The sequence below is a fragment of the Ovis canadensis genome, chromosome 4, assembly GCF_042477335.2.
Source record: "Ovis canadensis isolate MfBH-ARS-UI-01 breed Bighorn chromosome 4, ARS-UI_OviCan_v2, whole genome shotgun sequence".
NCBI classification, from domain to species: Eukaryota; Metazoa; Chordata; class Mammalia; order Artiodactyla; family Bovidae; genus Ovis; species Ovis canadensis.
This window is the reverse complement of record NC_091248.1, coordinates 11455625-12025340: the sequence shown is the minus strand read 5'-3', so window position 1 is coordinate 12025340 and position 569716 is coordinate 11455625.

Sequence of the window (569716 nt, the reverse complement as noted above, 5' to 3'; positions counted from 1 at the left end):
ACCAGAGCGGGTCCCTGAGGTCCCCGTCGTAAGTCGAGAGCACCTGCCGCAACTCGAGAAAATCCAGGAGGTTTTGCCCTCCAGGCGAGATGAGGCCCATTTCCGCTGAGGCTTCTCGAGGCTAATCACGTCTAACCATTGGAAATTCCAAAGGGTCATTCACACCCTTGCTGCAACTCAAGAAGTTCCCCGACATACCCGTCTCCAATCGAGAGGAAGCACGTGGGGTCCCGCACAAATCCAGGGGAGCCCCGTTTCCGCCTCCTAGCTCGAGATGAGGGATCCTTTCCCTGTTTCGTAGGGAAAGAATTCCCGGCGATCCCGTCGCATCTCAAGAGGAAGCGCTCTCCACAGGAAAGGGGAGAGGAACTCCAGGGTCGTGCCACCATTCCAAGAGACCCCCTGATGTGTCAGTCCATTACAGAGGAACCTGTTTTCCCTGCACTGCCTTGACTTTCAAGCCGAGGATCGACTCCCACCACGTGTGCACGTGAGACAGCCCTGTGGGAAAGCCTCGTGGGAAAGCCTCGTGGGAAAGACTCGAGGGAAAACCATAGATCCTTTGATCCACGCGGCGGACTGCGTGACACTGCTGCTACCGCTCTGGAGGAAAGCGCAAGTGCATGCCCGCATTCGAGACGAGGACTGACTCCCCTGGGGAGACTCCAGAAGTACCCCAAGATCCATGTCAGCACTGGAGAGGAATCCTCAGGTTCCGGCCCCGACTCCACACAAGGTCTTAGGCCCCGGCATCGACGGGAGAGGAATCCCCAGAGGAACTCGCATGGGGACTGGCCTTTCCTGAGGCCACCATAGCGGGTCCCTGAGGTCCCCGTTGTAAGTCGTGAGCACCTGCCGCAACTCGAGAAAATCCAGGCGGTTTTGCCCTCCAGGCGAGATGAGGCCCATTTCCGCTGAGGCTTCTCGAGGCCAATCACATCTAACCACTGGAACTTCCAAAGGGTCCTTCACACCCTTGCTGCAACTCAAGAAGTTCCCCGACATACCCGTCTGCACTCGAGAGGAAGCACGGGGGGTCCCGCACACATCCAGGGGAGCCCCATTTCCGCCTCCTAGCTCGAGATGAGGGATCCTTTCCCTGTTTCGCAGGGAAAGAATTCCCGGCGTTCCCGTCGCATCTCAAGAGGAGGCGCTCTCCACAGGAAAGGCGAGAGGAACTCCAGGGTCGTGCCACCATTCCAAGAGTCCCCCAGATGTGTCAGTCCATTCCAGAGTAACCTGTTTTCCCTGCACTGCCTTGACGTTCAAGCCAAGGATCGACTCCCACCACGTGTGCACGTGGGACAGCCCTGTGGGAAAGCCTCGTGGGAAAGCCTCGTGGGAAAGACTCGAGGGAAAACCATAGATCCTTTGATCCACGCGGCGGACTGCGTGACACTGCTGCTACCGCTCTGGAGGAAAGCGCAAGTGCATTCCCGCATTCGAGACGAGGACTGACTCCCCTGGGGAGACTCCAGAAGTACCCCAAGATCCATGTCAGCACTGGAGAGGAATCCTCAGGTTCCGGCCCCGATTCCACACAAGGTCTTAGGACCCGGCATCGACGGGAGAGGAATCCCGAGAGGCCCCCGAGGAACTCGCATGGGGACTGGCCTTTCCTGAGGCCACAAGAGCGGGTCCCTGAGGTCCCCGTCGTAAGTCGAGAGCACCTGCCGCAACTCGAGAATATCCAGGAGGTTTTGCCCTCCAGGCGAGATGAGGCCCATTTCCGCTGAGGCTTCTCGAGGCCAATCACATCTAACCACTGGAACTTCCAAAGGGTCCTTCACACCCTTGCTGCAACTCAAGAAGTTCCCCGACATACCCGTCTGCACTCGAGAGGAAGCACGTGGTGTCCCGCACACATCCAGGGGAGGCCCGTTTCCGCCTCCTATCTCGAGATGAGGGATCCTTTCCCTGTTTCGTAGGGAAAGAATTCCCGGCGTTCCCGTCGCATCTCAAGAGGAGGCGCTCTCCACAGGAAAGGCGAGAGGAAATCCAGGGTCATGCCACCATTCCAAGAGTCCCCCAGATGTGTCAGTCCATTCCAGAGGAACCTGTTTTCCCTGCACTGCCTTGACGTTCAAGCCGAGGATCGACTCCCACCACGTGTGCACGTGGGACAGCCCTGTTGGAAAGCCTCGTGGGAAAGCCTCGTGGGAAAGACTCGAGGGAAAACCATAGATCCTTTGATCCACGCGGCGGACTGCGTGACACTGCTGCTACCGCTCTGGAGGAAAGCGCAAGTGCATGCCCGCATTCGAGACGAGGACTGACTCCCCTGGGGAGACTCCAGAAGTACCCCAAGATCCATGTCAGAACTGGAGAGGAATCCTCAGGTTCCGGCCCCGACTCCACACAAGGTCTTAGGCCCCGGCATCGACGGGAGAGGAATCCCGAGAGGCCCCCGAGGAACTCGCATGGGGACTGGCCTTTCCTGAGGCCACCAGAGCGGGTCCCTGAGGTCCCCGTCGTAAGTCGAGAGCAACTGCCTCAACTCGAGAAAATCCAGGAGGTTTTGCCCTCCAAGCGAGATGAGGCCCATTTCCGCTGAGGCTTCTCGAGGCCAATCACATCTAACCACTGGAACTTCCAAAGGGTCCTTCACACCCTTGCTGCAACTCTTGAAGTTCCCCGACATACCCGTCTGCACTCGAGAGGAAGCACGTGGTGTCCCGCACACATCCAGGGGAGCCCCGTTTCCGCCTCCTAGCTCGAGATGAGGGATCCTTTGCCTGTTTCGTAGGGAAAGAATTCCCGGCGTTCCCGTCGCATCTCAAGAGGAGGCGCTCTCCACAGGAAAGGCGAGACGAACTCCAGGGTCATGCCACCATTCCAAGAGTCCCCCAGATGTGTCAGTCCATTCCAGAGGAACCTGTTTTCCCTGCACTGCCTTGACGTTCAAGCCGAGGATCGACTCCCACCACGTGTGCACGTGGGACAGCCCTGTGGGAAAGCCTCGTGGGAAAGCCTCGTGGGAAAGACTCGAGGGAAAACCATAGATCCTTGGATCCACGCTGCGGACTGCGTGACACTGCTGCTACCGCTCTGGAGGAAAGCGCAAGTGCATGCCCGCATTCGAGACGAGGACTGACTCCCCTGGGGAGACTCCAGAAGTACCCCAAGATCCATGTCAGCACTGGAGAGGAATCCTCAGGTTCCGGCCCCGACTCCACACAAGGTCTTAGGCCCGGCATCGACGGGAGAGGAATCCCGAGACGCCCCCGAGGAACTCGCATGGGGACTGGCTTTTCCTGAGGCCACCAGAGCGGGTCCCTGAGGTCCCCGTCGTAAGTCGAGATCACTTGCCGCAACTCGAGAAAATCCAGGAGGTTTTGCCCTCCAGGCGAGATGAGGCTCATTTCCGCTGAGGCTTCTCGAGGCTAATCACGTCTAAACACTGGAACTTCCAAAGGGTCTTCACACCCTTGCTGCAACTCAAGAAGTTCCCCGACATACCCGTCTGCACTCGAGAGGAAGCACGTGGGGTCCCGCACACATCCAGGGGAGCCCGGTTTCCGCCTCCTAGCTCGAGATGAGGGATCCTTTCCCTGTTTCGTAGGGAAAGAATTCCCGGCGTTCCCGTCGCATTTCAAGAGGAGGCGCTCTCCACAGGAAAGGCGAGAGGAACTCCAGGGTCATGCCACCATTCCAAGAGTCCCCCAGATGTGTCAGTCCATTCCAGAGGAACCTGTTTTCCCTGCACTGCCTTGACGTTCAAGCCGAGGATCGACTCCCACCACGTGTGCACGTGGGACATCCCTGTGGTAAAGCCTCATGGGAAAGCCTCGTGGGAAAGCCTCGTGGGAAAGACTCGAGGGAAAAACATAGATCCTTTGATCCACGCGGCGGACTGCGTGACACTGCTGCTACCGCTCTGGAGGAAAGCGCAAGTGCATGCCCGCATTCGAGACGAGGACTGACTCCCCTGGGGAGACTCCAGAAGTACCCCAAGATCCATGTCAGAACTGGAGAGGAATCCTCAGGTTCCGGCCCCGACTCCACACAAGGTCTTAGGCCCCGGCATCGACGGGAGAGGAATCCCGAGAGGCCCCCGAGGAACTCGCATGGGGACTGGCCTTTCCTGAGGCCACCAGAGCGGGTCCCTGAGGTCCCCGTCGTAAGTCGAGAGCAACTGCCTCAACTCGAGAAAATCCAGGAGGTTTTGCCCTCCAGGCGAGATGAGGCCCATTTCGGCTGAGGCTTCTCGAGGCTAATAACACCTAACCTCTGGAACTTCCAAAAGGTACTTCACACCCTTGCTGCAACTCAAGAAGTTCCCCGACATCTCCGTCTCCACTGTAGAGGAAGCACGAGGGTCCCGCCCACATCCAGAGGAGCCCCCGTTTACGCCTTGTAGCTCGAGATGAGGGATCCTTCCCATGCTTCCTCGGGAAAGAATTCCCGGGGTTCCCATCGCATCTCAAGAGGAGGCACTCTCGACAGCAAAAGCGAGGGGAAATCGAGGGCCGTGCCGCTATCCCAAAGTCCCCCAGATATCTCAGTCCATTCAAGAGGAACATGTTTTCCTTGCACTGCCACGACTTTCACGCTGAGGATCTACTCACACAATGGTGGCACGTGGGACAGCCCTGTTGGATAGCCTCGTGAGAACACCTCGGGGGAAAGCCTCGAGGGAAAGATACAGATCCCTTGATCCAGGCGATGGGAAGCGTGACACTGCTGGTACAGTCTTGAGGAAAGCGCTCGTGCATGCCCGCATTCGAGACGAGGACTGACTCCCCTGGGGAGACTCCAGAAGTATCCCAAGATCCATGTCAGCACTGGAGAGGAATCCTCAGGTTCCGGCCCCGACTCCATACAAGGTCTTAGGCCCCGGCATCGACGGGAGAGGAATCCCGAGAGGCCCCCGAGGAACTCGCATGGGGACTGGCCTTTCCTGAGGCCACCAGAGCGGTTCCCTGAGGTCCCCGTCGTAAGTCGAGAGCACCTGCCGCAACTCGAGAAAATCCAGGAGGTTTTGCCCTCCAGGCGAGATGAGGCCCATTTCCACTGAGGCTTCTCGAGGCTAATCACACCTAACCTCTGGAACTTCCGAGAGGTCCTTCACACCCTTGCTGCAACTCAAGGTGTTCCCTGACATACCCGTCTCCAATCTAGAGGAAGCACGAGGGTCCCGGCCACATTCAGAGAAGCCCTGTTTCCGCCTCGTACCTCGAGATGAGTGATCCTTTCGCGGCTTGGTCGGGAAAGAATTCTTGGCATTCCCGTCGCTTCTCAAGAGGAGCCGCTCTCCACAGGAAAGGTGAGAGGAACTCCAGCGTCGTGCCACCATTCCAAGAGTCCCCCAGAATTCTAGGTCCATTCCAGAGGAACCTGTTTTCCCTGCACTGCCTCGACTTTCTCGCCGAGGTACGACTCCACCACGGTGGCACGTGGGACAGCCCTGTGGGAAAGCCTCGTGGGAAAGCCTCGTGGGAAAGCCTCGAGGGAAAGCCACAGATCCCTTGAACCATGCAACGGGAAGCGTGAGATTGCTGCTACCGCTCGGGAGGAAAGGGCACGTGCATGCCCCCATTCGAGACGAGGACTTACTCCCCTGGGGAGACTCCAGAAGTACCCCAAGATCCATGTCAGCACTGGAGAGGAATCCTCAGGTTCCAGCCCCAACTCCACACAATGTCTTAGGCCCCGTTATAGAAGGTAGAGGAATCATGAGAGGTCCCCTTTCAACTCGCATGGGGACTGGCCTTTCCTGAGGCCACCAGAGTGTGTCCCTGAGGTCCCCGTCGTAAGTCGAGAGCACCTGCCGCAACTCGAGTAAATCCAGGAGGTTTTGCCCTCCAGGAGAGATGGGGCCGATTATCTCGGAGGTTTCTCAAGGCTAATCACATCTAATCTCTGGAACTTCCAAAAGTTCCTTCACACCCTTGCTGCAACTCAAGAAGTTCCCCGACATACCCGTCTCCCTTCGAGCGGAAGCACGAGGGTCCCGCCCACATCCAGAGGAACCCCGTTTCCGCCTCGTAGCTCGAGATGAGGGATCCTTTCACTGCTTTGTCGGGAAAGAATTCTGGGCATTCCCGTCCAATCTCAAGAGGAGGCGGTCTCCGCAGGAAACGCGGGAGGAACTACAGCATCGTTCCACCATTCCAAGAGTCCTCCAGAAGTCTCAGTCCATTCCAGAGGAACCTGTTTTCCCTGCACTGCCTCGACTTTCAAGCCGAGGTTCGACTCCCACCTCGGTGATACGTGGGAGAGCACTGTGGGAGAGCCTGTTGGGAAAGCCTCGTGGGAAATCCTCAAAGGAAAACCAGAGATCCCATGATCAACGCGACAGGAAACGTGACACTGCTGGTACAGCTCGGGAGGACAGCACACGTGAATACCCCCTCTGGAGAAAATGACTGACTCCCCTGGGGAGACTCCAGAAGTACCCCAAGATCCATGTCAGCACTGGGGAGGAATCCGCAGGTTCCGGCCCCAACTCCACACAAGGTCTTGAGTCCCGGCATCGATGGTACAGGAATCCCGAGAGGCCCCTGAGCAACTCGCATACGGACTGGCCTTTCCTGAGGCCACTAGAGAGGGTCCCTGAGGTCGCCGTGGTAAGTCGAGAGCAGCTGCCACAACTGGATAAAATCCAGGAAGTTTTGCCCTCCAGGCGAGGTGATGCCCATTTCCACTGAGGCTTCTCGAAGCTAATGACACCTAAACTCTGGAACTTCAAAAAGGTCCTTCACACCCTTGCTTCAACTCACGAGGTTCCCTGACATAACCGTTTACACTAGAGAGGAAGCACGAGGGTCCTGGCCACATCCAGAAGAGCCCCGTTTCCGCCTCGTAGCTCGAGATGAGGGATCCTTTCCCTGCTTGGTCGAGAAAGAATTTGGGGCATTCCCGTCGCATCTTAAGAGGAGAAGCTCTCCACAGGAAAGGAGAGAAGAACTCCAGTGTCGTGCGACCATTCCCAGAGTCCCCCAGATGTCTTCGTCCATTCCAGAGGAACCTGTTTTCCCTGCACTGCCTTGACTTTCACGCCGAGGATCGACTCCCACCACAGTGGCACTTGGGACCGCCCTGTGGGAAAGCCTCGTGGAAAATCCTCGTTGGAAAGCCTCGAGGGAAAGCCACAGATCTCATGATCCATGCTCCTGGAACCAGACACTGCTGCTACCGTTCTGGAGGAAAGCGCACGTGCATGACCCCCTCTCGAGACGAGGACTTACTCCCCTGGGGAGACTCCAGAAGTTCCCCCAAGATCCATGTCAGCACTGAAGAGGAATCCTCATGTTCCGCCCCGACGCCACACAAGGTCTCAGGCCCCGGCATCGAAGCGAGAGGAATCCCGAGAGGCACCCGAGCAACTCGCATGAGGACTGGCATTGCCTGAGGCCACCAGAGCGAGTCCCTGAGGTCCCCGTCGTAAATCGGGAGCACCTGCCGCAACTCGAAAATATCTAGGAGGTATTGCCCTCCAGGGGAGAAGAGCCCATTTCCGCTGAGGCTTCTCGAAGCTAATCAAACCTAACCTCTGTAACTTCCAAAAGTTCCTTCACACCCTTGCTGTAACTCAAGAAGTTGCCTGACATACCCGTCTCCACTCTAGAGGAAGCACAAGGGTCCCGGCCACATCCAGAGGAGACCCGTTTCCGCCTCGAGATGAGGGACATTTCGCTGCTTTGTCGGGAAAGAATTCCCGGCGTTCCACTCTCACCTCAAGAGGAGGTGCTCTCCACAGGAAAGGCGAGAGGAACTCCAGCGTCGTGCCACCATTCCAAGAGTTCCCCAGAAGTCTCAGTCCATTCCTTTGGAACCTGTTTTCCCTGCACTGCCTCGACTTTCACGCCGAGGATTGACTCCCACCACAGTGGCACGTGTGACAGCCCTGTGGGAAAGCCTCGTGGGAAAGCCTCGAGGGAAAGCCACAGATCCCTTGTTCCAGGCGATGGAAAGCATGACACTGCTGCTACTGCTCTGGAGGAAAGCACACGTGCATGCCCCCATTTGAGACGAGGACTTACTCCCCTGGGGAGACTCCAGAATTACCCCATTATCCATGTCAGCACTGGAGAGGAATCCTCCAATTCCGGCCCCGCCTCCACACAAGGTATTAGGCGCAGGCATCGAAGGGAGAGGTATCCCGAGAGGCCCACGTGCAACTCGCATGGGGACTGGCCTTTCCTGAGGCCACCAGAGCGGGTCCCAGAGGTCCCCGTCGTATGTCGTGAGCACCTGCGGCAACTCGAGAAAATCCAGGAGGATTTGCCCTCCAGGCGAGATGAGGACCATTTCCGCTGAGGCTTCTCAAGGCTAATCACACCTAAGCTCTGGAACTTTCAAAGGGTCCTTGACACCCTTGCTGCAACTCAAGAAGTTCCCCGAGATACCCCTCTCCACTCGAGAGGAAGCACGTGGGTGCCACCCACATCCAGAAGAGCTCCATTTCCGCCTCGTAGGTCGAGATGAGGAATCCTTTCGCTGCTTGTTCAGGAGAGATTCCTGGGCGTTCCCGTCGCATCTCAAGAGTAGGGGCTCTCCACAGGAAAGCTGAGAGCAACTCCAGCGTAGTGCCACCATTCCAAGAGTCCCCCAGATGTCTCAGAACATTCCTGAGGAAACTGTTTTCCCTGCACTGCCTTGACTTTCACGAGGAGGATCGACTCCAACCACGGTCTCACGTGGGACAGCACTGTGGGAAAGCCTCGTGGGAAAGCCTCGAGGGAAAGCCACAGATCCCTTGATCCACGCGACAGGAATCGTGACGCTGGTGCTACAGCTCGGAGGAAAGCGCACGTGCATGCCCCCATTCGAGACGAGGACTTACTCCCTTGGGGAGACTCCAAAAGTACTCCAAGATCCATGTCAGTACTGGAGAGGAATCCTCATGTTCCGGCCCCGACTCCACACAAGGACTTAGGCCCCGGCATCTACGGAAGAGGAAACCCGAGAGGACCACGAGCAATTCGGATGGGGACGGGCCAGTCTTGAGGCCACCAGAGCGGGTCCCTAAAGTCCCCGTCGTAAGTCGAGAGCACCTGCGGCAACTCGGGAAAATCAAGGAGGTTTGGCACTCCAGGCGAGATGACGCCCATTTCCGCTGAGGCTTCTGGAAGGTAATCACATCTAACCTCTGGAACTTCTAAAAGGTCCTTCACACCCTTTCTGCAACTCAAGAAGTTCCCTAACATACCCATCTCCACTCTAGAGGAAGCACGACGGTCCCGCCCACATCCAGAGGAGCCCCGTGTCCGCCTCGTAGCTCAAGATGAGGGATCCTTTCGCAGCTTTTTCGGGAAATAATTCTGGGAGTTCCTGTTGCATCTCAAGTGGAGGCGCTCCCCACAGGAAAGGCGAGAGGAACTCCAGCGTCGTGCCACTATTCCCAGAGTCCCCCAGATATCTCAGTCCATTCCAGAGGAACCTGTTTTCCCTGCATTGCCTCGAGTTTCACACCGAGCATCGACTCACACCACGGTGGCACGTGGGACAGCCCTGTGGGAAAGCCTCATGGGAAAGCCTCGTGGGTAAGCCACAGATCCCATGATCGGCGTGCCGGGAGGCGTGACACTGTTGTTACACCTCGGGATGAAAGCGAACGTGCATGCCCCCTCTAAAGACGAGTACTGCCTCCCCTCGGGGGACTTCAGAAGAACCCCAAGATCCATGTCAGCACTGGATTGGAATCTTCACTTTCCGGCCCCGACTCCACACAAGGTCTTAGACCCCGGCAAGGACGGGAGAGGAATCCCGAGAGGCCCCCGAGCAACTCGCATGGGGACTGGCCTTTCCTGAAGTCACCAGAGCGGGTCCCTGAGGTCCCCATCGTAAGTCGAGAGCACCTGCCCCAACTCGAGAAAATCCAGGAGGTTTTGCCCTCCAGGCGAGATGAGGCCCATTTCCTTTGAGGCTTCTCAAGGCTAATCACACCTAATTTGTGGAAATTCTAAAAGGTCCTTCACACACTTGCCGCAACTCAAGAAGGACCCCGACATACCTGTATCCACTCTAGAGGGAGCACGAGGCTCCCTCGCACATCCAGGGGAGCCCCGTTTCTGCCTCATAGCTCGAGATGAGGGATCCTTTCCCTGCTTGGTTGGGAAAGAATTCCCGTCGTTCCCGTTGCATCTCAAGAGGAGGCCGTCTCCACAGGAAAGGCAAGAGGAACTCCAGGGCCGCGCCACCATTCCGAGTCCCCCAGATTTCTCAGTTCATTTCAGAGGAACCTGTTTTCCCTGCACTGCCTCGACTTTCTCGCCGAGGATCGACAGCCACAACGGTGGCACGTGAAGCAGCCCTGTGGGAAAGCCTAGTGGAAAGCCTCGTGGGAAAGCCTCGAGGGAAAGCCACAGATCCCTTGATCCACGGGACGGGAAGCGTGACACTGCAGCTACAGCTCTGGAGGAAAGCACACGTGCATGCACCCATTCGAGACGAGGACTTACTCCCCTTGGGAGACTCCAGAAGTACCCCACGATCCATGTCAGCACTGGAGAGGAAACCTCATGTTCCAGGCACGACTCCACACAAGGTCTTAGGCCCCGGCTTCGAAGGGAAAGTTATCCTGAGTGGCCCCCGTGCAACTCGCATAGGGACTGGCCTTTCCTGAGGCAACCAGAGCGGGTCCATGAGGTCCCCGTCGGAAGTTGAGAGCACCTGCCGCAACTCGACAGAATCCAAGAGGTTTTGCCCTCCAGGAGAGATGAGGCCCATTTCCACTGAGGCTTTCCGAAGCTAATCACACCTAACCTATGGAATTTCCAAAAGGTCTTTCGCACCCTTGCTGCAGCTCAAGAAGTTGCCTGACATACCCGTCTCACATCTAGAGGAAACACGAGGGTCCCGGCCACATCCAGAGGAGCCCCGTTTCCGCTACGTAGCTCGAGATGAGGAATCCTTTCGCTGCGTGTTCGGGAAAGAATTCTGTGCATTCCTGTCGCATCTCAATTAGGAGGTGCTCTCCACAGGAAAGGCTAGAACTCCAGCGTCGTGCCACCATTCCCAGAAAACCCCAGATGTTTCATTCCATTCTAGAGGAACCTGTTTTCCCTGCACTGCCTCGACTTTCACGCCGAGGATCGACTCCCACCACGGTGGCACGTGTGACAGCCCTGTGGGAAAGCCTCGTGGGAATGCCTCATGTTAAATCCTCGAGGGAAAGCCACAGATCCCATGACTCACGCGATGGGAAGCGTGAAACTGCTGCTACAGCTCAGGAGGAAAGCGCACGTGCATGCCCCTTCTTGAGACGAGGACTGACTTCCCTGGGGAGACTCAAGAATTACCCCAATATCCATTTCAGCACTGGAGAGGAAGCCTCAGGTTCCGGCCCCGACTCCACACAACCTCTTAGGCCCCGGCATCAACGGCAGTGTAATCCCAGGAGGCCACCGAACAAGTCGTATGGGGACTGGCCAGTCCTGAGGTCACCAGAGCGGGTTCCTTAGATCACCGTCGTAAGACGAGACCACCTGCCAAAACTCGAGAAAATCCAGGAAGTTCTCCCATCCAGGCTCGAAGAGGCCCATTTTCGCTGAGGCGTCTCGAGGCTAATCACATCTAACCTCTGGAACTTCCAAAGGGTCCTTCACACCATTGCTGCATCTCAAGAAGTTCCCCGACATACCCCTCTCCACTCGAGAGGTAGCACGTGGGTCCCGCCCACATCCAGAAGAGCTCCGTTCCCGCCTCGTAGGTAGAGATGAGGGATCCTTTCACTGCTTGTTCGGGAGAGAATCCTGGGCGTTCCCGTCGCATCACAAGAGGCGGCGCTCTCCACAGGAAAGGCGAGAGGAACTCCAGGGTCGTGCCACCATTCCAAGAGCCCCCAGATGTCTCAGTCCATTCCGGAGGAACCTGTTTTCCCTGCACTGCCTTGACTTTCACGCCGAGGATCGACTCCCACCACTGTCTCACGTGGGACAGCCCTGCGGGAAAGCCTCGTGGGAAAGCCTCATGGGAAAGCATTGAAGGAAAGCCACAGATCCCTTGATCCACGCGACGGGAAGCATGGCACTATTTCTACTGCTCTGGAGGAAAGCGCACGTGCATGCCCCCATTCGAGACGAGGACTTACTCCACTGGGAGACTCCAGAAGTACCCCAAGATCCATGTCAGCACTGGAGAGGAATCCTCAGGTCCCGGTCTCGACTCCACACAAGGTCTTAGGCCCCGGCATCGAAGGGAGAAGAATCCCGAGAGGGCCCCGAGCAACTCGCATGGGAACTAGCCTTTCCTGAGGCCACCAGAGAGGGTCCCTGAGGTCCCCGTCGTAAGTCGAGAGCACCTGCCGCAACTCGAGAAAATCCAGAAGGTTTTGCCCTCCAGGCGAGATGAGACCCATTTCCGCTGAGCTTTCTCAATGCTAATCACACCTAACTTCTCGAAATTCCAAAAGGTCCTTCACACACTTGCTTCAAATCAAGAAGTTTCCCGACATACAGGTCTCCATTCTAGAGGAAGAACGAGGGTCCCGCCCACATCCAGAGGAGGCCCGTTTCCGCCTCGTAGCTCGAGATGAGGGATCCTTTCCCTGCTTGGTCGGGAAAGCATTCCCAGCGTTCACGTCGCATCTGAAAAGGAGGCGCTCTCCACAGGAAAGGCGAGAGTAACTCCAGGGTCGTGTTCACATTCCAAGAGTCCCGCAGATGTCTCAGTCCATTCCAGAGGAAACTGTTTTGCTCCACTGCTTCGACTTTCATGCCGAGGATGGACTCCCACCACGGTGGCACGTGGGACAGCCCTGTGGGAAAGCCTCCTGGGAAAGCCTCGGGGGAAAGCCTCGAGGGAAAGCCACAGATCCCATGATCGACCCGACGGGAAGCGTGACATTTCTGCTCCAGCGCGGGAGGAAAGCCCATTTTTCATGTCCCCTCTAGAGACGAGGACTGACTCCCCTGGGGAGACTCCAGAAGTACCCAAAGTTCCATGTCAGCACTGGAGAGGAATCCTTAGGATCCGGCCCTGACTCCACACAAGGTCTTAGGCCCGGCATCGACGGGAGAGGAATCCCGAGACGCTCCCGAGCCACTGGAATGGGGACTGGCCAGTCCTGAGGCCACCAGAGCGGGTCCCTTAGGTCACCGTCGTAAGACGAGAGCACCTGCCGCAACTCGAGTAAAACCAGGAGGTTTTTCCCTCCAGGCGAGATGAGGCCCATTTCCGCTGAGGCTTCTCCAGGCTAATCAATTCTAGCCTCTGGAACTTCCAAAAGGTCCTTCACACCCTTGCTGCAACTCAAGAAGTTGCCTGACATGCGCGTCTCCACTCTAGAGGAAGCACGAGTCTCCCATCCACATCCAGAGGAGCCCCGTTTCTGCCTCGTAGCTCGAGATGAGGGACATTTCGCTGCTTTGTCCGGAAAGAATTCCCGGCGTTCCCCTCTCACCACAAGAGGAGGCGCTCTCCACAGGAAAGGCGAGAGGAACTCCAGCGTCGTGCCACCATTCCAAGAGTCCCCGAGATGTCTCAGTCCATTCCAGAGGAACCTGTTTGCCCTGCACTGCCTCGGCTTTCACGCAGAGGATCGACTCCCACGCAGAGGATCGACTCCCACCACGCTGGCACGTGTGACAGCCCAGTGGGAAAGCCTCGTGGAAAAGCCTCGTGGGAAAGCCTCTAGGGAAAGCCACAGATATCTTGATCCAGGAGATGGGAAGCGTGACACTGCTGCTGCCGCTATGGAGGAAAGCGCACGTGCATGCCCCCATTTGAGACGAGGTCTTACTCCCCTGGGGAGACTCCAGAAGTACCCCAAGATCCATGTCAGCACTGGAGAGGAATCTTCAGGTTTCAGCACCGCCTCCACACAAGGTCTTAGGCCCCGGCATCGACGGGAGAGGCATCCCGAGAGGCCCCCGAGCAACTTGCATTGGGACTGGCCTTTCCTGAGGCCACAAGAGCGGGTCCCTGAGGTCCCCGTCATAAGTCGAGAGTACCTGCCGCAACTCGAGAAAATCCAGGAGGTTTTGCCCTCCAGGCGAGATTAGGCCCATTTCCGCTGAAGCTTCTCAAGGCTAATCACATCTAAGCCCTGGAACTTCCAAAAGGTCCTTCACACCCTTGCTGCAACTCGAGGCGTTCCCCGACTTCCCTGTCTCCACTCTAGAGGAAGCATGAGGGTCCCGCCCACATCCAGAGGAGCCCTGTTTCTTCCTCGTAGCTCAAGATGAGGGACACTTTCCCTGCTTGGTCGGGAAAGAATTCTGGGCATTCCTGTCGCATTTCAAGAGGAGGCGCTCTCCACAGAAAAGGCGAGCGGATCTCCAGCATCGTGCCACCATTCCAAGAGTCCCCCAAATATCTCAGTCATTTCAGAGGAATCTGTTTTCCCTGCACTGCCTCGACTTTCACGCCGAGGATCGACTCAAACCAAGGTGGCACGTGGGACCCCTGTGGGGAAGCCTCGTGAGAAAGCCTCCTGGGAAAGCCTGGAGTTAAAGTCACAGATCCCTTGATCCAGGCGATGGAAAGCGTGACACTGCTGCTAGAGCTCTGGAGGAAAGCGCAGGTGCATGTCCCCATTCGAGATGAGGACTTACTCCCCTGAGGAGACTCCAGAAGTACCCCAAGATCCATGTCAGCATAGGAGAGGAATCCTCAGGTTCCGGCCCCGCCTCCACACAGGCCTTAGGCCCCGGCATCGAAGGGAGAGGAATCCCCAAAGGCACCCGAGCAACTCGCAGGGGACTGGCCTTTCCTGAGGCCACCAGAGCGGGTCCCTGATGTCCCCGACATAAGTCGAGAGCACCTGCCGCAACTCGAGAAAATCCAGGAGGTTTTGCCCTCCAGGCGAGATGGGGCCCATTTCCGCTGAGGCGTCTCAAGGCTAATCACACCTAACATCTGGGACTTTCAAAAGGTCCTTCACACCCTTGCTGCAACTCAAGAAGTTCCCCGACATACCTGTCTCCACTCGAGAGGAAGCACGAGGGTCCCGCCCACATCCAGAGGAGCCCCATTTCCGCCTCCTAGCTCGACATGAGGGATCCTTTCGCTGGTGGCCGGGAAAGAATTCCCGGAGTTCCCGTCGCATCTCAAGAGGAGGCGCTCTCCTCAGGAAAGGCGAGAGGTATGCCAGCGTCGTTCCACCATTCCAAGAGTCCCCCAGATGTCTCAGTCCATTCCAGAGGAACCTGTTTTCCCTGCACTGCCTCGACTTTCACGCCGAGGATCGACTGCCACCAAGGTGGCACGTGAGACAGCCCTGTGCGAAAGCCTAGTGGGACAGCCCTGTGGGAAAGCCTCGTGGGAAAGCCTCGTGGAAAATCCTGGAGGGAAAGCCGCAGATCCCATGACTCACGAGATGGGAAGCGTGACACTGCTGCTACAGATCAGGAGGAAAGCGCACCTGCATGCCCCCTCTTGAGACGAGGACTGACTCCCCTGGGGAGACTCCATAATTACCCCATGATCCATGTCAGCATTGGTGAGGAATCCTCAGGTTCCGGCCCCGACTCCACACAACTTCTTAGGCCCCGGCACCGACGGGAGAGGAATCACGAGAGGCCCCCTAGCAACACGCATGATGACTGGCCTTTCCTGAGGCCGCCAGAGCGGGTCCCTGAAGTCCCCGTGGTAACTTGAGAGCACCTGCTGAAACTGGGGAATATCCAGAAGCCTCTCCATTCCAGGCGACATGAGGCCCATTTCTGCTGAGACATCTCGAGACTAACCACACCTAACCTCTGGAATTCGAAAGGGTCCTTCACACCTTTGCTGCAACTCAAGAAGTTCCCCGACATACGCGTTCCTCTTCCCATTCTGCCATAATGGTGGTGACATCTGCATATCTAAGTTTATTGCTATTTCTTCCGGCAATCTTGATTCCAGCTCAGGTATCTTCCATCCCAGCATTTTTCATGATGTAGTCTGCATATAAGCTAAATAAACAGGGTGACAATATACAGCCTTGACATACTCCTTTTCCTTTTTGGAACCAGTATGTTGTTCCATGTCCTGCTCTAACTGTTGCTTCCTGACCTTCATACAGATTTCTCAAGAGGCAGGTTAGGTGGTCTAGTATTCCCTTCTCTTTCAGAATTGTGGCTAAAACAACAGTATAAGGACCTTTCCGATGTCAGGCCAAGGAATTGTGTTTCCAGTCATTGAGCCACACCTGATCACTGAGCACAAATTCATGAATCTGTTCCTCAAGGGGGAATGATATTTTTTTTACACAAACTTAGTTACCTGATTTATTACCTTACCTAATTGTTCCAGCTGCTGTGAAATCCCACCTCCTTACTTGTGGCAAATCTGCTAACACCTGCCTCATTTGGGGTGGGGGGTTCTCCCATAGAAAATTTCATAAGGACAACAACAATGGGAACGTGCAGTTACCCGTAATATGAGTAAGTCTGCCAGAAGTAAGCCCATCCATGTACAGTCAGTCTCTATGATCCATTTTGAAAGAGTCTCTTCAAGAGTTTGGTTGTTTCTTTCCACCATTCCAGAACACTGGGGCCTATATGCTGTATGTAATTTCCACTGATATTTAGAGCTTCACATACCTGTTAATTAACGCGGCTACAAAGACAGGGCCATTGTCGGATTCTATACTGGTTGGAAACCCAAGTCTGGGAATTATTTCTCAAATCAGCGAGCTACTTCATTTTATTTTTCAGATCAGGTAGGGAAGGCCTCTGCCCAACCAGAGAAGGTACCTACTATTCTAGTAAGTAATGATAACAGGTGACTGCCTTTGCTTCCCCGAAGGGACACTCGCTTTCCCTGCATCCTGAGAACTCCACGTCTCAGCCAGTTGGAAAAGCGCTTCTTGGAGGTCATTATTCAGGGGCAATTTCCCCTGGAGCCCGGGGCCATAGGGAGTGGCTCCACACTCCCAGGGAAAGGCAGAGCCACAGCCACACATCTGTCCCATCCCCTTTGCTCTGTAGGAGAGCTCTAGTGAGCCTAGGTCTGTCAGGAAAATTCTTGGCTCCTATGGGGACACATTCTATGTGTGAAACTGCATACAGGACCGAGGGGCCACAGGGCGCCTGTTTCTCTCGGGGCCGGAGGGGTGGGGGGCCTGAAGCAGTGCGGCCCAGCAACAGCTTCCACATCCATCCAATTGCTCTTTTCTTACCTCTGATAGAACTAGCTTTGTTCCAGCCTTTGGCAATTTGGAGGCAAGCGGGCCCCACTTCCTCCCCAAGGAGGCATGGGACCTACTTTGAGTGGAAAGGCCCCTCACGGAGCTGAACCCAGGAAGGCACCCAGTCATGTCTGACACATTCCTGCATCCTGCTTCTTCATGAGCAATACCGCTATAAGCTAGGAATGTCTTTCCAAGGCTCAGAAAGGACAGGGGAGATGCATGGTGCTGCCTCTGGAATTTCGGTCCTCTGAGCAGACCTGGAGGTCTCCCCTTGAAGAAGCAAACCAGTTTCTTCCAAATACAGGCTTGCAAACACACACTGGGTGGCTGCCTCTTCTTCCCTGAAGGACGATCACTTTCCCCACATCCTGTGAACTCTGCATCCCAGCCTGCTGGAAAAGCGCTTCTTGGAGGTCATTTTTCAGGGACAATTTTCCCTGGAGCCCGGGGCCGTAGGGAGGGCCCCATGCTCGCTGGGAAAGGCAGAGTCACATCCACAGTCTGTTCTATCCCTTTTGCCCTGTAGGAGAGCTCTAGTGAGCCTAGGTCTGTCAGGAAAATTCTTGGCTCCTATGGGGACACATCCTGTGTGTTAACCTGCATATGGGACCTAGGGGCCACAGGGCGCCTGATCCTCTCGGGGGGTAACCTGAAGTGGTGCGGCCCAGCAACAGCCTGAACATCCATCTAATTGCTCTTTTCTTCCTTCTGATAGAGCTAGCTTTGCTTCTCGCTTTGGCATTTCGGAAGCCAGGGGGAGCCCCACCGCTGTTGTCCTGGGGTCTATTGGAGGTACCAGGTCTACTGGACCCCAGCATGGCACCCGACCCCCTCAGACACACTCCCGCAGCCTCCTTCCCCATGGGCAGGACTGTTCTGACCTAGGAATGTGTTCCCAAGGCTCAGAAAATGCAGGGAGACACACGGCCCTGACTCTGGAACTGAGGCCGTTGGAGCAGGCCTGGAGGTCTGACGTCTGAGACGGCAAACGCTTGCTGCGAGATACAGGTGTGAAAACACACTCTCTGGGGCTGCCTTTCCTTCCTCCAAGGAAGATAGCTTTTCCAGTCTCCTCCGTGCTGAGTCATACAAGGCTGGAAAGGTCTGGCTTAGAGGGCATTTCTCAGCGGCAATGGCCCCTGAGGCCCTGCACCCAGGGAGGGATCCTACCCTCCCAGGGGAAGTCAAAGCAACCTCCAAACAGCTGTTCTATCATGTTTCCTCTGCAGGAGGGAGCTAGTGAGCCCAGGTCTGTCTGGAACGTTCTTGGATCCTGCGGGGAAATCATCCTGGGAGCCCACCTGGATACCAGTCGTAGGGGCTAACATCTGCATTTTTCTTCCTTGGAGCCCTAACGCAGTACAGCCTAGCAACTGCTTGAAAATCCATCCTGTTGCTGTTTTCTTCCCTCTGACAGAGCGAGCTTTGCTCCCCACTTTGGGATTTCAGAAGCAAGGTGGTGGCCTGCAACTCCTTGCCTGGGGTCCATTGGAGGTGCAAGGTGCCCTCGACCAGGTGACCCCAGCATGGCACCTGGCCCCCTCAGACACACTCCCGCAGCCTGCTTCCCCATGGGCAGGACTGCTCTCCCCTAGGAATGTGTTTGCGAGGCCAGGAAACTGCAGGGAGACACAAGGCCCTGATTCTGGAATGGAGTCTGTTGGAGCAGGCCTGCAGGTCTTATGTCTAACAAGCCAAACACTTGCTGCAAGATACAGGCCTGAAAACACACTCTTGGGCTGCCTTTCCTTCCTCCAAGGAAGAGAGTTTTCTCAGCCTCCTGTGGGCTGAGAGTCACACAGGGCTGAAAAGCACTTACTGGGAGATTAGTTTTCATTGGCCATGGCCCCTGAGGCCCTGTGCTCAGGGAGGGCTCCCTCCCTCCCAGGGAAAGTCAAAGGAAGCTCCAAACGGCTGTTCAATCATGTTTCGGAGAGAGTCATTGCCAAGGCAGGTTTATAAGAAGTTCGAGGGTCCCCAAGGAGAGAGGGGTCTAGAATTCTCAAGGAGGAAGAAAGGGCACACTTTTTTCCCTCTACATTCCTTCGGATTATATAACAATCATGCATCCTTCTTGAGGACGGTCTCTGGAAAAACCTTCTGGCTAATCCTGTTATCTTAAAATGTAAATGATGGGAGTAGGTCTAGTGAGTCTTTACAACCTCCAGACATTCTTTTGTTCGTTGTAATAACTTATTGGAGAGTATATAACTCCATTACTAACACTAGCAAGGGGGTACACTTTCTGCCCCTTGTGATGTCTCTGTCAGAAGCTTTCTCTATCTCCTTTCTACTTGAATAAGACTCGATTGCACAAAAGCTCTGAGCAATCAAGCCTCGTCTTGGGCCCTGGATTGAATTCTTCTCCTCCATAAGCCAAGAATCCCAGCATCTTTTCGTGGTTCAGCAACAATATTTCATTTCCTCTGCAGGAGAGAGCTAGTGAGCTTAGGTCTGTCTGGAACATTCTTGGATCCTGTGGGGAAAATATCCTGTGCACACATCTGGATACTGGGCCTAGAGGCCAAAATTCGCATTTCTTTCCCGCGGAGCCCTCACATGGTGTGACTTAGCAACTGCTTGAAAATCCATCCCATTGCTGTTTTCCTCCTTCTGACAGACAGAGCTAGCTTTGTTCCCTGCTTTGGGATATCTCAACCGAGGGGCCGGTCCATAGCTACTCGCCTGGGGCCCATTGGATGTGCAAGGTGCCCTCGACTAGGTGACCCTAGCATGGCACTCAGCCCGCTCAGACACACTCCCGAGGCTTCTTTCTCATGGGAAGCACTGCTCCAACCTAGGAATGTGTCTGCAATGCTTGGAAAGTGCAGTGAGACACACAGCCCTGACTCTGGAATTGAGGCCCTCAGAGCAAGCCTGCAGCTCTGATGTCTGAGAAGCAAAACACTTGCTGCAAAGAGAGGCCTGAAAACACACTCTCTGTGGATGACTTTCCTTCCTCTAAGGAAGACAGTTTTCCCAGTCTCCTGCTTCCTGCATGTCACACAGCTGGAATGCGCTTGCTTGGATGTCATGATTCAGTGGCAATGACCCCTGAGGCCCTTTGCCCAGGGAGGGCTCCCACACTCATAGGCAAATCAAAGCAACTTCCAAGTGAGTCAGCTCTTCACATCAAGTGGCCAAAGTATTGGAGTTTCAGGTTCAGTATTAGTCCTTCCAATGGATATTCAGACCTGATTTCCTTTAGGATGGAGTGGTTGCGTCTCCTTGTAGTCTAAGCGACCTACAAGCATCTTCTCCAACACCACTGTTCAAAAGCATCAAATTTTCAGCTGTCACTTTCTTTATAGTACATCTTTCATATCCATCCATGACATATGGAAAAACCATAGCCTTGACCGGATGGATCTTTGTTGGCAAAGCAACGTCTCAGCTTTTTAATATGCTGTCTAGTTTGGTCATCACTTTTCTTCCAAGTCACAAATATGTTTTAAGTTCATGGAGGCAGCCATCACCTGCAGTGATTCCCAAGCCCCCCAAAATAGTCTGCTGCTGTTTCCAATGTTTTCCCATCTATTTGCCATGAAGTGATGAGACTGGATGCAATGATTGTAGTTTTCTGAATGCTGAGCTTTAAGCTAACTTTTTCACTCTCCTCTTTCACTTTCATCAGGAGACTCTTTAGCTCTTCTTCACTTTCTGCCATAAGGGTGGTGTCATCTGAATATCTGAGATTATTGATGTTTCTCCCAGCAACCTTGATTCCAGCGTGTGCTTCCTCCAACCCAGTGTTTCTCATGCTGTACTCTGCATATAAGTTAAATAAGCAGGGTGACAATATACAGCCTTGACATGTTCCTTTTCCTATGTAGAACCAGTCTGTTGTTCCATGTCCAGTTCAAACTGTTTCTTCCTGACCTGCATACAGGTTTCTCAAGAGACAGGTCAGGTGGTCTGGTATTCCCATCTCTTTCAGAATTTTTCCCAGTTTCTTGTGATCCACACAGTCAAAGGCTTTGGCATTGTCAATAAAGCAGAAATAGATGGTGTTTTTTTTTCCGGAACTCTCTTGCTTTTTCAATGATCCAGTGGATGTTGGCAATTTGATCTCTGGTTTCTCTGCATTTTTTAAATCCCTCTTGAACATCTGGAAGTTCACAGTTCATGTGAACTTGGAGAATTTTGAGCATTACTTTACTAGTGTGTGAGATGAGTGCAATTGTGCAGCAGCTTGAATAGTCTTTTTCATTGCCTTTCTTTGGGATTGGAATGAAAACTGACCTAATGACTAGATGTTTTCAATTGCATATGCTGAAAGAACTGGGTGTGCAGTTTTGAAGGAAAAAAAAATCATTTTAACCCATTTTCTCTGAAGTGCAAGGCATATCATGGCCATCCCTGAATCATAAAGTCACCTTTTCTTTATGTAGTCATAGTTTCATGCCTAAATTATAGGCCAACTCGTGCTCAACTTGACTCTGATGTCAGGGGCAGATCAACTGATAAAAAGCTTGGATTGTCCCTCTGGAGGAAAGTGAGATCTTGGTCCCACGAGAAGAATCTGAAGGGTTAAGGGAACTTGCAAGAGTGGGGAAAGCTTAGTCCATCCTACATGTACCAAAATCTTAAATAAGGCTTATTTACTTTACCAAAGTAAAAAAACAGATGATGAAAACAATTATAAATCAATGAAAGGTAGAGAAACTCATAGTCTGTGATCAAAAATTGCATTCTAAGAAAACTTAGTTCTCTTAACCTAGAGAGGAGACTAAATTCCATCTGGTAGCAGCTTACCAGAAGACAAGCAAACAAACAAACAAATTATCAGTAAGCTTAAAAAAAGTATTTTCCATATATCTTGAAGTAGCAGTATTTCTGCAAAGGCATCAGTGTGAAACCACAGAGGACATGGTTAAAACCTGATGAAATAGAAATTGACAATGTCATCTGGTCACTGCTGCGACTTGAAATGCTTTAATATGATAACTGGAATGATAACTGACAGCATTTGACCAGGACATATCAGATTTTCACGGATGTCATATCATTTCTAGGATATCTATATTAGGAACTGAAGGAATCTTTGAACCTAGGAAAGAAAACAACAGTCTCAAAGGCCCTTGCTGAGTCATCTAGCAGCAAGGAATGTCTTTGCAAGGATCGCAAAGTGAAGGGAAGATACACCGACCTGCCTCTGCAACTTCGGTCGTCTGAGCAGATCTGGAGGTCTCCCTTTGTATAAGCTAACCTGTTCCTTCCAAATAGAGGTTTGCAACACAAAACAAGTGGCCGCCTATTCTTCCCCGAAGGAGGCTCTCTTTCCCCACATCCTGCAAACTCCCTTTCCCAGCCTCCTGGAAAAGTGCTTCTTGCAGTTCCTTTCAGAAAATCCTATGGACAGAGAAGCCTGGTAGGCTGCAGTCCATGGGGTCGCTGAGGGTCGGACACGACTGAGCGACTGCACTTTCATTTTCACTTTCATGCATTGGAGAAGGCAATGGCAACCCACTTACTGTTCTTGCCTGGAGAATCCCAGGGACGGGGGAGCCTAGTGGGCTACCGTCTATGGCGTCGCACAGAGTCGAACACGACTGAACCAACTTAGCAGCAGCAGCAGCAGCAGCAGCAGCAGCAGCAGCAGCAGCAGCAGCAGCAGCAGCAGCAGTTCCTTTCTTAGGGGCAGTTATCCCTGAGATTGGGACCTGGAAAGGCAGAGCCACCTCCACACACACATCTTTTCTGTCCCCTTTCCTCTGGAGGAGAGCTCTAGTGAGCCTAGGTCTGTCAGGAAAATTCTTGGCTTTGACGGGATCACACCCGGTGTGTGAACCTGCATACCCGACCTAGGGGCCACAGGGCACCTGTTTTGCTCGAGTGGGTCCTGGAGGGGTGCAGCATAGCAAGAGCTTAAAGATCCATCCAATTTGTCTTTCTTTTACCTCGGAGAGAACGAGTTTGCTCCACCTCCACCCTTTGGCAGTGTGGAGGGAAGAGGGCACAACCCTCTCCCAAAGGGGACATAGGGCCTACCAGGAGAGAAAGGCCCCTTGAGGAGCTGAGCCCAGGTAGGCAGCCAGTGATGTCAAGCACACTCCCGCTGCTTGCTTCTTCATGGGCACTCCGACAATCTGCTAGGAATGTCTTGGCAAGGATCTCAAAGGGAAGGGGAGATACATGGCCCTGTCTCTGGAACTTCAGTCCTCTGAGCAGATCTGGAGGTCTTGAGTTGTATAAGCAAACGTGTTCCTTCCAAATAGAGGCTTGCGAACACACCCCCGGTGGTTGCCTCTTCTTCCCCGAAGAAGTCTTTCTTTCCCCACATGCTGCGAACTCCCTGTCCCAACCTCCAAGATTAGCGCTTCTTGCCATTCCTTTCTTAGAGGCAGTTATCCCTGAGCTTGGGGCCATAGGGAGTAGCCCCACACTCACAGGGAAAGGCAAAGACTCCTCCATACATCTCCTCTATCCCCTTTGCTCTGGAGGAGAGCTTTAGTGAGCCTAGGTCTTTCAGGAAAATTGTTGGCTTGGACAGGATCTCACCCTGTTTGTGAACCTGCATACCCAACCGGGGGCCACAGAGCACCTGTTTCAGTAAAGTGGGCCCTGAAAGGGTGCAGCCTAGCAAGAGCTTGAAAATCCATTCAATTGCTGTTTTTGTACCTCTGACAGAGCGAGCTTTGCTCCACCCTTTGGCAGTGTGGAGAAAAGAGGCATGACACCCTCCCCAAGGGGACATGGGGCCTACTTCGAGAGGAAAGGCCCCTTGTGGAGTTGAGGCACACAGTCGTTTCAAACACACTCCCACTGCTTGCTTCTTCATGGGCACTCCCGCTATCAGCTAGGAATGTCTTTGCAATGATCACAAAGGGAAGGGGAGATACACGGCCCTGCCTCTGGACCTCCGGTGCTCTGAGCAAATCTGGTCTCCCGTTCTTGGTCAAGTTCAAGGTCAAGGTCAAGGTCAAGGTCAAGTTCAAGTTCAAGGTCAAATTCAAGTTCAAGTTCAAGGTCAAGGTCAAAGTCAAGGTCAAGTTCAAGTTCAAGTTCAAGGTCAAAGTCAAGGTCAAGCTCAAGGTCAAGTTGAAGTTCAAGGTCAAGGTCAAGTTCAAGTTCAAGTTCAAGGTCAAAGTCATGGTAAAGTTCAAGGTCAAAGTCAAGGTCAAGTTCAAGTTCAAGTTCAAGGTCAAAGTCAAGGTCAAGTTCAAGTTCAAGTTCAAGGTCAAAGTCAAGGTCAAGTTTAAGTTTAAGGGCAAGGACAAGGTAAGGGCAAGGACAAGGTAAGGCCAAGGGCAAGGCCTAGGGAAGGCCAAGCCGAAGGCCAAGGGCAAGGGCAAGGGCAACGCCAAGGGTAAGGCCAAGGCCCAGGCCAGGGCCAAGGCCAAGGCCGCCAAAGCGAAGCCCAAACCCCGTAATGACTGACAGAAGGCAGAAGGCACTAAGCCCGTGTGCAGAGGAAGCCACTGAAGGCGGCAAGGCCACAGAGCTCCCCGACTCCCGTTCCCACAGGAAGACGTGAGGATAAAGGGCCTCATCCCAGCACAGCACCCGCTCCCACCGGCCCCTGACTCCCACAGCATGCCCCCTAAAACAACACTGTCTTCCCAGAAAAGAGAATGGAAAAGCCATGTGTGTGCCAAAGGAGCAAGATGAACGAACGATGCAACGCCCTCCAACTTTGGGCACACCTGACGCCTGGGAACCCGGGGCCCGGCCGATGGGTCCCCGCCGTTCTCGGGCGGGAGCGGGGGTCGACACGTGGGCCGAGAGCCCTTGCCCGGGCCACCCGCAAATCCCCTGAGACGTGATCCGACCCCAGGGACCGAGGGCAAACGTACCGCTTGAGGTGCTGGAGGAGCTGGACGAAGCCATGGTGGGAGAGGCACACAGGAGCGCTGCAGACTGCTGGCCGAGTGGGCGGGGACCCAGCAGCCCAGGACTCTGGAGAGCGGGAGGCGTCTCCGCCCCCATTGACGTCAATAGGGTTTGGGTGCGTAGATGGAGGGGGCCGCCCCTGGCCTCTTTCCAAGCAGAGACCCTGGACGGAGTCCCGTGGAGTGAGTGGGCTTTTCCCGGGCACAGCTGTGCCCCGGACCGCCAAGATCCCCGTTGGGGTGGGTGGGCAGTTCGGGGGCTTTGGTTTGTGGCCCTCCCTCGCAGCGGATGGTGGGATCAACCCCGGGTGGATCAATCAGGGGCCCTCAGCAGTGCCAAGGGAGCTCACCGCCCAGGAAACGCCCCCTAGGTCCCTTTGAATTGGCCGCCCACGCCCCCTTTCCCAGCCTGCCTTGTTCTGGGGTTTCCCACCTTTTCACATACCACAGGTCCCTGGGCCTGGACTGTCCCCCGCTGGCTCCTCCGAGGCATTCCGGGACAACGGACGCTCTCTCCAGCGCCTCCACCTAGATCCCACGCTGTCCTCGCCTCCATATGCCACCTGCGCCTCCCCAACTCCTCCGTGGGCTCCTGGCGTCCTTTCCCTACAGCAGTCCCAGAGCACCAGCCCCGAGGGCTTTGAGTTGCCTGGAGCCCAAGGCTCCGGCCAGAGACCTGAGGGGCCAGCGTCTGGACCGGCAGCTAATGCCATTAGGGGCTTTTCTCATGTGGAGCCTGAGGCCAACATCCGTGGCAACCCCCAAGCGCGAATGCCCCGGAGATACACGCCCAAGGGGACAGTGTACCCCCTATGTGGGGAAGGAGGTTCCTGTTTTCCCAGCACTGCATGGTGGCACGTGGAAAAGCCCTGTGGGAAAGCCCATGGAAAAGCCTCGAGGGAAAGACACAGATCCCTTGATCCACAAGACGGGAAGCGAGACACTGCTGCTACTGCTCAGGAGGAAAGCACACCTGCATGACCCCACTCGTGACGAGGACTGACTCCCCTGGGAAGACTCCAGAATTACCCCAAGATCCATGTCAACACTGGAGAGGACTCCTCAGGTTCCGGCCCCGACTCCACACAAGGTCTTAGGCCCCAGCATGGACGGGCGAGGAATCCCAAGAGGCCCCCGAGGAACTCGCATGGGGACTGGCCTTTCCTGAGGCCACCAGAGCGGGTCCCTGAGGTCCCCGTCGTAAGTCGAGAGCACCTGCCGCAACTCGAGAAAATCCAGGAGGTTTTGCCCTCCAGGCGAGATGAGGCCCATTTCCGCTGAGGGTTCTCGAGGCTAATCACATCTAACCACTGGAACTTACAAAAGGTCCTTCACACCCTTGCTGAAACTCAGGAAGTTCCCCGACATAACCGTCTCCACTCGAGAGGAAGCACGAGGGTCCCACACACATCCAGGGGAGCCCCGTTTCCGCCTCCTAGCTCGAGATGAGGGATCCTTTCCCTGTTTCGTAGGGAAAGAATTCCCGGCATTCCCGTCGCAACTCAAGAGGAGGCGCTCTCCACAGGAAAGGCGAGAGGAACTCCAGGGTTGTGCCACCATTCCAAGAGACCCCCAGATGTGTCAGTCCATTCCAGAGGAACCTGTTTTCCCTGCACTGCCTTGACGTTCAAGCTGAGGATCGACTCCCACCACGTGTGCACGTGGGACAGCCCTGTGGGAAAGCCTCGTGGGAAAGCCTCGTGGGAAAGACTCGAGGGAAAACCATAGATCCTTTGATCCACACGGTGGACTGCGTGACACTGCTGCTACCGCTGTGGAGGAAAGCGCAAGTGCATGCCCGCATTCGAGACGAGGACTGACTCCCCTGGGGAGACTCCAGAAGTACCCCAAGTTCCATGTCAGCACTGGAGAGGAATCTCAGGTTCCGGCCCCGACTCCACACAAGGTCTTAGGCCCCGGCATCGACGGGAGAAGAATCCCGAGAGGCCCCCGAGGAACTCGCAAGGGGACTGGCCTTTCCTGAGGCCACCAGAGCGGGTCCCTGAGGTCCCTGTCGTAAGTCGAGAGCAACTGCCACAACTCGAGAAAATCCAGGAGGTTTTCCCCTCCAGGTGAGATGAGGCCCATTTCTGCTGAGGCTTCTCGAGGCTAATCACATCTAACCACTGGAACTTCCAAAGGGTCCTTCACACCCTTGCTGCAACTCAGGAAGTTCCCCGACATACCCGTCTCCACTCGAGAGGAAACACGAGGGTCCCGCACACATGCAGGGGAGCCCCGTTTCCGGCTCCTAGCTCGAGATGAGGGATCCTTTCCCTGTTTCGTGGGGAAAGAATTCCCGGCGTTCTCGTCGCAACTCAAGAGGAGGCGCTCTCCACAGGAAAGGCGAGAAGAACTCCAGGGTCGTGCCACCATTCCAAGAGTCCCCCAGATGTGTCAGTCCATTCCAGAGGAACCTGTTTTCCCTGCACTACCTAGACGTTCAAGTCGAGGATCGACTCCCACCACGTGTGCACGTGGGACAGCCCTGTGGGAAAGCCTCGTGGGAAAGCCTCGTGGAAAGACTCGAGGGAAAACCATAGATCCTTTGATCCACGCGGCGGACTGCGTGACACTGCTGCTACTGCTCTGAAGGAAAGCGCAAGTGCATGCCCGCATTCGAGACGAGGACTGACTCCCCTGGGGAGACTCCAGAAGTACCCCAAGATCCATGTCAGCACTGGAGAGGAATCCTCAGGTTCCGGCCCCGACTCCACACAAGGTCTTAGGCCCGTCATCGACGGGAGAGGAATCCCGAGAGGCCCTCGTGGATTTCGCATGGCGACTGGCCTTTCCTGAGGCCACCAGAGCGGGTCCCTGAGGTCCCCGTCGTAAGTCGAGAGCACCTGCCGCAACTCGAGAAAATCCAGGAGGTTTTGCCCTCCAGGCGAGATGAGGCCCATTTCCGCTGAGGCTTCTCCAGGCTAATCACATCTAACCACTGGAACTTCCAAAGGGTCCTTCACACCCTTGCTGCAACTCAAGAAGTTCCCCGACATACCCGTCTCCACTCGAGAGGAAGCACGATGGTCCCGCACACATCCAGGGGAGCCCCGTTTCCGCCTCCTAGCTCGAGATGAGGGATCCTTTCCCTGTTTCGTAGGGAAAGAATTCACGGCGTTCCCGTCACATCTCAAGAGGAGGCGCTCTCCACAGGAAAGGCGAGAGGAACTCTAGGGTCGTGCCACCATTCCAAGAGTCCCCCAGATGTGTCAGTCCATTCCAGAGGAACTTGTTTTCCCTGCACTGCCTTGACGTTCAAGCCGAGGATCAACTCCCACCACGTGTGCACGTGGGACAGCCCTGTGGGAAAGCCTCGTGGGAAAGCCTCGTGGGAAAGACTCGAGGGAAAACCATAGATCCTTTGATCAACGCGGCGGCCTTCGTGACATTGCTGCTAACGCTCTGGAGGAAAGCGCAAGTGCATGCCCGCATTCGAGACGAGGACTGACTCCCCTGGGGAGACTCCAGAAGTACCCCAAGATCCATGTCAGCACTGGAGAGGAATCCTCATGATCCGGCCCCGACTCCACACAAGGTCTTAGGCCCCGGCATCGACGGGAGAGGAATGCTGAGAGGCCCCCGAGGAACTCGCATGGGGACTGGCCTTTCCTGAGGCCACCAGAGAGGGTCCCTGAGGTCCGCGTCGTAAGTCGAGAGCACCTGCCGCAACTCGAGAAAATCCAGGAGGTTTTGCCCTCCAGGCGAGATGAGGCCCATTTCCGCTGAGGCTTCTCGAGGCTAATCACATCTAACCACTGGAACTTCCAAAGGGTCCTTCACACACTTGCTGCAACTCAAGAAGTTCCCCGACATACGAGTCTCCACTCGAGAGGAAGCACGAGGGTCCCGCACACACCCAGGGGAGCCCCGTTTCCACCTCCTAGCTCGAGATGAGGGATCCTTTTCCTGTTTCGTAGGGAAAGAGTTTCCGTCGTTCCCGTCACATCTCAAGAGGAGTCGCTCTCCACAGGAAAGGCGAGAGCAACTCCAGGGTCATGCCACCATTCCCAGAGTCCCCCAGGTGTGTCAGTCCATTCCAGAGGAACCTGTTTTCCCTGCACTGCCTTGACGTTGAAGCAGTGGATCGACTCCCAGCACGTGTGCACGTGGGACAGCCCTGTGGGAAAGCCTCGTGGGAAAGACTCGAGGGAAAACCATAGATCCTTTGATCCACGCGGCGGACTGCGTGACACTGCTGCTACCACTCTGGAGAAAAGCGCAAGTGCATGCCCGCATTCGAGACGAGGACTGACTCCCCTGGGGAGATTCCAGAAGTACCCCAAGAACCATATCAGCTCTGGAGAGGAATCCTCAGGTTCCGGCCCCGACTCCACACAAAGTCTTAGGCCCAGCATCGACAGGAGAGGAATCCCGAGAGGCCCCCGAGGAACTCGCATGGGGACTGGCCTTTCCTGAGGCCACCAAAGCGGGTCCCTGAGGTCCCGGTCGTAAGTCGAGAGTACCTGCCGCAACTTGAGAAAATTCAGGAAGTTTTGCCCTCCAGGCGAGATGAGGCCCGTTTCCGATGAGGCTTCTCGAGGCCAATCACATCTAACCACTGGAACTTCCAAAGGGTCCTTCACACCCTTGCTGCAACTCAAGAAGTTCCCCCACATACCCGTCTGCACTCGAGAGGAAGCACGTGGTGTCCCCAACACATCCAGGGGAGCCCCGTTTCCGCCTCCTAGCTCGAGATGAGGGATCCTTTCCTGTTTCGCAGGGAAAGAATTCCCGACGTTCCCGTCGCATCTCAAGAGGAGGCACTCTCCACAGGAAAGGCGAGAGGAACTCCAGGGTCGTGCCACCATTCCAAGAGTCCCCCAGATGTGTCAGTCCATTCCAGAGGAACCTGTTTTGCCTGCACTGCCTTGACGTTCAAGACGAGGATCGACTCCCACCACGTGTGCACGTGGGACAGCCCTGTGGGAAAGCCTCGTGGGAAAGCCTCGTGGGAAAGACTCGAGGGAAAACCATAGATCCTTTAATCCACGCGGCGGACTGCGTGAAACTGCTGCTACCGCTCTGGAGGAAAGCGCAAGTGCATGCCCCCATTCGAGACGAGGACTGACTCCACTGGGGAGAATCCAGAAGTACCCCAAGATACATGTCAGCACTGGAGAGGAATCCTCAGGTTCCGGCCCCGACTCCACAAAAGGTCTTAGGCCCCGGCATCGACGGGAGAGGAATCCCGAGAGACCCCCGAGGAACTCGCATGGGGACTGGCCTTTCTGAGGCCACCAGAGCGGGTCCCTGAGGTCCCCGTCGTAAGTCGAGAGCACCTGCCACAACTCGAGAAAATGCAGGAGGTTTTGCCCTCCAGGCTAGATGAGGCCCATTTCCGCTGATGCTTCTCGAGGCTAATAACATCTAACCACTGGAAATTCCAAAGGGTCCTTCACACCCTTGCTGCAACTCCAGAAGTTCCCCGACATACCCGTCTCCACTCGAGAGGAAGCACGAGGGTCCCGCACACATCCAGGGGAGCCACGTTTCGCCTCCTATCTCGAGATGAGGGATCCTTTCCCTGTTTCGTAGGGAAAGAATTCCCGGCGTTCCCGTCGCATCTCAAGAGGAGGCGCTCTGCACAGGAAAGGCGAGAGGAACTCCAGGGTCGTGCCTCCATTCCCAGAGTCCCCCAGATGTGTCAGTCCAATCCAGAGGAACTTGTTTTCCCTGCACTGCCATGACGTTCAAGCCGAGGATCGACTCCCACCACGTGTGCACGTGGGACAGCCCTGTGGGAAAGCCTCGTGGGAAAGCCTCGTGGGAAAGACTCAAGGGAAATCCATAGATCCTTTGATCCACGCGGCGGACTGCGTGACACTGCTGCTACCGCTCTGGAGGAAAGCGCAAGTGCATGCCCGCATTCGAGACGAGGACTGACTCCCCTGGGGAGACTCCAGAAGTACCCCAAGATCCATGTCAGCACTGGAGAGGAATCCTCAGGTTCCGGCCCCGACTCCACACAAGGTCTTAGGCCCCGGCATCGACGGGAGAGGAATCCCGAGAGGCCCCCGAGGAACTCGCATGGGGACTGGCCTTTCCTGAGGCCACCAGAGCGGGTCCCTGAGGTCCCCGTCGTAAGTCGAGAGCACCTGCCGCAACTCGAGAAAATCCAGGAGGTTTTGCCCTCCAGGCGAGATGAGGCCCATTTCCGCTGAGGCTTCTCGAGGCTAATCACGTCTAACCACTGGAACTTCCAAAGTGTCCTTCACACCCTTGCTGCAACTCAAGAAGTTCCCCGACATACCCGTCTCCACTCGAGAGGAAGCACGTGGGTCCCGCACACATCCAGGAGAGCCCCGTTTCCGCCTCCTGGCTCGAGATGAGGGATCCTTTCCCTGTTTCGTAGGGAAAGAATTCCCGGCGTTCCCGTCACATCTCAAGAGGAGGCGCTCTCCACTGGAAAGACGAGAGGAACTCCAGGGTCGTGCCACCATTCCAAGAGTCCCCCAGATGTGTCAGTCCATTCCAGAGGAACCTGTTTTCCCTGCACTGCCTTGACGTTCAAGCCGAGGATCGACTCCCACCACGTGTGCACGTGGGACAGCCCTGTGGGAAAGCCTCATGGGAAAGCCTCGTGGGAAAGACTCGAGGGAAAACCATAGATCCTTTGATCCACGCGGCGGACTGCGTGACACTGCTGCTACCGCTCTGGAGGAAAGCGCAAGTGCATGCCCGCATTCGAGACGAGGACTGACTCCCCTGGGGAGACTCCAGAAGTACCCCAAGATCCATGTCAGCTCTGGAGAGGAATCCTCAGGTTCCGGCCCCGACTCCACACAAGGTTTTAGGCCCCTGCATCGACGGGAGAGGAATCCCGAGAGGCCCCCGAGGAACTCGCATGGGGACTGGCCTTTCCTGAGGCCAAAAGAGCGGGTCCCTGAGGTCCCCGTCGTAAGTCGAGAGCACCTGCCGCAACTCGAGAAAATCCAGGAGGTTTTGCCCTCCAGGCGAGATGAGGCCCATTTCCGCTGAGGCTTCTCGAGGCCAATCACATCTAACCACTGGAACTTCCAAAGGGTCCTTCACACCATTGCTGCAACTCAAGAAGTTCCCCGACATACCCGTCTCCACTCGAGAGGAAGCACGTGGGGTCCCGCACACATCCAGGGGAGCCCCGTTTCCGCCTCCTAGCTCGAGATGAGGGATCCTTTCCCTGTTTCATAGGGAAAGAATTCCCGGCGTTCCCGTCGCATCTCAAGAGGAGGCGCTCTCCACAGGAAAGGCGAGAGGAACTCCAGGGTCATGCCACCATTCCAAGAGTCCCCCAGATGTGTCAGTCCATTCCAGAGGAACCTGTTTTCCCTGCACTGCCTTGACGTTCAAGCCGAGGATCGACTCCCACCACCTGTGCACATGGGACAGCCCTGTGGGAAAGCCTCGTGGGAAAGCCTCGTGGGAAAGACTCGAGGGAAAACCATAGATCCTTTGATCCACGCGGCGGACTGCGTGACACTGCTGCTACCGCTCTGGAGGAAAGCGCAAGTGCATGCCCGCATTCGAGACGAGGACTGACTCCCCTGGGGAGACTCCAGAAGTACCCCAAGATCCATGTCAGCACTGGAGAGGAATCCTCAGGTTCCGGCCCCGACTCCACACAAGGTCTTAGGCCCCGGCATCGACGGGAGAGGAATCCCGAGAGGCCCACGAGGAACTCGCATGGGGACTAGCCTTTGCTGAGGCCACCAGAGCGGGTCCCTGAGGTCCCCGTCGTAAGTCGAGAGCACCTGCCGCAACTCGAGAAAATCCAGGAGGTTTTTCCCTCCAGGCGAGATGAGGCCCATTTCCGCTGAGGCTTCTCGAGGCCAATCACATCTAACCACTGGAACTTCCAAAGGGTCCTTCACACCCTTGCTGCAACTCAAGAAGTTCCCCGACATACCCGTCTCCACTCGAGAGGAAGCACGTGGTGTCCCGCACACATCCAGGGGAGCCCCTTTTCCTCCTCCTAGCTCGAGATGAGGGATCCTTTCCCTGTTTCGTAGGGAAAGAATTCCCGGCGATCCCGTCGCATCCCAAGAGGAGGCGCTCTCCACAGGAAAGGCGAGAGGAACTCCAGGGTCGTGCCACCATTCCAAGAGACCCCAGATGTGTCAGTCCATTCCAGAGGAACCTGTTTTCCCTGCACTGCCTTGACGTTCAAGCCGAGGATCGACTCCCACAACGTGTGCACGTGGAACAGCCCTGTGGGAAAGCCTCGTGGGAAAGCCTCGTGTGAAAGACTCGAGGGAAACCCATAGATCCTTTGATCCACGCGGCGGACTGCGTGACACTGCTGCTACCGCTCTGGAGGAAAGCGCAAGTGCATGCCCGCATTCGAGACGAGGACTGACTCCCCTGGGGAGACTCCAGAAGTACCCCAAGATCCATGTCAGCACTGGAGAGGAATCCTCAGGTACCGGCCCCGACTCCACACAAGGTCTTAGGCCCCGGCATCGACGGGAGAGGAATCCCGAGAGGCCCCCGTGGAACTCGCATGGGGACTGGCCTTTCCTGAGGCCACCAGAGCGGGTCCCTGAGGTTCCCGTCGTAAGTCGAGAGCACTTGCCGCAACTCGAGAAAATCCAGGAGGTTTTGCCCTCCAGGCGAGATGAGGCCCATTCCGCTGAGGCTTCTCGAGGCTAATCACGTCTAACCACTGGAAATTCCAAAGGGTCCTTCACACCCTTGCTGCAACTCAAGAAGTTCCCCGACATACCCGTCTCCACTCGAGAGGAAGCACGTGGGTCCCGCACACATCCAGGGGAGCCCCGTTTCCGCCTCCTAGCTCGAGATGAGGGATCCTTTCCCTGTTTCGTAGGGAAAGAATTCCCGGCGTTCCCGTCGCATCTCAAGAGGAGGCGCTCTCCACAGGAAAGGCGAGAGGAACTCCAGGGTCGTGCCAACATTCCAAGAGTCCACCAGCTGTGTCAGTCCATTCCAGAGGAACCTGTTTTCCTGCACTGCCTTGACGTTCAAGCCGAGGATCGACTCCCACCACGTGTGCACGTGGGACAGCCCTGTGGGAAAGCCCCGTGGGAAAGCCTCGTGGGAAAGACTCGAGGGAAAATCATAGATCCTTTGATCCACGCGGCGGACTGCGTGACACTGCTGCTACCGCTCTGGAGGAAAGCGCAAGTGCATGCCCGCATTCGCGACGAGGACTGACTCCCCTGGGGAGACTCCAGAAGTACCCCAAGATCCATGTCAGCACTGGAGAGGAATCCTCAGGTTCCGGCCCCGACTCCACACAAGGTCTTAGGCCCCGGCATCGACAGGAGAGGAATCCCGAGAGGCCCCCGAGGAACTCGCATGGGGACAGGCCTTTCCTGAGGCCACCAGAGCGGTTCCCTGAGGTCCCCGTCGTAAGTCGAGAGCACCTGCCGCAACTCGAGAAAATCCAGAAGGTTTTGCCCTCCAGGCGAGATGAGGCCCATTTCCGCTGAGGCTTCTCGAGGCCAATCACATCTAACCACTGGAACTTCCAAAGGGTCCTTCACACCATTGCTGCAACTCAAGAAGTTCCCCGACATACCCGTCTCCACTCGAGAGGAAGCACGTGGGGTCCCGCACACATCCAGGGGAGACCCGTTTCCGCCTCCTAGCTCGAGATGAGGGATCCTTTCCCTGTTTCGTAGGGAAAGAATTCCCGGCGTTCCCGTCGCATCTCAAGAGGAGGCGCTCTCCACTGGAAAGGCGAGAGGAACTCCAGGGTCGTGCCACCATTCCAAGAGTCCCCAGATGTGTCAATCCATTCCAGAGGAACCTGTTTTCCCTGCACTGCCTTGACGTTCAAGCCGAGGATCGACTCCCACCACGTGTGCACGTGGGACAGCCCTGTGGGAAAGCCTCATGGGAAAGCCTCGTGGGAAAGACTCGAGGGAAAACAATAGATCCTTTGATCCACGCGGCGGACTGCGTGACACTGCTGCTACCGCTGTGGAGGAAAGCGCAAGTGCATGCCCGCATTCGAGACGAGGACTGACTCCCCTGGGGAGACTCCAGAAGTACCCCAAGATCCATGTCAGCACTGGAGAGGAATCCTCAGGTTCCGGCCCCGACTCCACACAAGGTCTTAGGCCCCGGCATCGACGGGAGAGGAATCCCGAGAGGCCCCCGAGGAACTCGCATGGGACTGGCCTTTCCTGAGGCCACCAGAGCGGGTCCCTGAGGTCCCCGTCGTAAGTCGAGAGCACCTGCCGCAACTCGAGAAAATCCAGGAGGTTTTGCCCTCCAGGCGAGATGAGGCCCATTTCCGCTGAGGCTTCTCGAGGCCAATCACATCTAACCACTGGAACTTCCAAAGGGTCCTTCACACCCTGCTGCAACTTAAGAAGGTCCCCGACATACCCGTCTCCACTCGAGAGGAAGCACGTGGGGTCACGCACACATCCAGGGCAGCCCCGTTTCCGGCTCCTAGCTCGAGATGAGGGATCCTTTCCCTGTTTCGTAGGGAAAGAATTCTCGGTGTTCCCGTCGCATCTCAAGAGGAGGCGCTCTCCACAGGAAAGGCGAGAGGATCTCCAGGGTCGTGCCACCATTCCAAGAGTCCCCCAGATGTGTCAGTCCATTCCAAAGGAACCTGTTTTCCCTGCACTGCCTTGACGTTCAAGCCGAGGATCGACTCCCACCACGTGTGCACGTGGGACAGCCCTGTGGGAAAGCCTCGTGGGAAAGCCTCGTGGGAAAGACTCGAGGGAAAACCATAGATCCTTTGATCCACGCGGCGGACTGCGTGACACTGCTGCTACCGCTCTGGAGGAAAGCGCAAGTGCATGCCCGCATTCGAGACGAGGACTGACTCCCCTGGGGAGACTCCAGAAGTCCCCCAAGATCCATGTCAGCACTGGAGAGGAATCCTCAGGTTCCGGCCCCGACTCCACACAAGGTCTTAGGCCCCGGCATCGACGGGAGAGGAATCCCGAGAGGCCCCCGAGGAACTCGCATGGGGACTGGCCTTTCCTGAGGCCACCAGAGCGGGTCCCTGAGGTCCCCATTGTAAGTGGAGAGCACCTGCCGCAACTCGAGAAAATCCAGGAGGTTTTGCCCTCCAGGCGAGATGAGGCCCATTTCCCTGAGGCTTCTCGAGGCTAATCACGTCTAACCACTGGAATTTCCAAAGGGTCCTTCACACACTTGCTGCAACTCAAGAAGTTCCCCGACATACCCGTCTCCACTCGAGAGGAAGCACGTGGGTCCCGCACACATCCAGGGGAGCCCCGTTTCCGCCTCCTAGATCGAGATGAGGGATCCTTTCCCTGTTTCGTAGGGAAAGAATTCCCGGCGTTCCCGTCGCATCTCAAGAGGAGGCGCTCTCCACAGGAAAGGCGAGAGGAACTCCAGGGTCATGCCACCATTCCAAGAGTCCCCCAGATGTGTCAGTCCATTCCAGAGGAACCTGTTTTCCCTGCACTGCCTTGACGTTCAAGCCGAGGATCGACTCCCACCACGTGTGCACGTGGGACAGCCCTGTGGGAAAGCCTCGTGGGAAAGCCTCGTGGGAAAGACTCGAGGGAAAACCATAGATCCTTCGATCCACGCTGCAGACTGCGTGACACTGCTGCTACCACTCTGGAGGAAAGCGCAAGTGCATGCCCGCATTCGAGACGAGGACTGACTCCCCTGGGGAGACTCCAGAAGTACCCCAAGATCCATGTCAGCACTGGAGAGGAATCCTCAGGTTCCGGCCCCGACTCCACACAAGGTCTTAGGCACCGGCATCGACGGGAGAGGAATCCCGAGAGACCCCCGAGGAACTCGCATGGGGACTGGCCTTTCCTGAGGCCACCAGAGCGGGTCCCTGAGGTCCCCGTCGTAAGTCGAGAGCACCTGCCGCAACTCGAGAAAATCCAAGAGGTTTTGCCCTCCAGGCGAGATGAGGCCCATTTCCGCTGAGGCTTCTCGAGGCCAATCACATCTAACCACTGGAACTTCCAAAGGGTCCTTCACACCCTTGCTGCAACTCAAGAAGTTCCCCGACATACCCGTCTGCACTCGAGAGGAAGCACGTGGTGTCCCGCACACATCCAGGGGAGCCCCGTTTCCGCCTCCTAGCTCGAGATGAGGGATCCTTTCCCTGTTTCGTAGGGAAAGAATTCCCGGCGTTCCCGTCGCATCTCAAGAGGAGGCGCTCTCCACAGGAAAGGCGAGAGGAACTCCAGGGTCGTGCCAACATTCCAAGAGTCCACCAGCTGTGTCAGTCCATTCCAGAGGAACCTGTTTTCCTGCACTGCCTTGACGTTCAAGCCGAGGATCGACTCCCACCACGTGTGCACGTGGGACAGCCCTGTGGGAAAGCCTCGTGGGAAAGCCTCGTGGGAAAGACTCGAGGGAAAATCATAGATCCTTTGATCCACGCGGCGGACTGCGTGACACTGCTGCTACCGCTCTGGAGGAAAGCGCAAGTGCATGCCCGCATTCGCGACGAGGACTGACTCCCCTGGGGAGACTCCAGAAGTACCCCAAGATCCATGTCAGCACTGGAGAGGAATCCTCAGGTTCCGGCCCCGACTCCACACAAGGTCTTAGGCCCCGGCATCGACAGGAGAGGAATCCCGAGAGGCCCCCGAGGAACTCGCATGGGGACTGGCCTTTCCTGAGGCCACCAGAGCGGTTCCCTGAGGTCCCCGTCGTAAGTCGAGAGCACCTGCCGCAACTCGAGAAAATCCAGAAGGTTTTGCCCTCCAGGCGAGATGAGGCCCATTTCCGCTGAGGCTTCTCGAGGCCAATCACATCTAACCACTGGAACTTCCAAAGGGTCCTTCACACCATTGCTGCAACTCAAGAAGTTCCCCGACATACCCGTCTCCACTCGAGAGGAAGCACGTGGGGTCCCGCACACATCCAGGGGAGACCCGTTTCCGCCTCCTAGCTCGAGATGAGGGATCCTTTCCCTGTTTCGTAGGGAAAGAATTCCCGGCGTTCCCGTCGCATCTCAAGAGGAGGCGCTCTCCACTGGAAAGGCGAGAGGAACTCCAGGGTCGTGCCACCATTCCAAGAGTCCCCAGATGTGTCAATCCATTCCAGAGGAACCTGTTTTCCCTGCACTGCCTTGACGTTCAAGCCGAGGATCGACTCCCACCACGTGTGCACGTGGGACAGCCCTGTGGGAAAGCCTCATGGGAAAGCCTCGTGGGAAAGACTCGAGGGAAAACAATAGATCCTTTGATCCACGCGGCGGACTGCGTGACACTGCTGCTACCGCTGTGGAGGAAAGCGCAAGTGCATGCCCGCATTCGAGACGAGGACTGACTCCCCTGGGGAGACTCCAGAAGTACCCCAAGATCCATGTCAGCACTGGAGAGGAATCCTCAGGTTCCGGCCCCGACTCCACACAAGGTCTTAGGCCCCGGCATCGACGGGAGAGGAATCCCGAGAGGCCCCCGAGGAACTCGCATGGGACTGGCCTTTCCTGAGGCCACCAGAGCGGGTCCCTGAGGTCCCCGTCGTAAGTCGAGAGCACCTGCCGCAACTCGAGAAAATCCAGGAGGTTTTGCCCTCCAGGCGAGATGAGGCCCATTTCCGCTGAGGCTTCTCGAGGCCTATCACATCTAACCACTGGAACTTCCAAAGGGTCCTTCACACCCTGCTGCAACTTAAGAAGGTCCCCGACATACCCGTCTCCACTCGAGAGGAAGCACGTGGGGTCACGCACACATCCAGGGCAGCCCCGTTTCCGGCTCCTAGCTCGAGATGAGGGATCCTTTCCCTGTTTCGTAGGGAAAGAATTCTCGGTGTTCCCGTCGCATCTCAAGAGGAGGCGCTCTCCACAGGAAAGGCGAGAGGATCTCCAGGGTCGTGCCACCATTCCAAGAGTCCCCCAGATGTGTCAGTCCATTCCAAAGGAACCTGTTTTCCCTGCACTGCCTTGACGTTCAAGCCGAGGATCGACTCCCACCACGTGTGCACGTGGGACAGCCCTGTGGGAAAGCCTCGTGGGAAAGCCTCGTGGGAAAGACTCGAGGGAAAACCATAGATCCTTTGATCCACGCGGCGGACTGCGTGACACTGCTGCTACCGCTCTGGAGGAAAGCGCAAGTGCATGCCCGCATTCGAGACGAGGACTGACTCCCCTGGGGAGACTCCAGAAGTCCCCCAAGATCCATGTCAGCACTGGAGAGGAATCCTCAGGTTCCGGCCCCGACTCCACACAAGGTCTTAGGCCCCGGCATCGACGGGAGAGGAATCCCGAGAGGCCCCCGAGGAACTCGCATGGGGACTGGCCTTTCCTGAGGCCACCAGAGCGGGTCCCTGAGGTCCCCATTGTAAGTGGAGAGCACCTGCCGCAACTCGAGAAAATCCAGGAGGTTTTGCCCTCCAGGCGAGATGAGGCCCATTTCCCTGAGGCTTCTCGAGGCTAATCACGTCTAACCACTGGAATTTCCAAAGGGTCCTTCACACACTTGCTGCAACTCAAGAAGTTCCCCGACATACCCGTCTCCACTCGAGAGGAAGCACGTGGGTCCCGCACACATCCAGGGGAGCCCCGTTTCCGCCTCCTAGATCGAGATGAGGGATCCTTTCCCTGTTTCGTAGGGAAAGAATTCCCGGCGTTCCCGTCGCATCTCAAGAGGAGGCGCTCTCCACAGGAAAGGCGAGAGGAACTCCAGGGTCATGCCACCATTCCAAGAGTCCCCCAGATGTGTCAGTCCATTCCAGAGGAACCTGTTTTCCCTGCACTGCCTTGACGTTCAAGCCGAGGATCGACTCCCACCACGTGTGCACGTGGGACAGCCCTGTGGGAAAGCCTCGTGGGAAAGCCTCGTGGGAAAGACTCGAGGGAAAACCATAGATCCTTCGATCCACGCTGCAGACTGCGTGACACTGCTGCTACCACTCTGGAGGAAAGCGCAAGTGCATGCCCGCATTCGAGACGAGGACTGACTCCCCTGGGGAGACTCCAGAAGTACCCCAAGATCCATGTCAGCACTGGAGAGGAATCCTCAGGTTCCGGCCCCGACTCCACACAAGGTCTTAGGCACCGGCATCGACGGGAGAGGAATCCCGAGAGACCCCCGAGGAACTCGCATGGGGACTGGCCTTTCCTGAGGCCACCAGAGCGGGTCCCTGAGGTCCCCGTCGTAAGTCGAGAGCACCTGCCGCAACTCGAGAAAATCCAAGAGGTTTTGCCCTCCAGGCGAGATGAGGCCCATTTCCGCTGAGGCTTCTCGAGGCCAATCACATCTAACCACTGGAACTTCCAAAGGGTCCTTCACACCCTTGCTGCAACTCAAGAAGTTCCCCGACATACCCGTCTGCACTCGAGAGGAAGCACGTGGTGTCCCGCACACATCCAGGGGAGCCCCGTTTCCGCCTCCTAGCTCGAGATGAGGGATCCTTTCCCTGTTTCGTAGGGAAAGAATTCCCGGCGTTCCCGTCGCATCTCAAGAGGAGGCGCTCTCCACAGGAAAGGCGAGAGGAACTCCAGGGTCGTGCCAACATTCCAAGAGTCCACCAGCTGTGTCAGTCCATTCCAGAGGAACCTGTTTTCCTGCACTGCCTTGACGTTCAAGCCGAGGATCGACTCCCACCACGTGTGCACGTGGGACAGCCCTGTGGGAAAGCCTCGTGGGAAAGCCTCGTGGGAAAGACTCGAGGGAAAATCATAGATCCTTTGATCCACGCGGCGGACTGCGTGACACTGCTGCTACCGCTCTGGAGGAAAGCGCAAGTGCATGCCCGCATTCGCGACGAGGACTGACTCCCCTGGGGAGACTCCAGAAGTACCCCAAGATCCATGTCAGCACTGGAGAGGAATCCTCAGGTTCCGGCCCCGACTCCACACAAGGTCTTAGGCCCCGGCATCGACAGGAGAGGAATCCCGAGAGGCCCCCGAGGAACTCGCATGGGGACTGGCCTTTCCTGAGGCCACCAGAGCGGTTCCCTGAGGTCCCCGTCGTAAGTCGAGAGCACCTGCCGCAACTCGAGAAAATCCAGAAGGTTTTGCCCTCCAGGCGAGATGAGGCCCATTTCCGCTGAGGCTTCTCGAGGCCAATCACATCTAACCACTGGAACTTCCAAAGGGTCCTTCACACCATTGCTGCAACTCAAGAAGTTCCCCGACATACCCGTCTCCACTCGAGAGGAAGCACGTGGGGTCCCGCACACATCCAGGGGAGACCCGTTTCCGCCTCCTAGCTCGAGATGAGGGATCCTTTCCCTGTTTCGTAGGGAAAGAATTCCCGGCGTTCCCGTCGCATCTCAAGAGGAGGCGCTCTCCACTGGAAAGGCGAGAGGAACTCCAGGGTCGTGCCACCATTCCAAGAGTCCCCAGATGTGTCAATCCATTCCAGAGGAACCTGTTTTCCCTGCACTGCCTTGACGTTCAAGCCGAGGATCGACTCCCACCACGTGTGCACGTGGGACAGCCCTGTGGGAAAGCCTCATGGGAAAGCCTCGTGGGAAAGACTCGAGGGAAAACAATAGATCCTTTGATCCACGCGGCGGACTGCGTGACACTGCTGCTACCGCTGTGGAGGAAAGCGCAAGTGCATGCCCGCATTCGAGACGAGGACTGACTCCCCTGGGGAGACTCCAGAAGTACCCCAAGATCCATGTCAGCACTGGAGAGGAATCCTCAGGTTCCGGCCCCGACTCCACACAAGGTCTTAGGCCCCGGCATCGACGGGAGAGGAATCCCGAGAGGCCCCCGAGGAACTCGCATGGGACTGGCCTTTCCTGAGGCCACCAGAGCGGGTCCCTGAGGTCCCCGTCGTAAGTCGAGAGCACCTGCCGCAACTCGAGAAAATCCAGGAGGTTTTGCCCTCCAGGCGAGATGAGGCCCATTTCCGCTGAGGCTTCTCGAGGCCAATCACATCTAACCACTGGAACTTCCAAAGGGTCCTTCACACCCTGCTGCAACTTAAGAAGGTCCCCGACATACCCGTCTCCACTCGAGAGGAAGCACGTGGGGTCACGCACACATCCAGGGCAGCCCCGTTTCCGGCTCCTAGCTCGAGATGAGGGATCCTTTCCCTGTTTCGTAGGGAAAGAATTCTCGGTGTTCCCGTCGCATCTCAAGAGGAGGCGCTCTCCACAGGAAAGGCGAGAGGATCTCCAGGGTCGTGCCACCATTCCAAGAGTCCCCCAGATGTGTCAGTCCATTCCAAAGGAACCTGTTTTCCCTGCACTGCCTTGACGTTCAAGCCGAGGATCGACTCCCACCACGTGTGCACGTGGGACAGCCCTGTGGGAAAGCCTCGTGGGAAAGCCTCGTGGGAAAGACTCGAGGGAAAACCATAGATCCTTTGATCCACGCGGCGGACTGCGTGACACTGCTGCTACCGCTCTGGAGGAAAGCGCAAGTGCATGCCCGCATTCGAGACGAGGACTGACTCCCCTGGGGAGACTCCAGAAGTCCCCCAAGATCCATGTCAGCACTGGAGAGGAATCCTCAGGTTCCGGCCCCGACTCCACACAAGGTCTTAGGCCCCGGCATCGACGGGAGAGGAATCCCGAGAGGCCCCCGAGGAACTCGCATGGGGACTGGCCTTTCCTGAGGCCACCAGAGCGGGTCCCTGAGGTCCCCATTGTAAGTGGAGAGCACCTGCCGCAACTCGAGAAAATCCAGGAGGTTTTGCCCTCCAGGCGAGATGAGGCCCATTTCCCTGAGGCTTCTCGAGGCTAATCACGTCTAACCACTGGAATTTCCAAAGGGTCCTTCACACACTTGCTGCAACTCAAGAAGTTCCCCGACATACCCGTCTCCACTCGAGAGGAAGCACGTGGGGTCCCGCACACATCCAGGGGAGCCCCGTTTCCGCCTCCTAGATCGAGATGAGGGATCCTTTCCCTGTTTCGTAGGGAAAGAATTCCCGGCGTTCCCGTCGCATCTCAAGAGGAGGCGCTCTCCACAGGAAAGGCGAGAGGAACTCCAGGGTCATGCCACCATTCCAAGAGTCCCCCAGATGTGTCAGTCCATTCCAGAGGAACCTGTTTTCCCTGCACTGCCTTGACGTTCAAGCCGAGGATCGACTCCCACCACGTGTGCACGTGGGACAGCCCTGTGGGAAAGCCTCGTGGGAAAGCCTCGTGGGAAAGACTCGAGGGAAAACCATAGATCCTTCGATCCACGCTGCAGACTGCGTGACACTGCTGCTACCACTCTGGAGGAAAGCGCAAGTGCATGCCCGCATTCGAGACGAGGACTGACTCCCCTGGGGAGACTCCAGAAGTACCCCAAGATCCATGTCAGCACTGGAGAGGAATCCTCAGGTTCCGGCCCCGACTCCACACAAGGTCTTAGGCACCGGCATCGACGGGAGAGGAATCCCGAGAGACCCCCGAGGAACTCGCATGGGGACTGGCCTTTCCTGAGGCCACCAGAGCGGGTCCCTGAGGTCCCCGTCGTAAGTCGAGAGCACCTGCCGCAACTCGAGAAAATCCAAGAGGTTTTGCCCTCCAGGCGAGATGAGGCCCATTTCCGCTGAGGCTTCTCGAGGCCAATCACATCTAACCACTGGAACTTCCAAAGGGTCCTTCACACCCTTGCTGCAACTCAAGAAGTTCCCCGACATACCCGTCTGCACTCGAGAGGAAGCACGTGGTGTCCCGCACACATCCAGGGGAGCCCCGTTTCCGCCTCCTAGCTCGAGATGAGGGATCCTTTCCCTGTTTCGTAGGGAAAGAATTCCCGGCGTTCCCGTCGCATCTCAAGAGGAGGCGCTCTCCACAGGAAAGGCGAGAGGAACTCCAGGGTCGTGCCACCATTCCAAGCGTCCCCCAGATGTGTCAGTCCATTCCAGAGGAACCTGTTTTCCCTGCACTGCCTTGACGTTCAAGCCGAGGATCGACTCCCACCACGTGTGCACGTGGGACAGCCCTGTGGGAAAGCATCGTGGGAAAGCCTCGTGGGAAAGACTTGAGGGAAAACCATAGATCCTTTGATCCACGCGGCGGACTGCGTGACACTGCTGCTACCGCTCTGGAGGAAAGCGCAAGTGCATGCCCGCATTCGAGACGAGGACTGACTCACCTGGGGAGACTCCAGAAGTACCCCAAGATCCATGTCAGCACTGGAGAGGAATCCTCAGGTTCCGGCCCCGACTCCACACAAGGTCTTAGGCCCCGGCATCGACGGGAGAGGAATCCTGAGAGGCCCCCGAGGAACTCGCATGGGGACTGGCCTTTCCTTAGGCCACCAGAGCGGGTCCCTGAGGTCCCCGTCGTAAGTCGAGAGCACCTGCCGCAACTCGAGAAAATCCAGGAGGTTTTGCCCTCCAGGCGAGATGAGGCCCATTTCCGCTGAGGCTTCTCGAGGCCAATCACATCTAACCACTGGAACTTCCAAAGGGTCCTTCACACCCTTGCTGCAACTCAAGAAGTTCCCAGACATACCCGTTTGCACTCGAGAGGAAGCACGTGGTGTCCCGCACACATCCAGGGGAGCCCCGTTTCCGCCTCCTAGCTCGAGATGAGGGATCCTTTCCCTGTTTCGTAGGGAAAGAATTCCCGGCGTTCCCGTCGCATCTCAAGAGGAAGCGCTCTCCACAGGAAAGGCTAGAGGAACTCCAGGGTCGTGCCACCATTCCAAGAGTCCCCCAGATGTGTCAGTCCATTCCAGAGGAACCTGTTTTCCCTGCACTGCCTTGACGTTCAAGCCGAGGATCGACTCCCACCACGTGTGCACGTGGGACAGCCCTGTGGGAAAGCCTCGTGGGAAAGCCTCGTGGGAAAGACTCGAGGGAAAACCATAGATCCTTTGATCCACGCGGCGGACTGCGTGACACTGCTGCTACCGCTCTGGAGGAAAGTCAAGTGCATGCCCGCATTCGAGACGAGGACTGACTCCCCTGCGGAGACTCCAGAAGTACCCCAAGATCCATGTCAGCACTGGAGAGGAATCCTCAGGTTCCGGCCCCGACTCCACACAAGGTTTTAGGCCCCGGCATCGACGGGAGAGGAATCCCGAGAGGCCCCCGAGGAAATCGCATGGGGACTGGCCTTTCCTGAGGCCACCAGAGCGGGTCCCTGAGGTCCCCGTCGTAAGTCGAGAGCACCTGCCGCAACTCGAGAAAATCCAGGAGGTTTTGCACTCCAGGCGAGATGAGGCCCATTTCCGCTGAGGCTTCTCGAGGCCAATCACATCTAACCACTGGAACTTCCAAAGGGTCCTTCACACCATTGCTGCAACTCAAGAAGTTCACCGACATACCCGTCTCCACTCGAGAGGAAGCACGTGGGGTCACGCACACATCCAGGGGAGCCCCGTTTCCGCCTCCTAGCTCGAGATGAGGGATCCTTTCCCTGTTTCGTAGGGAAAGAATTCCCGGCGTTCCCGTCGCATCTCAAGAGGAGGCGCTCTCCACAGGAAAGGCGAGAGGAACTCCAGGGTCGTGCCACCATTCCAAGAGTCCCCCAGATGTGTCAGTCCATTCCAGAGGAACCGGTTTTCCCTGCACTGCCTTGACGTTCAAGCCGAGGATCGACTCCCACCACGTGTGCACGTGGGACAGCCCTGTGGGAAAGCCTCGTGGGAAAGCCTCGTGGGAAAGACTGGAGGGAAAACCATAGATCCTTTGATCCACGCGGCGGACTGCGTGACACTGCTGCTACCGCTCGGGAGGAAAGCGCAAGTGCATGCCCGCATTCGAGACGAGGACTGACTCCCCTGGGAAGACTCCAGAAGTACCCCAAGATCCATGTCAGCACTGGAGAGGAATCCTCAGGTTCCGGCCCCGACTCCACACAAGGTCTTAGGCCCCGGCATCGACGGGAGAGGAATCCCGAGAGGCCCCCGAGGAACTCGCATGGGGACTGGCCTTTCCTGAGGCCACCAGAGCGGGTCCCTGAGGTCCCCGTCGTAGGTCGAGAGCACCTGCCGCAACTCGAGAAAATCCAGGAGGTTTTGCCCTCCAGGCGAGACGAGGCCCATTTCCGCTGAGGCTTCTCGAGGCCAATCACATTTAACCACTGGAACTTCCAAAGGGTCCTTCACACCCTTGCTGCAACTCAAGAAGTTCCCCGACATACCCGTCTGCACTCGAGAGGAAGCACGTGGTGTCCCGCACACATCCAGGGGAGCCCCGTTTCCGCCTCCTAGCTCGAGATGAGGGATCCTTTCCCTGTTTCGTAGGGAAAGAATTCCCGGCGTTCCCATCGCATCTCAAGAGGAGGCGCTCTCCACAGGAAAGGCGAAAGGAACTCCAGGGTCGTGCCACCATTCCAAGCGTCCCCCAGATGTGTCAGTCCATTCCAGAGGAACCTGTTTTCCCTGCACTGCCTTGACGTTCAAGCCGAGGATCGACTCCCACCACGTGTGCACGTGGGACAGCCCTGTGGGAAAGCCTCGTGGGAAAGCCTCGTGGGAAAGACTCGAGGGAAAACCATAGATCCTTTGATCCACGCGGCGGACTGCGTGACACTGCTGCTACCGCTCTGGAGGAAAGCGCAAGTGCATGCCCGCATTCGAGACGAGGACTGACTCCCCTGTGGAGACTCCAGAAGTACCCCAAGATCCATGTCAGCACTGGAGAGGAATCCTCAGGTTCCGGCCCCGACTCCACACAAGGTCTTAGGCCCCGGCATCGACGGGAGAGGAATCCCGAGAGGCCCCCGAGGAACTCGCATGGGGACTGGCCTTTCCTGAGGCCACCAGAGCGGGTCCCTGAGGTCCCCGTCGTAAGTCGAGAGCACCTGCCGCAACTAGAGAAAATCCAGGAGGTTTTGCACTCCAGGCGAGATGAGGCCCATTTCCGCTGAGGCTTCTCGAGGCTAATCACATCTAACCACTGGAACTTCCAAAGGGTCCTTCACACCATTGCTGCAACTCAAGAAGTTCACCGACATACCCGTCTCCACTCGAGAGGAAGCACGTGGGTCCCGCACACATCCAGGGGAGCCCCGTTTCCGCCTCCTAGATCGAGATGAGGGATCCTTTCCCTGTTTCGTAGGGAAAGAATTCCCGGCGTTCCCGTCGCATCTCAAGAGGAGGCGCTCTCCACAGGAAAGGCGAGAGGAACTCCAGGGTCATGCCACCATTCCAAGAGTCCCCCAGATGTGTCAGTCCATTCCAGAGGAACCTGTTTTCCCTGCACTGCCTTGACGTTCAAGCCGAGGATCGACTCCCACCACGTGTGCACGTGGGACAGCCCTGTGGGAAAGCCTCGTGGGAAAGCCTCGTGGGAAAGACTCGAGGGAAAACCATAGATCCTTCGATCCACGCTGCAGACTGCGTGACACTGCTGCTACCACTCTGGAGGAAAGCGCAAGTGCATGCCCGCATTCGAGACGAGGACTGACTCCCCTGGGGAGACTCCAGAAGTACCCCAAGATCCATGTCAGCACTGGAGAGGAATCCTCAGGTTCCGGCCCCGACTCCACACAAGGTCTTAGGCACCGGCATCGACGGGAGAGGAATCCCGAGAGGCCCCCGAGGAACTCGCATGGGGACTGGCCTTTCCTGAGGCCACCAGAGCGGGTCCCTGAGGTCCCCGTCGTAAGTCGAGAGCACCTGCCGCAACTCGAGAAAATCCAAGAGGTTTTGCCCTCCAGGCGAGATGAGGCCCATTTCCGCTGAGGCTTCTCGAGGCCAATCACATCTAACCACTGGAACTTCCAAAGGGTCCTTCACACCCTTGCTGCAACTCAAGAAGTTCCCCGACATACCCGTCTGCACTCGAGAGGAAGCACGTGGTGTCCCGCACACATCCAGGGGAGCCCCGTTTCCGCCTCCTAGCTCGAGATGAGGGATCCTTTCCCTGTTTCGTAGGGAAAGAATTCCCGGCGTTCCCGTCGCATCTCAAGAGGAGGCGCTCTCCACAGGAAAGGCGAGAGGAACTCCAGGGTCGTGCCACCATTCCAAGCGTCCCCCAGATGTGTCAGTCCATTCCAGAGGAACCTTTTTCCCTGCACTGCCTTGACGTTCAAGCCGAGGATCGACTCCCACCACGTGTGCACGTGGGACAGCCCTGTGGGAAAGCCTCGTGGGAAAGCCTCGTGGGAAAGACTCGAGGGAAAACCATAGATCCTTTGATCCACGCGGCGGACTGCGTGACACTGCTGCTACCGCTCTGGAGGAAAGCGCAAGTGCATGCCCGCATTCGAGACGAGGACTGACTCCCCTGGGGAGACTCCAGAAGTACCCCAAGATCCATGTCAGCACTGGAGAGGAATCCTCAGGTTCCGGCCCCGACTCCACACAAGGTCTTAGGCCCCGGCATCGACGGGAGAGGAATCCTGAGAGGCCCCCGAGGAACTCGCATGGGGACTGGCCTTTCCTTAGGCCACCAGAGCGGGTCCCTGAGGTCCCCGTCGTAAGTCGAGAGCACCTGCCGCAACTCGAGAAAATCCAGGAGGTTTTGCCCTCCAGGCGAGATGAGGCCCATTTCCGCTGAGGCTTCTCGAGGCCAATCACATCTAACCACTGGAACTTCCAAAGGGTCCTTCACACCCTTGCTGCAACTCAAGAAGTTCCCCGACATACCCGTCTGCACTCGAGAGGAAGCACGTGGTGTCCCGCACACATCCAGGGGAGCCCCGTTTCCGCCTCCTAGCTCGAGATGAGGGATCCTTTCCCTGTTTCGTAGGGAAAGAATTCCCGGCGTTCCCGTCGCATCTCAAGAGGAGGCGCTCTCCACAGGAAAGGCGAGAGGAACTCCAGGGTCGTGCCACCATTCCAAGCGTCCCCCAGATGTGTCAGTCCATTCCAGAGGAACCTGTTTTCCCTGCACTGCCTTGACGTTCAAGCCGAGGATCGACTCCCACCACGTGTGCACGTGGGACAGCCCTGTGGGAAAGCCTCGTGGGAAAGCCTCGTGGGAAAGACTCGAGGGAAAACCATAGATCGTTTGATCCACGCGGCGGACTGCGTGACACTGCTGCTACCGCTCTGGAGGAAAGCGCAAGTGCATGCCCGCATTCGAGACGAGGACTGACTCCCCTGGGGAGACTCCAGAAGTCCCCCAAGATCCATGTCAGCACTGGAGAGGAATCCTCAGGTTCCGGCCCCGACTCCACACAAGGTCTTAGGCCCCGGCATCGACGGGAGAGGAATCCCGAGAGGCCCCCGAGGAACTCGCATGGGGACTGGCCTTTCCTGAGGCCACCAGAGCGGGTCCCTGAGGTCCCCATTGTAAGTGGAGAGCACCTGCCGCAACTCGAGAAAATCCAGGAGGTTTTGCCCTCCAGGCGAGATGAGGCCCATTTCCCTGAGGCTTCTCGAGGCTAATCACGTCTAACCACTGGAATTTCCAAAGGGTCCTTCACACACTTGCTGCAACTCAAGAAGTTCCCCGACATACCCGTCTCCACTCGAGAGGAAGCACGTGGGTCCCGCACACATCCAGGGGAGCCCCGTTTCCGCCTCCTAGATCGAGATGAGGGATCCTTTCCCTGTTTCGTAGGGAAAGAATTCCCGGCGTTCCCGTCGCATCTCAAGAGGAGGCGCTCTCCACAGGAAAGGCGAGAGGAACTCCAGGGTCATGCCACCATTCCAAGAGTCCCCCAGATGTGTCAGTCCATTCCAGAGGAACCTGTTTTCCCTGCACTGCCTTGACGTTCAAGCCGAGGATCGACTCCCACCACGTGTGCACGTGGGACAGCCCTGTGGGAAAGCCTCGTGGGAAAGCCTCGTGGGAAAGACTCGAGGGAAAACCATAGATCCTTCGATCCACGCTGCAGACTGCGTGACACTGCTGCTACCACTCTGGAGGAAAGCGCAAGTGCATGCCCGCATTCGAGACGAGGACTGACTCCCCTGGGGAGACTCCAGAAGTACCCCAAGATCCATGTCAGCACTGGAGAGGAATCCTCAGGTTCCGGCCCCGACTCCACACAAGGTCTTAGGCACCGGCATCGACGGGAGAGGAATCCCGAGAGGCCCCCGAGGAACTCGCATGGGGACTGGCCTTTCCTGAGGCCACCAGAGCGGGTCCCTGAGGTCCCCGTCGTAAGTCGAGAGCACCTGCCGCAACTCGAGAAAATCCAAGAGGTTTTGCCCTCCAGGCGAGATGAGGCCCATTTCCGCTGAGGCTTCTCGAGGCCAATCACATCTAACCACTGGAACTTCCAAAGGGTCCTTCACACCCTTGCTGCAACTCAAGAAGTTCCCCGACATACCCGTCTGCACTCGAGAGGAAGCACGTGGTGTCCCGCACACATCCAGGGGAGCCCCGTTTCCGCCTCCTAGCTCGAGATGAGGGATCCTTTCCCTGTTTCGTAGGGAAAGAATTCCCGGCGTTCCCGTCGCATCTCAAGAGGAGGCGCTCTCCACAGGAAAGGCGAGAGGAACTCCAGGGTCGTGCCACCATTCCAAGCGTCCCCCAGATGTGTCAGTCCATTCCAGAGGAACCTTTTTCCCTGCACTGCCTTGACGTTCAAGCCGAGGATCGACTCCCACCACGTGTGCACGTGGGACAGCCCTGTGGGAAAGCCTCGTGGGAAAGCCTCGTGGGAAAGACTCGAGGGAAAACCATAGATCCTTTGATCCACGCGGCGGACTGCGTGACACTGCTGCTACCGCTCTGGAGGAAAGCGCAAGTGCATGCCCGCATTCGAGACGAGGACTGACTCCCCTGGGGAGACTCCAGAAGTACCCCAAGATCCATGTCAGCACTGGAGAGGAATCCTCAGGTTCCGGCCCCGACTCCACACAAGGTCTTAGGCCCCGGCATCGACGGGAGAGGAATCCTGAGAGGCCCCCGAGGAACTCGCATGGGGACTGGCCTTTCCTTAGGCCACCAGAGCGGGTCCCTGAGGTCCCCGTCGTAAGTCGAGAGCACCTGCCGCAACTCGAGAAAATCCAGGAGGTTTTGCCCTCCAGGCGAGATGAGGCCCATTTCCGCTGAGGCTTCTCGAGGCCAATCACATCTAACCACTGGAACTTCCAAAGGGTCCTTCACACCCTTGCTGCAACTCAAGAAGTTCCCCGACATACCCGTCTGCACTCGAGAGGAAGCACGTGGTGTCCCGCACACATCCAGGGGAGCCCCGTTTCCGCCTCCTAGCTCGAGATGAGGGATCCTTTCCCTGTTTCGTAGGGAAAGAATTCCCGGCGTTCCTGTCGCATCTCAAGAGGAAGCGCTCTCCACAGGAAAGGCGAGAGGAACTCCAGGGTCGTGCCACCATTCCAAGAGTCCCCCAGATGTGTCTGTCCATTCCAGAGGAACCTGTTTTCCCTGCACTGCCTTGACGTTCAAGCCGAGGATCGACTCCCACCACGTGTGCACGTGGGACAGCCCTGTGGGAAAGCCTCGTGGGAAAGTCTCGTGGGAAAGACTCGAGGGAAAACCATAGATCCTTTGATCCACGCGGCGGACTGCGTGACACTGCTGCTACCGCTCTGGAGGAAAGTGCAAGTGCATGCCCGCATTCGAGACGAGGACTGACTCCCCTGCGGAGACTCCAGAAGTACCCCAAGATCCATGTCAGCACTGGAGAGGAATCCTCAGGTTCCGGCCCCGACTCCACACAAGGTTTTAGGCCCCGGCATCGACGGGAGAGGAATCCCGAGAGGCCCCCGAGGAAATCGCATGGGGACTGGCCTTTCCTGAGGCCACCAGAGCGGGTCCCTGAGGTCCCCGTCGTAAGTCGAGAGCACCTGCCGCAACTCGAGAAAATCCAGGAGGTTTTGCACTCCCGGCGAGATGAGGCCCATTTCCGCTGAGGCTTCTCGAGGCCAATCACATCTAACCACTGGAACTTCCAAAGGGTCCTTCACACCATTGCTGCAACTCAAGAAGTTCACCGACATACCCGTCTCCACTCGAGAGGAAGCACGTGGGGTCACGCACACATCCAGGGGAGCCCCGTTTCCGCCTCCTAGCTCGAGATGAGGGATCCTTTCCCTGTTTCGTAGGGAAAGAATTCCCGGCGTTCCCGTCGCATCTCAAGAGGAGGCGCTCTCCACAGGAAAGGCGAGAGGAACTCCAGGGTCGTGCCACCATTCCAAGAGTCCCCCAGATGTGTCAGTCCATTCCAGAGGAACCTGTTTTCCCTGCACTGCCTTGACGTTCAAGCCGAGGATCGACTCCCTCCACGTGTGCACGTGGGACAGCCCTGTGGGAAAGCCTCGTGGGAAAGCCTCGTGGGAAAGACTCGAGGGAAAACCATAGATCCTTTGATCCACGCGGCGGACTGCGTGACACTGCTGCTACCGCTCTGGAGGAAAGCGCAAGTGCATGCCCGCATTCGAGACGATGACTGACTCCCCTGTTGAGACTCCAGAAGTACCCCAAGATCCATGTCAGCACTGGAGAGGAATCCTCAGGTTCCGGCCCCGACTCCACACAAGGTCTTAGGCCCCGGCATCGACGGGAGAGGAATCCCGAGAGGCCCCCGAGGAACTCGCATGGGGACTGGCCTTTCCTGAGGCCACCAGAGCGGGTCTCTGAGGTCCGCGTCGTAAGTCGAGAGCACCTGCCGCAACTCGAGAAAATCCAGGAGGTTTTGCCCTCCAGGCGAGATGAGGCCCATTTCCGCTGAGGCTTCTCGAGGCCAATCACATCTAACCACTGGAACTTCCAAAGGGTCCTTCACACCCTTGCTGCAACTCAAGAAGGTCCCCGACATACCCGTCTCCACTCGAGAGGAAGCACGTGGGGTCCCGCACACATCCAGGGGAGCCCCGTTTCCGCCTCCTAGATCGAGATGAGGGATCCTTTCCCTGTTTCGTAGGGAAAGAATTCCCGGCGTTCCCGTCGCATCTCAAGAGGAGGCGCTCTCCACAGGAAAGGCGAGAGGAACTCCAGGGTCATGCCACCATTCCAAGAGTCCCCCAGATGTGTCAGTCCATTCCAGAGGAACCTGTTTTCCCTGCACTGCCTTGACGTTCAAGCCGAGGATCGACTCCCACCACGTGTGCACGTGGGACAGCCCTGTGGGAAAGCCTCGTGGGAAAGCCTCGTGGGAAAGACTCGAGGGAAAACCATAGATCCTTCGATCCACGCTGCAGACTGCGTGACACTGCTGCTACCACTCTGGAGGAAAGCGCAAGTGCATGCCCGCATTCGAGACGAGGACTGACTCCCCTGGGGAGACTCCAGAAGTACCCCAAGATCCATGTCAGCACTGGAGAGGAATCCTCAGGTTCCGGCCCCGACTCCACACAAGGTCTTAGGCACCGGCATCGACGGGAGAGGAATCCCGAGAGGCCCCCGAGGAACTCGCATGGGGACTGGCCTTTCCTGAGGCCACCAGAGCGGGTCCCTGAGGTCCCCGTCGTAAGTCGAGAGCACCTGCCGCAACTCGAGAAAATCCAAGAGGTTTTGCCCTCCAGGCGAGATGAGGCCCATTTCCGCTGAGGCTTCTCGAGGCCAATCACATCTAACCACTGGAACTTCCAAAGGGTCCTTCACACCCTTGCTGCAACTCAAGAAGTTCCCCGACATACCCGTCTGCACTCGAGAGGAAGCACGTGGTGTCCCGCACACATCCAGGGGAGCCCCGTTTCCGCCTCCTAGCTCGAGATGAGGGATCCTTTCCCTGTTTCGTAGGGAAAGAATTCCCGGCGTTCCCGTCGCATCTCAAGAGGAGGCGCTCTCCACAGGAAAGGCGAGAGGAACTCCAGGGTCGTGCCACCATTCCAAGCGTCCCCCAGATGTGTCAGTCCATTCCAGAGGAACCTTTTTCCCTGCACTGCCTTGACGTTCAAGCCGAGGATCGACTCCCACCACGTGTGCACGTGGGACAGCCCTGTGGGAAAGCCTCGTGGGAAAGCCTCGTGGGAAAGACTCGAGGGAAAACCATAGATCCTTTGATCCACGCGGCGGACTGCGTGACACTGCTGCTACCGCTCTGGAGGAAAGCGCAAGTGCATGCCCGCATTCGAGACGAGGACTGACTCCCCTGGGGAGACTCCAGAAGTACCCCAAGATCCATGTCAGCACTGGAGAGGAATCCTCAGGTTCCGGCCCCGACTCCACACAAGGTCTTAGGCCCCGGCATCGACGGGAGAGGAATCCTGAGAGGCCCCCGAGGAACTCGCATGGGGACTGGCCTTTCCTTAGGCCACCAGAGCGGGTCCCTGAGGTCCCCGTCGTAAGTCGAGAGCACCTGCCGCAACTCGAGAAAATCCAGGAGGTTTTGCCCTCCAGGCGAGATGAGGCCCATTTCCGCTGAGGCTTCTCGAGGCCAATCACATCTAACCACTGGAACTTCCAAAGGGTCCTTCACACCCTTGCTGCAACTCAAGAAGTTCCCCGACATACCCGTCTGCACTCGAGAGGAAGCACGTGGTGTCCCGCACACATCCAGGGGAGCCCCGTTTCCGCCTCCTAGCTCGAGATGAGGGATCCTTTCCCTGTTTCGTAGGGAAAGAATTCCCGGCGTTCCCGTCGCATCTCAAGAGGAGGCGCTCTCCACAGGAAAGGCGAGAGGAACTCCAGGGTCGTGCCACCATTCCAAGCGTCCCCCAGATGTGTCAGTCCATTCCAGAGGAACCTGTTTTCCCTGCACTGCCTTGACGTTCAAGCCGAGGATCGACTCCCACCACGTGTGCACGTGGGACAGCCCTGTGGGAAAGCCTCGTGGGAAAGCCTCGTGGGAAAGACTCGAGGGAAAACCATAGATCCTTTGATCCACGCGGCGGACTGCGTGACACTGCTGCTACCGCTCTGGAGGAAAGCGCAAGTGCATGCCCGCATTCGAGACGAGGACTGACTCCCCTGGGGAGACTCCAGAAGTCCCCCAAGATCCATGTCAGCACTGGAGAGGAATCCTCAGGTTCCGGCCCCGACTCCACACAAGGTCTTAGGCCCCGGCATCGACGGGAGAGGAATCCCGAGAGGCCCCCGAGGAACTCGCATGGGGACTGGCCTTTCCTGAGGCCACCAGAGCGGGTCCCTGAGGTCCCCATTGTAAGTGGAGAGCACCTGCCGCAACTCGAGAAAATCCAGGAGGTTTTGCCCTCCAGGCGAGATGAGGCCCATTTCCCTGAGGCTTCTCGAGGCTAATCACGTCTAACCACTGGAATTTCCAAAGGGTCCTTCACACACTTGCTGCAACTCAAGAAGTTCCCCGACATACCCGTCTCCACTCGAGAGGAAGCACGTGGGTCCCGCACACATCCAGGGGAGCCCCGTTTCCGCCTCCTAGATCGAGATGAGGGATCCTTTCCCTGTTTCGTAGGGAAAGAATTCCCGGCGTTCCCGTCGCATCTCAAGAGGAGGCGCTCTCCACAGGAAAGGCGAGAGGAACTCCAGGGTCATGCCACCATTCCAAGAGTCCCCCAGATGTGTCAGTCCATTCCAGAGGAACCTGTTTTCCCTGCACTGCCTTGACGTTCAAGCCGAGGATCGACTCCCACCACGTGTGCACGTGGGACAGCCCTGTGGGAAAGCCTCGTGGGAAAGCCTCGTGGGAAAGACTCGAGGGAAAACCATAGATCCTTCGATCCACGCTGCAGACTGCGTGACACTGCTGCTACCACTCTGGAGGAAAGCGCAAGTGCATGCCCGCATTCGAGACGAGGACTGACTCCCCTGGGGAGACTCCAGAAGTACCCCAAGATCCATGTCAGCACTGGAGAGGAATCCTCAGGTTCCGGCCCCGACTCCACACAAGGTCTTAGGCACCGGCATCGACGGGAGAGGAATCCCGAGAGGCCCCCGAGGAACTCGCATGGGGACTGGCCTTTCCTGAGGCCACCAGAGCGGGTCCCTGAGGTCCCCGTCGTAAGTCGAGAGCACCTGCCGCAACTCGAGAAAATCCAAGAGGTTTTGCCCTCCAGGCGAGATGAGGCCCATTTCCGCTGAGGCTTCTCGAGGCCAATCACATCTAACCACTGGAACTTCCAAAGGGTCCTTCACACCCTTGCTGCAACTCAAGAAGTTCCCCGACATACCCGTCTGCACTCGAGAGGAAGCACGTGGTGTCCCGCACACATCCAGGGGAGCCCCGTTTCCGCCTCCTAGCTCGAGATGAGGGATCCTTTCCCTGTTTCGTAGGGAAAGAATTCCCGGCGTTCCCGTCGCATCTCAAGAGGAGGCGCTCTCCACAGGAAAGGCGAGAGGAACTCCAGGGTCGTGCCACCATTCCAAGCGTCCCCCAGATGTGTCAGTCCATTCCAGAGGAACCTTTTTCCCTGCACTGCCTTGACGTTCAAGCCGAGGATCGACTCCCACCACGTGTGCACGTGGGACAGCCCTGTGGGAAAGCCTCGTGGGAAAGCCTCGTGGGAAAGACTCGAGGGAAAACCATAGATCCTTTGATCCACGCGGCGGACTGCGTGACACTGCTGCTACCGCTCTGGAGGAAAGCGCAAGTGCATGCCCGCATTCGAGACGAGGACTGACTCCCCTGGGGAGACTCCAGAAGTACCCCAAGATCCATGTCAGCACTGGAGAGGAATCCTCAGGTTCCGGCCCCGACTCCACACAAGGTCTTAGGCCCCGGCATCGACGGGAGAGGAATCCTGAGAGGCCCCCGAGGAACTCGCATGGGGACTGGCCTTTCCTTAGGCCACCAGAGCGGGTCCCTGAGGTCCCCGTCGTAAGTCGAGAGCACCTGCCGCAACTCGAGAAAATCCAGGAGGTTTTGCCCTCCAGGCGAGATGAGGCCCATTTCCGCTGAGGCTTCTCGAGGCCAATCACATCTAACCACTGGAACTTCCAAAGGGTCCTTCACACCCTTGCTGCAACTCAAGAAGTTCCCCGACATACCCGTCTGCACTCGAGAGGAAGCACGTGGTGTCCCGCACACATCCAGGGGAGCCCCGTTTCCGCCTCCTAGCTCGAGATGAGGGATCCTTTCCCTGTTTCGTAGGGAAAGAATTCCCGGCGTTCCTGTCGCATCTCAAGAGGAAGCGCTCTCCACAGGAAAGGCGAGAGGAACTCCAGGGTCGTGCCACCATTCCAAGAGTCCCCCAGATGTGTCTGTCCATTCCAGAGGAACCTGTTTTCCCTGCACTGCCTTGACGTTCAAGCCGAGGATCGACTCCCACCACGTGTGCACGTGGGACAGCCCTGTGGGAAAGCCTCGTGGGAAAGTCTCGTGGGAAAGACTCGAGGGAAAACCATAGATCCTTTGATCCACGCGGCGGACTGCGTGACACTGCTGCTACCGCTCTGGAGGAAAGTGCAAGTGCATGCCCGCATTCGAGACGAGGACTGACTCCCCTGCGGAGACTCCAGAAGTACCCCAAGATCCATGTCAGCACTGGAGAGGAATCCTCAGGTTCCGGCCCCGACTCCACACAAGGTTTTAGGCCCCGGCATCGACGGGAGAGGAATCCCGAGAGGCCCCCGAGGAAATCGCATGGGGACTGGCCTTTCCTGAGGCCACCAGAGCGGGTCCCTGAGGTCCCCGTCGTAAGTCGAGAGCACCTGCCGCAACTCGAGAAAATCCAGGAGGTTTTGCACTCCCGGCGAGATGAGGCCCATTTCCGCTGAGGCTTCTCGAGGCCAATCACATCTAACCACTGGAACTTCCAAAGGGTCCTTCACACCATTGCTGCAACTCAAGAAGTTCACCGACATACCCGTCTCCACTCGAGAGGAAGCACGTGGGGTCACGCACACATCCAGGGGAGCCCCGTTTCCGCCTCCTAGCTCGAGATGAGGGATCCTTTCCCTGTTTCGTAGGGAAAGAATTCCCGGCGTTCCCGTCGCATCTCAAGAGGAGGCGCTCTCCACAGGAAAGGCGAGAGGAACTCCAGGGTCGTGCCACCATTCCAAGAGTCCCCCAGATGTGTCAGTCCATTCCAGAGGAACCTGTTTTCCCTGCACTGCCTTGACGTTCAAGCCGAGGATCGACTCCCTCCACGTGTGCACGTGGGACAGCCCTGTGGGAAAGCCTCGTGGGAAAGCCTCGTGGGAAAGACTCGAGGGAAAACCATAGATCCTTTGATCCACGCGGCGGACTGCGTGACACTGCTGCTACCGCTCTGGAGGAAAGCGCAAGTGCATGCCCGCATTCGAGACGATGACTGACTCCCCTGTTGAGACTCCAGAAGTACCGCAAGATCCATGTCAGCACTGGAGAGGAATCCTCAGGTTCCGGCCCCGACTCCACACAAGGTCTTAGGCCCCGGCATCGACGGGAGAGGAATCCCGAGAGGCCCCCGAGGAACTCGCATGGGGACTGGCCTTTCCTGAGGCCACCAGAGCGGGTCTCTGAGGTCCGCGTCGTAAGTCGAGAGCACCTGCCGCAACTCGAGAAAATCCAGGAGGTTTTGCCCTCCAGGCGAGATGAGGCCCATTTCCGCTGAGGCTTCTCGAGGCCAATCACATCTAACCACTGGAACTTCCAAAGGGTCCTTCACACCCTGCTGCAACTTAAGAAGGTCCCCGACATACCCGTCTCCACTCGAGAGGAAGCACGTGGGGTCACGCACACATCCAGGGCAGCCCCGTTTCCGGATCCTAGCTCGAGATGAGGGATCCTTTCCCTGTTTCGTAGGGAAAGAATTCTCGGTGTTCCCGTCGCATCTCAAGAGGAGGCGCTCTCCACAGGAAAGGCGAGAGGATCTCCAAGGTCGTTCCACCATTCCAAGAGTCCCCCAGATGTGTCAGTCCATTCCAAAGGAACCTGTTTTCCCTGCACTGCCTTGACGTTCAAGCCGAGGATCGACTCCCACCACGTGTGCACGTGGGACAGCCCTGTGGGAAAGCCTCGTGGGAAAGCCTCGTGGGAAAGACTCGAGGGAAAACCATAGATCCTTTGATCCACGCGGCGGACTGCGTGACACTGCTGCTACCGCTCTGGAGGAAAGCGCAAGTGCATGCCCGCATTCGAGACGAGGACTGACTCCCCTGGGGAGACTCCAGAAGTCCCCCAAGATCCATGTCAGCACTGGAGAGGAATCCTCAGGTTCCGGCCCCGACTCCACACAAGGTCTTAGGCCCCGGCATCGACGGGAGAGGAATCCCGAGAGGCCCCCGAGGAACTCGCATGGGGACTGGCCTTTCCTGAGGCCACCAGAGCGGGTCCCTGAGGTCCCCATTGTAAGTGGAGAGCACCTGCCGCAACTCGAGAAAATCCAGGAGGTTTTGCCCTCCAGGCGAGATGAGGCCCATTTCCCTGAGGCTTCTCGAGGCTAATCACGTCTAACCACTGGAATTTCCAAAGGGTCCTTCACACACTTGCTGCAACTCAAGAAGTTCCCCGACATACCCGTCTCCACTCGAGAGGAAGCACGTGGGTCCCGCACACATCCAGGGGAGCCCCGTTTCCGCCTCCTAGATCGAGATGAGGGATCCTTTCCCTGTTTCGTAGGGAAAGAATTCCCGGCGTTCCCGTCGCATCTCAAGAGGAGGCGCTCTCCACAGGAAAGGCGAGAGGAACTCCAGGGTCATGCCACCATTCCAAGAGTCCCCCAGATGTGTCAGTCCATTCCAGAGGAACCTGTTTTCCCTGCACTGCCTTGACGTTCAAGCCGAGGATCGACTCCCACCACGTGTGCACGTGGGACAGCCCTGTGGGAAAGCCTCGTGGGAAAGCCTCGTGGGAAAGACTCGAGGGAAAACCATAGATCCTTCGATCCACGCTGCAGACTGCGTGACACTGCTGCTACCACTCTGGAGGAAAGCGCAAGTGCATGCCCGCATTCGAGACGAGGACTGACTCCCCTGGGGAGACTCCAGAAGTACCCCAAGATCCATGTCAGCACTGGAGAGGAATCCTCAGGTTCCGGCCCCGACTCCACACAAGGTCTTAGGCACCGGCATCGACGGGAGAGGAATCCCGAGAGGCCCCCGAGGAACTCGCATGGGGACTGGCCTTTCCTGAGGCCACCAGAGCGGGTCCCTGAGGTCCCCGTCGTAAGTCGAGAGCACCTGCCGCAACTCGAGAAAATCCAAGAGGTTTTGCCCTCCAGGCGAGATGAGGCCCATTTCCGCTGAGGCTTCTCGAGGCCAATCACATCTAACCACTGGAACTTCCAAAGGGTCCTTCACACCCTTGCTGCAACTCAAGAAGTTCCCCGACATACCCGTCTGCACTCGAGAGGAAGCACGTGGTGTCCCGCACACATCCAGGGGAGCCCCGTTTCCGCCTCCTAGCTCGAGATGAGGGATCCTTTCCCTGTTTCGTAGGGAAAGAATTCCCGGCGTTCCCGTCGCATCTCAAGAGGAGGCGCTCTCCACAGGAAAGGCGAGAGGAACTCCAGGGTCGTGCCACCATTCCAAGCGTCCCCCAGATGTGTCAGTCCATTCCAGAGGAACCTTTTTCCCTGCACTGCCTTGACGTTCAAGCCGAGGATCGACTCCCACCACGTGTGCACGTGGGACAGCCCTGTGGGAAAGCCTCGTGGGAAAGCCTCGTGGGAAAGACTCGAGGGAAAACCATAGATCCTTTGATCCACGCGGCGGACTGCGTGACACTGCTGCTACCGCTCTGGAGGAAAGCGCAAGTGCATGCCCGCATTCGAGACGAGGACTGACTCCCCTGGGGAGACTCCAGAAGTACCCCAAGATCCATGTCAGCACTGGAGAGGAATCCTCAGGTTCCGGCCCCGACTCCACACAAGGTCTTAGGCCCCGGCATCGACGGGAGAGGAATCCTGAGAGGCCCCCGAGGAACTCGCATGGGGACTGGCCTTTCCTTAGGCCACCAGAGCGGGTCCCTGAGGTCCCCGTCGTAAGTCGAGAGCACCTGCCGCAACTCGAGAAAATCCAGGAGGTTTTGCCCTCCAGGCGAGATGAGGCCCATTTCCGCTGAGGCTTCTCGAGGCCAATCACATCTAACCACTGGAACTTCCAAAGGGTCCTTCACACCCTTGCTGCAACTCAAGAAGTTCCCCGACATACCCGTCTGCACTCGAGAGGAAGCACGTGGTGTCCCGCACACATCCAGGGGAGCCCCGTTTCCGCCTCCTAGCTCGAGATGAGGGATCCTTTCCCTGTTTCGTAGGGAAAGAATTCCCGGCGTTCCTGTCGCATCTCAAGAGGAAGCGCTCTCCACAGGAAAGGCGAGAGGAACTCCAGGGTCGTGCCACCATTCCAAGAGTCCCCCAGATGTGTCTGTCCATTCCAGAGGAACCTGTTTTCCCTGCACTGCCTTGACGTTCAAGCCGAGGATCGACTCCCACCACGTGTGCACGTGGGACAGCCCTGTGGGAAAGCCTCGTGGGAAAGTCTCGTGGGAAAGACTCGAGGGAAAACCATAGATCCTTTGATCCACGCGGCGGACTGCGTGACACTGCTGCTACCGCTCTGGAGGAAAGTGCAAGTGCATGCCCGCATTCGAGTCGAGGACTGACTCCCCTGCGGAGACTCCAGAAGTACCCCAAGATCCATGTCAGCACTGGAGAGGAATCCTCAGGTTCCGGCCCCGACTCCACACAAGGTTTTAGGCCCCGGCATCGACGGGAGAGGAATCCCGAGAGGCCCCCGAGGAAATCGCATGGGGACTGGCCTTTCCTGAGGCCACCAGAGCGGGTCCCTGAGGTCCCCGTCGTAAGTCGAGAGCACCTGCCGCAACTCGAGAAAATCCAGGAGGTTTTGCACTCCCGGCGAGATGAGGCCCATTTCCGCTGAGGCTTCTCGAGGCCAATCACATCTAACCACTGGAACTTCCAAAGGGTCCTTCACACCATTGCTGCAACTCAAGAAGTTCACCGACATACCCGTCTCCACTCGAGAGGAAGCACGTGGGGTCACGCACACATCCAGGGGAGCCCCGTTTCCGCCTCCTAGCTCGAGATGAGGGATCCTTTCCCTGTTTCGTAGGGAAAGAATTCCCGGCGTTCCCGTCGCATCTCAAGAGGAGGCGCTCTCCACAGGAAAGGCGAGAGGAACTCCAGGGTCGTGCCACCATTCCAAGAGTCCCCCAGATGTGTCAGTCCATTCCAGAGGAACCTGTTTTCCCTGCACTGCCTTGACGTTCAAGATGAGGATCGACTCCCACCACGTGTGCACGTGGGACAGCCCTGTGGGAAAGCCTCGTGGGAAAGCCTCGTGGGAAAGACTCGAGGGAAAACCATAGATCCTTTGATCCACGCGGCGGACTGCGTGACACTGCTGCTACCGCTCGGGAGGAAAGCGCAAGTGCATGCCCGCATTCGAGACGAGGACTGACTCCCCTGGGAAGACTCCAGAAGTACCCTAAGATCCATGTCAGCACTGGAGAGGAATCCTCAGGTTCCGGCCCCGACTCCACACAAGGTCTTAGGCCCCGGCATCGACGGGAGAGGAATCCCGAGAGGCCCCCGAGGAACTCGCATGGGGACTGGCCTTTCCTGAGGCCACCAGAGCGGGTCCCTGAGGTCCCCGTCGTACGTCGAGAGCACCTGCCGCAACTCGAGAAAATCCAGGAGGTTTTGCCCTCCAGGCGAGACGAGGCCCATTTCCGCTGAGGCTTCTCGAGGCCAATCACATCTAACCACTGGAACTTCCAAAGGGTCCTTCACACCCTTGCTGCAACTCAAGAAGTTCCCCGACATACCCGTCTGCACTCGAGAGGAAGCACGTGGTGTCCCGCACACATCCAGGGGAGCCCCGTTTCCGCCTCCTAGCTCGAGATGAGGGATCCTTTCCCTGTTTCGTAGGGAAAGAATTCCCGGCGTTCCCATCGCATCTCAAGAGGAGGCGCTCTCCACAGGAAAGGCGAGAGGAACTCCAGGGTCGTGCCACCATTCCAAGCGTCCCCCAGATGTGTCAGTCCATTCCAGAGGAACCTGTTTTCCCTGCACTGCCTTGACGTTCAAGCCGAGGATCGACTCCCACCACGTGTGCACGTGGGACAGCCCTGTGGGAAAGCCTCGTGGGAAAGCCTCGTGGGAAAGACTCGAGGGAAAACCATAGATCCTTTGATCCACGCGGCGGACTGCGTGACACTGCTGCTACCGCTCTGGAGGAAAGCGCAAGTGCATGCCCGCATTCGAGACGAGGACTGACTCCCCTGTGGAGACTCCAGAAGTACCCCAAGATCCATGTCAGCACTGGAGAGGAATCCTCAGGTTCCGGCCCCGACTCCACACAAGGTCTTAGGCCCCGGCATCGACGGGAGAGGAATCCCGAGAGGCCCCCGAGGAACTCGCATGGGGACTGGCCTTTCCTGAGGCCACCAGAGCGGGTCCCTGAGGTCCCCGTCGTAAGTCGAGAGCACCTGCCGCAACTCGAGAAAATCCAGGAGTTTTTGCCCTCCAGGCGAGACGAGGCCCATTTCCGCTGAGGCTTCTCGAGGCCAATCACATCTAACCACTGGAACTTCCAAAGGGTCCTTCACACCCTTGCTGCAACTCAAGAAGTTCCCCGACATACCCGTCTCCACTCGAGAGGAGGCACGTGGGGTCCCGCACACATCCAGGGGAGCCCGGTTTCCGCCTCCTTGCTCGAGATGAGGGATCCTTTCCCTGTTTCGTAGGGAAAGAATTCCCGGCGTTCCCGTCGCATCTCAAGAGGAGGCGCTCTCCACAGGAAAGGCGAGAGGAACTCCAGGGTCGTGCCACCATTCCAAGAGTCCCACAGATGTGTCAGTCCATTCCAGAGGAACCTGTTTTCCCTGCACTGCCTTGACGTTCAAGCCGAGGATCGACTCCCTCCACGTGTGCACGTGGGACAGCCCTGTGGGAAAGCCTCGTGGGAAAGCCTCGTGGGAAAGACTCGAGGGAAAACCATAGATCCTTTGATCCACGCGGCGGACTGCGTGACACTGCTGCTACCGCTCTGGAGGAAAGCGCAAGTGCATGCCCGCATTCGAGACGATGACTGACTCCCCTGTTGAGACTCCAGAAGTACCCCAAGATCCATGTCAGCACTGGAGAGGAATCCTCAGGTTCCGGCCCCGACTCCACACAAGGTCTTAGGCCCCGGCATCGACGGGAGAGGAATCCCGAGAGGCCCCCGAGGAACTCGCATGGGGACTGGCCTTTCCTGAGGCCACCAGAGCGGGTCTCTGAGGTCCGCGTCGTAAGTCGAGAGCACCTGCCGCAACTCGAGAAAATCCAGGAGGTTTTGCCCTCCAGGCGAGATGAGGCCCATTTCCGCTGAGGCTTCTCGAGGCCTATCACATCTAACCACTGGAACTTCCAAAGGGTCCTTCACACCCTGCTGCAACTTAAGAAGGTCCCCGACATACCCGTCTCCACTCGAGAGGAAGCACGTGGGGTCACGCACACATCCAGGGCAGCCCCGTTTCCGGCTCCTAGCTCGAGATGAGGGATCCTTTCCCTGTTTCGTAGGGAAAGAATTCTCGGTGTTCCCGTCGCATCTCAAGAGGAGGCGCTCTCCACAGGAAAGGCGAGAGGATCTCCAAGGTCGTTCCACCATTCCAAGAGTCCCCCAGATGTGTCAGTCCATTCCAAAGGAACCTGTTTTCCCTGCACTGCCTTGACGTTCAAGCCGAGGATCGACTCCCACCACGTGTGCACGTGGGACAGCCCTGTGGGAAAGCCTCGTGGGAAAGCCTCGTGGGAAAGACTCGAGGGAAAACCATAGATCCTTTGATCCACGCGGCGGACTGCGTGACACTGCTGCTACCGCTCTGGAGGAAAGCGCAAGTGCATGCCCGCATTCGAGACGAGGACTGACTCCCCTGGGGAGACTCCAGAAGTCCCCCAAGATCCATGTCAGCACTGGAGAGGAATCCTCAGGTTCCGGCCCCGACTCCACACAAGGTCTTAGGCCCCGGCATCGACGGGAGAGGAATCCCGAGAGGCCCCCGAGGAACTCGCATGGGGACTGGCCTTTCCTGAGGCCACCAGAGCGGGTCCCTGAGGTCCCCATTGTAAGAGGAGAGCACCTGCCGCAACTCGAGAAAATCCAGGAGGTTTTGCCCTCCAGGCGAGATGAGGCCCATTTCCCTGAGGCTTCTCGAGGCTAATCACTTCTAACCACTGGAATTTCCAAAGGGTCCTTCACACACTTGCTGCAACTCAAGAAGTTCCCCGACATACCCGTCTCCACTCGAGAGGAAGCACGTGGGTCCCGCACACATCCAGGGGAGCCCCGTTTCCGCCTCCTAGATCGAGATGAGGGATCCTTTCCCTGTTTCGTAGGGAAAGAATTCCCGGCGTTCCCGTCGCATCTCAAGAGGAGGCGCTCTCCACAGGAAAGGCGAGAGGAACTCCAGGGTCATGCCACCATTCCAAGAGTCCCCCAGATGTGTCAGTCCATTCCAGAGGAACCTGTTTTCCCTGCACTGCCTTGACGTTCAAGCCGAGGATCGACTCCCACCACGTGTGCACGTGGGACAGCCCTGTGGGAAAGCCTCGTGGGAAAGCCTCGTGGGAAAGACTCGAGGGAAAACCATAGATCCTTCGATCCACGCTGCAGACTGCGTGACACTGCTGCTACCACTCTGGAGGAAAGCGCAAGTGCATGCCCGCATTCGAGACGAGGACTGACTCCCCTGGGGAGACTCCAGAAGTACCCCAAGATCCATGTCAGCACTGGAGAGGAATCCTCAGGTTCCGGCCCCGACTCCACACAAGGTCTTAGGCACCGGCATCGACGGGAGAGGAATCCCGAGAGGCCCCCGAGGAACTCGCATGGGGACTGGCCTTTCCTGAGGCCACCAGAGCGGGTCCCTGAGGTCCCCGTCGTAAGTCGAGAGCACCTGCCGCAACTCGAGAAAATCCAAGAGGTTTTGCCCTCCAGGCGAGATGAGGCCCATTTCCGCTGAGGCTTCTCGAGGCCAATCACATCTAACCACTGGAACTTCCAAAGGGTCCTTCACACCCTTGCTGCAACTCAAGAAGTTCCCCGACATACCCGTCTGCACTCGATAGGAAGCACGTGGTGTCCCGCACACATCCAGGGGAGCCCCGTTTCCGCCTCCTAGCTCGAGATGAGGGATCCTTTCCCTGTTTCGTAGGGAAAGAATTCCCGGCGTTCCCGTCGCATCTCAAGAGGAGGCGCTCTCCACAGGAAAGGCGAGAGGAACTCCAGGGTCGTGCCACCATTCCAAGCGTCCCCCAGATGTGTCAGTCCATTCCAGAGGAACCTGTTTTCCCTGCACTGCCTTGACGTTCAAGCCGAGGATCGACTCCCACCACGTGTGCACGTGGGACAGCCCTGTGGGAAAGCCTCGTGGGAAAGCCTCGTGGGAAAGACTCGAGGGAAAACCATAGATCCTTTGATCCACGCGGCGGACTGCGTGACACTGCTGCTACCTCTCTGGAGGAAAGCGCAAGTGCATGCCCGCATTCGAGACGAGGACTGACTCCCCTGGGGAGACTCCAGAAGTACCCCAAGATCCATGTCAGCACTGGAGAGGAATCCTCAGGTTCCGGCCCCGACTCCACACAAGGTCTTAGGCCCCGGCATCGACGGGAGAGGAATCCTGAGAGGCCCCCGAGGAAGTCGCATGGGGACTGGCCTTTCCTGAGGCCACCAGAGCGGGTCCCTGAGGTCCCCGTCGTAAGTCGAGAGCACCTGCCGCAACTCGAGAAAATCCAGGAGGTTTTGCCCTCCAGGCGAGATGAGGCCCATTTCCGCTGAGGCTTCTCGAGGCCAATCACATCTAACCACTGGAACTTCCAAAGGGTCCTTCACACCCTTGCTGCAACTCAAGAAGTTCCCCGACATACCCGTCTGCACTCGAGAGGAAGCACGTGGTGTCCCGCACACATCCAGGGGAGCCCCGTTTCCGCCTCCTAGCTCGAGATGAGGGATCCTTTCCCTGTTTCGTAGGGAAAGAATTCCCGGCGTTCCCGTCGCATCTCAAGAGGAAGCGCTCTCCACAGGAAAGGCGAGAGGAACTCCAGGGTCGTGCCACCATTCCAAGAGTCCCCCAGATGTGTCAGTCCATTCCAGAGGAACCTGTTTTCCCTGCACTGCCTTGACGTTCAAGCCGAGGATCGACTCCCACCACGTGTGCACGTGGGACAGCCCTGTGGGAAAGCCTCGTGGGAAAGCCTCGTGGGAAAGACTCGAGGGAAAACCATAGATCCTTTGATCCACGCGGCGGACTGCGTGACACTGCTGCTACCGCTCTGGAGGAAAGTGCAAGTGCATGCCCGCATTCGAGACGAGGACTGACTCCCCTGGGGAGACTCCAGAAGTACCCCAAGATCCATGTCAGCACTGGAGAGGAATCCTCAGGTTCCGGCCCCGACTCCACACAAGGTTTTAGGCCCCGGCATCGACGGGAGAGGAATCCCGAGAGGCCCCCGAGGAACTCGCATGGGGACTGGCCTTTCCTGAGGCCACCAGAGCGGGTCCCTGAGGTCCCCGTCGTAAGTCGAGAGCACCTGCCGCAACTCGAGAAAATCCAGGAGGTTTTGCACTCCAGGCGAGATGAGGCCCATTTCCGCTGAGGCTTCTCGAGGCCAATCACATCTAACCACTGGAACTTCCAAAGGGTCCTTCACACCATTGCTGCAACTCAAGAAGTTCACCGACATACCCGTCTCCACTCGAGAGGAAGCACGTGGGGTCACGCACACTTCCAGGGGAGCCCCGTTTCCGCCTCCTAGCTCGAGATGAGGGATCCTTTCCCTGTTTCGTAGGGAAAGAATTCCCGGCGTTCCCGTCGCATCTCAAGAGGAGGCGCTCTCCACAGGAAAGGCGAGAGGAACTCCAGGGTCGTGCCACCATTCCAAGAGTCCCCCAGATGTGTCAGTCCATTCCAGAGGAACCTGTTTTCCCTGCACTGCCTTGACGTTCAAGCCGAGGATCGACTCCCACCACGTGTGCACGTGGGACAGCCCTGTGGGAAAGCCTCGTGGGAAAGCCTCGTGGGAAAGACTCGAGGGAAAACCATAGATCCTTTGATCCACGCGGCGGACTGCGTGACACTGCTGCTACCGCTCGGGAGGAAAGCGCAAGTGCATGCCCGCATTCGAGACGAGGACTGACTCCCCTGGGAAGACTCCAGAAGTACCCCAAGATCCATGTCAGCACTGGAGAGGAATCCTCAGGTTCCGGCCCCGACTCCACACAAGGTCTTAGGCCCCGGCATTGACGGGAGAGGAATCCCGAGAGGCCCCCGAGGAACTCGCATGGGGACTGGCCTTTCCTGAGGCCACCAGAGCGGGTCCCTGAGGTCCCCGTCGTACGTCGAGAGCACCTGCCGCAACTCGAGAAAATCCAGGAGGTTTTGCCCTCCAGGCGAGATGAGGCCCATTTCCGCTGAGGCTTCTCGAGGCCAATCACATCTAACCACTGGAACTTCCAAAGGGTCCTTCACACCATTGCTGCAACTGAAGAAGTTCCCCGACATACCCGTCTCCACTCGAGAGGAAGCACGTGGAGCCGCACACATCCAGGGGAGCCCCGTTTCCGCCTCCTAGATCGAGATGAGGGATCCTTTCCCTGTTTCGTAGGGAAAGAATTCCCGGCGTTCCCGTCGCATCTCAAGAGCAGGCGCTCTCCACAGGAAAGGCGAGAGGAACTCCAGGGTCGTGCCACCATTCCAAGAGTCCCCCAGATGTGTCAGTCCATTCCAGAGGAACCTGTTTTCCCTGCACTGCCTTGACGTTCAAGCCGAGGATTGACTCCCACCACGTGTGCACGTGGGACAGCCCTGTGGGAAAGCCTCGTGGGAAAGCCTCGTGGGAAAGACTCGAGGGAAAACCATAGATCCTTTGATCCACGCGGCGGACTGCGTGACACTGCTGCTACCGCTCTGGAGGAAAGCGCAAGTGCATGCCCGCATTCGAGACGAGGACTGACTCCCCTGGGGAGACTCCAGAAGTACCCCAAGATCCATGTCAGCACTGGAGAGGAATCCTCAGGTTCCGGCCCCGACTCCACACAAGGTCTTAGGCCCCGGCATCGACGGGAGAGGAATCCCGAGAGGCCCCCGAGGAAGGCGCATGGGGACTGGCCTTTCCTGAGGCCACCAGAGCGGGTCCCTGAGGTCCCCGTCGTAAGTCGAGAGCACCTGCCGCAACTCGAGAAAATCCAGGAGGTTTTGCCCTCCAGGCGAGATGAGGCCCATTTCCGCTGAGGCTTCTCGAGGCCAATCACATCTAACCACTGGAACTTCCAAAGGGTCCTTCACACCATTGCTGCAACTCAAGAAGTTCCCCGACATACCCGTCTCCACTCGAGAGGAAGCACGTGGGGTCCCGCACACATCCAGGGGAGCCCCGTTTCCGCCTCCTAGCTCGAGATGAGGGATCCTTTCCCTGTTTCATAGGGAATGAATTCCCGGCGTTCCCGTCGCATCTCAAGAGGAGGGGCTCTCCACAGGAAAGGCGAGAGGAACTCCAGGGTCGTGACACCATTCCAAGAGTCCCCCAGATGTGTCAGTCCATTCCAGAGGAACCTGTTTTCCCTGCACTGCCTTGACGTTCAAGCCGAGGATCGACTCCCACCACGTGTGCACGTGGGACAGCCCTGTGGGAAAGCCTCGTGGGAAAGCCTCGTGGGAAAGACTCGAGGGAAAACCATAGATCCTTTGATCCACGCGGCGGACTGCGTGACACTGCTGCTACCGCTCTGGAGGAAAGCGCAAGTGCATGCCCGCATTCGAGACGAGGACTGACTCCCCTGGGGAGACTCCAGAAGTACCCCAAGATCCATGTCAGCACTGGAGAGGAATCCTCAGGTTCCGGCCCCGACTCCACAAAAGGTCTTAGGCCCCGGCATCGACGGGAGAGGAATCCCGAGACGCCCCCGAGGAACTCGCATGGGGACTGGCCTTTCCTGAGGCCACCAGAGCGGGTCCCTGAGGTCCCCGTCGTAAGACGAGAGCACCTGCCGCAACTCGAGAAAATCCAGGATGTTTTGCCCTCCAGGCGAGATGAGGCCCATTTCCGCTGAGGCTTCTCGAGGCCAATCACATCTAACCACTGGAACTTCCAAAGGGTCCTTCACACCATTGCTACAACTCAAGAAGTTCCCCGACATACCCGTCTCCACTCGAGAGGAAGCACGTGGGGTCCCGCACACATCCAGGGGAGCCCCGTTTCCACCTCCTAGCTCGAGATGAGGGATCCTTTCCCTGTTTCGTAGGGAAAGAATTCCCGGCGTTCCCGTCGCATCTCAAGAGGAGGCGCTCTCCACAGGAAAGTCGAGAGGAACTCCAGGGTCGTAACACCATTCCAAGAGTCCCCCAGATGTGTCAGTCCATTCCAGAGGAACCTGTTTTCCCTGCACTGCCTTGACGTTCAAGCCGAGGATCGACTCCCACCACGTGTGCACGTGGGACAGCCCTGTGGGAAAGCCTCGTGGGAAAGCCTCGTGGGAAAGACTCGAGGGAAAACCATAGATCTTTTGATCCAAGCGGCGGACTGGGTGACACTGCTGCTACCGCTCTGGATGAAAGCGCAAGTGCATGCCCGCATTCGAGACGAGGACTGACTCCCCTGGGGAGACTCCAGAAGTACCCCAAGATCCATGTCAGCACTGGAGAGGAATCCTCAGGTTCCGGCCCCGACTCCACACAAGGTCTTAGGCCCCGGAATTGACGGGAGAGGAATCCCCAGAGGCCCCCGAGGAACTCGCATGGGGACTGGCCTTTCCTGAGGCCACCAGAGCGGGTCCCTGAGGTCCCCGTCGTAAGTCGAGAGCACCTGCCGCAACTCGACAAAATCCAGGAGGTTTTGCCCTCCATTCGAGATGAGGCCCATTTCCGCTGAGGCTTCTCGAGGCCAATCACATCTAACCACTGGAACTTCCAAAGGGTCCTTCACACCCTTGCTGCAACTCAAGAAGTTCCCCGACATACCCGTCTGCACTCGAGAGGAAGCACGTGGTGTCCCGCACACATCCAGGGGAGCCCCGTTTCCGCCTCCTAGCTCGAGATGAGGGATCCTTTCCCTGTTTCGTAGGGAAAGAATTCCCGGCGTTCCCGTCGCATCTCAAGAGGAGGCGCTCTCCACAGGAAAGGCGAGAGGAACTCCAGGGTCGTGCCACCATTCCAAGAGTCCCCCAGATGTGTCAGTCCATTCCAGAGGAACCTGTTTTCCCTGCACTGCCTTGACGTTCAAGCCGAGGATCGACTCCCAACACGTGTGCACGTGGGACAGCCCTGTGGGAAAGCCTCGTGGGAAAGACTCGAGGGAAAACCATAGATCCTTTGTTCCACGCGGAGGACTGCGTGACACTGCTGCTACCGCTCTGGAGGAAAGCGCAAGTGCATGCCCGCATCCGAGATGAGGACTGACTCCCCTGGGGAGACTCCAGAAGTACCCCAAGATCCATGTCAGCACTGGAGAGGAATCCTCAGGTTCCGGCCCCGACTCCACACAAGGTCTTAGGCCCCGGTATCGACGGGAGAGGAATCCCGAGAGGCCCCCGAGGAAGGCGCATGGGGACTGGCCTTTCCTGAGGCCACCAGAGCGGGTCCCTGAGGTCCCCGTCGTAAGTCGAGAGCACCTGCCGCAACTCGAGAAAATCCAGGAGGTTTTGCCCTCCAGGCGAGATGAGGCCCATTTCCGCTGAGGCTTCTCGAGGCCAATCACATCTAACCACTGGAACTTCCAAAGGGTCCTTCACACCATTGCTGCAACTCAAGAAGTTCCTCGACATACCCGTCTCCACTCGAGAGGAAGCACGTGGGGTCCCGCACACATCCAGGGGAGCCCCTTTTCCGCCTCCTAGCTCGAGATGAGGGATCCTTTCCCTGTTTCATAGGGAATGAATTCCCGGCGTTCCCGTCGCATCTCAAGAGGAGGGGCTCTCCACAGGAAAGGCGAGAGGAACTCCAGGGTCGTGACACCATTCCAAGAGTCCCCCAGATGTGTCAGTCCATTCCAGAGGAACCTGTTTTCCCTGCACTGCCTTGACGTTCAAGCCGAGGATCGACTCCCACCACGTGTGCACGTGGGACAGCCCTGTGGGAAAGCCTCGTGGGAAAGCCTCGTGGGAAAGACTCGAGGGAAAACCATAGATCCTTTGATCCACGCGGCGGACTGCGTGACACTGCTGCTACCGCTCTGGAGGAAAGCGCAAGTGCATGCCCGCATTCGAGACGAGGACTGACTCCCCTGGGGAGACTCCAGAAGTACCCCAAGATCCATGTCAGCACTGGAGAGGAATCCTCAGGTTCCGGCCCCGACTCCACAAAAGGTCTTAGGCCCCGGCATCGACGGGAGAGGAATCCCGAGACGCCCCCGAGGAACTCGCATGGGGACTGGCCTTTCCTGAGGCCACCAGAGCGGGTCCCTGAGGTCCCCGTCGTAAGACGAGAGCACCTGCCGCAACTCGAGAAAATCCAGGATGTTTTGCCCTCCAGGCGAGATGAGGCCCATTTCCGCTGAGGCTTCTCGAGGCCAATCACATCTAACCACTGGAACTTCCAAAGGGTCCTTCACACCATTGCTACAACTCAAGAAGTTCCCCGACATACCCGTCTCCACTCGAGAGGAAGCACGTGGGGTCCCGCACACATCCAGGGGAGCCCCGTTTCCACCTCCTAGCTCGAGATGAGGGATCCTTTCCCTGTTTCGTAGGGAAAGAATTCCCGGCGTTCCCGTCGCATCTCAAGAGGAGGCGCTCTCCACAGGAAAGTCGAGAGGAACTCCAGGGTCGTGACACCATTCCAAGAGTCCCCCAGATGTGTCAGTCCATTCCAGAGGAACCTGTTTTCCCTGCACTGCCTTGACGTTCAAGCCGAGGATCGACTCCCAACACGTGTGCACGTGGGACAGCCCTGTGGGAAAGCCTCGTGGGAAAGACTCGAGGGAAAACCATAGATCCTTTGTTCCACGCGGAGGACTGCGTGACACTGCTGCTACCGCTCTGGAGGAAAGCGCAAGTGCATGCCCGCATCCGAGATGAGGACTGACTCCCCTGGGGAGACTCCAGAAGTACCCCAAGATCCATGTCAGCACTGGAGAGGAATCCTCAGGTTCCGGCCCCGACTCCACACAAGGTCTTAGGCCCCGGTATCGACGGGAGAGGAATCCCGAGAGGCCCCCGAGGAAGGCGCATGGGGACTGGCCTTTCCTGAGGCCACCAGAGCGGGTCCCTGAGGTCCCCGTCGTAAGTCGAGAGCACCTGCCGCAACTCGAGAAAATCCAGGAGGTTTTGCCCTCCAGGCGAGATGAGGCCCATTTCCGCTGAGGCTTCTCGAGGCCAATCACATCTAACCACTGGAACTTCCAAAGGGTCCTTCACACCATTGCTGCAACTCAAGAAGTTCCTCGACATACCCGTCTCCACTCGAGAGGAAGCACGTGGGGTCCCGCACACATCCAGGGGAGCCCCGTTTCCGCCTCCTAGCTCGAGATGAGGGATCCTTTCCCTGTTTCATAGGGAATGAATTCCCGGCGTTCCCGTCGCATCTCAAGAGGAGGGGCTCTCCACAGGAAAGGCGAGAGGAACTCCAGGGTCGTGACACCATTCCAAGAGTCCCCCAGATGTGTCAGTCCATTCCAGAGGAACCTGTTTTCCCTGCACTGCCTTGACGTTCAAGCCGAGGATCGACTCCCACCACGTGTGCACGTGGGACAGCCCTGTGGGAAAGCCTCGTGGGAAAGCCTCGTGGGAAAGACTCGAGGGAAAACCATAGATCCTTTGATCCACGCGGCGGACTGCGTGACACTGCTGCTACCGCTCTGGAGGAAAGCGCAAGTGCATGCCCGCATTCGAGACGAGGACTGACTCCCCTGGGGAGACTCCAGAAGTACCCCAAGATCCATGTCAGCACTGGAGAGGAATCCTCAGGTTCCGGCCCCGACTCCACAAAAGGTCTTAGGCCCCGGCATCGACGGGAGAGGAATCCCGAGACGCCCCCGAGGAACTCGCATGGGGACTGGCCTTTCCTGAGGCCACCAGAGCGGGTCCCTGAGGTCCCCGTCGTAAGACGAGAGCACCTGCCGCAACTCGAGAAAATCCAGGATGTTTTGCCCTCCAGGCGAGATGAGGCCCATTTCCGCTGAGGCTTCTCGAGGCCAATCACATCTAACCACTGGAACTTCCAAAGGGTCCTTCACACCATTGCTACAACTCAAGAAGTTCCCCGACATACCCGTCTCCACTCGAGAGGAAGCACGTGGGGTCCCGCACACATCCAGGGGAGCCCCGTTTCCACCTCCTAGCTCGAGATGAGGGATCCTTTCCCTGTTTCGTAGGGAAAGAATTCCCGGCGTTCCCGTCGCATCTCAAGAGGAGGCGCTCTCCACAGGAAAGTCGAGAGGAACTCCAGGGTCGTGACACCATTCCAAGAGTCCCCCAGATGTGTCAGTCCATTCCAGAGGAACCTGTTTTCCCTGCACTGCCTTGACGTTCAAGCCGAGGATCGACTCCCACCACGTGTGCACGTGGGACAGCCCTGTGGGAAAGCCTCGTGGGAAAGCCTCGTGGGAAAGACTCGAGGGAAAACCATAGATCCTTTGATCCACGCGGCGGACTGGGTGACACTGCTGCTACCGCTCTGGATGAAAGCGCAAGTGCATGCCCGCATTCGAGACGAGGACTGACTCCCCTGGGGAGACTCCAGAAGTACCCCAAGATCCATGTCAGCACTGGAGAGGAATCCTCAGGTTCCGGCCCCGACTCCACACAAGGTCTTAGGCCCCGGAATTGACGGGAGAGGAATCCCCAGAGGCCCCCGAGGAACTCGCATGGGGACTGGCCTTTCCTGAGGCCACCAGAGCGGGTCCCTGAGGTCCCCGTCGTAAGTCGAGAGCACCTGCCGCAACTCGACAAAATCCAGGAGGTTTTGCCCTCCATTCGAGATGAGGCCCATTTCCGCTGAGGCTTCTCGAGGCCAATCACATCTAACCACTGGAACTTCCAAAGGGTCCTTCACACCCTTGCTGCAACTCAAGCAGTTCCCCGACATACCCGTCTGCACTCGAGAGGATGCACGTGGTGTCCCGCACACATCCAGGGGAGCCCCGTTTCCGCCTCCTAGCTCGAGATGAGGGATCCTTTCCCTGTTTCGTAGGGAAAGAATTCCCGGCGTTCCCGTCGCATCTCAAGAGGAGGCGCTCTCCACAGGAAAGGCGAGAGGAACTCCAGGGTCGTGCCACCATTCCAAGAGTCCCCCAGATGTGTCAGTCCATTCCAGAGGAACCTGTTTTCCCTGCACTGCCTTGACGTTCAAGCCGAGGATCGACTCCCAACACGTGTGCACGTGGGACAGCCCTGTGGGAAAGCCTCGTGGGAAAGACTCGAGGGAAAACCATAGATCCTTTGTTCCACGCGGAGGACTGCGTGACACTGCTGCTACCGCTCTGGAGGAAAGCGCAAGTGCATGCCCGCATCCGAGATGAGGACTGACTCCCCTGGGGAGACTCCAGAAGTACCCCAAGATCCATGTCAGCACTGGAGAGGAATCCTCAAGTTCCGGCCCCGACTCCACACAAGGTCTTAGGCCCCGGTATCGACGGGAGAGGAATCCCGAGACGCCCCCGAGGAACTCGCATGGGGACTGGCCTTTCCTGAGGCCACAAGAGCGGGTTCCTGAGGTCCCCGTCGTAAGTCGAGAGCACCTGCCGCAACTCGAGAAAATCCAGGAGGTTTTTCCCTCCAGGCGCGATGAGGCCCATTTCCACTGAGGCTTCTCGAGGCTAATCACGTCTAACCACTGGAACTTCCAAAGGGTCCTTCACAGCATTGCTGAAACTCAAGAAGTTCCCCGACATACCCGTCTCCACTCGAGAGGAAGCACGTGGGTCCCGCACACATCCAGGGGAGCCCCGTTTCCGCCTCCTAGCTCGAGATGAGGGATCCTTTCCCTGTTTCGTAGGGAAAGAATTCCCGGCGTTCCCGTCGCATCTCAAGAGGAGGCGCTCTCCACAGGAAAGGCGAGAGGAACTCCAGGGTCGTGCCACCATTCCAAGAGTCCCCCAGATGTGTCAGTCCATTCCAGAGGAACCTGTTTTCCCTGCACTGCCTTGACGTTCAAGCCGAGGATCGACTCCCACCACGTGTGCACGTGGGACAGCCCTGTGGGAAAGCCTCGTGGGAAAGCCTCGTGGGAAAGACTCGAGGGAAAACCATAGATCCTTTGGTCCACGCGGCGGACTGCGTGACACTGCTGCTACCGCTCTGGAGGAAAGCGCAAGTGCATGCCCGCATCCGAGAAGAGGACTGACTCCCCTGCGGAGACTCCAGAAGTACCCCAAGATCCATGTCAGCACTGGAGAGGAATCCTCAGGTTCCGGCCCCGACTCCACACAAGGTCTTAGGCCCCGGCATCGACGGGAGAGGAATCCCGAGAGGCCCCCGAGGAACACGCATGGAGACTGGCCTTTCCTGAGGCCACCAGAGCGGGTCCCTGAGGTTCCCGTCGTAAGTCGAGAGCACCTGCCGCAACTCGAGAAAATCCAGGAGGTTTTGCCCTCCAGGCGAGATGAGGCCCATTTCCGCTGAGGCTTCGCGAGGCCAATCACATCTAACCACTGGACCTTCCAAAGGGTCCTTCACACCCTTGCTGCAACTCAAGAAGTTCCCCGACATACCCGTCTGCACTCGAGAGGAAGCACGTGGTGTCCCGCACACATCCAGGGGAGACCCGTTTCCGCCTCCTAGCTCGAGATGAGGGATCCTTTCCCTGTTTCGTAGGGAAAGAATTCCCGGCATTCCCGTCGCATCTCAAGAGGAGGCGCTCTCCACAGGAAAGGCGAGAGGAACTCCAGGGTCATGCCACCATTCCAAGAGTCCCCCAGATGTGTCAGTCCATTCCAGAGGAAACAGTTTTCCCTGCACTGCCTTGACGTTCAAGCCGAGGATCGACTCCCACCACGTGTGCACGTGGGACAGCCCTGTGGGAAAGCCTCGTGGGAAAGCCTCGTGGGAAAGACTCGAGGGAAAACCATAGATCCTTTGATCCACGCGGCGGACTGCGTTACACTGCTGCTACCGCTCTGGAGGAAAGCGCAAGTGCATGCCCGCATTCGAGACGAAGACTGACTCCCCTGGGGAGACTCCAGAAGTACCCCAAGATCCATGTCAGCACTGGAGAGGAATCCTCAGGTTCCGGCCCCGACTCCACACAAGGTCTTAGGCCCCGGCATCGAAGGGAGAGGAATCCCCAGAGGCCCCCGAGGAACTCGCATGGGGACTGGCCTTTCCTGAGGCCACCAGAGCGGGTCCCTGAGGTCCCCGTCGTAAGACGAGAGCACCTGCCGCAACTCGAGAAAATCCAGGAGGTTTTGCCCTCCAGGCGAGATGAGGCCCATTTCCGCTGAGGCTTCTCGAGGCCAATCACATCTAACCACTGGAACTTCCAAAGGGTCCTTCACACCCTTGCTGCAACTCAAGAAGTTCCCCGACATACCCGTCTCCACTCGAGAGGAAGCACGTGGGGTCCCGCACACATCCAGGGGAGCCCCGTTTCCGCCTCCTAGCTCGAGATGAGGGATCCTTTCCCTGTTTCGTAGGGAAAGAATTCCCGGCGTTCCCGTCGCATCTCAAGAGGAGGCGCTCTCCACAGGAAAGGCGAGAGGAACTCCAGGGTCGTGACATCATTCCAAGAGTCCCCCAGATGTGTCAGTCCATTCCAGAGGAACCTGTTTTCCCTGCACTGCCTTGACGTTCAAGCCGAGGATCGACTCCCACCACGTGTGCACGTGGGACAGCCCTGTGGGAAAGCCTCGTGGGAAAGACTCGAGGGAAAACCATAGATCCTTTGATCCACGCGGCGGACTTCGTGACACTGCTGCTACCGCTCTGGAGGAAAGCACAAGTGCATGCCCGCATTCGAGACGAGGACTGACTCCCCTGGGGAGCCTCCAGAAGTACCCCAAGATCCATGTCAGCACTGGAGAGGAATCCTCAGGTTCCGGCCCCGACTCCACACAAGGTCTTAGGCCCCGGCATCGACGGGAGAGGAATCCCGAGAGGCCCCCGAGGAACTCGCATGGGGACTGGCCTTTCCTGAGGCCACCAGAGCGGGTCCCTGAGGTCCCCGTTGTAAGACGAGAGCACCTGCCGCAACTCGAGAAAATCCAGGAGGTTTTGCCCTCCAGGCGCGATGAGGCCCATTTCCGCTGAGGCTTCTCGAGGCTAATCACGTCTAACCACTGGAACTTCCAAAGGGTCCTTCACACCCTTGCTGCAACTCAAGAAGTTCCCCGACATACCCGTCTCCACTCGAGAGGAAGCACGTGGGTCCCGCACACATCCAGGGGAGCCCCGTTTCCGCCTCCTAGCTCGAGATGAGGGATCCTTTCCCTGTTTCGTAGGGAAAGAATTCCCGGCGTTCCCGTCGCATCTCAAGAGGAGGCGCTCTCCACAGGAAAGGCGAGAGGAACTCCAGGGTCGTGCCACAATTCCAAGAGTCCCCCAGATGTGTCAGTCCATTCCAGAGGAAACTGTTTTCCCTGCACTGCCTTGACGTTCAAGCCGAGGATCGACTCCCACCACGTGTGCACGTGGAACAGCCCTGTGGGAAAGCCTGGTGGGAAAGCCTCGTGGGAAAGACTCGAGGGAAAACCATAGATCCTTTGATCCACGCGGCGGACTGGGTGACACTGCTGCTACCGCTCTGGAGGAAAGCACAATGCATGCCCGCATTCGAGAGGAGGACTGACTCCCCTGGGGAGACTCAAGACGTACCCCAAGATCCATGTCAGCACTGGAGAGGAATCCTCAGGTTCCGGCCCCGACTCCACACAAGGTCTTAGGCCCCGGCATCGACGGGAGAGGAATCCCGAGAGGCCCCCGAGGAACTCGCATGGGGACTGGCCTTTCCTGAGGCCACCAGAGCGGGTCCCTGAGGTCCCCGTCGTAAGTCGAGAGCACCTGCCGCAACTCGAGAAAATCCAGGAGGTTTTGCCCTCCAGGCGCGATGAGGCCCATTTCCGCTGAGGCTTCTCGAGGCTAATCACGTCTAACCACTGGAACTTCCAAAGGGTCCTTCACACCCTTGCTGCAACTCAAGAAGTTCCCCGACATACCCGTCTCCACTCGAGAGGAAGCACGTGGGTCCCGCACACATCCAGGGGAGCCCTGTTTCCGCCTCCTAGCTCGAGATGAGGGATCCTTTCCCTGTTTCGTAGGGAAAGAATTCCCGGCGTTCCCGTCGCATCTCAAGAGGAGGCGCTCTCCACAGGAAAGGTGAGAGGAACTCCAGGGTCGTGCCACCATTCCAAGAGTCCCCCAGATGTGTCAGTCCATTCCAGAGGAACCTGTTTTCCCTGCACTGCCTTGACGTTTAAGCCGAGGATCGACTCCCACCACGTGTGCACGTGGGACAGCCCTGTGGGAAAGCCTCGTGGGAAAGCCTCGTGGGAAAGACTCGAGGGAAAAACATAGATCCTTTGATCCACGCGGCGGACTGCGTGACACTGCTGCTACCGCTCTGGAGGAAAGCGCAAGTGCATGCCCGCATTCGAGACGAGGACTGACTCCCCTGGGGAGACTCCAGAAGTACCCCAAGATCCATGTCAGTACTGGAGAGGAATCCTCAGGTTCCGGCCCCGACTCCACACAAGGTCTTAGGCCCCGGCATCGACGGGAGAGGAATCCCCAGAGGCCCCCGAGGAACTCGCATGGGGACTGGCCTTTCCTTAGGCCACCAGAGCGGGTCCCTGAGGTCCCCGTCGTAAGTCGAGAGCACCTGCCGCAACTCGAGAAAATCCAGGAGGTTTTGCCCTCCAGGCGAGATGAGGCCCATTTCCGCTGAGGCTTCTCGAGGCCAATCACATCTAACCACTGGAACTTCCAAAGGGTCCTTCACACCCTTGCTGCAACTCAAGAAGTTCCCCGACATACCCGTCTGCACTCGAGAGGAAGCACGTGGTGTCCCGCACACATCCAGGGGAGCCCCGTTTCCGCCTCCTAGCTCGAGATGAGGGATCCTTTCCCTGTTTCGTAGGGAAAGAATTCCCGGCGTTCCCGTCGCATCTCAAGAGGAGGCGCTCTCCACAGGAAAGGCGAGAGGAACTCCAGGGTCATGCCACCATTCTAAGAGTCCCCCAAATGTGTCAGTCCATTCCAGAGGAACCTGTTTTCCCTGCACTGCCTTGACGTTCAAGCCGAGGATCGACTCCCACCACGTGTGCACGTGGGACAGCCCTGTGGGAAAGCCTCGTGGAAAAGCCTCGTGGGAAAAACTCGAGGGAAAACCATACATCCTTTGATCCACGCGGCGGACTGCGTGACACTGCTGCTACCGCTCTAGAGGAAAGCGCAAGTGCATGCCCGCATTCGAGACGAGGACTGACTCCCCTGGGGAGACTCCAGAAGTACCCCAAGATCCATGTCAGCACTGGAGAGGAATCCTCAGGTTCCGGCCCCGACTCCACACAAGGTCTTAGGCCCCGGCATCGACGGGAGAGGAATCCCGAGAGGCCCCCGAGGAACTCGCATGGGGACTGGCCTTTCCTGAGGCCACCAGAGCGGGTCCCTGAGGTCCCCGTCGTAAGTCGACAGCACCTGCCGCAACTCGAGAAAATCCAGGAGGTTTTGCCCTCCAGGCGCGATGAGGCCCATTTCCGCTGAGGCTTCTCGAGGCTAATCACGTCTAACCACTGGAACACCCAAAGGGTCCTTCACAACCTTGCTACAACTCAAGAAGTTCCCCGACATACCCGTCTCCACTCGAGAGGAAGCACGTGGGTCCCGCACACATCCAGGGGAGCCCCGTTTCCGCCTCCTAGCTCGAGATGAGGGATCCTTTCCCTGTTTCGTAGGGAAAAAATTCCCGGCGTTCCCGTCGCATCTCAAGAGGAGGCGCTCTCCACAGGAAAGGCGAGAGGAACTCCAGGGTCGTGCCACCATTCCAAGAGTCCCCCAGATGTGTCAGTCCATTCCAAGGAACCTGTTTTCCCTGCACTGCCTTAACGTTCAAGCCGAGGATCGACTCCCACCACGTGTGCACGTGGGACAGCCCTGTGGGAAAGCCTCGTGAGAACGCCTCGTGGGAAAGACTCGAGGGAAAACCATAGATCCTTTGATCCACGCGGCGGACTGCGTGACACTGCTGCTACCGCTCTGGATGAAAGCGCAAGTGCATGCCCGCATTCGAGAGGAGGACTGTCTCCCCTGGGGAGACTCCAGAAGTACCCCAAGATCCATGTCAGCACTGGAGAGGAATCCTCAGGTTCCGGCCCCGACTCCACACAAGGTCTTAGGCCCCGGAATTGACGGGAGAGGAATCCCCAGAGGCCCCCGAGGAACTCGCATGGGGACTGGCCTTTCCTGAGGCCACCAGAGCGGGTCCCTGAGGTCCCCGTCGTAAGTCGAGAGCACCTGCCGCAACTCGACAAAATCCAGGAGGTTTTGCCCTCCAGGCGAGATGAGGCCCATTTCCGCTGAGGCTTCTCGAGGCCAATCACATCTAACCACTGGAACTTCCAAAGGGTCCTTCACACCCTTGCTGCAACTCAAGAAGTTCCCCGACATACCCGTCTGCACTCGAGAGGAAGCACGTGGTGTCCCGCACACATCCAGGGGAGCCCCGTTTCCGCCTCCTAGCTCGAGATGAGGGATCCTTTCCCTGTTTCGTAGGGAAAGAATTCCCGGCGTTCCCGTCGCCTCTCAAGAGGAGGCGCTCTCCACAGGAAAGGCGAGAGGAACTCCAGGGTCGTGCCACCATTCCAAGAGTCCCCCAGATGTGTCAGTCCATTCCAGAGGAACCTGTTTTCCCTGCACTGCCTTGACGTTCAAGCCGAGGATCGACTCCCACCACGTGTGCACGTGGGACAGCCCTGTGGGAAAGCCTCGTGGGAAAGACTCGAGGGAAAACCATAGATCCTTTGTTCCACGCGGCGGACTGCGTGACACTGCTGCTACCGCTCTGGAGGAAAGCCCAAGTGCATGCCCGCATCCGAGATGAGGACTGACTCCCCTGGGGAGACTCCAGAAGTACCCCAAGATCCATGTCAGCACTGGAGAGGAATCCTCACGTTCCGGCCCCGACTCCACACAAGGTCTTAGGCCCCGGCATCGACGGGAGAGGAATCCCGAGACGCCCCCGAGGAACTCGCATGGGGACTGGCCTTTCCTGAGGCCACCAGAGCGGGTCCCTGAGGTTCCCGTCGTAAGTCGAGAGCACCTGCCGCAACTCGAGAAAATCCAGGAGGTTTTGCCCTCCAGGCGAGATGAGGCCCATTTCCGCTGAGGCTTCTCGAGGCCAATCACATCTAACCAGTGGAACTTCCAAAGGGTCCTTCACATCATTGCTGTAACTCAAGAAGTTCCCCGACATACCCGTCTCCACTCGAGAGGAAGCACGTGGGGTCCCGCACACATCCAGGGGAGCCCCGTTTCCGCCTCCTACCTCGAGATGAGGGATCCTTTCCCTGTTTCGTAGGGAAAGAATTCCCGGCGTTCCCGTCGCCTCTCAAGAGGAGGCGCTCTCCACAGGAAAGGCGAGAGGAACTCCAGGGTCGTGCCACCATTCCAAGAGTCCCCCAGATGTGTCAGTCCATTCCAGAGGAACCTGTTTTCCCTGCACTGCCTTGACGTTTAAGCCGAGGATCGACTCCCACCACGTGTGCACGTGGGACAGCCCTGTGGGAAAGCCTCGTGGGAAAGCCTCGTGGGAAAGACTCGAGGGAAAAACATAGATCCTTTGATCCACGCGGCGGACTGCGTGACACTGCTGCTACCGCTCTGGAGGAAAGCGCAAGTGCATGCCCGCATTCGAGACGAGGACTGACTCCCCTGGGGAGACTCCAGAAGTACCCCAAGATCCATGTCAGTACTGGAGAGGAATCCTCAGGTTCCGGCCCCGACTCCACACAAGGTCTTAGGCCCCGGCATCGACGGGAGAGGAATCCCCAGAGGCCCCCGAGGAACTCGCATGGGGACTGGCCTTTCCTTAGGCCACCAGAGCGGGTCCCTGAGGTCCCCGTCGTAAGTCGAGAGCACCTGCCGCAACTCGAGAAAATCCAGGAGGTTTTGCCCTCCAGGCGAGATGAGGCCCATTTCCGCTGAGGCTTCTCGAGGCCAATCACATCTAACCACTGGAACTTCCAAAGGGTCCTTCACACCCTTGCTGCAACTCAAGAAGTTCCCCGACATACCCGTCTGCACTCGAGAGGAAGCACGTGGTGTCCCGCACACATCCAGGGGAGCCCCGTTTCCGCCTCCTAGCTCGAGATGAGGGATCCATTCCCTGTTTCGTAGGGAAAGAATTCCCGGCGTTCCCGTCGCATCTCAAGAGGAGGCGCTCTCCACAGGAAAGGCGAGAGGAACTCCAGGGTCATGCCACCATTCTAAGAGTCCCCCAGATGTGTCAGTCCATTCCAGAGGAACCTGTTTTCCCTGCACTGCCTTGACGTTCAAGCCGAGGATCGACTCCCACCACGTGTGCACGTGGGACAGCCCTGTGGGAAAGCCTCGTGGAAAAGCCTCGTGGGAAAAACTCGAGGGAAAACCATACATCCTTTGATCCACGCGGCGGACTGCGTGACACTGCTGCTACCGCTCTAGAGGAAAGCGCAAGTGCATGCCCGCATTCGAGACGAGGACTGACTCCCCTGGGGAGACTCCAGAAGTACCCCAAGATCCATGTCAGCACTGGAGAGGAATCCTCAGGTTCCGGCCCCGACTCCACACAAGGTCTTAGGCCCCGGCATCGACGGGAGAGGAATCCCGAGAGGCCCCCGAGGAACTCGCATGGGGACTGGCCTTTCCTGAGGCCACCAGAGCGGGTCCCTGAGGTCCCCGTCGTAAGTCGACAGCACCTGCCGCAACTCGAGAAAATCCAGGAGGTTTTGCCCTCCAGGCGCGATGAGGCCCATTTCCGCTGAGGCCTCTCGAGGCTAATCACGTCTAACCACTGGAACACCCAAAGGGTCCTTCACAACCTTGCTACAACTCAAGAAGTTCCCCGACATACCCGTCTCCACTCGAGAGGAAGCACGTGGGTCCCGCACACATCCAGGGGAGCCCCGTTTCCGCCTCCTAGCTCGAGATGAGGGATCCTTTCCCTGTTTCGTAGGGAAAAAATTCCCGGCGTTCCCGTCGCATCTCAAGAGGAGGCGCTCTCCACAGGAAAGGCGAGAGGAACTCCAGGGTCGTGCCACCATTCCAAGAGTCCCCCAGATGTGTCAGTCCATTCCAAGGAACCTGTTTTCCCTGCACTGCCTTAACGTTCAAGCCGAGGATCGACTCCCACCACGTGTGCACGTGGGACAGCCCTGTGGGAAAGCCTCGTGAGAACGCCTCGTGGGAAAGACTCGAGGGAAAACCATAGATCCTTTGATCCACGCGGCGGACTGCGTGACACTGCTGCTACCGCTCTGGATGAAAGCGCAAGTGCATGCCCGCATTCGAGAGGAGGACTGTCTCCCCTGGGGAGACTCCAGAAGTACCCCAAGATCCATGTCAGCACTGGAGAGGAATCCTCAGGTTCCGGCCCCGACTCCACACAAGGTCTTAGGCCCCGGCATCGACGGGAGAGGAATCCCGAGAGGCCCCCGAGGAACTCGCATGGGGACTGGCCTTTCCTGAGGCCACCAGAGCGGGTCCCTGAGGTCCCCGTCGTAAGTCCAGAGCACCTGCCGCAACTCGAGAAAATCCAGGAGGTTTTGCCCTCCAGGCGAGATGAGGCCCATTTCCGCTGAGGCTTCTCGAGGCTAATCACATCTAACCACTGGAACTTCCAAAGGGTTCTTCACACCCTGCTGCAACTTAAGAAGGTCCCCGACATACCCGTCTCCACTCGAGAGGAAGCACGTGGGGACACGCACACATCCAGGGCAGCCCCGTTTCCGCCTCCTAGCTCGAGATGAGGGATCCTTTCCCTGTTTCGTAGGGAAAGAATTCTCGGTGTTCCCGTCGCATCTCAAGAGGAGGCGCTCTCCACAGGAAAGGCGAGAGGAACTCCAGGGTCGTGCCACCATTCCAAGAGTCCCCCAGATGTGCCAGTCCATTCCAGAGGAACCTGTTTTCCCTGCACTGCCTTGACGTTCAAGCCGAGGATCGACTCCCACCACGTGTGCACGTGGGACAGCCCTGTGGGAAAGCCTCGTGGGAAAGCCTCGTGCGAAAGACTCGAGGGAAAACCATAGATCCTTTGATCCACGCGGCGGACTGCGTGACACTGCTGCTACCGCTCTGGAGGAAAGCGCAAGTGCATGCCCGCATTCGAGACGAGGACTGACTCCCCTGGGGAGACTCCAGAAGTACCCCAAGATCCATGTCAGCACTGGAGAGGAATCCTCAGGTTTTGGCCCCGACTCCACACAAGGTCTTAGGCCCCGGCATCGACGGGAGAGGAATCCCGAGAGGCCCCCGAGGAACTCGCATGTGGACTGGCCTTTCCTGAGGCCACCAGAGCGGGTCCCTGAGGTCCCCGTCGTAAGTCGAGAGCACCTGCCGCAACTCGAGAAAATCCAGGAGGTTTTGCCCTCCAGGCGAGATGAGGCCCATTTCCGCTGAGGCTTCTCGAGGCCAATCACATCTAACCACTGGAACTTCCAAAGGGTCCTTCACACCCTTGCTGCAACTCAAGAAGTTCCCCGACATACCCGTCTCCACTCGAGAGGAAGCACGTGGTGTCCCGCACACATCCAGGGGAGCCCCGTTTCCGCCTCCTAGCTCGAGATGAGGGATCCTTTCCCTGTTTCGTAGGGAAAGAATTCCCGGCGTTCCCGTCGCATCTCAAGAGGAGGCGCTCTCCACAGGAAAGGCGAGAGGAACTCCAGGGTCGTGCCACCATTCCAAGAGTCCCCCAGATGTGTCAGTCCATTCCAGAGGAACCTGTTTTCCCTGCACTGCCTTGACGTTCAAGCCGAGGATCGACTCCCACCACGTGTGCACGTAGGACAGCCCTGTGGGAAAGCCTCGTGGGAAAGCCTCGTGGGAAAGACTCGAGGGAAAACCATAGATCCTTTGGTCCACGCGGCGGACTGCGTGACACTGCTGCTACCGCTCTGGAGGAAAGCGCAAGTGCATGCCCGCATCCGAGACGAGGACTGATTCCCCTGGGGAGACTCCAGAAGTTCCCCAAGATCCATGTCAACACTGGAGAGGAATCCTCAGGTTCCGGCCCCGACTCCACACAAGGTCTTAGGCCCCGGCATCGACGGGAGAGGAATCCCCAGAGGCCCCCGAGGAACTCGCATGGGGACTGGCCTTTCCTGAGGCCACCAGAGCGGGTCCCTGAGGTCCCCGTCGTAAGTCGATAGCACCTGCCACAACTCGAGAAAATCCAGGAGGTTTTGCCCTCCAGGCGAGATGAGGCCCATTTCCGCTGAGGCTTCTCGAGGCCAATCACATCTAACCACTTGAAGTTCCAAAGGGTCCTTCACACCATTGCTGCAACTCAAGAAGTTCCCCGACATACCCGTCTCCACTCGAGAGGAAGCACGAGGGTCCCGCACACATCCAGGGGAGCCCCGTTTCCGCCTCCTAGCTCGAGATGAGGGATCCTTTCCCTGTTTCGTAGGGAAAGAATTCCAGGCGTTCCCGTCGCATCTCAAGAGGAGTCGCTCTCCACTGGAAAGGCGAGAGGAACTCCAGGGTCATGCCACCATTCCAAGAGTCCCCCAGATGTGTCAGTCCATTCCAGAGGAACCTGTTTTCCCTGCACTGCCTTGACGTTCAAGCCGAGGATCGACTCCCACCACGTGTGCACGTGGGACAGCCCTGTGGGAAAGCCTCGTGGGAAAGCCTCGTGCGAAAGACTCGAGGCAAAACCATAGATCCTTTGATCCACGCGGCGGAGTGCGTGACACTGCTGCTACCGCTCTGGAGGAAAGCGCAAGTGCATGCCCGCATTATAGACGAGGACTGACTCCCCTGGGGAGACTCCAGAAGTACCCCAAGATCCATGTCAGCACTGGAGAGGAATCCTCAGGTTCCGGCCCCGACTCCACACAAGGTCTTAGGCCCCGGCATCGACGGGAGAGGAATCCCGAGAGGCCCCCGAGGAACTCGCATGGTGACTGGCCTTTCCTGAGGCCACCAGAGCGGGTCCCTGAGGTCCCCGTCGTAAGTCGAGAGCACCTGCCGCAACTCGAGAAAATCCAGGAGGTTTTGCCCTCCAGGCGAGATGAGGCCCATTTCCGCTGAGGCTTCTCGAGGCCAATCACATCTAACCACTGGAACTTCCAAAGGGTCCTTCACACCATTGCTGCAACTCAAGAAGTTCCCCGACATACCCGTCTCCACTCGAGAGGAAGCACGTGGGTCCCGCACACATCCAGGGGAGCCCCGTTTCCGCCTCCTAGCTCGAGATGAGGGATCCTTTCCCTGTTTCGTAGGGAAAGAATTCCCGGCGTTCCCGTCGCATCTCAAGAGGAGGCGCTCTCCACAGGAAAGGCGAGAGGAACTCCAGGGTCATGCCACCATTCCAAGAGTCCCGCAGATGTGTCAGTCCATTCCAGAGGAACCTGTTTTCCCTGCACTGCCTTGACGTTCAAGCCGAGGATCGACTCCCACCACGTGTGAACGTGGGACAGCCCTGTGGGAAAGCCTCGTGGGAAAGCCTCGTGGGAAAGACTCGAGGGAAAACCATAGATCCTTTGATCCACGCGGCGGACTGCGTGACACTGCTGCTACCGCTCTGGAGGAAAGCGCAAGTGCATGCCCGCATTCGAGACGAGGACTGACTCCCCTGGGGAGACTCCAGAAGTACCCCAAGATCCATGTCAGCACTGGAGAGGAATGCTCAGGTTCCGGCCCCGACTCCACACAAGGTCTTAGGCCCCGGCATCGACGGGAGAGGAATCCCGAGAGGCCCCCGAGGAACTCGCATGGGGACTGGCCTTTCCTGAGGCCACCAGAGCGGGTCCCTGAGGTCCCCGTCGTAAGTCGAGAGCACCTGCCGCAACTCGAGAAAATCCAGGAGGTTTTGCCCTCCAGGCGAGATGAGGCCCATTTCCGCTGAGGCTTCTCGAGGCCAATCACATCTAATCACTGCAACTTCCAAAGGGTCCTTCACACCATTGCTGCAACTCAAGAAGTTCCCCGACATACCCGTCTCCACTCGAGAGGAAGCACGTGGTGTCCCGCACACATCCAGGGGAGCCCCGTTTCCGCCTCCTAGCTCGAGATGAGGGATCCTTTCCCTGTTTCGTAGGGAAAGAATTCCAGGCGTTCCCGTCGCATCTCAAGAGGAGGCGCTCTCCACAGAAAAGGCGAGAGGAACTCCAGGGTCGTGCCACCATTCCAAGAGTCCCCCAGATGTGTCAGTCCATTCCAGAGGAACCTGTTTTCCCTGCACTGCCTTGACGTTCAAGCCGAGGATCGACTCCCACCACGTGTGCACGTGGGACAGCCCTGTGGGAAAGCCTCGTGGGAAAGCCTCATGGGAAAGACTCGAGGGAAAACCATAGATCCTTTGTTCCACGCGGCGGACTGCGTGACACTGCTGCTACCGCTCTGGAGGAAAGCGCAAGTGCATGCCCGCATCCGAGACGAGGACTGACTCCCCTGGGGAGACTCCAGAAGTACCCCAAGATCCATGTCAGCACTGGAGAGGAATCCTCAGGTTCCGGCCCCGACTCCACACAAGGTCTTAGGCCCTGGCATCGACGGGAGAGGAATCCCGAGAGGCCCCCGAGGAAGTCGCATGGGGACTGGCCTTTCCTGAGGCCACCAGAGCGGGTCCCTGAGGTCCCCGTCGTAAGTCGAGAGCACCTGCCGCAACTCGAGAAAATCCAGGAGGTTTTGCCCTCCAGGCGAGATAAGGCCCATTTCCGCTGAGGCTTCTCGAGGCCAATCACATCTAACCACTGGAACTTACAAAGGGTCCTTCACACCATTGCTGCAACTCAAGAAGTTCCCCGACATACCCGTCTCCACTCGAGAGGAAGCACGTGGGGTCCCGCACACATCCAGGGGAGCCCCGATTCCGCCTCCTAGCTCGAGATGAGGGATCCTTTCCCTGTTTCGTAGGGAAAGAATTCCCGGCGTTCCCGTCGCATCTCAAGAGGAGGCGCTCTCCACAGGAAAGGCGAGAGGAACTCCAGGGTCGTGCCACCATTCCAAGAGTCCCCCAGATGTGTCAGTCCATTCCAGAGGAAACTGTTTTCCCTGCACTGCCTTGACGTTCAAGCCGAGGATCGACTCCCACCACGTGTGCACGTGGGACAGCCCTGTGGGAAAGCCTCTTGGGAAAGACTCGAGGGAAAACCATACATTCTTTGATCCACGCGGCGGACTGCGTGACACTGCTGCTACCGCTCTGGAGGAAAGTGCAAGTGCATGCCCGCATTCGAGACGAGGACTGACTCCCCTGGGGAGCCTCCTGAAGTACCCCAAGATCCATGTCAGCACTGGAGAGGAATCCTCAGGTTCCGGCCCCGACTCCACACAAGGTCTTAGGCCCCGGCATCGACGGGAGAGGAATCCCGAGAGGCCCCCGAGGAACTCGCATGGGGACTGGCCTTTCCTGAGGCCACCAGAGCGGGTCCCTGAGGTCCCCGTCGTAAGTCGAGAGCACCTGCCGCAACTCGAGAAAATCCAGGAGGTTTTGCCCTCCAGGCGCGATGAGGCCCATTTCCGCTGAGGCTTCTCGAGGCTAATCACGTCTAACCACTGGAACTTCCAAAGGGTCCTTCACACCCTTGCTGCAACTCAAGAAGTTCCCCGACATACCCGTCTCCACTCGAGAGGAAGCACGTGGGTCCCGCACACATCCAGGGGAGACCCGTTTCCGCCTCCTAGCTCGAGATGAGGGATCCTTTCCCTGTTTCGTAGGGAAAGAATTCCCGGCGTTCCCGTCGCATCTCAAGAGGAGGCGCTCTCCACAGGAAAGGCGAGAGGAACTCCAGGGTCGTGCCACCATTCCAAGAGTCCCCCAGATGTGTCAGTCCATTCCAGAGGAACCTTTTTTCCCTGCACTGCCTTGACGTTCAAGCCGAGGATCGACTCCCACCACGTGTGCACGTGGGACAGCCCTGTGGGAAAGCCTCGTTGGAAAGCCTCGTGGGAAAGACTCGAGGGAAAACCATAGATCCTTTGGTCCACGGGGCGGACTGCGTGACACTGCTGCTACCGCTCTGGAGGAAAGCACAAGTGCATGCCCGCATTCGAGACGAGGACTGACTCCCCTGGGGAGACTCCAGAAGTACCCCAAGATCCATGTCAGCACTGGAGAGGAATTCTCAGGTTCCGGCCCCGACTCCAAACAAGGTCTTAGGCCCCGGCATCGACGGGAGAGGAATCCCGAGAGGCCCCCGAGGAACACGCATGGAGACTGGCCTTTCCTGAGGCCACCAGAGCGGGTCCCTTAGGTTCCCGTCGTAAGTCGAGAGCACCTGCCGCAACTCGAGAAAATCCAGGAGGTTTTGCCCTCCAGGCGAGATGAGGCCCATTTCCGCTGAGGCTTCGCGAGGCCAATCACATCTAACCACTGGACCTTCCAAAGGGTCCTTCACACCCTTGCTGCAACTCAAGAAGTTCCCCAACATACCCGTCTGCACTCGAGAGGAAGCACGTGGTGTCCCGCACACATCCAGGGGAGACCCGTTTCCGCCTCCTAGCTCGAGATGAGGGATCCTTTCCCTGTTTCGTAGGGAAAGAATTCCCGGCATTCCCGTCGCATCTCAAGAGGAGGAGCTCTCCACAGGAAAGGCGAGAGGAACTCCAGGGTCATGCCACCATTCCAAGAGTCCCCCAGATGTGTCAGTCCATTCCAGAGGAAACAGTTTTCCCTGCACTGCCTTGACGTTCAAGCCGAGGATCGACTCCCACCACGTGTGCACGTGGGACAGCCCTGTGGGAAAGCCTCGTGGGAAAGCCTCGTGGGAAAGACTCGAGGGAAAACCATAGATCCTTTGATCCACGCGGCGGACTGCGTTACACTGCTGCTACCGCTCTGGAGGAAAGCGCAAGTGCATGCCCGCATTCGAGACGAAGACTGACTCCCCTGGGGAGACTCCAGAAGTACCCCAAGATCCATGTCAGCACTGGAGAGGAATCCTCAGGTTCCGGCCCCGACTCCACACAAGGTCTTAGGCCCCGGCATCGAAGGGAGAGGAATCCCCAGAGGCCCCCGAGGAACTCGCATGGGGACTGGCCTTTCCTGAGGCCACCAGAGCGGGTCCCTGAGGTCCCCGTCGTAAGTCGAGAGCACCTGCCGCAACTCGAGAAAATCCAGGAGGTTTTGCCCTCCAGGCGAGATGAGGGCCATTTCCGCTGAGGCTTCTCGAGGCCAATCACATCTAACCACTGGAACTTCCAAAGGGTCCTTCACACCCTTGCTGCAACTCAAGAAGTTCCCCGACATACCCGTCTCCACTCGAGAGGAAGCACGTGGGGTCCCGCACACATCCAGGGGAGCCCCGTTTCCGCCTCCAGGCTCGAGATGAGGGATCCTTTCCCTGTTTCGTAGGGAAAGAATTCCCGGCGTTCCCGTCGCATCTCAAGAGGAGGCGCTCTCCACAGGAAAGGCGAGAGGAACTCCAGGGTCGTGACACCATTCCAAGAGTCCCCCAGATGTGTCAGTCCATTCCAGAGGAACCTGTTCTCCCTGCACTGCCTTGACGTTCAAGCCGAGGATCGACTCCCACCACGTGTGCACGTGGGACAGCCCTGTGGGAAAGCCTCGTGGGAAAGACTCGAGGGAAAACCATAGATCCTTTGATCCACGCGGCGGACTGCGTGACACTGCTGCTACCGCTCTGGAGGAAAGCGCAAGTGCATGCCCGCATTCGAGACGAGGACTGACTCCCCTGGGGAGACTCCAGAAGTACCCCAAGATCCATGTCAGCACTGGAGAGGAATCCTCAGGTTCCGGCCCCGACTCCACACAAGGTCTTAGGCCCCGGCATCGACGGGAGAGGAATCCCGAGAGGCCCCCGAGGAAGTCGCATGGGGACTGGCCTTTCCTGAGGCCACCAGAGCGGGTCCCTGAGGTCCCCGTCGTAAGTCGAGAGCACCTGCCGCAACTCGAGAAAATCCAGGAGGTTTTGCCCTCCAGGCGAGATAAGGCCCATTTCCGCTGAGGCTTCTCGAGGCCAATCACATCTAACCACTGGAACTTACAAAGGGTCCTTCACACCATTGCTGCAACTCAAGAAGTTCCCCGACATACCCGTCTCCACTCGAGAGGAAGCACGTGGGGTCCCGCACACATCCAGGGGAGCCCCGTTTCCGCCTCCTAGCTCGAGATGAGGGATCCTTTCCCTGTTTCGTAGGGAAAGAATTCCCGGCGTTCCCGTCGCATCTCAAGAGGAGGGGCTCTCCACAGGAAAGGCGAGAGGAACTCCAGGGTCGTGACACCATTCCAAGAGTCCCCCAGATGTGTCAGTCCATTCCAGAGGAACCTGTTTTCCCTGCACTGCCTTGACGTTCAAGCCGAGGATCGACTCCCACCACGTGTGCACGTGGGACAGCCCTGTGGGAAAGCCTCGTGGGAAAGCCTCGTGGGAAAGACTCGAGGGAAAACCATAGATCCTTTGATCCACGCGGCGGACTGGGTGACACTGCTGCTACCGCTCTGGATGAAAGCGCAAGTGCATGCCCGCATTCGAGACGAGGACTGACTCCCCTGGGGAGACTCCAGAAGTACCCCAAGATCCATGTCAGCACTGGAGAGGAATCCTCAGGTTCCGGCCCCGACTCCACACAAGGTCTTAGGCCCCGGAATTGACGGGAGAGGAATCCCCAGAGGCCCCCGAGGAACTCGCATGGGGACTGGCCTTTCCTGAGGCCACCAGAGCGGGTCCCTGAGGTCCCCGTCGTAAGTCGAGAGCACCTGCCGCAACTCGACAAAATCCAGGAGGTTTTGCCCTCCAGGCGAGATGAGGCCCATTTCCGCTGAGGCTTCTCGAGGCCAATCACATCTAACCACTGGAACTTCCAAAGGGTCCTTCACACCCTTGCTGCAACTCAAGAAGTTCCCCGACATACCCGTCTGCACTCGAGAGGAAGCACGTGGTGTCCCGCACACATCCAGGGGAGCCCCGTTTCCGCCTCCTAGCTCGAGATGAGGGATCCTTTCCCTGTTTCGTAGGGAAAGAATTCCCGGCGTTCCCGTCGCATCTCAAGAGGAGGCGCTCTCCACAGGAAAGGCGAGAGGAACTCCAGGGTCGTGCCACCATTCCAAGAGTCCCCCAGATGTGTCAGTCCATTCCAGAGGAACCTGTTTTCCCTGCACTGCCTTGACGTTCAAGCCGAGGATCGACTCCCAACACGTGTGCACGTGGGACAGCCCTGTGGGAAAGCCTCGTGGGAAACACTCGAGGGAAAACCATAGATCCTTTGTTCCACGCGGAGGACTGCGTGACACTGCTGCTACCGCTCTGGAGGAAAGCGCAAGTGCATGCCCGCATCCGAGATGAGGACTGACTCCCCTGGGGAGACTCCAGAAGTACCCCAAGATCCATGTCAGCACTGGAGAGGAATCCTCAGGTTCCGGCCCCGACTCCACACAAGGTCTTAGGCCCCGGCATCGACGGGAGAGGAATCCCGAGACGCCCCCGAGGAACTCGCATGGGGACTGGCCTTTCCTGAGGCCACAAGAGCGGGTTCCTGAGGTCCCCGTCGTAAGTCGAGAGCACCTGCCGCAACTCGAGAAAATCCAGGAGGTTTTGCCCTCCAGGCGCGATGAGGCCCATTTCCACTGAGGCTTCTCGAGGCTAATGACATCTAACCACTGGAACTTCCAAAGGGTCCTTCACAGCATTGCTGCAACTCAAGAAGTTCCCCGACATACCCGTCTCCACTCGAGAGGAATCACGTGGGTCCCGCACACATCCAGGGGAGCCCAGTTTCCGCCTCCTAGCTCGAGATGAGGGATCCTTTCCCTGTTTCGTAGGGAAAGAATTCCCGGCGTTCCCGTCGCATCTCAAGAGGAGGCGCTCTCCACAGGAAAGGCGAGAGGAACTCCAGGGTCATGCCACCATTCCAAGAGTCCCCCAGATGTGTCAGTCCATTCCAGAGGAACCTGTTTTCCCTGCACTGCCTTGTCGTTCAAGCCGAGGATCCACTCCCACCACGTGTGCACGTGGGACAGCCCTGTGGGAAAGCCTCGTGGGAAAGACTCGAGGGAAAACCATACATTCTTTGATCCACGCGGCGGACTGCGTGACACTGCTGCTACCGCTCTGGAGGAAAGTGCAAGTGCATGCCCGCATTCGAGACGAGGACTGACTCCCCTGGGGAGCCTCCTGAAATACCCCAAGATCCATGTCAGCACTGGAGAGGAATCCTCAGGTTCCGGCCCCGACTCCACACAAGGTCTTAGGCCCCGGCATCGACGGGAGAGGAATCCCGAGAGGCCCCCGAGGAACTCGCATGGGGACTGGCCTTTCCTGAGGCCACCAGAGCGGGTCCCTGAGGTCCCCGTCGTAAGTCGAGAGCACCTGCCGCAACTCGAGAAAATCCAGGAGGTTTTGCCCTCCAGGCGCGATGAGGCCCATTTCCGCTGAGGCTTCTCGAGGCTAATCACGTCTAACCACTGGAACTTCCAAAGGGTCCTTCACACCCTTGCTGCAACTCAAGAAGTTCCCCGACATACCCGTCTCCACTCGAGAGGAAGCACGTGGGTCCCGCACACATCCAGGGGAGACCCGTTTCCGCCTCCTAGCTCGAGATGAGGGATCCTTTCCCTGTTTCGTAGGGAAAGAATTCCCGGCGTTCCCGTCGCATCTCAAGAGGAGGCGCTCTCCACAGGAAAGGCGAGAGGAACTCCAGGGTCGTGCCACCATTCCAAGAGTCCCCCAGATGTGTCAGTCCATTCCAGAGGAACATTTTTTCCCTGCACTGCCTTGACGTTCAAGCCGAGGATCGACTCCCACCACGTGTGCACGTGGGACAGCCCTGTGGGAAAGCCTCGTGGGAAAGCCTCGTGGGAAAGACTCGAGGGAAAACCATAGATCCTTTGGTCCACGGGGCGGACTGCGTGACACTGCTGCTACCGCTCTGGAGGAAAGCGCAAGTGCATGCCCGCATTCGAGACGAGGACTGACTCCCCTGGGGAGACTCCAGAAGTACCCCAAGATCCATGTCAGCACTGGAGAGGAATTCTCAGGTTCCGGCCCCGACTCCAAACAAGGTCTTAGGCCCCGGCATCGACGGGAGAGGAATCCCGAGAGGCCCCCGAGGAACACGCATGGAGACTGGCCTTTCCTGAGGCCACCAGAGCGGGTCCCTGAGGTTCCCTTCGTAAGTCGAGAGCACCTGCCGCAACTCGAGAAAATCCAGGAGGTTTTGCCCTCCAGGCGAGATGAGGCCCATTTCCGCTGAGGCTTCGCGAGGCCAATCACATCTAACCACTGGACCTTCCAAAGGGTCCTTCACACCCTTGCTGCAACTCAAGAAGTTCCCCAACATACCCGTCTGCACTCGAGAGGAAGCACGTGGTGTCCCGCACACATCCAGGGGAGACCCGTTTCCGCCTCCTAGCTCGAGATGAGGGATCCTTTCCCTGTTTCGTAGGGAAAGAATTCCCGGCATTCCCGTCGCATCTCAAGAGGAGGAGCTCTCCACAGGAAAGGCGAGAGGAACTCCAGGGTCATGCCACCATTCCAAGAGTCCCCCAGATGTGTCAGTCCATTCCAGAGGAAACAGTTTTCCCTGCACTGCCTTGACGTTCAAGCCGAGGATCGACTCCCACCACGTGTGCACGTGGGACAGCCCTGTGGGAAAGCCTCGTGGGAAAGCCTCGTGGGAAAGACTCGAGGGAAAACCATAGATCCTTTGATCCACGCGGCGGACTGCGTTACACTGCTGCTACCGCTCTGGAGGAAAGCGCAAGTGCATGCCCGCATTCGAGACGAAGACTGACTCCCCTGGGGAGACTCCAGAAGTACCCCAAGATCCATGTCAGCACTGGAGAGGAATCCTCAGGTTCCGGCCCCGACTCCACACAAGGTCTTAGGCCCCGGCATCGAAGGGAGAGGAATCCCCAGAGGCCCCCGAGGAACTCGCATGGGGACTGGCCTTTCCTGAGGCCACCAGAGCGGGTCCCTGAGGTCCCCGTCGAAGTCGAGAGCACCTGCCGCAACTCGAGAAAATCCAGGAGGTTTTGCCCTCCAGGCGAGATGAGGCCCATTTCCGCTGAGGCTTCTCGAGGCCAATCACATCTAACCACTGGAACTTCCAAAGGGTCCTTCACACCCTTGCTGCAACTCAAGAAGTTCCCCGACATACCCGTCTGCACTCGAGAGGAAGCACGTGGTGTCCCGCACACATCCAGGGGAGCCCCGTTTCCGCCTCCTAGCTCGAGATGAGGGATCCTTTCCCTGTTTCGTAGGGAAATAATTCCCGGCGTTCCCGTCGCATCTCAAGAGGAGGCGCTCTCCACAGGAAAGGCGAGAGGAACTCCAGGGTCGTGCCACCATTCCAAGAGTCCCCCAGATGTGTCAGTCCATTCCAGAGGAACCTGTTTTCCCTGCACTGCCTTGACGTTCAAGCCGAGGATCGACTCCCAACACGTGTGCACGTGGGACAGCCCTGTGGGAAAGCCTCGTGGGAAAGACTCGAGGGAAAACCATAAATCCTTTGTTCCACGCGGCGGACTGCGTGACACTGCTGCTACCGCTCTGGAGGAAAGCGCAAGTGCATGCCCGCATCCGAGACGAGGACTGACTCCCCTGGGGAGACTCCAGAAGTACCCCAAGATCCATGTCAGCACTGGAGAGGAATCCTCAGGTTCCGGCCCCGACTCCACACAAGGTCTTAGGCCCCGGCATCGACGGGAGAGGAATCCCGAGACGCCCCCGAGGAACACGCATGGGGACTGGCCTTTCCTGAGGCCACAAGAGCGGGTTCCTGAGGTCCCCGTCGTAAGTCGAGAGCACCTGCCGCAACTCGAGAAAATCCAGGAGGTTTTTCCCTCCAGGCGCGATGAGGCCCATTTCCACTGAGGCTTCTCGAGGCTAATCACGTCTAACCACTGGAACTTCCAAAGGTCCTTCACAGCATTGCTGAAACTCAAGAAGTTCCCCGACATACCCGTCTCCACTCGAGAGGAAGCACGTGGGTCCCGCACACATCCAGGGGAGCCCCGTTTCCGCCTCCTAGCTCGAGATGAGGGATCCTTTCCCTGTTTCGTAGGGAAAGAATTCCCGGCGTTCCCGTCGCATCTCAAGAGGAGGCGCTCTCCACAGGAAAGGCGAGAGGAACTCCAGGGTCGTGCCACCATTCCAAGAGTCCCCCAGATGTGTCAGTCCATTCCAGAGGAACCTGTTTTCCCTGCACTGCCTTGACGTTCAAGCCGAGGATCGACTCCCACCACGTGTGCACGTGGGACAGCCCTGTGGGAAAGCCTCGTGGGAAAGCCTCGTGGGAAAGACTCGAGGGAAAACCATAGATCCTTTGATCCACGCGGCGGACTGCGTGACACTGCTGCTACCGCTCTGGAGGAAAGCGCAAGTGCATGCCCGCATTCGAGACGAGGACTGACTCCCCTGGGGAGACTCCAGAAGTACCCCAAGATCCATGTCAGCACTGGAGAGGAATCCTCAGGTTCCGGCCCCGACTCCACACAAGGTCTTAGGCCCCGGCATCGACGGGAGAGGAATCCCGAGAGGCCCCCGAGGAACTCGCATGGGGACTGGCCTTTCCTGAGGCCACCAGAGCGGGTCCCTGAGGTCCCCGTCGTAAGTCGAGAGCACCTGCCGCAACTCGAGAAAATCCAGGAGGTTTTGCCCTCCAGGCGAGATGAGGCCCATTTCCGCTGAGGCTTCTCGAGGCCAATCACATCTAACCACTGGAACTTCCAAAGGGTCCTTCACACCATTGCTACAACTCAAGAAGTTCCCTGACATACCCGTCTCCACTCGAGAGGAAGCACGTGGTGTCCCGCACACATCCAGGGGAGCCCCGTTTCCGCCTCCTAGCTCGAGATGAGGGATCCTTTCCCTGTTTCGTAGGGAAAGAATTCCCGGCGTTCCCGTCGCATCTCAAGTGGAGGCGCTCTCCACAGGAAAGGCGAGAGGAACTCCAGGGTCGTGCCACCATTCCAAGAGTCCCCCAGATGTGTCAGTCCATTCCAGAGGAACCTGTTTTCCCTGCACTGCCTTGACGTTCAAGCCGAGGATCGACTCCCAACACGTGGGCACGTGGGACAGCCCTGTGGGAAAGCCTCGTGGGAAACACTCGAGGGAAAACCATAGATCCTTTGTTCCACGCGGAGGACTGCGTGACACTGCTGCTACCGCTCTGGAGGAAAGCGCAAGTGCATGCCCGCATCCGAGATGAGGACTGACTCCCCTGGGGAGACTCCAGAAGTACCCCAAGATCCATGTCAGCACTGGAGAGGAATCCTCAGGTTCCGGCCCCGACTCCACACAAGGTCTTAGGCCCCGGCATCGACGGGAGAGGAATCCCGAGACGCCCCCGAGGAACTCGCATGGGGACTGGCCTTTCCTGAGGCCACAAGAGCGGGTTCCTGAGGTCCCCGTCGTAAGTCGAGAGCACCTGCCGCAACTCGAGAAAATCCAGGAGGTTTTGCCCTCCAGGCGCGATGAGGCCCATTTCCACTGAGGCTTCTCGAGGCTAATCACATCTAACCACTGGAACTTCCAAAGGGTCCTTCACAGCATTGCTGCAACTCAAGAAGTTCCCCGACATACCCGTCTCCACTCGAGAGGAATCACGTGGGTCCCGCACACATCCAGGGGAGCCCAGTTTCCGCCTCCTAGCTCGAGATGAGGGATCCTTTCCCTGTTTCGTAGGGAAAGAATTCCCGGCGTTCCCGTCGCATCTCAAGAGGAGGCGCTCTCCACAGGAAAGGCGAGAGGAACTCCAGGGTCATGCCACCATTCCAAGAGTCCCCCAGATGTGTCAGTCCATTCCAGAGGAACGTGTTTTCCCTGCACTGCCTTGTCGTTCAAGCCGAGGATCCACTCCCACCACGTGTGCACGTGGGACAGCCCTGTGGGAAAGCCTCGTGGGAAAGACTCGAGGGAAAACCATACATTCTTTGATCCACGCGGCGGACTGCGTGACACTGCTGCTACCGCTCTGGAGGAAAGTGCAAGTGCATGCCCGCATTCGAGACGAGGACTGACTCCCCTGGGGAGCCTCCTGAAATACCCCAAGATCCATGTCAGCACTGGAGAGGAATCCTCAGGTTCCGGCCCCGACTCCACACAAGGTCTTAGGCCCCGGCATCGACGGGAGAGGAATCCCGAGAGGCCCCCGAGGAACTCGCATGGGGACTGGCCTTTCCTGAGGCCACCAGAGCGGGTCCCTGAGGTCCCCGTCGTAAGTCGAGAGCACCTGCCGCAACTCGAGAAAATCCAGGAGGTTTTGCCCTCCAGGCGCGATGAGGCCCATTTCCGCTGAGGCTTCTCGAGGCTAATCACGTCTAACCACTGGAACTTCCAAAGGGTCCTTCACACCCTTGCTGCAACTCAAGAAGTTCCCCGACATACCCGTCTCCACTCGAGAGGAAGCACGTGGGTCCCGCACACATCCAGGGGAGACCCGTTTCCGCCTCCTAGCTCGAGATGAGGGATCCTTTCCCTGTTTCGTAGGGAAAGAATTCCCGGCGTTCCCGTCGCATCTCAAGAGGAGGCGCTCTCCACAGGAAAGGCGAGAGGAACTCCAGGGTCGTGCCACCATTCCAAGAGTCCCCCAGATGTGTCAGTCCATTCCAGAGGAACCTTTTTTCCCTGCACTGCCTTGACGTTCAAGCCGAGGATCGACTCCCACCACGTGTGCACGTGGGACAGCCCTGTGGGAAAGCCTCGTGGGAAAGCCTCGTGGGAAAGACTCGAGGGAAAACCATAGATCCTTTGGTCCACGGGGCGGACTGCGTGACACTGCTGCTACCGCTCTGGAGGAAAGCGCAAGTGCATGCCCGCATTCGAGACGAGGACTGACTCCCCTGGGGAGACTCCAGAAGTACCCCAAGATCCATGTCAGCACTGGAGAGGAATTCTCAGGTTCCGGCCCCGACTCCAAACAAGGTCTTAGGCCCCGGCATCGACGGGAGAGGAATCCCGAGAGGCCCCCGAGGAACACGCATGGAGACTGGCCTTTCCTGAGGCCACCAGAGCGGGTCCCTGAGGTTCCCGTCGTAAGTCGAGAGCACCTGCCGCAACTCGAGAAAATCCAGGAGGTTTTGCCCTCCAGGCGAGATGAGGCCCATTTCCGCTGAGGCTTCGCGAGGCCAATCACATCTAACCACTGGACCTTTCAAAGGGTCCTTCACACCCTTGCTGCAACTCAAGAAGTTCCCCAACATACCCGTCTGCACTCGAGAGGAAGCACGTGGTGTCCCGCACACATCCAGGGGAGACCCGTTTCCGCCTCCTAGCTCGAGATGAGGGATCCTTTCCCTGTTTCGTAGGGAAAGAATTCCCGGCATTCCCGTCGCATCTCAAGAGGAGGAGCTCTCCACAGGAAAGGCGAGAGGAACTCCAGGGTCATGCCACCATTCCAAGAGTCCCCCAGATGTGTCAGTCCATTCCAGAGGAAACAGTTTTCCCTGCACTGCCTTGACGTTCAAGCCGAGGATCGACTCCCACCACGTGTGCACGTGGGACAGCCCTGTGGGAAAGCCTCGTGGGAAAGCCTCGTGGGAAAGACTCGAGGGAAAACCATAGATCCTTTGATCCACGCGGCGGACTGCGTTACACTGCTGCTACCGCTCTGGAGGAAAGCGCAAGTGCATGCCCGCATTCGAGACGAAGACTGACTCCCCTGGGGAGACTCCAGAAGTACCCCAAGATCCATGTCAGCACTGGAGAGGAATCCTCAGGTTCCGGCCCCGACTCCACACAAGGTCTTAGGCCCCGGCATCGAAGGGAGAGGAATCCCCAGAGGCCCCCGAGGAACTCGCATGGGGACTGGCCTTTCCTGAGGCCACCAGAGCGGGTCCCTGAGGTCCCCGTCGAAGTCGAGAGCACCTGCCGCAACTCGAGAAAATCCAGGAGGTTTTGCCCTCCAGGCGAGATGAGGGCCATTTCCGCTGAGGCTTCTCGAGGCCAATCACATCTAACCACTGGAACTTCCAAAGGGTCCTTCACACCCTTGCTGCAACTCAAGAAGTTCCCCGACATACCCGTCTCCACTCGAGAGGAAGCACGTGGGGTCCCGCACACATCCAGGGGAGCCCCGTTTCCGCCTCCTAGCTCGAGATGAGGGATCCTTTCCCTGTTTCGTAGGGAAAGAATTCCCGGCGTTCCCGTCGCATCTCAAGAGGAGGCGCTCTCCACAGGAAAGGCGAGAGGAACTCCAGGGTCGTGACACCATTCCAAGAGTCCCCCAGATGTGTCAGTCCATTCCAGAGGAACCTGTTCTCCCTGCACTGCCTTGACGTTCAAGCCGAGGATCGACTCCCACCACGTGTGCACGTGGGACAGCCCTGTGGGAAAGCCTCGTGGGAAAGACTCGAGGGAAAACCATAGATCCTTTGATCCACGCGGCGGACTTCGTGACACTGCTGCTACCGCTCTGGAGGAAAGCGCAAGTGCATGCCCGCATTCGAGACGAGGACTGACTCCCCTGGGGAGCCTCCAGAAGTACCCCAAGATCCATGTCAGCACTGGAGAGGAATCCTCAGGTTCCGGCCCCGACTCCACACAAGGTCTTAGGCCCCGGCATCGACGGGAGAGGAATCCCGAGAGGCCCCCGAGGAACTCGCATGGGGACTGGCCTTTCCTGAGGCCACCAGAGCGGGGCCCTGAGGTCCCCATCGTAAGTCGAGAGCACCTGCCGCAACTCGAGAAAATCCAGGAGGTTTTGCCCTCCAGGCGGGATGAGGCCCATTTCCGCTGAGGCTTATCGAGGCTAATCACGTCTAACCACTGGAACTTCCAAAGGGTCCTTCACACCCTTGCTGCAACTCAAGAAGTTCCCCGACATACCCGTCTCCACTCGAGAGGAAGCACGTGGGTCCCGCACACATCCAGGGGAGCCCCGTTTCCGCCTCCTAGCTCGAGATGAGGGATCCTTTCCCTGTTTCGTAGGGAAAGAATTCCCGGCGTTCCCGTCGCATCTCAAGAGGAGGCGCTCTCCACAGGAAAGGCGAGAGGAACTCCAGGGTCGTGCCACCATTCCAAGAGTCCCCCAGATGTGTCAGTCCATTCCAGAGGAACCTGTTTTCCCTGCACTGCCTTGACGTTCAAGCCGAGGATCGACTCCCACCACGTGTGCACGTGGGACAGCCCTGTGGGAAAGCCTCGTGGGAAAGCCTCGTGGGAAAGACTCGAGGGAAAACCATAGATCCTTTGATCCACGCGGCGGACTGCGTGACACTGCTGCTACCGCTCTGGAGGAAAGCGCAAGTGCATGCCCGCATTCCAGACGAGGACTGACTCCCCTGGGAGACTCCAGAAGTACCCCAAGATCCATGTCAGTACTGGAGAGGAATCCTCAGGTTCCGGCCCCGACTCCACACAAGGTCTTAGGCCCCGGCATCGACGGGAGAGGAATCCCCAGAGGCCCCCGAGGAACTCGCATGGGGACTGGCCTTTCCTTAGGCCACCAGAGCGGGTCCCTGAGGTCCCCGTCGTAAGTCGAGAGCACCTGCCGCAACTCGAGAAAATCCAGGAGGTTTTGCCCTCCAGGCGAGATGAGGCCCATTTCCGCTGAGGCTTCTCGAGGCCAATCACATCTAACCACTGGAACTTCCAAAGGGTCCTTCACACCCTTGCTGCAACTCAAGAAGTTCCCCGACATACCCGTCTGCACTCGAGAGGAAGCACGTGGTGTCCCGCACACATCCAGGGGAGCCCCGTTTCCGCCTCCTAGCTCGAGATGAGGGATCCTTTCCCTGTTTCGTAGGGAAATAATTCCCGGCGTTCCCGTCGCATCTCAAGAGGAGGCGCTCTCCACAGGAAAGCCGAGAGGAACTCCAGGGTCGTGCCACCATTCCAAGAGTCCCCCAGATGTGTCAGTCCATTCCAGAGGAACCTGTTTTCCCTGCACTGCCTTGACGTTCAAGCCGAGGATCGACTCCCAACACGTGTGCACGTGGGACAGCCCTGTGGGAAAGCCTCGTGGGAAAGACTCGAGGGAAAACCATAAATCCTTTGTTCCACGCGGCGGACTGCGTGACACTGCTGCTACCGCTCTGGAGGAAAGCGCAAGTGCATGCCCGCATCCGAGACGAGGACTGACTCCCCTGGGGAGACTCCAGAAGTACCCCAAGATCCATGTCAGCACTGGAGAGGAATCCTCAGGTTCCGGCCCCGACTCCACACAAGGTCTTAGGCCCCGGCATCGACGGGAGAGGAATCCCCAGAGGCCCCCGAGGAACTCGCATGGGGACTGGCCTTTCCTGAGGCCACCAGAGCGGGTCCCTGAGGTCCCCATCGTAAGTCGAGAGCACCTGCCGCAACTCGAGAAAATCCAGGAGGTTTTGCCCTCGAGGCGAGATGAGGCCCATTTCCGCTGAGGCTTCTCGAGGCCAATCACATCTAACCACTGGAACTTCCAAAGGGTCCTTCACACCCTTGCTGCAACTCAAGAAGTTCCCCGACATACCCGTCTCCACTCGAGAGGAATCACGTGGGTCCCGCACACATCCAGGGGAGCCCAGTTTCCGCCTCCTAGCTCGAGATGAGGGATCCTTTCCCTGTTTCGTAGGGAAAGAATTCCCGGCGTTCCCGTCGCATCTCAAGAGGAGGCGCTCTCCACAGGAAAGGCGAGAGGAACTCCAGGGTCATGCCACCATTCCAAGAGTCCCCCAGATGTGTCAGTCCATTCCAGAGGAACCTGTTTTCCCTGCACTGCCTTGTCGTTCAAGCCGAGGATCCACTCCCACCACGTGTGCACGTGGGACAGCCCTGTGGGAAAGCCTCGTGGGAAAGACTCGAGGGAAAACCATACATTCTTTGATCCACGCGGCGGACTGCGTGACACTGCTGCTACCGCTCTGGAGGAAAGTGCAAGTGCATGCCCGCATTCGAGACGAGGACTGACTCCCCTGGGGAGCCTCCTGAAATACCCCAAGATCCATGTCAGCACTGGAGAGGAATCCTCAGGTTCCGGCCCCGACTCCACACAAGGTCTTAGGCCCCGGCATCGACGGGAGAGGAATCCCGAGAGGCCCCCGAGGAACTCGCATGGGGACTGGCCTTTCCTGAGGCCACCAGAGCGGGTCCCTGAGGTCCCCGTCGTAAGTCGAGAGCACCTGCCGCAACTCGAGAAAATCCAGGAGGTTTTGCCCTCCAGGCGCGATGAGGCCCATTTCCGCTGAGGCTTCTCGAGGCTAATCACGTCTAACCACTGGAACTTCCAAAGGGTCCTTCACACCCTTGCTGCAACTCAAGAAGTTCCCCGACATACCCGTCTCCACTCGAGAGGAAGCACGTGGGTCCCGCACACATCCAGGGGAGACCCGTTTCCGCCTCCTAGCTCGAGATGAGGGATCCTTTCCCTGTTTCGTAGGGAAAGAATTCCCGGCGTTCCCGTCGCATCTCAAGAGGAGGCGCTCTCCACAGGAAAGGCGAGAGGAACTCCAGGGTCGTGCCACCATTCCAAGAGTCCCCCAGATGTGTCAGTCCATTCCAGAGGAACCTTTTTTCCCTGCACTGCCTTGACGTTCAAGCCGAGGATCGACTCCCACCACGTGTGCACGTGGGACAGCCCTGTGGGAAAGCCTCGTGGGAAAGCCTCGTGGGAAAGACTCGAGGGAAAACCATAGATCCTTTGGTCCACGGGGCGGACTGCGTGACACTGCTGCTACCGCTCTGGAGGAAAGCGCAAGTGCATGCCCGCATTCGAGACGAGGACTGACTCCCCTGGGGAGACTCCAGAAGTACCCCAAGATCCATGTCAGCACTGGAGAGGAATTCTCAGGTTCCGGCCCCGACTCCAAACAAGGTCTTAGGCCCCGGCATCGACGGGAGAGGAATCCCGAGAGGCCCCCGAGGAACACGCATGGAGACTGGCCTTTCCTGAGGCCACCAGAGCGGGTCCCTGAGGTTCCCGTCTTAAGTCGAGAGCACCTGCCGCAACTCGAGAAAATCCAGGAGGTTTTGCCCTCCAGGCGAGATGAGGCCCATTTCCGCTGAGGCTTCGCGAGGCCAATCACATCTAACCACTGGACCTTTCAAAGGGTCCTTCACACCCTTGCTGCAACTCAAGAAGTTCCCCAACATACCCGTCTGCACTCGAGAGGAAGCACGTGGTGTCCCGCACACATCCAGGGGAGACCCGTTTCCGCCTCCTAGCTCGAGATGAGGGATCCTTTCCCTGTTTCGTAGGGAAAGAATTCCCGGCATTCCCGTCGCATCTCAAGAGGAGGAGCTCTCCACAGGAAAGGCGAGAGGAACTCCAGGGTCATGCCACCATTCCAAGAGTCCCCCAGATGTGTCAGTCCATTCCAGAGGAAACAGTTTTCCCTGCACTGCCTTGACGTTCAAGCCGAGGATCGACTCCCACCACGTGTGCACGTGGGACAGCCCTGTGGGAAAGCCTCGTGGGAAAGCCTCGTGGGAAAGACTCGAGGGAAAACCATACATCCTTTGATCCACGCGGCGGACTGCGTTACACTGCTGCTACCGCTCTGGAGGAAAGCGCAAGTGCATGCCCGCATTCGAGACGAAGACTGACTCCCCTGGGGAGACTCCAGAAGTACCCCAAGATCCATGTCAGCACTGGAGAGGAATCCTCAGGTTCCGGCCCCGACTCCACACAAGGTCTTAGGCCCCGGCATCGAAGGGAGAGGAATCCCCAGAGGCCCCCGAGGAACTCGCATGGGGACTGGCCTTTCCTGAGGCCACCAGAGCGGGTCCCTGAGGTCCCCGTCGAAGTCGAGAGCACCTGCCGCAACTCGAGAAAATCCAGGAGGTTTTGCCCTCCAGGCGAGATGAGGGCCATTTCCGCTGAGGCTTCTCGAGGCCAATCACATCTAACCACTGGAACTTCCAAAGGGTCCTTCACACCCTTGCTGCAACTCAAGAAGTTCCCCGACATACCCGTCTCCACTCGAGAGGAAGCACGTGGGGTCCCGCACACATCCAGGGGAGCCCCGTTTCCGCCTCCTAGCTCGAGATGAGGGATCCTTTCCCTGTTTCGTAGGGAAAGAATTCCCGGCGTTCCCGTCGCATCTCAAGAGGAGGCGCTCTCCACAGGAAAGGCGAGAGGAACTCCAGGGTCGTGACACCATTCCAAGAGTCCCCCAGATGTGTCAGTCCATTCCAGAGGAACCTGTTCTCCCTGCACTGCCTTGACGTTCAAGCCGAGGATCGACTCCCACCACGTGTGCACGTGGGACAGCCCTGTGGGAAAGCCTCGTGGGAAAGACTCGAGGGAAAACCATAGATCCTTTGATCCACGCGGCGGACTTCGTGACACTGCTGCTACCGCTCTGGAGGAAAGCGCAAGTGCATGCCCGCATTCGAGACGAGGACTGACTCCCCTGGGGAGCCTCCAGAAGTACCCCAAGATCCATGTCAGCACTGGAGAGGAATCCTCAGGTTCCGGCCCCGACTCCACACAAGGTCTTAGGCCCCGGCATCGACGGGAGAGGAATCCCGAGAGGCCCCCGAGGAACTCGCATGGGGACTGGCCTTTCCTGAGGCCACCAGAGCGGGGCCCTGAGGTCCCCATCGTAAGTCGAGAGCACCTGCCGCAACTCGAGAAAATCCAGGAGGTTTTGCCCTCCAGGCGGGATGAGGCCCATTTCCGCTGAGGCTTCTCGAGGCTAATCACGTCTAACCACTGGAACTTCCAAAGGGTCCTTCACACCCTTGCTGCAACTCAAGAAGTTCCCCGACATACCCGTCTCCACTCGAGAGGAAGCACGTGGGTCCCGCACACATCCAGGGGAGCCCCGTTTCCGCCTCCTAGCTCGAGATGAGGGATCCTTTCCCTGTTTCGTAGGGAAAGAATTCCCGGCGTTCCCGTCGCATCTCAAGAGGAGGCGCTCTCCACAGGAAAGGCGAGAGGAACTCCAGGGTCGTGCCACCATTCCAAGAGTCCCCCAGATGTGTCAGTCCATTCCAGAGGAACCTGTTTTCCCTGCACTGCCTTGACGTTCAAGCCGAGGATCGACTCCCACCACGTGTGCACGTGGGACAGCCCTGTGGGAAAGCCTCGTGGGAAAGCCTCGTGGGAAAGACTCGAGGGAAAACCATAGATCCTTTGATCCACGCGGCGGACTGCGTGACACTGCTGCTACCGCTCTGGAGGAAAGCGCAAGTGCATGCCCGCATTCGAGACGAGGACTGACTCCCCTGGGAGACTCCAGAAGTACCCCAAGATCCATGTCAGTACTGGAGAGGAATCCTCAGGTTCCGGCCCCGACTCCACACAAGGTCTTAGGCCCCGGCATCGACGGGAGAGGAATCCCCAGAGGCCCCCGAGGAACTCGCATGGGGACTGGCCTTTCCTTAGGCCACCAGAGCGGGTCCCTGAGGTCCCCGTCGTAAGTCGAGAGCACCTGCCGCAACTCGAGAAAATCCAGGAGGTTTTGCCCTCCAGGCGAGATGAGGCCCATTTCCGCTGAGGCTTCTCGAGGCCAATCACATCTAACCACTGGAACTTCCAAAGGGTCCTTCACACCCTTGCTGCAACTCAAGAAGTTCCCCGACATACCCGTCTGCACTCGAGAGGAAGCACGTGGTGTCCCGCACACATCCAGGGGAGCCCCGTTTCCGCCTCCTAGCTCGAGATGAGGGATCCTTTCCCTGTTTCGTAGGGAAATAATTCCCGGCGTTCCCGTCGCATCTCAAGAGGAGGCGCTCTCCACAGGAAAGCCGAGAGGAACTCCAGGGTCGTGCCACCATTCCAAGAGTCCCCCAGATGTGTCAGTCCATTCCAGAGGAACCTGTTTTCCCTGCACTGCCTTGACGTTCAAGCCGAGGATCGACTCCCAACACGTGTGCACGTGGGACAGCCCTGTGGGAAAGCCTCGTGGGAAAGACTCGAGGGAAAACCATAAATCCTTTGTTCCACGCGGCGGACTGCGTGACACTGCTGCTACCGCTCTGGAGGAAAGCGCAAGTGCATGCCCGCATCCGAGACGAGGACTGACTCCCCTGGGGAGACTCCAGAAGTACCCCAAGATCCATGTCAGCACTGGAGAGGAATCCTCAGGTTCCGGCCCCGACTCCACACAAGGTCTTAGGCCCCGGCATCGACGGGAGAGGAATCCCGAGACGCCCCCGAGGAACACGCATGGGGACTGGCCTTTCCTGAGGCCACAAGAGCGGGTTCCTGAGGTCCCCGTCGTAAGTCGAGAGCACCTGCCGCAACTCGAGAAAATCCAGGAGGTTTTTCCCTCCAGGCGCGATGAGGCCCATTTCCACTGAGGCTTCTCGAGGCTAATCACGTCTAACCACTGGAACTTCCAAAGGTCCTTCACAGCATTGCTGAAACTCAAGAAGTTCCCCGACATACCCGTCTCCACTCGAGAGGAAGCACGTGGGTCCCGCACACATCCAGGGGAGCCCCGTTTCCGCCTCCTAGCTCGAGATGAGGGATCCTTTCCCTGTTTCGTAGGGAAAGAATTCCCGGCGTTCCCGTCGCATCTCAAGAGGAGGCGCTCTCCACAGGAAAGGCGAGAGGAACTCCAGGGTCGTGCCACCATTCCAAGAGTCCCCCAGATGTGTCAGTCCATTCCAGAGGAACCTGTTTTCCCTGCACTGCCTTGACGTTCAAGCCGAGGATCGACTCCCACCACGTGTGCACGTGGGACAGCCCTGTGGGAAAGCCTCGTGGGAAAGCCTCGTGGGAAAGACTCGAGGGAAAACCATAGATCCTTTGATCCACGCGGCGGACTGCGTGACACTGCTGCTACCGCTCTGGAGGAAAGCGCAAGTGCATGCCCGCATTCGAGACGAGGACTGACTCCCCTGGGGAGACTCCAGAAGTACCCCAAGATCCATGTCAGCACTGGAGAGGAATCCTCAGGTTCCGGCCCCGACTCCACACAAGGTCTTAGGCCCCGGCATCGACGGGAGAGGAATCCCGAGAGGCCCCCGAGGAACTCGCATGGGGACTGGCCTTTCCTGAGGCCACCAGAGCGGGTCCCTGAGGTCCCCGTCGTAAGTCGAGAGCACCTGCCGCAACTCGAGAAAATCCAGGAGGTTTTGCCCTCCAGGCGAGATGAGGCCCATTTCCGCTGAGGCTTCTCGAGGCCAATCACATCTAACCACTGGAACTTCCAAAGGGTCCTTCACACCATTGCTACAACTCAAGAAGTTCCCTGACATACCCGTCTCCACTCGAGAGGAAGCACGTGGGGTCCCGCACACATCCAGGGGAGCCCCGTTTCCACCTCCTAGCTCGAGATGAGGGATCCTTTCCCTGTTTCGTAGGGAAAGAATTCCCGGCGTTCCCGTCGCATCTCAAGAGGAGGCGCTCTCCACAGGAAAGTCGAGAGGAACTCCAGGGTCGTGCCACCATTCCAAGAGTCCCCCAGATGTGTCAGTCCATTCCAGAGGAACCTGTTTTCCCTGCACTGCCTTGACGTTCAAGCCGAGGATCGACTCCCACCACGTGTGCACGTGGGACAGCCCTGTGGGAAAGCCTCGTGGGAAAGCCTCGTGGGAAAGACTCGAGGGAAAACCATAGATCCTTTGATCCACGCGGCGGACTGCGTGACACTGCTGCTACCGCTCTGGAGGAAAGCGCAAGTGCATGCCCGCATTCGAGACGAGGACTGACTCCCCTGGGGAGACTCCAGAAGTACCCCAAGATCCATGTCAGTACTGGAGAGGAATCCTCAGGTTCCGGCCCCGACTCCACACAAGGTCTTAGGCCCCGGCATCGACGGGAGAGGAATCCCCAGAGGCCCCCGAGGAACTCGCATGGGGACTGGCCTTTCCTTAGGCCACCAGAGCGGGTCCCTGAGGTCCCCGTCGTAAGTCGAGAGCACCTGCCGCAACTCGAGAAAATCCAGGAGGTTTTGCCCTCCAGGCGAGATAAGGCCCATTTCCGCTGAGGCTTCTCGAGGCCAATCACATCTAACCACTGGAACTTCCAAAGGGTCCTTCACACCCTTGCTGCAACTCAAGAAGTTCCCCGACATACCCGTCTGCCCTCGAGAGGAAGCACGTGGTGTCCCGCACACATCCAGGGGAGCCCCGTTTCCGCCTCCTAGCTCGAGATGAGGGATCCTTTCCCTGTTTCGTAGGGAAAGAATTCCCGGCGTTCCCGTCGCATCTCAAGAGGAGGCGCTCTCCACAGGAAAGGCGAGAGGAACTCCAGGGTCATGCCACCATTCTAAGAGTCCCCCAGATGTGTCAGTCCATTCCAGAGGAACCTGTTTTCCCTGCACTGCCTTGACGTTCAAGCCGAGGATCGACTCCCACCACGTGTGCACGTGGGACAGCCCTGTGGGAAAGCCTCGTGGAAAAGCCTCGTGGGAAAGACTCGAGGGAAAACCATACATCCTTTGATCCACGCGGCGGACTGCGTGACACTGCTGCTACCGCTCTGGAGGAAAGCGCAAGTGCATGCCCGCATTCGAGACGAGGACTGACTCCCCTGGGGAGACTCCAGAAGTACCCCAAGATCCATGTCAGCACTGGAGAGGAATCCTCAGGTTCCGGCCCCGACTCCACACAAGGTCTTAGGCCCCGGAATTGACGGGAGAGGAATCCCCAGAGGCCCCCGAGGAACTCGCATGGGGACTGGCCTTTCCTGAGGCCACCAGAGCGGGTCCCTGAGGTCCCCGTCGTAAGTCGAGAGCACCTGCCGCAACTCGACAAAATCCAGGAGGTTTTGCCCTCCAGGCGAGATGAGGCCCATTTCCGCTGAGGCTTCTCGAGGCCAATCACATCTAACCACTGGAACTTCCAAAGGGTCCTTCACACCCTTGCTGCAACTCAAGAAGTTCCCCGACATACCCGTCTGCACTCGAGAGGAAGCACGTGGTGTCCCGCACACATCCAGGGGAGCCCCGTATCCGCCTCCTAGCTCGAGATGAGGGATCCTTTCCCTGTTTCGTAGGGAAAGAATTCCCGGCGTTCCCGTCGCATCTCAAGAGGAGGCGCTCTCCACAGGAAAGGCGAGAGGAACTCCAGGGTCGTGACACCATTCCAAGAGTCCCCCAGATGTGTCAGTCCATTCCAGAGGAACCTGTTTTCCCTGCACTGCCTTGACGTTCAAGCCGAGGATCGACTCCCAACACGTGTGCACGTGGGACAGCCCTGTGGGAAAGCCTCGTGGGAAAGACTCGAGGGAAAACCATAGATCCTTTGTTCCACGCGGCGGACTGCGTGACACTGCTGCTACCGCTCTGGAGGAAAGCGCAAGTGCATGCCCGCATCCGAGATGAGGACTGACTCCCCTGGGGAGACTCCAGAAGTACCCCAAGATCCATGTCAGCACTGGAGAGGAATCCTCAGGTTCCGGCCCCGACTCCACACAAGGTCTTAGGCCCCGGCATCGACGGGAGAGGAATCCCGAGACGCCCCCGAGGAACTCGCATGGGGACTGGCCTTTCCTGAGGCCACAAGAGCGGGTTCCTGAGGTCCCCGTCGTAAGTCGAGAGCACCTGCCGCAACTCGAGAAAATCCAGGAGGTTTTGCCCTCCAGGCGCGATGAGGCCCATTTCCACTGAGGCTTCTCGAGGCTAATCACGTCTAACCACTGGAACTTCCAAAGGGTCCTTCACAGCATTGCTGCAACTCAAGAAGTTCCCCGACATACCCGTCTCCACTCGAGAGGAAGCACGTGGGTCCCGCACACATCCAGGGGAGCCCCGTTTCCGCCTCCTAGCTCGAGATGAGGGATCCTTTCCCTGTTTCGTAGGGAAAGAATTCCCGGCGTTCCCGTCGCATCTCAAGAGGAAGCGCTCTCCACAGGAAAGGCGAGAGGAACTCCAGGGTCATGCCACCATTCCAAGAGTCCCCCAGATGTGTCAGTCCATTCCAGAGGAACCTGTTTTCCCTGCACTGCCTTGTCGTTCAAGCCGAGGATCGACTCCCACCACGTGTGCACGTGGGACAGCCCTGTGGGAAAGCCTCGTGGGAAAGCCTCGTGGGAAAGACTCGAGGGAAAACCATAGATCCTTTGGTCCACGGGGCGGACTGCGTGACACTGCTGCTACCGCTCTGGAGGAAAGCGCAAGTGCATGCCCGCATCCGAGACGAGGACTGACTCCCCTGGGGAGACTCCAGAAGTACCCCAAGATCCATGTCAGCACTGGAGAGGAATCCTCAGGTTCCGGCCCCGACTCCACACAAGGTCTTAGGCCCCGGAATTGACGGGAGAGGAATCCCCAGAGGCCCCCGAGGAACTCGCATGGGGACTGGCCTTTCCTGAGGCCACCAGAGCGGGTCCCTGAGGTCCCCGTCGTAAGTCGAGAGCACCTGCCGCAACTCGACAAAATCCAGGAGGTTTTGCCCTCCAGGCGAGATGAGGCCCATTTCCGCTGAGGCTTCTCGAGGCCAATCACATCTAACCACTGGAACTTCCAAAGGGTCCTTCACACCCTTGCTGCAACTCAAGAAGTTCCCCGACATACCCGTCTGCACTCGAGAGGAAGCACGTGGTGTCCCGCACACATCCAGGGGAGCCCCGTATCCGCCTCCTAGCTCGAGATGAGGGATCCTTTCCCTGTTTCGTAGGGAAAGAATTCCCGGCGTTCCCGTCGCATCTCAAGAGGAGGCGCTCTCCACAGGAAAGGCGAGAGGAACTCCAGGGTCGTGACACCATTCCAAGAGTCCCCCAGATGTGTCAGTCCATTCCAGAGGAACCTGTTTTCCCTGCACTGCCTTGACGTTCAAGCCGAGGATCGACTCCCAACACGTGTGCACGTGGGACAGCCCTGTGGGAAAGCCTCGTGGGAAAGACTCGAGGGAAAACCATAGATCCTTTGTTCCACGCGGCGGACTGCGTGACACTGCTGCTACCGCTCTGGAGGAAAGCGCAAGTGCATGCCCGCATCCGAGATGAGGACTGACTCCCCTGGGGAGACTCCAGAAGTACCCCAAGATCCATGTCAGCACTGGAGAGGAATCCTCAGGTTCCGGCCCCGACTCCACACAAGGTCTTAGGCCCCGGCATCGACGGGAGAGGAATCCCGAGACGCCCCCGAGGAACTCGCATGGGGACTGGCCTTTCCTGAGGCCACAAGAGCGGGTTCCTGAGGTCCCCGTCGTAAGTCGAGAGCACCTGCCGCAACTCGAGAAAATCCAGGAGGTTTTGCCCTCCAGGCGCGATGAGGCCCATTTCCACTGAGGCTTCTCGAGGCTAATCACGTCTAACCACTGGAACTTCCAAAGGGTCCTTCACAGCATTGCTGCAACTCAAGAAGTTCCCCGACATACCCGTCTCCACTCGAGAGGAAGCACGTGGGTCCCGCACACATCCAGGGGAGCCCCGTTTCCGCCTCCTAGCTCGAGATGAGGGATCCTTTCCCTGTTTCGTAGGGAAAGAATTCCCGGCGTTCCCGTCGCATCTCAAGAGGAAGCGCTCTCCACAGGAAAGGCGAGAGGAACTCCAGGGTCATGCCACCATTCCAAGAGTCCCCCAGATGTGTCAGTCCATTCCAGAGGAACCTGTTTTCCCTGCACTGCCTTGTCGTTCAAGCCGAGGATCGACTCCCACCACGTGTGCACGTGGGACAGCCCTGTGGGAAAGCCTCGTGGGAAAGCCTCGTGGGAAAGACTCGAGGGAAAACCATAGATCCTTTGGTCCACGGGGCGGACTGCGTGACACTGCTGCTACCGCTCTGGAGGAAAGCGCAAGTGCATGCCCGCATCCGAGACGAGGACTGACTCCCCTGGGGAGACTCCAGAAGTACCCCAAGATCCATGTCAGCACTGGAGAGGAATCCTCAGGTTCCGGCCCCGACTCCACACAAGGTCTTAGGCCCCGGCATCGACGGGAGAGGAATCCCGAGAGGCCCCCGAGGAACACGCATGGAGACTGGCCTTTCCTGAGGCCACCAGAGCGGGTCCCTGAGGTTCCCGTCGTAAGTCGAGAGCACCTGCCGCAAGTCGAGAAAATCCAGGAGGTTTTGCCCTCCAGGCGAGATGAGGCCCATTTCCGCTGAGGCTTCGCGAGGCCAATCACATCTAACCACTGGACCTTCCAAAGGGTCCTTCACACCCTTGCTGCAACTCAAGAAGTTCCCCGACATACCCGTCTGCACTCGAGAGGAAGCACGTGGTGTCCCGCACACATCCAGGGGAGACCCGTTTCCGCCTCCTAGCTCGAGATGAGGGATCCTTTCCCTGTTTCGTAGGGAAAGAATTCCCGGCATTCCCGTCGCATCTCAAGAGGAGGCGCTCTCCACAGGAAAGGCGAGAGGAACTCCAGGGTCATGCCACCATTCCAAGAGTCCCCCAGATGTGTCAGTCCATTCCAGAGGAAACAGTTTTCCCTGCACTGCCTTGACGTTCAAGCCGAGGATCGACTCCCACCACGTGTGCACGTGGGACAGCCCTGTGGGAAAGCCTCGTGGGAAAGCCTCTTGGGAAAGACTCGAGGGAAAACCATAGATCCTTTGATCCACGCGGCGGACTGCGTTACACTGCTGCTACCGCTCTGGAGGAAAGCGCAAGTGCATGCCCGCATTCGAGACGAAGACTGACTCCCCTGGGGAGACTCCAGAAGTACCCCAAGATCCATGTCAGCACTGGAGAGGAATCCTCAGGTTCCGGCCCCGACTCCACACAAGGTCTTAGGCCCCGGCATCGACGGGAGAGGAATCCCCAGAGGCCCCCGAGGAACTCGCATGGGGACTGGCCTTTCCTGAGGCCACCAGAGCGGGTCCCTGAGGTCCCCATCGTAAGTCGAGAGCACCTGCCGCAACTCGAGAAAATCCAGGAGGTTTTGCCCTCGAGGCGAGATGAGGCCCATTTCCGCTGAGGCTTCTCGAGGCCAATCACATCTAACCACTGGAACTTCCAAAGGGTCCTTCACACCCTTGCTGCAACTCAAGAAGTTCCCCGACATACCCGTCTCCACTCGAGAGGAAGCACGTGGTGTCCCGCACACATCCAGGGGAGCCCCGTTTCCGCCTCCTAGCTCGAGATGAGGGATCCTTAACCTGTTTCGTAGGGAAAGAATTCCCGGCGTTCCCGTCGCATCTCAAGAGGAGGCGCTCTCCACAGGAAAGGCGAGAGGAACTCCAGGGTCGTGCCACCATTCCAAGAGGCCCCCAGATGTGTCAGTCCATTCCAGAGGAACCTGTTTTCCCTTCACTGCCTTGACGTTCAAGCCGAGGATCGACTCCCACCACGTGTGCACGTGGGACAGCCCTGTGGGAAAGCCTCGTGGGAAAGCCTCGTGGGAAAGACTCGAGGGAAAACCATAGATCCTTTGATCCACGCGGCGGACTGCGTGACACTGCTGCTACCGCTCTGGAGGAAAGCGCAAGTGCATGCCCGCAGTCGAGACGAGGACTGACTCCCCTGGGGAGACTCCAGAAGTACCCCAAGATCCATGTCAGCACTGGAGAGGAATCCTCAGGTTCCGGCCCCGACTCCACACAAGGTCTTAGGCCCCGGCATCGACGGGAGAGGAATCCTGAGAGGCCCCCGAGGAACTCGCATGGGGACTGGCCTTTCCTGAGGCCACCAGAGCGGGTCCCTGAGGTCCCCGTCGTAAGTTGAGAGCACCTGCCGCAACTCGAGAAAATCCAGGAGGTTTTGCCCTCCAGGCGAGATGAGGCCCATTTCCGCTGAGGCTTCTCGAGGCCAATCACATCTAACCACTGGAACTTCCAAAGGGTCCTTCACACCCTTGCTGCAACTCAAGAAGTTCCCCGACATACCCGTCTCCACTCGAGAGGAAGCACGTGGTGTCCCGCAAACATCCAGGGGAGACCCGTTTCCGCCTCCTAGCTCGAGATGAGGGATCCTTTCCCTGTTTCGTAGGGAAAGAATTCCCGGCGTTCCCGTCGCATCTCAAGAGGAGGCGCTCTCCAAAGGAAAGGCGAGAGGAACTCCAGGGTCGTGCCACCATTCCAAGAGTCCCCCAGATGTGTCAGTCCATTCCAGAGGAACCTGTTTTCCCTGCACTGCCTTGACGTTCAAGCCGAGGATCGACTCCCACCACGTGTGCACGTGGGACAGCCCTGTGGGAAAGCCTCGTGGGAAAGCCTCGTGGGAAAGACTCGAGGGAAAACCATAGATCCTTTGATCCACGCGGCAGACTGCGTGACACTGCTGCTACCGCTCTGGAGGAAAGCGCAAGTGCATGCCCGCATTCCAGACGAGGACTGACTCCCCCGGGGAGACTCCAGAAGTACCCCAAGATCCATGTCAGCACTGGAGAGGAATCCTCAGGTTCCGGCCCCGATTCCACACAAGGTCTTAGGCCCCGGCATCGACGGGAGAGGAATCCCGAGAGGCCCCCGAGGAACTCGCATCGGGACTGGAATTTCCTGAGGCCACCAGAGCGGTTCCCTGAGGTCCCCTTCGTAAGTCGAGAGCACCTGCCGCAACTCGAGAAAATCCAGGAGGTTTTGCCCTCCAGGCGAGATGAGGCCCATTTCCGCTGAGGCTTCTCGAGGCCAATCACATCTAACCACTGGAACTTCCAAAGGGTCCTTCACACCCTTGCTGCAACTCAAGAAGTTCCCCGACATACCCGTCTCCACTCGAGAGGAAGCACGTGGTGTCCCGCACACATCCAGGGGAGCCCCGTTTCCGCCTCCTAGCTCGAGATGAGGGATCCTTTCCCTGTTTCATAGGGAAAGAATTCCCGGCGTTCCCGTCGCATCTCAAGAGGAGGCGCTCTCCACAGGAAAGGCGAGAGGAACTCCAGGGTCGTGCCACCATTCCAAGAGTCCCCCAGATGTGTCAGTCCATTCCAGAGGAACCTGTTTTCCCTGCACTGCCTTGACGTTCAAGCCGAGGATCGACTCCCACCACGTGTGCACGTGGGACAGCCCTGTGGGAAAGCCTCGTGGGAAAGCCTCGTGGGAAAGACTCGAGGGAAAACCATAGATCCTTTGATCCACGCGGCGGACTGCGTGACACTGCTGCTACCGCTCTGGAGGAAAGCGCAAGTGCATGCCCGCAGTCGAGACGAGGACTGACTCCCCTGGGGAGACTCCAGAAGTACCCCAAGATCCATGTCAGCACTGGAGAGGAATCCTCAGGTTCCGGCCCCGACTCCACACAAGGTCTTAGGCCCCGGCATCGACGGGAGAGGAATCCCGAGAGGCCCCCGAGGAACTCGCATGGGGACTGGCCTTTCCTGAGGCCACCAGAGCGGGTCCCTGAGGTCCCCGTCGTAAGTTGAGAGCACCTGCCGCAACTCGAGAAAATCCAGGAGGTTTTGCCCTCCAGGCGAGATGAGGCCCATTTCCGCTGAGGCTTCTCGAGGCCAATCACATCTAACCACTGGAACTTCCAAAGGGTCCTTCACACCCTTGCTGCAACTCAAGAAGTTCCCCGACATACCCGTCTCCACTCGAGAGGAAGCACGTGGTGTCCCGCAAACATCCAGGGGAGCCCCGTTTCCGCCTCCTAGCTCGAGATGAGGGGTCCTTTCCCTGTTTCGTAGGGAAAGAATTCCCGGCGTTCCCGTCGCATCTCAAGAGGAGGCGCTCTCCACAGGAAAGGCGAGAGGAACTCCAGGGTCGTGCCACCATTCCAAGAGTCCCCCAGATGTGTCAGTCCATTCCAGAGGAACCTGTTTTCCCTGCACTGCCTTGACGTTCAAGCCGAGGATCGACTCCCACCACGTGTGCACGTGGGACAGCCCTGTGGGAAAGCCTCGTGGGAAAGCCTCGTGGGAAAGACTCGAGGGAAAATCATAAATCCTTTGTTCCACGCGGCGGACTGCGTGACACTGCTGCTACCGCTCTGGAGGAAAGCGCAAGTGCATGCCCGCATCCGAGACGAGGACTGACTCCCCTGGGGAGACTCCAGAAGTACCCCAAGATCCATGTCAGCACTGGAGAGGAATCCTCAGGTTCCGGCCCCGACTCCACACAAGGTCTTAGGCCCCGGCATCGACGGGAGAGGAATCCCGAGACGCCCCCGAGGAACTCGCATGGGGACTGGCCTTTCCTGAGGCCACCAGAGCGGGTCCCTGAGGTCCCCGTCGTAAGTCGAGAGCACCTGCCGCAACTCGAGAAAATCCAGGAGGTTTTGCCCTCCAGGCGAGATGAGGCCCATTTCCGCTGAGGCTTCTCGAGGCCAATCACATCAAACCACTGGAACTTCCAAAGGGTCCTTCACACCATTGCTACAACTCAAGAAGTTCCCTGACATACCCGTCTCCACTCGAGAGGAAGCACGTGGGGTCCCGCACACATCCAGGGGAGCCCCGTTTCCACCTCCTAGCTCGAGATGAGGGATCCTTTCCCTGTTTCGTAGGGAAAGAATTCCCGGCGTTCCCGTCGCATCTCAAGAGGAGGCGCTCTCCACAGGAAAATCAAGAGGAACTCCAGGGTCGTGCCACCATTCCAAGAGTCCCCCAGATGTGTCAGTCCATTCCACAGGAACCTGTTTTCCCTGCACTGCCTTGACGTTCAAGCCGAGGATCGACTCCCACCACGTGTGCACGTGGGACAGCCCTGTGGGAAAGCCTCGTGGGAAAGCCTCGTGGGAAAGACTCGAGGGAAAACCATAGATCCTTTGATCCACGCGGCGGACTGCGTGACACTGCTGCTACCGCTCTGGAGGAAAGCGCAAGTGCATGCCCGCATTCGAGACGAGGACTGACTCCCCTGGGGAGACTCCAGAAGTACCCCAAGATCCATGTCAGCACTGGAGAGGAATCCTCAGGTTCTGGCCCCGATTCCACACAAGGTCTTAGGCCCCGGCATTGACGGGAGAGGAATCCCGAGACGCCCCCGAGGAACTCGCATGGGGACTGGCCTTTCCTGAGGCCACCAGAGCGGTTCCCTGAGGTCCCCTTCGTAAGTCGAGAGCACCTGCCGCAACTCGAGAAAATCCAGGAGGTTTTGCCCTCCAGGCGAGATGAGGCCCATTTCCGCTGAGGCTTCTCGAGGCCAATCACATCTAACCACTGGAACTTCCAAAGGGTCCTTCACACCCTTGCTGCAACTCAAGAAGTTCCCCGACATACCCGTCTGCACTCGAGAGGAAGCACGTGGTGTCCCGCACACATCCAGGGGAGCCCCGTTTCCACCTCCTAGCTCGAGATGAGGGATCCTTTCCCTGTTTCGTAGGGAAAGAATTCCCGGCGTTCCCGTCGCATCTCAAGAGGAGGCGCTCTCCACAGGAAAGGCGAGAGGAACTCCAGGGTCATGCCAGCATTCGAAGAGTCCCCCAGATGTGTCAGTCCATTCCAGAGGAACCTGTTTTCCCTGCACTGCCTTGACGTTCAAGCCGAGGATCGACTCCCACCACGTGTGCACGTGGGACAGCCCTGTGGGAAAGCCTCGTGGAAAAGCCTCGTGGGAAAGACTCGAGGGAAAACCATACATCCTTTGATCCACGCGGCGGACTGCGTGACACTGCTGCTACCGCTCTGGAGGAAAGCGCAAGTGCATGCCCGCATTCGAGACGAGGACTGACTCCCCTGGGGAGACTCCAGAAGTACCCCAAGATCCATGTCAGCACTGGAGAGGAATCCTCAGGTTCCGGCCCCGACTCCACACAAGGTCTTAGGCCCCGGAATTGACGGGAGAGGAATCCCCAGAGGCCCCCGAGGAACTCGCATGGGGACTGGCCTTTCCTGAGGCCACCAGAGCGGGTCCCTGAGGTCCCCGTCGTAAGTTGAGAGCACCTGCCGCAACTCGAGAAAATCCAGGAGGTTTTGCCCTCCAGGCGAGATGAGGCCCATTTCCGCTGAGGCTTCTCGAGGCCAATCACATCTAACCACTGGAACTTCCAAAGGGTCCTTCACACCCTTGCTGCAACTCAAGAAGTTCCCCGACATACCCGTCTGCACTCGAGAGGAAGCACGTGGTGTCCCGCACACATCCAGGGGAGCCCCGTTTCCGCCTCCTAGCTCGAGATGAGGGATCCTTTCCCTGTTTCGTAGGGAAAGAATTCCCGGCGTTCCCGTCGCATCTCAAGAGGAGGCGCTCTCCACAGGAAAGGCGAGAGGAACTCCAGGGTCGTGCCACCATTCCAAGAGTCCCCCAGATGTTTCAGTCCATTCCAGAGGAACCTGTTTTCCCTGCACTGCCTTGACGTTCAAGCCGAGGATCGACTCCCAACACGTGTGAACGTGGGACAGCCCTGTGGGAAAGCCTCGTGGGAAAGCCTCGTGGGAAAGACTCGAGGGAAAACCATAGATCCTTTGATCCACGCGGCAGACTGTGTGACACTGCTGCTACCGCTCTGGAGGAAAGCGCAAGTGCATGCCCGCATTCCAGACGAGGACTGACTCCACCGGGGAGACTCCAGAAGTACCCCAAGATCCATGTCAGCACTGGAGAGGAATCCTCAGGTTCCGGCCCCGATTCCACACAAGGTCTTAGGCCCCGGCATCGACGGGAGAGGAATCCCGAGAGGCCCCCGAGGAACTCGCATGGGGACTGGCCTTTCCTGAGGCCACCAGAGCGGTTCCCTGAGGTCCCCTTCGTAAGTCGAGAGCACCTGCCGCAACTCGAGAAAATCCAGGAGGTTTTGCCCTCCAGGCGAGATGAGGCCCATTTCCGCTGAGGCTTCTCGAGGCCAATCACATCTAACCACTGGAACTTCCAAAGGGTCCTTCACACCCTTGCTGCAACTCAAGAAGTTCCCCGACATACCCGTCTGCACTCGAGAGGAAGCACGTGGTGTCCCACACACATCCAGGGGAGCCCCGTTTCCGCCTCCTAGCTCGAGATGAGGGATCCTTTCCCTGTTTCGTAGGGAAAGAATTCCCGGCGTTCCCGTCGCATCTCAAGAGGAGGCGCTCTCCACAGGAAAGGCGAGAGGAACTCCAGGGTCGTGCCACCATTCCAAGAGTCCCCCAGATGTGTCAGTCCATTCCAGAGGAACCTGTTTTCCCTGCACTGCCTTGACGTTCAAGCCGAGGATCGACTCCCACCACGTGTGCACGTGGGACAGCCCTGTGGGAAAGCCTCGTTGGAAAGCCTCGTGGGAAAGACTCGAGGGAAAACCATAGATCCTTTGATCCACGCGGCGGACTGCGTGACACTGCTGCTACCGCTCTGGAGGAAAGCGCAAGTGCATGCCCGCAGTCGAGACGAGGACTGACTCCCCTGGGGAGACTCCAGAAGTACCCCAAGATCCATGTCAGCACTGGAGAGGAATCCTCAGGTTCCGGCCCCGACTCCACACAAGGTCTTAGGCCCCGGCATCGACGGGAGAGGAATCCCGAGAGGCCCCCGAGGAACTCGCATGGGGACTGGCCTTTCCTGAGGCCACCAGAGCGGTTCCCTGAGGTCCCCTTCGTAAGTTGAGAGCACCTGCCGCAACTCGAGAAAATCCAGGAGGTTTTGCCCTCCAGGCGAGATGAGGCCCATTTCCGCTGAGGCTTCTCGAGGCCAATCACATCTAACCACTGGAACTTCCAAAGGGTCCTTCACACCCTTGCTGCAACTCAAGAAGTTCCCCGACATACCCGTCTGCACTCGAGAGGAAGCACGTGGTGTCCCACACACATCCAGGGGAGCCCCGTTTCCGCCTCCTAGCTCGAGATGAGGGATCCTTTCCCTGTTTCGTAGGGAAAGAATTCCCGGCGTTCCCGTCGCATCTCAAGAGGAGGCGCTCTCCACAGGAAAGGCGAGAGGAACTCCAGGGTCGTGCCACCATTCCAAGAGTCCCCCAGATGTGTCAGTCCATTCCAGAGGAACCTGTTTTCCCTGCACTGCCTTGACGTTCAAGCCGAGGATCGACTCCCACCACGTGTGCACGTGGGACAGCCCTGTGGGAAAGCCTCGTGGGAAAGCCTCGTGGGAAAGACTCGAGGGAAAACCATAGATCCTTTGATCCACGCGGCGGACTGCGTGACACTGCTGCTACCGCTCTGGAGGAAAGCGCAAGTGCATGCCCGCAGTCGAGACGAGGACTGACTCCCCTGGGGAGACTCCAGAAGTACCCCAAGATCCATGTCAGCACTGGAGAGGAATCCTCAGGTTCCGGCCCCGACTCCACACAAGGTCTTAGGCCCCGGCATCGACGGGAGAGGAATCCCGAGAGGCCCCCGAGGAACTCGCATGGGGACTGGCCTTTCCTGAGGCCACCAGAGCGGGTCCCTGAGGTCCCCGTCGTAAGTTGAGAGCACCTGCCGCAACTCGAGAAAATCCAGGAGGTTTTGCCCTCCAGGCGAGATGAGGCCCATTTCCGCTGAGGCTTCTCGAGGCCAATCACATCTAACCACTGGAACTTCCAAAGGGTCCTTCACACCCTTGCTGCAACTCAAGAAGTTCCCCGACATACCCGTCTCCACTCGAGAGGAAGCACGTGGTGTCCCGCAAACATCCAGGGGAGCCCCGTTTCCGCCTCCTAGCTCGAGATGAGGGGTCCTTTCCCTGTTTCGTAGGGAAAGAATTCCCGGCGTTCCCGTCGCATCTCAAGAGGAGGCGCTCTCCACAGGAAAGGCGAGAGGAACTCCAGGGTCGTGCCACCATTCCAAGAGTCCCCCAGATGTGTCAGTCCATTCCAGAGGAACCTGTTTTCCCTGCACTGCCTTGACGTTCAAGCCGAGGATCGACTCCCACCACGTGTGCACGTGGGACAGCCCTGTGGGAAAGCCTCGTGGGAAAGCCTCGTGGGAAAGACTCGAGGGAAAACCATAGATCCTTTGATCCACGCGGCAGACTGCGTGACACTGCTGCTACCGCTCTGGAGGAAAGCGCAAGTGCATGCCCGCAGTCGAGACGAGGACTGACTCCCCTGTGGAGACTCCAGAAGTACCCCAAGATCCATGTCAGCACTGGAGAGGAATCCTCAGGTTCCGGCCCCGACTCCACACAAGGTCTTAGGCCCCGGCATCGACGGGAGAGGAATCCCGAGAGGCCCCCGAGGAACTCGCATGGGGACTGGCCTTTCCTGAGGCCACAAGAGCGGGTCCCTGAGGTCCCCGTCGTAAGTTGAGAGCACCTGCCGCAACTCGAGAAAATCCAGGAGGTTTTGCCCTCCAGGCGAGATGAGGCCCATTTCCGCTGAGGCTTCTCGAGGCCAATCACATCTAACCACTGGAACTTCCAAAGGGTCCTTCACACCATTGCTACAACTCAAGAAGTTCCCTGACATACCCGTCTCCACTCGAGAGGAAGCACGTGGGGTCCCGCACACATCCAGGGGAGCCCCGTTTCCACCTCCTAGCTCGAGATGAGGGATCCTTTCCCTGTTTCGTAGGGAAAGAATTCCCGGCGTTCCCGTCGCATCTCAAGAGGAGGCGCTCTCCACAGGAAAGGCGAGAGGAACTCCAGGGTCGTGCCACCATTCCAAGAGTCCCCCAGATGTGTCAGTCCATTCCAGAGGAACCTGTTTTCCCTGCACTGCCTTGACGTTCAAGCCGAGGATCGACTCCCACCACGTGTGCACGTGGGACAGCCCTGTGGGAAAGCCTCGTGGGAAAGCCTCGTGGGAAAGACTCGAGGGAAAACCATAGATCCTTTGATCCACGCGGCGGACTGCGTGACACTGCTGCTACCGCTCTGGAGGAAAGCGCAAGTGCATGCCCGCATTCGAGACGAGGACTGACTCCCCTGGGGAGACTCCAGAAGTACCCCAAGATCCATGTCAGCACTGGAGAGGAATCCTCAGGTTCCGGCCCCGACTCCACACAAGGTCTTAGGCCCCGGAATTGACGGGAGAGGAATCCCGAGAGGCCCCCGAGGAACTCGCATGGGGACTGGCCTTTCCTGAGGCCACCAGAGCGGGTCCCTGAGGTCCCCGTCGTAAGTCGAGAGCACCTGCCGCAACTCGAGAAAATCCAGGAGGTTTTGCCCTCCAGGCGAGATGAGGCCCATTTCCGCTGAGGCTTCTCGAGGCCAATCACATCTAACCACTGGAACTTCCAAAGGGTCCTTCACACCCTTGCTGCAACTCAAGAAGTTCCCCGACATACCCGTCTGCACTCGAGAGGAAGCACGTGGTGTCCCGCACACATCCAGGGGAGCCCCGTTTCCGCCTCCTAGCTCGAGATGAGGGATCCTTTCCCTGTTTCGTAGGGAAAGAATTCCCGGCGTTCCCGTCGCATCTCAAGAGGAGGCGCTCTCCACAGGAAAGGCGAGAGGAACTCCAGGGTCGTGCCACCATTCCAAGAGTCCCCCAGATGTGTCAGTCCATTCCAGAGGAACCTGTTTTCCCTGCACTGCCTTGACGTTCAAGCCGAGGATCGACTCCCAACACGTGTGCACGTGGGACAGCCCTGTGGGAAAGCCTCGTGGGAAAGACTCGAGGGAAAACCATAGATCCTTTGTTCCACGCGGCGGACTGCGTGACACTGCTGCTACCGCTCTGGAGGAAAGCGCAAGTGCATGCCCGCATTCCAGACGAGGACTGACTCCCCCGGGGAGACTCCAGAAGTACCCCAAGATCCATGTCAGCACTGGAGAGGAATCCTCAGGTTCCGGCCCCGATTCCACACAAGGTCTTAGGCCCCGGCATCGACGGGAGAGGAATCCCGAGAGGCCCCCGAGGAACTCGCATGGGGACTGGCCTTTCCTGAGGCCACCAGAGCGGTTCCCTGAGGTCCCCTTCGTAAGTCGAGAGCACCTGCCGCAACTCGAGAAAATCCAGGAGGTTTTGCCCTCCAGGCGAGATGAGGCCCATTTCCGCTGAGGCTTCTCGAGGCCAATCACATCTAACCACTGGAACTTCCAAAGGGTCCTTCACACCCTTGCTGCAACTCAAGAAGTTCCCCGACATACCCGTCTGCACTCGAGAGGAAGCACGTGGTGTCCCGCACACATCCAGGGGAGCCCCGTTTCCGCCTCCTAGCTCTAGATGAGGGATCCTTTCCCTGTTTCGTAGGGAAAGGATTCCCGGCGTTCCCGTCGCATCTCAAGAGGAGGCGCTCTCCACAGGAAAGGCGAGAGGAACTCCAGGGTCGTGCCACCATTCCAAGAGTCCCCCAGATGTGTCAGTCCATTCCAGAGGAACCTGTTTTCCCTGCACTGCCTTGACGTTCAAGCCGAGGATCGACTCCCACCACGTGTGCACGTGGGACAGCCCTGTGGGAAAGCCTCGTGGGAAAGCCTCGTGGGAAAGACTCGAGGGAAAACCATAGATCCTTTGATCCACGCAGCGGACTGCGTGACACTGCTGCTACCGCTCTGGAGGAAAGCGCAAGTGCATGCCCGCAGTTGAGACGAGGACTGACTCCCCTGGGGAGACTCCAGAAGTACCCCAAGATCCATGTCAGCACTGGAGAGGAATCCTCAGGTTCCGGCCCCGACTCCACACAAGGTCTTAGGCCCCGGCATCGACGGGAGAGGAATCCCGAGAGGCCCCCGAGGAACTCGCATGGGGACTGGCCTTTCCTGAGGCCACCAGAGCGGGTCCCTGAGGTCCCCGTCGTAAGTTGAGAGCACCTGCCGCAACTCGAGAAAATCCAGGAGGTTTTGCCCTCCAGGCGAGATGAGGCCCATTTCCGCTGAGGCTTCTCGAGGCCAATCACATCTAACCACTGGAACTTCCAAAGGGTCCTTCACACCCTTGCTGCAACTCAAGAAGTTCCCCGACATACCCGTCTCCACTCGAGAGGAAGCACGTGGTGTCCCGCAAACATCCAGGGGAGACCCGTTTCCGCCTCCTAGCTCGAGATGAGGGATCCTTTCCCTGTTTCGTAGGGAAAGAATTCCCGGCGTTCCCGTCGCATCTCAAGAGGAGGCGCTCTCCACAGGAAAGGCGAGAGGAACTCCAGGGTCGTGCCACCATTCCAAGAGTCCCCCAGATGTGTCAGTCCATTCCAGAGGAACCTGTTTTCCCTGCACTGCCTTGACGTTCAAGCCGAGGATCGACTCCCACCACGTGTGCACGTGGGACAGCCCTGTGGGAGAGCCTCGTGGGAAAGCCTCGTGGGAAAGACTCGAGGGAAAACCATAGATCCTTTGATCCACGCGGCGGACTGCGTGACACTGCTGCTACTGCTCTGGAGGAAAGCGCAAGTGCATGCCCGCAGTCGAGACGAGGACTGACTCCCCTGGGGAGACTCCAGAAGTACCCCAAGATCCATGTCAGCACTGGAGAGGAATCCTCAGGTTCCGGCCCCGACTCCACACAAGGTCTTAGGCCCCGGCATCGACGGGAAGGGAATCCCGAGAGGCCCCCGAGGAACTCACATGGGGACTGGCCTTTCCTGAGGCCACCAGAGCGGGTCCCTGAGGTCCCCGTCGTAAGTTGAGAGCACCTGCCGCAACTCGAGAAAATCCAGGAGGTTTTGCCCTCCAGGCGAGATGAGGCCCATTTCCGCTGAGGCTTCTCGAGGCCAATCACATCTAACCACTGGAACTTCCAAAGGGTCCTTCACACCCTTGCTGCAACTCAAGAAGTTCCCCGACATACCCGTCTCCACTCGAGAGGAAGCACGTGGGGACACGCACACATCCAGGGGAGCCCCGTTTCCGCCTCCTAGCTCGAGATGAGGGATCCTTTCCCTGTTTCGTAGGGAAAGAATTCCCGACGTTCCCGTCGCATCTCAAGAGGAGGCGCTCTCCACAGGAAAGGTGAGAGGAACTCCAGGGTCGTGCCACCATTCCAAGAGTCCCTCAGATGTGTCAGTCCATTTCAGAGGAACCTGTTTTCCCTGCACTGCCTTGACGTTCAAGCCGAGGATCGACTCCCACCACGTGTGCACGTGGGACAGCCCTGTGGGAAAGCCTCGTGGGAAAGCCTCGTGGGAAAGACTCGAGGGAAAACCATAGATCCTTTGATCCACGCGGCGAACTGCGTGACACTGCTGCTACCGTTCTGGAGGAAAGCGCAAGTGCATGCCCGCATTTGAGACGAGGACTGACGCCCCTGGGGAGACTCCAGAAGTACCCCAAGATCCATGTCAACACTGGAGAGGAATCCTCAGGTTCCGGCCCCGACTCCACACAAGGTCTTAGGCCCCGGCATCGACGGGAGAGGAATCCCGAGACGCCCCCGAGGAACTCGCATGGGGACTGGCCTTTCCTGAGGCCACCAGAGCAGGTCCCTGAGGTCCCCGTCGTAAGTCGAGAGCACCTGCCGCAACTCGAGAAAATCCAGGAGGTTTTGCCCTCCAGGCGAGGTGAGGCCCATTTCCGCTGAGGCTTCTCTAGGCCAATCACATCTAACCACTGGAACTTCCAAAGGGTCCTTCACACTATTGCTGCAACTCAAGAAGTTCCCCAACATACCCGTCTCCACTCGAGAGGAAGCACGTGGGGTCCCGCACACATCCAGGGGAGCCCCGTTTCCGCCTCCTAGCTCGAGATGAGGGATCCTTTCCCTGTTTCGTAGGGAAAGAATTCCCGGCGTTCCCGTCGCATCTCAAGAGGAGGCGCTCTCCACAGGAAAGGCGAGAGGAACTCCAGGGTCGTGCCACCATTCCAAGAGTCCCCCAGATGTGTCAGTCCATTCCAGAGGTACCTGTTTTCCCTGCACTGCCTTGACGTTCAAGCCGAGGATCGACTCCCACCACGTGTGCACGTGGGACAGCCCTGTGGGAAAGCCTCGTGGGAAAGCCTCGTGGGAAAGACTCGAGGGAAAACCATAGATCCTTTGTTCCACGCGGCGGACTGCGTGACACTGCTGCTACCGCTCTGGAGGAAAGCGCAAGTGCATGCCCGCATTCCAGACGAGGACTGACTCCCCCGGGGAGACTCCAGAAGTACCCCAAGATCCATGTCAGCACTGGAGAGGAATCCTCAGGTTCCGGCCCCGATTCCACACAAGGTCTTAGGCCCCGGCATCGACGGGAGAGGAATCCCGAGAGGCCCCCGAGGAACTCGCATGGGGACTGGCCTTTCCTGAGGCCACCAGAGCGGTTCCCTGAGGTCCCCTTCGTAAGTCGAGAGCACCTGCCGCAACTCGAGAAAATCCAGGAGGTTTTGCCCTCCAGGCGAGATGAGGCCCATTTCCGCTGAGGCTTCTCGAGGCCAATCACATCTAACCACTGGAACTTCCAAAGGGTCCTTCACACCCTTGCTGCAACTCACGAAGTTCCCCGACATACCCGTCTGCACTCGAGAGGAAGCACGTGGGGTCCCGCACACATCCAGGGGAGCCCCGTTTCCGCCTCCTAGCTCTAGATGAGGGATCCTTTCCCTGTTTCGTAGGGAAAGAATTCCCGGCGTTCCCGTCGCATCTCAAGAGGAGGCGCTCTCCACAGGAAAGGCGAGAGGAACTCCAGGGTCGTGCCACCATTCCAAGAGTCCCCCAGATGTGTCAGTCCATTCCAGAGGAACCTGTTTTCCCTGCACTGCCTTGACGTTCAAGCCGAGGATCGACTCCCACCACGTGTGCACGTGGGACAGCCCTGTGGGAAAGCCTCGTGGGAAAGCCTCGTGGGAAAGACTCGAGGGAAAACCATAGATCCTTTGATCCACGCAGCGGACTGCGTGACACTGCTGCTACCGCTCTGGAGGAAAGCGCAAGTGCATGCCCGCAGTCGAGACGAGGACTGACTCCCCTGGGGAGACTCCAGAAGTACCCCAAGATCCATGTCAGCACTGGAGAGGAATCCTCAGGTTCCGGCCCCGACTCCACACAAGGTCTTAGGCCCCGGCATCGACGGGAGAGGAATCCCGAGAGGCCCCCGAGGAACTCGCATGGGGACTGGCCTTTCCTGAGGCCACCAGAGCGGGTCCCTGAGGTCCCCGTCGTAAGTTGAGAGCACCTGCCGCAACTCGAGAAAATCCAGGAGGTTTTGCCCTCCAGGCGAGATGAGGCCCATTTCCGCTGAGGCTTCTCGAGGCCAATCACATCTAACCACTGGAACTTCCAAAGGGTCCTTCACACCCTTGCTGCAACTCAAGAAGTTCCCCGACATACCCGTCTCCACTCGAGAGGAAGCACGTGGTGTCCCGCAAACATCCAGGGGAGACCCGTTTCCGCCTCCTAGCTCGAGATGAGGGATCCTTTCCCTGTTTCGTAGGGAAAGAATTCCCGGCGTTCCCGTCGCATCTCAAGAGGAGGCGCTCTCCACAGGAAAGGCGAGAGGAACTCCAGGGTCGTGCCACCATTCCAAGAGTCCCCCAGATGTGTCAGTCCATTCCAGAGGAACCTGTTTTCCCTGCACTGCCTTGACGTTCAAGCCGAGGATCGACTCCCACCACGTGTGCACGTGGGACAGCCCTGTGGGAAAGCCTCGTGGGAAAGCCTCGTGGGAAAGACTCGAGGGAAAACCATAGATCCTTTGATCCACGCGGCGGACTGCGTGACACTGCTGCTACTGCTCTGGAGGAAAGCGCAAGTGCATGCCCGCAGTCGAGACGAGGACTGACTCCCCTGGGGAGACTCCAGAAGTACCCCAAGATCCATGTCAGCACTGGAGAGGAATCCTCAGGTTCCGGCCCCGACTCCACACAAGGTCTTAGGCCCCGGCATCGACGGGAAGGGAATCCCGAGAGGCCCCCGAGGAACTCACATGGGGACTGGCCTTTCCTGAGGCCACCAGAGCGGGTCCCTGAGGTCCCCGTCGTAAGTTGAGAGCACCTGCCGCAACTCGAGAAAATCCAGGAGGTTTTGCCCTCCAGGCGAGATGAGGCCCATTTCCGCTGAGGCTTCTCGAGGCCAATCACATCTAACCACTGGAACTTCCAAAGGGTCCTTCACACCCTTGCTGCAACTCAAGAAGTTCCCCGACATACCCGTCTCCACTCGAGAGGAAGCACGTGGGGACACGCACACATCCAGGGGAGCCCCGTTTCCGCCTCCTAGCTCGAGATGAGGGATCCTTTCCCTGTTTCGTAGGGAAAGAATTCCCGGCGTTCCCGTCGCATCTCAAGAGGAGGCGCTCTCCACAGGAAAGGTGAGAGGAACTCCAGGGTCGTGCCACCATTCCAAGAGTCCCTCAGATGTGTCAGTCCATTTCAGAGGAACCTGTTTTCCCTGCACTGCCTTGACGTTCAAGCCGAGGATCGACTCCCACCACGTGTGCACGTGGGACAGCCCTGTGGGAAAGCCTCGTGGGAAAGCCTCGTGGGAAAGACTCGAGGGAAAACCATAGATCCTTTGATCCACGCGGCGAACTGCGTGACACTGCTGCTACCGTTCTGGAGGAAAGCGCAAGTGCATGCCCGCATTTGAGACGAGGACTGACGCCCCTGGGGAGACTCCAGAAGTACCCCAAGATCCATGTCAACACTGGAGAGGAATCCTCAGGTTCCGGCCCCGACTCCACACAAGGTCTTAGGCCCCGGCATCGACGGGAGAGGAATCCCGAGACGCCCCCGAGGAACTCGCATGGGGACTGGCCTTTCCTGAGGCCACCAGAGCAGGTCCCTGAGGTCCCCGTCGTAAGTCGAGAGCACCTGCCGCAACTCGAGAAAATCCAGGAGGTTTTGCCCTCCAGGCGAGGTGAGGCCCATTTCCGCTGAGGCTTCTCTAGGCCAATCACATCTAACCACTGGAACTTCCAAAGGGTCCTTCACACTATTGCTGCAACTCAAGAAGTTCCCCAACATACCCGTCTCCACTCGAGAGGAAGCACGTGGGGTCCCGCACACATCCAGGGGAGCCCCGTTTCCGCCTCCTAGCTCGAGATGAGGGATCCTTTCCCTGTTTCGTAGGGAAAGAATTCCCGGCGTTCCCGTCGCATCTCAAGAGGAGGCGCTCTCCACAGGAAAGGCGAGAGGAACTCCAGGGTCGTGCCACCATTCCAAGAGTCCCCCAGATGTGTCAGTCCATTCCAGAGGTACCTGTTTTCCCTGCACTGCCTTGACGTTCAAGCCGAGGATCGACTCCCACCACGTGTGCACGTGGGACAGCCCTGTGGGAAAGCCTCGTGGGAAAGCCTCGTGGGAAAGACTCGAGGGAAAACCATAGATCCTTTGATCCACGCGGCAGACTGTGTGACACTGCTGCTACCGCTCTGGAGGAAAGCGCAAGTGCATGCCCGCATTCGAGACGAGGACTGACTCCCCTGGGGAGACTCCAGAAGTACCCCAAGATCCATGTCAGCACTGGAGAGGAATCCTCAGGTTCCGGCCCCAACTCCACACAAGGTCTTAGGCCCCAGCATCGACGGGAGAGGAATCCCGAGAGGCCCCCGAGGAACTCGCATGGGGGCTGGCCTTTCCTGAGGCCACCAGAGCGGGTCCCTGAGGTCCCCGTCGTAAGTCGAGACCACCTGCCGCAACTCGAGAAAATCCAGGAGGTTTTGCCCTCCAGGCGTGATGAGGCCCATTTCCGCTGAAGCTTCTCGAGGCCAATCACATCTAACCACTGGAACTTCCAAAGGGTCCTTCTCACCCTTGCTGCAACTCAAGAAGTTCCCCGACATAGCCGTCTCCCTCGAGAGGAAGCACGTGGTGTCCCGCACACATCCAGGGGAGCCCCGTTTCCGCCTCCTAGCTCGAGATGAGTGATCCTTTCCCTGTTTCGTAGGGAAAGAATTCCCGGCGTTCCGGTCGCATCTCAAGAGGAGACGCTCTCCACAGGAAAGGCGAGAGGAACTCCAGGGTCGTGCCACCATTGCAAGAGTCCCCCAGATGTGTTAGTCCATTCCAGAGGAACCTGTTTTCCTTGCACTGCCTTGACGTTCAAGCCGAGGATCGACTCCCACCACGTGTGCACGTGGGACAGCCCTGTGGGAAAGCCTCGTGGGAAAGCCTCGTGGGAAAGACTCGAGGGAAAACCATAGATCCTTTGATCCACGCGGCGGACTGCATGACACTGCTGCTACCGCTCTGGAGGAAAGCGCAAGTGCATGCCCGCATTCGAGACGAGGACTGACTCCCCTGGGGAGACTCCAGAAGTACCCCAAGATCCATGTCAGCACTGGAGAGGAATCCTCAGGTTCCGGCCCCGACTCCACACAAGGTCTTAGGCCCCGGCATCGACGGGAGAGGAATCCCGAGACGCCCCCGAGGAACTCGCATGGGGACTGGCCTTTCCTGAGGCCACCAGAGCGGTTCCCTGAGGTCCCCGTCGTAAGTCGAGAGCACCTGCCGCAACTCGAGAAAATCCAGGAGGTTTTGCCCTCCAGGCGAGATGAGGCCCATTTCCGCTGAGGCTTCTCGAGGCCAATCACATCTAACCACTGGAACTTCCAAAGGGTCCTTCACACCATTGCTGCAACTCAAGAAGTTCCCCGACATACCCGTCTCCACTCGAGTGGAAGCACATGGGGTCCCGCACACATCCAGGGGAGCCCCGTTTCCGCCTCCTAGCTCGAGATGAGGGATCCTTTCCCTGTTTCGTAGGGAAAGAATTCCCGGCGTTCCCGTCGCATCTCAAGAGGAGGCGCTCTCCACAGGAAAGGCGAGAGGAACTCCAGGGTCGTGACACCATTGCAAGAGTCCCCCAGATGTGTTAGTCCATTCCAGAGGAACCTGTTTTCCCTGCACTCCCTTGACGTTCAAGCCGAAGATTGACTCCCACCACGTGTGCACGTGGGTCAGCCCTGTGGGAAAGCCTCGTGGGAAAGCCTCGTGGGAAAGACTCGAGGGAAAACCATAGATCCTTTAATCCACGCGGCGGACTGCGTGACACTGCTGCTACCGCTCTGGAGGAAAGCGCAAGTGCATGCCCGCATTCGAAACGAGGACTGACTCCCCTGGGCAGACTCCAGAAGTACCCCAAGATCCATGTCAGCACTGGAGAGGAATCCTCAGGTTCCGGCCCCGACTCCACGCAAGGTCTTAGGCCCCGGCATCGACGGGAGAGGAATCCCGAGAGGCCCCCGAGGAACTCGCATGGGGACTGGCCTTTCCTGAGGCCACCAGAGCGGGACCCTGAGGTCCCCGTCGTAAGTCGAGAGCACCTGCCGCAACTCGAGAAAATCCAGGAGGTTTTGCCCTCCAGGCGAGATGAGGCCCATTTCCGCTGAGGCTTCTCGAGGCCAATCACGTCTAACCACTGAAACTTCCAAAGGGGCCTTCACACCCTTTGCTGCAACTCAAGAAGTTCCCCGACATACCCGTCTCCACTCGAGAGGAAGAACGTGGGTCCCACACACATCCAGGGGAGCCCCGTTTCCGCCTCCTAGCTCGAGATGAGGGATCCTTTCCCTGTTTCGTAGGGAAAGAATTCCCGGCGTTCCCGTCGCATCTCAAGAGGAGGCGCTCTCCACAGGAAAGGCGAGAGGAACTCCAGGGTCGTGCCACCATTCCAAGAGTCCCCCAGATGTGTCAGTCCATTCTAGAGGAACCTGTTTTCCCTGCACTGCCTTGACGTTCAAGCCGAGGATCGACTTCCACCACGTGTGCACGTGGGACAGCACTGTGGGAAAGCCTCGTGGGAAAGCCTCGTGGGAAAGACTCGAGGGAAAACCAAACATCCTTTGATCCACGCGGCGGACTGCGTGACACTGCTGCTACCGCTCTGGAGGAAAGCGCAAGTGCATGCCCGCATTCGAGACGAGGACTGACGCCCCTGGGGAGACTCCAGAAGTACCCCAAGATCCATGTCAGCACTGGACAGGAATCCTCAGGTTCCGGCCCCGACTCCACACAAGGTCTTAGGACCCGGCATCGACGGGAGGGGAATCCCGAGAGGCCCCCGAGGAACTCGCATGGGGACTGGCCTTTCCTGAGGCCACCAGAGCGGGTCCCTGAGGTCCCCGTCGTAAGTCGAGAGCACCTGCCGCAACTCGAGAAAATCCAGGAGGTTTTGCCCTCCAGGAGAGATGAGGCCCATTTCCGCTGAGGCTTCTCGAGGCCAATCACATCTAACCACTGGAACTTCCAAAGGGTCCTTCACACCCTTGCTGCAACTCAAGAAGTTCCCCGACATACCCGTCTGCACTCGAGAGGAAGCACGTGGTGTCCCGCACACATCCAGGGGAGCCCCGTTTCCGCCTCCTAGCTCGAGATGAGGGATCCTTTCCCTGTTTCGTAGGGAAAGAATTCCCGGCGTTCCCGTCGCATCTCAAGAGGAGGCGCTCTCCACAGGAAAGGCGAAAGGAACTCCAGGGTCATGCCACCATTCCAAGAGTCCCCCATATGTGTGAGTCCATTCCAGAGGAACCTGTTTTCCCTGCACTGCCTTGACGTTCAAGCCGAGGATCGACTCCCACCACGTGTGCACGTGGGACAGCCCTGTGGGAAAGCCTCGTGGGAAAGCCTCGTGGGAAAGACTCGAGGGAAAACCATAGATCCTATGATCCACGCGGCGGACTGCGTGAAACTGCTGCTACGGCTCTGGAGGAAAGCGCAAGTGCATGCCCGCATTCGAGACGAGGACTGACTCCCCTGGGGAGACTCCAGAAGTACCCCAAGATCCATGTCAGCACTGGAAAGGAATCCTCAGGTTCCGGCCCCGACTCCACACAAGGTCTTAGGCCCCGGCATCGACGGGAGAGGAATCCCGAGAGGCCCCCGAGGAACTCGCATGGGGACTGGCCTTTCCTGAGGCCACCAGAGCGGGTCCCTGAGGTCCCGGTCGTAAGTAGAGAGCACCTGCCGCAACTCGAGAAAATCCAGGAGGTTTTGCCCTCCAGGCGAGATGAGGCCCATTTCCGCTGAGGCTTCTCGAGGCCAATCACATCTAACCACTGGAACTTCCGAAGGTCCTTCACACCATTGCTGCAACTCAAGAAGTTCCCCGACATACCCGTCTCCACTCGAGAGGAAGCACGTGGGGTCCCGCACACATCCAAGGGAGCCCCGTTTCCGCCTCCTAGCTCGAGATAAGGGATCCTTTCCCTGTTTCGTAGGGAAAGAATTCCCGGCGTTCCCGTCGCATCTCAAGAGGAGGCGCTCTCCTCAGGAAAGGCGAGAGGAACTCCAGGGTCGAGACACCATTCCAAGAGTCCCCCAGATGTGTCAGTCCATTCCAGAGGAACCTGTTTTCCCTGCACTGCCTTGACGTTCAAGCCAAGGATCGACTCCCACCACGTGTGCACGTGGGACAGCCCTGTGGGAAAGCCTCGTGGGAAAGCCTCGTGGGAAAGACTCGAGGGAAAACCATAGATCTTTTGATCCACGCGGCGGACTGCGTGACACTGCTGCTACCGCTCTGGAGGAAAGCGCAAGTGCATGCCCGCATTCGAGACGAGGACTGACTCCCCTGGGGAGACTCCAGAAGTACCCCAAGATCCATGTCAGCACTGGAGAGGAATCCTCAGGTTCCGGCCCCGACTCCACACAATGTCTTAGGCCCCGGCATCTACGGGAGAGGAATCCCGAGACGCCCCCGAGGAACTCGCATGGGGACTGGCCTTTCCTGAGACCACCAGAGCGGGTCCCTGAGGTCCCCGTCGTAAGTCGAGAGCACCTGCCGCAACTCGAGAAAATCCAGGAGGTTTTGCCCTCCAGGCGAGATGAGGCCCATTTCCGCTGAGGCTTCTCGAGGCCAATCACATCTAACCACTGGAACTTCCAAAGGGTCCTTCACACCATTGCTGCAACTCAAGAAGTTCCCCGACATACCCGTCTGCACTCGAGAGGAAGCACGTGGGGTCCCGCACACATCCAGGGGAGCCCCGTTTCCGCCTCCTAGCTCGAGATGAGGGATCCTTTCCCTGTTTCGTAGGGAAAGAATTCCCGGCGTTCCCGTCGCATCTCAAGAGGAGGCGCTCTCCACAGGAAAGGCGATAGGAACTCCAGGGTCGAGACACCATTCCAAGAGTCCCCCAGATGTGTCAGTCCATTCCAGAGGAACCTGTTTTCCGTGCACTGCCTTGACGTTCAAGCCGAGGATCGACTCCCACCACGTGTGCACGTGGGACAGCCCTGTGGGAAAGCCTCGTGGGAACGCCTCGTGGGAAAGACTCGAGGGAAAACCATAGATCCTTTGATCCACTCGGCGGACTGCGTGACACTGCTGCTACCGCTCTGGAGGAAGGCGCAAGTGCATGCCCGCATTCGAGACGAGGACTGACTACCCTGGGGAGACTCCAGAAGTACCCCAAGATCCATGTCAGCACTGGAGAGGAATCCTCAGGTTCCGGCCCCGACTCCACACAAGGTCTTAGGCCCCGGCATCGACGGGAGAGGATTCCCGAGAGGCCCCCGTGGAACTCGCATGGGGTCTGGCCTTTCCTGAGGCCACCAGAGCGGTTCCCTGAGGTCCCCGTCGTAAGTCGAGAGCACCTGCCGCAACTCGAGGAAATCCAGGAGTTTTTGCCCTCCAGGCGAGATGAGGCCCATTTCCGCTGAGGCTTCTCGAGGCCAATCACATCTAACGACTGGAACTTCCAAAGGGTCCTTTACACCATTGCTGCAACTCAAGAAGTTCCCCGACATACCCGTCTCCACTCGAGAGGAAGCACGTGGGTCACGCACACATCCAGGGGAGCCCCGTTTCCGCCTCCTAGCTCGAGATGAGGGATCCTTTCCCTGTTTCGTAGGGAAAGAATTCCCGGCGTTCCCGTCGCATCTCAAGAGGAGGTGCTCTCCTCAGGAAAGGCGAGAGGAACTCCAGGGTCGTGCCACCATTCCAAGAGTCCCCCAGATGTGTCAGTCCATTCCAGAATAACCTGTTTTCCCTGCACTGCCTTGACGTTCAAGCCGAGGATCGACTCCCACCACGTGTGCACGTGGGACAGCCCTGTGGGAAAGCCTCGTGGGAAAGCCTCGTGGGAAAGACTCGAGGGAAAACCATTGATCCTTTGATCCACTCGACGGACTGCGTGACACTGCTGCTACCGCTCTGGAGGAAAGCGCAAGTGCATGCCCGCATTCGAAACGAGGACTGACTCCCCTGGGCAGACTCCAGAAGTACCCCAAGATCCATGTCAGCACTGGAGAGGAATCCTCAGGTTCCGGCCCCGACTCCACACAAGGTCTTAGGCCCTGGCATCGACGGGAGAGGAATCCCGAGTCGCCCCCGAGGAACTCGCATGGGGACTGGCCTTTCCTGAGGCCACCAGAGCGGGTCCCTGAGGTCCCCGTCGTAAGTCGAGAGCACCTGCCGCAACTCGAGAAAATCCAGGAGGTTTTGCCCTCCAGGCGAGATGAGGCCCATTTCCGCTGAGGCTTCTCGAGGCCAATCATATCTAACCACTGGAACTTCCAAAGGGTCCTTCACACCATTGCTGCAACTCAAGAAGTTCCCCGACATACCCGTCTCCACTCGAGAGGAAGCACGTGGGGTCCCTCACACATCCAGGGGAGCCCCGTTTCCACCTCCTAGCTCGAGATGAGGGATGCTTCCCTGTTTCCTAGGGAAAGAATTCCCGGCGTTCCCGTCGCATCTCAAGAGGAGGCGCTCTCCACAGGAAAGGCGAGAGGAACTCCAGGGTCGTGACACCATTCCAAGAGTCCCCCAGATGTGTCAGTCCATTCCAGAGGAACCTGTTTTCCCTGCACTGCCTTGACGTTCAAGCCGAGGATCGACTCCCACCACGTGTGCACGTGGGACAGCCCTGTGGGAAAGCCTCGTTGGAAAGCCTCGTGGGAAAGACTCGAGGGAAAACCATAGATCCTTTGATCCACGCGGCGGACTGCGTGACACTGCTGCTACCGCTCTGGAGGAAAGCGCAAGTGCATGCCCGCATTCGAGACGAGGACTGACTCCCCTGGGGAGACTCCAGAAGTACTCCAAGATCCATGTCAGCACTGGAGAGGAATCCTCAGGTTCCGGCCCCGACTCCACACAAGGTCTTAGGCCCCGGCATCGACGGGAGAGGAATCCCGAGAGGCCCCCGAGGAACTCGCATGGGGACTGGCCTTTCCTGAGGCCACCAGAGCGGGTCCCTGAGGTCCCCGTCGTAAGTCGAGAGCACCTGCCGCAACTCGACAAAATCCAGGAGGTTTTGCCCTCCAGGCGAGATGAGGCCCATTTCCGCTGAGGCTTCTCGAGGCCAATCACATCTAACCACTGGAACTTCCAAAGGGTCCTTCACACCATTGCTGCAACTCAAGAAGATCCCCGACATACCCGTCTCCCCTCGACAGGAAGCATGTGGGGTCCCTCACACATCCAGGGGAGCCCCGTTTCCGCCTCCTAGCTCGAGATGAGGGATCCTTTCCCTGCTTCGTAGGGAAAGAATTCCCGGCGTTCCCGTCGCATCTCAAGAGGAGGCGATCTCCACAGGAAAGGCGAGAGGAACTCCGAGGTCGAGACACCATTCCAAGAGTCCCCCAGATGTGTCAGTCCATTCCAGAGGAACCTGTTTTCCCTGCACTGCCTTGACTTTCAAGCCGAGGATCGACTCCCACCACGTGTGCACGTGGGACAGCCCTGTGGGAAAGCCTCGTGGGAAAGCCTCGTGGGAAAGACTCGAGGGAAAACCATAGATCCTTTGATCCACGCGGCGGACTGCGTGACACTACTGCTACCACTCTGGAGGAATGCACAAGTGCATGCCCGCATTCGAGACGAGGACTGACTCCCCTGGGGTGACTCTAGAAGTACGCCAAGATCCATGTCAGCACTGGAGAGGAATCCTCAGGTTCCGGCCCCGACTCCACACAAGGTCTTAGGCCCAGGCATCGACGGGAGAGGAATTCCGAGAGGCCCCCGTGGAACTCGCATGGGGACTGGCCTTTCCTGAGACCACCAGAGCGGGTCCCTGAGGTCCCCGTCGTAAGTCGAGAGCACCTGCCGCAACTCGAGAAAATCCAGGAGGTTTTGCCCTCCAGGCGAGATGAGGCCCATTTCCGCTGAGGCTTCTCGAGGCCAATCACATCTAACCACTGGAACTTCCAAAGGGTCCTTCACACCATTGCTGCAACTCAAGAAGTTCCCCGACATACCCGTCTCCACTCGAGAGGAAGCACGTGGGGTCACGCACACATCCAGGGGAGCCCCGTTTCCGCCTCCTAGCTCGAGATGAGGGATCCTTTCCCTGTTTCGTAGGGAAAGAATTCCCGGCGTTCCCGTCGCATCTCAAGAGGAGGCGCTCTCCACAGGAAAGGCGAGAGGAACTCCAGGGTCGAGACACCATTCCAAGAGTCCCCCAGATGTGTCAGTCCATTCCAGAGGAACCTGTTTTCCGTGCACTGCCTTGACGTTCAAGCCGAGGATCGACTCCCACCACGTGTGCACGTGGGACAGCCCTGTGGGAAAGCCTCGTGGGAAAGCCTCGTGGGAAAGACTCGAGGGAAAACCATAGATCCTTTGATCCACTCGGCGGACTGCGTGACACTGCTGCTACCGCTCTGGAGGAAAGCGCAAGTGCATGCCCGCATTCGAAACGAGGACTGACTCCCCTGGGCAGACTCCAGAAGTACCCCAAGATCCATGTCAGCACTGGAGAGGAATCCTCAGGTTCCGGCCCCGACTCCACACAAGGTCTTAGGCCCTGGCATCGACGGGAGAGGAATCCCGAGTCGCCCCCGAGGAACTCGCATGGGGACTGGCCTTTCCTGAGGCCACCAGAGCGGGTCCCTGAGGTCCCCGTCGTAAGTCGAGAGCACCTGCCGCAACTCGAGAAAATCCAGGAGGTTTTGCCCTCCAGGCGAGATGAGGCCCATTTCCGCTGAGGCTTCTCGAGGCCAATCATATCTAACCACTGGAACTTCCAAAGGGTCCTTCACACCATTGCTGCAACTCAAGAAGTTCCCCGACATACCCGTCTCCACTCGAGAGGAAGCACGTGGGATCCCTCACACATCCAGGGGAGCCCCGTTTCCGCCTCCTAGCTCGAGATGAGGGATGCTTCCCTGTTTCGTAGGGAAAGAATTCCCGGCGTTCCCGTCGCATCTCAAGAGGAGGCGCTCTCCACAGGAAAGGCGAGAGGAACTCCAGGGTCGTGACACCATTCCAAGAGTCCCCCAGATGTGTCAGTCCATTCCAGAGGAACCTGTTTTCCCTGCACTGCCTTGACGTTCAAGCCGAGGATCGACTCCCACCACGTGTGCACGTGGGACAGCCCTGTGGGAAAGCCTCGTTGGAAAGCCTCGTGGGAAAGACTCGAGGGAAAACCATAGATCCTTTGATCCACGCGGCGGACTGCGTGACACTGCTGCTACCGCTCTGGAGGAAAGCGCAAGTGCATGCCCGCATTCGAGACGAGGACTGACTCCCCTGGGGAGACTCGAGAAGTACCCCAAGATCCATGTCAGCACTGGAGAGGAATCCTCACGTTCCGGCCCCGACTCCACACAAGGTCTTAGGCCCCGGCATCGACGGGAGAGGAATCCCGAGAGGCCCCCGAGGAACTCGCATGGGGACTGGCCTTTCCTGAGGCCACCAGAGCGGGTCCCTGAGGTCCCCGTCGTAAGTCGAGAGCACCTGCCGCAACTCGACAAAATCCAGGAGGTTTTGCCCTCCAGGCGAGATGAGGCCCATTTCCGCTGAGGCTTCTCCAGGCCAATCACATCTAACCACTGGAACTTCCAAAGGGTCCTTCACACCATTGCTGCAACTCAAGAAGATCCCCGACATACCCGTCTCCACTCGACAGGAAGCATGTGGGGTCCCTCACACATCCAGGGGAGCCCCGTTTCCGCCTCCTAGCTCGAGATGAGGGATCCTTCCCTGTTTCGTAGGGAAAGAATTCCCGGCGTTCCAGTCGCATCTCAAGAGGAGGCGCTCTCCACCGGAAAGGCGAGAGGAACTCCAGGGTCGTGACACCATTCCAAGAGTCCCCCAGATGTGTCAGTCCATTCCAGAGGAACCTGTTTTCCCTGCACTGGCTTGACGTTCAAGCCGAGGATCGACTCCCACCACGTGTGCACGTGGGACAGCCCTGTGGGAAAGCCTCGTTGGAAAGCCTCGTGGGAAAGACTCGAGGGAAAACCATAGATCCTTTGATCCACGTGGCGGACTGCGTGACACTGCTGCTACCGCTCTGGAGGAAAGCGCAAGTGCATGCCCGCATTCGAGACGAGGACTGACTCCCCTGGGGAGACTCCAGAAGTACCCCGAGATCCATGTCAGCACTGGAGAGGAATCCTCAGGTTCCAGCCCCGACTCCACACAAGGTCTTAGGCCCCGGCATCGACGGGAGAGGAATCCTGAGAGGCCCCCGAGGAACTCGCATGGGGACTGGCCTTTCCTGAGGCCACCAGAGCGGGTCCCTGAGGTCCCCGTCGTAAGTCGAGAGCACCTGCCGCAACTCTACAAAATCCAGGAGGTTTTGCCCTCCAGGCGAGATGAGGCCCATTTCCGCTGAGGCTTCTCGAGGCCAATCACATCTAACCACTGGAACTTCCAAAGGGTCCTTCACACCCTTGCTGCAACTCAAGAAGTTCCCCGACATACCCGTCTGCACTCGAGAGGAAGCACGTGGTGTCCCGCACACATCCAGGGGAGCCCCGTTTCCGCCTCCTAGCTCGAGATGAGGGATCCTTTCCCTGTTTCGTAGGGAAAGAATTCCCGGCGTTCCCGTCGCATCTCAAGAGGAGGCGCTCTCCACAGGAAAGGCGAGAGGAACTCCAGGGTCATGCCACCATTCCAAGAGTCCCCCAGATGTGTCAGTCCATTCCAGAGGAACCTGTTTTCCCTGCACTGCCTTGACGTTCAAGCCGAGGATCGACTCCCACCACGTGTGCACGTGGGACAGCCCTGTGGGAAAGCCTCGTGGGAAAGCCTCGTGGGAAAGACTCGAGGGAAAACCATAGATCCTTTGATCCACGCGGCGGACTGCGTGACACTGCTGCTACCGCTCTAGAGGAAAGCGCAAGTGCATGCCCGCATTCGAGACGAGGACTGACTCCCCTGGGGAGACTCCAGAAGTACCCCAAGATCCATGTCAGCACTGGAGAGGAATCCTCAGGTTCCGGCCCCGACTCCACACAAGGTCTTAGGCCCCGGCATCGACGGGAGAGGAATCCCGAGAGGCCCCCGAGGAACTCGCATGGGGACTGGCCTTTCCTGAGGCCACCAGAGCGGGTCCCTGAGGTCCCCGTCGTAAATCGAGAGCACCTGCCGCAACTCGAGAAAATCCAGGAGGTTTTGCCCTCCAGGCGAGATGAGGCCCATTTCCGCTGAGGCTTCTCGAGGCCAATCACATCTAACCACTGGAACTTCCAAAGGGTCCTTCACACCCTTGCTGCAACTCAAGAAGTTCCCCGACATACCCGTCTGCACTCGAGAGGAAGCACGTGGTGTCCCGCACACATCCAGGGGAGACCCGTTTCCGCCTCCTAGCTCGAGATGAGGGATCCTTTCCCTGTTTCGTAGGGAAAGAATTCCCGGCGTTCCCGTCGCATCTCAAGAGGAGGCGCTCTCCACAGGAAAGGCGAGAGGAACTCCAGGGTCATGCCACCATTCCAAGATTCCCCCAGATGTGTCAGTCCATTCCAGAGGAACCTGTTTTCCCTGCACTGCCTGACGTTCAAGCCGAGGATCGACTCCCACCACGTGTGCACGTGGGACAGCCCTGTGGGAAAGCCTCGTGGGAAAGCCTCGTGGGAAAGACTCGAGGGAAAACCATAGATCCTTTGATCCACGCGGCGGACTGCGTGACACTGCTGCTACCGCTCTGGAGGAAAGCGCAAGTGCATGCCCGCATTCGAGACGAGGACTGACTCCCCTGGGGAGACTCCAGAAGTACCCCAAGATCCATGTCAGCACTGGAGAGGAATCCTCAGGTTCCGGCCCCGACTCCACACAAGGTCTTAGGCCCGGCATCGACGGGAGAGGAATCCCGAGAGGCCCCCGAGGAACTCGCATGGGGACTGGCCTTTCCTGAGGCCACCAGAGCGGGTCCCTGAGGTCCCCGTCGTAAGTCGACAGCACCTGCCGCAACTCGAGAAAATCCAGGAGGTTTTGCCCTCCAGGCGAGATGAGGCCCATTTCCGCTGAGGCTTCTGGAGGCCAATCACATCTAACCACTGGAACTTCCAAAGGGTCCTTCACACCATTGCTGAAACTCAAGAAGTTCCCCGACATACCCGTCTCCACTCGAGAGGAAGCACGTGGGTCCCGCACACATCCAGGGGAGCCCCGTTTCCGCCTCCTAGCTCGAGATGAGGGATCCTTTCAGTGTATCGTAGGGAAAGAATTCCCGGCGTCCCCGTCGCATCTCAAGAGGAGGCGCTCTCCACAGGAAAGGCGAGAGGAACTCCAGGGTCGAGACACCATTCCAAGAGTCCCCCAGATGTGTCAGTCCATTCCAGAGGTACCTGTTTTCCCTGCACTGCCTTGACGTTCAAGCCGAGGATCGACTCCCACCACGTGTGCACGTGGGACAGCCCTGTGGGAAAGCCTCGTGGGAAAGCCTCGTGGGAAAGACTCGAGGGAAAACCATAGATCCTTTGATCCACGCGGCGGACTGCGTGACACTGCTGCTACTGCTCTGGAGGAAAGCGCAAGTGCATGCCCGCATTCGAGACGAGGACTGACTCCCCTGGGGAGACTTCAGAATTACCCCAAGAGCCATGTCAGCACTGGAGAGGAATCCTCAGGTTCCGGCCCCGACTCCATACAAGGTCTTAGGCCCCGGCATCGACGGGAGAGGAATCCCGAGAGGCCCCCGAGGAACTCGCATGGGGACTGGCCTTTCCTGAGGCCACCAGAGCGGGTCCCTGAGGTCCCCGTCGTAAGTCGAGAGCACCTGCCGCAACTCTACAAAATCCAGGAGGTTTTGCCCTCCAGGCGAGATGAGGCCCATTTCCGCTGAGGCTTCTCGAGGCCAATCACATCTAACCACTGGAACTTCCAAAGGGTCCTTCACACCCTTGCTGCAACTCAAGAAGTTCCCCGACATACCCGTCTGCACTCGAGAGGAAGCACGTGGTGTCCCGCACACATCCAGGGGAGCCCCTTTTCGGCCTCCTAGCTCGAGATGAGGGATCCTTTCCCTGTTTCGTAGGGAAAGAATTCCCGGCGTTCCCGTCGCATCTCAAGAGGAGGCGCTCTTCACAGGAAAGGCGAGAGGAACTCCAGGGTCGTGCCACCATTCCAAGAGCCCCCCAGATGTGTCAGTCCATTCCAGAGGAACCTGTTTTCCCTGCACTGCCTTGACGTTCAAGCCGAGGATCGACTCCCACCACGTGTGCACGTGGGACAGCCCTGTGGGAAAGCCTCGTGGGAACGCCTCGTGGGAAAGACTCGAGGGAAAACCATAGATCCTTTGATCCACGCGGCGGACTGCGTGACACTGCTGCTACCGCTCTGGAGGAAAGCGCAAGTGCATGCCCGCATTCGAGACGAGGACTGACTCCCCTGGGGAGACTCCAGAAGTACCCCAAGATCCATGTCAGCACTGGAGAGGAATCCTCAGGTTCCGGCCCCGACTCCACACAATGTCTTAGGCCCCGGCATCTACGGGAGAGGAATCCCGAGACGCCCCCGAGGAACTCGCATGGGGACTGGCCTTTCCTGAGACCACCAGAGCGGGTCCCTGAGGTCCCCGTCGTAAGTCGAGAGCACCTGCCGCAACTCGAGAAAATCCAGGAGGTTTTGCCCTCCAGGCGAGATGAGGCCCATTTCCGCTGAGGCTTCTCGAGGCCAATCACATCTAACCACTGGAACTTCCAAAGGGTCCTTCACACCATTGCTGCAACTCAAGAAGTTCCCCGACATACCCGTCTGCACTCGAGAGGAAGCACGTGGGGTCCCGCACACATCCAGGGGAGCCCCATTTCCGCCTCCTAGCTCGAGATGAGGGATCCTTTCCCTGTTTCGTAGGGAAAGAATTCCCGGCGTTCCCGTCGCATCTCAAGAGGAGGCGCTCTCCACAGGAAAGGCGATAGGAACTCCAGGGTCGAGACACCATTCCAAGAGTCCCCCAGATGTGTCAGTCCATTCCAGAGGAACCTGTTTTCCGTGCACTGCCTTGACGTTCAAGCCGAGGATCGACTCCCACCACGTGTGCACGTGGGACAGCCCTGTGGGAAAGCCTCGTGGGAACGCCTCGTGGGAAAGACTCGAGGGAAAACCATAGATCCTTTGATCCACTCGGCGGACTGCGTGACACTGCTGCTACCGCTCTGGAGGAAGGCGCAAGTGCATGCCCGCATTCGAGACGAGGACTGACTACCCTGGGGAGACTCCAGAAGTACCCCAAGATCCATGTCAGCACTGGAGAGGAATCCTCAGGTTCCGGCCCCGACTCCACACAAGGTCTTAGGCCCCGGCATCGACGGGAGAGGATTCCCGAGAGGCCCCCGTGGAACTCGCATGGGGTCTGGCCTTTCCTGAGGCCACCAGAGCGGTTCCCTGAGGTCCCCGTCGTAAGTCGAGAGCACCTGCCGCAACTCGAGAAAATCCAGGAGGTTTTGCCCTCCAGGCGAGATGAGGCCCATTTCCGCTGAGGCTTCTCGAGGCCAATCACATCTAACGACTGGAACTTCCAAAGGGTCCTTTACACCATTGCTGCAACTCAAGAAGTTCCCCGACATACCCGTCTCCACTCGAGAGGAAGCACGTGGGTCACGCACACATCCAGGGGAGCCCCGTTTCCGCCTCCTAGCTCGAGATGAGGGATCCTTTCCCTGTTTCGTAGGGAAAGAATTCCCGGCGTTCCCGTCGCATCTCAAGAGGAGGTGCTCTCCTCAGGAAAGGCGAGAGGAACTCCAGGGTCGTGCCACCATTCCAAGAGTCCCCCAGATGTGTCAGTCCATTCCAGAATAACCTGTTTTCCCTGCACTGCCTTGACGTTCAAGCCGAGGATCGACTCCCACCACGTGTGCACGTGGGACAGCCCTGTGGGAAAGCCTCGTGGGAAAGCCTCGTGGGAAAGACTCGAGGGAAAACCATTGATCCTTTGATCCACTCGACGGACTGCGTGACACTGCTGCTACCGCTCTGGAGGAAAGCGCAAGTGCATGCCCGCATTCGAAACGAGGACTGACTCCCCTGGGCAGACTCCAGAAGTACCCCAAGATCCATGTCAGCACTGGAGAGGAATCCTCAGGTTCCGGCCCCGACTCCACACAAGGTCTTAGGCCCTGGCATCGACGGGAGAGGAATCCCGAGTCGCCCCCGAGGAACTCGCATGGGGACTGGCCTTTCCTGAGGCCACCAGAGCGGGTCCCTGAGGTCCCCGTCGTAAGTCGAGAGCACCTGCCGCAACTCGAGAAAATCCAGGAGGTTTTGCCCTCCAGGCGAGATGAGGCCCATTTCCGCTGAGGCTTCTCGAGGCCAATCATATCTAACCACTGGAACTTCCAAAGGGTCCTTCACACCATTGCTGCAACTCAAGAAGTTCCCCGACATACCCGTCTCCACTCGAGAGGAAGCACGTGGGGTCCCTCACACATCCAGGGGAGCCCCGTTTCCACCTCCTAGCTCGAGATGAGGGATGCTTCCCTGTTTCCTAGGGAAAGAATTCCCGGCGTTCCCGTCGCATCTCAAGAGGAGGCGCTCTCCACAGGAAAGGCGAGAGGAACTCCAGGGTCGTGACACCATTCCAAGAGTCCCCCAGATGTGTCAGTCCATTCCAGAGGAACCTGTTTTCCCTGCACTGCCTTGACGTTCAAGCCGAGGATCGACTCCCACCACGTGTGCACGTGGGACAGCCCTGTGGGAAAGCCTCGTTGGAAAGCCTCGTGGGAAAGACTCGAGGGAAAACCATAGATCCTTTGATCCACGCGGCGGACTGCGTGACACTGCTGCTACCGCTCTGGAGGAAAGCGCAAGTGCATGCCCGCATTCGAGACGAGGACTGACTCCCCTGGGGAGACTCCAGAAGTACTCCAAGATCCATGTCAGCACTGGAGAGGAATCCTCAGGTTCCGGCCCCGACTCCACACAAGGTCTTAGGCCCCGGCATCGACGGGAGAGGAATCCCGAGAGGCCCCCGAGGAACTCGCATGGGGACTGGCCTTTCCTGAGGCCACCAGAGCGGGTCCCTGAGGTCCCCGTCGTAAGTCGAGAGCACCTGCCGCAACTCGACAAAATCCAGGAGGTTTTGCCCTCCAGGCGAGATGAGGCCCATTTCCGCTGAGGCTTCTCGAGGCCAATCACATCTAACCACTGGAACTTCCAAAGGGTCCTTCACACCATTGCTGCAACTCAAGAAGATCCCCGACATACCCGTCTCCCCTCGACAGGAAGCATGTGGGGTCCCTCACACATCCAGGGGAGCCCCGTTTCCGCCTCCTAGCTCGAGATGAGGGATCCTTTCCCTGCTTCGTAGGGAAAGAATTCCCGGCGTTCCCGTCGCATCTCAAGAGGAGGCGCTCTCCACAGGAAAGGCGAGAGGAACTCCGAGGTCGAGACACCATTCCAAGAGTCCCCCAGATGTGTCAGTCCATTCCAGAGGAACCTGTTTTCCCTGCACTGCCTTGACTTTCAAGCCGAGGATCGACTCCCACCACGTGTGCACGTGGGACAGCCCTGTGGGAAAGCCTCGTGGGAAAGCCTCGTGGGAAAGACTCGAGGGAAAACCATAGATCCTTTGATCCACGCGGCGGACTGCGTGACACTACTGCTACCACTCTGGAGGAATGCACAAGTGCATGCCCGCATTCGAGACGAGGACTGACTCCCCTGGGGTGACTCTAGAAGTACGCCAAGATCCATGTCAGCACTGGAGAGGAATCCTCAGGTTCCGGCCCCGACTCCACACAAGGTCTTAGGCCCAGGCATCGACGGGAGAGGAATTCCGAGAGGCCCCCGTGGAACTCGCATGGGGACTGGCCTTTCCTGAGACCACCAGAGCGGGTCCCTGAGGTCCCCGTCGTAAGTCGAGAGCACCTGCCGCAACTCGAGAAAATCCAGGAGGTTTTGCCCTCCAGGCGAGATGAGGCCCATTTCCGCTGAGGCTTCTCGAGGCCAATCACATCTAACCACTGGAACTTCCAAAGGGTCCTTCACACCATTGCTGCAACTCAAGAAGTTCCCCGACATACCCGTCTCCACTCGAGAGGAAGCACGTGGGGTCCCGCACACATCCAGGGGAGCCCCGTTTCCGCCTCCTAGCTCGAGATGAGGGATCCTTTCCCTGTTTCGTAGGGAAAGAATTCCCGGCGTTCCCGTCGCATCTCAAGAGGAGGCGCTCTCCACAGGAAAGGCGATAGGAACTCCAGGGTCGAGACACCATTCCAAGAGTCCCCCAGATGTGTCAGTCCATTCCAGAGGAACCTGTTTTCCGTGCACTGCCTTGACGTTCAAGCCGAGGATCGACTCCCACCACGTGTGCACGTGGGACAGCCCTGTGGGAAAGCCTCGTGGGAAAGCCTCGTGGGAAAGACTCGAGGGAAAACCATAGATCCTTTGATCCACTCGGCGGACTGCGTGACACTGCTGCTACCGCTCTGGAGGAAAGCGCAAGTGCATGCCCGCATTCGAAACGAGGACTGACTCCCCTGGGCAGACTCCAGAAGTACCCCAAGATCCATGTCAGCACTGGAGAGGAATCCTCAGGTTCCGGCCCCGACTCCACACAAGGTCTTAGGCCCTGGCATCGACGGGAGAGGAATCCCGAGTCGCCCCCGAGGAACTCGCATGGGGACTGGCCTTTCCTGAGGCCACCAGAGCGGGTCCCTGAGGTCCCCGTCGTAAGTCGAGAGCACCTGCCGCAACTCGAGAAAATACAGGAGGTTTTGCCCTCCAGGCGAGATGAGGCCCATTTCCGCTGAGGCTTCTCGAGGCCAATCATATCTAACCACTGGAACTTCCAAAGGGTCCTTCACACCATTGCTGCAACTCAAGAAGTTCCCCGACATACCCGTCTCCACTCGAGAGGAAGCACGTGGGATCCCTCACACATCCAGGGGAGCCCCGTTTCCGCCTCCTAGCTCGAGATGAGGGATGCTTCCCTGTTTCCTAGGGAAAGAATTCCCGGCGTTCCCGTCGCATCTCAAGAGGAGGCGCTCTCCACAGGAAAGGCGAGAGGAACTCCAGGGTCGTGACACCATTCCAAGAGTCCCCCAGATGTGTCAGTCCATTCCAGAGGAACCTGTTTTCCCTGCACTGCCTTGACGTTCAAGCCGAGGATCGACTCCCACCACGTGTGCACGTGGGACAGCCCTGTGGGAAAGCCTCGTTGGAAAGCCTCGTGGGAAAGACTCGAGGGAAAACCATAGATCCTTTGATCCACGCGGCGGACTGCGTGACACTGCTGTTACCGCTCTGGAGGAAAGCGCAAGTGCATGCCCGCATTCGAGACGAGGACTGACTCCCCTGTGGAGACTCGAGAAGTACTCCAAGATCCATGTCAGCACTGGAGAGGAATCCTCACGTTCCGGCCCCGACTCCACACAAGGTCTTAGGCCCCGGCATCGACGGGAGAGGAATCCCGAGAGGCCCCCGAGGAACTCGCATGGGGACTGGCCTTTCCTGAGGCCACCAGAGCGGGTCCCTGAGGTCCCCGTCGTAAGTCGAGAGCACCTGCCGCAACTCGACAAAATCCAGGAGGTTTTGCCCTCCAGGCGAGATGAGGCCCATTTCCGCTGAGGCTTCTCCAGGCCAATCACATCTAACCACTGGAACTTCCAAAGGGTCCTTCACACCATTGCTGCAACTCAAGAAGATCCCCGACATACCCGTCTCCACTCGACAGGAAGCATGTGGGGTCCCTCACACATCCAGGGGAGCCCCGTTTCCGCCTCCTAGCTCGAGATGAGGGATCCTTCCCTGTTTCGTAGGGAAAGAATTCCCGGCGTTCCAGTCGCATCTCAAGAGGAGGCGCTCTCCACCGGAAAGGCGAGAGGAACTCCAGGGTCGTGACACCATTCCAAGAGTCCCCCAGATGTGTCAGTCCATTCCAGAGGAACCTGTTTTCCCTGCACTGGCTTGACGTTCAAGCCGAGGATCGACTCCCACCACGTGTGCACGTGGGACAGCCCTGTGGGAAAGCCTCGTTGGAAAGCCTCGTGGGAAAGACTCGAGGGAAAACCATAGATCCTTTGATCCACGCGGCGGACTGCGTGACACTGCTGCTACCGCTCTGGAGGAAAGCGCAAGTGCATGCCCGCATTCGAGACGAGGACTGACTCCCCTGGGGAGACTCCAGAAGTACCCCGAGATCCATGTCAGCACTGGAGAGGAATCCTCAGGTTCCAGCCCCGACTCCACACAAGGTCTTAGGCCCCGGCATCGACGGGAGAGGAATCCCGAGAGGCCCCCGAGGAACTCGCATGGGGACTGGCCTTTCCTGAGGCCACCAGAGCGGGTCCCTGAGGTCCCCGTCGTAAGTCGAGAGCACCTGCCGCAACTCTACAAAATCCAGGAGGTTTTGCCCTCCAGGCGAGATGAGGCCCATTTCCGCTGAGGCTTCTCGAGGCCAATCACATCTAACCACTGGAACTTCCAAAGGGTCCTTCACACCCTTGCTGCAACTCAAGAAGTTCCCCGACATACCCGTCTGCACTCGAGAGGAAGCACGTGGTGTCCCGCACACATCCAGGGGAGCCCCGTTTCGGCCTCCTAGCTCGAGATGAGGGATCCTTTCCCTGTTTCGTAGGGAAAGAATTCCCGGCGTTCCCGTCGCATCTCAAGAGGAGGCGCTCTTCACAGGAAAGGCGAGAGGAACTCCAGGGTCGTGCCACCATTCCAAGAGTCCCCCAGATGTGTCAGTCCATTCCAGAGGAACCTGTTTTCCCTGCACTGCCTTGACGTTCAAGCCGAGGATCGACTCCCACCACGTGTGTACGTGGGACAGCCCTGTGGGAAAGCCTCGTGGGAACGCCTCGTGGGAAAGACTCGAGCGAAAACCATAGATCCTTTGATCCACGCGGCGGACTGCGTGACACTGCTGCTACCGCTCTGGAGGAAAGCGCAAGTGCATGCCCGCATTCGAGACGAGGACTGACTCCCCTGGGGAGACTCCAGAAGTACCCCAAGATCCATGTCAGCACTGGAGAGGAATCCTCAGGTTCCGGCCCCGACTCCACACAAGGTCTTAGGCCCAGGCATCGACGGGAGAGGAATCCCGAGACGCCCCCGAGGAACTCGCATGGGGACTGGCCTTTCCTGAGGCCACCAGAGCGGTTCCCTGAGGTCCCCGTCGTAAGTCGAGAGCACCTGCCGCAACTCGAGAAAATCCAGGAGGTTTTGCCCTCCAGGCGAGATGAGGCCCATTTCCGCTGAGGCTTCTCGAGGCCAATCACATCTAACCACTGGAACTTCCAAAGGGTCCTTCACACCATTGCTGCAACTCAAGAAGTTCCCCGACATACCCGTCTCCACTCGAGAGGAAGCACGTGGTGTCCCGCACACATCCAGGGGAGCCCCGTTTCCGCCTCCTAGCTCGAGATGAGGGATCCTTTCCCTGTTTCGTAGGGAAAGAATTCCCGGCGTTCCCGTCGCATCTCAAGAGGAGGCGCTCTCCACAGGAAAGGCGAGAGGAACTCCAGGGTCGTGCCACCATTCCAAGAGTCCCCCAGATGTGTCAGTCCATTCCAGAGGAACCTGTTTTCCCTGCACTGCCTTGACGTTTAAGCCGAGGATCGACTCCCACCACGTGTGCACGTGGGACAGCCCTGTGGGAACGCCTCGTGGGAACGCCTCCTGGGAAAGACTCGAGGGAAAACCATAGATCCTTTGATCCACGCGGCGGACTGCGTGACACTGCTGCTACCGCTCTGGAGGAAAGCGCAAGTGCATGCCCGCATTCGAGACGAGGACTGACTCCCCTGGGGAGACTCCAGAAGTACCCCAAGATCCATGTCAGCACTGGAGAGGAATCCTCACGTTCCGGCCCCGACTCCACACAAGGTCTTAGGCCCCGGCATCGACGGGAGAGGAATCCCGAGAGGCCCCCGAGGAACTCGCATGGGGACTGGCCTTTCCTGAGGCCACCAGAGCGGTTCCCTGAGGTCCCCGTCGTAAGTCGAGAGCACCTGCCGCAACTCGAGAAAATCCAGGAGGTTTTGCCCTCCAGGCGAGATGAGGCCCATTTCCGCTGAGGCTTCTCGAGGCCAATCACATCTAACCACTGGAACTTCCAAAGGGTCCTTCACACCCTTGCTGCAACTCAAGAAGTTCCCCGACATACCCGTCTCCACTCGAGAGGAAGCACGCGGTGTCCCGCACACATCCAGGGGAGCCCCGTTTCCGCCTCCTAGCTCGAGATGAGGGATCATTTCCCTGTTTCGTAGGGAAAGAATTCCCGGCATTCCCGTCGCATCTCAAGAGGAGGCGCTCTCCACAGGAAAGGCGAGAGGAACTCCAGGGTCGTGCCACCATTCCAAGAGTCCCCCAGATGTGTCAGTCCATTCCAGAGGAACCTGTTTTCCCTGCACTGCCTTGACGTTCAAGCCGAGGATCGACTCCCACCACGTGTGCACGTGGGACAGCCCTGTGGGAAAGCCTCGTGGGAACGCCTCGTGGGAAAGACTCGAGGGAAAACCATAGATCCTTTGATCCACGCGGCGGACTGCGTGACACTGCTGCTACCGCTCTGGAGGAAAGCGCAAGTGCATGCCCGCATTCGAGACGAGGACTGACTCCCCTGGGGAGACTCCAGAAGTACCCCAAGATCCATGTCAGCACTGGAGAGGAATCCTCACGTTCCGGCCCCGACTCCACACAAGGTCTTAGGCCCCGGCATCGACGGGAGAGGAATCCCGAGAGGCCCCCGAGGAACTCGCATGGGGACTGGCCTTTCCTGAGGCCACCAGAGCGGTTCCCTGAGGTCCCCGTCGTAAGTCGAGAGCACCTGCCGCAACTCGAGAAAATCCAGGAGGTTTTGCCCTCCAGGCGAGATGAGGCCCATTTCCGCTGAGGCTTCTCGAGGCCAATCACATCTAACCACTGGAACTTCCAAAGGGTCCTTCACACCCTTGCTGCAACTCAAGAAGTTCCCCGACATACCCGTCTCCACTCGAGAGGAAGCACGCGGTGTCCCGCACACATCCAGGGGAGCCCCGTTTCCGCCTCCTAGCTCGAGATGAGGGATCCTTTCCCTGTTTCGTAGGGAAAGAATTCCCGGCATTCCCGTCGCATCTCAAGAGGAGGCGCTCTCCACAGGAAAGGAGAGAGGAACTCCAGGGTCGTGCCACCATTCCAAGAGTCCCCCAGATGTGTCAGTCCATTCCAGAGGAACCTGTTTTCCCTGCACTGACTTGACGTTCAAGCCGAGGATCGACTCCCACCACGTGTGCACGTGGGACAGCCCTGTGGGAAAGCCTCGTGGGAAAGCCTCGTGGGAAAGACTCGAGGGAAAACCATAGATCCTTTGATCCACGCGGCGGACTGCGTGACACTGCTGCTACCGCTCTGGAGGAAAGCGCAAGTGCATGCCCGCATTCGAAACGAGGACTGACTACCCTGGGGAGACTCCAGAAGTACCCCAAGATCCATGTCAGCACTGGAGAGGAATCCTCAGGTTCCGGCCCCGACTCCACACAAGGTCTTAGGCCCCGGCATCGACGGGAGAGGAATCCCGAGAGGGCCCCGAGGAACTCGCATGGGGACTGGCCTTTCCTGAGGCCACCAGAGCGGTTCCCTGAGGTCCCCGTCGTAAGTCGAGAGCACCTGCCGCAACTTGAGAAAATCCAGGAGGTTTTGCCCTCCAGGCGAGATGAGGCCCATTTCCGCTGAGGCTTCTCGAGGCCAATCACATCTAACCACTGGAACTTCCAAAGGGTCCTTCACACCATTGCTGCAACTCAAGAAGTTCCCCGACATACCCGTCTCCACTCGAGAGGAAGCACGAGGGGTCCCGCACACATCCAGGGGAGCCCCTTTTCCGCCTCCTAGCTCGAGATGAGGGATCCTTTCCCTGTTTCGTAGGGAAAGAAGTCCCGGCGTTCCCGTCGCATCTCAAGAGGAGGCGCTCTCCACAGGAAAGGCGAGAGGAACTCCATGGTCGTGCCACCATTCCAAGAGTCCCCCAGATGTGTCAGTCCATTCCAGAGGAACCTGTTTTCCCTGCACTGCCTTGACGTTCAAGCCGAGGATCGACTCCCACCACGTGTGCACGTGGGACAGCCCTGTGGGAAAGCCTCGTGGGAAAGCCTCGTGGGAAAGACTCGAGGGAAAACCATAGATCCTTTGATCCACGCGGCGGACTGCGTGACACTGCTGCTACCGCTCTGGAGGAAGGCGCAAGTGCATGCCCGCATTCGAGACGAGGACTGACTCCCCTGGGGAGACTCCAGAAGTACCCCAAGATCCATGTCAGCACTGGAGAGGAATCCTCAGGTTCCGGCCCCGACTCCACACAAGGTCTTAGGCCCCGGCATCGACGGGAGAGGATTCCCGAGACGCCCCCGTGGAACTCGCATGGGGTCTGGCCTTTCCTGAGGCCACCAGAGCGGTTCCCTGAGGTCCCCGTCGTAAGTCGAGAGCACCTGCCGCAACTCGAGAAAATCCAGGAGGTTTTGCCCTCCAGGCGAGATGAGGCCCATTTCCGCTGAGGCTTCTCGAGGCCAATCACATCTAACGACTGGAACTTCCAAAGGGTCCTTTACACCATTGCTGCAACTCAAGAATTTCCCCGACATACCCGTCTCCACTCGAGAGGAAGCACGTGGGTCCCGCACACATCCAGGGGAGCCCCGTTTCCGCCTCCTAGCTCGAGATGAGGGATCCTTTCCCTGTTTCGTAGGGAAAGAATTCCCGGCGTTCCCGTCGCATCTCAAGAGGAGGCGCTCTCCACAGGAAAGGCGAGAGGAACTCCAGGGTCATGCCACCATTCCAAGAGTCCCCCAGATGTGTCAGTCCATTCCAGAGGAACCTGTTTTCCCTGCACTGCCTTGACGTTCAAGCCGAGGATCGACTCCCACCACGTGTGCACGTGGGACAGCCCTGTGGGAAAGCCTCGTGGGAAAGCCTCGTGGGAAAGACTCGAGGGAAAACCATAGATCTTTTGATCCACGCGGCGGACTGCGTGACACTGCTGCTACCGCTCTGGAGGAAAGCGCAAGTGCATGCCCGCATTCGAGACGAGGACTGACTCCCCTGGGGAGACTCCAGAAGTACCCCAAGATCCATGTCAGCACTGGAGAGGAATCCTCAGGTTCCGGCCCCGACTCCACACAAGGTCTTAGGCCCCGGCATCGACGGGAGAGGAATCCCGAGAGGCCCCCGAGGAACTCGCATGGGGACTGGCCTTTCCTGAGGCCACCAGAGCGGTTCCCTGAGGTCCCCGTCGTAAGTCGAGAGCACCTGCCGCAACTCGAGAAAATCCAGGAGGTTTTGCCCTCCAGGCGAGATGAGGCCCATTTCCGCTGAGGCTTCTCGAGGCCAATCACATCTAACCACTGGAACTTCCAAAGGGTCCTTTACACCATTGCTGCAACTCAAGAATTTCCCCGACATACCCGTCTCCACTCGAGAGGAAGCACGTGGGTCCCGCACACATCCAGGGGAGACCCGTTTCCGCCTCCTAGCTCGAGATGAGGGATCCTTTCCCTGTTTCGTAGGGAAAGAATTCCCGGCGTTCCCGTCGCATCTCAAGAGGAGGCGCTCTCCACAGGAAAGGCGAGAGGAACTCCAGGGTCATGCCACCATTCCAAGAGTCCCCCAGATGTGTCAGTCCATTCCAGAGGAACCTGTTTTCCCTGCACTGCCTTGACGTTCAAGCCGAGGATCGACTCCCACCACGTGTGCACGTGGGACAGCCCTGTGGGAAAGCCTCGTGGGAAAGCCTCGTGGGAAAGACTCGAGGGAAAACCATAGATCTTTTGATCCACGCGGCGGACTGCGTGACACTGCTGCTACCGCTCTGGAGGAAAGCGCAAGTGCATGCCCGCATTCGAGACGAGGACTGACTCCCCTGGGGAGACTCCAGAAGTACCCCAAGATCCATGTCAGCACTGGAGAGGAATCCTCAGGTTCCGGCCCCGACTCCACACAAGGTCTTAGGCCCCGGCATCGACGGGAGAGGAATCCCGAGAGGCCCCCGAGGAACTCGCATGGGGACTGGCCTTTCCTGAGGCCACCAGAGCGGTTCCCTGAGGTCCCCGTCGTAAGTCGAGAGCACCTGCCGCAACTCGAGAAAATCCAGGAGGTTTTGCCCTCCAGGCGAGATGAGGCCCATTTCCGCTGAGGCTTCTCGAGGCCAATCACATCTAACCACTGGAACTTCCAAAGGGTCCTTCACACCCTTGCTGCAACTCAAGAAGTTCCCCGACATACCCGTCTGCACTCGAGAGGAAGCACGTGGTGTCCCGCACACATCCAGGGGAGACCCGTTTCCGCCTCCTAGCTCGAGATGAGGGATCCTTTCCCTGTTTCGTAGGGAAAGAATTCCCGGCGTTCCCGTCGCATCTCAAGAGGAGGCGCTCTCCACAGGAAAGGCGAGAGGAACTCCAGGGTCATGCCACCATTCCAAGAGTCCCCCAGATGTGTCAGTCCATTCCAGAGGAACCTGTTTTCCCTGCACTGCCTTGACGTTCAAGCCGAGGATCGACTCCCACCACGTGTGCACGTGGGACAGCCCTGTGGGAAAGCCTCGTGGGAAAGCCTCGTGGGAAAGACTCGAGGGAAAACCATAGATCCTTTGATTCACGCGGCGGACTGCGTGACACTGCTGCTACCGCTCTGGAGGAAAGCGCAAGTGCATGCCCGCATTCGAGACGAGGACTGACTCCCCTGGGGAGACTCCAGAAGTACCCCAAGATCCATGTCAGCACTGGAGAGGAATCCTCAGGTTCCGGCCCCGACTCCACACAAGGTCTTAGGCCCCGGCATCGACGGGAGAGGAATCCCGAGAGGCCCCCGAGGAAGTCGCATGGGGACTGGCCTTTCCTGAGGCCACCAGAGCGGGTCCCTGAGGTCCCCGTCGTAAGTCGAGAGCACCTGCCACAACTCGAGAAAATCCAGGAGGTTTTGCCCTCCAGGCGAGATGAGGCCCATTTCCACTGAGGCTTCACGAGGCCAATCACGTCTAACCACTGGAACTTCCAAAGGGTCCTTCACACCCTTGCTGCAACTCAAGAAGTTCCCCGACATACCCGTCTCCACTCGAGAGGAAGCACGTGGGGTCCCGCACACATCCAGGGGAGCCCCGTTACTTCCTCCTAGCTCGAGATGAGGGATCCTTTCCCTGTTTCGTAGGGAAAGAATTCCCGGCGTTCCCGTCGCATCTCAAGAGGAGGCGCTCTCCACAGGAAAGGCGAGAGGAACTCCAGGGTCGTGACACCATTCCAAGAGTCCCCCAGATGTGTCAGTCCATTCCAGAGGAACCTGTTTTCCCTGCACTGCCTTGACGTTCAAGCCGAGGATCGACTCCCACCACGTGTGCACGTGGGACAGCCCTGTGGGAAAGCCTCGTGGGAAAGCCTCGTGGGAAAGACTCGAGGGAAAACCATAGATCCTTTGATCCACGCGGCGGACTGCGTGACACTGCTGCTACCGCTCTGGAGGAAAGCGCAAGGGCATGCCCGCATTCGAGACGAGGACTGACTCCCCTGGGGAGACTCCAGAAGTACCCCAAGATCCATGTCAGCACTGGAGAGGAATCCTCACGTTCCGGCCCCGACTCCACACAAGGTCTTAGGCCCCGGCATCGACGGGAGAGGAATCCCCAGAGGCCCCCGAGGAACTCGCATGGGGACTGGCCTTTCCTGAGGCCACCAGAGCGGGTCCCTCAAGTCCCCGTCGTAAGTCGAGAGCACCTGCCGCAACTCGAGAAAATCCAGGAGGTTTTGCCCTCCAGGCGAGATGAGGCCCATTTCCGCTGAGGCTTCTGGAGGCCAATCACATCTAACCACTGGAACTTCCAAAGGGTCCTTCACACCATTGCTGCAACTCAAGAAGTTCCCCGACATACCCGTCTCCACTCGAGAGGAAGCACGTGGGTCCCGCACACATCCAGGGGAGCCCCGTTTCCGCCTCCTAGCTCGAGATGAGGGATCCTTTCAGTGTATCGTAGGGAAAGAATTCCCGGCGTCCCCGTCGCATCTCAAGAGGAGGCGCTCTCCACAGGAAAGGCGAGAGGAACTCCAGGGTCGAGACACCATTCCAAGAGTCCCCCAGATGTGTCAGTCCATTCCAGAGGAACCTGTTTTCCCTGCACTGCCTTGACGTTCAAGCCAAGGATCGACTCCCACCACGTGTGCACGTGGGACAGCCCTGTGGGAAAGCCTCGTGGGAAAGCCTCGTGTGAAAGACTCGAGGGAAAACCATAGATCTTTTGATCCACGCGGCGGACTGCGTGACACTGCTGCTACCGCTCTGGAGGAAAGCGCAAGTGCATGCCCGCATTCGAGACGAGGACTGACTCCCCTGGGGAGACTCCAGAAGTACCCCAAGATCCATGTCAGCACTGGAGAGGAATCCTCACGTTCCGGCCCCGACTCCACACAAGGTCTTAGGCCCCGGCATCGACGGGAGAGGAATCCCGAGAGGCCCCCGAGGAACTCGCATGGGGACTGGCCTTTCCTGAGGCCACCAGAGCGGGTCCCTGAGGTCCCCGTCGTAAGTTGAGAGCACCTGCCGCAACTCGAGAAAATCCAGGAGGTTTTGCCCTCCAGGCGAGATGAGGCCCATTTCCGCTGAGGCTTCTCGAGGCCAATCACATCTAACCACTGGAACTTCCAAAGGGTCCTTCACACCCTTGCTGCAACTCAAGAAGTTCCCCGACATACCCGTCTCCACTCGAGAGGAAGCACGTGGGGTCCCGCACACATCCAGGGGAGCCCCGTTTCCCCCTCCTAGCTCGAGATGAGGGATCCTTTCCCTGCTTCGTAGGGAAAGAATTCCCGGCGTTCCCGTCGCATCTCAAGAGGAGGCGCTCTCCACAGGAAAGGCGAGAGGAACTCCGGGGTCGAGACACCATTCCAAGAGTCCCCCAGATGTGTCAGTCCATTCCAGAGGAACCTGTTTTCCCTGCACTGCCTTGACTTTCAAGCCGAGGATCGACTCCCACCACGTGTGCACGTGGGACAGCCCTGTGGGAAAGCCTCGTGGGAAAGCCTCGTGGGAAAGACTTGAGGGAAAACCATAGATCCTTTGATCCACGCGGCGGAATGCGTGACACTACTGCTACCACTCTGGAGGAATGCACAAGTGCATGCCCGCATTCGAGACGAGGACTGACTCCCCTGGGGAGACTCTAGAAGTACCCCAAGATCCATGTCAGCACTGGAGAGGAATCCTCAGGTTCCGGCCCCGACTCCACACAAGGTCTTAGGCCCCGGCATCGACGGGAGAGGAATGCCGAGAGGCCCCCGTGGAACTCGCATGGGGACTGGCCTTTCCTGAGACCACCAGAGCGGGTCCCTGAGGTCCCCGTCGTAAGTCGAGAGCACCTGCCGCAACTCGAGAAAATCCAGGAGGTTTTGCCCTCCAGGCGAGATGAGGCCCATTTCCGCTGAGGCTTCTCGAGGCCAATCACATCTAACCACTGGAACTTCCAAAGGGTCCTTCACACCCTTGCTGCAACTCAAGAAGTTCCCCGACATACCCGTCTCCACTCGAGAGGAAGCACGTGGGGTCCCGCACACATCCAGGGGAGCCCCGTTTCCGCCTCCTAGCTCGAGATGAGGAATCCTTTCCCTGTTTCGTAGGGAAAGAATTCCCGGCGTTCCCGTCGCATCTCAAGAGGAGGCGCACTCCACAGGAAAGGCGATAGGAACTCCAGGGTCGAGACACCATACCAAGAGTCCCCCAGATGTGTCAGTCCATTCCAGAGGAACCTGTTTTCCCTGCACTGCCTTGACGTTCAAGCCGAGGATCGACTCCCACCTCGTGTGCACGTGGGACAGCCCTGTGGGAATGCCTCGTGGGAAAGCCTCGTGGGAAAGACTCGAGGGAAAACCATAGATCCTTTGATCCACGCGGCGTTCTGCGTGACACTGCTGCTACCGCTCTGGAGGAAGGCGCAAGTGCATGCCCGCATTCGAGACGAGGACTGACTACCCTGGGGAGACTCCAGAAGTACCCCAAGATCCATGTCAGCACTGGAGAGGAATCCTCAGGTCCCGGCCCCGACTCCACACAAGGTCTTAGGCCCCGGCATCGACGGGAGAGGATTCCCGAGACGCCCCCGTGGAACTCGCATGGGGTCTGGCCTTTCCTGAGGCCACCAGAGCGGTTCCCTGAGGTCCCCGTCGTAAGTCGAGAGCACCTGCCGCAACTCGAGAAAATCCAGGAGGTTTTGCCCTCCAGGCGAGATGAGGCCCATTTCCGCTGAGGCTTCTCGAGGCCAATCACATCTAACGACTGGAACTTCCAAAGGGTCCTTTACACCATTGCTGCAACTCAAGAAGTTCCCCGACATACACGTCTCCACTCGAGAGGAAGCACGTGGGTCCCGCACACATCCAGGGGAGCCCCGTTTCCGCCTCCTAGCTCGAGATGAGGGATCCTTTCCCTGTTTCGTAGGGAAAGAATTCCCGGCGTTCCCGTCGCATCTCAAGAGGAGGCGCTCTCCACAGGAAAGGCGAGAGGAACTCCAGGGTCGTGCCACCATTCCAAGAGTCCCCCAGATGTGTCAGTCCATTCCAGAGGAACCTGTTTTCCCTGCACTGCCTTGACGTTCAAGCCGAGGATCGACTCCCACCACGTGTGCATGTGGGACAACCCTGTGGGAAAGCCTCGTGGGAAAGCCTCGTGGGAAAGACTCGAGGGAAAACCATAGATCCTTTGCTCCACGCGGCGGACTGCGTGACACTGCTGCTACCGCACTGGAGGAAAGCGCAAGTGCATGCCCGCATTCGAAACGAGGACTGACTCCCCTGGGGAGACTCCAGAAGTACCCCAAGATCAATGTCAGCAGTGGAGAGGAATCCTCAGTTTCCGGTCCCCACGCCACACAAGGTCTTAGGCCCCGGAATCGACGGGAGAGGAATCCCGAGAGGCCCCCGAGGAACACGCATGGAGACTGGCCTTTCCTGAGGCCACCAGAGCGGGTCCCTGAGGTCCCCGTCGTAAGTCGAGAGCACCTGCCGCAACTTGAGAAAATCCAGGAGGTTTTGCCCTCCAGGCGAGATGAGGCCCATTTCCGCTGAGGCTTCTCGAGGCCAATCACATCTAACCACTGGAACTTCCAAAGGGTCCTTCACTACCTTGCTGCAACTCAAGAAGTTCCCCGACATACCCGTCTGCACTCGAGAGGAAGCACGTGGTGTCCCGCACACATCCAGGGGAGCCCCGTTTCCTCCTCCTAGCTCGAGATGAGGGATCCTTTCCCTGTTTCGTAGGGAAAGATTTCCCGGCGTTCCCATCGCATCTCAAGAGGAGGCGCTCTCCACAGGAAAGGCGAGAGGAACTCCAGGGTCGTGCCACCATTCCAAAAGTCCCCCAGATGTGTCAGTGCATTCCAGAGGAACCTGTTTTCCCTGCACTGCCTTGACGTTCAAGCCGAGGATCGACTCCCATCACGTGTGCACGTGGGACAGCCCTGTGGGAAAGCCTCGTGGGAAAGCCTCGTGGGAAAGACTCGAGGGAAAACCATAGATCCTTTGATCCACGCGGCGGACTGCGTGACACTGCTGCTACCGCTCTGGAGGAAGGCGCAAGTGCATGCCCGCATTCGAGACGAGGACTGACTACCCTGGGGAGACTCCAGAAGTACCCCAAGATCCATGTCAGCACTGGAGAGGAATCCTCAGGTTCCGGCCCCGACTCCACACAAGGTCTTAGGCCCCGGCATCGACGGGAGAGGATTCCCGAGACGCCCCCGTGGAACTCGCATGGGGTCTGGCCTTTCCTGAGGCCACCAGAGCGGTTCCCTGAGGTCCCCGTCGTAAGTCGAGAGCACCTGCCGCAACTCGAGAAAATCCAGGAGGTTTTGCCCTCCAGGCGAGATGAGGCCCATTTCCGCTGAGGCTTCTCGAGGCCAATCACATCTAACGACTGGAACTTCCAAAGGGTCCTTTACACCATTGCTGCAACACAAGAAGTTCCCCGACATACCCGTCTCCACTCGAGAGGAAGCACGTGGGTCCCGCACACATCCAGGGGAGCCCCGTTTCCGCCTCCTAGCTCGAGATGAGGGATCCTTTCCCTGTTTCGTAGGGAAAGAATTCCCGGCGTTCCCGTCGCATCTCAAGAGGAGGCGCTCTCCACAGGAAAGGCGAGAGGAACTCCAGGGTCGTGCCACCATTCCAAGAGTCCCCCAGATGTGTCAGTCCATTCCAGAGGAACCTGTTTTTCCTGCACTGCCTTGACGTTCAAGCCGAGGATCGACTCCCACCACGTGTGCACGTGGGACAGCCCTGTGGGAAAGCCTCGTGGGAAAGTCTCGTGGGAAAGACTCGAGGGAAAACCATAGATCCTTTGATCCACGCGGCGGACTGCGTGACACTGCTGCTACCGCTCTGGAGGAAAGCGCAAGTGCATGCTCGCATTCGAGACGAGGACTGACTCCCCTGGGGAGACTCCAGAAGTACCCCAAGATCCATGTCAGCACTGGAGAGGAATCCTCAGGTTCCGGCCCCGACTCCACACAAGGTCTTAGGCCCCGGCATCGACGGGAGAGGATTCCCGAGACGCCCCCGTGGAACTCGCATGGAGACTGGCCTTTCCTGAGGCCACCAGAGCGGTTCCCTGAGGTCCCCGTCGTAAGTCGAGAGCACCTGCCGCAACTCGAGAAAATCCAGGAGGTTTTGCCCTCCAGGCGAGAAGAGGCCCATTTCCGCTGAGGCTTCCCGAGGCCAATCACATCTAACCACTTGAACTTCCAAAGGGTCCTTTACACCATTGCTGCAACTCAAGAAGTTCCCCGACATACCCGACTCCACTCGAGAGGAAGCACGTGGGTCCCGCACACATCCAGGGGAGCCCCGTTTCCGCCTCCTAGCTCGAGATGAGGGATCCTTTCCCTGTTTCGTAGGGAAAGAATTCCCGGCGTTCCCGTCGCATCTCAAGAGGAGGCGCTCTCCACAGGAAAGGCGAGAGGAACTCCAGGGTCGTGACACCATTCCAAGAGTCCCCCAGATGTGTCAGTCCATTCCAGAGGAACCTGTTTTCCCTGCACTGCCTTGACGTTCAAGCCGAGGATCGACTCCCACCACGTGTGCACGTGGGACAGCCCTGTGGGAAAGACTCGTGGGAAACCTCGTGGGAAAGACTCGAGGGAAAACCATAGATCCTTTGATCCACGCGGCGGATTGCGTGACACTGCTGCTACCGCTCTGGAGGAAAGCGCAAGTGCATGCCCGCATTCGAGACGAGGACTGACTCCCCTGGGGAGACTCCAGAAGTACCCCAAGATCCATGTCAGCACTGGAGAGGAATCCTCAGGTTCCGGCCCCAACTCCACACAAGGTCTTAGGCCCCGGCATCGACGGGAGAGGAATCCCGAGACGCCCCCGAGGAACTCGCATGGGGACTGGCCTTTCCTGAGGCCACCAGAGCGGGTCCCTGAGGTCCCCGTCGTAAGTCGAGAGCACCTGCCGCAACTCGAGAAAATCCAGGAGGTTTTGCCCTCCAGGCGAGATGAGGCCCATTTCCGCTGAGGCTTCTCGAGGCCAATCACATCTAACCACTGGAACTTCCAAAGGGTCCTTCACACCCTTGCTGCAACTCAAGAAGGTCCCCGACATAACCGTCTCCACTCGAGAGGAAGCACGTGGGGTCCTGCACACATCCAGGGGAGCCCCGTTTCCGCCTTCTAGCTCGAGATGAGGGATCCTTTCCCTGTTTCGTAGGGAAAGAATTCCCGGCGTCCCCGTCGCATCTCAAGAGGAGGCGCTCTCCACAGGAAAGGCGAGAGAAACTCCAGGGTCGTGCCACCATTCCAAGAGTCCCCCAGATGTGTCAGTCCATTCCAGAGGAACCTGTTTTCCCTGCACTGCCTTGACGTTCAAGCCGAGGATCGACTCCCACCACGTGTGTACGTGGGACAGCCCTGTGGGAAAGCCTCGTGGGAACGCCTCGTGGGAAAGACTCGAGGGAAAACCATAGATCTTTGATCCACGCGGCGGACTGCGTGACACTGCTGCTACCGCTCTGGAGGAAAGCGCAAGTGCATGCCCGCATTCGAGACGAGGACTGACTCCCCTGGGGAGACTCCAGAAGTACCCCAAGATCCATGTCAGCACTGGAGAGGAATCCTCAGGTTCCGGCCCCGACTCCACACAAGGTCTTAGGCCCAGGCATCGACGGGAGAGGAATCCCGAGACGCCCCCGAGGAACTCGCATGGGGACTGGCCTTTCCTGAGGCCACCAGAGCGGTTCCCTGAGGTCCCCGTCGTAAGTCGAGAGCACCTGCCGCAACTCGAGAAAATCCAGGAGGTTTTGCCCTCCAGGCGAGATGAGGCCCATTTCCGCTGAGGCTTCTCGAGGCCAATCACATCTAACCACTGGAACTTCCAAAGGGTCCTTCACACCCTTGCTGCAACTCAAGAAGTTCCCCGACATACCCGTCTCCACTCGAGAGGAAGCACGTGGTGTCCCGCACACATCCAGGGGAGCCCCGTTTCCGCCTCCTAGCTCGAGATGAGGGATCCTTTCCCTGTTTCGTAGGGAAAGAATTCCCGGCGTTCCCGTCGCATCTCAAGAGGAGGCGCTCTCCACAGGAAAGGCGAGAGGAACTCCAGGGTCGTGCCACCATTCCAAGAGTCCCCCAGATGTGTCAGTCCATTCCAGAGGAACCTGTTTTCCCTGCACTGCCTTGACGTTCAAGCCGAGGATCGACTCCCACCACGTGTGCACGTGGGACAGCCCTGTGGGAAAGCCTCGTGGGAACGCCTCGTGGGAAAGACTCGAGGGAAAACCATAGATCCTTTGATCCACGCGGCGGACTGCGTGACACTGCTGCTACCGCTCTGGAGGAAAGCGCAAATGCATGCCCGCATTCGAGACGAGGACTGACTCCCCTGGGGAGACTCCAGAAGTACCCCAAGATCCATGTCAGCACTGGAGAGGAATCCTCACGTTCCGGCCCCGACTCCACACAAGGTCTTAGGCCCCGGCATCGACGGGAGAGGAATCCCGAGAGGCCCCCGAGGAACTCGCATGGGGACTGGCCTTTCCTGAGGCCACCAGAGCGGTTCCCTGAGGTCCCCGTCGTAAGTCGAGAGCACCTGCCGCAACTCGAGAAAATCCAGGAGGTTTTGCCCTCCAGGCGAGATGAGGCCCATTTCCGCTGAGGCTTCTCGAGGCCAATCACATCTAACCACTGGAACTTCCAAAGGGTCCTTCACACCCTTGCTGCAACTCAAGAAGTTCCCCGACATACCCGTCTCCACTCGAGAGGAAGCACGCGGTGTCCCGCACACATCCAGGGGAGCCCCGTTTCCGCCTCCTAGCTCGAGATGAGGGATCATTTCCCTGTTTCGTAGGGAAAGAATTCCCGGCATTCCCGTCGCATCTCAAGAGGAGGCGCTCTCCACAGGAAAGGCGAGAGGAACTCCAGGGTCGTGCCACCATTCCAAGAGTCCCCCAGATGTGTCAGTCCATTCCAGAGGAACCTGTTTTCCCTGCACTGCCTTGACGTTCAAGCCGAGGATCGACTCCCACCACGTGTGCACGTGGGACAGCCCTGTGGGAAAGCCTCGTGGGAACGCCTCGTGGGAAAGACTCGAGGGAAAACCATAGATCCTTTGATCCACGCGGCCGACTGCGTGACACTGCTGCTACCGCTCTGGAGGAAAGCGCAAGTGCATGCCCGCATTCGAGACGAGGACTGACTCCCCTGGGGAGACTCCAGAAGTACCCCAAGATCCATGTCAGCACTGGAGAGGAATCCTCACGTTCCGGCCCCGACTCCACACAAAGTCTTAGGCCCCGGCATCGACGGGAGAGGAATCCCGAGAGGCCCCCGAGGAACTCGCATGGGGACTGGCCTTTCCTGAGGCCACCAGAGCGGTTCCCTGAGGTCCCCGTCGTAAGTCGAGAGCACCTGCCGCAACTCGAGAAAATCCAGGAGGTTTTGCCCTCCAGGCGAGATGAGGCCCATTTCCGCTGAGGCTTCTCGAGGCCAATCACATCTAACCACTGGAACTTCCAAAGGGTCCTTCACACCCTTGCTGCAACTCAAGAAGTTCCCCGACATACCCGTCTCCACTCGAGAGGAAGCACGCGGTGTCCCGCACACATCCAGGGGAGCCCCGTTTCCGCCTCCTAGCTCGAGATGAGGGATCCTTTCCCTGTTTCGTAGGGAAAGAATTCCCGGCATTCCCGTCGCATCTCAAGAGGAGGCGCTCTCCACAGGAAAGGAGAGAGGAACTCCAGGGTCGTGCCACCATTCCAAGAGTCCCCCAGATGTGTCAGTCCATTCCAGAGGAACCTGTTTTCCCTGCACTGACTTGACGTTCAAGCCGAGGATCGACTCCCACCACGTGTGCACGTGGGACAGCCCTGTGGGAAAGCCTCGTGGGAAAGCCTCGTGGGAAAGACTCGAGGGAAAACCATAGATCCTTTGATCCACGCGGCGGACTGCGTGACACTGCTGCTACCGCTCTGGAGGAAAGCGCAAGTGCATGCCCGCATTCGAAACGAGGACTGACTACCCTGGGGAGACTCCAGAAGTACCCCAAGATCCATGTCAGCACTGGAGAGGAATCCTCAGGTTCCGGCCCCGACTCCACACAAGGTCTTAGGCCCCGGCATCGACGGGAGAGGAATCCCGAGAGGGCCCCGAGGAACTCGCATGGGGACTGGCCTTTCCTGAGGCCACCAGAGCGGTTCCCTGAGGTCCCCGTCGTAAGTCGAGAGCACCTGCCGCAACTTGAGAAAATCCAGGAGGTTTTGCCCTCCAGGCGAGATGAGGCCCATTTCCGCTGAGGCTTCTCGAGGCCAATCACATCTAACCACTGGAACTTCCAAAGGGTCCTTCACACCATTGCTGCAACTCAAGAAGTTCCCCGACATACCCGTCTCCACTCGAGAGGAAGCACGTGGGGTCCCGCACACATCCAGGGGAGCCCCTTTTCCGCCTCCTAGCTCGAGATGAGGGATCCTTTCCCTGTTTCGTAGGGAAAGAATTCCCGGCGTTCCCGTCGCATCTCAAGAGGAGGCGCTCTCCACAGGAAAGGCGAGAGGAACTCCATGGTCGTGCCACCATTCCAAGAGTCCCCCAGATGTGTCAGTCCATTCCAGAGGAACCTGTTTTCCCTGCACTGCCTTGACGTTCAAGCCGAGGATCGACTCCCACCACGTGTGCACGTGGGACAGCCCTGTGGGAAAGCCTTGTTGGAAAGCATCGTGGTAAAGACTGGAGGGAAAACCATAGATCCTTTGATGCACGCGGCAGACTGCATGACACTGCTGCTACCGCTCTGGAGGAAAGCGCAAGTGCATGCCCGCATTCGAGACGAGGACTGGCTCCCCTGGGGAGACTCCAGAAGTACCCCAAGATCCATGTCAGCACTGGAGAGGAATCCTCAGGTTCCGGCCCCAACTCCACACAAGGTCTTAGGCCCCGGCATCGACGGGAGAGGAATCCCGAGAGGCCCCCGAGGAACTCGCATGGGGACTGGCCTTGCCTGAGGCCACCAGAGCGGGTCCCTGAGGTCCCCGTCGTAAGTTGAGAGCACCTGCCGCAACTCGAGAAAATCCAGGAGGTTTTGCCCTCCAGGCGAGATGAGGCCCATTTCCGCTGAGGCTTCTCGAGGCCAATCACATCTAACCACTGGAACTTCCAAAGGGTCCTTCACACCCTTGCTGCAACTCAAGAAGTTCCCCGACATACCCGTCTCCACTCGAAAGGAAGCACGTGGGGTCCCGCACACATCCAGGGGAGCCCCGTTTCCGCCTCCTAGCTCGAGATGAGGGATCCTTTCCCTGCTTCGTAGGGAAAGAATTCCCGGCGTTCCCGTCGCATCTCAAGAGGAGGCGCTCTCCACAGGAACGGCGAGAGGAACTCCGGGGTCGAGACACCATTCCAAGAGTCCCCCAGATGTGTCAGTCCATTCCAGAGGAACCTGTTTTCCCTGCACTGCCTTGACTTTTAAGCCGAGGATCGACTCCCACCACGTGTGCACGTGGGACAGCCCTGTGGGAAAGCCTCGTGGGAAAGCCTCGTGGGAAAGACTCGAGGGAAAACCATAGATCCTTTGATCCACGCGGCGGACTGCGTGACACTACTGCTACCACTCTGGAGGAATGCACAAGTGCATGCCCGCATTCGAGACGAGAAATGACTCCCCTGGGGAGACTCTAGAAGTACCCCAAGATCCATGTCAGCACTGGAGAGGAATCCTCAGGTTCCGGCCCCGACTCCACACAAGGTCTTAGGCCCCGGCATCGACGGGAGAGGAATCCCGAGAGGCCCCCGAGGAACTCGCATGGGGACTGGCCTTTCCTGAGGCCACCAGAGCGGGTCCCTGAGGTCCCCGTCGTGAGTCGAGAGCACCTGCCGCAATTCGAGAAAATCCAGGAGGTTTTGCCCTCCAGGCGAGATGAGGCCCATTTCCGCTGAGGCTTCTCGAGGCCAATCACATCTAACCACTGGAACTTCCAAAGGGTCCTTCACACCATTGCTGCAACTCAAGAAGTTCCCCGACATACCCGTCTCCACTCGAGAGGAAGCACGTGGGGTCCCGCACACATCCAGGGGAGCCCCGTTTCCGCCTCCTAGCTCGAGATGAGGGATCCTTTCCCTGTTTCGTAGGGAAAGAATTCCCGGCGTTCCCGTCGCATCTCAAGAGGAGGCGCACTCCACAGGAAAGGCGATAGGAACTCCAGGGTCGAGACACCATTCCAAGAGTCCCCCAGATGTGTCAGTCCATTCCAGAGGAACCTGTTTTCCCTGCACTGCCTTGACGTTCAAGCCGAGGATCGACTCCCATCACGTGTGCACGTGGGACAGCCCTGTGGGAAAGCCTCGTGGGAAAGCCTCGTGGGAAAGACTCGAGGGAAAACCATAGATCCTTTGATCCACGCGGCGGACTGCGTGACACTGCTGCTACCGCTCTGGAGGAAGGCGCAAGTGCATGCCCGCATTCGAGACGAGGACTGACTCCCCTGGGGAGACTCCTGAAGTACCCCAAGATCCATGTCAGCACTGGAGAGGAATCCTCAGGTTCCGGCCCCGACTCCACACAAGGTCTTAGGCCCCGGCATCGACGGGAGAGGATTCCCGAGACGCCCCCGTGGAACTCGCATGGGGTCTGGCCTTTCCTGAGGCCACCAGAGCGGTTCCCTGAGGTCCCCGTCGTAAGTCGAGAGCACCTGCCGCAACTCGAGAAAATCCAGGAGGTTTTGCCCTCCAGGCGAGATGAGGCCCATTTCCGCTGAGGCTTCTCGAGGCCAATCACATCTAACGACTGGAACTTCCAAAGGGTCCTTTACACCATTGCTGCAACTCAAGAAGTTCCCCGACATACCCGTCTCCACTCGAGAGGAAGCACGTGGGTCCCGCACACATCCAGGGGAGCCCCGTTTCCGCCTCCTAGCTCGAGATGAGGGATCCTTTCCCTGTTTCGTAGGGAAAGAATTCCCGGCGTTCCCGTCGCATCTCAAGAGGAGGCGCTCTCCACAGGAAAGGCGAGAGGAACTCCAGGGTCATGCCACCATTCCAAGAGTCCCCCAGATGTGTCAGTCCATTCCAGAGGAACCTGTTTTCCCTGCACTGCCTTGACGTTCAAGCCGAGGATCGACTCCCACCACGTGTGCACGTGGGACAGCCCTGTGGGAAAGCCTCGTGGGAAAGCCTCGTGGGAAAGACTCGAGGGAAAACCATAGATCCTTTGATTCACGCGGCGGACTGCGTGACACTGCTGCTACCGCTCTGGAGGAAAGCGCAAGTGCATGCCCGCATTCGAGACGAGGACTGACTCCCCTGGGGAGACTCCAGAAGTACCCCAAGATCCATGTCAGCACTGGAGAGGAATCCTCAGGTTCCGGCCCCGACTCCACACAAGGTCTTAGGCCCCGGCATCGACGGGAGAGGAACCCCGAGAGGCCCCCGAGGAACTCGCATGGGGACTGGCCTTTCCTGAGACCACCAGAGCGGGTCCCTGAGGTCCCCGTCGTAAGTCGAGAGCACCTGCCGCAACTCGAGAAAATCCAGGAGGTTTTGCCCTCCAGGCGAGATGAGGCCCATTTCCACTGAGGCTTCTCGAGGCCAATCACGTCTAACCACTGGAACTTCCAAAGGGTCCTTCACACCCTTGCTGCAACTCAAGAAGTTCCCCGACATACCCGTCTCCACTCGAGAGGAAGCACGTGGGGTCCCGCACACATCCAGGGGAGCCCCATTTCTTCCTCCTAGCTCGAGATGAGGGATCCTTTCCCTGTTTCGTAGGGAAAGAATTCCCGGCGTTCCCGTCGCATCTCAAGAGGAGGCGCTCTCCACAGGAAAGGCGAGAGGAACTCCAGGGTCGTGACACCATTCCAAGAGTCCCCCAGATGTGTCAGTCCATTCCAGAGGAACCTGTTTTCCCTGCACTGCCTTGACGTTCAAGCCGAGGATCGACTCCCACCACGTGTGCACGTGGGACAGCCCTGTGGGAAAGCCTCGTGGGAAAGCCTCGTGGGAAAGACTCGAGGGAAAACCATAGATCCTTTGATCCACGCGGTGGACTGCGTGACACTGCTGCTACCGCTCTGGAGGAAAGCGCAAGGGCATGCCCGCATTCGAGACGAGGACTGACTCCCCTGGGGAGACTCCAGAAGTACCCCAAGATCCATGTCAGCACTGGAGAGGAATCCTCACGTTCCGGCCCCGACTCCACACAAGGTCTTAGGCCCCGGCATCGACGGGAGAGGAATCCCCAGAGGCCCCCGAGGAACTCGCATGGGGACTGGCCTTTCCTGAGGCCACCAGAGCGGGTCCCTCAAGTCCCCGTCGTAAGTCGAGAGCACCTGCCGCAACTCGAGAAAATCCAGGAGGTTTTGCCCTCCAGGCGAGATGAGGCCCATTTCCGCTGAGGCTTCTCGAGGCCAATCACATCTAACCACTGGAACTTCCAAAGGGTCCTTCACACCATTGCTGCAACTCAAGAAGTTCCCCGACATACCCGTCTCCACTCGAGAGGAAGCACGTGGGTCCCGCACACATCCAGGGGAGCCCCGTTTCCGCCTCCTAGCTCGAGATGAGGGATCCTTTCAGTGTATCATAGGGAAAGAATTCCCGGCGTCCCCGTCGCATCTCAAGAGGAGGCGCTCTCCACAGGAAAGGCGAGAGGAACTCCAGGGTCAAGACACCATTCCAAGAGTCCCCCAGATGTGTCAGTCCATTCCAGAGGAACCTGTTTTCCCTGCACTGCCTTGACGTTCAAGCCAAGGATCGACTCCCACCACGTGTGCACGTGGGACAGCCCTGTGGGAAAGCCTCGTGGGAAAGCCTCGTGGGAAAACTCGAGGGAAAACCATAGATCTTTTGATCCACGCGGCGGACTGCGTGACACTGCTGCTACCGCTCTGGAGGAAAGCGCAAGTGCATGCCCGCATTCGAGTCGAGGACTGACTCCCCTGGGGAGACTCCAGAAGTACCCCAAGATCCATGTCAGCACTGGAGAGGAATCCTCACGTTCCGGCCCCGACTCCACACAAGGTCTTAGGCCCCGGCATCGACGGGAGAGGAATCCCGAGAGGCCCCCGAGGAACTCGCATGGGGACTGGCCTTTCCTGAGGCCACCAGAGCGGTTCCCTGAGGTCCCCGTCGTAAGTCGAGAGCACCTGCCGCAACTCGAGAAAATCCAGGAGGTTTTGCCCTCCAGGCGAGATGAGGCCCATTTCCGCTGAGGCTTCTCGAGGCCAATCACATCTAACCACTGGAACTTCCAAAGGGTCCTTCACACCCTTGCTGCAACTCAAGAAGTTCCCCGACATACCCGTCTCCACTCGAGAGGAAGCACGCGGTGTCCCGCACACATCCAGGGGAGCCCCGTTTCCGCCTCCTAGCTCGAGATGAGGGATCCTTTCCCTGTTTCGTAGGGAAAGAATTCCCGGCATTCCCGTCGCATCTCAAGAGGAGGCGCTCTCCACAGGAAAGGAGAGAGGAACTCCAGGGTCGTGCCACCATTCCAAGAGTCCCCCAGATGTGTCAGTCCATTCCAGAGGAACCTGTTTTCCCTGCACTGACTTGACGTTCAAGCCGAGGATCGACTCCCACCACGTGTGCACGTGGGACAGCCCTGTGGGAAAGCCTCGTGGGAAAGCCTCGTGGGAAAGACTCGAGGGAAAACCATAGATCCTTTGATCCACGCGGCGGACTGCGTGACACTGCTGCTACCGCTCTGGAGGAAAGCGCAAGTGCATGCCCGCATTCGAGACGAGGACTGACTACCCTGGGGAGACTCCAGAAGTACCCCAAGATCCATGTCAGCACTGGAGAGGAATCCTCAGGTTCCGGCCCCGACTCCACACAAGGTCTTAGGCCCCGGCATCGACGGGAGAGGAATCCCGAGAGGCCCCCGAGGAACTCGCATGGGGACTGGCCTTTCCTGAGGCCACCAGAGCGGTTCCCTGAGGTCCCCGTCGTAAGTCGAGAGCACCTGCCGCAACTCGAGAAAATCCAGGAGGTTTTGCCCTCCAGGCGAGATGAGGCCCATTTCCGCTGAGGCTTCTCGAGGCCAATCACATCTAACCACTGGAACTTCCAAAGGGTCCTTCACACCCTTGCTGCAACTCAAGAAGTTCCCCGACATACCCGTCTGCACTCGAGAGGAAGCACGTGGTGTCCCGCACACATCCAGGGGAGACCCGTTTCCGCCTCCTAGCTCGAGATGAGGGATCCTTTCCCTGTTTCGTAGGGAAAGAATTCCCGGCGTTCCCGTCGCATCTCAAGAGGAGGCGCTCTCCACAGGAAAGGCGAGAGGAACTCCAGGGTCATGCCACCATTCCAAGAGTCCCCCAGATGTGTCAGTCCATTCCAGAGGAACCTGTTTTCCCTGCACTGCCTTGACGTTCAAGCCGAGGATCGACTCCCACCACGTGTGCACGTGGGACAGCCCTGTGGGAAAGCCTCGTGGGAAAGCCTCGTGGGAAAGACTCGAGGGAAAACCATAGATCCTTTGATTCACGCGGCGGACTGCGTGACACTGCTGCTACCGCTCTGGAGGAAAGCGCAAGTGCATGCCCGCATTCGAGACGAGGACTGACTCCCCTGGGGAGACTCCAGAAGTACCCCAAGATCCATGTCAGCACTGGAGAGGAATCCTCAGGTTCCGGCCCCGACTCCACACAAGGTTTTAGGCCCCGGCATCGACGGGAGAGGAATCCCGAGAGGCCCCCGAGGAAGTCGCATGGGGACTGGCCTTTCCTGAGGCCACCAGAGCGGGTCCCTGAGGTCCCCGTCGTAAGTCGAGAGCACCTGCCACAACTCGAGAAAATCCAGGAGGTTTTGCCCTCCAGGCGAGATGAGGCCCATTTCCACTGAGGCTTCTCGAGGCCAATCACGTCTAACCACTGGAACTTCCAAAGGGTCCTTCACACCCTTGCTGCAACTCAAGAAGTTCCCCGACATACCCGTCTCCACTCGAGAGGAAGCACGTGGGGTCCCGCACACATCCAGGGGAGCCCCGTTACTTCCTCCTAGCTCGAGATGAGGGATCCTTTCCCTGTTTCGTAGGGAAAGAATTCCCGGCGTTCCCGTCGCATCTCAAGAGGAGGCGCTCTCCACAGGAAAGGCGAGAGGAACTCCAGGGTCGTGACACCATTCCAAGAGTCCCCCAGATGTGTCAGTCCATTCCAGAGGAACCTGTTTTCCCTGCACTGCCTTGACGTTCAAGCCGAGGATCGACTCCCACCACGTGTGCACGTGGGACAGCCCTGTGGGAAAGCCTCGTGGGAAAGCCTCGTGGGAAAGACTCGAGGGAAAACCATAGATCCTTTGATCCACGCGGCGGACTGCGTGACACTGCTGCTACCGCTCTGGAGGAAAGCGCAAGGGCATGCCCGCATTCGAGACGAGGACTGACTCCCCTGGGGAGACTCCAGAAGTACCCCAAGATCCATGTCAGCACTGGAGAGGAATCCTCACGTTCCGGCCCCGACTCCACACAAGGTCTTAGGCCCCGGCATCGACGGGAGAGGAATCCCCAGAGGCCCCCGAGGAACTCGCATGGGGACTGGCCTTTCCTGAGGCCACCAGAGCGGGTCCCTCAAGTCCCCGTCGTAAGTCGAGAGCACCTGCCGCAACTCGAGAAAATCCAGGAGGTTTTGCCCTCCAGGCGAGATGAGGCCCATTTCCGCTGAGGCTTCTCGAGGCCAATCACATCTAACCACTGGAACTTCCAAAGGGTCCTTCACACCATTGCTGCAACTCAAGAAGTTCCCCGACATACCCGTCTCCACTCGAGAGGAAGCACGTGGGTCCCGCACACATCCAGGGGAGCCCCGTTTCCGCCTCCTAGCTCGAGATGAGGGATCCTTTCAGTGTATCGTAGGGAAAGAATTCCCGGCGTCCCCGTCGCATCTCAAGAGGAGGCGCTCTCCACAGGAAAGGCGAGAGGAACTCCAGGGTCGAGACACCATTCCAAGAGTCCCCCAGATGTGTCAGTCCATTCCAGAGGAACCTGTTTTCCCTGCACTGCCTTGACGTTCAAGCCAAGGATCGACTCCCACCACGTGTGCACGTGGGACAGCCCTGTGGGAAAGCCTCGTGGGAAAGCCTCGTGGGAAAGACTCGAGGGAAAACCATAGATCTTTTGATCCACGCGGCGGACTGCGTGACACTGCTGCTACCGCTCTGGAGGAAAGCGCAAGTGCATGCCCGCATTCGAGACGAGGACTGACTCCCCTGGGGAGACTCCAGAAGTATCCCAAGATCCATGTCAGCACTGGAGAGGAATCCTCACGTTCCGGCCCCGACTCCACACAAGGTCTTAGGCCCCGGCATCGACGGGAGAGGAATCCCGAGAGGCCCCCGAGGAACTCGCATGGGGACTGGCCTTTCCTGAGGCCACCAGAGCGGGTCCCTGAGGTCCCCGTCGTAAGTTGAGAGCACCTGCCGCAACTCGAGAAAATCCAGGAGGTTTTGCCCTCCAGGCGAGATGAGGCCCATTTCCGCTGAGGCTTCTCGAGGCCAATCACATCTAACCACTGGAACTTCCAAAGGGTCCTTCACACCCTTGCTGCAACTCAAGAAGTTCCCCGACATACCCGTCTCCACTCGAGAGGAAGCACGTGGGGTCCCGCACACATCCAGGGGAGCCCCGTTTCCCCCTCCTAGCTCGAGATGAGGGATCCTTTCCCTGCTTCGTAGGGAAAGAATTCCCGGCGTTCCCGTCGCATCTCAAGAGGAGGCGCTCTCCACAGGAAAGGCGAGAGGAACTCCGGGGTCGAGACACCATTCCAAGAGTCCCCCAGATGTGTCAGTCCATTCCAGAGGAACCTGTTTTCCCTGCACTGCCTTGACTTTCAAGCCGAGGATCGACTCCCACCACGTGTGCACGTGGGACAGCCCTGTGGGAAAGCCTCGTGGGAAAGCCTCGTGGGAAAGACTTGAGGGAAAACCATAGATCCTTTGATCCACGCGGCGGAATGCGTGACACTACTGCTACCACTCTGGAGGAATGCACAAGTGCATGCCCGCATTCGAGACGAGGACTGACTCCCCTGGGGAGACTCCAGAAGTACCCCAAGATCAATGTCAGCAGTGGAGAGGAATCCTCAGTTTCCGGCCCCCACGCCACACAAGGTCTTAGGCCCCGGAATCGACGGGAGAGGAATCCCGAGAGGCCCCCGAGGAACACGCATGGAGACTGGCCTTTCCTGAGGCCACCAGAGCGGGTCCCTGAGGTCCCCGTCGTAAGTCGAGAGCACCTGCCGCAACTTGAGAAAATCCAGGAGGTTTTGCCCTCCAGGTGAGATGAGGCCCATTTCCGCTGAGGCTTCTCGAGGCCAATCACATCTAACCACTGGAACTTCCAAAGGGTCCTTCACTACCTTGCTGCAACTCAAGAAGTTCCCCGACATACCCGTCTGCACTCGAGAGGAAGCACGTGGTGTCCCGCACACATCCAGGGGAGCCCCGTTTCCTCCTCCTAGCTCGAGATGAGGGATCCTTTCCCTGTTTCGTAGGGAAAGATTTCCCGGCGTTCCCGTCGCATCTCAAGAGGAGGCGCTCTCCACAGGAAAGGCGAGAGGAACTCCAGGGTCGTGCCACCATTCCAAAAGTCCCCCAGATGTGTCAGTCCATTCCAGAGGAACCTGTTTTCCCTGCACTGCCTTGACGTTCAAGCCGAGGATCGACTCCCATCACGTGTGCACGTGGGACAGCCCTGTGGGAAAGCCTCGTGGGAAAGCCTCGTGGGAAAGACTCGAGGGAAAACCATAGATCCTTTGATCCACGCGGCGGACTGCGTGACACTGCTGCTACCGCTCTGGAGGAAGGCGCAAGTGCATGCCCGCATTCGAGACGAGGACTGACTACCCTGGGGAGACTCCAGAAGTACCCCAAGATCCATGTCAGCACTGGAGAGGAATCCTCAGGTTCCGGCCCCGACTCCACACAAGGTCTTAGGCCCCGGCATCGACGGGAGAGGATTCCCGAGACGCCCCCGTGGAACTCGCATGGGGTCTGGCCTTTCCTGAGGCCACCAGAGCGGTTCCCTGAGGTCCCCGTCGTAAGTCGAGAGCACCTGCCGCAACTCGAGAAAATCCAGGAGGTTTTGCCCTCCAGGCGAGATGAGGCCCATTTCCGCTGAGGCTTCTCGAGGCCAATCACATCTAACCACTGGAACTTCCAAAGGGTCCTTTACACCATTGCTGCAACACAAGAAGTTCCCCGACATACCCGTCTCCACTCGAGAGGAAGCACGTGGGTCCCGCACACATCCAGGGGAGCCCCGTTTCCGCCTCCTAGCTCGAGATGAGGGATCCTTTCCCTGTTTCGTAGGGAAAGAATTCCCGGCGTTCCCGTCGCATCTCAAGAGGAGGCGCTCTCCACAGGAAAGGCGAGAGGAACTCCAGGGTCGTGCCACCATTCCAAGAGTCCCCCAGATGTGTCAGTCCATTCCAGAGGAACCTGTTTTTCCTGCACTGCCTTGACGTTCAAGCCGAGGATCGACTCCCACCACGTGTGCACGTGGGACAGCCCTGTGGGAAAGCCTCGTGGGAAAGCCTCGTGGGAAAGACTCGAGGGAAAACCATAGATCCTTTGATCCACGCGGCGGACTGCGTGACACTGCTGCTACCGCTCTGGAGGAAAGCGCAAGTGCATGCTCGCATTCGAGACGAGGACTGACTCCCCTGGGGAGACTCCAGAAGTACCCCAAGATCCATGTCAGCACTGGAGAGGAATCCTCAGGTTCCGGCCCCGACACCACACAAGGTCTTAGGCCCCGGCATCGACGGGAGAGGATTCCCGAGACGCCCCCGTGGAACTCGCATGGAGACTGGCCTTTCCTGAGGCCACCAGAGCGGTTCCCTGAGGTCCCCGTCGTAAGTCGAGAGCACCTGCCGCAACTCGAGAAAATCCAGGAGGTTTTGCCCTCCAGGCGAGAAGAGGCCCATTTCCGCTGAGGCTTCCCGAGGCCAATCACATCTAACCACTTGAACTTCCAAAGGGTCCTTTACACCATTGCTGCAACTCAAGAAGTTCCCCGACATACCCGACTCCACACGAGAGGAAGCACGTGGGTCCCGCACACATCCAGGGGAGCCCCGTTTCCGCCTCCTAGCTCGAGATGAGGGATCCTTTCCCTGTTTCGTAGGGAAAGAATTCCCGGCGTTCCCGTCGCATCTCAAGAGGAGGCGCTCTCCACAGGAAAGGCGAGAGGAACTCCACGGTCGTGCCACCATTCCAAGAGTCCCCCAGATGTGTCAGTCCATTCCAGAGGAACCTGTTTTCCCTGCACTGCCTTGACGTTCAAGCCGAGGATCGACTCCCACCACGTGTGCACGGGGGACAGCCCTGTGGGAAAGCCTCGTGGGAAAGCCTCGTGGGAAAGACTCGAGGGAAAACCATAGATCCTTTGATCCACGCGGCGGACTGCGTGACACTGCTGCTACCGCTCTGGAGGAAAGCACAAGTGCATGCTCGCATTCGAAACGAGGACTGACTCCCCTGGGGAGACTCCAGAAGTACCCCAAGATCCATGTCAGCACTGGAGAGGAATCCTCAGGTTCCGGCCCCGACTCCACACAAGGTCTTAGGCCCCGGCATCGACGGGAGAGGATTCCCGAGACGCCCCCGTGGAACTCGCATGGGGACTGGCCTTTCCTGAGGCCACCAGAGCGGGTCCCTGAGGTCCCCGTCGTAAGTCGAGAGCACCTGCCGCAACTCGAGAAAATCCAGGAGGTTTTGCCCTCCAGGCGAGATGAGGCCCATTTCCGCTGAGGCTTCTCGAGGCCAATCACATCTAACCACTGGAACTTTCAAAGGGTCCTTCACACCCTTGCTGCAACTCAAAAAGTTCCCCGACATACCCGTCTGCACTGGAGAGGAAGCACGTGTTGTCCCGCACACATCCAGGGGAGCCCCGTTTCCGCCTCCTAGCTCGAGATGAGGGATCCTTTCCCTGTTTCGTAGGGAAAGAATTCCCGGCGTTCCCGTCGCATCTCAAGAGGAGGCGCTCTCCACAGGAAAGGCGAGAGGAACTCCAGGGTCATGCCACCATTCCAAGAGTCCCCCAGATGTGTCAGTCCATTCCAGAGGAACCTGTTTTCCCTGCACTGCCTTGACGTTCAAGCCGAGGATCGACTCCCACCACGTGTGCCCGTGGGACAGCCCTGTGGGAAAGCCTCGTGGGAAAGCCTCGTGGGAAAGACTCGAGGGAAAACCATAGATCCTTTGATTCACGCGGCGGACTGCGTGACACTGCTGCTACCGCTCTGGAGGAAAGCGCAAGGGCATGCCCACATTCGAGACGAGGACTGACTCCCCTGGGGAGACTCCAGAAGTACCCCAAGATCCATGTCAGCACTGGAGAGGAATCCTCAGGTTCCGGCCCCGACTCCACACAAGGTCTTAGAACCCGGCATCGACGGGACAGGAATCCCGAGAGGCCCCCGAGGAACTCGCATGGGGACTGGCCTTTCCTGAGGCCACCAGAGCGGGTCCCTGAGGTCCCCGTCGTGAGTCGAGAGCACCTGCCGCAATTCGAGAAAATCGAGGAGGTTTTGCCCTCCAGGCGAGATGAGGCCCATTTCCGCTGAGGCTTCTCGAGGCCAATCACATCTAACCACTGGAACTTCCAAAGGGTCCTTCAAACCCTTGCTGCAACTCAAGAAGGTCCCCGACATACCCGTCTCCACTCGAGAGGAAGCACGTGGGGTCCTGCACACATCCAGGGGAGCCCCGTTTCCGCCTCCTAGCTCGAGATGAGGGATCCTTTCCCTGTTTCGTAGGGAAAGAATTCCCGGCGTTCCCGTCGCATCTCAAGAGGAGGCGCTCTCCACAGGAAAGGCGAGAGGAACTCCAGGGTCGTGCCACCATTCCAAGAGTCCCCCAGATGTGTCAGTCCATTCCAGAGGAACCTGTTTTCCCTGCACTGCCTTGACGTTCAAGCCGAGGATCGACTCCCACCACGTGTGCATGTGGGACAGCCCTGTGGGAAAGCCTCGTGGGAAAGCCTCGTGGGAAAGACTCGAGGGAAAACCATAGATCCTTTGCTCCACGCGGCGGACTGCGTGACACTGCTGCTACCGCACTGGAGGAAAGCGCAAGTGCATGCCCGCATTCGAAACGAGGACTGACTCCCCTGGGGAGACTCCAGAAGTACCCCAAGATCAATGTCAGCAGTGGAGAGGAATCCTCAGTTTCCGGTCCCCACGCCACACAAGGTCTTAGGCCCCGGAATCGACGGGAGAGGAATCCCGAGAGGCCCCCGAGGAACACGCATGGAGACTGGCCTTTCCTGAGGCCACCAGAGTGGGTCCCTGAGGTCCCCGTCGTAAGTCGAGAGCACCTGCCGCAACTTGAGAAAATCCAGGAGGTTTTGCCCTCCAGGCGAGATGAGGCCCATTTCCGCTGAGGCTTCTCGAGGCCAATCACATCTAACCACTGGAACTTCCAAAGGGTCCTTCCCTACCTTGCTGCAACTCAAGAAGTTCCCCGACATACCCGTCTGCACTCGAGAGGAAGCACGTGGTGTCCCGCACACATCCAGGGGAGCCCCGTTTCCTCCTCCTAGCTCGAGATGAGGGATCCTTTCCCTGTTTCGTAGGGAAAGATTTCCCGGCGTTCCCATCGCATCTCAAGAGGAGGCGCTCTCCACAGGAAAGGCGAGAGGAACTCCAGGGTCGTGCCACCATTCCAAAAGTCCCCCAGATGTGTCAGTCCATTCCAGAGGAACCTGTTTTCCCTGCACTGCCTTGACGTTCAAGCCGAGGATCGACTCCCATCACGTGTGCACGTGGGACAGCCCTGTGGGAAAGCCTCGTGGGAAAGCCTCGTGGGAAAGACTCGAGGGAAAACCATAGATCCTTTGATCCACGCGGCGGACTGCGTGACACTGCTGCTACCGCTCTGGAGGAAGGCGCAAGTGCATGCCCGCATTCGAGACGAGGACTGACTCCCCTGGGGAGACTCCAGAAGTACCCCAAGATCCATGTCAGCACTGGAGAGGAATCCTCAGGTTCCGGCCCCGACTCCACACAAGGTCTTAGGCCCCGGCATCGACGGGAGAGGATTCCCGAGACGCCCCCGTGGAACTCGCATGGGGTCTGGCCTTTCCTGAGGCCACCAGAGCGGTTCCCTGAGGTCCCCGTCGTAAGTCGAGAGCACCTGCCGCAACTCGAGAAAATCCAGGAGGTTTTGCCCTCCAGGCGAGATGAGGCCCATTTCCGCTGAGGCTTCTCGAGGCCAATCACATCTAACGACTGGAACTTCCAAAGGGTCCTTTACACCATTGCTGCAACACAAGAAGTTCCCCGACATACCCGTCTCCATTCGAGAGGAAGCACGTGGGTCCCGCACACATCCAGGGGAGCCCCGTTTCCGCCTCCTAGCTCGAGATGAGGGATCCTTTCCCTGTTTCGTAGGGAAAGAATTCCCGGCGTTCCCGTCGCATCTCAAGAGGAGGCGCTCTCCACAGGAAAGGCGAGAGGAACTCCAGGGTCGTGCCACCATTCCAAGAGTCCCCCAGATGTGTCAGTCCATTCCAGAGGAACCTGTTTTTCCTGCACTGCCTTGACGTTCAAGCCGAGGATCGACTCCCACCACGTGTGCACGTGGGACAGCCCTGTGGGAAAGCCTCGTGGGAAAGTCTCGTGGGAAAGACTCGAGGGAAAACCATAGATCCTTTGATCCACGCGGCGGACTGCGTGACACTGCTGCTACCGCTCTGGAGGAAAGCGCAAGTGCATGCTCGCATTCGAGACGAGGACTGACTCCCCTGGGGAGACTCCAGAAGTACCCCAAGATCCATGTCAGCACTGGAGAGGAATCCTCAGGTTCCGGCCCCGACTCCACACAAGGTCTTAGGCACCGGCATCGACGGGAGAGGATTCCCGAGACGCCCCCGTGGAACTCGCATGGAGACTGGCCTTTCCTGAGGCCACCAGAGCGGTTCCCTGAGGTCCCCGTCGTAAGTCGAGAGCACCTGCCGCAACTCGAGAAAATCCAGGAGGTTTTGCCCTCCAGGCGAGAAGAGGCCCATTTCCGCTGAGGCTTCCCGAGGCCAATCACATCTAACCACTTGAACTTCCAAAGGGTCCTTTACACCATTGCTGCAACTCAAGAAGTTCCCCGACATACCCGACTCCACTCGAGAGGAAGCACGTGGGTCCCGCACACATCCAGGGGAGCCCCGTTTCCGCCTCCTAGCTCGAGATGAGGGATCCTTTCCCTGTTTCGTAGGGAAAGAATTCCCGGCGTTCCCGTCGCATCTCAAGAGGAGGCGCTCTCCACAGGAAAGGCGAGAGGAACTCCAGGGTCGTGCCACCATTCCAAGAGTCCCCCAGATGTGTCAGTCCATTCCAGAGGAACCTGTTTTCCCTGCACTGCCTTGACGTTCAAGCCGAGGATCGACTCCCACCACGTGTGCACGTGGGACAGCCCTGTGGGAAAGACTCGTGGGAAACCTCGTGGGAAAGACTCGAGGGAAAACCATAGATCCTTTGATCCACGCGGCGGATTGCGTGACACTGCTGCTACCGCTCTGGAGGAAAGCGCAAGTGCATGCCCGCATTCGAGACGAGGACTGACTCCCCTGGGGAGACTCCAGAAGTACCCCAAGATCCATGTCAGCACTGGAGAGGAATGCTCAGGTTCCGGCCCCAACTCCACACAAGGTCTTAGGCCCCGGCATCGACGGGAGAGGAATCCCGAGAGGCCCCCGAGGAACTCGCATGGGGACTGGCCTTTCCTGAGGCCACCAGAGCGGGTCCCTGAGGTCCCCGTCGTAAGTCGAGAGCACCTGCCGCAACTCGAGAAAATCCAGGAGGTTTTGCCCTCCAGGCGAGATGAGGCCCATTTCCGCTGAGGCTTCTCGAGGCCAATCACATCTAACCACTGGAACTTCAAAGGGTCCTTCACACCCTTGCTGCAACTCAAGAAGGTCCCCGACATAACCGTCTCCACTCGAGAGGAAGCACGTGGGGTCCTGCACACATCCAGGGGAGCCCCGTTTCCGCCTCCTAGCTCGAGATGAGGGATCCTTTCCCTGTTTCGTAGGGAAAGAATTCCCGGCGTCCCCGTCGCATCTCAAGAGGAGGCGCTCTCCACAGGAAAGGCGAGAGAAACTCCAGGGTCGTGCCACCATTCCAAGAGTCCCCCAGATGTGTCAGTCCATTCCAGAGGAACCTGTTTTCCCTGCACTGCCTTGACGTTCAAGCCGAGGATCGACTCCCACCACGTGTGCATGTGGGACAGCCCTGTGGGAAAGCCTCGTGGGAAAGCCTCGTGGGAAAGACTCGAGGGAAAAACATAGATCCTTTGCTCCACGCGGCGGACTGCGTGACACTGCTGCTACCGCTCTGGAGGAAAGCGCAAGTGCCTGCCCGCATTCGAGACGAGGACTGACTCCCCTGGGGAGACTCCAGAAGTACGCCAAGATCAATGTCAGCAGTGGAGAGGAATCCTCAGTTTCCGGCCCCCACTCCACACAAGGTCTTAGGCCCCGGAATCGACGGGAGAGGAATCCCGAGAGGCCCCCGAGGAACACGCATGGAGACTGGCCTTTCCTGAGGCCACCAGAGCGGGTCCCTGAGGTCCCCGTCGTAAGTCGAGAGCACCTGCCGCAACTTGAGAAAATCCAGGAGGTTTTGCCCTCCAGGCGAGATGAGGCCCATTTCCGCTGAGGCTTCTCGAGGCCAATCACATCTAACCACTGGAACTTCCAAAGGGTCCTTCACTACCTTGCTGCAACTCAAGAAGTTCCCCGACATACCCGTCTGCACTCGAGAGGAAGCACGTGGTGTCCCGCACACATCCAGGGGAGCCCCGTTTCCGCCTCCTAGCTCGAGATGAGGGATCCTTTCCCTGTTTCGTAGGGAAAGAATTCCCGGCGTTCCCGTCGCATCTCAAGAGGAGGCGCTCTCCACAGGAAAGGCGAGAGGAAATCCAGGGTCGTACCATCATTTCAAGAGTCCCCCAGATGTGTCAGTCCATTCCAGAGGAACCTGTTTTCCCTGCACTGCCTTGACGTTCAAGCCGAGGATCGACTCCCACCACGTGTGCACCTGGGACAGCCCTGTGGGAAAGCCTCGTGTGAAAGCCTCGTGGGAAAGACTCGAGGGAAAACCATAGATCCTTTGATCCACGTGGCGGACTGCGTGACACTGCTGCTACCGCTCTGGAGGAAAGCGCAAGTGCATGCACGCATTCGAGACGAGGACTGACTCCCCTGGGGAGACTCCAGAAGTACCCCAAGATCCATGTCAGCACTGGAGAGGAATCCTCAGGTTCCGGCCCCGACTCCACACAAGGTCTTAGGCCCCGGCATCGACGGGAGAGGAATCCCGAGAGGCCCCCGAGCAACTCGCATGGGGACTGGCCTTTCCTGAGGCCACCAGAGCGGATCCCTGAGGTCCCCGTCGTAAGTCGAGAGCACCTGCCGCAACTCGAGAAAATCCAGGAGGTTTTGCCCTCCAGGAGAGATGAGGCCCATTTCCGCTGAGGCTTCTCGAGGCCAATCACATCTAACCACTGAAATTTCCAAAGGGTCCTTCACACCATTGCTGCAACTCAAGAAGTTCCCCGACATACCCGTCTCCACTCGAGAGGAAGCACGTGGGGTCCCGCACACATCCAGGGGAGCCCCGTTTCCGCCTCCTAGCTCGAGATGAGGGATCCTTTCCCTGTTTCGTAGGGAAAGAATTCCCGGCGTTCCCGTCGCATCTCAAGAGGAGGCGCTCTCCACAGGAAAGGCGAGAGGAACTCCAGGGTCGTGCCATCATTCCAAGAGTCCCCCAGATGTGTCAGTCCATTCCAGAGGAACCTGTTTTCCCTGCACTGCCTTGACGTTCAAGCCGAGGATCGACTCCCACCACGTGTGCACGTGGGACAGCCCTGTGGGAAAGCCTCGTGGGAAAGCCTCGTGGGAAAGACTCGAGGGAAAACCATAGATCCTTTGATCCACGCGGCGGAGTGCGTGACACTGCTGCTACCGCTCTGGAGGAAAGCGCAAGTGCATGCCCGCATTCGAGACGAGGACTGACTCCCCTGGGGAGACTCCAGAAGTACCCCAAGATCCATGTCAGCACTGGAGAGGAATCCTCAGGTTCCGGCCCCGACTCCACACAAGGTCTTAGGACCCGGCATCGACGGGAGAGGAATCCCGAGAGGCCCCCGAGCAACTCGCATGGGGACTGGCCTTTCCTGAGGCCACCAAAGGGGGTCCCTGAGGTCCCGGTCGTAAATCGAGAGCACCTGCCGCAACTCGAGAAAATCCAGGAGGTTTTGCCCTCCAGGAGAGATGAGGCCCATTTCCGCTGAGGCTTCTCGAGGCCAATCACATCTAACCACTGGAACTTCCAAAGGGTCCTTCACACCCTTGCTGCAACTCAAGAAGTTCCCCGACATACCCGTCTGCACTCGAGAGGAAGCACGTGGTGTCCCGCACACATCCAGGGGAGCCCCGTTTCCGCCTCCTAGCTCGAGATGAGGGATCCTTTCCCTGTTTCGTAGGGAAAGAATTCCCGGCGTTCCCGTCGCATCTCAAGAGGAGGCGCTCTCCACAGGAAAGGCGAGAGGAACTCCAGGGTAGTGCCACCATTCCAAGAGTCCCCCAGATGTGTCAGTCCATTCCAGAGGAACCTGTTTTCCCTGCACTGCCTTGACGTTCAAGCCGAGGATCGACTCCCACCACGTGTGCACGTGGGACAGCCCTGTGGGAAAGCCTCGTGGGAAAGCCTCGTGGGAAAGACTCGAGGGAAAACCATAGATCCTTTGATCCACGCGGCGGACTGCGTGACACTGCTGCTACCGCTCTGGAGGAAAGCGCAAGTGCATGCCCGCATTCGAGACGAGGACTGACTCCCCTGGGTAGACTCCAGAAGTACCCCAAGATCCATGTCAGCACTGGAGAGGAATCCTCAGGTTCCGGCCCCGACTCCACACAAGGTCTTAGGCCCCGGCATCGATGGGAGAGGTATCCCGAGAGGCCCCCGAGGAACTCGCATGGGGACTGGCCTTTCCTGAGGCCACCAGAGCGGGTCCCTGAGGTCCCCGTCGTAAGTCGAGAGCACCTGCCGCAACTCTACAAAATCCAGGAGGTTTTGCCCTCCAGGCGAGATGAGGCCCATTTCCGCTGAGGCTTCTCGAGGCCAATCATATCTAACCACTGGAACTTCCAAAGGGTCCTTCACACCCTTGCTGCAACTCAAGAAGTTCCCCGACATACCCGTCTGCACTCGAGAGGAAGCACGTGGTGTCCCGCACACATCCAGGGGAGCCCCGTTTCCGCCTCCTAGCTCGAGATGAGGGATCCTTTCCCTGTTTCGTAGGGAAAGAATTCCCGGCGTTCCCGTCGCATCTCAAGAGGAGGCGCTCTCCACAGGAAAGTCGAGAGGAACTCCAGGGTCATGCCACCATTCCAAGAGTCCCCCAGATGTGTCAGTCCATTTCAGAGGAACCTGTTTTTCCTGCACTGCCTTGACGTTCAAGCCGAGGATCGACTCCCACCACGTGTGCACGTGGGACAGCCCTGTGGGAAAGCCTCGTGGGAAAGCCTCGTGGGAAAGACTCGAGGGAAAAACATAGATCCTTTGATCCACGCGGCGGACTGCGTGACACTGCTGCTACCACTCTGGAGGAAAGCGCAAGTGCATGCCCGCATTCGAGACGAGGACTGACTCCCCTGGGGAGACTCCAGAATTACCCCAAGATCCATGTCAGCACTGGAGAGGAATCCTCAGGTTCCGGCCCCGACTCCACACAAGGACTTAGGCCCCGGCATCGACGGGAGAGGAATCCCGAGAGGCCCCCGAGGAACTCGCATGGGGACTGGCCTTTCCTGAGGCCACCAGAGCGGGTCCCTGAGGTCCCCGTCGTAAGTCGAGAGCACCTGCCGCAACTCGAGAAAATCCAGGAGGTTTTGCCCTCCAGGCGAGATGAGGCCCATTTCCGCTGAGGCTTCTCGAGGCCAATCACATCTAACCACTGAAATTTCCAAAGGGTCCTTCACACCATTGCTGCAACTCAAGAAGTTCCCCGACATACCCGTCTCCACTCGAGAGGAAGCACGTGGGGTCCCGCACACATCCAGGGGAGCCCCGTTTCCGCCTCCTAGCTCGAGATGAGGGATCCTTTCCCTGTTTCGTAGGGAAAGAATTCCCGGCGTTCCCGTCGCATCTCAAGAGGAGGCGCTCTCCACAGGAAAGGCGAGAGGAACTCCAGGGTCGTGCCATCATTTCAAGAGTCCCCCAGATGTGTCAGTCCATTCCAGAGGAACCTGTTTTCCCTGCACTGCCTTGACGTTCAAGCCGAGGATCGACTCCCACCACGTGTGCACGTGGGACAGCCCTGTGGGAAAGCCTCGTGGGAAAGCCTCGTGGGAAAGACTCGAGGGAAAACCATAGATCCTTTGATCCACGCGGCGGACTGCGTGACACTGCTGCTACCGCTCTGGAGGAAAGCGCAAGTGCATGCCCGCATTCGAGACGAGGACTGACTCCCCTGGGGAGACTCCAGAAGTACCCCAAGATCCATGTCAGCACTGGAGAGGAATCCTCAGGTTCCGGCCCCGACTCCACACAAGGTCTTAGGACCCGGCATCGACGGGAGAGGAATCCCGAGAGGCCCCCGAGCAACTCGCATGGGGACTGGCCTTTCCTGAGGCCACCAGAGCGGGTCCCTGAGGTCCCGGTCGTAAATCGAGAGCACCTGCCGCAACTCGAGAAAATCCAGGAGGTTTTGCCCTCCAGGAGAGATGAGGCCCATTTCCGCTGAGGCTTCTCGAGGCCAATCACATCTAACCACTGGAACTTCCAAAGGGTCCTTCACACCCTTGCTGCAACTCAAGAAGTTCCCCGACATACCCGTCTGCACTCGAGAGGAAGCACGTGGTGTCCCGCACACATCCAGGGGAGACCCGTTTCCGCCTCCTAGCTCGAGATGAGGGATCCTTTCCCTGTTTCGTAGGGAAAGAATTCCCGGCGTTCCCGTCGCATCTCAAGAGGAGGCGCTCTCCACAGGAAAGGCGAGAGGAACTCCAGGGTCGTGCCACCATTCCAAGAGTCCCCCAGATGTGTCAGTCCATTCCAGAGGAACCTGTTTTCCCTGCATTGCCTTGACGTTCAAGCCGAGGATCGACTCCCACCACGTGTGCACGTGGGACAGCCCTGTGGGAAAGCCTCGTGGGAAAGCCTCGTGGGAAAGACTCGAGGGAAAACCATAGATCCTTTGATCCACGCGGCGGACTGCGTGACACTGCTGCTACCGCTCTGGAGGAAAGCGCAAGTGCATGCCCGCATTCGAGACGAGGACTGACTCCCCTGGTGAGACTCCAGAAGTAGCCCAAGATCCATGTCAGCACTGGAGAGGAATCCTCAGGTTCCGGCCCCGACTCCACACAAGGTCTTAGGCCCCGGCATCGACGGGAGAGGAATCCCGAGAGGCCCCCGAGGAACTCGCATGGGGACTGGCCTTTCCTGAGGCCACCAGATCGGGTCCTTGAGGTCCCCGTCGTAAGTCAAGAGCACCTGCCGCAACTCGAGAAAATCCAGGAGGTTTTGCCCTCCAGGCGAGATGAGGCCCATTTCCGCTGAGGCTTCTCGAGGCCAATCACATCTAACCACTGGAAATTCCAAAGGGTTCTTCACACCCTTGCTGCAACTCCAGAAGTTCCCCGACATACTCGTCTCCACTCGAGAGCAAGCACGTGGGTCCCGCACACATCCAGGGGAGCCCCGTTTCCGCCTCCTAGCTCGAGATGAGGGATCCTTTCCCTGTTTCGTAGGGAAAGAATTCCCGGCGTTCCCGTCGCATCTCAAGAGGAGGCGCTCTCCAAAGGAAAGGGAGAGGAACTCCAGGGTCGTGCCACCATTCCAAGAGTCCCTCAGATGTGTCAGTCCATTCCAGAGGAACCTGTTTTCCCTGCACTGCCTTGACGTTCAAGCCGAGGATCGACTCCCACCACGTGTGCACGTGGGACAGCCCTGTGGGAATGCCTCGTGGGAAAGCCTCGTGGGAAAGACTCGAGGGAAAACCATAGATCCTTTGATCCACGCGGCGGACTGCGTGACACTGCTGCTACCGCTCTGGAGGAAAGCGCAAGTGCATGCCCGCATTCGAGACGAGGACTGACTCCCCTGGGGAGACTCCAGAAGTAGCCCAAGATCCATGTCAGCACTGGAGAGGAATCCTCAGGTTCCGGCCCCAACTGCACACAAGGTCTTAGGCCCCGGCATCGACGGGAGAGGAATCCCGAGAGGCCCCCGAGGAACTCGCATGGGGACTGGCCTTTCCTGAGGCCACCAGAGTGGGTCCCTGAGGTCCCCGTCCTAAGTCGAGAGCACCTGCCGCAACTCGAGAAAATCCAGGAGGTTTTGCCCTCCAGGCGAGATGAGGCCCATTTCCACTGAGGCTTCTCGAGGCCAATCACGTCTAACCACTGGAACTTCCAAAGGGTCCTTCACACCATTGCTGCAACTCAAGAAGTTCCCCGACATACCCGTCTCCACTCGAGAGGAAGCACGTGGGTCCCGCACACATCCAGGGGAGCCCCGTTTCTGCCTCCTAGCTCGAGATGAGGGATCCTTTCCCTGTTTCGTAGGGAAAGAATTCCCGGCGTTCCCGTCGCATCTCAAGAGGAGGTGCTCTCCACAGGAAAGGCGAGAGGAACTCCAGGGTCGAGACACCATTCCAAGAGTCCCCCAGATGTGTCAGTCCATTCCAGAGGAACCTGTTTTCCCTGCACTGCCTTGACGTTCAAGCCGAGGATCGACTCCCACCACGTGTGCACGTGGGACAGCCCTGTGGGAAAGCCTCGTGGGAAAGCCTCGTGGGAAAGACTCGAGGGAAAACCATAGATCCTTTGATCCACGTGGCGGACTGCGTGACACTGCTGCTACCGCTCTGGAGGAAAGCGCAAGTGCATGCCCGCATTCGAGACGAGGACTGACTCCCCTGGGGAGACTCCAGAAGTACCTCAAGATCCAGTTCAGCACTGGAGAGGGATCCTCAGGTTCCGGCCCCGACTCCACACAAGGTCTTAGGACCCGTCATCGACGGGAGAGGAATCCCGAGAGGCCCCCGAGGAACTCGCATGGGGATTTGCCTTTCCTGAGGCCACCAGAGCGGGTCCCTGAGGTCCCGGTCGTAAGTCGAGAGCACCTGCCGCAACTCGAGAAAATCCAGGAGGTTTTGCCCTCCAGGAGAGATGAGGCCCATTTCCGCTGAGGCTTCTCGAGGCCAATCACATCTAACCACTGGAACTTCCAAAGGGTCCTTCACAACCTTGCTGCAACTCAAGAAGTTCCCCCACATACCCGTCTGCACTCGAGAGGAAGCACGTGGTGTCCCGCACACATCCAGGGGAGACCCGTTTCCGCCTCCTAGCTCGAGATGAGGGATCCTTTCCCTGTTTCGTAGGGAAATGATTCCCGGCGTTCCCGTCGCATCTCAACAGGAGGCGCTCTCCACAGGAAAGGCGAGAGGAACTCCAGGGTCATGCCACCATTCCAAGAGTCCCCCAGATGTGTCAGTCCATTCCAGAGGAACCTGTTTTCCCTGCACTGCCTTGACGTTCAAGCCGAGGATCGACTCCCACCACGTGTGCACGTGGGACAGCCCTGTGGGAAAGCCTCGTGGGAAAGCCTCGTGGGAAAGACTCGAGGGAAAACCATAGATGCTTTGATCCACTCGGCGGACTGCGTGACACTGCTGCTACCGCTCTGGAGGAAAGCGCAAGTGCATGCCCGCATTCGAGACGAGGACTGACTCCCCTGGGGAGACTCCAGAAGTACCCCAAGATCCATGTCAGCACTGGAGAGGAATCCTCAGGTTCCGGCCCCGACTCCACACAAGGTCTTAGGCCCCGGCATCGACGGGAGAGGAATCCCGAGAGGCCCCCTAGGAACTCGCATGGGGACTGGCCTTTCCTGAGGCCACCAGAGCGGGTCCCTGAGGTCCCCGTCGTAAGTCGATAGCACCTGCCGCAACTCGAGAAAATCCAGGAGGTTTTGCCCTCCAGGCGAGATGAGGCCCATTTCCACTGAGGCTTCTCGAGGCAAATCACGTCTAACCACTGGAACTTCCAAAGGGTCCTTCACACCCTTGCTGCAACTCCAGAAGTTCCCCGACATATCCGTCTCCACTCGAGAGGAAGCACGTGGGTCCCGCACACATCCAGGGGAGCCCCGTTTCCGCCTCCTAGCTCGAGATGAGGGATCCTTTCCCTGTTTCGTAGGGAAAGAATTCCCGGCGTTCCCGTCGCATCTCAAGAGGAGGCGCTCTCCACAGGAAAGGCGAGAGGAACTCCAGGGTCGTGCCACCATTCCAAGAGTCCCTCAGATGTGTCAGTCCATTCCAGAGGAACCTGTTTTCCCTGCACTGCCTTGACGTTCAAGCCGAGGATCGACTACCACCACGTGTGCACGTGGGACAGCCCTGTGGGAATGCCTCGTGGGAAAGCCTCGTGGGAAAGACTCGAGGGAAAACCATAGATCCTTTGATCCACGCGGCGGACTGCGTGACACTGCTGCTACCGCTCTGGAGGAAAGCGCAAGTGCATGCCCGCATTCGAGACGAGGACTGACTCCCCTGGTGAGACTCCAGAAGTAGCCCAAGATCCATGTCAGCACTGGAGAGGAATCCTCAGGTTCCGGCCCCAACTGCACACAAGGTCTTAGGCCCCGGCATCGACGGGAGAGGAATCCCGAGAGGCCCCCGAGGAACTCGCATGGGGACTGGCCTTTCCTGAGGCCACCAGAGTGGGTCCCTGAGGTCCCCGTCCTAAGTCGAGAGCACCTGCCGCAACTCGAGAAAATCCAGGAGGTTTTGCCCTCCAGGCGAGATGAGGCCCATTTCCACTGAGGCTTCTCGAGGCCAATCACGTCTAACCACTGGAACTTCCAAAGGGTCCTTCACACCATTGCTGCAACTCAAGAAGTTCCCCGACATACCCGTCTCCACTCGAGAGGAAGCACGTGGGTCCCGCACACATCCAGGGGAGCCCCGTTTCTGCCTCCTAGCTCGAGATGAGGGATCCTTTCCCTGTTTCGTAGGGAAAGAATTCCCGGCGTTCCCGTCGCATCTCAAGAGGAGGTGCTCTCCACAGGAAAGGCGAGAGGAACTCCAGGGTCGAGACACCATTCCAAGAGTCCCCCAGATGTGTCAGTCCATTCCAGAGGAACCTGTTTTCCCTGCACTGCCTTGACGTTCAAGCCGAGGATCGACTCCCACCACGTGTGCACGTGGGACAGCCCTGTGGGAAAGCCTCGTGGGAAAGCCTCGTGGGAAAGACTCGAGGGAAAACCATAGATCCTTTGATCCACGTGGCGGACTGCGTGACACTGCTGCTACCGCTCTGGAGGAAAGCGCAAGTGCATGCCCGCATTCGAGACGAGGACTGACTCCCCTGGGGAGACTCCAGAAGTACCTCAAGATCCAGTTCAGCACTGGAGAGGGATCCTCAGGTTCCGGCCCCGACTCCACACAAGGTCTTAGGACCCGTCATCGACGGGAGAGGAATCCCGAGAGGCCCCCGAGGAACTCGCATGGGGATTTGCCTTTCCTGAGGCCACCAGAGCGGGTCCCTGAGGTCCCGGTCGTAAGTCGAGAGCACCTGCCGCAACTCGAGAAAATCCAGGAGGTTTTGCCCTCCAGGAGAGATGAGGCCCATTTCCGCTGAGGCTTCTCGAGGCCAATCACATCTAACCACTGGAACTTCCAAAGGGTCCTTCACAACCTTGCTGCAACTCAAGAAGTTCCCCCACATACCCGTCTGCACTCGAGAGGAAGCACGTGGTGTCCCGCACACATCCAGGGGAGACCCGTTTCCGCCTCCTAGCTCGAGATGAGGGATCCTTTCCCTGTTTCGTAGGGAAATGATTCCCGGCGTTCCCGTCGCATCTCAACAGGAGGCGCTCTCCACAGGAAAGGCGAGAGGAACTCCAGGGTCATGCCACCATTCCAAGAGTCCCCCAGATGTGTCAGTCCATTCCAGAGGAACCTGTTTTCCCTGCACTGCCTTGACGTTCAAGCCGAGGATCGACTCCCACCACGTGTGCACGTGGGACAGCCCTGTGGGAAAGCCTCGTGGGAAAGCCTCGTGGGAAAGACTCGAGGGAAAACCATAGATGCTTTGATCCACTCGGCGGACTGCGTGACACTGCTGCTACCGCTCTGGAGGAAAGCGCAAGTGCATGCCCGCATTCGAGACGAGGACTGACTCCCCTGGGGAGACTCCAGAAGTACCCCAAGATCCATGTCAGCACTGGAGAGGAATCCTCAGGTTCCGGCCCCGACTCCACACAAGGTCTTAGGCCCCGGCATCGACGGGAGAGGAATCCCGAGAGGCCCCCTAGGAACTCGCATGGGGACTGGCCTTTCCTGAGGCCACCAGAGCGGGTCCCTGAGGTCCCCGTCGTAAGTCGATAGCACCTGCCGCAACTCGAGAAAATCCAGGAGGTTTTGCCCTCCAGGCGAGATGAGGCCCATTTCCACTGAGGCTTCTCGAGGCTAATCACGTCTAACCACTGGAACTTCCAAAGGGTCCTTCACACCCTTGCTGCAACTCCAGAAGTTCCCCGACATATCCGTCTCCACTCGAGAGGAAGCACGTGGGGTCCCGCACACATCCAGGGGAGCCCCGTTTCCGCCTCCTAGCTCGAGATGAGGGATCCTTTCCCTGTTTCGTAGGGAAAGAATTCCCGGCGTTCCCGTCGCATCTCAAGAGGAGGCGCTCTCCACAGGAAAGGCGAGAGGAACTCCAGGGTCGTGCCACCATTCCAAGAGTCCCTCAGATGTGTCAGTCCATTCCAGAGGAACCTGTTTTCCCTGCACTGCCTTGACGTTCAAGCCGAGGGTCGACTACCACCACGTGTGCACGTGGGACAGCCCTGTGGGAAAGCCTCGTGGGAAAGCCTCGTGGGAAAGACTCGAGGGAAAACCATAGATCCTTTGATCCACACGGCGGACTGCGTGACACTGCTGCTACCGCTCTGGAGGAAAGCGCAAGTGCATGCCCGCATTCGAGACGAGGACTGACTCCCCTGGGGAGACTCCAGAAGTACCCCAAGATCCATGTCAGCACTGGAGAGGAATCCTCAGGTTCGGGCCCCGACTCCACACAAGGTCTTAGGCCCCGGCATTGACGGGAGAGGAATCCCGAGACGCTCCCGAGGAACTCGCATGGGGACTGGCCTTTCCTGAGGCCACCAGAGCGGGTCCCTGAGGTCCCCGTCGTAAGTCGAGAGCACCTGCCGCAACTCGAGAAAATTCAGGAGGTTTTGCCCTACAGGCGAGATGAGGCCCATTTCCGCTGAGGCTTCTCGAGGCCAATCACATCTAACCACTGGAACTTCCAAAGGGTCCTTCACACCCTTGCTGCAACTCAAGAAGTTCCCCGACATACCCGTCTCCACTCGAGAGGAAGCACGTGGTGTCCCGCACACATCCAGGGGAGCCCCGTTTCCGCCTCCTAGCTCGAGATGAGGGATCCTTTCCCTGTTTCGTAGGGAAAGAATTCCCGTCGTTCCCGTCGCATCTCAAGAGGAGGCGCTCTCCACAGGAAAGGCGAGAGGAACTCCAGGGTCGTGCCACCATTCCAAGAGTCCCCCAGATGTGTCAGTCCATTCCAGAGGAACCTGTTTTCCCTGCACTGCCTTGACGTTCAAGCCGAGGATCGACTCCCACCACGTGTGCACGTGGGACAGCCCTGTGGGAAAGCCTCGTGGGAAAGCCTCGTGGGAAAGACTCGAGGGAAAAACATAGATCCTTTGATCCACGCGGCGGACTGCGTGACACTGCTGCTACCGCTCTGGAGGAAAGCGCAAGTGCATGCCCGCATTCGAGACGAGGACTGACTCCCCTGGTGAGACTCCAGAAGTAGCCCAAGATCCATGTCAGCACTGGAGAGGAATCCTCAGGTTCCGGCCCCAACTGCACACAAGGTCTTAGGCCCCGGCATCGACGGGAGAGGAATCCCGAGAGGCCCCCGAGGAACTCGCATGGGGACTGGCCTTTCCTGAGGCCACCAGAGCGGGTCCCTGAGGTCCCCGTGGTAAGTCAAGAGCACCTGCCGCAACTCGAGAAAATCCAGGAGGTTTTGCCCTCCAGGCGAGATGAGGCCCATTTCCGCTGAGGCTTCTCGAGGCCAATCACGTCTAACCACTGGAACTTCCAAAGGGTCCTTCACACCCTTGCTGCAACGCAAGAAGTTCCCCGACATACCCGTCTCCACTCGAGAGGAAGCACGTGGGGTCCCGCACACATCCAGGGGAGCCCCGTTTCCGCCTCCTAGCTCGAGATGAGGGATCCTTTCCCTGTTTCTTAGGGAAAGAATTCCCGGCGTTCCCGTCGCATCTCAAGAGGAGGCGCTCTCCACAGGACAGGCGAGAGGAACTCCAGGGTCGTGCCACCATTCCAAGAGTCCCCCAGATGTGTCAGTCCATTCCAGAGGAACCTGTTTTCCCTGCACTGCCTTGACGTTCAAGCCGAGGATCGACTCCCACCACGTGTGCACGTGGGACAGCCCTGTGGGAAAGCCTCGTGGGAAAGCCTCGTGGGAAAGACTCGAGGGAAAACCATAGATCCTTTGATCCACGCGGCGGACTGCGTGACACTGCTGCTACCGCTCTGGAGGAAAGCGCAAGTGCATGCCCGCATTCGAGACGAGGACTGACTCCCCTGGTGAGACTCCAGAAGTAGCCCAAGATCCATGTCAGCACTGGAGAGGAATCCTCAGGTTCCGGCCCCAACTGCACACAAGGTCTTAGGCCCCGGCATCGACGGGAGAGGAATCCCGAGAGGCCCCCGAGGAACTCGCATGGGGACTGGCCTTTCCTGAGGCCACCAGAGTGGGTCCCTGAGGTCCCCGTCCTAAGTCGAGAGCACCTGCCGCAACTCGAGAAAATCCAGGAGGTTTTGCCCTCCAGGCGAGATGAGGCCCATTTCCACTGAGGCTTCTCGAGGCCAATCACGTCTAACCACTGGAACTTCCAAAGGGTCCTTCACACCATTGCTGCAACTCAAGAAGTTCCCCGACATACCCGTCTCCACTCGAGAGGAAGCACGTGGGTCCCGCACACATCCAGGGGAGCCCCGTTTCTGCCTCCTAGCTCGAGATGAGGGATCCTTTCCCTGTTTCGTAGGGAAAGAATTCCCGGCGTTCCCGTCGCATCTCAAGAGGAGGTGCTCTCCACAGGAAAGGCGAGAGGAACTCCAGGGTCGAGACACCATTCCAAGAGTCCCCCAGATGTGTCAGTCCATTCCAGAGGAACCTGTTTTCCCTGCACTGCCTTGACGTTCAAGCCGAGGATCGACTCCCACCACGTGTGCACGTGGGACAGCCCTGTGGGAAAGCCTCGTGGGAAAGCCTCGTGGGAAAGACTCGAGGGAAAACCATAGATCCTTTGATCCACGTGGCGGACTGCGTGACACTGCTGCTACCGCTCTGGAGGAAAGCGCAAGTGCATGCCCGCATTCGAGACGAGGACTGACTCCCCTGGGGAGACTCCAGAAGTACCTCAAGATCCAGTTCAGCACTGGAGAGGGATCCTCAGGTTCCGGCCCCGACTCCACACAAGGTCTTAGGACCCGTCATCGACGGGAGAGGAATCCCGAGAGGCCCCCGAGGAACTCGCATGGGGATTTGCCTTTCCTGAGGCCACCAGAGCGGGTCCCTGAGGTCCCGGTCGTAAGTCGAGAGCACCTGCCGCAACTCGAGAAAATCCAGGAGGTTTTGCCCTCCAGGAGAGATGAGGCCCATTTCCGCTGAGGCTTCTCGAGGCCAATCACATCTAACCACTGGAACTTCCAAAGGGTCCTTCACAACCTTGCTGCAACTCAAGAAGTTCCCCCACATACCCGTCTGCACTCGAGAGGAAGCACGTGGTGTCCCGCACACATCCAGGGGAGACCCGTTTCCGCCTCCTAGCTCGAGATGAGGGATCCTTTCCCTGTTTCGTAGGGAAATGATTCCCGGCGTTCCCGTCGCATCTCAACAGGAGGCGCTCTCCACAGGAAAGGCGAGAGGAACTCCAGGGTCATGCCACCATTCCAAGAGTCCCCCAGATGTGTCAGTCCATTCCAGAGGAACCTGTTTTCCCTGCACTGCCTTGACGTTCAAGCCGAGGATCGACTCCCACCACGTGTGCACGTGGGACAGCCCTGTGGGAAAGCCTCGTGGGAAAGCCTCGTGGGAAAGACTCGAGGGAAAACCATAGATGCTTTGATCCACTCGGCGGACTGCGTGACACTGCTGCTACCGCTCTGGAGGAAAGCGCAAGTGCATGCCCGCATTCGAGACGAGGACTGACTCCCCTGGGGAGACTCCAGAAGTACCCCAAGATCCATGTCAGCACTGGAGAGGAATCCTCAGGTTCCGGCCCCGACTCCACACAAGGTCTTAGGCCCCGGCATCGACGGGAGAGGAATCCCGAGAGGCCCCCTAGGAACTCGCATGGGGACTGGCCTTTCCTGAGGCCACCAGAGCGGGTCCCTGAGGTCCCCGTCGTAAGTCGATAGCACCTGCCGCAACTCGAGAAAATCCAGGAGGTTTTGCCCTCCAGGCGAGATGAGGCCCATTTCCACTGAGGCTTCTCGAGGCTAATCACGTCTAACCACTGGAAATTCCAAAGGGTCCTTCACACCCTTGCTGCAACTCCAGAAGTTCCCCGACATATCCGTCTCCACTCGAGAGGAAGCACGTGGGTCCCGCACACATCCAGGGGAGCCCCGTTTCCGCCTCCTAGCTCGAGATGAGGGATCCTTTCCCTGTTTCGTAGGGAAAGAATTCCCGGCGTTCCCGTCGCATCTCAAGAGGAGGCGCTCTCCACAGGAAAGGCGAGAGGAACTCCAGGGTCGTGCCACCATTCCAAGAGTCCCTCAGATGTGTCAGTCCATTCCAGAGGAACCTGTTTTCCCTGCACTGCCTTGACGTTCAAGCCGAGGATCGACTACCACCACGTGTGCACGTGGGACAGCCCTGTGGGAAAGCCTCGTGGGAAAGCCTCGTGGGAAAGACTCGAGGGAAAACCATAGATCCTTTGATCCACACGGCGGACTGCGTGACACTGCTGCTACCGCTCTGGAGGAAAGCGCAAGTGCATGCCCGCATTCGAGACGAGGACTGACTCCCCTGGGGAGACTCCAGAAGTACCCCAAGATCCATGTCAGCACTGGAGAGGAATCCTCAGGTTCGGGCCCCGACTCCACACAAGGTCTTAGGCCCCGGCATTGACGGGAGAGGAATCCCGAGACGCTCCCGAGGAACTCGCATGGGGACTGGCCTTTCCTGAGGCCACCAGAGCGGGTCCCTGAGGTCCCCGTCGTAAGTGGAGAGCACCTGCCGCAACTCGAGAAAATTCAGGAGGTTTTGCCCTACAGGCGAGATGAGGCCCATTTCCGCTGAGGCTTCTCGAGGCCAATCACATCTAACCACTGGAACTTCCAAAGGGTCCTTCACACCCTTGCTGCAACTCAAGAAGTTCCCCGACATACCCGTCTCCACTCGAGAGGAAGCACGTGGTGTCCCGCACACATCCAGGGGAGCCCCGTTTCCGCCTCCTAGCTCGAGATGAGGGATCCTTTCCCTGTTTCGTAGGGAAAGAATTCCCGTCGTTCCCGTCGCATCTCAAGAGGAGGCGCTCTCCACAGGAAAGGCGAGAGGAACTCCAGGGTCGTGCCACCATTCCAAGAGTCCCCCAGATGTGTCAGTCCATTCCAGAGGAACCTGTTTTCCCTGCACTGCCTTGACGTTCAAGCCGAGGATCGACTACCACCACGTGTGCACGTGGGACAGCCCTGTGGGAAAGCCTCGTGGGAAAGCCTCGTGGGAAAGACTCGAGGGAAAAACATAGATCCTTTGATCCACGCGGCGGACTGCGTGACACTGCTGCTACCGCTCTGGAGGAAAGCGCAAGTGCATGCCCGCATTCGAGACGAGGACTGACTCCCCTGGTGAGACTCCAGAAGTACCCCAAGATCCATGTCAGCACTGGAGAGGAATCCTCAGGTTCCGGCCCCAACTGCACACAAGGTCTTAGGCCCCGGCATCGACGGGAGAGGAATCCCGAGAGGCCCCCGAGGAACTCGCATGGGGACTGGCCTTTCCTGAGGCCACCAGAGCGGGTCCCTGAGGTCCCCGTGGTAAGTCAAGAGCACCTGCCGCAACTCGAGAAAATCCAGGAGGTTTTGCCCTCCAGGCGAGATGAGGCCCATTTCCGCTGAGGCTTCTCGAGGCCAATCACGTCTAACCACTGGAACTTCCAAAGGGTCCTTCACACCCTTGCTGCAACGCAAGAAGTTCCCCGACATACCCGTCTCCACTCGAGAGGAAGCACGTGGGGTCCCGCACACATCCAGGGGAGCCCCGTTTCCGCCTCCTAGCTCGAGATGAGGGATCCTTTCCCTGTTTCTTAGGGAAAGAATTCCCGGCGTTCCCGTCGCATCTCAAGAGGAGGCGCTCTCCACAGGACAGGCGAGAGGAACTCCAGGGTCGTGCCACCATTCCAAGAGTCCCCCAGATGTGTCAGTCCATTCCAGAGGAACCTGTTTTCCCTGCACTGCCTTGACGTTCAAGCCGAGGATCGACTCCCACCACGTGTGCACGTGGGACAGCCCTGTGGGAAAGCCTCGTGGGAACGCCTCGTGGGAAAGACTCGAGGGAAAACCATAGATCCTTTGATCCACGCGGCGGACTGCGTGACACTGCTGCTACCGCTCTGGAGGAAAGCGCAAGTGCATGCCCGCATTCGAGACGAGGACTGACTCCCCTGGGGAGACTCCAGAAGTACCCCAAGATCCATGTCAGCACTGGAGAGGAATCCTCAGGTTCCGGCCCCGACTCCACACAAGGTCTTAGGCCCCGGCATCGACGGGAGAGAAATCCCCAGAGGCCCCCGAGGAACTCGCATGGGGACTGGCCTTTCCTGAGGCCACCAGAGCGGGTCCCTGAGGTCCCGGTCGTAAGTCGAGAGCACCTGCCGCAACTCGAGAAAATCCAGGAGGTTTTGCCCTCCAGGCGAGATGAGGCCCATTTCCGCTGAGGCTTCTCGAGGCCAATCACATCTAACGACTGGAACTTCCAAAGGGTCCTTCACACCATTGCTGCAACTCAAGAAGTTCCCCGACATACCCGTCTCCACTCGAGAGGAAGCACGTGGGGTCCCGCACACATCCAAGGTAGCACCGTTTCCGCCTCCTAGCTCGAGATAAGGGATCCTTTCCCTGTTTCGTAGGGAAAGAATTCCCGGCGTTCCCGTCGCATCTCAAGAGGAGGCGCTCTCCACAGGAAAGGCGAGAGGAACTCCAGGGTCGAGACACCATTCCAAGAGTCCCCCAGATGTGTCAGTCCATTCCAGAGGAACCTGTTTTCCCCGCACTGCCTTGACGTTCAAGCCAAGGATCGACTCCCACCACGTGTGCACGTGGGACAGCCCTGTGGGAAAGCCTCGTGGGAAAGCCTCGTGGGAAAGACTCGAGGGAAAACCATAGATCCTTTGATCCACGCGGCGGACTGCGTGACACTGCTGCTACCGCTCTGGAGGAAAGCACAAGTGCATGCCCGCATTCGAGACGAGGACTGACTCCCCTGGGGAGACTCCAGAAGTACCCCAAGATCCATGTCAGCACTGGAGAGGAATCCTTAGGTTCCGGCCCCGACTCCACACAAGGTCTTAGGCCCCGGCATCGACGGGAGAGGAATCCCGAGACGCCCCCGAGGAACTCTCATGGGGACTGGCCTTTCCTGAGGCCACCAGAGCGGTTCCCTGAGGTCCCCGTCGTAAGTCGAGAGCACCTGCCGCAACTCGAGAAAATCCAGGAGGTTTTGCCCTCCAGGCGAGATGAGGCCCATTTCCGCTGAGGCTTCTCGAGGCCAATCACATCTAACCACTGGAACTTCCAAAGGGTCCTTCACACCCTTGCTGCAACTCAAGAAGTTCCACGACATACCCGTCTGCACTCGAGAGGAAGCACGTGGTGTCCCGCACACATCCAGGGGAGCCCAGTTTCCGCCTCCTAGCTCGAGATGAGGGATCCTTTCCCTGTTTCGTAGGGAAAGAATTCCCGGCGTTCCCGTCGCATCTCAAGAGGAGGCGCTCTCCACAGGAAAGGCGAGAGGAACTCCATGGTCGTGACACCATTCCAAGAGTCCCCCAGATGTGTCAGTCCATTCCAGAGGAACCTGTTTTCCCTGCACTGCCTTGACGTTCAAGCCGAGGATCGACTCCCACCACGTGTGCACGTGGGACAGCCCTGTGGGAAAGCCTCTTGGGAAAGCCTCGTGGGAAAGACTCGAGGGAAAACCATAGATCCTTTGATCCACGCGGCGGACAGCGTGACACTGCTGCTACCGCTCTGGAGGAAAGCGCAAGTGCATGCCCGCATTCGAGACGAGGACTGGCTCCCCTGGGGAGACTCCAGAAGTACCCCAAGATCCATGTCAGCACTGGAGAGGAATCCTCAGGTTCCGGCCCCGACTCCACACAAGTTCTTAGGCCCCGGCATCGACGGGAGAGGAATCCCGAGAGGCCCGCGAGGAACTCGCATGGGGACTGGCCTTTCCTGAGGCCACCAGAGCGGGTCCCTGAGGTCCCCGTCGTAAGTCGAGAGCACCTGCCGCAACTCGAGAAAATCCAGGAGGTTTTGCCCTCCAGGCGAGATGAGGCCCATTTCCGCTGAGGCTTCTCGAGGCCAATCACATCTAACCACTGGAACTTCCAAAGGGTCCTTACACCCTTGCTGCAACTCAAGAAGTTCCCCGACATACCCGTCTCCACTCGAGAGGAAGCACGTGGGGTCCCGCACACATCCAGGGGAGCCCCGTTTCCGCCTCCTAGCTCGAGATGAGGGATCCTTTCCCTGTTTCGTAGGGAAAGAATTCCCGGCGTTCCCGTCGCATCTCAAGAGGAGGCGCTCTCCACAGGAAAGGCGAGAGGAACTCCAGGGTCGTGCCACCATTCCAAGAGTCTCCCAGATGTGTCAGTCCATTCCAGAGGAACCTGTTTTCCCTGCACTGCCTTGACGTTCAAGCCGAGGATCGACTCCCACCACGTGTGCACGTGGGACAGCCCTGTGGGAAAGCCTCGTGGGAAAGCCTCGTGGGAAAGACTCGAGGGAAAAACATAGATCCTTTGATCCACGCGGCGGACTGCATGACACTGCTGCTACCGCTCTGGAGGAAAGCGCAAGTGCATGCCCGCATTCGAGACGAGGACTGACTCCCCTGGGGAGACTCCAGAAGTACCCCAAGATCCATGTCAGCACTGGAGAGGAATCCTCAGGTTCCGGCCCCGACTCCACACAAGGTCTTAGGCCCCGGAATCGACGGGAGAGGAATCCCCAGAGGCCCCCGAGGAACTCGCATGGGGACTGGCCTTTCCTGAGGCCACCAGAGCGGGTCCCTGAGGTCCCCGTCGTAAGTCGAGAGCACCTGCCGCAACTCGAGAAAATCCAGGAGGTTTTGCCCTCCAGGCGAGATGAGGCCCGTTTCCGCTGAGACTTCTCGAGGCTAATCACGTCTAACCACTAGAAATTCCAAAGGGTCCTTCAGACAATTGCTGCAACTCAAGAAGTTCCCCGACATACCCGTCTCCACTCGAGAGGAAGCACGTTGTGTCCCGCCCACATCCAGGGGAGCTCCGTTTCCGACTCCTAGCTCGAGATGAGGGATCCTTTCCCTGTTTCGTAGGGAAAGAATTCCCGGCGTTCCCGTCGCATCTCAAGAGGAGGCGCTCTCCACAGGAAAGGCGAGAGGAACTCCAGGGGCGTGCCACCATTCCAAGAGTCCCCCAGATGTGTCAGTCCATTCCAGAGGAACCTGTTTTCCCTGCACTGCCTTGACGTTCAAGCCAAGGATCGACTCCCACCACGTGTGCACGTGGGAGAGCCCTGTGGGAAAGCCTCGTGGGAAAGCCTCGTGGAAAAGACTCGAGGGAAAACCATAGATCCTTTGATCCACGAGGCGGACTGCGTGACACTGCTGCTACCGCTCTGGAGGAAAGCGCAAGTGCATGCCCGCATTCGAGACGAAGACTGACTCCCCTGGGGAGACTCCAGAAGTACCCCAAGATCCATGTCAGCACTGGAGAGGAATCCTCAGGTTCCGGCCCCGACTCCACACAAGGACTTAGGCCCCGGCATCGACGGGAGAGGAATCCCCAGAGGCCCCCGAGGAACTCGCAAGGGGACTGGCCTTTGCTGAGGCCAACAGAGCGGGTCCCTGAGGTCCCCGTCGTAAGTCGAGAGCACCTGCCGCAACTCGAGAAAATCCAGGAGGTTTTGCCCTCCAGGAGAGATGAGGCCCATTTCCGCTGAGGCTTCTCGAGGCTAATCACGTCTAACCACTGGAACTTCCAAAGGGTCCTTCACACCCTTGCTGCAACTCAAGAAGTTCCCCGACATACCCGTCTCCACTCGAGAGGAAGCACGTGGGGTCCCGCACACATCCAGGGGAGCCCCGTTTCCGCCTCCTAGCTCGAGATGAGGGATCCTTTCCCTGTTTCGTAGGGAAAGAATTCCCGGCGTTCCCGTGGCATCTCAAGAGGAGGCGCTCTCCACAGGAAAGGCGAGAGGAACTCCAGGGTCGTGCCTCCATTCCCAGAGTCCCCCAGATGTGTCAGTCCATTCCAGAGGAACCTGTTTTCCCTGCACTGCCTTGACGTTCAAGCCGAGGATCGACTCCCACCACGTGTGCACGTGGGACAGCCCTGTGGGAAAGCCTTGTTGGAAAGCATTGTGGGAAAGACTCGAGGGAAAACCATAGATCCTTTGATCCACGCGGCGGACTGCATGACACTGCTGCTACCGCTCTGGAGGAAAGCGCAAGTGCATGCCCCCATTCGAGACGAGGACTGGCTCCCCTGGGGAGACTCCAGAAGTACCCCAAGATCCATGTCAGCACTGGAGAGGAATCCTCAGGTTCCGGCCCCGACTCCACACAAGGACTTAGGCCCCGGGATCGACGGGAGAGGAATCCCGAGAGGCCCGCGAGGAACTCGCATGGGGACTGGCCTTTCCTGAGGCCACCAGAGCGGGTCCCTGAAGTCCATCGTAAGTTGACAGCACCTGCCACAACTCGAGAAAATCCAGGAGGTTTTGCCCTCCAGGCGAGATGAGGCCCATTTCCGCTGAGGCTTCTCGAGCCTAATCACATCTAACCACTGGCTTCCAAAGGGTCTTTCACACCCTGGCTGCAACTCAAGAAGTTCCCCGACATACCCGTCTGCACTCGAGAGGAAGCACGAGGGTCCCGCACACATCCAGGGGAGCCCCGTTTCCGCCTCCTAGCTCGAGATGAGGGATCCTTTGCCTGTTTCGTAGTGAAAGAATTCCCGGCGTTCCCGTCGCATCTCAAAAGGAGGCGCTCTCCACAGGAAAGGCGAGAGGAACTCCAGGGTCGTGCCACCATTCCAAGAGTCCCCCAGATGTGTCAGTCCATTCCACAGGAACCTGTTTTCCCTGCACTGCCTTGACGTTCAAGCCGAGGATCGATTCCCACCACGTGTGCACTTGGGACACCCCTGTGGGAAAGCCTCGAGGGAAAGCCTCGTGGGAAAGACTCGTGGGAAAACCATAGATCCTTTGATCCACGCGGCGGACTGTGTGACACTGCTGCTACCGCTCTGGAGGAAAGTGGAAGTGCATGCCCGCATTCGAGACGAGGACTGACTCCCCTGGGGAGGCTCCAGAAGTACCCCAAGATCCATGTGGGCACTGGAGAGGAATCCTCAGGTTCCGGCCCCGACTCCACACAAAGTCTTAGGCCCCGGCATCGACGGGAGAGGAATCCCGAGAGGCCCCCGAGGAAGTGGCATGGGGAATGGCCTTTCCTGAGGCCACCAGAGCCGGTCCCTGAAGTCCGTCGTAAGTTGACAGCACCTGCCGCAACTCGAGAAAATCCAGGAGGTTTTGCCCTCCAGGCGAGATGAGGCCCATTTCCGCTGAGGCTTCTCGAGGCTAATCACGTCTAAATACTGGACCTTCCAACGGGTCCTTCACACCCTTGCTGCGACTCAAGAAGTTCCCCGACATACCCGTCTCCAATCCAGAGGATGCACGTGGGGTCCCGCACACATCCAGGGGAGCACCGTTTCCGCCTCCTAGCTCGAGATGAGGGATCCTTTCCCTGTTTCATAGGGATAGAATTCCCGGCGTTCCCGTCGCATCTCAAGAGGAGGCGCTCTCCACAGGAAAGCGGAGAGGAACTCCAGGGTCGTGCCACCATTCCAAGAGACCCCCAGATATGTCAGTCCATTTCAGAGGAACCTGTTTTCCCTGCACTGCCTTGACCTTCAAGCCGAGGATCGACTCCCACCACGTGTGCACGTGGGACAGCCCTGTGGGAAAGCCTCGTGGGAAAGCCTCGTGGGAAAGACTCGAGGGAAAACCATAGATCCTTTGATCCACGCGGCGGACTGGGTGACACTGCTGCTACCGCTCTGGAGGAAAGCGCAAGTGCATGCCCGCATTCGAGACGAGGACTGACTCCCCTGGGGAGACTCCAGCAGTACCCCAAGATCCATGTCAGCACTGGAGAGGAATCCTCAGGTTCCGGCCCCAACTGCACACAAGGTCTTAGGCCCCGGCATTGACGGGAGAGGAATCCCGAGAGGCCCCCGAGGAACTCGCATGGTTACTGGCCTTTCCTGAGGCCACCCGAGCGGTTCCCTGAGGTCCTCGTCGTAAGTCGAGAGCACCTGCCGCAACTCGAGAAAATCCAGGAGGTTTTGCCCTCCAGGCGAGATGAGGCCCATTTCCGCTGAGTCTTCTCGAGGCTAATCACATCTAACCACTGGAACTTCCAAAGAGTCCTTCACACCCTTGCTGCGACTCAAGAAGTTCCCCGACATACCCGTCTCCACTCGAGAGGAATCATGTGGGCTCCCGCACACATCCAGGGGAGACCCGTTTCCGCCTCCTAGCTCGAGATGAGGGATCCTTTCCCTGTTTCGTAGGGAAAGAATTCCCGGCGTTCCAGTCGCATCTCAAGAGGAGGCGCTCTCCACAGGAAAGGCGAGAGGAACTCCAGTGTCGTGCCACCATTCCAAGAGTCCCCCAGATGTGTCAGTCCATTCCAGAGGAACCTGTTTTCCCTGCACTGCCTTGACGTTCAAGCCAAGGATCGACTCCCACCTCGTGTGCACGTTTGACAGCCCTGTGGGAAAGCCTCGTGGGAAAGCCTCGTGGGAAAGACTCAAGGGAAAACCATAGATCCTTTGATCCACGCGGCGGACTGCGTGACACTGCTGCTACCGCTCTGGAGGAAAGCGCAAGTGCATGCCCGCATTCGAGGCGAGGACTGATTCCCCTGGGGAGACTCCAGAAGTAACCCAAGATCCATGTCAGCACTGGAGAGGAATCCTCAGTTTCCGGCCCCGACTCCACACAAGGTCTTAGGCCCCGGCATCGACGGGAGAGGAATCCCGAGAGGCCCCCGAGGAACTCGCATGGGGACTGGCCTTTCCTGAGGCCACCAGAGCGGGTCCCTGAGGTCCTCGTCGTAAGTCGAGAGCACCTGCCGCAACTCGAGAAAATCCAGGAGGTTTTGCCCTCCAGGCGAGATGAGGCCCATTTCCAATGAGGCTTCTCGAGGCTAATCACGTCTAAATACTGGAACTTCCAACATGTCCTTCACACCCTTGCTGCGAATCAAAAAGTTTCCCGACATACCCGTCTCCACTCCAGAGGAAGCACGTGGGGTCCCGCACACATCCAGGGGAAAACCGTTTCCGCCTCCTAGCTCGAGATGAGGGAGCCTTTCCCTGTTTCATAGGGAAAGAATTCCCGGCGTTCCCGTCGCATCTCAAGAGGAGGCGCTCTCCACAGGAAAGGGGAGAGGAACTCCAGGGTCGTGCCACCATTCCAAGAGACCCCCAGATATGTCAGTCCATTTCAGAGGAACCTGTTTTTCCTGCACTGCCTTGACGTTCAAGCCGAGGATCGACTCCCACCACGTGTGCACGTGGGACAGCCCTGTGGGAAAGCCTCGTGGGAAAGCCTCCTGGGAAAGACTCGAGGGAAAACCATAGATCCTTTGATCCACGCGGCGGACTGCGTGACACTGCTGCTACCGCTCTGGAGGAAAGCGCAAGTGCATGCCCGCATTCGAGACGAGGACTGACTCCCCTGGGGAGTCTCCAGAAGTACCCCAAGATCCATGTCAGCACTGGAGAGGAATCCTCAGGTTCCGGCCCCGACTCCACACAAGGTCTTAGGCCCCGGCATCGACGGGAGAGGGATCCCGAGAGGCCCCCGAGGAACTCGCATGGGGACTGGCCTTTCCTGAGGCCACCCGAGCGGGTCCCTGAGGTCCTCGTCGTAAGTCGAGAGCACCTGGGGCAACTCGAGAAAATCCAGGAGGTTTTACCCTCCAGGCGAGATGAGGCCCATTTCGGCTGAGGCTTCTCGAGGCTAATCACATCTAACCACTGGAACTTCCAAAGGGTCCTTCACACCCTTGCTGCAACTCAAGAAGTTCCCCGACATAGCCGTCTCCACTCGAGAGGAAGCACGAGGGTCCCGCACCCATCCAGGGGAGCCCCGTTTCCGCCTCCTAGCTCGAGATGAGGGATCCTTTCCCTGTTTCGTAGGGAAAGAATTCCCGGCGTCCCCGTCGCATCTCAAGAGGAGGCACTCTCCACAGGAAAGGCGAGAGGAACTCCAGGGTCGTGCCACCATTCCAAGAGTCCCCCTGATGTGTCAGTCCATTCCAGAGGAACCTGTTTTCCCTTCACTGCCTTGACGTTCAAGCCGAGGATCGACTCCCAGCACGTGTGCACGTGGGACATCCCTGTGGGAAAGCCTCGTGGGAAAGCCTCGAGGGAAAACCATAGATCCTTTGCTCCACGCGGCGGACTGCGTGACACTGCTGCTACCGCTCTGGAGGAAAGCGCAAGTGCATGCCCGCATTCGAGACGAGGACTGACTCCCCTGGGGAGACTTCAGAAGTACCCCAAGATCCATGTCAGCACTGGAGAGGAATCCTCAGGTTCCGGCCCCGACTCCACACAAGGTCTTAGGCCCCGGCATCGACGGGAGAGAAATCCCGAGAGGCCCCGTAGGAACTCGCATGGGGACTGGCCTTTCCTGAGGCCACCAGAGCGGGTCCCTGAGGTCCCCGTCGTTAGTCGAGAGCACCTGCCGCAACTCGAGAAAATCCAGGAATTTTTGCCCTCCAGGCGAGATGAGGCCCATTTCCGCTGAGGCTTCTTGAGACTAATCACATCTAACCACTGGAACTTCCAAAGGGACCTTCACACCCTTGCTGCAACTCTAGAAGTTCCCCGACATACCCGTCTCCACTCGAGAGGATGCCCGAGGGTTCCGCACACATCCAGGGGAGCCCCGTTTCCGCCTCCTAGCTCGAGATGAGGGTTCCTTTCCCTGTTTCGTAGGGAAAGAATTCCAGGCGTTCCCATCGCATCTCAAGAGGAGGCGCTCTCCACAGGAAAGGCGAGAGGAACTCCAGGGTCGTGCCACCATTTTAAGAGTCCCCCAGATGTGTCAGTCCATTCCAGAGGAACCTGTTTTCCCTGCACTACCTTGACGTTCAAGCCGAGGATCGACTCCCACCACGTGTGCACGTGGGACATCCCTGTGGTAAAGCCTCATGGGAAAGCCTCGTGGGAAAGCCTCGTGGGAAAGACTCGAGGGAAAAACATAGATCCTTTGATCCACGCGGCGGACTGCGAGACACGGCTGCTACCGCTCTGGAGGAAAGCGCAAGTGCATGCCCGCATTCGAGACGAGGACTGACTCCCCTGGGGAGACTCCAGAAATACCCCAAGATCCATGTCAGCACTGGAGAGGAATCCTCAGGTTCCGGCCCCGACTCCACACAAGGTCTTAGGCCCTGAAATCGAAGGGTGAGGAATCCCGAGTGGCCCCCGAGGAACTCGCATGGGGACTGGCCTTTCCTGAGGCCACCAGACAGGGTCCCTGAGGTCCCCGTCGTAAGTCGAGAGCACCTGGGCAACTGGAGAAAATCCAGGAGGTTTTGCCCTCCAGGCGAGATGAGGCCCATTTCGGCTGAGGCTTCTCGAGGCTAATAACACCTAACCTCTGGAACTTCCAAAAGGTACTTCACACCCTTGCTGCAACTCAAGAAGTTCCCCGACATCTCCGTCTCCACTGTAGAGGAAGCACGAGGGTCCCGCCCACATCCAGAGGAGCCCCCGTTTACGCCTTGTAGCTCGAGATGAGGGATCCTTCCCATGCTTCCTCGGGAAAGAATTCCCGGGGTTCCCATCGCATCTCAAGAGGAGGCACTCTCGACAGCAAAAGCGAGGGGAAATCGAGGGCCGTGCAGCTATCCCAAAGTCCCCCAGATATCTCAGTCCATTCAAAAGGAACATGTTTTCCTTGCACTGCCACGACTTTCACGCTGAGGATCTACTCACACAATGGTGGCACGTGGGACAGCCCTGTTGGATAGCCTCGTGAGAACACCTCGGGGGAAAGCCTCGAGGGAAAGATACAGATCCCTTGATCCAGGCGATGGGAAGCGTGACACTGCTGGTACAGTCTTGAGGAAAGCGCTCGTGCATGCCTCCATTCGAGACGAGGACTTACTCCCCTGGGGAGTCTCCAGACATACTCGAAGATCCATGTCAGCACAGGAGAGGAATCCTAAGGTTCCGGGCCCGACACCACACAAGGACTTAGGCCGCGGCATCGAAAGGAGAGGAATCCCGAGAGGCCCCCGAGCAACTCGCATTGGGACTGGCCTTTCCTGAGGCCACCAGAGCGGGTCCCTGAGGTCTCCATCATAAGTCGAGAGCACCTGCCACAACTCGAGAAAATCTAGGAGGTTTTGCCCTCCAGGCGAGATGAGGCCCATTTCCACTGAGGCTTCTCGAGGCTAATCACACCTAACCTCTGGAACTTCCGAGAGGTCCTTCACACCCTTGCTGCAACTCAAGATGTTCCCTGACATACCCGTCTCCAATCTAGAGGAAGCACGAGGGTCCCGGCCACATTCAGAGAAGCCCTGTTTCCGCCTCGTACCTCGAGATGAGTGATCCTTTCGCGGCTTGGACGGGAAAGAATTCTTGGCATTCCCGTCGCTTCTCAAGAGGAGCCGCTCTCCACATGAAAGGCGAGAGGAACTCCAGCGTCGTGCCACCATTCCAAGAGTCCCCCAGAATTCTAGGTCCATTCCAGAGGAACCTGTTTTCCCTGCACTGCCTCGACTTTCTCGCCGAGGTACGACTCCACCACGGTGGCACGTGGGACAGCCCTGTGGGAAAGCCTCGTGGGAAATCCTCGTGGGAAAGCCTCGAGGGAAAGCCACAGATCCCTTGAACCATGCAACGGGAAGCGTGACATTGCTGCTACCGCTCGGGAGGAAAGGGCACGTGCATGCCCCCATTCGAGACGAGGACTTACTCCCCTGGGGAGACTCCAGAAGTACCCCAAGATCCATGTCAGCACTGGAGAGGAATCCTCAGGTTCCAGCCCCAACTCCACACAATGTCTTAGGCCCCGTTATAGAAGGTAGAGGAATCATGAGAGGTCCCCTTTCAACTCGCATGGGGACTGGCCTTTCCTGAGGCCACCAGAGTGTGTCCCTGAGGTCCCCGTCGTAAGTCGAGAGCACCTGCCGCAACTCGAGTAAATCCAGGAGGTTTTGCCCTCCAGGAGAGATGGGGCCGATTTCCTCGGAGGTTTCTCAAGGCTAATCACATCTAATCTCTGGAACTTCCAAAAGTTCCTTCACACCCTTGCTGCAACTCAAGAAGTTCCCCGACATACCCGTCTCCCTTCGAGCGGAAGCACGAGGGTCCCGCCCACATCCAGAGGAGCCCCGTTTCCGCCTCGTAGCTCGAGATGAGGGATCCTTTCACTGCTTTGTCGGGAAAGAATTCTGGGCATTCCCGTCCAATCTCAAGAGGAGGCGGTCTCCGCAGGAAACGCGGGAGGAACTACAGCATCGTTCCACCATTCCAAGAGTCCTCCAGAAGTCTCAGTCCATTCCAGAGGAACCTGTTTTCCCTGCACTGCCTCGACTTTCAAGCCGAGGTTCGACTCCCACCTCGGTGATACGTGGGAGAGCACTGTGGGAGAGCCTGTTGGGAAAGCCTCGTGGGAAATCCTCAAAGGAAAACCAGAGATCCCATGATCAACGCGACAGGAAACGTGACACTGCTGGTACAGCTCGGGAGGACAGCACTCGTGAATACCCCCTCTGGAGACAATGACTGACTCCCCTGGGGAGACTCCAGAAGTACCCCAAGATCCATGTCAGCACTGGGGCGGAATCCGCAGGTTCCGGCCCCAACTCCACACAAGGTCTTGAGTCCCGGCATCGATGGTACAGGAATCCCGAGAGGCCCCTGAGCAACTCGCATACGGACTGGCCTTTCCTGAGGCCACTAGAGAGGGTCCCTGAGGTCGCCGTGGTAAGTCGAGAGCAGCTGCCACAACTGGATAAAATCCAGGAAGTTTTGCCCTCCAGGCGAGGTGATGCCCATTTCCACTGAGGCTTCTCGAAGCTAATGACACCTAAACTCTGGAACTTCAAAAAGGTCCTTCACACCCTTGCTTCAACTCACGAGGTTCCCTGACATAACCGTTTACACTAGAGAGGAAGCACGAGGGTCCTGGCCACATCCAGAAGAGCCCCGTTTCCGCCTCGTAGCTCGAGATGAGGGATCCTTTCCCTGCTTGGTCGAGAAAGAATTTGGGGCATTCCCGTCGCATCTTAAGAGGAGAAGCTCTCCACAGGAAAGGAGAGAAGAACTCCAGTGTCGTGCGACCATTCCCAGAGTCCCCCAGATGTCTTCGTCCATTCCAGAGGAACCTGTTTTCCCTGCACTGCCTTGACTTTCACGCCGAGGATCGACTCCCACCACAGTGGCACTTGGGACCGCCCTGTGGGAAAGCCTCGTGGAAAATCCTCGTTGGAAAGCCTCGAGGGAAAGCCACAGATCTCATGATCCATGCTCCTGGAACCAGACACTGCTGCTACCGTTCTGGAGGAAAGCGCACGTGCATGACCCCCTCTCGAGACGAGGACTTACTCCCCTGGGGAGACTCCAGAAGTTCCCCCAAGATCCATGTCAGCACTGAAGAGGAATCCTCATGTTCCGCCCCGACGCCACACAAGGTCTCAGGCCCCGGCATCGAAGCGAGAGGAATCCCGAGAGGCACCCGAGCAACTCGCATGAGGACTGGCATTGCCTGAGGCCACCAGAGCGAGTCCCTGAGGTCCCCGTCGTAAATCGAGAGCACCTGCCGCAACTCGAAAAAATCTAGGAGGTATTGCCCTCCAGGCGAGAAGAGCCCATTTCCGCTGAGGCTTCTCGAAGCTAATCAAACCTAACCTCTGTAACTTCCAAAAGTTCCTTCACACCCTTGCTGTAACTCAAGAAGTTGCCTGACATACCCGTCTCCACTCTAGAGGAAGCACAAGGGTCCCGGCCACATCCAGAGGAGACCCGTTTCCGCCTCGAGATGAGGGACATTTCGCTGCTTTGTCGGGAAAGAATTCCCGGCGTTCCACTCTCACCTCAAGAGGAGGTGCTCTCCACAGGAAAGGCGAGAGGAACTCCAGCGTCGTGCCACCATTCCAAGAGTTCCCCAGAAGTCTCAGTCCATTCCTTTGGAACCTGTTTTCCCTGCACAGCCTCGACTTTCACGCCGAGGATTGACTCCCACCACAGTGGCACGTGTGACAGCCCTGTGGGAAAGCCTCGTGGGAAAGCCTCGAGGGAAAGCCACAGATCCCTTGTTCCAGGCGATGGAAAGCATGACACTGCTGCTACTGCTCTGGAGGAAAGCACACGTGCATGCCCCCATTTGAGACGAGGACTTACTCCCCTGGGGAGACTCCAGAATTACCCCATTATCCATGTCAGCACTGGAGAGGAATCCTCCAATTCCGGCCCCGCCTCCACACAAGGTATTAGGCGCAGGCATCGAAGGGAGAGGTATCCCGAGAGGCCCACGTGCAACTCGCATGGGGACTGGCCTTTCCTGAGGCCACCAGAGCGGGTCCCAGAGGTCCCCGTCATATGTCGAGAGCACCTGCGGCAACTCGAGAAAATCCAGGAGGATTTGCCCTCCAGGCGAGATGAGGACCATTTCCGCTGAGGCTTCTCAAGGCTAATCACACCTAAGCTCTGGAACTTTCAAAGGGTCCTTGACACCCTTGCTGCAACTCAAGAAGTTCCCCGAGATACCCCTCTCCACTCGAGAGGAAGCACGTGGGTCCCACCCACATCCAGAAGAGCTCCATTTCCGCCTCGTAGGTCGAGATGAGGAATCCTTTCGCTGCTTGTTCAGGAGAGATTCCTGGGCGTTCCCGTCGCATCTCAAGAGTAGGGGCTCTCCACAGGAAAGCTGAGAGCAACTCCAGCGTAGTGCCACCATTCCAAGAGTCCCCCAGATGTCTCAGAACATTCCTGAGGAAACTGTTTTCCCTGCACTGCCTTGACTTTCACGAGGAGGATCGACTCCAACCACGGTCTCACGTGGGACAGCACTGTGGGAAAGCCTCGTGGGAAAGCCTCGAGGGAAAGCCACAGATCCCTTGATCCACGCGACAGGAATCGTGACGCTGGTGCTACAGCTCGGAGGAAAGCGCACGTGCATGCCCCCATTCGAGACGAGGACTTACTCCCTTGGGGAGACTCCAAAAGTACTCCAAGATCCATGTCAGTACTGGAGAGGAATCCTCATGTTCCGGCCCCGACTCCACACATGGACTTAGGCCCCGGCATCTACGGAAGAGGAAACCCGAGAGGACCCCGAGCAATTCGGATGGGGACGGGCCAGTCTTGAGGCCACCAGAGCGGGTCCCTAAAGTCCCCGTCGTAAGTCGAGAGCACCTGCGGCAACTCGGGAAAATCAAGGAGGTTTGGCACTCCAGGCGAGATGACGCCCATTTCCGCTGAGGCTTCTGGAAGGTAATCACATCTAACCTCTGGAACTTCTAAAAGGTCCTTCACACCCTTTCTGCAACTCAAGAAGTTCCCTAACATACCCATCTCCACTCTAGAGGAAGCACGACGGTCCCGCCCACATCCAGAGGAGCCCCGTGTCCGCCTCGTAGCTCAAGATGAGGGATCCTTTCGCAGCTTTTTCGGGAAATAATTCTGGGAGTTCCTGTTGCATCTCAAGTGGAGGCGCTCCCCACAGGAAAGGCGAGAGGAACTCCAGCGTCGTGCCACTATTCCCAGAGTCCCCCAGATATCTCAGTCCATTCCAGAGGAACCTGTTTTCCCTGCATTGCCTCGAGTTTCACACCGTGCATCGACTCACACCACGGTGGCACGTGGGACAGCCCTGTGGGAAAGCCTCATGGGAAAGCCTCGTGGGTAAGCCACAGATCCCATGATCGGCGTGCCGGGAGGCGTGACACTGTTGTTACACCTCGGGATGAAAGCGAACGTGCATGCCCCCTCTAAAGACGAGTACTGCCTCCCCTCGGGGGACTTCAGAAGAACCCCAAGATCCATGTCAGCACTGGAGTGGAATCTTCACTTTCCGGCCCCGACTCCACACAAGGTCTTAGACCCCGGCAAGGACGGGAGAGGAATCCCGAGAGGCCCCCGAGCAACTCGCATGGGGACTGGCCTTTCCTGAAGTCACCAGAGCGGGTCCCTGAGGTCCCCATCGTAAGTCGAGAGCACCTGCCCCAACTCGAGAAAATCCAGGAGGTTTTGCCCTCCAGGCGAGATGAGGCCCATTTCCTTTGAGGCTTCTCAAGGCTAATCACACCTAATTTGTGGAAATTCTAAAAGGTCCTTCACACACTTGCCGCAACTCAAGAAGGACCCCGACATACCTGTATCCACTCTAGAGGGAGCACGAGGCTCCCTCGCACATCCAGGGGAGCCCCGTTTCTGCCTCATAGCTCGAGATGAGGGATCCTTTCCCTGCTTGGTTGGGAAAGAATTCCCGTCGTTCCCGTTGCATCTCAAGAGGAGGCCGTCTCCACAGGAAAGGCAAGAGGAACTCCAGGGCCGCGCCACCATTCCGAGTCCCCCAGATTTCTCAGTTCATTTCAGAGGAACCTGTTTTCCCTGCACTGCCTCGACTTTCTCGCCGAGGATCGACAGCCACAACGGTGGCACGTGAAGCAGCCCTGTGGGAAAGCCTAGTGGAAAGCCCGTGGGAAAGCCTCGAGGGAAAGCCACAGATCCCTTGATCCACGGGACGGGAAGCGTGACACTGCAGCTACAGCTCTGGAGGAAAGCACACGTGCATGCACCCATTCGAGACGAGGACTTACTCCCCTTGGGAGACTCCAGAAGTACCCCACGATCCATGTCAGCACTGGAGAGGAAACCTCATGTTCCAGGCACGACTCCACACAAGGTCTTAGGCCCCGGCTTCGAAGGGAAAGTTATCCTGAGTGGCCCCCGTGCAACTCGCATAGGGACTGGCCTTTCCTGAGGCAACCAGAGCGGGTCCATGAGGTCCCCGTCGGAAGTTGAGAGCACCTGCCGCAACTCGACAGAATCCAGAGGTTTTGCCCTCCAGGAGAGATGAGGCCCATTTCCACTGAGGCTTTCCGAAGCTAATCACACCTAACCTATGGAATTTCCAAAAGGTCTTTCGCACCCTTGCTGCAGCTCAAGAAGTTGCCTGACATACCCGTCTCACATCTAGAGGAAACACGAGGGTCCCGGCCACATCCAGAGGAGCCCCGTTTCCGCTACGTAGCTCGAGATGAGGAATCCTTTCGCTGCGTGTTCGGGAAAGAATTCTGTGCATTCCTGTCGCATCTCAATTAGGAGGTGCTCTCCACAGGAAAGGCTAGAACTCCAGCGTCGTGCCACCATTCCCAGAAAACCCCAGATGTTTCATTCCATTCTAGAGGAACCTGTTTTCCCTGCACTGCCTCGACTTTCACGCCGAGGATCGACTCCCACCACTGTCTCACGTGGGACAGCCCTGCGGGAAAGCCTCGTGGGAAAGCCTCATGGGAAAGCATTGAAGGAAAGCCACAGATCCCTTGATCCACGCGACGGGAAGCATGGCACTATTTCTACTGCTCTGGAGGAAAGCGCACGTGCATGCCCCCATTCGAGACGAGGACTTACTCCACTGGGAGACTCCAGAAGTACCCCAAGATCCATGTCAGCACTGGAGAGGAATCCTCAGGTCCCGGTCTCGACTCCACACAAGGTCTTAGGCCCCGGCATCGAAGGGAGAAGAATCCCGAGAGGGCCCCGAGCAACTCGCATGGGAACTAGCCTTTCCTGAGGCCACCAGAGAGGGTCCCTGAGGTCCCCGTCGTAAGTCGAGAGCACCTGCCGCAACTCGAGAAAATCCAGAAGGTTTTGCCCTCCAGGCGAGATGAGACCCATTTCCGCTGAGCCTTCTCAATGCTAATCACACCTAACTTCTCGAAATTCCAAAAGGTCCTTCACACACTTGCTTCAAATCAAGAAGTTTCCCGACATACAGGTCTCCATTCTAGAGGAAGAACGAGGGTCCCGCCCACATCCAGAGGAGCCCCGTTTCCGCCTCGTAGCTCGAGATGAGGGATCCTTTCCCTGCTTGGTCGGGAAAGCATTCCCAGCGTTCACGTCGCATCTGAAGAGGAGGCGCTCTCCACAGGAAAGGCGAGAGTAACTCCAGGGTCGTGTTCACATTCCAAGAGTCCCGCAGATGTCTCAGTCCATTCCAGAGGAAACTGTTTTGCTCCACTGCTTCGACTTTCATGCCGAGGATGGACTCCCACCACGGTGGCACGTGGGACAGCCCTGTGGGAAAGCCTCCTGGGAAAGCCTCGGGGGAAAGCCTCGAGGGAAAGCCACAGATCCCATGATCGACCCGACGGGAAGCGTGACATTTCTGCTCCAGCGCGGGAGGAAAGCCCATTTGCATGTCCCCTCTAGAGACGAGGACTGACTCCCCTGGGGAGACTCCAGAAGTACCCAAAGTTCCATGTCAGCACTGGAGAGGAATCCTTAGGATCCGGCCCTGACTCCACACAAGGTCTTAGGCCCGGCATCGACGGGAGAGGAATCCCGAGACGCTCCCGAGCCACTGGAATGGGGACTGGCCAGTCCTGAGGCCACCAGAGCGGGTCCCTTAGGTCACCGTCGTAAGACGAGAGCACCTGCCGCAACTCGAGTAAAACCAGGAGGTTTTTCCCTCCAGGCGAGATGAGGCCCATTTCCGCTGAGGCTTCTCCAGGCTAATCAATTCTAGCCTCTGGAACTTCCAAAAGGTCCTTCACACCCTTGCTGCAACTCAAGAAGTTGCCTGACATGCGCGTCTCCACTCTAGAGGAAGCACGATTCTCCCATCCACATCCAGAGGAGCCCCGTTTCTGCCTCGTAGCTCGAGATGAGGGACATTTCGCTGCTTTGTCCGGAAAGAATTCCCGGCGTTCCCCTCTCACCACAAGAGGAGGCGCTCTCCACAGGAAAGGCGAGAGGAACTCCAGCGTCGTGCCACCATTCCAAGAGTCCCCGAGATGTCTCAGTCCATTCCAGAGGAACCTGTTTGCCCTGCACTGCCTCGGCTTTCACGCAGAGGATCGACTCCCACGCAGAGGATCGACTCCCACCACGCTGGCACGTGTGACAGCCCAGTGGGAAAGCCTCGTGGAAAAGCCTCGTGGGAAAGCCTCTAGGGAAAGCCACAGATATCTTGATCCAGGAGATGGGAAGCGTGACACTGCTGCTGCCGCTATGGAGGAAAGCGCACGTGCATGCCCCCATTTGAGACGAGGTCTTACTCCCCTGGGGAGACTCCAGAAGTACCCCAAGATCCATGTCAGCACTGGAGAGGAATCTTCAGGTTCCAGCACCGCCTCCACACAAGGTCTTAGGCCCCGGCATCGACGGGAGAGGAATCCCGAGAGGCCCCCGAGCAACTTGCATTGGGACTGGCCTTTCCTGAGGCCACAAGAGCGGGTCCCTGAGGTCCCCGTCGTAAGTCGAGAGTACCTGCCGCAACTCGAGAAAATCCAGGAGGTTTTGCCCTCCAGGCGAGATTAGGCCCATTTCCGCTGAAGCTTCTCAAGGCTAATCACATCTAAGCCCTGGAACTTCCAAAAGGTCCTTCACACCCTTGCTGCAACTCGAGACGTTCCCCGACTTCCCTGTCTCCACTCTAGAGGAAGCATGAGGGTCCCGCCCACATCCAGAGGAGCCCTGTTTCTTCCTCGTAGCTCAAGATGAGGGACACTTTCCCTGCTTGGTCGGGAAAGAATTCTGGGCATTCCTGTCGCATTTCAAGAGGAGGCGCTCTCCACAGCAAAGGCGAGCGGATCTCCAGCATCGTGCCACCATTCCAAGAGTCCCCCAAATATCTCAGTCATTTCAGAGGAATCTGCTTTCCCTGCACTGCCTCGACTTTCACGCCGAGGATCGACTCAAACCAAGGTGGCACGTGGGACCCCTGTGGGGAAGCCTCGTGAGAAAGCCTCCTGGGAAAGCCTGGAGTTAAAGTCACAGATCCCTTGATCCAGGCGATGGAAAGCGTGACACTGCTGCTAGAGCTCTGGAGGAAAGCGCAGGTGCATGTCCCCATTCGAGATGAGGACTTACTCCCCTGAGGAGACTCCAGAAGTACCCCAAGATCCATGTCAGCATAGGAGAGGAATCCTCAGGTTCCGGCCCCGCCTCCACACAGGCCTTAGGCCCCGGCATCGAAGGGAGAGGAATCCCCAAAGGCACCCGAGCAACTCGCAGGGGACTGGCCTTTCCTGAGGCCACCAAAGCGGGTCCCTGATGTCCCCGACATAAGTCGAGAGCACCTGCCGCAACTCGAGAAAATCCAGGAGGTTTTGCCCTCCAGGCGAGATGGGGCCCATTTCCGCTGAGGCGTCTCAAGGCTAATCACACCTAACATCTGGGACTTTCAAAAGGTCCTTCACACCCTTGCTGCAACTCAAGAAGTTCCCCGACATACCTGTCTCCACTCGAGAGGAAGCACGAGGGTCCCGCCCACATCCAGAGGAGCCCCGTTTCCGCCTCCTAGCTCGACATGAGGGATCCTTTCGCTGGTGGCCGGGAAAGAATTCCCGGAGTTCCCGTCGCATCTCAAGAGGAGGCGCTCTCCACAGGAAAGGCGAGAGGTATGCCAGCGTCGTTCCACCATTCCAAGAGTCCCCCAGATGTCTCAGTCCATTCCAGAGGAACCTGTTTTCCCTGCACTGCCTCGACTTTCACGCCGAGGATCGACTGCCACCAAGGTGGCACGTGAGACAGCCCTGTGCGAAAGCCTAGTGGGACAGCCCTGTGGGAAAGCCTCGTGGGAAAGCCTCGTGGAAAATCCTGGAGGGAAAGCCGCAGATCCCATGACTCACGAGATGGGAAGCGTGACACTGCTGCTACAGATCAGGAGGAAAGCGCACCTGCATGCCCCCTCTTGAGACGAGGACTGACTCCCCTGGGGAGACTCCATAATTACCCCATGATCCATGTCAGCATTGGTGAGGAATCCTCAGGTTCCGGCCCCGACTCCACACAACTTCTTAGGCCCCGGCACCGATGGGAGAGGAATCACGAGAGGCCCCCTAGCAACACGCATGATGACTGGCCTTTCCTGAGGCCGCCAGAGCGCGTCCCTGAAGTCCCCGTGGTAACTTGAGAGCACCTGCTGAAACTGGGGAATATCCAGAAGCCTCTCCATTCCAGGCGACATGAGGCCCATTTCTGCTGAGACATCTCGAGACTAACCACACCTAACCTCTGGAATTCGAAAGGGTCCTTCACACCTTTGCTGCAACTCAAGAAGTTCCCCGACATACGCGTTCCTCTTCCCATTCTGCCATAATGGTGGTGACATCTGCATATCTAAGTTTATTGCTATTTCTTCCGGCAATCTTGATTCCAGCTCAGGTATCTTCCATCCCAGCATTTTTCATGATGTAGTCTGCATATAAGCTAAATAAACAGGGTGACAATATACAGCCTTGACATACTCCTTTTCCTTTTTGGAACCAGTATGTTGTTCCATGTCCTGCTCTAACTGTTGCTTCCTGACCTTCATACAGATTTCTCAAGAGGCAGGTTAGGTGGTCTAGTATTCCCTTCTCTTTCAGAATTGTGGCTAAAACAACAGTATAAGGACCTTTCCGATGTCAGGCCAAGGAATTGTGTTTCCAGTCATTGAGCCACACCTGATCACTGAGCACAAATTCATGAATCTGTTCCTCAAGGGGGAATGATATTTTTTTTTACACAAACTTAGTTACCTGATTTATTACCTTACCTAATTGTTCCAGCTGCTGTGAAATCCCACCTCCTTACTTGTGGCAAATCTGCTAACACCTGCCTCATTTGGGGTGGGGGGTTCTCCCATAGAAAATTTCATAAGGACAACAACAATGGGAACGTGCAGTTACCCGTAATATGAGTAAGTCTGCCAGAAGTAAGCCCATCCATGTACAGTCAGTCTCTATGATCCATTTTGAAAGAGTCTCTTCAAGAGTTTGGTTGTTTCTTTCCACCATTCCAGAACACTGGGGCCTATATGCTGTATGTAATTTCCACTGATATTTAGAGCTTCACATACCTGTTAATTAACGCGGCTACAAAGACAGGGCCATTGTCGGATTCTATACTGGTTGGAAACCCAAGTCTGGGAATTATTTCTCAAATCAGCGAGCTACTTCATTTTCTTTTTCAGATCAGGTAGGGAAGGCCTCTGCCCAACCAGAGAAGGTACCTACTATTCTAGTAAGTAATGATAACAGGTGACTGCCTTTGCTTCCCCGAAGGGACACTCGCTTTCCCTGCATCCTGAGAACTCCACGTCTCAGCCAGTTGGAAAAGCGCTTCTTGGAGGTCATTATTCAGGGGCAATTTCCCCTGGAGCCCGGGGCCATAGGGAGTGGCTCCACACTCCCAGGGAAAGGCAGAGCCACAGCCACACATCTGTCCCATCCCCTTTGCTCTGTAGGAGAGCTCTAGTGAGCCTAGGTCTGTCAGGAAAATTCTTGGCTCCTATGGGGACACATTCTATGTGTGAAACTGCATACAGGACCGAGGGGCCACAGGGCGCCTGTTTCTCTCGGGGCCGGAGGGGTGGGGGGCCTGAAGCAGTGCGGCCCAGCAACAGCTTCCACATCCATCCAATTGCTCTTTTCTTACCTCTGATAGAACTAGCTTTGTTCCAGCCTTTGGCAATTTGGAGGCAAGCGGGCCCCACTTCCTCCCCAAGGAGGCATGGGACCTACTTTGAGTGGAAAGGCCCCTCACGGAGCTGAACCCAGGAAGGCACCCAGTCATGTCTGACACATTCCTGCATCCTGCTTCTTCATGAGCAATACCGCTATAAGCTAGGAATGTCTTTCCAAGGCTCAGAAAGGACAGGGGAGATGCATGGTGCTGCCTCTGGAATTTCGGTCCTCTGAGCAGACCTGGAGGTCTCCCCTTGAAGAAGCAAACCAGTTTCTTCCAAATACAGGCTTGCAAACACACACTGGGTGGCTGCCTCTTCTTCCCTGAAGGACGATCACTTTCCCCACATCCTGTGAACTCTGCATCCCAGCCTGCTGGAAAAGCGCTTCTTGGAGGTCATTTTTCAGGGACAATTTTCCCTGGAGCCCGGGGCCGTAGGGAGGGCCCCATGCTCGCTGGGAAAGGCAGAGTCACATCCACAGTCTGTTCTATCCCTTTTGCCCTGTAGGAGAGCTCTAGTGAGCCTAGGTCTGTCAGGAAAATTCTTGGCTCCTATGGGGACACATCCTGTGTGTTAACCTGCATATGGGACCTAGGGGCCACAGGGCGCCTGATCCTCTCGGGGGGTAACCTGAAGTGGTGCGGCCCAGCAACAGCCTGAACATCCATCTAATTGCTCTTTTCTTCCTTCTGATAGAGCTAGCTTTGCTTCTCGCTTTGGCATTTCGGAAGCCAGGGGGAGCCCCACCGCTGTTGTCCTGGGGTCTATTGGAGGTACCAGGTCTACTGGACCCCAGCATGGCACCCGACCCCCTCAGACACACTCCCGCAGCCTCCTTCCCCATGGGCAGGACTGTTCTGACCTAGGAATGTGTTCCCAAGGCTCAGAAAATGCAGGGAGACACACGGCCCTGACTCTGGAACTGAGGCCGTTGGAGCAGGCCTGGAGGTCTGACGTCTGAGACGGCAAACGCTTGCTGCGAGATACAGGTGTGAAAACACACTCTCTGGGGCTGCCTTTCCTTCCTCCAAGGAAGATAGCTTTTCCAGTCTCCTCCGTGCTGAGTCATACAAGGCTGGAAAGGTCTGGCTTAGAGGGCATTTCTCAGCGGCAATGGCCCCTGAGGCCCTGCACCCAGGGAGGGATCCTACCCTCCCAGGGGAAGTCAAAGCAACCTCCAAACAGCTGTTCTATCATGTTTCCTCTGCAGGAGGGAGCTAGTGAGCCCAGGTCTGTCTGGAACGTTCTTGGATCCTGCGGGGAAATCATCCTGGGAGCCCACCTGGATACCAGTCGTAGGGGCTAACATCTGCATTTTTCTTCCTTGGAGCCCTAACGCAGTACAGCCTAGCAACTGCTTGAAAATCCATCCTGTTGCTGTTTTCTTCCCTCTGACAGAGCGAGCTTTGCTCCCCACTTTGGGATTTCAGAAGCAAGGTGGTGGCCTGCAACTCCTTGCCTGGGGTCCATTGGAGGTGCAAGGTGCCCTCGACCAGGTGACCCCAGCATGGCACCTGGCCCCCTCAGACACACTCCCGCAGCCTGCTTCCCCATGGGCAGGACTGCTCTCCCCTAGGAATGTGTTTGCGAGGCCAGGAAACTGCAGGGAGACACAAGGCCCTGATTCTGGAATGGAGTCTGTTGGAGCAGGCCTGCAGGTCTTATGTCTAACAAGCCAAACACTTGCTGCAAGATACAGGCCTGAAAACACACTCTTGGGCTGCCTTTCCTTCCTCCAAGGAAGAGAGTTTTCTCAGCCTCCTGTGGGCTGAGAGTCACACAGGGCTGAAAAGCACTTACTGGGAGATTAGTTTTCATTGGCCATGGCCCCTGAGGCCCTGTGCTCGGGGAGGGCTCCCTCCCTCCCAGGGAAAGTCAAAGGAAGCTCCAAACGGCTGTTCAATCATGTTTCGGAGAGAGTCATTGCCAAGGCAGGTTTATAAGAAGTTCGAGGGTCCCCAAGGAGAGAGGGGTCTAGAATTCTCAAGGAGGAAGAAAGGGCACACTTTTTTCCCTCTACATTCCTTCGGATTATATAACAATCATGCATCCTTCTTGAGGACGGTCTCTGGAAAAACCTTCTGGCTAATCCTGTTATCTTAAAATGTAAATGATGGGAGTAGGTCTAGTGAGTCTTTACAACCTCCAGACATTCTTTTGTTCGTTGTAATAACTTATTGGAGAGTATATAACTCCATTACTAACACTAGCAAGGGGGTACACTTTCTGCCCCTTGTGATGTCTCTGTCAGAAGCTTTCTCTATCTCCTTTCTACTTGAATAAGACTCGATTGCACAAAAGCTCTGAGCAATCAAGCCTCGTCTTGGGCCCTGGATTGAATTCTTCTCCTCCATAAGCCAAGAATCCCAGCATCTTTTCGTGGTTCAGCAACAATATTTCATTTCCTCTGCAGGAGAGAGCTAGTGAGCTTAGGTCTGTCTGGAACATTCTTGGATCCTGTGGGGAAAATATCCTGTGCACACATCTGGATACTGGGCCTAGAGGCCAAAATTCGCATTTCTTTCCCGCGGAGCCCTCACATGGTGTGACTTAGCAACTGCTTGAAAATCCATCCCATTGCTGTTTTCCTCCTTCTGACAGACAGAGCTAGCTTTGTTCCCTGCTTTGGGATATCTCAACCGAGGGGCCGGTCCATAGCTACTCGCCTGGGGCCCATTGGATGTGCAAGGTGCCCTCGACTAGGTGACCCTAGCATGGCACTCAGCCCGCTCAGACACACTCCCGAGGCTTCTTTCTCATGGGAAGCACTGCTCCAACCTAGGAATGTGTCTGCAATGCTTGGAAAGTGCAGTGAGACACACAGCCCTGACTCTGGAATTGAGGCCCTCAGAGCAAGCCTGCAGCTCTGATGTCTGAGAAGCAAAACACTTGCTGCAAAGAGAGGCCTGAAAACACACTCTCTGTGGATGACTTTCCTTCCTCTAAGGAAGACAGATGTCCCAGTCTCCTGCTTCCTGCATGTCACACAGCTGGAATGCGCTTGCTTGGATGTCATGATTCAGTGGCAATGACCCCTGAGGCCCTTTGCCCAGGGAGGGCTCCCACACTCATAGGCAAATCAAAGCAACTTCCAAGTGAGTCAGCTCTTCACATCAAGTGGCCAAAGTATTGGAGTTTCAGGTTCAGTATTAGTCCTTCCAATGGATATTCAGACCTGATTTCCTTTAGGATGGAGTGGTTGCGTCTCCTTGTAGTCTAAGCGACCTACAAGCATCTTCTCCAACACCACTGTTCAAAAGCATCAAATTTTCAGCTGTCACTTTCTTTATAGTACATCTTTCATATCCATCCATGACATATGGAAAAACCATAGCCTTGACCGGATGGATCTTTGTTGGCAAAGCAACGTCTCAGCTTTTTAATATGCTGTCTAGTTTGGTCATCACTTTTCTTCCAAGTCACAAATATGTTTTAAGTTCATGGAGGCAGCCATCACCTGCAGTGATTCCCAAGCCCCCCAAAATAGTCTGCTGCTGTTTCCAATGTTTTCCCATCTATTTGCCATGAAGTGATGAGACTGGATGCAATGATTGTAGTTTTCTGAATGCTGAGCTTTAAGCTAACTTTTTCACTCTCCTCTTTCACTTTCATCAGGAGACTCTTTAGCTCTTCTTCACTTTCTGCCATAAGGGTGGTGTCATCTGAATATCTGAGATTATTGATGTTTCTCCCAGCAACCTTGATTCCAGCGTGTGCTTCCTCCAGCCCAGTGTTTCTCATGCTGTACTCTGCATATAAGTTAAATAAGCAGGGTGACAATATACAGCCTTGACATGTTCCTTTTCCTATGTAGAACCAGTCTGTTGTTCCATGTCCAGTTCGAACTGTTTCTTCCTGACCTGCATACAGGTTTCTCAAGAGACAGGTCAGGTGGTCTGGTATTCCCATCTCTTTCAGAATTTTTCCCAGTTTCTTGTGATCCACACAGTCAAAGGCTTTGGCATTGTCAATAAAGCAGAAATAGATGGTTTTTTTTTTTCCGGAACTCTCTTGCTTTTTCAATGATCCAGTGGATGTTGGCAATTTGATCTCTGGTTTCTCTGCATTTTTTAAATCCCTCTTGAACATCTGGAAGTTCACAGTTCATGTGAACTTGGAGAATTTTGAGCATTACTTTACTAGTGTGTGAGATGAGTGCAATTGTGCAGCAGCTTGAATAGTCTTTGTCATTGCCTTTCTTTGGGATTGGAATGAAAACTGACCTAATGACTAGATGTTTTCAATTGCATATGCTGAAAGAACTGGGTGTGCAGTTTTGAAGGAAAAAAAAATCATTTTAACCCATTTTCTCTGAAGTGCAAGGCATATCATGGCCATCCCTGAATCATAAAGTCACCTTTTCTTTATGTAGTCATAGTTTCATGCCTAAATTATAGGCCAACTCGTGCTCAACTTGACTCTGATGTCAGGGGCAGATCAACTGATAAAAAGCTTGGATTGTCCCTCTGGAGGAAAGTGAGATCTTGGTCCCACGAGAAGAATCTGAAGGGTTAAGGGAACTTGCAAGAGTGGGGAAAGCTTAGTCCATCCTACATGTACCAAAATCTTAAATAAGGCTTATTTACTTTACCGAAGTAAAAAAACAGATGATGAAAACAATTATAAATCAATGAAAGGTAGAGAAACTCATAGTCTGTGATCAAAAATTGCATTCTAAGAAAACTTAGTTCTCTTAACCTAGAGAGGAGACTAAATTCCATCTGGTAGCAGCTTACCAGAAGACAAGCAAACAAACAAACAAATTATCAGTAAGCTTAAAAAAAGTATTTTCCATATATCTTGAAGTAGCAGTATTTCTGCAAAGGCATCAGTGTGAAACCACAGAGGACATGGTTAAAACCTGATGAAATAGAAATTGACAATGTCATCTGGTCACTGCTGCGACTTGAAATGCTTTAATATGATAACTAGAATGATAACTGACAGCATTTGACCAGGACATATCAGATTTTCACGGATGTCATATCATTTCTAGGATATCTATATTAGGAACTGAAGGAATCTTTGAACCTAGGAAAGAAAACAACAGTCTCAAAGGCCCTTGCTGAGTCATCTAGCAGCAAGGAATGTCTTTGCAAGGATCGCAAAGTGAAGGGAAGATACACCGACCTGCCTCTGCAACTTCGGTCGTCTGAGCAGATCTGGAGGTCTCCCTTTGTATAAGCTAACCTGTTCCTTCCAAATAGAGGTTTGCAACACAAAACAAGTGGCCGCCTATTCTTCCCCGAAGGAGGCTCTCTTTCCCCACATCCTGCAAACTCCCTTTCCCAGCCTCCTGGAAAAGTGCTTCTTGCAGTTCCTTTCAGAAAATCCTATGGACAGAGAAGCCTGGTAGGCTGCAGTCCATGGGGTCGCTGAGGGTCGGACACGACTGAGCGACTGCACTTTCATTTTCACTTTCATGCATTGGAGAAGGCAATGGCAACCCACTTACTGTTCTTGCCTGGAGAATCCCAGGGACGGGGGAGCCTAGTGGGCTACCGTCTATGGCGTCGCACAGAGTCGAACACGACTGAACCAACTTAGCAGCAGCAGCAGCAGCAGCAGCAGCAGCAGCAGCAGCAGCAGCAGCAGCAGCAGCAGCAGCAGCAGTTCCTTTCTTAGGGGCAGTTATCCCTGAGATTGGGACCTGGAAAGGCAGAGCCACCTCCACACACACATCTTTTCTGTCCCCTTTCCTCTGGAGGAGAGCTCTAGTGAGCCTAGGTCTGTCAGGAAAATTCTTGGCTTTGACGGGATCACACCCGGTGTGTGAACCTGCATACCCGACCTAGGGGCCACAGGGCACCTGTTTTGCTCGAGTGGGTCCTGGAGGGGTGCAGCATAGCAAGAGCTTAAAGATCCATCCAATTTGTCTTTCTTTTACCTCGGAGAGAACGAGTTTGCTCCACCTCCACCCTTTGGCAGTGTGGAGGGAAGAGGGCACAACCCTCTCCCAAAGGGGACATAGGGCCTACCAGGAGAGAAAGGCCCCTTGAGGAGCTGAGCCCAGGTAGGCAGCCAGTGATGTCAAGCACACTCCCGCTGCTTGCTTCTTCATGGGCACTCCGACAATCTGCTAGGAATGTCTTGGCAAGGATCTCAAAGGGAAGGGGAGATACATGGCCCTGTCTCTGGAACTTCAGTCCTCTGAGCAGATCTGGAGGTCTTGAGTTGTATAAGCAAACGTGTTCCTTCCAAATAGAGGCTTGCGAACACACCCCCGGTGGTTGCCTCTTCTTCCCCGAAGAAGTCTTTCTTTCCCCACATGCTGCGAACTCCCTGTCCCAACCTCCAAGATTAGCGCTTCTTGCCATTCCTTTCTTAGAGGCAGTTATCCCTGAGCTTGGGGCCATAGGGAGTAGCCCCACACTCACAGGGAAAGGCAAAGACTCCTCCATACATCTCCTCTATCCCCTTTGCTCTGGAGGAGAGCTTTAGTGAGCCTAGGTCTTTCAGGAAAATTGTTGGCTTGGACAGGATCTCACCCTGTTTGTGAACCTGCATACCCAACCGGGGGCCACAGAGCACCTGTTTCAGTAAAGTGGGCCCTGAAAGGGTGCAGCCTAGCAAGAGCTTGAAAATCCATTCAATTGCTGTTTTTGTACCTCTGACAGAGCGAGCTTTGCTCCACCCTTTGGCAGTGTGGAGAAAAGAGGCATGACACCCTCCCCAAGGGGACATGGGGCCTACTTCGAGAGGAAAGGCCCCTTGTGGAGTTGAGGCACACAGTCGTGTCAAACACACTCCCACTGCTTGCTTCTTCATGGGCACTCCCGCTATCAGCTAGGAATGTCTTTGCAATGATCACAAAGGGAAGGGGAGATACACGGCCCTGCCTCTGGACCTCCGGTGCTCTGAGCAAATCTGGTCTCCCGTTCTTGGTCAAGTTCAAGGTCAAGGTCAAGGTCAAGTTCAAGTTCAAGTTCAAGGTCAAATTCAAGTTCAAGTTCAAGTTCAAGGTCAAAGTCAAGGTCAAGCTCAAGTTCAAGGTCAAGGTCAAAGTCAAGGTCAAGTTCAAGGTCAAGTTCAAGTTCAAGTTCAAGGTCAAGGTCAAGTTCAAGTTCAAGTTCAAGGTCAAAGTCATGGTAAAGTTCAAGGTCAAAGTCAAGGTCAAGTTCAAGTTCAAGGTCAAAGTCAAGGTCAAGTTCAAGTTCAAGGTCAAAGTCAAGGTCAAGTTTAAGTTTAAGGGCAAGGACAAGGTAAGGGCAAGGACAAGGTAAGGCCAAGGGCAAGGCCTAGGGAAGGCCAAGCCGAAGGCCAAGGGCAAGGGCAAGGGCAACGCCAAGGGTAAGGCCAAGGCCCAGGCCAGGGCCAAGGCCAAGGCCGCCAAAGCGAAGCCCAAACCCCGTAACGACTGACAGAAGGCAGAAGGCACTAAGCCCGTGTGCAGAGGAAGCCACTGAAGGCGGCAAGGCCACAGAGCTCCCCGACTCCCGTTCCCACAGGAAGACGTGAGGATAAAGGGCCTCATCCCAGCACAGCACCCGCTCCCACCGGCCCCTGACTCCCACAGCATGCCCCCTAAAACAACACTGTCTTCCCAGAAAAGAGAATGGAAAAGCCATGTGTGTGCCAAAGGAGCAAGATGAACGAACGATGCAACGCCCTCCAACTTTGGGCACACCTGACGCCTGGGAACCCGGGGCCCGGCCGATGGGTCCCCGCCGTTCTCGGGCGGGAGCGGGGGTCGACACGTGGGCCGAGAGCCCTTGCCCGGGCCACCCGCAAATCCCCTGAGACGTGATCCGACCCCAGGGACCGAGGGCAAACGTACCGCTTGAGGTGCTGGAGGAGCTGGACGAAGCCATGGTGGGAGAGGCACACAGGAGCGCTGCAGACTGCTGGCCGAGTGGGCGGGGACCCAGCAGCCCAGGACTCTGGAGAGCGGGAGGCGTCTCCGCCCCCATTGGCGTCAATAGGGTTTGGGTGCGTAGATGGAGGGGGCCGCCCCTGGCCTCTTTCCAAGCAGAGACCCTGGACGGAGTCCCGTGGAGTGAGTGGGCTTTTCCCGGGCACAGCTGTGCCCCGGACCGCCAAGATCCCCGTTGGGGTGGGTGGGCAGTTTGGGGGCTTTGGTTTGTGGCCCTCCCTCGCAGCGGATGGTGGGATCAACCCCGGGTGGATCAATCAGGGGCCCTCAGCAGTGCCAAGGGAGCTCACCGCCCAGGAAACGCCCCCTAGGTCCCTTTGAATTGGCCGCCCACGCCCCCTTTCCCAGCCTGCCTTGTTCTGGGGTTTCCCACCTTTTCACATACCACAGGTCCCTGGGCCTGGACTGTCCCCCGCTGGCTCCTCCGAGGCATTCCGGGACAACGGACGCTCTCTCCAGCGCCTCCACCTAGATCCCACGCTGTCCTCGCCTCCATATGCCACCTGCGCCTCCCCAACTCCTCCGTGGGCTCCTGGCGTCCTTTCCCTACAGCAGTCCCAGAGCACCAGCCCCGAGGGCTTTGAGTTGCCTGGAGCCCAAGGCTCCGGCCAGAGACCTGAGGGGCCAGCGTCTGGACCGGCAGCTAATGCCATTAGGGGCTTTTCTCATGTGGAGCCTGAGGCCAACATCCGTGGCAACCCCCAAGCGCGAATGCCCCGGAGATACACGCCCAAGGGGACAGTGTACCCCCTATGTGGGGAAGGAGGTTCCTGTTTTCCCAGCACTGCATGGTGGCACGTGGAAAAGCCCTGTGGGAAAGCCCATGGAAAAGCCTCGAGGGAAAGACACAGATCCCTTGATCCACAAGACGGGAAGCGAGACACTGCTGCTACTGCTCAGGAGGAAAGCACACCTGCATGACCCCACTCGTGACGAGGACTGACTCCCCTGGGAAGACTCCAGAATTACCTCAAGATCCATGTCAACACTGGAGAGGACTCCTCAGGTTCCGGCCCCGACTCCACACAAGGTCTTAGGCCCCAGCATGGACGGGCGAGGAATCCCGAGAGGCCCCCGAGGAACTCGCATGGGGACTGGCCTTTCCTGAGGCCACCAGAGCGGGTCCCTGAGGTCCCCGTCGTAAGTCGAGAGCACCTGCCGCAACTCGAGAAAATCCAGGAGGTTTTGCCCTCCAGGCGAGATGAGGCCCATTTCCGCTGAGGGTTCTCGAGGCTAATCACATCTAACCACTGGAACTTCCAAAAGGTCCTTCACACCCTTGCTGAAACTCAGGAAGTTCCCCGACATAACCGTCTCCACTCGAGAGGAAGGACGAGGGTCCCGCACACATCCAGGGGAGCCCCGTTTCCGCCTCCTAGCTTGAGATGAGGGATCCTTTCCCTGTTTCGTAGGGAAAGAATTCCCGGCATTCCCGTCGCAACTCAAGAGGAGGCGCTCTCCACAGGAAAGGCGAGAGGAACTCCAGGGTTGTGCCACCATTCCAAGAGACCCCCAGATGTGTCAGTCCATTCCAGAGGAACCTGTTTTCCCTGCACTGCCTTGACGTTCAAGCTGAGGATCGACTCCCACCACGTGTGCACGTGGGACAGCCCTGTGGGAAAGCCTCGTGGGAAAGCCTCGTGGAAAGACTCGAGGGAAAACCATAGATCCTTTGATCCACGCGGCGGACTGCGTGACACTGCTGCTACTGCTCTGAAGGAAAGCGCAAGTGCATCCCGCATTCGAGACGAGGACTGACTCCCCTGGGGAGACTCCAGAAGTACCCCAAGATCCATGTCAGCACTGGAGAGGAATCCTCAGGTTCCGGCCCCGACTCCACACAAGGTCTTAGGCCCGTCATCGACGGGAGAGGAATCCCGAGAGGCCCTCGTGGATTTCGCATGGGGACTGGCCTTTCCTGAGGCCACCAGAGCGGGTCCCTGAGGTCCCCGTCGTAAGTCGAGAGCACCTGCCGCAACTCGAGAAAATCCAGGAGGTTTTGCCCTCCAGGCGAGATGAGGCCCATTTCCGCTGAGGCTTCTCGAGTCTAATCACATCTAACCACTGGAACTTCCAAAGGGTCCTTCACACCCTTGCTGCAACTCAAGAAGTTCCCCGACATACCCGTCTCCACTCGAGAGGAAGCACGAGGGTCCCGCACACATCCAGGGGAGCCCCGTTTCCGCCTCCTAGCTCGAGATGAGGGATCCTTTCACTGTTTCGTAGGGAAAGAATTCCCGGCGTTCCCGTCGCATCTCAAGAGGAGGCGCTCTCCACAGGAAAGGCGAGAGGCACTCCAGGGTCATGCCACCATTCCAAGAGTCCCCCAGATGTGTCAGTCCATTCCAGAGGAACCTGTTTTCCCTGCACTGCCTTGACGTTCAAGCCGAGGATCGACTCCCACCACGTGTGCACGTGGGACAGCCCTGTGGGAAAGCCTCGTGGGAAAGCCTCGTGGGAAAGACTCGAGGGAAAACCATAGATCCTTTAATCCACGGGGCGGACTGCGTGACACTGCTGCTACCTCCCTGGACGAAAGCGCAAGTGCATGCCCGCATTCGAGATGAGGACTGACTCCCCTGGGGAGACTCCAGAATTACCCCAAGACCCATGTCAGCACTGGAGAGGAATCCTCAGGTTCCGGCCCAAACTCCACACAAGGTCTGAGGCCCCGGCATCGACGGGAGAGGAATCCCGAGAGGCCCCCAAGGAACTCGCATGGGGACTGGCCTTTCCTGAGGCCACCAGAGCGGGTCCCTGAGGTCCCAGTCGTAAGTCGAGAGCACCTGCCGCAACTCGAGAAAATCCAGGAGGTTTTGCCCTCCAGGCGAGATGAGGCCCATTTCCGCTGAAGCTTCTCGAGGCTAATTACATCTAACCACTGGAACTTCAAAACGGTCCTTCACACCCTTGCTGCAACTCAAGAAGTTCCACGACATACCCGTCTCCACTCGAGAGGAAGCACGAGGGTCCCGCACACATCCAGGGGAGCCCCGTTTCCGCCTCCTAGCTCGAGATGAGGGATCCTTTCCCTGTTTCGTAGGGAAAGAATTTCCGGCGTTCCCGTCACATCTCAAGAGGAGGCCCTCTCCACATGAAAGGCCAGAGGAACTCCAGGGTCGTGCCACCATTCCAAGAGACCCCCAGATGTGTCAGTCCATTCCAGAGGAACCTGTTTTCCCTGCACTGCCTTGACGTTCAAGCCGAGGATCGACTCACACCACGTGTGCACGTGGGACAGCCTGTGGGAAAGCCTCGTGGGAAAGCCTCTTGGGAAAGACTCGAGGGAAAACCATAGATCCTTTGATCCACGCGGCGGACTGCGTGACACTGCAGCTACCACTCTGGAGCAAAGCGCAAGTGCATGCCCGCATTCCAGACGAGGACTGACTCCACTGGGGAGACTCCAGAAGTACCCCAAGATCCAAGTCAGCACTGGAGAGGAATCCTCAGGTTCCGGCACCGACTCCACACAAGGTCTTAGGCCCCGGCATCGACGGGAGAGGAATCCCGAAAGGCCCCCGAGGAACTCGCATGGGGACTGGCCTTTCCTGAGGCCACCAGAGCGGGTCCTTGAGGGCCCCGTCATAAGTCGAGAACACCTGCCGCAACTCGAGAAAATCCAGGAGGTTTTGCCCTCCAGGCGAGATGAGGCCCATTTCCGCTGAGGCTTCTCCAGGCTAATCACATCTAACCACTGGAACTTCCAAAGGGTCCTTCACATCCTTGCTGCAACTCAAGAAGTTCCACGACATACCCGTCTCCACTCGAGAGGAAGCACGAGGGTCCCGCACACATCCAGGGGAGCCCCGTTTCCGCCTCCTAGCTCGAGATGAGGGATCCTTTCCCTGTTTCGTAGGGAAAAAATTCCCGGCGTTCCCGTCGCATCTCAAGACGAGGCGCTCTCCACAGGAAAGGCGAGAGGGACTCCAGGGTCGTGCCACCATTCCAAGAGTCCCCCAGATGTGTCAGTCCATTTCAGAAGAACCTGTTTTCCCTGCACTGCCTTGACGTTCAAGCCGAGGATCGACTCCCACCACGTGTGCACGAGGGACAGCCCTGTGGGAAAGCCTCGTGGGAAAGACTCGAGGGAAAACCATAGATCCTTTGATCCACACGGCGGAGTGCGTGACACTGCTGCTACCGCTTTGGAGGAAATCGCAAGTGCATGCCCGCATTCGAGACGAGGACTGACTCCCCTGGGGAGACTCCAGAAGTACCCCAAGATCCATGTCAGCACTGGAGAGGAATCCTCAGGTTCGGGCCCCGACTCCTCACAAGGTCTTAGGCCCCGGCATCGACGGGAGAGGAATCCCGAGAGGCCCCTGAAGAACTCGCATGGGGTCTAGCCTTTCCTGAGGCCACCAGAGCGGGTCCCTGAGGTCCCCGTCGTTAATCGAGAGCACCTGCCGCAACTCGAGAAAATCCAGGAGGTTTTGCCCTCCAGGCGAGATGAGGCCCATTTCCGCTGAGGCTTCTCCAGGCTAATCACATCTAACCACTGGAACTTCCAAAGGGTCCTTCACACCCCTGCTGCAACTCAAGAAGTTCCCCGACATACCCGTCTCCACTCGAGAGGAAGCACGAGGGTCCCGCACACATCCAGGGGAGCCCCGTTTCCGCCTGCTAGCTCGAGATGAGGGATCCTTTCCTGTTTCGTAGGGAAAGAATTTCCGGCGTTCCTGTCGCATCTTAAGAGGAGGCGCTCTCCACAGGAAAGGCGAGAGGAACTCTAGGGTCGTGCCACAATTCCAAGAGTCCCCCAGATGTGTCTGTCCATTCCAGAGGAACCTGTTTTCCCTGCACCGCCTTGACGTTCAAGCCGAGGATCGACTCCCACCACGTGTGCACGTGGGACAGCCCTGTGGGAAAGCCTCGTGGGAAAGCCTCGTGGGAAAGACACGAGGGAAAACCATAGAACCTTTGATCCACGCGGCGGACTGCGTGACACTGTTGCTACCGCTCTGGAGGAAAGCGCAAGTGCATGCCCACATTCGAGACGAGGACTGACTCCCCTGGGGAGACTCCAGAAGTACCCCAAGATCCATGTCAGCACTGGAGAGGAATCCTCAGGTTCCGGCCCCGACTCCACACAAGGTCTTAGGCCCCGGCATCGACGGGAGAGCAATCCCGAGAGGCCCCCGAGGAACTCGCATGGGGACTGGCCTTTCCTGAGGCCACCAGAGCGGGTCCCTGAGGGCCCCGTCTTAAGTCGAGAGCACCTGCCGCAACTCGAGAAAATCCAGAAGGTTTTGCCCTCCAGGCGAGATGAGGCCCATTTCCGCTGAGGCTTCTCGAGGCTAAACTCATCTAACCACTGGAACTTCCAAAGGGTCCATCACACCCTTGCTGCAACTCCAGAAGTTCCCCGACATACCCGTCTCCACTCGAGAGGAAGCACGAGGGTCCCGCATAAATCCAGGGGAGCCCCGTTTCCGCCTCCTAGCTCGAGATGAGGGATCCTTTCACTGTTTCTTCGGGACAGAATTCCCGGCATTCCCTCCGCATCTCAGAGGAGGCGCTCTCCACAGGAAAGGCGAGAGCAACTCCAGGGTCGTGCCACCATTCCAAGAGTCCCCCAGATGTGTCAGTCCATTCCAGAGGAACCTGTTTTCGCTGCACTGCCTTGACGTTCAAGCCGAGGATCGACTCCCACCACGTGTGCACGTGGGACAGCCCTGTGGGAAAGCCTCGTGGGAAAGCCTCGTGGGAAAGACTCGAGGGAAAACCATAGATCCTTTGATGCACGAGGCGGACTGCTTGACACTGCTGCTACCGCTCTGGAGGATAGCGCAAGTGCATGCCCGCATTCGAGACGAGGACTGACTCCCCTGGGGAGACTTCAGAAGTACCCCAAGATCCGTGTCAGCACTGGAGAGGAATCCTCAGGTTCCGGCCCCGACTCCACACAAGGTCTTCGGCCCCGGCATCGACGGGAGAGGAATCCCAAGAGGCCCCCGAGGAAGTCGCATGGGGACTGGCCTTTCCTGAGGCCACCAGAGCGGGTCCCTGAGGTCCCCGTCGTAAATCGAGAGCACCTGCCGCAACTCGAGAAAATCCAGGAGGTTTTGCCCTCCAGGCGAGATGAGGCCCATTTCCGCTGAGGCTTCTCGAGTCCAATCACATCTAACCACTGGAACTTCCAATGGGTCCTTCACACCCTTGCTGCAACTCAAGAAGTTCCCCGACATACCCTTCTCCACTCGAGAGGAAGCACGTGGGGTCCCGCAAAAATCCAGGGGAGCCCCATTTCCGCCTCATAGCTCGAGATGAGGGATCCTTTCCCTGTTTCGTAGGGAAAGAATTCCCGGCGTTCCCGTCGCATCTCAAGAGGAGGCGCTCTCCACAGGAAAGGCGAGAGGAACTCCAGGGTCGTGCCACCATTCCAAGAGTCCCCCAGATGTGTCAGTCCATTTCAGAGGAACCTGTTTTCCCTGCACTGCCTTGACGGTCAAGCCGAGGATCGACTCCCACCACGTGTGCACGTGGGACAGCCCTGTTGGAAAGCCTGGTGGGAAAGCCTCGTGGGAAAGACTTGAGGGAAAACCATAGATCCTTTGATCCACGCGGCGGAATGCGTGACACTGCTGCTACCGCTCTGGAGAAAAGCGCAAGTGCATGCCCGCATTCGAGACGAGGACTGACTCCCCTAGGGAGATTCCAGAAGTACCCCAAGATCCATGTCAGCACTGGAGAGGAATCCTCAGGTTCCGGCCCCGACTCCACACAAGGTCTTAGGCCCCGGCATCGACGGGAGAGGAATCCCGAGAGGCCCCCGAGGAACTCGCATGGGAACTGGCCTTTCCTGAGGCCACCAGAGCGGGACCCTGAGTTCCCCGTCGTAAGTCGAGAGCACCTGCCGCAACTCGAGAAAATCCAGGAGGTTTTGCCCTCCAGGCGAGATGAGGCCCATTTCCGATGAGGCTTCTCGAGGCCAATCACATCTAACCACTGGAACTTCCAAAGGGTCCTTCACACCCTTGCTGCAACTCAAGAAGTTCCCTGACATACCCATCTGCACTCGAGAGGAAGCACGTGGTGTCCCGCACACATCCAGGGGAGCCCCGTTTCCGCCTCCTAGCTCGAGATGAGGGATCCTTTCCCTGTTTCGTAGGGAAAGAATTCCCGGCGTTCCCGTCGCATCTCAAGAGGGGGCGCTCTCCACAGGAAAGGCGAGAGGAACTCCAGGGTCGTGCCACCATTCCAAGAGTCCCCCAGATGTGTCAGTCCATTCCAGAGGAACTTGTTTTCCCTGCACTGCCTTGACGTTCAAGCCGAGGATCGACTCCCACCACTTGTGCACGTGAGACAGCCCTGTGGGAAAGCCTCGTGGGAAAGCCTCGTGGGAAAGACTCGAGGGAAAACCATAGATCCTTTGATCCACGCGACGGACTGCGTGACACTGCTGCTACCGCTCTGGAGGAAAGTGCAAGTGCATGCCCGCATTCGAGACGAGGACTGACTCCCCTGGGGAGACTCCAGGAGTACCCCAAGATCCATGTCAGCACTGGAGAGGAATCCTCAGGTTCCGGCCCCGACTCCACACAAGGTCTTAGGCCCCGGCATTGACGGGAGAGGAATGCCGAGAGGCCCCCGAGGAACTCGCATGGGGACTGGCCTTTCCTGAGGCCACCAGAGCGGGTCCCTGAGGTCCCCATCGTAAGTCGAGAGCACCTGCCGCAACTCGTGAAAATCCAGGTTTTGCCCTCCAGGCGAGATGAGGCCCATTTCCGCTGAGGCTTCTCGAGGCTAATCACATCTAACCACTGGAACTTCCAAAGGGTCCTTCACACCCTTGCTGCAACTCAAGCAGTTCCGCGACATACCCATCTCCACTCGAGAGGAAGCTCGTGGGGTCCCGCACACATCGAGGGGAGCCCGGTTTCCGCCTCCTAGCTCGAGATGAGGGATCCTTTCCCTGTTTCGCAGGGAAAGAATTCCCGGCGTTCCCGTCGCATCTCAAGAGGAGGCGCTCTCCACAGGAAAGGCGAGAGGAACTCCAGGGTCGTGCCACCATTCCAAGAGTCCCCCAGATGTGTCAGTCCATTCCAGAGGAACCTGTTTTCCCTGCACTGCCTTGACGTTCAAGCCGAGGATCGACTCCCACCACGTGTGCACGTGGGACAGCCCTGTGGGAAAGCCTCGTGGGAAAGCCTCGTGGGAAAGACTCCAGGGAAAAGCATAGATCCTTTGATCCACGCGGCGGACTGCGTGACACTGCTGCTAACGCTCTGGAGGAAAGCGCAAGTGCATGCCCGCATTCGAGACGAGGACTGACTCCCCTGGGGAGACTCCAGAAGTACCCCAAGATCCATGTCAGCACTGGAGAGGAATCCTCAGGTTCCGGCCCCGACTCCACACAATGTCTTAGGCCCCGGCATCGACGGGAGAGGAATCCCGAGAGGCCCCCGAGGAACTCGCATGGGGACTGGCCTTTCCTGAGGCCACCAGAGCGGGTCCCTGAGGTCCCCGTCGTAAGTCGAGAGCACCTGCCGCAACTCGAGAAAATCCAGGAGGTTTTGCCCTCCAGGCGAGATGAGGCCCATTTCCGCTGAGGCTTCTCGAGGCTAATCACATCTAACCACTGGAACTTCCAAAGGGTCCTTCACACCCTTGCTGCAACTCAAGAAGTTCCCCGACATACACGTCTCCACTCGAGCGGAAGCACGAGGGTCCCGAACACATCCAGGGGAGCCCCGTTTCCGCCTCCTAGCTCGAGATGAGGGATCCTTTACCTGTTTCGTAGGGAAACAATTCCCGGCATTCCCGTCGCATCTCAAGAGGAGGCGCTCTCCACAGGAAAGCGAGAGGAACTCCAGGGTCGTGCCACCATTCCAAGAGTCCCCCAGATGTGTCAGTCCATTCCAGCGGAACCTGTTTTCCCTGCACTGCCTTGACGTTCAAGCCGAGGATCGACTCCCACCACGTGTGCACGTGGGACAGCCCTGTGGGAAAGCCTCGTGGGAAAGCCTCGTGGGAAAGACTTGAGGGAAAACCATAGATCCTTTGATCCACGCGGCGGACTGCGTGACACTGCTGCTACCGCTCTGGAGGAAAGCGCAAGTGCATGCCCGCATTCGAGACGAGGACTGACTCCCCTGGGGAGACTCCAGAAGTACCCCAAGATCCATGTCAGCAATGGAGAGGAATCCTCAGGTTCCGGCCCCGACTCCACACAAGGTCTTAGGCCCCGGCAACGACGGGAGAGGAATCCCGAGAGGCCCCCGAGGAAATCACATGGGGACTGGCCTTTCCTGAGGCCACCAGAGCGGGTCCCTGAGGTCCCAGTCGTAAGTCGAGAGCACCTTCCGCAACTCGAGAATATCCAGGAGGTTTTGCCCTCCAGGCGAGATGAGGCACATTTCCGCTGAGGCTTCCCGAGGCTAATCACATCTAACAACTGGAACTTCCAAAGGGTCCTTCACACCCTTGCTGCAACTCCAGAAGTTCCCCGACATACCCGTCTCCACTCGAGAAGAAGCACGAGGGTCCCGCACACATCCAGGGGAGCCCCGTTTCCGCCTCCTAGCTCGAGATGAGGGATCCTTTCCGTGTTTCTTAGGGAAAGAATTCCCGGCGTTGCCGTCGCATCTCAAGAGGATGCGCTCTCCACAGGAAAGGCGAGAGGAACTCCAGGGTCGTGCCACCATTCCAAGAGTCCCCCAGATGTGTCAGTACATTCCAGAGGAAACTTTTTTCCCTGCACTGCATTGACGTTGAAGCCGGGGATCGAATCCCACCACGTGTGCACGTGGGAGAGCCCTGTGGGAAAGCCTCGTGGGAAAGCCTCGTGGGAAAGACTCGAGGGAAAACCATAGATCCTTTGATCCACGCGGCGGACTGCGTGACACTGCTGCTACCACTCTGGAGGAAAGCGCAAGTGCATGCCCGCATTCGAGACGAGGACTGACTCCCCTGGGGAGACTCCAGAAATACCCCAAGATCCATGTCAGCACTGGAGAGGAATCCTCAGGTTCCGGCCCCGACTCCACACAAGGTCTTAGGCCCGGCATCGACGGGAGAGGAATCCCGAGAGGCCCCCGAGGAACTCGCATGGGGACTGGCCTTTCCTGAGGCCACCAGAGCGGGTCCCTGAGGGCCCCGTCGTAAGTCGAGAGCAATGTGCCGCAACTCGAGAAAATCCAGGAGGTTTTGCCCTCCAGGCGAGATGAGGCCCATTTCCGCTGAGGCTTCTCGAGCTAATCACATGTAACCACTGGAACTTCCAAAGGGTCCTTCACACCCTTGCTGCAACTCAAGAAGTTCCCCGACATACCCGTCTCCACTCAAGAGGAAGCACGAGGGTCCCACACACATCCAGGGGAGCACCGTTTCCGCCTCCTAGCTCGAGATGAGGAATCCTTTCCCTGTTTCGTAGGGAAAGAATTCCCGGCGTTCCCGTCGCATCTCAACAGGAGGCGCTCTCCACAGGAAAGGCGAGAGGAACTCCAGGGTCGTGCCACCATTCCAAGAGTCCCCCAGATGTGTCAGTCCATTCCAGAGGAACCTGTTTTCCCTGCACTGCCTTGACGTTCAAGCCGAGGATCGACTCCCACCACGTGTGCACGTGGGACAACCCTGTGGGAAATCCTCGTGGGAAAGCCTCGTGGGAAAGACTCGAGGGAAAACCATAGATCCTTTGATCCACGCGGCGGACTGCGTGACACTGCTGCTACCGCTCTGGAGGAAAGCGCAAGTGCATGCCCGCATTCGAGACGAGGACTGCCTCCCCTGGGGAGACTCCAGAAATACCCCAAGATCCATGTCAGCACTGGAGAGGAATCCTCACGTTCCGGCCCCGACTCCACACAAGGTCTTAGGCCCGGCATCGAAAGGAGAGGAATCCCGAGAGGCCCCCGAGGAACTCGCATGGGGACTGGCCTTTCCTGAGGCCACCAGAGCGGGTCCCTGAGGTCCCCGTCGTAAGTCGAGAGCACCTGCCGCAACTCGAGAAAATCCAGGAGGTTTTGCCCTCCAGGCGAGATGAGGCCCATTTCCGCTGAGGCTTCTCGAGGCCAATCACATCTAACCACTGGACCTTCCAAAGGGTCCTTCACACCCTTGCTGCAACTCAAGAAGTTCCCCGACATACGCGTCTGCACTCGAGAGGAAGCACGTGGTGTCCCACACATACAGGGGAGCCCCTTTTCCGCCTCCTAGCTCGAGATGAGGGATCCTTTCCCTGTTTCGTAGGGAAAGAATTCCCGGCGTTCCCGTCGCATCTCAAGAGGAGGCGCTCTCCACAGGAAAGGCGAGAGGAACTCCAGGGTCTTGTCACCATTCCAAGAGTCCCCCAGATGTGTCAGTCCATTCCAGAGGAACCTGTTTTCCCTGCACTGCCTTGACGTTCAAGCCGAGGATCGACTCCCACCACGTGTGCACGTGGGACAGCCCTGTGGGAAAGCCTCGTGGGAAAGCCTCGTGGGAAAGACTCGAGGGAAAACCATACATCCTTTGATCCACGCGGCGGACTGCGTGACACTGCTGCTACCGCTCTGGAGGAAAGCGCAAGTGCATGCCTGCATTCGAGACGAGGACTGACTCCCCTGGGGAGACTCCAGAAGTACCCCAAGATCCATGTCAGCACTGGAGAGGAATCCTCAGGTTCCGGCCCCGACTCCACACAAGGTCTTAGGCCCCGGCATCGACGGGAGAGGAATCCCGAGAGGCCCCCGAGGAACTCGCATGGGGACTGGCCTTTCCTGAGGCCACCAGAGCGGGTCCCTGAGGTCCCCGTCGTAAGTCGAGAGCACCTGCCGCAACTCGAGAAAATCCAGGAGGTTTTGCCCTCCAGGCGAGATGAGGCCCATTTCCGCTGAGGCTTCTCGAGGCCAATCACATCTAACCACTGGAACTTCCAAAGGGTCCTTCACACCCTTGCTGCAACTCAAGAAGTTCCCCGACATACCCGTCTCCACTCGAGAGGAATCTCGTGGTGTCCCGCACACATCCAGGGGAGCCCCGTTTCCGCCTCCCAGCTCGAGATGAGGGATCCTTTCCCTGTTTCGTAGGGAAAGAATTCCCGGCGTTCCCGTCGCATCTCAAGAGGAGGCGCTCTCCACAGGAAAGGCGAGAGGAACTCCAGGGTCGTGCCACCATTCCAAGAGTCCCCCAGATGTGTCAGTCCATTCCAGAGGAACCTGTTTTCCCTGCACTGCCTTGACGTTCAAGCCGAGGATCGACTCCCACCACGTGTGCACGTGGGACAGCCCTGTGGGAAAGCCTCGTGGGAAAGCCTCGTGGGAAAGACTCGAGGGAAAACCATAGATCCTTTGATCCACGCAGCGGACTGCGTGACACTGCTGCTACCGCTCTGGAGGAAAGCGCAAGTGCATGCCCGCATTCGAGACGAGGACTGACTCCCCTGGGGAGACTCCAGAAGTACCCCAAGATCCATGTCAGCACTGGAGAGGAATCCTCAGGTTCCGGCCCCGACTCCACACAAGGTTTTAGGCCCCGGCATCGACAGGAGAGGAATCCCGAGAGTCCCCCGAGGAACTCGCATGGGGACTGGCCTTTCCTGAGGCCACCAGAGCGGGTCCCTGAGGTCCCCGTCGTAAGTCGAGAGCACCAGCCGCAACTCGAGAAAATCCAGGAGGTTTTGCCCTCCAGGCGAGATGAGGCCCATTTCCGCTGAGGCTTCTCGAGGCCAATCACATCTAACCACTGGAACTTCCAAAGGGTCCTTCACACCATTGCTGCAACTCAAGAAGTTCCCCGACATACCCGTCTCCACTCGAGAGGAAGGACGTGGGTTCCCGCACACATCCAGGGGAGCCCCGTTTCCGCCTCCTAGCTCGAGATGAGGGATCCTTTCCCTGTTTCGTAGGGAAAGAATTCCCGGCGTTCCCGTCGCATCTCAAGAGGAGGCGCTCTCCACAGGAAAGGCGAGAGGAACTCCAGGGTCGTTCCACCATTCCAAGAGTCCCCCAGATGTGTCAGTCCATTTCAGAGGAACCTGTTTTCCCTGCACTGCCTTGACGTTCAAGCCGAGGATCGAGTCCCACCACGTGTGCACGTGGGAGAGCCCTGTGGGAAAGCCTGGTGGGAAAGCCTCGTGGGAAAGACTCGAGGGAAAACCATAGATCCTTTGATCCACGCGGCGGACTGCGTGACACTGCTGATACCGCTCTGGAGGAAAGCGCAAGTGCATGCCCGCATTCGAGACGAGGACTGACTCCCCTGGGGAGACTCCAGAAGTACCCCAAGATCCATGTCAGCACTGGAGAGGAATCCTCAGGTTCCGGCCCCGAATCCACACAAGGTCTTAGGCCCCGGCATCGACGGGAGAGGAATCCCGAGAGGCCCCCGAGGAACTCGCATGGGGACTGGCCTTTCTTGAGGCCACCAGAGCGGGTCCCTGAGGTCCCCGTCGTAAGTCGAGAGCACCTGCCGCAACTCGAGAAAATCCAGGAGGTTTTGCCCTCCAGGCGAGATGAGGCCCATTTCCGCTGAGGCTTCTCGAGGCCAATCACGTCTAACCACTGGAACTTCCAAAGGGTCCTTCACACCCTTGCTGCAACTCAAGAGGTTCCCCGACATACCCGTCTCCACTCGAGAGGAAGCACGTGGGGTCCCGCACACATCCAGGGGAGTCCTGTTTCCGCCTCCTAGCTCGAGATGAGGGATCCTTTCCCTGTTTCGTAGGGAAAGAATTCCCGGCGTTCCCGTCGCATCTCAAGAGGAGGCGCTCTCCACAGGAAAGGCGAGAGGAACTCCAGGGTCGTGCCACCATTCCAAGAGTCCCCCAGATGTGTCAGTCCATTCCAGAGGAACCTGTTTTCCCTGCACTGCCTTGACGTTCAAGCCGAGGATCGACTCCCACCACGTGTGCACGTGGGACAGCCCTGTGGGAAAGCCTCGTGGGAAAGACTGGAGGGAGAACCATAGATCCTTTGATCCACGCGGCGGACTGCGTGACACTGTTGCTACCGCTCTGGAGGAAAGCGCAAGTGCATGCCCGCATTCGAGACGAGGACTGACTCCCCTGGGGAGACTCCAGAAGTACCCCAAGATCCATGTCAGCACTGGAGAGGAATCCTCGGGTTCCGGCCCCAACTCCACACAAGGTCTTAGGCCCCGGCATCGACGGGAGAGGAATGCCGAGAGGCCCCCGAGGAACTCGCATGGGGACTGGCCTTTCCTGAGGCCACCAGAGCGGGTCCCTGAGGTCCCCGTCGTAAGTCGAGAGCACCTGCCGCAACTCGAGAAAATCCAGGAGGTTTTGCCCTCCAGGCGAGATGAGGCCCATTTCCGCTGAGGCTTCTCGAGGCTAATCACGTCTAAACACTGGAACTTCCAAAGGGTCCTTCACACCCTTGCTGCAACTCAAGAAGTTCCCCGACATACCCGTCTCCACTCGAGAGCAAGCACGTGGGTCCCGCACACATCCAGGGGAGCCCCGTTTCCGCCTCCTAGCTCGAAATGAGGGATCCTTTTCCTGTTTTGTAGGGAAAGAATTCCCGACGTTCCCGTCGCATCTCAAGAGGAGGCGCTCTCCACAGGAAAGGCGAGAGGAACTCCAGGGTCGTGCCACCATTCCAAGAGTCCCCCAGATGTGTCAGTCCATTCCAGAGGAACCTGTTTTCCCTGCACTGCCTTGACGTTCAAGCCGAGGATCGACTCCCACCACGTGTGCACGTGGGAGAGCCCTGTGGGAAAGCCTCGTGGGAAAGCCTCGTGGGAAAGACTCGAGGGAAAACCATAGATCGTTTGATCCACGCGGCGGACTGCGTGACACTGCTGCTACCGCTCTGGAGGAAAGCGCAAGTGCATGCCCGCATTCGAGACGAGGACTGAATCCCCTGGGGAGACTCCAGAAGTACCCCAAGATCCATGTCAGCACTGGAGAGGAATCCTCAGGTTCCGGCCCCGACTCCACACAAGGTCTTAGGCCACGGCATCGACGGGAGAGGAATCCTGAGAGGCCCCCGATGAAATCGCATGGGCACTGGCCTTTCCTGAGGCCACCAGAGCGGGTCCCTGAGGTCCCCATCATAAGTCGAGAGCACCTGCCGCAACTCGAGAAAATCCAGGAGGTTTTGCCCTCCAGGCGAGATGAGGCCCATTTCCGCTGAGGCTTCTCGAGGCCAATCACATCTAACCACTGGACCTTCCAAAGGGTCCTTCACACCCTTGCTGCAACTCAAGAAGTTCCCCGACATACGCGTCTGCACTCGAGAGGAAGCACGTGGTGTCCCACACATACAGGGGAGCCCCGTTTCCGCCTCCTAGCTCGAGATGAGGGATCCTTTCCCTGTTTCGTAGGGAAAGAATTCCCGGCGTTCCCGTCGCATCTCAAGAGGAGGCGCTCTCCACAGGAAAGGCGAGAGGAACTCCAGGGTCTTGTCACCATTCCAAGAGTCCCCCAGATGTGTCAGTCCATTCCAGAGGAACCTGTTTTCCCTGCACTGCCTTGACGTTCAAGCCGAGGATCGACTCCCACCACGTGTGCACGTGGGACAGCCCTGTGGGAAAGCCTCGTGGGAAAGCCTCGTGGGAAAGACTCGAGGGAAAACCATACATCCTTTGATCCACGCGGCGGACTGCGTGACACTGCTGCTACTGCTCTGGAGGAAAGCGCAAGTGCATGCCTGCATTCGAGACGAGGACTGACTCCCCTGGGGAGACTCCAGAAGTACCCCAAGATCCATGTCAGCACTGGAGAGGAATCCTCAGGTTCCGGCCCCGACTCCACACAAGGTCTTAGGCCCCGGCATCGACGGGAGAGGAATCCCGAGAGGCCCCCGAGGAACTCGCATGGGGACTGGCCTTTCCTGAGGCCACCAGAGCGGGTCCCTGAGGTCCCCGTCGTAAGTCGAGAGCACCTGCCGCAACTCGAGAAAATCCAGGAGGTTTTGCCCTCCAGGCGAGATGAGGCCCATTTCCGCTGAGGCTTCTCGAGGCCAATCACATCTAACCACTGGAACTTCCAAAGGGTCCTTCACACCCTTGCTGCAACTCAAGAAGTTCCCCGACATACCCGTCTCCACTCGAGAGGAAGCTCGTGGTGTCCCGCACACATCCAGGGGAGCCCCGTTTCCGCCTCCCAGCTCGAGATGAGGGATCCTTTCCCTGTTTCGTAGGGAAAGAATTCCCGGCGTTCCCGTCGCATCTCAAGAGGAGGCGCTCTCCACAGGAAAGGCGAGAGGAACTCCAGGGTCGTGCCACCATTCCAAGAGTCCCCCAGATGTGTCAGTCCATTCCAGAGGAACCTGTTTTCCCTGCACTGCCTTGACGTTCAAGCCGAGGATCGACTCCCACCACGTGTGCACGTGGGACAGCCCTGTGGGAAAGCCTCGTGGGAAAGCCTCGTGGGAAAGACTCGAGGGAAAACCATAGATCCTTTGATCCACGCGGCGGACTGCGTGACACTGCTGCTACCGCTCTGGAGGAAAGCGCAAGTGCATGCCCGCATTCGAGACGAGGACTGACTCCCCTGGGGAGACTCCAGAAGTACCCCAAGATCCATGTCAGCACTGGAGAGGAATCCTCAGGTTCCGGCCCCGACTCCACACAAGGTTTTAGGCCCCGGCATCGACAGGAGAGGAATCCCGAGAGTCCCCCGAGGAACTCGCATGGGGACTGGCCTTTCCTGAGGCCACCAGAGCGGGTCCCTGAGGTCCCCGTCGTAAGTCGAGAGCACCAGCCGCAACTCGAGAAAATCCAGGAGGTTTTGCCCTCCAGGCGAGATGAGGCCCATTTCCGCTGAGGCTTCTCGAGGCCAATCACATCTAACCACTGGAACTTCCAAAGGGTCCTTCACACCATTGCTGCAACTCAAGAAGTTCCCCGACATACCCGTCTCCACTCGAGAGGAAGGACGTGGGTTCCCGCACACATCCAGGGGAGCCCCGTTTCCACCTCCTAGCTCGAGATGAGGGATCCTTTCCCTGTTTCGTAGGGAAAGAATTCCCGGCGTTCCCGTCGCATCTCAAGAGGAGGCGCTCTCCACAGGAAAGGCGAGAGGAACTCCAGGGTCGTTCCACCATTCCAAGAGTCCCCCAGATGTGTCAGTCCATTTCAGAGGAACCTGTTTTCCCTGCACTGCCTTGACGTTCAAGCCGAGGATCGACTCCCACCACGTGTGCACGTGGGAGAGCCCTGTGGGAAAGCCTGGTGGGAAAGCCTCGTGGGAAAGACTCGAGGGAAAACCATAGATCCTTTGATCCACGCGGCGGACTGCGTGACACTGCTGCTACCGCTCTGGAGGAAAGCGCAAGTGCATGCCCGCATTCGAGACGAGGACTGACTCCCCTGGGGAGACTCCAGAAGTACCCCAAGATCCATGTCAGCACTGGAGAAGAATCCTCAGGTTCCGGCCCCGACTCCACACAAGGTCTTAGGCCCCGGCATCGACGGGAGAGGAATCCCGAGAGGCCCCCGAGGAACTCGCATGGGGACTGGCCTTTCCTGAGGCCACCAGAGCGGGTCCCTGAGGTCCCCGTCGTAAGTCGAGAGCACCTGCCGCAACTCGAGAAAATCCAGGAGGTTTTGCCCTCCAGGCGAGATGAGGCCCATTTCCGCTGAGGCTTCTCGAGGCCAATCACATCTAACCACTGGAACTTCCAAAGGGTCCTTCACATCCTTGCTGCAACTCAAGAAGTTCCCCGACATACCCGTCTGCACTCGAGAGGAAGCACGTGGTGTCCCGCACACATCCAGGGGAGCCCCGTTTCCGCCTCCTAGCTCGAGATGAGGGATCCTTTCCCTGTTTCGTAGGGAAAGAATTCCCGGCGTTCCCGTCGCATCTCAAGAAGAGGCGCTCTCCACAGGAAAGGCGAGAGGAACTCCAGGGTCGTGCCACCATTCCACGAGTCCCCCAGATGTGTCAGTCCATTCCAGAGGAACCTGTTTTCCCTGCACTGCCTTGACGTTCAAGCCGAGGATCGACTCCCACCACGTGTGCACGTGGGACAGCCCTGTGGGAAAGCCTCGTGGGAAAGCCTCGTGGGAAAGACTCGAGGGAAAACCATAGATCCTTTGATCCACGCGGCGGACTGCGTGACACTGCTGCTACCGCTCTGGAGGAAAGCGCAAGTGCATGCCCGCATTCGAGACGCGGACTGACTCCCCTGGGGAGACTCCAGAAGTACCCCAAGATCCATGTCAGCACTGGAGAGGAATCCTCAGGTTCCGGCCCCGACTCCACACAAGGTTTTAGGCCCCGGCATCGACGGGAGAGGAATCCCGAGAGGCCCCCGAGGAACTCGCATGGGGACTGGCCTTTCCTGAGGCCACCAGAGCGGGTCCCTGAGGTCCCCGTCGTAAGTCGAGAGCACTTGCAGCAACTCGAGAAAATCCAGGAGGTTTTGCCCTCCAGGCGAGATGAGGCCCATTTCCGCTGAGGCTTCTCGAGGCTAATCACGTCTAACCGCTGGAACTTCCAAAGGGTCCTTCACACCCTTGCTGCAACTCAAGAAGTTCCCCGACATACCCGTCTGCACTCGAGAGGAAGCACGTGGTGTCCCGCACACATCCAGGGGAGCCCCGTTTCCGCCTCCTAGCTCGAGATGAGGGATCCTTTCCCTGTTTCCTAGGGAAAGAATTCCCGGCGTTCCCGTCGCATCTCACGAGGAGGCGCTCTCCACAGGAAAGGCGAGAGGAACTCCAGGGTCGTTCCACCATTCCAAGAGTCCCCCAGATGTGTCAGTCCATTTCAGAGGAACCTGTTTTCCCTGCACTGCCTTGACGTTCAAGCCGAGGATCGACTCCCACCACGTGTGCACGTGGGAGAGCCCTGTGGGAAAGCCTGGTGGGAAAGCCCCGTGGGAAAGACTCGAGGGAAAACCATAGATCCTTTGATCCACGCGGCGGACTGCGTGACACTGCTGCTACCGCTCTGGAGGAAAGCGCAAGTGCATGCCCTCATTCGAGACGAGGACTGACTCCCCTGGGGAGACTCCAGAAGTACCCCAAGATCCATGTCAGCACTGGAGAGGAATCCTCAGGTTCCGGCCCCGACTCCACACAAGGTCTTAGGCCCCGGCATCGACGGGAGAGGAATCCCGAGAGGCCCCCGAGGAACTCGCATGGGGACTGGCCTTTCCTGAGGCCACCAGAGCGGGTCCCTGAGGTCCCCGTCGTAAGTCGAGAGCACCTGCCGCAACTCGAGAAAATCCAGGAGGTTTTGCCCTCCAGGCGAGATGAGGCCCATTTCCGCTGAGGCTTCTCGAGGCCAATCACATCTAACCACTGGAACTTCCAAAGGGTCCTTCACACCCTTGCTGCGACTCAAGAAGTTCCCCGACATACCCGTCTCCACTCGAGTGGAAGGACGTGGGGTCCCGCACACATGCAGGGGAGCCCCGTTTCCGCCTCCTAGCTCGAGATGAGGGATCCTTTCCCTGTTTCATAGGGAAAGAATTCCCGGCGTTCCCGTCGCATCTCAAGAGGAGCCACTCTCCACAGGAAAGGCGAGAGGAACTCCAGGGTCGTGCCACCATTCCAAGAGTCCCCCAGATGTGTCAGTCCATTTCAGAGGAACCTGTTTTCCCTGCACTGCCTTGACGTTCAAGCCGAGGATCGACTCCCACCACGTGTGCTCGTGGGAGAGCCCTGTGGGAAAGCCTCGTGGGAAAGCCTCGTGGGAAAGACTCGAGGGAAAACCATAGATCTTTTGATCCACGCGGCGGACTGCGTGACACTGCTGCTACCGCTCTGGAGGAAAGCGCAAGTGCATGCCCGCATTCGAGACGAGGACTGACTCCCCTGGGGAGACTCCAGAAGTACCCCAAGATCCATGTCAGCACTGGAGAGGAATCCTCAGGTTCCGGCCCCGACTCCACACAAGGTCTTAGGCCCTGGCATCGACGGGAGAGGAATCCCGAGAGGCCCCCGAGGAACTCGCATGGGGACTGGCCTTTCCTGAGGCCACCAGAGCGGGTCCCTGAGGTCCCCGTCGTAAGTCGAGAGCACCTGCCGCAACTCGAGAAAATCCAGGAGGTTTTGCCCTCCAGGCGAGATGAGGCCCATTTCCGCTGAGGCTTCTCGAGGCCAATCACATCTAACCACTGGAACTTCCAAAGGGTCCTTCACACCCTTGCTGCAACTCAAGAAGTTCCCCGACATACCCGTCTCCACTCGAGAGGAAGCACGTGGGGTCCCGCACACATCCAGGGGAGCCCCGTTTCCGCCTCCTAGCTCGAGATGAGGGATCCTTTCCCTGTTTCGTAGGGAAAGAATTCCCGTCCCATCTCAAGAGGAGGCGCTCTCCACAGGAAAGGCGAGAGGAACTCCAGGGTCGTGCCACCATTCCAAGAGTCCCCCAGATGTGTCAGTCCATTCCAGAGGAACCTGTTTTCCCTGCACTGCCTTGATGTTCTAGCCGAGGATCGACTCCCACCACGTGTGCACGTGGGACAGCCCTGTGGGAAAGCCTCGTGGGAAAGCCTCGTGGGAAAGACTCGAGGGAAAACCATAGATCCTTTGATCCACGCGGCGGACTGCGTGACACTGCTGCTACCGCTCTGGAGGAAAGCGCAAGTGCATGCCCGCATTCGAGACGAGGACTGACTCCCCTGCGGAGACTCCAGAAGTACCCCAAGATCCATGTCAGCACTGGAGAGGAATCCTCAGGTTCCGGCCCCGACTCCACACAAGGTTTTAGGCCCCGGCATCGACGAGAGAGTAATCCCGAGAGGCCCCCGAGGAACTCGCATGGGGACTGGCCTTTCCTGAGGCCACCAGAGCGGGTCCCTGAGGTCCCCGTCGTAAGTCGAGACCACCTGCCGCAACTCGAGAAAATGCAGGAGGTTTTGCCCTCCAGGCGAGATGAGGCCCATTTCCAATGAGGCTTCTCGAGGCCAATCACATCTAACCACTGGAACTTCCAAAGGGTCCTTCACACCATTGCTGCAACTCAAGAAGTTCCCCGACATACCGTCTCCACTCGAGAGGAAGCACGTGGGGTCCCGCACACATCCAGGGGAGCCCCGTTTCCGCCTCCTAGCTCGAGATGAGGGATCCTTTCCCTGTTTCGTAGGGAAAGAATTCCCGGCGTTCCCGTCGCATCTCAAGAGGAGCCGCTCTCCACAGGAAAGGTGAGAGGAACTCCAGGGTCGTGCCACCATTCCAAGAGTCCCCCAGATGTGTCAGTCCATTTCAGAGGAACCTGTTTTCCCTGCACTGCCTTGACGTTCAAGCCGAGGATCGACTCCCACCACGTGTGCACGTGGGAGAGCCCTGTGGGAAAGCCACGTGGGAAAGCCTCGTGGGAAAGACTCGAGGGAAAACCATAGATCTTTTGATCCACGCGGCGGACTGCGTGACACTGCTGCTACCGCTCTGGAGGAAAGCACAAGTGCATGCCCGCATTCGAGACGAGGACTGACTCCCCTGGGGAGACTCCAGAAGTACCCCAAGATCCATGTCAGCACTGGAGAGGAATCCTCAGGTTCCGGCCCCGACTCCACACAAGGTCTTAGGCCCTGGCATCGACGGGAGAGGAATCCCGAGAGGCCCCCGAGGAACTCGCATGGGGACTGGCCTTTCCTGAGGCCACAAGAGCGGGTCCCTGAGGTCCCCATCGTAAGTCGAGAGCACCTGCCGCAACTCGAGAAAATCCAGGAGGTTTTGCCCTCCAGGCGAGATGAGGCCCATTTCCGCTGAGGCTTCTCGAGGCCAATCACATCTAAATACTGGAACTTCCAAAGGGTCCTTCACACCCTTGCTGCAACTCAAGAAGTTCCCCGACATACCCGTCTCCACTCGAGAGGAAGCACGTGGTGTCCCGCACACATCCAGGGGAGCCCCGTTTCCGCCTCCTAGCTCGAGATGAGGGATCCTTTCCCTGTTTCTTAGGGAAAGAATTCCCGGCGTTCCCGTCGAATCTCAAGAGGAGGCGCTCTCCACAGGAAAGGTGATTGGAACTCCAGGGTCATGCCACCATTCCAAGAGTCCCCCAGATGTGTCAGTCCATTCCAGAGGAACCTGTTTTCCCTGCACTGCCTTGACATTCAAGCCGAGGATCGACTCCCACCACGTGTGCACGTGGGACAGCCCTGTGGGAAAGCTTCGTGGGAAAACCTCGTGGGAAAGACTCGAGGGAAAACCATAGATCCTTTGATCCACGCGGCGGACTGCGTGACACTGCTGCTACCGCTCTGGAGGAAAGCGCAAGTGCATGCCCGCATTCGAGACGAGGACTGACTCCCCTGGGGAGACTCCAGAAGTACCCCAAGATCCATGTCAGCACTGGAGAGGAATCCTCAGGTTCCGGCCCCGACTCCACACAAGGTCTTAGGCCCCGGCATCGACGGGAGAGGAATCCCGAGAGGCCCCCGAGGAACTCGCATGGGGACTGGCCTTTCCTGAGGCCACCAGAGCGGGTCCCTGAGGTCCCCGTCGTAAGTCGAGAGCACCTGCCGCAACTCGAGAAAATCCAGGAGGTTTTGCCCTCCAGGCGAGATGAGGCCCATTTCCGCTGAGGCTTCTCGAGGCCAATCACATCTAACCACTGGAACTTCCAAAGGGTCCTTCACACCCTTGCTGCAACTCAAGAAGTTCCCCGACATACCCGTCTCCACTCGAGAGGAAGCACGTGGGGTCCCGCACACATCCAGGGGAGCCCCGTTTCCGCCTCCTAGCTCGAGATGAGGGATCCTTTCCCTGTTTCGTAGGGAAAGAATTCCCGGCGATCCCGTCGCATCTCAAGAGGAGTCGCTCTCCACAGGAAAGGAGAGAGGAACTCCAGGGTCATGCCACCATTCCAAGAGTCCCCCAGATGTGTCAGTACATTCCAGAGGAACCTGTTTTCCCTGCACTGCCTTGACGTTCAAGCCGAGGATCGACTCCCACCACGTGTGCACGTGGGACAGCCCTGTGGGAAAGCCTCGTGGGAAAGCCTCGTGGGAAAGACTCGAGGGAAAACCATAGATCCTTTGATCCACGCGGCGGAATGCGTGACACTGCTGCTACCGCTCTGGAGGAAAGCCCAAGTGCATGCCCGCATTCGAGACAAGGACTGACTCCCCTGGGGAGACTCCAGAAGTACCCCAAGATACATGTCAGCACTGGAGAGGAATCCTCAGGTTCCGGCCCCGACTCCACACAAGGTCTTAGGCCCCGGCATCGACGGGAGAGGAATCCCGAGACGCCCCCGAGGAACTCGCATGGGGACTGGCCTTTCCTGAGGCCACCAGAGCGGGTCCCTGAGGTCCCCGTCGTAAGTCGAGAGCACCTGTCGCAACTCGAGAAAATCCAGGAGGTTTTGCCCTCCAGGCGAGATGAGGCCCATTTCCGCTGAGGCTTCTCGAGGCTAATCACGTCTAACCACTGGAACTTCCAAAGGGTCCTTCACAGCCTTGCTGCAACTCAAGAAGTTCCCCGACATACCCGTCTCCACTCGAGAGGAAGCACGTGGGTCCCGCACACATCCAGGGGAGCCCCGTTTCTGCCTCCTAGCTCGAGATGAGGGATCCTTTCCCTGTTTCGTAGGGAAAGAATTCCCGTCGCATCTCAAGAGGAGGCGCTCTCCACAGGAAAGGCGAGAGGAACTCCAGGGTCGTGCCACCATTCCAAGAGTCCCCCAGATGTGTCAGTCCATTTCAGAGGAACCTGTTTTCCCTGCACTGCCTTGACGTTCAAGCCGAGGATCGACTCCCACCACGTGTGCACGTGGGAGAGCCCTGTGGGAAAGCCTCGTGGGAAAGTCTCGAGGGAAAGACTCGAGGGAAAACCATAGATCCTTTGATCCACGCGGCGGACTGCGTGACACTGCTGCTACCGCTCTGGAGGAAAGCGCAAGTGCATGCCCGCATTCGAGACGAGGACTGACTCCCCTGGGGAGACTCCAGAAGTACCCCAAGATCCATGTCAGCACTGGAGAGGAATCCTCAGGTTCCGGCCCCGACTCCACACAAGGTCTTAGGCCCCGGCATCGACGGGAGAGGAATCCCGAGAGGCCCCCGAGGAACTCGCATGGGGACTGGCCTTTCCTGAGGCCACCAGAGCGGGTCCGTGAGGTCCCCGTCGTAAGTCGAGAGAACCTGCCGCAACTCGAGAAAATCCAGGAGGTTTTGCCCTCCAGGTGAGATGAGGCCCATTTCCGCTTAGGCTTCTCGAGGCCAATCACATCTAACCACTGGAACTTCCAAAGGGTCCTTCACACCCTTGCTGCAACTCAAGAAGTTCCCCGACATACCCGTCTGCACTCGAGAGGAAGCACGTGGTGTCCCCCACACATCCAGGGGAGCCCCGTTTCCGCATCCTAGCTCGAGATAAGGGATCCTTTCCCTGTTTCCTATTGAAAGAAATCCCGGCGTTCCCGTCGCATCTCAAGATGAGGCGCTCTCCACAGGAAAGGCGAGAGGAACTCCAGGGTCGTGCCACCATTCCAAGAGTCCCCCAGATGTGTCAGTCCATTCCAGAGGAACCTGTTTTCCCTGCACTGCCTTGACGTTCAAGCCGAGGATCGACTCCCACCACGTGTGCACGTGGGACAGCCCTGTGGGAAAGCCTCGTGGGAAAGCCTCGTGGGAAAGACTCGAGGGAAAACCATAGATCCTTTGATCCACGCAGCGGACTGCGTGACACTGCTGCTACCGCTCTGGAGGAAAGCGCAAGTGCATGCCCGCATTCGAGACGAGGACTGACTCCCCTGGGGAGACTCCAGAAGTACCCCAAGATCCATGTCAGCACTGGAGAGGAAACCTCAGGTTCCGGCCCCGACTCCACACAAGGTCTTAGGCCCCGGCATCGACGGGAGAGGAATCCCGAGAGGCCCCCGAGGAACTCGCATGGGGACTGGCCTTTCCTGAGGCCACCAGAGCGGGTCCCTGAGGTAACCGTCGTAAGTCGAGAGCACCTGCCGCAACTCGAGAAAATCCAGGAGGTTTTGCCCTCCAGGCGAGATGAGGCCCATTTCCGCTGAGGCTTCTCGAGGCCAATCACATCTAACCACTGGAACTTCCAAAGGGTCCTTCACACCCTTGCTGCAACCCAAGAAGTTCCCCGACATACCCGTCTCCACTCGAGAGGAAGCACGTGGGGTCCCGCACACATCCAGGGGAGCCCCGTTTCCGTCTCCTAGCTCGAGATGAGGGATCCTTTCCCTGTTTCGTAGGGAAAGAATTCCCGGCGTTCCCGTCGCACCTCAAGAGGAGGCGCTCTCCACAGGAAAGGCGAGAGGAACTCCAGGGTCGTGCCACCATTCCAAGAGTCCCCCAGATGTGTCAGTCCATTCCAGAGGAACCTGTTTTCCCTGCACTGCCTTGACGTTCAAGCCGAGGATCGACTCCCACCACGTGTGCACGTGGGACAGCCCTGTGGGAAAGCCTCGTGGGAAAGCCTCGTGGGAAAGACTCGAGGGAAAACCATAGATCCTTTGATCCACGCGGCGGACTGCGTGACACTGCTGCTACCGCTCTGGAGGAAAGCGCAAGTGCATGCCCGCATTCGAGACGAGGACTGACTCCCCTGGGGAGACTCCAGAAGTACCCCAAGATCCATGTCAGCACTGGAGAAGAATCCTCAGGTTCCGGCCCCGACTCCACACAAGGTCTTAGGCCCCGGAATCGACGGGAGAGGAATCCCGAGAGGCCCCCGAGGAACTCGCATGGGGACTGGCCTTTCCTGAGGCCACCAGAGCGGGTCCCTGAGGTCCCCGTCGTAAGTCAAGAGCACCTGCCGCAACTCGAGAAAATCCAGGAGGTTTTGCCCTCCAGGCGAGATGAGGCCCATTTCCGCTGAGGCTTCTCGAGGCCAATCACATCTAACCACTGGAACTTCCAAAGGGTCCTTCACACCCTTGCTGCAACTCAAGAAGTTCCCCGACATACCCGTCTCCACTCGAGAGGAAGCTCGTGGTGTCCCGCACACATCCAGGGGAGCCCCGTTTCCGCCTCCCAGCTCGAGATGAGGGATCCTTTCCCTGTTTCGTAGGGAAAGAATTCCCGGCGTTCCCGTCGCATCTCAAGAGGTGGCGCTCTCCACAGGAAAGGCGAGAGGAACTCCAGGGTCGTGCCACCATTCCAAGAGTCCCCCAGATGTGTCAGTCCATTCCAGAGGAACCTGTTTTCCCTGCACTGCCTTGACGTTCAAGCCGAGGATCGACTCCCAACACGTGTGCACGTGGGACAGCCCTGTGGGAAAGCCTCGTGGGAAAGCCTCGTGGGAAAGACTCGAGGGAAAACCATAGATCCTTTGATCCACGCGGCGGACTGCGTGACACTGCTGCTACCGCTCTGGAGGAAAGCGCAAGTGCATGCCCGCATTCGAGACGAGGACTGACTCCCCTGGGGAGACTCCAGAAGTACCCCAATATCCATGTAAGCACTGGAGAGGAATCCTCAGGTTCCGGCCCCGACTCCACACAAGGTCTTAGGCCCCGGCATCGACGGGAGAGGAATCCCGAGAGGCCCCTGAGGAACTCGCATGGGGACTGGCCTTTCCTGAGGCCACCAGAGCGGGTCCCTGAGGTAACCGTCGTAAGTCGAGAGCACCTGCCGCAACTCGAGAAAATCCAGGAGGTTTTGCCCTCCAGGCGAGATGAGGCCCATTTCCGCTGAGGCTTCTCGAGGCCAACCACATCTAACCACTGGAACTTCCAAAGGGTCCTTCACACCCTTGCGGCAACCCAAGAAGTTCCCCGACATACCCGTCTCCACTCGAGAGGAAGCACGTGGGGTCCCGCACACATACAGGGGAGCCCCGTTTCCGTCTCCTAGCTCGAGATGAGGGATCCTTTCCCTGTTTCGTAGGGAAAGAATTCCCGGCGTTCCCGTCGCACCTCAAGAGGAGGCGCTCTCCACAGGAAAGGCGAGAGGAACTCCAGGGTCGTGCCACCATTCCAAGAGTCCCCCAGATGTGTCAGTCCATTCCAGAGGAACCTGTTTTCCCTGCACTGCCTTGACGTTCAAGCCGAGGATCGACTCCCACCACGTGTGCACGTGGGACAGCCCTGTGGGAAAGCCTCGTGGGAAAGCCTCGTGGGAAAGACTCGAGGGAAAACCATAGATCCTTTGATCCACGCGGCGGACTGCGTGACACTGCTGCTACCGCTCTGGAGGAAAGCGCAAGTGCATGCCCGCATTCGAGACGAGGACTGACTCCCCTGGGGAGACTCCAGAAGTACCCCAAGATCCATGTCAGCACTGGAGAAGAATCCTCAGGTTCCGGCCCCGACTCCACACAAGGTCTTAGGCCCCGGCATCGACGGGAGAGGAATCCCGAGAGGCCCCCGAGGAACTCGCATGGGGACTGGCCTTTCCTGAGGCCACCAGAGCGGGTCCCTGAGGTCCCCGTCGTAAGTCGAGAGCACCTGCCGCAACTCGAGAAAATCCAGGAGGTTTTGCCCTCCAGGCGAGATGAGGCCCATTTCCGCTGAGGCTTCTCGAGGCCAATCACATCTAACCACTGGAACTTCCAAAGGGTCCTTCACACCCTTGCTGCAACCCAAGAAGTTCCCGGACATACCCGTCTCCACTCGAGAGGAAGCACGTGGGGTCCCGCACACATCCAGGGGAGCCCCGTTTCCGCCTCCCAGCTCGAGATGAGGGATCCTTTCCCTGTTTCGTAGGGAAAGAATTCCCGGCGTTCCCGTCGCATCTCAAGAGGAGGCGCTCTCCACAGGAAAGGCGAGAGGAACTCCAGGGTCGTGCCACCATTCCAAGAGTCCCCCAGATGTGTCAGTCCATTCCAGAGGAACCTGTTTTCCCTGCACTGCCTTGACGTTCAAGCCGAGGATCGACTCCCACCACGTGTGCACGTGGGAGAGCCCTGTGGGAAAGCCTCGTGGGAAAGCCTCGTGGGAAAGACTCGAGGGAAAACCATAGATCCTTTGATCCACGCGGCGGACTGCGTGACACTGCTGCTACCGCTCTGGAGGAAAGCGCAAGTGCATGCCCGCATTCGAGACGAGGACTGACTCCCCTGGGGAGACTCCAGAAGTACCCCAAGATCCATGTCAGCACTGGAGAAGAATCCTCAGGTTCCGGCCCCGACTCCACACAAGGTCTTAGGCCCCGGCATCGACGGGAGAGGAATCCCGAGAGGCCCCCGAGGAACTCGCATGGGGACTGGCCTTTCCTGAGGCCACCAGAGCGGTTCCCTGAGGTCCCCGTCGTAAGTTGAGAGCACCTGCCGCAACTCGAGAAAATCCAGGAGGTTTTGCCCTCCAGGCGAGATGAGGCCCATTTCCGCTGAGGCTTCTCGAGGCCAATCACATCTAACCACTGAAACTTCCAAAGGGTCCTTCACACCCTTGCTGCAACTCAAGAAGTTCCCCGACATACCCGTCTCCACTCGAGAGGAAGGACGTGGGGTCCCGCACACATCCAGGGGAGCCCCGTTTCCGCCTCCTAGCTCGAGATGAGGTATCCTTTCCCTGTTTCGTAGGGAAAGAATTCCCGGCGTTCCCGTCGCATCTCAAGAGGAGGCGCTCTCCACAGGAAAGGCGAGAGGAACTCCAGGGTCGTGCCACCATTCCAAGAGTCCCCCAGATGTGTCAGTCCATTCCAGAGGAACCTGTTTTCCCTGCACTGCCTTGACGTTCAAGCCGAGGATCGACTCTCACCACGTGTGCACGTGGGACAGCCCTGTGGGAAAGCCTCGTGGGAAAGCCTCGTGGGAAAGACTCGAGGGAAAACCATAGATCCTTTGATCCACGCGGCGGATTGCGTGACACTGCTGCTACCGCTCTGGAGGAAAGCGCAATGCATGCCCGCATTCGAGACGAGGACTGACTCCCCTGGGGAGACTCCAGAAGTACCCCAAGATCCATGTCAGCACTGGAGAGGAATCCTCAGGTTCCGGCCCCGACTCCACACAAGGTCTTAGGCCCCGGCATCGACGGGAGAGGAATCCCGAGAGGCCCCCGAGGAACTCGCATGGGGACTGGCCTTTCCTGAGGCCACCAGAGCGGGTCCCTGAGGTCCCCGTCGTAAGTCGAGAGCACCTGCCGCAACTCGAGAAAATCCAGGAGGTTTTGCCCTCCAGGCGAGATGAGGCCCATTTCCGCTGAGGCTTCTCGAGGCCAATCACATCTAACCACTGGAACTTCCAAAGGGTCCTTCACACCCTTGCTGCAACTCAAGAAGGTCCCCGACATACCCGTCTCCACTCGAGAGGAAGCACGTGGTGTCCCGCACACATCCAGGGGAACCCCGTTTCCGCCTCCTAGCTCGAGATGAGGGATCCTTTCCCTGTTTCGTAGGGAAAGAATTCCCGGCGTTCCCGTCGCATCTCAAGAGGAGGCGCTCTCCACAGGAAAGGCGAGAGGAACTCCAGGGTCGTGCCATCATTACAAGAGTCCCCCAGATGTGTCAGTCCATTCCAGAGGAACCTGTTTTCCCTGCACTGCCTTGACGTTCAAGCCGAGGATCGACTCCCACCACGTGTGCACGTGGGACAGCCCTGTGGGAAAGCCTCGTGGGAAAGCCTCGTGGGAAAGACTCGAGGGAAAACCATAGATCCTTTGATCCACGCGGCGGACTGCGTGACACTGCTGCTACCGCTCTGGAGGAAAGCGCAAGTGCATGCCCGCATTCGAGACGAGGACTGACTCCCCTGGGGAGACTCCAGAAGTACCCCAAGATCCATGTCAGCACTGGAGAGGAATCCTCAGGTTCCGGCCCCGACTCCACACAAGGTCTTAGGCCCCGGCATCGACGGGAGAGGAATCCCGAGAGGCCCCCGAGGAACTCGCATGGGGACTGGCCTTTCCTGAGGCCACCAGAGCGGGTCCCTGAGGTCCCCGTCGTAAGTCGAGAGCACCTGCCGCAACTCGAGAAAATCCAGGAGGTTTTGCCCTCCAGGCGAGATGAGGCCCATTTCGCTGAGGCTTCTCAAGGCCAATCACATCTAACCACTGGAACTTCCAAAGGGTCCTTCACACCATTGCTGCAACTCAAGACGTTCCCCGACATACCCGTCTCCACTCGAGAGGAAGCACGTGGGGTCCCGCACACATCCAGGGGAGCCCCGTTTCCGCCTCCTAGCTCGAGATGAGGGATCCTTTCCCTGTTTCGTAGGGAAAGAATTCCCGGCGTTCCCGTCACATCTCAAGAGGAGGCGCTCTCCACAGGAAAGGCGAGAGGAACTCCAGGGTCGTGCCACCATTCCAAGAGTCCCCCAGATGTGTCAGTCCATTCCAGAGGAACCTGTTTTCCCTGCACTGCCTTGACGTTCAAGCCGAGGATCGACTCCCACCACGTGTGCACGTGGGACAGCCCTGTGGGAAAGCCTCGTGGGAAAGCCTCGTGGGAAAGACTCGAGAGAAAACCATAGATCCTTTGATCCACGCGGCGGACTGCGTGACACTGCTGCTACCGCTCTGGAGGAAAGCGCAAGTGCATGCCCGCATTCGAGACGAGGACTGACTCCCCTGGGGAGACTCCAGAAGTACCCCAAGATCCATGTCAGCACTGGAGAGGAATCCTCAGGTTCCGGCCCCGACTCCACACAAGGTCTTAGGCCACGGCATCGACGGGAGAGGAATCCCGAGAGGCCCGCGAGGAAATCGCATGGGGACTGGCCTTTCCTGAGGCCACCAGAGCGGGTCCCTGAGGTCCCCGTCGTAAGTCGAGAGCACCTGCCGCAACTCGAGAAAATCCAGGAGGTTTTGCCCTCCAGGCAAGATGAGGCCCATTTCCGCTGAGGCTTCTCGAGGCCAATCACATCTAACCACTGGAACTTCCAAAGGGTCCTTCACACCCTTGCTGCAACTCAAGAAGTTCCCCGACATACCCGTCTGCACTCGAGAGGAAGCACGTGGTGTCCCGCACACATCCAGGGGAGCCCCGTTTCCGCCTCCTAGCTCGAGATGAGGGATCCTTTCCCTGTTTCGTAGGGAAAGAATTCCCGGCGTTCCCGTCGCATCTCAAGAGGAGGCGCTCTCCACAGGAAAGGCGAGAGGAACTCCAGGGTCGTGCCACCATTCCAAGAGTCCCCCAGATGTGTCAGTCCATTCCAGAGGAACCTGTTTTCCCTGCACTGCCTTGACGTTCAAGCCGAGGATCGACTCCCACCACGTGTGCACGTGGGACAGCCCTGTGGGAAAGCCTCGTGGGAAAGCCTCGTGGGAAAGACTCGAGGGAAAACCATAGATCCTTTGATCCACGCGGCGGACTGCGTGACACTGCTGCTACCGCTCTGGAGGAAAGCGCAAGTGCATGCCCGCATTCGAGACGAGGACTGACTCCCCTGGGGAGACTCCAGAAGTACCCCAAGATCCATGTCAGCACTGGAGAGGAATCCTCAGGTTCCGGCCCTGACTCCACACAAGGTCTTAGGCCCCGGCATCGACGGGAGAGGAATCCCGAGAGGCCCCCGAGGAACTCGCATGGGGACTGGCCTTTCCTGAGGCCACCAGAGCGGGTCCCTGAGGTCCCCGTCGTAAGTCGAGAGAACCTGCCGCAACTCGAGAAAATCCAGGAGGTTTTGCCCTCCAGGTGAGATGAGGCCCATTTCCGCTTAGGCTTCTCGAGGCCAATCACATCTAACCACTGGAACTTCCAAAGGGTCCTTCACACCCTTGCTGCAACTCAAGAAGTTCCCCGACATACCCGTCTGCACTCGAGAGGAAGCACGTGGTGTCCCGCACACATCCAGGGGAGACCAGTTTCCGCCTCCTAGCTCGAGATGAGGGATCCTTTCCCTGTTTCGTATTGAAAGAAATCCCGGCGTTCCCGTCGCATCTCAAGAGGAGGCGCTCTCCACAGGAAAGGCGATTGGAACTCCAGGGTCATGCCACCATTCCAAGAGTCCCCCAGATGTGTCAGTCCATTCCAGAGGAACCTGTTTTCCCTGCACTGCCTTGACATTCAAGCCGAGGATCGACTCCCACCACGTGTGCACGTGGGACAGCCCTGTGGGAAAGCCTCGTGGGAAAGCCTCGTGGGAAAGACTCGAGGGAAAACCATAGATCCTTTGATTCACGCGGCGGACTGCGTGACACTGCTGATACCGCTCTGGAGGAAAGCGCAAGTGCATGCCCGCATTCGAGACGAGGACTGACTCCCCTGGGGAGACTCCAGAAGTACCCCAAGATCCATGTCAGCACTGGAGAGGAATCCTCAGGTTCCGGCCCCGACTCCACACAAGGTCTTAGGCTCCAGCATCGACGGGAGAGGAATCCCGAGACGCCCCCGAGGAACTCGCATGGGGACTGGCCTTTCCTGAGGCCACCAGAGCGGGTCCCTGAAGTCCCCGTCGTAAGTCGAGAGCACCTGCCGCAACTCGAGAAAATCCAGGAGGTTTTGCCCTCCAGGCGAGATGAGGCCCATTTCCGCTGAGGCTTTTCGAGTCCAATCACATCTAACCAATGGAACTTCCAAAGGGTCCTTCACACCCTTGCTGCAACTCAAGAAGTTCCCCGACATACCCGTCTCCACTCGAGAGGAAGCACGTGGTATCCCGCACACATCCAGGGGAGCCCCGTTTCCGCCTCCTAGCTCGAGATGAGGGATCCTTTCCCTGTTACGTAGGGAAGGAATTCCCGGCGTTCCCGTCGCATCTCAAGAGGAGGCGCTCTCCACAGGAAAGGCGAGAGGAACTCCAGCGTCGTGACACCATTCCAAGAGTCCCCCAGATGTGTCAGTCCATTCCAGAGGAACCTGTTTTCCCTGCACTGCCTTGACGTTCAAGCCGAGGATCGACTCCCACCACGTGTGCACGTGGGACAGCCCTGTGGGAAAACCTCGTGGGAAAGCCTCGTGGGAAAGACTCGAGGGAAAACCATAGATCCTTTGATCCACGCGGCGGACTGCGTGACACTGCTGCTACCGCTCTGGAGGAAAGCGCAAGTGCATGCCCGCATTCGAGAGGAGGACTGACTCCCCTGGGGAGACTCCAGAAGTACCCCAAAATCCATGTCAGCACTGCAGAGGAATCCTCAGGTTCCGGCCCCGACTCCACACAAGGTCTTAGGCCCCGGCATCGACGGGAGAGGAATCCCGAGACGCCCCCGAGGAACTCGCATGGGGACTGGCCTTTCCTGAGGCCACCAGAGCGGGTCCCTGAGGGCCCCGTCGTAAGTCGAGAGCACCTGCCGCAACTCGAGAAAATCCAGGAGGTTTTGCCCTCCAGGCGAGATGAGGCCCATTTCCGCTGAGGCTTCTCGAGGCCAATCACATCTAACCACTGGAACTTCCAAAGGGTCCTTCACACCCTTGCTGCAACTCAAGAAGTTCCCCGACATACCCGTCTCCACTCGAGAGGAAGCACGTGGGGTCCCGCACACATCCAGGGGAGCCCCGTTTCCGCCTCCTAGCTCGAGATGAGGGATCCTTTCCCTGTTTCGTAGGGAAAGAATTCCCGGCGTTCCCATCGCATCTCAAGAGGAGGCGCTCTCCACAGGAAAGGCGAGAGGAACTCCAGGGTCGTGCCACCATTCCAAGAGTCCCCCAGATGTGTCAGTCCATTCCAGAGGAACCTGTTTTCCCTGCACTGCCTTGACGTTCAAGCCGAGGATCGAGTCCCACCACGTGTGCACGTGGGACAGCCCTGTGGGAAAGCCTCGTGGGAAAGACTCGAGGGAAAACCATAGATCCTTTGATCCACGCGGCGGACTGCGTGACACTGCTGCTACCGCTCTGGAGGAAAGCGCAAGTGCATGCCCCCATTCGAGACGAGGACTGACTCCCCTGGGGAGACTCCAGAAGTACCCCAAGATCCATGTCAGCACTGGAGAGGAATCCTCAGGTTCCGGCCCCGACTCCACACAAGGTCTTAGGCCCCGGCATCGACGGGAGAGGAATCCCGAGAGGCCCACGAGGAACTCGCATGGGGCCTGGCCTTTCCTGAGGCCACCAGAGCGGGTCCCTGAGGTCCCCGTCGTAAGTCGAGAGCACCTGCCGCAACTCGAGAAAATCCAGGAGGTTTTGCCCTCCAGGCGAGATGAGGCCCATTTCCGCTGAGGCTTCTCGAGGCCAATCACATCTAACCACTGGAACTTCCAAAGGGTCCTTCACACCCTTGCTGCAACTCAAGAAGTTCCCCGACATACCCGTCTGCACTCGAGAGGAAGCACGTGGTGTCCCGCACACATCCAGGGAAGCCCCGTTTCCGCCTCCTAGCTCGAGATAAGGGATCCTTTCCCTGTTTCGTAGGGAAAGAATTACCGGCGTTCCCGTCGCATCTCAAGAGGAGGCGCTCTCCACAGGAAAGGCGAGAGGAACTCCAGGGTCGTGCCACCATTCCAAGAGTCCCCCAGATGTGTCAGTCCATTCCAGAGGAACCTGTTTTCCCTGCACTGCCTTGACGTTCAAGCCGAGGATCGACTCCCACCACGTGTGCACGTGGGACAGCCCTGTGGGAAAGCCTCGTGGGAAAGCCTCGTGGGAAAGACTCGAGGGAAATCCATAGATCCTTTGATCCACGCGGCGGACTGCGTGACACTGCTGCTACCGCTCTGGAGGAAAGCGCAAGTGCATGCCCGCATTAGAGACGAGGACTGACTCCCCTGGGGAGACTCAAGAAGTACCCCAAGATCCATGTCAGCACTGGAGAGGAATCCTCAGGTTCCGGCCCCGACTCCACACAAGGTCTTAGGCCCCGACATCGACGGGAGCGGAATCCCGAGAGGCCCCCGAGGAACTCGCATGGGGACTGGCCTTTCCTGAGGCCACCAGAGCGGGTCCCTGAGGTCCCCGTCGTAAGTCGAGAGCACCTGCCGCAACTCGAGAAAATCCAGGAGGTTTTGTACTCCAGGCGAGATGAGGCCCATTTCCAATGAGGCTTCTCGAGGCCAATCACGTCTAACCACTGGAACTTCCAAAGGGTCCTTCACACCCTTGCTGCAACTCAAGAAGTTCCCCGACATACCCGTCTCCACTCGAGAGGAAACACGTGGGGTCCCGCACACATCAAGGGGAGCCCAGTTTCCGCCTCCTAGCTCGAGATGAGGGATCCTTTCCCTGTTTCGTAGGGAAAGAATTCCCGACGTTCCCGTCGCATCTCAAGAGAAGGCGCTCTCCACAGGAAAGGCGAGAGGAACTCCAGGGTCGTGCCACCATTCCAAGAGTCCCCCAGATGTGTCAGTCCATTCCAGAGGAACCTGTTTTCCCTGCACTGCCTTGACGTTCAAGCCGAGGATCGACTCCCACCACGTGTGCACGTGGGACAGCCCTGTGGGAAAGCCTCGTGGGAAAGACTCGAGGGAAATCCATAGATCCTTTGATCCACGCGGCGGACTGCGTGACACTGCTGCTACCGCTCTGGAGGAAAGCGCAAGTGCATGCCCGCATTCGAGACGAGGACTGACTCCCCTGGGGAGACTCCAGAAGTACCCCAAGATCCATGTCAGGACTGGAGAGGAATCCTCAGGTTCCGGCCCCGACTCCACACAAGGTCTTAGGCCACGGCATCGACGGGAGAGGAATCCCGAGAGGCCCGCGAGGAACTCGCATGGGGACTGGCCTTTCCTGAGGCCACCAGAGCGGGTCCCTGAGGTCCCCGTCGTAAGTCGAGAGCACCTGCCGCAACTCGAGAAAATCCAGGAGGTTTTGCCCTCCAGGCGAGATGAGGCCCATTTCCGCTGAGGCTTCTCGAGGCCAATCACATCTAACCACTGGAACTTCCAAAGGGTCCTTCACACCATTGCTGCAACTCAAGACGTTCCCCGACATACCCGTCTGCACTCGAGAGGAAGCACGTGGTGTCCCGCACACATCCAGGGAAGCCCCGTTTCCGCCTCCTAGCTCGAGATGAGGGATCCTTTCCCTGTTTCCTAGGGAAAGAATTACCGGCGTTCCCGTCGCATCTCAAGAGGAGGCGCTCTCCACAGGAAAGGCGAGAGGAACTCCAGGGTCGTGACACCATTCCAAGAGTCCCCCAGATGTGTCAGTCCATTCCAGAGGAACCTGTTTTCCCTGCACTGCCTTGACGTTCAAGCCGAGGATCGACTCCCACCACGTGTGCACGTGGGACAGCCCTGTGGGAAAGCCTCGTGGGAAAGCCTCGTGGGAAAGACTCGAGGGAAATCCATAGATCCTTTGATCCACGCGGCGGACTGCGTGACACTGCTGCTACCGCTCTGGAAAAGCGCAAGTGCATGCCCGCATTCGAGACGAGGACTGACTCCCCTGGGGAGACTCAAGAAGTACCCCAAGATCCATGTCAGCACTGGAGAGGAATCCTCAGGTTCCGGCCCCGACTCCACACAAGGTCTTAGGCCCCGACATCGACGGGAGCGGAATCCCGAGAGGCCCACGAGGAACTCGCATGGGGACTGGCCTTTCCTGAGGCCACCAGAGCGGGTCCCTGAGGTCCCCGTCGTAAGTCGAGAGCACCTGCCGCAACTCGAGAAAATCCAGGAGGTTTTGTACTCCAGGCGAGATGAGGCCCATTTCCAATGAGGCTTCTCGAGGCCAATCACGTCTAACCACTGGAACTTCCAAAGGGTCCTTCACACCCTTGCTGCAACTCAAGAAGTTCCCCGACATACCCGTCTCCACTCGAGAGGAAACACGTGGGGTCCCGCACACATCAAGGGGAGCCCCGTTTCCGCCTCCTAGCTCGAGATGAGGGATCCTTTCCCTGTTTCGTAGGGAAAGAATTCCCGGCGTTCCCGTCGCATCTCAAGAGAAGGCGCTCTCCACAGGAAAGGCGAGAGGAACTCCAGGGTCGTGCCACCATTCGAAGAGTCCCCCAGATGTGTCAGTCCATTCCAGAGGAACCTGTTTTCCCTGCACTGCCTTGACGTTCAAGCCGAGGATCGACTCCCACCACGTGTGCACGTGGGAGAGCCCTGTGGGAAAGCCTCGTGGGAAAGACTCGAGGGAAATCCATAGATCCTTTGATCCACGCGGCGGACTGCGTGACACTGCTGCTACCGCTCTGGAGGAAAGCGCAAGTGCATGCCCGCATTCGAGACGAGGACTGACTCCCCTGGGGAGACTCCAGAAGTACCCCAAGATCCATGTCAGCACTGGAGAGGAATCCTCAGGTTCCGGCCCCGACTCCACACAAGGTCTTAGGCCACGGCATCGACGGGAGAGGAATCCCGAGAGGCCCGCGAGGAAATCGCATGGGGACTGGCCTTTCCTGAGGCCACCAGAGCGGGTCCCTGAGGTCCCCGTCGTAAGTCGAGGGCACCTGCCGCAACTGGAGAAAATCCAGTAGGTTTTGCCCTCCAGGCGAGATGAGGCCCATTTCCGCTGAGGCTTCTCGAGGCCAATCACATCTAACCACTGGAACTTCCAAAGGGTCCTTCACACCATTGCTGCAACTCAAGACGTTCCCCGACATACCCGTCTCCACTCGAGAGGAAGCACGTGGGGTCCCGCACACATCCAGGGGAGCCCCGTTTCCGCCTCCTAGCTCGAGATGAGGGATCCTTTCCCTGTTTCGTAGGGAAAGAATTCCCGGCGTTCCCGTCGCATCTCAAGGGGAGGCGCTCTCCACAGGAAAGGCGAGAGGAACTCCAGGGTCATGCCACCATTCCAAGAGTCCCCCAGATGTGTCAGTCCATTCCAGAGGAACCTGTTTTCCCTGCACTGCCTTGACGTTCAAGCCGAGGATCGACTCCCACCACGTGTGCACGTGGGACAGCCCTGTGGGAAAGCCTCGTGGGAAAGCCTCGTGGGAAAGACTCGAGGGAAATCCATAGATCCTTTGATCCACGCGGCGGACTGCGTGACACTGCTGCTACCGCTCTGGAGGAAAGCGCAAGTGCATGCCCGCATTCGAGACGAGGACTGACTCCCCTGGGGAGACTCAAGAAGTACCCCAAGATCCATGTCAGCACTGGAGAGGAATCCTCAGGTTCCGGCCCCGACTCCACACAAGGTCTTAGGCCCCGACATCGACGGGAGCGGAATCCCGAGAGGCCCACGAGGAACTCGCATGGGGACTGGCCTTTCCTGAGGCCACCAGAGCGGGTCCCTGAGGTCCCCGTCGTAAGTCGAGAGCACCTGCCGCAACTCGAGAAAATCCAGGAGGTTTTGTACTCCAGGCGAGATGAGGCCCATTTCCAATGAGGCTTCTCGAGGCCAATCACGTCTAACCACTGGAACTTCCAAAGGGTCCTTCACACCCTTGCTGCAACTCAAGAAGTTCCCCGACATACCCGTCTCCACTCGAGAGAAAACACGTGGGGTCCCGCACACATCAAGGGGAGCCCCGTTTCCGCCTCCTAGCTCGAGATGAGGGATCCTTTCCCTGTTTCGTAGGGAAAGATTTCCCGGCGTTCCCGTCGCATCTCAAGAGAAGGCGCTCTCCACAGGAAAGGCGAGAGGAACTCCAGGGTCGTGCCACCATTCGAAGAGTCCCCCAGATGTGTCAGTCCATTCCAGAGGAACCTGTTTTCCCTGCACTGCCTTGACGTTCAAGCCGAGGATCGACTCCCACCACGTGTGCACGTGGGACAGCCCTGTGGGAAAGCCTCGTGGGAAAGACTCGAGGGAAATCCATAGATCCTTTGATCCACGCGGCGGACTGCGTGACACTGCTGCTACCGCTCTGGAGGAAAGCGCAAGTGCATGCCCGCATTTGAGACGAGGACTGACTCCCCTGGGGAGACTCCAGAAGTACCCCAAGATCCATGTCAGCACTGGAGAGGAATCCTCAGGTTCCGGCCCCGACTCCACACAAGGTCTTAGGCCACGGCATCGACGGGAGAGGAATCTCGAGAGGCCCGCGAGGAAATCGCATGGGGACTGGCCTTTCCTGAGGCCACCAGAGCGGGTCCCTGAGGTCCCCGTCGTAAGTCGAGAGCACCTGCCGCAACTGGAGAAAATCCAGGAGGTTTTGCCCTCCAGGCGAGATGAGGCCCATTTCCGCTGAGGCTTCTCGAGGCCAATCACATCTAACCACTGGAACTTCCAAAGGGTCCTTCACACCATTGCTGCAACTCAAGACGTTCCCCGACATACCCGTCTCCACTCGAGAGGAAGCACGTGGGGTCCCGCACACATCCAGGGGAGCCCCGTTTCCGCCTCCTAGCTCGAGATGAGGGATCCTTTCCCTGTTTCGTAGGGAAAGAATTCCCGGCGTTCCCGTCGCATCTCAAGGGGAGGCGCTCTCCACAGGAAAGGCGAGAGGAACTCCAGGGTCATGCCACCATTCCAAGAGTCCCCCAGATGTGTCAGTCCATTCCAGAGGAACCTGTTTTCCCTGCACTGCCTTGACGTTCAAGCCGAGGATCGACTCCCACCACGTGTGCACGAGGGACAGCCCTGTGGGAAAGCCTCGTGGGAAAGCCTCGTGGGAAAGACTCGAGGGAAAACCATAGATCCTTTGATCCACGCGGCGGACTGCGTGACACTGCTGCTACCGCTCTGGAGGAAAGCGCAAGTGCATGCCCGCATTCGAGACGAGGACTGACTCCCCTGGGGAGACTCCAGAAGTACCCCAAGATCCATGTCAGCACTGGAGAGGAATCCTCAGGTTCCGGCCCCGACTCCACACAAGGTCTTAGGCCCCGGCATCGACGGGAGAGGAATCCCGAGAGGCCCACGAGGAACTCGCATGGGGCCTGGCCTTTCCTGAGGCCACCAGAGCGGGTCCCTGAGGTCCCCGTCGTAAGTCGAGAGCACCTGCCGCAACTCGAGAAAATCCAGGAGGTTTTGCCCTCCAGGCGAGATGAGGCCCATTTCCGCTGAGGCTTCTCGAGGCCAATCACATCTAACCACTGGAACTTCCAAAGGGTCCTTCACACCATTGCTGCAACTCAAGAAGTTCCCCGACATACCCGTCTCCACTCGAGAGGAAGCACGTGCGGTCCCGCACACATCCAGGGGAGCCCCGTTTCTGCCTCCTAGCTCGAGAACAGGGATCCTTTCCCTGTTTCGTAGGGAAAGAATTCCCGGTGTTCCCGTCGCATCTCAAGAGGAGGCGCTCTCCACAGGAAAGGCGAGAGGAACTCCAGGGTCGTGCCACCATTCCAAGAGTCCCCCAGATGTGTCAGTCCTTTCCAGAGGAACCTGTTTTCCCTGCACTGCCTTGACGTTCAAGCCGAGGATCGACTCCCACCACGTGTGCACGTGGGACAGCCCTGTGGGAAAGCCTCGTGGGAAAGCCTCGTGGGAAAGACTCGAGGGAAAACCATAGATCCTTTGATCCACGCGGCGGACTGCGTGACACTGCTGCTACCGCTCTGGAGGAAAGCGCAAGTGCATGCCCGCATTCGAGACGAGGACTGACTCCCCTGGGGAGACTCCAGAAGTACCCCAAGATCCATGTCAGCACTGGAGAGGAATCCTCAGGTTCCGGCCCCGACTCCACACAAGGTCTTAGGCCCCGGCATCGACGGGAGAGGAATCCCGAGAGGCCCCCGAGGAACTCGCATGGGGACTGGCCTTTCCTGAGGCCACCAGAGCGGGTCCCTGAGGTCCCCGTCGTAAGTCGAGAGCACCTGCCGCAACTCGAGAAAATCCAGGAGGTTTTGCCCTCCAGGCGAGATGAGGCCCATTTCCGCTGAGGCTTCTCGAGGCCAATCACATCTAACCACTGGAACTTCCAAAGGGTCCTTCACACCCTTGCTGCAACTCACGAAGTTCCCCGACATACCCGTCTGCACTCGAGAGGAAGCACGTGGTGTTCCGCACACATCCAGGGAAGCCCCGTTTCCGCCTCCTAGCTCGAGATGAGGGATCCTGTCCCTGTTTCGTAGGGAAAGAATTACCGGCGTTCCCGTCGCATCTCAAGAGGAGGCGCTCTCCACAGGAAAGGCGAGAGGAACTCCAGGGTCGTGACACCATTCCAAGAGTCCCCCAGATGTGTCAGTCCATTCCAGAGGAACCTGTTTTCCCTGCACTGCCTTGACGTTCAAGCCGAGGATCGACTCCCACCACGTGTGCACGTGGGACAGCCCTGTGGGAAAGCCTCGTGGGAAAGCCTCGTGGGAAAGACTCGAGGGAAATCCATAGATCCTTTGATCCACGCGGCGGACTGCGTGACACTGCTGCTACCGCTCTGGAGGAAAGCGCAAGTGCATGCCCGCATTCGAGACGAGGACTGACTCCCCTGGGGAGACTCAAGAAGTACCCCAAGATCCATGTCAGCACTGGAGAGGAATCCTCAGGTTCCGGCCCCGACTCCACACAAGGTCTTAGGCCCCGACATCGACGGGAGCGGAATCCCGAGAGGCCCACGAGGAACTCGCATGGGGACTGGCCTTTCCTGAGGCCACCAGAGCGGGTCCCTGAGGTCCCCGTCGTAAGTCGAGAGCACCTGCCCGCAACTCGAGAAAATCCAGGAGGTTTTGTACTCCAGGCGAGATGAGGCCCATTTCCAATGAGGCTTCTCGAGGCCAATCACGTCTAAAAACTGGAACTTCCAAAGGGTCCTTCACACCCTTGCTGCAACTCAAGAAGTTCCCCGACATACCCGTCTCCACTCGAGAGGAAACACGTGGGGTCCCGCACACATCAAGGGGAGCCCCGTTTCCGCCTCCTAGCTCGAGAACAGGGATCCTTTCCCTGTTTCGTAGGGAAAGAATTCCCGGCGTTCCCGTCGCATCTCAAGAGAAGGCGCTCTCCACAGGAAAGGCGAGAGGAACTCCAGGGTCGTGCCACCATTCCAAGAGTCCCCCAGATGTGTCAGTCCATTCCAGAGGAACCTGTTTTCCCTGCACTGCCTTGACGTTCAAGCCGAGGATCGACTCCCACCACGTGTGCACGTGGGACAGCCCTGTGGGAAAGCCTCGTGGGAAAGCCTCGTGGGAAAGACTCGAGGGAAAACCATAGATCCTTTGATCCACGCGGCGGACTGCGTGACACTGCTGCTACCGCTCTGGAGGAAAGCGCAAGTGCATGCCCGCATTCGAGACGAGGACTGACTCCCCTGGGGAGACTCCAGAAGTACCCCAAGATCCATGTCAGCACTGGAGAGGAATCCTCAGGTTCCGGCCCCGACTCCACACAAGGTCTTAGGCCACGGCATCGACGGGAGAGGAATCCCGAGAGGCCCGCGAGGAAATCGCATGGGGACTGGCCTTTCCTGAGGCCACCAGAGCGGGTCCCTGAGGTCCCCGTCGTAAGTCGAGAGCACCTGCCGCAACTCGAGAAAATCCAGGAGGTTTTGCCCTCCAGGCAAGATGAGGCCCATTTCCGCTGAGGCTTCTCGAGGCCAATCACATCTAACCACTGGAACTTCCAAAGGGTCCTTCACACCCTTGCTGCAACTCAAGAAGTTCCCCGACATACCCGTCTGCACTCGAGAGGAAGCACGTGGTGTCCCGCACACATCCAGGGGAGCCCCGTTTCCGCCTCCTAGCTCGAGATGAGGGATCCTTTCCCTGTTTCGTAGGGAAAGAATTCCCGGCGTTCCCGTCGCATCTCAAGAGGAGGCGCTCTCCACAGGAAAGGCGAGAGGAACTCCAGGGTCGTGCCACCATTCCAAGAGTCCCCCAGATGTGTCAGTCCATTCCAGAGTAACCTGTTTTCCCTGCACTGCCTTGACGTTCAAGCCGAGGATCGACTCCCACCACGTGTGCACGTGGGACAGCCCTGTGGGAAAGCCTCGTAGGAAAGCCTCGTGGGAAAGACTCGAGGGAAAACCATAGATCCTTTGATCCACGCGGCGGACTGCGTGACACTGCTGCTACCGCTCTGGAGGAAAGCGCAAGTGCATGCCCGCATTCGAGACGAGGACTGACTCCCCTGGGGAGACTCCAGAAGTACCCCAAGATCCATGTCAGCACTGGAGAGGAATCCTCAGGTTCCGGCCCCGACTCCACACAAGGTCTTAGGCCCCGGCAGCGAAGGGAGAGGAATCCCGAGAGGCCCCCGAGGAACTCGCATGGGGACTGGCCTTTCCTGAGGCCACCAGAGCGGGTCCCTGAGGTCCCCGTCGTAAGTCGAGAGAACCTGCCGCAACTCGAGAAAATCCAGGAGGTTTTGCCCTCCAGGTGAGATGAGGCCCATTTCCGCTTAGGCCTCTCGAGGCCAATCACATCTAACCACTGGAACTTCCAAAGGGTCCTTCACACCCTTGCTGCAACTCAAGAAGTTCCCCGACATACCCGTCTGCACTCGAGAGGAAGCACGTGGTGTCCCGCACACATCCAGGGGAGCCCCGTTTCCGCCTCCTAGCTCGAGATGAGGGATCCTTTCCCTGTTTCGTATTGAAAGAAATCCCGGCGTTCCCGTCGCATCTCAAGAGGAGGCGCTCTCCACAGGAAAGGCGATTGGAACTCCAGGGTCATGCCACCATTCCAAGAGTCCCCCAGATGTGTCAGTCCATTCCAGAGGAACCTGTTTTCCCTGCACTGCCTTGACATTCAAGCCGAGGATCGACTCCCACCACGTGTGCACGTGGGACAGCCCTGTGGGAAAGCCTCGTGGGAAAGCCTCGTGGGAAAGACTCGAGGGAAAACCATAGATCCTTTGATCCACGCGGCGGACTGCGTGACACTGCTGATACCGCTCTGGAGGAAAGCGCAAGTGCATGCCCGCATTCGAGACGAGGACTGACTCCCCTGGGGAGACTCCAGAAGTACCCCAAGATCCATGTCAGCACTGGAGAGGAATCCTCAGGTTCCGGCCCCGACTCCACACAAGGTCTTAGGCTCCAGCATCGACGGGAGAGGAATCCCGAGAGGCCCCCGAGGAACTCGCATGGGGACTGGCCTTTCCTGAGGCCACCAGAGCGGGTCCCTGAGGTCCCCGTCATAAGTCGAGAGCACCTGCCGCAACTCGAGAAAATCCAGGAGGTTTTGCCCTCCAGGCGAGATGAGGCCCATTTCCGCTGAGGCTTCTCGAGGCCAATCACGTCTAACCACTGGAACTTCCAAAGGGTCCTTCACACCCTTGCTGCAACTCAAGAAGTTCCCCGACATACCCGTCTCCACTCGAGAGGAAGCACGTGGGTCCCGCACACATCCAGGGGAGCCCCGTTTCCGCCTCCTAGCTCGAGATGAGGGATCCTTTCCCTGTTTCGTAGGGAAAGAATTCCCGGCGTTCCCGTCGCATCTCAAGGGGAGGCACTCTCCACAGGAAAGGCGAGAGGAACTCCAGGGTCATGCCACCATTCCAAGAGTCCCCCAGATGTGTCAGTCCATTCCAGAGGAACCTGTTTTCCCTGCACTGCCTTGACGTTCAAGCCGAGGATCGACTCCCACCACGTGTGCACGTGGGACAGCCCTGTGGGAAAGCCTCGTGGGAAAGCCTCGTGGGAAAGACTCGAGCGAAAACCATAGATCCTTTGATCCACGCGGCGGACTGCGTGACACTGCTGCTACCGCTCTGGAGGAAAGCGCAAGTGCATGCCCGCATTCGAGACGAGGACTGACTCCCCTGGGGAGACTCCAGAAGTACCCCAAGATCCATGTCAGCACTGGAGAGGAATCCTCAGGTTCCGGCCCCGACTCCACACAAGGTCTTAGGCCCCGGCATCGACGGGAGAGGAATCCCGAGAGGCCCACGAGGAACTCGCATGGGGCCTGGCCTTTCCTGAGGCCACCAGAGCGGGTCCCTGAGGTCCCCGTCGTAAGTCGAGAGCACCTGCCGCAACTCGAGAAAATCCAGGAGGTTTTGCCCTCCAGGCGAGATGAGGCCCATTTCCGCTGAGGCTTCTCGAGGCCAATCACATCTAACCACTGGAACTTCCAAAGGGTCCTTCACACCATTGCTGCAACTCAAGAAGTTCCCCGACATACCCGTCTCCACTCGAGAGGAAGCACGTGCGGTCCCGCACACATCCAGGGGAGCCCCGTTTCTGCCTCCTAGCTCGAGAACAGGGATCCTTTCCCTGTTTCGTAGGGAAAGAATTCCCGGTGTTCCCGTCGCATCTCCAGAGGAGGCGCTCTCCACAGGAAAGGCGAGAAGTACTCGAGGGTCGTGCCACCATTCCAAGAGTCCCCCAGATGTGTCAGTCCTTTCCAGAGGAACCTGTTTTCCCTGCACTGCCTTGACGTTCAAGCCGAGGATCAACTCCCACCACGTGTGCACGTGGGACAGCCCTGTGGGAAAGGCTCGTGGGAAAGCCTCGTGGGAAAGACTCGAGGGAAAACCATAGATCCTTTGATCCACGCGGCGGACTGCGTGACACTGCTGCTACCGCTCTGGAGGAAAGCGCAAGTGCATGCCCGCATTCGAGACGAGGACTGACTCCCCTGGGGAGACTCCAGAAGTACCCCAAGATCCATGTCAGCACTGGAGAGGAATCCTCAGGTTCCGGCCCCGACTCCACACAAGGTCTTAGGCCCCGGCATCGACGGGAGAGCAATCCCGAGAGGCCCCCGAGGAACTCGCATGGGGACTGGCCTTTCCTGAGGCCACCAGAGCGGGTCCCTGAGGTCCCCGTCGTAAGTCGAGAGCACCTGCCGCAACTCGAGAAAATCCAGGAGGTTTTGCCCTCCAGGCGAGATGAGGCCCATTTCCGCTGAGGCTTCTCGAGGCCAATCACATCTAACCACTGGAACTTCCAAAGGGTCCTTCACACCCTTGCTGCAACTCAAGAAGGTCCCCGACATACCCGTCTGCACTCGAGAGGAAGCACGTGGTGTTCCGCACACATCCAGGGAAGCCCCGTTTCCGCCTCCTAGCTCGAGATAAGGGATCCTTTCCCTGTTTCGTAGGGAAAGAATTACCGGCGTTCCCGTCGCATCTCAAGAGGAGGCGCTCTCCACAGGAAAGGCGAGAGGAACTCCAGGGTCGTGCCACCATTCCAAGAGTCCCCCAGATGTGTCAGTCCATTCCAGAGGAACCTGTTTTCCCTGCACTGCCTTGACGTTCAAGCCGAGGATCGACTCACACCACGTGTGCACGTGGGACAGCCCTGTGGGAAAGCCTCGTGGGAAAGCCTCGTGGGAAAGACTCGAGGGAAAACCATAGATCCTTTGATCCACGCGGCGGACTGCGTGACACTGCTGCTACCGCTCTGGAGGAAAGCGCAAGTGCATGCCCGCATTCGAGACGAGGACTGACTCCCCTGGGGAGACTCCAGAAGTACCCCAAGATCCATGTCAGCACTGGAGAGGAATCCTCAGGTTCCGGCCCCGACTCCACACAAGGTCTTAGGCCACGGCATCGACGGGAGAGGAATCCCGAGAGGCCCGCGAGGAAATCGCATGGGGACTGGCCTTTCCTGAGGCCACCAGAGCGGGTCCCTGAGGTCCCCGTCGTAAGTCGAGAGCACCTGCCGCAACTCGAGAAAATCCAGGAGGTTTTGCCCTCCAGGCAAGATGAGGCCCATTTCCGCTGAGGCTTCTCGAGGCCAATCACATCTAACCACTGGAACTTCCAAAGGGTCCTTCACACCCTTGCTGCAACTCAAGAAGTTCCCCGACATACCCGTCTGCACTCGAGAGGAAGCACGTGGTGTCCCGCACACATCCAGGGGAGCCCCGTTTCCGCCTCCTAGCTCGAGATGAGGGATCCTTTCCCTGTTTCGTAGGGAAAGAATTCCCGGCGTTCCCGTCGCATCTCAAGAGGAGGCGCTCTCCACAGGAAAGGCGAGAGGAACTCCAGGGTCGTGCCACCATTCCAAGAGTCCCCCAGATGTGTCAGTCCATTCCAGAGTAACCTGTTTTCCCTGCACTGCCTTGACGTTCAAGCCGAGGATCGACTCCCACCACGTGTGCACGTGGGACAGCCCTGTGGGAAAGCCTCGTAGGAAAGCCTCGTGGGAAAGACTCGAGGGAAAACCATAGATCCTTTGATCCACGCGGCGGACTGCGTGACACTGCTGCTACCGCTCTGGAGGAAAGCGCAAGTGCATGCCCGCATTCGAGACGAGGACTGACTCCCCTGGGGAGACTCCAGAAGTACCCCAAGATCCATGTCAGCACTGGAGAGGAATCCTCAGGTTCCGGCCCCGACTCCACACAAGGTCTTAGGCCCCGGCATCGACGGGAGAGGAATCCCGAGAGGCCCCCGAGGAACTCGCATGGGGACTGGCCTTTCCTGAGGCCACCAGAGCGGGTCCCTGAGGTCCCCGTCGTAAGTCGAGAGAACCTGCCGCAACTCGAGAAAATCCAGGAGGTTTTGCCCTCCAGGTGAGATGAGGCCCATTTCCGCTTAGGCTTCTCGAGGCCAATCACATCTAACCACTGGAACTTCCAAAGGGTCCTTCACACCCTTGCTGCAACTCAAGAAGTTCCCCGACATACCCGTCTGCACTCGAGAGGAAGCACGTGGTGTCCCGCACACATCCAGGGGAGACCCGTTTCCGCCTCCTAGCTCGAGATGAGGGATCCTTTCCCTGTTTCGTATTGAAAGAAATCCCGGCGTTCCCGTCGCATCTCAAGAGGAGGCGCTCTCCACAGGAAAGGCGATTGGAACTCCAGGGTCATGCCACCATTCCAAGAGTCCCCCAGATGTGTCAGTCCATTCCAGAGGAACCTGTTTTCCCTGCACTGCCTTGACATTCAAGCCGAGGATCGACTCCCACCACGTGTGCACGTGGGACAGCCCTGTGGGAAAGCCTCGTGGGAAAGCCTCGTGGGAAAGACTCGAGGGAAAACCATAGATCCTTTGATCCACGCGGCGGACTGCGTGACACTGCTGATACCGCTCTGGAGGAAAGCGCAAGTGCATGCCCGCATTCGAGACGAGGACTGACTCCCCTGGGGAGACTCCAGAAGTACCCCAAGATCCATGTCAGCACTGGAGAGGAATCCTCAGGTTCCGGCCCCGACTCCACACAAGGTCTTAGGCTCCAGCATCGACGGGAGAGGAATCCCGAGAGGCCCCCGAGGAACTCGCATGGGGACTGGCCTTTCCTGAGGCCACCAGAGCGGGTCCCTGAGGTCCCCGTCATAAGTCGAGAGCACCTGCCGCAACTCGAGAAAATCCAGGAGGTTTTGCCCTCCAGGCGAGATGAGGCCCATTTCCGCTGAGGCTTCTCGAGGCCAATCACGTCTAACCACTGGAACTTCCAAAGGGTCCTTCACACCCTTGCTGCAACTCAAGAAGTTCCCCGACATACCCGTCTCCACTCGAGAGGAAGCACGTGGGTCCCGCACACATCCAGGGGAGCCCCGTTTCCGCCTCCTAGCTCGAGATGAGGGATCCTTTCCCTGTTTCGTAGGGAAAGAATTCCCGGCGTTCCCGTCGCATCTCAAGAGGAGGCGCTCTCCACAGGAAAGGCGAGAGGAACTCCAGGGTCGTGCCACCATTCCAAGAGTCCCCCAATGTGTCAGTCTTTTCCAGAGGAACCTGTTTTCCCTGCACTGCCTTGACGTTCAAGCCGAGGATCGACTCCCACCACGTGTGCACGTGGGACAGCCCTGTGGGAAAGCCTCGTGGGAAAGCCTCGTGGGAAAGACTCGAGGGAAAACCATAGATCCTTTGATCCACGCGGCGGACTGCGTGACACTGCTGCTACCGCTCTGGAGGAAAGCGCAAGTGCATGCCCGCATTCGAGACGAGGACTGACTCCCCTGGGGAGACTCCAGAAGTACCCCAAGATCCATGTCAGCACTGGAGAGGAATCCTCAGGTTCCGGCCCCGACTCCACACAAGGTCTTAGGCCACGGCATCGACGGGAGAGGAATCCCGAGAGGCCCGCGAGGAAATCGCATGGGGACTGGCCTTTCCTGAGGCCACCAGAGCGGGTCCCTGAGGTCCCCGTCGTAAGTCGAGAGCACCTGCCGCAACTCGAGAAAATCCAGGAGGTTTTGCCCTCCAGGCAAGATGAGGCCCATTTCCGCTGAGGCTTCTCGAGGCCAATCACATCTAACCACTGGAACTTCCAAAGGGTCCTTCACACCCTTGCTGCAACTCAAGAAGTTCCCCGACATACCCGTCTGCACTCGAGAGGAAGCACGTGGTGTCCCGCACACATCCAGGGGAGCCCCGTTTCCGCCTCCTAGCTCGAGATGAGGGATCCTTTCCCTGTTTCGTAGGGAAAGAATTCCCGGCGTTCCCGTCGCATCTCAAGAGGAGGCGCTCTCCACAGGAAAGGCGAGAGGAACTCCAGGGTCGTGCCACCATTCCAAGAGTCCCACAGATGTGTCAGTCCATTCCAGAGGAACCTGTTTTCCCTGCACTGCCTTGACGTTCAAGCCGAGGATCGACTCCCACCACGTGTGCACGTGGGACAGCCCTGTGGGAAAGCCTCGTGGGAAAGCCTCGTAGGAAAGACTCGAGGGAAAACCATAGATCCTTTGATCCACGCGGCGGACTGCGTGACACTGCTGCTACCGCTCTGGAGGAAAGCGCAAGTGCATGCCCGCATTCGAGACGAGGACTGACTCCCCTGGGGAGACTCCAGAAGTACCCCAAGATCCATGTCAGCACTGGAGAGGAATCCTCAGGTTCCGGCCCCGACTCCACACAAGGTCTTAGGCTCCAGCATCGACGGGAGAGGAATCCCGAGATGCCCCCGAGGAACTTGCATGGGGACTGGCCTTTCCTGAGGCCACCAGAGCGGGTCCCTGAGGTCCCCGTCGTAAGTCGAGAGCACCTGCCGCAACTCGAGAAAATCCAGGAGGTTTTGCCCTCCAGGCGAGATGAGGCCCATTTCCGCTGAGGCTTCTCGAGGCCAATCACACCTAACCACTGGAACTTCCAAAGGGCCCTTCACACCCTTGCTGCAACTCAAGAAGTTCCCCGACATACCCGTCTCCACTCGAGAGGAAGCACGTGGGGTCCCGCACACATCCAGGGGAGCCCCGTTTCCGCCTCCTAGCTCGAGATGAGGGATCCTTTCCCTGTTTCGTAGGGAAAGAATTCCCGGCGTTCCCATCGCATCTCAAGAGGAGGCGCTCTCCACAGGAAAGGCGAGAGGAACTCCAGGGTCGTGCCACCATTCCAAGAGTCCCCCAGATGTGTCAGTCCATTCCAGAGGAACCTGTTTTCCCTGCACTGCCTTGACGTTCAAGCCGAGGATCGAGTCCCACCACGTGTGCACGTGGGACAGCCCTGTGGGAAAGCCTCGTGGGAAAGACTCGAGGGAAAACCATAGATCCTTTGATCCACGCGGCGGACTGCGTGACACTGCTGCTACCGCTGTGGAGGAAAGCGCAAGTGCATGCCCCCATTCGAGACGAGGACTGACTCCCCTGGGGAGACTCCAGAAGTACCCCAAGATCCATGTCAGCACTGGAGAGGAATCCTCAGGTTCCGGCCTCGACTCCACACAAGGTCTTAGGCCACGGCATCGACGGGAGAGGAATCCCGAGAGGCCCCCGAGGAAATCGCATGGGGACTGACCTTTCCTGAGGCCACCAGAGCGGGTCCCTGAGGTCCCCGTCGTAAGTCGAGAGCACCTGCCGCAACTCGAGAAAATCCAGGAGGTTTTGCCCTCCAGGCGAGATGAGGCCCATTTCCGCTGAGGCTTCTCGAGGCCAATCACATCTAACCACTGGAATTCCAAAGGGTCCTTCACACCATTGCTGCAACTCAAGAAGTTCCCCGAAATACCCGTCTCCACTCGAGAGGAAGCACGTGGGGTCCCGCACACATCCAGGGGAGCCCCGTTTCCGCCTCCTAGCTCGAGATGAGGGATCCTTTCCCTGTTTCGTATGGAAAGAATTCCCGGCGTTCCCCTCGCATCTCAAGGGGAGGCGCTCTCCACAGGAAATACGAGAGGAACTCCAGGGTCGTGCCACCATTCCAAGAGTCCCCCAGATGTGTCAGTCCATTCCAGAGGAACCTGTTTTCCCTGCACTGCCTTGACGTTCAAGCCGAGGATCGACTCCCACCACGTGTGCACGTGGGACAGCCCTGTGGGAAAGCCTGGTGGGAAAGCCTCGTGGGAAAGACTCGAGGGAAAACCATAGATCCTTTGATCCACGCGGCGGACTGCGTGACACTGCTGCTACCGCTCTGGAGGAAAGCGCAAGTGCATGCCCGCATTCGAGACGAGGACTGACTCCCCTGGGGAGACTCCAGAAGTACCCCAAGATCCATGTCAGCACTGGAGAGGAATCCTCAGGTTCCGGCCCCGACTCCACACAAGGTCTTAGGCCCCGGCATCGACGGGAGAGGAATCCCGAGAGGCCCCCGAGGAACTCGCATGGGGACTGGCCTTTCCTGAGGCCACCAGAGCGGGTCCCTGAGGTCCCCGTCGTAAGTCGAGAGCACCTGCCGCAACTCGAGAAAATCCAGGAGGTTTTGCCCTCCAGGTGAGATGAGGCCCATTTCCGCTTAGGCTTCTCGAGGCCAATCACATCTAACCACTGGAACTTCCAAAGGGTCCTTCACACCCTTGCTGCAACTCAAGAAGTTCCCCGACATACCCGTCTGCACTCGAGAGGAAGCACGTGGTGTCCCGCACACATCCAGGGGAGGCCCGTTTCCGCCTCCTAGCTCGAGATGAGGGATCCTTTCCCTGTTTCGTATTGAAAGAAATCCCGGCGTTCCCGTCGCATCTCAAGAGGAGGCGCTCTCCACAGGAAAGGCGATTGGAACTCCAGGGTCATGCCACCATTCCAAGAGTCCCCCAGATGTGTCAGTCCATTCCAGAGGAACCTGTTTTCCCTGCACTGCCTTGACATTCAAGCCGAGGATCGACTCCCACCACGTGTGCACGTGGGACAGCCCTGTGGGAAAGCCTCGTGGGAAAGCCTCGTGGGAAAGACTCGAGGGAAAACCATAGATCCTTTGATCCACGCGGCGGACTGCGTGACACTGCTGATACCGCTCTGGAGGAAAGCGCAAGTGCATGCCCGCATTCGAGACGAGGACTGACTCCCCTGGGGAGACTCCAGAAGTACCCCAAGATCCATGTCAGCACTGGAGAGGAATCCTCAGGTTCCGGCCCCGACTCCACACAAGGTCTTAGGCTCCAGCATCGACGGGAGAGGAATCCCGAGACGCCCCCGAGGAACTCGCATGGGGACTGGCCTTTCCTGAGGCCACCAGAGCGGGTCCCTGAGGTCCCCGTCGTAAGTCGAGAGCACCTGCCGCAACTCGAGAAAATCCAGGAGGTTTTGCCCTCCAGGCGAGATGAGGCCCATTTCCGCTGAGGCTTCTCGAGGCTAATCACGTCTAACCACTGGAACTTCCAAAGGGTCCTTCACACCCTTGCTGCAACTCAAGAAGTTCCCCGACATACCCGTCTCCACTCGAGAGGAAGCACGTGGGTCCCGCACACATCCAGGGGAGCCCCGTTTCCGCCTCCTAGCTCGAGATGAGGGATCCTTTCCCTGTTTCGTAGGGAAAGAATTCCCGGCGTTCCCGTCGCATCTCAAGAGGAGGCGCTCTCCACAGAAATGGCGAGAGGAACTCCAGGGTCGTGCCACCATTCCAAGAGTCCCCCAGATGTGTCAGTCCATTCCAGAGGAACCTGTTTTCCCTGCACTGCCTTGACGTTCATGCCGAGGATCGACGCCCACCACGTGTGCACGTGGGATAGCCCTGTGGGAAAGCCTCGTGGGAAAGCCTCGTGGGAAAGACTCGAGGGAAAACCATAGATCCTTTGATCCACGTGGCGGACTGCGTGACACTGCTGCTACCGCTCTGGAGGAAAGCGCAAGTGCATGCCCGCATTCGAGACGAGGACTGACTCCCCTGGGAAGACTCCAGAAGTACCCCAAGATCCATGTCAGCACTGGAGAGGAATCCTCAGGTTCCGGCCCCGACTCCACACAAGGTCTTAGGCCCCGGCATCGACGGGAGAGGAATCCCGAGAGGCCCCCGAGGAACTCGCATGGGGACTGGCCTTTCCTGAGGCCACCAGAGCGGGTCCCTGAGGTCCCCGTCGTAAGTCGAGAGCACCTGCCTCAACTCGAGAAAATCCAGGAGGTTTTGCCCTCCAGGCGAGATGAGGCCCATTTCCGCTGAGGCTTCTCGAGGCCAATCACATCTAACCAATGGAACTTCCAAAGGGTCCTTCACACCCTTGCTGCAACTCAAGAAGTTCCCCGACAATCCCGTCTCCACTCGAGAGGAAGCACGTGGTGTCCCGCACACATCCAGGGGAGCCCCGTTTCCGCCTCCTAGCTCGAGATGAGGGATCCTTTCCCTGTTACGTAGGGAAGGAATTCCCGGCGTTCCCGTCGCATCTCAAGAGGAGGCGCTCTCCACAGGAAAGGCGAGAGGAACTCCAGCGTCGTGACACCATTCCAAGAGTCCCCCAGATGTGTCAGTCCATTCCAGAGGAACCTGTTTTCCCTGCACTGCCTTGACGTTCAAGCCGAGAATCGACTCCCACCACGTGTGCACGTGTTACAGCGCTGTGGGAAAGCCTCGTGGGAAAGCCTCGTGGGAAAGACTCGAGGGAAAACCATAGATCCTTTGATCCACGCGGCGGACTGCGTGACACTGCTGCTACCGCTCTGGAGGAAAGCGCAATTGCATGCCCGCATTCGAGACGAGGACTGACTCCCCTGGGGAGACTCCAGAAGTACCCCAAGATCCATGTCAGCACTGCAGAGGAATCCTCAGGTTCCGGCCCCGACTCCACACAAGGTCTTAGGCCCCGGCATCGACGGGAGAGGAATCCCGAGAGGCCCCCGAGGAACTCGCATGGGGACTGGCCTTTCCTGAGGCCACCAGAGCGGGTCCCTGAGGTCCCCGTCGTAAGTCGAGAGCACCTGCCGCAACTCGAGAAAATCCAGGAGGTTTTGCCCTCCAGGCGAGATGAGGCCCATTTCCGCTGAGGCTTCTCGAGGCCAATCACATCTAACCACTGGAACTTCCAAAGGGTCCTTCACACCCTTGCTGCAACTCAAGAAGTTCCCCGACATACCCGTCTCCACTCGAGAGGAAGCACGTGGGGTCCCGCACACATCCAGGGGAGCCCCGTTTCCGCCTCCTAGCTCGAGATGAGGGATCCTTTCCCTGTTTCGTAGGGAAAGAATTCCCGGCGTTCCCGTCGCATCTCAAGAGGAGGCGCTCTCCACAGGAAAGGCGAGAGGAACTCCAGGGTCGTGCCACCATTCCAAGAGTCCCCCAGATGTGTCAGTCCATTCCAGAGGAACCTGTTTTCCCTGCACTGCCTTGACGTTCAAGCCGAGGATCGAGTCCCACCACGTGTGCACGTGGGACAGCCCTGTGGGAAAGCCTCGTGGGAAAGACTCGAGGGAAAACCATAGATCCTTTGATCCACGCGGCGGACTGCGTGACACTGCTGCTACCGCTCTGGAGGAAACGCAAGTGCATGCCCGCATTCGAGACAAGGACTGACTCCCCTGGGGAGACTCCAGAATTACCCCAAGATCCATGCCAGCACTGGAGAGGAATCATCAGGTTCCGGCCCCGACTCCACACAAGGTCTTAGGCCCCGGCATCGACGGGAGAGGAATCCCGAGATGCCCCCGAGGAACTCGCATGGGGACTGGCCTTTCCTGAGGCCACCAGAGCGGGTCCCTGAGGTCCCCGTCGTAAGTCGAGAGCACCTGCCGCAACTCGAGAAAATCCAGGAGGTTTTGCCCTCCAGGCGAGATGAGGCCCATTTCCGCTGAGGCTTCTCGAGGCCAATCACATCTAACCACTGGAACTTCCAAAGGGTCCTTCACACCCTTGCTGCAACTCAAGACGTTCCCCGACATACCCGTCTCCACTCAAGAGGAAGCACGTGGGGTCCCGCACACATCCAGGGGAGCCCCGTTTCCGCCTCCTAGCTCGAGATGAGGGATCCTTTCCCTGTTTCGTAGGGAAAGAATTCCTGGCGTTCCCGTCGCATCTCAAGGGGAGGCGCTCTCCACAGGAAAGGCGAGAGGAACTCCAGGGTCATGCCACCATTCCAAGAGTCCCCCAGATGTGTCAGTCCATTCCAGAGGAACCTGTTTTCCCTGCACTGCCTTGACGTTCAAGCCGAGGATCGAGTCCCACCACGTGTGCACGTGGGACAGCCCTGTGGGAAAGCCTCGTGGGAAAGCCTCGTGGGAAAGACTCGAGGGAAAACCATAGATCCTTTGATCCACGCGGCGGACTGCGTGACACTGCTGCTACCACTCTGGAGGAAAGCGCAAGTGCATGCCCGCATTCGAGACGAGGACTGACTCCCCTGGGGAGACTCCAGAAGTACCCCAAGATCCATGTCAGCACTGGAGAGGAATCCTCAGGTTCCGGCCCCGACTCCACACAGGGTCTTAGGCCCCGGCATCGACGGGAGAGGAATCCCGAGAGGCCCACGAGGAACTCGCATGGGGCCTGGCCTTTCCTGAGGCCACCAGAGCGGGTCCCTGAGGTCCCCGTCGTAAGTCGAGAGCACCTGCCGCAACTCGAGAAAATCCAGGAGGTTTTGCCCTCCAGGCGAGATGAGGCCCATTTCCGCTGGGGCTTCTCGAGGCCAATCACATCTAACCACTGGAACTTCCAAAGGGTCCTTCACACCATTGCTGCAACTCAAGAAGTTCCCCGACATACCCGTCTCCACTCGAGAGGAAGCACGTGCGGTCCCGCACACATCCAGGGGAGCCCCGTTTCTGCCTCCTAGCTCGAGAACAGGGATCCTTTCCCTGTTTCGTAGGGAAAGAATTCCCGGCGTTCCCGTCGCATCTCAAGAGGAGGCGCTCTCCACAGGAAAGGCGAGAGGAACTCGAGGGTCGTGCCACCATTCCAAGAGTCCCCCAGATGTGTCAGTCCTTTCCAGAGGAACCTGTTTTCCCTGCACTGCCTTGACGTTCAAGCCGAGGATCGACTCCCACCACGTGTGCACGTGGGACAGCCCTGTGGGAAAGCCTCGTGGGAAAGCCTCGTGGGAAAGACTCGAGGGAAAACCATAGATCCTTTGATCCACGCGGCGGACTGCGTGACACTGCTGCTACCGCTCTGGAGGAAAGCGCAAGTGCATGCCCGCATTCGAGACGAGGACTGACTCCCCTGGGGAGACTCCAGAAGTACCCCAAGATCCATGTCAGCACTGGAGAGGAATCCTCAGGTTCCGGCCCCGACTCCACACAAGGTCTTAGGCCACGGCATCGACGGGAGAGGAATCCCGAGAGGCCCCCGAGGAACTCGCATGGGGACTGGCCTTTCCTGAGGCCACCAGAGCGGGTCCCTGAGGTCCCCGTCGTAAGTCGAGAGCACCTGCCGCAACTCGAGAAAATCCAGGAGGTTTTGCCCTCCAGGCGAGATGAGGCCCATTTCCGCTGAGGCTTCTCGAGGCCAATCACATCTAACCACTGGAACTTCCAAAGGGTCCTTCACACCCTTGCTGCAACTCAAGAAGTTCCCCGACATACCCGTCTCCACTCGAGAGGAAGCACGTGGGGTCCCGCACACATCCAGGGGAGCCCCGTTTCCGCCTCCTAGCTCGAGATGAGGGATCCTTTCCCTGTTTCGTAGGGAAAGAATTCCCGGCGTTCCCGTCGCATCTCAAGAGGAGGCGCTCTCCACAGGAAAGGCGAGAGGAACTCCAGGGTCGTGCCACCATTCCAAGAGTCCCCCAGATGTGTCAGTCCATTCCAGAGGAACCTGTTTTCCCTGCACTGCCTTGACGTTCAAGCCGAGGATCGAGTCCCACCACGTGTGCACGTGGGACAGCCCTGTGGGAAAGCCTCGTGGGAAAGACTCGAGGGAAAACCATAGATCCTTTGATCCACGCGGCGGACTGCGTGACACTGCTGCTACCGCTCTGGAGGAAACGCAAGTGCATGCCCGCATTCGAGACAAGGACTGACTCCCCTGGGGAGACTCCAGAATTACCCCAAGATCCATGCCAGCACTGGAGAGGAATCCTCAGGTTCCGGCCCCGACTCCACACAAGGTCTTAGGCCCCGGCATCGACGGGAGAGGAATCCCGAGATGCCCCCGAGGAACTCGCATGGGGACTGGCCTTTCCTGAGGCCACCAGAGCGGGTCCCTGAGGTCCCCGTCGTAAGTCGAGAGCACCTGCCGCAACTCGAGAAAATCCAGGAGGTTTTGCCCTCCAGGCGAGATGAGGCCCATTTCCGCTGAGGCTTCTCGAGGCCAATCACATCTAACCACTGGAACTTCCAAAGGGTCCTTCACACCATTGCTGCAACTCAAGACGTTCCCCGACATACCCGTCTCCACTCAAGAGGAAGCACGTGGGGTCCCGCACACATCCAGGGGAACCCCGTTTCCGCCTCCTAGCTCGAGATGAGGGATCCTTTCCCTGTTTCGTAGGGAAAGAATTCCTGGCGTTCCCGTCGCATCTCAAGGGGAGGCGCTCTCCACAGGAAAGGCGAGAGGAACTCCAGGGTCATGCCACCATTCCAAGAGTCCCCCAGATGTGTCAGTCCATTCCAGAGGAACCTGTTTTCCCTGCACTGCCTTGACGTTCAAGCCGAGGATCGAGTCCCACCACGTGTGCACGTGGGACAGCCCTGTGGGAAAGCCTCGTGGGAAAGCCTCGTGGGAAAGACTCGAGGGAAAACCATAGATCCTTTGATCCACGCGGCGGACTGCGTGACACTGCTGCTACCACTCTGGAGGAAAGCGCAAGTGCATGCCCGCATTCGAGACGAGGACTGACTCCCCTGGGGAGACTCCAGAAGTACCCCAAGATCCATGTCAGCACTGGAGAGGAATCCTCAGGTTCCGGCCCCGACTCCACACAGGGTCTTAGGCCCCGGCATCGACGGGAGAGGAATCCCGAGAGGCCCACGAGGAACTCGCATGGGGCCTGGCCTTTCCTGAGGCCACCAGAGCGGGTCCCTGAGGTCCCCGTCGTAAGTCGAGAGCACCTGCCGCAACTCGAGAAAATCCAGGAGGTTTTGCCCTCCAGGCGAGATGAGGCCCATTTCCGCTGGGGCTTCTCGAGGCCAATCACATCTAACCACTGGAACTTCCAAAGGGTCCTTCACACCATTGCTGCAACTCAAGAAGTTCCCCGACATACCCGTCTCCACTCGAGAGGAAGCACGTGCGGTCCCGCACACATCCAGGGGAGCCCCGTTTCTGCCTCCTAGCTCGAGAACAGGGATCCTTTCCCTGTTTCGTAGGGAAAGAATTCCCGGCGTTCCCGTCGCATCTCAAGAGGAGGCGCTCTCCACAGGAAAGGCGAGAGGAACTCGAGGGTCGTGCCACCATTCCAAGAGTCCCCCAGATGTGTCAGTCCTTTCCAGAGGAACCTGTTTTCCCTGCACTGCCTTGACGTTCAAGCCGAGGATCGACTCCCACCACGTGTGCACGTGGGACAGCCCTGTGGGAAAGCCTCGTGGGAAAGCCTCGTGGGAAAGACTCGAGGGAAAACCATAGATCCTTTGATCCACGCGGCGGACTGCGTGACACTGCTGCTACCGCTCTGGAGGAAAGCGCAAGTGCATGCCCGCATTCGAGACGAGGACTGACTCCCCTGGGGAGACTCCAGAAGTACCCCAAGATCCATGTCAGCACTGGAGAGGAATCCTCAGGTTCCGGCCCCGACTCCACACAAGGTCTTAGGCCCCGGCATCGACGGGAGAGGAATCCCGAGAGGCCCCCGAGGAACTCGCATGGGGACTGGCCTTTCCTGAGGCCACCAGAGCGGGTCCCTGAGGTCCCCGTCGTAAGTCGAGAGCACCTGCCGCAACTCGAGAAAATCAAGGAGGTTTTGCCCTCCAGGCGCGATGAGGCCCATTTCCGCTGAGGCTTCTCGAGGCCAATCACATCTAACCACTGGAACTTCCAAAGGGTCCTTCACACCCTTGCTGCACCTCAAGAAGTTCCCCGACATACCCGTCTGCACTCGAGAGGAAGCACGTGGTGTTCCGCACACATCCAGGGAAGCCCCGTTTCCGCCTCCTAGCTCGAGATAAGGGATCCTTTCCCTGTTTCGTAGGGAAAGAATTACCGGCGTTCCCGTCGCATCTCAAGAGGAGGCGCTCTCCACAGGAAAGGCGAGAGGAACTCCAGGGTCGTGACACCATTCCAAGAGTCCCCCAGATGTGTCAGTCCATTCCAGAGGAACCTGTTTTCCCTGCACTGCCTTGACGTTCAAGCCGAGGATCGACTCCCACCACGTGTGCACGTGGGACAGCCCTGTGGGAAAGCCTCGTGGGAAAGCCTCGTGGGAAAGACTCGAGGGAAATCCATAGATCCTTTGATCCACGCGGCGGACTGCGTGACACTGCTGCTACCGCTCTGGAGGAAAGCGCAAGTGCATGCCCGCATTCGAGACGAGGACTGACTCCCCTGGGGAGACTCAAGAAGTACCCCAAGATCCATGTCAGCACTGGAGAGGAATCCTCAGGTTCCGGCCCCGACTCCACACAAGGTCTTAGACCCCGACATCGACGGGAGCGGAATCCCGAGAGGCCCACGAGGAACTCGCATGGGGACTGGCCTTTCCTGAGGCCACCAGAGCGGGTCCCTGAGGTCCCCGTCGTAAGTCGAGAGCACCTGCCGCAACTCGAGAAAATCCAGGAGGTTTTGTACTCCAGGCGAGATGAGGCCCATTTCCAATGAGGCTTCTCGAGGCCAATCACGTCTAACCACTGGAACTTCCAAAGGGTCCTTCACACCCTTGCTGCAACTCAAGAAGTTCCCCGACATACCCGTCTCCACTCGAGAGGAAACACGTGGGGTCCCGCACACATCAAGGGGAGCCCCGTTTCCGCCTCCTAGCTCGAGAACAGGGATCCTTTCCCTGTTTCGTAGGGAAAGAATTCCCGGCGTTCCCGTCGCATCTCAAGAGAAGGCGCTCTCCACAGGAAAGGCGAGAGGAACTCCCGGGTCGTGCCACCATTCCAAGAGTCCCCCAGATGTGTCAGTCCATTCCAGAGGAACCTGTTTTCCCTGCACTGCCTTGACGTTCAAGCCGAGGATCGACTCCCACCACGTGTGCACGTGGGACAGCCCTGTGGGAAAGCCTCGTGGGAAAGACTCGAGGGAAATCCATAGATCCTTTGATCCACGCGGCGGACTGTGTGACACTGCTGCTACCGCTCTGGAGGAAAGCGCAAATGCATGCCCGCATTCGAGACGAGGACTGACTCCCCTGGGGAGACTCCAGAAGTACCCCAAGATCCATGTCAGCACTGGAGAGGAATCCTCAGGTTCCGGCCCCGACTCCACACAAGGTCTTAGGCCACGGCATCGACGGGAGAGGAATCCCGAGAGGTCCCCGAGGAATTCCCATGGGGACTGGCCTTTCCTGAGGCCACCAGAGTGGGTCCCTGAGGTCCCCGTCGTAAGTCGAGAGCACCTGCCGCAACTCGAGAAAATCCAGGAGGTTTTGCCCTCCAGGCGACATGAGGCCCATTTCCGCTGAGGCTTCTCGAGGCCAATCACATCTAACCACTGGAACTTCCAAAGGGTCCTTCACACCATTGCTGCAACTCAAGAAGTTCCCCGACATACTCGTCTCCACTCGAGAGGAAGCACGTGGGGTCCCGCACACATCCAGGGGAGCCCCGTTTCCGCCTCCTAGCTCGAGATGAGGGATCCTTTCCCTGTTTCGTAGGGAAAGAATTCCCGGCGTTCCCGTCGCATCTCAAGAGGAGGCGCTCTCCACAGGAAAGGCGAGAGGAACACCAGGGTCATGCCACCATTCCAAGAGTCCCCCAGATGTGTCAGTCCATTCCAGAGGAACCTGTTTTCCCTGCACTGACTTTACGTTCAAGCCGAGGATCGACTCCCACCACGTGTGCACGTGGGACAGCCCTGGGGGAAAGCCTCGTGGGAAAGCCTCGTGGGAAAGACTCGAGGGAAAACCATAGATCCTTTGATCCACGCGGCGGACTGCGTGACACTGCTGCTACCGCTCTGGAGGAAAGCGCAAGTGCATGCCCGCATTCGAGACGAGGACTGACTCCCCTGGGGAGACTCCAGAAGTACCCCAAGATCCATGTCAGCACTGGAGAGGAATCCTCAGGTTTCGGCCCCGACTCCACACAAGGTCTTAGGCCCCGGCATCGACGGGAGAGGAATCCCGAGAGGCCCCCGAGGAACTCGTATGTGGACTGGCCTTTCCTGAGGCCACCAGAGCGGGTCCCTGAGGTCCCCGTCGTAAGTCGAGAGCACCTGCCGCAACTCGAGAAAATCCAGGAGGTTTTGCCCTCCAGGCGAGATGAGGCCCATTTCCGCTGAGGCTTCTCGAGGCCAATCACGTCTAACCACTGGAACTTCCAAAGGGTCCTTCACACCCTTGCTGCAACTCAAGAAGTTCCCCGACATACCCGTCTCCACTCGAGAGGAAGCACGTGCGGTCCCGCACACATCCAGGGGAGCCCCGTTTCTGCCTCCTAGCTCGAGAACAGGGATCCTTTCCCTGTTTCGTAGGGAAAGAATTCCCGGCGTTCCCGTCGCATCTCAAGAGGAGACGCTCTCCACAGGAAAGGCGAGAGGAACTCGAGGGTCGTGCCACCATTCCAAGAGTCCCCCAGATGTGTCAGTCCTTTCCAGAGGAACCTGTTTTCCCTGCACTGCCTTGACGTTCAAGCCGAGGATCGACTCCCACCACGTGTGCACGTGGGACAGCCCTGTGGGAAAGCCTCGTGGGAAAGACTCGAGGGAAATCCATAGATCCTTTGATCCACGCGGCGGACTGTGTGACACTGCTGCTACCGCTCTGGAGGAAAGCGCAAGTGCATGCCCGCATTCGAGACGAGGACTGACTCCCCTGGGGAGACTCCAGAAGTACCCCAAGATCCATGTCAGCACTGGAGAGGAATCCTCAGGTTCCGGCCCCGACTCCACACAAGGTCTTAGGCCTCGGCATCGACGGGAGAGGAATCCCGAGAGGCCCCCGAGGAACTCGCATGGGGACTGGTCTTTCCTGAGGCCACCAGAGCGGGTCCCTGACGTCCCCGTCGTAAGTCGAGAGCACCTGCCGCAACTCGAGAAAATCCAGGAGGTTTTGCCCTCCAGGCGAGATGAGGCCCATTTCCGCTGAGGCTTCTCGAGGCTAATCACGTCTAACCACTGGAACTTCCAAAGGGTCCTTCACACCCTTGCTGCAACTCAAGAAGGTCCCCGACATACCCGTCTCCACTCGAGAGGAAGCACGTGGGTCCCGCACACATCCAGGGGATCCCCGTTTCCGCCTCCTTGCTCGAGATGAGGGATCCTTTCCCTGTTTCGTAGGGAAAGAATTCCCGGCGTTCCCGTCACATCTCAAGAGGAGGCGCTCTCCACAGGAAAGGCGAGAGGAACTCCAGGGTCGTGCCACCATTCCAAGAGTCCACCAGATGTGTCAGTCCATTCCAGAGGAACCTGTTTTCCCTGCACTGCCTTGACGTTCAAGCCAAGGATCGAGTCCCACCACGTGTGCACGTGGGACAGCCCTGTGGGAAAGCCTCGTGGGAAAGCCTCGTGGGAAAGACTCGAGGGAAAACCATAGATCCTTTGATCCACGCAGCGGACTGCGTGACACTGCTGCTACCGCTCTGGAGGAAAGCGCAAGTGCATGCCCGCATTCGAGACGAGGACTGACTCCCCTGGGGAGACTCCAGAAGTACCCCAAGATCCATGTCAGCACTGGAGAGGAATCCTCAGGTTCCGGCCCCGACTCCACACAAGGTCTTAGGCCACGGCATCGACGGGAGCGGAATCCCGAGAGGCCCGCGAGGAAATCGCATGGGGATTGGCCTTTCCTGAGGCCACCAGAGCGGGTCCCAGAGGTCCCCGTCGTAAGTCGAGAGCACCTGCCGCAACTCGAGAAAATCCAGGAGGTTTTGCCCTCCAGGCGAGATGAGGCCCATTTCCGCTGAGGCTTCTCGAGGCCAATCACATCTAACCACTGGAACTTCCAAAGGGTCCTTCACACCCTTGCTGCAACTCAAGAAGTTCCCCGACATACCCGTCTCCACTCGAGAGGAAGCACGTGGTGTCCCGCACACATCCAGGGGAGCCCCGTTTCCGCCTCCTAGCTCGAGATGAGGGATCCTTTCCCTGTTTCGTAGGGAAAGAATTACCGGCGTTCCCGTCGCATCTCAAGAGGAGGCGCTCTCCACAGGAAAGGCGAGAGGAACTCCAGGGTCGTGACACCATTCCAAGAGTCCCCCAGATGTGTCAGTCCATTCCAGAGGAACCTGTTTTCCCTGCACTGCCTTGACGTTCAAGCCGAGGATCGACTCCCACCACGTGTGCACGTGGGACAGCCCTGTGGGAAAGCCTCGTGGGAAAGCCTCGTGGGAAAGACTCGAGGGAAAACCATAGATCCTTTGATCCACGCGGCGGACTGCGTGACACTGCTGCTACCGCTCTGGAGGAAAGCGCAAGTGCATGCCCGCATTCGAGACGAGGACTGACTCCCCTGGGGAGACTCCAGAAGTACCCCAAGATCCATGTCAGCACTGGAGAGGAATCCTCAGGTTCCGGCCCCGACTCCACACAAGGTCTTAGGCCCCGGCATCGACGGGAGAGGAATCCCGAGAGGCCCCCGAGGAACTCGCATGGGGACTGGCCTTTCCTGAGGCCACCAGAGCGGGTCCCTGAGGTCCCCGTCGTAAGTCGAGAGCACCTGCCGCCACTCGAGAAAATCCAGGAGGTTTTGCCCTCCAGGCGAGATGAGGCCCATTTCCGCTGAGGCTTCTCGAGGCCAATCACATCTAACCACTGGAACTTCCAAAGGGTCCTTCACACCCTTGCTGCAACTCAAGAAGTTCCCCGACATACCCGTCTCCACTCGAGAGGAAGCTCGTGGTGTCCCGCACACATCCAGGGGAGCCCCGTTTCCGCCTCCCAGCTCGAGATGAGGGATCCTTTCCCTGTTTCGTAGGGAAAGAATTCCCGGCGTTCCCGTCGCATCTCAAGAGGAGGCGCTCTCCACAGGAAAGGCGAGAGGAACTCCAGGGTCGTGCCACCATTCCAAGAGTCCCCCAGATGTGTCAGTCCATTCCAGAGGAACCTGTTTTCCCTGCACTGCCTTGACGTTCAAGCCGAGGATCGACTCCCACCAGGTGTGCACGTGGGACAGCCCTGTGGGAAAGCCTCGTGGGAAAGCCTCGTGGGAAAGACTCGAGGGAAAACCATAGATCCTTTGATCCACGCGGCGGACTGCGTGACACTGCTGCTACCGCTCTGGAGGAAAGCGCAAGTGCATGCCCGCATTCGAGACGAGGACTGACTCCCCTGGGGAGACTCCAGAAGTACCCCAAGATCCATGTCAGCACTGGAGAGGAATCCTCAGGTTCCGGCCCCGACTCCACACAAGGTCTTAGGCCCTGGCATCGACGGGAGAGGAATCCCGAGAGGCCCCCGAGGAACTCGCATGGGGACTGGCCTTTCCTGAGGCCACCAGAGCGGGTCCCTGATGTCCCCGTCGTAAGTTGAGAGCACCTGCCGCAACTCGAGAAAATCCAGGAGGTTTCGCCCTCCAGGCGAGATGAGGCCCATTTCCGCTGAGGCTTCTGGAGGCTAATCACGTCTAACCACTGGAACTTCCAAAGGGTCCTTCACACCCTTGCTGCAACTCAAGAAGTTCCCCGACATACCCGTCTCCACTCGAGAGGAAGCACGTGGGTCCCGCACACATCCAGGGGAGCCCCGTTTCCGCCTCCTAGCTCGAGATGAGGGATCCTTTCCCTGTTTCGTAGGGAAAGAATTCCCGGCGTTCCCGTCGCATCTCAAGAGGAGGCGCTCTCCACAGGAAAGGCGAGAGGAACTCCAGGGTCGTGCCACCATTCCAAGAGTCCCCCAGCTGTGTCAGTCCATTCCAGAGGAACCTGTTTTCCCTGCACTGCCTTGACGTTCAAGCCGAGGATCGACTCCCACCACGTGTGCACGTGGGACAGCCCTGAGTGAAAGCCTCGTGGGAAAGCCTCGTGGGAAAGACTCGAGGGAAAACCATAGATCCTTTGAACCACGCGGCGGACTGTGTGACACTGCTGCTACCGCTCTGGAGGAAAGCGCAAGTGCATGCCCGCATTCGAGACGAGGACTGACTCCCCTGGGGAGACTCCAGAAGTACCCCAAGATCCATGTCAGCACTGGAGAGGAATCCTCAGGTTCCGGCCCCGACTCCACACAAGGTCTTAGGCCCGGCATCGACGGGAGAGGAATCCCGAGAGGCCCCAGAGGAACTCGTATGGGGACTGGCCTTTCCTGAGGCCACCAGAGCGGTTCCCTGAGGTCCCCGTCGTAAGTCGAGAGCACCTGCCGCAACTCGAGAAAATCCAGGAGGTTTTGCCCTCCAGGCGAGATGAGGCCCATTTCCGCTGAGGCTTCTCCAGGCCAATCACATCTAACCACTGGAACTTCCAAAGGGTCCTTCACACCCTTGCTGCAACTCAAGAAGGTCCCCGACATACCCGTCTCCACTCGAGAGGAAGCACGTGGTGTCCCGCACACATCCAGGGGAACCCGTTTCCGCCTCCTAGCTAGAGATGAGGGATTCTTTCCCTGTTTCGTAGGGAAAGAATTCCCGGCGTTCCCGTCGCATCTCAAGAGGAGGCGCTCTCCACAGGAAAGGCGAGAGGAACTCCAGGGTCGTGCCATCATTACAAGAGTCCCCCAGATGTGTCAGTCCATTCCAGAGGAACCTGTTTTCCCTGCAATGCCTTGACGTTCAAGCCGAGGATCGACTCCCACCACGTGTGCACGTGGGACAGCCCTGTGGGAAAGCCTCGTGGGAAAGCCTCGTGGTAAAGACTCGAGGGAAAACCATAGATCCTTTGATCCACGCGGCGGACTGCGTGACACTGCTGCTACCGCTCTGGAGGAAAGCGCAAGTGCATGCCCGCATTCGAGACGAGGACTGACTCCCCTGGGGAGACGTCAGAAGTACCCCAAGATCCATGTCAGCACTGGAGAGGAATCCTCAGGTTCCGGCCCCGAATCCACACAAGGTCTTAGGCCCCGGCATCGACGGGAGAAGAATCCCGAGACGCCCCCGAGGAACTCGCATGGGGACTGGGCTTTCCTGAGGCCACCAGAGCGGGTCCCTGAGGTCCCCGTCGTAAGTCGAGAGCACCTGCCGCAACTCGAGAAAATCCAGGAGGTTTTGCCCTCCAGGCGAGATGAGGCCCATTTCGCTGAGGCTTCTCAAGGCCAATCACATCTAACCACTGGAACTTCCAAAGGGTCCTTCACACCCTTGCTGCAACTCAAGACGTTCCCCGACATACCCGTCTCCACTCGAGAGGAAGCATGTGGGGTCCCGCACACATCCAGGGGAGCCTCGTTTCCGCCTCCTAGCTCGAGATGAGGGATCCTTTCCCTGTTTCGTAGGGAAAGAATTCCCGGCGTTCCCGTCGTATCTCAAGAGGAGGCGCTCTCCACAGGAAAGGCGAGAGGAACTCCAGGGTCGTGCCACCATTCCAAGAGTCCCCCAGATGTGTCAGTCCATTCCAGAGGAACCTGTTTTCCCTGCACTGCCTTGACGTTCAAGCCGAGGATCGACTCCCACCACGTGTGCACGTGGGACAGCCCTGTGGGAAAGCCTCGTGGGAAAGCCTCGTGGGAAAGACTCGAGGGAAAACCATAGATCCTTTGATCCACGCGGCGGACTGCGTGACACTGCTGCTACCGCTCTGGAGGAAAGCGCAAGTGCATGCCCGCATTCGAGACGAGGACTGACTCCCCTGGGGAGACTCCAGAAGTACCCCAAGATCCATGTCAGCACTGGAGAGGAATCCTCAGGTTCCGGCCCCGACTCCACACAAGGTCTTAGGCCCCGGCATCGACGGGAGAGGAATCCCGAGAGGCCCCCGAGGAACTCGCATGGGGTCTGGCCTTTCCTGAGGCCACCAGATTGGGTCCCTGAGGACCCGTCGTAAGTCGAGAGCACCTGCCGCAACTCGAGAAAATCCAGGAGGTTTTGCCCTCCAGGCGAGATGAGGCCCATTTCCGCTGAGGCTTCTCGAGGCCAATCACATCTAACCACTGGAACTTCCAAAGGGTCCTTCACACCATTGCTGCAACTCAAGAAGTTCCCCGACATACCCGTCTCCACTCGAGAGGAAGCACGTGGGGTCCCGCACACATCCAGGGGAGCCCCGTTTCCGCCTCCTAGCTCGAGATGAGGGATCCTTTCCCTGTTTCGTAGGGAAAAAATTCCCGGCGTTCCCGTCACATCTCAAGAGGAGGGGCTCTCCACAGGAAAGGCGAGAGGAACTCCAGGGTCGTGCCACCATTCCAAGAGTCCCCCAGATGTGTCAGTCCATTCCAGAGGAACCTGTTTTCCCTGCACTGCCTTGACGTTCAAGCCGAGGATCGACTCCCACCACGTGTGCACGTGGGACAGCCCTGTGGGAAAGCCTCGTGGGAAAGCCTCGTGGGAAAGACTCGAGGGAAAACCATAGATCCTTTGATCCACGCGGCGGACTGCGTGACACTGCTGCTACCGCTCTGGAGGAAAGCGCAAGTGCATGCCCGCATTCGAGACGAGGACTGACTCCCCTGGGGAGACTCCAGAAGTACCCCAAGATCCATGTCAGCACAGGAGAGGAATCCTCAGGTTCCGGCCCCGACTCCACACAAGGTCTTAGGCCCCGGCATCGACGGGAGAGGAATCCCGAGAGCCCCCCGAGGAACTCGAATGGGGACTGGCCTTTCCTGAGGCCACAAGAGCGGGTCCCTGAGGTCCCCGTCGTAAGTCGAGAGCACCTGCCGCAACTCGAGAAAATCCAGGAGGTTTTGCCCTCCAGGCGAGATGAGGCCCATTTCCGCTGAGGCTTCTCGAGGCCAATCACATCTAACCACTGGAAGTTCCAAAGGGTCCTTCACACCCTTGCTGCAACTCAAGAAGGTCCCCGACATACCCGTCTCCACTCGAGAGGAAGCACGTGGGGTCCCGCACACATCCAGGGGAGCTCCGTTTCCGCCTCCTAGCTCGAGATGAGGGATCCTTTCCCTGTTTCGTAGGGAAAGAATTCCCGGCGTTCCCGTCGCATCTCAAGAGGAGGCGCTCTCCACAGGAAAGGCGAGAGGAACTCCAGGGTCATGCCACCATTCCAAGAGTCCCCCAGATGTGTCAGTCCATTCCAGAGGAACCTGTTTTCCCTGCAGTGCCTTGACTTTCAAGCTGAGGATCGACTCCCACCACGTGTGCACGTGGGACAGCCCTGTGGGTAAGCCTCGTGGGAAAGCCTCGTGGGAAAGACTCGAGGGAAAACCATAGATCCTTTGATCCACGCGGAGGACTGCGTGACACTGCTGCTACCGCTCTGGAGGAAAGCGCAAGTGCATGCCCGCATTCGAGACGAGGACTGACTCCCCTGGGGAGACTCCAGAAGTACCCCAAGATCCATGTCAGCACTGGAGAGGAATCCTCAGGTTCAGGCCCCGACTCCACACAAGGTCTTAGGCCCCGGCATCGACGGGAAAGGAATCCCGAGAGGCCCCCGAGGAACTCGCATGGGGACTGGCCTTTCCTGAGGCCACCAGAGCGGTTCCCTGAGGTCCCCGTCGTAAGTCGAGAGCACCTGCCGCAACTCGAGAAAATCCAGGAGGTTTTGCCCTCCAGGCGAGATGAGGCCCATTTCCGCTGAGGCTTCTCGAGGCCAATCACATCTAACCACTGGAACTTCCAAAGGGTCCTTCACACCCTTGCTGCAACTCAAGAAGGTCCCCGACATACCCGTCTCCACTCGAGAGGAAGCACGTGGGGTCCCGCACACATCCAGGGGAGCCCCGTTTCCGCCTCCTAGCTCGAGATGAGGGATCCTTTCCCTGTTTCGTAGGGAAAGAATTCCCGGCGTTCCCGTCGCATCTCAAGAGGAGGCGCTCTCCACAGGAAAGGCAAGAGGAACTCCAGGGTCGTGCCATCATTCCAAGAGTCCCCCAGATGTGTCAGTCCATTCCAGAGGAACCTGTTTTCCCTGCACTGCCTTGACGTTCAAGCCAAGGATCGACTCCCACCACGTGTGCACGTGGGACAGCCCTGTGGGAAAGCCTCGTGGGAAAGACTCGAGGGAAAACCATAGATCCTTTGATCCACGCGGCGGACTGCGTGACACTGCTGCTACCGCTCTGGAGGAAAGCGCAAGTGCATGCCCGCATTCGAGACGAGGACTGACTCCCCTGGGGAGACTCCAGAAGTACCCCAAGATCCATGTCAGCACTGGAGAGGAATCGTCAGGTTCCGGCCCCGACTCCACACAAGGTCTTAGGCCCCGGCATCGACGGGAGAGGAATCCCGAGAGGCCCCCGAGGAACTCGCATGGGGACTGGCCTTTCCTGAGGCCACCAGAGCGGGTCCCTGAGGTCCCCGTCGTAAGTCGAGAGCACCTGCCGCAACTCGAGAAAATCCAGGAGGTTTTGCCCTCCAGGCGAGATGAGGCCCATTTCCACTGAGGCTTCTCGAGGCCAATCACATCTAACCACTGGAACTTCCAAAGGGTCCTTCACACACTTGATGCAACTCTAGAAGTTCCCCGACATACTCGTCTCCACTCGAGAGGAAGCACGAGGGGTCCCGCACACATCCAGGGGAGCCCCGTTTCCGCCTCCTAGCTCGAGATGAGGGATCATTTCCCTGTTTCGTAGGGAAAGAATTCCCGGCGTTCCCGTCGCATCTCAAGAGGAGGCGCTCTCCACAGGAAAGGCGAGAGGAACTCGAGGGTCGGGCCACCATTCCAAGAGTCCCCCAGATGTGTCAGTCCATTCCAGAGGAACCTGTTTTCCCTGCACTGCCTTGACGTTCAAGCCGAGGATCGACTCCCACCACGTGTGCACGTGGGACAGCCCTGTGGGAAAGCCTCGTGGGAAAGCCTCGTGGGAAAGACTCGAGGGAAAACCATAGATCCTTTGATCCACGCGGCGGACTGCGTGACACTGCTGCTACCGCTCTGGAGGAAAGCGCAAGTGCATGCCCGCATTCGAGACGAGGACTGACTCCCCTGGGGAGACTCCAGAAGTACCCCAAGATCCATGTCAGCACTGGAGAGGAATCCTCAGGTTCTGGCCCCGACTCCACACAAGGTATTCGGCCCCGGCATCGACGGGAGAGGAATCCCGAGAGGCCCCCGAGGAACTCGCATGGGGACTGGCCTTTCCTGAGGCCACCAGAGCGGGTCCCTGAGGTCCCCGTCGTAAGTCGAGAGCACCTGCCGCAACTCGAGAAAATCCAGGAGGTTTTGCCCTCCAGGCGAGATGATGCCCATTTCCGCTGAAGCTTCTCGAGGCCAATCATATCTAACCACTGGAACTTCCAAAGGGTCCTTCACACCATTGCTGCAACTCAAGAAGTTCCCCGACATACCCGTCTCCACTCGAGAGGAAGCACGTGGGGTCCCGCACACATCCAGGGGAGCCCCGTTTCCGCCTCCTAGCTCGAGATGAGGGATCCTTTCCCTGTTTCGTAGGGAAAGAATTCCCGGAGTTCCCGTCACATCTCAAGAGGAGGCGCTCTCCACAGGAAAGGCGAGAGGAACTCCAGCGTCGTGACACCATTCCAAGAGTCCCCCAGATGTGTCAGTCCATTCCAGAGGAATCTGTTTTCCCTGCACTGCCTTGACGTTCAAGCCGAGGATCGACTCCCACCACGTGTGCACGTGGGACAGCCCTGTGGGAAAGCCTCGTGGGAAAGCCTCGTGGGAAAGACTCGAGGGAAACCATAGATCCTTTGATCCACGCGGCGGACTGCGTGACACTGCTGCTACCGCTCTGGAGGAAAGCGCAAGTGCATGCCCGCATTCGAGACGAGGACTGACTCCCCTGGGGAGACTCCAGAAGTACCCCAAGATCCATGTCAGCACTGGAGAGGAATCCTCAGGTTCCGGCCCCGACTCCACACAAGGTCTTAGGCCCCGGCATCGACGGGAGAGGAATCCCGAGAGGCCCCCGAGGAACTCGCATGGGGACTGGCCTTTCCTGAGGCCACCAGATTGGGTCCCTGAAGTCCCCGCCGTAAGTCGAGAGCACCTGCCGCAACTCGAGAAAATCCAGGAGGTTTTGCCCTCCAGGCGAGATGAGGCCCATTCCCGCTGAGGCTTCTCGAGGCCAATCACATCTAACCACTGGAACTTCCAAAGGGTCCTTCACACCATTGCTGCAACTCAAGAAGTTCCCCGACATACTCGTCTCCACTCGAGAGGAAGCACGTGGGGTCCCGCACACATCCAGGGGAGCCCCGTTTCCGCCTCCTAGCTCGAGATGAGGGATCCTTTCCCTGTTTCGTAGGGAAAGAATTCCCGGCGTTCCCGTCGCATCTCAAGAGGAGGCGCTCTCCACAGGAAAGGCGAGAGGAACTCCAGGGTCGTGCCACCATTCCAAGAGTCCCCCAGATGTGTCAGTCCATTCCAGAGGAACCTGTTTTCCCTGCACTGCCTTGACGTTCAAGCCGAGGATCGACTCCCACCACGTGTGCACGTGGGACAGCCCTGTGGGAAAGCCTCGTGGGAAAGCCTCGTGGGAAAGACTCGAGGGAAAACCATAGATCCTTTGATCCACGCGGCGGACTGCGTGACACTGCTGCTACCGCTCTGGAGGAAAGCGCAAGTGCATGCCCGCATTCGAGACGAGGACTGACTCCCCTGGGGAGACTCCAGAAGTACCCCAAGATCCATCTCAGCACAGGAGAGGAATCCTCAGGTTCCGGCCCCGACTCCACACAAGGTCTTAGGCCCCGGCATCGACGGGAGAGGAATCCCGAGAGCCCCCCGAGGAACTCGAATGGGGACTGGCCTTTCCTGAGGCCACAAGAGCGGGTCCCTGAGGTCCCCGTCGTAAGTCGAGAGCACCTGCCGCAACTCGAGTAAATCCAGGAGGTTTTGCCCTCCAGGCGAGATGAGGCCCATTTCCGCTGAGGCTTCTCGAGGCTAATCACGTCTAACCACTGGAACTTCCAAAGGGTCCTTCACACCCTTGCTGCAACTCAAGAAGTTCCCCGACATGCCCGTCTCCACTCGAGAGGAAGCACGTGGGTCCCGCACACATCCAGGGGCGCCCCGTTTCCGCCTCCTAGCTCGAGATGAGGGATGCTTTCCCTGTTTCGTAGGGAAAGAATTCCCGGCGTTCCCGTCGCAACTCAAGAGGAGGCGCTCTCCACAGGAAAGGCGAGAGGAACTCCAGGGTCGTGCCACCATTCCAAGAGTCCCCCAGATGTGTCAGTCCATTCCAGAGGAACCTGTTTTCCCTGCACTGCCTTGACGTTCAAGCCGAGGTTCGACTCCCACCACGTGTGCACGTGGGACAGCCCTGTGGGAAAGCCTCGTGGGAAAGCCTCGTGGGAAAGACTCGAGGGAAAACCATAGATCCTTTGATCCACGCGGCGCACTGCGTGACACTGCTGCTACCGCTCTGGAGGAAAGCACAAGTGCATGCCCGCATTCGAGACGAGGACTGACTCCCCTGGGGAGACTCCAGAAGTACCCCAAGATCCATGTCAGCACTGGAGAGGAATCCTCAGGTTCCGGCCCCGACTCCACACAAGGTCTTAGGCCAAGGCATCGACGGGAGAGGAATCCCAAGAGGCCCCGGAGGAAATCGCATGGGGACTGGCCTTTCCTGAGGCCACCAGAGCGGGTCCCTGAGGTCCCCGTCGTAAGTCGAGAGCACCTGCCGCAACTCGAGAAAATCCAGGAGGTTTTGCCCTCCAGGCGAGATGAGGCCCATTTCCGCTGAGGCTTCTCGAGGCCAATCACATCTAACCACTGGAACTTCCAAAGGGTCCTTCACACCCTTGCTGCAACTCAAGAAGGTCCCCGACATACCCGTCTCCACTCGAGAGGAAGCACGTGGGGTCCCGCACACATCCAGGGGAGCTCCGTTTCCGCCTCCTAGCTCGAGATGAGGGATCCTTTCCCTGTTTCGTAGGGAAAGAATTCCCGGCGTTCCCGTCGCATCTCAAGAGGAGGCGCTCTCCACAGGAAAGGCGAGAGGAACTCCAGGGTCATGCCACCATTCCAAGAGTCCCCCAGATGTGTCAGTCCATTCCAGAGGAACCTGTTTTCCCTGCAGTGCCTTGACGTTCAAGCCGAGGATCGACTCCCACCACGTGTGCACGTGGGACAGCCCTGTGGGAAAGCCTCGTGGGAAAGCCTCGTGGGAAAGACTCGAGGGAAAACCATAGATCCTTTGATCCACGCGGCGGACTGCGTGACACTGCTGCTACCGCTCTATAGGAAAGCGCAAGTGCATGCCCGCATTCGAGACGAGGACTGACTCCCCTGGGGAGACTCCAGAAGTACCCCAAGATCCATGTCAGCACTGGAGAGGAGTCCTCAGGTTCAGGCCCCGACTCCACACAAGGTCTTAGGCCCCGGCATCGACGGGAAAGGAATCCCGAGAGGCCCCCGAGGAACTCGCATGGGGACTGGCCTTTCCTGAGGCCACCAGAGCGGTTCCCTGAGGTCCCCGTCGTAAGTCGAGAGCACCTGCCGCAACTCGAGAAAATCCAGGAGGTTTTGCCCTCCAGGCGAGATGAGGCCCATTTCCGCTGAGGCTTCTCGAGGCCAATCACATCTAACCACTGGAACTTCCAAAGGGTCCTTCACACCCTTGCTGCAACTCAAGAAGGTCCCCGACATACCCGTCTCCACTCGAGAGGAAGCACGTGGGGTCCCGCACACATCCAGGGGAGCCCCGTTTCCGCCTCCTAGCTCGAGATGAGGGATCCTTTCCCTGTTTCGTAGGGAAAGAATTCCCGGCGTTCCCGTCGCATCTCAAGAGGAGGCGCTCTCCACAGGAAAGGCGAGAGGAACTCCAGGGTCGTGCCATCATTCCAAGAGTCCCCCAGATGTGTCAGTCCATTCCAAAGGAACCTGTTTTCCCTGCACTGCCTTGACGTTCAAGCCAAGGATCGACTCCCACCACGTGTGCACGTGGGACAGCCCTGTGGGAAAGCCTCGTGGGAAAGACTCGAGGGAAAACCATAGATCCTTTGATCCACGCGGCGGACTGCGTGACACTGCTGCTACCGCTCTGGAGGAAAGCGCAAGTGCATGCCCGCATTCGAGACGAGGACTGACTCCCCTGGGGAGACTCCAGAAGTACCCCAAGATCCATCTCAGCACAGGAGAGGAATCCTCAGGTTCCGGCCCCGACTCCACACAAGGTCTTAGGCCCCGGCATCGACGGGAGAGGAATCCCGAGAGCCCCCCGAGGAACTCGAATGGGGACTGGCCTTTCCTGAGGCCACAAGAGCGGGTCCCTGAGGTCCCCGTCGTAAGTCGAGAGCACCTGCCGCAACTCGAGAAAATCCAGGAGGTTTTGCCCTCCAGGCGAGATGAGACCCATTTCCGCTGAGGCTTCTCGAGGCTAATCACGTCTAACCACTGGAACTTCCAAAGGGTCCTTCACACCCTTGCTGCAACTCAAGAAGTTCCCCGACATGCCCGTCTCCACTCAAGAGGAAGCACGTGGGTCCGGCACACATCCAGGGGCGCCCCGTTTCCGCCTCCTAGCTCGAGATGAGGGATGCTTTCCCTGTTTCGTAGGGAAAGAATTCCCGGCGTTCCCGTCGCAACTCAAGAGGAGGCGCTCTCCACAGGAAAGGCGAGAGGAACTCCAGGGTCGTGCCACCATTCCAAGAGTCCCCCAGATGTGTCAGTCCATTCCAGAGGAACCTGTTTTCCCTGCACTGCCTTGACGTTCAAGCCGAGGTTCGACTCCCACCACGTGTGCACGTGGGACAGCCCTGTGGGAAAGCCTCGTGGGAAAGCCTCGTGGGAAAGACTCGAGGGAAAACCATAGATCCTTTGATCCACGCGGCGCACTGCGTGACACTGCTGCTACCGCTCTGGAGGAAAGCACAAGTGCATGCCCGCATTCGAGACGAGGACTGACTCCCCTGGGGAGACTCCAGAAGTACCCCAAGATCCATGTCAGCACTGGAGAGGAATCCTCAGGTTCCGGCCCCGACTCCACACAAGGTCTTAGGCCAAGGCATCGACGGGAGAGGAATCCCAAGAGGCCCCGGAGGAAATCGCATGGGGACTGGCCTTTCCTGAGGCCACCAGAGCGGGTCCCTGAGGTCCCCGTCGTAAGTCGAGAGCACCTGCCGCAACTCGAGAAAATCCAGGAGGTTTTGCCCTCCAGGCGAGATGAGGCCCATTTCCGCTGAGGCTTCTCGAGGCCAATCACATCTAACCACTGGAACTTCCAAAGGGTCCTTCACACCCTTGCTGCAACTCAAGAAGGTCCCCGACATACCCGTCTCCACTCGAGAGGAAGCACGTGGGGTCCCGCACACATCCAGGGGAGCTCCGTTTCCGCCTCCTAGCTCGAGATGAGGGATCCTTTCCCTGTTTCGTAGGGAAAGAATTCCCGGCGTTCCCGTCGCATCTCAAGAGGAGGCGCTCTCCACAGGAAAGGCGAGAGGAACTCCAGGGTCATGCCACCATTCCAAGAGTCCCCCAGATGTGTCAGTCCATTCCAGAGGAACCTGTTTTCCCTGCAGTGCCTTGACGTTCAAGCCGAGGATCGACTCCCACCACGTGTGCACGTGGGACAGCCCTGTGGGAAAGCCTCGTGGGAAAGCCTCGTGGGAAAGACTCGAGGGAAAACCATAGATCCTTTGATCCACGCGGCGGACTGCGTGACACTGCTGCTACCTCTCTATAGGAAAGCGCAAGTGCATGCCCGCATTCGAGACGAGGACTGACTCCCCTGGGGAGACTCCAGAAGTACCCCAAGATCCATGTCAGCACTGGAGAGGAATCCTCAGGTTCAGGCCCCGACTCCACACAAGGTCTTAGGCCCCGGCATCGACGGGAAAGGAATCCCGAGAGGCCCCCGAGGAACTCGCATGGGGACTGGCCTTTCCTGAGGCCACCAGAGCGGTTCCCTGAGGTCCCCGTCGTAAGTCGAGAGCACCTGCCGCAACTCGAGAAAATCCAGGAGGTTTTGCCCTCCAGGCGAGATGAGGCCCATTTCCGCTGAGGCTTCTCGAGGCCAATCACATCTAACCACTGGAACTTCCAAAGGGTCCTTCACACCCTTGCTGCAACTCAAGAAGGTCCCCGACATACCCGTCTCCACTCGAGAGGAAGCACGTGGGGTCCCGCACACATCCAGGGGAGCCCCGTTTCCGCCTCCTAGCTCGAGATGAGGGATCCTTTCCCTGTTTCGTAGGGAAAGAATTCCCGGCGTTCCCGTCGCATCTCAAGAGGAGGCGCTCTCCACAGGAAAGGCGAGAGGAACTCCAGGGTCGTGCCATCATTCCAAGAGTCCCCCAGATGTGTCAGTCCATTCCAAAGGAACCTGTTTTCCCTGCACTGCCTTGACGTTCAAGCCAAGGATCGACTCCCACCACGTGTGCACGTGGGACAGCCCTGTGGGAAAGCCTCGTGGGAAAGACTCGAGGGAAAACCATAGATCCTTTGATCCACGCGGCGGACTGCGTGACACTGTTGCTACCGCTCTGGAGGAAAGCGCAAGTGCATGCCCGCATTCGAGACGAGGACTGACTCCCCTGGGGAGACTCCAGAAGTACCCCAAGATCCATGTCAGCACTGGAGAGGAATCCTCAGGTTCCGGCCCCGACTCCACACAAGGTCTTAGGCCCCGGCATCGACGGGAGAGGAATCCCGAGAGGCCCCCGAGGAACTCGCATGGGGACTGGCCTTTCCTGAGGCCACCAGAGCGGGTCCCTGAGGTCCCCGTCGTAAGTCGAGAGCACCTGCCGCAACTCGAGAAAATCCAGGAGGTTTTGCCCTCCAGGCGAGATGAGGCCCATTTCCACTGAGGCTTCTCGAGGCCAATCACATCTAACCACTGGAACTTCCAAAGGGTCCTTCACACACTTGATGCAACTCTAGAAGTTCCCCGACATACTCGTCTCCACTCGAGAGGAAGCACGAGGGGTCCCGCACACATCCAGGGGAGCTCCGTTTCCGCCTCCTAGCTCGAGATGAGGGATCATTTCCCTGTTTCGTAGGGAAAGAATTCCCGGCGTTCCCGTCTCATCTCAAGAGGAGGCGCTCTCCACAGGAAAGGCGAGAGGAACTCGAGGGTCGGGCCACCATTCCAAGAGTCCCCCAGATGTGTCAGTCCATTCCAGAGGAACCTGTTTTCCCTGCACTGCCTTGACGTTCAAGCCGAGGATCGACTCCCACCACGTGTGCACGTGGGACAGACCTGTGGGAAAGCCTCGTGGGAAAGCCTCGTGGGAAAGACTCGAGGGAAAACCATAGATCCTTTGATCCACGCGGCGGACTGCGTGACACTGCTGCTACCGCTCTGGAGGAAAGCGCAAGTGCATGCCCGCATTCGAGACGAGGACTGAGTCCCCTGGGGAGACTCCAGAAGTACCCCAAGATCCATGTCAGCACTGGAGAGGAATCCTCAGGTTCTGGCCCCGACTCCACACAAGGTCTTCGGCCCCGGCATCGACGGGAGAGGAATCCCGAGAGGCCCCCGAGGAACTCGCATGGGGACTGGCCTTTCCTGAGGCCACCAGAACGGGTCCCTGAGGTCCCCGTCGTAAGTCGAGAGCACCTGCCGCAACTCGAGAAAATCCAGGAGGTTTTGCCCTCCAGGCGAGATGATGCCCATTTCCGCTGAAGCTTCTCGAGGCCAATCACATCTAACCACTGGAACTTCCAAAGGGTCCTTCACACCATTGCTGCAACTCAAGAAGTTCCCCGACATACCCGTCTCCACTCGAGAGGAAGCACGTGGGGTCCCGCACACATCCAGGGGAGCCCCGTTTCCGCCTCCTAGCTCGAGATGAGGGATCCTTTCCCTGTTTCGTAGGGAAAGAATTCCGGGCGTTCCCGTCACATCTCAAGAGGAGGCGCTCTCCACAGGAAAGGCGAAAGGAACTCCAGCGTCGTGACACCATTCCAAGAGTCCCCCAGATGTGTCAGTCCATTCCAGAGGAATCTGTTTTCCCTGCACTGCCTTGACGTTCAAGCCGAGGATCGACTCCCACCACGTGTGCACGTGGGACAGCCCTGTGGGAAAGCCTCGTGGGAAAGCCTCGTGGGAAAGACTCGAGGGAAACCATAGATCCTTTGATCCACGCGGCGGACTGCGTGACACTGCTGCTACCGCTCTGGAGGAAAGCGCAAGTGCATGCCCGCATTCGAGACGAGGACTGACTCCCCTGGGGAGACTCCAGAAGTACCCCAAGATCCATGTCAGCACTGGAGAGGAATCCTCAGGTTCCGGCCCCGACTCCACACAAGGTCTTAGGCCCCGGCATCGACGGGAGAGGAATCCCGAGAGGCCCCCGAGGAACTCGCATGGGGACTGGCCTTTCCTGAGGCCACCAGAGCGGGTCCCTGAGGTCCCCGTCGTAAGTCGAGAGCACCTGCCGCAACTCGAGAAAATCCAGGAGGTTTTGCCCTCCAGGCGAGATGAGGCCCATTTCTGCTGAGGCTTCTCGAGGCTAATCACGTCTAACCACTGGAACTTCCAAAGGGTCCTTCACACCCTTGCTGCAACTCAAGAAGTTCCCCGACATACCCGTCTGCACTCGAGAGGAAGCACGTGGGGTCCCGCACACATCCAAGGGAGTCCCGTTTCCGCCTCCTAGCTCGAGATGAGGGATCCTTTCCCTGTTTCGTAGGGAAAGAATTCCCGGCGTTCCCGTCGCATCTCAAGAGGAGGCGCTCTCCACAGGAAAGGCGAGAGGAACTCCAGGGTCGTGCCACCATTCCAAGAGTCCCCCAGATGTGTCAGTCCATTCCAGAGGAACCTGTTTTCCCTGCACTGCCTTGACGTTCAAGCCGAGGATCGACTCCCACCACGTGTGCACGTGGGACAGCCCTGTGGGAAAGCCTCGTGGGAAAGCCTCGTGGGAAAGACTCGAGGGAAAACCATAGATCCTTTGATCCACGCGGCGGACTGCGTGACACTGCTGCTACCGCACTGGAGGAAAGCGCAAGTGCATGCCCGCATTCGAGACGAGGACTGACTCCCCTGGGGAGACTCCAGAAATACCCCAAGATCCATGTCAGCACTGGAGAGGAATCCTCAGGTTCCGGCCCCGACTCCAAACAAGGTCTTAGGCCCCGGCATCGACGGGAGAGGAATCCCGAGAGACCCCGAGGAACTTGCATGGGGACTGGCATTTCCTGAGGCCACCAGAGCGGGTCCCTGAGGTCCCCGTCATAAGTCGAGAGCACCTGCCGCAACTCGAGAAAATCCAGGAGGTTTTGCCCTCCAGGCGAGATGATGCCCATTTCCGCTGAAGCTTCTCGAGGCCAATCACATCTAACCACTGGAACTTCCAAAGGGTCCTTCACACCATTGCTGCAACTCAAGAAGTTCCCCGATATACCCGTCTCCACTCGAGAGGAAGCACGTGGGGTCCCGCACACATCCAGGGGAGCCCCGTTTCCGCCTCCTAGCTCGAGATGAGGGATCCTTTCCCTGTTTCGTAGGGAAAGAATTCCGGGCGTTCCCGTCACATCTCAAGAGGAGGCGCTCTCCACAGGAAAGGGGAGAGGAACTCCAGCGTCGTGACACCATTCCAAGAGTCCCCCAGATGTGTCAGTCCATTCCAGAGGAACCTGTTTTCCCTGCACTGCCTTGACGTTCAAGCCGAGGATCGACTCCCACCACGTGTGCACGTGGGACAGCCCTGTGGGAAAGCCTCGTGGGAAAGCCTCGTGGGAAAGACTCGAGGGAAACCATAGATCCTTTGATCCACGCGGCGGACTGCGTGACACTGCTGCTACCGCTCTGGAGGAAAGCGCAAGTGCATGCCCGCATTCGAGACGAGGACTGACTCCCCTGGGGAGACTCCAGAAGTACCCCAAGATCCATGTCAGCACTGGAGAGGAATCCTCAGGTTCCGGCCCCGACTCCACACAAGGTCTTAGGCCCCGGCATCGACGGGAGAGGAATCCCGAGAGGCCCCCGAGGAACTCGCATGGGGACTGGCCTTTCCTGAGGCCACCAGAGCGGGTCCCTGAGGTCCCCGTCGTAAGTCGAGAGCACCTGCCGCAACTCGAGAAAATCCAGGAGGTTTTGCCCTCCAGGCGAGATGAGGCACATTTCTGCTGAGGCTTCTCGAGGCTAATCACGTCTAACCACTGGAACTTCCAAAGGGTCCTTCACACCCTTGCTGCAACTCAAGAAGTTCCCCGACATACCCGTCTGCACTCGAGAGGAAGCACGTGGGGTCCCGCACACATCCAAGGGAGTCCCGTTTCCGCCTCCTAGCTCGAGATGAGGGATCCTTTCCCTGTTTCGTAGGGAAAGAATTCCCGGCGTTCCCGTCGCATCTCAAGAGGAGGCGCTCTCCACAGGAAAGGCGAGAGGAACTCCAGGGTCGTGCCACCATTCCAAGAGTCCCCCAGATGTGTCAGTCCATTCCAGAGGAACCTGTTTTCCCTGCACTGCCTTGACGTTCAAGCCGAGGATCGAGTCCCACCACGTGTGCACGTGGGACAGCCCTGTGGGAAAGCCTCGTGGGAAAGCCTCGTGGGAAAGACTCGAGGGAAAACCATAGATCCTTTGATCCACGCGGCGGACTGCGTGACACTGCTGCTACCGCACTGGAGGAAAGCGCAAGTGCATGCCCGCATTCGAGACGAGGACTGACTCCCCTGGGGAGACTCCAGAAGTACCCCAAGATCCATGTCAGCACTGGAGAGGAATCCTCAGGTTCCGGCCCCGACTCCACACAAGGTCTTAGGCCCCGGCATCGACGGGAGAGGAATCCCGAGAGACCCCGAGGAACTTGCATGGGGACTGGCATTTCCTGAGGCCACCAGAGCGGGTCCCTGAGGTCCCCGTCATAAGTCGAGAGCACCTGCCGCAACTCGAGAAAATCCAGGAGGTTTTGCCCTCCAGGCGAGATGAGGCCCATTTCCGCTGAGGTTTCTCGAGGCCAATCACATCTAACCACTGGAACTTCCAAAGGGTCCTTCACACCATTGCTGCAACTCAAGAATTTCCCCGACATACCCGTCTCCACTCGAAAGGAAGCACGTGGGGTCCCGCACACATCCAGGGGAGCCCCGTTTCCGCCTCCTAGCTCGAGATGAGGGATCCTTTCCCTGTTTCGTAGAGAAAGAATTCCCGGCGTTCCCGTCACATCTCAAGAGGAGGCGCTCTCCACAGGAAAGGCGAGAGGAACTCCAGCGTCGTGACACCATTCCAAAAGTCCCCCAGATGTGTCAGTCCATTCCAGAGGAACCTGTTTTCCCTGCACTGCCTTGACGTTCAAGCCGAGGATCGACTCCCACCACGTGTGCACGTGGGACAGCCCTGTGGGAAAGCCTCGTGGGAAAGCCTCGTGGGAAAGACTCGAGGGAAACCATAGATCCTTTGATCCACGCGGCGGACTGCGTGACACTGCTGCTACCGCTCTGGAGGAAAGCGCAAGTGCATGCCCGCATTCGAGACGAGGACTGACTCCCCTGGGGAGACTCCAGAAGTACCCCAAGATCCATGTCAGCACTGGAGAGGAATCCTCAGGTTCCGGCCCCGACTCCACACAAGGTCTTAGGCCCCGGCATCGACGGGAGAGGAATCCCGAGAGGCCCCCGAGGAACTCGCATGGGGACTGGCCTTTCCTGAGGCCACCAGAGCGGGTCCCTGAGGTCCCCGTCGTAAGTCGAGAGCACCTGCCGCAACTCGAGAAAATCCAGGAGGTTTTGCCCTCCAGGCGAGATGATGCCCATTTCCGCTGAAGCTTCTCGAGGCCAATCACATCTAACCACTGGAACTTCCAAAGGGTCCTTCACACCATTGCTGCAACTCAAGAAGTTCCCCGACATACCCGTCTCCACTCGAGAGGAAGCACGTGGGGTCCCGCACACATCCAGGGGAGCCCCGTTTCCGCCTCCTAGCTCGAGATGAGGGATCCTTTCCCTGTTTCTTAGGGAAAGAATTCCGGGCGTTCCCGTCACATCTCAAGAGGAGGCGCTCTCCACAGGAAAGGCGAGAGGAACTCCAGCGTCGTGACACCATTCCAAGAGTCCCCCAGATGTGTCAGTCCATTCCAGAGGAACCTGTTTTCCCTGCACTGCCTTGACGTTCAAGCCGAGGATCGACTCCCACCACGTGTGCACGTGGGACAGCCCTGTGGGAAAGCCTCGTGGGAAAGCCTCGTGGGAAAGACTCGAGGGAAAACCATAGATCCTTTGATCCACGCGGCGGACTGCGTGACACTGCTGCTACCGCTCTGGAGGAAAGTGCAAGTGCATGCCCGCATTCGAGACGAGGACTGACTCCCCTGGGGAGACTCCAGAAGTACCCCAAGATCCATGTCAGCACTGGAGAGGAATCCTCAGGTTCCGGCCCCAACTCCACACAAGGTCTTAGGCCCCGGCATCGACGGGAGAGGAATCCCGAGAGGCCCCCGAGGAACTCGCATGGGGACTGGCCTTTCCTGAGGACAACAGAGCAGGTCCCTGAGGTCCCCGTCGTAAGTCGAGAGCACCTGCCGCAACTCGAGAAAATCCAGGAGGTTTTGCCCTCCAGGCGAGATGAGGCCCATTTCCGCTGAGGCTTCTCGAGGCCAATCACGTCTAACCACTGGAACTTCCAAATGGTCCTTCACACCCTTGCTGCAACTCAAGAAGTTCCCCGACATACCCGTCTCCACTCGAGAGGAATCACGTGGTGTCCCGCACACATCCAGGGGAGCCCCGCTTCCGCCTCCTAGCTCGAGATGAGGGACCCTTTCCCTGTTTCGTAGGGAAAGAATTCCCGGCGTTCCCGTCGCATCTCAAGAGGAGGCGCTCTCCACAGGAAAGGCGAGAGGAACTCCAGGGTCGTGCCACCATTCCAAGAGTCCCCCAGATGTGTCAGTCCATTCCAGAGGAACCTGTTTTCCCTGCACTGCATTGACGTTCCAGCCGAGGATTGACTCCCACCACGTTTGCACGTGGGACAGCCCTGGGGGAAAGCCTCGTGGGAAAGCCTCGTGGGAAAGAATCGAGGGAAAACCACAGATCCTTTGATCCACGCGGCGGACTGCGTGACACTGCTGTTACCGCTCTGGAGGAAAGCGCAAGTGCATGCCCGCATTCGAGACGAGGACTGACTCCCCTGGGGAGACTCAAGAAGTACCCCAAGATCCATGTCAGCACTGGAGAGGAATCCTCAGGTTCCGGCCCCGACTCCACACAAGGTCTTAGGCCCCGGCATCGACGGGAGAGGAATCCCGAGACGCCCCCGAGGAACTCGCATGGGGACTGGCCTTTCCTGAGGCCACCACAGCGGTTCCCTGAGGTCCCCGTCGTAAGTCGAGAGCACCTGCCGCAACTCGAGAAAATCCAGGAGGTTTTGCCCTCCAGGCGAGATGAGGCCCATTTCCGCTGAGGCTTCTCGAGGCCAATCATATCTAACCACTGGAACTTCCCAAGGTCCTTCACACCCTTGCTGCAACTCAAGAAGATCCCCGACATACCCGTCTCCACTCGAGAGGAAGCACGTGGTGTCCCGCACACATCCAGGGTATCCCCGTTTCCGCCTCCTAGCTCGAGATGAGGGATCCTTTCCCTGTTTCGTAGGGAAAGAATTCCCGGTGTTCCCGTTGCATCTCAAGAGGAGGCGCTCTCCACAGGAAAGGCGAGAGGAACTCCAGGGTCGTGCCACCATTCCAAGAGTCCCCCAGATGTGTCAGTCCATTCCAGAGGAACCTGTTTTCCCTGCACTGCCTTGACGTTCAAGCCGAGGATCGACTCCCACCACGTGTGCACGTGGGACATCCCTGTGGGAAAGCCTCGTGGGAAAGCCTCTTGGGAAAGACTACAGGGAAAACCATAGATCCTTTGATCCACGCGGCGGACTGCGTGACACTGCTGCTACCGCTCTGGAGGAAAGCGCAAGTGCATGCCCGCATTCGAGACGAGGACTGACTCCCCTGGGGAGACTCCAGAAGTACCCCAAGATCCATGTCAGCACTGGAGAGGAATCCTCAGGTTCCGGCCCCGACTCCACACAAGGTCTTAGGCCCCGGCATCGACGGGAGAGGAATCCCGAGAGGCCCCCGAGGAACTCGCATGGGGACTGGCCTTTCCTGAGGCCACCAGAGCGGGTCCCTGAGGTCCCCGTCGTAAGTCGAGAGCACCTGCCGCAACTCGAGAAAATCCAGGAGGTTTTGCCCTCCAGGCGAGATGAGGCCCATTTCCGCTGAGGCTTCTCGAGGCCAATCACATCTAACCACTGGAACTTCCAAAGGGTCCTTCACACCATTGCTGCAACTCAAGAAGTTCCCCGACATACCCGTCTCCACTCGAGAGGAAGCACGTGGGGTCCCGCACACATCCAGGGGAGCCCTGTTTCCGCCTCCTAGCTCGAGATGAGGGATCCTTTCCCTGTTTCGTAGGGAAAGAATTCCGGGCGTTCCTGTCGCATCTCAAGAGGAGGCGCTCTCCACAGGAAAGGCGAGAGGAACTCCAGGGTCATGCCACCATTCCAAGAGTCCCCCAGATGTGTCAGTCCATTCCAGAGGAACCTGTTTTCACTGCACTGCCTTGACGTTCAAGCCGAGGATCGACTCCCACCACGTGTGCACGTGGGACAGCCCTGTGGGAAAGCCTCGTGGGAAAGCCTCGTGGGAAAGACTCCACAGAAAACCATAGATCCTTTGATCCACGCGGCGGACTGCGTGACACTGCTGCTACGGCTCTGGAGAAAAGCGCAAGTGCATGCCCGCATTCGAGACGAGGACTGACTCCCCTGGGGAGACTCCAGAAGTACACCAAGATCCATGTCAGCACTGGAGAGGAATCCTCAGGTTCCGGCCCCGACTCCACACAAGGTCTTAGGCCCCGGCATCGACGGGAGAGGAATCCGGAGAGGCCCCCGAGGAACTCGCATGGGGACTGGCTTTCCTGAGGCCACCAGAGCGGTTCCCTGAGGTCCCCGTCGTAAGTCGAGAGCACCTGCGCAACTCGAGAAAATCCAGGAGGTTTTGCCCTCCAGGCGAGATGAGGCCCATTTCCTCTGAGGCTTCTCGAGGCCAATCACATCTAACCACTGGAACTTCCAAAGCGTCCTTCACACCATTGCTGCAACTCAAGACGTTCCCCGACATACCCGTCTCCACTCGAGAGGAAGCACGTGGTGTCCCGCACACATCCAGGGGAGCCCCGTTTCCGCCTCCTAGCTCGAGATGAGGGATCCTTTCCCTGTTTCGTAGGGAAAGAATTCCCGGCGTTCCCGTCGCATCTCAAGAGGAGACGCTCTCCACAGGAAAGGCGAGAGGAACTCCAGGGTCGTGCCACCATTCCAAGAGTCCCCCAGATGTGTCAGTCCATTCCAGAGGAACCTGTTTTCCCTGCACTGCCTTGACGTTCAAGCCGAGGATCGACTCCCACCACGTGTGCACGTGGGACAGCCCTGTGGGAAAGCCTCGTGGGAAAGCCTCGAGGGAAAGACTCGAGGGAAAACCATAGATCCTTTGATCCACGCGGCGGACTGCGTGACACTGCTGCTACCGCTCTGGAGGAAAGCGCAAGTGCATGCCCGCATTCGAGACGAGGACTGACTCCCCTGGGGAGACTCCAGAAGTACCCCAAGATCCATGTCAGCACTGGAGAGGAATCCTCAGGTTCCGGCCCCGACTCCACACAAGGTCTTAGGCCCCGGCATCGCCGGGAGAGGAATCCCGAGACGCCCCCGAGGAACTCGCATGGGGACTGGCTTTTCCTGAGGCCACCAGAGCGGTTCCCTGAGGTCCCCATCGTAACTCGAGAGCACCTGCCGCAACTCGAGAAAATCCAGGAGGTTTTGCCCTCCAGGCGAGATGAGGCTCATTTCCGCTGAGGCTTCTCGAGGCCAATCACATCTAACCACTGGAACTTCCAAAGGGTCCTTCACACCCTTGCTGCAACTCAAGAAGTTCCCCGACATACCCATCTCCACTCGAGAGGAAGCACGTGGGTCCCGCACACATCCAGGGGAGCCCCGTTTCCGCCTCCTAGCTCGAGATGAGGGATCCTTTCCCTGTTTCGTAGGGAAAGAATTCCCGGCGTTCCCGTCGCATCTCAAGAGGAGGCGCTCTCCACAGGAAAGGCGAGAGGAACTCCAGGGTCGTGCCACCATTCCAAGAGTCCCCCAGATGTGTCAGTCCATTCCAGAGGAACCTGTTTTCCCTGCACTGCCTTGACGTTCAAGCCGAGGATCGACTCCCACCACGTGTGCACGTGGGACAGCCCTGTGGGAAAGCCTCTGGGAAAGCCTCGTGGGAAAGACTCGAGGGAAAACCATAGATCCTTTGATCCACGCGGCGGACTGCGTGACACTGCTGATACCACTCTGGAGGAAAGCGCAAGTGCATGCCCGCATCGAGACGAGGACTGACTCCCCTGGGGAGACTCCAGAAGTACCCCAAGATCCATGTCAGCACTGGAGAGGAATCCTCAGGTTCCGGCCCCGACTCCACACAAGGTCTTAGGCCCCGGCTTCGAAGGGAGAGGAATCCCGAGAGGCCCCCGAGGAACTCGCATGGGGACTGGCCTTTCCTGAGGCCACCAGAGCGGGTCCCTGAGGTCCCCGTCGTAAGTCGAGAGCACCTGCCGCAACTCGAGAAAATCCAGGAGGTTTTGCCCTCCAGGCGAGATGAGGCCCATTTCCGCTGAGGCTTCTCGAGGCTAATCACGTCTAACCACTGGAACTTCCAAAGGGTCCTTCACACCCTTGCTGCAACTCAAGAAGTTCCCCGACATACCCATCTCCACTCGAGAGGAAGCACGTGGGTCCCGCACACATCCAGGGGAGCCCCTTTTCCGCCTCCTAGCTCGAGATGAGGGATCCTTTCCCTGTTTCGTAGGGAAAGAATTCCCGGCGTTCCCGTCGCATCTCAAGAGGAGGCGCTCTCCACAGGAAAGGCGAGAGGAACTCCAAGGTCGTGCCACCATTCCAAGAGTCCCCCAGATGTGTCAGTCCATTCCAGAGGAACCTGTTTTCCCTGCACTGCCTTGACGTTCAAGCCGAGGATCGACTCCCACCACGTGTGCACGTGGGACAGCCCTGTGGGAAAGCCTCGTGGGAAAGCCTCGTGGGAAAGAGTCGAGGGAAAACCATAGATCCTTTGATCCACGCGGCGGACTGCGTGACACTGCTGCTACCGCTCTGGAGGAAAGCGCAAGTGCATGCCCGCATTCGAGACGAGGACTGACTCCCCTGGGGAGACTCCAGAAGTACCCCAAGATCCATGTCAGCACTGGAGAGAAATCCTCAGGTTCCGGCCCCGACTCCACACAAGGTCTTAGGCCACGGCATCGACGGAAGAGGAATCTCGAGCGGCCCCCGAGGAAATCGCATGGGGACTGGCCTTTCCTGAGGCCACCAGAGCGGGTCCCTGAGGTCCCCGTCGTAAGTCGAGAGCACCTGCCGCAACTCGAGAAAATCCAGGAGGTTTTGCCCTCCAGGCGAGATGAGGCCCATTTCCGCTGAGGTTTCTCGAGGCCAATCACATCTAACCACTGGACCTTCCAAAGGGTCCTTCACACCCTTGCTGCAACTCAAGAAGTTCCCCGACATACCCGTCTCCACTCGAGAGGAATCACGTGGGGTCCCGCACACATCCAGGGGAGCCCCATTTCCGCCTCCTTGCTCGAGATGAGGGATCCTTTCCCTGTTTCGTAGGGAAAGAATTCCCGGCGTTCCCGTCGCATCTCAAGAGGAGGCGCTCTCCACAGGAATGGCGAGAGGAACTCCAGGGTCGTGCCACCATTCCAAGAGTCCCCCAGATGTGTCAGTCCATTCCAGAGGAACCTGTTTTCCCTGCACTGCCTTGACGTTCAAGCCGAGGATCGACTCCCACCACGTCTGCACGTGGGACAGCCCTGTGGGAAAGCCTCGTGGGAAAGCCTCGTGGGAAAGACTCGAGGGAAAACCATAGATCCTTTGATCCACGCGGCGGACTGCGTGACACTGCTGCTACCGCTCTGGAGGAAAGCGCAAGTGCATGCCCGCATTCGAGACGAGGACTGACTCCCCTGGGGAGACTCCAGAAGTACCCCAAGATCCATGTCAGCACTGGAGAGGAATCCTCAGGTTCCGGCCCCGACTCCACACAAGGTCTTAGGCCCCGGCATCGACGGGAGAGGAATCCCGAGAGGCCCCGGAGGAACTCGCATGGGGACTGGCCTTTCCTGAGGCCACCAGAGCGGGTCCCTGAGGTCCCCGTCTAAGTCGAGAGAACCTGCCGCAACTCGAGAAAATCCAGGAGGTTTTGCCCTCCAGGCGAGACGAGGCCCATTTCCGCTGAGGCATCTCGAGGCCAATCACATCTAACCACTGGAACTTCCAAAGGGTCCTTCACACCCTTGCTGCAACTCAAGAAGTTCCCCGACATACCCGTCTCCTATCGAGATGAAGCACGTGGTGTCCCGCACACATCCAGGGGAGCCCCGTTTCCGCCTCCTAGCTCGAGATGAGGGATCCTTTCCCTGTTTCGTAGGGAAAGAAATCCCGGCGTTCCCGTCGCATCTCAAGAGGAGGCGCTCTCCACAGGAAAGGCGAGAGGAACTCCAGGGTCGTGCCACCATTCCAACAGTCCCCCTGATGTGTCAGTCAATTCCAGAGGAACCTGTTTTCCCTGCACTGCCTTGAAGTTCAAGCCGAGGATCGACTCCCATCACGTGTGCACGTGGGACCGCCCTGTGGGAAAGCCTCGTGGGAAAGCCTCGTGGGAAAGACTCGAGGGAAAACCATAGATCCTTTGATCCACGCGGCGGACTGCGTGACACTGCTGCTACCGCTCTGGAGGAAAGCGCAAGTGCATGCCCACATTCGAGACGAGGACTGACTCCCCTGGGGAGACTCCAGAAGTACCCCAAGATCCATGTCAGCACTGGAGAGGAATCCTCAGGTTCCGGCCCCGACTCCACACAAGGTCTTAGGCCCCGGCATCGACGGGAGAGGAATCCCGAGAGGCCCGCGAGCAACTCGCATGGGGACTGGCCTTTCCTGATGCCACCAGAGCGGGTCCCTGAGGTCCCCGTCGTAAGTCCAGAGCACCTGCCGCACCTCGAGAAAATTCAGGAAGTTTTCACCTCCAGGCGAGATGAGGCCCATTTCCGCTGAGGCTTCTCGAGGCCAATCACGTCTAACCACTGGAACTTCCAAAGGGTCCTTCACACCCTTGCTGCAACTAAAGAAGTTCCCCGACATACCCGTCTCCACTCGAGAAGAAGCACGTGGGTCCCGCACACATCCAGGGGAGCCCCGTTTCCGCCTCCTAGCTCGAGATGAGGGATCCTTTCCCTGTTTCGTAGGGAAAGAATTCCCGGCGTTCCCGTCGCATCTCAAGAGGAGGCGCTCTCCACAGGAAAGGCGAGAGGAACGCCAGGGTCGTGCCACCATTCCAAGAGTCCCCCAGATGTGTCAGTCCATTCCAGAGGAACCGGTTTTCCCTGCACTGCCTTGACGTTCAAGCCGAGGATCGACTCCCACCACGTGTGCACGTGGGACAGCCCTGTGGGAAAGCCTCGTGGGAAAGCCTCGTGGGAAAGACTCGAGGGAAAACCATAGATCCTTTGATCCACGCGGCGGACTGCGTGACACTGCTGCTACTGCTCTGGAGGAAAGCGCAATGCATGCCCGCATTCGAGACGAGGACTGACTCCCCTGGGGTGACTCCAGAAGTACCCCAAGATCCATGTCAGCACTGGAGAGGAATCCTCAGGTTCCGGCCCCGACTCCACACAAGGTCTTAGGCCCCGGCATCGACGGGAGAGGAATCCCGAGACGCCCCCGAGGAACTCGCATGGGGACTGGCTTTTCCTGAGGCCACCAGAGCGGTTCCCTGAGGTCCCCGTCGTAAGTCGAGAGCACCTGCCGCAACTCGAGAAAATCCAGGAGGTTTTGCCCTCCAGGCGAGATGAGGCCCATTTCCGCTGAGGCTTCTCGAGGCCAATCACATCTAACCACTGGAACTTCCAAAGGGTCCTTCACACCCTTGCTGCAACTCAAGAAGTTCCCCGACATACCCGTCTCCACTCGAGAGGAAGCACGTGGGGTCCCGCACACATCCAGGGGAGCCCCGTTTCAGCCTCCTAGCTCGAGATGTGGGATCCTTTCCCTGTTTCGTAGGGAAAGAATTCCCGGCGTTCCCGTCGCATCTGAAGAGGAGGCGCTCTCCACAGGAAAGGCGAGAGGAACTCCAGGGTCGTGCCACCATTCCAAGAGTCCCCCAGATGTGTCAGTCCATTCCAGAGGAACCTTTTTTCCCTGCACTGCCTTGACGTTCAAGCCGAGGATCGACTCCCACCACGTGTGCACGTGGGACAGCCCTGTGGGAAAGCCTCGTGGGAAAGCCTCGTGGGAAAGACTCGAGGGAAAACCATAGATCCTTTGATCCACGCGGCGGACTGCGTGACACTGCTGCTACCGCTCTGGAGGAAAGCGCAATGCATGCCCGCATTCGAGACGAGGACTGACTCCCCTGGGGAGACTCCAGAAGTACCCCAAGATCCATGTCAGCACTGGAGAGGAATCCTCAGGTTCCGGCCCCGACTCCACACAAGGTCTTAGGCCCTGGCATCGACGGGAGAAGAATCGCGAGACGCCCCCGATGAACTCGCATGGGGACTGGCTTTTCCTGAGGCCACCAGAGCGGTTCCCTGAGGTCCCCGTCGTAAGTCGAGAGCACCTGCCCCAACTCGAGAAAATCCAGGTGGTTTTGCCCTCCAGGCGAGATGAGGCCCATTTCCGCTGAGGCTTCTCGAGGCCAATCACATCTAACCACTGGAACTTCCAAAGGGTCCTTCACACCATTGCTGCAACTCAAGAAGTTCCCCGACATACCCGTCTCCACTCAAGAGGAAGCACGTGGGGTCCCGCACACATCCAGGGGAGCCCCGTTTCCGCCTCCTAGCTCGAGAGGACGGATCCTTTCCCTGTTTCGTAGGGAAAGAATTCCCGGCGTTCCCGTCGCATCTCAAGAGGAGGCGCTCTCCACAGGAAAGGCGAGAGGAACTCCAGGGTCGTGCCACCATTCCAAGAGTCCCCCAGATGTGTCAGTCCATTCCAGAGGAACCTGTTTTCCCTGCACTGCCTTGACGTTCAAGCCGAGGATCGACTCCCACCACGTGTGCACGTGGGACAGCCCTGTGGGAAAGCCTCGTGGGAAAGCCTCGTGGGAAAGACTCGAGGGAAAACCATAGATCCTTTGGTCCACGCGGCGGACTGCGTGACACTGCTGCTACCGCTCTGGAGGAAAGCGCAAGTGCATGCCCGCATTTGAGACGAGGACTGACTCCCCTGGGGAGACTCCAGAAGTACCCCAAGATCCATGTCAGCACTGGAGAGGAATCCTCAGGTTCCGGCCCCGACTCCACACAAGGTCTTAGGCCCTGGCATCGACGGGAGAGGAATCCCGAGAGGCCCCCGAGGAACTCGCATGGGGACTGGCCTTTCCTGAGGCCACCAGAGCGGGTCCCTGAGGTCCCCGACGTAAGTCGAGAGCACCTGTCGCAACTCGAGAAAATCCAGGAGGTTTTGCCCTCCAGGTGAGATGAGGCCCATTTCCGCTGAGGCTTTTCGAGGCCAATCACATCTAACCACTGGAACTTCCAAAGGGTCCTTCACACCCTTGCTGCAACTCAAGAAGTTCCCCGACATACCCGTCTCCACTCGAGAGGAAGCACGTGGTGTCCCGCACACATCCAGGGGAGCCCCGTTTCCGCCTCCTAGCTCGAGATGAGGGATCCTTTCCCTGTTTCGTAGGGAAAGAATTCCCGGCGTTCCCGTCGCATCTCAAGAGGAGGCGCTCTCCACAGGAAAGGCGAGAGAAACTCCAGGGTCGTGCCACCATTCCAAGAGTCCCCCAGATGTGTCAGTCCATTCCAGAGGAACCTGTTTTCCCTGCACTGCCTTGACGTTCAAGCCGAGCATCGACTCCCACCACGTGTGCACGTGGGACAGCCCTGTGGGAAAGCCTCGTGGGAAAGCCTCGTGGGAAAGACTCGAGGGAAAACCATAGATCCTTTGATCCACGCGGCGGACTGCGTGACACTGCTGCTACCGCTCTGGAGGAAAGCGCAAGTGCATGCCCGCATTCGAGACGAGGACTGACTCCCCTGGGGAGACTCCAGAAGTACCCCAAGATCCATGTCAGCACTGGAGAGGAATCCTCAGGTTCCGGCCCCGACTCCACACAAGGTCTTAGGCCCCGGCATCGACGGGAGAGGAATCCCGAGAGGCCCCCGAGGAACTCGCATGGGGACTGGCCTTTCCTGAGGCCACCAGAGCGGGTCCCTGAGGTCCCCGTCGTATGTCGAGAGCACCTGCCGCAACTCGAGAAAATCCAGGAGGTTTTGCCCTCCAGGCGAGATGAGGCCCATTTCCCCTAAGGCTTCTCGAGGCCAATCACATCTAACCACTGGAACTTCCAAAGGGTCCTTCACACCCTTGCTGCAACTCAAGAAGTTCCCCGACATACCCGTCTCCACTCAAGAGGAAGCACGTGGGGTCCCGCACACATCCAGGGGAGCCCCGTTTCCGCCTCCTAGCTCGAGATGAGGGATCCTTTCCCTGTTTCGTAGGGAAAGAATTCCCGGCGTTCCCGTCGCATCTCAAGAGGAGGCGCTCTCCACAGGAAAGGCGAGAGGAACTCCAGGGTCATGCCACCATTCCAGGAGCCCCCAGATGGGTCAGTCCATTCCAGAGGAACCTTTTTTCCCTGCACTGCCTTGACGTTCAAGCCGAGGATCGACTCCCACCACGTGTGCACGTGGGACAGCCCTGTGGGAAAGCCTCGTGGGAAAGCCTCGTGGGAAAGACTCGAGGGAAAACCATAGATCATTTGACCACGCGGCGGACTGCGAGACACTGCTGCTACCGCTCTGGAGGAAAGCGCAAGTGCATGCCCGCATTCGAAACGAGGACTGACTCCCCTGGGGAGACTCCAGAAGTACCCCAAGATCCATGTCAGCACTGGAGAGGAATCCTCAGGTTCCGGCCCCGACTCCACACAACGTCTTAGGCCCCGGCATCGACGGGAGAGGAATCCCGAGAGTCCCCCGAGGAACTCGCATGGGGACTGGCCTTTCCTGAGGCCACCAGAGCGGGTCCCTGAGGTCCCCGTCGTAAGTCGAGAGCACCTGCCGCAACTCGAGAAAATCCAGGAGGTTTTGCCCTCCAGGCGAGATGAGGCCCCTTTCCGCTGAGGCTTCTCGCGGCCAATCACATCTAACCACTGTAACTTCCAAAGGGTCCTTCTCACCCTTGCTGCAACTCAAGAAGTTCCCCGACAAACCCGTCTGCACTCGAGAGGAAGCACGTGGTGTCCCGCACACATCCAGGGGAGCCCCGTTTCCACCTCCTAGCTCGAGATGAGGGATCCTTTCCGTGTTTCGTAGGGAAAGAATTCCCGGCGTTCCCGTCGCATCTCAAGAGGAGGCGCTCTCCACAGGAAAGGCGAGAGGAACTCCAGGGTCATGCCACCATTCCAAGCGTCCCCCAGATGTGTCAGTCCATTCCAGAGGAACTAGTTTTCCCTGCACTGCCTTGACGTTCAAGCCGAGGATCGACTCCCACCACGTGTGCACGTGGGACAGCCCTGTGGGAAAGCCTCGTGGGAAAGCCTCGTGGGAAAGACTCCAGGGAAAACCATACATCCTTTGATCCACGCGGCGGACTGCGTGACACTGCTGCTACCGCTCTGGAGGAAAGCGCAAGTGCATGCCCGCATTCGAGACGAGGACTGACTCCCCTGGGGAAACTCCAGAAGTACCCCAGGAACCATGTCAGACCTGGAGAGGAATCCTCATGATCCGGCCCCGACTCTACACAAGGTCTTAGGCCCCGGGATCGACGGGAGAGGAATCCCGAGAGGCCCCCGAGGAACTCGCATGGGAACTGGCCTTTCCTGAGGCCACCAGAGCGGGTCCCTGAGGGCCCCGTCGTTAATCGAGAGCACCTGCCGCAACTCGAGAAAATCCAGGAGGTTTTGCCCTCCAGGCGAGATGAGGCCCATTTCCGCTGAGGCTTCTCCAGGCTAATCACATCTAACCACTGGAACTTCCAAAGGGTCCTTCACACCCCTGCTGCAACTCAAGAAGTTCCCCGACATTCCCGTATCCACTCGAGAGGAAGAACGAGGGTCCCGAACACATCCAGAGGAGCCCCGTTTCCGCCTGCTTGCTCGAGATGAGGGATCCTTTCCTGTTTCGTAGGGAAAGAATTCCCGGCGTTCCTGTCGCATCTTAAGAGGAGGCGCTCTCCACAGGAGAGGCGAGAGGAACTCCAGGGTCGTGCCACCATTCCAAGAGTCCCCCAGATGTGTCAGTCCATTCCAGAGGAAAGTATTTTCCCTGCACTGCCTGGACGTTCATGCCAAGGATCGTCTCCCACCACGGTGGCATGTGGGACAGCCCTGTGGGAAAGCCTCGTGGGAAAGCCTCGGGGGAAAGCCATAGATCCCTTGATCCACGCGGCGAAATGCGTGACACTGCTGCTACCGCTCTGGAGGAAAGCGCAAGAGCATGCCCGCATTCGAGACGAGGACTGACTCCCCTGGGGAGACTCCAGAAGTTCCCCAAGATCCATGTCAGCACTGGAGAGGAATCCTCAGGTTCTGGCCCCGACTCCACACAAGGTCTTAGGCCCCGGCATCGACGGGAGAGGAATCCCGAGACGCCCCCGAGGAACTCGCATGGGGAATGGCCTTTCCTGAGGCCACCAGAGCGGTTCCCTGAGGTCCCCGTCGTAAGTCGAGAGCACCTGCCGCAACTCGAGAAAATCCAGGAGGTTTTGCCCTCCAGGCGAGATGAGGCCCATTTCCGCTGAGGCTTCTCGAGGCTAATCACGTCTAACCACTGGAACTTCCAAAGGGTCCTTCACACCCTTGCTGCAACTCAAGAAGTTCCCCGACATACCCGTCTCCAGTCGAGAGGAAGCACGTGGGTCCCGCACACATCCAGGGGAGCCCCGTTTCCGCCTCCCAGCTCGAGATGAGGGATCCTTTCCCTGTTTCGTAGGGAAAGACTTCCCGGCGTTCCCGTCGCATCTCAGGAGGAGGCGCTCTCCACAGGAAAGGCGAGAGGAACTCCAGGGTCGTGACACCATTCCAAGAGTCCCCCAGATGTGTCAGTCCATTCCAGAGGAACCTTTTTTCCCTGCACTGCCTTGACGTTCAAGCCGAGGATCGACTCCCACCACGTGTGCACGTGGGACAGCCCTGTGGGAAAGCCTCGTTGGAAAGCCTAGTGGGAAACACTCGAGGGAAAACCATAGATCCTTTGATCCACGCGGCGGACTGCGTGACACTGCTGCTACCGCTCTGGAGGAAAGCGCAAGTGCATGCCCGCATTCGAGACGAGGACTGACTCCTCTGGGGAGACTCCAGAAGTACCCCAAGATCCATGTCAGCACTGGAGAGGAATCCTCAGGTTCCGGCCCCGACTCCACACAAGGTCTTAGGCCCCGGCATCGACGGGAGAGGAATCCCGAGAGGCCCACGAGGAACTCGCATGGGGACTGGCCTTTCCTGAGGCCACCAGAGCGGGTCCCTGACGTCCCCGTCGTAAGTCGAGAGCACCTGCCGCAACTCGAGAAAATCCAGGAGGTTTTGCCCTCCAGGCGAGATGAGGCCCATTTCCGCTGAGGCTTCTCGAGGCTAATCACGTCTAACCACTGGAACTTCCAAAGGGTCCTTCACACCCTTGCTGCAACTCAAGAAGTACCCCGACATACCCGTCTCCAGTCGAGAGGAAGCACGTGGGTCCCGCACACATCCAGGGGAGCCCCGTTTCCGCCTCCTAGCTCGAGATGAGGGATCCTTTCCCTGTTTCGTAGGGAAAGAATTCCCGGCGTTCCCGTCGCATCTCAGGAAGAGGCGCTCTCCACAGGAAAGGCGAGAGGAACTCCAGGGTCGTGACACCATTCCAAGAGTCCCCCAGATGTGTCAGTCCATTCCAGAGGAACCTGTTTTCCCTGCACTGCCTTGACGTTCAAGCCGAGGATCGACTCCCACCACGTGTGCACGTGGGACAGCCCTGTGGGAAAGCCTCGTGGGAAAGCCTCGTGGGAAAGACTCGAGGGAAAACCATAGATCCTTTGATCCACGCAGCGGACTGCGTGACACTGCTGCTACCGCTCTGGAGAAAAGCGCAAGTGCATGCCCGCATTCGAGACGAGGACTGACTCCCCTGGGGAGACTCCAGAAGTACCCCAAGATCCATGTCAGCACTGGAGAGGAATCCTCAGGTTCCGGCCCCGACTCCACACAAGGTCTTAGGCCAAGGCATCGACGGGAGAGGAATCCCAAGAGGCCCTCGAGGAAATGCATGGGGACTGGCCTTTCCTGAGGCCACCAGAGCGGGTCCCTGAGGTCCCCGTCGTAAGTCGAGAGCACCTGCCGCAACTCGAGAAAATCCAGCAGGTTTTGCCCTCCAGGCGAGATGAGGTCCATTTCCGCTGAGGCTTCTCGAGGCCAATCACATCTAACCACTGGAACTTCCAAAGGGTCCTTCACACCCTTGCTGCAACTCAAGAAGTTCCCCCACATACCCGTCTGCACTCGAGAGGAAGCACGTGGTGTCCCGTACACATCCAGGGGAGCCCCGTTTCCGCCTCCTAGCTCGAGATGAGGGATCCTTTCCCTGTTTCGTAGGGAAAGAATTCCCGGCGTTCCCGTCGCATCTCAAGAGGAGGCGCTCTCCACAGGAAAGGCGAGAGGAACTCCAGGGTCGTGCCACCATTCCAAGAGTCCCCCAGATGTGTCAGTCCATTCCAGAGGAACCTGTTTTCCCTGCACTGCCTTGACGTTCAAGCCGAGGATCGACTCCCACCACGTGTGCACGTGGGACAGCCCTGTGGGAAAGCCTCGTGGGAAAGACTCGAGGGAAAACCATAGATCCTTTGATCCACGCGGCGGACTGCGTGACACTGCTGCTACCGCTCTGGAGGAAAGCGCAAGTGCATGCCCGCATTCGAGACGAGGACTGACTCCCCTGGGGAGACTCCAGAAGTACCCCAAGATCCATGTCAGCACTGGAGAGGAATCCTCAGGTTCCGGCCCCGACTCCACACAAGGTCTTAGGCCCCGGCATCGACGGGAGAGGAATCCCGAGAGGCCCCCGAGGAAATCGCATGGGGACTGGCCTTTCCTGAGGCCACCAGAGTGGGTCCCTGAGGTCCCCGTCGTAAGTCGAGAGCACCTGCCGCAACTCGAGAAAATCCAGGAGGTTTTGCCCTCCAGGCGAGATGAGGCCCATTTCCGCTGAGGCTTCTCGAGGCTAATCACGTCTAACCACTGGAACTTCCAAAGGGTCCTTCACACCCTTGCTGCAACTCAAGAAGTTCCCCGAAATACCCGTCTCCACTCGAGAGGAAGCACGTGGGTCCCGCACACATCCAGGGGATCCCCGTTTCCGCCTCCTTGCTCGAGATGAGGGATCCTTTCCCTGTTTCGTAGGGAAAGAATTCCCGGCGTTCCCGTCGCATCTCAAGAGGAGGCGCTCTCCACAGGAAAGGCGAGAGGAACTCCAGGGTCGTGCCACCATTCCAAGAGTCCCCCAGATATGTCAGTCCATTCCAGAGGAACCTGTTTTCCCTGCACTGCCTTGACGTTCAAGCCGAGGATCGACTCCCACCACGTGTGCACGTGGGACAGCCCTGTGGGAAAGCCTCGTGGGAAAGCCTCGTGGGAAAGACTCGAGGGAAAACCATAGATCCTTTGATCCACGCAGCGGACTGCGTGACACTGCTGCTACGCTCTGGAGGAAAGCGCAAGTGCATGCCCGCATTCGAGACGAGGACTGACTCCCCTGGGGAGACTCCAGAAGTACCCCAAGATCCATGTCAGCACTGGAGAGGAATCCTCAGGTTCCGGCCTCGACTCCACACAAGGTCTTAGGCCCCGGCATCGAGGGGAGAGGAATCCCGAGAGGCCCCCGAGGAACTCGCATGGGGACTGGCCTTTCCTGAGGCCACCAGAGCGGGTCCCTGAGGTCCCCGTCTTAAGTCGAGAGCACCTGCCGCAACTCGAGAAAATCCAGGAGGTTTTGCCCTCCAGGCGAGATGAGGCCCATTTCCGCTGAGGCTTCTCGAGGCCAATCACATCTAACCACTGGAACTTCCAAAGGGTCCTTCACACCCTTGCTGCAACTCAAGAAGTTCCCCGACATACCCGTCTCCACTCGAGAGGAAGCTCGTGGTGTCCCGCACACATCCAGGGGAGCCCCGTTTCCGCCTCCCAGCTCGAGATGAGGGATCCTTTCCCTGTTTCGTAGGGAAAGAATTCCCGGCGTTCCCGTCGCATCTCAAGAGGAGGCGCTCTCCACAGGAAAGGCGAGAGGAACTCCAGGGTCATGCCACCATTCCAAGAGTCCCCCAGATGTGTCAGTCCATTCCAGAGGAACCTGTTTTCCCTGCACTGACTTTACGTTCAAGCCGAGGATCGACTCCCACCACGTGTGTGCGTGGGACAGCCCTGTGGGAAAGCCTCGTGGGAAAGCCTAGTGGGAAACACTCGAGGGAAAACCATAGATCCTTTGATCCACGCGGCGGACTGCGTGACACTGCTGCTACCGCTCTGGAGGAAAGCACAAGTGCATGCCCGCATTCGAGACGAGGACTGACTCCTCTGGGGAGACTCCAGAAGTACCCCAAGATCCATGTCAGCACTGGAGAGGAATCCTCAGGTTCCGGCCCCGACTCCACACAAGGTCTTAGGCCCCGGCATCGACGGGAGAGGAATCCCGAGACGCCCCCGAGGAACTCGCATGGGGACTGGCCTTTCCTGAGGCCACCAGAGCGGGTCCCTGAGATCCCCGTCGTAAGTCGAGAGCACCTGCCGCAACTCGAGAAAATCCAGGAGGTTTTGCCCTCCAGGCGTGATGAGGCCCATTTCCGCTGAGGCTTCTCAAGGCCAATGACATCTAACCACTGGAACTTCCAAAGGGTCCTTCACACCATTGCTGCAACTCAAGAAGTTCCCCGACATACCCGTCTCCACTCGAGAGGAAGCACGTGGGGTCCCGCACACATCCAGGGGAGCCCCGTTTCCGCCTCCTAGCTCGAGATGAGGGATCCTTTCCCTGTTTCGTAGGGAAAGAATTCCCGGCGTTCCGGTCAAATCTCAAGAGGAGGCGCTCTCCACAGGAAAGGCGAGAGGAACTCCAGGGTCGTGCCACCATTCCAAGAGTCCCCCAGATGTGTCAGTCCATTCCAGAGGAACCTGTTTTCCCTGCACTGCCTTGACGTTCAAGCCGAGGATCGACTCCCACCACGTGTGCACGTGGGACAGCCCTGTGGGAAAGCCTCGTGGGAAAGCCTCGTGTTAAAGACTCGAGGGAAAACCATAGATCCTTTGATCCACACGGCGCACTGCGTGACACTGCTGCTACCGCTCTGGAGGAAAGCACAAGTGCATGCCCGCATTCGAGACGAGGACTGACTCCCCTGGGGAGACTCCAGAAGTACCCCAAGATCCATGTCAGCACTGGAGAGGAATCCTCACGTTCCGGCCCCGACTCCACACAAGGTCTTAGGCCAAGGCATCGACGAGAGAGGAATCCCAAGAGGCCCTCGAGGAAATGCATGGGGACTGGCCTATGCTGAGGCCACCAGAGCGGGTCCCTGAGGTCCCCGTCGTAAGTCGAGAGCACCTGCCGCAACTCGAGAAAATCCAGGAGGTTTTGCCCTCCAGGCGTGATGAGGCCCATTTCCGCTGAGGCTTCTCGAGGCTAATCACGTCTAACCACTGGAACTTCCAAAGGGTCCTTCACACTCTTGCTGCAACTCAAGAAGTTCCCCGAAATACCCGTCTCCACTCGAGAGGAAGCACGTGGGTCCCGCACACATCCAGGGGATCCCCGTTTCCGCCTCCTTGCTCGAGATGAGGGATCCTTTCCCTGTTTCGTAGGGAAAGAATTCCCGGCGTTCCCGTCGCATCTCAAGAGGAGGCGCTCTCCACAGGAAAGGCGAGAGGAACTCCAGGGTCGTGCCAACATTCCAAGAGTCCCCCAGATGTGTCAGTCCATTCCAGAGGAACCTGTTTTCCCTGCACTGCCTTGACGTTCAAGCCGAGGATCGACTCCCACCACGTGTGCACGTGGGACAGCCCTGTGGGAAAGCCTCGTGGGAAAGCCTCGTGGGAAAGACTCGAGGGAAAACCATAGATCCTTTGATCCACGCAGCGGACTGCGTGACACTGCTGCTACCGCTCTGGAGAAAAGCGCAAGTGCATGCCCGCATTCGAGACGAGGACTGACTCCCCTGGGGAGACTCCAGAAGTACCCCAAGATCCATGTCAGCACTGGAGAGGAATCCTCACGTTCCGGCCCCGACTCCACAGAAGGTCTTAGGCCCCGGCATCGACGGGAGAGGAATCCCGAGAGGCCCCCGAGGAACTCGCATGGCGACTGGCCTTTCCTGAGGCCACCAGAGCGGGTCCCTGAGGTCCCCGTCATAAGTCGAGAGCACCTGCCGCAACTCGAGAAAATCCAGGAGGTTTTGCCCTCCAGGCGAGATGAGGCCCATTTCCGCTGAGGCTTCTCGAGGCCAATCACATCTAACCACTGGAACTTCCAAAGGGTCCTTCACACCCTTGCTGCAACTCAAGAAGTTCCCCGACATACCCGTCTCCACTCGATAGGAAGCTCGTGGTGTCCCGCACACATCCAGGGGAGCCCCGTTTCCGCCTCCCAGCTCGAGATGAGGGATCCTTTCCCTGTTTCGTAGGGAAAGAATTCCCGGCGTTCCCGTCGCATCTCAAGAGGAGGCGCTCTCCACAGGAAAGGCGAGAGGAACTCCAGGGTCATGCCACCATTCCAAGAGTCCCCCAGATGTGTCAGTCCATTCCAGAGGAACCTGTTTTCCCTGCACTGACTTTACGTTCAAGCCGAGGATCGACTCCCACCACGTGTGCACGTGGGACAGCCCTGTGGGAAAGCCTCGTGGGAAAGCCTAGTGGGAAACACTCGAGGGAAAACCATAGATCCTTTGATCCACGCGGCGGACTGCGTGACACTGCTGCTACCGCTCTGGAGGAAAGCGCAAGTGCATGCCCGCATTCGAGACGAGGACTGACTCCTCTGGGGAGACTCCAGAAGTACCCCAAGATCCATGTCAGCACTGGAGAGGAATCCTCAGGTTCCGGCCCCGACTCCACACAAGGTCTTAGGCCCCGGCATCGACGGGAGAGGAATCCCGAGAGGCCCACGAGGAACTCGCATGGGGACTGGACTTTCCTGAGGCCACCAGAGCGGGTCCCTGACGTCCCCGTCGTAAGTCGAGAGCACCTGCCGCAACTCGAGAAAATCCAGGAGGTTTTGCCCTCCAGGCGAGATGAGGCCCATTTCCGCTGAGGCTTCTCGAGGCCAATCACATCTAACCACTGGAACTTCCAAAGGGTCCTTCACACCCTTGCTGCAACTCAAGAAGGTCCCCGACATACCCGTCTCCACTCGAGAGGAAGCACGTGGGGTCCCGCACACATCCAGGGGAGCCCCGTTTCCGCCTCCTAGCTCGAGATGAGGGATCCTTTCCCTGTTTCGTAGGGAAAGAATTCCCGGCGTTCCCGTCGCATCTCAAGAGGAGGCGCTCTCCACAGGAAAGGCGAGAGGAACTCCAGGGTCGTGCCATCATTCCAAGAGTCCCCCAGATGTGTCAGTCCATTCCAGAGGAACCTGTTTTCCCTGCACTGCCTTGACGTTCAAGCCGAGGATCGACTCCCACCACGTGTGCACGTGGGACAGCCCTGTGGGAAAGCCTCGTGGGAAAGCCTCGTGGGAAAGACTCGAGGGAAAACCATAGATCCTTTGATCCACGCGGCGGACTGCGTGACACAGCTGCTACCGCTTTGGAGGAAAGCGTAAGTGCATGCCCGCATTCGAGACGAGGACTGACTCCCCTGGGGAGACTCCAGAAGTACCCCAAGATCCATGTCAGCACTGGAGAGGAATCCTCAGGTTCCGGCCCCGACTCCACACAAGGTCTTAGGCCCCGGCATCGACGGGAAAGGAATCCCGAGAGGCCCCCGAGGAACTCGCATGGGGACTGGCCTTTCCTGAGGCCACCAGAGCGGTTCCCTGAGGTCCCCGTCGTACGTCGAGAGCACCTGCCGCAACTCGAGAAAATCCAGGAGGTTTTGCCCTCCAGGCGAGATGAGGCCCATTTCCGCTGAGGCTTCTCGAGGCCAATCACATCTAACCACTGGAACTTCCAAAGGGTCCTTCACACCCTTGCTGCAACTCAAGAAGGTCCCCGAAATACCCGTCTCCACTCGAGAGGAAGCACGTGGGGTCCCGCACACATCCAGGGGAGCCCCGTTTCCGCCTCCTAGCTCGAGATGAGGGATCCTTTCCCTGTTTCGTAGGGAAAGAATTCCCGGCGTTCCCGTCACATCTCAAGAGGAGGCGCTCTCCACAGGAAAGGCGAGAGGAACTCCATGGTCGTGCCACCATTCCAAGAGTCCCCCAGATGTGTCAGTCCATTGCAGAGGAACCTGTTTTCCCTGCACTGCCTTGACGTTCAAGCCGAGGATCGACTCCCACCACGTGTGCACGTGGGACAGCCCTGTGGGAAAGCCTCGTGGGAAAGCCTCGTGGGAAAGACTCGAGGGAAAACCATAGATCCTTTGATCCACACGGCGCACTGCGTGACACTGCTGCTACCGCTCTGGAGGAAAGCACAAGTGCATGCCCGCATTCGAGACGAGGACTGACTCCCCTGGGGAGACTCCAGAAGTACCCCAAGATCCATGTCAGCACTGGAGACGAATCCTCACGTTCCGGCCCCGACTCCACACAAGGTCTTAGGCCAAGGCATCGACGGGAGAGGAATCCCAAGAGGCCCTCGAGGAAATGCATGGGGACTGGCCTTTCCTGAGGCCACCAGAGCGGGTCCCTGAGGTCCCCGTCGTAAGTCGAGAGCACCTGCCGCAACTCGAGAAAATCCAGGAGGTTTTGCCCTCCAAGCGAGATGAGGCCCATTTCCGCTGAGGCTTCTCGAGGCCAATCACATCTAACCACTGGAACTTCCAAAGGGTCCTTCACACCCTTGATGCAACTCTAGAAGTTCCCCGACATACTCGTCTCCACTCGAGAGGAAGCACGAGGGGTCCCGCACACATCCAGGGGAGCCCCGTTTCCGCCTCCTAGCTCGAGATGAGGGATCCTTTCCCTGTTTCGTAGGGAAAGAATTCCCGGCGTTCCCGTCGCATCTCAAGAGGAGGCCCTCTCCACAGGAAAGGCGAGAGGAACTCCAGGGTCGTGCCACCATTCCAAGAGTCCCCCAGATGTGTCAGTCCATTCCAGAGGAACCTGTTTTCCCTGCACGGCCTTGACGTTCAAGCCGAGGATCGACTCCCACCACGTGTGCACGTGGGACAGCCCTGTGGGAAAGCCTCGTGGGAAAGCCTCGTGGGAAAGCCTCGAGGGAAAACCATAGATCCTTTGATCCACGCGGCGGACTGCGTGACACTGCTGCTACCGCTCTGGAGGAAAGCGCAAGTGCATGCCCGCATTCGAGACGAGGACTGACTCCCCTGGGGAGATTCCAGAAGTACCCCAAGATCCATGTCAGCACTGGAGAGGAATCCTCAGGTTCCGGCCCCGACTCCACACAAGGTCTTAGGCCCCGGCATCGACGGGAGAGTAATCCCGAGACGCCCCCGAGGAACTCGCATGGGGACTGGCCTTTCCTGAGGCCACCAGAGCAGTCCCTGAGGTCCCCATCGTAAGTCGAGAGCACCTGCCGCAACTCGTGAAAATCCAGGAGGTTTTGCCCTCCAGGCGAGATGAGGCCCATTTCCGCTGAGGCTTCTCGAGGCTAATCACATCTAACCACTGGAACTTCCAAAGGGTCCTTCACACCCTTGCTACAACTCAAGCAGTTCCACGACATACCCATCTCCACTCGAGAGGAAGCACGTGGGGTCCCGCACACATCGAGGGGAGCCCGGTTTCCGCCTCCTAGCTCGAGATGAGGGATCCTTTCCCTGTTACGCAGGGAAAGAATTCCCGGCGTTCCCGTCGCATCTCAAGAGGAGGCGCTCTCCACAGGAAAGGTGAGAGGAACTCCAGGGTCGTGCCACCATTCCAAGAGTCCCCCAGATGTGTCAGTCCATTCCAGAGGAACCTGTTTTCCCTGCACTGCCTTGACGTTCAAGCCGAGGATCGAGTCCCACCACGTGTGCACGTGGGACAGCCCTGTGGGAAAGCCTCGTGGGAAAGCCTCGTGGGAAAGACTCGAGGGAAAACCATAGATCCTTTGATCCACGCGGCGGACTGCGTGACACTGCTGCTACCGCTCTGGAGGAAAGCGCAAGTGCATGCCCGCAATCGAGACGAGGACTGACTCCCCTGGGGTGACTCCAGAAGTGCCCCAAGATACATGTCAGCACTGGAGAGGAATCCTCAGGTTCCGGCCCCGACTCCACGCAAGGTCTTAGGCCCCGGCATCGACGGGAGAGGAATCCCGAGAGGCCCCCGAGGAACTCGCATGGGGACTGGCCTTTCCTGAGGTCACCGGAGAGGGTCCCTGAGGTCCCCGTCGTAAGTCGAGAGCACCTGCCGCAACTCGAGAAAATCCAGGAGATTTTGCCCTCCAGGCGAGATGAAGCCCATTTCCGCTGAGGCTTCTCGAGGCTAATCACATCTAACAACTGGAACTTCCAACCGGTCCTTCACACCCTTGCTGCAACTCTAAAAGTTCCCCGACATACCCGTCTCCACTCGAGAGGAAGCACGTGGGGTCCCGCACACATCCAGGGGAGCCCCGTTTCCGCCTCCCAGCTCGAGATGAGGGATCCTTTCCCTGTTTCGTAGGGAAAGAATTCCCGGCGTTCCCGTCGCATCTCAAGAGGTGGCGCTCTCCACAGGAAAGGCGAGAGGAACTCCAGGGTCGTGGCACCATTCCAAGAGACCCCCAGATGTGTCAGTCCATTCCAGAGGAACCTGTTTTCCCTGCACTGCCTTGACGTTCAAGCCGAGGATCGACTCCCACCACGTGTGCACGTGGGACAGCCCTGTGGGAAAGCGTGGTGGGAAAGCCTCGTGGGAAAGACTCGAGGGAAAACCATAGATCCTTTGATCCACGCGGCGGACTGCGTGACACTGCTGCTACCGCTCTGGAGGAAAGCGCAAGTGCATGCCCGCATTCGAGACGAGGACTGACTCCCCTGGGGAGACTCCAGAAGTACCCCAAGATCCATGTCAGCACTGGAGAGGAATCCTCAGGTTCCGGCCTCGACTCCACACAAGGTCTTAGGCCCCGGCATCGACGGGAGAGGAATCCCGAGAGGCCCCCGAGGAACTGGCATGGGGACTGGCCTTTCCTGAGGCCACCAGAGCGGGTCCCTGAGGTCCCCGTCGTAAGTCGAGAGCACCTGCCGCAACTCCAGAAAATCCAGCAGGTTTTGCCCTCCAGGCGAAATGAGGTCCATTTCCGCGGAGGCTTCTCGAGGCCAATCACATCTAACCACTGGAACTTCCAAAGGGTCCTTCACACCCTTGCTGCAACTCAAGAAGTTCCCCCACATACCCGTCTGCACTCGAGAGGAAGCACGTGGTGTCCCGTACACATCCAGGGGAGCCCCGTTTCCGCCTCCTAGCTCGAGATGAGGGATCCTTTCCCTGTTTCGTAGGGAAAGAATTCCCGGCGTTCCCGTCGCATCTCAAGAGGAGGCGCTCTCCACAGGAAAGGCGAGAGGAACTCCAGGGTCGTGCCACCATTCCAAGAGTCCCCCAGATGTGTCAGTCCATTCCAGAGGAACCTGTTTTCCCTGCACTGCCTTGACGTTCAAGCCGAGGATCGACTCCCACCACTTGTGCACGTGAGACAGCCCTGTGGGAAAGCCTCGTGGGAAAGCCTCGTGGGAAAGACTCGAGGGAAAACCATAGATCCTATGATCCACGCGACGGACTGCGTGACACTGCTGCTACTGCTCTGGAGGAAAGCGCAAGTGCATGCCCGCATTCGAGACGAGGACTGACTCCCCTGGGGAGACTCCAGGAGTACCCCAAGATCCATGTCAGCACTGGAGAGGAATCCTCAGGTTCCGGCCCCGACTCCACACAAGGTCTTAGGCCCCGGCATTGACGGGAGAGGAATGCCGAGAGGCCCCTGAGGAACTCGCATGGGGACTGGCCTTTCATGAGGCCACCAGAGCGGGTCCCTGAGGTCCCCATCGTAAGTCGAGAGCACCTGCCGCAACTCGTGAAAATCCAGGAGGTTTTGCCCTCCAGGCGAGATGAGGCCCATTTCCGCTGAGGCGTCTCGAGGCTAATCACATCTAACCACTGGAACTTCCAAAGGGTCCTTCACACCCTTGCTGCAACTCAAGCAGTTCCGCGACGTACCCATCTCCACTCGAGAGGAAGCACGAGGGTCCCGCACACATCCAGGGGAGCCCCGTTTCCGCCTCCTAGCTCGAGATGAGGGATCCTTTCCGTGTTTCTTAGGGAAAGAATTCCCGGCGTTGCCGTCGCATCTCAAGAGGAGGCGCTCTCCACAGGAAAGGCGAGAGGAACTCCAGGGTCGTGCCACCATTCCAAGAGTCCCCCAGATGTGTCAGTCCATTCCAGAGGAAACTTTTTTCCCTGCACTGCCTTGACGTTGAAGCCGTCGATCGAATCCCACGACGTGTGCACGTGGGACAGCCCTGTGGGAAAGCCTCGTGGGAAAGCCTCGTGGAAAAGACTCGAGGGAAAACCATAGATCCTTTGATCCACGCGGCGGACTGCGTGACACTGCTGCTACCGCTCTGGAGGAAAGCGCAAGTGCATGCCCGCATTGAAGACGAGGACTGACTCCCCTGGGGAGACTCCAGAAATACCCCAAGATCCATGTCAGCACTGGAGAGGAATCCTCAGGTTCCGGCCCCGACTCCACACAAGGTCTTAGGCCCGGCATCGAAAGGAGAGGAATCCCGAGAGACCCCCGAGGAACTCGCATGGGGACTGGCCTTTCCTGAGGCCACCAGATCGGGTCCCTGAGGTCCCCGTCGTAAGTCGAGAGCACCTGCCGCAACTCGAGAAAATGCAGGAGGTTTTGCCCTCCAGGCTAGATGAGGACCATTTCCGCTGAGGCTTCTCGAGGCTAATCACATCTAACCACTGGAAATTCCAAAAGGTCTTTCACACCCTTGCTGCAACTCCAGAAGTTCCCCGACATACCCGTCTCCACTCGAGAGGAAGCACGAGGGTCCCGCACACATCCAGGGGAGCCACGTTTCGCCTCCTAGCTCGAGATGAGGGATCCTTTCCCTGTTTCGTAGGGAAAGAATTCCCGGCGTTCCCGTCGCATCTCAAGAGGAGGCGCTCTCCACAGGAAAGGCGAGAGGAACTCCAGGGTCGTGCCTCCATTCCCAGATTCCCCCAGATTTGTCAGTCCATTCCAGAGGAACCTGTTTTCCCTGCACTGCCTTGACGTTCAAGCCGAGGATCGACTCCCACCACGTGTGCACGTGGGACAGCCCTGTGGAAAGCCTCGTGGGAAAGCCTCGTGGGAAAGACTTGAGGGAAAACCATAGATCCTTTGATCCACGCATCGGACTGCGTGACACTGCTGCTACCGCTCTGGAGGAAAGCGCAAGTGCATGCCCGCATTCGAGACGAGGACTGACTCCCCTGGGGAGTCTCCAGATGTACCCCAAGATCCATGTCAGCACTGGAGAGGAATCCTCAGGTTCCGGCCCCGGCTCCACACAAGGTCTTAGGCCCCGGCATCGACGAGAGAGCAATCCCGAGAGGCCCCCGAGGAACTCGCATGGGGACTGGCCTTTCCTGAGGCCACCAGAGCGGGTCCCTGAGGGCCCCGTCGTAAGTCGAGAGCACCTGCCGCAACTCGAGAAAATCCAGGAGGTTTTGCCCTCCAGGCGAAATGAGGCCCATTTCCGCTGAGGCTTCTCGAGGCTAATCACATCTAACCACTAGAACTTCCAAAGGGTCTTTCACACCCTTGCTGCAACTCAAGAAGTTCCCCGACATACCCCTCTCCACTCGAGAGGAAGCACGAGGGTCCCACACACATCCAGGGGAGCCCCGTTTCCGCCTCCTAGCTCGAGATGAGGGATCCTTTCCCTGTTTCCTAGGGAAAGAATTCCCGGCGTTCCCGTCGCATCTCAAGAGGAGGCGCTCTCCACAGGAAAGGCGAGAGGAACTCCAGGGTCGTGCCACCATTCCAAGAGTCCCCCAGATGTGTCAGTCCATTGCAGAGGAACCTGTTTTCCCTGCACTGCCATGACGTTCAAGCCGAGGATCTACTCCCACCACGGTGGCACGTGGGACAGCACTGTGGGAAAGCCTCGTGGTTAAGCCTTGAGGGAAAACCATAGATCCCTTATCCACTCGGCGGAATGCGTGAAACTGCTGCTACTTCTCTGGAGGAAAGCGCAAGTGCATGCCCGCATTCGAGACGAGGATTGACTCCCTTCGGGAGACTCCAGAAGTACCCCAAGATCAATGTCAGCACTGGAGAGGAATCCTCAGGTTCCGGTCCCGACTCCACACAAGGTCTTAGGCCCCGGCATCGACGGGAGAGCAATCCCGAGAGGCCCCCGAGGACCTCGCATGGGGACTGGCCTTTCCTGAGGCCACCAGAGCGGGTCCCTGAGGTCCCCGTCGTAAGTCGAGAGCACCTGCCGCAACTCGAGAAAATCCAGGAGGTTTTGCCCTCCAGGCGAGATGAGGCCCATTTCCGCTGAGGCTTCTCAAGGCCAATGACATCTAACTACTGGAACTTCCAAAGGGTCCTTCACACCATTGCTGCAACTCAAGAAGTTCCCCGACATACCCGTCTCCACTCGAGAGGAAGCACGTGGGGTCCCGCACACATCCAGGGGAGCCCCGTTTCCGCCTCCTAGCTCGAGATGAGGGATCCTTTCCGTGTTTCTTAGGGAAAGAATTCCCGGCGTTCCCGTCGCATCTCAAGAGGAGGCGCTCTCCACAGGAAAGGCGAGAGGAACTCCAGGGTCGTGCCACCATTCCAAGAGTCCCCCAGATGTGTCAGTCCATTCCAGAGGAACCTGTTTTCCCTGCACTGCCTTGACGTTCAAGCCGAGGATCGACTCCCACCACGTGTGCACGTGGGACAGCCCTGTGGGAAAGCCTCGTGGGAAAGCCTCGTGGGAAAGACTCGAGGGAAAACCATAGATCCTTTGATCCACGCGGCGGACTGCGTGACACTGCTGCTACCGCTCTGGAGGAAAGCGCAAGTGCATGCCCGCATTCGAGACGAGGACTGACTCCCCTGGGGAGACTCCAGAAGTACCCCAAGATCCATGTCAGCACTGGAGAGGAATCCTCAGGTTCCGGCCCCGACTCCACACAAGCTTTTAGGCCCCGGCATCGACGGGAGAGGAATCCCGAGAGGCCCCCGAGGAACTCGCATGGGGACTGGCCTTTCCTGAGGCCACCAGAGCGGGTCCCTGAGGTCCCCGTCGTAAGTCGAGAGCACCTGCTGCAACTCGAGAAAATCCAGGAGGTTTTGCCCTCCAGGCGAGATGAGGCCCATTTCCGCTGAGGCTTCTCGAGGCCAATCACATCTAACCACTGGAACTTCCAAAGGGTCCTTCACACCCTTGCTGCAACTCAAGAATTTCCCCGACATACCCGTCTCCACTCGAGAGGAAGCAAGTGGGGTCCCGCACACATCCAGGGGAGCCCCGTTTCCGCCTCCCAGCTCGAGATGAGGGATCCTTTCCCTGTTTCGTAGGGAAAGAATTCCCGGCGATCCCGTCGCATCTCAAGAGGAGGCGCTCTCCACAGGAAAGGCGAGAGGAACTCCAGGGTCGTGCCACCATTCCAAGAGTCCCCCAAATGTGTCAGTCCATTTCAGAGGAACCTGTTTTCCCTGCACTGCCTTGACGTTCAAGCCGAGGATCGACTCCCACCACGTGTGCACGTGGGAGAGCCCTGTGGGAAAGCCTCGTGGGAAAGCCTCGTGGGAAAGACTCGAGGGAAAACCATAGATCCTTTGATCCACGCGGCGGACTGCGTGACACTGCTGCTACCGCTCTGGAGGAAAGCGCAAGTGCATGCCCGCATTCGAGACGAGGACTGACTCCCCTGGGGAGACTCCAGAAGTACCCAAAGATCCATGTCAGCACTGGAGAGGAATCCTCAGGTTCCGGCCTCGACTCCACACAAGGTCTTAGGCCCCGGCATCGACGGGAGAGCAATCCCGAGAGGCCCCCGAGGAACTCGCCTGGGGACTGGCCTTTCCTGAGGCCACCAGAGCGGGTCCCTGAGGTCCCCGTCGTAAGTCGAGAGCACCTGCCGCAACTCGAGAAAATCCAGGAGGTTTTGCCCTCCAGGCGAGATGAGGCCCATTTCCGCTGAGGCTTCTCGAGGGTAATCATGTCTAAACACTGGAACTTCCAAAGGGTCCTTCACACCCTTGCTGCAACTCAAGAAGTTCCCCGACATACCCGTCTCCACTCGAGAGGAAGCACGTGGGGTCCCGCACACATCCAGAGGAGCCCCGTTTCCGCCTCCTAGCTCGAGATGAGGGATCCTTTCCCTGTTTCGTAGGGAAAGAATTCCCGGCGTTCCCGACGCTTCTCAAGAGGAGGCGCTCTCCACAGGAAAGGCGAGAGGAACTCCAGGGTCGTGACACCATTCCAAGAGTCCCCCAGATGTGTCAGTCCATTCCAGAGGAACCTGTTTTCCCTGCACTGCCTTGACGTTCAAGCCGAGGATCGACTCCCACCACGTGTGCACGTGGGACAGCCCTGTGAGAAAGCCTCGTGGGAAAGTCTCGTGGGAAAGACTCGAGGGAAAATCATAGATCCTTTGATCCACGCGGCGGACTGCGTGACACTGCTGCTACCGCTCTGGAGGAAAGCGCAAGTGCATGCCCGCATTCCAGACGAGGACTGACTCCCCTGGGGAGACTCCAGAAGTACCCCAAGATCCATGTCAGCACTGGAGAGGAATCCTCAGGTTCCGGCCCCGACTCCACACAAGGTCTTAGGCCCGGCATCGACGGGAGAGGAATCCCGAGAGGCCCCCGAGGAACTCGCATGGGGACTGGCCTTTCCTGAAGCCACCAGAGCGGTTCCCTGAGGTCCCCGTCGTAAGTCGAGAGCACCTGCCGCAACTCGAGAAAATCCAGGAGGTTTTGCCCTCCAGGCGAGATGAGGCCCATTTCCGCTGAGGCTTCTGGAGGCCAATCACATCTAACCACTGGAACTTCCAAAGGGTCCTTCACACCATTGCTGCAACTGAAGAAGTTCCCCGACATACCCGTCTCCACTCGAGAGGAAGCACGTGGGGTCCCGCACACATCCAGGGGAGCCCCGTTTCCGCCTCGTAGCTCGAGATGAGGGATCCTTTCCCTGTTTCGTAGGGAAAGAATTCACGGCGTTCCCGTCGCATCTCAAGAGGAGGCGCTCTCCACAGGAAAGGCGAGAGGAACTCCAGGGTCGTGCCACCATTCCAAGAGTCCCCCAGATGTGTCAGTCCATTCCAGAGGAACCTGTTTTCCCTGCACTGCCTTGACGTTCAAGCCGAGGATCGACTCCCACCACGTGTGCACGTGGGACAGCCCTGTGGGAAAGCCTCGTGGGAAAGCCTCGTGGGAAAGACTTGAGGGAAAACCATAGATCCTTTGATCCACGCGGCGGACTGCGTGACACTGCTGCTACCGCTCTGGAGGAAAGCGCAAGTGCATGCCCGCATTCGAGACGAGGACTGACTCCCCTGGGGAGACTCCAGAAGTACCCCAAGATCCATGTCAGCACTGGCGAGGAATCCTCAGGTTCCGGCCCCGACTCCACACAAGGTCGTAGGCCCCGGCATCGACGGGAGAGGAATCCCGAGAGGCCCCCGAGGAACTCGCATGGGGACTTTCCTTTCCTGAGGCCACCAGAGAGGGTCCCTGACTTCCCCGTCGTAAGTCGAGAGCACCTGTCGCAACTCGAGAAAATCCAGGAGGTTTTGCCTTCCAGGCGAGATGAGGCCCATTTCCGCTGAGGCTTCTCGAGGCCAATCATATCTAACCACTGGAACTTCCAAAGGGTCCTTCACACCCTTGCTGAAACTCAAGAAGTTCCCCGACATACCCGTCTCCACTCGAGAGGAAGCACGTGGGGTCCCGCACACATCCAGGGGAGCCCCGTTTCCGCCTCCTAGCTCGAGATGAGGGATCCTTTCCCTGTTTCGTAGGGAAAGAATTCCCGCGTTCCCGTCGCATCTCAAGAGGAGGCGCTCTCCACAGGAAAGGCGAGAGGAACTCTAGGGTCGTGCCACCATTCCAAGAGTCCCCCAGATGTGTCAGTCCATTCCAGAGGAAACTGTTTTCCCTGCACTGCCTTGACGTTCAAGCCGAGGATCGACTCCCACCACGTGTGCACGTGGGACAGCCCTGTGGGAAAGCCTCGTGGGAAAGCCTCGTGGGAAAGACTCGAGTGAAAACCATAGATCTTTGATCCACCCGGCGGACTGCGTGACACTGCTGCTACCGCTCTGGAGGAAAGCGCAAGTGCATGCCCGCATTCGAGACGAGGACTGACTCCCCTGGGGAGACTCCAGAAGTACCCCAAGATCCATGTCAGCACTGGAGAGGAATCCTCAGGTTCCGGCCCCGACTCCACACAAGGTCTTAGGCCCCGGCATCGACGGGAGAGGAATCCCGAGAGGCCCCCGAGTAACTCGCATGGGGACTGGCCTTTCCTGAGGCCACCAGAGCGGGTCCCTGAGGTCCCCGTCGTAAGTCGAGAGCACCTGCCGCAACTCGAGAAAATCCAGGAGGTTTTGCCCTCCAGGCGAGATGAGGCCCATTTCCGCTGAGGCTTCTCGAGGCCAATCACATCTAACCACTGGAACTTCCAAAGGGTCCTTCACACCCTTGCTGCAACTCAAGAAGTTCCCCGACATACCCCTCTCCACTCGAGAGGAAGCACGAGGGTCCCACACACATCCAGGGGAGCCCCGTTTCCGCCTCCTAGCTCGAGATGAGGGATCCTTTCCCTGTTTCCTAGGGAAAGAATTCCCGGCGTTCCCGTCGCATCTCAAGAGGAGGCGCTCTCCACAGGAAAGGCGAGAGGAACTCCAGGGTCGTGCCACCATTCCAAGAGTCCCCCAGATGTGTCAGTCCATTGCAGAGGAACCTGTTTTCCCTGCACTGCCATGACGTTCAAGCCGAGGATCTACTCCCACCACGGTGGCACGTGGGACAGCACTGTGGGAAAGCCTCGTGGTTAAGCCTTGAGGGAAAACCATAGATCCCTTATCCACTCGGCGGAATGCGTGAAACTGCTGCTACTTCTCTGGAGGAAAGCGCAAGTGCATGCCCGCATTCGAGACGAGGATTGACTCCCTTCGGGAGACTCCAGAAGTACCCCAAGATCAATGTCAGCACTGGAGAGGAATCCTCAGGTTCCGGTCCCGACTCCACACAAGGTCTTAGGCCCCGGCATCGACGGGAGAGCAATCCCGAGAGGCCCCCGAGGAACTCGCATGGGGACTGGCCTTTCCTGAGGCCACCAGAGCGGGTCCCTGAGGTCCCCGTCGTAAGTCGAGAGCACCTGCCGCAACTCGAGAAAATCCAGGAGGTTTTGCCCTCCAGGCGAGATGAGGCCCATTTCCGCTGAGGCTTCTCGAGGCCAATCACATCTAACCACTGGAACTTCCAAAGGGTCCTTCACACCCTTGCTGCAACTCAAGAAGTTCCCCGACATACCCGTCTGCACTCGAGAGGAAGCACGTGGTGTCCCGCACACATCCAGGGGAGCCCCGTTTCCGCCTCCTAGCTCGAGATGAGGGATCCTTTCCGTGTTTCTTAGGGAAAGAATTCCCGGCGTTCCCGTCGCATCTCAAGAGGAGGCGCTCTCCACAGGAAAGGCGAGAGGAACTCCAGGGTCGTGCCACCATTCCAAGAGTCCCCCAGATGTGTCAGTCCATTCCAGAGGAACCTGTTTTCCCTGCACTGCCTTGACGTTCAAGCCGAGGATCGACTCCCACCACGTGTGCACGTGGGACAGCCCTGTGGGAAAGCCTCGTGGGAAAGCCTCGTGGGAAAGACTCGAGGGAAAACCATAGATCCTTTGATCCACGCGGCGGACTGCGTGACACTGCTGCTACCGCTCTGGAGGAAAGCGCAAGTGCATGCCCGCATTCGAGACGAGGACTGACTCCCCTGGGGAGACTCCAGAAGTACCCCAAGATCCATGTCAGCACTGGAGAGGAATCCTCAGGTTCCGGCCCCGACTCCACACAAGCTTTTAGGCCCCGGCATCGACGGGAGAGGAATCCCGAGAGGCCCCCGAGGAACTCGCATGGGGACTGGCCTTTCCTGAGGCCACCAGAGCGGGTCCCTGAGGTCCCCGTCGTAAGTCGAGAGCACCTGCCGCAACTCGAGAAAATCCAGGAGGTTTTGCCCTCCAGGCGAGATGAGGCCCATTTCCGCTGAGGCTTCTCGAGGCCAATCACATCTAACCACTGGAACTTCCAAAGGGTCCTTCACACCCTTGCTGCAACTCAAGAATTTCCCCGACATACCCGTCTCCACTCGAGAGGAAGCAAGTGGGGTCCCGCACACATCCAGGGGAGCCCCGTTTCCGCCTCCTAGCTCGAGATGAGGGATCCTGTCCCTGTTTCGTAGGGAAAGAATTCCCGGCGATCCCGTCGCATCTCAAGAGGAGGCGCTCTCCACAGGAAAGGCGAGAGGAACTCCAGGGTCGTGCCACCATTCCAAGAGTCCCCCAAATGTGTCAGTCCATTTCAGAGGAACCTGTTTTCCCTGCACTGCCTTGACGTTCAAGCCGAGGATCGACTCCCACCACGTGTGCACGTGGGAGAGCCCTGTGGGAAAGCCTCGTGGGAAAGCCTCGTGGGAAAGACTCGAGGGAAAACCATAGATCCTTTGATCCACGCGGCGGACTGCGTGACACTGCTGCTACCGCTCTGGAGGAAAGCGCAAGTGCATGCCCGCATTCGAGACGAGGACTGACTCCCCTGGGGAGACTCCAGAAGTACCCAAAGATCCATGTCAGCACTGGAGAGGAATCCTCAGGTTCCGGCCTCGACTCCACACAAGGTCTTAGGCCCCGGCATCGACGGGAGAGCAATCCCGAGAGGCCCCCGAGGAACTCGCCTGGGGACTGGCCTTTCCTGAGGCCACCAGAGCGGGTCACTGAGGTCCCCGTCGTAAGTCGAGAGCACCTGCCGCAACTCGAGAAAATCCAGGAGGTTTTGCCCTCCAGGCGAGATGAGGCCCATTTCCGCTGAGGCTTCTCGAGGGTAATCATGTCTAAACACTGGAACTTCCAAAGGGTCCTTCACACCCTTGCTGCAACTCAAGAAGTTCCCCGACATACCCGTCTCCACTCGAGAGGAAGCACGTGGGGTCCCGCACACATCCAGAGGAGCCCCGTTTCCGCCTCCTAGCTCGAGATGAGGGATCCTTTCCCTGTTTCGTAGGGAAAGAATTCCCGGCGTTCCCGACGCTTCTCAAGAGGAGGCGCTCTCCACAGGAAAGGCGAGAGGAACTCCAGGGTCGTGACACCATTCCAAGAGTCCCCCAGATGTGTCAGTCCATTCCAGAGGAACCTGTTTTCCCTGCACTGCCTTGACGTTCAAGCCGAGGATCGACTCCCACCACGTGTGCACGTGGGACAGCCCTGTGGGAAAGCCTCGTGGGAAAGTCTCGTGGGAAAGACTCGAGGGAAAATCATAGATCCTTTGATCCACGCGGCGGACTGCGTGACACTGCTGCTACCGCTCTGGAGGAAAGCGCAAGTGCATGCCCGCATTCCAGACGAGGACTGACTCCCCTGGGGAGACTCCAGAAGTACCCCAAGATCCATGTCAGCACTGGAGAGGAATCCTCAGGTTCCGGCCCCGACTCCACACAAGGTCTTAGGCCCCGGCATCGACGGGAGAGGAATCCCGAGAGGCCCCCGAGGAACTCGCATGGGGACTGGCCTTTCCTGAAGCCACCAGAGCGGTTCCCTGAGGTCCCCGTCGTAAGTCGAGAGCACCTGCCGCAACTCGAGAAAATCCAGGAGGTTTTGCCCTCCAGGCGAGATGAGGCCCATTTCCGCTGAGGCTTCTGGAGGCCAATCACATCTAACCACTGGAAATTCCAAAGGGTCCTTCACACCATTGCTGCAACTGAAGAAGTTCCCCGACATACCCGTCTCCACTCGAGAGGAAGCACGTGGGGTCCCGCACACATCCAGGGGAGCCCCGTTTCCGCCTCCTAGCTCGAGATGAGGGATCCTTTCCCTGTTTCGTAGGGAAAGAATTCACGGCGTTCCCGTCGCATCTCAAGAGGAGGCGCTCTCCACAGGAAAGGCGAGAGGAACTCCAGGGTCGTGCCACCATTCCAAGAGTCCCCCAGATGTGTCAGTCCATTCCAGAGGAACCTGTTTTCCCTGCACTGCCTTGACGTTCAAGCCGAGGATCGACTCCCACCACGTGTGCACGTGGGACAGCCCTGTGGGAAAGCCTCGTGGGAAAGCCTCGTGGGAAAGACTTGAGGGAAAACCATAGATCCTTTGATCCACGCGGCGGACTGCGTGACACTGCTGCTACCGCTCTGGAGGAAAGTGCAAGTGCATGCCCGCATTCGAGACGAGGACTGACTCCCCTGGGGAGACTCCAGAAGTACCCCAAGATCCATGTCAGCACTGGCGAGGAATCCTCAGGTTCCGGCCCCGACTCCACACAAGGTCTTAGGCCCCGGCATCGACGGGAGAGGAATCCCGAGAGGCCCCCGAGGAACTCGCATGGGGACTTTCCTTTCCTGAGGCCACCAGAGAGGGTCCCTGAGGTCCCCGTCGTAAGTTGAGAGCACCTGTCGCAACTCGAGAAAATCCAGGAGGTTTTGCCTTCCAGGCGAGATGAGGCCCATTTCCGCTGAGGCTTCTCGAGGCCAATCATATCTAACCACTGGAACTTCCAAAGGCTCCTTCACACCCTTGCTGCAACTCAAGAAGTTCCCCGACATACCCGTCTCCACTCGAGAGGAAGCACGTGGGGTCCCGCACACATCCAGGGGAGCCCCGTTTCCGCCTCCTAGCTCGAGATGAGGGATCCTTTCCCTGTTTCGTAGGGAAAGAATTCCCGCGTTCCCGTCGCATCTCAAGAGGAGGCGCTCTCCACAGGAAAGGCGAGAGGAACTCTAGTGTCGTGCCACCATTCCAAGAGTCCCCCAGATGTGTCAGTCCATTCCAGAGGAAACTGTTTTCCCTGCACTGCCTTGACGTTCAAGCCGAGGATCGACTCCCACCACGTGTGCACGTGGGACAGCCCTGTGGGAAAGCCTCGTGGGAAAGCCTCGTGGGAAAGACTCGAGTGAAAACCATAGATCTTTGATCCACGCGGCGGACTGCGTGACACTGCTGCTACCGCTCTGGAGGAAAGCGCAAGTGTATGCCCGCATTCGAGACGAGGACTGACTCCCCTGGGGAGACTCCAGAAGTACCCCAAGATCCATGTCAGCACTGGAGAGGAATCCTCAGGTTCCGGCCCCGACTCCACACAAGGTCTTAGGCCCCGGCATCGACGGGAGAGGAATCCCGAGAGGCCCCCGAGGAACTCGCATGGGGACTGGCCTTTCCTGAGGCCACCAGAGCGGGTCCCTGAGGTCCCCGTCGTAAGTCGAGAGCACCTGCCGCAACTCGAGAAAATCCAGGAGGTTTTGCCCTCCAGGCGAGATGAGGCCCATTTCCGCTGAGGCTTCTCGAGGCCAATCACATCTAACCACTGGAACTTCCAAAGGGTCCTTCACACCCTTGATGCAACTCAAGAAGTTCCCCGACATACCCGTGTCCACTCGAGAGGAAGCACGTGGGGTCCCGCACACATCCAGGGGAGCCCCGTTTCCGCCTCCTAGCTCGAGATGAGGGATCCTTTCCCTGTTTCGTAGGGAAAGAATTCCCGGCGTTCCCGTCGCATCTCAAGAGGAGGCGCTCTCCACAGGAAAGGCGAGAGGAACTCCAGGGTCGTGCCACCATTCCAAGAGTCCCCCAGATGTGTCAGTCCATTCCAGAGGAAACTGTTTTCCCTGCACTGCCTTGATGTTCAAGCCGAGGATCGACTCCCACCACGTGTGCACGTGGGACAGCCCTGTGGGAAAGCCTCGTGGGAAAGCCTCGTGGGAAAGACTCGAGGGAAAACCATAGATCCTTTGATCCACGCGGCGGACTGCGTGACACTGCTGCTACCGCTCTGGAGGAAAGCGCAAGTGCATGCCCGCATTCGAGAGGAGGACTGACTGCCCTGGGGAGACTCCAGAATAACCCCAAGATCCATGTCAGCACTGGAGAGGAATCCTCAGGTTCCGGCCCCGACTCCACACAAGGTCTTAGGCCCCGGCATCGACGGGAGAGGAATCCCGAGAGGCCCCCGAGGAACTCGCATGGGGACTGGCCTTTCCTGAGGCCACCAGAGCGGGTCCCTGAGGTCCCCGTCGTAAGTCGAGAGCACCTGCCGCAACTCGAGAAAATCCAGGAGGTTTTGCCCTCCAGGCGAGATGAGGCCCATTTCCGCTGAGGCTTCTCGAGGCTAATCACGTCTAAACACTGGAACGTCCAAAGGGTCCTTCACACCCTTGCTGCAACTCAAGAAGGTCCCCGACATACCCGTCTCCACTCGAGAGCAAGCACGTGGGTCCCGCACACATCCAGGGGAGCCCCGTTTCCGCCTCCTAGCTCGAGATGAGGGATCCTTTTCCTGTTTCGTAGGGAAAGAATTCCCGACGTTCCCGTCGCATCTCAAGAGGAGGCGCTCTCCACAGGAAAGGCGAGAGGAACTCCAGGGTCGTGCCACCATTCCAAGAGTCCCCCAGATGTGTCAGTCCATTCCAGAGGAACCTGTTTTCCCTGCACTGCCTTGACGTTCAAGCCGAGGATCGACTCCCACCACGTGTGCACGTGGGAGAGCCCTGTGGGAAAGCCTCGTGGGAAAGCCTCGTGGGAAAGACTCGAGGGAAAACCATAGATCCTTTGATCCACGCGGCGGACTGCGTGACACTGCTGCTACCGCTCTGGAGGAAAGCGCAAGTGCATGCCCGCATTCGAGACGAGGACTGAATCCCCTGGGGAGACTCCAGAAGTACCCCAAGATCCATGTCAGCACTGGAGAGGAATCCTCAGGTTCCGGCCCCGACTCCACACAAGGTCTTAGGCCACGGCATCGACGGGAGAGGAATCCTGAGAGGCCCCCGATGAAATCGCATGGGGACTGGCCTTTCCTGAGGCCACCAGAGCGGGTCCCTGAGGTCCCCATCATAAGTCGAGAGCACCTGCCGCAACTCGAGAAAATCCAGGAGGTTTTGCCCTCCAGGCGAGATGAGGCCCATTTCCGCTGAGGCTTCTCGAGGCCAATCACATCTAACCACTGGACCTTCCAAAGGGTCCTTCACACCCTTGCTGCAACTCAAGAAGTTCCCCGACATACGCGTCTGCACTCGAGAGGAAGCACGTGGTGTCCCACACATACAGGGGAGCCCCTTTTCCGCCTCCTAGCTCGAGATGAGGGATCCTTTCCCTGTTTCGTAGGGAAAGAATTCCCGGCGTTCCCGTCGCATCTCAAGAGGAGGCGCTCTCCACAGGAAAGGCGAGAGGAACTCCAGGGTCTTGTCACCATTCCAAGAGTCCCCCAGATGTGTCAGTCCATTCCAGAGGAACCTGTTTTCCCTGCACTGCCTTGACGTTCAAGCCGAGGATCGACTCCCACCACGTGTGCACGTGGGACAGCCCTGTGGGAAAGCCTCGTGGGAAAGCCTCGTGGGAAAGACTCGAGGGAAAACCATACATCCTTTGATCCACGCGGCGGACTGCGTGACACTGCTGCTACCGCTCTGGAGGAAAGCGCAAGTGCATGCCTGCATTCGAGACGAGGACTGACTCCCCTGGGGAGACTCCAGAAGTACCCCAAGATCCATGTCAGCACTGGAGAGGAATCCTCAGGTTCCGGCCCCGACTCCACACAAGGTCTTAGGCCCCGGCATCGACGGGAGAGGAATCCCGAGAGGCCCCCGAGGAACTCGCATGGGGACTGGCCTTTCCTGAGGCCACCAGAGCGGGTCCCTGAGGTCCCCGTCGTAAGTCGAGAGCACCTGCCGCAACTCGAGAAAATCCAGGAGGTTTTGCCCTCCAGGCGAGATGAGGCCCATTTCCGCTGAGGCTTCTCGAGGCCAATCACATCAAACCACTGGAACTTCCAAAGGGTCCTTCACACCCTTGCTGCAACTCAAGAAGTTCCCCGACATACCCGTCTCCACTCGAGAGGAATCTCGTGGTGTCCCGCACACATCCAGGGGAGCCCCGTTTCCGCCTCCCAGCTCGAGATGAGGGATCCTTTCCCTGTTTCGTAGGGAAAGAATTCCCGGCGTTCCCGTCGCATCTCAAGAGGAGGCGCTCTCCACAGGAAAGGCGAGAGGAACTCCAGGGTCGTGCCACCATTCCAAGAGTCCCCCAGATGTGTCAGTCCATTCCAGAGGAACCTGTTTTCCCTGCACTGCCTTGACGTTCAAGCCGAGGATCGACTCCCACCACGTGTGCACGTGGGACAGCCCTGTGGGAAAGCCTCGTGGGAAAGCCTCGTGGGAAAGACTCGAGGGAAAACCATAGATCCTTTGATCCACGCAGCGGACTGCGTGACACTGCTGCTACCGCTCTGGAGGAAAGCGCAAGTGCATGCCCGCATTCGAGACGAGGACTGACTCCCCTGGGGAGACTCCAGAAGTACCCCAAGATCCATGTCAGCACTGGAGAGGAATCCTCAGGTTCCGGCCCCGACTCCACACAAGGTTTTAGGCCCCGGCATCGACAGGAGAGGAATCCCGAGAGTCCCCCGAGGAACTCGCATGGGGACTGGCCTTTCCTGAGGCCACCAGAGCGGGTCCCTGAGGTCCCCGTCGTAAGTCGAGAGCACCAGCCGCAACTCGAGAAAATCCAGGAGGTTTTGCCCTCCAGGCGAGATGAGGCCCATTTCCGCTGAGGCTTCTCGAGGCCAATCACATCTAACCACTGGAACTTCCAAAGGGTCCTTCACACCATTGCTGCAACTCAAGAAGTTCCCCGACATACCCGTCTCCACTCGAGAGGAAGGACGTGGGTTCCCGCACACATCCAGGGGAGCACCGTTTCCGCCTCCTAGCTCGAGATGAGGGATCCTTTCCCTGTTTCGTAGGGAAAGAATTCCCGGCGTTCCCGTCGCATCTCAAGAGGAGGCGCTCTCCACAGGAAAGGCGAGAGGAACTCCAGGGTCGTTCCACCATTCCAAGAGTCCCCCAGATGTGTCAGTCCATTTCAGAGGAACCTGTTTTCCCTGCACTGCCTTGACGTTCAAGCCGAGGATCGAGTCCCACCACGTGTGCACGTGGGAGAGCCCTGTGGGAAAGCCTGGTGGGAAAGCCTCGTGGGAAAGACTCGAGGGAAAACCATAGATCCTTTGATCCACGCGGCGGACTGCGTGACACTGCTGCTACCGCTCTGGAGGAAAGCGCAAGTGCATGCCCGCATTCGAGACGAGGACTGAATCCCCTGGGGAGACTCCAGAAGTACCCCAAGATCCATGTCAGCACTGGAGAGGAATCCTCAGGTTCCGGCCCCGACTCCACACAAGGTCTTAGGCCACGGCATCGACGGGAGAGGAATCCTGAGAGGCCCCCGATGAAATCGCATGGGGACTGGCCTTTCCTGAGGCCACCAGAGCGGGTCCCTGAGGTCCCCATCATAAGTCGAGAGCACCTGCCGCAACTCGAGAAAATCCAGGAGGTTTTGCCCTCCAGGCGAGATGAGGCCCATTTCCGCTGAGGCTTCTCGAGGCCAATCACATCTAACCACTGGACCTTCCAAAGGGTCCTTCACACCCTTGCTGCAACTCAAGAAGTTCCCCGACATACGCGTCTGCACTCGAGAGGAAGCACGTGGTGTCCCACACATACAGGGGAGCCCCTTTTCCGCCTCCTAGCTCGAGATGAGGGATCCTTTCCCTGTTTCGTAGGGAAAGAATTCCCGGCGTTCCCGTCGCATCTCAAGAGGAGGCGCTCTCCACAGGAAAGGCGAGAGGAACTCCAGGGTCTTGTCACCATTCCAAGAGTCCCCCAGATGTGTCAGTCCATTCCAGAGGAACCTGTTTTCCCTGCACTGCCTTGACGTTCAAGCCGAGGATCGACTCCCACCACGTGTGCACGTGGGACAGCCCTGTGGGAAAGCCTCGTGGGAAAGCCTCGTGGGAAAGACTCGAGGGAAAACCATACATCCTTTGATCCACGCGGCGGACTGCGTGACACTGCTGCTACCGCTCTGGAGGAAAGCGCAAGTGCATGCCTGCATTCGAGACGAGGACTGACTCCCCTGGGGAGACTCCAGAAGTACCCCAAGATCCATGTCAGCACTGGAGAGGAATCCTCAGGTTCCGGCCCCGACTCCACACAAGGTCTTAGGCCCCGGCATCGACGGGAGAGGAATCCCGAGAGGCCCCCGAGGAACTCGCATGGGGACTGGCCTTTCCTGAGGCCACCAGAGCGGGTCCCTGAGGTCCCCGTCGTAAGTCGAGAGCACCTGCCGCAACTCGAGAAAATCCAGGAGGTTTTGCCCTCCAGGCGAGATGAGGCCCATTTCCGCTGAGGCTTCTCGAGGCCAATCACATCTAACCACTGGAACTTCCAAAGGGTCCTTCACACCCTTGCTGCAACTCAAGAAGTTCCCCGACATACCCGTCTCCACTCGAGAGGAATCTCGTGGTGTCCCGCACACATCCAGGGGAGCCCCGTTTCCGCCTCCCAGCTCGAGATGAGGGATCCTTTCCCTGTTTCGTAGGGAAAGAATTCCCGGCGTTCCCGTCGCATCTCAAGAGGAGGCGCTCTCCACAGGAAAGGCGAGAGGAACTCCAGGGTCGTGCCACCATTCCAAGAGTCCCCCAGATGTGTCAGTCCATTCCAGAGGAACCTGTTTTCCCTGCACTGCCTTGACGTTCAAGCCGAGGATCGACTCCCACCACGTGTGCACGTGGGACAGCCCTGTGGGAAAGCCTCGTGGGAAAGCCTCGTGGGAAAGACTCGAGGGAAAACCATAGATCCTTTGATCCACGCAGCGGACTGCGTGACACTGCTGCTACCGTTCTGGAGGAAAGCGCAAGTGCATGCCCGCATTCGAGACGAGGACTGACTCCCCTGGGGAGACTCCAGAAGTACCCCAAGATCCATGTCAGCACTGGAGAGGAATCCTCAGGTTCCGGCCCCGACTCCACACAAGGTTTTAGGCCCCGGCATCGACAGGAGAGGAATCCCGAGAGTCCCCCGAGGAACTCGCATGGGGACTGGCCTTTCCTGAGGCCACCAGAGCGGGTCCCTGAGGTCCCCGTCGTAAGTCGAGAGCACCAGCCGCAACTCGAGAAAATCCAGGAGGTTTTGCCCTCCAGGCGAGATGAGGCCCATTTCCGCTGAGGCTTCTCGAGGCCAATCACATCTAACCACTGGAACTTCCAAAGGGTCCTTCACACCATTGCTGCAACTCAAGAAGTTCCCCGACATACCCGTCTCCACTCGAGAGGAAGGACGTGGGTTCCCGCACACATCCAGGGGAGCCCCGTTTCCGCCTCCTAGCTCGAGATGAGGGATCCTTTCCCTGTTTCGTAGGGAAAGAATTCCCGGCGTTCCCGTCGCATCTCAAGAGGAGGCGCTCTCCACAGGAAAGGCGAGAGGAACTCCAGGGTCGTTCCACCATTCCAAGAGTCCCCCAGATGTGTCAGTCCATTTCAGAGGAACCTGTTTTCCCTGCACTGCCTTGACGTTCAAGCCGAGGATCGAGTCCCACCACGTGTGCACGTGGGAGAGCCCTGTGGGAAAGCCTGGTGGGAAAGCCTCGTGGGAAAGACTCGAGGGAAAACCATAGATCCTTTGATCCACGCGGCGGACTGCGTGACACTGCTGATACCGCTCTGGAGGAAAGCGCAAGTGCATGCCCGCATTCGAGACGAGGACTGACTCCCCTGGGGAGACTCCAGAAGTACCCCAAGATCCATGTCAGCACTGGAGAGGAATCCTCAGGTTCCGGCCCCGAATCCACACAAGGTCTTAGGCCCCGGCATCGACGGGAGAGGAATCCCGAGAGGCCCCCGAGGAACTCGCATGGGGACTGGCCTTTCTTGAGGCCACCAGAGCGGGTCCCTGAGGTCCCCGTCGTAAGTCGAGAGCACCTGCCGCAACTCGAGAAAATCCAGGAGGTTTTGCCCTCCAGGCGAGATGAGGCCCATTTCCGCTGAGGCTTCTCGAGGCCAATCACGTCTAACCACTGGAACTTCCAAAGGGTCCTTCACACCCTTGCTGCAACTCAAGAGGTTCCCCGACATACCCGTCTCCACTCGAGAGGAAGCACGTGGGGTCCCGCACACATCCAGGGGAGTCCTGTTTCCGCCTCCTAGCTCGAGATGAGGGATCCTTTCCCTGTTTCGTAGGGAAAGAATTCCCGGCGTTCCCGTCGCATCTCAAGAGGAGGCGCTCTCCACAGGAAAGGCGAGAGGAACTCCAGGGTCGTGCCACCATTCCAAGAGTCCCCCAGATGTGTCAGTCCATTCCAGAGGAACCTGTTTTCCCTGCACTGCCTTGACGTTCAAGCCGAGGATCGACTCCCACCACGTGTGCACGTGGGACAGCCCTGTGGGAAAGCCTCGTGGGAAAGACTGGAGGGAGAACCATAGATCCTTTGATCCACGCGGCGGACTGCGTGACACTGTTGCTACCGCTCTGGAGGAAAGCGCAAGTGCATGCCCGCATTCGAGACGAGGACTGACTCCCCTGGGGAGACTCCAGAAGTACCCCAAGATCCATGTCAGCACTGGAGAGGAATCCTCGGGTTCCGGCCCCAACTCCACACAAGGTCTTAGGCCCCGGCATCGACGGGAGAGGAATCCCGAGAGGCCCCCGAGGAACTCGCATGGGGACTGGCCTTTCCTGAGGCCACCAGAGCGGGTCCCTGAGGTCCCCGTCGTAAGTCGAGAGCACCTGCCGCAACTCGAGAAAATCCAGGAGGTTTTGCCCTCCAGGCGAGATGAGGCCCATTTCCGCTGAGGCTTCTCGAGGCTAATCACGTCTAAACAGTGGAACTTCCAAAGGGTCCTTCACACCCTTGCTGCAACTCAAGAAGTTCCCCGACATACCCGTCTCCACTCGAGAGCAAGCACGTGGGTCCCGCACACATCCAGGGGAGCCCCGTTTCCGCCTCCTAGCTCGAAATGAGGGATCCTTTTCCTGTTTTGTAGGGAAAGAATTCCCGGCGTTCCCGTCGCATCTCAAGAGGAGGCGCTCTCCACAGGAAAGGCGAGAGGAACTCCAGGGTCGTGCCACCATTCCAAGAGTCCCCCAGATGTGTCAGTCCATTCCAGAGGAACCTGTTTTCCCTGCACTGCCTTGACGTTCAAGCCGAGGATCGACTCCCACCACGTGTGCACGTGGGACAGCCCTGTGGGAAAGCCTCGTGGGAAAGCCTCGTGGGAAAGACTCGAGGGAAAACCATACATCCTTTGATCCACGCGGCGGACTGCGTGACACTGCTGCTACCGCTCTGGAGGAAAGCGCAAGTGCATGCCCGCATTCGAGACGAGGACTGACTCCCCTGGGGAGACTCCAGAAGTACCCCAAGATCCATGTCAGCACTGGAGAGGAATCCTCAGGTTCCGGCCCCGACTCCACACAAGGTTTTAGGCCCCGGCATCGACAGGAGAGGAATCCCGAGAGTCCCCCGAGGAACTCGCATGGGGACTGGCCTTTCCTGAGGCCACCAGAGCGGGTCCCTGAGGTCCCCGTCGTAAGTCGAGAGCACCAGCCGCAACTCGAGAAAATCCAGGAGGTTTTGCCCTCCAGGCGAGATGAGGCCCATTTCCGCTGAGGCTTCTCGAGGCCAATCACATCTAACCACTGGAACTTCCAAAGGGTCCTTCACACCATTGCTGCAACTCAAGAAGTTCCCCGACATACCCGTCTCCACTCGAGAGGAAGGACGTGGGTTCCCGCACACATCCAGGGGAGCCCCGTTTCCACCTCCTAGCTCGAGATGAGGGATCCTTTCCCTGTTTCGTAGGGAAAGAATTCCCGGCGTTCCCGTCGCATCTCAAGAGGAGGCGCTCTCCACAGGAAAGGCGAGAGGAACTCCAGGGTCGTTCCACCATTCCAAGAGTCCCCCAGATGTGTCAGTCCATTTCAGAGGAACCTGTTTTCCCTGCACTGCCTTGACGTTCAAGCCGAGGATCGACTCCCACCACGTGTGCACGTGGGAGAGCCCTGTGGGAAAGCCTGGTGGGAAAGCCTCGTGGGAAAGACTCGAGGGAAAACCATAGATCCTTTGATCCACGCGGCGGACTGCGTGACACTGCTGCTACCGCTCTGGAGGAAAGCGCAAGTGCATGCCCGCATTCGAGACGAGGACTGACTCCCCTGGGGAGACTCCAGAAGTACCCCAAGATCCATGTCAGCACTGGAGAAGAATCCTCAGGTTCCGGCCCCGACTCCACACAAGGTCTTAGGCCCCGGCATCGACGGGAGAGGAATCCCGAGAGGCCCCCGAGGAACTCGCATGGGGACTGGCCTTTCCTGAGGCCACCAGAGCGGGTCCCTGAGGTCCCCGTCGTAAGTCGAGAGCACCTGCCGCAACTCGAGAAAATCCAGGAGGTTTTGCCCTCCAGGCGAGATGAGGCCCATTTCCGCTGAGGCTTCTCGAGGCCAATCACATCTAACCACTGGACCTTCCAAAGGGTCCTTCACACCCTTGCTGCAACTCAAGAAGTTCCCCGACATACGCGTCTGCACTCGAGAGGAAGCACGTGGTGTCCCACACATACAGGGGAGCCCCGTTTCCGCCTCCTAGCTCGAGATGAGGGATCCTTTCCCTGTTTCGTAGGGAAAGAATTCCCGGCGTTCCCGTCGCATCTCAAGAGGAGGCGCTCTCCACAGGAAAGGCGAGAGGAACTCCAGGGTCTTGTCACCATTCCAAGAGTCCCCCAGATGTGTCAGTCCATTCCAGAGGAACCTGTTTTCCCTGCACTGCCTTGACGTTCAAGCCGAGGATCGACTCCCACCACGTGTGCACGTGGGACAGCCCTGTGGGAAAGCCTCGTGGGAAAGCCTCGTGGGAAAGACTCGAGGGAAAACCATACATCCTTTGATCCACGCGGCGGACTGCGTGACACTGCTGCTACCGCTCTGGAGGAAAGCGCAAGTGCATGCCTGCATTCGAGACGAGGACTGACTCCCCTGGGGAGACTCCAGAAGTACCCCAAGATCCATGTCAGCACTGGAGAGGAATCCTCAGGTTCCGGCCCCGACTCCACACAAGGTCTTAGGCCCCGGCATCGACGGGAGAGGAATCCCGAGAGGCCCCCGAGGAACTCGCATGGGGACTGGCCTTTCCTGAGGCCACCAGAGCGGGTCCCTGAGGTCCCCGTCGTAAGTCGAGAGCACCTGCCGCAACTCGAGAAAATCCAGGAGGTTTTGCCCTCCAGGCGAGATGAGGCCCATTTCCGCTGAGGCTTCTCGAGGCCAATCACATCTAACCACTGGAACTTCCAAAGGGTCCTTCACACCCTTGCTGCAACTCAAGAAGTTCCCCGACATACCCGTCTCCACTCGAGAGGAAGCTCGTGGTGTCCCGCACACATCCAGGGGAGCCCCGTTTCCGCCTCCCAGCTCGAGATGAGGGATCCGTTCCCTGTTTCGTAGGGAAAGAATTCCCGGCGTTCCCGTCGCATCTCAAGAGGAGGCGCTCTCCACAGGAAAGGCGAGAGGAACTCCAGGGTCGTGCCACCATTCCAAGAGTCCCCCAGATGTGTCAGTCCATTCCAGAGGAACCTGTTTTCCCTGCACTGCCTTGACGTTCAAGCCGAGGATCGACTCCCACCACGTGTGCACGTGGGACAGCCCTGTGGGAAAGCCTCGTGGGAAAGCCTCGTGGGAAAGACTCGAGGGAAAACCATAGATCCTTTGATCCACGCGGCGGACTGCGTGACACTGCTGCTACCGCTCTGGAGGAAAGCGCAAGTGCATGCCCGCATTCGAGACGAGGACTGACTCCCCTGGGGAGACTCCAGAAGTACCCCAAGATCCATGTCAGCACTGGAGAGGAATCCTCAGGTTCCGGCCCCGACTCCACACAAGGTTTTAGGCCCCGGCATCGACAGGAGAGGAATCCCGAGAGTCCCCCGAGGAACTCGCATGGGGACTGGCCTTTCCTGAGGCCACCAGAGCGGGTCCCTGAGGTCCCCGTCGTAAGTCGAGAGCACCAGCCGCAACTCGAGAAAATCCAGGAGGTTTTGCCCTCCAGGCGAGATGAGGCACATTTCCGCTGAGGCTTCTCGAGGCCAATCACATCTAACCACTGGAACTTCCAAAGGGTCCTTCACACCATTGCTGCAACTCAAGAAGTTCCCCGACATACCCGTCTCCACTCGAGAGGAAGGACGTGGGTTCCCGCACACATCCAGGGGAGCCCCGTTTCCACCTCCTAGCTCGAGATGAGGGATCCTTTCCCTGTTTCGTAGGGAAAGAATTCCCGGCGTTCCCGTCGCATCTCAAGAGGAGGCGCTCTCCACAGGAAAGGCGAGAGGAACTCCAGGGTCGTTCCACCATTCCAAGAGTCCCCCAGATGTGTCAGTCCATTTCAGAGGAACCTGTTTTCCCTGCACTGCCTTGACGTTCAAGCCGAGGATCGACTCCCACCACGTGTGCACGTGGGAGAGCCCTGTGGGAAAGCCTGGTGGGAAAGCCTCGTGGGAAAGACTCGAGGGAAAACAATAGATCCTTTGATCCACGCGGCGGACTGCGTGACACTGCTGCTACCGCTCTGGAGGAAAGCGCAAGTGCATGCCCGCATTCGAGACGAGGACTGACTCCCCTGGGGAGACTCCAGAAGTACCCCAAGATCCATGTCAGCACTGGAGAAGAATCCTCAGGTTCCGGCCCCGACTCCACACAAGGTCTTAGGCCCCGGCATCGACGGGAGAGGAATCCCGAGAGGCCCCCGAGGAACTCGCATGGGGACTGGCCTTTCCTGAGGCCACCAGAGCGGGTCCCTGAGGTCCCCGTCGTAAGTCGAGAGCACCTGCCGCAACTCGAGAAAATCCAGGAGGTTTTGCCCTCCAGGCGAGATGAGGCCCATTTCCGCTGAGGCTTCTCGAGGCCAATCACATCTAACCACTGGAACTTCCAAAGGGTCCTTCACATCCTTGCTGCAACTCAAGAAGTTCCCCGACATACCCGTCTGCACTCGAGAGGAAGCACGTGGTGTCCCGCACACATCCAGGGGAGCCCCGTTTCAGCCTCCTAGCTCGAGATGAGGGATCCTTTCCCTGTTTCGTAGGGAAAGAATTCCCGGCGTTCCCGTCGCATCTCAAGAAGAGGCGCTCTCCACAGGAAAGGCGAGAGGAACTCCAGGGTCGTGCCACCATTCCACGAGTCCCCCAGATGTGTCAGTCCATTCCAGAGGAACCTGTTTTCCCTGCACTGCCTTGACGTTCAAGCCGAGGATCGACTCCCACCACGTGTGCACGTGGGACAGCCCTGTGGGAAAGCCTCGTGGGAAAGCCTCGTGGGAAAGACTCGAGGGAAAACCATAGATCCTTTGATCCACGCGGCGGACTGCGTGACACTGCTGCTACCGCTCTGGAGGAAAGCGCAAGTGCATGCCCGCATTCGAGACGCGGACTGACTCCCCTGGGGAGACTCCAGAAGTACCCCAAGATCCATGTCAGCACTGGAGAGGAATCCTCAGGTTCCGGCCCCGACTCCACACAAGGTTTTAGGCCCCGGCATCGACGGGAGAGGAATCCCGAGAGGCCCCCGAGGAACTCGCATGGGGACTGGCCTTTCCTGAGGCCACCAGAGCGGGTCCCTGAGGTCCCCGTCGTAAGTCGAGAGCACTTGCAGCAACTCGAGAAAATCCAGGAGGTTTTGCCCTCCAGGCGAGATGAGGCCCATTTCCGCTGAGGCTTCTCGAGGCTAATCACGTCTAACCGCTGGAACTTCCAAAGGGTCCTTCACACCCTTGCTGCAACTCAAGAAGTTCCCCGACATACCCGTCTGCACTCGAGAGGAAGCACGTGGTGTCCCGCACACATCCAGGGGAGCCCCGTTTCCGCCTCCTAGCTCGAGATGAGGGATCCTTTCCCTGTTTCCTAGGGAAAGAATTCCCGGCGTTCCCGTCGCATCTCACGAGGAGGCGCTCTCCACAGGAAAGGCGAGAGGAACTCCAGGGCCGTTCCACCATTCCAAGAGTCCCCCAGATGTGTCAGTCCATTTCAGAGGAACCTGTTTTCCCTGCACTGCCTTGACGTTCAAGCCGAGGATCGACTCCCACCACGTGTGCACGTGGGAGAGCCCTGTGGGAAAGCCTGGTGGGAAAGCCCCGTGGGAAAGACTCGAGGGAAAACCATAGATCCTTTGATCCACGCGGCGGACTGCGTGACACTGCTGCTACCGCTCTGGAGGAAAGCGCAAGTGCATGCCCTCATTCGAGACGAGGACTGACTCCCCTGGGGAGACTCCAGAAGTACCCCAAGATCCATGTCAGCACTGGAGAGGAATCCTCAGGTTCCGGCCCCGACTCCACACAAGGTCTTAGGCCCCGGCATCGACGGGAGAGGAATCCCGAGAGGCCCCCGAGGAACTCGCATGGGGACTGGCCTTTCCTGAGGCCACCAGAGCGGGTCCCTGAGGTCCCCGTCGTAAGTCGAGAGCACCTGCGCAACTCGAGAAAATCCAGGAGGTTTTGCCCTCCAGGCGAGATGAGGCCCATTTCCGCTGAGGCTTCTCGAGGCCAATCACATCTAACCACTGGAAATTCCAAAGGGTCCTTCACACCCTTGCTGCGACTCAAGAAGTTCCCCGACATACCCGTCTCCACTCGAGTGGAAGGACGTGGGGTCCCGCACACATGCAGGGGAGCCCCGTTTCCGCCTCCTAGCTCGAGATGAGGGATCCTTTCCCTGTTTCATAGGGAAAGAATTCCCGGCGTTCCCGTCGCATCTCAAGAGGAGCCACTCTCCACAGGAAAGGCGAGAGGAACTCCAGGGTCGTGCCACCATTCCAAGAGTCCCCCAGATGTGTCAGTCCATTTCAGAGGAACCTGTTTTCCCTGCACTGCCTTGACGTTCAAGCCGAGGATCGACTCCCACCACGTGTGCTCGTGGGAGAGCCCTGTGGGAAAGCCTCGTGGGAAAGCCTCGTGGGAAAGACTCGAGGGAAAACCATAGATCTTTTGATCCACGCGGCGGACTGCGTGACACTGCTGCTACCGCTCTGGAGGAAAGCGCAAGTGCATGCCCGCATTCGAGACGAGGACTGACTCCCCTGGGGAGACTCCAGAAGTACCCCAAGATCCATGTCAGCACTGGAGAGGAATCCTCAGGTTCCGGCCCCGACTCCACACAAGGTCTTAGGCCCTGGCATCGACGGGAGAGGAATCCCGAGAGGCCCCCGAGGAACTCGCATGGGGACTGGCCTTTCCTGAGGCCACCAGAGCGGGTCCCTGAGGTCCCCGTCGTAAGTCGAGAGCACCTGCCGCAACTCGAGAAAATCCAGGAGGTTTTGCCCTCCAGGCGAGATGAGGCCCATTTCCGCTGAGGCTTCTCGAGGCCAATCACATCTAACCACTGGAACTTCCAAAGGGTCCTTCACACCATTGCTGCAACTCAAGAAGTTCCCCGACATACCCGTCTCCACTCGAGAGGAAGCACGTGGGGTCCCGCACACATCCAGGGGAGCCCCGTTTCCGCCTCCTAGCTCGAGATGAGGGATCCTTTCCCTGTTTCGTAGGGAAAGAATTCCCGTCCCATCTCAAGAGGAGGCGCTCTCCACAGGAAAGGCGAGAGGAACTCCAGGGTCGTGCCACCATTCCAAGAGTCCCCCAGATGTGTCAGTCCACTCCAGAGGAACCTGTTTTCCCTGCACTGCCTTGATGTTCTAGCCGAGGATCGACTCCCACCACGTGTGCACGTGGGACAGCCCTGTGGGAAAGCCTCGTGGGAAAGCCTCGTGGGAAAGACTCGAGGGAAAACCATAGATCCTTTGATCCACGCGGCGGACTGCGTGACACTGCTGCTACCGCTCTGGAGGAAAGCGCAAGTGCATGCCCGCATTCGAGACGAGGACTGACTCCCCTGCGGAGACTCCAGAAGTACCCCAAGATCCATGTCAGCACTGGAGAGGAATCCTCAGGTTCCGGCCCCGACTCCACACAAGGTTTTAGGCCCCGGCATCGACGAGAGAGTAATCCCGAGAGGCCCCCGAGGAACTCGCATGGGGACTGGCCTTTCCTGAGGCCACCAGAGCGGGTCCCTGAGGTCCCCGTCGTAAGTCGAGAGCACCTGCCGCAACTCGAGAAAATGCAGGAGGTTTTGCCCTCCAGGCGAGATGAGGCCCATTTCCAATGAGGCTTCTCGAGGCCAATCACATCTAACCACTGGAACTTCCAAAGGGTCCTTCACACCATTGCTGCAACTCAAGAAGTTCCCCGACATACCCGTCTCCACTCGAGAGGAAGCACGTGGGGTCCCGCACACATCCAGGGGAGCCCCGTTTCCGCCTCCTAGCTCGAGATGAGGGATCCTTTCCCTGTTTCGTAGGGAAAGAATTCCCGGCGTTCCCGTCGCATCTCAAGAGGAGCCGCTCTCCACAGGAAAGGTGAGAGGAACTCCAGGGTCGTGCCACCATTCCAAGAGTCCCCCAGATGTGTCAGTCCATTTCAGAGGAACCTGTTTTCCCTGCACTGCCTTGACGTTCAAGCCGAGGATCGACTCCCACCACGTGTGCACGTGGGAGAGCCCTGTGGGAAAGCCACGTGGGAAAGCCTCGTGGGAAAGACTCGAGGGAAAACCATAGATCTTTTGATCCACGCGGCGGACTGCGTGACACTGCTGCTACCGCTCTGGAGGAAAGCACAAGTGCATGCCCGCATTCGAGACGAGGACTGACTCCCCTGGGGAGACTCCAGAAGTACCCCAAGATCCATGTCAGCACTGGAGAGGAATCCTCAGGTTCCGGCCCCGACTCCACACAAGGTCTTAGGCCCTGGCATCGACGGGAGAGGAATCCCGAGAGGCCCCCGAGGAACTCGCATGGGGACTGGCCTTTCCTGAGGCCACAAGAGCGGGTCCCTGAGGTCCCCATCGTAAGTCGAGAGCACCTGCCGCAACTCGAGAAAATCCAGGAGGTTTTGCCCTCCAGGCGAGATGAGGCCCATTTCCGCTGAGGCTTCTCGAGGCCAATCACATCTAAATACTGGAACTTCCAAAGGGTCCTTCACACCCTTGCTGCAACTCAAGAAGTTCCCCGACATACCCGTCTCCACTCGAGAGGAAGCACGTGGTGTCCCGCACACATCCAGGGGAGCCCCGTTTCCGCCTCCTAGCTCGAGATGAGGGATCCTTTCCCTGTTTCTTAGGGAAAGAATTCCCGGCGTTCCCGTCGAATCTCAAGAGGAGGCGCTCTCCACAGGAAAGGTGATTGGAACTCCAGGGTCATGCCACCATTCCAAGAGTCCCCCAGATGTGTCAGTCCATTCCAGAGGAACCTGTTTTCCCTGCACTGCCTTGACATTCAAGCCGAGGATCGACTCCCACCACGTGTGCACGTGGGACAGCCCTGTGGGAAAGCTTCGTGGGAAAACCTCGTGGGAAAGACTCGAGGGAAAACCATAGATCCTTTGATCCACGCGGCGGACTGCGTGACACTGCTGCTACCGCTCTGGAGGAAAGCGCAAGTGCATGCCCGCATTCGAGACGAGGACTGACTCCCCTGGGGAGACTCCAGAAGTACCCCAAGATCCATGTCAGCACTGGAGAGGAATCCTCAGGTTCCGGCCCCGACTCCACACAAGGTCTTAGGCCCCGGCATCGACGGGAGAGGAATCCCGAGAGGCCCCCGAGGAACTCGCATGGGGACTGGCCTTTCCTGAGGCCACCAGAGCGGGTCCCTGAGGTCCCCGTCGTAAGTCGAGAGCACCTGCCGCAACTCGAGAAAATCCAGGAGGTTTTGCCCTCCAGGCGAGATGAGGCCCATTTCCGCTGAGGCTTCTCGAGGCCAATCACATCTAACCACTGGAACTTCCAAAGGGTCCTTCACACCCTTGCTGCAACTCAAGAAGTTCCCCGACATACCCGTCTCCACTCGAGAGGAAGCACGTGGGGTCCCGCACACATCCAGGGGAGCCCCGTTTCCGCCTCCTAGCTCGAGATGAGGGATCCTTTCCCTGTTTCGTAGGGAAAGAATTCCCGGCGATCCCGTCGCATCTCAAGAGGAGTCGCTCTCCACAGGAAAGGAGAGAGGAACTCCAGGGTCATGCCACCATTCCAAGAGTCCCCCAGATGTGTCAGTACATTCCAGAGGAACCTGTTTTCCCTGCACTGCCTTGACGTTCAAGCCGAGGATCGACTCCCACCACGTGTGCACGTGGGACAGCCCTGTGGGAAAGCCTCGTGGGAAAGCCTCGTGGGAAAGACTCGAGGGAAAACCATAGATCCTTTGATCCACGCGGCGGACTGCGTGACACTGCTGCTACCGCTCTGGAGGAAAGCCCAAGTGCATGCCCGCATTCGAGACAAGGACTGACTCCCCTGGGGAGACTCCAGAAGTACCCCAAGATACATGTCAGCACTGGAGAGGAATCCTCAGGTTCCGGCCCCGACTCCACACAAGGTCTTAGGCCCCGGCATCGACGGGAGAGGAATCCCGAGACGCCCCCGAGGAACTCGCATGGGGACTGGCCTTTCCTGAGGCCACCAGAGCGGGTCCCTGAGGTCCCCGTCGTAAGTCGAGAGCACCTGTCGCAACTCGAGAAAATCCAGGAGGTTTTGCCCTCCAGGCGAGATGAGGCCCATTTCCGCTGAGGCTTCTCGAGGCTAATCACGTCTAACCACTGGAACTTCCAAAGGGTCCTTCACAGCCTTGCTGCAACTCAAGAAGTTCCCCGACATACCCGTCTCCACTCGAGAGGAAGCACGTGGGTCCCGCACACATCCAGGGGAGCCCCGTTTCTGCCTCCTAGCTCGAGATGAGGGATCCTTTCCCTGTTTCGTAGGGAAAGAATTCCCGTCGCATCTCAAGAGGAGGCGCTCTCCACAGGAAAGGCGAGAGGAACTCCAGGGTCGTGCCACCATTCCAAGAGTCCCCCAGATGTGTCAGTCCATTTCAGAGGAACCTGTTTTCCCTGCACTGCCTTGACGTTCAAGCCGAGGATCGACTCCCACCACGTGTGCACGTGGGAGAGCCCTGTGGGAAAGCCTCGTGGGAAAGTCTCGAGGGAAAGACTCGAGGGAAAACCATAGATCCTTTGATCCACGCGGCGGACTGCGTGACACTGCTGCTACCGCTCTGGAGGAAAGCGCAAGTGCATGCCCGCATTCGAGACGAGGACTGACTCCCCTGGGGAGACTCCAGAAGTACCCCAAGATCCATGTCAGCACTGGAGAGGAATCCTCAGGTTCCGGCCCCGACTCCACACAAGGTCTTAGGCCCCGGCATCGACGGGAGAGGAATCCCGAGAGGCCCCCGAGGAACTCTCATGGGGACTGGCCTTTCCTGAGGCCACCAGAGCGGGTCCGTGAGGTCCCCGTCGTAAGTCGAGAGAACCTGCCGCAACTCGAGAAAATCCAGGAGGTTTTGCCCTCCAGGTGAGATGAGGCCCATTTCCGCTTAGGCTTCTCGAGGCCAATCACATCTAACCACTGGAACTTCCAAAGGGTCCTTCACACCCTTGCTGCAACTCAAGAAGTTCCCCGACATACCCGTCTGCACTCGAGAGGAAGCACGTGGTGTCCCCCACACATCCAGGGGAGCCCCGTTTCCGCATCCTAGCTCGAGATAAGGGATCCTTTCCCTGTTTCCTATTGAAAGAAATCCCGGCGTTCCCGTCGCATCTCAAGAGGAGGCGCTCTCCACAGGAAAGGCGATTGGAACTCCAGGGTCATGCCACCATTCCAAGAGTCCCCCAGATGTGTCAGTCCATTCCAGAGGAACCTGTTTTCCCTGCACTGCCTTGACATTCAAGCCGAGGATCGACTCCCACCACGTGTGCACGTGGGACAGCCCTGTGGGAAAGCCTCGTGGGAAAGCCTCGTGGGAAAGACTCGAGGGAAAACCATAGATCCTTTGATCCACGCGGCGGACTGCGTGACACTGCTGATACCGCTCTGGAGGAAAGCGCAAGTGCATGCCCGCATTCGAGACGAGGACTGACTCCCCTGGGGAGACTCCAGAAGTACCCCAAGATCCATGTCAGCACTGGAGAGGAATACTCAGGTTTCGGCCCCGACTCCACAGAAGGTCTTAGGCTCCAGCATCGACGGGAGAGGAATCCCGAGACGCCCCCGAGGAACTCGCATGGGGACTGGCCTTTCCTGAGGCCACCAGAGCGGGTCCCTGAGGTCCCAGTCGTAAGTCGAGAGCACCTGCCGCAACTCGAGAAAATCCAGGAGGTTTTGCCCTTCAGGCGAGATGAGGCCCATTTCCGCTGAGGCTTCTCGAGGCCAATCACATCTAACCACTGGAACTTCCAAAGGGTCCTTCACACCATTGCTGCAACTCAAGAAGTTCCCGGACATACCCGTCTCCACTCGAGAGGAAGCACGTGGGGTCCCGCACACATCCAGGGGAGCCCCGTTTCCGCCTCCTAGCTCGAGATGAGGGATCCTTTCCCTGTTTCGTAGGGAAAGAATTCCCGGCGTTCCCGTCGCATCTCAAGAGGAGGCGCTCTCCACAGGAAAGGCGAGAGGAACTCCAGGGTCGTGCCACCATTCCAAGCGTCCCCCAGATGTGTCAGTCCATTCCAGAGGAACCTGTTTTCCCTGCACTGCCTTGACGTTCAAGCCGAGGATCGACCCCCACCCCGTGTGCACGTGGGACAGCCCTGTGGGAAAGCCTCATGGGAAAGCCTCGTGGGAAAGACTCGAGGGAAAACCATAGATCCTTTGATCCACGCGGCGGACTGCGTGACACTACTGCTACCGCTCTGGAGGAAAGCGCAAGTGCATGCCCGCATTCGAGACGAGGACTGACTCCCCTGGGGAGACTCCAGAAGTACCCCAAGATCCATGTCAGCACTGGAGAGGAATCCTCAGGTTCCGGCCCCGACTCCACACAAGGTCTTAGGCCCCGGCATCGACGGGAGAGGAATCCCGAGAGGCCCCCGAGGAACTCGCATGGGGACTGGCCTTTCCTGAGGCCACCAGAGCGGGTCCCTGAGGTAACCGTCGTAAGTCGAGAGCACCTGCCGCAACTCGAGAAAATCCAGGAGGTTTTGCCCTCCAGGCGAGATGAGGCCCATTTCCGCTGAGGCTTCTCGAGGCCAATCACATCTAACCACTGGAACTTCCAAAGGGTCCTTCACACCCTTGCTGCAACCCAAGAAGTTCCCCGACATACCCGTCTCCACTCGAGAGGAAGCACGTGGGGTCCCGCACACATACAGGGGAGCCCCGTTTCCGTCTCCTAGCTCGAGATGAGGGATCCTTTCCCTGTTTCGTAGGGAAAGACTTCCCGGCGTTCCCGTCGCATCTCAAGAGGAGGCGCTCTCCACAGGAAAGGCGAGAGGAACTCCAGGGTCGTGCCACCATTCCAAGAGTCCCCCAGATGTGTCAGTCCATTCCAGAGGAACCTGTTTTCCCTGCACTGCCTTGACGTTCAAGCCGAGGATCGACTCCCACCACGTGTGCACGTGGGACAGCCCTGTGGGAAAGCCTCGTGGGAAAGCCTCGTGGGAAAGACTCGAGGGAAAACCATAGATCCTTTGATCCACGCAGCGGACTGCGTGACACTGCTGCTACCGCTCTGGAGGAAAGCGCAAGTGCATGCCCGCATTCGAGACGAGGACTGACTCCCCTGGGGAGACTCCAGAAGTACCCCAAGATCCATGTCAGCACTGGAGAGGAATCCTCAGGTTCCGGCCCCGACTCCACACAAGGTCTTAGGCCCCGGCATCGACGGGAGAGGAATCCCGAGAGGCCCCCGAGGAACTCGCATGGGGACTGGCCTTTCCTGAGGCCACCAGAGCGGGTCCCTGAGGTAACCGTCGTAAGTCGAGAGCACCTGCCGCAACTCGAGAAAATCCAGGAGGTTTTGCCCTCCAGGCGAGATGAGGCCCATTTCCGCTGAGGCTTCTCGAGGCCAATCACATCTAACCACTGGAACTTCCAAAGGGTCCTTCACACCCTTGCTGCAACCCAAGAAGTTCCCCGACATACCCGTCTCCACTCGAGAGGAAGCACGTGGGGTCCCGCACACATCCAGGGGAGCCCCGTTTCCGTCTCCTAGCTCGAGATGAGGGATCCTTTCCCTGTTTCGTAGGGAAAGAATTCCCGGCGTTCCCGTCGCACCTCAAGAGGAGGCGCTCTCCACAGGAAAGGCGAGAGGAACTCCAGGGTCGTGCCACCATTCCAAGAGTCCCCCAGATGTGTCAGTCCATTCCAGAGGAACCTGTTTTCCCTGCACTGCCTTGACGTTCAAGCCGAGGATCGACTCCCACCACGTGTGCACGTGGGACAGCCCTGTGGGAAAGCCTCGTGGGAAAGCCTCGTGGGAAAGACTCGAGGGAAAACCATAGATCCTTTGATCCACGCGGCGGACTGCGTGACACTGCTGCTACCGCTCTGGAGGAAAGCGCAAGTGCATGCCCGCATTCGAGACGAGGACTGACTCCCCTGGGGAGACTCCAGAAGTACCCCAAGATCCATGTCAGCACTGGAGAAGAATCCTCAGGTTCCGGCCCCGACTCCACACAAGGTCTTAGGCCCCGGCATCGACGGGAGAGGAATCCCGAGAGGCCCCCGAGGAACTCGCATGGGGACTGGCCTTTCCTGAGGCCACCAGAGCGGGTCCCTGAGGTCCCCGTCGTAAGTCGAGAGCACCTGCCGCAACTCGAGAAAATCCAGGAGGTTTTGCCCTCCAGGCGAGATGAGGCCCATTTCCGCTGAGGCTTCTCGAGGCCAATCACATCTAACCACTGGAACTTCCAAAGGGTCCTTCACACCCTTGCTGCAACTCAAGAAGTTCCCCGACATACCCGTCTCCACTCGAGAGGAAGCTCGTGGTGTCCCGCACACATCCAGGGGAGCCCCGTTTCCGCCTCCCAGCTCGAGATGAGGGATCCTTTCCCTGTTTCGTAGGGAAAGAATTCCCGGCGTTCCCGTCGCATCTCAAGAGGTGGCGCTCTCCACAGGAAAGGCGAGAGGAACTCCAGGGTCGTGCCACCATTCCAAGAGTCCCCCAGATGTGTCAGTCCATTCCAGAGGAACCTGTTTTCCCTGCACTGCCTTGACGTTCAAGCCGAGGATCGACTCCCAACACGTGTGCACGTGGGACAGCCCTGTGGGAAAGCCTCGTGGGAAAGCCTCGTGGGAAAGACTCGAGGGAAAACCATAGATCCTTTGATCCACGCGGCGGACTGCGTGACACTGCTGCTACCGCTCTGGAGGAAAGCGCAAGTGCATGCCCGCATTCGAGACGAGGACTGACTCCCCTGGGGAGACTCCAGAAGTACCCCAATATCCATGTAAGCACTGGAGAGGAATCCTCAGGTTCCGGCCCCGACTCCACACAAGGTCTTAGGCCCCGGCATCGACGGGAGAGGAATCCCGAGAGGCCCCCGAGGAACTCGCATGGGGACTGGCCTTTCCTGTGGCCACCAGAGCGGGTCCCTGAGGTCCCCGTCGTAAGTCGAGAGCACCTGCCGCAACTCGAGAAAATCCAGGAGGTTTTGCCCTCCAGGCGAGATGAGGCCCATTTCCGCTGAGGCTTCTCGAGGCCAATCACATCTAACCACTGGAACTTCCAAAGGGTCCTTCACACCCTTGCTGCAACTCAAGAAGTTCCCCGACATACCCGTCTCCACTCGAGAGGAAGCTCGTGGTGTCCCGCACACATCCAGGGGAGCCCCGTTTCCGCCTCCCAGCTCGAGATGAGGGATCCTTTCCCTGTTTCGTAGGGAAAGAATTCCCGGCGTTCCCGTCGCATCTCAAGAGGTGGCGCTCTCCACAGGAAAGGCGAGAGGAACTCCAGGGTCGTGCCACCATTCCAAGAGTCCCCCAGATGTGTCAGTCCATTCCAGAGGAACCTGTTTTCCCTGCACTGCCTTGACGTTCAAGCCGAGGATCGACTCCCAACACGTGTGCACGTGGGACAGCCCTGTGGGAAAGCCTCGTGGGAAAGCCTCGTGGGAAAGACTCGAGGGAAAACCATAGATCCTTTGATCCACGCGGCGGACTGCGTGACACTGCTGCTACCGCTCTGGAGGAAAGCGCAAGTGCATGCCCGCATTCGAGACGAGGACTGACTCCCCTGGGGAGACTCCAGAAGTACCCCAATATCCATGTAAGCACTGGAGAGGAATCCTCAGGTTCCGGCCCCGACTCCACACAAGGTCTTAGGCCCCGGCATCGACGGGAGAGGAATCCCGAGAGGCCCCCGAGGAACTCGCATGGGGACTGGCCTTTCCTGAGGCCACCAGAGCGGGTCCCTGAGGTAACCGTCGTAAGTCGAGAGCACCTGCCGCAACTCGAGAAAATCCAGGAGGTTTTGCCCTCCAGGCGAGATGAGGCCCATTTCCGCTGAGGCTTCTCGAGGCCAATCACATCTAACCACTGGAACTTCCAAAGGGTCCTTCACACCCTTGCGGCAACCCAAGAAGTTCCCCGACATACCCGTCTCCACTCGAGAGGAAGCACGTGGGGTCCCGCACACATACAGGGGAGCCCCGTTTCCGTCTCCTAGCTCGAGATGAGGGATCCTTTCCCTGTTTCGTAGGGAAAGAATTCCCGGCGTTCCCGTCGCACCTCAAGAGGAGGCGCTCTCCACAGGAAAGGCGAGAGGAACTCCAGGGTCGTGCCACCATTCCAAGAGTCCCCCAGATGTGTCAGTCCATTCCAGAGGAACCTGTTTTCCCTGCACTGCCTTGACGTTCAAGCCGAGGATCGACTCCCACCACGTGTGCACGTGGGACAGCCCTGTGGGAAAGCCTCGTGGGAAAGCCTCGTGGGAAAGACTCGAGGGAAAACCATAGATCCTTTGATCCACGCGGCGGACTGCGTGACACTGCTGCTACCGCTCTGGAGGAAAGCGCAAGTGCATGCCCGCATTCGAGACGAGGACTGACTCCCCTGGGGAGACTCCAGAAGTACCCCAAGATCCATGTCAGCACTGGAGAAGAATCCTCAGGTTCCGGCCCCGACTCCACACAAGGTCTTAGGCCCCGGCATCGACGGGAGAGGAATCCCGAGAGGCCCCCGAGGAACTCGCATGGGGACTGGCCTTTCCTGAGGCCACCAGAGCGGGTCCCTGAGGTCCCCGTCGTAAGTCGAGAGCACCTGCCGCAACTCGAGAAAATCCAGGAGGTTTTGCCCTCCAGGCGAGATGAGGCCCATTTCCGCTGAGGCTTCTCGAGGCCAATCACATCTAACCACTGGAACTTCCAAAGGGTCCTTCACACCCTTGCTGCAACCCAAGAAGTTCCCGGACATACCCGTCTCCACTCGAGAGGAAGCACGTTGTGTCCCGCACACATCCAGGGGAGCCCCGTTTCCGCCTCCCAGCTCGAGATGAGGGATCCTTTCCCTGTTTCGTAGGGAAAGAATTCCCGGCGTTCCCGTCGCATCTCAAGAGGAGGCGCTCTCCACAGGAAAGGCGAGAGGAACTCCAGGGTCGTGCCACCATTCCAAGAGTCCCCCAGATGTGTCAGTCCATTCCAGAGGAACCTGTTTTCCCTGCACTGCCTTGACGTTCAAGCCGAGGATCGACTCCCACCACGTGTGCACGTGGGAGAGCCCTGTGGGAAAGCCTCGTGGGAAAGCCTCGTGGGAAAGACTCGAGGGAAAACCATAGATCCTTTGATCCACGCGGCGGACTGCGTGACACTGCTGCTACCGCTCTGGAGGAAAGCGCAAGTGCATGCCCGCATTCGAGACGAGGACTGACTCCCCTGGGGAGACTCCAGAAGTACCCCAAGATCCATGTCAGCACTGGAGAAGAATCCTCAGGTTCCGGCCCTGACTCCACACAAGGTCTTAGGCCCCGGCATCGACGGGAGAGGAATCCCGAGAGGCCCCCGAGGAACTCGCATGGGGACTGGCCTTTCCTGAGGCCACCAGAGCGGTTCCCTGAGGTCCCCGTCGTAAGTTGAGAGCACCTGCCGCAACTCGAGAAAATCCAGGAGGTTTTGCCCTCCAGGCGAGATGAGGCCCATTTCCGCTGAGGCTTCTCGAGGCCAATCACATCTAACCACTGAAACTTCCAAAGGGTCCTTCACACCCTTGCTGCAACTCAAGAAGTTCCCCGACATACCCGTCTCCACTCGAGAGGAAGGACGTGGGGTCCCGCACACATCCAGGGGAGCCCCGTTTCCGCCTCCTAGCTCGAGATGAGGTATCCTTTCCCTGTTTCGTAGGGAAAGAATTCCTGGCGTTCCCGTCGCATCTCAAGAGGAGGCGCTCTCCACAGGAAAGGCGAGAGGAACTCCAGGGTCGTGCCACCATTCCAAGAGTCCCCCAGATGTGTCAGTCCATTCCAGAGGAACCTGTTTTCCCTGCACTGCCTTGACGTTCAAGCCGAGGATCGACTCTCACCACGTGTGCACGTGGGACAGCCCTGTGGGAAAGCCTCGTGGGAAAGCCTCGTGGGAAAGACTCGAGGGAAAACCATAGATCCTTTGATCCACGCGGCGGATTGCGTGACACTGCTGCTACCGCTCTGGAGGAAAGCGCAATGCATGCCCGCATTCGAGACGAGGACTGACTCCCCTGGGGAGACTCCAGAAGTACCCCAAGATCCATGTCAGCACTGGAGAGGAATCCTCAGGTTCCGGCCCCGACTCCACACAAGGTCTTAGGCCCCGGCATCGACGGGAGAGGAATCCCGAGAGGCCCCCGAGGAACTCGCATGGGGACTGGCCTTTCCTGAGGCCACCAGAGCGGTTCCCTGAGGTCCCCGTCGTAAGTCGAGAGCACCTGCCGCAACTCGAGAAAATCCAGGAGGTTTTGCCCTCCAGGCGAGATGAGGCCCATTTCCGCTGAGGCTTCTCGAGGCCAATCACATCTAACCACTGGAACTTCCAAAGGGTCCTTCACACCCTTGCTGCAACTCAAGAAGGTCCCCGACATACCCGTCTCCACTCGAGAGGAAGCACGTGGTGTCCCGCACACATCCAGGGGAACCCCGTTTCCGCCTCCTAGCTCGAGATGAGGGATCCTTTCCCTGTTTCGTAGGGAAAGAATTCCCGGCGTTCCCGTCGCATCTCAAGAGGAGGCGCTCTCCACAGGAAAGGCGAGAGGAACTCCAGGGTCGTGCCATCATTACAAGAGTCCCCCAGATGTGTCAGTCCATTCCAGAGGAACCTGTTTTCCCTGCACTGCCTTGACGTTCAAGCCGAGGATCGACTCCCACCACGTGTGCACGTGGGACAGCCCTGTGGGAAAGCCTCGTGGGAAAGCCTCGTGGGAAAGACTCGAGGGAAAACCATAGATCCTTTGATCCACGCGGCGGACTGCGTGACACTGCTGCTACCGCTCTGGAGGAAAGCGCAAGTGCATGCCCGCATTCGAGACGAGGACTGACTCCCCTGGGGAGACTCCAGAAGTACCCCAAGATCCATGTCAGCACTGGAGAGGAATCCTCAGGTTCCGGCCCCGACTCCACACAAGGTCTTAGGCCCCGGCATCGACGGGAGAGGAATCCCGAGAGGCCCCCGAGGAACTCGCATGGGGACTGGCCTTTCCTGAGGCCACCAGAGCGGGTCCCTGAGGTCCCCGTCGTAAGTCGAGAGCACCTGCCGCAACTCGAGAAAATCCAGGAGGTTTTGCCCTCCAGGCGAGATGAGGCCCATTTCGCTGAGGCTTCTCAAGGCCAATCACATCTAACCACTGGAACTTCCAAAGGGTCCTTCACACCATTGCTGCAACTCAAGACGTTCCCCGACATACCCGTCTCCACTCGAGAGGAAGCACGTGGGGTCCCGCACACATCCAGGGGAGCCCCGTTTCCGCCTCCTAGCTCGAGATGAGGGATCCTTTCCCTGTTTCGTAGGGAAAGAATTCCCGGCGTTCCCGTCACATCTCAAGAGGAGGCGCTCTCCACAGGAAAGGCGAGAGGAACTCCAGGGTCGTGCCACCATTCCAAGAGTCCCCCAGATGTGTCAGTCCATTCCAGAGGAACCTGTTTTCCCTGCACTGCCTTGACGTTCAAGCCGAGGATCGACTCCCACCACGTGTGCACGTGGGACAGCCCTGTGGGAAAGCCTCGTGGGAAAGCCTCGTGGGAAAGACTCGAGGGAAAACCATAGATCCTTTGATCCACGCGGCGGACTGCGTGACACTGCTGATACCGCTCTGGAGGAAAGCGCAAGTGCATGCCCGCATTCGAGACGAGGACTGACTCCCCTGGGGAGACTCCAGAAGTACCCCAAGATCCATGTCAGCACTGGAGAGGAATCCTCAGGTTCCGGCCCCGACTCCACACAAGGTCTTAGGCCACGGCATCGACGGGAGAGGAATCCCGAGAGGCCCGCGAGGAAATCGCATGGGGACTGGCCTTTCCTGAGGCCACCAGAGCGGGTCCCTGAGGTCCCCGTCGTAAGTCGAGAGCACCTGCCGCAACTCGAGAAAATCCAGGAGGTTTTGCCCTCCAGGCAAGATGAGGCCCATTTCCGCTGAGGCTTCTCGAGGCCAATCACATCTAACCACTGGAACTTCCAAAGGGTCCTTCACACCCTTGCTGCAACTCAAGAAGTTCCCCGACATACCCGTCTGCACTCGAGAGGAAGCACGTGGTGTCCCGCACACATCCAGGGGAGCCCCGTTTCCGCCTCCTAGCTCGAGATGAGGGATCCTTTCCCTGTTTCGTAGGGAAAGAATTCCCGGCGTTCCCGTCGCATCTCAAGAGGAGGCGCTCTCCACAGGAAAGGCGAGAGGAACTCCAGGGTCGTGCCACCATTCCAAGAGTCCCCCAGATGTGTCAGTCCATTCCAGAGGAACCTGTTTTCCCTGCACTGCCTTGACGTTCAAGCCGAGGATCGACTCCCACCACGTGTGCACGTGGGACAGCCCTGTGGGAAAGCCTCGTGGGAAAGCCTCGTGGGAAAGACTCGAGGGAAAACCATAGATCCTTTGATCCACGCGGCGGACTGCGTGACACTGCTGCTACCGCTCTGGAGGAAAGCGCAAGTGCATGCCCGCATTCGAGACGAGGACTGACTCCCCTGGGGAGACTCCAGAAGTACCCCAAGATCCATGTCAGCACTGGAGAGGAATCCTCAGGTTCCGGCCCTGACTCCACACAAGGTCTTAGGCCCCGGCATCGACGGGAGAGGAATCCCGAGAGGCCCCCGAGGAACTCGCATGGGGACTGGCCTTTCCTGAGGCCACCAGAGCGGGTCCCTGAGGTCCCCGTCGTAAGTCGAGAGAACCTGCCGCAACTCGAGAAAATCCAGGAGGTTTTGCCCTCCAGGTGAGATGAGGCCCATTTCCGCTTAGGCTTCTCGAGGCCAATCACATCTAACCACTGGAACTTCCAAAGGGTCCTTCACACCCTTGCTGCAACTCAAGAAGTTCCCCGACATACCCGTCTGCACTCGAGAGGAAGCACGTGGTGTCCCGCACACATCCAGGGGAGACCAGTTTCCGCCTCCTAGCTCGAGATGAGGGATCCTTTCCCTGTTTCGTATTGAAAGAAATCCCGGCGTTCCCGTCGCATCTCAAGAGGAGGCGCTCTCCACAGGAAAGGCGATTGGAACTCCAGGGTCATGCCACCATTCCAAGAGTCCCCCAGATGTGTCAGTCCATTCCAGAGGAACCTGTTTTCCCTGCACTGCCTTGACATTCAAGCCGAGGATCGACTCCCACCACGTGTGCACGTGGGACAGCCCTGTGGGAAAGCCTCGTGGGAAAGCCTCGTGGGAAAGACTCGAGGGAAAACCATAGATCCTTTGATTCACGCGGCGGACTGCGTGACACTGCTGATACCGCTCTGGAGGAAAGCGCAAGTGCATGCCCGCATTCGAGACGAGGACTGACTCCCCTGGGGAGACTCCAGAAGTACCCCAAGATCCATGTCAGCACTGGAGAGGAATCCTCAGGTTCCGGCCCCGACTCCACACAAGGTCTTAGGCTCCAGCATCGACGGGAGAGGAATCCCGAGACGCCCCCGAGGAACTCGCATGGGGACTGGCCTTTCCTGAGGCCACCAGAGCGGGTCCCTGAAGTCCCCGTCGTAAGTCGAGAGCACCTGCCGCAACTCGAGAAAATCCAGGAGGTTTTGCCCTCCAGGCGAGATGAGGCCCATTTCCGCTGAGGCTTTTCGAGTCCAATCACATCTAACCAATGGAACTTCCAAAGGGTCCTTCACACCCTTGCTGCAACTCAAGAAGTTCCCCGACATACCCGTCTCCACTCGAGAGGAAGCACGTGGTATCCCGCACACATCCAGGGGAGCCCCGTTTCCGCCTCCTAGCTCGAGATGAGGGATCCTTTCCCTGTTACGTAGGGAAGGAATTCCCGGCGTTCCCGTCGCATCTCAAGAGGAGGCGCTCTCCACAGGAAAGGCGAGAGGAACTCCAGCGTCGTGACACCATTCCAAGAGTCCCCCAGATGTGTCAGTCCATTCCAGAGGAACCTGTTTTCCCTGCACTGCCTTGACGTTCAAGCCGAGGATCGACTCCCACCACGTGTGCACGTGGGACAGCCCTGTGGGAAAACCTCGTGGGAAAGCCTCGTGGGAAAGACTCGAGGGAAAACCATAGATCCTTTGATCCACGCGGCGGACTGCGTGACACTGCTGCTACCGCTCTGGAGGAAAGCGCAAGTGCATGCCCGCATTCGAGAGGAGGACTGACTCCCCTGGGGAGACTCCAGAAGTACCCCAAAATCCATGTCAGCACTGCAGAGGAATCCTCAGGTTCCGGCCCCGACTCCACACAAGGTCTTAGGCCCCGGCATCGACGGGAGAGGAATCCCGAGACGCCCCCGAGGAACTCGCATGGGGACTGGCCTTTCCTGAGGCCACCAGAGCGGGTCCCTGAGGGCCCCGTCGTAAGTCGAGAGCACCTGCCGCAACTCGAGAAAATCCAGGAGGTTTTGCCCTCCAGGCGAGATGAGGCCCATTTCCGCTGAGGCTTCTCGAGGCCAATCACATCTAACCACTGGAACTTCCAAAGGGTCCTTCACACCATTGCTGCAACTCAAGAAGTTCCCCGACATACCCGTCTCCACTCGAGAGGAAGCACGTGCGGTCCCGCACACATCCAGGGGAGCCCCGTTTCTGCCTCCTTTCTCGAGAACAGGGATCCTTTCCCTGTTTCGTAGGGAAAGAATTCCCGGCGTTCCCGTCGCATCTCAAGAGGAGGCGCTCTCCACAGGAAAGGCGAGAGGAACTCGAGGGTCGTGCCACCATTCCAAGAGTCCCCCAGATGTGTCAGTCCTTTCCAGAGGAACCTGTTTTCCCTGCACTGCCTTGACGTTCAAGCCGAGGATCGACTCCCACCACGTGTGCACGTGGGACAGCCCTGTGGGAAAGCCTCGTGGGAAAGCCTCGTGGGAAAGACTCGAGGGAAAACCATAGATCATTTGATCCACGCGGCGGACTGCGTGACACTGCTGCTACCGCTCTGGAGGAAAGCGCAAGTGCATGCCCGCATTCGAGACGAGGACTGACTCCCCTGGGGAGACTCCAGAAGTACCCCAAGATCCATGTCAGCACTGGAGAGGAAACCTCAGGTTCCGGCCCCGACTCCACACAAGGTCTTAGGCCCCGGCATCGACGGGAGAGGAATCCCGAGAGGCCCCCGAGGAACTCGCATGGGGACTGGCCTTTCCTGAGGCCACCAGAGCAGGTCCCTGAGGTCCCCGTCGTAAGTCGAGAGCACCTGCCGCAACTCGAGAAAATCCAGGAGGTTTTGCCCTCCAGGCGAGATGAGGCCCATTTCCGCTGAGGCTTCTCGAGGCCAATCACATCTAACCACTGGAACTTCCAAAGGGTCCTTCACACCCTTGCTGCAACTCAAGAAGTTCCCCGACATACCCGTCTGCACTCGAGAGGAAGCACGTGGTGTCCCGCACACATCCAGGGAAGCCCCGTTTCCGCCTCCTAGCTCGAGATAAGGGATCCTTTCCCTTTTTCGTAGGGAAAGAATTACCGGCGTTCCCGTCGCATCTCAAGAGGAGGCGCTCTCCACAGGAAAGGCGAGAGGAACTCCAGGGTCGTGCCACCATTCCAAGAGTCCCCCAGATGTGTCAGTCCATTCCAGAGGAACCTGTTTTCCCTGCACTGCCTTGACGTTCAAGCCGAGGATCGACTCCCACCACGTGTGCACGTGGGACAGCCCTGTGGGAAAGCCTCGTGGGAAAGCCTCGTGGGAAAGACTCGAGGGAAATCCATAGATCCTTTGATCCACGCGGCGGACTGCGTGACACTGCTGCTACCGCTCTGGAGGAAAGCGCAAGTGCATGCCCGCATTAGAGACGAGGACTGACTCCCCTGGGGAGACTCAAGAAGTACCCCAAGATCCATGTCAGCACTGGAGAGGAATCCTCAGGTTCCGGCCCCGACTCCACACAAGGTCTTAGGCCCCGACATCGACGGGAGCGGAATCCCGAGAGGCCCCCGAGGAACTCGCATGGGGACTGGCCTTTCCTGAGGCCACCAGAGCGGGTCCCTGAGGTCCCCGTCGTAAGTCGAGAGCACCTGCCGCAACTCGAGAAAATCCAGGAGGTTTTGTACTCCAGGCGAGATGAGGCCCATTTCCAATGAGGCTTCTCGAGGCCAATCACGTCTAACCACTGGAACTTCCAAAGGGTCCTTCACACCCTTGCTGCAACTCAAGAAGTTCCCCGACATACCCGTCTCCACTCGAGAGGAAACACGTGGGGTCCCGCACACATCAAGGGGAGCCCAGTTTCCGCCTCCTAGCTCGAGATGAGGGATCCTTTCCCTGTTTCGTAGGGAAAGAATTCCCGACGTTCCCGTCGCATCTCAAGAGAAGGCGCTCTCCACAGGAAAGGCGAGAGGAACTCCAGGGTCGTGCCACCATTCCAAGAGTCCCCCAGATGTGTCAGTCCATTCCAGAGGAACCTGTTTTCCCTGCACTGCCTTGACGTTCAAGCCGAGGATCGACTCCCACCACGTGTGCACGTGGGACAGCCCTGTGGGAAAGCCTCGTGGGAAAGACTCGAGGGAAATCCATAGATCCTTTGATCCACGCGGCGGACTGCGTGACACTGCTGCTACCGCTCTGGAGGAAAGCGCAAGTGCATGCCCGCATTCGAGACGAGGACTGACTCCCCTGGGGAGACTCCAGAAGTACCCCAAGATCCATGTCAGGACTGGAGAGGAATCCTCAGGTTCCGGCCCCGACTCCACACAAGGTCTTAGGCCACGGCATCGACGGGAGAGGAATCCCGAGAGGCCCGCGAGGAACTCGCATGGGGACTGGCCTTTCCTGAGGCCACCAGAGCGGGTCCCTGAGGTCCCCGTCGTAAGTCGAGAGCACCTGCCGCAACTCGAGAAAATCCAGGAGGTTTTGCCCTCCAGGCGAGATGAGGCCCATTTCCGCTGAGGCTTCTCGAGTCCAATCACATCTAACCACTGGAACTTCCAAAGGGTCCTTCACACCATTGCTGCAACTCAAGACGTTCCCCGACATACCCGTCTGCACTCGAGAGGAAGCACGTGGTGTCCCGCACACATCCAGGGAAGCCCCGTTTCCGCCTCCTAGCTCGAGATGAGGGATCCTTTCCCTGTTTCCTAGGGAAAGAATTACCGGCGTTCCCGTCGCATCTCAAGAGGAGGCGCTCTCCACAGGAAAGGCGAGAGGAACTCCAGGGTCGTGACACCATTCCAAGAGTCCCCCAGATGTGTCAGTCCATTCCAGAGGAACCTGTTTTCCCTGCACTGCCTTGACGTTCAAGCCGAGGATCGACTCCCACCACGTGTGCACGTGGGACAGCCCTGTGGGAAAGCCTCGTGGGAAAGCCTCGTGGGAAAGACTCGAGGGAAATCCATAGATCCTTTGATCCACGCGGCGGACTGCGTGACACTGCTGCTACCGCTCTGGAAAAGCGCAAGTGCATGCCCGCATTCGAGACGAGGACTGACTCCCCTGGGGAGACTCAAGAAGTACCCCAAGATCCATGTCAGCACTGGAGAGGAATCCTCAGGTTCCGGCCCCGACTCCACACAAGGTCTTAGGCCCCGACATCGACGGGAGCGGAATCCCGAGAGGCCCACGAGGAACTCGCATGGGGACTGGCCTTTCCTGAGGCCACCAGAGCGGGTCCCTGAGGTCCCCGTCGTAAGTCGAGAGCACCTGCCGCAACTCGAGAAAATCCAGGAGGTTTTGTACTCCAGGCGAGATGAGGCCCATTTCCAATGAGGCTTCTCGAGGCCAATCACGTCTAAAAACTGGAACTTCCAAAGGGTCCTTCACACCCTTGCTGCAACTCAAGAAGTTCCCCGACATACCCGTCTCCACTCGAGAGGAAACACGTGGGGTCCCGCACACATCCAGGGGAGCCCCGTTTCTGCCTCCTTTCTCGAGAACAGGGATCCTTTCCCTGTTTCGTAGGGAAAGAATTCCCGGCGTTCCCGTCGCATCTCAAGAGGAGGCGCTCTCCACAGGAAAGGCGAGAGGAACTCGAGGGTCGTGCCACCATTCCAAGAGTCCCCCAGATGTGTCAGTCCTTTCCAGAGGAACCTGTTTTCCCTGCACTGCCTTGACGTTCAAGCCGAGGATCGACTCCCACCACGTGTGCACGTGGGACAGCCCTGTGGGAAAGCCTCGTGGGAAAGCCTCGTGGGAAAGACTCGAGGGAAAACCATAGATCATTTGATCCACGCGGCGGACTGCGTGACACTGCTGCTACCGCTCTGGAGGAAAGCGCAAGTGCATGCCCGCATTCGAGACGAGGACTGACTCCCCTGGGGAGACTCCAGAAGTACCCCAAGATCCATGTCAGCACTGGAGAGGAAACCTCAGGTTCCGGCCCCGACTCCACACAAGGTCTTAGGCCCCGGCATCGACGGGAGAGGAATCCCGAGAGGCCCCCGAGGAACTCGCATGGGGACTGGCCTTTCCTGAGGCCACCAGAGCAGGTCCCTGAGGTCCCCGTCGTAAGTCGAGAGCACCTGCCGCAACTCGAGAAAATCCAGGAGGTTTTGCCCTCCAGGCGAGATGAGGCCCATTTCCGCTGAGGCTTCTCGAGGCCAATCACATCTAACCACTGGAACTTCCAAAGGGTCCTTCACACCCTTGCTGCAACTCAAGAAGTTCCCCGACATACCCGTCTGCACTCGAGAGGAAGCACGTGGTGTCCCGCACACATCCAGGGAAGCCCCGTTTCCGCCTCCTAGCTCGAGATAAGGGATCCTTTCCCTGTTTCGTAGGGAAAGAATTACCGGCGTTCCCGTCGCATCTCAAGAGGAGGCGCTCTCCACAGGAAAGGCGAGAGGAACTCCAGGGTCGTGACACCATTCCAAGAGTCCCCCAGATGTGTCAGTCCATTCCAGAGGAACCTGTTTTCCCTGCACTGCCTTGACGTTCAAGCCGAGGATCGACTCCCACCACGTGTGCACGTGGGACAGCCCTGTGGGAAAGCCTCGTGGGAAAGCCTCGTGGGAAAGACTCGAGGGAAATCCATAGATCCTTTGATCCACGCGGCGGACTGCGTGACACTGCTGCTACCGCTCTGGAGGAAAGCGCAAGTGCATGCCCGCATTAGAGACGAGGACTGACTCCCCTGGGGAGACTCAAGAAGTACCCCAAGATCCATGTCAGCACTGGAGAGGAATCCTCAGGTTCCGGCCCCGACTCCACACAAGGTCTTAGGCCCCGACATCGACGGGAGCGGAATCCCGAGAGGCCCCCGAGGAACTCGCATGGGGACTGGCCTTTCCTGAGGCCACCAGAGCGGGTCCCTGAGGTCCCCGTCGTAAGTCGAGAGCACCTGCCGCAACTCGAGAAAATCCAGGAGGTTTTGTACTCCAGGCGAGATGAGGCCCATTTCCAATGAGGCTTCTCGAGGCCAATCACGTCTAACCACTGGAACTTCCAAAGGGTCCTTCACACCCTTGCTGCAACTCAAGAAGTTCCCCGACATACCCGTCTCCACTCGAGAGGAAACACGTGGGGTCCCGCACACATCAAGGGGAGCCCAGTTTCCGCCTCCTAGCTCGAGATGAGGGATCCTTTCCCTGTTTCGGAGGGAAAGAATTCCCGACGTTCCCGTCGCATCTCAAGAGAAGGCGCTCTCCACAGGAAAGGCGAGAGGAACTCCAGGGTCGTGCCACCATTCCAAGAGTCCCCCAGATGTGTCAGTCCATTCCAGAGGAACCTGTTTTCCCTGCACTGCCTTGACGTTCAAGCCGAGGATCGACTCCCACCACGTGTGCACGTGGGACAGCCCTGTGGGAAAGCCTCGTGGGAAAGACTCGAGGGAAATCCATAGATCCTTTGATCCACGCGGCGGACTGCGTGACACTGCTGCTACCGCTCTGGAGGAAAGCGCAAGTGCATGCCCGCATTCGAGACGAGGACTGACTCCCCTGGGGAGACTCCAGAAGTACCCCAAGATCCATGTCAGGACTGGAGAGGAATCCTCAGGTTCCGGCCCCGACTCCACACAAGGTTTTAGGCCACGGCATCGACGGGAGAGGAATCCCGAGAGGCCCGCGAGGAACTCGCATGGGGACTGGCCTTTCCTGAGGCCACCAGAGCGGGTCCCTGAGGTCCCCGTCGTAAGTCGAGAGCACCTGCCGCAACTCGAGAAAATCCAGGAGGTTTTGCCCTCCAGGCGAGATGAGGCCCATTTCCGCTGAGGCTTCTCGAGGCCAATCACATCTAACCACTGGAACTTCCAAAGGGTCCTTCACACCATTGCTGCAACTCAAGACGTTCCCCGACATACCCGTCTGCACTCGAGAGGAAGCACGTGGTGTCCCGCACACATCCAGGGAAGCCCCGTTTCCGCCTCCTAGCTCGAGATGAGGGATCCTTTCCCTGTTTCCTAGGGAAAGAATTACCGGCGTTCCCGTCGCATCTCAAGAGGAGGCGCTCTCCACAGGAAAGGCGAGAGGAACTCCAGGGTCGTGACACCATTCCAAGAGTCCCCCAGATGTGTCAGTCCATTCCAGAGGAACCTGTTTTCCCTGCACTGCCTTGACGTTCAAGCCGAGGATCGACTCCCACCACGTGTGCACGTGGGACAGCCCTGTGGGAAAGCCTCGTGGGAAAGCCTCGTGGGAAAGACTCGAGGGAAATCCATAGATCCTTTGATCCACGCGGCGGACTGCGTGACACTGCTGCTACCGCTCTGGAAAAGCGCAAGTGCATGCCCGCATTCGAGACGAGGACTGACTCCCCTGGGGAGACTCAAGAAGTACCCCAAGATCCATGTCAGCACTGGAGAGGAATCCTCAGGTTCCGGCCCCGACTCCACACAAGGTCTTAGGCCCCGACATCGACGGGAGCGGAATCCCGAGAGGCCCACGAGGAACTCGCATGGGGACTGGCCTTTCCTGAGGCCACCAGAGCGGGTCCCTGAGGTCCCCGTCGTAAGTCGAGAGCACCTGCCGCAACTCGAGAAAATCCAGGAGGTTTTGTACTCCAGGCGAGATGAGGCCCATTTCCAATGAGGCTTCTCGAGGCCAATCACGTCTAACCACTGGAACTTCCAAAGGGTCCTTCACACCCTTGCTGCAACTCAAGAAGTTCCCCGACATACCCGTCTCCACTCGAGAGGAAACACGTGGTGTCCCGCACACATCAAGGGGAACCCCGTTTCCGCCTCCTAGCTCGAGATGAGGGATCCTTTCCCTGTTTCGTAGGGAAAGAATTCCCGGCGTTCCCGTCGCATCTCAAGAGAAGGCGCTCTCCACAGGAAAGGCGAGAGGAACTCCAGGGTCGTGCCACCATTCCAAGAGTCCCCCAGATGTGTCAGTCCATTCCAGAGGAACCTGTTTTCCCTGCACTGCCTTGACGTTCAAGCCGAGGATCGACTCCCACCACGTGTGCACGTGGGAGAGCCCTGTGGGAAAGGCTCGTGGGAAAGACTCGAGGGAAATCCATAGATCCTTTGATCCACGCGGCGGACTGCGTGACACTGCTGCTACCGCTCTGGAGGAAAGCGCAAGTGCATGCCCGCATTCGAGACGAGGACTGACTCCCCTGGGGAGACTCCAGAAGTACCCCAAGATCCATGTCAGCACTGGAGAGGAATCCTCAGGTTCCGGCCCCGACTCCACACAAGGTCTTAGGCCACGGCATCGACGGGAGAGGAATCCCGAGAGGCCCGCGAGGAAATCGCATGGGGACTGGCCTTTCCTGAGGCCACCAGAGCGGGTCCCTGAGGTCCCCGTCGTAAGTCGAGGGCACCTGCCGCAACTGGAGAAAATCCAGTAGGTTTTGCCCTCCAGGCGAGATGAGGCCCATTTCCGCTGAGGCTTCTCGAGGCCAATCACATCTAACCACTGGAACTTCCAAAGGGTCCTTCACACCATTGCTGCAACTCAAGACGTTCCCCGACATACCCGTCTCCACTCGAGAGGAAGCACGTGGGGTCCCGCACACATCCAGGGGAGCCCCGTTTCCGCCTCCTAGCTCGAGATGAGGGATCCTTTCCCTGTTTCGTAGGGAAAGAATTCCCGGCGTTCCCGTCGCATCTCAAGGGGAGGCGCTCTCCACAGGAAAGGCGAGAGGAACTCCAGGGTCATGCCACCATTCCAAGAGTCCCCCAGATGTGTCAGTCCATTCCAGAGGAACCTGTTTTCCCTGCACTGCCTTGACGTTCAAGCCGAGGATCGACTCCCACCACGTGTGCACGTGGGACAGCCCTGTGGGAAAGCCTCGTGGGAAAGCCTCGTGGGAAAGACTCGAGGGAAAACCATAGATCCTTTGATCCACGCGGCGGACTGCGTGACACTGCTGCTACCGCTCTGGAGGAAAGCGCAAGTGCATGCCCGCATTCGAGACGAGGACTGACTCCCCTGGGGAGACTCCAGAAGTACCCCAAGATCCATGTCAGCACTGGAGAGGAATCCTCAGGTTCCGGCCCCGACTCCACACAAGGTCTTAGGCCCCGGCATCGACGGGAGAGGAATCCCGAGAGGCCCGCGAGGAACTCGCATGGGGACAGGCCTTTCCTGAGGCCACCAGAGCGGGTCCCTGAGGTCCCCGTCGTAAGTCGAGAGCACCTGCCGCAACTCGAGAAAATCCAGGAGGTTTTGCCCTCCAGGCGAGATGAGGCCCATTTCCGCTGAGGCTTCTCGAGGCCAATCACATCTAACCACTGGAACTTCCAAAGGGTCCTTCACACCATTGCTGCAACTCAAGACGTTCCCCGACATACCCGTCTGCACTCGAGAGGAAGCACGTGGTGTCCCGCACACATCCAGGGAAGCCCCGTTTCCGCCTCCTAGCTCGAGATAAGGGATCCTTTCCCTGTTTCCTAGGGAAAGAATTACCGGCGTTCCCGTCGCATCTCAAGAGGAGGCGCTCTCCACAGGAAATGCGAGAGGAACTCCAGGGTCGTGACACCATTCCAAGAGTCCCCCAGATGTGTCAGTCCATTCCAGAGGAACCTGTTTTCCCTGCACTGCCTTGACGTTCAAGCCGAGGATCGACTCCCACCACGTGTGCACGTGGGACAGCCCTGTGGGAAAGCCTCGTGGGAAAGCCTCGTGGGAAAGACTCGAGGGAAATCCATAGATCCTTTGATCCACGCGGCGGACTGCGTGACACTGCTGCTACCGCTCTGGAGGAAAGCGCAAGTGCATGCCCGCATTCGAGACGAGGACTGACTCCCCTGGGGAGACTCAAGAAGTACCCCAAGATCCATGTCAGCACTGGAGAGGAATCCTCAGGTTCCGGCCCCGACTCCACACAAGCTCTTAGGCCCCGACATCGACGGGAGCGGAATCCCGAGAGGCCCACGAGGAACTCGCATGGGGACTGGCCTTTCCTGAGGCCACCAGAGCGGGTCCCTGAGGTCCCCGTCGTAAGTCGAGAGCACCTGCCGCAACTCGAGAAAATCCAGGAGGTTTTGTACTCCAGGCGAGATGAGGCCCATTTCCAATGAGGCTTCTCGAGGCCAATCACGTCTAACCACTGGAACTTCCAAAGGGTCCTTCACACCCTTGCTGCAACTCAAGAAGTTCCCCGACATACCCGTCTCCACTCGAGAGGAAACACGTGGGGTCCCGCACACATCAAGGGGAGCCCCGTTTCCGCCTCCTAGCTCGAGATGAGGGATCCTTTCCCTGTTTCGTAGGGAAAGAATTCCCGGCGTTCCCGTCGCATCTCAAGAGAAGGCGCTCTCCACAGGAAAGGCGAGAGGAACTCCAGGGTCGTGCCACCATTCGAAGAGTCCCCCAGATGTGTCAGTCCATTCCAGAGGAACCTGTTTTCCCTGCACTGCCTTGACGTTCAAGCCGAGGATCGACTCCCACCACGTGTGCACGTGGGACAGCCCTGTGGGAAAGCCTCGTGGGAAAGACTCGAGGGAAATCCATAGATCCTTTGATCCACGCGGCGGACTGCGTGACACTGCTGCTACCGCTCTGGAGGAAAGCGCAAGTGCATGCCCGCATTCGAGACGAGGACTGACTCCCCTGGGGAGACTCCAGAAGTACCCCAAGATCCATGTCAGCACTGGAGAGGAATCCTCAGGTTCCGGCCCCGACTCCACACAAGGTCTTAGGCCACGGCATCGACGGGAGAGGAATCCCGAGAGGCCCGCGAGGAAATCGCATGGGGACTGGCCTTTCCTGAGGCCACCAGAGCGGGTCCCTGAGGTCCCCGTCGTAAGTCGAGAGCACCTCCCGCAACTCGAGAAAATCCAGGAGGTTTTGCCCTCCAGGCAAGATGAGGCCCATTTCCGCTGAGGCTTCTCGAGGCCAATCACATCTAACCACTGGAACTTCCAAAGGGTCCTTCACACCCTTGCTGCAACTCAAGAAGTTCCCCGACATACCCGTCTGCACTCGAGAGGAAGCACGTGGTGTCCCGCACACATCCAGGGGAGCCCCGTTTCCGCCTCCTAGCTCGAGATGAGGGATCCTTTCCCTGTTTCGTAGGGAAAGAATTCCCGGCGTTCCCGTCGCATCTCAAGAGGAGGCGCTCTCCACAGGAAAGGCGAGAGGAACTCCAGGGTCGTGCCACCATTCCAAGAGTCCCCCAGATGTGTCAGTCCATTCCAGAGTAACCTGTTTTCCCTGCACTGCCTTGACGTTCAAGCCGAGGATCGACTCCCACCACGTGTGCACGTGGGACAGCCCTGTGGGAAAGCCTCGTAGGAAAGCCTCGTGGGAAAGACTCGAGGGAAAACCATAGATCCTTTGATCCACGCGGCGGACTGCGTGACACTGCTGCTACCGCTCTGGAGGAAAGCGCAAGTGCATGCCCGCATTCGAGACGAGGACTGACTCCCCTGGGGAGACTCCAGAAGTACCCCAAGATCCATGTCAGCACTGGAGAGGAATCCTCAGGTTCCGGCCCCGACTCCACACAAGGTCTTAGGCCCCGGCAGCGAAGGGAGAGGAATCCCGAGAGGCCCCCGAGGAACTCGCATGGGGACTGGCCTTTCCTGAGGCCACCAGAGCGGGTCCCTGAGGTCCCCGTCGTAAGTCGAGAGAACCTGCCGCAACTCGAGAAAATCCAGGAGGTTTTGCCCTCCAGGTGAGATGAGGCCCATTTCCGCTTAGGCTTCTCGAGGCCAATCACATCTAACCACTGGAACTTCCAAAGGGTCCTTCACACCCTTGCTGCAACTCAAGAAGTTCCCCGACATACCCGTCTGCACTCGAGAGGAAGCACGTGGTGTCCCGCACACATCCAGGGGAGCCCCGTTTCCGCCTCCTAGCTCGAGATGAGGGATCCTTTCCCTGTTTCGTATTGAAAGAAATCCCGGCGTTCCCGTCGCATCTCAAGAGGAGGCGCTCTCCACAGGAAAGGCGATTGGAACTCCAGGGTCATGCCACCATTCCAAGAGTCCCCCAGATGTGTCAGTCCATTCCAGAGGAACCTGTTTTCCCTGCACTGCCTTGACGTTCAAGCCGAGGATCGACTCCCACCACGTGTGCACGTGGGACAGCCCTGTGGGAAAGCCTCGTGGGAAAGCCTCGTGGGAAAGACTCGAGGGAAAACCATAGATCCTTTGATCCACGCGGCGGACTGCGTGACACTGCTGCTACCGCTCTGGAGGAAAGCGCAAGTGCATGCCCGCATTCGAGACGAGGACTGACTCCCCTGGGGAGACTCCAGAAGTACCCCAAGATCCATGTCAGCACTGGAGAGGAATCCTCAGGTTCCGGCCCCGACTCCACACAAGGTCTTAGGCTCCAGCATCGACGGGAGAGGAATCCCGAGAGGCCCCCGAGGAACTCGCATGGGGACTGGCCTTTCCTGAGGCCACCAGAGCGGGTCCCTGAGGTCCCCGTCATAAGTCGAGAGCACCTGCCGCAACTCGAGAAAATCCAGGAGGTTTTGCCCTCCAGGCGAGATGAGGCCCATTTCCGCTGAGGCTTCTCGAGGCCAATCACGTCTAACCACTGGAACTTCCAAAGGGTCCTTCACACCCTTGCTGCAACTCAAGAAGTTCCCCGACATACCCGTCTCCACTCGAGAGGAAGCACGTGGGTCCCGCACACATCCAGGGGAGCCCCGTTTCCGCCTCCTAGCTCGAGATGAGGGATCCTTTCCCTGTTTCGTAGGGAAAGAATTCCCGGCGTTCCCGTCGCATCTCAAGAGGAGGCGCTCTCCACAGGAAAGGCGAGAGGAACTCCAGGGTCGTGCCACCATTCCAAGAGTCCCCCAATGTGTCAGTCTTTTCCAGAGGAACCTGTTTTCCCTGCACTGCCTTGACGTTCAAGCCGAGGATCGACTCCCACCACGTGTGCACGTGGGACAGCCCTGTGGGAAAGCCTCGTGGGAAAGCCTCGTGGGAAAGACTCGAGGGAAAACCATAGATCCTTTGATCCACGCGGCGGACTGCGTGACACTGCTGCTACCGCTCTGGAGGAAAGCGCAAGTGCATGCCCGCATTCGAGACGAGGACTGACTCCCCTGGGGAGACTCCAGAAGTACCCCAAGATCCATGTCAGCACTGGAGAGGAATCCTCAGGTTCCGGCCCCGACTCCACACAAGGTCTTAGGCCACGGCATCGACGGGAGAGGAATCCCGAGAGGCCCGCGAGGAAATCGCATGGGGACTGGCCTTTCCTGAGGCCACCAGAGCGGGTCCCTGAGGTCCCCGTCGTAAGTCGAGAGTACCTGCCGCAACTCGAGAAAATCCAGGAGGTTTTGCCCTCCAGGCAAGATGAGGCCCATTTCCGCTGAGGCTTCTCGAGGCCAATCACATCTAACCACTGGAACTTCCAAAGGGTCCTTCACACCCTTGCTGCAACTCAAGAAGTTCCCCGACATACCCGTCTGCACTCGAGAGGAAGCACGTGGTGTCCCGCACACATCCAGGGGAGCCCCGTTTCCGCCTCCTAGCTCGAGATGAGGGATCCTTTCCCTGTTTCGTAGGGAAAGAATTCCCGGCGTTCCCGTCGCATCTCAAGAGGAGGCGCTCTCCACAGGAAAGGCGAGAGGAACTCCAGGGTCGTGCCACCATTCCAAGAGTCCCACAGATGTGTCAGTCCATTCCAGAGGAACCTGTTTTCCCTGCACTGCCTTGACGTTCAAGCCGAGGATCGACTCCCACCACGTGTGCACGTGGGACAGCCCTGTGGGAAAGCCTCGTGGGAAAGCCTCGTAGGAAAGACTCGAGGGAAAACCATAGATCCTTTGATCCACGCGGCGGACTGCGTGACACTGCTGCTACCGCTCTGGAGGAAAGCGCAAGTGCATGCCCGCATTCGAGACGAGGACTGACTCCCCTGGGGGGACTCCAGAAGTACCCCAAGATCCATGTCAGCACTGGAGAGGAATCCTCAGGTTCCGGTCCCGACTCCACACAAGGTCTTAGGCCCCGGCATCGACGGGAGAGGAATCCCGAGAGGCCCCCGAGGAACTCGCATGGGGACTGGCCTTTCCTGAGGCCACCAGAGCGGGTCCCTGAGGTCCCCGTCGTAAGTCGAGAGCACCTGCCGCAACTCGAGAAAATCCAGGAGGTTTTGCCCTCCAGGTGAGATGAGGCCCATTTCCGCTTAGGCTTCTCGAGGCCAATCACATCTAACCACTGGAAATTCCAAAGGGTCCTTCACACCCTTGCTGCAACTCAAGAAGTTCCCCGACATACCCGTCTGCACTCGAGAGGAAGCACGTGGTGTCCCGCACACATCCAGGGGAGACCCGTTTCCGCCTCCTAGCTCGAGATAAGGGATCCTTTCCCTGTTTCGTAGGGAAAGAAATCCCGGCGTTCCCGTCGCATCTCAAGAGGAGGCGCTCTCCACAGGAAAGGCGATTGGAACTCCAGGGTCATGCCACCATTCCAAGAGTCCCCCAGATGTGTCAGTCCATTCCAGAGGAACCTGTTTTCCCTGCACTGCCTTGACATTCAAGCCGAGGATCGACTCCCACCACGTGTGCACGTGGGACAGCCCTGTGGGAAAGCCTCGTGGGAAAGCCTCGTGGGAAAGACTCGAGGGAAAACCATAGATCCTTTGATCCACGCGGCGGACTGCGTGACACTGCTGATACCGCTCTGGAGGAAAGCGCAAGTGCATGCCCGCATTCGAGACGAGGACTGACTCCCCTGGGGAGACTCCAGAAGTACCCCAAGATCCATGTCAGCACTGGAGAGGAATCCTCAGGTTCCGGCCCCGACTCCACACAAGGTCTTAGGCTCCAGCATCGACGGGAGAGGAATCCCGAGACGCCCCCGAGGAACTTGCATGGGGACTGGCCTTTCCTGAGGCCACCAGAGCGGGTCCCTGAGGTCCCCGTCGTAAGTCGAGAGCACCTGCCGCAAGTCGAGAAAATCCAGGAGGTTTTGCCCTCCAGGCGAGATGAGGCCCATTTCCGCTGAGGCTTCTCGAGGCCAATCACACCTAACCACTGGAACTTCCAAAGGGCCCTTCACACCCTTGCTGCAACTCAAGAAGTTCCCCGACATACCCGTCTCCACTCGAGAGGAAGCACGTGGGGTCCCGCACACATCCAGGGGAGCCCCGTTTCCGCCTCCTAGCTCGAGATGAGGGATCCTTTCCCTGTTTCGTAGGGAAAGAATTCCCGGCGTTCCCATCGCATCTCAAGAGGAGGCGCTCTCCACAGGAAAGGCGAGAGGAACTCCAGGGTCGTGCCACCATTCCAAGAGTCCCCCAGATGTGTCAGTCCATTCCAGAGGAACCTGTTTTCCCTGCACTGCCTTGACGTTCAAGCCGAGGATCGAGTCCCACCACGTGTGCACGTGGGACAGCCCTGTGGGAAAGCCTCGTGGGAAAGACTCGAGGGAAAACCATAGATCCTTTGATCCACGCGGCGGACTGCGTGACACTGCTGCTACCGCTGTGGAGGAAAGCGCAAGTGCATGCCCCCATTCGAGACGAGGACTGACTCCCCTGGGGAGACTCCAGAAGTACCCCAAGATCCATGTCAGCACTGGAGAGGAATCCTCAGGTTCCGGCCTCGACTCCACACAAGGTCTTAGGCCACGGCATCGACGGGAGAGGAATCCCGAGAGGCCCCCGAGGAAATCGCATCGGGACTGACCTTTCCTGAGGCCACCAGAGCGGGTCCCTGAGGTCCCCGTCGTAAGTCGAGAGCACCTGCCGCAACTCGAGAAAATCCAGGAGGTTTTGCCCTCCAGGCGAGATGAGGCCCATTTCCGCTGAGGCTTCTCGAGGCCAATCACATCTAACCACTGGAACTTCCAAAGGGTCCTTCACACCATTGCTGCAACTCAAGAAGTTCCCCGACATACCCGTCTCCACTCGAGAGGAAGCACGAGGGGTCCCGCACACATCCAGGGGAGCCCCGTTTCCGCCTCCTAGCTCGAGATGAGGGATCCTTTCCCTGTTTCGTATGGAAAGAATTCCCGGCGTTCCCCTCGCATCTCAAGAGGAGGCGCTCTCCACAGGAAATACGAGAGGAACTCCAGGGTCGTGCCACCATTCCAAGAGTCCCCCAGATGTGTCAGTCCATTCCAGAGGAACCTGTTTTCCCTGCACTGCCTTGACGTTCAAGCCGAGGATCGACTCCCACCACGTGTGCACGTGGGACAGCCCTGTGGGAAAGCCTGGTGGGAAAGCCTCGTGGGAAAGACTCGAGGGAAAACCATAGATCCTTTGATCCACGCGGCGGACTGCGTGACACTGCTGCTACCGCTCTGGAGGAAAGCGCAAGTGCATGCCCGCATTCGAGACGAGGACTGACTCCCCTGGGGAGACTCCAGAAGTACCCCAAGATCCATGTCAGCACTGGAGAGGAATCCTCAGGTTCCGGCCCCGACTCCACACAAGGTCTTAGGCCCCGGCATCGACGGGAGAGGAATCCCGAGAGGCCCCCGAGGAACTCGCATGGGGACTGGCCTTTCCTGAGGCCACCAGAGCGGGTCCCTGAGGTCCCCGTCGTAAGTCGAGAGCACCTGCCGCAACTCGAGAAAATCCAGGAGGTTTTGCCCTCCAGGTGAGATGAGGCCCATTTCCGCTTAGGCTTCTCGAGGCCAATCACATCTAACCACTGGAACTTCCAAAGGGTCCTTCACACCCTTGCTGCAACTCAAGAAGTTCCCCGACATACCCGTCTGCACTCGAGAGGAAGCACGTGGTGTCCCGCACACATCCAGGGGAGGCCCGTTTCCGCCTCCTAGCTCGAGATGAGGGATCCTTTCCCTGTTTCGTATTGAAAGAAATCCCGGCGTTCCCGTCGCATCTCAAGAGGAGGCGCTCTCCACAGGAAAGGCGATTGGAACTCCAGGGTCATGCCACCATTCCAAGAGTCCCCCAGATGTGTCAGTCCATTCCAGAGGAACCTGTTTTCCCTGCACTGCCTTGACATTCAAGCCGAGGATCGACTCCCACCACGTGTGCACGTGGGACAGCCCTGTGGGAAAGCCTCGTGGGAAAGCCTCGTGGGAAAGACTCGAGGGAAAACCATAGATCCTTTGATCCACGCGGCGGACTGCGTGACACTGCTGATACCGCTCTGGAGGAAAGCGCAAGTGCATGCCCGCATTCGAGACGAGGACTGACTCCCCTGGGGAGACTCCAGAAGTACCCCAAGATCCATGTCAGCACTGGAGAGGAATCCTCAGGTTCCGGCCCCGACTCCACACAAGGTCTTAGGCTCCAGCATCGACGGGAGAGGAATCCCGAGACGCCCCCGAGGAACTTGCATGGGGACTGGCCTTTCCTGAGGCCACCAGAGCGGGTCCCTGAGGTCCCCGTCGTAAGTCGAGAGAACCTGCCGCAACTCGAGAAAATCCAGGAGGTTTTGCCCTCCAGGTGAGATGAGGCCCATTTCCGCTTAGGCTTCTCGAGGCCAATCACATCTAACCACTGGAACTTCCAAAGGGTCCTTCACACCCTTGCTGCAACTCAAGAAGTTCCCCGACATACCCGTCTGCACTCGAGAGGAAGCACGTGGTGTCCCGCACACATCCAGGGGAGGCCCGTTTCCGCCTCCTAGCTCGAGATGAGGGATCCTTTCCCTGTTTCGTATTGAAAGAAATCCCGGCGTTCCCGTCGCATCTCAAGAGGAGGCGCTCTCCACAGGAAAGGCGATTGGAACTCCAGGGTCATGCCACCATTCCAAGAGTCCCCCAGATGTGTCAGTCCATTCCAGAGGAACCTGTTTTCCCTGCACTGCCTTGACATTCAAGCCGAGGATCGACTCCCACCACGTGTGCACGTGGGACAGCCCTGTGGGAAAGCCTCGTGGGAAAGCCTCGTGGGAAAGACTCGAGGGAAAACCATAGATCCTTTGATCCACGCGGCGGACTGCGTGACACTGCTGATACCGCTCTGGAGGAAAGCGCAAGTGCATGCCCGCATTCGAGACGAGGACTGACTCCCCTGGGGAGACTCCAGAAGTACCCCAAGATCCATGTCAGCACTGGAGAGGAATCCTCAGGTTCCGGCCCCGACTCCACACAAGGTCTTAGGCTCCAGCATCGACGGGAGAGGAATCCCGAGACGCCCCCGAGGAACTCGCATGGGGACTGGCCTTTCCTGAGGCCACCAGAGCGGGTCCCTGAGGTCCCCGTCGTAAGTCGAGAGCACCTGCCGCAACTCGAGAAAATCCAGGAGGTTTTGCCCTCCAGGCGAGATGAGGCCCATTTCCGCTGAGGCTTCTCGAGGCTAATCACGTCTAACCACTGGAACTTCCAAAGGGTCCTTCACACCCTTGCTGCAACTCAAGAAGTTCCCCGACATACCCGTCTCCACTCGAGAGGAAGCACGTGGGTCCCGCACACATCCAGGGGAGCCCCGTTTCCGCCTCCTAGCTCGAGATGAGGGATCCTTTCCCTGTTTCGTAGGGAAAGAATTCCCGGCGTTCCCGTCGCATCTCAAGAGGAGGCGCTCTCCACAGAAATGGCGAGAGGAACTCCAGGGTCGTGCCACCATTCCAAGAGTCCCCCAGATGTGTCAGTCCATTCCAGAGGAACCTGTTTTCCCTGCACTGCCTTGACGTTCATGCCGAGGATCGACGCCCACCACGTGTGCACGTGGGATAGCCCTGTGGGAAAGCCTCGTGGGAAAGCCTCGTGGGAAAGACTCGAGGGAAAACCATAGATCCTTTGATCCACGTGGCGGACTGCGTGACACTGCTGCTACCGCTCTGGAGGAAAGCGCAAGTGCATGCCCGCATTCGAGACGAGGACTGACTCCCCTGGGAAGACTCCAGAAGTACCCCAAGATCCATGTCAGCACTGGAGAGGAATCCTCAGGTTCCGGCCCCGACTCCACACAAGGTCTTAGGCCCCGGCATCGACGGGAGAGGAATCCCGAGAGGCCCCCGAGGAACTCGCATGGGGACTGGCCTTTCCTGAGGCCACCAGAGCGGGTCCCTGAGGTCCCCGTCGTAAGTCGAGAGCACCTGCCTCAACTCGAGAAAATCCAGGAGGTTTTGCCCTCCAGGCGAGATGAGGCCCATTTCCGCTGAGGCTTCTCGAGGCCAATCACATCTAACCAATGGAACTTCCAAAGGGTCCTTCACACCCTTGCTGCAACTCAAGAAGTTCCCCGACAATCCCGTCTCCACTCGAGAGGAAGCACGTGGTGTCCCGCACACATCCAGGGGAGCCCCGTTTCCGCCTCCTAGCTCGAGATGAGGGATCCTTTCCCTGTTACGTAGGGAAGGAATTCCCGGCGTTCCCGTCGCATCTCAAGAGGAGGCGCTCTCCACAGGAAAGGCGAGAGGAACTCCAGCGTCGTGACACCATTCCAAGAGTCCCCCAGATGTGTCAGTCCATTCCAGAGGAACCTGTTTTCCCTGCACTGCCTTGACGTTCAAGCCGAGAATCGACTCCCACCACGTGTGCACGTGGGACAGCGCTGTGGGAAAGCCTCGTGGGAAAGCCTCGTGGGAAAGACTCGAGGGAAAACCATAGATCCTTTGATCCACGCGGCGGACTGCGTGACACTGCTGCTACCGCTCTGGAGGAAAGCGCAATTGCATGCCCGCATTCGAGACGAGGACTGACTCCCCTGGGGAGACTCCAGAAGTACCCCAAGATCCATGTCAGCACTGCAGAGGAATCCTCAGGTTCCGGCCCCGACTCCACACAAGGTCTTAGGCCCCGGCATCGACGGGAGAGGAATCCCGAGAGGCCCCCGAGGAACTCGCATGGGGACTGGCCTTTCCTGAGGCCACCAGAGCGGGTCCCTGAGGTCCCCGTCGTAAGTCGAGAGCACCTGCCGCAACTCGAGAAAATCCAGGAGGTTTTGCCCTCCAGGCGAGATGAGGCCCATTTCCGCTGAGGCTTCTCAAGGCCAATCACATCTAACCACTGGAACTTCCAAAGGGTCCTTCACACCCTTGCTGCAACTCAAGAAGTTCCCCGACATACCCGTCTCCACTCGAGAGGAAGCACGTGGGGTCCCGCACACATCCAGGGGAGCCCCGTTTCCGCCTCCTAGCTCGAGATGAGGGATCCTTTCCCTGTTTCGTAGGGAAAGAATTCCCGGCGTTCCCGTCGCATCTCAAGAGGAGGCGCTCTCCACAGGAAAGGCGAGAGGAACTCCAGGGTCGTGCCACCATTCCAAGAGTCCCCCAGATGTGTCAGTCCATTCCAGAGGAACCTGTTTTCCCTGCACTGCCTTGACGTTCAAGCCGAGGATCGAGTCCCACCACGTGTGCACGTGGGACAGCCCTGTGGGAAAGCCTCGTGGGAAAGACTCGAGGGAAAACCATAGATCCTTGATCCACGCGGCGGACTGCGTGACACTGCTGCTACCGCTCTGGAGGAAACGCAAGTGCATGCCCGCATTCGAGACAAGGACTGACTCCCCTGGGGAGACTCCAGAATTACCCCAAGATCCATGCCAGCACTGGAGAGGAATCCTCAGGTTCCGGCCCCGACTCCACACAAGGTCTTAGGCCCCGGCATCGACGGGAGAGGAATCCCGAGATGCCCCCGAGGAACTCGCATGGGGACTGGCCTTTCCTGAGGCCACCAGAGCGGGTCCCTGAGGTCCCCGTCGTAAGTCGAGAGCACCTGCCGCAACTCGAGAAAATCCAGGAGGTTTTGCCCTCCAGGCGAGATGAGGCCCATTTCCGCTGAGGCTTCTCGAGGCCAATCACATCTAACCACTGGAACTTCCAAAGGGTCCTTCACACCATTGCTGCAACTCAAGACGTTCCCCGACATACCCGTCTCCACTCAAGAGGAAGCACGTGGGGTCCCGCACACATCCAGGGGAGCCCCGTTTCCGCCTCCTAGCTCGAGATGAGGGATCCTTTCCCTGTTTCGTAGGGAAAGAATTCCTGGCGTTCCCGTCGCATCTCAAGGGGAGGCGCTCTCCACAGGAAAGGCGAGAGGAACTCCAGGGTCATGCCACCATTCCAAGAGTCCCCCAGATGTGTCAGTCCATTCCAGAGGAACCTGTTTTCCCTGCACTGCCTTGACGTTCAAGCCGAGGATCGAGTCCCACCACGTGTGCACGTGGGACAGCCCTGTGGGAAAGCCTCGTGGGAAAGCCTCGTGGGAAAGACTCGAGGGAAAACCATAGATCCTTTGATCCACGCGGCGGACTGCGTGACACTGCTGCTACCGCTCTGGAGGAAAGCGCAAGTGCATGCCCGCATTCGAGACGAGGACTGACTCCCCTGGGGAGACTCCAGAAGTACCCCAAGATCCATGTCAGCACTGGAGAGGAATCCTCAGGTTCCGGCCCCGACTCCACACAGGGTCTTAGGCCCCGGCATCGACGGGAGAGGAATCCCGAGAGGCCCACGAGGAACTCGCATGGGGCCTGGCCTTTCCTGAGGCCACCAGAGCGGGTCCCTGAGGTCCCCGTCGTAAGTCGAGAGCACCTGCCGCAACTCGAGAAAATCCAGGAGGTTTTGCCCTCCAGGCGAGATGAGGCCCATTTCCGCTGGGGCTTCTCGAGGCCAATCACATCTAACCACTGGAACTTCCAAAGGGTCCTTCACACCATTGCTGCAACTCAAGAAGTTCCCCGACATACCCGTCTCCACTCGAGAGGAAGCACGTGCGGTCCCGCACACATCCAGGGGAGCCCCGTTTCTGCCTCCTAGCTCGAGAACAGGGATCCTTTCCCTGTTTCGTAGGGAAAGAATTCCCGGCGTTCCCGTCGCATCTCAAGAGGAGGCGCTCTCCACAGGAAAGGCGAGAGGAACTCCAGGGTCGTGACACCATTCCAAGAGTCCCCCAGATGTGTCAGTCCTTTCCAGAGGAACCTGTTTTCCCTGCACTGCCTTGACGTTCAAGCCGAGGATCGACTCCCACCACGTGTGCACGTGGGACAGCCCTGTGGGAAAGCCTCGTGGGAAAGCCTCGTGGGAAAGACTCGAGGGAAAACCATAGATCCTTTGATCCACGCGGCGGACTGCGTGACACTGCTGCTACCGCTCTGGAGGAAAGCGCAAGTGCATGCCCGCATTCGAGACGAGGACTGACTCCCCTGGGGAGACTCCAGAAGTACCCCAAGATCCATGTCAGCACTGGAGAGGAATCCTCAGGTTCCGGCCCCGACTCCACACAAGGTCTTAGGCCCCGGCATCGACGGGAGAGGAATCCCGAGAGGCCCCCGAGGAACTCGCATGGGGACTGGCCTTTCCTGAGGCCACCAGAGCGGGTCCCTGAGGTCCCCGTCGTAAGTCGAGAGCACCTGCCGCAACTCGAGAAAATCAAGGAGGTTTTGCCCTCCAGGCGAGATGAGGCCCATTTCCGCTGAGGCTTCTCGAGGCCAATCACATCTAACCACTGGAACTTCCAAAGGGTCCTTCACACCCTTGCTGCAACTCAAGAAGTTCCCCGACATACCCGTCTGCACTCGAGAGGAAGCACGTGGTGTTCCGCACACATCCAGGGAAGCCCCGTTTCCGCCTCCTAGCTCGAGATAAGGGATCCTTTCCCTGTTTCGTAGGGAAAGAATTACCGGCGTTCCCGTCGCATCTCAAGAGGAGGCGCTCTCCACAGGAAAGGCGAGAGGAACTCCAGGGTCGTGACACCATTCCAAGAGTCCCCCAGATGTGTCAGTCCATTCCAGAGGAACCTGTTTTCCCTGCACTGCCTTGACGTTCAAGCCGAGGATCGACTCCCACCACGTGTGCACGTGGGACAGCCCTGTGGGAAAGCCTCGTGGGAAAGCCTCGTGGGAAAGACTCGAGGGAAATCCATAGATCCTTTGATCCACGCGGCGGACTGCGTGACACTGCTGCTACCGCTCTGGAGGAAAGCGCAAGTGCATGCCCGCATTCGAGACGAGGACTGACTCCCCTGGGGAGACTCAAGAAGTACCCCAAGATCCATGTCAGCACTGGAGAGGAATCCTCAGGTTCCGGCCCCGACTCCACACAAGGTCTTAGACCCCGACATCGACGGGAGCGGAATCCCGAGAGGCCCACGAGGAACTCGCATGGGGACTGGCCTTTCCTGAGGCCACCAGAGCGGGTCCCTGAGGTCCCCGTCGTAAGTCGAGAGCACCTGCCGCAACTCGAGAAAATCCAGGAGGTTTTGTACTCCAGGCGAGATGAGGCCCATTTCCAATGAGGCTTCTCGAGGCCAATCACGTCTAACCACTGGAACTTCCAAAGGGTCCTTCACACCCTTGCTGCAACTCAAGAAGTTCCCCGACATACCCGTCTCCACTCGAGAGGAAACACGTGGGGTCCCGCACACATCAAGGGGAGCCCCGTTTCCACCTCCTAGCTCGAGAACAGGGATCCTTTCCCTGTTTCGTAGGGAAAGAATTCCCGGCGTTCCCGTCGCATCTCAAGAGAAGGCGCTCTCCACAGGAAAGGCGAGAGGAACTCCAGGGTCGTGCCACCATTCCAAGAGTCCCCCAGATGTGTCAGTCCATTCCAGAGGAACCTGTTTTCCCTGCACTGCCTTGACGTTCAAGCCGAGGATCGACTCCCACCACGTGTGCACGTGGGACAGCCCTGTGGGAAAGCCTCGTGGGAAAGACTCGAGGGAAATCCATAGATCCTTTGATCCACGCGGCGGACTGTGTGACACTGCTGCTACCGCTCTGGAGGAAAGCGCAAATGCATGCCCGCATTCGAGACGAGGACTGACTCCCCTGGGGAGACTCCAGAAGTACCCCAAGATCCATGTCAGCACTGGAGAGGAATCCTCAGGTTCCGGCCCCGACTCCACACAAGGTCTTAGGCCACGGCATCGACGGGAGAGGAATCCCGAGAGGTCCCCGAGGAATTCCCATGGGGACTGGCCTTTCCTGAGGCCACCAGAGTGGGTCCCTGAGGTCCCCGTCGTAAGTCGAGAGCACCTGCCGCAACTCGAGAAAATCCAGGAGGTTTTGCCCTCCAGGCGACATGAGGCCCATTTCCGCTGAGGCTTCTCGAGGCCAATCACATCTAACCACTGGAACTTCCAAAGGGTCCTTCACACCATTGCTGCAACTCAAGAAGTTCCCCGACATACTCGTCTCCACTCGAGAGGAAGCACGTGAGGTCCCGCACACATCCAGGGGAGCCCCGTTTCCGCCTCCTAGCTCGAGATGAGGGATCCTTTCCCTGTTTCGTAGGGAAAGAATTCCCGGCGTTCCCGTCGCATCTCAAGAGGAGGCGCTCTCCACAGGAAAGGCGAGAGGAACACCAGGGTCATGCCACCATTCCAAGAGTCCCCCAGATGTGTCAGTCCATTCCAGAGGAACCTGTTTTCCCTGCACTGACTTTACGTTCAAGCCGAGGATCGACTCCCACCACGTGTGCACGTGGGACAGCCCTGGGGGAAAGCCTCGTGGGAAAGCCTCGTGGGAAAGACTCGAGGGAAAACCATAGATCCTTTGATCCACGCGGCGGACTGCGTGACACTGCTGCTACCGCTCTGGAGGAAAGCGCAAGTGCATGCCCGCATTCGAGACGAGGACTGACTCCTCTGGGGAGACTCCAGAAGTACCCCAAGATCCATGTCAGCACTGGAGAGGAATCCTCAGGTTCCGGCCCCGACTCCACACAAGGTCTTAGGCCCCGGCATCGCCGGGAGAGGAATCCCGAGAGGCCCACGAGGAACTCGCATGGGGACTGGCCTTTCCTGAGGCCACCAGAGCGGGTCCCTGACGTCCCCGTCGTAAGTCGAGAGCACCTGCCGCAACTCGAGAAAATCCAGGAGGTTTTGCCCTCCAGGCGAGATGAGGCCCATTTCCGCTGAGGCTTCTCGTGGCTAATCACGTCTAACCACTGGAACTTCCAAAGGGTCCTTCACACCCTTGCTGCAACTCAAGAAGTTCCCCGACATACCCGTCTCCACTCGAGAGGAAGCTCGTGGTGTCCCGCACACATCCAGGGGAGCCCCGTTTCCGCCTCCCAGCTCGAGATGAGGGATCCTTTCCCTGTTTCGTAGGGAAAGAATTCCCGGCGTTCCCGTCGCATCTCAAGAGGAGGCGCTCTCCACAGGAAAGGCGAGAGGAACTCCAGGGTCGTGCCACCATTCCAAGAGTCCCCCAGATGTGTCAGTCCATTCCAGAGGAACCTGTTTTCCCTGCACTGCCTTGACGTTCAAGCCGAGGATCGACTCCCACCAGGTGTGCACGTGGGACAGCCCTGTGGGAAATCCTCGTGGGAAAGCCTCGTGGGAAAGACTCGAGGGAAAAAGATAGATCCTTTGATCCACGCGGCGGACTGTGTGACACTGCTGCTACCGCTCTGGAGGAAAGCGCATGTGCATGCCCGCATTCGAGACGAGGACTGACTCCCCTGGGGAGACTCCAGAAGTACCCCAAGATCCATGTCAGCACTGGAGAGGAATCCTCAGGTTTCGGCCCCGACTCCACACAAGGTCTTAGGCCCCGGCATCGACGGGAGAGGAATCCCGAGAGGCCCCCGAGGAACTCGTATGTGGACTGGCCTTTCCTGAGGCCACCAGAGCGGGTCCCTGAGGTCCCCGTCGTAAGTCGAGAGCACCTGCCGCAACTCGAGAAAATCCAGGAGGTTTTGCCCTCCAGGCGAGATGAGGCCCATTTCCGCTGAGGCTTCTCGAGGCCAATCACGTCTAACCACTGGAACTTCCAAAGGGTCCTTCACACCCTTGCTGCAACTCAAGAAGTTCCCCGACATACCCGTCTCCACTCGAGAGGAAGCACGTGCGGTCCCGCACACATCCAGGGGAGCCCCGTTTCTGCCTCCTAGCTCGAGAACAGGGATCCTTTCCCTGTTTCGTAGGGAAAGAATTCCCGGCGTTCCCGTCGCATCTCAAGAGGAGACGCTCTCCACAGGAAAGGCGAGAGGAACTCGAGGGTCGTGCCACCATTCCAAGAGTCCCCCAGATGTGTCAGTCCTTTCCAGAGGAACCTGTTTTCCCTGCACTGCCTTGACGTTCAAGCCGAGGATCGACTCCCACCACGTGTGCACGTGGGACAGCCCTGTGGGAAAGCCTCGTGGGAAAGACTCGAGGGAAATCCATAGATCCTTTGATCCACGCGGCGGACTGTGTGACACTGCTGCTACCGCTCTGGAGGAAAGCGCAAGTGCATGCCCGCATTCGAGACGAGGACTGACTCCCCTGGGGAGACTCCAGAAGTACCCCAAGATCCATGTCAGCACTGGAGAGGAATCCTCAGGTTCCGGCCCCGACTCCACACAAGGTCTTAGGCCTCGGCATCGACGGGAGAGGAATCCCGAGAGGCCCCCGAGGAACTCGCATGGGGACTGGTCTTTCCTGAGGCCACCAGAGCGGGTCCCTGACGTCCCCGTCGTAAGTCGAGAGCACCTGCCGCAACTCGAGAAAATCCATGAGGTTTTGCCCTCCAGGCGAGATGAGGCCCATTTCCGCTGAGGCTTCTCGAGGCTAATCACGTCTAACCACTGGAACTTCCAAAGGGTCCTTCACACCCTTGCTGCAACTCAAGAAGTTCCCCGACATACCCGTCTCCACTCGAGAGGAAGCACGTGGGTCCCGCACACATCCAGGGGATCCCCGTTTCCGACTCCTTGCTCGAGATGAGGGATCCTTTCCCTGTTTCGTAGGGAAAGAATTCCCGGCGTTCCCGTCACATCTCAAGAGGAGGCGCTCTCCACAGGAAAGGCGAGAGGAACTCCAGGGTCGTGCCACCATTCCAAGAGTCCACCAGATGTGTCAGTCCATTCCAGAGGAACCTGTTTTCCCTGCACTGCCTTGACGTTCAAGCCGAGGATCGAGTCCCACCACGTGTGCACGTGGGACAGCCCTGTGGGAAAGCCTCGTGGGAAAGCCTCGTGGGAAAGACTCGAGGGAAAACCATAGATCCTTTGATCCACGCAGCGGACTGCGTGACACTGCTGCTACCGCTCTGGAGGAAAGCGCAAGTGCATGCCCGCATTCGAGACGAGGACTGACTCCCCTGGGGAGACTCCAGAAGTACCCCAAGATCCATGTCAGCACTGGAGAGGAATCCTCAGGTTCCGGCCCCGACTCCACACAAGGTCTTAGGCCACGGCATCGACGGGAGCGGAATCCCGAGAGGCCCGCGAGGAAATCGCATGGGGATTGGCCTTTCCTGAGGCCACCAGAGCGGGTCCCAGAGGTCCCCGTCGTAAGTCGAGAGCACCTGCCGCAACTCGAGAAAATCCAGGAGGTTTTGCCCTCCAGGCGAGATGAGGCCCATTTCCGCTGAGGCTTCTCGAGGCCAATCACATCTAACCACTGGAACTTCCAAAGGGTCCTTCACACCCTTGCTGCAACTCAAGAAGTTCCCCGACATACCCGTCTCCACTCGAGAGGAAGCACGTGGTGTCCCGCACACATCCAGGGGAGCCCCGTTTCCGCCTCCTAGCTCGAGATGAGGGATCCTTTCCCTGTTTCGTAGGGAAAGAATTACCGGCGTTCCCGTCGCATCTCAAGAGGAGGCGCTCTCCACAGGAAAGGCGAGAGGAACTCCAGGGTCGTGACACCATTCCAAGAGTCCCCCAGATGTGTCAGTCCATTCCAGAGGAACCTGTTTTCCCTGCACTGCCTTGACGTTCAAGCCGAGGATCGACTCCCACCACGTGTGCACGTGGGACAGCCCTGTGGGAAAGCCTCGTGGGAAAGCCTCGTGGGAAAGACTCGAGGGAAAACCATAGATCCTTTGATCCACGCGGCGGACTGCGTGACACTGCTGCTACCGCTCTGGAGGAAAGCGCAAGTGCATGCCCGCATTCGAGACGAGGACTGACTCCCCTGGGGAGACTCCAGAAGTACCCCAAGATCCATGTCAGCACTGGAGAGGAATCCTCAGGTTCCGGCCCCGACTCCACACAAGGTCTTAGGCCCCGGCATCGACGGGAGAGGAATCCCGAGAGGCCCCCGAGGAACTCGCATGGGGACTGGCCTTTCCTGAGGCCACCAGAGCGGGTCCCTGAGGTCCCCGTCGTAAGTCGAGAGCACCTGCCGCAACTCGAGAAAATCCAGGAGGTTTTGCCCTCCAGGCGAGATGAGGCCCATTTCCGCTGAGGCTTCTCGAGGCCAATCACATCTAACCACTGGAACTTCCAAAGGGTCCTTCACACCCTTGCTGCAACTCAAGAAGTTCCCCGACATACCCGTCTCCACTCGAGAGGAAGCTCGTGGTGTCCCGCACACATCCAGGGGAGCCCCGTTTCCGCCTCCTAGCTCGAGATAAGGGATCCTTTCCCTGTTTCGTAGGGAAAGAATTACCGGCGTTCCCGTCGCATCTCAAGAGGAGGCGCTCTCCACAGGAAAGGCGAGAGGAACTCCAGGGTCGTGACACCATTCCAAGAGTCCCCCAGATGTGTCAGTCCATTCCAGAGGAACCTGTTTTCCCTGCACTGCCTTGACGTTCAAGCCGAGGATCGACTCCCACCACGTGTGCACGTGGGACAGCCCTGTGGGAAAGCCTCGTGGGAAAGCCTCGTGGGAAAGACTCGAGGGAAATCCATAGATCCTTTGATCCACGCGGCGGACTGCGTGACACTGCTGCTACCGCTCTGGAGGAAAGCGCAAGTGCATGCCCGCATTCGAGACGAGGACTGACTCCCCTGGGGAGACTCAAGAAGTACCCCAAGATCCATGTCAGCACTGGAGAGGAATCCTCAGGTTCCGGCCCCGACTCCACACAAGGTCTTAGACCCCGACATCGAAGGGAGCGGAATCCCGAGAGGCCCACGAGGAACTCGCATGGGGACTGGCCTTTCCTGAGGCCACCAGAGCGGGTCCCTGAGGTCCCCGTCGTAAGTCGAGAGCACCTGCCGCAACTCGAGAAAATCCAGGAGGTTTTGTACTCCAGGCGAGATGAGGCCCATTTCCAATGAGGCTTCTCGAGGCCAATCACGTCTAACCACTGGAACTTCCAAAGGGTCCTTCACACCCTTGCTGCAACTCAAGAAGTTCCCCGACATACCCGTCTCCACTCGAGAGGAAACACGTGGGGTCCCGCACACATCAAGGGGAGCCCCGTTTCCGCCTCCTAGCTCGAGAACAGGGATCCTTTCCCTGTTTCGTAGGGAAAGAATTCCCGGCGTTCCCGTCGCATCTCAAGAGGAGGCGCTCTCCACAGGAAAGGCGAGAGGAACTCCAGGGTCGTGCCACCATTCCAAGAGTCCCCCAGATGTGTCAGTCCATTCCAGAGGAACCTGTTTTCCCTGCACTGCCTTGACGTTCAAGCCGAGGATCGACTCCCACCACGTGTGCACGTGGGACAGCCCTGTGGGAAAGCCTCGTGGGAAAGACTCGAGGGAAATCCATAGATCCTTTGATCCACGCGGCGGACTGTGTGACACTGCTGCTACCGCTCTGGAGGAAAGCGCAAATGCATGCCCGCATTCGAGACGAGGACTGACTCCCCTGGGGAGACTCCAGAAGTACCCCAAGATCCATGTCAGCACTGGAGAGGAATCCTCAGGTTCCGGCCCCGACTCCACACAAGGTCTTAGGCCCCGGCATCGACGGGAGAGGAATCCCGAGAGGTCCCCGAGGAATTCCCATGGGGACTGGCCTTTCCTGAGGCCACCAGAGTGGGTCCCTGAGGTCCCCGTCGTAAGTCGAGAGCACCTGCCGCAACTCGAGAAAATCCAGGAGGTTTTGCCCTCCAGGCGACATGAGGCCCATTTCCGCTGAGGCTTCTCGAGGCCAATCACATCTAACCACTGGAACTTCCAAAGGGTCCTTCACACCATTGCTGCAACTCAAGAAGTTCCCCGACATACTCGTCTCCACTCGAGAGGAAGCACGTGGGGTCCCGCACACATCCAGGGGAGCCCCGTTTCCGCCTCCTAGCTCGAGATGAGGGATCCTTTCCCTGTTTCGTAGGGAAAGAATTCCCGGCGTTCCCGTCGCATCTCAAGAGGAGGCGCTCTCCACAGGAAAGGCGAGAGGAACACCAGGGTCATGCCACCATTCCAAGAGTCCCCCAGATGTGTCAGTCCATTCCAGAGGAACCTGTTTTCCCTGCACTGACTTTACGTTCAAGCCGAGGATCGACTCCCACCACGTGTGCACGTGGGACAGCCCTGTGGGAAAGCCTCGTGGGAAAGCCTCGTGGGAAAGACTCGAGGGAAAACCATAGATCCTTTGATCCACGCGGCGGACTGCGTGACACTGCTGCTACCGCTCTGGAGGAAAGCGCAAGTGCATGCCCGCATTCGAGACGAGGACTGACTCCTCTGGGGAGACTCCAGAAGTACCCCAAGATCCATGTCAGCACTGGAGAGGAATCCTCAGGTTCCGGCCCCGACTCCACACAAGGTCTTAGGCCCCGGCATCGCCGGGAGAGGAATCCCGAGAGGCCCACGAGGAACTCGCATGGGGACTGGCCTTTCCTGAGGCCACCAGAGCGGGTCCCTGACGTCCCCGTCGTAAGTCGAGAGCACCTGCCGCAACTCGAGAAAATCCAGGAGGTTTTGCCCTCCAGGCGAGATGAGGCCCATTTCCGCTGAGGCTTCTCGTGGCTAATCACGTCTAACCACTGGAACTTCCAAAGGGTCCTTCACACCCTTGCTGCAACTCAAGAAGTTCCCCGACATACCCGTCTCCACTCGAGAGGAAGCACGTGGGTCCCGCACACATCCAGGGGATCCCCGTTTCCGCCTCCTTGCTCGAGATGAGGGATCCTTTCCCTGTTTCGTAGGGAAAGAATTCCCGGCGTTCCCGTCACATCTCAAGAGGAGGCGATCTCCACAGGAAAGGCGAGAGGAACTCCAGGGTCGTGCCACCATTCCAAGAGTCCACCAGATGTGTCAGTCCATTCCAGAGGAACCTGTTTTCCCTGCACTGCCTTGACTTTCAAGCCGAGGATCGAGTCCCACCACGTGTGCACGTGGGACAGCCCTGTGGGAAAGCCTCGTGGGAAAGCCTCGTGGGAAAGACTCAAGGGAAAACCATAGATCCTTTGATCCACGAAGCGGACTGCGTGACACTGCTGCTACCGCTCTGGAGGAAAGCGCAAGTGCATGCCCGCATTCGAGACGAGGACTGACTCCCCTGGGGAGACTCCAGAAGTACCCCAAGATCCATGTCAGCACTGGAGAGGAATCCTCAGGTTCCGTCCCCGACTCCACACAGGGTCTTAGGCCCCGGCATCGACGGGAGAGGAATCCCGAGAGGCCCCCGAGGAACTCGCATGGGGACTGGCCTTTCCTGAGGCCACCAGAGCGGGTCCCTGAGGTCCCCGTCGTAAGTCGAGAGCACCTGCCGCAACTCGAGAAAATCCAGGAGGTTTTGCCCTCCAGGCGAGATGAGGCCCATTTCCGCTGAGGCTTCTCGAGGCCAATCACATCTAACCACTGGAACTTCCAAAGGGTCCTTCACACCCTTGCTGCAACTCAAGAAGTTCCCCGACATACCCGTCTCCACTCGAGAGGAAGCTCGTGGTGTCCCGCACACATCCAGGGGAGCCCCGTTTCCGCCTCCCAGCTCGAGATGAGGGATCCTTTCCCTGTTTCGTAGGGAAAGAATTCCCGGCGTTCCCGTCGCATCTCAAGAGGAGGCGCTCTCCACAGGAAAGGCGAGAGGAACTCCAGGGTCGTGCCACCATTCCAAGAGTCCCCCAGATGTGTCAGTCCATTCCAGAGGAACCTGTTTTCCCTGCACTGCCTTGACGTTCAAGCCGAGGATCGACTCCCACCAGGTGTGCACGTGGGACAGCCCTGTGGGAAATCCTCGTGGGAAAGCCTCGTGGGAAAGACTCGAGGGAAAAAGATAGATCCTTTGATCCACGCGGCGGACTGTGTGACACTGCTGCTACCGCTCTGGAGGAAAGCGCATGTGCATGCCCGCATTCGAGACGAGGACTGACTCCCCTGGGGAGACTCCAGAAGTACCCCAAGATCCATGTCAGCACTGGAGAGGAATCCTCAGGTTTCGGCCCCGACTCCACACAAGGTCTTAGGCCCCGGCATCGACGGGAGAGGAATCCCGAGAGGCCCCCGAGGAACTCGTATGTGGACTGGCCTTTCCTGAGGCCACCAGAGCGGGTCCCTGAGGTCCCCGTCGTAAGTCGAGAGCACCTGCCGCAACTCGAGAAAATCCAGGAGGTTTTGCCCTCCAGGCGAGATGAGGCCCATTTCCGCTGAGGCTTCTCGAGGCCAATCACGTCTAACCACTGGAACTTCCAAAGGGTCCTTCACACCCTTGCTGCAACTCAAGAAGTTCCCCGACATACCCGTCTCCACTCGAGAGGAAGCACGTGCGGTCCCGCACACATCCAGGGGAGCCCCGTTTCTGCCTCCTAGCTCGAGAACAGGGATCCTTTCCCTGTTTCGTAGGGAAAGAATTCCCGGCGTTCCCGTCGCATCTCAAGAGGAGACGCTCTCCACAGGAAAGGCGAGAGGAACTCGAGGGTCGTGCCACCATTCCAAGAGTCCCCCAGATGTGTCAGTCCTTTCCAGAGGAACCTGTTTTCCCTGCACTGCCTTGACGTTCAAGCCGAGGATCGACTCCCACCACGTGTGCACGTGGGACAGCCCTGTGGGAAAGCCTCGTGGGAAAGACTCGAGGGAAATCCATAGATCCTTTGATCCACGCGGCGGACTGTGTGACACTGCTGCTACCGCTCTGGAGGAAAGCGCAAGTGCATGCCCGCATTCGAGACGAGGACTGACTCCCCTGGGGAGACTCCAGAAGTACCCCAAGATCCATGTCAGCACTGGAGAGGAATCCTCAGGTTCCGGCCCCGACTCCACACAAGGTCTTAGGCCTCGGCATCGACGGGAGAGGAATCCCGAGAGGCCCCCGAGGAACTCGCATGGGGACTGGTCTTTCCTGAGGCCACCAGAGCGGGTCCCTGACGTCCCCGTCGTAAGTCGAGAGCACCTGCCGCAACTCGAGAAAATCCAGGAGGTTTTGCCCTCCAGGCGAGATGAGGCCCATTTCCGCTGAGGCTTCTCGAGGCTAATCACGTCTAACCACTGGAACTTCCAAAGGGTCCTTCACACCCTTGCTGCAACTCAAGAAGTTCCCCGACATACCCGTCTCCACTCGAGAGGAAGCACGTGGGTCCCGCACACATCCAGGGGATCCCCGTTTCCGCCTCCTTGCTCGAGATGAGGGATCCTTTCCCTGTTTCGTAGGGAAAGAATTCCCGGCGTTCCCGTCACATCTCAAGAGGAGGCGCTCTCCACAGGAAAGGCGAGAGGAACTCCAGGGTCGTGCCACCATTCCAAGAGTCCACCAGATGTGTCAGTCCATTCCAGAGGAACCTGTTTTCCCTGCACTGCCTTGACGTTCAAGCCGAGGATCGAGTCCCACCACGTGTGCACGTGGGACAGCCCTGTGGGAAAGCCTCGTGGGAAAGCCTCGTGGGAAAGACTCGAGGGAAAACCATAGATCCTTTGATCCACGCAGCGGACTGCGTGACACTGCTGCTACCGCTCTGGAGGAAAGCGCAAGTGCATGCCCGCATTCGAGACGAGGACTGACTCCCCTGGGGAGACTCCAGAAGTACCCCAAGATCCATGTCAGCACTGGAGAGGAATCCTCAGGTTCCGGCCCCGACTCCACACAAGGTCTTAGGCCACGGCATCGACGGGAGCGGAATCCCGAGAGGCCCGCGAGGAAATCGCATGGGGATTGGCCTTTCCTGAGGCCACCAGAGCGGGTCCCAGAGGTCCCCGTCGTAAGTCGAGAGCACCTGCCGCAACTCGAGAAAATCCAGGAGGTTTTGCCCTCCAGGCGAGATGAGGCCCATTTCCGCTGAGGCTTCTCGAGGCCAATCACATCTAACCACTGGAACTTCCAAAGGGTCCTTCACACCCTTGCTGCAACTCAAGAAGTTCCCCGACATACCCGTCTCCACTCGAGAGGAAGCACGTGGTGTCCCGCACACATCCAGGGGAGCCCCGTTTCCGCCTCCTAGCTCGAGATGAGGGATCCGTTCCCTGTTTCGTAGGGAAAGAATTACCGGCGTTCCCGTCGCATCTCAAGAGGAGGCGCTCTCCACAGGAAAGGCGAGAGGAACTCCAGGGTCGTGACACCATTCCAAGAGTCCCCCAGATGTGTCAGTCCATTCCAGAGGAACCTGTTTTCCCTGCACTGCCTTGACGTTCAAGCCGAGGATCGACTCCCACCACGTGTGCACGTGGGACAGCCCTGTGGGAAAGCCTCGTGGGAAAGCCTCGTGGGAAAGACTCGAGGGAAAACCATAGATCCTTTGATCCACGCGGCGGACTGCGTGACACTGCTGCTACCGCTCTGGAGGAAAGCGCAAGTGCATGCCCGCATTCGAGACGAGGACTGACTCCCCTGGGGAGACTCCAGAAGTACCCCAAGATCCATGTCAGCACTGGAGAGGAATCCTCAGGTTCCGGCCCCGACTCCACACAAGGTCTTAGGCCCCGGCATCGACGGGAGAGGAATCCCGAGAGGCCCCCGAGGAACTCGCATGGGGACTGGCCTTTCCTGAGGCCACCAGAGCGGGTCCCTGAGGTCCCCGTCGTAAGTCGAGAGCACCTGCCGCAACTCGAGAAAATCCAGGAGGTTTTGCCCTCCAGGCGAGATGAGGCCCATTTCCGCTGAGGCTTCTCGAGGCCAATCACATCTAACCACTGGAACTTCCAAAGGGTCCTTCACACCCTTGCTGCAACTCAAGAAGTTCCCCGACATACCCGTCTCCACTCGAGAGGAAGCTCGTGGTGTCCCGCACACATCCAGGGGAGCCCCGTTTCCGCCTCCCAGCTCGAGATGAGGGATCCTTTCCCTGTTTCGTAGGGAAAGAATTCCCGGCGTTCCCGTCGCATCTCAAGAGGAGGCGCTCTCCACAGGAAAGGCGAGAGGAACTCCAGGGTCGTGCCACCATTCCAAGAGTCCCCCAGATGTGTCAGTCCATTCCAGAGGAACCTGTTTTCCCTGCACTGCCTTGACGTTCAAGCCGAGGATCGACTCCCACCAGGTGTGCACGTGGGACAGCCCTGTGGGAAAGCCTCGTGGGAAAGCCTCGTGGGAAAGACTCGAGGGAAAACCATAGATCCTTTGATCCACGCGGCGGACTGCGTGACACTGCTGCTACCGCTCTGGAGGAAAGCGCAAGTGCATGCCCGCATTCGAGACGAGGACTGACTCCCCTGGGGAGACTCCAGAAGTACCCCAAGATCCATGTCAGCACTGGAGAGGAATCCTCAGGTTCCGGCCCCGACTCCACACAAGGTCTTAGGCCCCGGCATCGACGGGAGAGGAATCCCGAGAGGCCCCCGAGGAACTCGCATGGGGACTGGCCTTTCCTGAGGCCACCAGAGCGGGTCCCTGATGTCCCCGTCGTAAGTTGAGAGCACCTGCCGCAACTCGAGAAAATCCAGGAGGTTTCGCCCTCCAGGCGAGTTGAGGCCCATTTCCGCTGAGGCTTCTGGAGGCTAATCACGTCTAACCACTGGAACTTCCAAAGGGTCCTTCACACCCTTGCTGCAACTCAAGAAGTTCCCCGACATACCCGTCTCCACTCGAGAGGAAGCACGTGGGGTCCCGCACACATCCAGGGGAGCCCCGTTTCCGCCTCCTAGCTCGAGATGAGGGATCCTTTCCCTGTTTCGTAGGGAAAGAATTCCCGGCGTTCCCGTCGCATCTCAAGAGGAGGCGCTCTCCACAGGAAAGGCGAGAGGAACTCCAGGGTCGTGCCACCATTCCAAGAGTCCCCCAGCTGTGTCAGTCCATTCCAGAGGAACCTGTTTTCCCTGCACTGCCTTGACGTTCAAGCCGAGGATCGACTCCCACCACGTGTGCACGTGGGACAGCCCTGAGTGAAAGCCTCGTGGGAAAGCCTCGTGGGAAAGACTCGAGGGAAAACCATAGATCCTTTGAACCACGCGGCGGACTGTGTGACACTGCTGCTACCGCTCTGGAGGAAAGCGCAAGTGCATGCCCGCATTCGAGACGAGGACTGACTCCCCTGGGGAGACTCCAGAAGTACCCCAAGATCCATGTCAGCACTGGAGAGGAATCCTCAGGTTCCGGCCCCGACTCCACACAAGGTCTTAGGCCCCGGCATCGACGGGAGAGGAATCCCGAGAGGCCCCAGAGGAACTCGTATGGGGACTGGCCTTTCCTGAGGCCACCAGAGCGGTTCCCTGAGGTCCCCGTCGTATGTCGAGAGCACCTGCCGCAACTCGAGAAAATCCAGGAGGTTTTGCCCTCCAGGCGAGATGAGGCCCATTTCCGCTGAGGCTTCTCCAGGCCAATCACATCTAACCACTGGAACTTCCAAAGGGTCCTTCACACCCTTGCTGCAACTCAAGAAGGTCCCCGACATACCCGTCTCCACTCGAGAGGAAGCACGTGGTGTCCCGCACACATCCAGGGGAACCCGTTTCCGCCTCCTAGCTAGAGATGAGGGATTCTTTCCCTGTTTCGTAGGGAAAGAATTCCCGGCGTTCCCGTCGCATCTCAAGAGGAGGCGCTCTCCACAGGAAAGGCGAGAGGAACTCCAGGGTCGTGCCATCATTACAAGAGTCCCCCAGATGTGTCAGTCCATTCCAGAGGAACCTGTTTTCCCTGCAATGCCTTGACGTTCAAGCCGAGGATCGACTCCCACCACGTGTGCACGTGGGACAGCCCTGTGGGAAAGCCTCGTGGGAAAGCCTCGTGGTAAAGACTCGAGGGAAAACCATAGATCCTTTGATCCACGCGGCGGACTGCGTGACACTGCTGCTACCGCTCTGGAGGAAAGCGCAAGTGCATGCCCGCATTCGAGACGAGGACTGACTCCCCTGGGGAGACGTCAGAAGTACCCCAAGATCCATGTCAGCACTGGAGAGGAATCCTCAGGTTCCGGCCCCGAATCCACACAAGGTCTTAGGCCCCGGCATCGACGGGAGAAGAATCCCGAGACGCCCCCGAGGAACTCGCATGGGGACTGGGCTTTCCTGAGGCCACCAGAGCGGGTCCCTGAGGTCCCCGTCGTAAGTCGAGAGCACCTGCCGCAACTCGAGAAAATCCAGGAGGTTTTGCCCTCCAGGCGAGATGAGGCCCATTTCGCTGAGGCTTCTCAAGGCCAATCACATCTAACCACTGGAACTTCCAAAGGGTCCTTCACACCCTTGCTGCAACTCAAGACGTTCCCCGACATACCCGTCTCCACTCGAGAGGAAGCATGTGGGGTCCCGCACACATCCAGGGGAGCCTCGTTTCCGCCTCCTAGCTCGAGATGAGGGATCCTTTCCCTGTTTCGTAGGGAAAGAATTCCCGGCGTTCCCGTCGTATCTCAAGAGGAGGCGCTCTCCACAGGAAAGGCGAGAGGAACTCCAGGGTCGTGCCACCATTCCAAGAGTCCCCCAGATGTGTCAGTCCATTCCAGAGGAACCTGTTTTCCCTGCACTGCCTTGACGTTCAAGCCGAGGATCGACTCCCACCACGTGTGCACGTGGGACAGCCCTGTGGGAAAGCCTCGTGGGAAAGCCTCGTGGGAAAGACTCGAGGGAAAACCATAGATCCTTTGATCCACGCGGCGGACTGCGTGACACTGCTGCTACCGCTCTGGAGGAAAGCGCAAGTGCATGCCCGCATTCGAGACGAGGACTGACTCCCCTGGGGAGACTCCAGAAGTACCCCAAGATCCATGTCAGCACTGGAGAGGAATCCTCAGGTTCCGGCCCCGACTCCACACAAGGTCTTAGGCCCCGGCATCGACGGGAGAGGAATCCCGAGAGGCCCCCGAGGAACTCGCATGGGGTCTGGCCTTTCCTGAGGCCACCAGATTGGGTCCCTGAGGACCCGTCGTAAGTCGAGAGCACCTGCCGCAACTCGAGAAAATCCAGGAGGTTTTGCCCTCCAGGCGAGATGAGGCCCATTTCCGCTGAGGCTTCTCGAGGCCAATCACATCTAACCACTGGAACTTCCAAAGGGTCCTTCACACCATTGCTGCAACTCAAGAAGTTCCCCGACATACCCGTCTCCACTCGAGAGGAAGCACGTGGGGTCCCGCACACATCCAGGGGAGCCCCGTTTCCGCCTCCTAGCTCGAGATGAGGGATCCTTTCCCTGTTTCGTAGGGAAAAAATTCCCGGCGTTCCCGTCACATCTCAAGAGGAGGGGCTCTCCACAGGAAAGGCGAGAGGAACTCCAGGGTCGTGCCACCATTCCAAGAGTCCCCCAGATGTGTCAGTCCATTCCAGAGGAACCTGTTTTCCCTGCACTGCCTTGACGTTCAAGCCGAGGATCGACTCCCACCACGTGTGCACGTGGGACAGCCCTGTGGGAAAGCCTCGTGGGAAAGCCTCGTGGGAAAGACTCGAGGGAAAACCATAGATCCTTTGATCCACGCGGCGGACTGCGTGACACTGCTGCTACCGCTCTGGAGGAAAGCGCAAGTGCATGCCCGCATTCGAGACGAGGACTGACTCCCCTGGGGAGACTCCAGAAGTACCCCAAGATCCATGTCAGCACAGGAGAGGAATCCTCAGGTTCCGGCCCCGACTCCACACAAGGTCTTAGGCCCCGGCATCGACGGGAGAGGAATCCCGAGAGCCCCCCGAGGAACTCGAATGGGGACTGGCCTTTCCTGAGGCCACAAGAGCGGGTCCCTGAGGTCCCCGTCGTAAGTCGAGAGCACCTGCCGCAACTCGAGAAAATCCAGGAGGTTTTGCCCTCCAGGCCAGATGAGGCCCATTTCCGCTGAGGCTCCTCGAGGCCAATCACATCTAACCACTGGAAGTTCCAAAGGGTCCTTCACACCCTTGCTGCAACTCAAGAAGGTCCCCGACATACCCGTCTCCACTCGAGAGGAAGCACGTGGGGTCCCGCACACATCCAGGGGAGCTCCGTTTCCGCCTCCTAGCTCGAGATGAGGGATCCTTTCCCTGTTTCGTAGGGAAAGAATTCCCGGCGTTCCCGTCGCATCTCAAGAGGAGGCGCTATCCACAGGAAAGGCGAGAGGAACTCCAGGGTCATGCCACCATTCCAAGAGTCCCCCAGATGTGTCAGTCCATTCCAGAGGAACCTGTTTTCCCTGCAGTGCCTTGACTTTCAAGCTGAGGATCGACTCCCACCACGTGTGCACGTGGGACAGCCCTGTGGGTAAGCCTCGTGGGAAAGCCTCGTGGGAAAGACTCGAGGGAAAACCATAGATCCTTTGATCCACGCGGAGGACTGCGTGACACTGCTGCTACCGCTCTGGAGGAAAGCGCAAGTGCATGCCCGCATTCGAGACGAGGACTGACTCCCCTGGGGAGACTCCAGAAGTACCCCAAGATCCATGTCAGCACTGGAGAGGAATCCTCAGGTTCAGGCCCCGACTCCACACAAGGTCTTAGGCCCCGGCATCGACGGGAGAGGAATCCCGAGAGGCCCCCGAGGAACTCGCATGGGGACTGGCCTTTCCTGAGGCCACCAGAGCGGGTCCCTGAGGTCCCCGTCGTAAGTCGAGAGCACCTGCCGCAACTCGAGAAAATCCAGGAGGTTTTGCCCTCCAGGCGAGATGAGGCCCATTTCCGCTGAGGCTTCTCGAGGCCAATCACATCTAACCACTGGAACTTCCAAAGGGTCCTTCACACCCTTGCTGCAACTCAAGAAGTTCCCCGACATACCCGTCTCCACTCGAGAGGAAGCTCGTGGTGTCCCGCACACATCCAGGGGAGCCCCGTTTCCGCCTCCCAGCTCGAGATGAGGGATCCTTTCCCTGTTTCGTAGGGAAAGAATTCCCGGCGTTCCCGTCGCATCTCAAGAGGAGGCGCTCTCCACAGGAAAGGCGAGAGGAACTCCAGGGTCGTGCCACCATTCCAAGAGTCCCCCAGATGTGTCAGTCCATTCCAGAGGAACCTGTTTTCCCTGCACTGCCTTGACGTTCAAGCCGAGGATCGACTCCCACCAGGTGTGCACGTGGGACAGCCCTGTGGGAAAGCCTCGTGGGAAAGCCTCGTGGGAAAGACTCGAGGGAAAACCATAGATCCTTTGATCCACGCGGCGGACTGCGTGACACTGCTGCTACCGCTCTGGAGGAAAGCGCAAGTGCATGCCCGCATTCGAGACGAGGACTGACTCCCCTGGGGAGACTCCAGAAGTACCCCAAGATCCATGTCAGCACTGGAGAGGAATCCTCAGGTTCCGGCCCCGACTCCACACAAGGTCTTAGGCCCCGGCATCGACGGGAGAGGAATCCCGAGAGGCCCCCGAGGAACTCGCATGGGGACTGGCCTTTCCTGAGGCCACCAGAGCGGGTCCCTGATGTCCCCGTCGTAAGTTGAGAGCACCTGCCGCAACTCGAGAAAATCCAGGAGGTTTCGCCCTCCAGGCGAGTTGAGGCCCATTTCCGCTGAGGCTTCTGGAGGCTAATCACGTCTAACCACTGGAACTTCCAAAGGGTCCTTCACACCCTTGCTGCAACTCAAGAAGTTCCCCGACATACCCGTCTCCACTCGAGAGGAAGCACGTGGGGTCCCGCACACATCCAGGGGAGCCCCGTTTCCGCCTCCTAGCTCGAGATGAGGGATCCTTTCCCTGTTTCGTAGGGAAAGAATTCCCGGCGTTCCCGTCGCATCTCAAGAGGAGGCGCTCTCCACAGGAAAGGCGAGAGGAACTCCAGGGTCGTGCCACCATTCCAAGAGTCCCCCAGCTGTGTCAGTCCATTCCAGAGGAACCTGTTTTCCCTGCACTGCCTTGACGTTCAAGCCGAGGATCGACTCCCACCACGTGTGCACGTGGGACAGCCCTGAGTGAAAGCCTCGTGGGAAAGCCTCGTGGGAAAGACTCGAGGGAAAACCATAGATCCTTTGAACCACGCGGCGGACTGTGTGACACTGCTGCTACCGCTCTGGAGGAAAGCGCAAGTGCATGCCCGCATTCGAGACGAGGACTGACTCCCCTGGGGAGACTCCAGAAGTACCCCAAGATCCATGTCAGCACTGGAGAGGAATCCTCAGGTTCCGGCCCCGACTCCACACAAGGTCTTAGGCCCCGGCATCGACGGGAGAGGAATCCCGAGAGGCCCCAGAGGAACTCGTATGGGGACTGGCCTTTCCTGAGGCCACCAGAGCGGTTCCCTGAGGTCCCCGTCGTATGTCGAGAGCACCTGCCGCAACTCGAGAAAATCCAGGAGGTTTTGCCCTCCAGGCGAGATGAGGCCCATTTCCGCTGAGGCTTCTCCAGGCCAATCACATCTAACCACTGGAACTTCCAAAGGGTCCTTCACACCCTTGCTGCAACTCAAGAAGGTCCCCGACATACCCGTCTCCACTCGAGAGGAAGCACGTGGTGTCCCGCACACATCCAGGGGAACCCGTTTCCGCCTCCTAGCTAGAGATGAGGGATTCTTTCCCTGTTTCGTAGGGAAAGAATTCCCGGCGTTCCCGTCGCATCTCAAGAGGAGGCGCTCTCCACAGGAAAGGCGAGAGGAACTCCAGGGTCGTGCCATCATTACAAGAGTCCCCCAGATGAGTCAGTCCATTCCAGAGGAACCTGTTTTCCCTGCAATGCCTTGACGTTCAAGCCGAGGATCGACTCCCACCACGTGTGCACGTGGGACAGCCCTGTGGGAAAGCCTCGTGGGAAAGCCTCGTGGTAAAGACTCGAGGGAAAACCATAGATCCTTTGATCCACGCGGCGGACTGCGTGACACTGCTGCTACCGCTCTGGAGGAAAGCGCAAGTGCATGCCCGCATTCGAGACGAGGACTGACTCCCCTGGGGAGACGTCAGAAGTACCCCAAGATCCATGTCAGCACTGGAGAGGAATCCTCAGGTTCCGGCCCCGAATCCACACAAGGTCTTAGGCCCCGGCATCGACGGGAGAAGAATCCCGAGACGCCCCCGAGGAACTCGCATGGGGACTGGGCTTTCCTGAGGCCACCAGAGCGGGTCCCTGAGGTCCCCGTCGTAAGTCGAGAGCACCTGCCGCAACTCGAGAAAATCCAGGAGGTTTTGCCCTCCAGGCGAGATGAGGCCCATTTCGCTGAGGCTTCTCAAGGCCAATCACATCTAACCACTGGAACTTCCAAAGGGTCCTTCACACCCTTGCTGCAACTCAAGACGTTCCCCGACATACCCGTCTCCACTCGAGAGGAAGCATGTGGGGTCCCGCACACATCCAGGGGAGCCTCGTTTCCGCCTCCTAGCTCGAGATGAGGGATCCTTTCCCTGTTTCGTAGGGAAAGAATTCCCGGCGTTCCCGTCGTATCTCAAGAGGAGGCGCTCTCCACAGGAAAGGCGAGAGGAACTCCAGGGTCGTGCCACCATTCCAAGAGTCCCCCAGATGTGTCAGTCCATTCCAGAGGAACCTGTTTTCCCTGCACTGCCTTGACGTTCAAGCCGAGGATCGACTCCCACCACGTGTGCACGTGGGACAGCCCTGTGGGAAAGCCTCGTGGGAAAGCCTCGTGGGAAAGACTCGAGGGAAAACCATAGATCCTTTGATCCACGCGGCGGACTGCGTGACACTGCTGCTACCGCTCTGGAGGAAAGCGCAAGTGCATGCCCGCATTCGAGACGAGGACTGACTCCCCTGGGGAGACTCCAGAAGTACCCCAAGATCCATGTCAGCACTGGAGAGGAATCCTCAGGTTCCGGCCCCGACTCCACACAAGGTCTTAGGCCCCGGCATCGACGGGAGAGGAATCCCGAGAGGCCCCCGAGGAACTCGCATGGGGTCTGGCCTTTCCTGAGGCCACCAGATTGGGTCCCTGAGGACCCGTCGTAAGTCGAGAGCACCTGCCGCAACTCGAGAAAATCCAGGAGGTTTTGCCCTCCAGGCGAGATGAGGCCCATTTCCGCTGAGGCTTCTCGAGGCCAATCACATCTAACCACTGGAACTTCCAAAGGGTCCTTCACACCATTGCTGCAACTCAAGAAGTTCCCCGACATACCCGTCTCCACTCGAGAGGAAGCACGTGGGGTCCCGCACACATCCAGGGGAGCCCCGTTTCCGCCTCCTAGCTCGAGATGAGGGATCCTTTCCCTGTTTCGTAGGGAAAAAATTCCCGGCGTTCCCGTCACATCTCAAGAGGAGGGGCTCTCCACAGGAAAGGCGAGAGGAACTCCAGGGTCGTGCCACCATTCCAAGAGTCCCCCAGATGTGTCAGTCCATTCCAGAGGAACCTGTTTTCCCTGCACTGCCTTGACGTTCAAGCCGAGGATCGACTCCCACCACGTGTGCACGTGGGACAGCCCTGTGGGAAAGCCTCGTGGGAAAGCCTCGTGGGAAAGACTCGAGGGAAAACCATAGATCCTTTGATCCACGCGGCGGACTGCGTGACACTGCTGCTACCGCTCTGGAGGAAAGCGCAAGTGCATGCCCGCATTCGAGACGAGGACTGACTCCCCTGGGGAGACTCCAGAAGTACCCCAAGATCCATGTCAGCACAGGAGAGGAATCCTCAGGTTCCGGCCCCGACTCCACACAAGGTCTTAGGCCCCGGCATCGACGGGAGAGGAATCCCGAGAGCCCCCCGAGGAACTCGAATGGGGACTGGCCTTTCCTGAGGCCACAAGAGCGGGTCCCTGAGGTCCCCGTCGTAAGTCGAGAGCACCTGCCGCAACTCGAGAAAATCCAGGAGGTTTTGCCCTCCAGGCCAGATGAGGACCATTTCCGCTGAGGCTCCTCGAGGCCAATCACATCTAACCACTGGAAGTTCCAAAGGGTCCTTCACACCCTTGCTGCAACTCAAGAAGGTCCCCGACATACCCGTCTCCACTCGAGAGGAAGCACGTGGGGTCCCGCACACATCCAGGGGAGCTCCGTTTCCGCCTCCTAGCTCGAGATGAGGGATCCTTTCCCTGTTTCGTAGGGAAAGAATTCCCGGCGTTCCCGTCGCATCTCAAGAGGAGGCGCTATCCACAGGAAAGGCGAGAGGAACTCCAGGGTCATGCCACCATTCCAAGAGTCCCCCAGATGTGTCAGTCCATTCCAGAGGAACCTGTTTTCCCTGCAGTGCCTTGACTTTCAAGCTGAGGATCGACTCCCACCACGTGTGCACGTGGGACAGCCCTGTGGGTAAGCCTCGTGGGAAAGCCTCGTGGGAAAGACTCGAGGGAAAACCATAGATCCTTTGATCCACGCGGAGGACTGCGTGACACTGCTGCTACCGCTCTGGAGGAAAGCGCAAGTGCATGCCCGCATTCGAGACGAGGACTGACTCCCCTGGGGAGACTCCAGAAGTACCCCAAGATCCATGTCAGCACTGGAGAGGAATCCTCAGGTTCAGGCCCCGACTCCACACAAGGTCTTAGGCCCCGGCATCGACGGGAAAGGAATCCCGAGAGGCCCCCGAGGAACTCGCATGGGGACTGGCCTTTCCTGAGGCCACCAGAGCGGTTCCCTGAGGTCCCCGTCGTAAGTCGAGAGCACCTGCCGCAACTCGAGAAAATCCAGGAGGTTTTGCCCTCCAGGCGAGATGAGGCCCATTTCCGCTGAGGCTTCTCGAGGCCAATCACATCTAACCACTGGAACTTCCAAAGGGTCCTTCACACCCTTGCTGCAACTCAAGAAGGTCCCCGACATACCCGTCTCCACTCGAGAGGAAGCACGTGGGGTCCCGCACACATCCAGGGGAGCCCCGTTTCCGCCTCCTAGCTCGAGATGAGGGATCCTTTCCCTGTTGCGTAGGGAAAGAATTCCCGGCGTTCCCGTCGCATCTCAAGAGGAGGCGCTCTCCACAGGAAAGGCGAGAGGAACTCCAGGGTCGTGCCATCATTCCAAGAGTCCCCCAGATGTGTCAGTCCATTCCAGAGGAACCTGTTTTCCCTGCACTGCCTTGACGTTCAAGCCAAGGATCGACTCCCACCACGTGTGCACGTGGGACAGCCCTGTGGGAAAGCCTCGTGGGAAAGACTCGAGGGAAAACCATAGATCCTTTGATCCACGCGGCGGACTGCGTGACACTGCTGCTACCGCTCTGGAGGAAAGCGCAAGTGCATGCCCGCATTCGAGACGAGGACTGACTCCCCTGGGGAGACTCCAGAAGTACCCCAAGATCCATGTCAGCACTGGAGAGGAATCCTCAGGTTCCGGCCCCGACTCCACACAAGGTCTTAGGCCCCGGCATCGACGGGAGAGGAATCCCGAGAGGCCCCCGAGGAACTCGCATGGGGACTGGCCTTTCCTGAGGCCACCAGAGCGGGTCCCTGAGGTCCCCGTCGTAAGTCGAGAGCACCTGCCGCAACTCGAGAAAATCCAGGAGGTTTTGCCCTCCAGGCGAGATGAGGCCCATTTCCACTGAGGCTTCTCGAGGCCAATCACATCTAACCACTGGAACTTCCAAAGGGTCCTTCACACACTTGATGCAACTCTAGAAGTTCCCCGACATACTCGTCTCCACTCGAGAGGAAGCACGAGGGGTCCCGCACACATCCAGGGGAGCTCCGTTTCCGCCTCCTAGCTCGAGATGAGGGATCATTTCCCTGTTTCGTAGGGAAAGAATTCCCGGCGTTCCCGTCGCATCTCAAGAGGAGGCGCTCTCCACAGGAAAGGCGAGAGGAACTCGAGGGTCGGGCCACCATTCCAAGAGTCCCCCAGATGTGTCAGTCCATTCCAGAGGAACCTGTTTTCCCTGCACTGCCTTGACGTTCAAGCCGAGGATCGACTCCCACCACGTGTGCACGTGGGACAGCCCTGTGGGAAAGCCTCGTGGGAAAGCCTCGTGGGAAAGACTCGAGGGAAAACCATAGATCCTTTGATCCACGCGGCGGACTGCGTGACACTGCTGCTACCGCTCTGGAGGAAAGCGCAAGTGCATGCCCGCATTCGAGACGAGGACTGAGTCCCCTGGGGAGACTCCAGAAGTACCCCAAGATCCATGTCAGCACTGGAGAGGAATCCTCAGGTTCTGGCCCCGACTCCACACAAGGTCTTCGGCCCCGGCATCGACGGGAGAGGAATCCCGAGAGGCCCCCGAGGAACTCGCATGGGGACTGGCCTTTCCTGAGGCCACCAGAACGGGTCCCTGAGGTCCCCGTCGTAAGTCGAGAGCACCTGCCGCAACTCGAGAAAATCCAGGAGGTTTTGCCCTCCAGGCGAGATGATGCCCATTTCCGCTGAAGCTTCTCGAGGCCAATCACATCTAACCACTGGAACTTCCAAAGGGTCCTTCACACCATTGCTGCAACTCAAGAAGTTCCCCGACATACCCGTCTCCACTCGAGAGGAAGCACGTGGGGTCCCGCACACATCCAGGGGAGCCCCGTTTCCGCCTCCTAGCTCGAGATGAGGGATCCTTTCCCTGTTTCGTAGGGAAAGAATTCCGGGCGTTCCCGTCACATCTCAAGAGGAGGCGCTCTCCACAGGAAAGGCGAGAGAAACTCCAGCGTCGTGACACCATTCCAAGAGTCCCCCAGATGTGTCAGTCCATTCCAGAGGAATCTGTTTTCCCTGCACTGCCTTGACGTTCAAGCCGAGGATCGACTCCCACCACGTGTGCACGTGGGACAGCCCTGTGGGAAAGCCTCGTGGGAAAGCCTCGTGGGAAAGACTCGAGGGAAACCATAGATCCTTTGATCCACGCGGCGGACTGCGTGACACTGCTGCTACCGCTCTGGAGGAAAGCGCAAGTGCATGCCCGCATTCGAGACGAGGACTGACTCCCCTGGGGAGACTCCAGAAGTACCCCAAGATCCATGTCAGCACTGGAGAGGAATCCTCAGGTTCCGGCCCCGACTCCACACAAGGTCTTAGGCCCCGGCATCGACGGGAGAGGAATCCCGAGAGGCCCCCGAGGAACTCGCATGGGGACTGGCCTTTCCTGAGGCCACCAGAGCGGGTCCCTGAGGTCCCCGTCGTAAGTCGAGAGCACCTGCCGCAACTCGAGAAAATCCAGGAGGTTTTGCCCTCCAGGCGAGATGAGGCCCATTTCTGCTGAGGCTTCTCGAGGCTAATCACGTCTAACCACTGGAACTTCCAAAGGGTCCTTCACACCCTTGCTGCAACTCAAGAAGTTCCCCGACATACCCGTCTGCACTCGAGAGGAAGCACGTGGGGTCCCGCACACATCCAAGGGAGTCCCGTTTCCGCCTCCTAGCTCGAGATGAGGGATCCTTTCCCTGTTTCGTAGGGAAAGAATTCCCGGCGTTCCCGTCGCATCTCAAGAGGAGGCGCTCTCCACAGGAAAGGCGAGAGGAACTCCAGGGTCGTGCCACCATTCCAAGAGTCCCCCAGATGTGTCAGTCCATTCCAGAGGAACCTGTTTTCCCTGCACTGCCTTGACGTTCAAGCCGAGGATCGACTCCCACCACGTGTGCACGTGGGACAGCCCTGTGGGAAAGCCTCGTGGGAAAGCCTCGTGGGAAAGACTCGAGGGAAAACCATAGATCCTTTGATCCACGCGGCGGACTGCGTGACACTGCTGCTACCGCACTGGAGGAAAGCGCAAGTGCATGCCCGCATTCGAGACGAGGACTGACTCCCCTGGGGAGACTCCAGAAATACCCCAAGATCCATGTCAGCACTGGAGAGGAATCCTCAGGTTCCGGCCCCGACTCCAAACAAGGTCTTAGGCCCCGGCATCGACGGGAGAGGAATCCCGAGAGACCCCGAGGAACTTGCATGGGGACTGGCATTTCCTGAGGCCACCAGAGCGGGTCCCTGAGGTCCCCGTCATAAGTCGAGAGCACCTGCCGCAACTCGAGAAAATCCAGGAGGTTTTGCCCTCCAGGCGAGATGATGCCCATTTCCGCTGAAGCTTCTCGAGGCCAATCACATCTAACCACTGGAACTTCCAAAGGGTCCTTCACACCATTGCTGCAACTCAAGAAGTTCCCCGATATACCCGTCTCCACTCGAGAGGAAGCACGTGGGGTCCCGCACACATCCAGGGGAGCCCCGTTTCCGCCTCCTAGCTCGAGATGAGGGATCCTTTCCCTGTTTCGTAGGGAAAGAATTCCGGGCGTTCCCGTCACATCTCAAGAGGAGGCGCTCTCCACAGGAAAGGGGAGAGGAACTCCAGCGTCGTGACACCATTCCAAGAGTCCCCCAGATGTGTCAGTCCATTCCAGAGGAATCTGTTTTCCCTGCACTGCCTTGACGTTCAAGCCGAGGATCGACTCCCACCACGTGTGCACGTGGGACAGCCCTGTGGGAAAGCCTCGTGGGAAAGCCTCGTGGGAAAGACTCGAGGGAAACCATAGATCCTTTGATCCACGTGGCGGACTGCGTGACACTGCTGCTACCGCTCTGGAGGAAAGCGCAAGTGCATGCCCGCATTCGAGACGAGGACTGACTCCCCTGGGGAGACTCCAGAAGTACCCCAAGATCCATGTCAGCACTGGAGAGGAATCCTCAGGTTCCGGCCCCGACTCCACACAAGGTCTTAGGCCCCGGCATCGACGGGAGAGGAATCCCGAGAGGCCCCCGAGGAACTCGCATGGGGACTGGCCTTTCCTGAGGCCACCAGAGCGGGTCCCTGAGGTCCCCGTCGTAAGTCGAGAGCACCTGCCGCAACTCGAGAAAATCCAGGAGGTTTTGCCCTCCAGGCGAGATGAGGCCCATTTCTGCTGAGGCTTCTCGAGGCTAATCACGTCTACCCACTGGAACTTCCAAAGGGTCCTTCACACCCTTGCTGCAACTCAAGAAGTTCCCCGACATACCCGTCTGCACTCGAGAGGAAGCACGTGGGGTCCCGCACACATCCAAGGGAGTCCCGTTTCCGCCTCCTAGCTCGAGATGAGGGATCCTTTCCCTGTTTCGTAGGGAAAGAATTCCCGGCGTTCCCGTCGCATCTCAAGAGGAGGCGCTCTCCACAGGAAAGGCGAGAGGAACTCCAGGGTCGTGCCACCATTCCAAGAGTCCCCCAGATGTGTCAGTCCATTCCAGAGGAACCTGTTTTCCCTGCACTGCCTTGACGTTCAAGCCGAGGATCGAGTCCCACCACGTGTGCACGTGGGACAGCCCTGTGGGAAAGCCTCGTGGGAAAGCCTCGTGGGAAAGACTCGAGGGAAAACCATAGATCCTTTGATCCACGCGGCGGACTGCGTGACACTGCTGCTACCGCACTGGAGGAAAGCGCAAGTGCATGCCCGCATTCGAGACGAGGACTGACTCCCCTGGGGAGACTCCAGAAGTACCCCAAGATCCATGTCAGCACTGGAGAGGAATCCTCAGGTTCCGGCCCCGACTCCACACAAGGTCTTAGGCCCCGGCATCGACGGGAGAGGAATCCCGAGAGACCCCGAGGAACTTGCATGGGGACTGGCATTTCCTGAGGCCACCAGAGCGGGTCCCTGAGGTCCCCGTCATAAGTCGAGAGCACCTGCCGCAACTCGAGAAAATCCAGGAGGTTTTGCCCTCCAGGCGAGATGAGGCCCATTTCCGCTGAGGTTTCTCGAGGCCAATCACATCTAACCACTGGAACTTCCAAAGGGTCCTTCACACCATTGCTGCAACTCAAGAATTTCCCCGACATACCCGTCTCCACTCGAAAGGAAGCACGTGGGGTCCCGCACACATCCAGGGGAGCCCCGTTTCCGCCTCCTAGCTCGAGATGAGGGATCCTTTCCCTGTTTCGTAGAGAAAGAATTCCCGGCGTTCCCGTCACATCTCAAGAGGAGGCGCTCTCCACAGGAAAGGCGAGAGGAACTCCAGCGTCGTGACACCATTCCAAGAGTCCCCCAGATGTGTCAGTCCATTCCAGAGGAACCTGTTTTCCCTGCACTGCCTTGACGTTCAAGCCGAGGATCGACTCCCACCACGTGTGCACGTGGGACAGCCCTGTGGGAAAGCCTCGTGGGAAAGCCTCGTGGGAAAGACTCGAGGGAAACCATAGATCCTTTGATCCACGCGGCGGACTGCGTGACACTGCTGCTACCGCTCTGGAGGAAAGCGCAAGTGCATGCCCGCATTCGAGACGAGGACTGACTCCCCTGGGGAGACTCCAGAAGTACCCCAAGATCCATGTCAGCACTGGAGAGGAATCCTCAGGTTCCGGCCCCGACTCCACACAAGGTCTTAGGCCCCGGCATCGACGGGAGAGGAATCCCGAGAGGCCCCCGAGGAACTCGCATGGGGACTGGCCTTTCCTGAGGCCACCAGAGCGGGTCCCTGAGGTCCCCGTCGTAAGTCGAGAGCACCTGCCGCAACTCGAGAAAATCCAGGAGGTTTTGCCCTCCAGGCGAGATGATGCCCATTTCCGCTGAAGCTTCTCGAGGCCAATCACATCTAACCACTGGAACTTCCAAAGGGTCCTTCACACCATTGCTGCAACTCAAGAAGTTCCCCGACATACCCGTCTCCACTCGAGAGGAAGCACGTGGGGTCCCGCACACATCCAGGGGAGCCCCGTTTCCGCCTCCTAGCTCGAGATGAGGGATCCTTTCCCTGTTTCTTAGGGAAAGAATTCCGGGCGTTCCCGTCACATCTCAAGAGGAGGCGCTCTCCACAGGAAAGGCGAGAGGAACTCCAGCGTCGTGACACCATTCCAAGAGTCCCCCAGATGTGTCAGTCCATTCCAGAGGAACCTGTTTTCCCTGCACTGCCTTGACGTTCAAGCCGAGGATCGACTCCCACCACGTGTGCACGTGGGACAGCCCTGTGGGAAAGCCTCGTGGGAAAGCCTCGTGGGAAAGACTCCAGGGAAAACCATAGATCCTTTGATCCACGCGGCGGACTGCGTGACACTGCTGCTACCGCTCTGGAGGAAAGCGCAAGTGCATGCCCGCATTCGAGACGAGGACTGACTCCCCTGGGGAGACTCCAGAAGTACCCCAAGATCCATGTCAGCACTGGAGAGGAATCCTCAGGTTCTGGCCCCGAATCCACACAAAGTCTTAGGCCCCAGCATCGACGGGAGAGGAATCCCGAGTGGCCCCCGAGGAACTCGCATGGGGACTGGCCTTTCCTGAGGCCACCAGAGCGGGTCCCTGAGGTCCCCGTCGTAAGATGAGAGCACCTGCCGCAACTCGAGAAAATCCAGGAGGTTTTGCCCTCCAGGCGAGACGAGGCCCATTTCCGCTGAGGCTTCTCGAGGCCCATCACGTCTAACCACTGGATCTTCCAAAGGGTCCTTCACACCCTTGCTGCAACTCAAGAACTTCCCCGACATACCCGTTTCCCTCGAGAGGAAGCACGTGGTGTCCCGCACACATCCAGGGGAGCCCCGTTTCCGCCTCCTAGCTCGAGATGAGGGATCCTTTCCCTGTTTCGTAGGGAAAGAATTCCCGGCGTTCCCGTCGCATCTCAAGAGGAGGCACTCTCCACAGGAAAGGCGAGAGGAACTCCAGGGTCGTGCCACCATTCCAAGAGTCCCCCAGATGTGTCAGTCCATTTCAGAGGAACCTGTTTTCCCTGCACTGCCTTGACGTTCAAGCCGAGGATCGACTCCCACCTCGTGTGCACGTGGGACAGCCCTGTGGGAAAGCCTCGTGGGAAATCCTCGTGGGAAAGACTCGAGGTAAAACCATAGATCCTTTGATCCACGCGGCGGACTGCGTGACACTGCTGCTACCGCTATGGAGGAAAGCGCAAGTGCATGCCCGCATTCGAGACGAGGACTGACTCCCCTGGGGAGATTCCAGAAGTACCCCAAGATCCATGTCAGCACTGGAGAGGAATCCTCAGGTTCCGGCCCCGACTCCACACAAGGTCTTAGGCCCCGGCATCGACGGGAGAGTAATCCCGAGACGCCCCCGAGGAACTCGCATGGGGACTGGCCTTTCCTGAGGCCACCAGAGCGGTTCCCTGAGGTCCCCGTCGTAAGTCGAGAGCACCTGCCGCAACTCGAGAAAATCCAGGAGGTTTTGCCCTCCAGGCGAGATGAGGCCCATTTCCGCTGAGGCTTCTCGAGGCCAATCACATCTAACCACTGGAACTTCCAAAGGGTCCTTCACACCCTTGCTGCAACTCAAGAAGTTCCCCGACATACCCGTCTCCACTCGAGAGGAAGCACGTGGGTTCCCGCACACATCCAGGGGAGCCCCGTTTCCGCCTCCTAGCTCGAGATGAGGGATCCTTTCCCTGTTTCGTAGGGAAAGAATTCCCGGCGTTCCCGTCGCATCTCAAGAGGAGGCGCTCTCCACAGGAAAGGCGAGAGGAACTCCAGGGTCGTGCCACCATTCCAAGAGTCCCCCAGATGTGTCAGTCCATTCCAGAGGAACCTGTTTTCCCTGCACTGCCTTGACGTTCAAGCCGAGGATCGACTCCCACCACGTGTGCACGTGGGACAGCCCTGTGGGAAAGCCTCGTGGGAAAGCCTCGTGGGAAAGACTCGAGGGAAAACCATAGATCCTTTGATCCACGCGGCGGACTGCGTGACACTGCTGCTACCGCTCTGGAGGAAAGTGCAAGTGCATGCCCGCATTCGAGACGAGGACTGACTCCCCTGGGGAGACTCCAGAAGTACCCCAAGATCCATGTCAGCACTGGAGAGGAATCCTCAGGTTCCGGCCCCAACTCCACACAAGGTCTTAGGCCCCGGCATCGACGGGAGAGGAATCCCGAGAGGCCCCGAGGAACTCGCATGGGGACTGGCCTTTCCTGAGGACAACAGAGCAGGTCCCTGAGGTCCCCGTCGTAAGTCGAGAGCACCTGCCGCAACTCGAGAAAATCCAGGAGGTTTTGCCCTCCAGGCGAGATGAGGCCCATTTCCGCTGAGGCTTCTCGAGGCCAATCACGTCTAACCACTGGAACTTCCAAATGGTCCTTCACACCCTTGCTGCAACTCAAGAAGTTCCCCGACATACCCGTCTCCACTCGAGAGGAATCACGTGGTGTCCCGCACACATCCAGGGGAGCCCCGCTTCCGCCTCCTAGCTCGAGATGAGGGACCCTTTCCCTGTTTCGTAGGGAAAGAATTCCCGGCGTTCCCGTCGCATCTCAAGAGGAGGCGCTCTCCACAGGAAAGGCGAGAGGAACTCCAGGGTCGTGCCACCATTCCAAGAGTCCCCCAGATGTGTCAGTCCATTCCAGAGGAACCTGTTTTCCCTGCACTGCCTTGACGTTCAAGCCGAGGATCGACTCCCACCACGTGTGCACGTGGGACAGCCCTGTGGGAAAGCCTCGTGGGAAAGCCTCGTGGGAAAGACTTGAGGGAAAACCATAGATCCTTTGATCCACGCGGCGGACTGCGTGACACTGCTGCTACCGCTCTGGAGGAAAGCGCAAGTGAATGCCCGCATTCGAGACGAGGACTGACTCCCCTGGGGAGACTCCAGAAGTACCCCAAGATCCATGTCAGCACTGGAGAGGAATCCTCAGGTTCCGGCCCCGACTCCACACAAGGTCTTAGGCCCCGGCATCGACGGGAGAGGAATCCTGAGACGCCCCCGAGGAACTCGCATGGGGACTGGCCTTTCCTGAGGCCACCAGAGCGGTTCTCTGAGGTCCCCGTCGTAAGTCGAGAGCACCTGCAACAACTCGAGAAAATCCAGGAGGTTTTGATCTCCAGGCGAGATGAGGCCCATTTCCGCTGAGGCTTCTCGAGGCCAATCACATCTAACCACTGGAACTTCCAAAGGGTCCTTCACACCCTTGCTGCAACTCAAGAAGTTCCCCGACATACCCGTCTCCACTCGAGAGGAAGCACGTGGGGTCCCGCACACATCCAGGGGAGCCCCGTTTCCGCCTCCTAGCTCGAGATGAGGGATCCTTTCCCTGTTTCTTAGGGAAAGAATTCCGGGCGTTCCCGTCACATCTCAAGAGGAGGCGCTCTCCACAGGAAAGGCGGGAGGAACTCCAGCGTCGTGACACCATTCCAAGAGTCCCCCAGATGTGTCAGTCCATTCCAGAGGAACCTGTTTTCCCTGCACTGCATTGACGTTCCAGCCGAGGATTGACTCCCACCACGTTTGCACGTGGGACAGCCCTGGGGGAAAGCCTCGTGGGAAAGCCTCGTGGGAAAGAATCGAGGGAAAACCACAGATCCTTTGATCCACGCGGCGGACTGCGTGACACTGCTGTTACCGCTCTGGAGGAAAGCGCAAGTGCATGCCCGCATTCGAGACGAGGACTGACTCCCCTGGGGAGACTCCAGAAGTACCCCAAGATCCATGTCAGCACTGGAGAGGAATCGTCAGGTTCTGGCCCCGACTCCACACAAGGTCTTAGGCCCCGGCATCGACGGGAGAGGAATCCCGAGACGCCCCCGAGGAACTCGCATGGGGAATGGCCTTTCCTGAGGCCACCAGAGCGGGTCCCTGAGGTCCCCGTCGTAAGTCGAGAGCACCTGCCGCAACTCGAGAAAATCCAGGAGGTTTTGCCCTCCAGGCGAGATGAGGCCCATTTCCGCTGAGGCTTCTCGAGGCCAATCACATCTAACCACTGGAACTTCCAAAGGGTCCTTCACACCCTTGCTGCAACTCAAGAAGTTCCCCGACATACCCGTCTCCACTCGAGAGGAAGCACGTGGGGTCCCGCACACATCCAGGGGAGCCCCGTTTCCGCCTCCTAGCTCGAGATGAGGGATCCTTTCCCTGTTTCGTAGGGAAAGAATTCCCGGCGTTCCCGTCGCATCTCAAGAGGAGTCGCTCTCCACAGGAAAGGCGAGAGGAACTCCAGGGTCGTGCCACCATTCCAAGAGTCCCCCAGATGTGTCAGTCCATTCCAGAGGAACCTGTTTTCCCTGCACTGCCTTGACGTTCAAGCCGAGGATCGACTCCCACCACGTGTGCACGTGGGACAGCCCTGTGGGAAAGCCTCGTGGGAAAGCCTCGTGGGAAAGACTCGAGGGAAAACCATAGATCCTTTGATCCACGCGGCGGACTGCGTGACACTGCTGCTACCGCTCTGGAGGAAAGTGCAAGTGCATGCCCGCATTCGAGACGAGGACTGACTCCCCTGGGGAGACTCCAGAAGTACCCCAAGATCCATGTCAGCACTGGAGAGGAATCCTCAGGTTCCGGCCCCAACTCCACACAAGGTCTTAGGCCCCGGCATCGACGGGAGAGGAATCCCGAGAGGCCCCCGAGGAACTCGCATGGGGACTGGCCTTTCCTGAGGACAACAGAGCAGGTCCCTGAGGTCCCCGTCGTAAGTCGAGAGCACCTGCCGCAACTCGAGAAAATCCAGGAGGTTTTGCCCTCCAGGCGAGATGAGGCCCATTTCCGCTGAGGCTTCTCGAGGCCAATCACGTCTAACCACTGGAACTTCCAAATGGTCCTTCACACCCTTGCTGCAACTCAAGAAGTTCCCCGACATACCCGTCTCCACTCGAGAGGAATCACGTGGTGTCCCGCACACATCCAGGGGAGCCCCGCTTCCGCCTCCTAGCTCGAGATGAGGGACCCTTTCCCTGTTTCGTAGGGAAAGAATTCCCGGCGTTCCCGTCGCATCTCAAGAGGAGGCGCTCTCCACAGGAAAGGCGAGAGGAACTCCAGGGTCGTGCCACCATTCCAAGAGTCCCCCAGATGTGTCAGTCCATTCCAGAGGAACCTGTTTTCCCTGCACTGCCTTGACGTTCAAGCCGAGGATCGACTCCCACCACGTGTGCACGTGGGACAGCCCTGTGGGAAAGCCTCGTGGGAAAGCCTCGTGGGAAAGACTTGAGGGAAAACCATAGATCCTTTGATCCACGCGGCGGACTGCGTGACACTGCTGCTACCGCTCTGGAGAAAAGCGCAAGTGAATGCCCGCATTCGAGACGAGGACTGACTCCCCTGGGGAGACTCCAGAAGTACCCCAAGATCCATGTCAGCACTGGAGAGGAATCCTCAGGTTCCGGCCCCGACTCCACACAAGGTCTTAGGCCCCGGCATCGACGGGAGAGGAATCCTGAGACGCCCCCGAGGAACTCGCATGGGGACTGGCCTTTCCTGAGGCCACCAGAGCGGTTCTCTGAGGTCCCCGTCGTAAGTCGAGAGCACCTGCAACAACTCGAGAAAATCCAGGAGGTTTTGATCTCCAGGCGAGATGAGGCCCATTTCCGCTGAGGCTTCTCGAGGCCAATCACATCTAACCACTGGAACTTCCAAAGGGTCCTTCACACCCTTGCTGCAACTCAAGAAGTTCCCCGACATACCCGTCTCCACTCGAGAGGAAGCACGTGGGGTCCCGCACACATCCAGGGGAGCCCCGTTTCCGCCTCCTAGCTCGAGATGAGGGATCCTTTCCCTGTTTCTTAGGGAAAGAATTCCGGGCGTTCCCGTCACATCTCAAGAGGAGGCGCTCTCCACAGGAAAGGCGGGAGGAACTCCAGCGTCGTGACACCATTCCAAGAGTCCCCCAGATGTGTCAGTCCATTCCAGAGGAACCTGTTTTCCCTGCACTGCATTGACGTTCCAGCCGAGGATTGACTCCCACCACGTTTGCACGTGGGACAGCCCTGGGGGAAAGCCTCGTGGGAAAGCCTCGTGGGAAAGAATCGAGGGAAAACCACAGATCCTTTGATCCACGCGGCGGACTGCGTGACACTGCTGTTACCGCTCTGGAGGAAAGCGCAAGTGCATGCCCGCATTCGAGACGAGGACTGACTCCCCTGGGGAGACTCCAGAAGTACCCCAAGATCCATGTCAGCACTGGAGAGGAATCGTCAGGTTCTGGCCCCGACTCCACACAAGGTCTTAGGCCCCGGCATCGACGGGAGAGGAATCCCGAGACGCCCCCGAGGAACTCGCATGGGGAATGGCCTTTCCTGAGGCCACCAGAGCGGGTCCCTGAGGTCCCCGTCGTAAGTCGAGAGCACCTGCCGCAACTCGAGAAAATCCAGGAGGTTTTGCCCTCCAGGCGAGATGAGGCCCATTTCCGCTGAGGCTTCTCGAGGCCAATCACATCTAACCACTGGAACTTCCAAAGGGTCCTTCACACCCTTGCTGCAACTCAAGAAGTTCCCCGACATACCCGTCTCCACTCGAGAGGAAGCACGTGGGGTCCCGCACACATCCAGGGGAGCCCCGTTTCCGCCTCCTAGCTCGAGATGAGGGATCCTTTCCCTGTTTCGTAGGGAAAGAATTCCCGGCGTTCCCGTCGCATCTCAAGAGGAGTCGCTCTCCACAGGAAAGGCGAGAGGAACTCCAGGGTCGTGCCACCATTCCAAGAGTCCCCCAGATGTGTCAGTCCATTCCAGAGGAACCTGTTTTCCCTGCACTGCCTTGACGTTCAAGCCGAGGATCGACTCCCACCACGTGTGCACGTGGGACAGCCCTGTGGGAAAGCCTCGTGGGAAAGCCTCGTGGGAAAGACTCGAGGGAAAACCATAGATCCTTTGATCCACGCGGCGGACTGCGTGACACTGCTGCTACCGCTCTGGAGGAAAGTGCAAGTGCATGCCCGCATTCGAGACGAGGACTGACTCCCCTGGGGAGACTCCAGAAGTACCCCAAGATCCATGTCAGCACTGGAGAGGAATCCTCAGGTTCCGGCCCCAACTCCACACAAGGTCTTAGGCCCCGGCATCGACGGGAGAGGAATCCCGAGAGGCCCCCGAGGAACTCGCATGGGGACTGGCCTTTCCTGAGGACAACAGAGCAGGTCCCTGAGGTCCCCGTCGTAAGTCGAGAGCACCTGCCGCAACTCGAGAAAATCCAGGAGGTTTTGCCCTCCAGGCGAGATGAGGCCCATTTCCGCTGAGGCTTCTCGAGGCCAATCACGTCTAACCACTGGAACTTCCAAATGGTCCTTCACACCCTTGCTGCAACTCAAGAAGTTCCCCGACATACCCGTCTCCACTCGAGAGGAATCACGTGGTGTCCCGCACACATCCAGGGGAGCCCCGCTTCCGCCTCCTAGCTCGAGATGAGGGACCCTTTCCCTGTTTCGTAGGGAAAGAATTCCCGGCGTTCCCGTCGCATCTCAAGAGGAGGCGCTCTCCACAGGAAAGGCGAGAGGAACTCCAGGGTCGTGCCACCATTCCAAGAGTCCCCCAGATGTGTCAGTCCATTCCAGAGGAACCTGTTTTCCCTGCACTGCCTTGACGTTCAAGCCGAGGATCGACTCCCACCACGTGTGCACGTGGGACAGCCCTGTGGGAAAGCCTCGTGGGAAAGCCTCGTGGGAAAGACTTGAGGGAAAACCATAGATCCTTTGATCCTGCGGCGGACTGCGTGACACTGCTGCTACCGCTCTGGAGGAAAGCGCAAGTGAATGCCCGCATTCGAGACGAGGACTGACTCCCCTGGGGAGACTCCAGAAGTACCCCAAGATCCATGTCAGCACTGGAGAGGAATCCTCAGGTTCCGGCCCCGACTCCACACAAGGTCTTAGGCCCCGGCATCGACGGGAGAGGAATCCTGAGACGCCCCCGAGGAACTCGCATGGGGACTGGCCTTTCCTGAGGCCACCAGAGCGGTTCTCTGAGGTCCCCGTCGTAAGTCGAGAGCACCTGCAACAACTCGAGAAAATCCAGGAGGTTTTGATCTCCAGGCGAGATGAGGCCCATTTCCGCTGAGGCTTCTCGAGGCCAATCACATCTAACCACTGGAACTTCCAAAGGGTCCTTCACACCCTTGCTGCAACTCAAGAAGTTCCCCGACATACCCGTCTCCACTCGAGAGGAAGCACGTGGGGTCCCGCACACATCCAGGGGAGCCCCGTTTCCGCCTCCTAGCTCGAGATGAGGGATCCTTTCCCTGTTTCTTAGGGAAAGAATTCCGGGCGTTCCCGTCACATCTCAAGAGGAGGCGCTCTCCACAGGAAAGGCGGGAGGAACTCCAGCGTCGTGACACCATTCCAAGAGTCCCCCAGATGTGTCAGTCCATTCCAGAGGAACCTGTTTTCCCTGCACTGCATTGACGTTCCAGCCGAGGATTGACTCCCACCACGTTTGCACGTGGGACAGCCCTGGGGGAAAGCCTCGTGGGAAAGCCTCGTGGGAAAGAATCGAGGGAAAACCACAGATCCTTTGATCCACGCGGCGGACTGCGTGACACTGCTGTTACCGCTCTGGAGGAAAGCGCAAGTGCATGCCCGCATTCGAGACGAGGACTGACTCCCCTGGGGAGACTCAAGAAGTACCCCAAGATCCATGTCAGCACTGGAGAGGAATCCTCAGGTTCCGGCCCCGACTCCACAAAAGGTCTTAGGCCCCGGCATCGACGGGAGAGGAATCCCGAGAGGCCCCCGAGGAACTCGCATGGGGACTGGCCTTTCCTGAGGCCACCACAGCGGTTCCCTGAGGTCCCCGTCGTAAGTCGAGAGCACCTGCCGCAACTCGAGAAAATCCAGGAGGTTTTGCCCTCCAGGCGAGATGAGGCCCATTTCCGCTGAGGCTTCTCGAGGCCAATCATATCTAACCACTGGAACTTCCCAAGGGTCCTTCACACCCTTGCTGCAACTCAAGAAGATCCCCGACATACCCGTCTCCACTCGAGAGGAAGCACGTGGTGTCCCGCACACATCCAGGGTATCCCCGTTTCCGCCTCCTAGCTCGAGATGAGGGATCCTTTCCCTGTTTCGTAGGGAAAGAATTCCCGGTGTTCCCGTTGCATCTCAAGAGGAGGCGCTCTCCACAGGAAAGGCGAGAGGAACTCCAGGGTCGTGCCACCATTCCAAGAGTCCCCCAGATGTGTCAGTCCATTCCAGAGGAACCTGTTTTCCCTGCACTGCCTTGACGTTCAAGCCGAGGATCGACTCCCACCACGTGTGCACGTGGGACATCCCTGTGGGAAAGCCTCGTGGGAAAGCCTCTTGGGAAAGACTACAGGGAAAACCATAGATCCTTTGATCCACGCGGCGGACTGCGTGACACTGCTGCTACCGCTCTGGAGGAAAGCGCAAGTGCATGCCCGCATTCGAGACGAGGACTGACTCCCCTGGGGAGACTCCAGAAGTACCCCAAGATCCATGTCAGCACTGGAGAGGAATCCTCAGGTTCCGGCCCCGACTCCACACAAGGTCTTAGGCCCCGGCATCGACGGGAGAGGAATCCCGAGAGGCCCCCGAGGAACTCGCATGGGGACTGGCCTTTCCTGAGGCCACCAGAGCGGGTCCCTGAGGTCCCCGTCGTAAGTCGAGAGCACCTGCCGCAACTCGAGAAAATCCAGGAGGTTTTGCCCTCCAGGCGAGATGAGGCCCATTTCCGCTGAGGCTTCTCGAGGCCAATCACATCTAACCACTGGAACTTCCAAAGGGTCCTTCACACCATTGCTGCAACTCAAGAAGTTCCCCGACATACCCGTCTCCACTCGAGAGGAAGCACGTGGGGTCCCGCACACATCCAGGGGAGCCCTGTTTCCGCCTCCTAGCTCGAGATGAGGGATCCTTTCCCTGTTTCGTAGGGAAAGAATTCCGGGCGTTCCTGTCGCATCTCAAGAGGAGGCGCTCTCCACAGGAAAGGCGAGAGGAACTCCAGGGTCATGCCACCATTCCAAGAGTCCCCCAGATGTGTCAGTCCATTCCAGAGGAACCTGTTTTCACTGCACTGCCTTGACGTTCAAGCCGAGGATCGACTCCCACCACGTGTGCACGTGGGACAGCCCTGTGGGAAAGCCTCGTGGGAAAGCCTCGTGGGAAAGACTCCACAGAAAACCATAGATCCTTTGATCCACGCGGCGGACTGCGTGACACTGCTGCTACGGCTCTGGAGAAAAGCGCAAGTGCATGCCCGCATTCGAGACGAGGACTGACTCCCCTGGGGAGACTCCAGAAGTACACCAAGATCCATGTCAGCACTGGAGAGGAATCCTCAGGTTCCGGCCCCGACTCCACACAAGGTCTTAGGCCCCGGCATCGACGGGAGAGGAATCCGGAGAGGCCCCCGAGGAACTCGCATGGGGACTGGCTTTCCTGAGGCCACCAGAGCGGTTCCCTGAGGTCCCCGTCGTAAGTCGAGAGCACCTGCGCAACTCGAGAAAATCCAGGAGGTTTTGCCCTCCAGGCGAGATGAGGCCCATTTCGTCTGAGGCTTCTCGAGGCCAATCACATCTAACCACTGGAACTTCCAAAGCGTCCTTCACACCATTGCTGCAACTCAAGACGTTCCCCGACATACCCGTCTCCACTCGAGAGGAAGCACGTGGTGTCCCGCACACATCCAGGGGAGCCCCGTTTCCGCCTCCTAGCTCGAGATGAGGGATCCTTTCCCTGTTTCGTAGGGAAAGAATTCCCGGCGTTCCCGTCGCATCTCAAGAGGAGACGCTCTCCACAGGAAAGGCGAGAGGAACTCCAGGGTCGTGCCACCATTCCAAGAGTCCCCCAGATGTGTCAGTCCATTCCAGAGGAACCTGTTTTCCCTGCACTGCCTTGACGTTCAAGCCGAGGATCGACTCCCACCACGTGTGCACGTGGGACAGCCCTGTGGGAAAGCCTCGTGGGAAAGCCTCGAGGGAAAGACTCGAGGGAAAACCATAGATCCTTTGATCCACGCGGCGGACTGCGTGACACTGCTGCTACCGCTCTGGAGGAAAGCGCAAGTGCATGCCCGCATTCGAGACGAGGACTGACTCCCCTGGGGAGACTCCAGAAGTACCCCAAGATCCATGTCAGCACTGGAGAGGAATCCTCAGGTTCCGGCCCCGACTCCACACAAGGTCTTAGGCCCCGGCATCGCCGGGAGAGGAATCCCGAGACGCCCCCGAGGAACTCGCATGGGGACTGGCTTTTCCTGAGGCCACCAGAGCGGTTCCCTGAGGTCCCCATCGTAACTCGAGAGCACCTGCCGCAACTCGAGAAAATCCAGGAGGTTTTGCCCTCCAGGCGAGATGAGGCTCATTTCCGCTGAGGCTTCTCGAGGCCAATCACATCTAACCACTGGAACTTCCAAAGGGTCCTTCACACCCTTGCTGCAACTCAAGAAGTTCCCCGACATACCCATCTCCACTCGAGAGGAAGCACGTGGGTCCCGCACACATCCAGGGGAGCCCCGTTTCCGCCTCCTAGCTCGAGATGAGGGATCCTTTCCCTGTTTCGTAGGGAAAGAATTCCCGGCGTTCCCGTCGCATCTCAAGAGGAGGCGCTCTCCACAGGAAAGGCGAGAGGAACTCCAGGGTCGTGCCACCATTCCAAGAGTCCCCCAGATGTGTCAGTCCATTCCAGAGGAACCTGTTTTCCCTGCACTGCCTTGACGTTCAAGCCGAGGATCGACTCCCACCACGTGTGCACGTGGGACAGCCCTGTGGGAAAGCCTCTGGGAAAGCCTCGTGGGAAAGACTCGAGGGAAAACCATAGATCCTTTGATCCACGCGGCGGACTGCGTGACACTGCTGATACCACTCTGGAGGAAAGCGCAAGTGCATGCCCGCATCGAGACGAGGACTGACTCCCCTGGGGAGACTCCAGAAGTACCCCAAGATCCATGTCAGCACTGGAGAGGAATCCTCAGGTTCCGGCCCCGACTCCACACAAGGTCTTAGGCCCCGGCTTCGAAGGGAGAGGAATCCCGAGAGGCCCCCGAGGAACTCGCATGGGGACTGGCCTTTCCTGAGGCCACCAGAGCGGGTCCCTGAGGTCCCCGTCGTAAGTCGAGAGCACCTGCCGCAACTCGAGAAAATCCAGGAGGTTTTGCCCTCCAGGCGAGATGAGGCCCATTTTCGCTGAGGCTTCTCGAGGCTAATCACGTCTAACCACTGGAACTTCCAAAGGGTCCTTCACACCCTTGCTGCAACTCAAGAAGTTCCCCGACATACCCATCTCCACTCGAGAGGAAGCACGTGGGTCCCGCACACATCCAGGGGAGCCCCTTTTCCGCCTCCTAGCTCGAGATGAGGGATCCTTTCCCTGTTTCGTAGGGAAAGAATTCCCGGCGTTCCCGTCGCATCTCAAGAGGAGGCGCTCTCCACAGGAAAGGCGAGAGGAACTCCAAGGTCGTGCCACCATTCCAAGAGTCCCCCAGATGTGTCAGTCCATTCCAGAGGAACCTGTTTTCCCTGCACTGCCTTGACGTTCAAGCCGAGGATCGACTCCCACCACGTGTGCACGTGGGACAGCCCTGTGGGAAAGCCTCGTGGGAAAGCCTCGTGGGAAAGAGTCGAGGGAAAACCATAGATCCTTTGATCCACGCGGCGGACTGCGTGACACTGCTGCTACCGCTCTGGAGGAAAGCGCAAGTGCATGCCCGCATTCGAGACGAGGACTGACTCCCCTGGGGAGACTCCAGAAGTACCCCAAGATCCATGTCAGCACTGGAGAGAAATCCTCAGGTTCCGGCCCCGACTCCACACAAGGTCTTAGGCCACGGCATCGACGGAAGAGGAATCTCGAGCGGCCCCCGAGGAAATCGCATGGGGACTGGCCTTTCCTGAGGCCACCAGAGCGGGTCCCTGAGGTCCCCGTCGTAAGTGGAGAGCACCTGCCGCAACTCGAGAAAATCCAGGAGGTTTTGCCCTCCAGGCGAGATGAGGCCCATTTCCGCTGAGGCTTCTCGAGGCCAATCACATCTAACCACTGGACCTTCCAAAGGGTCCTTCACACCCTTGCTGCAACTCAAGAAGTTCCCCGACATACCCGTCTCCACTCGAGAGGAATCACGTGGGGTCCCGCACACATCCAGGGGAGCCCCATTTCCGCCTCCTTGCTCGAGATGAGGGATCCTTTCCCTGTTTCGTACGGAAAGAATTCCCGGCGTTCCCGTCGCATCTCAAGAGGAGGCGCTCTCCACAGGAAAGGCGAGAGGAACTCCAGGGTCGTGCCACCATTCCAAGAGTCCCCCAGATGTGTCAGTCCATTCCAGAGGAACCTGTTTTCCCTGCACTGCCTTGACGTTCAAGCCGAGGATCGACTCCCACCACGTGTGCACGTGGGACAGCCCTGTGGGAAAGCCTCGTGGGAAAGCCTCGTGGGAAAGACTCGAGGGAAAACCATAGATCCTTTGCTCCACGCATCGGACTGCGTGACACTGCTGCTACCGCTCTGGAGGAAAGCGCAAGTGCATGCCCGCATTCGAGACGAGGACTGACTCCCCTGGGGAGACTCCAGAAGTACCCCAAGATCCATGTCAGCACTGGAGAGGAATCCTCAGGTTCCGGCCCCGACTCCACACAAGGTCTTAGGCCCCGGCATCGACGGGAGAGGAATCCCGAGAGGCCCCGGAAGAACTCGCATGAGGACTGGCCTTTCCTGAGGCCACCAGAGCGGGTCCCTGAGGTCCCCGTCTAAGTCGAGAGCACCTGCCGCAACTCGAGAAAATCCAGGAGGTTTTGCCCTCCAGGCGAGACGAGGCCCATTTCCGCTGAGGCTTCTCGAGGCCAATCACATCTAACCCCTGGAACTTCCAAAGGGTCCTTCACACCCTTGCTGCAACTCAAGAAGTTCCCCGACATACCCGTCTCCTATCGAGATGAAGCACGTGGTGTCCCGCACACATCCAGGGGAGCCCCGTTTCCGCCTCCTAGCTCGAGATGAGGGATCCTTTCCCTGTTTCGTAGGGAAAGAAATCCCGGCGTTCCCGTCGCATCTCAAGAGGAGGCGCTCTCCACAGGAAAGGCGAGAGGAACTCCAGGGTCGTGCCACCAATCCAACAGTCCCCCTGATGTGTCAGTCAATTCCAGAGGAACCTGTTTTCCCTGCACTGCCTTGAAGTTCAAGCCGAGGATCGACTCCCATCACGTGTGCACGTGGGACCGCCCTGTGGGAAAGCCTCGTGGGAAAGCCTCGTGGGAAAGACTCGAGGGAAAACCATAGATCCTTTGATTCACGCGGCGGACTGCGTGACACTGCTGCTACCGCTCTGGAGGAAAGCGCAAGTGCATGCCCACATTCGAGACGAGGACTGACTCCCCTGGGGAGACTCCAGAAGTACCCCAAGATCCATGTCAGCACTGGAGAGGAATCCTCAGGTTCCGGCCCCAACTCCACACAAGGTCTTAGGCCCCGGCATCGACGGGAGAGGAATCCCGAGAGGCCCGCGAGCAACTCGCATGGGGACTGGCCTTTCCTGAGGCCACCAGAGCGGGTCCCTAAGGTCCCCGTCGTAAGTCGAGAGCACCTGCCGCAACTCGAGAAACTCCAGGAGGTTTTGCCCTCCAGGCGAGATGAGGCCCATTTTCGCTGAGGCTTCTCGAGGCTATTCACGTCTAACCACTGGAACTTCCAAAGGGTCCTTCACACCCTTGCTGCAACTCAAGAAGTTCCCCGACATACCCATCTCCACTCGAGAGGAAGCACGTGGGTCCCGCACACATCCAGGGGAGCCCCGTTTCCGCCGCTTAGCTCGAGATGAGGGATCCTTTCCCTGTTTCGTAGGGAAAGAATTCCCGGTGTTCCCGTCGCATCTCAAGAGGAGGCGCTCTCCACAGGAAAGGCGAGAGGAACTCCAGGGTCGTGCCACCATTCCAAGAGTCCCCCAGATGTGTCAGTCCATTCCAGAGGAACCTGTTTTCCCTGCACTGCCTTGACGTTCAAGCCGAGGATCGACTCCCACCACGTGTGCACGTGGGACAGCCCTGTGGGAAAGCCTCGTGGGAAAGCCTCGTGGGAAAGACTCGAGGGAAAACCATAGATCCTTTGATCCACGCGGCGGACTGCGTGACACTGCTGCTACCGCTCTGGAGGAAAGCGCAAGTGCATGCCCGCATTCGAGACGAGGACTGACTCCCCTGGGGAGACTCCAGAAGTACCCCAAGATCCATGTCAGCACTGGAGAGAAATCCTCAGGTTCCGGCCCCGACTCCACACAAGGTCTTAGGCCACGGCATCGACGGAAGAGGAATCTCGAGCGGCCCCCGAGGAAATCGCATGGGGACTGGCCTTTCCTGAGGCCACCAGAGCGGGTCCCTGAGGTCCCCGTCGTAAGTCGAGAGCACCTGCCGCAACTCGAGAAAATCCAGGAGGTTTTGCCCTCCAGGCGAGATGAGGCCCATTTCCGCTGAGGTTTCTCGAGGCCAATCACATCTAACCACTGGACCTTCCAAAGGGTCCTTCACACCCTTGCTGCAACTCAAGAAGTTCCCCGACATACCCGTCTCCACTCGAGAGGAATCACGTGGGGTCCCGCACACATCCAGGGGAGCCCCATTTCCGCCTCCTTGCTCGAGATGAGGGATCCTTTCCCTGTTTTGTAGGGAAAGAATTCCCGGCGTTCCCGTCGCATCTCAAGAGGAGGCGCTCTCCACAGGAATGGCGAGAGGAACTCCAGGGTCGTGCCACCATTCCAAGAGTCCCCCAGATGTGTCAGTCCATTCCAGAGGAACCTGTTTTCCCTGCACTGCCTTGACGTTCAAGCCGAGGATCGACTCCCACCACGTCTGCACGTGGGACAGCCCTGTGGGAAAGCCTCGTGGGAAAGACTCGAGGGAAAACCATAGATCCTTTGATCCACGCGGCGGACTGCGTGACACTGCTGCTACCGCTCTGGAGGAAAGCGCAAGTGCATGCCCGCATTCGAGACGAGGACTGACTCCCCTGGGGAGACTCCAGAAGTACCCCAAGATCCATGTCAGCACTGGAGAGGAATCCTCAGGTTCCGGCCCCGACTCCACACAAGGTCTTAGGCCCCGGCATCGACGGGAGAGGAATCCCGAGAGGCCCCGGAGGAACTCGCATGGGGACTGGCCTTTCCTGAGGCCACCAGAGCGGGTCCCTGAGGTCCCCGTCTAAGTCGAGAGAACCTGCCGCAACTCGAGAAAATCCAGGAGGTTTTGCCCTCCAGGCGAGACGAGGCCCATTTCCGCTGAGGCATCTCGAGGCCAATCACATCTAACCACTGGAACTTCCAAAGGGTCCTTCACACCCTTGCTGCAACTCAAGAAGTTCCCCGACATACCCGTCTCCTATCGAGATGAAGCACGTGGTGTCCCGCACACATCCAGGGGAGCCCCGTTTCCGCCTCCTAGCTCGAGATGAGGGATCCTTTCCCTGTTTCGTAGGGAAAGAAATCCCGGCGTTCCCGTCGCATCTCAAGAGGAGGCGCTCTCCACAGGAAAGGCGAGAGGAACTCCAGGGTCGTGCCACCATTCCAACAGTCCCCCTGATGTGTCAGTCAATTCCAGAGGAACCTGTTTTCCCTGCACTGCCTTGAAGTTCAAGCCGAGGATCGACTCCCATCACGTGTGCACGTGGGACCGCCCTGTGGGAAAGCCTCGTGGGAAAGCCTCGTGGGAAAGACTCGAGGGAAAACCATAGATCCTTTGATCCACGCGGCGGACTGCGTGACACTGCTGCTACCGCTCTGGAGGAAAGCGCAAGTGCATGCCCACATTCGAGACGAGGACTGACTCCCCTGGGGAGACTCCAGAAGTACCCCAAGATCCATGTCAGCACTGGAGAGGAATCCTCAGGTTCCGGCCCCGACTCCACACAAGGTCTTAGGCCCCGGCATCGACGGGAGAGGAATCCCGAGAGGCCCGCGAGCAACTCGCATGGGGACTGGCCTTTCCTGATGCCACCAGAGCGGGTCCCTGAGGTCCCCGTCGTAAGTCCAGAGCACCTGCCGCACCTCGAGAAAATTCAGGAAGTTTTCACCTCCAGGCGAGATGAGGCCCATTTCCGCTGAGGCTTCTCGAGGCCAATCACGTCTAACCACTGGAACTTCCAAAGGGTCCTTCACACCCTTGCTGCAACTAAAGAAGTTCCCCGACATACCCGTCTCCACTCGAGAAGAAGCACGTGGGTCCCGCACACATCCAGGGGAGCCCCGTTTCCGCCTCCTAGCTCGAGATGAGGGATCCTTTCCCTGTTTCGTAGGGAAAGAATTCCCGGCGTTCCCGTCGCATCTCAAGAGGAGGCGCTCTCCACAGGAAAGGCGAGAGGAACGCCAGGGTCGTGCCACCATTCCAAGAGTCCCCCAGATGTGTCAGTCCATTCCAGAGGAACCGGTTTTCCCTGCACTGCCTTGACGTTCAAGCCGAGGATCGACTCCCACCACGTGTGCACGAGGGACAGCCCTGTGGGAAAGCCTCGTGGGAAAGCCTCGTGGGAAAGACTCGAGGGAAAACCATAGATCCTTTGATCCACGCGGCGGACTGCGTGACACTGCTGCTACTGCTCTGGAGGAAAGCGCAATGCATGCCCGCATTCGAGACGAGGACTGACTCCCCTGGGGTGACTCCAGAAGTACCCCAAGATCCATGTCAGCACTGGAGAGGAATCCTCAGGTTCCGGCCCCGACTCCACACAAGGTCTTAGGCCCCGGCATCGACGGGAGAGGAATCCCGAGACGCCCCCGAGGAACTCGCATGGGGACTGGCTTTTCCTGAGGCCACCAGAGCGGTTCCCTGAGGTCCCCGTCGTAAGTCGAGAGCACCTACCGCAACTCGAGAAAATCCAGGAGGTTTTGCCCTCCAGGCGAGATGAGGCCCATTTCCGCTGAGGCTTCTCGAGGCCAATCACATCTAACCACTGGAACTTCCAAAGGGTCCTTCACACCCTTGCTGCAACTCAAGAAGTTCCCCGACATACCCGTCTCCACTCGAGAGGAAGCACGTGGGGTCCCGCACACATCCAGGGGAGCCCCGTTTCAGCCTCCTAGCTCGAGATGTGGGATCCTTTCCCTGTTTCGTAGGGAAAGAATTCCCGGCGTTCCCGTCGCATCTGAAGAGGAGGCGCTCTCCACAGGAAAGGCGAGAGGAACTCCAGGGTCGTGCCACCATTCCAAGAGTCCCCCAGATGTGTCAGTCCATTCCAGAGGAACCTTTTTTCCCTGCACTGCCTTGACGTTCAAGCCGAGGATCGACTCCCACCACGTGTGCACGTGGGACAGCCCTGTGGGAAAGCCTCGTGGGAAAGCCTCGTGGGAAAGACTCGAGGGAAAACCATAGATCCTTTGATCCACGCGGCGGACTGCGTGACACTGCTGCTACCGCTCTGGAGGAAAGCGCAATGCATGCCCGCATTCGAGACGAGGACTGACTCCCCTGGGGAGACTCCAGAAGTACCCCAAGATCCATGTCAGCACTGGAGAGGAATCCTCAGGTTCCGGCCCCGACTCCACACAAGGTCTTAGGCCCTGGCATCGACGGGAGAAGAATCGCGAGACGCCCCCGATGAACTCGCATGGGGACTGGCTTTTCCTGAGGCCACCAGAGCGGTTCCCTGAGGTCCCCGTCGTAAGTCGAGAGCACCTGCCCCAACTCGAGAAAATCCAGGTGGTTTTGCCCTCCAGGCGAGATGAGGCCCATTTCCGCTGAGGCTTCTCGAGGCCAATCACATCTAACCACTGGAACTTCCAAAGGGTCCTTCACACCATTGCTGCAACTCAAGAAGTTCCCCGACATACCCGTCTCCACTCAAGAGGAAGCACGTGGGGTCCCGCACACATCCAGGGGAGCCCCGTTTCCGCCTCCTAGCTCGAGAGGACGGATCCTTTCCCTGTTTCGTAGGGAAAGAATTCCCGGCGTTCCCGTCGCATCTCAAGAGGAGGCGCTCTCCACAGGAAAGGCGAGAGGAACTCCAGGGTCGTGCCACCATTCCAAGAGTCCCCCAGATGTGTCAGTCCATTCCAGAGGAACCTGTTTTCCCTGCACTGCCTTGACGTTCAAGCCGAGGATCGACTCCCACCACGTGTGCACGTGGGACAGCCCTGTGGGAAAGCCTCGTGGGAAAGCCTCGTGGGAAAGACTCGAGGGAAAACCATAGATCCTTTGGTCCACGCGGCGGACTGCGTGACACTGCTGCTACCGCTCTGGAGGAAAGCGCAAGTGCATGCCCGCATTTGAGACGAGGACTGACTCCCCTGGGGAGACTCCAGAAGTACCCCAAGATCCATGTCAGCACTGGAGAGGAATCCTCAGGTTCCGGCCCCGACTCCACACAAGGTCTTAGGCCCTGGCATCGACGGGAGAGGAATCCCGAGAGGCCCCCGAGGAACTCGCATGGGGACTGGCCTTTCCTGAGGCCACCAGAGCGGGTCCCTGAGGTCCCCGACGTAAGTCGAGAGCACCTGTCGCAACTCGAGAAAATCCAGGAGGTTTTGCCCTCCAGGTGAGATGAGGCCCATTTCCGCTGAGGCTTTTCGAGGCCAATCACATCTAACCACTGGAACTTCCAAAGGGTCCTTCACACCCTTGCTGCAACTCAAGAAGTTCCCCGACATACCCGTCTCCACTCGAGAGGAAGCACGTGGTGTCCCGCACACATCCAGGGGAGCCCCGTTTCCGCCTCCTAGCTCGAGATGAGGGATCCTTTCCCTGTTTCGTAGGGAAAGAATTCCCGGCGTTCCCGTCGCATCTCAAGAGGAGGCGCTCTCCACAGGAAAGGCGAGAGAAACTCCAGGGTCGTGCCACCATTCCAAGAGTCCCCCAGATGTGTCAGTCCATTCCAGAGGAACCTGTTTTCCCTGCACTGCCTTGACGTTCAAGCCGAGCATCGACTCCCACCACGTGTGCACGTGGGACAGCCCTGTGGGAAAGCCTCGTGGGAAAGCCTCGTGGGAAAGACTCGAGGGAAAACCATAGATCCTTTGATCCACGCGGCGGACTGCGTGACACTGCTGCTACCGCTCTGGAGGAAAGCGCAAGTGCATGCCCGCATTCGAGACGAGGACTGACTCCCCTGGGGAGACTCCAGAAGTACCCCAAGATCCATGTCAGCACTGGAGAGGAATCCTCAGGTTCCGGCCCCGACTCCACACAAGGTCTTAGGCCCCGGCATCGACGGGAGAGGAATCCCGAGAGGCCCCCGAGGAACTCGCATGGGGACTGGCCTTTCCTGAGGCCACCAGAGCGGGTCCCTGAGGTCCCCGTCGTATGTCGAGAGCACCTGCCGCAACTCGAGAAAATCCAGGAGGTTTTGCCCTCCAGGCGAGATGAGGCCCATTTCCCCTAAGGCTTCTCGAGGCCAATCACATCTAACCACTGGAACTTCCAAAGGGTCCTTCACACCCTTGCTGCAACTCAAGAAGTTCCCCGACATACCCGTCTCCACTCAAGAGGAAGCACGTGGGGTCCCGCACACATCCAGGGGAGCCCCGTTTCCGCCTCCTAGCTCGAGATGAGGGATCCTTTCCCTGTTTCGTAGGGAAAGAATTCCCGGCGTTCCCGTCGCATCTCAAGAGGAGGCGCTCTCCACAGGAAAGGCGAGAGGAACTCCAGGGTCATGCCACCATTCCAGGAGCCCCCAGATGGGTCAGTCCATTCCAGAGGAACCTTTTTTCCCTGCACTGCCTTGACGTTCAAGCCGAGGATCGACTCCCACCACGTGTGCACGTGGGACAGCCCTGTGGGAAAGCCTCGTGGGAAAGCCTCGTGGGAAAGACTCGAGGGAAAACCATAGATCATTTGACCACGCGGCGGACTGCGAGACACTGCTGCTACCGCTCTGGAGGAAAGCGCAAGTGCATGCCCGCATTCGAAACGAGGACTGACTCCCCTGGGGAGACTCCAGAAGTACCCCAAGATCCATGTCAGCACTGGAGAGGAATCCTCAGGTTCCGGCCCCGACTCCACACAACGTCTTAGGCCCCGGCATCGACGGGAGAGGAATCCCGAGAGTCCCCCGAGGAACTCGCATGGGGACTGGCCTTTCCTGAGGCCACCAGAGCGGGTCCCTGAGGTCCCCGTCGTAAGTCGAGATCACCTGCCGCAACTCGAGAAAATCCAGGAGGTTTTGCCCTCCAGGCGAGATGAGGCCCCTTTCCGCTGAGGCTTCTCGCGGCCAATCACATCTAACCACTGTAACTTCCAAAGGGTCCTTCTCACCCTTGCTGCAACTCAAGAAGTTCCCCGACAAACCCGTCTGCACTCGAGAGGAAGCACGTGGTGTCCCGCACACATCCAGGGGAGCCCCGTTTCCACCTCCTAGCTCGAGATGAGGGATCCTTTCCGTGTTTCGTAGGGAAAGAATTCCCGGCGTTCCCGTCGCATCTCAAGAGGAGGCGCTCTCCACAGGAAAGGCGAGAGGAACTCCAGGGTCATGCCACCATTCCAAGCGTCCCCCAGATGTGTCAGTCCATTCCAGAGGAACTAGTTTTCCCTGCACTGCCTTGACGTTCAAGCCGAGGATCGACTCCCACCACGTGTGCACGTGGGACAGCCCTGTGGGAAAGCCTCGTGGGAAAGCCTCGTGGGAAAGACTCCAGGGAAAACCATACATCCTTTGATCCACGCGGCGGACTGCGTGACACTGCTGCTACCGCTCTGGAGGAAAGCGCAAGTGCATGCCCGCATTCGAGACGAGGACTGACTCCCCTGGGGAAACTCCAGAAGTACCCCAGGAACCATGTCAGCCCTGGAGAGGAATCCTCATGATCCGGCCCCGACTCTACACAAGGTCTTAGGCCCCGGGATCGACGGGAGAGGAATCCCGAGAGGCCCCCGAGGAACTCGCATGGGAACTGGCCTTTCCTGAGGCCACCAGAGCGGGTCCCTGAGGGCCCCGTCGTTAATCGAGAGCACCTGCCGCAACTCGAGAAAATCCAGGAGGTTTTGCCCTCCAGGCGAGATGAGGCCCATTTCCGCTGAGGCTTCTCCAGGCTAATCACATCTAACCACTGGAACTTCCAAAGGGTCCTTCACACCCCTGCTGCAACTCAAGAAGTTCCCCGACATTCCCGTATCCACCTGAGAGGAAGAACGAGGGTCCCGAACACATCCAGAGGAGCCCCGTTTCCGCCTGCTTGCTCGAGATGAGGGATCCTTTCCTGTTTCGTAGGGAAAGAATTCCCGGCGTTCCTGTCGCATCTTAAGAGGAGGCGCTCTCCACAGGAGAGGCGAGAGGAACTCCAGGGTCGTGCCACCATTCCAAGAGTCCCCCAGATGTGTCAGTCCATTCCAGAGGAAAGTATTTTCCCTGCACTGCCTGGACGTTCATGCCGAGGATCGTCTCCCACCACGGTGGCATGTGGGACAGCCCTGTGGGAAAGCCTCGTGGGAAAGCCTCGGGGGAAAGCCATAGATCCCTTGATCCACGCGGCGAAATGCGTGACACTGCTGCTACCGCTCTGGAGGAAAGCGCAAGAGCATGCCCGCATTCGAGACGAGGACTGACTCCCCTGGGGAGACTCCAGAAGTTCCCCAAGATCCATGTCAGCACTGGAGAGGAATCCTCAGGTTCTGGCCCCGACTCCACACAAGGTCTTAGGCCCCGGCATCGACGGGAGAGGAATCCCGAGACGCCCCCGAGGAACTCGCATGGGGAATGGCCTTTCCTGAGGCCACCAGAGCGGTTTCCTGAGGTCCCCGTCGTAAGTCGAGAGCACCTGCCGCAACTCGAGAAAATCCAGGAGGTTTTGCCCTCCAGGCGAGATGAGGCCCATTTCCGCTGAGGCTTCTCGAGGCCAATCACATCTAACCACTGGAACTTCCAAAGGGTCCTTCACACCCTTGCTGCAACTCAAGAAGTTCCCCGACATACCCGTCTCCACTCGAGAGGAAGCACGTGGGGTCCCGCACACATCCAGGGGAGCCCCGTTTCCGCCTCCTAGCTCGAGATGTGGGATCCTTTCCCTGTTTCGTAGGGAAAGAATTCCCGGCATTCCCGTCGCATCTCAAGAGGAGGCGCTCTCCACAGGAAAGGCGAGAGGAACTCCAGGGTCGTGACACCATTCCAAGAGTCCCCCAGATGTGTCAGTCCATTCCAGAGGAACCTGTTTTCCCTGCACTGCCTTGACGTTCAAGCCGAGGATCGACTCCCACCACGTGTGCACGTGGGACAGCCCTGTGGGAAAGCCTCGTGGGAAAGCCTCGTGGGAAAGACTCGAGGGAAAACCATAGATCCTTTGATCCACGCGGCGGACTGCGTGACACTGCTGCTACCGCTCTGGAGGAAAGCGCAATGCATGCCCGCATTCGAGACGAGGACTGACTCCCCTGGGGAGACTCCAGAAGTACCCCAAGATCCATGTCAGCACTGGAGAGGAATCCTCAGGTTCCGGCCCCGACTCCACACAAGGTCTTAGGCCCTGGCATCGACGGGAGAAGAATCGCGAGACGCCCCCGATGAACTCGAATGGGGACTGGCTTTTCCTGAGGCCACCAGAGCGGTTCCCTGAGGTCCCCGTCGTAAGTCGAGAGCACCTGCCCCAACTCGAGAAAATCCAGGTGGTTTTGCCCTCCAGGCGAGATGAGGCCCATTTCCGCTGAGGCTTCTCGAGGCCAATGACATCTAACCACTGGAACTTCCAAAGGGTCCTTCACACCATTGCTGCAACTCAAGAAGTTCCCCGACATACCCGTCTCCACTCAAGAGGAAGCACGTGGGGTCCCGCACACATCCAGGGGAGCCCCGTTTCCGCCTCCTAGCTCGAGAGGAGGGATCCTTTCCCTGTTTCGTAGGGAAAGAATTCCCGGCGTTCCCGTCGCATCTCAAGAGGAGGCGCTCTCCACAGGAAAGGCGAGAGGAACTCCAGGGTCGTGACACCATTCCAAGAGTCCCCCAGATGTGTCAGTCCATTCCAGAGGAACCTGTTTTCCCTGCACTGCCTTGACGTTCAAGCCGAGGATCGACTCCCACCACGTGTGCACGTGTGACAGCCCTGTGGGAAAGCCTCGTGGGAAAGCCTCGTGGGAAAGACTCGAGGGAAAACCATAGATCCTTTGGTCCACGCGGCGGACTGCGTGACACTGCTGCTACCGCTCTGGAGGAAAGTGCAAGTGCATGCCCGCATTCGAGGCGAGGACTGACTCTCCTGGGGAGACTCCAGAATACCGCAAGATCCATGTCAGCACTGGATAGGAATCCTCAGGTTCCGGCCCCGACTCCACACAAGGTCTTAGGACCCGGCATCGACGGGAGAGGAATCCCGAGAGGCCCCCGAGGAACTCGCATGGGGACTGGCCTTTCCTGAGGCCACCAGAGCGGGTCCCTGAGGTCCCCGTCGTATGTCGAGAGCACCTGCCGCAACTCGAGAAAATCCAGGAGGTTTTGCCCTCCAGGCGAGATGAGGCCCATTTCCCCTAAGGCTTCTCGAGGCCAATCACATCTAACCACTGTAACTTCCAAAGGGTCCTTCTCACCCTTGCTGCAACTCAAGAAGTTCCCCGAAATACCTGTCTCCACTCGAGAGGAAGCACGTGGTGTCCAGCACACATCCAGGGGAGCCCCGTTTCCGCCTCCTAGCTCGAGATGAGGGATCCTTTCCGTGTTTCGTAGGGAAAGAATTCCCGGCGTTCCCGTCGCATCTCAAGAGGAGGCGCTCTCCACAGGAAAGGCGAGAGGAACTCCAGGGTCATGCCACCATTCCAAGCGTCCCCCAGATGTGTCAGTCCATTCCAGAGGAACTAGTTTTCCCTGCACTGCCTTGACGTTCAAGCCGAGGATCGACTCCCACCACGTGTGCACGTGGGACAGCCCTGTGGGAAAGCCTCGTGGGAAAGCCTCGTGGGAAAGACTCCAGGGAAAACCATACATCCTTTGATCCACGCGGCGGACTGCGTGACACTGCTGCTACCGCTCTGGAGGAAAGCGCAAGTGCATGCCCGCATTCGAGACGAGGACTGACTCCCCTGGGGAGACTCCAGAAGTACCCCAAGATCCATGTCAGCACTGGAGAGGAATCCTCAGGTTCCGGCCCCGACTCCACACAAGGTCTTAGGCCCCGGCATCGACGGGAGAGGAATCCCGAGAGGCCCCCGAGGAACTCGCATGGGGACTGGCCTTTCCTGAGGCCACCAGAGCGGGTCCCTGAGGTCCCCGTCGTAAGTCGAGAGCACCTGCCGCAACTCGAGAAAATCCAGGAGGTTTTGCCCTCCAGGCGAGATGAGGCCCATTTCCCCTAAGGCTTCTCGAGGCCAATCACATCTAACCACTGGAACTTCCAAAGGGTCCTTCACACCCTTGCTGCAACTCAAGAAGTTCCCCGACATACCCGTCTCCACTCGAGAGGAAGCACGTGGTGTCCCGCACACATCCAGGGGAGCCCCGTTTCCGCCTCCTAGCTCGAGATGAGGGATCCTTTCCCTGTTTCGTAGGGAAAGAATTCCCGGCGTTCCCGTCGCATCTCAAGAGGAGGCGCTCTCCACAGGAAAGGCGAGAGGAACTCCAGGGTTATGCCACCATTCCAGGAGCCCCCAGATGGGTCAGTCCATTCCAGAGGAACCTTTTTTCCCTGCACTGCCTTGACGTTCAAGCCGAGGATCGACTCCCACCACGTGTGCACGTGGGACAGCCCTGTGGGAAAGCCTCGTGGGAAAGCCTCGTGGGAAAGACTCGAGGGAAAACCATAGATCCTTTGATCCACGCGGCGGACTGCGTGACACTGCTGCTACCGCTCTTGAGGAAAGCACAAGTGCATGCCCGCATTCGAGACGAGGACTGACTCCCCTGGGGAGACTCCAGAAGTACCCCAAGATCCATGTCAGCACTGGAGAGGAATCCTCAGGTTCCGGCCCCGACTCCACACAACGTCTTAGGCCTCGGCATCGACGGGAGAGGAATCCCGAGAGCCCCCGAGGAACTCGCATGGGGACTGGCCTTTCCTGAGGCCACCAGAGCGGGTCCCTGAGGTCCCCGTCGTAAGTCGAGAGCACCTGCCGCAACTCGAGAAAATCCAGGAAGTTTTGCCCTCCAGGCGAGATGAGGCCCCTTTCCGCTGAGGCTTCTCGCGGCCAATCACATCTAACCACTGTAACTTCCAAAGGGTCCTTCTCACCCTTGCTGCAACTCAAGAAGTTCCCCGACATACCCGTCTGCACTCGAGAGGAAGCACGTGGTGTCCCGCACACATCCAGGGGAGCCCCGTTTCCACCTCCTAGCTCGAGATGAGGGATCCTTTCCGTGTTTCGTAGGGAAAGAATTCCCGGCGTTCCCGTCGCATCTCAAGAGGAGGCGCTCTCCACAGGAAAGGCGAGAGGAACTCCAGGGTCATGCCACCATTCCAAGCGTCCCCCAGATGTGTCAGTCCATTCCAGAGGAACTAGTTTTCCCTGCACTGCCTTGACGTTCAAGCCGAGGATCGACTCCCACCACGTGTGCACGTGGGACAGCCCTGTGGGAAAGCCTCGTGGGAAAGCCTCGTGGGAAAGACTCCAGGGAAAACCATACATCCTTTGATCCACGCGGCGGACTGCGTGACACTGCTGCTACCGCTCTGGAGGAAAGCGCAAGTGCATGCCCGCATTCGAGACGAGGACTGACTCCCCTGGGGAAACTCCAGAAGTACCCCAGGAACCATGTCAGCCCTGGAGAGGAATCCTCATGATCCGGCCCCGACTCTACACAAGGTCTTAGGCCCCGGGATCGACGGGAGAGGAATCCCGAGAGGCCCCCGAGGAACTCGCATGGGAACTGGCCTTTCCTGAGGCCACCAGAGCGGGTCCCTGAGGGCCCCGTCGTTAATCGAGAGCATCTGCCGCAACTCGAGAAAATCCAGGAGGTTTTGCCCTCCAGGCGAGATGAGGCCCATTTCCGCTGAGGCTTCTCCAGGCTAATCACATCTAACCACTGGAACTTCCAAAGGGTCCTTCACACCCCTGCTGCAACTCAAGAAGTTCCCCGACATTCCCGTATCCACTCGAGAGGAAGAACGAGGGTCCCGAACACATCCAGAGGAGCCCCGTTTCCGCCTGCTTGCTCGAGATGAGGGATCCTTTCCTGTTTCGTAGGGAAAGAATTCCCGGCGTTCCTGTCGCATCTTAAGAGGAGGCGCTCTCCACAGGAGAGGCGAGAGGAACTCCAGGGTCGTGCCACCATTCCAAGAGTCCCCCAGATGTGTCAGTCCATTCCAGAGGAAAGTATTTTCCCTGCACTGCCTGGACGTTCATGCCGAGGATCGTCTCCCACCACGGTGGCATGTGGGACAGCCCTGTGGGAAAGCCTCGTGGGAAAGCCTCGGGGGAAAGCCATAGATCCCTTGATCCACGCGGCGAAATGCGTGACACTGCTGCTACCGCTCTGGAGGAAAGCGCAAGAGCATGCCCGCATTCGAGACGAGGACTGACTCCCCTGGGGAGACTCCAGAAGTACCCCAAGATCCATGTCAGCACTGGAGAGGAATCCTCAGGTTCCGGCCCCGACTCCACACAAGGTCTTAGGCCCCGGCATCGAAGGGAGAGGAATGCCGAGTGGCCCCCGAGAAACTCGCATGGGGATTGGCCTTTCCTGAGGCCACCAGAGCGGGTCCCTGAGGTCCCCGTCGTAAGTCGAGAGCACCTGCCGCAACTCGAGACAATCCAGGAGGTTTTGCCCTACAGGCGAGATGAGGCCCATTTCCGCTGAGGCTTCTCGAGGCTAATCACATCTAACCACTGGAACTTCCAAAGGGTCCTTCACACCCTTGCTGCAACTCAAGAAGTTCCCCGACATACCCGTCTCCACTCGAGAGGAAGCACGAGGGTCCCGCACACATCCAGGGGAGCCCCGTTTCCTCCTCCTAGCTAGAGCTGAGGGATCCTTTCCCTTTTTGGTAGGGAAAGAATTCCCGGCGTTCCCGTCGCATCTCAAGAGGAGGCGCTCTCCACAGGAAAGGCGAGAGGAACTCCAGGGTCGTGCCACCATTCCAAGAGTCCCTCAGATGTGTCAGTCCATTCCAGAGGAACCTGTTTTCCCTGCACTGCCTTGACGTTCAAGCCGAGGATCGACTCCCACCACGTGTGCACGTGGGACAGCCCTGTGGGAAAGCCTCGTGGGAAAGCCTCTTGGAAAGACTCGAGGGAAAAACGTAGATCCTTTGACCCACGTGGCGGACTGCGTGACACTGCTGCTACCGCTCTGGAGGAAAGTGCAAGTGCATGCCCGCATTCGAGGCGAGGACTGACTCTCCTGGGGAGACTCCAGAATACCGCAAGATCCATGTCAGCACTGGAGAGGAATCCTCAGGTTCCGGCCCCGACTCCACACAAGGTCTTAGGCCCCGGCATCGACGGGAGAGGAATCCCGAGAGGCCCCCGAAGAACCTGCATGGGGACTGGGCTTTCCTGAGGCCACCAGAGCGGGTCCCTCATGTCCCCGTCGTTAGTCGAGAGCACCTGCCGCAACTCGAGAAAATCCAGGAGGTTTTGCCCTCCAGGCGAGATGAGGCCCATTTCCGCTGAGGCTTCTCGAGGCTAATCACATCTAACCACTGGAACTTCCAAAGGGTCCTTCACACCCTTGCTGCAACTCAAGAAGTTCCCCGACATACCAGTCTCCACTCGAGAGGAAGCACGAGGGTCCCGCACACATCCAGGGAGCCCCGTTTCCGTCTCCTAGCTCGAGATGAGGGATCCTTTCCCTGTTTCTTAGGGAAAGAATTCCCGGCGTTCCCGTGGCATCTCAAGACGAGGCGCTCTCCACAGGAAAGGCGAGAGGAACTCCAGGGTCCTGCCACCATTCCAAGAGTCCCCCAGATGTGTCAGTCCATTCCAGAGGAACCTGTTTTCCCTGCACTGCCTTGACGTTCAAGCCGAGGATCGACTCCCACCACGTGTGCACGTGGGACAGCTCTGTGGGAAAGCCTCGTGGGAAAGCCTCGTGGGAAAGACTCGAGGGAAAACCATAGATCCTTTGATCCACGCGGCGGACTGTGTGACACTGCTGCTACCGCTCTGGAGGAAAGCGCAAGTGCATGCCCGCATTCGAGACGAGGACTTACTCCCCTGTGGAGACTCCAGAAATACCCCAAGATCCATGTCAGCACTGGAGAGGAATCCTCAGGTTCCGGCCCCGACTCCACACAAGGTCTTAGGCCCCGACATCTACGGGAGAGGAATCCCGAGAGGCCCCCGAGGAACTTGCATGGGGACTGGCCTTTCCTTAGGCCACTAGAGCGTGTCCCTGAGGGCCCCGTCGTAAGTCGAGAGCACCAGCCGCAACTCGAGAAAATCCAGGAGGTTTTGCCCTCCAGGCGAGATGAGGCCCATTTCCGCTGAGGCTTCTCGAGGCTAATCACATCTAATCACTGGAACTTCCAAAGGGTTCTTCACACCCTTGCTGCAACCCAAGAATTTCCCCGACATACCCGTCTCCACTCGAGAGGAAACACAAGGGTCCCGCACACATCCAGGGGAGCCCCGTTTCCTCCTCCTAGCTAGAGATGAGGGATTATTTCCCTGTTTCGTAGGGAAAGAATTCCCGGCGTTCCCGTCGCATCTCAAGAGGAGGCGCTCTCAACAGGAAAGGCGAGAGGAGCTCCAGGGTCGTGCCAAAATTCCAAGAGTCCCCCAGATGTGTCAGTCCATTCCAGAGGAACCTGTTTTCCCTGCACTGCCTTGACGTTCAAGCCGAGGATCGACTTCCACCACGTGTGCACGTGGGACAGCCCTGTGGGAAAGCCTCGTGGGAAAGCCTCGTGGGAAAGACTCGAGGGAAAACCATAGATCCTTTGATCCACGCGGAGGACTGCGTGACACTGCTGCTACCGCTCTGGAGGAAAGCGCAAGTGCATGCCCGCATTCGAGACGAGGACTGACTCCCCTGGGGAGACTCCAGAAGTACCCCAAGATCCATGTCAGCACTGGAGAGGAATCCTCAGGTTCCGGCCCCGACTCCACACAAGGTCTTAGGCCCCGGCATCGACGGGAGAGGAATCCCGAGAGGCCCACGAGGAACTCGCATGGGGCCTGGCCTTTCCTGAGGCCACCAGAGCGGGTCCCTGAGGTCTCCGTCGTAAGTCGACAGCTCCTGCCGCAACTCGAGAAAATCCAGGAGGTTTTGCCCTCCAGGCGAGATGAGGCCCATTTCCGCTGAGGCTTCTCCAGGCTAATCACATCTAACCACTGGAACTTCCAAAGGGTCCTTCACACCTTGCTGCAACTCAAGAATTTCCCCGACATACCCGTCTCCACTCGAGAGGAAGCACGAGGGTCCCGCACACATCCAGGGGAGCCCCGTTTCCGCATCCTAGCTCGAGATGAGGGATCCTTTCCCTGTTTCGTAGGGAAAGAATTCCCGGGGTTCCCGTCGCATCCCAAGAGGAATCGCTCTCCACAGGAAAGGCGAGAGGCACTCCTGGGTCGGGCCACCATTCCAAGAGTCCCCCAGATGTGTCAGTCCATTCCAGAGGAACCTGTTTTCCCTGCACTGCCTTGACGTTCAAGCCGAGGATCGACTCCCACCACGTGTGCACGTGGGACAGCCCTGTGTGAAAGGTTCGTGGGAAAGCCTCTTGGGAAAGACTCGAGGGAAAACCATAGATCCTTTGATCTACGCGGCGGACTGCGTGACACTGCTGCTTCCGCTCTGGAGGAAAGCGCAAGTGCATGCCTGCATTCGAGACAAGGACTGACTCCCCTGGGGAGACTCCAGAAGTACCCCAAGATCCATGTCAGCACTGGAGAGGAATCCTCAGGTTCCGGCCCCGACTCAACACAAGGTCTTAGGCCCCGGCATAGACGGGATAGGAATCCCGAGAGGCCCCCGAGGAACTCGCATGGGGACTGGCCTTTCCTGAGGCCACCAGAGCGGGTCCCTGAGGTCCCCGTCGTAAGTCGAGAGCACCTGCCGCAACTCGAGAAAATCCAGGAGGTTTTGCCCTCCAGGCGAGATGAGGCCCATTTCCGCTGAGGCTTTTAGAGGCTAATCACATCTAACCACTGGAACTTCCAAAGGGTCCTTCACACCCTTGCTGCAACTCCAGAAGTTCCCCGACATACCCGTCTCCACTCGAGAGGAAGCACGAGGGTCCCGCACACATCCAGGGGAGCCCCGTTTCCTCCTCCTAGCTAGAGCTGAGGGATCCTTTCCCTTGTTGGTAGGGAAAGAATTCCCGGCGTTCCCGTCGCATCTCAAGAGGAGGCGCTCTCCACAGGAAAGGCGAGAGGAACTCCAGGGTCGTGCAACCATTCCAAGAGTCCCTCAGATGTGTCAGTCCATTCCAGAGGAACCTGTTTTCCCTGCACTGCCTTGACGTTCAAGCCGAGGATCGACTCCCACCACGTGCGGACGTGGGACAGCCCTGTGGGAAAGCCTCTTGGGAAAGCCTCGTAGGAAAGACTCGAAGGAAAACCATAGATCCTTTGATCCACGCGGCGGACTGCGTGACACTGCTACTACCGCAATGGAGGAAAGCGCAAGTGCATGCCCACATTCGAGACGAGGACTGACTCCCCTGGGGAGACTCCAGAAGTACCCCAAGATCCATGTCAGCACTGGAGAGGAATCCTCAGGTTCCGGCCCCGACTCCACACAAGGTCTTAGGCCCCGGCATCGACGGGAGAGGAATCCCGAGACGCCCCCGAGGAACTCGCATGGGGACTGGCTTTTCCTGAGACCACCAGAGCGGTTCCCTGAGGTCCCTGTCGTAAGTTGAGAGCACCTGCCGCAACTCGAGAAAATCCAGGAGGTTTTGCCCTCCAGGCGAGATGAGGCCCATTTCCGCTGAGGCTTCTCGAGGCCAATCACATCTAACCACTGGAACTTCCAAAGGGTCCTTCACACCCTTGCTGCAACTCAAGAAGTTCCCCGACATACCCGTCTCCACTCGAGAGGAAGCACGTGGGGTCCCTCACACATCCAGGGGAGCCCCGTTTCCGCCTCCTAGCTCGAGATGAGGGATCCTTTCCCTGTTTCGTAGGGAAAGAATTCCCGGCGTTCCCGTCGCATCTCAAGAGGAGGCGCTCTCCACAGGAAACGCGAGAGGAACTCCAGGGTCGTGACACCATTCCAAGAGTCCCCCAGATGTGTCAGTCCATTCCAGAGGAACCTGTTTTTCCTGCACTGCCTTGACGTTCAAGCCGAGGATCGACTCCCACCACGTGTGCACGTGGGACAGCCCTGTGGGAAAGCCTCGTGGGAAAGCCTCGTGGGAAAGACTCGAGGGAAAACCATAGATCCTTTGGTCCACGCGGCGGACTGCGTGACACTGCTGCTACCGCTCTGGAGGAAAGCGCAAGTGCATGCCCGCATTCGAGACGAGGACTGACTCCCCTGGGGAGACTCCAGAAGTACCCCAAGATCCATGTCAGCACTGGAGAGGAATCCTCAGGTTCCGGCTCCGACTCCACACAAGGTCTTAGGCCCCGGCATCGACGGGAGAGGAATCCCGAGAGGCCCCCGAGGAACTCGCATGGGGACTGGCATTTCCTGAGGCCACCAGAGCGGGTCCCTGAGGTCCCCGTAGTAAGTCGAGAGCACCTGCCGCAACTCGAGAAAATCCAGGAGGTTTTGCCCTCCAGGCGAGATGAGGCCCATTTCCGCTGAGGCTTCTCGAGGCCAATCACGTCTAACCACTGGAACTTCCAAAGGGTCCTTCACACCCTTGCTGCAACTCAAGAAGTTCCCCGACATACCCGTCTCCACTCGAGAGGAAGCATGTGGTGTCCCGCACACATCCAGGGGAGCCCCGTTTCCGCCTCCTAGCTCGAGATGAGGAATCCTTTCCCTGTTTCGTAGGGAAAGAATTCCCGGCGTTCCCGTCGCATCTCAAGAGGAGGCGCTCTCCACAGGAAAGGCGAGAGGAACTCCAGGGTCGTGCCACCATTCCAAGAGTCCCCCAGATGTGTCAGTCCATTCCAGAGGAACCTGTTTTCCCTGCACTGCCTTGACGTTCAAGCCGAGGATTGACTCCCACCACGTGTGCACGTTGGAGAGCCCTGTGGGAAAGCCTCGTGGGAAAGCCTCGTGGGAAAAACTCGAGGAAAAACCATAGATCCTTTGATCCACGCGGCGGACTGCGTGACACTGCTGCTACCGCTCTGGAGGAAAGCGCAAGTGCATGCCCGCATTCGAGACGAGGAATGACTCCCCTGGGGAGACTCCAGAAGTACCCCAAGATCCATGTCAGCACTGGAGAGGAATCCTCAGGTTCCGGCCCCGACTCCACACAAGGTCTTAGGCCCCGGCATCGACGGGAGAGGAATCCCGAGAGGCCCCCGAGGAACTCGCATGGGGACTGGCCTTTCCTGAGGCCACCAGAGCGGGTCCCTGAGGTCCCCGTCGTAAGTCGAGAGCACCTGCCGCAACTCGAGAAAATCCAGGAGGTTTTGCCCTCCAGGCGAGATGAGGCCCATTTCCGCTGAGGCTTCTCGAGGCCAATCACGTCTAACCACTGGAACTTCCAAAGGGTCCTTCACACCCTTGCTGCAACTCAAGAAGTTCCCCGACATACCCGTCTCCACTCGAGAGGAAGCATGTGGTGTCCCGCATATATCCAGGGGAGCCCCGTTTCTGCCTCCTAGCTCGAGATGAGGGATCCTTTCCTTGTTTCGTAGGGAAAGAATTCCCGGCGTTCCCGTCGCATCTCAAGAGGAGGCGCTCTCCACAGGAAAGGCGAGAGGAACTCCAGGGTCGTGCCACCATTCCAAGAGTCCCCCAGATGTGTCAGTCCATTCCAGAGGAACCTGTTTTCCCTGCACTGCCTTGACGTTCAAGCCGAGGATCGACTCCCAACACGTGTGCACGTGGGACAGCCCTGTGGGAAAGCCTCGTGGGAAAGCCTCGTGGGAAAGACTCGAGGGAAAACCATAGATCCTTTGATCCACGCGGCGGACTGCGTGACACTGCTGCTACCGCTCTGGAGGAAAGCACAAGTGCATGCCCGCATTCGAGACGAGGACTGACTCCCCTGGGGAGACTCCAGAAGTACCCCAAGATCCATGTCAGCACTGGAGAGGAATCCTCAGGTTCCGGCCCCGACTCCACACAAGGTCTTAGGCCCCGGCATCGACGGGAGAGGAATGCCGAGAGGTCCGCGAGGAACTCGCATGGGGACTGGCCTTTCCTGAGGCCACCAGAGCGGGTCCCTGAGGTCCCCGTCTTAAGTCGAGAGCACCTGCCGCAACTCGAGAAAATCCAGGAGGTTTTGCCCTCCAGGCGAGATGAGGCCCATTTCCGCTGAGGCTTCTCGAGGCCAATCACATCTAACCACTGGAACTTCCAAAGGGTCCTTCACACCCTTGCTGCAACTCAAGAAGTTCCCCGACATACCCGTCTCCACTCGAGAGGAAGCATGTGGTGTCCCGCATATATCCAGGGGAGCCCCGTTTCTGCCTCCTAGCTCGAGATGAGGGATCCTTTCCTTGTTTCGTAGGGAAAGAATTCCCGGCGTTCCCGTCGCATCTCAAGAGGAGGCGCTCTCCACAGGAAAGGCGAGAGGAACTCCAGGGTCGTGCCACCATTCCAAGAGTCCCCCAGATGTGTCAGTCCATTCCAGAGGAACCTGTTTTCCCTGCACTGCCTTGACGTTCAAGCCGAGGATCGACTCCCAACACGTGTGCACGTGGGACAGCCCTGTGGGAAAGCCTCGTGGGAAAGCCTCGTGGGAAAGACTCGAGGGAAAACCATAGATCCTTTGATCCACGCGGCGGACTGCGTGACACTGCTGCTACCGCTCTGGAGGAAAGCACAAGTGCATGCCCGCATTCGAGACGAGGACTGACTCCCCTGGGGAGACTCCAGAAGTACCCCAAGATCCATGTCAGCACTGGAGAGGAATCCTCAGGTTCCGGCCCCGACTCCACACAAGGTCTTAGGCCCCGGCATCGACGGGAGAGGAATGCCGAGAGGTCCGCGAGGAACTCGCATGGGGACTGGCCTTTCCTGAGGCCACCAGAGCGGGTCCCTGAGGTCCCCGTCTTAAGTCGAGAGCACCTGCCGCAACTCGAGAAAATCCAGGAGGTTTTGCCCTCCAGGCGAGATGAGGCCCATTTCCGCTGAGGCTTCTCGAGGCCAATCACATCTAACCACTGGAACTTCCAAAGGGTCCTTCACACCATTGCTGCAACTCAAGAAGTTCCCCGACATACCCGTCTCCACTCGAGAGGAAGCACGTGGGGTCCCGCACACATCCAGGGGAGCCCCGTTTCCGCCTCCTAGCTCGAGATGAGGGATCCTTTCCCTGTTTCGTAGGGAAAGAATTCCCGGCGTTCCCGTCGCATCTCAAGAGGAGGCGCTCTCCACAGGAAGGCGAGAGGAACTCCAGGGTCGTGCCACCATTCCAAGAGTCCCCCAGATGTGTCAGTCCATTCCAGAGGAACCTGTTTTCCCTGCACTGCCTTGACGTTCAAGTCGAGGATCGAGTCCCACCACGTGTGCACGTGGGACAGCCCTGTGGGAAAGCCTCGTGGGAAAGCCTCGTGGGAAAGACTCGAGGGAAAACCATAGATCCTTTGATCCACGCGGCGGACTTCGTGACACTGCTGCTACCGCTCTGGAGGAAAGCGCAAGTGCATGCCCGCATTCGAGACGAGGACTGACTCCCCTGGGGAGACTCCAGAAGTACCCCAAGATCCATGTCAGCACTGGAGAGGAATCCTCAGGTTCCGGCCCCGACTCCACACAAGGTCTTAGGCCCCGGCATCGACGGGAGAGGAATGCCGAGAGGTCCCCGAGGAACTCGCATGGGGACTGGCCTTTCCTGAGGCCACCAGAGCGGGTCCCTGAGTTCCCCGTCTTAAGTCGAGAGCACCTGCCGCAACTCGAGAAAATCCAGGAGGTTTTGCCCTCCAGGCGAGATGAGGCCCATTTCCGCTGAGGCTTCTCGAGGCCAATCACATCTAACCACTGGAACTTCCAAAGGGTCCTTCACACCCTTGCTGCAAATCAAGAAGATCCCCGACATACCCGTCTGCACTCGAGAGGAAGCACGTGGTGTCCCGCACACATCGAGGGGAGCCCCGTTTCCGCCTCCTAGCTCGAGATGTGGGATCCTTTCCCTGTTTCGTAGGGAAAGAATTCCCGGTGTTCCCGTCGCATCTCAAGAGGAGGCGCTCTCCACAGGAAAGGCGAGAGGAACTCCAGGGTCGTGACACCATTCCAAGAGTCCCCCAGATGTGTCAGTCCATTCCAGAGGAACCTGTTTTCCCTGCACTGCCTTGACGTTCAAGCCGAGGATCGACTCCCACCACGTGTGCACGTGGGACAGCCCTGTGGGAAAGCCTCGTGGGAAAGCCTCGTGGGAAAGACTCGAGGGAAAACCATAGATCCTTTGATCCACGCGGCGGACTGCGTGACACTGCTGCTACCGCTCTGGAGGAAAGCGCAAGTGCATGCCCGCATTCGAGACGAGGACTGACTCCCCTGGGGAGACTCCAGAAGTACCCCAAGATCCATGTCAGCATTGGAGAGGAATCCTCAGGTTCCGGCCCCGACTCCAAACAAGGTCTTAGGCCCCGGCATCGACGGGAGAGGAATCCCGAGACGCCCCCGAGGAACTCGCATGGGGACTGGCCTTTCCTGAGGCCACCAGAGCGGGTCCCTGAGGTCCCCGTCGTAAGTCGAGAGCACCTGCCTCAACTCGAGAAAATCCAGGAGTTTTTGCCCTCCAGGCGAGATGAGGCCCATTTCCGCTGAGGCTTCTCGAGGCCAATCACATCTAACCACTGGAAATTCCAAAGGGTCCTTCACACCCTTGCTGCAACTCAAGAAGTTCCCCGACATACCCGTCTGCACTCGAGAGGAAGCACGTGGGGTCCCGCACACATCCAGGGGAGCCCCGTTTCCGCCTCCTAGCTCGAGATGAGGGATCCTTTCCCTGTTTCGTAGGGAAAGAATTCCCGGCGTTCCCGTCGCATCTCAAGAGGAGGCGCTCTCCACAGGAAAGGCGAGAGGAACTCCAGGGTCGTGATATCATTCCAAGAGTCCCCCAGATGTGTCAGTCCATTCCAGAGGAACATGTTTTCCCTGCACTGCCTTGACGTTCAAGCCGAGGATCGACTCCCACCACGTGTGCACGTGGGACAGCCCTGTGGGAAACCTCGTGGGAAAGCCTCGTGGGAAAGACTCGAGGGAAAACCATAGATCCTTTGATCCACGCGGCGGACTGCGTGACACTGCTGCTACCGCTCTGGAGGAAAGCGCAAGTGCATGCCCGCATTCGAGACGAGGACTGACTCCCCTGGGGAGACTCCAGAAGTACCCCAAGATCCATGTCAGCATTGGAGAGGAATCCAAAGGTTCCGGCCCCGACTCCACACAAGGTCTTAGGCCCCGGCATCGACGGGAGAGGAATCCCGAGAGGCCCCCGAGGAACTCGCATGGGGACTGGCCTTTCCTGAGGCCACCAGAGCGGGTCCCTGAGGTCCCCGTCGTAAGTCGAGAGCACCTGCCGCAACTCGAGAAAATCCAGGAGGTTTTGCCCTCCAGGCGAGATGAGGCCCATTTCCGCTGAGGCTTCTCGAGGCCAATCACGTCTAACCACTGGAACTTCAAAAGGGTCCTTCACACCCTTGCTGCAACTCAAGAAGTTCCCCGACATACCCGTCTCCACTCGAGAGGAAGCATGTGGTGTCCCGCACACATCCAGGGGAGCCCCGTTTCCGCCTCCTAGCTCGAGATGAGGGATCCTTTCCCTGTTTCGTAGGGAAAGAATTCCCGGCGTTCCCGTCGCATCTCCAGAGGAGGCGCTCTCCAGAGGAAAGGCGAGAGGAACTCCAGGGTCGTGCCACCATTCCAAGAGTCCCCCAGATGTGTCAGTCCATTCCAGAGGAACCTGTTTTCCCTGCACTGCCTTGACGTTCAAGCCGAGGATCGACTCCCACCACGTGTGCACGTGGGACAGCCCTGTGGGAAAGCCTCGTGGGAAAGCCTCGTGGGAAAGACTCGAGGGAAAACCATAGATCCTTTGATCCACGCGGCGGACTGCGTGACACTGCTGCTACCGCTCTGGAGGAAAGCGCAAGTGCATGCCCGCATTCGAGACGAGGACTGACTCCCCTGGGGAGACTCCAGAAGTACCCCAAGATCCATGTCAGCACTGAAGAGGAATCCTCAGGTTCCGGCCCCGACTCCACACAAGGTCTTAGGCCCCGGCATCGACGGGAGAGGAATCCCGAGACGCCCCCGAGGAACTCGCATGGGGACTGGCCTTTCCTGAGGCCACCAGAGCGGGTCCCTGAGGTCCCCGTCGTAAGTCGAGAGCACCTGCCGCAACTCGAGAAAATCCAGGAGGTTTTGCCCTCCAGGCGAGATGAGGCCCATTTCCGCTCAGGCTTCTCGAGGCCAATCACGTCTAACCACTGGAACTTCCAAAGGGTCCTTCACACCCTTGCTGCAACTCAAGAAGTTCCCCGACAATCCCGTCTCCACTCGAGAGGAAGCATGTGGTGTCCCGCACACATCCAGGGGAGCCCCGTTTCCGCCTCCTAGCTCGAGATGAGGGATCCTTTCGCTGTTTCGTAGGGAAAGAATTCCCGGCGTTCCCGTCGCATCTCAAGAGGAGGCGCTCTCCACAGGAAAGGCGAGAGGAACTCCAGGGTCGTGCCACCATTCCAAGAGTCCCCCAGATGTGTCAGTCCATTCCAGAGGAACCTGTTTTCCCTGCACTGCCTTGACGTTCAAGCCGAGGATCGACTCCCACCACGTGTGCACGTGGGACAGCCCTGTGGGAAAGCCTCGTGGGAAAGCCTCGTGGGAAAGACTCGAGGGAAAACCATAGATCCTTTGATCCACGCGGCGGACTGCGTGACACTGCTGCTACCGCTCTGGAGGAAAGCGCAAGTGCATGCCCGCATTCGAGACGAGGACTGACTCCCCTGGGGAGACTCCAGAAGTACCCCAAGATCCATGTCAGCACTGAAGAGGAATCCTCAGGTTCCGGCCCCGACTCCACACAAGGTCTTAGGCCCCGGCATCGACGGGAGAGGAATCCCGAGACGCCCCCGAGGAACTCGCATGGGGACTGGCCTTTCCTGAGGCCACCAGAGCGGGTCCCTGAGGTCCCGTCGTAAGTCGAGAGCACCTGCCGCAACTCGAGAAAATCCAGGAGGTTTTGCCCTCCAGGCGAGATGAGGCCCATTTCCGCTCAGGCTTCTCGAGGCCAATCACGTCTAACCACTGGAACTTCCAAAGGGTCCTTCACACCCTTGCTGCAACTCAAGAAGTTCCCCGACATACCCGTCTCCACTCGAGAGGAAGCATGTGGTGTCCCGCACACATCCAGGGGAGCCCCGTTTCCGCCTCCTAGCTCGAGATGAGGGATCCTTTCGCTGTTTCGTAGGGAAAGAATTCCCGGCGTTCCCGTCGCATCTCAAGAGGAGGCGCTCTCCACAGGAAAGGCGAGAGGAACTCCAGGGTCGTGCCACCATTCCAAGAGTCCCCCAGATGTGTCAGTCCATTCCAGAGGAACCTGTTTTCCCTGCACTGCCTTGACGTTCAAGCCGAGGATCGACTCCCACCACGTGTGCACGTGGGACAGCCCTGTGGGAAAGCCTCGTGGGAAAGCCTCGTGGGAAAGACTCGAGGGAAAACCATAGATCCTTTGATCCACGCGGCGGACTGCGTGACACTGCTGCTACCGCTCTGGAGGAAAGCGCAAGTGCATGCCCGCATTCGAGACGAGGACTGACTCCCCTGCGGAGACTCCAGAAGTACCCCAAGATCCATGTCAGCACTGGAGAGGAATCCTCAGGTTCCGGCCCCGACTCCACACAAGGTCTTAGGCCCCGGCATCAACAGGAGAGCAATCCCGAGACAACCCCGAGGAACTCGCATGGGGACTGGCCTTTCCTGAGGCCCCCAGAGCGGTTCCCTGAGGTCCCCGTCGTAAGTCGAGAGCACCTGCCGCAACTCGAGAAAATCCAGGACGTTTTGCCCTCCAGGCGAGATGAGGCCCATTTCCGCTGAGGCTTCTCGAGGCCAATGACATCTAACCACTGGAACTTCCAAAGGGTCCTTCACACCATTGCTGCAACTCAAGAAGTTCCCCGACATACCCGTCTCCACTCGAGAGGAAGCACGTGGTGTCCCGCACACATCCAGGGGAGCTCCGTTTCCGCCTCCTAGCTCGAGATGAGGGATCCTTTCCCTGTTTCGTAGGGAAAGAATTCCCGGTGTTACCGTCGCATCTCAAGAGGAGGCGCTCTCCACAGGAAAGGCGAGAGGAACTCCAGGGTCGTGCCACCATTCCAAGAGTCCCCCAGATGTGTCAGTCCATTCCAGAGGAACCTGTTTTCCCTGCACTGCCTTGACGTTCAAGCCGAGGATCGACTCCCACCACGTGTGCACGTGGGACAGCCCTGTGGGAAAGCTTCGTGGGAAAGCCTCGTGGGAAAGACTCGAGGGAAAACCATAGATCCTTTGATCCATGCGGCGGACTGCGTAACACTGCTGCTACCGCTCTGGAGGAAAGCGCAAGTGCATGCCCGCATTCGAGACGAGGACTGACTCCCCTGGGGAGACTCCAGAAGTACCCCAAGATCCATGTCAGCACTGGAGAGGAATCCTCAGGTTCCGGCCCCGACTCCACACAAGGTCTTAGGCCCCGGCATCGACGGGAGAGGAATCCCGAGACGCCCCCGAGGAACTCGCATGGGGACTGGCCTTTCCTGAGGCCACCAGAGCGGGTCCCTGAGGTCTCCGTCGTAAGTCGAGAGCACCTGCCGCAACTCGAGAAAATCCAGGAGGTTTTGCCCTCCAGGCGAGATGAGGCCTATTTCCGCTGAGGCTTCTCGAGGCCAATCACATCTAACCACTGGAACTTCCAAAGGGTCCTTCACACCATTGCTGCAACTCAAGAAGTTCCCCGACATACCCGTCTCCACTCGAGAGGAAGCACGTGGGGTCCCGCACACATCCAGGGGAGCCCCGTTTCCGCCTCCTAGCTCGAGATGAGGGATCCTTTCGCTGTTTCGTAGGGAAAGAATTCCCGGCGTTCCCGTCGCATCTCAAGAGGAGGCGCTCTCCACAGGAAAGGCGAGAGGAACTCCAGGGTCGTGACACCATTCCAAGAGTCCCCCAGATGTGTCAGTCCATTCCAGAGGAACCTGTTTTCCCTGCACTGCCTTGACGTTCAAGCCGAGGATCGACTCCCACCACGTGTGCACGTGGGACAGCCCTGTAGGAAAGCCTCGTGGGAAAGCCTCGTGGGAAAGACTCGAGGGAAAACCATAGATCCTTTGATCCACGCGGCGGACTGCGTGACACTGCTGCTACCGCTCTGGAGGAAAGCGCAAGTGCATGCCCGCATTCGAGACGAGGACTGACTCCCCTGCGGAGACTCCAGAAGTACCCCAAGATCCATGTCAGCACTGGAGAGGAATCCTCAGGTTCCGGCCCCGACTCCACACAAGGTCTTAGGCCCCGGCATCAACAGGAGAGCAATCCCGAGACAACCCCGAGGAACTCGCATGGGGACTGGCCTTTCCTGAGGCCCCCAGAGCGGTTCCCTGAGGTCCCCGTCGTAAGTCGAGAGCACCTGCCGCAACTCGAGAAAATCCAGGACGTTTTGCCCTCCAGGCGAGATGAGGCCCATTTCCGCTGAGGCTTCTCGAGGCCAATCACATCTAACCACTGGAACTTCCAAAGGGTCCTTCACACCATTGCTGCAACTCAAGAAGTTCCCCGACATACCCGTCTCCACTCGAGAGGAAGCACGTGGGGTCCCGCACACATCCAGGGGAGCCCCGTTTCCACCTCCTAGCTCCAGATGAGGGATCTTTTCCCTGTTTCGTAGGGAAAGAATTCCCGGCGTTCCCGTCGCATCTCAAGAGGAGGCGCTCTCCACAGGAAAGGCGAGAGGAACTCCAGGGTCGTGACACCATTCCAAGAGTCCCCCAGATGTGTCAGTCCATTCCAGAGGAACCTGTTTTCCCTGCACTGCCTTGACGTTCAAGCCGAGGATCGACTCCCACCACGTGTGCACGTGGGACAGCCCTGTGGGAAAGCCTCGTGGGAAAGCCTCGTGGGAAAGACTCGAGGGAAAACCATAGATCCTTTGATCCACGCGGCGGACTGCGTGACACTGCTGCTACCGCTCTGGAGGAAAGCGCAAGTGCATGCCCGCATTCGAGACGAGGACTGACTCCCCTGGGGAGACTCCAGAAGTACCCCAAGATCCATGTCAGCACTGGAGAGGAATCCTCAGGTTCCGGCCCCGACTCCACACAAGGTCTTAGGCCCCGGCATCGACGGGAGAGGAATCCCGAGAGGCCCCCGAGGAACTCGCATGGGGACTGGCCTTTCCTGAGGCCACCAGACCGAGTCCCTGAGGTCCACGTCGTAAGGCGAGAGCACCTGCCACAACTCGAGAAAATCCAGGAGGTTTTGCCCTCCAGGCGAGATGAGGCCCATTTCCGCTGAGGCTTCTCGAGGCCAATCACATCTAACCACTGGAACTTCCAAAGGGTCCTTCACACCCTTGCTGCAACTCAAGAAGTTCCCCGACATACCCGTCTCCACTCGAGAGGAAGCACGTGGGGTCCCGCACACATCCAAGGGAGCCCCGGTTCCGCCTCCTAGCTCGAGATGAGGGATCCTTTCCCTGTTTCTTAGGGAAAGAATTCCCGGCGTTCCCGTCGCATCTCAAGAGGAGGCGCTCTCCACAGGAAAGGCGAGAGGAACTCCAGGGTCGTGCCACCATTCCAAGAGTCCCCCAGATGTGTCAGTCCATTCCAGAGGAACCTGTTTTCCCTGCACTGCCTTGACGTTCAAGCCGAGGATCGACTCCCACCACGTGTGCACGTGGGACAGCCCTGTGGGAAAGCCTCGTGGGAAAGCCTCGTGGGAAAGACTCGAGGGAAAACCATAGATCCTTTGATCCACGCGGCGGACTGCGTGACACTGCTGCTACCGCTCTGGAGGAAAGCGCAAGTGCATGCCCGCATTCGAGACGAGGACTGACTCCCCTGGGGAGACTCCAGAAGTACCCCAAGATCCATGTCAGCACTGGAGAGGAATCCTCAGGTTCCGGCCCCGACTCCACACAAGGTCTTAGGCCCCGGCATCGACGGGAGAGTAATCCCGAGACGCCCCCGAGGAACTCGCATGGGGACTGGCCTTTCCTGAGGCCACCAGAGCGGTTCCCTGAGGTCCCCGTCGTAAGTCGAGAGCACCTGCCGCAACTCGAGAAAATCCAGGACGTTTTGCCCTCCAGGTCAGATGAGGCCAATTTCCGCTGAGGCTTCTCGAGGCCAATCACATCTAACCACTGGAACTTCCAAAGGGTCCTTCACACCATTGCTGAAACTCAAGAAGTTCCCCGACATACCCGTCTCCACTCGAGAGGAAGCACGTGGGGTCCCGCACACATCCAGGGGAGCCCCGTTTCCGCCTCCTAGCTCGAGATGAGGGATCTTTTCCCTGTTTCGTAGGGAAAGAATTCCCGGCGTTCCCGTCGCATCTCAAGAGGAGGCGCTCTCCACAGGAAAGGCGAGAGGAACTCCAGGGTCGTGACACCATTCCAAGAGGCCCCCAGATGTGTCAGTCCATTCCAGAGGAACCTGTTTTCCCTGCACTGCCTTGACGTTCAAGCCGAGGATCGACTCCCACCACGTGTGCACGTGGGACAGCCCTGTGGGAAAGCCTCGTGGGAAAGCCTCGTGGGAAAGACTCGAGGGAAAACCATAGATCCTTTGATCCACGCGGCAGACTGCGTGACACTGCTGCTACCGCTCTGGAGGAAAGTGCAAGTGCATGCCCGCATTCGAGACGAGGACTGACTCCCCTGGGGAGACTCCAGAAGTACCCCAAGATCCATGTCAGCACTGGAGAGGAATCCTCAGGTTCCGGCTCCGACTCCACACAAGGTCTTAGGCCCCGGCATCGACGGGAGAGGAATGCCGAGAGGTCCCCGAGGAACTCGCATGGGGACTGGCCTTTCCTGAGGCCACCAGAGCGGGTCCCTGAGTTCCCCGTCTTAAGTCGAGAGCACCTGCCGCAACTCGAGAAAATCCAGGAGGTTTTGCCCTCCAGGCGAGATGAGGCCCATTTCCGCTGAGGCTTCTCGAGGCCAATCACATCTAACCACTGGAACTTCCAAAGGGTCCTTCACACCCTTGCTGCAAATCAAGAAGATCCCCGACATACCCGTCTGCACTCGAGAGGAAGCACGTGGTGTCCCGCACACATCGAGGGGAGCCCCGTTTCCGCCTCCTAGCTCGAGATGTGGGATCCTTTCCCTGTTTCGTAGGGAAAGAATTCCCGGTGTTCCCGTCGCATCTCAAGAGGAGGCGCTCTCCACAGGAAAGGCGAGAGGAACTCCAGGGTCTTGACACCATTCCAAGAGTCCCCCAGATGTGTCAGTCCATTCCAGAGGAACCTGTTTTCCCTGCACTGCCTTGACGTTCAAGCAGAGGATCGACTCCCACCACGTGTGCACGTGGGACAGCCCTGTGGGAAAGCCTCGTGGGAAAGCCTCGTGGGAAAGACTCGAGGGAAAACCATAGATCCTTTGATCCACGCGGCGGACTGCGTGACACTGCTGCTACCGCTCTGGAGGAAAGCGCAAGTGCATGCCCGCATTCGAGACGAGGACTGACTCCCCTGGGGAGACTCCAGAAGTACCCCAAGATCCATGTCAGCATTGGAGAGGAATCCTCAGGTTCCGGCCCCGACTCCAAACAAGGTCTTAGGCCCCGGCATCGACGGGAGAGGAATCCCGAGACGCCCCCGAGGAACTCGCATGGGGACTGGCCTTTCCTGAGGCCACCAGAGCGGGTCCCTGAGGTCCCCGTCGTAAGTCGAGAGCACCTGCCTCAACTCGAGAAAATCCAGGAGTTTTTGCCCTCCAGGCGAGATGAGGCCCATTTCCGCTGAGGCTTCTCGAGGCCAATCACATCTAACCATTGGAAATTCCAAAGGGTCCTTCACACCCTTGCTGCAACTCAAGAAGTTCCCCGACATACCCGTCTGCACTCGAGAGGAAGCACGTGGGGTCCCGCACACATCCAGGGGAGCCCCGTTTCCGCCTCCTAGCTCGAGATGAGGGATCCTTTCGCTGTTTCGTAGGGAAAGAATTCCCGGCGTTCCCGTCGCATCTCAAGACGAGGCGCTCTCCACAGGAAAGGCGAGAGGAACTCCAGGGTCGTGCCACCATTCCAAGAGTCCCCCAGATGTGTCAGTCCATTCCAGAGGAACCTGTTTTCCCTGCACTGCCTTGACGTTCAAGCCGAGGATCGACTCCCACCACGTGTGCACGTGGGACAGCCCTGTGGGAAAGCCTCGTGGGAAAGCCTCGTGGGAAAGACTCGAGGGAAAACCATAGATCCTTTGATCCACGCGGCGGACTGCGTGACACTGCTGCTACCGCTCTGGAGGAAAGCGCAAGTGCATGCCCGCATTCGAGACGAGGACTGACTCCCCTGGGGAGACTCCAGAAGTACCCCAAGATCCATGTCAGCACTGGAGAGGTATCCTCAGGTTCCGGCCCCGACTCCACACAAGGTCTTAGGCCCCGGCATCAACAGGAGAGTAATCCCGAGACGCCCCCGAGGAACTCGCATGGGGACTGGCCTTTCCTGAGGCCCCCAGAGCGGTTCCCTGAGGTCCCCGTCGTAAGTCGAGAGCACCTGCCGCAACTCGAGAAAATCCAGGAGGTTTTGCCCTCCAGGCGAGATGAGGCCCATTTCCGCTGAGGCTTCTCGAGGCCAATCACATCTAACCACTGGAACTTCCAAAGGGTCCTTCACACCATTGCTGCAACTCAAGAAGTTCCCCGACATACCCGTCTCCACTCGAGAGGAAGCACGTGGTGTCCCGCACACATCCAGGGGAGCTCCGTTTCCGCCTCCTAGCTCGAGATGAGGGATCCTTTCCCTGTTTCGTAGGGAAAGAATTCCCGGCGTTACCGTCGCATCTCAAGAGGAGGCGCTCTCCACAGGAAAGGCGAGAGGAACTCCAGGGTCGTGCCACCATTCCAAGAGTCCCCCAGATTTGTCAGTCCATTCCAGAGGAACCTGTTTTCCCTGCACTGCCTTGACGTTCAAGCCGAGGATCGACTCCCACCACGTGTGCACGTGGGACAGCCCTGTGGGAAAGCCTCGTGGGAAAGCCTCGTGGGAAAGACTCGAGGGAAAACCATAGATCCTTTGATCCATGCGGCGGACTGCGTAACACTGCTGCTACCGCTCTGGAGGAAAGCGCAAGTGCATGCCCGCATTCGAGACGAGGACTGACTCCCCTGGGGAGACTCCAGAAGTACCCCAAGATCCATGTCAGCACTGGAGAGGAATCCTCAGGTTCCGGCCCCGACTCCACACAAGGTCTTAGGCCCCGGCATCGACGGGAGAGGAATCCCGAGACGCCCCCGAGGAACTCGCATGGGGACTGGCCTTTCCTGAGGCCACCAGAGCGGGTCCCTGAGGTCTCCGTCGTAAGTCGAGAGCACCTGCCGCAACTCGAGAAAATCCAGGAGGTTTTGCCCTCCAGGCGAGATGAGGCCCATTTCCGCTGAGGCTTCTCGAGGCCAATCACATCTAACCACTGGAACTTCCAAAGGGTCCTTCACACCATTGCTGCAACTCAAGAAGTTCCCCGACATACCCGTCTCCACTCGAGAGGAAGCACGTGGGGTCCCGCACACATCCAGGGGAGCCCCGTTTCCGCCTCCTAGCTCGAGATGAGGGATCTTTTCCCTGTTTCGTAGGGAAAGAATTCCCGGCGTTCCCGTCGCATCTCAAGAGGAGGCGCTCTCCACAGGAAAGGCGAGAGGAACTCCAGGGTCGTGACACCATTCCAAGAGTCCCCCAGATGTGTCAGTCCATTCCAGAGGAACCTGTTTTCCCTGCACTGCCTTGACGTTCAAGCCGAGGATCGACTCCCACCACGTGTGCACGTGGGACAGCCCTGTGGGAAAGCCTCGTGGGAAAGCCTCGTGGGAAAGACTCGAGGGAAAACCATAGATCCTTTGATCCACGCGGCGGACTGCGTGACACTGCTGCTACCGCTCTGGAGGAAAGCGCAAGTGCATGCCCGCATTCGAGACGAGGACTGACTCCCCTGGGGAGACTCCAGAAGTACCCCAAGATCCATGTCAGCACTGGAGAGGAATCCTCAGGTTCCGGCCCCGACTCCACACAAGGTCTTAGGCCCCGGCATCGACGGGAGAGGAATCCCGAGAGGCCCCCGAGGAACTCGCATGGGGACTGGCCTTTCCTGAGGCCACCAGACCGGGTCCCTGAGGTCCACGTCGTAAGGCGAGAGCACCTGCCGCAACTCGAGAAAATCCAGGAGGTTTTGCCCTCCAGGCGAGATGAGGCCCATTTCCGCTGAGGCTTCTCGAGGCCAATCACATCTAACCACTGGAACTTCCAAAGGGTCCTTCACACCCTTGCTGCAACTCAAGAAGTTCCCCGACATACCCGTCTCCACTCGAGAGGAAGCACGTGGGGTCCCGCACACATCCAAGGGAGCCCCGGTTCCGCCTCCTAGCTCGAGATGAGGGATCCTTTCCCTGTTTCGTAGGGAAAGAATTCCCGGCGTTCCCGTCGCATCTCAAGAGGAGGCGCTCTCCACAGGAAAGGCGAGAGGAACTCCAAGGTCGTGCCACCATTCCAAGAGTCCCCCAGATGTGTCAGTCCATTCCAGAGGAACCTGTTTTCCCTGCACTGCCTTGACGTTCAAGCCGAGGATCGACTCCCACCACGTGTGCACGTGGGACAGCCCTGTGGGAAAGCCTCGTGGGAAAGCCTCGTGGGAAAGACTCGAGGGAAAACCATAGATCCTTTGATCCACGCGGCGGACTGCGTGACACTGCTGCTACCGCTCTGGAGGAAAGCGCAAGTGCATGCCCGCATTCGAGACGAGGACTGACTCCCCTGGGGAGACTCCAGAAGTACCCCAAGATCCATGTCAGCACTGGAGAGGAATCCTCAGGTTCCGGCCCCGACTCCACACAAGGTCTTAGGCCCCGGCATCGACGGGAGAGTAATCCCGAGACGCCCCCGAGGAACTCGCATGGGGACTGGCCTTTCCTGAGGCCACCAGAGCGGTTCCCTGAGGTCCCCGTCGTAAGTCGAGAGCACCTGCCGCAACTCGAGAAAATCCAGGAGGTTTTGCCCTCCAGGTCAGATGAGGCCAATTTCCGCTGAGGCTTCTCGAGGCCAATCACATCTAACCACTGGAACTTCCAAAGGGTCCTTCACACCATTGCTGAAACTCAAGAAGTTCCCCGACATACCCGTCTCCACTCGAGAGGACGCACGTGGGGTCCCGCACACATCCAGGGGAGCCCCGTTTCCGCCTCCTAGCTCGAGATGAGGGATCTTTTCCCTGTTTCGTAGGGAAAGAATTCCCGGCGTTCCCGTCGCATCTCAAGAGGAGGCGCTCTCCACAGGAAAGGCGAGAGGAACTCCAGGGTCGTGACACCATTCCAAGAGGCCCCCAGATGTGTCAGTCCATTCCAGAGGAACCTGTTTTCCCTGCACTGCCTTGACGTTCAAGCCGAGGATCCACTCCCACCACGTGTGCACGTGGGACAGCCCTGTGGGAAAGCCTCGTGGGAAAGCCTCGTGGGAAAGACTCGAGGGAAAACCATAGATCCTTTGATCCACGCGGCAGACTGCGTGACACTGCTGCTACCGCTCTGGAGGAAAGTGCAAGTGCATGCCCGCATTCGAGACGAGGACTGACTCCCCTGGGGAGACTCCAGAATTACACCAAGATCCATGTCAGCACTGGAGAGGAATCCTCAGGTTCCGGCCCCGACTCCACACAAGGTCTTAGGCCCCGGCATCGACGGGAGAGGAATCCCGAGACGCCCCCGAGGAACTCGCATGGGGACTGGCCTTTCCTGAGGCCACCAGAGCGGTTCCCTGAGGTCCCCGTCGTAAGTCGAGAGCACCTGCCGCAACTCGAGAAAATCCAGGAGGTTTTGCCCTCCAGGCGAGATGAGGCCCATTTCCGCTGAGGCTTCTCGAGGCCAATCACATCTAACCACTGGAACTTCCAAAGGGTCCTTCACACCCTTGCTGCAACTCAAGAAGTTCCCCTACATACCCGTCTCCACTCGAGAGGAAGCACGTGGGGTCCCGCACACATCCAGGGGAGCCCCGTTTCTGCCTCCTAGCTCGAGATGAGGGATCCTTTCCCTGTTTCGTAGGGAAAGAATTCCCGGCGTTCCCGTCGCATCTCAAGAGGACGTGCTTTCCACAGGAAAGGCGAGAGGAACTCCAGGGTCGTGACACCATTCCAAGAGTCCCCCAGATGTGTCAGTCCATTCCAGAGGAACCTGTTTTCCCTGCACTGCCTTGACGTTCAAGCCGAGGATCGACTCCCACCACGTGTGCACGTGGGAACGCCCTGTGGGAAAGCCTCGTGGGAAAGCCTCGTGGGAAAGACTCGAGGGAAAACCATAGATCCTTTGATCCACGCGGCGGACTGCGTGACACTGCTGCTACCGCTCTGGAGGAAAGCGCAAGTGCATGCCCGCATTCGAGACGAGGACTGACTCCCCTGGGGAGACTCCAGAAGTACCCCAAGATCCATGTCAGCACTGGAGATGAATCCTCAGGTTTGGCCCCGACTCCACACAAGGTCTTAGGCCCCGGCATCGACGGGAGAGGAATCCCGAGACGCCCCCGAGGAACTCGCATGGGGACTGGCCTTTCCTGAGGCCACCAGAGCGGTTCCCTGAGGTCCCCGTCGTAAGTCGAGAGCACCTGCCGCAACTCGAGAAAATCCAGGAGGTTTTGCCCTCCAGGCCAGATGAGGCCCATTTCCGCTGAGACTTCTCGAGGCCAATCGCATCTAACCACTGGAACTTCCAAAGGGTCCTTCACACCATTGCTGCAATTCAAGAAGTTCCCCGAAATACCCGTCTCCACTCGAGAGGAAGCACGTGGGGTCCCGCACACATCCAGGGGAGCCCCGTTTCCGCCTCCTAGCTCGAGATGAGGGATCCTTTCCCTGTTTCGTAGGGAAAGAATTCCCGGCGTTCCGGTCGCATCTCAAGAGGAGGCGCTCTCCACAGGAAAGGCGAGAGGAACTCCAGGATCGTGCCACCATTCCAAGAGTCCCCCAGATGTGTCAGTCCATTCCAGAGGAACCTGTTTTCCCTGCACTGCCTTGACGTTCAAGCCGAGGATCGACTCCCACCACGTGTGCACGTGGGACAGCCCTGTGGGAAAGCCTCGTGGGAAAGCCTCGTGGGAAAGACTCGAGGGAAAACCATAGATCCTTTGATCCACGCGGCGGACTGCGTGACACTGCTGCTACCGCTCTGGAGGAAAGCGCAAGTGCATGCCCGCATTCGAGACGAGAACTGACTCCCCTGGGGAGACTCCAGAAGTACCCCAAGATCCATGTCAGCACTGGAGAGGAAACCTCAGGTTCCGGCCACGACTCCACACAAGGTCTTAGGCCCCGGCATCGACGGGAGAGGAATCCCGAGAGGCCCCCGAGGAACTCGCATGGGGACTGGCCTTTCCTGAGGCCACCAGACCGGGTCCCTGAGGTCCACGTCGTAAGGCGAGAGCACCTGCCACAACTCGAGAAAATCCAGGAGGTTTTGCCCTCCAGGCGAGATGAGGCCCATTTCCGCTGAGGCTTCTCGAGGCCAATCACATCTAACCACTGGAACTTCCAAAGGGTCCTTCACACCCTTGCTGCAACTCAAGAAGTTCCCCGACATACCCGTCTCCACTCGAGAGGAAGCACGTGGGGTCCCGCACACATCCAAGGGAGCCCCGGTTCCGCCTCCTAGCTCGAGATGAGGGATCCTTTCCCTGTTTCTTAGGGAAAGAATTCCCGGCGTTCCAGTCGCATCTCAAGAGGAGGCGCTCTCCACAGGAAAGGCGAGAGGAACTCCAGGGTCGTGCCACCATTCCAAGAGTCCCCCAGATGTGTCAGTCCATTCCAGAGGAACCTGTTTTCCCTGCACTGCCTTGACGTTCAAGCCGAGGATCGACTCCCACCACGTGTGCACGTGGGACAGCCCTGTGGGAAAGCCTCGTGGGAAAGCCTCGTGGGAAAGACTCGAGGGAAAACCATAGATCCTTTGATCCACGCGGCGGACTGCGTGACACTGCTGCTACCGCTCTGGAGGAAAGCGCAAGTGCATGCCCGCATTCGAGACGAGGACTGACTCCCCTGGGGAGACTCCAGAAGTACCCCAAGATCCATGTCAGCACTGGAGAGGAATCCTCAGGTTCCGGCCCCGACTCCACACAAGGTCTTAGGCCCCGGCATCGACGGGAGAGGAATCCCGAGACGCCCCCGAGGAACTCGCATGGGGACTGGCCTTTCCTGAGGCCACCAGAGCGGTTCCCTGAGGTCCCCGTCGTAAGTCGAGAGCACCTGCCGCAACTCGAGAAAATCCAGGAGGTTTTGCCCTCCAGGCGAGATGAGGCCCATTTCCGCTGAGGCTTCTCGAGGCCAATCACATCTAACCACTGGAACTTCCAAAGGGTCCTTCACACCCTTGCTGCAACTCAAGAAGTTCCCCTACATACCCGTCTCCACTCGAGAGGAAGCACGTGGGGTCCCGCACACATCCAGGGGAGCCCCGTTTCTGCCTCCTAGCTCGAGATGAGGGATCCTTTCCCTGTTTCGTAGGGAAAGAATTCCCGGCGTTCCCGTCGCATCTCAAGAGGACGTGCTTTCCACAGGAAAGGCGAGAGGAACTCCAGGGTCGTGACACCATTCCAAGAGTCCCCCAGATGTGTCAGTCCATTCCAGAGGAACCTGTTTTCCCTGCACTGCCTTGACGTTCAAGCCGAGGATCGACTCCCACCACGTGTGCACGTGGGAACGCCCTGTGGGAAAGCCTCGTGGGAAAGCCTCGTGGGAAAGACTCGAGGGAAAACCATAGATCCTTTGATCCACGCGGCGGACTGCGTGACACTGCTGCTACCGCTCTGGAGGAAAGCGCAAGTGCATGCCCGCATTCGAGACGAGGACTGACTCCCCTGGGGAGACTCCAGAAGTACCCCAAGATCCATGTCAGCACTGGAGATGAATCCTCAGGTTTGGCCCCGACTCCACACAAGGTCTTAGGCCCCGGCATCGACGGGAGAGGAATCCCGAGACGCCCCCGAGGAACTCGCATGGGGACTGGCCTTTCCTGAGGCCACCAGAGCGGTTCCCTGAGGTCCCCGTCGTAAGTCGAGAGCACCTGCCGCAACTCGAGAAAATCCAGGAGGTTTTGCCCTCCAGGCCAGATGAGGCCCATTTCCGCTGAGACTTCTCGAGGCCAATCGCATCTAACCACTGGAACTTCCAAAGGGTCCTTCACACCATTGCTGCAATTCAAGAAGTTCCCCGAAATACCCGTCTCCACTCGAGAGGAAGCACGTGGGGTCCCGCACACATCCAGGGGAGCCCCGTTTCCGCCTCCTAGCTCGAGATGAGGGATCCTTTCCCTGTTTCGTAGGGAAAGAATTCCCGGCGTTCCGGTCGCATCTCAAGAGGAGGCGCTCTCCACAGGAAAGGCGAGAGGAACTCCAGGATCGTGCCACCATTCCAAGAGTCCCCCAGATGTGTCAGTCCATTCCAGAGGAACCTGTTTTCCCTGCACTGCCTTGACGTTCAAGCCGAGGATCGACTCCCACCACGTGTGCACGTGGGACAGCCCTGTGGGAAAGCCTCGTGGGAAAGCCTCGTGGGAAAGACTCGAGGGAAAACCATAGATCCTTTGATCCACGCGGCTGACTGCGTGACACTGCTGCTACCGCTCTGGAGGAAAGCGCAAGTGCATGCCCGCATTCGAGACGAGAACTGACTCCCCTGGGGAGACTCCAGAAGTACCCCAAGATCCATGTCAGCACTGGAGAGGAAACCTCAGGTTCCGGCCACGACTCCACACAAGGTCTTAGGCCCCGGCATCGACGGGAGAGGAATCCCGAGAGGCCCCCGAGGAACTCGCATGGGGACTGGCCTTTCCTGAGGCCACCAGACCGGGTCCCTGAGGTCCACGTCGTAAGGCGAGAGCACCTGCCACAACTCGAGAAAATCCAGGAGGTTTTGCCCTCCAGGCGAGATGAGGCCCATTTCCGCTGAGGCTTCTCGAGGCCAATCACATCTAACCACTGGAACTTCCAAAGGGTCCTTCACACCCTTGCTGCAACTCAAGAAGTTCCCCGACATACCCGTCTCCACTCGAGAGGAAGCACGTGGGGTCCCGCACACATCCAAGGGAGCCCCGGTTCCGCCTCCTAGCTCGAGATGAGGGATCCTTTCCCTGTTTCTTAGGGAAAGAATTCCCGGCGTTCCCGTCGCATCTCAAGAGGAGGCGCTCTCCACAGGAAAGGCGAGAGGAACTCCAGGGTCGTGCCACCATTCCAAGAGTCCCCCAGATGTGTCAGTCCATTCCAGAGGAACCTGTTTTCCCTGCACTGCCTTGACGTTCAAGCCGAGGATCGACTCCCACCACGTGTGCACGTGGGACAGCCCTGTGGGAAAGCCTCGTGGGAAAGCCTCGTGGGAAAGACTCGAGGGAAAACCATAGATCCTTTGATCCACGCGGCGGACTGCGTGACACTGCTGCTACCGCTCTGGAGGAAAGCGCAAGTGCATGCCCGCATTCGAGACGAGGACTGACTCCCCTGGGGAGACTCCAGAAGTACCCCAAGATCCATGTCAGCACTGGAGAGGAATCCTCAGGTTCCGGCCCCGACTCCACACAAGGTCTTAGGCCCCGGCATCGACGGGAGAGTAATCCCGAGACGCCCCCGAGGAACTCGCATGGGGACTGGCCTTTCCTGAGGCCACCAGAGCGGTTCCCTGAGGTCCCCGTCGTAAGTCGAGAGCACCTGCCGCAACTCGAGAAAATCCAGGACGTTTTGCCCTCCAGGTCAGATGAGGCCAATTTCCGCTGAGGCTTCTCGAGGCCAATCACATCTAACCACTGGAACTTCCAAAGGGTCCTTCACACCATTGCTGAAACTCAAGAAGTTCCCCGACATACCCGTCTCCACTCGAGAGGAAGCACGTGGGGTCCCGCACACATCCAGGGGAGCCCCGTTTCCGCCTCCTAGCTCGAGATGAGGGATCTTTTCCCTGTTTCGTAGGGAAAGAATTCCCGGCGTTCCCGTCGCATCTCAAGAGGAGGCGCTCTCCACAGGAAAGGCGAGAGGAACTCCAGGGTCGTGACACCATTCCAAGAGGCCCCCAGATGTGTCAGTCCATTCCAGAGGAACCTGTTTTCCCTGCACTGCCTTGACGTTCAAGCCGAGGATCGACTCCCACCACGTGTGCACGTGGGACAGCCCTGTGGGAAAGCCTCGTGGGAAAGCCTCGTGGGAAAGACTCGAGGGAAAACCATAGATCCTTTGATCCACGCGGCAGACTGCGTGACACTGCTGCTACCGCTCTGGAGGAAAGTGCAAGTGCATGCCCGCATTCGAGACGAGGACTGACTCCCCTGGGGAGACTCCAGAAGTACCCCAAGATCCATGTCAGCACTGGAGAGGAATCCTCAGGTTCCGGCCCCGACTCCACACAAGGTCTTAGGCCCCGGCATCGACGGGAGAGGAATGCCGAGAGGTCCCCGAGGAACTCGCATGGGGACTGGCCTTTCCTGAGGCCACCAGAGCGGGTCCCTGAGTTCCCCGTCTTAAGTCGAGAGCACCTGCCGCAACTCGAGAAAATCCAGGAGGTTTTGCCCTCCAGGCGAGATGAGGCCCATTTCCGCTGAGGCTTCTCGAGGCCAATCACATCTAACCACTGGAACTTCCAAAGGGTCCTTCACACCCTTGCTGCAAATCAAGAAGATCCCCGACATACCCGTCTGCACTCGAGAGGAAGCACGTGGTGTCCCGCACACATCGAGGGGAGCCCCGTTTCCGCCTCCTAGCTCGAGATGTGGGATCCTTTCCCTGTTTCGTAGGGAAAGAATTCCCGGTGTTCCCGTCGCATCTCAAGAGGAGGCGCTCTCCACAGGAAAGGCGAGAGGAACTCCAGGGTCTTGACACCATTCCAAGAGTCCCCCAGATGTGTCAGTCCATTCCAGAGGAACCTGTTTTCCCTGCACTGCCTTGACGTTCAAGCCGAGGATCGACTCCCACCACGTGTGCACGTGGGACAGCCCTGTGGGAAAGCCTCGTGGGAAAGCCTCGTGGGAAAGACTCGAGGGAAAACCATAGATCCTTTGATCCACGCGGCGGACTGCGTGACACTGCTGCTACCGCTCTGGAGGAAAGCGCAAGTGCATGCCCGCATTCGAGACGAGGACTGACTCCCCTGGGGAGACTCCAGAAGTACCCCAAGATCCATGTCAGCATTGGAGAGGAATCCTCAGGTTCCGGCCCCGACTCCAAACAAGGTCTTAGGCCCCGGCATCGACGGGAGAGGAATCCCGAGACGCCCCCGAGGAACTCGCATGGGGACTGGCCTTTCCTGAGGCCACCAGAGCGGGTCCCTGAGGTCCCCGTCGTAAGTCGAGAGCACCTGCCTCAACTCGAGAAAATCCAGGAGTTTTTGCCCTCCAGGCGAGATGAGGCCCATTTCCGCTGAGGCTTCTCGAGGCCAATCACATCTAACCATTGGAAATTCCAAAGGGTCCTTCACACCCTTGCTGCAACTCAAGAAGTTCCCCGACATACCCGTCTGCACTCGAGAGGAAGCACGTGGGGTCCCGCACACATCCAGGGGAGCCCCGTTTCCGCCTCCTAGCTCGAGATGAGGGATCCTTTCGCTGTTTCGTAGGGAAAGAATTCCCGGCGTTCCCGTCGCATCTCAAGACGAGGCGCTCTCCACAGGAAAGGCGAGAGGAACTCCAGGGTCGTGCCACCATTCCAAGAGTCCCCCAGATGTGTCAGTCCATTCCAGAGGAACCTGTTTTCCCTGCACTGCCTTGACGTTCAAGCCGAGGATCGACTCCCACCACGTGTGCACGTGGGACAGCCCTGTGGGAAAGCCTCGTGGGAAAGCCTCGTGGGAAAGACTCGAGGGAAAACCATAGATCCTTTGATCCACGCGGCGGACTGCGTGACACTGCTGCTACCGCTCTGGAGGAAAGCGCAAGTGCATGCCCGCATTCGAGACGAGGACTGACTCCCCTGGGGAGACTCCAGAAGTACCCCAAGATCCATGTCAGCACTGGAGAGGAATCCTCAGGTTCCGGCCCCGACTCCACACAAGGTCTTAGGCCCCGGCATCAACAGGAGAGTAATCCCGAGACGCCCCCGAGGAACTCGCATGGGGACTGGCCTTTCCTGAGGCCCCCAGAGCGGTTCCCTGAGGTCCCCGTCGTAAGTCGAGAGCACCTGCCGCAACTCGAGAAAATCCAGGAGGTTTTGCCCTCCAGGCGAGATGAGGCCCATTTCCGCTGAGGCTTCTCGAGGCCAATCACATCTAACCACTGGAACTTCCAAAGGGTCCTTCACACCCTTGCTGCAACTCAAGAAGTTCCCCGACATACCCGTCTCCACTCGAGAGGAAGCACGTGGGGTCCCGCACACATCCAAGGGAGCCCCGGTTCCGCCTCCTAGCTCGAGATGAGGGATCCTTTCCCTGTTTCGTAGGGAAAGAATTCCCGGCGTTCCCGTCGCATCTCAAGAGGAGGCGCTCTCCACAGGAAAGGCGAGAGGAACTCCAAGGTCGTGCCACCATTCCAAAAGTCCCCCAGATGTGTCAGTCCATTCCAGAGGAACCTGTTTTCCCTGCACTGCCTTGACGTTCAAGCCGAGGATCGACTCCCACCACGTGTGCACGTGGGACAGCCCTGTGGGAAAGCCTCGTGGGAAAGCCTCGTGGGAAAGACTCGAGGGAAAACCATAGATCCTTTGATCCATGCGGCGGACTGCGTGACACTGCTGCTACCGCTCTGGAGGAAAGCGCAAGTGCATGCCCGCATTCGAGACGAGGACTGACTCCCCTGGGGAGACTCCAGAAGTACCCCAAGATCCATGTCAGCACTGGAGAGGAATCCTCAGGTTCCGGCCCCGACTCCACACAAGGTCTTAGGCCCCGGCATCGACGGGAGAGTAATCCCGAGACGCCCCCGAGGAACTCGCATGGGGACTGGCCTTTCCTGAGGCCACCAGAGCGGTTCCCTGAGGTCCCCGTCGTAAGTCGAGAGCACCTGCAGCAACTCGAGAAAATCCAGGAGGTTTTGCCCTCCAGGTCAGATGAGGCCAATTTCCGCTGAGGCTTCTCGAGGCCAATCACATCTAACCACTGGAACTTCCAAAGGGTCCTTCACACCATTGCTGAAACTCAAGAAGTTCCCCGACATACCCGTCTCCACTCGAGAGGAAGCACGTGGGGTCCCGCACACATCCAGGGGAGCCCCGTTTCCGCCTCCTAGCTCGAGATGAGGGATCTTTTCCCTGTTTCGTAGGGAAAGAATTCCCGGCGTTCCCGTCGCATCTCAAGAGGAGGCGCTCTCCACAGGAAAGGCGAGAGGAACTCCAGGGTCGTGACACCATTCCAAGAGGCCCCCAGATGTGTCAGTCCATTCCAGAGGAACCTGTTTTCCCTGCACTGCCTTGACGTTCAAGCCGAGGATCCACTCCCACCACGTGTGCACGTGGGACAGCCCTGTGGGAAAGCCTCGTGGGAAAGCCTCGTGGGAAAGACTCGAGGGAAAACCATAGATCCTTTGATCCACGCGGCAGACTGCGTGACACTGCTGCTACCGCTCTGGAGGAAAGTGCAAGTGCATGCCCGCATTCGAGACGAGGACTGACTCCCCTGGGGAGACTCCAGAATTACACCAAGATCCATGTCAGCACTGGAGAGGAATCCTCAGGTTCCGGCCCCGACTCCACACAAGGTCTTAGGCCCCGGCATCGACGGGAGAGGAATCCCGAGACGCCCCCGAGGAACTCGCATGGGGACTGGCCTTTCCTGAGGCCACCAGAGCGGTTCCCTGAGGTCCCCGTCGTAAGTCGAGAGCACCTGCCGCAACTCGAGAAAATCCAGGAGGTTTTGCCCTCCAGGCGAGATGAGGCCCATTTCCGCTGAGGCTTCTCGAGGCCAATCACATCTAACCACTGGAACTTCCAAAGGGTCCTTCACACCCTTGCTGCAACTCAAGAAGTTCCCCTACATACCCGTCTCCACTCGAGAGGAAGCACGTGGGGTCCCGCACACATCCAGGGGAGCCCCGTTTCTGCCTCCTAGCTCGAGATGAGGGATCCTTTCCCTGTTTCGTAGGGAAAGAATTCCCGGCGTTCCCGTCGCATCTCAAGAGGACGTGCTTTCCACAGGAAAGGCGAGAGGAACTCCAGGGTCGTGACACCATTCCAAGAGTCCCCCAGATGTGTCAGTCCATTCCAGAGGAACCTGTTTTCCCTGCACTGCCTTGACGTTCAAGCCGAGGATCGACTCCCACCACGTGTGCACGTGGGAACGCCCTGTGGGAAAGCCTCGTGGGAAAGCCTCGTGGGAAAGACTCGAGGGAAAACCATAGATCCTTTGATCCACGCGGCGGACTGCGTGACACTGCTGCTACCGCTCTGGAGGAAAGCGCAAGTGCATGCCCGCATTCGAGACGAGGACTGACTCCCCTGGGGAGACTCCAGAAGTACCCCAAGATCCATGTCAGCACTGGAGATGAATCCTCAGGTTTGGCCCCGACTCCACACAAGGTCTTAGGCCCCGGCATCGACGGGAGAGGAATCCCGAGACGCCCCCGAGGAACTCGCATGGGGACTGGCCTTTCCTGAGGCCACCAGAGCGGTTCCCTGAGGTCCCCGTCGTAAGTCGAGAGCACCTGCCGCAACTCGAGAAAATCCAGGAGGTTTTGCCCTCCAGGCCAGATGAGGCCCATTTCCGCTGAGACTTCTCGAGGCCAATCGCATCTAACCACTGGAACTTCCAAAGGGTCCTTCACACCATTGCTGCAATTCAAGAAGTTCCCCGAAATACCCGTCTCCACTCGAGAGGAAGCACGTGGGGTCCCGCACACATCCAGGGGAGCCCCGTTTCCGCCTCCTAGCTCGAGATGAGGGATCCTTTCCCTGTTTCGTAGGGAAAGAATTCCCGGCGTTCCGGTCGCATCTCAAGAGGAGGCGCTCTCCACAGGAAAGGCGAGAGGAACTCCAGGATCGTGCCACCATTCCAAGAGTCCCCCAGATGTGTCAGTCCATTCCAGAGGAACCTGTTTTCCCTGCACTGCCTTGACGTTCAAGCCGAGGATCGACTCCCACCACGTGTGCACGTGGGACAGCCCTGTGGGAAAGCCTCGTGGGAAAGCCTCGTGGGAAAGACTCGAGGGAAAACCATAGATCCTTTGATCCACGCGGCGGACTGCGTGACACTGCTGCTACCGCTCTGGAGGAAAGCGCAAGTGCATGCCCGCATTCGAGACGAGAACTGACTCCCCTGGGGAGACTCCAGAAGTACCCCAAGATCCATGTCAGCACTGGAGAGGAAACCTCAGGTTCCGGCCACGACTCCACACAAGGTCTTAGGCCCCGGCATCGACGGGAGAGGAATCCCGAGAGGCCCCCGAGGAACTCGCATGGGGACTGGCCTTTCCTGAGGCCACCAGAGCGGTTCCCTGATGTCCCCGTCGTAAGTCGAGAGCACCTGCCGCAACTCGAGAAAATCCAGGAGGTTTTGCCCTCCAGGCGAGATGAGGCCCATTTCCGCTGAGGCTTCTCGAGGCCAATCACATCTAACCACTGGAACTTCCAAAGGGTCCTTCACACCATTGCTGAAACTCAAGAAGTTCCCCGACATACCCGTCTCCACTCGAGAGGAAGCACGTGGGGTCCCGCACACATCCAGGGGAGCCCCGTTTCTGCCTCCTAGCTCGAGATGAGGGATCTTTTCCCTGTTTCGTAGGGAAAGAATTCCCGGCGTTCCCGTCGCATCTCAAGAGGAGGCGCTCTCCACAGGAAAGGCGAGAGGAACTCCAGGGTCGTGACACCATTCCAAGAGTCCCCCAGATGTGTCAGTCCATTCCAGAGGAACCTGTTTTCCCTGCACTGCCTTGACGTTCAAGCCGAGGATCGACTCCCACCACGTGTGCACGTGGGACAGCCCTGTGGGAAAGCCTCGTGGGAAAGCCTCGTGGGAAAGACTCGAGCGAAAACCATAGATCATTGATCCACGCGGCAGACTGCGTGACACTGCTGCTACCGCTCTGGAGGAAAGTGCAAGTGCATGCCCGCATTCGAGACGAGGACTGACTCCCCTGGGGAGACTCCAGAATTACCCCAAGATCCATGTCAGCACTGGAGAGGAATCCTCAGGTTCCGGCCCCGACTCCACACAAGGTCTTAGGCCCCGGCATCGACGGGAGAGGAATCCCGAGACGCCCCCGAGGAACTCGCATGGGGACTGGCCTTTCCTGAGGCCACCAGAGCGGTTCCCTGAGGTCCCCGTCGTAAGTCGAGAGCACCTGCCGCAACTCGAGAAAATCCAGGAGGTTTTGCCCTCCAGGCAAGATGAGGCCCATTTCCGCTGAGGCTTCTCGAGGCCAATCACATCTAACCACTGGAACTTCAAAAGGGTCCTTCACACCATTGCTGCAACTCAAGAAGTTCCCCGACATACCCGTCTCCACTCGAGAGGAAGCACGTGGGTTCCCGCACACATCCAGGGGAGCCCCGTTTCTGCCTCCTAGCTCGAGATGAGGGATCCTTTCCCTGTTTCGTAGGGAAAGAATTCCCGGCGTTCCCGTCGCATCTCAAGAGGACGCGCTTTCCACAGGAAAGGCGAGAGGAACTCCAGGGACGTGACACCATTCCAAGAGTCCTCCAGATGTGTCAGTCCATTCCAGAGGAACCTGTTTTCCCTGCACTGCCTTGACGTTCAAGCCGAGGATCGACTCCCACCACGTGTGCACGTGGGAACGCCCTGTGGGAAAGCCTCGTGGGAAAGCCTCGTGGGAAAGACTCGAGGGAAAACCATAGATCCTTTGATCCACGCGGCGGACTGCGTGACACTGCTGCTACCGCTCTGGAGGAAAGCGCAAGTGCATGCCCGCATTCGAGACGAGGACTGACTCCCCTGGGGAGACTCCAGAAGTACCCCAAGATCCATGTCAGCACTGGAGAGGAATCCTCAGGTTCCGGCCCCGACTCCACACAAGGTCTTAGGCCCCGGCATCGACGGGAGAGGAATCCCGAGAGGCCCCCGAGGAACTCGCATGGGGACTGGCCTTTCCTGAGGCCACCAGAGCGGTTCCCTGAGGTCCCCGTCGTAAGTCGAGAGCACCTGCCGCAACTCGAGAAAATCCAGGAGGTTTTGCCCTCCAGGCGAGATGAGGCCCATTTCCGCTGAGGCTTCTCGAGGCCAATCACATCTAACCACTGGAACTTCCAAAGCGTCCTTCACACCCTTGCTGCAACTCAAGAAGTTCCCCGACATACCCGTCTGCACTCGAGAGGAAGCACGTGGTGTCCCGCACACATCCACTGGAGCCCCGTTTCCGCCTCCTAGCTCGAGATGAGGGATCCTTTCGCTGTTTCGTAGGGAAAGAATTCCCGGCGTTCCCGTCGCATCTCAAGAGGAGGCGCTTTCCACAGGAAAGGCGAGAGGAACTCCAGGGTCGTGCCACCATTCCAAGAGTCCCCCAGATGTGTCAGTCCATTCCAGAGGAACCTGTTTTCCCTGCACTGCCTTGACGTTCAAGCCGAGGATCGACTCCCACCACGTGTGCACGTGGGACAGCCCTGTGGGAAAGCTTCGTGGGAAAGCCTCGTGGGAAAGACTCGAGGGAAAACCATAGATCCTTTGATCCATGCGGCGGACTGCGTAACACTGCTGCTACCGCTCTGGAGGAAAGCGCAAGTGCATGCCCGCATTCGAGACGAGGACTGACTCCCCTGGGGAGACTCCAGAAGTACCCCAAGATCCATGTCAGCACTGGAGAGGAATCCTCAGGTTCCGGCCCCGACTCCACTCAAGGTCTTAGGCCCCGGCATCGACGGGAGAGGAATCCCGAGACGCCCCCGAGGAACTCGCATGGGGACTGGCCTTTCCTGAGGCCACCAGAGCGGGTCCCTGAGGTCTCCGTCGTAAGTCGAGAGCACCTGCCGCAACTCGAGAAAATCCAGGAGGTTTTGCCCTCCAGGCGAGATGAGGCCCATTTCCACTGAGGCTTCTCGAGGCCAATCACATCTAACCACTGGAACTTCCAAAGGGTCCTTCACACCATTGCTGCAACTCAAGAAGTTCCCCGACATACCCGTCTCCACTCGAGAGGAAGCACGTGGGGTCCCGCACACATCCAGGGGAGCCCCGTTTCCGCCTCCTAGCTCGAGATGAGGGATCTTTTCCCTGTTTCGTAGGGAAAGAATTCCCGGCGTTCCCGTCGCATCTCAAGAGGAGGCGCTCTCCACAGGAAAGGCGAGAGGAACTCCAGGGTCGTGACACCATTCCAAGAGTCCCCCAGATGTGTCAGTCCATTCCAGAGGAACCTGTTTTCCCTGCACTGCCTTGACGTTCAAGCCGAGGATCGACTCCCACCACGTGTGCACGTGGGACAGCCCTGTGGGAAAGCCTCGTGGGAAAGCCTCGTGGGAAAGACTCGAGGGAAAACCATAGATCCTTTGATCCACGCGGCGGACTGCGTGACACTGCTGCTACCGCTCTGGAGCAAAGCGCAAGTGCATGCCCGCATTCGAGACGAGGACTGACTCCCCTGGGGAGACTCCAGAAGTACCCCAAGATCCATGTCAGCACTGGAGAGGAATCCTCAGGTTCCGGCCCCGACTCCACACAAGGTCTTAGGCCCCGGCATCGACGGGAGAGGAATCCCGAGACGCCCCCGAGGAACTCGCATGGGGACTGGCCTTTCCTGAGGCCACCAGAGCGGTTCCCTGAGGTCCCCGTCGTAAGTCGAGAGCACCTGCCGCAACTCGAGAAAATCCAGGAGGTTTTGCCCTCCAGGTCAGATGAGGCCCATTTCCGCTGAGGCTTCTCGAGGCCAATCACATCTAACCACTGGAACTTCCAAAGGGTCCTTCACACCATTGCTGCAACTCAAGAAGTTCCCCGACATACCCGTCTCCACTCGAGAGGAAGCACGTGGGGTCCCGCACACATCCAGGGGAGCCCCGTTTCCGCCTCCTAGCTCGAGATGAGGGATCTTTTCCCTGTTTCGTAGGGAAAGAATTCCCGGCGTTCCCGTCGCATCTCAAGAGGAGGCGCTCTCCACAGGAAAGGCGAGAGGAACTCCAGGGTCGTGACACCATTCCAAGAGTCCCCCAGATGTGTCAGTCCATTCCAGAGGAACCTGTTTTCCCTGCACTGCCTTGACGTTCAAGCCGAGGATCGACTAACACCACGTGTGCACGTAGGACAGCCCTGTGGGAAAGCCTCGTGGGAAAGACTCGAGGGAAAACCATTGATCCTTTGATCCACGCGGCGGACTGCGTGACACTGCTGCTACCGCTATGGAGGAAAGTGCAAGTGCATGCCCGCATTCGAGACGAGGACTGACTCCCCTGGGGAGACTCCAGAAGTACCCCAAGATCCATGTCAGCACTGGAGAGGAATCCTCAGGTTCCGGCCCCGACTCCACACAAGGTCTTAGGCCCCGGCATCGACGGGAGAGGAATCCCGAGAGGCCCCCGAGGAACTCGCATGGGGACTGGCCTTTCCTGAGGCCACCAGAGCGGGTCCCTGAGGTCCACGTCGTAAGGCGAGAGCACCTGCCGCAACTCGAGAAAATCCAGGAGGTTTTGCCCTCCAGGCGAGATGAGGCCCATTTCCGCTGAGGCTTCTCGAGGCCAATCACATCTAACCACTGGAACTTCCAAAGGGTCCTTCACACCCTTGCTGCAACTCAAGAAGTTCCCCGACATACCCGTCTCCACTCGAGAGGAAGCACGTGGGGTCCCGCACACATCCAAGGGAGCCCCGGTTCCGCCTCCTAGCTCGAGATGAGGGATCCTTTCCCTGTTTCGTAGGGAAAGAATTCCCGGCGTTCCCGTCGCATCTCAAGAGGAGGCGCTCTCCACAGGAAAGGCGAGAGGAACTCCAGGGTCGTGCCACCATTCCAACAGTCCCCCAGATGTGTCAGTCCATTCCAGAGGAACCTGTTTTCCCTGCACTGCCTTGACGTTCAAGCCGAGGATCGACTCCCAACACGTGTGCACGTGGGACAGCCCTGTGGGAAAGCCTCGTGGGAAAGCCTCGTGGGAAAGACTCGAGGGAAAACCATAGATCCTTTGATCCACGCGGCGGACTGCGTGACACTGCTGCTACCGCTCTGGAGGAAAGCGCAAGTGCATGCCCGCATTCGAGACGAGGACTGACTCCCCTGGGGAGACTCCAGAAGTACCCCAAGATCCATGTCAGCACTGGAGAGGAATCCTCAGGTTCCGGCCCCGACTCCACACAAGGTCTTAGGCCCCGGCATCGACGGGAGAGTAATCCCGAGACGCCCCCGAGGAACTCGCATTTGGACTGGCCTTTCCTGAGGCCACCAGAGCGGTTCCCTGAGGTCCCCGTCGTAAGTCGAGAGCACCTGCCGCAACTCGAGAAAATCCAGGAGGTTTTGCCCTCCAGGTCAGATGAGGCCAATTTCCGCTGAGGCTTCTCGAGGCCAATCACATCTAACCACTGGAACTTCCAAAGGGTCCTTCACACCATTGCTGAAACTCAAGAAGTTCCCCGACATACCCGTCTCCACTCGAGAGGAAGCACGTGGGGTCCCGCACACATCCAGGGGAGCCCCGTTTCCGCCTCCTAGCTCGAGATGAGGGATCTTTTCCCTGTTTCGTAGGGAAAGAATTCCCGGCGTTCCCGTCGCATCTCAAGAGGAGGCGCTCTCCACAGGAAAGGCGAGAGGAACTCCAGGGTCGTGACACCATTCCAAGAGTCCCCCAGATGTGTCAGTCCATTCCAGAGGAACCTGTTTTCCCTGCACTGCCTTGACGTTCAAGCCGAGGATCGACTCCCACCACGTGTGCACGTGGGACAGCCCTGTGGGAAAGCCTCGTGGGAAAGCCTCGTGGGAAAGACTCGAGCGAAAACCATAGATCATTGATCCACGCGGCAGACTGCGTGACACTGCTGCTACCGCTCTGGAGGAAAGTGCAAGTGCATGCCCGCATTCGAGACGAGGACTGACTCCCATGGGGAGACTCCAGAATTACCCCAAGATCCATGTCAGCACTGGAGAGGAATCCTCAGGTTCCGGCCCCGACTCCACACAAGGTCTTAGGCCCCGGCATCGACGGGAGAGGAATCCCGAGACGCCCCCGAGGAACTCGCATGGGGACTGGCCTTTCCTGAGGCCACCAGAGCGGTTCCCTGAGGTCCCCGTCGTAAGTCGAGAGCACCTGCCGCAACTCGAGAAAATCCAGGAGGTTTTGCCCTCCAGGCCAGATGAGGCCCATTTCCGCTGAGGCTTCTCGAGGCCAATCACATCTAACCACTGGAACTTCCAAAGGGTCCTTCACACCCTTGCTGCAACTCAAGAAGTTCCCCGACATACCCGTCTCCACTCGAGAGGAAGCACGTGGGTTCCCGCACACATCCAGGGGAGCCCCGTTTCTGCCTCCTAGCTCGAGATGAGGGATCCTTTCCCTGTTTCGTAGGGAAAGAATTCCCGGCGTTCCCGTCGCATCTCAAGAGGACGCGCTTTCCACAGGAAAGGCGAGAGGAACTCCAGGGACGTGACACCATTCCAAGAGTCCTCCAGATGTGTCAGTCCATTCCAGAGGAACCTGTTTTCCCTGCACTGCCTTGACGTTCAAGCCGAGGATCGACTCCCACCACGTGTGCACGTGGGAACGCCCTGTGGGAAAGCCTCGTGGGAAAGCCTCGTGGGAAAGACTCGAGGGAAAATCATAGATCCTTTGATGCACGCGGCGGACTGCGTGACACTGCTGCTACCGCTCTGGAGGAAAGCGCAAGTGCATGCCCGCATTCGAGACGAGGACTGATTACCCTGCGGAGACTCCAGAAGTACCCCAAGATCCATGTCAGCACTGGAGAGGAATCCTCAGGTTCCGGCTCCGACTCCACACAAGGTCTTAGGCCCCGGCATCGACGGGAGAGGAATCCCGAGAGGCCCCCGAGGAACTCGCATGGGGACTGGCCATTCCTGAGGCCACCAGAGCGGTTCCCTGAGGTCCCCGTCGTAAGTCGAGAGCACCTGCCGCAACTCGAGAAAATCCAGGAGGTTTTGCCCTCCAGGCGAGATGAGGCCCATTTCCGCTGAGGCTTCTCGAGGCCAATCACATCTAACCACTGGAACTTCCAAAGGGTCCTTCACACCATTGCTGCAACTCAAGAAGTTCCCCGACATACCCGTCTCCACTCGAGAGGAAGCACGTGGGGTCCCGCACACATCCAGGGGAGCCCTGTTTCCGCCTCCTAGCTCGAGATGAGGGATCCTTTCCCTGTTTCGTAGGGAAAGAATTCCCGGCGTTCCCGTCGCATCTCAAGAGGAGGCGCTCTCCACAGGAAAGGCGAGAGGAACTCCAGGGTCGTGCCACCATTCCAAGAGTCCCCCAGATGTGTCAGTCCATTCCAGAGGAACCTGTTTTCCCTGCACTGCCTTGACTTTCAAGCCGAGGATCGACTCCCACCACGTGTGCACGTGGGATAGCCCTGTGGGAAAGACTCGTGGGAAAGCCTCGTGGGAAAGACTCGAGGGAAAACCATAGATCCTTTGATCCACGCGGCGGACTGCGTGACACTGCTGCTACCGCTCTGGAGGAAAGCGCAAGTGCATGCCCGCATTCGAGACGAGGACTGACTCCCCTGGGGAGACTCCAGAAGTACCCCAAGATCCATGTCAGCACTGGAGAGGAATCCTCAGGTTCCGGCCCCGACTCCACACAAGGTCTTAGGCCCCGGCATCGACGGGAGAGGAATCCCGAGAGGCCCCCGAGGAACTCGCATGGGGACTGGCCTTTCCTGAGGCCACCAGAGCGGGTTCCTGAGGTCCCCGTCGTAAGTCGAGAGCACCTACCGCAACTCGAGAAAATCCAGGAGGTTTTGCCCTCCAGGCGAGATGAGGCCCATTTCCGCTGAGGCTTCTCGAGGCCAATCACGTCTAACCACTGGATCTTCGAAAGGGTCCTTCACACCCTTGCTGCAACTCAAGAAGTTCGCCGACATACCCGTCTCCACTCGAGAGGAAGCACGTGGGTCCCGCACACATCCAGGGGAGCCCCGTTTCCGCCTCCTAGCTCGAGATGAGGGATCCTTTCCCTGTTTCTTAGGGAAAGAATTCGCGGCGTTCCCGTCACATCTCAAGAGGAGGCGCTCTCCACAGGAAAGGCGAGAGGAACTCCAGGGTCGTGCCACCATTCCAAGAGTCCCCCAGATGTGTCAGTCCATTCCAGAGGAACCTGTTTTCCCTGCACTGCCTTGACGTTCAAGCCGAGGATCGACTCCCAGCAACGTGTGCACGTGGGATAGCCCTGTGGGAAAGACTCGTGGGAAAGCCTCGTGGGAAAGACTCGAGGGAAAACCATAGATCCTTTGATCTACGCGGCGGACTGCGTGACACTGCTGCTACCGCTCTGGAGGAAAGCGCAAGTGCATGCCCGCATTCGAGACGAGGACTGACTCCCTTGGGGAGACTCCAGAAGTACCCCAAGATCCATGTCAGCACTGGAGAGGAATCCTCAGGTTCCGGCCCCGACTCCACACAAGGTCTTAGGCCCCGGCATCGACGGGAGAGGAATCCCGAGACGCCCCCGAGGAACTCGCATGGGGACTGGCCATTCCTGAGGCCACCAGAGCGGGTCCCTGAGGTCCCCGTCGTATGTCGAGAGCACCTGCCGCAACTCGAGAAAATCCAGGAGGTTTTGCCCTCCAGGCGAGATGAGGCCCATTTCCGCTGAGGCTTTTCGAGGCTAATCACATCTAACCACTGGAACTTCCAAAGAGTCCTTCACACCCTTGCTGCAACTCAAGAAGGTCCCCGACATACCCGTCTCCACTCGAGAGGAAGCACGAGGGTCCCGCACACACCCAGGGGAGCCCCGTTTCCTCCTCCTAGCTAGAGCTGAGGGATCCTTTCCCTTGTTGGTAGGGAAAGAATTCCCGGCGTTCCCGTCGCATCTCAAGAGGAGGCGCTCTCCACAGGAAAGGCGAGAGGAACTCCAGGGTCGTGCAACCATTCCAAGAGTCCCTCAGATGTGTCAGTCCATTCCAGAGGAACCTGTTTTCCCTGCACTGCCTTGACGTTCAAGCCGAGGATCGACTCCCACCACGTGTGGACGTGGGACAGCCCTGTGGGAAAGCCTCTTGGGAAAGCCTCGTAGGAAAGACTCGAAGGAAAACCATAGATCCTTTGATCCACGCGGCGGACTGCGTGACACTGCTACTACCGCTCTGGAGGAAAGCGCAAGTGCATGCCCACATTCGAGACGAGGACTGACTCCCCTGGGGAGACTCCAGAAGTACCCCAAGATCCATGTCAGCACTGGAGAGGAATCCTCAGGTTCCGGCCCCGACTCCACACAAGGTCTTAGGCCCCGGCATCGACGGGAGAGGAATCCCGAGACGCCCCCGAGGAACTCGCATGGGGACTGGCTTTTCCTGAGACCACCAGAGCGGTTCCCTGAGGTCCCTGTCGTAAGTCGAGAGCACCTGCCGCAACTCGAGAAAATCCAGAAGGTTTTGCCCTCCAGGCGAGATGAGGCCCATTTCCGCTGAGGCTTCTCGAGGCCAATCACATCTAACCACTGGAACTTCCAAAGGGTCCTTCACACCATTGCTGCAACTCAAGAAGTTCCCCGACATACCCGTCTCCCCTCGAGAGGAAGCACGTGGGGTCCCGCACACATCCAGGGGATTCCCGTTTCTGCCTCCTAGCTCGAGATGAGGGATTCTTTCCCTGTTTCGTAGGGAAAGAATTCCCGGCGTTCCCGTCGCATCTCAATAGGTGGCGCTCTCCACAGGAAAGGCGAGAGGAACTCCAGGGTCGTGACACCATTCCAAGAGTCCCCCAGATGTGTCAGTCCATTCCAGAGGAACCTGTTTTCCCTGCACTGCCTTGACGTTCAAGCCGAGGATCGACTCCCACCACGTGTGCACGTGGGACAGCCCTGTGGGAAAGCCTCGTGGGAAAGCCTCGTGGGAAAGACTCGAGGGAAAACCATAGATCCTTTGGTCCACGCGGCGGACTGCGTGACACTGATGCTACCGCTCTGGAGGAAAGCGCAAGTGCATGCCCGCATTCGAGACGAGGACTGACTACACTGGGGAGACTCCAGAAGTACCCCAAGATCCATGTCAGCACTGGAGAGGAATCCTCAGGTTCCGGCCCCGACTCCACACAAGGTCTTAGGCCCCGGCATCGACGGGAGAGGAATGCCGAGAGGTCCCCGAGGAACTCGCATGGGGACTGGCCTTTCCTGAGGCCACCAGAGCGGGTCCCTGAGTTCCCCGTCTTAAGTCGAGAGCACCTGCCGCAACTCGAGAAAATCCAGGAGGTTTTGCCCTCCAGGCGAGATGAGGCCCATTTCCGCTGAGGCTTCTCGAGGCCAATCACATCTAACCACTGGAACTTCCAAAGGGTCCTTCACACCCTTGCTGCAAATCAAGAAGATCCCCGACATACCCGTCTCCACTCGAGAGGAAGCACGTGGTGTCCCGCACACATCGAGGGGAGCCCCGTTTCCGCCTCCTAGCTCGAGATGTGGGATCCTTTCCCTGTTTCGTAGGGAAAGAATTCCCGGTGTTCCCGTCGCATCTCAAGAGGAGGCGCTCTCCACAGGAAAGGCGAGAGGAACTCCAGGGTCGTGACACCATTCCAAGAGTCCCCCAGATGTGTCAGTCCATTCCAGAGGAACCTGTTTTCCCTGCACTGCCTTGACATTCAAGCCGATGATCGACTCCGACCACGTGTGCACGTGGGACAGCCCTGTGGGAAAGCCTCGTGGGAAAGCCTCGTGGGAAAGACTCGAGGGAAAACCATAGATCCTTTGATCCACGCGGCGGACTGCGTGACACTGCTACTACCGCTCTGGAGGAAAGCGCAAGTGCATGCCCGCATTCGAGACGAGGACTGACTCCCCTGGGGAGACTCCAGAAGTACACCAAGATCAATGTCAGCACTGGAGAGGAATCCTCAGGTTCCGGCCCCGACTCCACACAAGGTCTTAGGCCCCGGCATCGACGGGAGAGGAATCCCGAGATGCCCCCGAGGAACTCGCATCGGGACTGGCCTTTCCTGAGGCCACCAGAGCGGGTCCCTGAGGTCCCCGTCGTAAGTCGAGAGCACCTGCCGCAACTCGAGAAAATCCAGGAGGTTTTGCCCTCCAGGCGCGATGAGGCCCATTTCCGATGAGGCTTCTCGAGGCTAATCACGTCTAACCACTGGAACGTCCAAATGGTCCTTCACACCCTTGCAGGCAACTCAAGAATTTCCCCGACATACCCGTCTCCACTCGAGAGGAAGCACGTGGTGTCCCGCACACATCCAGGGGAGGCCCGTTTCCGCCTCGTAGCTCGAGATGAGGGATCCTTTCCCTGTTTCGTAGGGAAAGAATTCCCGGCGTTCCCGTCGCATCTCAAGAGGAGGCGCTCTCCACAGGAAAGGCGAGAGGAACTCCAGGGTCATGCCACCATACCAAGAGTCCCCCAGATGTGTCACTCCATTCCAGAGGAAACTGTTTTCCCTCCACTGCCTTGACGTTCAAGCCGAGGATCGACTCCCACCACGTGTGCAAGTGGGACAGCCCTGTGGGAAAGCCTCGTGGGAAAGCCTCGTGGGAAAGACTCGAGGGAAAACCATAGATCCTTTGATCCACGCGGCGGACTGCGTGACACAGCTGCTACCGCTCTGGAGGAAAGCGCAAGTGCATGCCCGCATACGAGACGAGGACTGACTCCCCTGGGGAGACTCCAGAAGTACCCCAAGATCCATGTCAGCACTGGAGAGGAATCCTCAGGTTCCGGCCCCGACTCCACACAAGGTCTTAGGCCCCGGCATCGACGGGAGAGGAATCCCCAGAGGCCCCCGAGGAACTCGCATGGGGACTGGCCTTTCCTGAGGCCACCAGAGCGGGTCCCTGAGGTCCCCGTCGTAAGTCGAGAGCACCTGCCGCAACTCGAGAAAATCCAGGAGGTTTTGCCCTCCAGGCGCGATGAGGCCCATTTCCGCTGAGGCTTCTCGAGGCTAATCACGTCTAACCACTGGAACGTCCAAAGTGTCCTTCACACCCTTGCTGCAACTCAAGAAGTTCCCCGACATACACGTCTCCACTCGAGAGGAAGCACGTGGGTCCCGCACACATCCAGGGGAGCCCCGTTTCCGCCTCCTAGCTCGAGATGAGGGATCCTTTCCCTGTTTCGTAGGGAAAGAATTCCCGGCGTTCCCGTCGCATCTCAAGAGGAGGCGCTCTACACAGGAAAGGCGAGAGGAACTCCAGGGTCGTGCCACCATTCCAAGAGTCCCCCAGATGTGTCAGTCCATTCCAGAGGAACCTGTTTTCCCTGCACTGCCTTGACGTTCAAGCCGAGGATCGACTCCCACCACGTGTGCACGTGGGACAGCCCTGTGGGAAAGCCTCGTGGGAAAGCCTCGTGGGAAAGACTCGAGGGAAAACCATAGATCCTTTGATCCACGCGGCGGACTGCGTGACACTGCTGCTACCGCTCTGGAGGAAAGCGCAAGTGCATGCCCGCATTCGAGACGAGGACTGACTCCCCTGGGGAGACTCCAAAAGTACCCCAAGATCCATGTCAGTACTGGAGAGGAATCCTCAGGTTCCGGCCCCGACTCCACACAAGGTCTTAGGCCCCGGCATCGACGGGAGAGGAATCCCGAGAGGCCCCCGAGGAACTCGCATGGGGACTGGCCTTTCCTGAGGCCACCAGAGCGGTTCCCTGAGGTCCCCGTCGTAAGTCAAGAGCACCTGCCGCAACTCGAGAAAATCCAGGAGGTTTTGCCCTCCAGGCGAGATGAGGCCCATTTCCGCTGAGGCTTCTCGAGGCCAATCACATCTAACCACTGGAACTTCCAAAGGGTCCTTCACACCATTGCTGCAACTCAAGATGTTCCCCGACACACCCGTCTCCACTCGAAAGGAAGCACGTGGGGTCCCGCACACATCCAGGGGAGCCCCGTTTCCGCCTCCTAGCTCGAGATGACGGATCCTTTCCCTGTTTCGTAGGGAAAGAATTCCCGGCGTTCCCGTCGCATCTCAAGAGGAGGCGCTCTCCACAGGAAAGGCGAGAGGAACTCCAGGGTCATGCCACCATTCCAAGAGTCCCCCAGATGTGTCAGTCCATTCCAGAGGAACCTGTTTTCCCTGCACTGCCTTGACGTTCAAGCCGAGGATCGACTCCCACCACGTGTGCACGTGGGACAGCCCTGTGGGAAAGCCTCGTGGGAAAGCCTCGTGGGAAAGACTCGAGGGAAAACCATAGATCCTTTGATCCACGCGGCGGACTGCGTGGCACTGCTGCTACCGCTCTGGAGGAAAGCGCAAGTGCATGCCCGCATTCGAGACGAGGACTGACTCCCCTGGGGAGACTCCAGAAGTACCCCAAGATCCATGTCAGCACTGGAGAGGAATCCTCAGGTTCCGGCCCCGACTCCACACAAGGTCTTAGGCCCCGGCATCGACGGGAGAGGAATGCCGAGAGGTCCCCGAGGAACTAGCATGGGGACTGGCCTTTCCTGAGGCCACCAGAGCGGGTCCCTGAGTTCCCCGTCTTAAGTCGAGAGCACCTGCCGCAACTCGAGAAAATCCAGGAGGTTTTGCCCTCCAGGCGAGATGAGGCCCATTTCCGCTGAGGCTTCTCGAGGCCAATCACATCTAACCACTGGAACTTCCAAAGGGTCCTTCACACCCTTGCTGCAAATCAAGAAGATCCCCGACATACCCGTCTGCACTCGAGAGGAAGCACGTGGTGTCCCGCACACATCGAGGGGAGCCCCGTTTCCGCCTCCTAGCTCGAGATGTGGGATCCTTTCCCTGTTTCGTAGGGAAAGAATTCCCGGTGTTCCCGTCGCATCTCAAGAGGAGGCGCTCTCCACAGGAAAGGCGAGAGGAACTCCAGGGTCGTGACACCATTCCAAGAGTCCCCCAGATGTGTCAGTCCATTCCAGAGGAACCTGTTTTCCCTGCACTGCCTTGACGTTCAAGCCGAGGATCGACTCCCACCACGTGTGCACGTGGGACAGCCCTGTGGGAAAGCCTCGTGGGAAAGCCTCGTGGGAAAGACTCGAGGGAAAACCATAGATCCTTTGATCCACGCGGCGGACTGCGTGACACTGCTGCTACCGCTCTGGAGGAAAGCGCAAGTGCATGCCCGCATTCGAGACGAGGACTGACTCCCCTGGGGAGACTCCAGAAGTACCCCAAGATCCATGTCAGCATTGGAGAGGAATCCTCAGGTTCCGGCCCCGACTCCAAACAAGGTCTTAGGCCCCGGCATCGACGGGAGAGGAATCCCGAGACGCCCCCGAGGAACTCGCATGGGGACTGGCCTTTCCTGAGGCCACCAGAGCGGGTCCCTGAGGTCCCCGTCGTAAGTCGAGAGCACCTGCCTCAACTCGAGAAAATCCAGGAGTTTTTGCCCTCCAGGCGAGATGAGGCCCATTTCCGCTGAGGCTTCTCGAGGCCAATCACATCTAACCACTGGAAATTCCAAAGGGTCCTTCACACCCTTGCTGCAACTCAAGAAGTTCCCCGACATACCCGTCTGCACTCGAGAGGAAGCACGTGGGGTCCCGCACACATCCAGAGGAGCCCCGTTTCCGCCTCCTAGCTCGAGATGAGGGATCCTTTCCCTGTTTCGTAGGGAAAGAATTCCCGGCGTTCCCGTCGCATCTCAAGAGGAGGCGCTCTCCACAGGAAAGGCGAGAGGAACTCCAGGGTCGTGATATCATTCCAAGAGTCCCCCAGATGTGTCAGTCCATTCCAGAGGAACCTGTTTTCCCTGCACTGCCTTGACGTTCAAGCCGAGGATCGACTCCCACCACGTGTGCACGTGGGACAGCCCTGTGGGAAACCTCGTGGGAAAGCCTCGTGGGAAAGACTCGAGGGAAAACCATAGATCCTTTGATCCACGCGGCGGACTGCGTGACACTGCTGCTACCGCTCTGGAGGAAAGCGCAAGTGCATGCCCGCATTCGAGACGAGGACTGACTCCCCTGGGGAGACTCCAGAAGTACCCCAAGATCCATGTCAGCACTGGAGAGGAATCCTCAGGTTCCGGCCCCGACTCCACACAAGGTCTTAGGCCCCGGCATCGACGGGAGAGGAATCCCGAGACGCCCCCGAGGAACTCGCATGGGGACTGGCCTTTCCTGAGGCCACCAGAGCGGGTCCCTGAGGTCCCCGTCGTAAGTCGAGAGCACCTGCCGCAACTCGAGAAAATCCAGGAGGTTTTGCCCTCCAGGCGAGATGAGGCCCATTTCCGCTGAGGCTTCTCGAGGCCAATCACGTCTAACCACTGGAACTTCCAAAGGGTCCTTCACACCCTTGCTGCAACTCAAGAAGTTCCCCGACATACCCGTCTCCACTCGAGAGGAAGCATGTGGTGTCCCGCACACATCCAGGGGAGCCCCGTTTCCGCCTCCTAGCTCGAGATGAGGGATCCTTTCCCTGTTTCGTAGGGAAAGAATTCCCGGCGTTCCCGTCGCATCTCCAGAGGAGGCGCTCTCCAGAGGAAAGGCGAGAGGAACTCCAGGGTCGTGCCACCATTCCAAGAGTCCCCCAGATGTGTCAGTCCATTCCAGAGGAACCTGTTTTCCCTGCACTGCCTTGACGTTCAAGCCGAGGATCGACTCCCACCACGTGTGCACGTGGGACAGCCCTGTGGGAAAGCCTCGTGGGAAAGCCTCGTGGGAAAGACTCGAGGGAAAACCATAGATCCTTTGATCCACGCGGCGGACTGCGTGACACTGCTGCTACCGCTCTGGAGGAAAGCGCAAGTGCATGCCCGCATTCGAGACGAGGACTGACTCCCCTGGGGAGACTCCAGAAGTACCCCAAGATCCATGTCAGCACTGAAGAGGAATCCTCAGGTTCCGGCCCCGACTCCACACAAGGTCTTAGGCCCCGGCATCGACGGGAGAGGAATGCCGAGAGGTCCCCGAGGAACTCGCATGGGGACTGGCCTTTCCTGAGGCCACCAGAGCGGGTCCCTGAGGTCCCCGTCGTAAGTCGAGAGCACCTGCCGCAACTCGAGAAAATCCAGGAGGTTTTGCCCTCCAGGCGAGATGAGGCCCATTTCCGCTCAGGCTTCTCGAGGCCAATCACGTCTAACCACTGGAACTTCCAAAGGGTCCTTCACACCCTTGCTGCAACTCAAGAAGTTCCCCGACATACCCGTCTCCACTCGAGAGGAAGCATGTGGTGTCCCGCACACATCCAGGGGAGCCCCGTTTCCGCCTCCTAGCTCGAGATGAGGGATCCTTTCGCTGTTTCGTAGGGAAAGAATTCCCGGCGTTCCCGTCGCATCTCAAGAGGAGGCGCTCTCCACAGGAAAGGCGAGAGGAACTCCAGGGTCGTGCCACCATTCCAAGAGTCCCCCAGATGTGTCAGTCCATTCCAGAGGAACCTGTTTTCCCTGCACTGCCTTGACGTTCAAGCCGAGGATCCACTCCCACCACGTGTGCACGTGGGACAGCCCTGTGGGAAAGCCTCGTGGGAAAGCCTCGTGGGAAAGACTCGAGGGAAAACCATAGATCCTTTGATCCACGCGGCGGACTGCGTGACACTGCTGCTACCGCTCTGGAGGAAAGCGCAAGTGCATGCCCGCATTCGAGACGAGGACTGACTCCCCTGGGGAGACTCCAGAAGTACCCCAAGATCCATGTCAGCACTGGAGAGGAATCCTCAGGTTCCGGCCCCGACTCCACACAAGGTCTTAGGCCCCGGCATCAACAGGAGAGCAATCCCGAGACGCCCCCGAGGAACTCGCATGGGGACTGGCCTTTCCTGAGGCCCCCAGAGCGGTTCCCTGAGGTCCCCGTCGTAAGTCGAGAGCACCTGCCGCAACTCGAGAAAATCCAGGAGGTTTTGCCCTCCAGGCGAGATGAGGCCCATTTCCGCTGAGGCTTCTCGAGGCCAATCACATCTAACCACTGGAACTTCCAAAGGGTCCTTCACACCATTGCTGCAACTCAAGAAGTTCCCCGACATACCCGTCTCCACTCGAGAGGAAGCACGTGGTGTCCCGCACACATCCAGGGGAGCTCCGTTTCCGCCTCCTAGCTCGAGATGAGGGATCCTTTCCCTGTTTCGTAGGGAAAGAATTCCCGGTGTTACCGTCGCACCTCAAGAGGAGGCGCTCTCCACAGGAAAGGCGAGAGGAACTCCAGGGTCGTGCCACCATTCCAAGAGTCCCCCAGATGTGTCAGTCCATTCCAGAGGAACCTGTTTTCCCTGCACTGCCTTGACGTTCAAGCCGAGGATCGACTCCCACCACGTGTGCACGTGGGACAGCCCTGTGGGAAAGCCTCGTGGGAAAGCCTCGTGGGAAAGACTCGAGGGAAAACCATAGATCCTTTGATCCATGCGGCGGACTGCGTAACACTGCTGCTACCGCTCTGGAGGAAAGCGCAAGTGCATGCCCGCATTCGAGACGAGGACTGACTCCCCTGGGTAGACTCCAGAAGTACCCCAAGATCCATGTCAGCACTGGAGAGGAATCCTCAGGTTCCGGCCCCGACTCCACACAAGGTCTTAGGCCCCGGCATCGACGGGAGAGGAATCCCGAGACGCCCCCGAGGAACTCGCATGGGGACTGGCCTTTCCTGAGGCCACCAGAGCGGGTCCCTGAGGTCTCCGTCGTAAGTCGAGAGCACCTGCCGCAACTCGAGAAAATCCAGGAGGTTTTGCCCTCCAGGCGAGATGAGGCCCATTTCCGCTGAGGCTTCTCGAGGCCAATCACATCTAACCACTGGAACTTCCAAAGGGTCCTTCACACCATTGCTGCAACTCAAGAAGTTCCCCGACATACCCGTCTCCACTCGAGAGGAAGCACGTGGGGTCCCGCACACATCCAGGGGAGCCCCGTTTCCACCTCCTAGCTCGAGATGAGGGATCTTTTCCCTGTTTCGTAGGGAAAGAATTCCCGGCGTTCCCGTCGCATCTCAAGAGGAGGCGCTCTCCACAGGAAAGGCGAGAGGAACTCCAGGGTCGTGACACCATTCCAAGAGTCCCCCAGATGTGTCAGTCCATTCCAGAGGAACCTGTTTTCCCTGCACTGCCTTGACGTTCAAGCCGAGGATCGACTCCCACCACGTGTGCACGTGGGACAGCCCTGTGGGAAAGCCTCGTGGGAAAGCCTCGTGGGAAAGACTCGAGGGAAAACCATAGATCCTTTGATCCACGCGGCGGACTGCGTGACACTGCTGCTACCGCTCTGGAGGAAAGCGCAAGTGCATGCCCGCATTCGAGACGAGGACTGACTCCCCTGGGGAGACTCCAGAAGTACCCCAAGATCCATGTCAGCACTGGAGAGGAATCCTCAGGTTCCGGCCCCGACTCCACACAAGGTCTTAGGCCCCGGCATCGACGGGAGAGGAATCCCGAGAGGCCCCCGAGGAACTCGCATGGGGACTGGCCTTTCCTGAGGCCACCAGACCGGGTCCCTGAGGTCCACGTCGTAAGGCGAGAGCACCTGCCGCAACTCGAGAAAATCCAGGAGGTTTTGCCCTCCAGGCGAGATGAGGCCCATTTCCGCTGAGGCTTCTCGAGGCCAATCACATCTAACCACTGGAACTTCCAAAGGGTCCTTCACACCCTTGCTGCAACTCAAGAAGTTCCCCGACATACCCGTCTCCACTCGAGAGGAAGCACGTGGGGTCCCGCACACATCCAAGGGAGCCCCGGTTCCGCCTCCTAGCTCGAGATGAGGGATCCTTTCCCTGTTTCGTAGGGAAAGAATTCCCGGCGTTCCCGTCGCATCTCAAGAGGAGGCGCTCTCCACAGGAAAGGCGAGAGGAACTCCAGGGTCGTGCCACCATTCCAAGAGTCCCCCAGATGTGTCAGTCCATTCCAGAGGAACCTGTTTTCCCTGCACTGCCTTGACGTTCAAGCCGAGGATCGACTCCCACCACGTGTGCACGTGGGACAGCCCTGTGGGAAAGCCTCGTGGGAAAGCCTCGTGGGAAAGACTCGAGGGAAAACCATAGATCCTTTGATCCACGCGGCGGACTGCGTGACACTACTGCTACCGCTCTGGAGGAAAGCGCAAGTGCATGCCCGCATTCGAGACGAGGACTGACTCCCCTGGGGAGACTCCAGAAGTACCCCAAGATCCATGTCAGCACTGTAGAGGAATACTCAGGTTCCGGCCCCGACTCCACACAAGGTCTTAGGCCCCGGCATCGACGGGAGAGTAATCCCGAGACGCCCCCGAGGAACTCGCATGGGGACTGGCCTTTCCTGAGGCCACCAGAGCGGTTCCCTGAGGTCCCCGTCGTAAGTCGAGAGCACCTGCCGCAACTCGAGAAAATCCAGGACGTTTTGCCCTCCAGGTCAGATGAGGCCAATTTCCGCTGAGGCTTCTCGAGGCCAATCACATCTAACCACTGGAACTTCCAAAGGGTCCTTCACACCATTGCTGAAACTCAAGAAGTTCCCCGACATACCCGTCTCCACTCGAGAGGAAGCACGTGGGGTCCCGCACACATCCAGGGGAGCCCCGTTTCCGCCTCCTAGCTCGAGATGAGGGATCTTTTCCCTGTTTCGTAGGGAAAGAATTCCCGGCGTTCCCGTCGCATCTCAAGAGGAGGCGCTCTCCACAGGAAAGGCGAGAGGAACTCCAGGGTCGTGACACCATTCCAAGAGGCCCCCAGATGTGTCAGTCCATTCCAGAGGAACCTGTTTTCCCTGCACTGCCTTGACGTTCAAGCCGAGGATCGACTCCCACCACGTGTGCACGTGGGACAGCCCTGTGGGAAAGCCTCGTGGGAAAGCCTCGTGGGAAAGACTCGAGGGAAAACCATAGATCCTTTGATCCACGCGGCGGACTGCGTGACACTGCTGCTACCGCTCTGGAGGAAAGCGCAAGTGCATGCCCGCATTCGAGACGAGGACTGACTCCCCTGGGGAGACTCCAGAAGTACCCCAAGATCCATGTCAGCATTGGAGAGGAATCCTAAGGTTCCGGCCCCGACTCCACACAAGGTCTTAGGCCCCGGCATCGACGGGAGAGGAATCCCGAGAGGCCCCCGAGGAACTCGCATGGGGACTGGCCTTTCCTGAGGCCACCAGAGCGGGTCCCTGAGGTCCCCGTCGTAAGTCGAGAGCACCTGCCGCAACTAGAGAAAATCCAGGAGGTTTTGCCCTCCAGGCGAGATGAGGCCCATTTCCGCTGAGGCTTCTCGAGGCCAATCACGTCTAACCACTGGAACTTCCAAAGGGTCCTTCACACCCTTGCTGCAACTCAAGAAGTTCCCCGACATACCCGTCTGCACTCGAGAGGAAGCATGTGGTGTCCCGCACACATCCAGGGGAGCCCCGTTTCCGCCTCCTAGCTCGAGATGAGGGATCCTTTCCCTGTTTCGTAGGGAAAGAATTCCCGGCGTTCCCGTCGCATCTCAAGAGGAGGCGCTCTCCACAGGAAAGGCGAGAGGAACTCCAGGGTCGTGCCACCATTCCAAGAGTCCCCCAGATGTGTCAGTCCATTCCAGAGGAACCTGTTTTCCCTGCACTGCCTTGACGTTCAAGCCGAGGATCGACTCCCACCACGTGTGCACGTGGGACAGCCCTGTGGGAAAGCCTCGTGGGAAAGCCTCGTGGGAAAGACTCGAGGGAAAACCATAGATCCTTTGATCCACGCGGCGGACTGCGTGACACTGCTGCTACCGCTCTGGAGGAAAGCGCAAGTGCATGCCCGCATTCGAGACGAGGACTGACTCCCCTGGGGAGACTCCAGAAGTACCCCAAGATCCATGTCAGCACTGAAGAGGAATCCTCAGGTTCCGGCCCCGACTCCACACAAGGTCTTAGGCCCCGGCATCGACGGGAGAGGAATCCCGAGACGCCCCCGAGGAACTCGCATGGGGACTGGCCTTTCCTGAGGCCACCAGAGCGGGTCCCTGAGGTCCCCGTCGTAAGTCGAGAGCACCTGCCGCAACTCGAGAAAATCCAGGAGGTTTTGCCCTCCAGGCCAGATGAGGCCCATTTCCGCTGAGGCTTCTCGAGGCCAATCACATCTAACCACTGGAACTTCCTAAGGGTCCTTCACACCATTGCTGCAACTCAAGAAGTTCCCCGACATACCCGTCTGCACTCGAGAGGAAGCACGTGGTGTCCCGCACACATCCAGGGGAGCCCCGTTTCCGCCTCCGAGCTCGAGATGAGGGATCCTTTCGCTGTTTCGTAGGGAAAGAATTCCCGGCGTTCCCGTCGCATCTCAAGAGGATGCGCTCTCCACAGGAAAGGCGAGAGGAACTCCAGGGTCATGCCACCATTCCAAGATTCCCCCGGATGTGTCAGTCCATTCCAGAGGAACCTGTTTTCCCTGTACTGCCTTGACGTTCAAGCCGAGGATCGACTCCCACCACGTGTGCACGTGGGACAGCCCTGTGGGAAAGCCTCGTGGGAAAGCCTCGTGGGAAAGACTCGAGGGAAAACCATAGATCCTTTGATCCACGCGGCGGACTGCGTGACACTGCTGCTACCGCTCTGGAGGAAAGCGCAAGTGCATGCCCGCATTCGAGACGAGGACTGTCTCCCTTGGGGAGACTCCAGAATACCCCAAGATCCATGTCAGCACTGGAGAGGAATCCTCAGGTTCCGGCCCCGACTCCACACAAGGTCTTAGGCCCCGGCATCGATGGGAGAGGAATACCGAGAGGCCCCCGTGGAACTCGCATGGGGACTGGCCTTTCCTGAGGCCACCAGAGCGGGTCCCTGAGGTCCCCGTCGTAAGTCGAGAGCACCTGCCGCAACTCGAGAAAATCCAGGAGGTTTTGCCCTCCAGGCGAGATGAGGCCCATTTCCGCTGAGGCATCTCGAGGCCAATCACATCTAACCACTGGAACTTCCAAAGGGTCCTTCACACCATTGCTGCAACTCAAGAAGTTCCCCGACATACCCGTCTCCACTCGAGAGGAAGCACGTGGGTCCCGCACACATCCTGGGGAGCCCCGTTTCCGCCTCCTAGCTCGAGATGAGGGATCCATTCCCTGTTTCGTAGGGAAAGAATTCCCGGCGTTCCAGTCGCATCTCAAGAGGAGGCGCTCTCCACAGGAAAGGCGAGAGGAACTCCAGGGTCGTGCCACCATTCCAAGAGTCCCCCAGATGTGTCAGTCCATTCCAGAGGAACCTGTTTTCCCTGCACTGCCTTGACGTTCAAGCCGAGGATCGACTCCCACCACGTGTGCACGTGGGACAGCCCTGTGGGAAAGCCTCGTGGGAAAGCCTCGAGGGAAAGACTCGAGGGAAAACCATAGATCCTTTGATCCACGCGGCGGACTGCGTGACACTGCTGCTACCGCTCTGGAGGAAAGCGCAAGTGCATGCCCGCATTCGAGACGAGGACTGACTCCCCTGGGGAGACTCCAGAAGTACCCCAAGATCCATGTCAGCACTGGAGAGGAATCCTCAGGTTCCGGCCCCGACTCCACACAAGGTCTTAGGCCCCGGCATCGACGGGAGAGGAATCCCGAGAGGCCCCCGAGGAACTCGCATGGGGATTGGCCTTTCCTGAGGCCACCAGAGCGGGTCCCTGAGGTCCCCGTCGTAAGTCGAGAGCACCTGCCGCAACTCGAGAAAATCCAGGAGGTTTTGCCCTCCAGGCGAGATGAGGCCCATTTCCGCTGAGGCTTCTCGAGGCCAATCACGTCTAACCACTGGAACTTCCAAAGGGTCCTTCACACCCTTGCTGCAACTCAAGAAGTTCCCCGACATACCCGTCTCCACTCGAGAGGAAGCATGTGGTGTCCCGCACACATCCAGGGGAGCCCCGTTTCCGCCTCCTAGCTCGAGATGAGGGATCCTTTCGCTGTTTCGTAGGGAAAGAATTCCCGGCGTTCCCGTCGCATCTCAAGAGGAGGCGCTCTCCACAGGAAAGGCGAGAGGAACTCCAGGGTCGTGCCACCATTCCAAGAGTCCCCCAGATGTGTCAGTCCATTCCAGAGGAACCTGTTTTCCCTGCACTGCCTTGACGTTCAAGCCGAGGATCCACTCCCACCACGTGTGCACGTGGGACAGCCCTGTGGGAAAGCCTCGTGGGAAAGCCTCGTGGGAAAGACTCGAGGGAAAACCATAGATCCTTTGATCCACGCGGCGGACTGCGTGACACTGCTGCTACCGCTCTGGAGGAAAGCGCAAGTGCATGCCCGCATTCGAGACGAGGACTGACTCCCCTGGGGAGACTCCAGAAGTACCCCAAGATCCATGTCAGCACTGGAGAGGAATCCTCAGGTTCCGGCCCCGACTCCACACAAGGTCTTAGGCCCCGGCATCAACAGGAGAGGAATCCCGAGACGCCCCCGAGGAACTCGCATGGGGACTGGCCTTTCCTGAGGCCCCCAGAGCGGTTCCCTGAGGTCCCCGTCGTAAGTCGAGAGCACCTGCCGCAACTCGAGAAAATCCAGGAGGTTTTGCCCTCCAGGCGACATGAGGCCCATTTCCGCTGAGGCTTCTCGAGGCCAATCACGTCTAACCACTGGAACTTCCAAAGGGTCCTTCACACCCTTGCTGCAACTCAAGAAGTTCCCCGACATACCCGTCTCCACTCGAGAGGAAGCATGTGGTGTCCCGCACACATCCAGGGGAGCCCCGTTTCCGCCTCCTAGCTCGAGATGAGGGATCCTTTCCCTGTTTCGTAGGGAAAGAATTCCCGGCGTTCCCGTCGCATCTCAAGAGGAGGCGCTCTCCACAGGAAAGGCGAGAGGAACTCCAGGGTCTTGCCACCATTCCAAGAGTCCCCCAGATGTGTCAGTCCATTCCAGAGGAACCTGTTTTCCCTGCACTGCCTTGACGTTCAAGCCGAGGATTGACTCCCACCACGTGTGCACGTTGGAGAGCCCTGTGGGAAAGCCTCGTGGGAAAGCCTCGTGGGAAAAACTCGAGGAAAAACCATAGATCCTTTGATCCACGCGGCGGACTGCGTGACACTGCTGCTACCGCTCTGGAGGAAAGCGCAAGTGCATGCCCGCATTCGAGACGAGGAATGACTCCCCTGGGGAGACTCCAGAAGTACCCCAAGATCCATGTCAGCACTGGAGAGGAATCCTCAGGTTCCGGCCCCGACTCCACACAAGGTCTTAGGCCCCAGCATCGACGGGAGAGGAATCCCGAGAGGCCCCCGAGGAACTCGCATGGGGACTGGCCTTTCCTGAGGCCACCAGAGCGGGTCCCTGAGGTCCCCGTCGTAAGTCGAGAGCACCTGCCGCAACTCGAGAAAATCCAGGAGGTTTTGCCCTCCAGGCGAGATGAGGCCCATTTCCGCTGAGGCTTCTCGAGGCCAATCACGTCTAACCACTGGAACTTCCAAAGGGTCCTTCACACCCTTGCTGCAACTCAAGAAGTTCCCCGACATACCCGTCTCCACTCGAGAGGAAGCATGTGGTGTCCCGCATATATCCAGGGGAGCCCCGTTTCTGCCTCCTAGCTCGAGATGAGGGATCCTTTCCTTGTTTCGTAGGGAAAGAATTCCCGGCGTTCCCGTCGCATCTCAAGAGGAGGCGCTCTCCACAGGAAAGGCGAGAGGAACTCCAGGGTCGTGCCACCATTCCAAGAGTCCCCCAGATGTGTCAGTCCATTCCAGAGGAACCTGTTTTCCCTGCACTGCCTTGACGTTCAAGCCGAGGATCGACTCCCAACACGTGTGCACGTGGGACAGCCCTGTGGGAAAGCCTCGTGGGAAAGCCTCGTGGGAAAGACTCGAGGGAAAACCATAGATCCTTTGATCCACGCGGCGGACTGCGTGACACTGCTGCTACCGCTCTGGAGGAAAGCGCAAGTGCATGCCCGCATTCGAGACGAGGACTGACTCCCCTGGGGAGACTCCAGAAGTACCCCAAGATCCATGTCAGCACTGGAGAGGAATCCTCAGGTTCCGGCCCCGACTCCACACAAGGTCTTAGGCCCCGGCATCGACGGGAGAGGAATGCCGAGAGGTCCGCGAGGAACTCGCATGGGGACTGGCCTTTCCTGAGGCCACCAGAGCGGGTCCCTGAGGTCCCCGTCTTAAGTCGAGAGCACCTGCCGCAACTCGAGAAAATCCAGGAGGTTTTGCCCTCCAGGCGAGATGAGGCCCATTTCCGCTGAGGCTTCTCGAGGCCAATCACATCTAACCACTGGAACTTCCAAAGGGTCCTTCACACCATTGCTGCAACTCACGAAGTTCCCCGACATACCCGTCTCCACTCGAGAGGAAGCACGTGGGGTCCCGCACACATCCAGGGGAGCCCCGTTTCCGCCTCCTAGCTCGAGATGAGGGATCCTTTCCCTGTTTCGTAGGGAAAGAATTCCCGGCGTTCCCGTCGCATCTCAAGAGGAGGCGCTCTCCACAGGAAAGGCGAGAGGAACTCCAGGGTCGTGCCACCATTCCAAGAGTCCCCCAGATGTGTCAGTCCATTCCAGAGGAACCTGTTTTCCCTGCACTGCCTTGACGTTCAAGTCGAGGATCGAGTCCCACCACGTGTGCACGTGGGACAGCCCTGTGGGAAAGCCTTGTGGGAAAGCCTCGTGGGAAAGACTCGAGGGAAAACCATAGATCCTTTGATCCACGCGGCGGACTTCGTGACACTGCTGCTACCGCTCTGGAGGAAAGCGCAAGTGCATGCCCGCATTCGAGACGAGGACTGACTCCCCTGGGGAGACTCCAGAAGTACCCCAAGATCCATGTCAGCACTGGAGAGGAATCCTCAGGTTCCGGCCCCGACTCCACACAAGGTCTTAGGCCCCGGCATCGACGGGAGAGGAATGCCGAGAGGTCCCCGAGGAACTCGCATGGGGACTGGCCTTTCCTGAGGCCACCAGAGCGGGTCCCTGAGTTCCCCGTCTTAAGTCGAGAGCACCTGCCGCAACTCGAGAAAATCCAGGAGGTTTTGCCCTCCAGGCGAGATGAGGCCCATTTCCGCTGAGGCTTCTCGAGGCCAATCACATCTAACCACTGGAACTTCCAAAGGGTCCTTCACACCCTTGCTGCAAATCAAGAAGATCCCCGACATACCCGTCTGCACTCGAGAGGAAGCACGTGGTGTCCCGCACACATCGAGGGGAGCCCCGTTTCCGCCTCCTAGCTCGAGATGTGGGATCCTTTCCCTGTTTCGTAGGGAAAGAATTCCCGGTGTTCCCGTCGCATCTCAAGAGGAGGCGCTCTCCACAGGAAAGGCGAGAGGAACTCCAGGGTCGTGACACCATTCCAAGAGTCCCCCAGATGTGTCAGTCCATTCCAGAGGAACCTGTTTTCCCTGCACTGCCTTGACGTTCAAGCCGAGGATCGACTCCCACCACGTGTGCACGTGGGACAGCCCTGTGGGAAAGCCTCGTGGGAAAGCCTCGTGGGAAAGACTCGAGGGAAAACCATAGATCCTTTGATCCACGCGGCGGACTGCGTGACACTGCTGCTACCGCTCTGGAGGAAAGCGCAAGTGCATGCCCGCATTCGAGACGAGGACTGACTCCCCTGGGGAGACTCCAGAAGTACCCCAAGATCCATGTCAGCATTGGAGAGGAATCCTCAGGTTCCGGCCCCGACTCCACACAAGGTCTTAGGCCCCGGCATCGACGGGAGAGGAATCCCGAGACGCCCCCGAGGAACTCGCATGGGGACTGGCCTTTCCTGAGGCCACCAGAGCGGGTCCCTGAGGTCCCCGTCGTAAGTCGAGAGCACCTGCCTCAACTCGAGAAAATCCAGGAGTTTTTGCCCTCCAGGCGAGATGAGGCCCATTTCCGCTGAGGCTTCTCGAGGCCAATCACATCTAACCACTGGAAATTCCAAAGGGTCCTTCACACCCTTGCTGCAACTCAAGAAGTTCCCCGACATACCCGTCTGCACTCGAGAGGAAGCACGTGGGGTCCCGCACACATCCAGGGGAGCCCCGTTTCCGCCTCCTAGCTCGAGATGAGGGATCCTTTCCCTGTTTCGTAGGGAAAGAATTCCCGGCGTTCCCGTCGCATCTCAAGAGGAGGCGCTCTCCACAGGAAAGGCGAGAGGAACTCCAGGGTCGTGATATCATTCCAAGAGTCCCCCAGATGTGTCAGTCCATTCCAGAGGAACATGTTTTCCCTGCACTGCCTTGACGTTCAAGCCGAGGATCGACTCCCACCACGTGTGCACGTGGGACAGCCCTGTGGGAAACCTCGTGGGAAAGCCTCGTGGGAAAGACTCGAGGGAAAACCATAGATCCTTTGATCCACGCGGCGGACTGCGTGACACTGCTGCTACCGCTCTGGAGGAAAGCGCAAGTGCATGCCCGCATTCGAGACGAGGACTGACTCCCCTGGGGAGACTCCAGAAGTACCCCAAGATCCATGTCAGCACTGGAGAGGAATCCTCAGGTTCCGGCCCCGACTCCACACAAGGTCTTAGGCCCCGGCATCGACGGGAGAGGAATCCCGAGAGGCCCCCGAGGAACTCGCATGGGGACTGGCCTTTCCTGAGGCCACCAGAGCGGGTCCCTGAGGTCCCCGTCGTAAGTCGAGAGCACCTGCCGCAACTCGAGAAAATCCAGGAGGTTTTGCCCTCCAGGCGAGATGAGGCCCATTTCCGCTGAGGCTTCTCGAGGCCAATCACGTCTAACCACTGGAACTTCCAAAGGGTCCTTCACACCCTTGCTGCAACTCAAGAAGTTCCCCGACATACCCGTCTCCACTCGAGAGGAAGCATGTGGTGTCCCGCACACATCCAGGGGAGCCCCGTTTCCGCCTCCTAGCTCGAGATGAGGGATCCTTTCCCTGTTTCGTAGGGAAAGAATTCCCGGCGTTCCCGTCGCATCTCCAGAGGAGGCGCTCTCCAGAGGAAAGGCGAGAGGAACTCCAGGGTCGTGCCACCATTCCAAGAGTCCCCCAGATGTGTCAGTCCATTGCAGAGGAACCTGTTTTCCCTGCACTGCCTTGACGTTCAAGCCGAGGATCGACTCCCACCACGTGTGCACGTGGGACAGCCCTGTGGGAAAGCCTCGTGGGAAAGCCTCGTGGGAAAGACTCGAGGGAAAACCATAGATCCTTTGATCCACGCGGCGGACTGCGTGACACTGCTGCTACCGCTCTGGAGGAAAGCGCAAGTGCATGCCCGCATTCGAGACGAGGACTGACTCCCCTGGGGAGACTCCAGAAGTACCCCAAGATCCATGTCAGCACTGAAGAGGAATCCTCAGGTTCCGGCCCCGACTCCACACAAGGTCTTAGGCCCCGGCATCGACGGGAGAGGAATGCCGAGACGCCCCCGAGGAACTCGCATGGGGACTGGCCTTTCCTGAGGCCACCAGAGCGGGTCCCTGAGGTCCCCGTCGTAAGTCGAGAGCACCTGCCGCAACTCGAGAAAATCCAGGAGGTTTTGCCCTCCAGGCGAGATGAGGCCCATTTCCGCTCAGGCTTCTCGAGGCCAATCACGTCTAACCACTGGAACTTCCAAAGGGTCCTTCACACCCTTGCTGCAACTCAAGAAGTTCCCCGACATACCCGTCTCCACTCGAGAGGAAGCATGTGGTGTCCCGCACACATCCAGGGGAGCCCCGTTTCCGCCTCCTAGCTCGAGATGAGGGATCCTTTCGCTGTTTCGTAGGGAAAGAATTCCCGGCGTTCCCGTCGCATCTCAAGAGGAGGCGCTCTCCACAGGAAAGGCGAGAGGAACTCCAGGGTCGTGCCACCATTCCAAGAGTCCCCCAGATGTGTCAGTCCATTCCAGAGGAACCTGTTTTCCCTGCACTGCCTTGACGTTCAAGCCGAGGATCCACTCCCACCACGTGTGCACGTGGGACAGCCCTGTGGGAAAGCCTCGTGGGAAAGCCTCGTGGGAAAGACTCGAGGGAAAACCATAGATCCTTTGATCCACGCGGCGGACTGCGTGACACTGCTGCTACCGCTCTGGAGGAAAGCGCAAGTGCATGCCCGCATTCGAGACGAGGACTGACTCCCCTGGGGAGACTCCAGAAGTACCCCAAGATACATGTCAGCACTGGAGAGGAATCCTCAGGTTCCGGCCCCGACTCCACACAAGGTCTTAGGCCCCGGCATCAACAGGAGAGCAATCCCGAGACGCCCCCGAGGAACTCGCATGGGGACTGGCCTTTCCTGAGGCCCCCAGAGCGGTTCCCTGAGGTCCCCGTCGTAAGTCGAGAGCACCTGCCGCAACTCGAGAAAATCCAGGAGGTTTTGCCCTCCAGGCGAGATGAGGCCCATTTCCGCTGAGGCTTCTCGAGGCCAATCACATCTAACCACTGGAACTTCCAAAGGGTCCTTCACACCATTGCTGCAACTCAAGAAGTTCCCCGACATACCCGTCTCCACTCGAGAGGAAGCACGTGGTGTCCCGCACACATCCAGGGGAGCTCCGTTTCCGCCTCCTAGCTCGAGATGAGGGATCCTTTCCCTGTTTCGTAGGGAAAGAATTCCCGGTGTTACCGTCGCACCTCAAGAGGAGGCGCTCTCCACAGGAAAGGCGAGAGGAACTCCAGGGTCGTGCCACCATTCCAAGAGTCCCCCAGATGTGTCAGTCCATTCCAGAGGAACCTGTTTTCCCTGCACTGCCTTGACGTTCAAGCCAAGGATCGACTCCCACCACGTGTGCACGTGGGACAGCCCTGTGGGAAAGCCTCGTGGGAAAGCCTCGTGGGAAAGACTCGAGGGAAAACCATAGATCCTTTGATCCATGCGGCGGACTGCGTAACACTGCTGCTACCGCTCTGGAGGAAAGCGCAAGTGCATGCCCGCATTCGAGACGAGGACTGACTCCCCTGGGTAGACTCCAGAAGTACCCCAAGATCCATGTCAGCACTGGAGAGGAATCCTCAGGTTCCGGCCCCGACTCCACACAAGGTCTTAGGCCCCGGCATCGACGGGAGAGGAATCCCGAGACGCCCCCGAGGAACTCGCATGGGGACTGGCCTTTCCTGAGGCCACCAGAGCGGGTCCCTGAGGTCTCCGTCGTAAGTCGAGAGCACCTGCCGCAACTCGAGAAAATCCAGGAGGTTTTGCCCTCCAGGCGAGATGAGGCCCATTTCCGCTGAGGCTTCTCGAGGCCAATCACATCTAACCACTGGAACTTCCAAAGGGTCCTTCACACCATTGCTGCAACTCAAGAAGTTCCCCGACATACCCGTCTCCACTCGAGAGGAAGCACGTGGGGTCCCGCACACATCCAGGGGAGCCCCGTTTCCACCTCCTAGCTCGAGATGAGGGATCTTTTCCCTGTTTCGTAGGGAAAGAATTCCCGGCGTTCCCGTCGCATCTCAAGAGGAGGCGCTCTCCACAGGAAAGGCGAGAGGAACTCCAGGGTCGTGACACCATTCCAAGAGTCCCCCAGATGTGTCAGTCCATTCCAGAGGAACCTGTTTTCCCTGCACTGCCTTGACGTTCAAGCCGAGGATCGACTCCCACCACGTGTGCACGTGGGACAGCCCTGTGGGAAAGCCTCGTGGGAAAGCCTCGTGGGAAAGACTCGAGGGAAAACCATAGATCCTTTGATCCACGCGGCGGACTGCGTGACACTGCTGCTACCGCTCTGGAGGAAAGCGCAAGTGCATGCCCGCATTCGAGACGAGGACTGACTCCCCTGGGGAGACTCCAGAAGTACCCCAAGATCCATGTCAGCACTGGAGAGGAATCCTCAGGTTCCGGCCCCGACTCCACACAAGGTCTTAGGCCCCGGCATCGACGGGAGAGGAATCCCGAGAGGCCCCCGAGGAACTCGCATGGGGACTGGCCTTTCCTGAGGCCACCAGACCGGGTCCCTGAGGTCCACGTCGTAAGGCGAGAGCACCTGCCGCAACTCGAGAAAATCCAGGAGGTTTTGCCCTCCAGGCGAGATGAGGCCCATTTCCGCTGAGGCTTCTCGAGGCCAATCACATCTAACCACTGGAACTTCCAAAGGGTCCTTCACACCCTTGCTGCAACTCAAGAAGTTCCCCGACATACCCGTCTCCACTCGAGAGGAAGCACGTGGGGTCCCGCACACATCGAAGGGAGCCCCGGTTCCGCCTCCTAGCTCGAGATGAGGGATCCTTTCCCTGTTTCGTAGGGAAAGAATTCCCGGCGTTCCCGTCGCATCTCAAGAGGAGGCGCTCTCCACAGGAAAGGCGAGAGGAACTCCAGGGTCGTGCCACCATTCCAAGAGTCCCCCAGATGTGTCAGTCCATTCCAGAGGAACCTGTTTTCCCTGCACTGCCTTGACGTTCAAGCCGAGGATCGACTCCCACCACGTGTGCACGTGGGACAGCCCTGTGGGAAAGCCTCGTGGGAAAGCCTCGTGGGAAAGACTCGAGGGAAAACCATAGATCCTTTGATCCACGCGGCGGACTGCGTGACACTACTGCTACCGCTCTGGAGGAAAGCGCAAGTGCATGCCCGCATTCGAGACGAGGACTGACTCCCCTGGGGAGACTCCAGAAGTACCCCAAGATCCATGTCAGCACTGTAGAGGAATACTCAGGTTCCGGCCCCGACTCCACACAAGGTCTTAGGCCCCGGCATCGACGGGAGAGTAATCCCGAGACGCCCCCGAGGAACTCGCATGGGGACTGGCCTTTCCTGAGGCCACCAGAGCGGTTCCCTGAGGTCCCCGTCGTAAGTCGAGAGCACCTGCCGCAACTCGAGAAAATCCAGGACGTTTTGCCCTCCAGGTCAGATGAGGCCAATTTCCGCTGAGGCTTCTCGAGGCCAATCACATCTAACCACTGGAACTTCCAAAGGGTCCTTCACACCATTGCTGAAACTCAAGAAGTTCCCCGACATACCCGTCTCCACTCGAGAGGAAGCACGTGGGGTCCCGCACACATCCAGGGGAGCCCCGTTTCCGCCTCCTAGCTCGAGATGAGGGATCTTTTCCCTGTTTCGTAGGGAAAGAATTCCCGGCGTTCCCGTCGCATCTCAAGAGGAGGCGCTCTCCACAGGAAAGGCGAGAGGAACTCCAGGGTCGTGACACCATTCCAAGAGGCCCCCAGATGTGTCAGTCCATTCCAGAGGAACCTGTTTTCCCTGCACTGCCTTGACGTTCAAGCCGAGGATCGACTCCCACCACGTGTGCACGTGGGACAGCCCTGTGGGAAAGCCTCGTGGGAAAGCCTCGTGGGAAAGACTCGAGGGAAAACCATAGATCCTTTGATCCACGCGGCGGACTGCGTGACACTGCTGCTACCGCTCTGGAGGAAAGCGCAAGTGCATGCCCGCATTCGAGACGAGGACTGACTCCCCTGGGGAGACTCCAGAAGTACCCCAAGATCCATGTCAGCATTGGAGAGGAATCCTAAGGTTCCGGCCCCGACTCCACACAAGGTCTTAGGCCCCGGCATCGACGGGAGAGGAATCCCGAGAGGCCCCCGAGGAACTCGCATGGGGACTGGCCTTTCCTGAGGCCACCAGAGCGGGTCCCTGAGGTCCCCGTCGTAAGTCGAGAGCACCTGCCGCAACTAGAGAAAATCCAGGAGGTTTTGCCCTCCAGGCGAGATGAGGCCCATTTCCGCTGAGGCTTCTCGAGGCCAATCACGTCTAACCACTGGAACTTCCAAAGGGTCCTTCACACCCTTGCTGCAACTCAAGAAGTTCCCCGACATACCCGTCTGCACTCGAGAGGAAGCATGTGGTGTCCCGCACACATCCAGGGGAGCCCCGTTTCCGCCTCCTAGCTCGAGATGAGGGATCCTTTCCCTGTTTCGTAGGGAAAGAATTCCCGGCGTTCCCGTCGCATCTCCAGAGGAGGCGCTCTCCAGAGGAAAGGCGAGAGGAACTCCAGGGTCGTGCCACCATTCCAAGAGTCCCCCAGATGTGTCAGTCCATTCCAGAGGAACCTGTTTTCCCTGCACTGCCTTGACGTTCAAGCCGAGGATCGACTCCCACCACGTGTGCACGTGGGACAGCCCTGTGGGAAAGCCTCGTGGGAAAGCCTCGTGGGAAAGACTCGAGGGAAAACCATAGATCCTTTGATCCACGCGGCGGACTGCGTGACACTGCTGCTACCGCTCTGGAGGAAAGCGCAAGTGCATGCCCGCATTCGAGACGAGGACTGACTCCCCTGGGGAGACTCCAGAAGTACCCCAAGATCCATGTCAGCACTGAAGAGGAATCCTCAGGTTCCGGCCCCGACTCCACACAAGGTCTTAGGCCCCGGCATCGACGGGAGAGGAATCCCGAGACGCCCCCGAGGAACTCGCATGGGGACTGGCCTTTCCTGAGGCCACCAGAGCGGGTCCCTGAAGTCCCCGTCGTAAGTCGAGAGCACCTGCCGCAACTCGAGAAAATCCAGGAGGTTTTGCCCTCCAGGCCAGATGAGGCCCATTTCCGCTGAGGCTTCTCGAGGCCAATCACATCTAACCACTGGAACTTCCTAAGGGTCCTTCACACCATTGCTGCAACTCAAGAAGTTCCCCGACATACCCGTCTGCACTCGAGAGGAAGCACGTGGTGTCCCGCACACATCCAGGGGAGCCCCGTTTCCGCCTCCGAGCTCGAGATGAGGGATCCTTTCGCTGTTTCGTAGGGAAAGAATTCCCGGCGTTCCCGTCGCATCTCAAGAGGATGCGCTCTCCACAGGAAAGGCGAGAGGAACTCCAGGGTCATGCCACCATTCCAAGATTCCCCCGGATGTGTCAGTCCATTCCAGAGGAACCTGTTTTCCCTGTACTGCCTTGACGTTCAAGCCGAGGATCGACTCCCACCACGTGTGCACGTGGGACAGCCCTGTGGGAAAGCCTCGTGGGAAAGCCTCGTGGGAAAGACTCGAGGGAAAACCATAGATCCTTTGATCCACGCGGCGGACTGCGTGACACTGCTGCTACCGCTCTGGAGGAAAGCGCAAGTGCATGCCCGCATTCGAGACGAGGACTGTCTCCCTTGGGGAGACTCCAGAATACCCCAAGATCCATGTCAGCACTGGAGAGGAATCCTCAGGTTCCGGCCCCGACTCCACACAAGGTCTTAGGCCCCGGCATCGATGGGAGAGGAATACCGAGAGGCCCCCGTGGAACTCGCATGGGGACTGGCCTTTCCTGAGGCCACCAGAGCGGGTCCCTGAGGTCCCCGTCGTAAGTCGAGAGCACCTGCCGCAACTCGAGAAAATCCAGGAGGTTTTGCCCTCCAGGCGAGATGAGGCCCATTTCCGCTGAGGCATCTCGAGGCCAATCACATCTAACCACTGGAACTTCCAAAGGGTCCTTCACACCATTGCTGCAACTCAAGAAGTTCCCCGACATACCCGTCTCCACTCGAGAGGAAGCACGTGGGTCCCGCACACATCCTGGGGAGCCCCGTTTCCGCCTCCTAGCTCGAGATGAGGGATCCATTCCCTGTTTCGTAGGGAAAGAATTCCCGGCGTTCCAGTCGCATCTCAAGAGGAGGCGCTCTCCACAGGAAAGGCGAGAGGAACTCCAGGGTCGTGCCACCATTCCAAGAGTCCCCCAGATGTGTCAGTCCATTCCAGAGGAACCTGTTTTCCCTGCACTGCCTTGACGTTCAAGCCGAGGATCGACTCCCACCACGTGTGCACGTGGGACAGCCCTGTGGGAAAGCCTCGTGGGAAAGCCTCGTGGGAAAGACTCGAGGGAAAACCATAGATCCTTTGATCCACGCGGCGGACTGCGTGACACTGCTGCTACCGCTCTGGAGGAAAGCGCAAGTGCATGCCCGCATTCGAGACGAGGACTGACTCCCCTGGGGAGACTCCAGAAGTACCCCAAGATCCATGTCAGCACTGGAGAGGAATCCTCAGGTTCCGGCCCCGACTCCACACAAGGTCTTAGGCCCCGGCATCGACGGGAGAGGAATCCCGAGAGGCCCCCGAGGAACTCGCATGGGGATTGGCCTTTCCTGAGGCCACCAGAGCGGGTCCCTGAGGTCCCCGTCGTAAGTCGAGAGCACCTGCCGCAACTCGAGAAAATCCAGGAGGTTTTGCCCTCCAGGCGAGATGAGGCCCATTTCCGCTGAGGCTTCTCGAGGCCAATCACGTCTAACCACTGGAACTTCCAAAGGGTCCTTCACACCATTGCTGCAACTCAAGAAGTTCCCCGACATACCCGTCTCCACTCGAGAGGAAGCACGTGGGGTCCCGCACACATCCAGGGGAGCCCCGTTTCCGCCTCCTAGCTCGAGATGAGGGATCCTTTCCCTGTTTCGTAGGGAAAGAATTCCCGGCGTTCCCGTCGCATCTCAAGAGGAGGCGCTCTCCACAGGAAAGGCGAGAGGAACTCCAGGGTCGTGACACCATTCCAAGAGTCCCCCAGATGTGTCAGTCCATTCCAGAGGAACCTGTTTTCCCTGTACTGCCTTGACGTTCAAGCCGAGGATCGACTCCCACCACGTGTGCACATGGGACAGCCCTGTGGGAAAGCCTCGTGGGAAAGCCTCGTGGGAAAGACTCGAGGGAAAACCATAGATCCTTTGATCCACGCGGCAGACAGCGTGACACTGCTGCTACCGCTCTGGAGGAAAGCGCAAGTGCATGCCCGCATTCGAGACGAGGACTGACTCCCCTGCCGAGACTCCAGAAGTACCCCAAGATCCATGTCAGCACTGGAGAGGAATCCTCAGGTTCCGGCCCCGACTCCACACAAGGTCTTAGGCCCCGGCATCGACGGGAGAGGAATCCCGAGACGCCCCCGAGGAACTCGCATGGGGACTGGCCTTTCCTGAGACCACCAGAGCGGGTCCCTGAGGTCCCCGTCGTAAGTCGAGAGCACCTGCCGCAACTCGAGAAAATCCAGGAGGTTTTGCCCTCCAGGCGAGATGAGGCCCATTTCCGCTCAGGCTTCACGAGGCCAATCACGTCTAACCACTGGAACTTCCAAAGGGTCCTTCACACCCTTGCTGCAACTCAAGAAGTTCCCCGACATACCCGTCTCCACTCGCGAGGAAGCATGTGGTGTCCCGCACACATCCAGGGGAGCCCCGTTTCCGCCTCCTAGCTCGAGATGAGGGATCCTTTCGCTGTTTCGTAGGGAAAGAATTCCCGGCGTTCCCGTCGCATCTCAAGAGGAGGCGCTCTCCACAGGAAAGGCGAGAGGAACTCCAGGGTCGTGCCACCATTCCAAGAGTCCCCCAGATGTGTCAGTCCATTCCAGAGGAACCTGTTTTCCCTGCACTGCCTTGACGTTCAAGCCGAGGATCCACTCCCACCACGTGTGCACGTGGGACAGCCCTGTGGGAAAGCCTCGTGGGAAAGCCTCGTGGGAAAGACTCGAGGGAAAACCATAGATCCTTTGATCCACGCGGCGGACTGCGTGACACTGCTGCTACCGCTCTGGAGGAAAGCGCAAGTGCATGCCCGCATTCGAGACGAGGACTGACTCCCCTGGGGAGACTCCAGAAGTACCCCAAGATCCATGTCAGCACTGGAGAGGAATCCTCAGGTTCCGGCCCCGACTCCACACAAGGTCTTAGGCCCCGGCATCAACAGGAGAGTAATCCCGAGACGCCCCCGAGGAACTCGCATGGGGACTGGCCTTTCCTGAGGCCCCCAGAGCGGTTCCCTGAGGTCCCCGTCGTAAGTCGAGAGCACCTGCCGCAACTCGAGAAAATCCAGGAGGTTTTGCCCTCCAGGCGAGATGAGGCCCATTTCCGCTGAGGCTTCTCGAGGCCAATCACATCTAACCACTGGAACTTCCAAAGGGTCCTTCACACCATTGCTGCAACTCAAGAAGTTCCCCGACATACCCGTCTCCACTCGAGAGGAAGCACGTGGTGTCCCGCACACATCCAGGGGAGCTCCGTTTCCGCCTCCTAGCTCGAGATGAGGGATCCTTTCCCTGTTTCGTAGGGAAAGAATTCCCGGCGTTCCCGTCGCATCTCAAGAGGAGGCGCTCTCCACAGGAAAGGCGAGAGGAACTCCAGGGTCGTGCCACCATTCCAAGAGTCCCCCAGATGTGTCAGTCCATTCCAGAGGAACCTGTTTTCCCTGCACTGCCTTGACGTTCAAGCCGAGGATCGACTCCCACCACGTGTGCACGTGGGACAGCCCTGTGGGAAAGCCTCGTGGGAAAGCCTCGTGGGAAAGACTCGAGGGAAAACCATAGATCCTTTGATCCATGCGGCGGACTGCGTAACACTGCTGCTACCGCTCTGGAGGAAAGCGCAAGTGCATGCCCGCATTCGAGACGAGGACTGACTCCCCTGGGGAGACTCCAAAAGTACCCCAAGATCCATGTCAGCACTGGAGAGGAATCCTCAGGTTCCGGCCCCGACTCCACACAAGGTCTTAGGCCCCGGCATCGACGGGAGAGGAATCCCGAGACGCCCCCGAGGAACTCGCATGGGGACTGGCCTTTCCTGAGGCCACCAGAGCGGGTCTCTGAGGTCTCCGTCGTAAGTCGAGAGCACCTGCCGCAACTCGAGAAAATCCAGGAGGTTTTGCCCTCCAGGCGAGATGAGGCCCATTTCCGCTGAGGCTTCTCGAGGCCAATCACATCTAACCACTGGAACTTCCAAAGGGTCCTTCACACCATTGCTGCAACTCAAGAAGTTCCCCGACATACCCGTCTCCACTCGAGAGGAAGCACGTGGGGTCCCGCACACATCCAGGGGAGCCCCGTTTCCGCCTCCTAGCTCGAGATGAGGGATCTTTTCCCTGTTTCGTAGGGAAAGAATTCCCGGCGTTCCCGTCGCATCTCAAGAGGAGGCGCTCTCCACAGGAAAGGCGAGAGGAACTCCAGGGTCGTGACACCATTCCAAGAGGCCCCCAGATGTGTCAGTCCATTCCAGAGGAACCTGTTTTCCCTGCACTGCCTTGACGTTCAAGCCGAGGATCCACTCCCACCACGTGTGCACGTGGGACAGCCCTGTGGGAAAGCCTCGTGGGAAAGCCTCGTGGGAAAGACTCGAGGGAAAACCATAGATCCTTTGATCCACGCGGCAGACTGCGTGACACTGCTGCTACCGCTCTGGAGGAAAGCGCAAGTGCATGCCCGCATTCGAGACGAGGACTGACTCCCCTGGGGAGACTCCAGAATTACACCAAGATCCATGTCAGCACTGGAGAGGAATCCTCAGGTTCCGGCCCCGACTCCACACAAGGTCTTAGGCCCCGGCATCGACGGGAGAGGAATCCCGAGAGGCCCCCGAGGAACTCGCATGGGGACTGGCCTTTCCTGAGGCCACCAGAGCGGTTCCCTGAGGTCCCCGTCGTAAGTCGAGAGCACCTGCCGCAACTCGAGAAAATCCAGGAGGTTTTGCCCTCCAGGCGAGATGAGGCCCATTTCCGCTGAGGCTTCTCGAGGCCAATCACATCTAACCACTGGAACTTCCAAAGGGTCCTTCACACCCTTGCTGCAACTCAAGAAGTTCCCCGACATACCCGTCTGCACTCGAGAGGAAGCACGTGGTGTCCCGCACACATCCAGGGGAGCCCCGTTTCCGCCTCCTAGCTCGAGATGAGGGATCCTTTCGCTGTTTCGTAGGGAAAGAATTCCCGGCGTTCCCGTCGCATCTCAAGAGGAGGCGCTTTCCACAGGAAAGGCGAGAGGAACTCCAGGGTCGTGCCACCATTCCAAGAGTCCCCCAGATGTGTCAGTCCATTCCAGAGGAACCTGTTTTCCCTGCACTGCCTTGACGTTCAAGCCGAGGATCGACTCCCACCACGTGTGCACGTGGGACAGCCCTGTGGGAAAGCCTCGTGGGAAAGCCTCGTGGGAAAGACTCGAGGGAAAACGATAGATCCTTTGATCCATGCGCCGGACTGCGTGACACTGCTGCTACCGCTCTGGAGGAAAGCGCAAGTGCATGCCCGCATTCGAGACGAGGACTGACTCCCCTGGGGAGACTCCAGAAGTACCCCAAGATCCATGTCAGCACTGGAGAGGAATCCTCAGGTTCCGGCCCCGACTCCACACAAGGTCTTAGGCCCCGGCATCGACGGGAGAGGAATCCCGAGAGGCCCCCGAGGAACTCGCATGGGGACTGGCCTTTCCTGAGGCCACCAGAGCGGTTCCCTGAGGTCCCCGTCGTAAGTCGAGAGCACCTGCCGCAACTCGAGAAAATCCAGGAGGTTTTGCCCTCCAGGCGAGATGAGGCCCATTTCCGCTGAGGCTTCTCGAGGCCAATCACATCTAACCACTGGAACTTCCAAAGCGTCCTTCACACCCTTGCTGCAACTCAAGAAGTTCCCCGACATACCCGTCTGCACTCGAGAGGAAGCACGTGGTGTCCCGCACACATCCACTGGAGCCCCGTTTCCGCCTCCTAGCTCGAGATGAGGGATCCTTTCGCTGTTTCGTAGGGAAAGAATTCCCGGCGTTCCCGTCGCATCTCAAGAGGAGGCGCTTTCCACAGGAAAGGCGAGAGGAACTCCAGGGTCGTGCCACCATTCCAAGAGTCCCCCAGATGTGTCAGTCCATTCCAGAGGAACCTGTTTTCCCTGCACTGCCTTGACGTTCAAGCCGAGGATCGACTCCCACCACGTGTGCACGTGGGACAGCCCTGTGGGAAAGCCTCGTGGGAAAGCCTCGTGGGAAAGACTCGAGGGAAAACCATAGATCCTTTGATCCACGCGGCGGACTGCGTGACACTGCTGCTACCGCTCTGGAGGAAAGCGCAAGTGCATGCCCGCATTCGAGACGAGGACTGACTCCCCTGGGGAGACTCCAGAAGTACCCCAAGATCCATGTCAGCACTGGAGAGGAATCCTCAGGTTCCGGCCCCGACTCCAAACAAGGTCTTAGGCCCCGGCATCGACGGGAGAGGAATCCCGAGACGCCCCCGAGGAACTCGCATGGGGACTGGCCTTTCCTGAGGCCACCAGAGCGGGTCCCTGAGGTCCCCGTCGTAAGTGGAGAGCACCTGCCGCAACTCGAGAAAATCCAGGAGGTTTTGCCCTCCAGGCGAGATGAGGCCCATTTCCGCTGAGGCTTCTCGAAGCCAATCACATCTAACCACTGGAACTTCCAAAGGGTCCTTCACACCATTGCTGCAACTCAAGAAGTTCCCCGACATACCCGTCTCCACTCGAGAGGAAGCACGTGGGGTCCCGCACACATCCAGGGGAGCCCCGTTTCCGCCTCCTAGCTCGAGATGAGGGATCTTTTCCCTGTTTCGTAGGGAAAGAATTCCCGGCGTTCCCGTCGCATCTCAAGAGGAGGCGCTCTCCACAGGAAAGGCGAGAGGAACTCCAGGGTCGTGACACCATTCCAAGAGTCCCCCAGATGTGTCAGTCCATTCCAGAGGAACCTGTTTTCCCTGCACTGCCCTGACGTTCAAGCCGAGGATCGACTCCCACCACGTGTGCACGTGGGACAGCCCTGTGGGAAAGCCTCGTGGGAAAGCCTCGTGGGAAAGACTCGAGGGAAAACCATAGATCCTTTGATCCACGCGGCGGACTGCGTGACACTGCTGCTACCGCTCTGGAGGAAAGCGCAAGTGCATGCCCGCATTCGAGACGAGGACTGACTCCCCTGGGGAGACTCCAGAAGTACCCCAAGATCCATGTCAGCACTGGAGAGGAATCCTCAGGTTCCGGCCCCGACTCCACACAAGGTCTTAGGCCCCGGCATCGACGGGAGAGGAATCCCGATACGCCCCCGAGGAACTCGCATTTGGACTGGCCTTTCCTGAGGCCACCAGAGCGGTTCCCTGAGGTCCCCGTCGTAAGTCGAGAGCACCTGCCGCAACTCGAGAAAATCCAGGAGGTTTTGCCCTCCAGGTCAGATGAGGCCAATTTCCGCTGAGGCTTCTCGAGGCCAATCACATCTAACCACTGGAACTTCCAAAGGGTCCTTCACACCATTGCTGAAACTCAAGAAGTTCCCCGACATACCCGTCTCCACTCGAGAGGAAGCACGTGGGGTCCCGCACACATCCAGGGGAGCCCCGTTTCTGCCTCCTAGCTCGAGATGAGGGATCTTTTCCCTGTTTCGTAGGGAAAGAATTCCCGGCGTTCCCGTCGCATCTCAAGAGGAGGCGCTCTCCACAGGAAAGGCGAGAGGAACTCCAGGGTCGTGACACCATTCCAAGAGTCCCCCAGATGTGTCAGTCCATTCCAGAGGAACCTGTTTTCCCTGCACTGCCTTGACGTTCAAGCCGAGGATCGACTCCCACCACGTGTGCACGTGGGACAGCCCTGTGGGAAAGCCTCGTGGGAAAGCCTCGTGGGAAAGACTCGAGCGAAAACCATAGATCATTGATCCACGCGGCAGACTGCGTGACACTGCTGCTACCGCTCTGGAGGAAAGTGCAAGTGCATGCCCGCATTCGAGACGAGGACTGACTCCCCTGGGGAGACTCCAGAATTACCCCAAGATCCATGTCAGCACTGGAGAGGAATCCTCAGGTTCCGGCCCCGACTCCACACAAGGTCTTAGGCCCCGGCATCGACGGGAGAGGAATCCCGAGACGCCCCCGAGGAACTCGCATGGGGACTGGCCTTTCCTGAGGCCACCAGAGCGGTTCCCTGAGGTCCCCGTCGTAAGTCGAGAGCACCTGCCGCAACTCGAGAAAATCCAGGAGGTTTTGCCCTCCAGGCGAGATGAGGCCCATTTCCGCTGAGGCTTCTCGAGGCCAATCACATCTAACCACTGGAACTTCCAAAGCGTCCTTCACACCCTTGCTGCAACTCAAGAAGTTCCCCGACATACCCGTCTGCACTCGAGAGGAAGCACGTGGTGTCCCGCACACATCCACTGGAGCCCCGTTTCCGCCTCCTAGCTCGAGATGAGGGATCCTTTCGCTGTTTCGTAGGGAAAGAATTCCCGGCGTTCCCGTCGCATCTCAAGAGGAGGCGCTTTCCACAGGAAAGGCGAGAGGAACTCCAGGGTCGTGCCACCATTCCAAGAGTCCCCCAGATGTGTCAGTCCATTCCAGAGGAACCTGTTTTCCCTGCACTGCCTTGACGTTCAAGCCGAGGATCGACTCCCACCACGTGTGCACGTGGGACAGCCCTGTGGGAAAGCTTCGTGGGAAAGCCTCGTGGGAAAGACTCGAGGGAAAACCATAGATCCTTTGATCCATGCGGCGGACTGCGTAACACTGGTGCTACCGCTCTGGAGGAAAGCGCAAGTGCATGCCCGCATTCGAGACGAGGACTGACTCCCCTGGGGAGACTCCAGAAGTACCCCAAGATCCATGTCAGCACTGGAGAGGAATCCTCAGGTTCCGGCCCCGACTCCACTCAAGGTCTTAGGCCCCGGCATCGACGGGAGAGGAATCCCGAGACGCCCCCGAGGAACTCGCATGGGGACTGGCCTTTCCTGAGGCCACCAGAGCGGGTCCCTGAGGTCTCCGTCGTAAGTCGAGAGCACCTGCCGCAACTCGAGAAAATCCAGGAGGTTTTGCCCTCCAGGCGAGATGAGGCCCATTTCCGCTGAGGCTTCTCGAGGCCAATCACATCTAACCACTGGAACTTCCAAAGGGTCCTTCACACCATTGCTGCAACTCAAGAAGTTCCCCGACATACCCGTCTCCACTCGAGAGGAAGCACGTGGGGTCCCGCACACATCCAGGGGAGCCCCGTTTCCGCCTCCTAGCTCGAGATGAGGGATCTTTTCCCTGTTTCGTAGGGAAAGAATTCCCGGCGTTCCCGTCGCATCTCAAGAGGAGGCGCTCTCCACAGGAAAGGCGAGAGGAACTCCAGGGTCGTGACACCATTCCAAGAGTCCCCCAGATGTGTCAGTCCATTCCAGAGGAACCTGTTTTCCCTGCACTGCCTTGACGTTCAAGCCGAGGATCGACTCCCACCACGTGTGCACGTGGGACAGCCCTGTGGGAAAGCCTCGTGGGAAAGCCTCGTGGGAAAGACTCGAGGGAAAACCATAGATCCTTTGATCCACGCGGCGGACTGCGTGACACTGCTGCTACCGCTCTGGAGGAAAGCGCAAGTGCATGCCCGCATTCGAGACGAGGACTGACTCCCCTGGGGAGACTCCAGAAGTACCCCAAGATCCATGTCAGCACTGGAGAGGAATCCTCAGGTTCCGGCCCCGACTCCACACAAGGTCTTAGGCCCCGGCATCGACGGGAGAGGAATCCCGAGACGCCCCCGAGGAACTCGCATGGGGACTGGCCTTTCATGAGGCCACCAGAGCGGTTCCCTGAGGTCCCCGTCGTAAGTCGAGAGCACCTGCCGCAACTCGAGAAAATCCAGGAGGTTTTGCCCTCCAGGTCAGATGAGGCCCATTTCCGCTGAGGCTTCTCGAGGCCAATCACATCTAACCACTGGAACTTCCAAAGGGTCCTTCACACCATTGCTGCAACTCAAGAAGTTCCCCGACATACCCGTCTCCACTCGAGAGGAAGCACGTGGGGTCCCGCACACATCCAGGGGAGCCCCGTTTCCGCCTCCTAGCTCGAGATGAGGGATCTTTTCCCTGTTTCGTAGGGAAAGATTTCCCGGCGTTCCCGTCGCATCTCAAGAGGAGGCGCTCTCCACAGGAAAGGCGAGAGGAACTCCAGGGTCGTGACACCATTCCAAGAGTCCCCCAGATGTGTCAGTCCATTCCAGAGGAACCTGTTTTCCCTGCACTGCCTTGACGTTCAAGCCGAGGATCGACTAACACCACGTGTGCACGTAGGACAGCCCTGTGGGAAAGCCTCGTGGGAAAGACTCGAGGGAAAACCATAGATCCTTTGATCCACGCGGCGGACTGCGTGACACTGCTGCTACCGCTATGGAGGAAAGTGCAAGTGCATGCCCGCATTCGAGACGAGGACTGACTCCCCTGGGGAGACTCCAGAAGTACCCCAAGATCCATGTCAGCACTGGAGAGGAATCCTCAGGTTCCGGCCCCGACTCCACACAAGGTCTTAGGCCCCGGCATCGACGGGAGAGGAATCCCGAGAGGCCCCCGAGGAACTCGCATGGGGACTGGCCTTTCCTGAGGCCACCAGAGCGGGTCCCTGAGGTCCACGTCGTAAGGCGAGAGCACCTGCCGCAACTCGAGAAAATCCAGGAGGTTTTGCCCTCCAGGCGAGATGAGGCCCATTTCCGCTGAGGCTTCTCGAGGCCAATCACATCTAACCACTGGAACTTCCAAAGGGTCCTTCACACCCTTGCTGCAACTCAAGAAGTTCCCCGACATACCCGTCTCCACTCGAGAGGAAGCACGTGGGGTCCCGCACACATCCAAGGGAGCCCCGGTTCCGCCTCCTAGCTCGAGATGAGGGATCCTTTCCCTGTTTCGTAGGGAAAGAATTCCCGGCGTTCCCGTCGCATCTCAAGAGGAGGCGCTCTCCACAGGAAAGGCGAGAGGAACTCCAGGGTCGTGCCACCATTCCAAGAGTCCCCCAGATGTGTCAGTCCATTCCAGAGGAACCTGTTTTCCCTGCACTGCCTTGACGTTCAAGCCGAGGATCGACTCCCAACACGTGTGCACGTGGGACAGCCCTGTGGGAAAGCCTCGTGGGAAAGCCTCATGGGAAAGACTCGAGGGAAAACCATAGATCCTTTGATCCACGCGGCGGACTGCGTGACACTGCTGCTACCGCTCTGGAGGAAAGCGCAAGTGCATGCCCGCATTCGAGACGAGGACTGACTCCCCTGGGGAGACTCCAGAAGTACCCCAAGATCCATGTCAGCACTGGAGAGGAATTCTCAGGTTTGGCCCCGACTCCACACAAGGTCTTAGGCCCCGGCATTGACGGGAGAGGAATCCCGAGACGCCCCCGAGGAACTCGCATGGGGACTGGCCTTTCCTGAGGCCACCAGAGCGGTTCCCTGAGGTCCCCGTCATAAGTCGAGAGCACCTGCGGCAACTCGAGAAAATCCAGGAGGTTTTGCCCTTCAGGCCAGATGAGGCCCATTTCCGCTGAGACTTCTCGAGGCCAATCACATCTAACCACTGGAACTTCCAAAGGGTCCTTCACACCATTGCTGCAATTCAAGAAGTTCCCCGAAATACCCGTCTCCACTCGAGAGGAAGCACGTGGGGTCCCGCACACATCCAGGGGAGCCCCGTTTCCGCCTCCTAGCTCGAGATGAGGGATCCTTTCCCTGTTTCGTAGGGAAAGAATTCCCGGCGTTCCCGTCGCATCTCAAGAGGAGGCGCTCTCCACAGGAAAGGCGAGAGGAACTCCAGGGTCGAGACACCATTCCAAGAGTCCCCCAGATGTGTCAGTCCATTCCAGAGGAACCTGTTTTCCCTGCACTGCCTTGACGTTCAAGCCGAGGATCGACTCCCACCACGTGTGCACGTGGGACAGCCCTGTGGGAAAGCCTCGTGGCAAAGCCTCGTGGGAAAGACTCCAGGGAAAACCATAGATCCTTTGATCCACGCGGCGGACTGCGTGACACTGCTGCTACCGCTCTGGAGGAAAGCGCAAGTGCATGCCCGCATTCGAGACGAGGACTGACTCCCCTGGGGAGACTCCAGAAGTACCCCAAGATCCATGTCAGCCCTGGAGAGGAATCCTCAGGTTCCGGCCCCGACTCCACACAAGGTCTTAGGCCCCGGCATCGACGGGAGAGGAATCCCGAGAGGCCCCCGAGGAACTCGCATGGGGACTGGCCTTTCCTGAGGCCACCAGAGCGGGTCCCTGAGGTCCCCGTCGTAAGTCGAGAGCACCTGCCGCAACTCGAGAAAATCCAGGAGGTTTTGCCCTCCAGGCGAGATGAGGCCCATTTCCGCTGTGGCTTCTCGAGGCCAATCACATCTAACCACTGAAACTTCCAAAGTGTCCTTCACACCCTTGCTGCAACTCAAGAAGTTCCCCGACATACCCGTCTGCACTCGAGAGGAAGCACGTGGTGTCCCGCACACATCCAGGGGAGCCCCGTTTCCGCCTCCTAGCTCGAGATGAGGGATCCTTTCCCTGTTTCGTAGGGAAAGAATTCCCGGCGTTCCCGTCGCATCTCAAGAGGAGGCGCTCTCCACAGGAAAGGCGAGAGGAACTCCAGGGTCGTGACACCATTCCAAGAGTCCCCCAGATGTGTCAGTCCATTCCAGAGGAACCTGTTTTCCCTGCACTGCCTTGACGTTCAAGCCGAGGATCGACTCCCACCACGTGTGCACGTGGGACAGTCCTGTGGGAAAGCCTCGTGGGAAAGCCTCGTGGGAAAGACTCGAGGGAAAACCATAGATCCTTTGATCCACGCGGCGGACTGCGTGACACTGCTGCTACCGCTCTGGAGGAAAGCGCAAGTGCATGCATGCGAGACGAGGACTGACTCCCCTGGGGAGACTCCAGAAGTACCCCAAGATCCATGTCAGCACTGGAGAGGAATACTCAGGTTCCGGCCCCGACTCCACACAAGGTCTTAGGCCCTGGCATCGACGGGAGAGGAATCCCGAGAGGCCCCCGAGGAACTCGCATGGGGACTGGGCTTTCCTGAGGCCACCAGAGCGGGTCCCTGAGGTCCCCGTCGTAAGTCGAGAGCACCTTCCGCAACTCGAGAAAATCCAGGAGGTTTTGCCCTCCAGGCGAGATGAGGCCCATTTCCGCTGAGGCTTCTCGAGGCCAATCACATCTAACCACTGGAACTTCCAAAGGGTCCTTCACACCCTTGCTGCAACTCAAGAAGTTCCCCGACATACCCGTCTCCACTCGAGAGGAAGCACGTGGTGTCCCGCACACATCCAGGGGAGCCCCGTTTCCGCCTCCTAGCTCGAGATGAGGGATCCTTTCCCTGTTTCGTAGGGAAAGAATTCCCGGCGTTCCCGTCGCATCTCAAGAGGAGGCGCTCTCCACAGGAAAGGCGAGAGGAACTCCAGGGTCGTGACACCATTCCAAGAGTCCCCCAGATGTGTCAGTCCATTCCAGAGGAACCTGTTTTCCCTGCACTGCCTTGACGTTCAAGCCGAGGATCGACTCCCACCACGTGTGCACGTGGGACAGCCCTGTGGGAAAGCCTCGTGGGAAAGCCTCGTGGGAAAGACTCGAGGGAAAACCATAGATCCTTTGATCCACGCGGCGGACTGCGTGACACTGCTGCTACCGCTCTGGAGGAAAGCGCAAGTGCATGCCCGCATTCGAGACGAGGACTGACTCCCCTGGGGAGACTCCAGAAGTACCCCAAGATCCATGTCAGCACTGGAGAGGAATCCTCAGGTTCCGGCCACGACTCCACACAAGGTCTTAGGCCCCGGCATCGACGGGAGAGGAATCCCGAGAGGCCCCCGAGGAACTCGCATGGGGACTGGCCTTTCCTGAGGCCACCAGAGCGGTTCCCTGAGGTCCCCGTCGTAAGTCGAGAGCACCTGCCGCAACTCGAGAAAATCCAGGAGGTTTTGCCCTCCAGGCGAGATGAGGCCCATTTCCGCTGAGGCTTCTCGAGGCCAATCACATCTAACCACTGGAACTTCCAAAGGGTCCTTCACACCCTTGCTGCAACTCAAGAAGTTCCCCGACATACCCGTCTGCACTCGAGAGGAAGCACGTGGTGTCCCGCACACATCCAGGGGAGCCCCGTTTCCGCCTCCTAGCTCGAGATGAGGGATCCTTTCGCTGTTTCGTAGGGAAAGAATTCCCGGCGTTCCCGTCGCATCTCAAGAGGAGGCGCTTTCCACAGGAAAGGCGAGAGGAACTCCAGGGTCATGCCACCATTCCAAGAGTCCCCCAGATGTGTCAGTCCATTCCAGAGGAACCTGTTTTCCTTGCACTGCCTTGAAGTTCATGCCGAGGATCGACTCCCACCACGTGTGCACGTGGGACAGCCCTGTGGGAAAGCCTGGTGGGAAAGTCTCGTGGGAAAGACTCGAGGGAAAACCATAGATCCTTTGATCCACGCGGCGGACTGCGTGACACTGCTGCTACCGCTCTGGAGGAAAGCGCAAGTGCATGCCCGCATTCGAGACGAGGACTGACTCCCCTGGGGAGACTCCAGAAGTACCCCAAGATCCATGTCAGCACTGGAGAGGAATCCTCAGGTTCCGGCCCCGACTCCACTCAAGGTCTTAGGCCCCGGCATCGACGGGAGAGGAATCCCGAGAGGCCCCCGAGGAACTCGCATGGGGACTGGCCTTTCCTGAGGCCACCAGAGCGGGTCCCTGAGGTCCCCGTCGTAAGTCGAGAGCACCTGCCGCAACTCGAGAAAATCCAGGAGGTTTTGCCCTCCAGGCGAGATGAGGCCCATTTCCGCTGAGGCTTCTCGAGGCCAATCACATCTAACCACTGGAACTTCCAAAGGGTCCTTCACACCCTTGCTGCAACTCAAGAAGTTCCCCGACATACCCGTCTGCACTCGAGAGGAAGCACGTGGTGTCCCGCACACATCCAGGGGAGCCCCGTTTCCGCCTCCTAGCTCGAGATGAGGGATCCTTTCCCTGTTTCGTAATGAAAGAATTCCCGGCGTTCCCGTCGCATCTCAAGAGGAGGCGCTCTCCACAGGAAAGGCGAGAGGAACTCCAGGGTCATGCCACCATTCCAAGAGTCCCCCAGATGTGTCAGTCCATTCCAGAGGAACCTGTTTTCCCTGCACTGCCTTGACGTTCAAGCCGAGGATCGACTCCCACCACGTGTGCACGTGGGACAGCCCTGTGGGAAAGCCTCGTGGGAAAGCCTCGTGGGAAAGACTCGAGGGAAATCCATAGATCCTTTGATCCACGCGGCGGACTGCGTGACACTGCTGCTTCCGCTCTGGAGGAAAGCGCAAGTGCATGCCCGCATTCGAGACGAGGACTGACTCCCCTGGGGAGACTCCAGTAGTACCCCAAGATCCATGTCAGCCCTGGAGAGGAATCCTCAGGTTCCGGCTCCGACTCCACACAAGGTCTTAGGCCCCGGCATCGACGGGAGAGGAATCCCGAGAGGCCCCCGAGGAACTCGCATGGGGACTGGTATTTCCTGAGGCCACCAGAGCGGGTCCCTGAGGTCCCCGTCGTAAGTCGAGAGCACCTGCCGCAACTCGAGAAAATCCAGGAGGTTTTGCCCTCCAGGCGAGATGAGGCCCATTTCCGCTGTGGCTTCTCGAGGCCAATCACATCTAACCACTGAAACTTCCAAAGTGTCCTTCACACCCTTGCTGCAACTCAAGAAGTTCCCCGACATACCCGTCTGCACTCGAGAGGAAGCACGTGGTGTCCCGCACACATCCAGGGGAGCCCCGTTTCCGCCTCCTAGCTCGAGATGAGGGATCCTTTCCCTGTTTCGTAGGGAAAGAATTCCCGGCGTTCCCGTCGCATCTCAAGAGGAGGCGCTCTCCACAGGAAAGGCGAGAGGAACTCCAGGGTCGTGACACCATTCCAAGAGTCCCCCAGATGTGTCAGTCCATTCCAGAGGAACCTGTTTTCCCTGCACTGCCTTGACGTTCAAGCCGAGGATCGACTCCCACCACGTGTGCACGTGGGACAGTCCTGTGGGAAAGCCTCGTGGGAAAGCCTCGTGGGAAAGACTCGAGGGAAAACCATAGATCCTTTGATCCACGCGGCGGACTGCGTGACACTGCTGCTACCGCTCTGGAGGAAAGCGCAAGTGCATGCATGCGAGACGAGGACTGACTCCCCTGGGGAGACTCCAGAAGTACCCCAAGATCCATGTCAGCACTGGAGAGGAATACTCAGGTTCCGGCCCCGACTCCACACAAGGTCTTAGGCCCTGGCATCGACGGGAGAGGAATCCCGAGAGGCCCCCGAGGAACTCGCATGGGGACTGGGCTTTCCTGAGGCCACCAGAGCGGGTCCCTGAGGTCCCCGTCGTAAGTCGAGAGCACCTTCCGCAACTCGAGAAAATCCAGGAGGTTTTGCCCTCCAGGCGAGATGAGGCCCATTTCCGCTGAGGCTTCTCGAGGCCAATCACATCTAACCACTGGAACTTCCAAAGGGTCCTTCACACCCTTGCTGCAACTCAAGAAGTTCCCCGACATACCCGTCTCCACTCGAGAGGAAGCACGTGGTGTCCCGCACACATCCAGGGGAGCCCCGTTTCCGCCTCCTAGCTCGAGATGAGGGATCCTTTCCCTGTTTCGTAGGGAAAGAATTCCCGGCGTTCCCGTCGCATCTCAAGAGGAGGCGCTCTCCACAGGAAAGGCGAGAGGAACTCCAGGGTCGTGACACCATTCCAAGAGTCCCCCAGATGTGTCAGTCCATTCCAGAGGAACCTGTTTTCCCTGCACTGCCTTGACGTTCAAGCCGAGGATCGACTCCCACCACGTGTGCACGTGGGACAGCCCTGTGGGAAAGCCTCGTGGGAAAGCCTCGTGGGAAAGACTCGAGGGAAAACCATAGATCCTTTGATCCACGCGGCGGACTGCGTGACACTGCTGCTACCGCTCTGGAGGAAAGCGCAAGTGCATGCCCGCATTCGAGACGAGGACTGACTCCCCTGGGGAGACTCCAGAAGTACCCCAAGATCCATGTCAGCACTGGAGAGGAATCCTCAGGTTCCGGCCACGACTCCACACAAGGTCTTAGGCCCCGGCATCGACGGGAGAGGAATCCCGAGAGGCCCCCGAGGAACTCGCATGGGGACTGGCCTTTCCTGAGGCCACCAGAGCGGTTCCCTGAGGTCCCCGTCGTAAGTCGAGAGCACCTGCCGCAACTCGAGAAAATCCAGGAGGTTTTGCCCTCCAGGCGAGATGAGGCCCATTTCCGCTGAGGCTTCTCGAGGCCAATCACATCTAACCACTGGAACTTCCAAAGGGTCCTTCACACCCTTGCTGCAACTCAAGAAGTTCCCCGACATACCCGTCTGCACTCGAGAGGAAGCACGTGGTGTCCCGCACACATCCAGGGGAGCCCCGTTTCCACCTCCTAGCTCGAGATGAGGGATCCTTTCGCTGTTTCGTAGGGAAAGAATTCCCGGCGTTCCCGTCGCATCTCAAGAGGAGGCGCTTTCCACAGGAAAGGCGAGAGGAACTCCAGGGTCATGCCACCATTCCAAGAGTCCCCCAGATGTGTCAGTCCATTCCAGAGGAACCTGTTTTCCTTGCACTGCCTTGAAGTTCATGCCGAGGATCGACTCCCACCACGTGTGCACGTGGGACAGCCCTGTGGGAAAGCCTGGTGGGAAAGTCTCGTGGGAAAGACTCGAGGGAAAACCATAGATCCTTTGATCCACGCGGCGGACTGCGTGACACTGCTGCTACCGCTCTGGAGGAAAGCGCAAGTGCATGCCCGCATTCGAGACGAGGACTGACTCCCCTGGGGAGACTCCAGAAGTACCCCAAGATCCATGTCAGCACTGGAGAGGAATCCTCAGGTTCCGGCCCCGACTCCACTCAAGGTCTTAGGCCCCGGCATCGACGGGAGAGGAATCCCGAGAGGCCCCCGAGGAACTCGCATGGGGACTGGCCTTTCCTGAGGCCACCAGAGCGGGTCCCTGAGGTCCCCGTCGTAAGTCGAGAGCACCTGCCGCAACTCGAGAAAATCCAGGAGGTTTTGCCCTCCAGGCGAGATGAGGCCCATTTCCGCTGAGGCTTCTCGAGGCCAATCACATCTAACCACTGGAACTTCCAAAGGGTCCTTCACACCCTTGCTGCAACTCAAGAAGTTCCCCGACATACCCGTCTGCACTCGAGAGGAAGCACGTGGTGTCCCGCACACATCCAGGGGAGCCCCGTTTCCGCCTCCTAGCTCGAGATGAGGGATCCTTTCCCTGTTTCGTAATGAAAGAATTCCCGGCGTTCCCGTCGCATCTCAAGAGGAGGCGCTCTCCACAGGAAAGGCGAGAGGAACTCCAGGGTCATGCCACCATTCCAAGAGTCCCCCAGATGTGTCAGTCCATTCCAGAGGAACCTGTTTTCCCTGCACTGCCTTGACGTTCAAGCCGAGGATCGACTCCCACCACGTGTGCACGTGGGACAGCCCTGTGGGAAAGCCTCGTGGGAAAGCCTCGTGGGAAAGACTCGAGGGAAAACCATAGATCCTTTGATCCACGCGGCGGACTGCGTGACACTGCTGCTTCCGCTCTGGAGGAAAGCGCAAGTGCATGCCCGCATTCGAGACGAGGACTGACTCCCCTGGGGAGACTCCAGAAGTACCCCAAGATCCATGTCAGCCCTGGAGAGGAAACCTCAGGTTCCGGCTCCGACTCCACACAAGGTCTTAGGCCCCGGCATCGACGTGAGAGGAATCCCGAGAGGCCCCCGAGGAACTCGCATGGGGACTGGTATTTCCTGAGGCCACCAGAGCGGGTCCCTGAGGTCCCCGTCGTAAGTCGAGAGCACCTGCCGCAACTCGAGAAAATCCAGGAGGTTTTGCCCTCCAGGCGAGATGAGGCCCATTTCCGCTGTGGCTTCTCGAGGCCAATCACATCTAACCACTGAAACTTCCAAAGTGTCCTTCACACCCTTGCTGCAACTCAAGAAGTTCCCCGACATACCCGTCTGCACTCGAGAGGAAGCACGTGGTGTCCCGCACACATCCAGGGGAGCCCCGTTTCCGCCTCCTAGCTCGAGATGAGGGATCCTTTCCCTGTTTCGTAGGGAAAGAATTCCCGGCGTTCCCGTCGCATCTCAAGAGGAGGCGCTCTCCACAGGAAAGGCGAGAGGAACTCCAGGGTCGTGACACCATTCCAAGAGTCCCCCAGATGTGTCAGTCCATTCCAGAGGAACCTGTTTTCCCTGCACTGCCTTGACGTTCAAGCCGAGGATCGACTCCCACCACGTGTGCACGTGGGACAGTCCTGTGGGAAAGCCTCGTGGGAAAGCCTCGTGGGAAAGACTCGAGGGAAAACCATAGATCCTTTGATCCACGCGGCGGACTGCGTGACACTGCTGCTACCGCTCTGGAGGAAAGCGCAAGTGCATGCATGCGAGACGAGGACTGACTCCCCTGGGGAGACTCCAGAAGTACCCCAAGATCCATGTCAGCACTGGAGAGGAATACTCAGGTTCCGGCCCCGACTCCACACAAGGTCTTAGGCCCTGGCATCGACGGGAGAGGAATCCCGAGAGGCCCCCGAGGAACTCGCATGGGGACTGGGCTTTCCTGAGGCCACCAGAGCGGGTCCCTGAGGTCCCCGTCGTAAGTCGAGAGCACCTTCCGCAACTCGAGAAAATCCAGGAGGTTTTGCCCTCCAGGCGAGATGAGGCCCATTTCCGCTGAGGCTTCTCGAGGCCAATCACATCTAACCACTGGAACTTCCAAAGGGTCCTTCACACCCTTGCTGCAACTCAAGAAGTTCCCCGACATACCCGTCTCCACTCGAGAGGAAGCACGTGGTGTCCCGCACACATCCAGGGGAGCCCCGTTTCCGCCTCCTAGCTCGAGATGAGGGATCCTTTCCCTGTTTCGTAGGGAAAGAATTCCCGGCGTTCCCGTCGCATCTCAAGAGGAGGCGCTCTCCACAGGAAAGGCGAGAGGAACTCCAGGGTCGTGACACCATTCCAAGAGTCCCCCAGATGTGTCAGTCCATTCCAGAGGAACCTGTTTTCCCTGCACTGCCTTGACGTTCAAGCCGAGGATCGACTCCCACCACGTGTGCACGTGGGACAGTCCTGTGGGAAAGCCTCGTGGGAAAGCCTCGTGGGAAAGACTCGAGGGAAAACCATAGATCCTTTGATCCACGCGGCGGACTGCGTGACACTGCTGCTACCGCTCTGGAGGAAAGCGCAAGTGCATGCATGCGAGACGAGGACTGACTCCCCTGGGGAGACTCCAGAAGTACCCCAAGATCCATGTCAGCACTGGAGAGGAATACTCAGGTTCCGGCCCCGACTCCACACAAGGTCTTAGGCCCTGGCATCGACGGGAGAGGAATCCCGAGAGGCCCCCGAGGAACTCGCATGGGGACTGGGCTTTCCTGAGGCCACCAGAGCGGGTCCCTGAGGTCCCCGTCGTAAGTCGAGAGCACCTTCCGCAACTCGAGAAAATCCAGGAGGTTTTGCCCTCCAGGCGAGATGAGGCCCATTTCCGCTGAGGCTTCTCGAGGCCAATCACATCTAACCACTGGAACTTCCAAAGGGTCCTTCACACCCTTGCTGCAACTCAAGAAGTTCCCCGACATACCCGTCTCCACTCGAGAGGAAGCACGTGGTGTCCCGCACACATCCAGGGGAGCCCCGTTTCCGCCTCCTAGCTCGAGATGAGGGATCCTTTCCCTGTTTCGTAGGGAAAGAATTCCCGGCGTTCCCGTCGCATCTCAAGAGGAGGCGCTCTCCACAGGAAAGGCGAGAGGAACTCCAGGGTCGTGACACCATTCCAAGAGTCCCCCAGATGTGTCAGTCCATTCCAGAGGAACCTGTTTTCCCTGCACTGCCTTGACGTTCAAGCCGAGGATCGACTCCCACCACGTGTGCACGTGGGACAGCCCTGTGGGAAAGCCTCGTGGGAAAGCCTCGTGGGAAAGACTCGAGGGAAAACCATAGATCCTTTGATCCACGCGGCGGACTGCGTGACACTGCTGCTACCGCTCTGGAGGAAAGCGCAAGTGCATGCCCGCATTCGAGACGAGGACTGACTCCCCTGGGGAGACTCCAGAAGTACCCCAAGATCCATGTCAGCACTGGAGAGGAATCCTCAGGTTCCGGCCACGACTCCACACAAGGTCTTAGGCCCCGGCATCGACGGGAGAGGAATCCCGAGAGGCCCCCGAGGAACTCGCATGGGGACTGGCCTTTCCTGAGGCCACCAGAGCGGGTCCCTGAGGTCCCCGTCGTAAGTCGAGAGCACCTGCCGCAACTCGAGAAAATCCAGGAGGTTTTGCCCTCCAGGCGAGATGAGGCCCATTTCCACTGAGGCTTCTCGAGGCTAATCACGTCTAACCACTGGAACTTCCAAAGGGTCCTTCACACCATTGCTGCAACTCAAGAAGTTCCCCGACATACCCGTCTCCACTCGAGAGGAAGCACGTGGGGTCCCGCACACATCCAGGGGAGCCCCGTTTCCGCCTCCTAGCTCGAGATGAGGGATCCTTTCCCTGTTTCGTAGGGAAAGAATTCCCGGCGTTCCCGTCGCATCTCAAGAGGAGGCGCTCTCCACAGGAAAGGCGAGAGGAACTCCAGGGTCGAGACACCATTCCAAGAGTCCCCCAGATGTGTCAGTCCATTCCAGAGGAACCTGTTTTCCCTGCACTGCCTTGACGTTCAAGCCGAGGATCGACTCCCACCACGTGTGCACGTGGGACAGCCCTGTGGGAAAGCCTCGTGGGAAAGCCTCGTGGGAAAGACTCGAGGGAAAACCATAGATCCTTTGATCCACGCGGCGGACTGCGTGACACTGCTGCTACCGCTCTGGAGGAAAGCGCAAGTGCATGCCCGCATTCGAGACGAGGACTGACTCCCCTGGGGAGACTCCAGAAGTACCCCAAGATCCATGTCAGCCCTGGAGAGGAATCCTCAGGTTCCGGCCCCGACTCCACACAAGGTCTTAGGCCCCGGCATCGACGGGAGAGGAATCCCGAGAGGCCCCCGAGGAACTCGCATGGGGACTGGCTTTTCCTGAGGCCACCAGAGCGGGTCCCTGAGGTCCCCGTCGTAAGTCGAGAGCACCTGCCGCAACTCGAGAAAATCCAGGAGGTTTTGCCCTCCAGGCGAGATGAGGCCCATTTCCACTGAGGCTTCTCGAGGCTAATCACGTCTAACCACTGGAACTTCCAAAGGGTCCTTCACACCCTTGCTGCAACTCAAGAAGTTCCCCGACATACCCGTCTCCACTCGAGAGGAAGCACGTGGGGTCCCGCACACATCCAGGGGAGCCCCGTTTCCGCCTCCTAGCTCGAGATGAGGGATCCTTTCCCTGTTTCGTAGGGAAAGAATTCCCGGCGGTCCCGTCGCATCTCAAGAGGAGGCGCTCTCCACAGGAAAGGCGAGAGGAACTCCAGGGTCGAGACACCATTCCAAGAGTCCCCCAGATGTGTCAGTCCATTCCAGAGGAACCTGTTTTCCCTGCACTGCCTTGACGTTCAAGCCGAGGATCGACTCCCACCACGTGTGCACGTGGGACAGCCCTGTGGGAAAGCCTCGTGGGAAAGCCTCGTGGGAAAGACTCGAGGGAAAAACATAGATCCTTTGATCCACGCGGCGGACTGCGTGACACTGCTGCTTCCGCTCTGGAGGAAAGCGCAAGTGCATGCCCGCATTCGAGACGAGGACTGACTCCCCTGGGGAGACTCCAGAAGTACCCCAAGATCCATGTCAGCCCTGGAGAGGAATCCTCAGGTTCCGGCCCCGACTCCACACAAGGTCTTAGGCCCCGGCATCGACGGGAGAGGAATCCCGAGAGGCCCCCGAGGAACTCGCATGGGGACTGGCCTTTCCTGAGGCCACCAGAGCGGGTCCCTGAGGTCCCCGTCGTAAGTCGAGAGCACCTGCCGCAACTCGAGAAAATCCAGGAGGTTTTGCCCTCCAGGCGAGATGAGGCCCATTTCCACTGAGGCTTCTCGAGGCTAATCACGTCTAACCACTGGAACTTCCAAAGGGTCCTTCACACCATTGCTGCAACTCAAGAAGTTCCCCGACATACCCGTCTCCACTCGAGAGGAAGCACGTGGGGTCCCGCACACATCCAGGGGAGCCCCGTTTCCGCCTCCTAGCTCGAGATGAGGGATCCTTTCCCTGTATCGTAGGGAAAGAATTCCCGGCGTTCCCGTCGCATCTCAAGAGGAGGCGCTCTCCACAGGAAAGGCGAGAGGAACTCCAGGGTCGAGACACCATTCCAAGAGTCCCCCAGATGTGTCAGTCCATTCCAGAGGAACCTGTTTTCCCTGCACTGCCTTGACGTTCAAGCCGAGGATCGACTCCCACCACGTGTGCACGTGGGACAGCCCTGTGGGAAAGCCTCGTGGGAAAGCCTCGTGGGAAAGACTCGAGGGAAAACCATAGATCCTTTGATCCACGCGGCGGACTGCGTGACACTGCTGCTACCGCTCTGGAGGAAAGCGCAAGTGCATGCCCGCATTCGAGACGAGGACTGACTCCCCTGCGGAGACTCCAGAAGTACCCCAAGATCCATGTCAGCACTGGAGAGGAATCCTCAGGTTTGGCCCCGACTCCACACAAGGTCTTAGGCCCCGGCATCGACGGGAGAGGAATCCCGAGACGCCCCCGAGGAACTCGCATGGGGACTGGCCTTTCCTGAGGCCACCAGAGCGGGTCCCTGAGGTCCCCGTCGTAAGTCGAGAGCACCTGCCGCAACTCGAGAAAATCCAGGAGGTTTTGCCCTCCAGGCCAGATGAGGCCCATTTCCGCTGAGGCTTCTCGAGGCCAATCACATCTAACCACTGGAACTTCCAAAGGGTCCTTCACACCATTGCTGCAACTCAAGAAGTTCCCCGAAATACCCGTCTCCACTCGAGAGGAAGCACGTGGGGTCCCGCACACATCCAGGGGAGCCCCGTTTCCGCCTCCTAGCTCGAGATGAGGGATCCTTTCCCTGTTTCGTAGGGAAAGAATTCCCGGCGTTCCCGTCGCATCTCAAGAGGAGGCGCTCTCCACAGGAAAGGCGAGAGGAACTCCAGGGTCATGCCACCATTCCAAGAGTCCCCCAGATGTGTCAGTCCATTCCAGAGGAACCTGTTTTCCCTGCACTGCCTTGAAGTTCAAGCCGAGGATCGACTCCCACCACGTGTGCACGTGGGACAGCCCTGTGGGAAAGCCTCGTGGGAAAGTCTCGTGGGAAAGACTCGAGGGAAAACCATAAATCCTTTGATCTACGCGGCGGACTGCGTGAAACTGCTGCTACCGCTCTGGAGGAAAGCGCAAGTGCATGCCCGCACTCGAGACGAGGACTGACTCCCCTGGGGAGACTCCAGAAGTACCCCAAGATCCATGTCAGCACTGGAGAGGAATCCTCAGGTTCCGGCCCCGACTCCACACAAGGTCTTAGGCCCCGGCATCGACGGGAGAGGAATCCCGAGAGGCCCCCGAGGAACTCGCATGGGGACTGGCCTTTCCTGTGGCCACCAGAGCGGGTCCCTGAGGTCCCCGTCGTAAGTCGAGAGCACCTGCCGCAACTCGAGAAAATCCAGGAGGTTTTGCCCTCCAGGCGAGATGAGGCCCATTTCCGCTGTGGCTTCTCGAGGCCAATCACATCTACCCACTGAAACTTCCAAAGTGTCCTTCACACCCTTGCTGCAACTCAAGAAGTTCCCCGACATACCCGTCTGCACTCGAGAGGAAGCACGTGGTGTCCGGCACACATCCAGGGGAGCCCCGTTTCCGCCTCCTAGCTCGAGATGAGGGATCCTTTCCCTGTTTCGTAGGGAAAGAATTCCCGGCGTTCCCGTCGCATCTCAAGAGGAGGCGCTCTCCACAGGAAAGGCGAGAGGAACTCCAGGGTCATGCCACCATTCCAAGAGTCCCCCAGATGTGTCAGTCCATTCCAGAGGAACCTGTTTTCCCTGCACTGCCTTGACGTTCAAGCCGAGGATCGACTCCCACCACGTGTGCACGTGGGACAGCCCTGTGGGAAAGCCTCGTGGGAAAGTCTCGTGGGAAAAACTCGAGGGAAAAACATAGATCCTTTGATCCACGCGGCGGACTGCGTGACACTGCTGCTACCGCTCTGGAGGAAAGCGCAAGTGCATGTCCGCATTCAAGACGAGGACTGACTCCCCTGGGGAGACTCCAGAAGTACCCCAAGATCCATGTCAGCCCTGGAGAGGAATCCTCAGGTTCCGTCCCCACTCCACACAAGGTCTTAGGCCCCGGCATCGACGGTAGAGGAATCCCGAGAGGCCCCCGAGGAACTCGCATGGGGACTGGCCTTTCCTGAGGCCACCGGAGCGGGTCCCTGAGGTCCCCGTCGTAAGTCGAGAGCACCTGCCGGAACTCGAGAAAATCCAGGAGGTTTTGCCCTCAGGCGAGATGAGGCCCAATTCCACTGAGGCTTCTCGAGGCTAATCACGTCTAACCACTGAAACTTCCAAAGGGTCCTTCACACCCTTGCTGCAACTCAAGAAGTTCCCCGACATACCCGTCTCCACTCGAGAGGAAGCACGTGGGTCCCGCACACATCCAGGGGAGCCCCGTTTCCGCCTCCTAGCTCGAGATGTAGGATCCTTTCCCTGTTTCCTAGGGAAAGAATTCCCGGCGTTCTCGTCGCATCTCAAGAGGAGGCGCTCTCCACAGGAAAGGCGAGAGGAACTCCAGGGTCGTGCCACCATTCCAAGAGTCCCCCAGATGTGTCAGTCCATTCCAGAGGAACCTGTTTTCCCTGCACTTCTTTGACGTTCAAGCCGAGGATCGACTCCCACCACGTGTGCACGTGGGACAGCCCTGTGGGAAAGCCTCGTGGGAAAGCCTCGTGGGAAAGACTCGAGGGAAAACCATAGATCCTTTGATCCACGCGGCGGACTGCGTGACACTGCTGCTACCGCTCTGGAGGAAAGCGCAAGTGCATGCCCGCATTCGATACGAGGACTGACTCCCCTGGGGAGAATCCAGAAGTACCCCAAGATCCATGTCAGCACTGGAGAGGAATCCTCAGGTTCCGGCCCCCACTCCACACAAGGTCTTAGGCCCCGGCATCGGCTGGAGTGGAATCCCGAGAGGCCCCCGAGGAACTCGCATGGGGACTGGCCTTTCCTGAGGCCACCAGAGCGGTTCCCTGAGGTCCCCGTCGTAAGTCGAGAGCATCTGCCGCAACTCGAGAAAATCCAGGAGGTTTTGCCCTCCAGGCGAGATGAGGCCCATTTCCACTGAGGCTTCTCGAAGCTAATCATGTCTAACCACTGGAACTTCCAAAGGGTCCTTCACACCCTTGCTGCAACTCAAGAAGTTCCCCGACATCTCCGTCTCCACTGTAGAGGAAGCACCTGGGTCCCGCACACATCCAGAGGAGCCCCCGTTTACGCCTTGTAGCTCGAGATGAGGGATCCTTCCCATGCTTCCTCGGGAAAGAATTCCCGGGGTTCCCATCGCATCTCAAGAGGAGGCGCTCTCGACAGCAAAAGCGAGGGGAAATCGAGGGCCGTGCCGCTATCCCAAAGTCCCCCAGATATCTCAGTCCATTTAAGAGGAACATGTTTTCCTTGCACTGCCACGACTTTCACGCTGAGGATCTACTCACACAATGGTGGCACGTGGGACAGCCCTGTTGGATAGCCTCGTGAGAACACCTCGGGGGAAAGCCTCGAGGGAAAGATACAGATCCCTTGATCCAGGCGATGGGAAGCGTGACACTGCTGGTACAGTCTTGAGGAAAGCGCTCGTGCATGCCGCCATTCGAGACGAGGACTTACTCCCCTGGGGAGACTCCAGACATACTCGAAGATCCATGTCAGCACAGGAGAGGAATCCTAAGGTTCCGGGCCCGACACCACACAAGGACTTAGGCCGCGGCATCGAAAGGAGAGGAATCCCGAGAGGCCCCCGAGCAACTCGCATTGGGTCTGGCCTTTCCTGAGGCCACCAGAGCGGGTCCCTGAGGTCCCCGTCGTAAGTCGAGAGCACCTGCCACAACTCGAGAAAATCTAGGAGGTTTTGCCCTCCAGGCGAGATGAGGCCCATTTCCACTGAGGCTTCTCGAGGCTAATCACACCTAACCTCTGGAACTTCCGAAAGGTCCTTCACACCCTTGCTGCAACTCAAGATGTTCCCTGACATACCCGTCTCCAATCTAGAGGAAGCACGAGGGTCCCGGCCACATTCAGAGAAGCCCGGTTTCCGCCTCGTACCTCGAGATGAGTGATCCTTTCGCGGCTTGGACGGGAAAGAATTCTTGGCATTCCCGTCGCTTCTCAAGAGGAGCCGCTCTCCACAGGAAAGGCGAGAGGAACTCCAGCGTCGTGCCACCATTCCAAGAGTCCCCCAGAATTCTAGGTCCATTCCAGAGGAACCTGTTTTCCCTGCACTGCCTCGACTTTCTCGCCGAGGTACGACTCCACCACGGTGGCACGTGGGACAGCCTGTGGGAAAGCCTCGTGGGAAAGCCTCGTGGGAAAGCCTCGAGGGAAAGCCACAGATCCCTTGAACCACGCAACGGGAAGCGTGACATTCCTGCTACCGCTCGGGAGGAAAGGGCACGTTCATGCCCCCATTCGAGACGAGGACTTACTCCCCTGGGGAGACTCCATAAGTACCCCAAGATCCATGTCAGCACTGGAGAGGAATCCTCAGGTTCCAGCCCCAACTCCACACAATGTCTTAGGCCCCGTTATAGAAGGTAGAGGAATCATGAGAGGTCCCCTTTCAACTCGCATGGGGACTGGCCTTTCCTGAGGCCACCAGAGTGTGTCCCTGAGGTCCCCGTCGTAAGTCGAGAGCACCTGCCGCAACTCGAGTAAATCCAGGAGGTTTTGCCCTCCAGGAGAGATGGGGCCGATTTCCTCGGAGGTTTCTCAAGGCTAATCACATCTAAGCTCTGGAACATCCAAAAGTTCCTTCACACCCTTGCTGCAGCTCAAGAAGTTCCCCGACATACCCGTCTCCCTTCGAGCGGAAGCACGAGGGTCCCGCCCACATCCAGAGGAGCCCCGTTTCCGCCTCGTAGCTCGAGATGAGGGATCCTTTCACTGCTTTGTCGGGAAAGAATTCTGGGCATTCCCGTCCAATCTCAAGAGGAGGCGGTCTCCACAGGAAACGCGGGAGGAACTACAGCATCGTTCCACCATTCCAAGAGTCCTCCAGAAGTCTCAGTCCATTCCAGAGGAACCTGTTTTCCCTGCACTGCCTCGACTTTCAAGCCGAGGTTCGACTCCCACCTCGGTGATACGTGGGAGAGCACTGTGGGAGAGCCTGTTGGGAAAGCCTCGTGGGAAATCCTCAAAGGAAAACCAGAGATCCCATGATCAACGCGACAGGAAACGTGACACTGCTGGTACAGCTCGGGAGGACAGCACACGTGAATACCTCCTCTGGAGACAATGACTGACTCCCCTGGGGAGACTCCAGAAGTACCCCAAGATCCATGTCAGCACTGGGGAGGAATCCGCAGGTTCCGGCCCCAACTCCACACAAGGTCTTGAGTCCCGGCATCGATGGTACAGGAATCCCGAGAGGCCCCTGAGCAACTCGCATACGGACTGGCCTTTCCTGAGGCCACTAGAGAGGGTCCCTGAGGTCGCCGTGGTTAGTCGAGAGCAGCTGCCACAACTGGATAAAATCCAGGAAGTTTTGCCCTCCAGGCGAGGTGATGCCCATTTCCACTGAGGCTTCTCGAAGCTAATGACACCTAAACTCTGGAACTTCAAAAAGGTCCTTCACACCCTTGCTTCAACTCACGAGGTTCCCTGACATAACCGTTTACACTAGAGAGGAAGCACGAGGGTCCTGGCCACATCCAGGAGAGCCCCGTTTCCGCCTCGTAGCTCGAGATGAGGGATCCTTTCCCTGCTTGGTCGAGAAAGAATTCGGGGCATTCCCGTCGCATCTTAAGAGGAGAAGCTCTCCACAGGAAAGGAGAGAAGAACTCCAGTGTCGTGCGACCATTCCCAGAGTCCCCCAGATGTCTTCGTCCATTCCAGAGGAACCTGTTTTCCCTGCACTGCCTTGACTTTCACGCCGAGGATCGACTCCCACCACAGTGGCACTTGGGACCGCCCTGTGGGAAAGCCTCGTGGAAAATCCTCGTTGGAAAACCTCGAGGGAAAGCCACAGATCTCATGATCCATGCTCCTGGAACCAGACACTGCTGCTACCGTTCTGGAGGAAAGCGCACGTGCATGACCCCCTCTCGAGACGAGGACTTACTCCCCTGGGGAGACTCCAGAAGTTCCCCCAAGATCCATGTCAGCACTGAAGAGGAATCCTCATGTTCCGCCCCGACGCCACACAAGGTCTCAGGCCCCGGCATCGAAGCGAGAGGAATCCCGAGAGGCAACCGAGCAACTCGCATGAGGACTGGCATTGCCTGAGGCCACCAGAGCGAGTCCCTGAGGTCCCCGTCGTAAATCGAGAGCACCTGCCGCAACTCGAAAAATCTAGGAGGTATTGCCCTCCAGGCGAGAAGAGCCCATTTCCGCTGAGGCTTCTCGAAGCTAATCAAACCTAACCTCTGTAACTTCCAAAAGTTCCTTCACACCCTTGCTGTAACTCAAGAAGTTGCCTGACATACCCGTCTCCACTCTATAGGAAGCACAAGGGTCCCGGCCACATCCAGAGGAGACCCGTTTCCGCCTCGAGATGAGGGACATTTCGCTGCTTTGTCGGGAAAGAATTCCCGGCGTTCCACTCTCACCTCAAGAGGAGGTGCTCTCCACAGGAAAGGCGAGAGGAACTCCAGCGTCGTGCCACCATTCCAAGAGTTCCCCAGAAGTCTCAGTCCATTCCAGTGGAACCTGTTTTCCCTGCACTGCCTCGACTTTCACGCCGAGGATTGACTCCCACCACAGTGGCACGTGTGACAGCCCTGTGGGAAAGCCTCGTGGGAAAGCCTCGAGGGAAAGCCACAGATCCCTTGTTCCAGGCGATGGAAAGCATGACACTGCTGCTACTGCTCTGGAGGAAAGCACACGTGCATGCCCCCATTTGAGACGAGGACTTACTCCCCTGGGGAGACTCCAGAATTACCCCATTATCCATGTCAGCACTGGAGAGGAATCCTCCGATTCCGGCCCCGCCTCCACATAAGGTATTAGGCGCAGGCATCGAAGGGAGAGGTATCCCGAGAGGCCCACGTGCAACTCGCATGGGGACTGGCCTTTCCTGAGGCCACCAGAGCGGGTCCCAGAGGTCCCCGTCGTATGTCGAGAGCACCTGCGGCAACTCGAGAAAATCCAGGAGGATTTGCCCTCCAGGCGAGATGAGGACCATTTCCGCTGAGGCTTCTCAAGGCTAATCACACCTAAGCTCTGGAACTTCCAAAAGGTCCTTCACACCCTTGCTGCAACTCAAGTAGTTCCCCGACATACCCCTCTCCACTCTAGAGGAAGCACGAGGGTCCCGCCCACATCCAGAGGAGCCCCATTTCCGCCTCGCACCTTGAGATGAGGGATTCTTTCCCTGCTTGGTCGGGAAAGAATTCTGGGCATTCCCGTCGCATCTCAAGAGGAGGCACTCTCCACAGGAAAGGCGAGAGGAACTCCAGCGTCGTGCCGCCATTCCAAGAGTCCCCCAAATATCTCAGTCCATTCTAGAGGAACCTGTTTTCCCTGCACTGCCTCGACTTTCACGCCGAGGATCGACTACCACCACGGTGGCACGTGGGAGAGCCCTGTGTGAAAGCCTCGTGGGAAAGCTTTGAGGGAAAGCCACAGATCCCTTGATCCACGCGACGGTAGCGTGACACTGCTGCTACCACTCTGGAGGAAAGCGCACGTGCATGCCCCCATTGGAGACGAGGACTTACTCCCCTTGGAAGACTCCAGAAGTACCCCAAGATCCATGTCAGCACTGGAGAGGAATCCTCAGGTTCCGGCCCGGATTCCACACAAGGTTTTAGGCCCTGGCATCAAAGGGAGAGGAATCCTGAGAGGACCCCGAGAAACTCGCATGGGGACTGGCCTTTCCTGAGGCCACCAGAGCGGTTCCCTGAGGTCCCCGTCGTAAGTCGAGAGCACCTGCGGCAACTCGAGAAAATCCACGAGGTTTTGCCCTCCAGGTGAGATGAGGCCCATTTCCGCTGAGGCGTTTCGAGGCTAATCACACCTAACATCTGGGACTTTCAAAAGGTCCTTCACACCCTTGCTGCAACTGAAGAAGTTCCCCGACTTACCTGTCTCCACTCGAGAGGAAGCACGAAGGTCCCGCCCACATCCAGAGGAGCCCCGTTTCCGCCTCCTAGCTTGACATGAGGGATCCTTTCCCTGCTTGGTCGGGAAAGAATTCTGGGCATTCCCGTCCCATCTCAAGAGGATGCGTTCTCCACAGGAAACGCGAAAGGAACACCAGGGTCGTGCCACCAAACCAAGAGTCCCCCATTGTCTCAGTCCATTCCAGAGGACCTGTTTTCCCTGTGCTGCCTCTACTTTCACGCCGAGGATCGACTCCGACCACGGTGGCACGTTGGACAGCTCTGTACGAAATCCTCGTGAGAAAGCTTCGAGGGAAATCCTCGAGGGAAAGCCACAGATCCCATGATCGACGCGATGGCAAGCGTCACACTGCTGCTACAGCTCGGGAGGAAAGCGCACGTGCATGTCCCTTAGAGCGGAGGGCTGACTTCCCTGGGGAGACTCCAGAATTACCCCAATATCCATTTCAGCACTGGAGAGGAATTCTCAGGTTCCGGCCCCGACTCCACACAACAACTTAGGCCCTGGCATCGACGGGAGTGTAATCCCAGGAGGCCACCGAACAAGTCGTATGGGGACTGGCCAGTCCTGAGGTCACCAGAGCGGGTTCCTTAGGTCACCGTCGTAAGACGAGACCACCTGCCAAAACTCGAGAAAATCCAGGAAGTTCTCCCATCCAGGCTCGATGAGGCCCATTTCCGCTGAGGCGTCTCGAGGCTAATCACATCTAACCTCTGGAACTTCCAAAGGGTCCTTCACACCCTTGTTGCAACTCAAGAAGTTCCCCGACATACCCCTCTCCACTCGAGAGAAAGCACGTGGGTCCCGCCCACATCCAGAAGAGCTCCGTTTCCGCCTCGTAGCTGGAGATGAGGGATCCTTTCGCTGATTGTTCGGGAGAGAATCCTGGGCATTCCCGTCGCATCGCAAGAGGAGGTGCTCTCCACAGGAAAGGTGAGAGCAACTCCAGTGTCGTGCCACCATTCCAAGAGTCCCCCAGATGTCTCAGTCCATTCCGGAGTAACCTGTTTTCCCTGCACAGCCTCGACTTTCACGCCGAGGATCGACTCCCACCACAGTCTCACGTGGGACAGCCCTGTGGGAAAGCCTCGTGGGAAAGCCTCGAGGGAAAGCCACAGATCCCTTGATCCACGCGGCGGACTGCGTGACACTGCTGCTACAGGTCGGAAGGAAAGCGCACGTGCATGCCCCCTCTCGAGACGAGGACTCACTCCCCTGGGGAGACTCCAGAAGTGACCCAAGATCCATTTCAACACTGGAGAGGAATCCTCATGTTCCGGGCCCAACTCCACACAAGGTCTTAGGCCCCGGCATCAAAGTGAGAGGAATCCCAAGATGCCCACGAGAAACCTGCATGGGGACTGGCCTTTCCTGAGGCCACCAGATCATGTCCCTGAGGTCCCCGTGGTAAGTCGAGAGCACCAGCCGCAACTCGAAAAAATCCAGGAGGTTTTGCCCTCCAGGCGAGAAGAGTCCCATTTCCACTGATGCTTCTCGAGGCTAATCACACCTAACCTCTGGAACTTCCAAAAGGTCCTTCACTCCCTTGCTGCCACTCGAGAAGTTCCCCGACTTACCCGTCTCCACTCTAGAGGAAGCACGAGGGTCCTGGGCACATCCAGAGGAGCCTCGTTTCCGCCTAGTGGCTCGAGATGAGGCATCCTTTCGCTTCTTGGTCGGGGAAGAATTCTCGGCGTTCCCGTTGCATTTCAAGAGGAGGCGGTCGCAATAGGAAAGGCGAGAGGAGCTCCAGCGTCGTGCCACCATTCCGAGAGCCCCCAGATGTCTCAGTCCATTCCAGAGGAACCTATTTTCCAGGCACTGCCTCGACATTCACGCCGAGGATCGACTCCCACCACGGTGGCAGGTGGGACAGCCCTGTGTTAAAGCCTCGTGGGAAAGCCACGTGGGAAAGTCTCGTGGGAAAGCCACGTGGGAAAACCTCGTGGGAAAGACTCGAGGGAAGCCACAGATCCCTTGATCCGCGCGATAGGAAGCGTGACACTGCTGCTACTGCTCTGAAGGAAAGCGCACGTGCATGCCCCCATTCGAGACGAGGACTTACTCTCCTGGGGAGACTCCAGAAGTACCCCAAGATCTTTGTCAGCCCTGGAGAGGAATCCTCAGGTTCTGGCCCCGACTCCACACAAGGTCTTAGGCCCCGGCATCGAACGGAGAGGAATGCCGAGAGGCCCCCGAGCAACTCGCATGGGGACTGGCCTTTCCTAAGGCCACCGGAGAGTGTCCCTGAGGTCCCCGTCGTAAGTCGAGAGCACCTGCCGCAACTCGAGAAAATCCAGGAGGTTTTTCCCTCCAGGCGAGATGAGGCCCATTTCCGTTGAGGCTTCTCGAAGCTCTTCAAACCTAAAGTCTGTAACTTCCAAAAGGTCCTTCACACCCTTGCTGCAACTCAAGAAGTTGCCTGACATACCTGTCTCCACTCGAGAGGAAGCACGAGGGTCCGGCCCACATCCAGAAGAGCCCCGTTTCCGCTTGTAGCTCGTGATGAGGGATCCTTTCGCTGGTGGCCGGGAAAGAATTCCCGGCGTTCCCGTCGCATCTCAAGAGGAGGCGCTCTCCACAGGAAAGGCGAGAGGTATGCCAGCGTCGTTCCACCATTCCAAGAGTCCCCCAGATGTCTCAGTCCATTCCAGAGGAACCTGTTTTCCCTGCACTGCCTCGACTTTCACGCCGAGGATCGACTGCCACCAAGGTGGCACGTGAGACAGCCCTGTGCGAAAGCCTAGTGGGACAGCCCTGTGGGAAAGCCTCGTGGGAAAGCCTCGTGGAAAATCCTGGAGGGAAAGCCGCAGATCCCATGAATCACGAGATGGGAAGCGTGACACTGCTGCTACAGATCAGGAGGAAAGCGCACCTGCATGCCCCCTCTCGAGACGAGGACTGACTCCCCTGGGGAGACTCCATAATTACCCCATGATCCATGTCAGCATTGGTGAGGAATCCTCAGGTTCCGGCCCCGACTCCACACAACTTCTTAGGCCCCGGCACCGACGGGAGAGGAATCACGAGAGGCCCCCTAGCAACACGCATGATGACTGGCCTTTCCTGAGGCCGCCAGAGCGGGTCCCTGAAGTCCCCGTGGTAACTTGAGAGCACCTGCTGAAACTGGGGAATATCCAGAAGCCTCTCCATTCCAGGCGACATGAGGCCCATTTCTGCTGAGGCATCTCGAGACTAACCACACCTAACCTCTGGAATTCGAAAGGGTCCTTCACACCTTTGCTGCAACTCAAGAAGTTCCCCGACATACGCGTTCCTCTTCCCATTCTGCCATAATGGTGGTGACATCTGCATATCTAAGTTTATTGCTATTTCTTCCGGCAATCTTGATTCCAGCTCAGGTATCTTCCATCCCAGCATTTTTCATGATGTAGTCTGCATATAAGCTAAATAAACAGGGTGACAATATACAGCCTTGACATACTCCTTTTCCTTTTTGGAACCAGTATGTTGTTCCATGTCCTGCTCTAACTGTTGCTTCCTGACCTTCATACAGATTTCTCAAGAGGCAGGTTAGGTGGTCTAGTATTCCCTTCTCTTTCAGAATTGTGGCTAAAACAACAGTATAAGGACCTTTCCGATGTCAGGCCAAGGAATTGTGTTTCCAGTCATTGAGCCACACCTGATCACTGAGCACAAATTCATGAATCTGTTCCTCAAGGGGGAATGATATTTTTTTTTACACAAACTTAGTTACCTGATTTATTACCTTACCTAATTGTTCCAGCTGCTGTGAAATCCCACCTCCTTACTTGTGGCAAATCTGCTAACACCTGCCTCATTTGGGGTGGGGGGTTCTCCCATAGAAAATTTCATAAGGACAACAACTATGGGAATGTGCAGTTACCCGTAATATGAGTAAGTCTGCCAGAAGCAAGCCCATCCATGTACAGTCAGTCTCTATGATCCATTTTGAAAGAGTCTCTTCAAGAGTTTGTTTGTTTCTTTCCACCATTCCAGAACACTGGGGCCTATATGCTGTGTGTAATTTCCAATGATATTTAGAGCTTCACATACCTGTTAATTAACGCGGCTACAAAGACAGGGCCATTGTCGGATTCTATACTGGTTGGAAACCCAAGTCTGGGAATTATTTCTCAAATCAGCGAGCTACTTCATTTTCTTTTTCAGATCAGGTAGGGAAGGCCTCTGCCCAACCAGAGAAGGTACCTACTATTCTAGTAAGTAATGATAACAGGTGACTGCCTTTGCTTCCCCGAAGGGACACTCGCTTTCCCTGCATCCTGAGAACTCCACGTCTCAGCCAGTTGGAAAAGCGCTTCTTGGAGGTCATTATTCAGGGGCAATTTCCCCTGGAGCCCGGGGCCATAGGGAGTGGCTCCACACTCCCAGGGAAAGGCAGAGCCACAGCCACACATCTGTCCCATCCCCTTTGCTCTGTAGGAGAGCTCTAGTGAGCCTAGGTCTGTCAGGAAAATTCTTGGCTCCTATGGGGACACATTCTATGTGTGAAACTGCATACAGGACCGAGGGGCCACAGGGCGCCTGTTTCTCTCGGGGCCGGAGGGGTGGGGGGCCTGAAGCAGTGCGGCCCAGCAACAGCTTCCACATCCATCCAATTGCTCTTTTCTTACCTCTGATAGAACTAGCTTTGTTCCAGCCTTTGGCAATTTGGAGGCAAGCGGGCCCCACTTCCTCCCCAAGGAGGCATGGGACCTACTTTGAGTGGAAAGGCCCCTCACGGAGCTGAACCCAGGAAGGCACCCAGTCATGTCTGACACATTCCTGCATCCTGCTTCTTCATGAGCAATACCGCTATAAGCTAGGAATGTCTTTCCAAGGCTCAGAAAGGACAGGGGAGATGCATGGTGCTGCCTCTGGAATTTCGGTCCTCTGAGCAGACCTGGAGGTCTCCCCTTGAAGAAGCAAACCAGTTTCTTCCAAATACAGGCTTGCAAACACACACTGGGTGGCTGCCTCTTCTTCCCTGAAGGACGATCACTTTCCCCACATCCTGTGAACTCTGCATCCCAGCCTGCTGGAAAAGCGCTTCTTGGAGGTCATTTTTCAGGGACAATTTTCCCTGGAGCCCGGGGCCGTAGGGAGGGCCCCATGCTCGCTGGGAAAGGCAGAGTCACATCCACAGTCTGTTCTATCCCTTTTGCCCTGTAGGAGAGCTCTAGTGAGCCTAGGTCTGTCAGGAAAATTCTTGGCTCCTATGGGGACACATCCTGTGTGTTAACCTGCATATGGGACCGAGGGGCCACAGGGCGCCTGCTCCTCTCGGGGGGTAACCTGAAGTGGTGCGGCCCAGCAACAGCCTGAACATCCATCTAATTGCTCTTTTCTTCCTTCTGATAGAGCTAGCTTTGCTTCTCGCTTTGGCATTTCGGAAGCCAGGGGGAGCCCCACCGCTGTTGTCCTGGGGTCTATTGGAGGTACCAGGTCTACTGGACCCCAGCATGGCACCCGACCCCCTCAGACACACTCCCGCAGCCTCCTTCCCCATGGGCAGGACTGTTCTGACCTAGGAATGTGTTCCCAAGGCTCAGAAAATGCAGGGAGACACACGGCCCTGACTCTGGAACTGAGGCCGTTGGAGCAGGCCTGGAGGTCTGACGTCTGAGACGGCAAACGCTTGCTGCGAGATACAGGTGTGAAAACACACTCTCTGGGGCTGCCTTTCCTTCCTCCAAGGAAGATAGCTTTTCCAGTCTCCTCCGTGCTGAGTCATACAAGGCTGGAAAGGTCTGGCTTAGAGGGCATTTCTCAGCGGCAATGGCCCCTGAGGCCCTGCACCCAGGGAGGGATCCTACCCTCCCAGGGGAAGTCAAAGCAACCTCCAAACAGCTGTTCTATCATGTTTCCTCTGCAGGAGGGAGCTAGTGAGCCCAGGTCTGTCTGGAACGTTCTTGGATCCTGCGGGGAAATCATCCTGGGAGCCCACCTGGATACCAGTCGTAGGGGCTAACATCTGCATTTTTCTTCCTTGGAGCCCTAACGCAGTACAGCCTAGCAACTGCTTGAAAATCCATCCTGTTGCTGTTTTCTTCCCTCTGACAGAGCGAGCTTTGCTCCCCACTTTGGGATTTCAGAAGCAAGGTGGTGGCCTGCAACTCCTTGCCTGGGGTCCATTGGAGGTGCAAGGTGCCCTCGACCAGGTGACCCCAGCATGGCACCTGGCCCCCTCAGACACACTCCCGCAGCCTGCTTCCCCATGGGCAGGACTGCTCTCCCCTAGGAATGTGTTTGCGAGGCCAGGAAACTGCAGGGAGACACAAGGCCCTGATTCTGGAATGGAGTCTGTTGGAGCAGGCCTGCAGGTCTTATGTCTAACAAGCCAAACACTTGCTGCAAGATACAGGCCTGAAAACACACTCTTGGGCTGCCTTTCCTTCCTCCAAGGAAGAGAGTTTTCTCAGCCTCCTGTGGGCTGAGAGTCACAGGGCTGAAAAGCACTTACTGGGAGATTAGTTTTCATTGGCCATGGCCCCTGAGGCCCTGTGCTCAGGGAGGGCTCCCTCCCTCCCAGGGAAAGTCAAAGGAAGCTCCAAACGGCTGTTCAATCATGTTTCGGAGAGAGTCATTGCCAAGGCAGGTTTATAAGAAGTTCGAGGGTCCCCAAGGAGAGAGGGGTCTAGAATTCTCAAGGAGGAAGAAAGGGCACACTTTTTTCCCTCTACATTCCTTCGGATTACATAACAATCATGCATCCTTCTTGAGGACGGTCTCTGGAAAAACCTTCTGGCTAATCCTGTTATCTTAAAATGTAAATGATGGGAGTAGGTCTAGTGAGTCTTTACAACCTCCAGACATTCTTTTGTTCGTTGTAATAACTTATTGGAGAGTATATAACTCCATTACTAACACTAGCAAGGGGGTACACTTTCTGCCCCTTGTGATGTCTCTGTCAGAAGCTTTCTCTATCTCCTTTCTACTTGAATAAAACTCGATTGCACAAAAGCTCTGAGCAATCAAGCCTCGTCTTGGGCCCTGGATTGAATTCTTCTCCTCCATAAGCCAAGAATCCCAGCATCTTTTCGTGGTTCAGCAACAATATTTCATTTCCTCTGCAGGAGAGAGCTAGTGAGCTTAGGTCTGTCTGGAACATTCTTGGATCCTGTGGGGAAAATATCCTGTGCACACATCTGGATACTGGGCCTAGAGGCCAAAATTCGCATTTCTTTCCCGCGGAGCCCTCACGTGGTGTGACTTAGCAACTGCTTGAAAATCCATCCCATTGCTGTTTTCCTCCTTCTGACAGAGCTAGCTTTGTTCCCTGCTTTGGGATATCTCAACCGAGGGGCCGGTCCATAGCTACTCGCCTGGGGCCCATTGGATGTGCAAGGTGCCCTCGACTAGGTGACCCTAGCATGGCACTCAGCCCGCTCAGACACACTCCCGAGGCTTCTTTCTCATGGGAAGCACTGCTCCAACCTAGGAATGTGTCTGCAATGCTTGGAAAGTGCAGTGAGACACACAGCCCTGACTCTGGAATTGAGGCCCTCAGAGCAAGCCTGCAGCTCTGATGTCTGAGAAGCAAAACACTTGCTGCAAAGAGAGGCCTGAAAACACACTCTCTGTGGATGACTTTCCTTCCTCTAAGGAAGACAGATGTCCCAGTCTCCTGCTTCCTGCATGTCACACAGCTGGAATGCGCTTGCTTGGATGTCATGATTCAGTGGCAATGACCCCTGAGGCCCTTTGCCCAGGGAGGGCTCCCACACTCATAGGCAAATCAAAGCAACTTCCAAGTGAGTCAGCTCTTCACATCAAGTGGCCAAAGTATTGGAGTTTCAGGTTCAGTATTAGTCCTTCCAATGGATATTCAGACCTGATTTCCTTTAGGATGGAGTGGTTGCGTCTCCTTGTAGTCTAAGCGACCTACAAGTATCTTCTCCAACACCACAGTTCAAAAGCATCACATTTTCAGCTGTCACTTTCTTTATAGTGCATCTTTCATATCCATCCATGACATATGGAAAAACCATAGCCTTGACCGGATGGATCTTTGTTGGCAAAGCAACGTCTCGGCTTTTTAATATGCTGTCTAGTTTGGTCATCACTTTTCTTCCAAGTCATAAATATGTTTTAAGTTCATGGAGGCAGCCGTCACCTTCAGTGATTCCCAAGCCCCCCAAAATAGTCTGCTGCTGTTTCCAATGTTTTCCCATCTATTTGCCATGAAGTGATGAGACTGGATGCAATGATTGTAGTTTTCTGAATGCTGAGCTTTAAGCTAACTTTTTCACTCTCCTCTTTCACTTTCATCAGGAGACTCTTTAGCTCTTCTTCACTTTCTGCCATAAGGGTGGTGTCATCTGAATATCTGAGATTATTGATATTTCTCCCAGCAACCTTGATTCCAGCGTGTGCTTCCTCCAGCCCAGTGTTTCTCATGCTGTACTCTGCATATAAGTTAAATAAGCAGGGTGACAATATACAGCCTTGACATGTTCCTTTTCCTATGTAGAACCAGTCTGTTGTTCCATGTCCAGTTCGAACTGTTTCTTCCTGACCTGCATACAGGTTTCTCAAGAGACAGGTCAGGTGGTCTGGTATTCCCATCTCTTTCAGAATTTTTCCCAGTTTCTTGTGATCCACACAGTCAAAGGCTTTGGCATTGTCAATAAAGCAGAAATAGATGGGTTTTTTTTTTCCGGAACTCTCTTGCTTTTTCAATGATCCAGTGGATGTTGGCAATTTGATCTCTGGTTTCTCTGCATTTTTTAAATCCCTCTTGAACATCTGGAAGTTCACAGTTCATGTGAACTTGGAGAATTTTGAGCATTACTTTACTAGTGTGTGAGATGAGTGCAATTGTGCAGCAGCTTGAATAATCTTTGTCATTGCCTTTCTTTGGGATTGGAATGAAAACTGACCTAATGACTAGATGTTTTCAATTGCATATGCTGAAAGAACTGGGTGTGCAGTTTTGAAGGAAAAAAAATCATTTTAACCCATTTTCTCTGAAGTGCAAGGCATATCATGGCCATCCCTGAATCATAAAGTCACCTTTTCTTTATGTAGTCATAGTTTCATGCCTAAATTATAGGCCAACTCGTGCTCAACTTGACTCTGATGTCAGGGGCAGATCAACTGATAAAAAGCTTGGATTGTCCCTCTGGAGGAAAGTGAGATCTTGGTCCCACGAGAAGAATCTGAAGGGTTACGGGAACTTGCAAGAGTGGGGAAAGCTTAGTCCATCCTACATGTACCAAAATCTTAAATAAGGCTTATTTACTTTACCGAAGTAAAAAAACAGATGATGAAAACAATTATAAATCAATGAAAGGTAGAGAAACTCATAGTCTGTGATCAAAAATTGCATTCTAAGAAAACTTAGTTCTCTTAACCTAGAGAGGAGACTAAATTCCATCTGGTAGCAGCTTACCAGAAGACAAGCAAACAAACAAACAAATTATCAGTAAGCTTAAAAAAAGTATTTTCCATATATCTTGAAGTAGCAGTATTTCTGCAAAGGCATCAGTGTGAAACCACAGAGGACATGGTTAAAACCTGATGAAATAGAAATTGACAATGTCATCTGGTCACTGCTGCGACTTGAAATGCTTTAATATGATAACTAGAATGATAACTGACAGCATTTGACCAGGACATATCAGATTTTCACGGATGTCATATCATTTCTAGGATATCTATATTAGGAACTGAAGGAATCTTTGAACCTAGGAAAGAAAACAACAGTCTCAAAGGCCCTTGCTGAGTCATCTAGCAGCAAGGAATGTCTTTGCAAGGATCGCAAAGTGAAGGGAAGATACACCGACCTGCCTCTGCAACTTCGGTCCTCTGAGCAGATCTGGAGGTCTCCCTTTGTATAAGCTAACCTGTTCCTTCCAAATAGAGGTTTGCAACACAAAACAAGTGGCCGCCTATTCTTCCCCGAAGGAGGCTCTCTTTCCCCACATCCTGCAAACTCCCTTTCCCAGCCTCCTGGAAAAGTGCTTCTTGCAGTTCCTTTCAGAAAATCCTATGGACAGAGAAGCCTGGTAGGCTGCAGTCCATGGGGTCGCTGAGGGTCGGACACGACTGAGCGACTGCACTTTCATTTTCACTTTCATGCATTGGAGAAGGCAATGGCAACCCACTTACTGTTCTTGCCTGGAGAATCCCAGGGACGGGGGAGCCTAGTGGGCTACCGTCTATGGCGTCGCACAGAGTCGAACACGACTGAACCAACTTAGCAGCAGCAGCAGCAGCAGCAGCAGCAGCAGCAGCAGCAGCAGCAGCAGCAGCAGCAGCAGCAGTTCCTTTCTTAGGGGCAGTTATCCCTGAGATTGGGACCTGGAAAGGCAGAGCCACCTCCACACACACATCTTTTCTGTCCCCTTTCCTCTGGAGGAGAGCTCTAGTGAGCCTAGGTCTGTCAGGAAAATTCTTGGCTTTGACGGGATCACACCCGGTGTGTGAACCTGCATACCCGACCTAGGGGCCACAGGGCACCTGTTTTGCTCGAGTGGGTCCTGGAGGGGTGCAGCATAGCAAGAGCTTAAAGATCCATCCAATTTGTCTTTCTTTTACCTCGGAGAGAACGAGTTTGCTCCACCTCCACCCTTTGGCAGTGTGGAGGGAAGAGGGCACAACCCTCTCCCAAAGGGGACATAGGGCCTACCAGGAGAGAAAGGCCCCTTGAGGAGCTGAGCCCAGGTAGGCAGCCAGTGATGTCAAGCACACTCCCGCTGCTTGCTTCTTCATGGGCACTCCGACAATCTGCTAGGAATGTCTTGGCAAGGATCTCAAAGGGAAGGGGAGATACATGGCCCTGTCTCTGGAACTTCAGTCCTCTGAGCAGATCTGGAGGTCTTGAGTTGTATAAGCAAACGTGTTCCTTCCAAATAGAGGCTTGCGAACACACCCCCGGTGGTTGCCTCTTCTTCCCCGAAGAAGTCTTTCTTTCCCCACATGCTGCGAACTCCCTGTCCCAACCTCCAAGATTAGCGCTTCTTGCCATTCCTTTCTTAGAGGCAGTTATCCCTGAGCTTGGGGCCGTAGGGAGTAGCCCCACACTCACAGGGAAAGGCAAAGACTCCTCCATACATCTCCTCTATCCCCTTTGCTCTGGAGGAGAGCTTTAGTGAGCCTAGGTCTTTCAGGAAAATTGTTGGCTTGGACAGGATCTCACCCTGTTTGTGAACCTGCATACCCAACCGGGGGCCACAGAGCACCTGTTTCAGTAAAGTGGGCCCTGAAAGGGTGCAGCCTAGCAAGAGCTTGAAAATCCATTCAATTGCTGTTTTTGTACCTCTGACAGAGCGAGCTTTGCTCCACCCTTTGGCAGTGTGGAGAAAAGAGGCATGACACCCTCCCCAAGGGGACATGGGGCCTACTTCGAGAGGAAAGGCCCCTTGTGGAGTTGAGGCACACAGTCGTGTCAAACACACTCCCACTGCTTGCTTCTTCATGGGCACTCCCGCTATCAGCTAGGAATGTCTTTGCAATGATCACAAAGGGAAGGGGAGATACACGGCCCTGCCTCTGGACCTCCGGTGCTCTGAGCAAATCTGGTCTCCCGTTGTTGGTCAAGTTCAAGTTCAAGTTCAAGGTCAAGGTCAAGTTCAAGTTCAAGTTCAAGGTCAAAGTGAAGGTCAAGTTCAAGTTCAAGGTCAAAGTCAAGTTCAAGTTCAAGGTCAAGGTCAAGGTCAAGTTCAAGTTCAAGGTCAAGGTCAAGGTCAAGTTCAAGTTCAAGGTCAAAGTAAAGGTCAAGTTCAAGTTCAAGGTCAAAGTCAAGGTCAAGTTCAAGGTCACGTTCAAGTTCAAGGTCACGTTCAAGGTCAAGGTCAAGTTCAAGGTCAAAGTCAAGGTCAAGTTCAAGTTCAAGGTCAAAGTCAGGTCAAGTTTAAGTTTAAGGGCAAGGACAAGGTAAGGGCAAGGACAAGGTAAGGCCAAGGACAAGGCCTAGGGAAGGCCAAGCCGAAGGCCAAGGGCAAGGGCAAGGGCAACACCAAGGGTAAGGCCAAGGCCCAGGCCAAGGCCAAGGCCAAGGCCGCCAAAGCGAAGCCCAAACCCCGTAACGACTGACAGAAGGCAGAAGGCACTAAGCCCGTGTGCAGAGGAAACCACTGAAGGCAGCAAGGCCACAGAGCTCCCCGACTCCCATTCCCACAGGAAGATGTGAGGATAAAGGGCCTCATCCCAGCACAGCACCCGCTCCCACCGGCCCCTGACTCCCACAGCACGCCCCCTAAAACAACACTGTCTTCCCAGAAAAGAGAACGGAGAAGCCATGTGTTTGCCAAAGGAGCAAGATGAACGAACGATGCAACGCCCTCCAACTTTGGGCACACCTGACGCCTGGGAACCCCGGGCCCGGCCGATGGGTCCCCGCCATTCTCGGGCGGGAGCGGGGGTCGACACGTGGGCCGAGAGCCCTTGCCCGGGCCACCCGCAAATCCCCTGAGACGTGATCCGACCCCAGGGACCGAGGGCAAACGTACCGCTTGAGGTGCTGGAGGAGCTGGACGAAGCCATGGTGGGAGAGGCACACAGGAGCGCTGCAGACTGCTGGCCGAGTGGGCGGGGACCCAGCAGCCCAGGACTCTGGAGAGCGGGAGGCGTCTCCACCCCCATTGACGTCAATAGGGTTTGGGTGCGTAGATGGAGGGGGCCGCCCCTGGCCTCTTTCCAAGCAGAGACCCTGGACGGAGTCCCGTGGAGTGAGTGGGCTTTTCCCGGGCACAGCTGTGCCCCAGACCGCCAAGATCCCCGTTGGTGTGGGTGGGCAGTTCGGGGGCTTTGGTTTGTGGCCCTCCCTCGCAGCGGATGGTGGGATCAACCCCGGGTGGATCAATCAGGGGCCCTCAGCAGTGCCAAGGGAGCTCACTGCCCAGGAAACGCCCCCTAGGTCCCTTTGAATTGGCCGCCCACGCCCCCTTTCCCAGCCTGCCTTGTTCTGGGGTTTCCCACCTTTTCACATACCACAGGTCCCTGGGCCTGGACTGTCCCCCGCTGGCTCCTCCGAGGCATTCCGGGACAACGGACGCTCTCTCCAGCGCCTCCACCTAGATCCCACGCTGTCCTCACCTCCATATGCCACCTGCGCCTCCCCAACTCCTCCGTGGGCTCCTGGCGTCCTTTCCCTACAGCAGTCCCAGAGCACCAGCCCCGAGGGCTTTGAGTTGCCTGGAGCCCAAGGCTCCGGCCAGAGACCTGAGGGGCCAGCGTCTGGACCGGCAGCTAATGCCATTAGGGGCTTTTCTCATGTGGAGCCTGAGGCCAACATCCGTGGCAACCCCCAAGCGCGAATGCCCCGGAGATACACGCCCAAGGGGACAGTGTACCCCCTATGTGGGGAAGGAGGTTCCTGTTTTCCCAGCACTGCATGGTGGCACGTGGAATAGCCCTGTGGGAAAGCCCATGGAAAAGCCTCGAGGGAAAGACACAGATCCCTTGATCCACAAGACGGGAAGCGAGACACTGTTGCTACTGCTCAGGAGGAAAGCACACCTGCATGACCCCACTCGAGACGAGGACTGACGCCCCTTGGGAGACTCCAGAAGTACGCCAAGATCCATGTGAGCACGGGAGAGGAATCCTCAGGTTCTGGTCTGACTCCGCACAAGGTCTTAGGCGCCGGCATCAACGGGCGAGGAATCCTGAAAGGCCACCGAGCAACTCGCATGGGGAATGACCTTTCCTGAGGCCAACAGAGCGGGTCCATGAGGTCCCCGTCGTAAGTCGAGAGCACAAGCCGCAACTCGAGAAAACCAGGAGGTTCCCCCCTCCGGGCGAGATGTGGCCCATTTTGGCTGAGGCGTCTCGAGGCTAATCACATCTAACCTCTGGAACTTCCAAAGGGTCCTTGACACCCTTACTGCAACTCAAGAAGTTCCCCGACATACCCGTCTCCAATCGAAAGAAACCACGGGGTTCGGCCCACATCCAGAGGAGCCCCGTTTCCGCCTCGTAGCTCGAGATGAGGGATCCTTTCCCTGCTTGGTCGGGAAAGAATTCCCGGCGTTCCCGTCGCATCTCAAGAGCAGGCGCTCTCCAAAGGAAAGGCGAGAGGAACTCCAGGGTCGTGCCACCATTCCCAGAGTCCCCCAGATGTCCCAGTCCATTCCAGAGGAACCTCCTTTCACTGCACTGCCTCGACTTTCACGCCGAGGATCGACTCACACCAGGGTGGCACGTGAGACAGCCCTGTGGGAAAGCCTCGTGGGAAAGCCTCGTGGGAAAGCCTCGAGGGAAAGCCACAGATCCCATGATCGACACGACGGGAAGCGTGACACTGCTACTACAGCTCGGGAGGAAAGCGCACGTGCATGCCCCCTCTCGAGACGAGGACTGACTCTCCTGGGCAGACTCCAGAAGTACCCCAAGATCCATGTCAGCACTGGAGAGGAATCCTCAGGTTCCAGCCCCGACTCCACACAAGGTCTTAGTCCCCGGCATCGACGGGAGAGGAATCCCGAGAGGCCCCCGAGGAACTCGCATGGGGACTGGCCTTTCCTGAGGCCACCAGAGCGGGTCCCTGAGGTCCCCGTCGTAAGTCGAGAGCACCTGCCGCAACTAGAGAAAATCCAGGAGGTTTTGCCCTCCAGGCGAGATGAGGCCCATTTCCACTGAGGCTTCTCGAGGCCAATCACATCTAACCACTGGAACTTCCAAAGGGTCCTTCACACCCTTGCTGCAACTCAAGAAGTTCCCCGACATACCCGTCTCCACTCGAGAGGAAGCACGTGGTGTCCCGCACACATCCAGGGGAGCCCCGTTTCCTCCTCCTAGCTCGAGATGAGGGATCCTTTCCCTGTTTCTTAGGGAAAGAATTCCCGGCGTTGCCGTCGCATCTCAAGAGGAGGCGCTCTCCACAGGAAAGGCGAGAGGAACCCCAGGGTCGTGCCACCATTCCAAGAGTCCCCCAGATGTGTCAGTCCATTCCAAAGGAACCTGTTTTCCCTGCACTGCCTTGACGTTCAAGCCGAGGATCGACTCCCACCACGTGTGCACGTGGGACAGCCCTGTGGGAAAGCCTCGTGGGAAAGCCTCGTGGGAAAGACTCGAGGGAAAATCATAGATCCTTTGATGCACGCGGCGGACTGCGTGACACTGCTGCTACCGCTCTGGAGGAAAGCGCAAGTGCATGCCCGCATTCGAGACGAGGACTGATTCCCCTGCGGAGACTCCAGAAGTACCCCAAGATCCATGTCAGCACTGGAGAGGAATCCTCAGGTTCCGGCCCCGACTCCACACAAGGTCTTAGGCCCCGGCATCGACGGGAGAGGAATCCCGAGAGGCCCCCGAGGAACTCGCATGGGGACTGGCCATTCCTGAGGCCACCAGAGCGGTTCCCTGAGGTCCCCGTCGTAAGTCGAGAGCACCTGCCGCAACTCGAGAAAATCCAGGAGGTTTTGCCCTCCAGGCGAGATGAGGCCCATTTCCGCTGAGGCTTCTCGAGGCCAATCACATCTAACCACTGGAACTTCCATAGGGTCCTTCACACCCTTGCTGCAACTCAAGAAGTTCCCCGACATACCCGTCTCCACTCGAGAGGAAGCACGTGGGGTCCCGCACACATCCAGGGGAGCCCCGTTTCCGCCTCCAAGCTCGAGATGAGGGATCCTTTCCCTGTTTCGTAAGGAAAGAATTCCCGGCGTTCCCGTCGCATCTCAAGAGGAGGCGCTCTCCAAAGGAAAGGCGAGAGGAACTCCAGGGTCGTGACACCATTCCAAGAGTCCCCCAGATGTGTCAGTCCATTCCAAAGGAACCTGTTTTCCCTGCACTGCCTTGACGTTCAAGCCGAGGATCGACTCCCACCACGTGTGCACGTGGGACAGCCCTGTGGGAAAGCCTCGTGGGAAAGCCTCGTGGGAAAGACTCGAGGGAAAACCATAGATCCTTTGATCCACGCGGCGGACTGCGTGACACTGCTGCTACCGCTCTGGAGGAAAGCGCAAGTGCATGCCCGCATTCGAGACGAGGACTGACTCCCTGGGGAGACTCCAGAAGTACCCCAAGATCCATGTCAGCACTGGAGAGGAATCCTCAGGTTCCGGCCCCGACTCCACACAAGGTCTTAGGCCCCGGCATTGACGGGAGAGGAATCCCGAGATGCCCCCGAGGAACTCGCATGGGGACTGGCCTTTCCTGAGGCCACCAGAGCGGGTTCCTGAGGTCCCCGTCGTAAGTCGAGAGCACCTGCCGCAACTCGAGAAAATCCAGGAGGTTTTGCCCTCCAGGCGAGATGAGGCCCATTTCCGCTGAGGCTTCTCGAGGCCAATCACATCTAACCACTGGACCTTCCAAAGGGTCCTTCACACCCTTGCTGCAACTCAAGAAGTTCCCCGACATACCCGTCTCCACTCGAGAGGAAGCACGTGGTGTCCCGCAAACGTCCAGGGGAGCCCCGTTTCCGCCTCCTAGCACGAGATGAGGGATCCTTTCCCTGTTTCGTAGGGAAAGAATTCCCGGCGTTCCCGTCGCATCTCTAGAGGAGGCGCTCTCCACAGGAAAGGCGAGAGGAACTCCAGGGTCATGCCACCATTCCAAGAGTCCCCCAGATGTGTCAGTCCATTCCAGAGGAACCTGTTTTCCCTGCACTGCCTTGACGTTCAAGCCGAGGATCGACTCCCACCACGTGTGCACGTGGGACAGCCCTGTGGGAAAGCCTCGTGGGAAAGCCGCGTGGGAAAGACTCGAGGGAAAATCATAGATCCTTTGATGCACGCGGCGGACTGCGTGACACTGCTGCTACCGCTCTGGAGGAAAGCGCAAGTGCATGCCCGCATTCGAGACGAGGACTGACTCCCCTGCGGAGACTCCAGAAGTACCCCAAGATCCATGTCAGCACTGGAGAGGAATCCTCAGGTTCCGGCCCCGACTCCACACAAGGTCTTAGGCCCCGGCATCGACGGGAGAGGAATCCCGAGAGGCCCCCGAGGAACTCGCATGGGGACTGGCCATTCCTGAGGCCACCAGAGCGGTTCCCTGAGGTCCCCGTCGTAAGTCGATAGCACCTGCCGCAACTCGAGAAAATCCAGGAGGTTTTGCCCTCCAGGCGAGATGAGGCCCATTTCCGCTGAGGCTTCTCGAGGCCAATCACATCTAACCACTGGAACTTCCATAGGGTCCTTCACACCCTTGCTGCAACTCAAGAAGTTCCCCGACATACCCGTCTCCACTCGAGAGGAAGCACGTGGGGTCCCGCACACATCCAGGGGAGCCCCGTTTCCGCCTCCAAGCTCGAGATGAGGGATCCTTTCCCTGTTTCGTAAGGAAAGAATTCCCGGCGTTCCCGTCGCATCTCAAGAGGAGGCGCTCTCCAAAGGAAAGGCGAGAGGAACTCCAGGGTCGTGACACCATTCCAAGAGTCCCCCAGATGTGTCAGTCCATTCCAAAGGAACCTGTTTTCCCTGCACTGCCTTGACGTTCAAGCCGAGGATCGACTCCCACCACGTGTGCACGTGGGACAGCCCTGTGGGAAAGCCTCGTGGGAAAGCCTCGTGGGAAAGACTCGAGGGAAAACCATAGATCCTTTGATCCACGCGGCGGACTGCGTGACACTGCTGCTACCGCTCAAGAGGAAAGCGCAAGTGCATGCCCGCATTCGAGACGAGGACTGACTCCCCTGGGGAGACTCCAGAAGTACCCCAAGATCCATGTCAGCACTGGAGAGGAATCCTCAGGTTCCGGCCCCGACTCCACACAAGGTCTTAGGCCCCGGCATTGACGGGAGAGGAATCCCGAGATGCCCCCGAGGAACTCGCATGGGGACTGGCCTTTCCTGAGGCCACCAGAGAGGGTCCCTGAGGTCCCCGTCGTAAGTCGAGAGCACCTGCCGCAACTCGAGAAAATCCAGGAGGTTTTGCCCTCCAGGCGAGATGAGGCCCATTTCCGCTGAGGCTTCTCGAGGCCAATCACATCTAACCACTGGACCTTCCATATGGTCCTTCACACCCTTGCTGCAACTCAAGAAGTTCCCCGACATACCCGTCTCCACTCGAGAGGAAGCACGTGGTGTCCCGCACACGTCCAGGGGAGCCCCGTTTCCGTCTCCTAGCACGAGATGACGGATCCTTTCCCTGTTTCATAGGGAAAGAATTCCCGGCGTTCCCGTCGCATCTCAAGAGGAGGCGCTCTCCACAGGAAAGGCGAGAGGAACTCCAGGGTCATGCCACCATTCCAAGAGTCCCCCAGATGTGTCAGTCCATTCCAGAGGAACCTGTTTTCCCTGCACTGCCTTGACGTTCAAGCCGAGGATCGACTCCCACCACGTGTGCACGTGGGACAGCCCTGTGGGAAAGCCTCGTGGGAAAGCCTCGTGGGAAAGACTCGAGGGAAAATCATAGATCCTTTGATGCACGCGGCGGACTGCGTGACACTGCTGCTACCGCTCTGGAGGAAAGCGCAAGTGCATGCCCGCATTCGAGACGAGGACTGATTCCCCTGCGGAGACTCCAGAAGTACCCCAAGATCCATGTCAGCACTGGAGAGGAATCCTCAGGTTCCGGCCCCGACTCCACACAAGGTCTTAGGCCCCGGCATCGACGGGAGAGGAATCCCGAGAGGCCCCCGAGGAACTCGCATGGGGACTGGCCATTCCTGAGGCCACCAGAGCGGTTCCCTGAGGTCCCCGTCGTAAGTCGAGAGCACCTGCCGCAACTCGAGAAAATCCAGGAGGTTTTGCCCTCCAGGCGAGATGAGGCCCATTTCCGCTGAGGCTTCTCGAGGCCAATCACATCTAACCACTGGAACTTCCATAGGGTCCTTCACACCCTTGCTGCAACTCAAGAAGTTCCCCGACATACCCGTCTCCACTCGAGAGGAAGCACGTGGGGTCCCGCACACATCCAGGGGAGCCCCGTTTCCGCCTCCAAGCTCGAGATGAGGGATCCTTTCCCTGTTTCGTAAGGAAAGAATTCCCGGCGTTCCCGTCGCATCTCAAGAGGAGGCGCTCTCCAAAGGAAAGGCGAGAGGAACTCCAGGGTCGTGACACCATTCCAAGAGTCCCCCAGATGTGTCAGTCCATTCCAGAGGAACCTGTTTTCCCTGCACTGCCTTGACGTTCAAGCCGAGGATCGACTCCCACCACGTGTGCACGTGGGACAGCCCTGTGGGAAAGCCTCGTGGGAAAGCCTCGTGGGAAAGACTCGAGGGAAAACCATAGATCCTTTGATCCACGCGGCGGACTGCGTGACACTGCTGCTACCGCTCTGGAGGAAAGCGCAAGTGCATGCCCGCATTCGAGACGAGGACTGACTCCCTGGGGAGACTCCAGAAGTACCCCAAGATCCATGTCAGCACTGGAGAGGAATCCTCAGGTTCCGGCCCCGACTCCACACAAGGTCTTAGGCCCCGGCATTGACGGGAGAGGAATCCCGAGATGCCCCCGAGGAACTCGCATGGGGACTGGCCTTTCCTGAGGCCACCAGAGCGGGTTCCTGAGGTCCCCGTCGTAAGTCGAGAGCACCTGCCGCAACTCGAGAAAATCCAGGAGGTTTTGCCCTCCAGGCGAGATGAGGCCCATTTCCGCTGAGGCTTCTCGAGGCCAATCACATCTAACCACTGGACCTTCCAAAGGGTCCTTCACACCCTTGCTGCAACTCAAGAAGTTCCCCGACATACCCGTCTCCACTCGAGAGGAAGCACGTGGTGTCCCGCAAACGTCCAGGGGAGCCCCGTTTCCGCCTCCTAGCACGAGATGAGGGATCCTTTCCCTGTTTCGTAGGGAAAGAATTCCCGGCGTTCCCGTCGCATCTCTAGAGGAGGCGCTCTCCACAGGAAAGGCGAGAGGAACTCCAGGGTCATGCCACCATTCCAAGAGTCCCCCAGATGTGTCAGTCCATTCCAGAGGAACCTGTTTTCCCTGCACTGCCTTGACGTTCAAGCCGAGGATCGACTCCCACCACGTGTGCACGTGGGACAGCCCTGTGGGAAAGCCTCGTGGGAAAGCCGCGTGGGAAAGACTCGAGGGAAAATCATAGATCCTTTGATGCACGCGGCGGACTGCGTGACACTGCTGCTACCGCTCTGGAGGAAAGCGCAAGTGCATGCCCGCATTCGAGACGAGGACTGACTCCCCTGCGGAGACTCCAGAAGTACCCCAAGATCCATGTCAGCACTGGAGAGGAATCCTCAGGTTCCGGCCCCGACTCCACACAAGGTCTTAGGCCCCGGCATCGACGGGAGAGGAATCCCGAGAGGCCCCCGAGGAACTCGCATGGGGACTGGCCATTCCTGAGGCCACCAGAGCGGTTCCCTGAGGTCCCCGTCGTAAGTCGATAGCACCTGCCGCAACTCGAGAAAATCCAGGAGGTTTTGCCCTCCAGGCGAGATGAGGCCCATTTCCGCTGAGGCTTCTCGAGGCCAATCACATCTAACCACTGGAACTTCCATAGGGTCCTTCACACCCTTGCTGCAACTCAAGAAGTTCCCCGACATACCCGTCTCCACTCGAGAGGAAGCACGTGGGGTCCCGCACACATCCAGGGGAGCCCCGTTTCCGCCTCCAAGCTCGAGATGAGGGATCCTTTCCCTGTTTCGTAAGGAAAGAATTCCCGGCGTTCCCGTCGCATCTCAAGAGGAGGCGCTCTCCAAAGGAAAGGCGAGAGGAACTCCAGGGTCGTGACACCATTCCAAGAGTCCCCCAGATGTGTCAGTCCATTCCAGAGGAACCTGTTTTCCCTGCACTGCCTTGACGTTCAAGCCGAGGATCGACTCCCACCACGTGTGCACGTGGGACAGCCCTGTGGGAAAGCCTCGTGGGAAAGCCTCGTGGGAAAGACTCGAGGGAAAACCATAGATCCTTTGATCCACGCGGCGGACTGCGTGACACTGCTGCTACCGCTCTGGAGGAAAGCGCAAGTGCATGCCCCCATTCGAGACGAGGACTGACTCCCCTGGGGAGACTCCAGAAGTACCCCAAGATCCATGTCAGCACTGGAGAGGAATCCTCAGGTTCCGGCCCCGACTCCACACAAGGTCTTAGGACCCGGCATCGTCGGGAGAGGAATCCCGAGACGCCCCCGAGGAACTCGCATGGGGACTGGCCATTCCTGAGGCCACCAGAGCGGTTCCCTGAGGTCCCCGTCGTAAGTCGAAAGCACCTGCCGCAACTCGAGAAAATCCAGGAGGTTTTGCCCTCCAGGCGAGATGAGGCCCATTTCCGCTGAGGCTTCTCGAGGCCAATCACATCTAACCACTGGAACTTCCATAGGGTCCTTCACACCATTGCGGCAACTCAAGAAGTTCCCCGACATACACGTCTCCACTCGAGAGGAAGCACGTGGGGTCCCGCACACATCCAGGGGAGCCCTGTTTCCGCCTCCAAGCTCGAGATGAGGGATCCTTTCCCTGTTTCGTAAGGAAAGAATTCCCGGCGTTCCCGTCGCATCTCAAGAGGAGGCGCTCTCCAAAGGAAAGGCGAGAGGAACTCCAGGGTCGTGCCACCATTCCAAGAGTCCCCCAGATGTGTCAGTCCATTCCAGAGTAACCTGTTTTCCCTGCAGTGCCTTGACGTTCAAGCCGAGGATCGACTCCAACCACGTGTGCACGTGGGACAGCCCTGTGGGAAAGCCTCGTGGGAAAGCCTCGTGGGAAAGACTCGAGGGAAAACCATAGATCCTTTGATCCACGCGTCGGACTGCGTGACACTGCTGCTACCGCTCTGGAGGAAAGCGCAAGTGCATGCCCGCATTCGAGACGAGGACTGACTCCCCTGGGGAGACTCCAGAAGTACCCCAAGATCCATGTCAGCACTGGAGAGGAATCCTCAGGTTCCGGCCCCGACTCCACACAAGGTCTTAGGCAACGGCATTGACGGGAGAGGAATCCCGAGAGGCCCCCGAGGAACTCGCATGGGGACTGGCCTTTCCTGAGGCCACCAGAGAGGGTCCCTGAGGTCCCCGTCGTAAGTCCAGAGCACCTGCCGCAACTCGAGAAAATCCAGGAGGTTTTGCACTCCAGGCGAGATGAGGCCCATTTCCGCTGAGGCTTCTCGAGGCCAATCACATCTAACCACTGGACCTTCCAAAGGGTCCTTCACACCCTTGCTGCAACTCAAGAAGTTCCCCGACATACCCGTCTCCACTCGAGAGGAAGCACGTGGTGTCCCGCACACGTCCAGGGGAGCCCCGTTTCCGCCTCCTAGCACGAGATGACGGATCCTTTCCCTGTTTCGTAGGGAAAGAATTCCCGGCGTTCCCGTCGCATCTCAAGAGGAGGCGCTCTCCACAGGAAAGGCGAGAGGAACTCCAGGGTCATGCCACCATTCCAAGAGTCCCCCAGATGTGTCAGTCCATTCCAGAGGAACCTGTTTTCCCTGCACTGCCTTGACGTTCAAGCCGAGGATCGACTCCCACCACGTGTGCACGTGGGACAGCCCTGTGGGAAAGCCTCGTGGGAAAGCCGCGTGGGAAAGACTCGAGGGAAAATCATAGATCCTTTGATGCACGCGGCGGACTGCGTGACACTGCTGCTACCGCTCTGGAGGAAAGCGCAAGTGCATGCCCGCATTCGAGACGAGGACTGATTCCCCTGCGGAGACTCCAGAAGTACCCCAAGATCCATGTCAGCACTGGAGAGGAATCCTCAGGTTCCGGCTCCGACTCCACACAAGGTCTTAGGCCCCGGCATCGACGGGAGAGGAATCCCGAGAGGCCCCCGAGGAACTCGCATGGGGACTGGCCATTCCTGAGGCCACCAGAGCGGTTCCCTGAGGTCCCCGTCGTAAGTCGAGAGCACCTGCCGCAACTCGAGAAAATCCAGGAGGTTTTGCCCTCCAGGCGAGATGAGGCCCATTTCCGCTGAGGCTTCTCGAGGCCAATCACATCTAACCACTGGAACTTCCAAAGGGTCCTTCACACCATTGCTGCAACTCAAGAAGTTCCCCGACATACCCGTCTCCACTCGAGAGGAAGCACGTGGGGTCCCGCACACATCCAGGGGAGCCCTGTTTCCGCCTCCTAGCTCGAGATGAGGGATCCTTTCCCTGTTTCGTAGGGAAAGAATTCCCGGCGTTCCCGTCGCATCTCAAGAGGAGGCGCTCTCCACAGGAAAGGCGAGAGGAACTCCAGGGTCGTGCCACCATTCCAAGAGTCCCCCAGATGTGTCAGTCCATTCCAGAGGAACTTGTTTTCCCTGCACTGCCTTGACTTTCAAGCCGAGGATCGACTCCCACCACGTGTGCACGTGGGATAGCCCTGTGGGAAAGACTCGTGGGAAAGCCTCGTGGGAAAGACTCGAGGGAAAACCATAGATCCTTTGATCCACGCGGCGGACTGCGTGACACTGCTGCTACCGCTCTGGAGGAAAGCGCAGGTGCATGCCCGCATTCGAGACGAGGACTGACTCCCCTGGGGAGACTCCAGAAGTACCCCAAGATCCATGTCAGCACTGGAGAGGAATCCTCAGGTTCCGGCCCCGACTCCACACAAGGTCTTAGGCCCCGGCATCGACGGGAGAGGAATCCCGAGAGGCCCCCGAGGAACTCGCATGGGGACTGGCCTTTCCTGAGGCCACCAGAGCGGGTTCCTGAGGTCCCCGTCGTAAGTCGAGAGCACCTACCGCAACTCGAGAAAATCCAGGAGGTTTTGCCCTCCAGGCGAGATGAGGCCCATTTCCGCTGAGGCTTCTCGAGGCCAATCACGTCTAACCACTG